The sequence below is a fragment of the Megascapheus bottae genome, chromosome 6, assembly GCF_031878675.1.
Source record: "Megascapheus bottae isolate mThoBot1 chromosome 6, mThoBot2.hap1, whole genome shotgun sequence".
Taxonomy (NCBI): domain Eukaryota; kingdom Metazoa; phylum Chordata; class Mammalia; order Rodentia; family Geomyidae; genus Megascapheus; species Megascapheus bottae.
Genome location: NC_143514.1, coordinates 79,263,170 through 79,786,040, shown reverse-complemented (window position 1 = coordinate 79,786,040; position 522,871 = coordinate 79,263,170). Strand labels below are relative to the sequence as shown.

The window sequence follows — 522,871 nt, the reverse complement described above, 5'->3', positions numbered from 1 at the left end:
CCTACGACTGGCCAAAAAAAAAAGAAATCCCACGGACTTTGCTTCCTGGGCTGGCTTTGAACCTTGATCATCAGACCTTAGCCTCCTGAGTACCTAGAGTCCAGCTCCATCCCACCCTTCACTGGAATATTCACATGGCACAGCTCATTGTCCCTTCTCACCCAGCACCCATCTCCCTCACCAGGCAGGCAGCCTGGCACACGCTAGGTTGAAGTGCCTCTATGTATTTTACTTACTAATGGGCTGAGGCTCCTCTGCCAATCACATGTACCAGGGAGCACTTCATCTAAGCAAAAATGTGCCTGCTCTCCACTTAGAACAGTGAAGATGCTCTCTTCTGTGGAAGCCTCTGGTGACGAGAACCAGCTGGCTGCGTTGTGCAAAGGAAATCTGTGCTGTTTGCTGTTAAATCTCCCCTGGCCCAGGTGCCAGCAGCAGTGCCCGGAAGTGCAGGTGAACACATGGGCATGTACCCGCAGGAAAGACACGGCGCCTGGGAGGCTTGCTGCTGTCTGCACGCTGGCATGTGCTGGGGGTCTTGGGCGGGTCTCTTCTACATAGAGGGCACTGCTGAACGGTCATCTGGTGAGAGGAGTCATGCTAGGGACGACCTTGGCGGATGCTTCCATGTGCCGGATCGGTAGGGGTGTCGAGAGGACACGTGAGGGCTGGAGCTGGTGTCCATGGCACTCGGTGTCCTTGCTGGGCAGAGCAGGGGTGGTGGGAGGGACCTCTAAGCAGCAGATCTGCACAGGGACATTTAAGGGGTCTTTGAGGTTCAGTCCTTGGTGGGCTCACAGCTATTGTGGAGGTCAGTCTGAAGCCAGGGACACTCAGCCCCCTCGTACTGCTACAGACCCCTGGCTGTGCACTTGAAGGGACAGGACCCAGGGCTGGGAGTTTGGCCTGGTGGTAGAGTGCTTGCCTAGCACGCACAAAGACCCGGGTTCAATTCCTCAGTACCACACACATAGAAAAAGCCAGACATGGTGCTGTGGCTCAAGTGGTAGAGCTCTAGCCTTGAGAAAGCCCAAGGAGAGTGCTCAGGCCCTGAGCACTAAGTTCAAGCCCCAGTACTGGCAAAAAAAAGGGGGGGGGACAGGACCCAGAGACTACCCATCATGCTCCTCAGATGTCAGAGCCACAAGACCTTTGATTCACAACACAGTGTAACAATTCTGTACCCATGTCCTCTGTATGGACCAGATGTACTCCTGTCCCACCCACAAAATGGCTGACCTGGGCAGCCCACTTTTGAACTTGACTTCTAGTCCAAATGCTTGAATTGTTGGAAATAAGAGTCATCTATAAAGCCAAGCTATCAAATCCCTCATTTAAAAAAAGACAGAGGAGCAGCGTGCTCTGCCTCCCCTCCCGGGCCCCAGTGCACAAGCAAAAAGAGACTCAAGGTGCTGATTTTATGCCTGATGCCAGAAAGACTCTAAACAGAAGCCTGACGCACGTAGCTGCTCCCACTCCCCTCCCTCCATAAGCAGTGCTTACAGGACAGATGGCACGCAGGGAGGGAGGGACGCCATGGCTCCAGAGTTCTTGGGACTGTTTTGCTTATGCAGGGAAAAAAAAAATCCTTTCCTTCTCTCCCATGCCTGGCCAGCAGCATTCTAGGTATGGGCTGGAACAATGGAAAAAGCAAGGGGTTCCTGCAATGCTGAGAGAGGCAAAGACCTGAGGGTTGCCATTTTCCAGATTTAAACTAAGGAGTCTTTGAGCGGAGTGTGCTCGGCTCTGGGCTGCGAGCCCAGGGGAGGCAGAGCCTCCATCCCAGCCCATCCTGAGTATTTACGTTCTACGTTTCCTCTTGGACAACTATTTTTTTGACATTTGCCTCCTGGCAGAGCAGAGACGAAGAGTGGGAGTTTCAAGTGAGGTGGATTCTGGCAGCACTCAGGAAGAATTTCTTCATCAGACCAGTCCAAAAATGGAATGGCCTGAGTCAGAAGGCAGCCTGTCCCCAGCTGGCGCAGGTCCCTGGGGCCTCAGCAGGCTTAGCCAGGACAGCACACAAGCATGCAGATAAAGAGGATCCTTCCAGGCACCAGTGGCTCACACCTGTAATCTCAGCTACTCAGGAGGCTGAGATCTGAGGATCACAGTTCGAAGCCAGCCCAGTCAGGAAAATTCTTGAGACTCTAATCTGTAATTAAGCACTGAAAAGCCAGAAGTAGAACTGTGGCTCAAGTGGTAGAGACTTCAGAAAAAGCTAAGGAACAGTGCTTTGACCCTGAGTTCAATTTCATGTGTGTGTGTGTGTGTGTGTGTGTGTGTGTGTCACACTTGTGCACGTGCACGCACCCACACACACACACAATAATCCTCCATTTTTTGAGCATCTGTTCAATCCTTCTTCTAAATACTCTTCCATGAACAAACTCACTAACTCTTTAGACAGAGTCATAGGAAAAGGGAACCACAACTCCCTCCATTTTCCACATGTGGAAACTGAGGCACAAAGAGGATTCAGCTCAGTCCTGGCAAGTACAAGGCCCTGAGTTCAGTCCTCAGCTCTAGGAAAACAAAAAAAAAAAGAGGTTTAGTGACTTGGCTGAGTGAATAAGGCTGATACATGAGGCAGGTGAGTATAACCCACCATTCTCCTCCGTGCTGTTTAAGCAGCCCCTAGCCCCAAATCCAAATGCCAAAATGCTTCCAAATCTGAACCTTCCCCCGACCCGTAAGAGGGCCAACCAATGAGCAAGGGGCTGGGTACTGAGTTCAAGTCCCAATCTTGCAACCAAAGAAAGGAAAACAAAGGAATGGACACACTTTCCAGCTGAGTGTGTGAGTTATCAAATTCCACCCTTAAACTCTGTCACACATATTTACAACTATGCCAAAATCCGAAGCCCATCTGCTCTGGTGGGCGCTGCCCAGCCAGGAGGGGGCTAAAGGAATGAGCTCTTGGACACTATCTGTCGGGGGAGGGAGCCATCACGGCCACATGGGTGGCATTGTGGCCAAAGCTCTCAGACAGGATGCCCTAGTGTGACCAACTTTGGGATAAGACTGGGGACATCTGTGGCCTGCAGCTCCTGGGCTCCACATCCCGTTCTTTCTGCCCCTGGGCTGCCAGGTCTGAGGCTGAGCTTTCCAGCCCTATCTCTTTGCCCTCTGGCCCTTCTGGAATCCAGGGATGTTTCCCTGCAGAGCCCAGCCGGACCTGGACAGGAGTCCTGTCTCCCTGCAGCGCTGGAGGAGCCATGAGGATTCCAGCACCGGGGCCTGGCATGCAGGTGGCTGCCCTTGCCATTTGTAGTTCCCCGGCTGCAAATGGGACTCTGGCCTCGCTCTTGAGACCCAAGCTTCCACCGCAATGAGATCCACGTTCCAGCCAGCTCCAGCAGGCACGTCCTGCTTTCCCAGCTTCATCTCCAGACAGAGGGGCCTGAGTGCTGGCCTCTACATGCAGTCCATGCCCTGACCCTGGGTACGCCTTCCACAGGAGACATGGCTCAGCAGAGGCCAGGGAGGGGCTCCCCGGCCTGGAAAGGGAGGGAGGGTCGGGAGGTGCCTGGGCCCAGAGGCTCGGCACACACCAGGAAGGCCCGTGAGATTGTGCTGAAAAACCCGACTGCCCAGCAATAATGTGTCCATTGTCACGCATGCTCTGTGATGATAATAAAGCCCTGATACTGGTCCTGTATTTGTTACCATCTGTGTGTCTGTCAACACTGGGGTTTGATCTCAGGGCCTGGGCACTATCCCTGAGCTTTTCTGCACAAGGCTAGTATTCTACCACTTGAGCCACAGCCACCCTTGGAGATAAGAATCTTGTGGCCTATCCTGCCTGGGCTGGCTTCAAACCATGGTCCTCAGATCTCAGCCACCTGAGCAGGCATGAGCCATCAACACCTGACTTACACTATGCTTTTTACCATTATTTTAGGCTGTAGTTCTGCTTGAGTAGAAAAAAGAAAATGTGAGCCATAAATCACCTCAGGCAGTTATTTTCCTCTGGAATGTTCTAAAAGAAATTCTTGTTGTCAGAGATCCTAGCCTGTGAGTGATCCCAAAGGCCTTCCAGTGCCACAAAACGTGGAGGGGGCAAATATGGATGTTGGTCCTGTGTAGGCCCAGAGGTGTGTGTGTGTGTGTGTGTGTGTGTGTGTGTGTGTGTGTGTGTGTGTGTGTGTGTGCGTGCGTGTGTGTGCGTGTGTGTGTGTGTGTTAGTGTGTCTTACTTTGCAACAGAATGATTCTTGTAGTAGGGTCCAGAGGTGGACAAACTATGAGACTACTCAGAACACGATTGAGATGTTGAAAGTTTATTGAGCACCTGACCCACCAGGACTACACCCCAAGGTCAGGATCTCAGAGTGCAGCTCCTGTGGGTAAAAGCAGGAGGTTTTTAAAGAAGGTCAGCAAACATGCTGGAGGTTTCCTACCATAAATCCCATTCTTTATCTATACTCAAGATGCATCTGGTTGTGAGTGCCAGGATGTCTTAAGATACAGCCTCAGTCTGGGTAAACAAATGGCAGGGGAAAGGGTGTTAAGATTAGGTAAACAGTCACAGAGGGAAGCACAGGAATGGTGTTAGGTCTGGGTAAACAATGGCAGAGGGAAGCAGGGGGAGGAAAGGGCTCTAAACCGCAGTCCCTAATTTCCACAGTTCTATTACAACAATACGTTTTCCTCATTTCCCCCATTCCATTCTGAAAGTAGAAAAGTTGCTGGGAACTGGTGGCTCATACCTGTAATCCTAGCTACTCAGGATCATGATTCAAAACCAGCTTGCCTGAGAACGCGGCCTGGGGTTAAGGGAGCCGCGCCGTGGCCTCATCTGTGGGAGGCGTTTGGACCTGAGTCTGAGTCAGAAAATCTGGGCACCACTCAGCTCTTGCATAGAACATTGTCTATGTAACAAGAAACAGCCAGAACATTCCTAAAACTCTTTCTAGCTATCAAGTGCTCTGATTCATTCGGAAGGGAAAGGAGAAAATGTGCCCGTAGTGAGTGGGCTGAGGAAGCAGAGGCCTTTGGCTTTCTGTCTTAGCCTCACCCCAGGAAATGGCCCAGGGCTTGTCCTCTCTTTTGAGCCCCCCACCCCACCCCACCTCATGCCACAGAAGGCCCCATGGGACATGTCCTAAGGCCTGATGATAGATTCCAATCAGGTGAGCTGACCTGGCAGAGAGGCTGACACCTGACACAGAGCAGGCTGCCCCGGGGCCAGCAGTCTCAGTGGATAATGGGACAATTAGCTAAAAAGTAAAGCATTCCTCTGATCCAAGCCAAGATGAGTGTTTTCCTTGAAATAGTTGAAGAAAATGGGTTAGAAAAATCTTTCTTACCTTTGCATCTGTGAAAACTGAGGTTCAGAAAGTTCTAGTGCCTCTTCTAAAAGGTGTCCATAGGAAAAGGGAGTCATTGTCTTGGGTCCTTCCTGCCAGCGAGGCCTGGCATCACTACTCGGAAAGAAGTTAAAGCTATGCTTAAGCAATCTTGAATGCGGACGTCACAAACTCGCAGTGAGACATACAGGAGCCATCCCATGTGCAGCATGCACTCCAGAGCCTCTGGGCTGGTCTGGAAGAGTCAAGGAGTTTCTTCTCTGCTCAGAAAAGGATTTGCTTCAGTGGGAGGCAGAATGGAGCAGTGTCATCTGAGGAGTGTGCTGGATATCTCCTTTGCCTGGGTGCTTATTATTGGCGATGCTGGGGTTTGAACTCAGGGACTTGGGCTTGCTCCAACCTTTATTGCTTTTGTTATTTCTCAGATGGGCTTTTGAGTTCTTGCCTGAACCAGCTGGCACCTTAATCCTGTTTCCCTGCGTCTCACCCACAGCTGGGATTTTACAAGCAGGAGCCCCTGTACCTCGCCTTGATGTTTCTTCTTTTTTTCCTCTTCTTCCTCCTCCTCTTCCTCCTTCCTCCTCTCTTCTTCCCCCCCCCCCACCACCACAGCATTGGGGTTCAAACTCAGGATCTTGAGCGTGCAGACACCAACTACCACTAAATCACACTCCCAATTCTTCCAATCTGAGTTTAGTTTTCAGTTAGGGTCTCAAGTGATGCTCCCCAAACCATGATGCCACCCAAGCCATGACACCAGGTAGCTGGGTCCACAGTGCCTGGACCCTCCAGGGTCTCTCTTGATCCGCCATGATCATTCGTATTTGCTATTTCATTGCTGGCTCTCAGGCTCCCTGGAGTCTCCTGGGCCGCTCCGGGTGTGCAGACTGAAGCAGGAGCCTGGGGCCCTGTTCTGAACTCTGAGCCTCCCTGAGCACTGCCACTCCATGCAAGATCATTGATAAATTCCATTGTTAGGGGTGCTGGGCTCACAAGTCAGAGTCAGAGGGAAATGGTGACCTTCAAAATGGCGACTGCAGAATTGGCTTCTGAGCAGATCATTTCTGCATGCAGGGGTCTAGGGCAGAGCCAGGCCAGGGGTTAGCCACTCACACCTCTGTGACCCTTCAGAGCCCACAGAGGAGAAGGCAGCTAAACTGTCTCCCCACTGCCACCACAGCCTCCTCCGTTGGGGGAAGACATGTCTTAGTATAAGAGTAAACGATATGGGCCGGGAGTTTGGCCTAGTGGTTAAAGTGCTTGCCTAGCATGCACGAAGGCCCGGGTTTGATTCCTTGGTACCACATACATAGAAAAAAGCCAGAAGTGGTGCTGAGGCTCAAGTGGTAGAGCTCTAGCCTTGAGAAAGTCCAAGGACAGTGCTCAGGCCCCGAGCTCAAGCCCAGGACCGGCAAAAAAAAAAAAAGAGTGAACGATAGGTCCCTTCCTCTTTTTGTTTTCTTCCTCCTCCTCTCCCTCCCTTCTTTCCTCTTTAGTTTCTTCCTTCTTACCATTCTTCCTTCCTCCCTTCCTTCTTTTTCTCTTTTATGGCCAGTCCTGGGGCTGAACTCCGAGCTTGGGCACTGAACCCTGAGCTTCTTTGTGTTCAAGGCTAGTACTCTACCACTTGAGCCACACCACCACTTCTGCCCTTTTCTGAATAGTTTATTGGAGATAAGAGTCTCACGGACTTGCCTGCCTGTGCTGCTTTCAAACTGTGATCCTCAGATCTCAGCCTCCCGAGTAGCTAGGATTATAGGCATGAGCCACCAACACCCAACATCTAATCTGTGTCTTAAAGCTGCCCTCAGCTTTAGCACCTGGTAGTTGCTGTCCCTCAAACATGGACCTGGAATTATTCAGTTCCTGAACACCTGGTCCAAAAGCCTCTGCCAGTACCACAAAGAAGCATCTCTTGCCAGATGGCACAGTGCATGAGAGCTGTCCTAACTCCTGGTCTTAACTGCTGAGCTGGCAGCCTGACTGGGACAGCAGGAGGCAGGGATGGAGCTGGAGGAAGCCCAGTCGTGGGGTGCTGGGCTGGGGGCGGGGGGGGGCTCAGTGCCCTCACCCCCAGGCTGATAGTGCAGGCAGAAAGCTTTGAGTCATGGAGCACAGATGTTCTGGGTGATAGGAAGCTAGCAGATGTTGAGATAAAGCAGGGATGGGAAGCCTGGCGCCTGCCTGCCTCCTTCCGGCTCTGCTCACACTCTAATTTGTGCTTGAGGAGCCACTGGGGTTCTCTGGGCTCATGGCCCCACTCCCTGGCCCATGGTGGAAGGAAGATTCTCATTAGATACTTAGGAAATAGGAGTTCATTCATGCAGGCTTGGAAATAAGCATGGAAAGAAACCTGGGGTGGGGCTGGACTACAGCCAGCGGGGCTCTGGGTTAAGGCTCCTGGGTCAGGGGTCATGGGCTGGCAAGGGAGGGATGGGGGAGCCCTGGCGCTGGAGCCCCTGGGGCCATGGCAACTCTGCAGCACAGGAGCAATTCTGGAATCTTGAATCTGGGGACTGAACCCATCAGCAGCCCCCAAAGGGGAACAGAAAGGTCACTGAAGTCAGATGCCAGTGGCTACTAAGGAAGCTGGGATTTGAGGATCCTGATTTGAAGCTAACCTGGGCAGGTAAGTCCCTGAGACTCTTATCTCCAATGAACCACCAAAAAGCTGGATGTGAGGTGTGGCTCAAATGGTAGAGTGCTGGCCTTCAGCAAATAAGCTAAAGGACAATGCACCTGGGCACTGTACGAAAACCAAACCATAACAACAACAAACAAAAAAAACAGAGCCCTGTCCAGAGCAGAGAGGTCAGCAGCACAGAGGGAACCAGCAAGTGGACAGAGAATGCCTGTGCGGTGAGCAGGAAGGATAAAAGTGAACAGAGCCACACCCAGGAACGCAGGCCCTCGTTCATGCGCAGTACAGAAGGCAGACCACCACCCCTGGCCTCCAGGTCTGGCCGACGCCACCATATCCCCTCTTTGAGCCCTTCCTGTGGATGTCTGCGCAGGGAAGAGCTTGCCCCACTGACCCCACACTTCTGGGAGGTCACTGCACATGATTGCTTGGGGTGGTCTGTGTCCCCAGGGCCACTAGACCCCCGGTCAGGCGGGGACGGTGGTCCTGAGTACTGGCCATGCCTGGCTCTAAGCTGGCTGGGGCTGAGGGCCCCCTGCATGCTCAGGGACCTCTCGGTCACTCCCTGCCTTCCAGCTGTGGCCTGGCATGTGCATTCCTTGGCACAGAGCTGTGAGTCTACCGCCCACTTCCTTCCTCCTCACTGCTGGGACAGACCTAGCAGATTTCCTTGAAACTTCCATGGCTTGAGGAAAGCAAGTGGTTCTCCCTAGGAGCCCCAGCCCTCTCCTAGGGGAAGAGGGACCCTGCAGGCTGGTGAGGTCAGGGGGATCTCTCACTCAGCACATGCGCCCTGGGGGCTTCTCCCCTCCCCTCTACTAGGTGACAGCCATAGCCATAGCCATAGCTGTGCTGGAAACTCACAAGCCCTATTTCATTAGCTACTTAGGCTCTGTCTAAAACCTTTGGCCTGTGGGTAAACTTTTGTCCATCTGCCTCCCAGAAAAATGTTATTTATTAACAGGCCAAGGGACAAACAAACATTGATTGATGGGAGGTGGGTGGGTCTAGGTGGGCTGGGAGCAGGGCATGTGAAGGTGAGAAAGGACTCCACTCAGAGGTGGGGGCAGAGCCTTACTGAGAGGGCAGCAGTGTGCCAGGATGGGCACTGAACCCCAGGGGAGCAGAAAAGACAGATCTGGAGGACCTACAGGGAGGGCTGGGAGGTACACGGACAGACAGACAGACAGACAGACAGACAGATGGAAAGTGAGGCAGAGCTGGAGGAGAGCAACTAGGGACACGAGAGACAGGTGGGAAAGGACCAGGCCCTGGAATGACTCCATGGGACCAAAGAACCAGCTGGGACACCTCCAAGATTTGGGGGAGGAGGGGAGGGGGGGAAGTCTTAGCTCTCAGCCTCCAGAGTAGTTGGGATTCCAGGCCTGAGCCACAGCACCCAGTTCAGGCTTCCGAATCTTGAGCAGATGGTGATGCATGCGGACAGGGCAGGGGAAGGTCATGCCAGCGCCCAAGGCTATGGTTGGGGAGCAGCGAGGAGGAGACCGGGCAGCATGGGGCAGTGCCGCCCGCGGGCTGGGAGAGCCAGTCAGGGGGGATGGTGTGGACGAGGCTCGCCTCACCTCCCCATCAAGTGCCTTGTGACCAGCATGCTGCTGAGAAGTCACCTGTGCTATCTCCTGCCCATCAGAGCCACAGCCCGCAGTGACCGCTCTGCTCTCTGCCCACCTCACAGATGAAGAAACTGAGGCTCTGAGGAGGGAGGTGGCCATCCACGGTGCTCAGGGCGTCAGGAGCAGGCGGGATGTGAGCTCATGTCTGTGCCACTCAGCCCCACCACTTGCAGAGCTTCAGAGACACCACCTGGCTGAGACCCAGGGAGCAGGAAGGGGGGGTCTGGGTGACAGGACAGACTGGGGGGAAGACCTTGAGGACCTTGGGTGGGAGTGGGTGAACCACAGATGACAGGGAGAGATGAGCGTCACATCTTCACTCAGCACCAAGACATGGGTGGTCATCACAGGAGCACACCTTGAGAATCTGTGACATGCCACTTGCCTGTCCCCCATGCTGTGATGGCCGGTGGCAGCTCCTTCTTCAGCCTTCGAATGGAGAGTCAGAATCTGGGATCAGTCAGAGTCAGGCCAAGTTTGGCCCCCTAGGGTATCTTCACAGAGCCTCGGGCTGCTGTGGGGGTAGGGGGCCCCCCATTCCTTGATTCCTGCTGCTCTCCAACCTGCCTGCCAGCCATGTTCACTGATTTTGTGAGACTTAGATAAAAGTTAGATAAAGCAGAACTGGAATTATAAATGTTGTCTTGGGACATCTGGGAAGCCAATTTCCCAACTTAGACCAGACATAATCTTGGACCTAGAACTGCCAAGTTCAGAGGACCCAGACCAAGACTTAATGTATGAAAAAGTATCTAAAGTTCCAGATTAGAAAGCCAGGATCTAGGGGCCAGGAGTGTGGCCTAGTGGTAGAGTGCTTGCCTAGGGCTAGCATTCACAAAGACCTGGGTTCAATTCCTCAGTACCACATACATAGAAAAAGCGGAAGTAATGCTGTGGCTCAAGTGGTAGAGCTCTAGCCTTAAGAAAACTCAAAACTGGGGCCAGGAGTTTGGCCTAGTGGTTAAAGTGCTTGCCTAGCATGCATGAAGACCCGGGTTCAATTCCTTGGTACCACATACATAGAAAAAAGCCGGAAGTGGTGCTGAGGCTCAAGTGGTAGAGTTCTAGCCTTGAGAAAGTCCAAGGACAGTGCTCAGGCCCTGAGCTCAAGCCCAGGACTGGAAAAAACAAACAAACAAACAAAAAAAAAAAACAAAAAAAAAGAAAACTCAAAACAGTGCCCAGGACCTGAGTTCAAGCCCCAGGACTGGCAAGAAAGAGAGAGAGAGAGAGAGAGAGAGAGAGAGAGAGAGAGAGAGAGAGAGAGAGAGAGAGAGAGAGAGAGAGAGAGAGAGGAAAGCAAGCAAACAAGGATCCAGTAGCTCATGCATGTACCCCAGCTCTTCAGGAGGCTGAGATGTGAGATGTGAGCATGGATGTCCCAGACCAGCCAGGTTGGAAAGTCTGTGAGACTCTGATCTCCAATTAACCACAAAACCAGAAGTGGAACGCAAGTGATTGAGTGCTATTCTTGAGCAAAAATCTAAGCAAGATTTTGAGGCCCTGAGTTCCAGCCCTATCGAGGGCACACACACACACAGACACACACAGACACACACACAGACAGACACACACACACAGACACACACACAGACACAGACACACAGACACACACAGACACACACAGACACACACACAGACAGACACACACACACAGACACACACACAGACACAGACACACAGACACACACAGACACACACAGACACACACACAGACACACACAGACACACAGACACACACACACACACACACACACACACAGACACACACACAGACATATACACACACAGAGACACACACACACAGACACACACAGACACACACACAGACACACACACAGACACATACACACACAGAGACACACACACACAGACACACACAGATTAGAGAAAACCTGGAAATGCCTCTACTGTTCAATGGCAAGGGAGGGAAGTAAGTTTGACACCACTGCACGGCTGAGCACCACACAGCGGAACATGGCTCACCTCAGCTCTGTGGTGGGACGGTCCCTGGAAAGCTCACTGGAGTTTAGGTGAATTGGGATCATACAGCAGGCGTGGATGAACTTTCTCGTGAGTGGCTTCCTGAGCCAAAGCATCCATGCAGAGCTCCCTGCTCTTCAGTGCTGTGCCCAGCAGGGCCTTCGCGGGCCTCTCTGAGGGGGTCCCACGTTCCAGGCCCTCCCCACCTCCTTCCAGGGACTCCCACACCACTGCTGGTGCGCTGTGGCGCGCATTGGTAGATGGCACGATTCAAGAAGATAAAATCGTATACAACATGGACGCCATTCCCTTTCGGAATGTTCCGTTGGTGGCCTGCGTGGCTTGGTTCTTCAGAGGGAATGAGAAAGGAAGGTGACAAAGTGGTCCCCAGAGTAGATCAAGGCCGGTGCCTGAAGCTCCGGAGACGCGTGGGGGGATAACAGCCGATGATGGGCCTTCTGGAATGGTAGGGAGGGGGAGGGGAAAGGGAGGGGAGGGGAGGGGGAGCAAGGGGAGGGGAGGGGGAGCAAGGGGAGGGGAGGGGGAGCAAGGGGAGGGGAGGGGGAGCAAGGGGAGGGGAGGGGGAGCAAGGGGAGGGGAGGGGGGAGCAAGGGGGGAGGGGGAGCAAGGGGAGGGGAGGGGGAGCAAGGGGAGGGGGGAGCAAGGGGAGGGGAGGGGGAGCAAGGGGAGGGGAGGGGGAGCAAGGGGAGGGGAGGGGGAGCAAGGGGAGGGGAGGGGGAGTAAGGGGAGGGAGGGGGGAAGCAAGGGGAGGGGAGGGGGAGCATGGGGAGGGGAGGGGGAGCAAGAGGAGGGGAGGGAGAGCATGGGGAGGGGAGGGGAGGGGGAGCAAGGGGAGGGGAGGGGCCTAAAGCCAGAGTAGGGGCCCAGGCAGCCTTGGAGTAGTGGAATGGGGACACTGCGAAACGAGGGCAAAGGAGGCGTGGGGGACATCGTCCAGGTGACACAGGAGCACCCAGGTGACACAGGGGGACCCCGCAGAGCTGTCCCGCGGGGTGCACCGCGGCCATGGCAGTCCTGGGCTTGAGCTCAGGGCCTGAGCACTGTCCTTGGACTTTCTCAAGGCTAGAGCTCTACCACTTGAGCCTCAGCGCCACTTCCGGCTTTTTTCTATGTATGTGGTACCGAGGAATCGAACCCAGGTATTCGTGCATGCTAGGCAAGCACTTTAACCACTAGGCCAAACTCCCGGCCCCAAGACCTCGCTCTTTTAAGGGGCCCGCAGGCCCGGAGACTCCGGGGGGAGAGGGCGCCGCAGGCCACGCCCACGCCCACGCCCACGGCTTGGCTCCGTGGCCACGCCCACCGCGCTGCTGGCAGCCGGTTCGTTATTGGCCTCGTACGTCGCCACGCCCACAAAGCCCGTCCTGTGGCCCCGCCCCTGGGCCGCCGGAAGTGGGGCCCGGAAGCGAAGCGCGGCGCGTCCCCGGCTCGCCTCCCCTGCGCCGGGCGCCTTCCCGCGCTTCCAGGGACGCCCGGGTCGGGCCGCCCCGCGTTCCCCAGCTGTGTGCCGGCCCTGCGGAATCTGCCGGCGCATTGAAAGCCGTGATCCTTTGCGTCGAGCTCCTGGACTTGCGTGTCCTCCAGCGCTGACAGAGCCGCAGTAGAGGAGGTGGAGGTCTTTCCGACCTGGGGGCCCCCGAGGGGGCGCAGGGTTTCCCCGAAGTCTGCGCCCGGCAGCTGCCGTGGCCCTCGGCACTGTGGTCTTGCCCACCGTGCCTTCTGATCGCAACCCCCCCATTGCCCCAGGCCTGCTATGAGGCGAGGGTGAGGGGAGAGGGCGCCTCAAATCCGAGTGGTCGACATGGTAGTCCTTCAGGGCAGTATGTTAAAATCTCAAATTAATGCAGAACATCCAGATTTTACAAAACGGGAGTCTGCCAGAAAGTTCATGTCACACCCGGGTCCCCTCCCCCTTTCCTGGTAATCAGGTCACCTGGGAGGTGACTTAGTGAAGCATAGGTGGGGAGGGGGAGCTCTTGTTCAAAAGGTAGGTTAGTCCCCAGAAAATGCCTTGAAGGCCAGCTGTGGTGTCCTTTGGCAGAAGGGAGGGACCCGGCTGTGCTGACCCTGGAAAGGACATGCAGCCAGAAGCATACGGAGGGAATTCGGTGTCCAGGGAATCATCCTGATCTCAGGGGTCATCTTCCAGTTCTGACGTTGAAGCTTTCTGGTTCTGGCTTGTGTGAGTGTGTGTATAAGGGAGAAAATATTTGCTAGCATTTTTATAACCATATAAGAAATGGAAGTCCATCACTGACTGATGTTTGTGAAGTCCCTGGGCATCAACACATAGGGAAGTTGGCCATAAACAAGACCACAAGGCCTTCAGAAAATTTGGAATGGAAACCCGCAACCCCTCATGTGTCTACTTTCCGAGATTGTGACAGAAGTCTGAGACAGTCAACTTATAAAAAAGAAAGATTAGGGGCCAGGAGTTTGGCCTAGAGGTAGAGTGCTTGCCTAGCATGCACAAAGACGGGTTTGATTCCTTGGTACCACATACGTAGAAAAGCCCAAAGCAGTGCTTAAGTGCTCAAGTGGCAGAGCCCTAGCCCATACGTAGAAAAGCCCAAAGCAGTGCTTAAGTGCTCAAGTGGCAGAGCCCTAGCCTTGAGGAAAAAGCCCAAGGACAGTGTTCAGGCCAGGACTAGCAAAAAGAAAAAAAGAAAAAGATTAGCTCATAGTTTTTGGATATTTCAGTTCATGGTTGGTTGACCCATTGCTCCAGGTGAAGAACTTGTCATGCCGGGAAGTCCATGCAGGAGGCAAAAGAGAGGAAGAGGACTGATCTCAGATCCCCCAGTCTCTTTCAAGGGCACCTCCCACAATGACCTAGAGACCTTCCCCAATGGTCTAAAGACCTCCTGCTGTGCTCCACCTCTTGCTGATTCCATACCCCCCAACAATTCGAAGCTGGGACCCAAGCCTGTGACACCTGTGTCTTCAGAACCACTGGGGGTCTGAACCATAGCACCTCATGTACATACATCCATAGTTTTGACCCAGGCAGTGCCTGCAGATCAGCAATTGCTTCCGTAAATTTTCCTCTTGATCATTGCCTGGTTGGAAAAGGACCGAATCAGATTTTTGTCACACTAGGGTTAGAACTTGTGGCCTGCAGCATTTAGAAAATGACAAGAGGGTTCAATATATGTACAGCTTCATCACTCCAGATCTTCCCTCTCATGATAGAAGGTGGAGAGCTGAGTGATTTGTGGTGCACATACTTTCCCGTGTCTCTGGTAAGCCCCATTATGCCAAGGAAGTGGTGGAAAGAAAGCCACTGGGGAACTGTGCAGTTCACAGCCCCCGCCGTCCACTGCATTTGCAAGTCTTGCTTGCTGTTCCTTTCAGGAAGGCCAGCGTGGGCTGCAGGCCTTCACTCTTCTGCAGTGTTCCAGGGGGCATTTGCGGGCAGACACTGAACTGGACAGACAGGTGAGTGGGGTGCCAGTCTACCCAGGCTGGAGAGGGTGAGGCAGGAGTCACTGAGTGTGGGGGGCAGAAGTCAAGCTGGCTGAATGAAGGAGAAAGAGTCTGGGAAACGGATGCGGAAGCTCATAGAATGGAAGACAGTGCTGCACAGACAAGATGGAGAAGAGCCAAGGGGGTTGGACATGATCGGGAAGGGGGGTGAATGGGGGGAGGGAGAGGATAGGTGGGAGTGGGGGAGGGTAGATAATCAGGATCAGGGGGAGGCGAGGCAGGAGGGAGGGGCCTGGGTGAGAGTGGGGAAGGAGAGGCCCTGAGGAACAGCGGCTCAAGAGCATCCTCTTCTGGGCGCTGCCTATGGGACAGCTCCTCACCTGTTTTGCAGCTGTAAATTCTAATGCCCTGCTGGTGAGGTCGGATTCCAGAGGAAAGCAATTGACTGGCCAGCTGTGTCACATCCTGTGAGAAGGAGGTCCACACTGGTGGCCACTGAACAACGGAGGACCGGTCCTTCCTCTGAGGACACCTCAACCCAGAGTGGGAGGCCAGAGACTGGGAGACACTAGGTGGGGGCGGGGGGGCAGCTGAGCCTGACAGGACACAGCAGATGCCAAAGCCCGGAGTGGGGGGGGAAGAGTTGGGGGGAGAGAAGGGCCGTGGGGGAGGGGCATCTTGAAGCCCCCCGGCTGGAGGGGTTAGAAGACAGGCCAGCCTGGGGTGTGTGTTTTGTGCTGCTGGAGCAGACGTGCTGAGACCCAGTGAGCAGTAGAAACGTTTTTCTTTGCTATTGGGATGTAGAAGGCTGAGGTACTGAGTCTGATGAGGGCCTTTCAGCCCCTGGTGGACCATGGAACGGCAAAAGAGGTGTGCACGTGCAAGCAGGGGACGGCCAGCACCCTGTAGCACGAGGCCCACGAGAGCGTTAGCGCTGTCGTGGCAGAATCGGCACACCTGTGAACATGGCTGCATCCAGGTAAAAATGTCCATCACGGGAACTTTTTACTTTTGAGGAGGATGGAACGTACAGTGCAGCACCATAGAAAGGTCTTTGAAAAGAAAATAGGCCCTAGTTTTCACCTTTTGAGACTGCTATGGAAGCTGAGAGCTGGTGGCCCACACCTGTCATCCTAGCTACTCAGGAAACAGATCTGAGGTGCTGGATAGACCAGGGGAAAATGAGGTACAGTCAGCTTACAGCAAAGACAGGAGATTTGCCTTCATCAACTTCCCTTAAGATTAAGGAGACAAAGACATTTAGGGGAAATGACACAGGATAATCTGAGGAAACTGAGGCCTGGTGAGGGTAACTCAAAAATATGGTATTTAGAAACATAGAAGAGAGCCAACACGATGCATTCCTTCCTGAGAAAATTGCTTCCCCAAACTTAAGCAACCTCCTGCCCCAACTGCAGATAGCTAGCTGGGCGGCTGTCTTATCTCAAGGATAAGGTTTATGGCAGGATGCATTCTTACCTGGGAACTCAGAAAGTAACACCAAATGTGATTAGAGCAAACCACCTATCTTTGCATAACTTTGAAGCCAGATCCCCTGCCTTACCCTATAACTATCCTACAGCCAAAGAGCTGTGTCTCTATCTCCCTGTGAGAGCACCCACTCTGTCAGAGTATGCCCCTGCCCTTCTGCTTGTTGGTCTGTCTGCTTTTTGTCTGTTTGTCTGATGACCTGCTTGTTTACTAACTCAACAAAGCTCCACCAAGCTTTCTTACCATTGTGACTTGTCCAGAAATTCTTATTCTGTGATGGAAGTCAAGGAATCTAAGTGAAGAGTTTAATATTTAAAGGGAAACTTCACACACCTCACCTGCATGTGGTGACAGTTTAGGGTTCAAAGCCATCCTGGACAGGAAAGTCCTTGGGATGTTATCTCCAATTAACCATCAAAAAGCTTGAAGTGGAGTTGTGACTCAAGTGATAGAGTGCTAACTTTGAACAAAAAATAAATCTCAGGGCCGGGAGTTTGGCCTAGTGGTTAAAGTGCTTGCCTAGCATGCATGAAGACCTGAGTTCAATTCCTTGGTAGTACATACATAGAACAAAGCTGGAAGTGGTGCTGAGGCCCAAGTGGTAGAGCTCTAGCCTTGAGAGAGTCCAAGGACAGAGCTCAGGCCCTGAGCTCAAGCCCAGGACTGGCAAAAAAATCAATCAATCAATCAATCTCAGGGGCAGCACCTTGCCCTGAGTTTAAGCCTCAGAACTGGCATTTTAAGAAAAAGGTTGGAGGGGGGGGCAGGAGTTTGGCCTAGTGGTAGAATGCTTCCTAGCATTCATGAAGACCTGGGTTCAATTCCTCAGTACCACATACACAGAAAAAAGCCAGAAGTGGTGCTGTGGCTCAAGTAGTAGAGCTCTAGCCTTGAGAAAGCCCAAGGACAGTGCTCAAGCCCTGAGTTCAAACTCCAGGACTGGCAAAGAAAAAAAGGAAAAGACTGGGCCTGGGAGTTTGGCCTAGTGGTAGAGTGCTTGCCTAGCATGCATGAAGCCCTGGGTTTGATTCCTTGGTACCACATACACAGACAAAGCTGGAAGTGGTGCTGTGGCTCAAGGAGTAGAGCTCTAGCCTTGAGAAAGCCCAAGGACAAGTTCAAGCCCCAGGAGCAGGTCCCAGGGGTCTAAGTCCAAGAGCCGGGTGTCCTGAGGGCCGGGAGGAGCACGGGGTGCCAGGCACCCAGGCTGGCAGGCACCGGGACACTGGAAGGAGGAGAGACACCATGCATTCTGATAAACCAAGAGGTCCAAAGTCTTCAACAAGCCTGAGAACACCAGGTCCATCGGAGAAGCCAGAGGGCACGGCCACAGCCGCCTTCTCTGCCGCCCGCTGTCCTCACTTAGCGTGGAAGATGGAAAGCTGCTCGGAGGCTCTGTTAGTGGAGAGCCGGAAGATGGCCTTTGCGCTGAGGAACGTTTCCTGTTCAGCCCCCAGATACACCTGTGCAGAGGCAGGGATGTGCATTCTTTGTAAGAGCAACCGGACCGATACACGTGTAAGGAGACCGCTGCAGTGTGCGTGGATAAGGAGTCGGCGCCGCCAGCCGAGTGGCTCAGTGGTGGAGCTCTACCCTTGAGCAAAGGTGTCCAAGGACGGTGCCCAGGCCCTGAGTTCAGGCCCCAGGATGGGCTAAATTAATTAATTAATTTAAAAAAAAAAAGCTCCCATTAAAAAAAAAAATCAATTGTCCCTTCTCCATTTGCGACTTTCCACCTCACAGCCGCAGGGACCAAGAAAGAAGGTCCATGCAATGTCACTGTTTCAGAAAAGGCCTGGACAGCTGACAGGGGAATTTAAGTGTTGGTAATGAATTCCACTTTTCCAGTGGCACAGGTTTGGATATAGAGGGAGAGGATTCTAGGGTCTTGAGGGATTTGGCCATTTAGCCAAACCATCGGCCCAGCCCAGGAGTTAGCCCCAGGTAGTCCTCTGCTATAAGGTGGGGAGAAAATGGTAACCACAAGCAAAGGGAGTCCCCAGGGCAGGTGCTGGGCGTCCGCACCTCGTCCCCACAGGAGAACACAGCCACGTGACTCCGAGCCCAGGAACCGTGGCAGGTGCAGGCCACTCCGCTACTCAGGAGGCTGAGATCTGAGGTTTGCAGTTGGAGGCCAGCCTGGGGCGAAAAATATCTAAAACGTTCAACTCTAGTGACTCAGCAACAAGCCAGAAATAGAGGTGTGGCTCAAGCTAGACAGCAAACCTTTAGCGAGAAAGCTAAGGGACGGCACTCAGGTTCCAGGACTGGGGTGCACACTAAAACAACACCTGACGAAGCCCACTGTAGACGTGTGGTGTTGCCTATTGACCTGCCAGCCTTGCCCCCGGTGCCAGTCAAGGGAAATCCTCCAGGGAAATCGAGGGGCCACTGTCCTTCTGCCCACGGGACTGAGAGCTGACAAGAGCTAGCAAATTATTATATGATTTCTGCCATAAAGCCTGATAAAACCAATAAAAGTTAATGATTAGACGCCAACTCTCAGACATCTCGTGGAAGTCTAGACTGGAAACTTGAAATCCGGTGCTTCCTCTTCAGATCCCACATGGCTAGATGGTAAAGTGACTTCCACACCAGCCCAAGGCCTTCGGGTGACCTTTCTGCCTCTGATGCCAGAACAGCCCACACTAGAAAACGGTTAGGATTCTCAAAACAGGTCTATGCCACACTGGGTTTCCAGACATTAAAAAGCTACAACTAGGCAGAGTACAGGTGGCTCACACCTGTAATCCTAGCTTCTAAAGAGGCTGAGATTTGAGGACTGTAATTTGGAACTAGCCTGCGCAGAATAATATGTGAGATGTGAGACTCCCATCTTCAATTAACAACAACAACAAAGCCAGAAGTGAAGCTGTGGCTCAAGAGATCGAGTGTCAGGCTTAAGCAAAAAAGCCCAGGTTCAGTGCCCAGGCCCTGAATGCGAGCCTTTGGGACTAGAAATAAAGAAAAATGGCAGAATATTTAGGAAATGAGAAAATCCCTTCCCTTTCCATCATTTCTCCTCCTCCCTCCCTCTCCTCTTTTTTTTTTTGTCTTGCTGAGGTTGACGGGAGGCTTTCATGAGTGAAGGCCAGTTCGAGCTCCATCCTCAGTCCAGAGTATTTTCAGTGATGGTGGAGCCCTCAACCGTGGGGAAATCCAAGAACACAGAATTCAATCCCAGCACCGCCATTGTTGAGCCGCTCTCACCCACCCCACAGGGTCCCAGTCGGTGTGTGGATCAGTGGGTGGTTTTCTGGTGGTTAATTGGAGGTGAGAGCCTCGCAGACTTTAGTGACTGGGCTGGTTTTGAACCTTGATCCTCAGATCTCAGCTTCCTGATTAGCTAGGATGACAGGCGTGAGCCACCGCGCCTGGCAAAATGGGTCATTTTTTTTATTAAAAGATTTTATTAACACTGATTTGTTTAGCTGAGGCATTGTATGTCATAGATACATATCGATCTATTTAATATATCTTTCTGTCTACAGAATATATACCCCATCATATATTTATGTCTGTATAGTTGTATTTATGTCTCCAAGTTCATGTCAATGACCTTGAGTGCCCGAGTATTGAGTCATGGCTCTTGTACTGTTTGGATCTAATATCCACATATCAAGGAGATCATGCGCCTTTTGTTCCTTTGGTCAACATAATTTACTCTAGTTTCATCCACTTCCCAGCAAATGCTGGTGGCTATATAGAATTCCATTGTATAGATGTACCACATTTTTTGTATCCATCTGTAGTGGGGCATCTGTGTCATTTCCATCGCTTGGCTATTGTGAATCGTGCAGCGATGAACATGGCTGTGTCTCTATCATAACCTGGGTTATGACGCTCAGGGTAGATGCCCAGGAGTGGTAAGGCTGGGTTACAGGGAAGGTCTATTTTTAGTTTTTTGAGGAACCTTCAAACTGCCTTTCAGAGTGGCTGTACTAATTTACATTCCCACCAGCCGTGCAGTAGGGTTCCTCTTTCTCCACACCCCTGCCAACATTTGCTGTTGTTTGAGTTCAGAATCTTGGCCATTCTTGTTGGGGTAAGGTGGTACCTTAGGGTTGTTTTTATTTGCATTTCCTTTATGGCCGTGGATGATGGGCCCTTTCTCATACGTTTCTTTGCCTCTGATAAGTCTCTCTTTAGTTCCCTTGCCCATTTAGCGATTGGTTTGTTGGGTTGGGGGGCGGGAGGAGATGAGTTCAAAATGGGTAATTTTTAAAGTTAGCTCAAAGTGAGTGAAAGTGGTGACATCAGATGTTGTTTCTTCTCATTTTCTCTGCTGACCCCACCTGCCCAGGAGCCTGGCGTGTGTGTGAGAGGGGTGGGGGAGGATGTGTGTGTGTTTGTATTTGTGAGTGTGTGCATGTGTGTGTGTGTGTGTGTTCACGTGGACATTCTTGCAGGACTGAATACACATTCAGTGACCTCCTTTCTTGAGATCCTGACAAGCTCATCCCACATGAGAGGTCCTGGTAAGGTGGGTCCCATGCATGCATGAGCTTTGGATACTGGGTCCCCAGTCCTGTGGGGTGGGTGTGGCACTGTGGCAGCAGCCTCATTCCCTGAGGACATGCACATCTGGAGGTCTCCCAGCTGTGGGGTGAGCCCCTCGGGGGGAAGAGGCCCACACCCAGGCCTGCAAGCCTGGGACTCTGCCAGCTCACTGTATTTTCTAGATGGAAGGGGCTGACATGGGGGGTTATTTTTCTTCGCAGCTGCAGGGCTCAAAGCCTTCAGCTTCGTTCAAGTCTCAGTTGCCATGACTTTGAAATCTCCAATGCATACACAAGGGCCTGCATTTCCACTGTCCAGAGACCTCACATACCACACTGCAGGAAGTCCTGCATGTTGTCTCTGATGAAACAACTCTCATCTCCTGCTGTAGATAAAGAATGGACACAATGGTGTGCCAATAAAACTTTCTCTACACATACAGCTAATAAGATAGAGTTGGCCTGGAAGCCATGGTTTGCTAGCTGTTAAGCTATTGTCTCTGTTTCCCCAAAGGTCAACTTTGGGGGGGAAAGTATTCCCCCATAACGTAGGTCTGATCTGAATGAGGAATTGTCACTATGTGGGACTCGAGTGTCACAGGAATCCTGGCATACTGTTGAAGGTGACATATTAGACAGGAACTCCCCTTTCTGTCCCAGAAACCACCTGTCCATCCTCTGTCCATGTCTGGGACCCAGCTGGCTACTTCATAAATAGACACAAAAGTCCCCACAGGATCCGCACAGTTATTCCGGGTTGCAATGTGCATCAGTTTCCTTCCTTTTCAGGGCTGCATACTGTCCTGTGGTCTTAGTCCACTTGGTCTGGGTTATGGTTTAAACGTGTCTGCTCCCCACACCCCCCACACCCAGAAAAAAAAAGAAAGTGTTGGAAATGTAATCCCCCAGGCCGTTATTCTGGGAGATGAGGCTTGATGAGAGGCCGGGGTCCCCATCTCATTTGCAACTTACTACTGGATGTTGTGGGCCAGTGGATTCCTTTCTCTCTCTCCTCTTCCCTTTTCCCTTCTGCCTCGGAATGCCTCAGAAAGAATATCCTTGCCACGTCTTTCCTTGCTGTTGAGCCTCAGCGCATTCCATTTCTCTTCACCATAATCACCCAGGCTCAGGGACTCTGTAATAGAAGCATGAGACAGACCGGAGGTCAAGGATGCGGTGTGGTGTAAACAGAGAAACAGGTTTTCTCATCATTCCAAAGGCGAGAGGATACCCAGAATTCACAGCAGCTGAACGTCCACCCACCAGCCAGAGACCAGCAGTGCACAGGCTCTGCACCCTCACCATCCTTCTTTTCACCACATGCAGAGCTCAGGGAACCTGAGGATTCCACTTCTTTGGTTTTGAATTGTGTTGTTCAGAAGAGGATTTTGTTGTTTATTTTTATTGTTGTTGCTATTATTGTTCTGGGTATTCATAGCTTCTGGGATTACATGACCTGGAAACACTATTTTTAATTGCATGGGTTTGAGTTGTGTGTGTGTGTGTGTGTGTGTGTGTATTGCATTTCTCTGATGTGCGTGCTGTTGAGTTCTTTGCAGGTCCATTCTTTTTTTTTTTTCCCAGCCCTGGGCCTTGAACTCAGGGCCTGAGCACTGTCGTTGGGCTTTCTTAAGGCTAGAGCTCTACCACTTGAGCCACAGCGCTGCTTCCAGCGCTATCTATTATATGTGGTATGGAGGAATCAAGCCTGGGTCTTCATGCACGCTAGGCTAGAGCCAGCTTCCTGGCCCCTTGGCCAGTCCGTTCTTGGTGAGATCTTCCGTTGGCTGGAGAGCTGGGCCAGGCATTCATTCTTCACTTGTCCCTTGAGCAGCCCAGGACAGGAGGGCTGCTGGGGGCCTGGAGGCTACAGCAGGGAACAGGACAATCAAGTCCTTGCCTTTAGGGATGGGAAAGACACACAGAAGCAAATGGGCAAATAAGTCAGCTCTCCGCAGGTACACTGAGGCCTTCAGCAAGAGGGCAGACAGTCACATGCTAGACTCGAAGCAATCCGGGAGGCCAGCCAGGGAGGCAGGGTCTGCAGCCAGGAAAATTTTCCTTAACTTCAGGGTGAAGGAATGTCACAGGTGGCTTACAGCCCAAATGTGGCCCTCATGGGCTTGTGGTCAGGAAAGGGTCTTCTGGCTTCCTGGGGATGGAAGAGCCTGGAGGTCGTGGGGGCTGAAGCCAGGGCTCCTGAGACAGTGCAAGGGGTGGCGGCCCCAGGTCCACATGGACGGTGGAGCCCAAGCTCCAGGAAGAGCCACCTGCAAGATGAGGTGAGGAGTGGGAGGGGGACGGGGTGTGGCCCCATCAGGGGCCATGTGCTGCCCGTGCAGCGGCTCTCAGTAAACCCCAGATGCACTCTCGGTGCTCAGCGGCCCTCGCCTTCGGTCTTGGAGTTCATTCCACTAACAGTGCTATGGCAGGTGTACTAGCATGATTTACTTGTTTGTTCATTTATCATTTCATTATTTTGCTGTCCATGTTGGGGCAAACCAGGTAGCACCCCCATAGCGAGGCCTTCCATGAGGAGACCCCAAGTTTTGGGGGATGAACCCACCATACCAGGCTAAAACCTCTCTACTTGCTCACCCCAAGCATGCCTGAGAACCACTTCCAATTGGAAACTCACCCTGTTGCCAGAAAGCCACAGCCAGACACAGAATCACATAGGAAACAATCACCAAAAATAACCAATTTTGTTGTTCCCAGCACCGCTTAGCGCCACAAAAAATTAATGACATCACCTAGGAAATGGGCTGTGTGTTTTGAATCCAAGGTCAATGTTCATGCCAAGAAACGGCTTAGCGCTCTGAAGCTCGGGCTCGGCGTGTAAATATTTATCACAGGAACTCATTGTCCACACCTTATTTACCTTATCAGGCAGTTACCTGGGGCACGGAGTCTGCAGTCAGCTTCCTGTCCCAATTTCTCTTGCCCAACACCTTGGGCAATTGTTTATGTGACAGAGTGTTCTGTCCTTGGCCCTTTCTTTGGGGGCACAGAGACTTAGATATAACACAAATGGACTTCGAGGCACGTGCACCTTCTTTCTGTGTGCAGGGGAGAATACTAGGTGTTTGCTAGAAAGAGCCAACCATGATTGGAAGAGAGGACAATGGGTTGTCCCTCGGGACCTGGGGCAGGCCTTCTCCACTGGGCTTGGGCTGCCATTGGTTTTTGCTAACAGTACTGGGTTGCAAGGGATGGGTCAAGCTCTGGATGCACAGGGCTTGCAGGTGTGGCTTGGGGGTCTTCCATTTGGTGTTTTACACAGGCTTCCATTTTTCACTCTCTTCTACGTGTTCCAAACGGCAGAGCTCAAGAAGGCCGGCCAAGTTGGCTCTCACCTGGCCACATATAGCTTTTGGCACTGTTGGCTTTTATTTTGCCAAGTCTCATACTACTACAACTTAACATGAGAAAGTTCCATCGGGCTGTGTGCCAGGAGCTCGGCTTAGCGTCTCCACGAAGGGTTCCCCAGCTATGGATTCCCAACAGAAACAGACATCGGAGCAGAGGTCTGGGCTAAGTTAAGCCAGGTGATAAACCAGGTGATAAGCCAGGAATCTCTGTGACACTTTTGAAATTTTTTTGCCAGTCCTGGGGCTCGAGCACTGTCCTTGGGCTTTCTCAATGCTACCGCTCTACGACTTGAGCCACAGCACAACTTCCAGCTTTTTCTGTGTATGTGGTACCGAGGAATTGAACCCAGGTCTTCATGCATGCTAGGCAAGCACTCTACCACTAGGCTACGCTCCCAGCCATCTGTAAAGTTTGATATTATATCCTGCTCTTCATTGAACAGTCATCTTGTGCACGTCCACACACACCTTGTGTGGACTGATCAGAATCAAGTTCGCTTTGTTTTCTTTCCCAGGAGTGGAATTTGAACTCAGGGCCTCACTCACACTTGCTAGGCTGCTTGTCCACCACTTGAGCTACTTCCCCTCCGCCCTCCCCTCCCCCCAGCCCCACCCCCAGAATCCTCAGAATCAATTTTAAACATTTTAGTCTCTTCTGCTTGCAAAACTATCGACCCTAAAAGTGTGTCTGCCACTCTGTATCATTGTGCTTTCATGTGAATTTAATTTGGCATGGGTTTAATTTTCATTCAGTTTTACATGCCTCGGGTATTCTGTGTGCTGCCAGCAGCCCGGACCTCAGCCTGTGGGTAGCACGTATTCGCTCTTGAAAAGCACGTTCAGCTGCACGAGGCATGCCATTAATCACCGATGCCTCAGCATGGATCCATTTCTGAGGTCACTCAAGGCCACCAAGGCCGGAAGAGGGGGTGCTGGAATTCCCATCCAGGCAGTCTGATCTCACGTATTCCAACGTGTGTCACCCCAGCCCATACCAGCAGGAATGTCCAGGTCCATGGGCCTGCCGCCTTCGTCCTGGGCACCACAGAATCCAGTTCTCTCCCTGGCCAGCTCGGCTAGGCTAAGTGAACCCCAGTTCTACCAGTGAGCAGCTGGGCTACACTAAGCAAACCGTCCACTGCCTGTCTCAGAGCTGAGCATCCAGGATCCATCTGGCTCTAAGCATCCATGTTTGAGGTCCACTCGTGGGCACTAAGACACTGGGGCTTGTTCCCTGCCTGCTGTCTAGCATGTGGATCCTGTGAAATGACGGGGGGGGGGCAGCTGTGTCTCATTCTTATTGAGTGTCGCCCACTTTGAGGCTGGATGGAGCTGGGGATTCTGGAGTAGAAGGAACGCCGGGAGCCTGTCCCTGACTCCCTGACTTCATGGCTCTGAGCTCTGCAGCACACCGCCCTGAAAATGAAATGGGGAATTCCCAGCAGCCACCACTCAGACAGAGTAGATAACCCATGGAATGTCTTTATTACCCAGCAGGCACCCACACTCAGGTATGGGGTACCCAAGGGTGATAGTCCACCCCCAAGCAAGCCAGGTTAATATACTCCTCATCCAAAGTCTGAGAATTCCTTTTTACATAATCTACAGCTGCAAGCAAGCAAGTAGGAAGTACCATGATTGAATCTAGGTACACTGAGTTCATCTGCTGGAACCAATCCACTTCCTAAAACTAGGCACACAGGAACGAAGCTGTTTCCTGAAGCTTCTTATCCCTGAGCAAGCAGGCACCACCTGGGAGGAAGAAGCAAAGTGTACCTGACAGGATGGGGAGTCATAAGACCTCTCACTCCGCACCTCAGGCCCCAAGCCTCCGGCCACAGAATCACACCTCTGCTGTCTGAACACACCTGTGAAGACCGGAAGGTGACGCTCGGCTCTGCATGCCTGGATGACCGGCACCCACCTTTCCTAAACACCCTTCTGAGTCTCCAATCACCCCGATGCTTGCGCTCGCGCGCTCTCTCTCTCTCTCTCTCTCTCTCTCTCCCTCCCTCCCTCCCTCCCTCCCTCCCTCCCTCCCTGCCTCCCTCCCTCCCTCCCTCCCTCCCTCCCTCCCTCCCTCCCTCCCTCCCTCTCTCTCTCTCTCTCTCTCTCTCTCTCTCTCTCTCTCTCTCTCTCTCTCTCTCTCTCTCTCTCTCTCTCTCTCTCCCCTCCTCCTCCTCCTCCTCCTCCTTCTCCTCCTCCTCCCCTCCCTCCTCCTCCTCCTCCTCCCCTGTCTCTCTTTCCTTTTTGTCCAAGATGCAGACTCAAACCTGCTGGTGTTCTACCATTTGGAATCCACCAATCCACCACTGTTATTCTGAATTCCAGAAATAGTTTAGCCTTGGGACGCAACATTTGAGGTTTTGTGGGCTCCTGGAGAACACCTGAGGAAATTCTCTTTTGCAAAACTGAAGGCTTCTGCGTCTCGCGTTCTGTGCCATTGAGATGGAGGCTGGAGGAGCTCCTCAGGAGACAAGATTTCCTTTGGCCTGCAGTTTACTGTGGAGATTTATTTTGGAGGTTTCTCTCTGTCTGTCTCACTCTCTGTCTCTCTGTCTCTCTGTCTCGCTCTCTGCCTCTCTGCCTCTGTTTCTGTGTCTCTTTCTTCTTTCTTTTTTTTCTTTTTTTCTTTCTTTCTGTCAGCCATGGGGCTTGAACTCAGGGCCTGGGCACTGTCACTGAGCTTATTTTGCTCAAGGCTAGTGCTCTACTATTTTGAGCCACAGCACCATTTCTGGGATTTTTTGTTAGTTAATGGGGAGATACAGTCTCGGGTGTTTTCTGCCTAGGGTGGCCTTGAACCATGATCCTCAGCTCTCAGCCTCCTGAGTAGCCAGGATAACAGACGAGTTGCTGATTCTTAGTAACAATTTATCTTTTAACTTACACATTCTCAAATAGACCCCTCATCCCTTCCCCTTTATTCTTGTAGTTTGTTCCTCTGACTTCTTTTCTCTGAAGTCACCCTATCTGAACCCCATTATTGGTCCTCTCTCCAAATATTCCCTTTCTCTCCCCCAAAGGCCCCCCTCCATTTTTACCTACTACTGCAACTCTTCTCATACCCTACCCCACCCCCAGATCTTCCTTAGCACTAACCCACTATAAACACATTTTGTTCTGTTTTTGCTGTTGGTTTACATATTTTTCCTTTTTAAAAAACTTGTTTTGTCTCTTTCATCCTCTTTCGTCATCGGTGTTCCCTGGTTTTATGTGCATATGTATTTATTCTCCTTATTTCATATCCCTAGCCCAACACAACATTAAATAATTTTTTTGCTTATTTCTCTCCACTTTCCCATTAACCTCTGCCATAAAGTTCAGCACTGACCGCCTCCCTCACAGCATGTGCAAATGCTTGGCATTACGCGAAAGGACTGTAACTTCTGTCTTCTTCCTACGACCACGCTGGCCTCTGTAAACCTTCGAGCCTCTAGTTACCTAAAACTATTGGCACAGTAGGGTCTCCCATCTTCACACACGAGACTGTGGTTTAGCCTCTGCAGCCAAGGCCACGCGCTCGCCGTGCAGGAGATGAGACCCGAGCAGTGTCGTGGGCACGGGGCAGACCCAGCCATGGCCCGTCCTAACAGGTCTCCAAGAAATCATCCACTGAGACTGTGAAGGTAGAACCTCCATAAACTGGGCCCTGAAGTGTGAACTCCAGCCAAAGATCACGAAAGGCATGAGCAAACAAGCCTTGTTTATTATTTTGAGGACAACATGGCTTGTAGTCCTCAAGAAACCAATAACGAGTATGAATGACAGAATCAACTCCACAACTTTTTACAAATGAATAATAAGCCGGGCACTGGGGGCTCACACCTGCAATCCTAGCCACTCAGGAGGCGTGAGGATCACAGTTTAAAGCCATCCTTGGCAAGAAAGTCCATTAGACTCTCCAACAGGCTACTCAGAAAAAGCTGGACGTGGCTCTGTGGCTCAAGTGGCAGAGCACTAATCCTGAATGAAAGAGGCTCAAGGCCAATGACTAGGGCCTGAGTTCAAGGCCCAGGCTCTTCAGAAAAATAAAATAATATAATATAAAAGTTTAAAAAACCCAGTGAAAGCCAGGTATGGTGGCTCACGCCTGTAATCCTCGCTACTCTGGAGGCTGAGATCTGAGGATCAAGGTTCAAAGCCAGCCCCGGCACAAAAGGACCTGAGACTTATCTCCAATTTACCTCTAGAAAATGGAAAGTGGGGCTTGGCTAAAGGGTAGGGTGGTAGCCTTGAGCTGAAGAGCTCAGGCATCAGGCCGAGGCCAAGCCCCATGACCCACCAAAATAACAAAACAAAACAAAACACACAGTGAGTTCAATTTGAACGAACAAGAGAATACAAAGAGCTCACAAAAATAAAGAAGGAAATTGGGACATGAGAGAGAAATTCAACAATGAGATAGAACCCAAAGAAAAACCTAACCTAAGTTATGGAAATGAAGATCTCTGTTGCTCAGATAAAAATTTTGATTCAAAGCTTGAACACAGAACAAGTTGGAACTAGGGGGTCAGAGGTTAAACATAAGCAGGGGAATTAGATCAAACTGTCAGACACATGGGCAAAATGCTTCAAAGCTATGAAGGGAACTGACAAGACCTTTTGGGATCGAAAGGTCAAACATACGAATCATGTGGATAAATGAGGAAGAAGAAATAAAAGATGAAATTCACTGAGACGCTGCTCAATAAAATAATAGTAGAAAACTCCTAGCTTCGAGAGAGTGTCACTCGTGCAATGGTTTACAGAACCAGTCAGATAAGATCAGGGAAGAATTATCCCTAAACACATCATTGTAAAAACATTAACTATGGGGCCGTGAGTTTGGCCTAGTGGTTAAAGTGCTTGCCTAGCATGCATGAAGACCCAGGTTCGATTCCTCGGTACCACATACATAGCACCAGAAGTGGTGCTGAGGCTCAAGTGGGTAGAGCTTTAGCCTTGAGAAAGTCCAAGAACAGTGCTCATGCCCTGAGCTCAAGCCCACAACTGCCCCCCCCAAAAAAACAAAACAAACAAACAAAAAACAACATTAACTATGGGGCAGGGTTGGGGGGAGGGAAATGGGGATCAAGACATGAGAAAGGGTATCAATGTTTGTGAAGTAATGCACCTTCTATCTAGTGAATATAATGTAACCCTTCTATTAATTACAATAAAAATATATGGAAAAAAGCATTAATTATACAGAATAAAGAAATACAGGAGGCAGGAATAGAAAGGATGCAAGGAACTTACAAGCACCAGCCATTAGAATCACATCAGGTTTCTCAACACTATCTCTGCACGCAAGGAGTGCATGGAGGGGACAGAATTCAAGCCCTGAAATACAATTGCCAACCTGTGTACCCAAGGAAGTTATTTTTTTTTCAATAATTGAGGGAAAAATAAAAATAAAGGAAAGCTACAGGAATTCACAGCTGCTATTGCAGTATACAAAAGATACTTAAAAGAATCCTACCTGCAGAAAAAGACAAGGACAGAAAAATGCAAGAAAGAAAAGTCCCTTCTGAAAGGAGTGGGATTAGCAGAGAGGAAGAAGGAAGGAGCGAGCACACAAAAACAACAACGAAGTGATAAGACATATGGTGTACTTTTCAGGATCTGACATCGATATGAAAAATGAGTGCCATTTCTCTAAACCACGCGTGAACAAGACTGTGATGCTCATTTTATGTTTGAAAGTGTTCATAGTAAAAAGCATCGTTTCTTTTTCTTTTTCTTTTAAATGTGCTTCAGGGATTTTAAAGCAAGTTTCTCATGTTGCTGTTCCGCCTTCCCCTTCATGGTGGCTTTTCCAGTGTTTCCGCCATCTAGTCTCAGGATAATTTAGGGGCTCAGTTGCTACGAGATGCTTTTACAGGGAGCTTCTGAAATCTGCAGGCAGGGATTCTTTTTTCAAAAAGAATCCTTCTCTAATTGCCCCTGCTCATTAGATGCAAAATACTGGCCTTCTTTCTACCCTTTTTGGTTGGTCTTCCTGAACTCTTTGGAAAGAAACCCCAAATGGGAAGAATTATGGGGTGTCGCTGTACAAATGGGTAAGAGGAGGGGCTGTGTGTGCCAGGGTTGTGAGAGGCCTGTGCATGCCAGAATCGCTTGTTTGGAGGGCAGATTGGCCATTTTCTTTTATAAAGAATGTGGCATGTCCCATTTTTAAGAAATATTACCCACTGTTAACGAGCATTGAGAATCTCTATGCATTGGGTTGCTGTCTCCCATAGTAACTTTTCCAGAAGCCAGCCTCGTCCCTCACACTGGATGGGCACACACTCCTTGCTAGTACAAACTTTTGCAAAAAAATTTAAGCGATGCATTAGTTTGTGTATATGCGTGTGTGTGTGTGTGTGTGTGTGTGTGACTTTATCACAACGTACCTCATCTATGTGATTTATTATCATGCAGTAATGTAATTTTCCCCCATTGCTTTGTATTCCAATGTCAAAGAAAATTCTCATCCTGCAAACAAGTACCTCACAACTCTCCTCTACCTTTCTCAAATAACCTTTTCCTGGAATCAGGATCCAAGCCTGGCCATTGTCACCTGCCCTGGGGCAAATGACAATGACACACCAAGCCTGGCACTTGTTTCTCTTGGGCAGAGGACCAGCCACCCTCAGTCCTTTTGCCATGTGAGCACCGCAGTTTTCTAGGGGGATCTCTGGTGGAAAGTCAGGTCTTGTTTCTTTTGTGTAATAAGAAGCATCGCATGATGAACATGGAAAAATATGTATTGTATAATCATTCCTTAAACACTGATTGTTTCAAGAAGAATGGAGCTTTTTTAATGCAGAGCTTTAAGAATGAGAAGTTGGGCACCCGTGGCTCACACCTGTACCCCTAGCTACTCAGAAGGCTAAGGTCTGAGGATCGCGGCTTGAAGTCAGGCTGGGGCAGGAAAGTGTGTGAGACTGCTATCTCCAGTGACCTACCAAGGATTCAGAAGTGGGGCTGCATCTCAAGTGTAAAAGCTGGGGGGCAAGGAGGCCCGGAGTTTGGCCTAGTGGTAGAATGCTTGCCTAGCATGCATGAAGACCCGGGTTCGATTCCTTGGTACCACATACATAGAAAAAAGCCGGAAGTGGTGCTGAGGCTCAAGTGGTAGAGCTCTAGCCTTGAGAAAGTCCAAGGACAGTGCTCAGGCCCTGAGCTCAAGCCCAGGACTGGTTAAAAAAAAAAACTGGTGAGGGGGACAAAGTCCTGAGTTGAAGCCCTTACACGCACACACACACACTAGAAGTTAGACAGATGGTTAGGCATGTTCACTGATGGAGGGGCTGATCTCAGAATTGGGGACAGCTCCTGGGGTGGCCACCGTTGCATGCTGATGAGCCCCAAGTTCTGAGAACCAGGCCAGAAACCCATCTAGCTCCTCACTTGGCTTTGACTGCGCCGGGCCTGTGTTTTGGACTCTGCCTCAGCTCCCCAGGAAAGGCCGCTCCAGCTTCATGAACCACTGCCCCCAGCACCATGGAGACAGCGGCCCATAAAAGTGTCTTCTCCATTCTCCATGCAGACAAATGTCACTGCCACCAGGAAATGGATGGCATGAAAAGAACCGGCAGGAACCTGGAAGAGCTGCAGGGCCGTAATTCTTTTCCCTTCCCTGGTTCCTGGCCCTCATGGACAAAAAGCAACGGGCACTTTCATACCAAGCGTCTCAAGAGACTCATGGAACTAGAAGTGTGTCTGTTTCAAGTCTGTGTCCAGCAGATGAGCTGAGCTTCTTCTAGGTCAGTCGGGGCTCTGGCCTTCCTGGCCTGGGTTTCAATGGATCGTTGCCTTGGCAACGGGGATGGCGGGCCCAGGAGATGCTTCAGGTGCCGGGTAGTGGGTTACATCTTGTGCATGAGCTCTCTCAATGCACCTCATACATAGGCACAATGACTAGAAGGTCCTGGAAATTTCTTCCCTGGCATAGACGGTGACTCTAGGGTGTCTAATAGTGGAAGATTCATACCCATGGAGATTAACCTTGAAGGGGTTCCAGTTCTGTGAACTCTCCAGGGCCCGCAGGTTTAGAGAGTACCAGGACTTACTCCTCCAAAGCAAAGGACTACCTACTGCCCTTTGACCGCCTGTTACTAGGAAAAGAGCACAGGGGAGCCACTGTGGTGGTGCACTCCTGTAATCCCTGCTGCTTGGATGCAGAGGCAAGTGTTTCAAACCCAAGGCCAGTCCAGGCAAAGTCCGCGTGAGGCCCTGTCTCCAAAACAAAGTAAACGCCAGGGGCAGAGCTTGTGGCTCAACGGGTAAAGAATTGAGGGCTGCGTTCAAGTCCCAGTTTGTTGTTGTTGTTGTTGTTTTAAATGGCATTCAGATAGGAGTTCTCGTGGCTTGATAGCCCACGTACTTCACATCACCATTGCATGTTTAGGATAATCCATTGGCTACCATTAGAAAAGGAGCCGGGCCTGCCCAGCCTCTTCTCTGGCCCCCACCGCGGCACAGTGGCTGGAGTGGTTGCAGCCCTCAGCGCGCACGCCCAGCCTCATGCACTGATCTGGAGTCACTGATCTGCTGTAGATGCCCGATGCTGTGATGGCTCATGTTCCGTCTCCACTGGCTTGGGCCTTGGGGTGCCCAGATAGTCAGCCGAACATTATTTTTGGTGTTTTTCAATGAGATTGACTTTGGGATCAACAGATTTTGTCAGATGGTCTTCCTGAAGTTAGGGGATGGGGGCCTAGCAGGCCCCCAGCTGAAGCCTGAAGCAGAGGAAATGAGGGCTCCCCGCACCAGGCAGGGGAGATTTCTCCTTCCTGATCTCCCTGAGATCTTCCTGGGACTCGGGCTCAGGCCCAAGCCATGGTGTGGAGATGCACCGTGACTGTCCAGGCTCCTGCTGTAGCTGCAGACCCTGAGACAGACATAGCACCCAAGCCTTTGGGTTTTTCCCCCCTCACAGCTGGCACTCCACTGCTTTGAGCCACGCCTCCAGTCATTTTGCTGGTGAACTGCACATGGAGTCTAGAGGAGTTAGACGAGCTCTTAGGCTGGCTGCAGACCTCGACCCTCCAGGCCTCCATCTCCTGAGGAGCTAGGATTACAGATGTGAGCCCCCAGTTTTGTTGTTGTTGTTGTTATTTGCTGGGGCTGGCCTCCGATCCTGATCCTCCTCCTCCACCTTCTGCTCCCCTGGCTTTTTGTTGGTGCCATTTGTTAGAGCAGCCAGACTAATGTGGATGTTGGAACTGCTTCTGAGAACTTGGGTGTGCTGTCCAGCGGTCACTCAGCTCAGAAAGCAGCGCTGTCCCCAAGAGGCAGAGCCTGGCTCACCCCATCCACAGGTGCACATACAGTCCTTCAGCTCTGCTGCTGAAATGGGTGGATCTGAGGACTGGGGTGCTGGTGAGGCCCCAGTCTCTTGCTTGTCTCTAAGGACCCTCTCTAGGGCTTCTGGCCCCTCTACCTTCTACCCAAGGCCCTGCTTGGCCACGCCCAGCGGGAACAGTCCCACCCATACCATTCCAGGTCCAGTTAGCACGAATACTTCTCCAGGGCTATGGCTGGGACTTCACACATGCCAGGCACACACTCGACCACTCCATTTTAATTATTATTATTATTAATAATTGTTTTTGTTTTTGTGCCAGTACTAAGCTTGAACTCAGGGCCTCAAACTCTCACTGAATCTTTATTGCTTAAGGCCGGTGCTCTACCACTTGAGCCACAGCTCCACTGTCAGCTTTTTCTAGCTAATTGGAGATAAGAGTTGTACTCAGGTTGTCAGCATCAAACTGTGATCCTCAGATCTTCCTGTAGAACTAGGATTACAGGCGTAAACCACTTGCTCTTGCTTGATTTTTTTTTCCCCCTAGACTTTATAAAGTTTAATATGTATTAAAAAAATCAAAACAAAGTGGCACTGTGGCTCAAGTGATAGAGCACTAGCCTTGAGCTCAGAAACAGTGCTCAGGCCCTAAGTTCAAGCCCCACAACCCACAAAAAAGCAAAATATCAAAATCAAAACAAGCATCATTCATCCATGTTGATGAAGACCAGATTTTGCCTTGTGGTGGTGACTAAAATGTCCCAGCTTGCCCATCCCAGGAAGAGGAGGAGGCCAGGCTGATTCCTGGCACAGGATGGCAGCCAGGGCAGCGGTACCCAGTGAGCTTTGTGGCTGAGGGGCTCGTGGGCCGTGATCATTTACTGTAAGTGGAAATTGCTTCTCCTCACTGGGCAATTTAGCGCTCCCTGAGTTAATCCAGGAAAAACTTGCTCATATTAACTAAGAACGATGACTAAGTGTCACCCAGAGGCCCCATGTCCTTTCTTCTCCAGATGTCACCAAGGGCAGGGCATGCTGAGGTCAGCCAGCTGTTTTGACACCCCTGGAGGAAGCCACCAGGGTCAGGGCAGCAGGATCAGGTGAGAATCTGCCATCGGCTGCTGTACCAACTACATGGCAAGTTGAGCCAAAAGGCTTTCATTGCCCCATGAGCTTCTGAATAAAAATAATAAAGGAGGGGCTGGGAGTATGGTTTAGTGGTAGAGTGCTTGCCTAATATGCATAGATCCCTGGATTCTATTCCTCAGTACCACATACACAAAAAAAGCCAGAAGTGGCACTGTGGCTCAAGTGGTAGAGTGTTAGCCTTGTGCAAAAGAAGCTCAGGGACAGAGCCCAGGCCCTGAGTTCAAGCCCCAGGACTGGCAAGAAATAAATTAATACTAGTAATACTAATAAAGAAAAACATACTGACGTCCTGGGACTTGAAATCAGGGCCTACCCCTCCTGCCAGCCAATCCTCTACCATTTGAGCCACACCTCCATTTATGGCTTTTTGCTGGTTAGTTGGACATAGTCTCCCAGACTTTACTGCTCAGGCTGGCTTTGAGCCTCAGATCCACAGATCTCAGCTTCCTGAGCAGACAGGATGACAGACGTGAGCCCCCATCTCTGTTCACTGAGTTTCTTGAGAAGTAGTGTCAGGATAATAGTGATGGGGCTGGGCGCGGTGGCTCACGCCTGTCATCCTAGCTACTCAGGAGGCTGAGATCTGAGGCTCACAGTGCAAAGTCAGCCCAGGCACTGAAGTCCATGAGACTCTTATCTCCAATTAGCCACCAGGAAACCGGAAGTGGCACTGTGGTTCAAAGGGTGGCAGCCTTGAGCTGAAGGGCTCAGACAGCACCTAGACCTAGAGTTCAAGCCCCATGACTGACAAAAAAAAAAAGAATAGTAATAACTTTCCTACTTTCTAATTAGACCTTCGGGGATTTTCTACAGGGGATTTGACAAGGGAGAAGAAAGGCACTTTTCTTTGGGCAGTGTTGGAGATTTGAACTCAGTGTTTCATACTCTACCAAAAAAAAAAAAAACCAAAGTGGGGGCAGGGGATTTGGCCTAGTGGTAGAGTGCTTGCCTCGCATGCACGAAGATCTGGTTTGATTCCTGGGTACCACATACTGGAAGTGGTGCTGTGGCTCAAGAGGTAGAGCTCTAGCCTTGAGAAAGCCCAAGGACAGTGCTCAGGCCCTGAGTTCAAGCTCCAGGATTAGGAAAACAAACAAACAAAGCAAAAAAAAAACCTCAAAAACCAAAACAAGTGCTCCTTTGTTTTCAAATGCATCCTGAAACACGTGCGCTGGTGGCTGGAGCTGCCATCCGAGCGCGTGGATGCGTCCCTGAGATGCACAGCACATCCAACACAGAGCAAGCTGAAGACTCAGGATCTACCAGTGCCAGTGATGGTGGGTCCTGGGCCCCAGGAGATTCTCGTAAGCAGCCCTCGTCAGCCGCTCAGCCGGGCCATCTGCGCACAATAGCGCCTCCCACTCACAGAAACGTAAAGTTAAAGCCAGGAGCTGCCAAAGTGTCCGGCAAGAAAAATGAATGTCCACCACTTTTCTTCTGGATGAAATGACCAGAGGAAAACCAGTCCTGGGCTCTTTTGTGGGTGATGCCCCTGGCCCTGCCAGGCCTGTCATTCCTTGGGGCACACGGGACAGACAGTGTTGGATCTCTGAGCTAATCCTAGCTACTCAGGAGGCTGAGATCTGAGAATCGCAGTTGGAAGTCAGCCCAGGCAGAAGAGTATGTGAGACCCCCACTTCCAACACAGAGCTGGAGGTGGTAGAGTGCTAGAGTGCTAGCCTTGAGCAAAAGAGGCTTAGGTAGCTGGGAATAGCTCACGCCTGCAATCCTCGCTACTCAGGAGGCTGAGGTCTGAAGATTTCAGTTCAAAGCTAGCCCAGGCACGGGAGTGAGAAGTCCATGAGACTCTTATCTCCAATTAGCCACCGGAAAGCCGGAAGTGGCCTTGTGGCTCAAGCGGTAGAGAGCTAGCCTTAACCTGAAGAATCCAGGGACAGCACCCTGGCCCAGAGTTCAAGCCCCATGACCTGGAAGAAGAAGGAGGAGGAGGAGGCAGTGGCGGCAGCTCAGGGACAGTGCCCAGGCTCTGAGTTTAAGACCTAGGACCAGCACACACACACACACCACACACACACACACACACACACACACACACACACACACACACACACACAATGTTTTCTGAAATATAGCTTAGATGCTCCTCAGCCTCATAATTTCCCTGCCTTGGTCCCCATGGGCTGGACACACCCAAGCTGGGACACAAGCTCGTGCCACCATATTCGCTTGCCTGTTGGTTGTTTGTCTGGAGGATCTGTCATTGCATGGAGATGGGTCTTCCCCTGTGTGTCGGGGGCCTGTCTCCCTTCCCCTGCCCTGCCCCATTGCGACATGGGGCAATTAGCTTTGTGACCTGAAGTCTGGCTCATTTCATCAGAGGTGCTACTCTGTGTGGGATTTTTCTAAACTTATTTTGTTCCCAGCTTCCGACTGGGAGCACGTCTTTCAGCTTCCTCCACAGGTCAGAAGGAAACGGAGCCTTTGGTGCAGTTTATCCCTTTTGCAACTGGAAAATTGGCTGCCAGGTGGCTCCTAAGGGAATCGGAAAATCTGAGCGCTGGCAGCCCTACCCTTCCCAGCACGAGGGCCCTTTCCAAGCTTGTTTGTACAAACAGGAGGCAGAGCTGGACTTCCCAGCTCCAGGCGGCCACTGTGGTCACACAGCAGAGGACATCTCGTCGTGAGGCTGGAAGAGAAGACAGGTTCCCCAAGAGGCCTGCACCTCAGTCATCCAGCTGTTAGGGGGGCAATGCCTGACTTCTGCAGCCACAGGCCTGGCATCTTCATTTTCTAGAAAGATCGGGTCTTAGGCTCCCCAGTGTCGACAGCGAGCACAGAGGAGCGGAAGTTGTACTTGGCCATTGGAGATGGAGCCAGGTCTGGCATGGGGCGACCCTGGGGCAGGAGGCTGGGTTCCTGCGTACTTAGAGCTGTACCTGTGCCACAAGGAATCCTGTCTCCCCCTCCCCCCAGCCAGCACCAACCCTCACAGCTGTCCTGGGGCCTGGGGCCCCCTGAGCCCAGAGCCTGCCAACAGGACTAAGTGGACAATGACTCGCCCAGCAGGCTGAATCACTGAGCTGGGCAGGACCCCAACACAGGGCTAGGGAGGACCCCAAGGAGGGGCAGCCCAGCCCCAAATGGTGGTGCATGGCTAGAAGGTCCCAGGTGGCACCAGGGAGAGGGAGCCCCAGTGTGGATGGTGGCGGTCGTGACCTCCCACTTGTGTGCTTTATGAAAAGATGAGACGGAGGCACTCCTCGAACATGGGGTTCAGCGGGGGGCGGGGCCAGACTCTGCAGCCTTTGGAACTTGCCTCAGAGTTAGTTCAGGGTCACAGGCATGGAGGCTCAGCAGGTCTCACCTGCCCCAGCGTCTGCCCCACGGGGCCTGGGTTCTAGAAGTTCCACTCAGGGCAGAACCAGCGACCTGCCAGCCACCCTGCCAAGGCCCCTAATCAGGCTGGGGACACCGGAAGGCAGGCCCAGGGCTGGCAGCAGCCTCTGGTCCTTTGTGCTTTTAGCTCCCCAGGCAGGGTCGGCAGATCCATCGCCAGCCCCTGATTCCTCTGGTCCTCAGTTGCAGGAAACACAGCCTCATGGTGGCCGGGAGGATTCCGGACAGGACAGGGCCTGAGTTTGGAGGATGGAGAGCTGTGGCTTTTGTCCCCACGAGGGGAGGTTGGTCGGTCTCTGTCTCCACTCTGGTTCCTTGTTGAATCTGCAGTGTACATGTGGGCTGGCCAAACACGGCACCCCGAACTGCCAATCAAATCCTGCACAACAGCTACCAGTCCACGAAGAACCAGGGCACCCACTGTCCTTTCTGTCCCTCTGAGAATGTCTTGTCTTAAACTGGTGTCCTACAGGGCAGAGAAGGACAGGCTCAGTGACACCTGACTTCAAAGGCTCAGTTGCTCCCTCCCACAGTGACAGGCCAGCAGCCCTCTCCCCACAGTGCGACTGCTGAGGGGCCCTCATGGGACTTTGTGATCCACATGGGACACTCCGTGGAAACCCCAATGCCCTTGGCTTTGACATGTGGCTCAAACTAGACTTAGAAGGAATTCCCAGGGGCCCGGAGTTTGGCCTAGTGGTTAAAGTGCTTGCCTAGCATGCATGAAGACCCGGGTTCGATTCCTGGGTACCACATACATAGAAAAAAGCCAGAAGTGGTGCTGAGGCTCAAGTGGTAGAGCTCTAGCCTTGAGAAAGCCCAAGGACAGTGCTCAGGCCCTGAGCTCAAGCCCAGGACTGGCAAAAAAAAACAAAACAAAAAAAAGAATGAATTCCCAAAGGTAATTTAAAAATGAAATATTCAACTTCCTAAAACATACAACCAAGGACTCTGTGTTCTTAATTATTCACCAAGCACCTTGAATGCACTTTTCTCCCTCCTTCCTTCCTTCCTCTCCTCTCCTCTCCTCCTCCCCCCCCCTCTCTCTCTCTCTCTCTCTCTCTCTCTCTCTCTCTCTCTCTCTCTCTCTCTCTCTCTCTCTCTCTCTCTCTCTCTCTCTCTCTCTCTCTCTCTCTCTCTCTCTCTCTCTCTCTCTCTCTCTCTCTCTCTCTCTCTCTCTCTCTCTCTCTCTCTCTCTCTCGGTGCTAGTACTTGAACTTAGCTTGATCTCAGGGCTGAGAACTGTCCCTGAGCTTCTTTACTCAAGGCTGACACTCTACCCCTTAAGCCACAACTTCAACTTCTGGCTAGGTTTTGGTAGTTACTTGGAGACAGGAATCTCATGGCCTTTCCTGCCCAGTCTGGCTTCGATTGTAATCCTCAAATCTCGGCCTCCTTAGCAGCTAGGATTCCAGCTGTGAGCCACCCCACCATGCAGTGTTTTTTGTTTCGTTTTGTTTTGTTTTGTTTCTTTTTTGGGCTCAGGGCCTGAGCATTGCCCATGGATTTTCCTCAAGGCTAGAGCTCTACCACTTGAGCCACAGCACCACTTCTGGCTTTTTGTAAGTATATGGTACCAAGGAATTGAACCTGGGTCTTCATGTATGCTAGGCAAGCACCCTACGGCTAGGCCAAACTCCCAACCCCAGTGCTTGTTTTTAAAGCCTGAAAATAATCCCACCTCTGGAATTCTAAGCCGGCTTCCAGTCGTTTCCATGACACAGATTCTCTCTGGTCTCTGTCCCAGCGCTGACTCCACTGTGTTCAGAGTGTTGAACCCACACCGCGACCTCCTTCAGGAGACAGTCCCCAGAAGCCACCGTGGGGAAAGCAGTGGCACACACCATCTTGCCCCCTTGTGGTGGGTCAGTGACTGCGGGTGAGAGGGAGACCACGTCCTGTCCCACCAGGGGTGAAGTGGCTGTGAACTGAAGCCTGGACAGGAGCAGAGGTGGTGCTGCAGGCCTGTAGGCTCGGGGATGGATTCCTGCGATCCGAGAACAGAGCCACAGAGCCTCGTAAGCAGTGAGCATGAGCCCGAGGCGGCCCGGCCAGCAGGAGCAGCAGTTTCCATCGTGGGAGAAACACAGAGCTGCTCTGGAGGTTCCCATAAACAGGAAGCCAGCCCCTATTCAAGTGCCCCGAAAAATGAGGTGTCTGTGCGTCCTGAAAAATGAGGTGTCTGTGCATCCTGAAAAATGAGGTGTCTGTGCGTCCTGAAAAATGAGGTGTCTGTGTGTCCTGAAAAATGAGGTGTCTGTGTGCCCCCAACCCAAATGCTGAGCCCTGAAGGGGAGAGGAGGGGTACAAAATGAAGTACTTTAATTAATAGCAGATGACTTAACTTCCAGAGGAAAGGACGAGGGCTGGGAGGCCAGGAGGAGAGGAGATTTGTGGCTGGGAGGGGGATCCCCCCCACCCCGCTCACTCCGTGGATCAAGTCAAAAGGAAGGGGTATGGAAAGCTTCATGTCTCTGTGCATTCACCCATTTACCTTCCACAAAAACCCAAAGCAAATGAGAAGTCAGCCAGCAGGGCCTGACATTGGGCAAAGCAGCCAGAACAGCTTGAATTGCCCAGAAACCGACAAATCACCCAGGAGCCCTGAATGGGCCTGAGCCTTTCAAGATTAACTGCTTCCAAGACCTGTGTGTGAGCGTGAGAAGACCTGGCCCTGCAGCACTGAGGTTCACACAAGAGCAGTGTCGTGCCAGGAGAGAGAGGGGGAACTCAGGACCTCAGCACTGTCCCTGAGCTTTTGTGCCCAGAGGTAGCGCTGTATCACTTGAGCCACAGCTCTACGTCTGGCTTTCTGGTGGTTCACTGGAGATAAGAGTCTCACAGCCCTGACTGACTTCAAACCCCAGTCCTCAGATATCAGCCTCCTGACAGGATGTCACTGGCACCTGCCTTAATGTTTTAATTCTTCAATGTTTTGTTCATTTTTTAGGTAATCCGTAGCTTTCAAGTTGAACTTTATCCCCCTCTTCCTCCTCATGAAGAAAACAGAAACAGGAGAGGAAAGGCCACTTTCGTTTGAGTCTCTGAGCCTTGACTAATGTTTCGTTAAAATACAATTTTCATTTGTCTCTTTGAGGAGACAGTCATCTTTTTTTATTGTTTTATGCCAGGACTGGGGCTTGAACTCAAGGTCTTGGTCTCTCACTTAGCTTTTTCACTCAAGGCTCCACCACTTTAGCTATACATCTAGTACAGCTTTCTTTTGCTAGTTAATTAGACATAAAAGCTAAGAGTCTTGGGCCAGGAGTTTGGCCCAAGTTTAGAGTGCTTGCCTATCATGCATGAAGCCCTGTGTTCAGTTCCCCAGTACCACAGAAAAGTCCAGAAATGGTACTGTGATTCAAGTGGTAGAGTGCTAGCCCTGAGAAACTTCAGGGTCAGTGCTCATGTCCTAAGTTCAAACCCCAAGACTGACAAAAAAAAAAAAAAAAAAAGCACTGAGTCTTGCAGACTTTTCTGCCCAGGCTGGCTTTAAACTGTGATCCTCAGATCTCAGTCTCCTGATTTCCTGATTAGCTAGAACCAGAACACATACATGCACGTGCACACACACACACTATCTAATGTCTCCTGTTCTTACCCCTCCACCCCAGCCCAAAGGTAGATGTCGTTACAATTCTGTTTATACCATTCTGGACCATGTGTTTGTGCTAGCATGACAAACACATAATTCTCCCCCGCAAGTGTCTAGATACAGAGCTAAATCCCACACGTGAGCATTCTTTCTCTGACACTGTATTAGATAAGACATCCTTCTAAGCTGTGACCTAAACCAGCACCAAGGCAGATCTGAGCATTCACCCCTGCCCAGCCCCACAACTGTTGAGGTGACTGTGATTTGAAGCCAGCCTGGGTAGAAAAATCTGCAAGACTCTAGCTCCAATTAACCAACATAAAGCCTGGCTGGAGGCATGGCTCAAGTGGTAGAGTACAAGCAGAAAGCAATCTGGACAAGCACAAGGCCCTGAGTTCCAGTCCAAGTACTGACAAAAAACCTAAATCAATTATGGAAATTGAGTGAATTTAGTAAGGTTACTAGATAGAAGCTAACTATACAAAAATTACAGTTTCCATCAGCCATAAACTAGAAACTTCATTTGACAATGAAGCTTTTCACAGTTGCAGCAAAATATAGTAAGCAAAGAGAGCTGGAAGCAGAGCTCAAATGATAGAGCAGCCATGCAAGGCCCTGAGTTCAAATCTCAGTACCATCAGAGGAAAGCCTAGCAGGAACCTCGGAAAAGATGTGCACACGCCACACAGTATGAACATTCAGAGAGCATTTAAGAGATGCAAACAGAACGAGGTGCTGGTGGTTCACACCTGCCATCCTATTTAGAAAGCTGAGATCTGAGGATCGAGGTTCTATGCCAGCCAAGGTAGAAGTGCATGTCCAATCAATGAAATCCAATTAATCACCAAAAAGCCAGACATGGAGTCCAAGTGAAAGAGTGTAAAAAGTTCAGGAATAGGCCGGGAGTTTGGCCTAGAGGTAGAGTGCTTGCCTAGCACGCACAAGACCCAGGTTCGATTCCTCGGTACCACATACATAGAAAAAAGCCAGAAATGGTGCTGAGGCTCAAGTGGTAGAGCTCTAGCTTTGAGAAAGTCCAAGGACAGTGCTCAGGCCCTGAGTTTAAGGCCCACGACTGGCAAAAAAAAGCTGAGGAAAGGATCTTAGGTAGGACACAATGAAATTCCACACTCACACACTTGATTGAACTGCATGAAAATCTTTACCTTGCCAAGGTTTTGTACCACCTGCACCACAGATGCTTTGAAATCCGTACGGAGACAAACATGGATGGAAATGGAGGCCAAGGCCTGTGGGGTGCCCCGGTGACACGCCATGGGAGCTGCACGTGAGCAGGCGTGTACCACATCGCGTGGAGAGGGCAGTCTCAGCTGCCATTGTCTGGGCCCAGCCACCAGCCTACACGTAATGCCGAGCCCTGCCCTGAGTCCCAGCCTCTGGAAGACTCCTGAACACAGGTGCACCCCGCAAATCCCGGACCATGAGAGTCACGGCCCTGTAGCCGGAGCAGCCACACGTCCGCCTGCAGCTCCCATCTCACTGGCAGGCGAACGCGTCTCTGGCTCCTGTGACACAGCGTGGGAAGGCGTGCTGCCTGAGCTGCTGGGGGAGGGAGGCGTGTGGAGGGAGGGAGGGAGGGAGGGAGGCTGGGGGCAGCACAGGGCCCTGGGCTGCTCTACCTGTACCTGCTCAGAGTCACCATCACACTGCTGACCGCAGTGCCCAAGACTGTCCACAGGGAGGAAGCAGAGCCGAGGCCCAGCTCTGCCCTGGGCAGTGAACTGGCAGTAGAGGGCATCTCGTGTGCCCCATGCAATGGCACCTCCATCTCCACTTTGCCGGTCACTGCAGCTGGAATTCTCCTCCCCACTTCCCTGTGCTGAAATGGGAAGCCATCTGTAAGACAACTGCCAGTTCTCCCCTCCCCTCCCCTCCTCCCCTTCCTCCTCTTCTTCTTCCTCCTCCTGAAGATGCAAGAAACCAGCCGGGAAGACAGTCCTCACCAGAACTGCCCACACCAGCACCCATCTCGGCTGTCCAGGCCTCCAGAGCCGTGCTGGGCGCAGCCTGGCCTGCACTGTGACATCATGGTGGCTCGAGAAGACAAGGACAGCTCGCACCCCCAGGAGAGCCTGGAAAACCACACACCAACACCCCTGTCCCCTGGAAGGCAAGCATGGGGTGCTACAGATGAAATACATGTGTACCCCTCAACCATTCCCAGTGAGACAGAATGTGGAGGTCATGGGGTAAAGAGGGGGAGGATGGCCTCTTGTGAATGGGGTCAGTGCCCTTAAAACAGAGGCCTGGAATGTTCCTCCATCCTTCCCATCACAGGAGGATGCAGCAAGAAGGAGCCAGTTCCAAACACAGCAGCCCTGGCCCACCCCGCTGCCAGAACCGTGATGCCCTCTGAGCAGGTGAGAGAGGGCCGAGACAGGGTAGCAGGGACTGGTGTGGAGGGGGTGGCATGGGGGGCTCCGGGGACTGGCTAAGTGCCCACACAGGCCCAGCTAAGGCACACGGGCGTGGGAAACCACTGAATTTTCATTCTGTGTCTTGTATTTTTCTGTGTAAATATTTCCCAATAGAAAAATCATGCGATCTTAATTCAGGACAATTATTTTGATAAAAGATTAAAGTAAACTGAAAATGTTTGAAGTCTTTAGGAATTGCATAAGCAGCGGTCAAGTGTTTAGGAAGAGCTGCTGGTAGACGGAAGATTTAAACAAGTGGAGCAAATATTTCAGGCACACAAGCCACTTAAATGTGAGAGAGCCTGGCAACAAGGCTGAGGAGCAGCTCAAGAGGTACCCCACCAGGCAAGCGAGCTCAGGGTCCTGAGACCAAACCCCAGTTCTGACAAAAAGAATAAAAAACGGGGGAGAGACAGACAGAGAGGAGAATCACTTCTTTGCCGGGCACCAATGGCTCAGCCTATAATCCTGGCTACTGAGGAGGCTGAGACGTGAAGATGGAAGTTTGAAACCAGCCTGGGAAAAAAGTCCCTGAGATTCTTATCGCCAATTAACTTCCCACACACACAAGAAATGAAGTAGAGCTGTGGCTCTGGTAGAATTCTAGCCTTAGGCACAAAAGCTCAGGGATGGCACCAGGCTGAGTTTAAGCCTCGAGTGGCACACATGCACAAAAAGTTAGATAGAGGGTAGGTAGCATAGCCGAATGGTAGGGTGCTTGCCTACTAGGCAGGAAGCCCTGGGTTTGATTCTTCAGTACCACATACACAGAAAAAGCCAGAAGTGGTGCTGTGGCTCCATCGGTAGAGTGCTAGCCTAGAGCAAAAAGTGTCCAAGGACAGTGCCCAGACCCTGAGTTCAAGCCCCAAGACTGGCCAAAAAAATAGACCTAGATGCATATAGATATATAGATTTATATGTAGATGGATATCTCACTTTTGCTCCATGCTTTGCAGAAAAAAAAAAAATTCAAATCCAACCTTGGAAGGCAGAGTCCAGGGTTCTCAGCCCCATGCGGTGGCCCGGCAGGCGCAGCTCTTGCGTCCCCTGGTGTCCGGCACCAGCGGCGGCGCGAGCCTGAGCCTTCCAGCTGGGGACCCTGCTGTCTGCGCTGCGGGCCTGAGCCTTGACTAGCACTCAGGTTGGACAGTGGCCCCCACTAGGTCACCTCCAGTTCCCCCTGGAGCCATCATTCTGACTCCTGTCTAGACATTTAGGAGACACAGTGACCTTGGCCACCCAGGAAAAACACCAGCCTCATCTGTCCTTGAAGGGTTAAAAAAAAAAAAAAAAAAAGAAAAAGTTCTAGACTTGGGAGGTTACCAAAGGTCAAAGGCATTTTTAAAATTCCTTTCTTCGCCAATAGTGCCTAGATTTTCAGCCCTTTCTCTTACTGCAGAGTTTGGTTGTGAATATCAGAAACTAGATACCAACTTTTGTTTCCTGGGCATTCTTCACCCTCCACCCCCACAAAAACAAGAAACAGAGGCCACCTGCCCCATGGCCTTTCCCCATCGCCTCTCTAGGATCCCAAAGGCTCCTCTGTGCTTGGGAAATAACAACAGGTAAGCCACGGTGGAGTGCTTGCCTAGCATGTCAGGAGGTCCTGAGTTCTAAACCCACCACTGCAGAAGAAAGCAAATCAGAGACAGGCTGGGAAAGGCAGATGGCAGCAGCCTAGAGCCAGTCTGTCTCTTTCCCACACTGCGGGGCCCTTGCCTGCCACCCCGTCAGTCACCCTTCAGCTCTGCTCACGGGCCTCTCCTGGCCCCTCTGTCCTCACCCTGGTGCTCTCCTCAGCATACGGTGGGCTTCTCCCGTCACCTCAAAATCTTCCCGGGGGAGTCAAACCCTGCTTGTATCCACTTCTATAGCACTATTTGCAGCATCCATGCCAATTTCTGTGGCTGTAGTTTCATGACAAATAAAATAATTATTTGATGTGTCATTGTAGGAACAACCTAGTTCATTTCTACCCCAGAGCCTTTGCACTTACTCTTCCCTGAGTCTCGTAGGATCTGTCCCCACATGTCAACATAGCTGAGCCCTCGGCTCCTTCGGTTTTCTTCTAATGTCCACAATCTGATGCCTGTAATCCTAGCTACTCAAGAGGCTGGGCTCTGAGGATTAAGGTTCAAAGCTAGCTTGGGCAGGAAGGGGTGTAAGACTCCTACCTCCAATGAAACATCAGAAAGCTGGAGTGGAGCTATGGTTCAAGTGGTAGATCCTGAGTGTCGAGCACAAAAGCTCAGGGACAGTGCCCAGGCCTGTGGTAAAGCCCCAGGACCAGCACATACACAAAAAAACAAAATACAGAAACATTCCCAGGCCCAGGGCCCCCTCCCTAACCGCTCTGGCTCTGACTCTTTTTGAAACTTACCTTTTAATTGGTACACAAGAAAAAAAATGGTGTGAATTAATGATGCCAACATGGTGCTGTGAGCCCCGCACACAGCGCGCTCAGTAATCCAGATTCTGTATGCCACCTCACATTTTTCTTTTTTTTTTTTCTTTTTTTTGCCAGTCCTGGGCTTGAGCTCAGAGCCTGAGCACTGTCCTTGGATTTTCTCAAGACTAGAGCTCTACCACTTGAGCCTCAGCACCACTTCCGGCTTTTTTGTATGTATGTGGTACTGAGGAATCAAACCCGGGTCTTCATGCCTGCTAGGCAAGCACTCTACCACTAGGCCAAACTCCCAGCCCCGCACCTCACATTTTTCTGGTGTGAAGTTAGAACTTAAAATCTACTGTCAGTGATCGGATTGCATGACTGACTCTGTGACCTGCCGTCACCCTGACGTGTGGCAGGACTCTTCCACTGTGCTGTGGAAATTGTGCCTTCTTCTTCCTCTTCTTCTTCTTCTTCTTCTTCTTCTTCTTCTTCTTCTTCTTCTTCTTCTTCTTCTCCTCCTTCTTCCTTCTCTCTTCTCTCTTCTTTCTTCTTCTTTCTTCTTCTTCCCTTTAGTGCTGGGCTGGCTTTGAACCACGATCCTCAGATCTCAGCCTTCCAAGTAGCTAGGATTACAGGTGTGAGCCATTGTGTCCAGCTTTCGGTTCCGTTTTTTAAAGGCTTGTTTCTCTCAGGCCGGCGTTTGGCTTAGGGATAGGGTGCTTGCCTAGCATGAAGACCCGAATTTGATTTCTCGGTTCCATATATGTAGAAAATAGCTGGAAGTGGTGCTGAGGCTCAGGTGGTGGAGCTCCAGCCTTGAGGAAGCCCAAGGACAGTGCTCAGGCCCTGAGCTCAAGCCCAGGACTGGCAAAAAAAAAAAAAACAACCAAACCTTGTTTCACTTGCTGAGGGTCGCCTGGGGGTCGCCTGGAAGTCGCCTGGGGGTCGCCTGGGGGCCGCCTGGGGGTCACGGGGGGGGGGGGTCGCCCGGGGGTCACCTGGGGCCGCCTGGGAGTCACCGGGGGGTGGGTCGCCCGGGGGCCGCCTGGGGGTCGCCTGGGAGTCACCGGGGGGGGGGGGGGGGGGGCCGCCTGGGGGTCACCGGGGGGAGGTCGCCTGGGGGTCGCCCGGGGGCCGCCTGGGGGTTGCCTGGGGTCGCCTGGGGGTTGCCTGGGGGCCGCCTGGGGGTCACCGGGGGGCCGCCTGGGGGTCACCGGGGGGGGGTCGCCCGGGGGCCGCCCGGGGTCACCGGGGCTCTCGCATGCCCCGCCAGCGCAGCAGGCCGCCCCAGCTCCCCGTGGCGGCGGCTGGGCACAGCTGGCACCACGGATGAACTTCCACGCAGGGTCCCATTTTCAGATCCAGTTTCACCCTGCAACTCCATGTACGCCTGCTCCGAGGACGCGAGAGCGGCGCCTTTCTCCTGAGAGCCGGGGTGTGTGTCTGTCTGTCTGTCTGTCTGTGTCTGCCTGTCTGTCCGGCCGGCCAGTCCCGGGTCTTGGACCCAGCCAGGGGCGCTGTCTCTTGGCTTTGGTGCACCAGGCCGGGACCCCACCTGCAGCTCCCCGGTGGCGCAGGGCCGCGAGGCGCGGAGCCGGGCGCTCCGCGGAGGGGAGCTGCCGGGGCCGGCGGGCGGCCGGGTCGGGGCGCGGGCCGGGGCCGGGCGCGGCGCCTTTAAGGAGGCTGTGCGGGCGGCGCGGGTGCGGCGCGGGGCCGCCTGACGTCAGCCCCGCCGGGGAGGCTGCGGCAGCGCCGGCCGCCGACCGGAGCCGCGGGATGCGCCCCGCCTGGACCCGCAGGTACCCCGCCCCCCCCCGCGCCCGCCCGCGCCCCGCGCCCGCCCCGCGCCCGCCCGGGCCCCGCGCAGGTGCCGCCGCCTCCGCTCCTCCCGCCCGGGCTGGGCCCGAACCGCGGGCCGGGAAGCCGCGCCCGAGGCCCGCCGCTCCACCGGGGAGCCGCGCCCGGCCCGGTGCTGTCCTCCGAGCCGCGTAGCCCGGGGACACGGGGGGGAGGGCGCGGGGGGGGGGGCGCGGGGGACGGACCCGAGCCGTGCGCCCCCCCCCGCCCCGCTGCGCCGCCCGCAGGCCCCGCGCCCGCCCCGCGCCCGCCCGGGGCCGCGCACACCCGCGGGGGAGGTGCGGGATGGAAGCCCCCGGATCACACCGGCCTCGCGGGCCTCTTCCAGTCTGTGGCCCGCGCCCACAGCACCACCCTCGTCTGTGGAACATTCTGGAAGCACGATGGGGCTGGGGGGTGCTGGGGCGCAGCGAGAGGGACCTGATTGCTTTTGATGGCAACTAATCGAGGGGTTCGCTTTCATTCTCGGTGGCAGCGCTGGGGCCTGAACTCGGGGTCACGCGCTCTTGCTTGGGCTTCTTGGCTCAAGGCTGGCACTGCCCCTCGAGCCACACCTCCACTGTCGGCTTTTTGCTGGTAATGAGGAGATGAGAGTCGCTCAGCTGCGCTTGCCCTGGTTGGCTTTGACCCGGAATCCTCAGGTCTCACCCTCTTCAGTCCCTGGAATGACAAGCTTGAGGCCCAGCCCCATCTCATTCATTTTTCTAGTAACATCTGAACTTTCAAAAAGTCTTCCAACTTTTCAGAACAGCTTCTTGACAAATGCATTGTCTTTTTAATTTGTAAAAAACAGAGGAAAACGGGACCACTGACCGTGAGCCGCCAGTGTGAGCCTCTGTGAAGAGTGGGGCAGGCCCGGCCGAGCCTGGCTCAGAGGCCAGAGGTGGGGGGGCAGCAGCCATGTGTTCAAGCTGTGGTGGAGCTCAGGTGGGCTGGTCTGAGTGCAGGCGGAAAGGAGGGCTGTCCACAGCCGCCGTCCCGTAGGTCTCAGACGGTTCCGTGCATGGTACTTCTGCCATGGGCTGTAAAACAAATCTTTCTTTTTCTGAACCAGGCCCACAGTTCATTCTGAAAGTGGGGGAGGTGGGGGGTGGCTGTCACCTGTGCACTCTGGGGCACTTTGGGGAGGAGCATTGCTGGGTGGGGGAGCAGGTGTGCCTGAGGTAGAGACCTGGAAGGAGAAGAAATTGGCCCCTGAGGGCTCTGAGCGCAGGTGGGCTGCAGCCCCGTTCCCAGCACACCTGTGCACAGGTGGGCCTGGGTCTCCCAAGGAGGCGGGCCCTATGGCCGGCCGCTTGGATTCCGTTTTATCAGGAATGGAGTGCTGAGCTTTGCTAACGCACACATCTGGCTGAATGTCGGGTCTTGCCATGCAGAGGCCCTGGGCTAGACCTAAGTGAGCCCCACGGTTTTGAAACGCTCCAGCTGTCTTTGATGGGAATGCTTCACAGGAGGCAGTCCCTATCTGGGGAGTTCTTAGGTTGGACCACCTTTCTTGTTTGATAGGCGAGGGTGACACTTCCCCAAGACCCCAAGTCATTTATAGTGACTGCAGCGTGGGCCCTGTCCACGGCATCCCTGTCCCCTCAGGAAGCGATCTAGCTCTTAACAAAGCTGGAAAGGTCCTCCAGGGGGCTTTTTCCCACCATGTCCTTTGCATCAGGATTCAGCGTTTGTCTTTCTCATGGATCACTCCCACTGTTTAAAATACCTCTGCTCTATTTTTCACCTAACTCAGAGGCATAAATGATGTCCTCATTTTATCTTTACATCCTTACTATTTCCTGAGAACTAAGCAGATAGGAGGGATGGGTAGGTCGATGGCTTAGTAAATACGTGGAAGGGAAGATAGGTGAATGGGTGACTCGTGGGTGGATGGCTGGATGATGGAGGGCTGGACAGAAGTCTGGTGGGTGGATAGATGATGAGCGGGTGGATGGATGATAGATAGGTGGGTGGGAACATAGATGAATAGAGATGGGAAGGTAACATATGTTCATGGTGGATGGCTGTCTGGGCAGATGGATGTGGTAAATGGATTCATAATGGACAAATAATAGGTGGATGGGTAGATGGATAAATAGGTAAATGGAAGTATATGTGGGTGAGGGGTTGTTGGTAAATGGACGGATTAATGGTGGGTAGATGGATAGATAGGTAGATGAATGGATAGATAGAATGAGCAGATGGATGGGTGGATGGATAGATAGTTACAAGGGTAGATGAGTGGATGGATGAGTAGATGGATAGATGGATAGATAGATGGGTAAATGGGTAGATGAATGAAGAGATGGATATTAGATGGATAGGTGGGTGGAAGGATAAATATCTGGATGATGGATAGGTAATGGGTAGATGAGTGGATAGATGGGTAGATGGATGAAGAGAAATGTTAAATGGATAGATGAGTAAATGAGTGGATGGGTGAGTGGATGGATGGATGGATGGATGGGTAATGGGCAGATGAGTGGATGGATGGGTAGATGGCTAAAGAGAAAGATGTTAAATGGATAGATGAGTAGATGAGTGGATGGATGAGTGGATGGATGGATGGGTAATGGGTAGATGAGTGGATGGATGGGTAGATGGCTAAAGAGAAAGATGTTAAATGGATAGATGAGTAGATGAGTGGATGGATGGATGGGTAATGGGTAGATGAGTGGATAGATGGGTAGATGGCTAAAGAGAAAGATGTTAAATGGATAGATGAGTAGATGAGTGGATGGATGGATGGATGGGTAATGGGTAGATGAGTGGATGGATGGGGAGATTGATGAAGAGATGAACAGATGAGTGGGTGGATGGGTGGGTAATGGGTGGGTAATGGTTGGATGGGTAGATGGATGAAAGGATGGGTGTTAGATGGATAGATGAGTGGATGGATGGATGGGTGGGTAGATGAGTGGATGGATGGATGGATGCATAATGGATGAATGGGTAGATGGATGGAGGAAGAGATGGTAGAATGGATTGATAGTAACGCATAGGTAGGAGAATGGGTGGATCATTGGATCATTAGATTAGCAGTGGCCTGAACTCTGCTAGGATGGCACAGGTTATTATCAAACATAAAGATTTAAAAACAAGTTGATTGAGCCGGGCCCTGGTGGCTCACATCTGTAATTCTAGTGGCCCAAGAGGCTGAGATCTGAGTGTGGGGCTTGAAAGCCTTGGGGAGGAGGGAGCGCTCTGCTGCCTCTGATCTCTTGGGACTGTCAGGGAAACGCAGCCTGGAAATGGACCCGAGGGCCCCCAGAGCCTGGCATGAGCGGCCTGGTGGAGCCTCGCTTTGGGGTGTGGCCTTGGAGTGGGACAAGGGGTCTCCAGGACCCAATCCTCAGGGCGCGGGTGTGAAGTGGGGTTCCCCCGACAAACTCCACCTCTCCCAGATGCCAGGGCGAGCGGGCGGGGTGCCCGCCTGACGAGGCGCCCACCCCGGCTTCCTCGCAGGGACCCCCGGACGCGCTGCCCACCATGATCGCCAGCGGCAGCCCCGCGGGCGACGCGCTGCCCCCCGGCCTGGACCCCCCGGACGCGTGCCGCGCGCACGTCTCCAGCTGCGCGGGCTCCGTGACCAGCCACATCAGCCACCGGGCCAACAACTTCAAGCGACACCCCAAGAGGAGGAAGTGCATCCGGCCCTCCCCGCCCCCGCCCCCCAACACGCCATGTCCCATCGAGCTGGTGGACTTTGGGGACCTGCACCCGCAGAGGTCCCTCCGGGAGCTGCTGTTCAATGGCTGCGTCCTGTTTGGCATTGAGTTCAGCTACGCCATGGAGACGGCCTACGTGACCCCCGTGCTCCTGCAGATGGGCCTGCCCGACCAGCTCTACAGCCTGGTGTGGTTCGTCAGCCCCATCCTCGGTGAGCCCCGCCTGCCTGGCGGCCGTGCACCCGGAAAGCTCTGGAAGCTCCTGGAAGCCTCAGTTGAAGCAATTCCGCCAGGGAGCAGCCAAGTTCAATCCCCTGTAACGGGGCAATAGGAATGCTCAGATGGGCTGGCGGTGCCCGTGACGCCGGGTTTGTTTGTGTTTGTCCTGGGCTTTGAGCCGGGGTCTGGGCACTGTTCCCGAGTTTGTTCCCTCAAAGGTAGCAGTGCTCTGCCACGGAAGGCGCCGCTCCGCTTTTGGCTTTTGTGGTTGATTGGGAGATAAGAGTCTCATGGACTTTCCTGCCCACCCTGGCTTCGAACCGAGATCCTCGGCACTCAGCCTCCTGAGTAGCCAGGGTTACAGGCATGAGCCACCGGTGCCTGGCCCGTACCCATGTTTTAAGCTTCTTTATCTAAGCCAGGCAATAGGGAGGAATTTAGCAGCCATCCACCATCTTAGACCAGGCTAACAAGGGAGGATCCAGGAGGTGAGGCCTGATGGTATCCAGGCCAGGGGTGGGGGGAGTCCTGGAACTTCGGTGAATTTCTCAGAAAGCCTTGTAGTACCCACAGTAGACGATGCCAGATGATTCCTGAAGTCTGATTCTCTGACTTCTGTGTCCTGGGGTTTTGGTGTGTTGGGCGGTGGAGGGCAGGTCCCTGGGGAGTGTGACATGGCTGCTTCATGTGTCCTGGGGACCCCAGCACTTACACGGGCTGCTCTGTTTCAGGATTCCTGCTGCAGCCTCTGTTGGGTGCTTGGAGTGACCGATGTACCTCAAGGTTTGGAAGGAGGCGCCCTTTCATTCTTGTCCTGGCCATAGGTCTGTTGTTTTAGCATGGAAATAAATCAGAAAAAAAAAAAAAGCCCCGATTGATTCCTTTTAGAAAAACCTAAAAAGCCTTGAGCAATGACCCCAGGGCTGTCTTCCCCGGGTGACTCCGCAGCGGGGGCGCCCCAGTTCCCTTACCCACAGCTCCGCTTTGCTTGTTGTTGTTGTGAATGTGCATGGTGCTAAGGATTTCTCGGATCGATTTTGAGTTGGTAAAGTTCGCCTCACTCCTGCGCGTCACTCCTGCGCGGCTTCATCCATGAAAACCTGACCAAGTAGGAGCACTGCGCAGCTGCTTGGAGAGTGCTCATGAGTTTCCACGCAGGGAGTGAGCGAGCTGTGGGGCCAGAGCTGGCCCGAGTTTCCCCTTGGTGACTGGGTGTCTCTGCTTCCAGGGGCGTTGCTGGGCCTGTCCCTCTTGCTGAACGGCAGAGACATCGGCCTAGCCCTGGCCGACACTGCCACCAACCACAAGTGGGGGATCCTTCTGACTGTGTGTGGGGTGGTGTTGATGGATTTCAGCGCCGACTCAGCAGATAACCCTAGCCATGCGTACATGATGGATGTGTGCGGACCCGTGGACCAGGACAGAGGCCTGAACATCCATGCCCTCCTGGCAGGTGAGTCTAGCCCTTCCTCAGTGCCACGCCTGGGGGAGGGGCCTTCCTCTGGGCCAGGCTTGGGGGCGGGGCCTCCATCTGGACCAGGCTGGGGCGGGGCCTCCCTCTGGACCAGGCTGGGGGCGGGGCCTCCCTCAGGGCCAGGCTGGGGGCGGGCCTCCCTCAGGGCCAGGCTGGGGGTGGGGCCTCCCTCAGGGCCAGGCTGGGGCGGGGCCTCCCTCTGGACCAGGCTGGGGGCGGGGCCTCCCTCAGGGCCAGGCTGGGGCGGGGCCTCCCTCTGGACCAGGCTGGGGGCGGGGCCTCCCTCAGGGCCAGGCTGGGGGCGGGGCCTCCCTCTGGACCAGGCTGGGGCGGGGCTTCCAGCTGGGTCGGGTTGAGCTGAGGAGCTGGAGCTGGAGGAAATGGCCTTGATTGGAAGTAGGTTTGTCCACTTCAGCTGGGTCACCATGGCAGTGCTCCAACGCCTGCGTTGGGCCTCATGAGCCTCTTAACCAGCTGTCTGGTGCAAGAACACACTGTGACCAAATCCCAAATCCATGTTTGCCAATGGCCAAGATCCTGAGAGCAGTGGCAGGAGAAGAAGCTGGAGACCGGGAGGAGGCAGCAGGAACCAGCATGGACCCACGCTGGGTGTCTTGGGTTTTTCACTCAGAGCTAGTGCTCTGACACACGGCACCGTGTCTGACTTTTTGCTCTTTAGAGCTAGACTCACAGAATTGCCCAGCTGGCTCTGAACCTCTGTCTTCAGATCTCAGCCTCGTGTATAGCTAGGAAGCTAGGATTACAGATGTAAACTACCATGCTCTGCCTGTGCAGAGAGCACGACAGCGGCGCAGCTGGCCCTGTGCTTCTAGCCCTGGACTCTGCCCCACAGTTCATTCCCGGAAGGTCTGGAAGGTGGGTGCAGGCCACCCGCGGCCCAGGGAGCCCCATTCTGGCTGTGCTGGGGTGTGGTGAGACAGATACAGCCAGCAGGTCCTTAGGATGGACTCCCACCCTTCTAAGAAGCGGAATCCCCTCTCCTTGGGCCGCTTCCTTGCCTGCCTGCGGGGCGGGGACTGACCCCCAGCTTCTCTCCCCCAGGCCTCGGCGGCGGGTTTGGATATGTGGTCGGGGGAATTCACTGGGACCGAACCAGCTTCGGCCGAGCCCTGGGGGGCCAGCTCCGGGTCGTTTACATCTTCACCGCTGTCACCCTGAGTGTCACCACGGTGCTGACGCTGGTCAGCATCCCAGAGCGGCCTCTGCAGCCCCCAGGGGAGAAGAGGATGGCCATGAAGAGTCCCAGCCTCCCCCTGCCCCTGTCCCCGTCTGTCGTGGTGGACGAGGGGGCCAGCGACGCGCTGCCCACACACGTGGCCGGCGGCCTGTACGCCAGCTTCTCCAGCCCCATCTCCCCCCCCAGCCCCCTGACGCCCAAGTACGGCAGCTTCCTCAGCCGGGACAGCTCCCTGAGCGGCCTCAACGAGTTCGCGTCCTCCTTTGGCACGTCCAACATCGACAGTGTGCTCATTGACTGCTTCACCGCGGGCCACGACAGCTACCTGGCCCTCCCCAGCAGCCTGCCCTGGCAGGCCGTCAGCGCCAGCTTCCCCCGGGCCCCCGACAGCTGGGGTCGGCTGGACCGCAGGGACGGGAGCCCGGCCCCCGGCCCCGATGGACACGTGCTGAGGGTGGGCTCCCTGGACGCTTCCAAGCCGCGGGCGTCTGGGATCCTGAAGAGACCCCAGACCTTGGCTCTCCCGGACACAGCTGGGGGAGGTGGCCCCGAAACCAGCAGGAGGAGAACTGTGACCTTCAGCCAACAGGTACAAGGCTGGAGGGAGGGTGGGGCCGGGTGTGGTGACCCTCATCAGTTACCAGGGGGTGGGTCTGGAGGGGAGGTCCCCGACGCCATGGGGTTGTCGCCCTCTTGCCTACGTGGCCTCCTTGCAGAGCCTCTCGTCTCTGTTCCGCATGCTGCTGTTTGTGACCCAGTCCACAGGTGAGCCACAGGGGGCGCATGCACCACCCCCATAGATGCCATGTGGTACCTGCTGCCACGTAAAGACAGCCACAGGCCTGGCTCTCTGGCAACTTTAGTCCAAGCTGGCATGTCCCTGGCTCTTGGCACTTCCCCTCAGCCACTAGACCCAGCTCTGTTGGGCCAACAGATCTGAGTCTTGAAAGATGGGGACACACGGGACCACCCCTGGCTCCCATGTGCCTGACATTAGTTAACTCTGAGAGGCCATCTGCACCTCTGCAAAGGCATAGAACCTTCCAGAACGCCGGTGGAGTGGTCTTTAGTATTTGCTGGTGGATCTTCAGGGCGATCATCTCCTTTATGTGACACGGGCCGAATTCCTACACTCTGCCCCTAGGGCACTGCAGGGGATGAGTCAGGAGCTCTGGGTCCACAGCAATGGGTCCCCTGAAGCCATCTGAGTTGCCCGGAGTCCTCTCAGAGCAGCTCTACAGGTGCCACCTCTGAGAGGGGCTGGAAGGCTGGTCACCTGCCAGGTGGGCTAGAGGAGGAGCCAGCTACTTCTTATGTCTTGGGGGCCCGTGGAGGCCAGGCCTCAGTGAACACCTCTCCAGAAAGACGTTGTTATCCAGAAAGCCCCTTGTTATCAAAGACAAGAGATTCCTTCCCCTGACCCACGCTCATGGACTTGAACTTGGGCCTGGGTGTCATCCCTGAGTCTCTTGTGCCCAAGGCTAGTGCTCTGCTACTTTCAGCCACAGCTCCACTTCTGGTTTTCTGGTGGTTCATTAGAGATCAGAGTCTCGTGGGCTTTCCAGCCTGGGCTGGCTTCAAACCTGATCCTCAGATCTCAGCCTCCTGAGTAGCCAGGATGGCAGGCGTGAGCCACCTAGACAGGGTTTTTTGGGTGAGGCTGATTCACTCCAGCTCCTTTTCTGTTCCCATTTCTGCCCCGTGGGGGTTAAGTGTCCCTCCTTTGAAGAAAGTAAAAAATCAGGAGCTAAGTGTGAGCACACCGTCTCAAGTGGGGACAGGGGCTGGTGTGCGATGGGGACACTCAGCGCCCTGGCCTTTGCCCTCGGGGATAGCCTGCTGCCCAGAGTGCCGCAGGCCCTGCACCTCTGAGGATTAGTGCACTTGGCTGGAGTCTGTCCCCAAAACCAGGCAGGACCTGTGCACACATGTGTGTTTCTGGTTCGCTTCCCCTCCCAGCCAGGAGGGGACTGGCCTGGGCCGCGGGCTCCAGGCGGGCTGTGGGACCCGGCTGGGGGTAGGGACTGGCTGGTCTGTGTCCTCTGGGCGATGAAGTGGGGATCGGGCTGGGCCGTGGCTCAGGGCTGACGTCTCGCTGGCCACACAGGTGGCCAACATCTTGCTGAACGGCGTGAAGTACGAGAGCGAGCTGACGGGCGCCAGCGAGGCGGTGGATCAGTCTCTGTCCCTGCGCCACCTTTGTTCTACCATCTGCCACATGCCAGCCGCGCTGCGGAGCCTGTGCCTCAACCACTTCCTGGGTGAGTACGGGGCCCCCACGGGTGCCCTGGCCTCCACCCTGGGCCTTGCCCTCCAGTCCTCGCCTCTCCAGCCTTACTTCCTAGACCTCACCTCCCAGCCTTCACTCCCTGAGCCTCACTTTCCAGACTTTGCTCCCTGAGTTTCGTGCCCCCAATCCTCACCTCCCGGGCCTCCCTCCCCAGGCCTCACTTCTGGCTCCTCCAATAGTGAGGGTGGTATGGACCCTGGAGGCTGCCAGTGGCACCCTCTCCACACAGAGGCTCCGGCTCTCCACTTTCTCCCAAGCTGCCCGGCACCTAGGGCTTCACAAATGCAAACCCCCACTTCCCCAAGCTCCTGGCAGTTGAGTGAGAGGGACCCCACATCCCCACAGCTGGGATGGATGCCCCGCGCTGCCTGGTCTTTATGCTAGCTGGAGGCTGAGGGGGAGGCCCAGCCTTAGAGGCCGGCGGTCGTGGCCTCCCTCCCTCCAGGGTGGCTGTCGTTCGAGGGCATGCTGCTCTTCTACACGGACTTCATGGGCGAGGTGGTGTTCCAGGGGGACCCGAAGGCGCCCCACACGTCGGAGGCATACCAGAAGTACAACCGCGGCGTGACGGCCGGCTGCTGGGGCCTGTGCATCTATGCCTTCAGCGCCGCCTTCTACTCAGGTATGGCGCCGCTGCCCACACGCATGTGCACTGGGGCCTGGGCCGCAGAGCTTCACCTGGAGCAGCGCCAGGCCCGCCGGCCGCCCGCCTCCAGCATTTCCCTCAGCTGTGCTACTGGACGGCTGCTTCCGGAGGGTGGAGACAAAAAGTTTCCAGGCCTGGTGGCTGGTGCCTGTCATCTCAGGTACACAAGAGGCAGAGATAGGGAGACGGAGACCCAGGTGTGAGCGGAGTCTGTCCCACTCAGTGAGGCGCAGCGCTGGGGTCCGCCCGAGATCCCAGCTATCAGGAAGGCAGAGGTCAGATCACAGGCAGATAAGTGAGATGCCATCTCCACAGGATGCGTCCAAGCTGCTGTCACCACCACGCAGGTGGAGGTAGGGAGAAGGGGTCTGAGGCTAGCCTAGAATACAGACCATGGGCGGAAAATAACAGTGCAAAGGGCTGAAAGTGTGACCCCGGCGGTGGAACATCTGTCTAGCGAGTGCTAGACCATGACTTCACCCAGCCCCGAAGGAGGGGGGAGGGGCAGGAGGAGGGGGAGGAGAGGACATGGCTGGTCGCTCACTGGGGCTTCGTAATTGTCAACCTCAGCCCGTGCCTCTGGGCCCCAAATCTTGTCACTCGCCTGGGATGTGGCAGGGCCTGCCGTCCACCCAGTGTATTTCTGGGGCAGAAATACTTTCCCGTCAGGGACGAGGGGCCTGGCCCGCTCTCCGGCTGCTGTGACCCCGTCGGTCAGTTGTTCGCCCCGCCCCGTCCACAGCCATTCTGGAGAAGCTGGAGGAGTGGCTGAGCATCCGCACTCTCTACTTCATCGCCTACCTCGCCTTTGGCCTGGGCACGGGGCTGGCCACGCTCTCCAGGAACCTCTACGTGGTCCTGTCCCTGTGCGTCACCTACGGCATCCTCTTCTCCACGCTCTGCACCCTGCCCTACTCCCTGCTCTGTGACTACTACCAGAGCAAGCAGGTGAGCGCTTCCGGTGGGGGGGTGGCAGCATCCCTGAGGCCTGCCCCCAGCAGGAGATGGCCTTAGCCTTCCCCAGTGTGCCCTGCCAGTCCCCACCCCACCGACCTCCTTAGCTGCCTCCCAGCCTCCCAGCACGGGGGCGAGACTCAGCCTTCCTCCCTCACCCAACCCACTTCTGGGTCCCCCATTAGCAGAGCCACAGGGCCACAAGGTATGAGAGCGAGGCACAAAAGCCAGTGCTCACTGTCAATGGTGTGGCACGGCAGAACCACCAGAACAGGCCCGGGCGCTGCAGCTCACGCCAGGAACCTTAGCTACTCAGGAGGCTGAGCTCTGAGGACCCTGGTTCGAAGCCAGCCCAGGCAGCCCCAGGGCTGGGAGGGCTGCCCGGGCCCGCAGGGACGGGCTGGGGCGGGCAGCGCTGACACCCCGGGCCCTCAGTTCACAGCGTCCAGTGCGGACGGCAGTCGCCGGGGCATGGGCGTGGACATCTCCTTGCTCAGCTGCCAGTACTTCCTGGCCCAGATCCTCGTCTCCCTCGTCCTGGGCCCCCTGACGTCGGCCGTGGGCAGTGCCACGGGGGTGATGTACTTCTCCAGCCTCGTGTCCTTCCTGGGCTGCTTGTATTCCTCCCTGTTTGTCACTTACGAGATCCCCGCCAGTGACGTGGGGGCCCAGGAGTACCAGCCCCTCCTGCTGAACGTCTGACCTCCCAGAGCCTGGACTCTGGACTTGAGCCGGGCCTGCAGCCACCGAGAAACCCCAGGCCTTGGGCGTGGGGCAGCTCCCGGCAGGATGTACATATGTGCAGAATAATAAATCCACGGCAGCCAAGCTCGCAGTTTCCAGCCGCTGTGTGTGTGACGTCGCCACTGCCTGGGGCACTGGAGCTGGGGGAGGCTGCAAGTCAGTGTGGAAGGCAAAGGCGTGGGCCAGGCTTGGCAGCTCAATCACGGAATCTCTGCCTCTCTAGAGGTGGAGCTGGGATCTGGTTCAGGCCAACCTGGCAGGAGTTGGGGGGTTTGTGAGACCCCTATCTCGGTGAATAGGCTCAGTGTGATGACTAATGCTCGGGGTGGGGGGGGGTGGTTCAGGTGCCTGGCATCCGTGATGCAAAGGGAAACATAAAAAAAGGAAGGTTATAGAGCTGGGAGCGGTGGCTCACGCCTGCAATCCTAGCTACTCAGGAGGCTGAGATCTGAGGATCAAGGTTCAAAGCCAGCCTGGGCATGAAAAGGACCTAAGACTGTTATCTCCAATTAACCTATAGAAAATGGGGAGTGGGGCTTGGCTCAAGGGTAGGGTGGTAGCCTTGAGCTGAAGAGCTCAGAGACAGTGCCCAGGCTGAGTTCAAGCCCCAAGATTGCCCCCTCCCCCCAAAAAAGTGAAGGTTGTGAAGGTTATAGTGGTATGGCTCTCAACTCAGGTGACTTTGCCACCCCTCCCTTGGAGGACCTGGGCAGGGGTCTCAGGTGGTGGCCACTTGCCGTCCAGGCCTGGGGATGCAACTGCAAGCAATAAGACACCCACAGGTAAGGGCTGAGGGTCTCCACTGCACAATTCCTGTCATGAGGTTTTTGGGCCAACAGCAAGGCGGAGGTCCAGGCCGCTCTCTAGCAGTGGATATATTGCCAATCCTGGGCTTAAACTCAGGGCCGTGGCACTGTCCTTGGGCTTCCTCAAGGCTAGACCTCTACCACTTGAGCTATAGTACCACTTTTGGCTTTTTCTGTGTTTGTGATGCCAAGGAATCAAACCCAGGGCTTTGTGCATGCTAGGCAAGTACTCTACTACTAGGCCACACTCCTGGCCCTCTCTGGTGGGACTCTTGGAGCAGTGCTGATGGAGAGGTTCTGATTTCTGAGCAGGGTACATGCTTGACCCTTACAAGGGACCCCAGGCCCAGACAGGCTTAGAGGATCAGGAGTGAAGGGGACACACCTGCTCAACATTCTCTGCCCCTCAGGTTGAACAAGTTCATCGGCAGATAACTGGGACCTGCGGGGGCCTGGAACACACAGGCTGTGCTCGCTAGGAGGAGCCAGAGGGGCAGAAATGCCATGGCTTCCCCCAGGGCCACCTGCTGCCTGGCTGGATCGAAGGTCCATGTCCTCCACGCAGCTGGAGAAGCAATGAACTGAGGCCAGGGCCCTGCCGTATCCAGGACATCTGGACAGGGGAGAGACCTGGCACCCACTCCAAACACCCACCCAGGCCCAGCTATCTTCTGAGCCCCCACACAGCACGCTCATGGCCTGGGACACCCCTCCCCCCTCGGCCTCCCACTCAGTGGTCCTTTCTCTGCCTCCAGCTTCCATCCTTCTATACTGCATGCTTGGCAGTGCTGGGGGCAGCTCCCCATACCCCGACAGGACAAGCAGAGCAGTCCCTGAGGGGCTGCTGCCACGCAGCAGTGTGGAGCCTCTGTGAAGCCTCCCGTCATTTCCGGATTTCCCGGGATCCATGGACGCATTTCCCACATGCGTGCCTTGCAGAGGAGTCTTCCGTTTCTGGGGCAAGTGGTTTGTTAAGAATAGGTCAGAGCTGCAGGGGAGAGGCCAGGGAGGCGCCGTCATGTCACTGTGGCCTTCTTTCTACAGCTTTTGAAAGCAAATGAAGATGGTTTCCTATGAGGACACTTCACTGTTGCAGGCCTCTTCTCTGAAATCTGCACAGGAAGCCACCTGCTGCAGGCGGACTCAGAGCTGCTCCTAGTCCCTTGGTGAACCTGCAATGGCCCCATTCCAGTGCTCCTCACCAAGAACACCCTGTGAGGCCCCTCCTCCCTGGGGAGGAGGCAACTGCAGGGACGGGACAGTTCCGAGTCACAGCTCTATTCTGGCTTTCTGGTAGTTCATTGGAGATGAAAGTCTCAGACTTTCCTGCTTTTGGCTTTGAGCCATGATCCTCAGATCTCAGCTCTCCACTGGGTAGGATTCTACGTGTGAGCCACCGGCGCCTGACCTAGGCTGTGATTGTTCCGCCCAGGCTTTTGAGGTGCAGCAGAAAGCAAAAGAAGCCTCCTGTTTTCACAGTGCCAGGGCCCTGCCCACCCACCACTGCACAGCCCTGCTCTCTTTTGACCTTTTCCAGTTGCCTCTTGGCCCAAGACCCCCTGCTCCTTGGGCTCTTAACACCCTCTTTCTCACAGCTCCATCGCATACCCACACATTACCCACATTCACCTCAGGGGAATTCAGGACAGTTCCAGCGGGCTGTGTGACCACTGCCACCTGGTGGTCAGGAGCAGGAATACACTCTTCTGTGACTGATGACAGGTGACCAGGCAGCCTGATGAATGGACTCCAGAGCAGCCAGAGCAGGCCTCTCCGAAGTGCCTTGAAGTCTCACTTCACGTGTAATCACACGGGACATTCCTTGTCAGAGTTCCATGAGGTTCCCATCCCCCTAGCTCCTAAGGATGGAATCCACCAGGTCTGAACCTATGAGGGCAGGCGTGGCTGTCAGGGGCAGCAAGAGTGGGGAAAATGGGTGGGAGGTCAGCAGGGGATGCTCCCTGCAAGGACCTTTTAGAATGTTACCATGGAAAAGATTCTATCTGGCCTCTGATATGAGAGCACCTCTGTGGGGTCCATCACCCACCCATCCATCCATCTGGCCATTTATCCAGCTAAAGTGTTAGGGGCAAGTACCTTCTACACATGGGTTTGGCCCATTACCAAGGTATCCAGGCTAGGGCCAGCCACGCTGCCCGTAGGCATCGTTGTGTTGAGAAGGGCAGGGCAGTTTCTTCAGCCTGGCTCCTGATCAGCCAAAAGGAACCAGTTACCACTCTGCCAGCTGTCGCCACGGGTGGGAGGAAGAGTGCTCCAGCCCAGAATTTAGCTGACAGAACTCTTGGAATGGCACCAAACTCAGTGCTTCTAATCTTGAGATCTCCAAGGACAGAAGATGTGTCACTGGGACCCAGGGGGTGGGGGGAAGGTGCAAGTAACGTTCAACAGGGCTGGGACAGGAGATGGCTCTGGGACCACCAAGGAACCTTGAGTTGTGTGACATCTCCCCTGCTCCAATGCATGGGAGCGCTGGGGCCCCCACACCAATCCAACTGCACAGCCAGCTGTGCCTCCTGCAGCCCCTCCTGGGGACCAGGGACTACTGTGGATAGTTACTTGTCCCTGCTTTGGGGGCCTGTGGGCACTAGCCCCAAGTGTGTGTGTATTCTGACTGAAGCCAGAGTTCGGAATTCTGCCTGACTCTTTCAGGTTGGCTGACAAGCACAGGCAAAAAGCTCGTGCTTGTGCTTACGTCCCAAGCCACGGGCAGGGGAGGGTCCTACTCTGATGGTGTCTGGCAACTCGAAGGAGGCCTGGGCTAACCTTCATTAAGCCCCGAAATCATCCCCTATCCCTTTTCCTTCACAGTCCACCTGCTGTGGAGCCAGAGATAGTCATAGGGCCTCTGTGCTCAAGCTGAGGGCTCCTGTCTACAACCCAGGGGTGGAAGGGCACACATTTGGCTGGCCAGAGGCCTTCACCCAGGTGTCAGCCTTCTGCCTTAGAATGGGTGTATGACAGGTGACAGTGGCCTGAGAAATGTCCACATCTTTGCTTAGATGACCACACTGTGAAGGGGATGGCGCTGAAGCTTGGGATAATGCCTTGGACTTGGGTGGGAATCCACGGCTGACTCCTGCCCCCTGGTGGCTGTTCCCACCCCTTGCAGGCCATGCTGCACCTTCCTTAAGCCCCCACGTGGGATCTTCTCCCCCCTAAGCCATGCAGGAGTGGGGTGAGTAGGGGGGCGCTAGCAAGGGTGGCACTACTGGTCAAAACATGTCTGGGAAGCACTTCCCAGGAGCAAGGCCTGTCAGTGAAGAAACCCTCCCTGCCAAGGTACAGCCTTTCCTGAGGCTGCTCTGGGAGGTGCGCAGGGTGCCCCGTGGGAAAAGGCAACCGCTCCCTGCCCCCCACCCCCCCCCCCCCCCCGGTCCGGCTGAAGGCAGGCAGCAGCCAGGATGCCAACCCCCGCCCCAGGAATGAGACACTGTGCCGGTCCACACCGCTGGTGTAGTGTAGCTTGGTTTTATTTATGTCCACAAATATTTCAAAAAAATTACAAAATACTCAAAATGGAGAGAACACAGAAGTCACGATTTCTGGGTGTCTACTCTGCTTACACTGTGTTATCTCATGGCAAACTACTCATATATACATTTAGCTTCAAGATATATATAAACCCAGCAAACCAGAAAAGCATTCTGCTCTGCTTCCGCTGCAGTGAGACATGAAGCTCAATTGACAACACTGAACAAGATACATACAGAACACAGAAAGCAAAATCAAACTTCAAATAAAAGGAAGGAAAATCCAAAAGGAGCCCAGGCAGCTGGGCTTGAAAGACATCACACGTTCAGGGCCTCCTGAGGGAGCTATGGAGTCGCCCGGGCATCAGGCTGTGGATGCAGGGAACAGAAGTGTCAGTGCTTCACCGGGGACACAGGAGGAAACCCAAAACTAAGGAGGAAACTTCTGATGGCTTCCCATACAGACTTCAAAGCACTTCCCTCTTGCTCTTTGGAAAAAAAGGGTAATAGAGAGGAGATGAAAGATTTAACTGAGCGGCAGATTCAGCTAAAAGGAGGAACAGGAGAAGAGTCAGTGGTGGCCTGGGGCCTGTCCAGTGCCCAATGGGAAGAGGACTTCCCGAGAGCCAGAGAAGCCCCAAGGCTGACCCCCTGGGTGGCACCTGCACCCCAGAAGGAAGCAAAGCCTCCATGCCAAAGCAGCCAGCAGTCTGCATAACAAAGAGTTAATGTGAACTTGACTTCCCTAAGGAACTAAAGTTAAGGCAGAAATGGAATGAGAAAATGAAAGAAAAAACCCAAACTACATTTCAACAGACAATGCCATGGGTCCTGACTAGAGCCAAGCACAGTTACTGGATGCCTGGCTACAGGTCTGCATCTGCAGGCCAGAGCTCAGAAAGCACCTGTCAGCCATCAGCCTGGGGCCTAGACAGGTCTCCATTGAGATGACCCGTGTAGGACTGCCACACAGACAAGCAGAACATCCCTTGACCAGCCTGGGAAGAGGCACTGCCTGCTCCAGTGGGCCTGCCCTCAGCTCTGCACAGGGTGCTGTCAGCATCTGGGGCAGCCAACTCCACTAGAGAAGGTTGCCGTGGCACCTGCTTCATGACAGAGCTTCACGCTGGGATCCTGGCTCCTCCTTCCAGGAGGAGGTGAGGCCGTAACCCCAGGGCACCCTGCGCTCTGGCAGTGCCCCCGTGGGCAGCAAGGATGCCCTGCCTGGTCCTTACCACAACATCCAAATGATGACACGCACAAAGGGACAGATTCCTTTGGCAAGCTTATGTCCTGGGTCTTTCCTGTGTAGAGTTTTTTGTAAGGAATTGTTTTCTTGAATTCTCTGGCCTGCTTACAAAATCTTCCAGAGGATTCAAAAAGGCAATTTATCCAGAACAAATTAATGCATGTGCATAGAACTACGGAAACCTACCATGGACACACATAGACGTGCGCCTCCTATCCCAGAAGGCGTCACCTGGCAACCGAAAACCAACCCTGGGCTCTGGCGCACAACCCACTTGGCCACCACCACAAAGCACGTGCGAACAACAGACCCAAGCAACTCCCCACAGCGAGCAGAGCCTATGGGAGGGCGCAGGTACCCCGGATACCCTCAGCTGTGATCACACCCAGTCCCCCTGGCTCCTGCTGGCTTGCAATTAGTAACGCCCATCTGCTCCCTTTAATTAAAGGGATAATTATATATAACTTTTTATTAAAAAATCAACTCTGTATTCTGTCAATAGCTGGTAGGAATTCACAATTAGTGACATGGCTGGAAAAAATAGATCAGAATAGTCGTTTGTGGAAGGGGGAAAAAAAAGCTGTTCTAAAATTACTTATTTACAGATGTAAAAAGCCATGCTGCAGGACTTTCCAAATTATGAAGATTTCCTATAATGTATTAAAATAAAAGATTTTTTAAAAATTATAGCTCTTGGATTCTACCTCCTATGCCACTACCTGCACACCACGGGCTGGAGCCCTGGGCCTCGGTGTCTGCACGCACAGTGAAGGGTGTGAACGGATTCTAGCACCTACCAAGGAATCAGGGAAAAGAAAACCAAAGCCAAACCCCAAGATTGCAGGGAAGTTTGTGGGTGTTCGGTCCAGTCCAGGACTCACTAAGTTTCTGGGGGACTGTCATGCAAGAGACCCAAACCAGTCTCAGGAAATCCTCTTGACAAACGAACACTAGTATGCAGATATGTTTTTAGTTGTGGGATTTTTAAATATATAAAGAAATCTTTAGAAGACTTTTTTTTTTTTTTGCTTTTGCAGCTCCTAATGTATGCCAAAAGTCCTGTCGCTGTCCCCAAGAACTGGGGCTCCCACAGCCAGCATTAAGAAATAAATAACTTATAACTGCTTGTCGCCTTCTTTCTTCAGTCGACTGGAAGAGAAGAAAAAGAAACATTGAGCATGGGACCTGGGGCCAACAGGCAGGCGGCTTACTTGCTGGTTTGTGAGGACTCCTGCCTATACAAACCACCCCCACCCCTAGCCAAGTTTCCCCTGCCTCTTTCCTCTCCTGAATGTGGCTAGGGGGCGGGGCTCCCCTCTTGTGCCCCTGGCTCACCTGTAGTAATCTTCCTGACTTGGTAAGTGGCCACCATGCATGTGGGGGTGTCCATGCAGCCACTGCTGCTCCATGGCCAGTCTCTGCAGCTCGGCCGACTGGGCGTGCATGGCCTGCAACTGGTGGGCTGCTGACATGGGGGGCGGGATGGCCCCGGGCAGGTCTCGAGGATACGGAGTGCCTGCCAAATACAGAAAAGTTACCTTCCGGGCACCACAGAAAACACTTCTGAAGGGCCTCCAGGGAGCCGAGGCCCAAACTAGAATCTGCACGTCCCCCATGCAAACCAGCCATCCAGCTCTGGAAGGCTGCTCTACTCTGGGAGTTAGGCCCTCCCGAGGCAGGCATCTGCCTGCTCTGCTCCCACGAGGGTCCTCTGCACACTCGGTACCAGCTGACATTTGCTGAACTATATAGGAGGCCAAGGGTGGACAAACTAGCTGACTCACACGGAGCCCCATCCACGGGCCTGGGCCGAATTCTTACCAAAAACTGGATGGCGCAGCATCTCGTGCTCATGAGGAGGCTGTCCGAGCAGAGGGTTGGGGAGGGTGCCGGGAGGGTAGGGGAAGCGAGCCAGGTGAGGGCCGGCTGTCAGGGGGTCCACCAGGGGGTGAACTGGGCCTGCAGAACCTGAGGAGGAGAGCAAGAGTTCAGATGCAGGCAGCGTGTGGCGACGGTGCCACTGGACGACCCCAGTGGCCTGGCCTCCTGTATGCAAGGATGCAGATCTGCAGCACCCTGACTGAGCCAACAGCATAGTCTGGCTGGAGCAGGGTCCTCCTGGCTGCAGAGCAGGGGTTTCCCTTCTGTTGGCAGCAAATATTTTCAGGGAGGTCCAGGGTCCTACCACGAGCCACTTCCTGTTGGGGCATCCAAGCATCACCCCTCTGCTTGGCACGGCTCACCCTGTCCCTCCTGAAAGTCCATCTGTCAGCATCTCTCCAGCCCCTACTGGACGTGAGCGGACTGCACACCTGCCTCCTCCCACCCCAGACTGGGAGAGCAGGAGGCTATGCTGTGCCTGCCTCTGCCCCCGATGACCTGGCCTGTCCTCAGTAGACAGGGTGGACAGCCCTGGTGAGGCCAGCCAGAGCTAAGCCAGTGTGAGAACTGGAGTGGAGTTCTTGGGCAGCCTGTGCCTGTGCTAGACCTTAGGCTTCTCCAGGGGCTGCCCAGGGTGGGAGAGGGCAAGGGAGCACGTGGGCCTGGGACACCCACCTTGGTGGAGGGGGTCCTGCTGGTGGAGGTGGAGGTGGGAGTGGATGTGCGAGTGCTGGTGGTGGTGAGGTGTCACGTTGAACATCTGCAGGCGTGCCAGCGGGTCGCTGGTGAGGGACGCCATACGCTCGGCGTGGATGCGCTCGGCCGCCAGCCGATCTGGGTAGCTCATCTCGGGCCGCAGCTGAGGCCCTGCCAGGGCCAGTCTTTCCCGCTCCAAGGGATTCAGGCCCGGGTGGAAAGAGGCGAATGGGTGGGGGCCAGCTGCGGGGGGAATGGTAAGGGCGCTGTGCCGGGCAAAATGCTCCATGGGGTTGGTGGCTGGGTGCAGAGGGTCCAGCTCAGGGGGCTTCACTTCGAAGCCCGGCTTCATCCGCTCCCGCAACTCGCGCTCCCGGATCTCTCGCTCCCGGATCTCCCGCTCCCGCAGCTCGCGCTCCCGAATGGTAGGGTCCACATTATAGAGGCCGGGCATGTGGTAGGCCAGCAGGGGGTCGGCGGGGTTGAGAGGCATGTAGAAGGGATGGTTGCGGTTGGTGGGCGACATGACATGGGGTCGGGCATACTCGCTCAGGGTCCGGAGGGCAGGTGTGTCGGGCCCGATGTATGGGGGCACAGCGGCAATGGTGGTTGGGGGCGGCTCGAAGGAGGGCCGCACGTGGCCAGGGCCGCTGAGCTGGGGGTCACTGAGGCGGCCATCGTGGGTGGAGCTCGATGCCTTCTGCTAAGAGAGAGAGGGCTGAGGTCTGAGCCCAGGGCGTACCACACAGCCCCCACCCCCAACTGCCAGTCCGCCTAGGATGCCAGGATGGAGATGGGGTACCAGCCACACTGGGTACCTAGACACCCTCAGATTCTGCAGGGAGTCTGTCTCATTTGTGCCCTCAACACCCCTGACACTCCTGAGACAGCAGCAAAACGGGGTAGGGGTGAGGTCTGCAGGCTGGGAGACCTACCACAAGAACTACCCACCATTTCTTTCCCTCCAGAAGAAGCAGGTGCTGGGTGACTCAGTCCACAAGAAGGACCCTGGGACAGATGCTGGGAGGAACGTACCCCGCCCCCCCCTAATTTTCCTGAGCTGACTCTTGGAGAGACACCCAACCTGCAAGGCCCTAGGCTTGTGAATATCAAGGGGCTGAAGTGAGGCACAGCCCTCATACACACCAGCCAACGTGTGCCAGGCAGGCGGCACAGGGCTGGCAAGCTGCCCACGGCGGTGGATGGTGCCCCTCCACTCCCCAGGACTCACGGCTGCACGCTCTGCCTCCCGCTCCCGTTCCCGCTCTCGTTCCCGCTCCTTCTCCTTCTCCTTCTCTCGCTCCCGCTCTTCTCGGGCTTTTTGCTCGGCCTCCCGCTTTGCCTTCTCAATGGCCTCCTCTCTCTTCTTGGCTAGTTTGGACCCAGCCAGGGGTGTGAAGTACAGGTCTGTCCTCGCACACGAGTTGTAACCCCGGTCCAGGTGTTTGTAGAACCTAGAAAGGCCGCAGCTCTGGCTGGGGGCCCAGCGGAGGCCTTGCCTGCCCGGCCTCCCAAACAACCACTCCCGCACATGCCTGGAGTCTCAGAGCAGTACCTGGCAGACTGGCTGGCATGGCTCGGGGTGTCCACCACGGTGGGCTCGGGGGATGGGCTCCTGGGGGGTGGGGGAGGGCTCTCGGGCTCCTCAGCATCATCCAGAGCCTCTTCCTTGATCTGGACCGGGGGCAGAGGGCAGGAGGCACCCCCTGGGATGCTGCCCCCAGTAGAAACAGCAGGACAGGGTGGTGCGGAGGCGGTGGGTCCCGCGGGAGGGGTGGAGGTGGAGGGACAGGAGGGTGGGGTAACAGGAGGAGGGCCTCCAGGGACGAAAGGATGCTGAGCAAATGGAGGCTGAGGGGGCACCTGATGTAGGCTGGCAGGGGGGTGTGAAGTTGCAGAGGGGGGCAGGCTCTGGCTCTGGGTCAGCCCTGGGGGCTGAGCAGGGGAGGAGGGCAAGGGCTGACTCTGGGGCATGAGCTGCAGGGGTGGGGGGTGAGCAGAGGGTGGGTGGTGGGTAGACAGGGAGCTGAGGGGTTTCAGGGCGGGTGGGGGTGGCAGGTTGGCATTCAAAGAGAAGGGGGAGGGCCCTGAGAGATGAGGCGGATGCTTGTGGGCCTGTGGTGCTGGAAGCTGGGGGATGGGTGTCGTGGGTGGGGGTTTGATGTGGGGCATGGCCAGGGGCGCTGGTGGCAGGGGCTGCTCCCTTGGGGGCTGCTGGGACTGCAAGGCTGCTTGAGAGGTGGGGAGCTGCAGAGAGCTGTGAGGGTGAGCAGCTGCAGGGGAGGCTCCCAGAGGGGCCTGGCCCTGGGATGCCTGGGGAGGGAGGCCAAAGGGCTGAGGGGGCCCGGGGTGTTGGAGCAGGGGCCCAGCCTGCAAGCCATGAGGGCCAGGTGGGCCTTGGCTGTGCAGTGGGGGCTGTGCATGAGGAGTGCCTGTCAGGGGCTGCAGAGGGGGATGCGGAGAGGGCAAGCGAGGTGGGTGCAGGGTGGGGGCCTGCTGGACGTGAGCATGGACTGCAGATGCAGTTGGAGCCTGTGGCTGGCCAGGGACCTGTGAGGCTGCAGAGGGGCCCTGAGGTGGGACTGCAGGGCCAGAGGCTGTGGGGCCTGGGGTGGGAAGCTGGGGTGCTCCAGGAGGAGCCCCTGAGGGAGTCTGCAGGGCTGGGGGCGGAGCCTGCAGAGTCTGCTGCTGGGCAGATGAGTCTGAGTCGCTCTCATTGTCCTGAGGGCTGGGGATGCTGGGGGACGTGCTGCGATTGTCCTGGTCAATGTCTTTGGGATCACTGCTCCCCTCATCGTTGACGCTTCGGCTGTCTGAGCTCTCTCCTTCGCCTTCGGAGGGGGAGTTGGGCCGGCTGACCTCCTAGAACCAGATTCGGGAGAAGGGAAGTCTGGCGTGAGAGCGTGCTGCCCCACACTGCTGAGGGCCAGCTCCTCAGGGGCCAGAGTGCGGCCATCTTCCAGGAGATTTGGGCTCCCCAGCCCTAGGCCTCTACGGAGCAGCAGGTGGGGCCCTCACCTGAGTTTTGGTCTTCTTGGAGCTGGTCCTCTCAGCCTCCTCTGTGTCCGAGGCCACCTTCTCCCGCTGGCGCTTGGTGCTCTTGAGAGGGGACGAAGCTTCCTCCTTCACCTTCTGCAGTGCCCGCCCACCAGGAGAAAGAAGCCCATCAGCCTCAGTAACTAACTGATGGCATTCTCCCCACTCTCACTTCCCTCTCCAGAAACAGGGAAGCTCTGGAAGGAAGCAGTGGGGACGGAAGCTACACACATTTGGGGGAGGAGGGACTTCCTTTCTGGGCCCCCCTCCAGATGGCCAGTCTCTACTTTTCAGAGTTTGCCTTTCACTTTCAAATACACTTAAAGGAAAAACAAAAAAAAATGTGGGGATGAAAACACTAGGATCGGGGCAGGGAGCCTTCCCAGCCAATCTCTGCCCTCTGTCTCTGAGATCTTGGCAAGACGGAGGGACCCCTAAAAAGGTTGGTGAGAACCCCCTTTCTCTAGGCTCCAAAGCCTGGGCAGTGTTATGTAGGCAGAGTCAGTTGAGTACCAGAGCTAGCATCCCAGTTCCAGTGAGAAGAAGTGTGTGTGTGTTTGGAGGGGGTGAGGGGAGAGGGAGGGGAGTGGAGGGAAGTAAGCGGAGAGGAGAAGAGGGTCAGGTCAGGTGACGGGGAAGAAGAAGGAGACAGGTGGATGGGAAGGAGGGAGGGAGGGGAGAGGGAGGTAGGAAGAAGAGGGAGAGGAGAGGTAGGTGTGAAGGAGGAGGAGGAGGAGGAGGAGGAGGAGGAAGACGATGACAGGTGGTCCCTGACCTTGGCTGACTTCTTCACCGTGTCAGCCTTACTGTCGTTGCTGGAGGTACTGGCAGCACTGGGGGAGTTCCGGCCGCTGGAGCGGATATCTTCACTGATGGGTGAGGCGCGGCCGTCGGGACTAGCGGGCTGCTTCTTCCGACCACTGCGTAGTGTAGACATCTGTGCCCCAATAAAAGGCTGTGAGGTGGGTGGGGTTGAGGTCAGCAGGAACCCACCGCAGCCCACCACAGGCAGAGGTGGGATGAACAGATGGATGCATATGTGCATGCACATGCGCGTGTGTGCGTGCACGCGCACGCGCACACACACGCACGCACACGCACACACACACACACACACACACACACACACACACGGAGAAAAGAAAGCAATCTCAAAGCTCAAGACATCTCTGAAGACTGTCCTGAGCTACTTGTGCTGGGAATAAACAAGGTTTTCTGAACAACAGGCCAGAAGTTGGCTGGGCTGGCTTCTTTGACACAGACATCTTGAAAGTATCTTACCCTTTTCGTTTATTCCGAGACCTATACACTGCTTGTAGAGCTAATCAGATAGGATGGAAATCCATCCAAAGTGACTGAACTGTTACACCTAGGGTACATCGAGGTGGAGGGCCTCTGCTGTCCCCCGACTTCCTCATTTCCCCAAAGCCACATGTGAGCCTTGGGAGCCCTGCCACGACAGCAGGGGCAGAGGAGATAGCCTGTCCAGTCCATTTTCAGGAGGCCAGGTCCCTGTGCAAGACCCACATACATCTGTACCCCAAGCCTTTCACTAAAATCCTCTCCCACGGTCCCCACTACATTCCCAGCCACAAAGAAGGAAACAAAGTCTCTCATGAAAGGCTCATGAAGCAAGAGGAACATGTACCATGTGGGCTTCTAAAGCTGGACCAGGCCCTTGGGAAAGAGTCTACAAAAGTATAAAGTAAGTCAGGCTCCAGTAGCTCAGGTCTGTAATCCTAGCTGCTCAGGAGGGTGAGATCCGAGGACTACAGTTAAAAGCTAGCAGTGCAAACAATTTCAAGCGATGTTTACCACCAATGAGTCAGAAAACTGTAAGTGGAGCTGTGGCTCAAGTGGCAGAGTGTGTGTCTTCAACAAAAAAGCTCAAGGTCAGTGTCCACGTCTGAGTTCAAACCCCAGTACTGCCATCAAAGAAGAAAAAAAGTAGGGGCTGGGAGTTTGGCCTAGTGGTAGAGTGCTTGCCTAGCATGCATGAAGACCCGGGTTCAATTCCTCGGTACCACACAGACAGAAAAAAGCCAGAAGTGGTGCTGAGGCTCAAGTGGTAGAGCTCTAGTCTTAAGAAAGTCCAAGGACAGTGCTCAGGCCCTGAGCTCAAGCCCAGGACTGGCAAAAAAAAGAAAAAAGAAAAAGAAACAAAGTATAAAATAGCAGAGATGCGCCACATTGCAGATGGCATGACCAGCCTGGGGCAGCAAGAAGGCCTAAAGATTTAGAGTTAGCACATGGCCACAAACCAAGATCGACTAATGGTTTGTAAAATGAACCTCAGGACGTGGCCTGGCAGACCCCCAGGAAGAGGGCTGAATAAAAAGCACTGCTTCCAGGGCCTGTTTCTCTACCTAAACTTGCGCCCCTCACTTCCTCCTTCAGGGGCCCAGAGCTCACCGAGCCCCGACTCCGCCGCGTCCTCATGCTATGCTTCCCGCTGAGTCCATCATCCTCCTCCTTGACAGGCTTGAACATGAAGGGCGGGGGATCCACAGGCTTCTCGATGGGTGGCAGCTCCCCGTACTTCTTGAAGTGGATGCGGCAGTCCGTGCACAGGAGGATGTTCTCTCGGCCGCCGTGGTGCCAGTCCTTGGAGGCTATGTGAAGAGCAGAGGTGCCAATCCCGGAGCACGGCTCTGGGGCACAGCCAGGTAGCTGGCTGGGGTAGAGTTCTCTTTCTCAGCCAACCCAGGCGGCCTGCTCCCCGCGGGGCACTCAGAAGAGATGGCAGCAAGTTCCCAGGAGGCATACACACCCCTGGCTTTGAATGGAGGCCCCTACCCATGGGCCACTCAACGGGAAGGGAGGGAAGTCACATAAGGACAACCCGCAGGTCTCAGTCATCCACACCACTTCTGGCAGGTTGTGGATCTGCAGTCTCAAGTGCTGGAGCCTGGCCTCACATGATGAAGGCGCCCAGGCGGCATGAGCTACTTACTGGTGGTGAAGCAGTGACGGCAGGCGTACCCCTTCAGCTCCTGCTCACTGTCCTCGCTGTCAAAGTCATCCTCGCTGGCAGAACTCAGGTCCACTGTATCGGGGCGCACAAGCAGACAGGGGGACAGTGTTATACTGGTACATTGCAGACCAGCTCCACAGTCACGGCTATAGCGCTTAAGGGTCGTCACAGTGGGTGTGTGTGCTGATGAACAGTGAAGGGGGGACAATGCCTCCCCAGGCATTAGTGGTCCTGGAAAAGTGGTCTCAGGCCAGAAGTCCTGGGCCATGACTAAACAACAAGGCATTACTGCTGTGTCCAGTTCTTAGCAATGAGAGGACAGAGCAAGACTTCACTGGCACTGGTGTGTGTGTTGTACTGGGCCTGCTAAGCTGGTACAGGCCCCCCCAAAAAGGTGGTCATCTGATTTTTTTTTTTTTTGCCAGTCCTGAGGCTTGAACTCTGGGACTGGGTACTAGCCCTGAGCTCCCTTAGCTCAAGGTCAGTACTCTACCACTTGAGCAACAGCATCACTTCTGGCTTTACACTTTCCTACCCAGGTTGGCTGCCACATGATCCTCAGATCTCAGCCTCCGGAGTAGCTAGGATTACAGGCATGAGCCACCATGCCTCATCTGATCTTATTACCACCAAAATTCCAGCCAGGCGGGTGGAGTGGCTCACACCTGTACTCGTAGCTACTCAGGAGGCTGAGATCTAAGGATCAAGGTTCAAAGCCAGCCCCAGCACAAAAGGACCTGAGACTCTACAATTAACCTCTAGAAAATGGAAAGTGGGGCTTGGCTCAGGGGCAGGGCAGTGACCTTTAGCTGAAGAGCTCAGGGACAGTGCACAGGCCGATCCCCTGTGCACATGGACAATCCCCATGACCCCTCCCCCCACACACAAAAATCCACATGCAGGCATTCCCCACTGCATGTACAGCCTCCCTACCCTGGATCCCACATACCTCAGGCCCAGTCTATGCTCACATTTCTGTAAAACTTTGAAAACTGGCAAGTCCATTGGAAATATATAAGCATACAAACAGGTTTTAAAACTCCCTAGGTTTCAAAACTTTCCCACCCTTTGTCAGCATTGCATTTAGGTCAGGCTTCACACGTGCACACATGTGCACCTAGACACATGCATGCGCATGTGATAGCCTGGGTCATCTGCTCCTGCAGGCCCAGAACTGGATGCATGTGGGGCTGCATGTGACCTCTTCCCAAACCTCCCACTTACGGAATTCACTGGAGGGGGGTCTAGAGGGTGTGTTGACAGGGGTGGAGGCAGTGCGGGTCTTAATCCTCCTGAACACAGCCTGTCTGCGGTGCCGGCGATGGGCTCGGGAGCTGGCTGCCTCGGGGGTCTTCTTCCAGTAGTAATAGAAGGTGATCAGTTCTCCCTGCAAGACACAAGGCCCCGTGAGGGCAGGCAGGGGATGGTCTTTGTCTCCGTCCTGCCCTGGACAGAGAGCTGGGTGGTGGTGGCTGTGGTGGCCTTCCAGGAACAGTGGAGGTATACTTGGGGAACACAACTGCTGCCTGGCCCAGCCCAGGCCTGTGTGAACATGGCCATCTCCTTAAGCCCAAGACAGCGCTGCCTCCAACATCATAACCATATGCTCCATGGCCATTATGTGTTAGGGGTCTACTTCTTCAGGTGAAGCTACTCACTGGTGGTAAAGCCCTGAAAGCACACTGGCAACAAGAGCCAAAAAGTACTGGGCGAAGGTGGCTCTACCTGTAATCCCACTGTGGTTCCAAGCCAGCCCAGGCAGGAAACTCCAACTCTCATTTCTAAGTAGCCCTCAAGAAAACTGGAGGTAGTGCTGTGGCTCAAAGCAGTAGAACATTAGCTTTGAGAGAAAAAAGGTCAGGGACAGAGCCCAGGCCCTGAGTTCAAGCCCCTTGACTGACCTCCGGGCGGGGTGTGTGTGTGTAAGAGGAAGAGCCACAGGAGCCAAGAGAGGATTTAACAAAAAGGAGAGAAAACAAACCAGGTGGAAGATGCTGGCTAGGTCTCTATGAATTCCCCGAAGCAGCAGCTAAGCACCCCTAGATTTTAAGCAACATTTGTGTGAACACCGTGTTACCTGTTACAACTGACTACCTCTACTTTCCAAAGACAAATGAAAGCAGTTTAAAAAGACATCACAGGACTGGGAACGTGGCTTAGTGGTGGGGGTGCTTGCCTAGTGCTTGAAGCCCTGAGTTCCATTCCTCAATATCACATACACAGAAAAAGCTGGAAGTGGTGTTAGGCACTGTAGCTCAAGTGGTAGAGTGCTAGTCTTGAGCAAAAGAAGCTCAGGGACAGTGCCCAGGCCCCAAGTACAGTAAAAACAAAACAAAACAAAACAAAACAAAAAAACAGTTGGATTTAACCCAATGCCAGACTCGAGCTATAAAGAAGATTTCAGGCAGGGGTGAGCTATCCACCTAATTCTTGCTCTGTCAGGTGAGAAACTCCAGACCTTAAAGAAACCCAACGATTACATGAACATCAACTTTTTGTCAATACATAAGAAACATGGTTTAGAAATATATTCATTACCTGACTTACGTAACTGTATATTACCTTTATAATGACAATAAAAAAATTTAAGACAGGCCAGGAGCGTAGCCTGGTAGTAGAGCGCTCACCTAGCACTTGAAGAAGCCCTGAGTTTGCTTCCTTGGTACCACATACTCAGTAAAAGCTGAAGTGGCAGAGTACTAGCCTTGAGCAAAAAGTGTCCAAGGACAGTGCCCAGGCCCTGACTGGTAAAAAAAATAAAATAAAATAAAATGAGAAATAGCTTTTAAATAGGATGAGATTTTTATCTTCTCACTTACAGGAATCAAATGACAGATCTGGAATCAGAAAGGCAGAGGAGGAACCAGAACTTAACACTGCTGCTGAGAATGTGTAACAAACCAAACTACTTTGTAATAACTGGCTGGCAGCTTCTACAATGTGAAATACCTACCATACCATCTGGCAATTCTGTGCCTAGCTTATTTATCCTAAAGAAACAAAACTGTGCTCTCACAAAGCCTTGCGCACAGACTTTATTCCTAGTAGCTCTAAAATTGAAACAAGATCTTCGATAACTGGATTATGGCATACTTATTCATAGGAATAATATTTGGCAATAAAAAAAAAACACAAATTAGTACCAGGGATGAATCTCAGAAACATCCTGTCAAATGATGAGAGCAATCAAACAAGGGCGCCTAATAATAGATGAGTCTTTTTAAAGGGAAGGAACAAAAAAAGCAGAACCGGGGACAGGACAGAATGTAGTTAACACCCAGGCTGGACAGTGGAATCAATCTACGAATTGTCACAGAAATGCATACAGCTGTCAAAACTTACTGAACTGTGCATTTAAAGTGGATGCGTTTTTACTGTACACATACCACATGGGGTATATTCATCAATTACATATCAATGAAGTTGATAAAAGAACAACAAATCCAGGCCAGCTTTTATTAGCTGCCTTTCAGCCACTGTAATGGCTACCAAGGGATTAAACACTGGAACGAAGGGAATCTGGGAGGATTAGAAGCAGCATATTGGTGACTGCATGGGTGGCTAGGTCTTGAGCACAAACAAAAGAATATGTTGGGGACTGCTTTGGTTCTACAAATAGGGAGTGAAGAGACTCACGAGCTCACCAGGAACAAAGTCAATTGAACTTTAATCAAACATGCAGAGTGTGTGCTGTGGAGGCCCGCTGAACATAAATTCAGGGAACAGAAGCTCTTGCAGGAATCAATAGCTTCCTGAAACATTAACACAGGCAATCATTGATCAAAAGGCAGCTCCAAAGCCAGCCTTGTAAATTAGCTCCTGCTTTTGCTTGCAAGCAAACACCAAGGTCTAAATGCGAGCGACACCAATGGCCTATAATGCTCACTGTGTTCCTGATGCTTGATGCTCAGGGCTCACAGCGAGGCCTTGCAGCCAACACTCTGACATCGCTGTACTGAGACTGCACATAGCATAAGGAACTAGCCTGGCACAGTGCCCAGGGGAAGCCATCTCTGATGGCCAGCACTGTGGGAAGTACTTGAGTCTACTAGCCTATATTTAGTGCCCCTTTCTCTTTTGGGGAAAGCTGGGTTTTCTCTACAAGTCACAGGCAAAGGCTACGGATGGTATTCGGAGGGCTACTCCCACAGACAGGGTTTCACCCTGCAGTTAGCTCCCCGGAGCACACACGGGCAGCATTAGAGAAATCAGCACCATCAGATTCCCCCAAAAGAATAGAGAGGTGACAAAACCTATCTGTTCAAGGTAGGGCATCAGGGTGGGCTGGGAATCTTAGGGAGAAAAGCTGAGCCCAGGTGAGAGTTGACTCCGCAGTGAAGAACAGTTCAACGGTAAGGTGGAGGGCTCCCCCCCCCCCCCCGCCCCCTCTTCACTTCTGTGTTCTTGGGAAGGAACTTCAGGTCTGTCAAGGTCTCTCAGGCAGGAACAGAGTGTTAGTGCTCTCTCTGTTGTTCAGACAATGCGGGCAAAGCAGCAGGGGCCAGGGCCAAGGGTGCTTTGCTCGTGCTCTGACGCCAGTAACCCTGAGAATGTTTCAGGCACACCGTGTACAGATGGGTAAGCTGGGCCCTGCTCTGTTTGACCTTGGCTAATGACAGGCGGGTCATACTTTCCAAAAATGAGCGCTCTCCCAGGGGCCTGTGCCAAGCCTCCGGCTAGTGGTGGGGCTGTAGCCATGGACCTAGGTGTATCTCCTCTGCCAGTCTTACGAGCAGGTCAGTTTGCTGTGTCGTGTTCAGTAAGCTACAGCACTGCCATTATTTAATTTCCCTCAGGCACCACAATGCAAGAGAAGAGAACCTGCAGCTTGTCCTGCCCAATTAAAAAGAAATTCTTCTGTAAAGTAATACAAGCTGCGTGTCCTCCCTCTTAGGGATGTTGGGGAGTGGAGCGAAGCAGACTGCTAAGGAGAAGGCACCTGAAGCACGGAGTATTAAAGGCAGGCTCTTCTTGACCAGCACATATTTTTGGGCTGCCAAAGGCATCTGGTGCAGTGGTCTTCAAAGAGCCCCCCTCAGCCTTGGGTTCTTACACCTCAGCTCAGCACTAACATATCAGACAGGACTGTCACTCAGGTCCTAAGATTGAGGCAAGAAAAGGTAAGCCAATTATTTTTGCCCTATACTAGCAGCTTATGAATATACCCACCAGAGCCTGAATTTTGTGTAATTATAAGGTATTATTATTAGCCCATTGCGGGATGTAGGGGGTTGTCCTGAACACCTCCTGATGAGGGGACAAGGAAGAAGTGGAAGATAAGGCCTGGGGTTGGCTGCAACCTGTCAGGTATTTATCACATCTTTTCTTGACAAACCAAGAAGGGCCATAGTCTTTTTTAAAAGGTTGTGTACATAACCTTTCAATTCAGTGCATAGATCAGTGTTCTTTCCACAAAAGAAGACAATGCTGAGGTGTGCTGGTCTTGTAGCTGTGTCCTGCCTACGTGTGTGTGTGTGTGTGTGTGAGAGAGAGAGAGAGAGAGCGAGCGAGCGCACGCACGCAGGTGCGTGTGTGCTCCTTGCACACTCACTGGGAAGGGAAGGCTGTAGCTCATCTTTCCCTCAGCACTACAGTTTCCCTGGGTGTTTTTCTGGGCCAAGTCTCTGAGAAAAAGCAGCAGCAGGCAGTAAGAGACAAGAGGGGAGAAGCAGGGCAGAAAGCTGTCCGTGTAAGGTTAGTGGAGTGGAATGGGATTCCATGAAAGCACAGGACTCACCTGGCAGGCCTTCCCATAAACTCTGCCTGAAAATTACAGTCCATTGTTTCTTGGCAAAAACTACTAATACTTGGTTACTCAGGAGGCTGAGATCTGAGAATTGTGGTTCAAAGCCATCCTCGGCAGTAAAGTGTGTGGAAACTCTTATCTCTAATTAAACAACAAAGAAGCTCAAGTAGTAGAGTACTACTAGCCTTGAGCAAAAGTACTCAGGGACAGTGCCTAGGCCCAGGACCAGCCCCAGGAATCAAAACAGAAGCCTAGTGCGGTGGCTCACGCCTGTAACCCTAGCTAGTCAGGAGGCTGAGATCTGAGGACCAAGGTTCAAAGCCAGCAAGAGCACTAAAAAAATCTATGAGACTGATCTCCAATTAACCACCAGAAAACTGGAAGTGGGGCTGTGGTTCAAGGGGTAGGGCAGTAGCATAGCATTGAGCTCAGAGACAGCACTCAGGCCAGAGTTCCAGTTCCAGTACCTATACCAACACACACACACACACACACATATACACGGAATCAAAACTGAAAACAGAGCTTGAGGCTGTCACAATGTAGTGCAAAGCCCATCACAGACCTAAGGGCTCCCACCAGGTGCAGCAATCACCTCTGTCTCTGGCAATACTGACAAGCAGCAAGACATGGAACCCACACAAAAGGGAGCATGCCAACGCCTTTGGTTTCAGGTTTACTGGACTGTTTGTTTAAAGATAGCTAACATTTCAAATGCAACACGCCAGCACTAGGCATCTCATTTTCTCAGTTGACTTCTCAACCCCAAGAATTCATTTGCTGACACCAGTTTCCTTCCCCTTGTTCAACACTTCATTGTTTCCTAAGTTCATTTTATTGGAGTTCAGCAGCAGGGCAAGGGGGGTCTCACCGCCTCTGGTTCTGTGGCCAGTTCACCTCTGCTTATGCTTTTTGTTCCTGTAATGAAGCCTCCATTCTACCAGCAGAGGGGGAGAGCAGAAAGGAGAGCCATAAAGCTGTTAAAACCACCTTTCTTCATCTCGTAAACATTTTTCTATTTATCGGCCTTTCATTGTATGTGCAATCTTATTATCCCCACACAGCATCAAAGTGACATCCGTCAGGGTCACCCTATAAAATATACATTGGCGATGTAACATTTAATGACAAGCAGTGAAGGATGAGGGAGGGTGGCCTGCCTCGGGATGTTTTAAAGGGATCATCAGTTCTATCTGTGCATTTCCTGAGGTGATAATTGAATGACAGGGGCTGGAGGGAAATCCATTTTTGAGCTCAGAAAGGATAGTTAGGAGAAAAATGTTTTTGTATTGAAAGTATGTAATGACTGTCGGGAAATGAGAACAGCTACTCTACCAACACTACCTCTTATATTTTATGGGTTTTATGGATGTGCAGCAAATTATCATGTACAATGCATTTCTGCAAGTTGAATTTTCAAATGAAGGACTCACTTCCTTGTTACAGAAGAAGGAAGGATCACATTGTTTAATGAGAGAAGCAGACTACTCCTCAAAAAAACAAAAACTGAAGCACATTTTCCTACAGTGGTAGAACATGTCTTCTCTCTTTTGCCTGAATATGGGATTTACCTTAAGGCAAAAATCTCTGGAAGATGTAGGCAGGCCTGCTCACTTGTAACGGTCTCAGGTGGCCAGAATGCTTGCTTCCTAGGGCCCGTTCACACAGACACTCCAGAGCAAAGGGTGAGGACTGCAGCATCCACAAGGGCTTCTGAACGGTACTTCAAAATTTGTGATGCCTTAGTCCCTTATTTGGAGACAGGGTCTTTAGAAGAGGTAATGAGCCAGGCTCTGGTCACTTACCCCTGTAATCCTAGCCTGGGCAGACAAATCCAGAGACTCTTTTCTCCAATTAACTAGCTAAAAGCTGAAAATAAAGAGGTGGCTCAGGTGGTAGACAGCCAGCTTTGAACAAAAGAGCCAAGTGAGAGCACAAGGTCCTGAGTTCAAGTCCCACTACTAACGCATACACACAAAACTCCAAACCAAAACTAAAACCAAAACCAAAAACCCTAACAACCCAAGCACATCTTGGGTATACCCTAATTCGATCTGAATGGTATTCTTACAAGAAAAAGACATTAGAGCAGAGACAAGTACAGAGCGACAATGATATGAAGACAGCCATCTACAAGCCATGATAGAGGCCTAGGAAGAAAACAACCCTGATGACACATTGGCCTTGAAGTCCAGTTGCTAACACTGTACAGTGTGTGGTGTTTGAGTGCAGCAGCCCTGACAGAATGAGCATGGCGCTTTTGGGCAAGAGAAGATCTGCAGAGAAGGTGATGGGATCCTGCCAGGCCATGAAGTCCTCCAGGCAAGTAAAGACTGCTGGCGGAGAAGACCTGGTGCAAACAGGGAGCCCCCCCCCGCCCCGCAAAGAGCAAGGTAAATAACCTCAGAGCTAGCTTCCCTGACCCTGCTGTATGGTGGCACAGAACGGCCAGCCCAAGCCAAGGGAACACATTCCAGTGGTTTCCAGACAGTGGTGGATCCAAGATGGCAGTTCCAATGGGAAAAAGAGGACCAGATGGACAAACACACAGGGAGAAATCCCAGAGCTGCCACAGGAAAGAGCCACGATGCACCAGGCTGCACTAGCCCAATCTCAGGCCTTCTACATGTCCAGGCTACTTCTATGAACACACAAAACAATATGGAAAACACACATGCGCGAGAGCATCCCCTGAGGGGTCTGGGCGTGGCTCCCTGACTAGAGGGCCACAATGTCAGTGTGTAGCCACCAGGAATTCTCCACCCATCCCAAAGAGAACTTGGGAAGAAGAGCTGCCTCCTTGGAGGGCTCAGACTTCCTTGGCATTAGGTTCATATCTCAAAAATGCCTGACGGATAGCGTGGATCTGAAGCAGGCGAACAGGAAAGGCTACAGGGGTGACTGGGGCTGAACATTTAAAATGAGCATGCCTCAGGCCCGCATCCAAACCGCAGATGGCCTTGCTCAGAGCTGCCAAAGGGGAGGCAGGAGGGGGAATCCGCCACAGTGCTCCTGAGGGACACTGCACCCTCTAACCCCCCACTGTGGGTTTATGCAGAGGCTAGTCTGAGGCTGAAGATGTGCCTGTCTGCTCTCAGGAAGCCATTTCCCTTCGTGCTGCATGTGGTAAACGGTTACTCTTGGGCACCAGCCACAGCAAACAGAGGGACACACAGAGGGAGAGACGTTGATAGATGAGTTCTGCGCTCTTCTTGCTCACCCTAAGTCTCCAAATGTTTGAGAGTTTCCAGGGGCAGGAACCCTCAGAAACTGGCTTTTCCCTAGTTCTGCCCCACTTTCCAATAATAAACACTGCAATGAAGCAGAACAGAAAGATCCTTTTCCCTCTGAGTTGATTTCAGACCTGACTCCATGGCCACAGAGATCCAATTTGCTGGGACAGGAAGGAACCAATGTCAGGGGAACAAGAACACTCCGAGCACCCTCCAGATCTTGCTCCTCAATGCCCAGATGGTGCCATCTGCCAGGGCTCGGGGGCTTTGCCACGCACACAGGGACTGAGCACCTTGCCCACATGTCCTGTCTTCTGGCTCCCAGCCTCCTAAGGCTATTTTCTCCTGGATGCTGCTAGTTCTGGCCCCTGGCTCCATCTGCTGCAACTCTAGCCATCTTTCAGTGTGTCTATGATACACTCACTTCATAATGCTGTCTTCTTGACAGACACTCAAGCTATGTCTACAGCTCGATTATCTTCCTCTGCCAACTGGACTTTAAAGCATACATCAATAGGAGACACAGCCAATTTAGACTTGAGATCCCTAGTAGTAACTAGCAGAAGACCTCTTGCAAAGTAGGTGCTCAGTAATGTTTGTTGGTTTCTGAACTCAACTACACCACAGACACAGATACACAGGAATGGTACTTTATAGAGAAAAACATTCACTGACACTCCCAAGAATAGTGTAACTCCACTTTTGAGATAAAAAAAAAAAAAATTGGACTCTTAGCCCAGCGCAACGGCTCACACCTGTAATCCTAGCTACTCAAGAGGCTGGGATCTGAGGATCAAGGTTCAAAGCTAGCCCGGGCACTAAAGAATCTGAGACTTTTTATCTCTAATGAAAATGGGAAGTGGGGCTGTGGCTCAGAGATAGCCTTAAGCTGAAGAGCTCAGAGACAATGCCCAGTCCAAAAGTTCAAGCCCTATGACCCACCAAAAAACCCCCAAAACTTGGGACTCTCAGGGAAGCTCATCTCTAACTGAGATAAACAGCTAAGTATGGATAGGAAAGTCACTGTAAGAACAAAAAAATGTGTCAAGATCATTCTTCTTGGGCTGGGAGTTTGGCCTAGTGGTAGAGTGCTTGCCTAGCATGCATGAAGACCCGGGTTCAATTCCTCAGTACCATATCCAAAGAAAAAGCCAGCAATGGTGGTGTTGCTCAAGTGGTAGAGCTCTAGTCTTGAGAAAGCCCAAGGACAGTGCTCAGGCCCTGAGTTCAAGCTCCAGTACTGGCAAAATAAATAAATAAATAATTCTCTACAGGATGAATCTATGCATTACAATAAAAGGCACATCCGTTGGCCCCTTAATCTACCTAATTGTTTAGAGATCCTCTCAAAAATGAAGGTGACTGTCCTATCCCAAGGGATGCTCAAGTGAGAAATGAGAGGATGTATTGTGTGTGCTTTATAATTATAATTAACAGAATTGGGCCAGGAGCGTAGCCTAGTGGAAGAGTGCTCACCTAGCATGCACGAAGCCCTGGGTTCGATTCCTGGGTATCACATACACAGAAAAAGTCAGAAGTGGTGCTGTGGCTCAAGTGGCAGAGTGCTAGCCTTGAGCAAAAGGTGTCCAAGCCCTGAGTTCAAGCGCCAGGACTGGCCAAAAACAAAATGATTATAATTAACAAAATTGAAGAAACTCATCATGCTGGGTGCCTGTCATCCTAGCTATTTAGGAGGCTGAGATCTGAGGACCACAGTTTGAGACCAGCCTTGGCAAGAAAGTCTGAGACTTATCTCGAATTAATCAGAAAAAGAAAAAGCCACAATGCACATGCAATCACTGAAAACTCAGCCAGCAGATGCTTTCATTTTGTATTTTTTAAACAAATCTGTGAAAAACCACACAAGCCTCAACTTGACACTACTCTAGGGGCTGCATCTTCACTTGAATTAACAAAACTGTATTCTGGTCCAATGACACTTAGCATTAAAAGAATACCACCCATTTTCTTGGGGCTGGTTCTTCATTTTCTGCTGTGAGAACCTTCTGGGTCCACTTGAGAAGGTGGTGGACACGTGGTCAAATATTCATCTATGTATGTGGAAACCAGGCCCAAAGCTAGCAAGCTGGCGGGTGGGCTGACAGTCCTGCCTGTGCCCGGCACACACAGGTTGTCTACAGGGGCATCTGGGAGTATGTGCCTTGTACTCCATCAGTGCTAGCGAAAACCACACCAAGCCAGGGCCTTGGGCTGGGCCTCAGGCATGGCAGTGACCTCTCTGGCAGCATCACGGTCTTTCCCAGCTTGACTATGAGGACTTCAAGGCCACAGCTGCACCCACCAGTGTCCTAATTCCTAGTTGTCAAAGGAGATTTACCTTCCAGCTCAGGCTTTGGCCTAGTCCAGCGGTCAGTCAAAGGAGAAAGAATTAACAACCTCTGACTGTCCAGCCTTCCACTAGAATTCATCAGCTGAACCACAAAGCTCAGAAAATGACTCAGCAGTGCCTCCCAATGTGGCTGCAGATGCACAGACCAGCATTTCTACACTATTGTACAAGGGCCACTTCAAGCCATGTATTTCTACCAGTGTGGTCTAACAGGACCCTAGGCGCTCCAGGCCATCCTCTTTCGAGGCACACACGTTCTCCTAGTTCCAGCACAGGCACAAACGCTACCTGGGTGGAGGTGTGTTCAGTTGGTGGTATTCTGCATAGCAAGCACAGCTACTGCCCAAACCAACAGGAAAAAACACTACTCTGGGCCAGAATCTACTTCTAGAACCTGTAGTAATCCTATATATGTCTTCTTCCTATGTACCAGATAGAAATGTTCTTTCTAGTCCTTCCTTACTGGGTGTCCAGAGAGGCTTCATTACAGCCCTTCAGTCTCCTTTCTCACCTGTGAATTAGGGGTAGCCTACCTAATCTTCCTTCTTTCTTTACAGAGTGTAGTTAGGATAAAAAGTACCTAAAGGGACTTGACATATATGTTCAATAAATAACATTTGCGTTCCTTTTCCATTTGGGAAAGAATGGAATAGAAAGTCAGAACTAAGATCACCTGAAAGGACTGTTATAATTAACAGAACTGAAGAAACATCGTTCTGAGTGCTTGTCATCCTAGCTACTCAGGAGGCTGAGATCTGAGGACCATAGTTTGTGGCCAGCAAGGGCAAGAAAGTCCATGAGACTTATCTCCAATTAACCAGAAAAAGAAAAAGCCAGAAATGGCTCAAGTGGTATACTGCTACCTTTGAGCTGAAAAGCTCAGGGATAGTACCTCTGCACTGAGTTCAAGCGCCAGGGCTGGTAAAACAAAACAAACTCAAGAAAATGCACCTGGCAGTCTAGAGCTGGCTTGTCACCAGTCCTGTCCTTTGATATACCATCAGCTGTAACTTAATTCTGTAACACCATAACTCCATTCTTAAAAAGTCAAAGGATATATACACTTATGCCAACGACAATGAATTCTGTGCCCAAACTTAAAAAAAAATGCTCTTATAATGTAGGGCACAGCAGAGCATCACAGCCCACCAAAGGAAAAGAGCAGGCTTGGAAGTGTCACTAACTCAAGTGGAAAGATCTAAAGGCCCATTAGGAGTTTAGGCTGGAGGCTACTGTACTCAGAAGCTGAGGATGGGAGAGGGACAACTTGCTGAATCACCCTGGAGCTTCGTGAGCCCCCTCTCAGAGGGCCATGCTGTCTCTCTGGTCAGTGACAGGGGAAGATGTGAGCTGGGACCAATGTGGCATCTCATCCTGAGCTGTCAGCCTCTTTCTGCCGCTGCCCCAGTTATTGCCCTCAGGACACAATGCCGATTCTACAAGGTTTCCCCACCACAGGGGGAAGAAGACCGTGTGGATGTTAAGTGTTGCTTGGGATGCAGGAAACAAAATAATGCACCCTCTGCTACCATACTTCCTGGGAACAAGGCGCTGTCACCTCCACAGTGACTCCCGGATGGCAGCCAATAAAGAGGCAAGTATTAGAAGCTTAAGGGGCAGCAGAGATAAGGAAGCTGCTGTGCACTCACTCCCATAAGGGAAGAGCAGCCAGACACACGTCACTTACAAATTCCTGTCACACAGACCTGGACCAGAAGGCTTTAGTGCCACAGAAGTCTTGAGGCCACTTCTGTGCTCCCTGAGTTACAGGGATGGCCTCCATGCACCATCCATCACCCACTAACAGCAAAGGGAGGCCCAGGGCTCGCTTTGTCATGTTTCACGGATGGGCAGGAGCAAGTGTGCCTGAGGGTCCTGGGCAATGTGGGCACCACAGCAAAATTCTCCACTAAGGCCAACTCCCGTCCCTCAACAATCTATACTGCCCACATGCCCCACGCAGAGGCTCCTGCTGGCCTGTGAGATCAGCGACGTCCGGTCTTCTGTTCCTGGTAGGACTTGGTCATCTGTGGCCTTGGGCCTACGCTGCTCTTTAGAGGAAGCGCGGGGGGAATGTAGTTCTTGAACTTCTCTATTTTAGGAGTTAACTTGTTCACTGTTGTACTTTACATTTCCTGACAACCTCCCAGCCTCTCCTTTAAATGTCTCATTTTCTGTTTCTTTGCTCAGAGGGCCAAGTCACCTCAAGAGGCCTGGGTAGGGCTGGAGATATAGCTCAGAGGGGAACATTAGCTTAGCCCGTGGGAGGCTCCCAACACCCCTTCCCTCCATTTTTGGTAAAGCAGTCTCAGTGTCCAAGGGGAATCGTGGGCCAGTTGCTAAAATAACTGGTAACTGCCCAGGTCCTGAGTTTAAGCCCCAGGAATGGCAGAAAAAAAAAAGTAAGAAAGAAAGGAGAGAGAGAGAGAGAGAAACCCAGAGCAGCAACAGCAGTCTTATCCAGAAGCTGGGGTAAGAGAATCCAGAGTTCCAGGCCAGCCTGGTACCTCAAATAACAAAACAAAATAAACAAATAAAAAAACAACCCAAGGGGGGGAAAAAAAGAGGTGACAGGAGGGGGTGGGGGGAGAAGGGAAGGAAAGAAGAGAAAAAGAAGACTCAAATTTGCTGTGACTTCTATCTTAACTGGCCAAAATACCAACTATTTAAAGAATTCCTGAGATTGTTATAGCTAACTATTTTCTTATTGTCTCCTTATAGGCTCCTCACTGAATCCAAAAGACAAAGTTATCACTGCATTTCATATTTGTAAGGAGAAGGCGTAGCCATGAGAGCTTCTCACTCTAGACCAACAGCTACTGCCCACATGTGGGCATTATGGGGCAGTACTAATAATGAGGGCATTCACCAGGCCCATTAGCTTGGCAGTACTGTACACACAAACAAGGCTTCCGGATCCAAGGCCAATGCCAGAACTCAGCCAAGTAGAATCCCAATCAGCAAGAGAATTTCCTTTTCAGATGTGATAAACAGAACAGTGGCTTCAAATTCTGTGGGTTGGATTGTCAAGCAGAACTTGACCTCAAAGAGGTAGTAACACAGGAAACAAGGCTTTAAGAATCTATTCCACATCCCTGAAGGGGGGTCTGTATCTCGGGACGTAAGAAATAGAAGGAAAGGAGGAAAAAAATGAAAACAGGCATGACTAAAAATTCAGTATGCATATGGACCTAGAGGTGCAATGCAGTTTCATTCAAAAGCTCAGCTGCTCATGCTGACTTGGAAAATGCTAAAGAACAAAACCACCAAGTTGTATATGTGTATGATGTTTGCATATGTGTGTGTGTATGTGACTGTGTACATGCATCAGTAGCAGGCTTGAACTCAAGGCCTTACACTCTTGTCAGCTTCTTTGCTCACAACTTGTGTTGCACACTATTTGTGCCATACCTCCAGTTAATTGGAGATAGTTCATCTCTGAATTTTCTTCTGGCTGGCTTCAAACTGAAATCCTTAGATTTCAGCTTCCTGAGTAGATAGGATTATAGGCATGAGCCACCAGTGCCCAGCTCAATACATTTTTGAAAAAGAACATTAGGAGACTTGCCACATCAAAGATGGTGAGGTACTAGTGCAAGAGTGGCCAAAGAGTAGAACAAAACAGAACCCTGAAACACATGTTCTGGTGGCATGAACTGGTTTTAAGGCTGGACTGAATGAATGCTCATATGGGATGCTTGGCTACTCCTAGAGGAAAAATTCCATTTAGTCCTACTTCATGCTGTATATAATAACCAAGTCCAGAAGACAAATATAAAAAGCAAAATTATGAAATCTTTAGAAAATGGGGAGACAGGAGACTGCCTAACCATTGGGGAAAAAAGATTCCCTAAATAATAATTAAAAAATCACACTACAGATTAAGTTTAACACATTAAAATTAAGAACATAACAATCTTTTTAAGTTTTAATAAATTTACTTTGTAAAAATAAAATGGGGAGAAATTTAAAAAGGGGGAAAAACATTTCCTGTTCTCCATCATTTTGTCTGCCCAGGGCGGCTCTTGATTCTCTGATCTCAGCCTCTTGAGTTTTGTTTTGTTTCTGTTTTTTTGGTGGGTCATGGGGCTTGAACTCTGAGCCTGGGCTTGAACTCTTGAGCCATAGCCCCACTTCCCATTTTTTAGTGATTAATTGGAGATAAGTGTCTCAGGTTCTTTAGTGCCCAGGATAGATTTGAACTGAGATCCTCGGATCTCAGCCTCCTGAGTAGCTAGTGGCGTGAGCCACTGACCCTGGATGAGTTTTGTTTTGTTTTGTTTATTTATTTATTGTGGGTCATGGGCATTGAACTCTGGGCCTGGCGCTGTCCTTGAGCTTTTCAGCTCAAGGCTACCACCCTACCCTTGAGCCAAGCCCCACTTCCCGTTTTCTAGAGGTTAATTGGAGATAAGAGTCTCACAGACTTTAGTGCCTGAGCTGGCTTAGAAATTCCTCACGCCTCAGCCTCAGGAGTAGGAAGGATTATAGGTATGAGCCACCTGTGGGCACAATATAGGTTGGTGATGGCTCACACCTCTAGTCCCTACTACTCAAGACGCTAAAATCTAAGGATCAAGGTTCAAAGTCAAGCCAAGCAAGATGTTCATGAAATTCTAATCTCTTACCACTACCAAGCCATAAATAGAGCTATGCCTCAAGTGGCAGAGTACTTGACTGGCAAAATCTAACTGAGTCTACAGGGGGTCTTGTTCAAGCCCCCAAACTAGCAAATAAGCAAACAAATAATAGGGAACTCCTTGATCCTCCTGCCTTTGACCCCTGACTGCTAGAATTACAGGTGTGCATTATCACATCTGGCTTTATACTTTTTTAGTTTCACTAGAGTTCCAAGCTTATTTTACTACTGGTGGGCTTATCTTCTATTTCTATCCTCTCTTTTTATTCCTACTGTTAGGGTTTAGATGAAACCTTCCAGATATACCTTTCCTGAAATAAGGGCCTCTGTCAAGATTTGTTAATTCACAGTACTTTTTCCATTTATGTTACTTACCATGATTTATATTTACATACTTAGGAGACTAGTCAACTAATACAATTTCTTCAATGACCCCAAAATTTTGTATGACCAGAGAACATAACTTGTTTACTATTATTTTCTTTAAAAACAAAACAAAAAACCTCACACGTACATATACATGCTCAAGAGGCTACAGGTTGAGCATAATATCTTGATTTCTCGCTCTGTTTTTTTGGAAAAGGTCACACTGGCTCCCAATTCTTTTTTTTTTTTTTTTTTTTTTTTTGCCAGTCCTGGGCTTGAGCTCAGGGCCTGAGCACTGTTCTTGGACTTTCTCAAGGCTAGAGCTCTACCACTTGAGCCTCAGCACCACTTCCGGCTTTTTTTTTTCTGTGTATGTGGTACCGAGGAATCGAACCCGGGTCTTCATGCATGCTAGGCAAGCAATTTAACCACTAGGCCAACTCCCGGCCCGGCTCCCAATTCTTAATGCTCCTGCCTCTGCCTCCCAGGTATATGCTACTATGCCCAACTGTCATATTGTCTTGAGAGCAAGAAAATCTCAGCCAGGCACTGGTGGCTCATGCCTGTAACCCTAACTACACAGGAAGCTTAGATCTGAGTATTGTGGTTCAAAGCCAGCCTGGAGAGGAAAGTCTGTGACATTCTTATTTCTAATTAACTACCAGAACACCCAAAATGAAGCGGTGACTCAAAGTGGTAGTGCACCAGGCTTGAGCAAAAGAGTTCAAGGCCAGGGCCACAAGTTTGGCTTAGTGATAGAGTGCTTGCCTAGCATGCACGAAGACCTGGGTTCAATTCCTTGGTACCACACACATAGAAAAAGCTGGAAGTGGTGCTGTGACTCAAATGGTAGAGCTCTAGCCCTGAGAAAGCCCAAGGACAGTGCCCAGGCCCTGAGTTCAAACCCCAGGACTGGCAAAAAACAACAAAAGAAAACAAGCCAAACGCCTCACAGAGGACACTGTAATAAAAATCAGCAAAAGCCAAATCTGGCCAGAAGCTTTTTAGTGTTTTTTTTTCCAGCTATTTTTCCCCCTGTGTATGTGGTACCGAGGAATCGAACCCAGGTCTTCGTGCATGCTAGGCACTACCACTAGGCCAGACTCCTGGCCTGCTTCTTAGTCTTTTTAGTAACCTATTTTATATAGTTCCCACATATACTAAATATATGGAACAAGTATGGGAAAGCTTTTTTCTCTCCCCTGGGTCTCATTCTTTATTTCTAGCTTTCTGAAAATCCAGCAAAGGCCTGATATTGGATCTTGCACTGAACTGTGGCTCTGGGCACAGTAGACACCTCCATCCTTCTACTTTGGGGCTTCCCTTCACTCACACAGGGACATGGAGGACCTAAGGAGTAAGGCCCACATTTGTATGCACTAAGAAGATATGACAAGATACATGAGAGAAACTGGAAGGAGGCAGTTTCAAGGGTATTTAGTCAGAGTCATGATGGGCCTGTGGCAAGACAGGCATCCAGGTGGGGAGAGCAGAGAGCAACAGAGATGCCTAGCTCATGGACATCAGGAGAAGAAGGTCAAAACAAGATGGACCCTGCAAAGTCATGCCTGTGGTCTGCTTCCTCCACCAGGCTCACTATCTAAATGTCCCTTTGGAGAGGAACTCATCCATGGATGAAGCCATCCATGAGGCTAGAGCGCTATGGCCCAATCCCGTCAGCAGCACCACCAGCGGGGCCCAAGCCTCATCTCCAAAGCTTAGCAAATGCCCTTCATTTCCTCAGTTTACAATTTTGCCCTGCGGAGGATGCTGCCAGAATTACCTTCCTCCATACTCTAGGAAGGCCACAGCAGGACCAGCCCCTTGAGAAGCCCACACCAGTGGAGTTCCTTGACAATAGAAACACAATTCACAATTGGAATTCAAGTGTTTTGACTGTACAGACTGGAAAAACTATATCCTGTACAATGAAAACAACCAAAACCAAAATTACGAAACCTGTTCACACTCTAACTTCTTCATGATCACCTCAGCAGCTTTCCCAGAAAGCTTGATTAAAAGTTAGCCAAGGGCCGGGAGTTTGGCCTAGTGGTTAAAGTGCTTGCCTAGCATGCATGAAGACCCGGGTTCAATTCCTCGGTACCACATACATAGAAAAAAGCCGGAAGTGGTGCTGAGGCTCAAGTGGTAGAGCTCTAGCCTTGAGAAAGTCCAAGGACAGTGCTCAGGCCCTGAGCTCAAGCCCAGGACTGGCAAAAAAAAAAAAAAAAAAAAAAAAAAAAAAAAAAAAAAGCCAAATAACCAGGCACGGTGGCTCATGCCTGTCATCCCAGCTACTCAAGAGGCTGAGATCTTGGTTCAAAGCCAGCCTACACACGAAAAGCCGTGATATTTTGATCTCCAATTAACCACTAGAAAACCAGAAGTGGTGCTATGGCCCAAGTGGTAGAGCACTAGCCTAGAGCTGACTGACAAAGAAAAAAAAAAAAAAGTGAACCAAACATATGGCACACAATTCCAAATAATATAATTCTGACCATTCTTTGCTTTTTGGATTATCATGATCATCAGACTATCAATGACTCAATGAAATCCTCACCATTCCTGGTCATGTGACATGCCATTTCATAGATGAGAAAGTGAAGAAGAGATCAAGGAACTTGTTCAAAAACAAAGGGAATGGAAAAGGAACTTCCCATCTCCCAGCAAGGTAATATAATTTGGTATAATGTGCAGGGAGGAGAGCACTAAAGCTGCATCGCAGGTTCTCACACACAGGTGCCTACAAAAGGAAGTTGACGTGACCCGACTGCTCAGGAGACTATCTCCAAGATGAGAGATAAAGCCTGTGCACCTGCTCTTCTAGACGTCAGCCCTGCAACAGGTACATTGATTATATCTCCAAACTACTACATCTATTTTTGCTTGCTCTTCTTAATAGAATAAACACTATTAGGGTAGTGGAAATATCCAACTCATTTTTGTATCTTCAGTGTCCTCCTAGAACTTCTTGCTCAAAGGAGCTTGAATGACTGCAGAATGATTGGCTGAGTGAGTAAAATACAAAAGCAAGTACACATAAAGGGCCAAACAATTCAGAAACATTCAAGGTGACCCGCCCATCTCTGATACTAACCTCACACACAAGGCATATTATTTCCCTTACTAGATATTGTTTGGTGGACCAGGAAACTGGAAGTGAGCTTAAGAGCAAAGAGTGAGCAATTCCTTCCTTGGCTTTGTTCTTATTACTAGTTTAACAAGAAAAGAAACCCTTCAGGCTCAGCTGTGTAGGCATGTGAGGACACTTGAGGCCAAAAGAGAATGGGGAGGATTCTATATTCCCAAGGGGAGTGTGTTAGGGACACAGCATAAACCTGGATGCATCTTGGCTACACAGGCTTCTTAAGCCAGCTGAATGAGGGTAGGATGATGTCATGTAGTGGGCTGTACCAGCAAACAATGCTAGCAATGAGCATGGCAGGCGGTACTACTACAGCATTCACTGAGCTGATGAGATGCTTGGAAAAACTAGCCTAGGAGAAGGCCAAAGAAAATCGAGACACAGAGCTAAGAAGGAATGCCAGGATGAGGACCAGTTCCAGTATTTATTTTCTGCTCCAATAAGGCGAAGTGACAGTTAGCGCACGCTCCCCTCCCCCCCCTCTCTCCATGCCTGAAGGATGGTCATTCATTAACTTCCCTCCAAAAGTGGAGAGCAGGAGATTTCCACCTACCAAGGCCTTGCAAAAGGCTTCCAGCCCAGCACCAAAAGCCTGATATGATTAATGAGAAGGCAGAAGTGAACCTTAGGAGCACACACTTCTCTCATTCCTGTCCTTGGTCCACACTGACGATATGTACAGCAATGGGAGTGAGGAAGAAGGGAGGGGAAAGGCCGGGCCAGCTCTCACCATCCACTCTCTCATGCTACCCTCATGTGTGCTGTTCCCACACAGCACAAACCTGAACAACCCTAGAGATCCTAGCTGAACTCAGCATGGTACTCCTTGTCTGTAACAAAGGCTGACACTGAGGACATGACATGGGCATGATTCGAAGCCTATAAAACTTCTATAAGGAGTACTAGTCCTTCTGGAACCTGACCTCAGTCATCAGAATCCTTCCCCTCTGGGATTTGAACTCAAAGCCATAGACTTGCTAGGCAGGAGCTCTACCATTTGAGCCACATCCTCATCCCCAAATCCTTAACTCTTGGCCAGAATGATGGAATGGAATTTGTGAGGAATGCAACAGAATTTTAAGGACTGCTTCAGACTCTGGATCCTCACTTCCTTTTTAGCAGTCTGGTAGGACGTAGCTGAATTTCAACAGTACTCCATTTCAAAAAGTCAAGTCCAACTTTAACTTTAGATTCTTTTTTTTTTAAACTGAGGTATAATTTACATAATCGAAAATCAACTACTTTCAAGTAGACAATTGAGAGGCTAATAGTACACTCATGGCACATACAGCTATCCCATCTATGGAAGATGGAACTGTCATCACTCCTATAGGAGACTCTGCGTTCTCCATCCCACAGACAGATTCATTTTGACATGATGCTCACGGCGGTACATCTGCCTTCTCCACTATTCACTGCCAACAGCACCTTCACATTTTAGGAGAGTAAGTTTAGCCGAATCGGCGATGCCTCTAACCCCAGCTACGTGGGAGGCTGCAGAGGCTTGAGCCCAGTCTGAATCTGAGAAATAATGCAAAAAGGGGGGCACAGTTCAAGTAGGAGAAAACTGGCCTAACAGTCATGTAGCCTTGAGATCAAATCCTTCCACTGTGAAAGAAAAAGAGGAGGGGGGGGGGAAGGAAGGGAGAGAGGAAGGAAATAAGACGGACAAAAGAGAGAGCAATATCACAAATCATTTTCCCAATCTGTCCTGTCATTCTGTGTGCATCTGGTAAAGGCAATTATCTTGAGTAAAACCTGCCTACCCTCCGAGGAAGAACAGGAACTAACTAATTAATGTTTACGAGGTGACAAACACAGCATCAGAAACAGCAAAACCCAGTAGTTAAACAAGCTATTTTTAGAATGGGGTCTAGCTTCCTGCGCTGGTGATTGCCTGAGTCTCTTTCTGCCTACTCTGGGCCTCCCCTCATCCCAGAGGCTGCAGGTGTGTTCCACTGCATCCATCATCCCTCTGTGCAGCCGGAGTCCCATGGACTTTTCTGCACCAAGATCCTCCCTCATTTCCACTGTGCCCAGGTTTGCTTTGAGGAGCCTCATGAATTTGTCTGCCTGGGCTGACTTCTGGTCTAGATCTTCCCATTCTCAATCTCCCTAGTATCTGGAGACAAGGTGGACTTTTTACAGGTTTCTTCAGAAATCCTTTTGTACCCAAGGAACATCAGTATGTTACATTTTCTCCCAGTTTTACAGTCTTTTTTTTTCTATGCCTCTAATGTATCTGGGAGTTATGATCTAGTTTTAGTTTCCCCTAGGGTAAGCTTACTGTTTTCATATCATTCCAACCCCTCAGTGGCCAGCAGGGTCACACAGGTCTGTGTCTTTCCACCCAGATTTGTCTATTTTATATCGAAGTGGTCTCAATCACTCAATTAAAGTCTTATTTCACAGCAAAGCATATTGCCTTGCTCTTTACTCGCTATTTCCTTCTTATATGTGGACATTTATTCTACCTTATAAATTAGTTTGCTAAGGGCAAGGGTTATAGCTCAGTGGTTGAATGCTTGGCCCTTGATTTGATTCCTATCATCACAAAACAACAGAACCTAAACGGGACTATCAGTTCCACTTTGAAACTATACTGAAATCACATATTGACAGGTAAGAATTCTCTTTCTAATGAGTAATTTTAACTATCATCCATGGCACATCACCTCAGCATTTGCCTTGATCTTTCTCTTTGAGATGGGGGTCTTACTGCAGACCAAGCTGGCCATGTATTCTTGATTTTTTTTAATTTTGTCAGTCCTGGGGATTGAACTCAGGGCCTGAACACTGTCCTTGGCCTTACTTTTTTGCTCACAGTTCGCACTCTACCATTTTAATCACAGCTCCACTTAACTTTTCGGTGCTTAGAGATAAGAGCCTCATAGATGTTCCTATCAGATCTCAGCCTCTGGAGTAGCTAAAAATGCAAGCATAAGACTGGCTAATGCTACTGGTTTCTTAAATCATTCAACAGTTTTTCTTTCTTTCATTTGTTTTCCCAGTAGTTCCTAAACATCCTCACCAACAAATCACAAGTTCACTATCTCTTTCTTTCCATTCTCTCCCTCTCCCCTGCCTCCCCTTTTCTCTCTCTTTCTCTTTCTCTCTCTCTCTCTCTCTCTCTCTCTCTCTCTCTCTCTCTCTCTCTCTCTCTCTCTCTCTCTCACACACACACACACACACACACACACACACACACACACACACACACACACACACACACCTTGCCTGCCTACATTTCAATAATAATAGCAGTGATATGGATGAGCAACTTCATCTTGATATTTACTTTAAATTAGGTATTTTAGAGTTTCATCTTGAAATATAGCATTTAATGGCTTTGGCAAGCATGTTGGTTCAGATTAAGGACATGTCCTATTCTTAGTCTGCAACAAATCAACACTATGAAGAACACACATTTTCTGCAAGTGCAGAAATGGCCACAGTTGTTTTTAGGGGTGTGATACTATGTGACAACAGCATTTCCAAAGATGGCCACAAAAATCTCTCACAACTTTTGCAGGACCTTATCACTGCCCATGAAAGAATGAAGACTAATGTCCCTTTCCCTGAACTGGAAATCTCCTTAGTGACTGACACATGTGGCAGAAGTATCTGATGCCAGGCATCATGTTGAAGGAAGTCAACTACAATGGCCAGGTAAAGGTGTGGTGGGAGAACGTCCCAGCCAAGTCCCCAACAATTGTGGAGAAAAGTCACCTTTGACGGATGGCAATATGCTGTGGAAATGTACAAATGAAATGTCCCTCTTCATGACTAAGAGAAAATAATTTTTAAAAATCACCCTCACTGACCTGTTGAAAATTCCTTGGCCATAGATTCATGAACAGAATGTTTGACTCCATGTCACATGACAGCAGACAGCTGGATGGCATGGCTAGAGGAGTGTCTAATGTGAAATAGCCTCACATTCCTAGATAAATCCTACGGGGTTACGGTGTAGTTTGTAATACATCACTGGATTCAGTTTACTTAAGGTGTTTTCCCTAGCTGGTAAAGTGAAAGAAAGGCATAGAGTATCGAGGGGACAAGTGTTGCCAGGCCCAGTATTTATTTAAGGCTGTATCAGCCTCTTTTCCCTGCATTTCATTAGTTGTAATTGTATTTTTTTTTCCTTCTTAAAAATATACTTTGAGGTGTTACCTTGTTTCCACTTCCTTTAACAAAATACTTAACTTTCTCCATCCCTTAGTTGTGTATGTACACTTACCAATCCTAGGGCTTGAACTCAGGGCCTCAGTGTTGTGCCTGAGTGGTTTTTTCCCCCCTTCTCAAAGTGATGCTTTCACTTAAAACTATAGCTTCGGTTTTTTTTTTTTTTTTTGGGGGGGGGGCCCGGTCGTGGGGCTTGCACTCAGGGCCTGGGCACTGTCCTTAGATACTTAGGCTAGCACTCTGCCACTTTAGTCACAGTGCCACTTCTAGCTTTTTCTATGTATGTGGTACCAAGAAATCAAACCCAGGGCTTTGTGCATGCAAGGTGAGCACTCTACCACTAGGCTACGCTCCCAGCCCCTCACTTCTACCTTTTTGCTGGTAATTGGAGTGTTTCCAAGAAGAAAAAAATAAAAATAAAAACATGTCTCCTTTATTTCAACATCTACAAAAACTATACTTAATTCCAACATCTACAGAAACTAAACTTAAGTACGGTGACATTTTTTGGCTGTAGTAGTGGACTTCTAAGTAAATCCATCAATCACCTTTCATGTTTTAAAGGGAAGGGAGCAGTAATGTACTTTTCATTAAAAGGGGAGGAAAAACAGAAGGGAGGGAAGGAGAAAGGAAGAAGAAGGGAGGGAAGGAAGGAAGGGAGGAAGGGAGGAGAGAGGAAAGGAGAGAAAGGCCGTCCAAGCTATTTTTAGAGATAAAAGAACAAGTCCTCATTTACCTTCAAATAGTTCATCTGGAAAACACCCCACCTTAGCCCCATCCCACCCTCAGGAGAGAGAAAGCATTCATATTTTGGGTGGCTGGGTAAAGAACATATAGGAATTCTTTATTCTCTTGCAAATTTTCTTTAAGTCAAACTATTTTGAACTGAATTGTTTTATGGAGCTCTTTGAAATGGCAGTGTAACAAGTGTCTCTGTGTGACAAAGGGCAGCTGAGATTAATTAGAAGTTTGACATCTCTATTCCACTCAGCCCAAAGAGATGTGATGGAAACTAGCAGCTCTGCTTGCAGCTATCATTTCTGCACCAGTGTGTGGGAGACTAGAGAGAAGGAACCCTGTGCCATGAGGGTTCTCCAGAGCCCTATGGTCTCTACAAATTAAAAGAATCGCCAAAGCCAATGCCTGAAAAGTTTACCAGTCATAGCCAGGCACCAGTGGCTCATGCCTGTAATTCTAGCTACTCAGGAGGCTGAGCTCTGAGATCATGGTTCAAAGCTAGCCTGTGCAGGAATGTCTATAAAATTCTCACCTCCAGGTGACCACTAAAATGCTGGAAGTGAAGTGGCAGAGTGCTAGCCTTGAGTAAATATGCTCAAGGAGTATAGCTGAGAGAGTGGCCTAGTGGTAGAATGCTTGCCTAACATATACAAAGCCCTGATTTCAATTCCTTGGTACCACATATAATAGAAAAGGCTGGAAGTGGTGCTGTGGCTCCAGTGGAAGAGTGCTAGTCTGGAAGAGTGCTAGTCTTAAGAAAGAACAAGAACCCAGGCCCTGAGTTCAAGCCCCAAGACTGGCAAAAAAAAAAAATGCTCAGGAATAGCATCTAGGTCCTGAGTTCAAGCTCCAGGACTAGCACAAGAACAAAACAAAACAACAAAAAGAAAACCTACCAGTAGAAGTGTTCCATGAGCAGGAAGATCTGAGCATGACTGGTATCACCTGTAGACTTGGGGGATTCGTGGCCAGCAGGAAACCCACTCCAGCACAGGCTCTTTCTGGAACTAATTTCTGTCTCGTGATTCGTAAATGGTCAACAAAGAAGTTTGAAATGATGAAGCTGCCATTAGCCATCATGGAATCCTGTCTTTTAATGCAACCAAATCATGACAGTCTTAAGATTTAACTCACAAAGTCAGAAGAGCCACATTTTTTTCCTGATAAAGAGCCAGTGCAGACTCTGGACCAGGAATCAAATAGTCTCGATCACAGCACCCTTTGCAAGCTTCTGGGTGGCATCTCTTGAACCCTAAGATACACAGAGCTAACACCCTGTGTCTCTTCACTGTATGCTGATCAGACAATCCCACAATGAGCAAGGATTGTCGATGGTAATGTATAACCTGTGGAAGTTCTACATTGCTTCCAACGTGAGCTCTTACCAGGGGTTGGGGGCAGGGCACACCTCTACCTCCACACCTGGGTGACCTAAGCATGCCCACACCAGGGTTCACTGCGCCAGGCCCTCGCCGGTGTGCTGGGAGGGCTGGGGAAATGACGCCTGCCAAAAGTTCTCAATTGCCAGGACTGAGAGCTATAAATATAAGGTCACAGCAGTATTTTACAAAATGCTTCAAAGTTGCTCTTCCTTTAGAAATGGAGAGCCCAGGAGGGCTGCTGTGTGCCGACTCCACTTGGCACAAGCCCCAGACAGCCTCGTCTACCACTGTTTGTAGCCCACAGAATCTCAAGTTATACAATGGTTTCCTGGAACACCTTCAGCAGAGGCAACAGGGGAAAGACACAGAGATCCCACAAAGCTTGTCACCATCAGCATAGACAAACAAAACAAAAATAAAACCCTGCAGCCATGGAAGGAACAACCCAAGTGCACAGGGACAACATTCCCCCTTGCTCCCGAGCCTGTGCAACATGTGACCTGTGGCTGTGCTGGACTGTGGCAGTACTGGGTGATGTACTGTACTGGGATGCAACAGCTCACACAGAAACAAAAAGGGTAGCCTTGGTTAAGCCAAGCTCTTTAGCTGTGAAAAATGGAGAGGAGGGTCTGGGGGAACAAGCCAAGTTTAGGGGAAATAAATCTAATCAAAGCCCAGCTGTAACAAAGGGCACTGGTCATATTTTAGTGTATCACATCCCGCAGGCTGGCGTGGAGCCTGGAATTTTCATCCCAACTTTACAATGAGAGGGAAAGATGAGGAGAAAAACACCTAACAAAGCATTACTGAAGCACCAATCAGGATGCCCTGCTGTACAACTAACATTTGCAAGAGGTCAGCTTTTCAGGGAGTCAAAACCCCAGTATGGGAAAGTAGCAGGGCGTGCGTGCGTGTGTGTTTCTCACAACCACTATGCTTCACACTGTAGTCGCTGGCCTTCACAGGTCATTAAAGATTTCTGAACCACAGAGAAAGGAGGGCAGAGTTAAGGAAATAAATCAAAAGTTCCTCTGGAGAAGTGGCACTGTGGCTCTAAGAGTAGAGTGCTAGCCTTGAGCTAAAGAGCTCAGGGACAGTGCCCATGACTGGAAAAAAAAATCTATTTGTAGGGCCAGGAGTTTGGCCTAGTGGTTAAAGTGCTTGCCTAGCATGCACGAAGACCCGGGTTCAGTTCCTCAGTACCACATACATAGCAAAAAGCCAGAAGGGGTGCTGAGGCTCAAGTGGTAGAGCCCTAGCCTTGAGAAAATCCAGGGACAGTGCTCAGGCCCTGAGCTCAAGCCCAGGACTGGCAAAAAAAAAAAAAAAATCTATTTGTAAAGTTCCTCTGGGATATATGAATACCTACTTGCAACAGGCTTTCAGCACAAGAATATCCTCCATATTAAGCAAAACAAAAGCAGAAGAGAAATTCATTTTGTTATAAGCAATATTATTTTTGTTTGGCTTAAAGGTTATACGTGTTGTGAAAAAATGATTTCTGTTCTGAATGCAGGGTGTGGAAAAACAAAAAGACAGAGTGAAGCATGGTTCAAGTGGTAGAATACTAGCCTTGAGGGAAAGAAAAAAAAAAAAAGCTCAGGGGCAATGCCCAGGCCCTGGAGTTCAAGCCCCTGGATGGACACATGGACACCCACACCCACACTCACAGTATTTGGAATAAAAGCAACAAGCAGATGGAGGCATGTGTCCACTTAATGTGTGTGGGCATGAGCTTCAGCTGGTCCATCCAGATAAATGGGCCGAGCAACGGACAGGTGTCAAGATTATCAGCAAGAACATTCCTAGGAAAAGCCTGGGATCGTGTGCCTACCCAAAGTTCAGTACACTGGGCCTGGGCAGTAGAAACCTTTGCTCAGATCTGCTCTAGGTGCAAAATCAGAAGTAATGGTTAATTAGGTTATGAACTGCTGAGTCACATAATCTGCCTTTTTATTAAGTCCTAACATTAACATTTACAAGTATGTTTTACAAATCATAATGTTAATACTTTCTCATTGGGACAAATAAGAGCTGGGTTAAAAAAAAAGTGGAAAGCTTAGGCAAGCCCCAGTGGCTCGCACTCATAATCCTAGCTACTTAGGAGGCTGAAACCTGAGGATTCAGGTTCAAAGCCAGTCTAGGCAACAAACCTGAGACTCTAATTACTTTCCAATTAACCAACAAAAACCTGAAATTGGCTCAAGTGCCAGCTTTGAACAAAAAAGCCAAATGAGTGTGAGGCTCTATGTTCAAGCCCCAGTACCAGGGCATGGCTCACTAGAACAAAACACCCACTTGACTACGTGACCAGCAACTCAGAAGTGAGTGCCAATGCATAGCAAGTATTCACTCACTCCTGGAGCCTTCCTGCTGGCCTGCTAAAGGAAAAGAGCAAGCAGGAATCAACCACTCTCCTGGACAGCCCCGAGCTGGGCTGTCTTCTCTATCATCCCGGTGGATGGCAGCTCTTTCAGTTTTCTTTCTAGAGTGGGGGCCACACTGTGCAGAAGTGTAAACACCAGCCTGGAGCTAGAGCCTGGGCAGCGGATATTTCAACAGCCCTGCTCAGAGACTCATCTGTGAGCAAAGGCATAGCAGTTCTCTTAACTCCCAAGAGCCAATAGCCGTGAAAATAGAAAAGGGAAGTGACTCAAGTGCGTGTGTGTGTGTGTGTGTGTGTGTGTGTGTGTGTCCTGTAGGGCTTGAACTCAGGGCCTAGGTGCTGTCCCTGATGGTTTTGTTTTGTTTTGCTCAAGGCTACCTAGCACTCTTACCATTTGAGTCACATTATCACTTCTAGCTTTTCTTGTAGATAAATGGAGATAAGTGTACAGACAATCTTGTGGTCTTTCTTGCCTAGGCTGGCTTTGAACTGCAATCCTCAGATCTTAGCCTCTTGAGTAGTGAGGATTATAGGCAGAAACTGGCTTCAGAGTTGTTTCATGTTTAGGGTGAGTGAGTGTGTGTGTTTCCTCACCACTCTATCCCTTAAGCTAGCCTCTTCTGAGACTCCTTTGCTTTAGTTACCTTTTCTGGACAAGGCCTCATGTTTTCTCCTGAGTTGTCCTTAAATGTGATGCTCCTGCCTACATCTCCCATACAGCTGGGATTACAAGAATGCATTATCACACCTGACTTGTTTGTTCAGATAAGAGTCTCATTAACTTTGTGCCCAGGGTGGCTTTTATCTCAGTCTCCCAAACATCTGGGGATTACAGGTGTGAAATACTGTGTCTGGAAGATTTTGGCTTTTAATTAAAAGAAAGACATTGGCCAGGAGTTTGACCTAGTGGTAGAGTGCTTGCCTAGCATGCACGAAGACCTAGGTTCAGTTCCTCAATACCACATATGTAGAAAAGCTATAGTGGTGCTGTGGCTCAAGTGGTAGAGGGTTGGCCTTGAGGAAGGCCCAAGGACAGCACTCAGATCCCGAGTTCAAGCCCCAGGACTGGCAAAAAAAAAAAAAAAAAAAAAAGGAAAAGGAAGACACTGTTGCCAGGTGCTATTTGGCTGGCCATCGTAACTACTCTGGAGGCTGCAATCTGAGGATCACCACTCAAAGCCTGCAGGGCAGGAAGGTCTGTGAGACTCTTATCTCCAACAAAACACCAACAAGCCAAAAATGGAGCTATGATTCAAGTCATACAGCACTTATCTTGTGCACAAAAACTCTAGGACAGTACCCAGCCTGAGTTCAAGGACTACCCCCCGCCAAAAAAAAAAGTAAATAAAGACACTGCAAAGGATGGACTTGTCCAAAACCATGCTGTTGGTTCAGTGCCACCAGGACTTTAGAAGCAACAGAAATGAAAATACAGAAATGTGGTAGAGATTCCAGCACTGGAAGACCCCTCAGCAGATAGCAAGGATACTTCAGAAAGTTCCAAGCCCAGTGTGCAGGACCTCCAGTCCCTCAGCTCTTCAACTCTCTGAACCTAACAGGCCACAGTTCAGCAACTGGTTTTACTCCACTTACATGGTGATCATTTTACAGGAAGTTCAATCAGACTCTTCTCACTATGCTCAATAAGCTTGATGACTGGTTGGTATTAAGAACAACCTACAGGAGGCCAGGCACAGTGGTCATGCCCATAAATCAGGCTGCTTGGGAGGTCAAGAGTATGAGGAGGTGTAGAACATGAGGCTCACAGTCCAAAGCCAGCCTGGGGGAAAAAGGGAGACCCATTTTCAATCACTAAGCCATGCCTGTGATCCTCAGCTGTACAAGAGGCTTTACAATCAGGAAGACAGTCATCAGGTCCAGAAAAAAGTAAGATTTTGTTCAAAAATCCACGATAGCAAAAAGAGTTATTGGCATGGCTCAAGTGATAGAGCACTGGCCTAGCAAATGTGAGAATCTGGATTCAAATCCCAATATGAAGGTCTCCCCCCAAAACCAAAATAAAAACTTTGTGCGTTAGCTGGGTGCAGTGGCTCACACCTGTAATCCCAGCTACTCAGGAGGCTGAGATCTGAGGATCAAGATTCAAAGCTAGCCTGGGCACAAAAGGGCCTGAGACTCTTATCTCCAATTAACCTCTAGAAAATGGGAAGTGGGGCTTGGCTCAAGGGTAGGGCAATAGCCTTGAGCTGAAGAGCTCAGGGACAGCACTCAGGTCAAGTTCAAGCCCCATGATAAACAAACAATAATATAAATACCCAAAACAAAAAACGGTGCATTACAACATTATCCATTTTAAACATCCTAACACTACTTTCAAGAAAACGGTTGTAACAATTATTTGTAAATATGTTCTCGGCATTTGGGAAAACAGCAAATGTATCTTATTACACAAAAGGAAAGAATATACTTAGTTTAAGTCTCAGAAAAATATACTGGCCACAGGTCACATATCACTACTAACTCTGTGTGTGTGTGTGTGTGTGTGTGTGTGTGTGTGTGTGTGTGTGTGTGTGTTAATATAGTGCAAATGCTCATAAACAGAGGCTATCACTCCCAGAGCTGAGTGGTTCTGCTTCATGACCTGGTAAGTTATCAGACTATACAGACAGGAATGGACTTTTCTCCTGGTGCTCACTCTCTATAACCAAAATACTTCCCTTGGTCACTTAAGGCCTGCAGTCCCCCTGACCTGGTTCAGTGTACCTCATTTGCTAAAAGAATCAAATTCTGATCATGGGAGATGTGTGCCTAAATGAACACCTACCCAACAACCAAGGGTACTGGATGTACGCAGCTCTAGCCTTATAAGATAGTACAGAACATCAAAGTCAATTCCAACTCTTGTAGATAGGAACAAAGGGACAATGGCTGCAGCTGAAGTACAGAGTGAAAATATCACCAAAGGAAAAAAAAATCTTTATCTTAATATTGTTGAGAATGTCTTAGTGGAGTCTCCCTCATGCAGCAGACATAGGACAAAAAATTCCAGAGGCTGTCTTCATGACAAGAAAATAGCATATGACAGTGACTCACGAATAGACAAAAAGGAAAAAAAAAAGAAAAAAGAAAAAAATCTGCAGCAGCCTCAGGAAGCTTACAGTAGTAGAGAGCTGCCAGCACTGGGCTTCCTCTGGCCTCTCGGCCTCCTCTCTAGTGGCCGCATCGGCATAATCCTCCCATGTCTGTGTACATGCATCACATGCCCACACGTGTGTGCATACCAATTTAGTGATTGTTTTGAAGTCAATCTGCAATTGGCTAATGGCTTACTCTACTGCTAAAGCCAATATTTTATTCTGGATTGGCTGAGAAAAATAAGCAATGGGTTTCAATCTTATAAATAATCTAGAACACAGTCCCACTGTTCAAATACTAGAGTTGATTTATTGCCCACAATAAACAGAACAGGAAGGCTAGTTCATTGTGGCACAATGAAGTCCAGTCCTGTCTTACCATCTTGAGACACTTGAGTTAATGAGGGTTTTCTGTGCATTACAAGAAGGGAAGCCCTGGGGGTATCCAGGTTTCAGCTGGCCTTAAACACAGCATGATCACTAAGCCAATACCAAGAGAAATGCTGAAGAATGCTTCCTAAAGTTTTCATCTTCTAGGATGGATAACTGTATCTCTATGAGTACAATGTACTTTTACCCCACTATTCACACGTGTGAACACACCCATTTCATTTATAATAAGGCTCTAAATGTGACATAAAGAAGTATTGAAAGCTGGGCACCTGTGGCCCATGTCTGTAATCTTAGCTATTGAGGAGGCTGAGATCTGAGGACTGCAGATCCAAGGCAGGCCAGGCAGGGAATCTGTGAGGCTCCTTTATCTTTAGCCAGCGACGAAAAAGCTGAAAGTGGAGCTGTGGCTGAAGTGACAGCATGCTAGTCTTGAGAAAAAAAGCTTGGGGACAGCATCCATGCCCAGTAAGCTCAAGGTCCTGACCTCAAATTCCAATACCACCAAAAATACAAGAAAGGTTTCTACTACCTGCTCTTTCTGTTCACATAACACAACTCATGGTTTTCAAATTATATATAATTGTTTATTTTTAAAATTTTGGGAGTATAAAAAGTCAGTGTTCACTTCTCAAAACAACACTATTATTTCTTACTCTATTCTCAAGAATATTCTCCAATAACATTAAAATGAACCAGTCATTTAAGGAGTATAAACTTCAGACACATTGTAAAACTTCTTGAGGAGCAGTTAAGTACTGGGGGTTTTTGAACTTGGCGCCTTGGATTCACATAGCAGATGTTCTATCTACACCACTTGAGTTGCATCCCTGGTTCTGAAAGAGAAAAAGAAAGGGGGGGGGGGGGAACGAGCGAGCTGTCTCTTCTGGGGCTTGAACTAAGAACCTGGGCACTGTTCCTGAGCTCCTTTTGCTCAGGGCTAGCTACCACTCTTCCATTTGAGCTACATTCCCAGCCCAAAGTTGTGCATTTTTAAAACATCAACAAACTAGGTTTTCAAGTCTGCATAGGTTCACAGAACATATAAGGCAAAAAAACCCAAACAATAACCACAAAACCCCAAACACAATGTAAAATAGAACATCAAAGTGAGTTCACTACAATCACAGTAATACAAATGCTCAAGTCCTACTAAAGACCCACTCAAACCTATTGTTTTTACCAGCTCATAAAACGGCAGCCATTTAGGCTTAAAAGTCATAAATGTTGGGCCAGGAGTTTGGCCTAGTGGTAGAGTGCTTACCTAGTATGTATGCAGACCAAGGTTCAATACCTCAGTACCACAAACATAGAAAAAGCTGGAAGTTGGGCTGGGAGTTTGGCCTAGTGGTAGAGTGCTTGCCTAGCATGCACGAAGACGGGTGTTCGATTGCACGAAGACGGGTGTTCGATTCCTCGGTACCACATACATAGGGGAAAAATAAAAGCCCGAAATGGGTGCTGAGGCTCATGTGGTAGAGCTCTAGCCTTGAGAAAATCCAAGGACAGTGCTCAGGCCCTGAGCTCAAGCCCAGGACTGGCCAAAAAAAAAAAAAAAAAAGAAAAAGCTGGAAGTGGTGCTATGGGTCAAGTGGTAGAGCTCTAACCTTGAGAAAGCCAAAGGACAGTGCTCAGGCCCTGAGTTTAAGCCTCAAAACTGCCAAAAAAAAAAAAAAAAAAAAAAAAAAACAAGTCATAAATGTTGACAGGCCTAAGGTGGCTCATGCCTGTAATCTCAGCTACTCAAGAGGCTGAGCTCTGAGGATCATAGTTTGAAGCCAGCTGAGAAGTCCATGAGACACTTTATCTTCAATTAACTGCCAAAAAAGCCAGAATGGAACTATGGCTCAAGTGCTCAAGTGGTAGAGTACTAAAGCCTTGAGCAAAAAAGCTTAGAAACAGCATCTAGGTCCTGAGTTCAAGCCCCAGGACTGGCATGCACACACACACACCCCACACACAGAGAGTCAGTCATAAATGTTTCTAGCTTAAGTCAGGTAACCAAGATTTGGGTAAATCATGAGAAATACCAATTACTAATCACCTTGGAAGCAGTATTTACATTCATTGGTACTTTATATCCAAAACATTCTTCATTTGAGTAAATATATATATTGCCAGTCCAGGGGCTTGGGCTCAGGGCATGAGCATTGTCTTCAGGGTTTTCTCAAGGCTTTCTACCACTTGAGCCACAGCACCACTTCTGGCTTTTTTCTATGTATGTGATACCGAGGAATAGAACCTGGGCACTCTACCACTAGGCCAAACTCCCAGGTTTTTATTTTTAAAATTATCTTTAAGTCGTTGTACAAAGGAGTTTCCATTTAGTTAAGCCGTTTGTGAATACAATGCATCCTGACTAGTGTCACCCATTTCTACATTCTCACCCACCCTCCCCACCCACTTTTCTGAATTTTGTAGGACATAACTCCTTTGAGTGCAAATTCATTAATACATTTCATTGCGTCAAAGCACTCCCATGTCATTCTCACTAGTTCTTGTAAGTAGTATAAAACTAAGGACAAACTTTAAGATATTGATACTGGGCCGGGAGTTTGGCCTAGTGGTTAAAGTGCTTGCCTAGCATGCATGAAGACCCGGGTTCGATTCCTCGGTACCACATACATAGAAAAAAAAAAAAAAAAGCCAGAAGTGGTTCTGTGGCTCAAGTGGTAGAGCTCTAGCCTTGAGAAAGTCCAAGGACAGTGCTCAGGCCCTGAGCCCAAGCCCAGGACTGGCAAAAAAAAAAAAAAAAAAAGATATTGATACTGAAAATAAATATCCAAGGTCTTCAGTTTAAAAGTCACATTGTTTCCAAATACCTTCTTTCCTTCCCAACACTGGTGCTCTAAGTTTTAGGTGCAAATGATTTAACTGCTTCAATTACAGGCAGTCACATGGTGACATGTGCACATAGTAACCCTAGCATGCTGGAGAGCTGCAAGATCCAGGCCAGCCTCTGCTAGAAGGTGAGACCTTGTCTTAAGCAAAGGAACAGTAACACACACACACACACACAGCATGTACACAATATTAATAGATGGATGGCTCTGCTCCAGTTTATGGAACAAACGCTCAGCACTGGAATCTCCATGGGATCATAGCACTTGCTGCTAAAGGCAATGACTTGAATGGAAAATTCCACCAACAATGTTTGTATCTATGCAGGATAAGGTATTAGAAGATGCAATACAGCAGGCACAGAAGCACCTAATCTTTTACTCATCTCATCTTGTCAGCCTCTCAGAGGCTTTATATGTATAAAGGATGCCCATAAAAAAGAAAACAGCATCTGAAAATCATGTAATGGTACAGAACATATAAGCAGCTAGTGTCAGTGTCTCACGCATGTAACCCTAGCTACTCAGGAGGTTGAGATCTGAGGATCGTGGTTCAAAGTCAGCCCAGGCACAAAAGTCCACACGACGCTTATCTACAGCGGTGCTATGACTCAAAGTGTTAGGGCACTATTCTTGAGCCGAAGAGCTCAGGGACAATGCGTGAGTGGGGCCAGAATTCAAGCCCCATGACTGATCAAAACAAACAAAAACACAGTGCATATAAGCTCTTCCAGGCACGGTGGCTTATACTTGTAACCCTACCTACTCAGGAGGCTAAGATCTGAGAATCATGGCTTGAAGTCAGCCCCATCAGGAAACTTCACACTCTTAGCTCTAATGAACAACCAAAAGGCCAGAAGTGAAGCTGTGGTTCAAGTGGTAGAACACTAGTTTTGAGCGAAAAAAGCTTAGGGACAGTGCCCAGGCCCTGAGTTCAAGCCCCAGGACACTCCTACGCCCTCCCACAATAAAGCTCATATTAAAAAGAGAACTGAGGGGTTGGAGATGTGACTCAAATGGTACAGCACCAGCCAATGAATGAAATTGTGAGATACTGAGTTTGAGTAGGGTGCAAGGGATTTCAATGTTTTCAAAGAAAAATGGTTTCTATCAGAAATAGAAACAGGGTCTAGCATAGTCTAGCAAACATGACTGCATGCTACAAAGATACTAAGTGCAAAGACAGGAATAACTGTGCTTAGAGGAAAGAATGGAATAGAAGAAGTGGAAAGAAGCCATATTAAATTCTCTTGACTTGGAATCTTTTGTTGTAATTTCAAAAACAAAATCAAGCCTTGTGGTGGAGCAGTTCAGAACTTCATGAAGACAACACTGTTGTGAGCAGGTAAGCCACAGTAACTTTGGGGCTGGTTGCCTGTGGTCCTAGCACACAGGATGCCAGCATCTCCTGAACTTACTGCATCTCTGAACCATCTACGAGCTTATTAAATGCAGATTCTGACTCAACAGACATGGAAAAGAGGCCTAGGAGATTGCAATTTTCACAAATTCTCAGGTAACAGAGAGAACACTCGTCTGAAGCCATTACTGTGGACAGTGAAGACTACATAGTATTTGCATTATAGATATAAGACAGAAAACCAGAGATCTCTGTGTGTATGGAGGCGGTGGTGTGCAAGCTCAAGGCCTCATACTCTCACTTGGCATGCTCAGACTGGTATTTCTTTTGGATGGGTCATGAGGCTTGAACTCAGCCTGGGCACTATCCCTGAGCTCTTCAGCTCAAGTCTATCACCCTACCCTTGAGTCAAGTCCCACTTCCCATTTTCTAGAGGTTAACTGGAATAAGAGTCTCAGGTTCTTTTGTGCCCGGGCTGGCTTTGAACCTTGATCCTCAGACAGATCTCAGCCTCCGTAGTAGCTAGGATTACAGGCTCGAGCCACCGCACCAGTTCAAGACTGATATTCTACTATTTGAACCATATCTTCACTTCCAGCTCTGAACCTGGAACTAAAGATCTCAGCCTTCTGGACAGCTAGGATTACAGGTGTGAACCACTGGCACCCAGAAAAAAAGTAGCCATCTTTTGGTCTCCTCCTCCTCCCCTACCCCGTCAGTCCTGGGGCTTGGGCACTGTCCTTGAACTTTGTCAAAACCAGTGCTCTACCTCTTGAGCCACAGCACCACTTCCAGCTTTTTCTGTTTATGTGGTACTGAGGAATTGAACCCAGGGCTTCATGAATGCTAAGCAAGTACTCTACCGCTAGGCCATATTCCCTGCCCCAAAAGTAGCTGTCTGAAGTACTGGTATATGGTTGTAACAAATCTGCTTGTTCTCAGTAATCCCAACCCATTCAGGAAGTCCATATTTTGTTACGTAACATTAGATTAAGCATTAATAAGGTTAGAAAACTGTTTGTTTAAGGTTATAATCTAAGATTAAATAAAACTTCTTGAAAGCTCTTACTGCATGAGTCATGTCAGGCCCAGGGCTTGAAGTCAGGGCCTGAGCACTGTCCTTAGGCGCTCTCAAGGCTAGAGCTCCACCACCTGAGCCACAGCACTGCTTCCAGCTTTTTTCTATGTCTATGGTACGGAAGAATAGAATCCGGGTCTTCATGCATGCTAGGGAAGCACTCTACCACTAGGCCAAACTCCCAGGACAGAGTGATTTTTAACCTCTTAATACTAATAGAATCTTTATTACTCATTCTTTTTTTTTTTTTTGCCAGTCCTGGGCTTGAGCTCAGGGCTTGAGCACTGTCCTTGGACTTTCTCAAGGCTAGAGCTCTAGCACTTGAGCCTCAGCACCACTTCTGGCTTTTTGCTATGTATGTGGGGTACCGAGGAATCGAACCCGGGTCTTCATGCATGCTAGGCAAGCACTTTAACCACTAGGCCAAACTCCCGGCCCCTCATTATTCATTCTTAAAGCCCTTTCTCAACAGCATTTATTCTTTGCTGGGAGAATATGCTCATATAAATGGCATTCTGACTGAGGAAAGGATCATTATTATCCAATAGTTATGTACATATTTCACAGAATTCATTTCTAGAATGTATAGCTGAGAAAGGTATCTGTTTTTCCTAATTGTTTTTGTTGCTTTTCAAATTGAACATTTAAATCTCCAAACTTTTCATTCAACCACCCAGAGTAAAAAGGAAAAAAAAAAAAAAAGTCACTGGTCTCTTGGAATGAGTATAACCAGCATAACAGTAACTTTCTGAATAGAGAAAATCAAGAAGAAAGGCAGGCTTCCATTCTCCTATGAGAGAACCATGTGGCCAAAGTGGATCTGAAATGCTCTTTCAGTTCTTTGCTAACATTTTACCTACTAATTTTACATTTTATGAACGAAGAGTTAAAAAGAAAAGGGACAGAGAAAATAAATGACAGGATTATTTGCCCAACCACGATACTAAAAGACTTGACGCACCATTGTTCTCTTGAGTTCTATAAGGTTCACGCCTAAGAGCCATTCAACCAAACCTCCATAAACAATTGGTTTCCATAATCACAGCCACCATTTCCACTTCAGTGGGCAGCAGTGTGCAATGAGAAGTCAGATTTAGCTCCTGTGTAGTAAACACCAGAACTGAAGGTGCTAAGAGAGTTGTTCTCCACACCCCACAGGCACTCCTCTAACGTAACTGCGTGGAATGAACTGGTAAGAATGACTGGGGGCTAGATAAGAGATGTTCTTAGAGGTGAAGCACTTGTCCAGAGCATCCTGGTCATGTCATGTTCAGTTACCACAGCAAAGTAAAACACGCACACACAAATAAACCGTCTTGAAACACTCTTAGAAAATGTCATCTCATCTGATTTTTGAAAACAATCCTAAGGACTAAAAACGATTACCCCATTTTATAGACACAGAAAGTAAGGGATAGAGGAAATCTACAAATACAGAAAGTAAGGGACAGGCCGGGAGTTTGGCCTAGTGGTTAAAGTGCTTGCCTAGCATGCATGAAGACCCGGGTTCGATTCCTCAGTACCACATACATAGAAAAAAGCCAGAAGTGGTGCTGAGGCTCAAGTGGTAGAGCTCTAGCCTTGAGAAAGTCCAAGGACAGTGCTCAGGCCCTGAGCTCAAGCCCAGGACTGGCAAAAAAAAAAAAAGAAAAAGAAAATAAGGGACAAAGGAATCCGAACGATCTGCCTATACAGCCCACAGAAAGTGAGTGGCAAACAAGGCAAGGACTGTCACTTAGAGCGACCCTAAAGGTTGCACTAGCCTTGTGTGAGGATGTCGGTTAGCACCCATCAAACAAATCCTCATGCAAAGAATCATCATTTCAGAAAAAATAACTTTGAAACTCTTGACAGGACTTGACCTCAAGGTCCTAGCACAGCTCAGAGCAAACAGCATAGTTCAAAGAGACCAATGAGTACTATAGTTACTAGTAAGACCAAGAATAGAACACAGGTCTGCTGACCTTTGCTCTGATGCCCAATCGGGAGTGTTCTTTTGGATACCCTTATGATGTTTCAAGCCATTTGAGTATAGCAAAGAAATGAGTTCACAATTCTGGTACACAGAATGTGGGAGGCAACCAGAGAATATGAATTTGCTATAAAGGTAGCTTTTGAACCAAGAATGGTAGTACCTGCAAATTTCTTCATCCTCTATGACAAAAATAAAAAGTGACCTTTTCCCTCCCCTCCCTGAAGGCTGTGAATGATTAGCTGGGCTTTGCTGATAACTAAGCAAAATACCATGAGTGCCTCTCCTAGATGAGTAAAATGCTTACAGATTTACACAACTATCAAACTCCTCCAAAACAGTCAAGAAAGCAGGTACTATGAATGTGCAGAAAAACTACACTATTACAAAGCAAAGTCTTTTTTACTCCAATGACAGTGCCCTGATGGAAAGGCTGGAAATAGTCAGGGCACAGTGCCAGAGGAGCAGGAACGGCCATGGCAGAGGAGTGACGGAACAGTCTTGGGAAAAGGGACCCATGAGCCAGCTCACAAGGCCAGTGTGCCAGATCTAAAGTGGAGAATAGGCAGGTTGTTGTTCATTGAGTCAGACACCATAGATAAGAAAGGGCAACTGAGGGTGAGAGAATAGATTAGAAGAAACAGTTTAATTTTTAAGTAGAAAAAACAGATTAGAAGTGTGCGAATGAGGCTAAAGGTAGCCCCAATCTGTTTCCACTAAGGGATATAGCCAAGGGATCTGGAAGTTGGCATTTCCAAACAGGAAAAAGTAGACGTTGGGCTACAAGCTGGTAGCTTACACCTATAATCGAAAGGCTAAGATCTGAAGACAGCAGTGGTTCAAAGACAGTCCAGGAAGTTAAGACCATGAGACTTACCTCCAATAAAATACCAGAAGAGCCAGAAGCAGAACTGTGGCTCAAGTGGTAGAATGCTAGCCTTGAGCACAAAAGCTCAGGGACAGAGCCCAAGCTCTGAGAGTTCAAGCCCCAAGATTAGCATTAAAAAAAAAAAAGTAGGCTTTTAATTTAATACATAATTATGCTATCATAAGTTTATTTTTAAAAAGAAAGACTCCTTGACAAATTCTTCATAGTTCATAATTGTTAAAAGAATGAGGGTATAAAGCTTGAGTTGAGGTTACAATCTGGCTAACAAACAACTTTATTAAAAAAAAACCTATTCGGGGGCCAGGAGGGTGGCTTAGTGGTTAGAGTGCTTGCCTAGCATGCACAAGGCCCTGGATTCAATTCCCCAGTACCACATAAACAGAAAAAGCCAGAGGTGGTGCTGTGGCTCAAGCAGAGGAGCACTAGCTTTGAGAATGCCCAAGGGTAGTAGTGCTCAGGTCCCGAGTTTCAGCCCCAGGACTGGCAAAAACAAAAACCTATTCATGGATTGTTTTTGCAGCCAAACCAAATGTCCTACACTTGGGCCAAAGAATTTTTTTGGGGGGTCAGTTGTGGGGCTTGAACTCTAGGGCTGGGCATAGTCCCTGAACGCTTCAGCTCAAGGCTAGTGATCTACCACTTGAGCCACAGTGCCACTTCCAGTTTTCTGGTGGTTATTTGGAGACAAGAGTTTTATGGACTTCTGTGCCCAGGCTGGCTTTGAACCACAATCCTCAGATCTCAGCCTCCTGAGAAGTTAGGATTACAGATGTGAGCCACCATTGGCATCTGGCTATCATTTTAGTTTTTTTAAAGTATGGGCCAATCTTAAATAGTTGAGACCCCAGAAAACTTAAGAGCATTTACTTCACTGTTCCACATTAAATATGTCTTCATAATCTGTTCTAGAAGCAGAATAAGTTGATTTTATATAGATCATATATATTTTATATGATTTATATAGATTGGTTCCATCATATATTTTGCTTTAATATTCATAGTTTTCTGTCTCTAGACATTCTCTATGACCCATCTCAGCATATTTAGATGCATAATAGACCATATAATTTAATCTAATTACCACTGACTGATGAAAGCCATCAGTTCATACTAGACTGTACTTGAAATCTTAGAATCCATCCCTTTTATCTCTGTCCTTAAGATGCTAGATGGTAGAGTCCAGAAAAATAATTCAGAGTTTTTGCTTTTGTTATTTTGGTTTGGTGCCAATCTTGAGATTTGAACTCTGGAACTGGGTGTTGTACCTGGGCTTTAGGACACAAGACTAGAGCTCTAGCACTTGAGCCACAGCTCTACTTCTGGCCTTTGTGGCACTTAGTTGGAGATGAATCTCAAGGACTTTCCTGCCAGGGCTGACTTTGAACCAGTATCCTCAGATCTCAGCCTCCTGAGTAGCCAGGATGACAGGTGTTAGTGACCTGCACTTATTTTTTAACAGTTCAGTGTTTTCTTTTGTTTTTTTTTTTAAACAGAAATCAAAACAGAAGAAGCAACCAGTAAACGCCATCCAACAGAAAATGAAATTGAAAACCAACAGGAAAATCCCCATCCAGTTTTATAATGGATATTCTTCATCTCTACTTAAAAAAAGAAAAAGAGCCCAAAATGCAGGTAGATTAAATATCAATTACAACCCTCTAGCTTAGTCAGAGGGGCCGTTGACCACCCGGGTCAAGTGGAGGGTCCCACTCCTTCCCCCACTGTCCCCAACACTTCCTGTAAGAAGATCTACAGGCGTGTGGTTGCAGGTAAATGACAGGAACCCTCTCCAGGTTTATCTTCATAGAATTCCACTCTGAACTTTCCTCAGCAAACACACTCCAAGTTTATCAGAAGCGTTTGTCAGATTTGACCCCCCCAGCTTCGTGAAATACAACAATTATTTTTTAAAGTACCAGTTAAGCAATTTATAAAAATCCTTGTCCTATCAATCCAATGAAAAGTAAAAACTTTTAGGGCCAGAATATGAAGGATTTTAAAAACTATACTTCAGAATTAAGTAAAAAGGAAAATCCCAACGGAATTAAAAGCAGAGAGCGCGCCACATTCTACCATTTGGCTTGGTGGATGGCTTTTAAAACATTTCCTATGATGACCCCTGGATTTAACATTAAGAGACTAACTCTTGAAGGCCTTCCCCCACGAACTGCTCTTGGGAGGGACGAGCGCGTCCCCTCGCCATCTAAATATCAGGAGCCGGGGCAGGGGAGCGAATGGAATTCCAGAGGTGGCCGGGTCTGCGGCCCGCGCGGGTCACAGGAAACCATTTCGCAAGCGCGGCGCGGAGAAGCCGGGGAGCGGGGACGAGCCGAGTTACATAAAGTCCGGGCACTCACGGTTTCCTTATTGGGAAGCAGCTCCTTGCGAATTCGGAAGAAGTTCTTGCCGTACTGCCGGAGTCCCTTCACGAAGCGCTTCTGCGAGCAAGACAGACAGGGGCGTGTGAGCTCTAACACCAAAGCAGGGTGCCGCCGGCAGACCCGCGAGCCGCAGCCCCTCCGCGGGGAGGTGGGGAGGTGGAGGGGCAGGGCGGCCGGCCGCCCGGCAGGCCCGCGGCCCGCTCTACGGGAAGGCAGGCCGGTCGGACGCCGCCCGGCCCGCCGAGGCACACACCACAAACATCCCGCGCAGGATCCCCAGCACACCGCCCCCCCCCGCCGCTCTCACTCCCAGGGCCACAGGGGTGGGGGGAGGCGAGCCCCGGTCGCGCCCCGGTCCAGGGCACTCCGGAGGCGGCGAGGCTCCGTCCAGACTCCCGAAATTCACGGGGAAGGCGCCGACATCGCCGGGTCCTCCCCAGCCCCAACCCGCCAGCCGTCCTCAAAGCCGCTGAGAATAAAGGCCCGCCCGCCCCCTCCCTCCCGCCCGGCCCCCTCGCGCCGCGCTCCGGAGCAGTCCCGGACGCGCCCCAGCCCAGCCCGACCCAACACGGTCACTTCGCCCCGCTCCCAGCCACCCGCGGCGGCCCAGCCCCACCTCGGAGCCCGGGCGAGCCGAATCCGGCCGGCCCCACAGCTACAGGTAAGCGCGGCGCGGGGCCGCTGTCCCCGTCCCCGGCGCCGGCTCCACAAAGCGCAGGGCGGAGGCGGCCGCGGGCGGCTCGGCGTGTGACCGCGGCGGGGCCGCGCGGCGCGGGGTGGGGGGGCGCGGGACCGGGGCTGCCGCCGCCGCCGCCGCCGCCGCGGGGAGGACGGGAGGAGGCCGAGCGCAGCGCGGAGCCCCGCACGGCCGCGGGCGGCTGCAAAAGGCGGCCTGGATCGCGGCGCCGCCCTCCCGGCTGGGGCCCCAGCGCTTGGCCTCGGCCCCGCCCCCGGCCCGACCCCGCCGGGCGGCCGGAGCCTCCTGGCCAGCCAGGCCTCCCGTCCTCCAGCCCGCAGAAGCACCCAGGCGGCGGAGCTGGAAACTTCCGCCCTGCTCCGGAGAGCAAAGAACTGGGAAAGCGGCCCGCCCGGGAAGAGCAGAGGGCCGGGAGAGCTGAACGGAGAGCGGGGCGGGAGGGGGGTGAGGGGGCAGACGGGACGGGCCGGGAGAGCGCGCGGCTCCGTCGAGCCAAGCTCCTGGCACGGCACACCGCGCCGCCAGGGCCTTCACAACCCCGCAGGGCCCCGTGGCCCCTTCCCACCAGGCTCAGGCTAGGCCAGCACCGTGGGGACGTCCCACCGGGCGGAGGGGCCGCGATGTCCACCAGCCCTATCGACCTGACAGAGGGCCTCTCTTCCCCACGATGGAGATGTGCAGGGTAAATTCAGAGGAGGGCAGAACCTGGCCTGTGAGACCCATCTGCAATCTGCTTTTTTAGATCTCACCACTTGTAAGGCATGACTTTCAGTGTGGTGACAAACAGTTCAGAGGAAAAACCTGCCAAGGCACCACACGAAGCAGGCAGTCAGGAGTATTGTCTTGACCAACTGACACCCAACACTGTGAATTTCAAGGAGATGGCCCTGCCCTCAGCCCATAGGTACACAGAGGGATCTGGGGCCAGAAAGGAAAGGTGGAGCTAGGAGGAGGAAGCACCTCCCTCCCTCTACCTCCTGCAGTCTCAGAAGAAGTAACCAGGAAGAACCCCAGCCTGTTGGGTGGAACTGGGCCAGAATCAAAGTCAGCCAGGAGGGACTTATGGAACATTCCTAGAAATTGACAGGTGATAAGGTGTGCGGAAGGAGGGCCTCTGGAGAAGAGGCAGGTTGCAGTCTGGGAAGAGTTAAGATCCAAGTGGAAGGCCAGCCGAAAACACTCGACAGGGCTGCTTCAATGACACCAGGGACAGACCAGGTTAAGACATTAGTGACAGAGCACTGGTGTGACATGAAGAGAACCTGAACTCATGCTTAAAAGAGTTTATGGAACACTTAGCATTGAAAAGATCCAAGACAGAAAAAGTAAAAGTAGCCATGGGCTTCATTTTAAACTGCCACATTATGGACAGCCAATATAAATGCGCGTGGCATCACTACACAATGTTCTTAGTACCTGGTCAACATGGAGTGGCAAGAAATAGCTAGTCAATGCTACCGACAAGGAGAGGAATGGGCTGAAGTGGTCTCTGGCAGTGCAGAATACTTTCACGAAAGCAAGAGAGCCCTTTGGAGGGCACTCTCTAGATTGCACAGCTAGAGAGTGGGAGAGTCTACACACAGGCGAGGTAGACCACCTGGCATTCCATTGGATGGTGGAAAAAAACTAATTCTGGACATGGGGTAACAAGGTAGGCATGGACAAACCTGTGTTCTGAACCTGTTTCTTCCATTTATTATGATGGAATCCTTTGAACATTATTCCACACAATGAGTAGGTAGGTATTAAGAACCTGCTATATTCTAGAACCCTCACACCTTTTTATCCACATCCTGCTAATCTAAGAAGGAAATATTATTGTGTCCATGTTAAGACTGAAGAGCTGAGGTACAGATCGATATGATGAGATCCTTAGTGAGATGGTCAGCATTCAACCACAATGCCCCATGCCACCTTGTCATTTCCTGTGCAGTACAGCCTGAAGCCACGGCTATTTCTGTTACAGTGCCATCATCCCTGACTTTACACTTCCCAGTTGATCCACCCTCCTTCCTACCTGTCCTAGTGCAATTCCAGGCCAGGCCCTCAGCTTTTTCTTAGGCCCTAGCTTCTTAGCAAGCCACCATCCACCCTGTTACAAGTCTCTGTGCAGGAATTTTCCAGAACTAGATTTTACTGAAAGTTTCACACTGTCTCCTAGCTCCTGTCTAAGTATAGCATTTTGAGCTGCAAGGTAGTGTTTAAATTCCTTAGTCCTGGGTGGAGGGAAAGAAATGGGGTCAAAAACATGAGAAGGGGTATCAATGTACAAGAAGTAATGCACCCACTACCTGATGAATGTAACTGTAACCCCTCTATATGGTACCCTGACAATTAAAAAAAAAATCCCTTAGTCCCGAATTCAAGACCTTCCAGAATCCTGTTCCTGCCTACCTGTCCAATTGCATGTTCAAATGTGTCCCAAGGTTCATCTCAAACCCAGACTCAAATCAATCCCACTCCAAAGGGACACTTCCCCAACCAGTGCCTCGGCTCCCTCATTCATTTGTACTTTTAAAGCCTCATTTACCCGTGGGGTACATAAGAAAGGAATCATATCTTATGCTGTCTGGCCTCCCTGTAACACAAGGCAGTTAGTATTCACCAAGCTTTTAAATATGAGTAACATCAACTACGGGGATCTCTTGGCTATATCACCAAACTCTTCTGGTTTTCTTTCTACCACTTGTATAATTCTCTACATAGTAGCCTCTGAATTTTATGTATCTCCCCAGAGCTTTGTCCTAAGCTTTCTGGTCTCTCCTCCCAGTATTATTTCTGTTCCCCAGCTCTAAATATGACCTAAAGTTTTCACCAGTATTTGTAAGGCCGAATCTATCTATCCAATTAAGAACTCTCACTTGACTGTGTTGTACTTCCAGAAATAGGAATTTGACATCTGGTGGTATACTCAGACCTACCACAGACACTCATGTATATCCGTGACTGCTGTTAAGTGTAAAGCACCCTTGGCCCTACTCTTTACAAAAAAAAAAGGGAAGTAAAAGCTTCATGTGGCTGGTGCTGTTACTTCTCTATGGAAAGCCACAAGGCCTCAAAACCAGCAAAACATCTGCTTCTCAGACACCAGCCTTTACCTTGTGGTTTACCAGAAATGCAGAGTAGCCTGTAAAATCGAAACAAAGCCAGGCCCCTCTGAGCCAGGAGTGACTGGAAGAGGTCAATACGTGGAACCTGTTTCTGAGGCAGAATCCACCTCTCTTGGATGTTTTCAAGACTAATTTAATAATTACCTGCTGACTGATAAATAGTACCATTGTACTATAAGCCTCTAAGTGAAAGTTCATGGACATGGTCTATTAACAATCTCTACAAGTTAAGCTAGAATTAAACATTTCCAGTGCTGAAATTCAAGGTTGTATGTAATACTTCCATGTCTATTAGTGCTGTTATCCTTGATAGGGTATAAAAATTAGATGGAATGCCAGGGTGCTAAGGTGAAGGCAAAAGAAGAATGATGCCATGGAAGGATTCAGAACTGGCTCAGTCTGGCTGTCAGCACCCAGATGCCCTGTGCTCTGCTCTGCTTGGCTTCTGGGGATGTAGTATGCCCATGTTCACAGGGACCAGCTCAGGGGCTTGGGAGGTTTTCATGTCCAACCAACCTGACTGGACCTGGAAACACAAACATCTTTTCTAGTCCTCTTATCACTATAGCCAGCATCTATTTATTTATGACAAGAAGATTATTCTTTGTTTTATGTTACAACTTTGTCAAGATTATGCTCCAAGTGTTAGATGCGCTTATAGTTTTCTATTAGTGAGATGAAATATCACACATCAGAGGTTAGCTAGAAGAAATTGTTGTTGGTCATGGGGCTTGAACTTAGGGCCTGGGCATTGTCCCTAAACTGTTTTTGCTCATGGATAGCAATCTACCACTTGAGCTAGAGCTCTACTTCCAGTGACCTGGAAGACAAGAATCTCGAACTTTCCTGCCCTTGCTGGCATTGAACCATGATTCTCAGATCTCAGCCTCCTGATTAACTCGGATTACAGGTGTGACTCACCAATACCTGGTAAAGAAATTTCTTTTTTTTTTGGCCAGTCCTGGGGACTGAACTCAGGGCCTAAGCATTGTCCCTGTGCTTTCCTCAAGGCTAGTGTTCTACCACTTGAGATAAGAGTACCACTTGTGGCTTTTTCCGTGAATTTGGTACTGAGGAATCAAACCTGGGTCTTGGTGCATGTTAGGCAAGCACTCTACCACTAGGCCAAACTCCTGGCCCATGATAAAGAAACTTCTAATGGAGAAATTCTCTCTTGCTCTCCCTCTCCTCCCTCCCCTGCCCCAAACATATATGAATTCTAAACTCAGATATCCAGGAACCTAGTCTCGGTCTTTCATAAAGAAAATGGCTATTTAGACACATTTACTTTTAAAATGGGAGATAGAGGAATAAAAGTTACTTGGGCAGGTATAAAAATTGAGCCCAACATAATAATATCATCATCTCTTACTATTAATTCATGTGTTCAGAGGTTCCTTGTGCAGTTGCAGAGCCCCTTCCCAAGTCATGTGCCTGTGGCCCATGAGAGCTTCACTGACCCACCAAGTTTCCTGCCTGGCCAGCAGTCCCCACCAACAGCACCACCGGGTAGTACAACCACTAGTAGGGCCACTGTCCTGGTCTGAAAGGGAGGGAAGCACTGCCCAGCACAGCAATAAAAGTGGTTGTGCATCACCCGTGCAGGCCCAGCCTGTTCTCCTGGGAACATGGCCAGTGTTCCCTGCAGTGCCTCAGTTCCTCCATTAGTCATCACAGCCCCTCAGGAGGCGGACATTAGGCTAGACTATCTCCACTTGCAGATGGAAAGCTTGCTCTAAGTCCTTGACCCCAGCAGAAGGGTCACAGTGATCTGTGTAAACAGCATGGGCAAGGCTAGGAATGAAGGCAAGGGTACAACTGGTGCCTAGGTTTCAACATAGTATGTGTTCTCAAAAAAATCTCTATCTTGGGGCTATGAGTATGACCTAGTAGTAGAGTGCTTACCTAGCATACATGAAGACTGGGGTTCAATTCCTTGGTGCCACACACATAGAAAAAGCTGGAAAAGGTGCTAAGGCTCACGTGGTAGAGTGCTAGCCTTGAGAAAACCCCTGGGTAGTACTCAGGCCCTGAATTCAAACCCTACCAAGGATTGGCAGAAAAAAAAATCTATACCTTGTCAAGTGAAGGTTCTCTATTCTCATCTCAATCACCCCTAGGCACTAGCCATAAAACATTTACCCACTTAACTCACAACAATTATTCTGGCGGGGGCCCGGTCACTCACACCTGTAATCCTAGCTACTAAGGAGGCTGAGATCTGAGGACTGCAGTTCAAAGCCAGCCTAGACAGTAAAATTCCTTGAGATTCTTATCTCCAATTAATCATCAGAAAACCGGAAGTAGCACTGTGGCTCAAGGGGTAGGGCAACAGTCTTGAGCTGAATAGCTCAGGGACAACACCCAGGCCCAGAGTTCAAGTAAAAAAAAAAAAAGTCAAGACAAAAAAAAAATTATGAATATATCAGCTTCAAAGTTGATTTAAGAGTACTGGAGCGGGGCCGGGAGTTTGGCCTAGTGGTTAAAGTGCTTGCCTAGCATGCATGAAGACCCGGGTTCTATTCCTCGGTACCACATATAGAAAAAAGCCAGAAGTGGTGCTGAGGCTCAAGTGGTAGAGCTCTAGCCTTGAGAAAGTCCAAGGACAGTGTTCAGGCCCTGAGCTCAAGCCCAGGACTGGCAAAAAAAAGAAAAAGAAAAAGAAAAAGAGTACTGGAGCAAGGGCCAGGAGTGTAGCTTAGTGGTAGAGTGCTTGCCTAGCATGCATGAAGACCTGAGTTCTATTCCTCAGTACTACACACACAGAAAAACCAGAAGTGGTGCTGTGGCTCATGTGGTGGAGCTCTAGCCTTGAGAAAGCCCAAGGACAGTGCTCAGGCCCTGAGTTCAAGACCTAAAAGTGGCCAAAAAAGAAAAAGAAAAAAAGAGTACTGGGCAAGAGTGCAAGTTCTTTGTAGGGTCAGGTGCCTGCAGTGTCCTCAAACTCCCATCATGACTCTTCTTGTTGAAGTGATCTTGGGCACTGGATCTAACCCCGACTGCAGCAGGGAAGAAAGCAGAAGAGGGGCCAGCTTGCAAAAAATGGCTAAAAGATACCTCTACATTAACCTCTTGCTGAGAGCTTTCAAAATTAACTCCCTCTGGTGAATTTTAACTAGTGTATCACAGTCACACCCCGTGACTTCTGAAAAGCGATGTCTAGTCAGTCTTCTTACATAACTGTTTAGAAAACACTGTGGGTATTAAAATGAGTCCCACTGTGAAAATAGCTCCTTCTGCTCTACCCTGTTTTCTGCACAGAATTTTCTTAATAACTTATTGGTTCTCTGGGGGATGGAGAAGTAGGCAGATATGCAAGCCAGCCATGGTCAGCCCTTCCCCCTCCTTCTGAGGGACACAAATTGCAAGGCCATCAGCCAGCCACCAAGAAAGACGCACTCACAGCTCTCTGGAGGTCTAGAGCAGCAGGCAAAAATAAGGACTAGGGTGAAGGATGAATGGTGTCACATGTGCATTTAGTCACTGACTGATGGGAGGTGGGGTAAGAGCCTACTGCGGCTTCTCTGTGCTTCCTGTTTCCTACTAGTGCCCATCTCTCCATATCTAAAACATTTCCCTCTGTGCGCACTGCTTGGAGACCTATCATTTGGCCTGGGTTTTAAATGTTTAACTGTTAATTTTGTAATAAATAGTACCACAACCAATTTGCATAAGAGGGGGCCTATGTTTCTTAGTTCTATTTTTTTTTTCCCAAGTCCTGGGCTTGGGCTCAGGGCTTGAGCAATGTCCTGGACTTTCTCAAGGCTAGAGCTCTACCACTTGAGCCACAGCACCACTTCTGGCTTTTTTCTATGTATGTGGTATTGAGGAATTGAACCCAAGTCTTCATGCATGCTATGCAAGCACTCTACCACGAGGTTAAACTCTCAGCCCTCCTTATTTCTATTTTAAATACACTTTGTACTTACTAGTATTATTGTAGGCTTGTTAGTTGATAGATGAACTAAATTAGTTCATACCTATAATCCTACTACTCAGAAGGCTGAGATCTGTGGATCATGGTTCAAAGCCAGCCCAGACATGAAAATCTGTGAGACTCTTATCTCTGATTAACCACCAGAAAACCAGAACTGGCCCTGTGGTTGAACATGATACAGCCATAGCTTTGAGCTGAAAAGTTCAGAGACAGGGCCCAGGCACAGAGTTCAAATCCCATGACTGACAAAAACAATAAACAAAAAAACCCACAAAGCTTCTGGCTGGGAGTTTGCCCTAGTGGTACAGTGCTTGCCTATCATGTACAAAAACCTCGGTTCAATTCCTTGGTACCACATACATGGAAAAAAGCTGGAAGTGGTGCTGTGGCTCAAGTGGCAGACCACTTGAGGAAAAAAGCCCAAGGCCCTAAGTTCAAGCCCCAGGACTGGCAAAAAACAAAACCAAAACAAACAAGCAAACAAAAAAACCCTAACAGTCTTCCCTCTGTCTTTCTATGTTCACTGGGCTGCAGGCTGATCACCCTCACCTGACCACTGGCACAAATTCATACTACCTGCACATGGCACAGACCTCCCACTCTCATGACTTCAGATGCCTCCCCTCAGTTGCTGAATTCTGTAAAGGACACTCCTGCAATTGTCAGGTACTAAATCACCTCTAAACATCCTATCCTATCCTCATGTGCTGTAGAGCCCCAGCTCTACCTCCTTTGCCACTCACAAGGCTTGAGGCCATTGCTCACAAATCCATCCATCCTCAGGCCTGCCCAGGATCTAAGTAGGTCTGTGCAGACTTCAGTCCCACCTGCAATTTTTCCTAGCTTTGCTCCTCATGCCCTCCTCACTCCCTGGGGCCTACTGCTGCCAGCTGTAGTGGAAATCAACTAAAAGAAATGCCTGCCATGCTCTCTCCTGATTTGCACTCCTTTCCCCAGCACTTCCACAAGTCCCCCCACCCTCTGCAATCCTTGTCTGTGTCCATTCTTGTGCAGGTGCTCCTCTCTAATTTTAGGGGGGGCTGAACAGACTGCGGGGACACATTAGTCCACACAATAGCCACATCAGTTCAGGGGCTCTCCATACTCTTTTCTCCAGTATCACAGTTCTGGGGACTCTTAATGGGTTCCATTCTTAGTCTTGGAATTGCCAACCTCCATAGCTGGGTTTCCAGCAACCCACTTCATGTTGTATAGAGACCTCAGTGCCCCAACCTAATTCCAGTCTCTTTTTAAAATTTTATTTATTTTTTTTATTTATATATTTTTTTGCCAGACTTGGGACTTAAAACTCAGAGCCTGGGTACTGTCCTTGAGCTTCCTCAGGGCTAGCGCTCTACCACTTGAGCCACAGCACGACTTCTGGCTTTTTTTGTGTATGTGGTACCAAGGAATTGAACTAAGGGCTTCATGCATGCTAGGCAAGCAAGCACTCTACCAGTAGGCCATACTCCTAGCCCTGGTACTGTTCTGTTCTCCACCTCTTCCTCCTCCTCCTCTTCTTCCTCTTCCTCCTGCTCTTCTTCTTCTCCCTCCCTCTTCCCGTCGGTCATGGGATTTGAACTCTGGGCCTGTGTGTTGTCCCTGAGATCTTTAACTCAAGGCTACCACCCTATCCCTTGAGCCACAGTGCCACTTCCAGTTTTCTGGTGATTAATTGGACGTAAGAGAGTCCTGGACTTTTTAGTGCCCAGGCTGGCTTTGAATTGCGATCCTCAGATCTCAGCCTCCTGAGTAGTTAGGATTACAGGTGTGAGCCACTGCACCCGGCCAATACTGTTCTTTCTTATACCATCTTCAACCCTTCTTTCTTTTGCCCACACACATCAATTCCACTAATATTTAATAAGTGCTAATTACGGTGGTCACACTGAATTAAGAGTGTATTGCACAGTGCTTTGTGAGGAATAATGCAGTTTAAATGCAGCCCTGCCATGAGGCCCACTTTTCTTATTCTTCATCTCTGGACAAAGATCGTGCTCTTATCTATGCATCTTCCACCAAATTGTGAATTCCCTTCTTATAAAGCTCATGGTGGGGGCCGGGAGTTTGGCCTAGTGGTTAAAGTGCTTGCCTAGCATGCATGAAGACCCGGGTTCAATTCCTCGGTACCACATACATAGAAAAAAGCGGGAAGTGGTGCTGAGGCTCAAGTGGTGGAGCTCTAGCCTTGAGAAAGTCCAAGGACAGTGCTCAGGCCCTGAGCTCAAGCCCAGGACTGGCAAAAAAAAAAAAAAAAAAAAAAGCTCATGGTGGCACACCCTTGTAATGCTAGCACTTGGGAAGCAGAAGCAGGAAGGTAACTCATTTGAGGCCAGCTTGGGCTACATAGCAAGTTTCAGACCAGCTCCAACTACAAAGACAAATGAATGCATACACACATTTATACATTATTAGTAAATATGTGTTACAATAAAAATGCAACTGTTTATATATTTCTACACACATACCACACACATACACACACATACACAGCCCCATCACAGTAATGGGAATTGAATGCGGGGTCTCATGCTGCAATGCAAGCACTCTATCACTTGAGTCACACACCAGTTCAGAAAGCTAACACAATGTTGGATTTAATGTTCCTTTTTTCCAAGAAAGAGAAATGTAAATGGAATTTCAAGCTAGTATTGGCTTCTTAAGAGTCTAGATGAAGAAAATATTCTTTTGTATCTACTTTTAACAGAGGGATTAAAGTGTTTTATGCCTATTAAAAGTACTTTAAAGGTATTTATACATACATACATGTAAATACATATGTATATAATGCACACAAAACATACGCACATGAAGTGAAAGCATTTTTTAAAATGCATGCTGTCTATTCATGCTCAAGGTTTCCACCCAACTTGGTTTAGAGTGCAAGCTCTGCCAGTCACTAACTACTTCGGTGTACTGGTCACCAGCCTTCTTCAAGGGCTTCAAGTCCTAAGGCCTGAAGTCAGGACTTGAACACTGTCCCTGAGCTTCTTTTGCTCAAGGCTAGCACTCTACCACTTGTGCCACAGCTCCACATTCAGCTTTTCTAGTGGTTAATTGGAGGTAAGTCTCGGTGGACTTACCTGCAGGCTGGCATTGAACCATGAGCTAGGATTACAGGCATGAGATACCTGTACCCAGCTTTGAGCCTCTATTATCTTAAATAACTCAACTCGCCAATGACAGAAAAGCAGCAATGAGGTAAGGAAGCCGTGTTCCTATGTAGAGCAAAGAACGGTAAGTTTTATTTATGGATGAGGAATATATATTACTGAAGGCAAAATAAGCCAACAAATGAAAGCATACAATTTTATCCCCATGCTGCGCTTACAAAGCGAGGGCAGCACTCTTTCACACACAGAAGGAGTTCTGTTTCATTCTCTCTCGAGTTCTGAGTTCCCCAATTAAAAAGTAGAGCAGGACTGGAGATATGGTTCAAGTCAATGCATGCCTGCCTAGCAAGTACAAGGACCCCAGTTCAAGTCCCAATACCATCAAGAAAACAAAAAAAGATAAGCCTGAGATGCATGCCTCTTGTCTTCCTTTGTGGAAGGCTGAGACTGAGAGGACTGTTGTTTCAGGCTAGCAGGGAAAGAAAAGTCTCTATTTCAACAGAAAAAAGTGAGGCATGGTGGCCACTTCTGTAATCCTATGCAGGAAGCAAAAGCAAAAAACAAACAACAAAACAAACAAAAACTGGGGAAAACTGAAATCCAGGTATGTGCTCAGGCAGAAGGCAACACCCCGTGTGTGCTAACCAGTGCAGTAAAGAGGGCTGCAGCCTCGTGACGATGGCTTATGCTTATAATCTAAGCTACTCAGGAGGCTGGGACTGTGGCTGGAAGCCAGCCAGGGCAAAGAATTCTGTAAGACTCTGACTTCCCATCAGCACAGCAAAAAGCCAGAAATGGATCTATGGATCAAGTGGTAGAATGCCAGCCTTGAACAAAAAAGCTGAGTAAGAGCATGAGTGGGGTGGAGGGTGGCTTAATGGGAGAATACCTGCCTCGCAAACATGAGGACCCCAAGCCCCAAGACACAGTAGCACTCAAAAGCAAAACAAAACAAAACAAAAAAACAAGTCCAGCCATTACAAAAGGTCCAGACTGGAGAAACGAGGAGTGGAGAGGGGTAGAGATACTTGAAAGCCATGGCTATTCCAGTCCAGCTTGCCCATGACTCTAATCTGACTAACCACCTGACAATAGCCTCTCTGCACCCTAAACCCAGCTGCAGCTAGTCCTAAATTTTTGCCCCACAGATAAAGGCATAGCTGTTTTAATAAGCTTGGATAACTCCTTATTGTTAGGGCAGTTTGTTATGTCAAAACGTATTTGATAGGTTACTAAAACCATTAAAACATTAACTGCGATGTCAGTCAACTATTAGACAAAGAAGAAACCTTCTAATTATACTTCTTTGCATATCCAATCCTTCTATGACCTTGTGGTGTGTGAACACCTAGCTTGTATCCTCATGTATGATATGATTGATAAGATATGACATGGTACACGTTGCTGAGTAGTAAGAGGGATGGGCCATGTCTTGCTGATTTACCCTAGCACCTAACAGCATGGAGCAGATGATCCACAACCACTGGTTGAGTGAATATGTGCCTGCTCAGTCTTCCTGTAGAAGATCTGGCTTCTATTCACTTGCCCTCCATTTGGCCTTAAGGCCTCTGACAGGTGATAGATACAAATGGTTATCTTTCTTCGAAGTTCCCCTCCCGTAAGAACCAAGCCATCCCCTCCATGATGCCAGCTCAGCACACACAGCAAAGTCAATGGTTTCCTTTCTTACTACATCTGTGTGCAAAAGCCCCTCCTAGGCAGTCTTTAAAAAAAAAAAAAGCAAAACCCAACATCATTTTCCACTCAAAGACCACACTCAATGGGAAAATGAACTGATTTTGGATGGTCTAAATCACAACTGAGTCCCCCGGAAAAGGCCACTGAACCAGCCTATTTCTGTTGGCCTCTACTGCTAGCCAGTCAAATGAGAACTGGCTAGAGGATGCAGTATCAGCTCTGTAGAAACTCTGCCAGCTAAAGACCTCTTGCCAATTATGGCTGCATAATACAAAGTAAAAATAACCCAACATTAAGAACAGAACCCAAACAAGCACTCTCTTGCAGTGTCACCTAAGTCTCCACACAAATGCCCCAGCAAAGTGGCTTATAAACAGGTCATTAAAAGTTCAAGTTTTCAGGAGTTTGGCCTAGTGGTAGAGTGCCTGCCTAGCATACATGTAGACCCGGGTTCGATTCCTCAGTACCACATACATAGAAAAAAGCCGGAAGTGATGCTGAGGCTCAAGTGGTAGAGCTCTAGCCTTGAGAAAGTCCAAGGACAGTGTTCGGCCCTGAGCCCAAGACTGGCAAAAAAAAAAAAAAGAAAAAAAGTTCAAGTTCCCTTGGCAAAGTAGATCTGGGCACAAAAGAAAAAAAATTAAAAAGAATAGGAAAGAAATGTGGTTTGTCTTTAATGTGCAAGGGAACTCAGGGGTAGGGTGGCAGCCTTGAGCTGAAGAACTCAGGTACAGTGCCCAGTTCAAGCCCCATGACCTAAAAAAAAAAAAAAAAAAGGAAAAGAAAAGAAAGCAAGGAAGAAAGCAAGCAAGCTAGAAGTAGCACTATGGCTCAAGTGGTAGAGCACAAGCCTTGAGCCAAAGAATCTCAGGGACAGTGCCCAGGCCCTGATTTCACACCTTAGGACTGGAACCACCACCCCACCCCACCCCACCCCCCGCCACCCCAAAAAAAAAAATACGAATAGAAAAACAAATAAAATGTGAACAACAACAAAAAAGTGAGCTTAGCTGGGTGAGGTGGCTCACACCTGTAATCCTAGCTACTCAGGAGGCTGAGTTCTGAGGATCATTGTTCAAAGCCAGCCCAGGCACTAAAGTCCAGACTCTTATCTCCAATTAACCATTAGAAAACCAGAAGAGGCACTGTGGCTCAAAGGGCGGTAGCCTTGAGGTGAAGAGCTTAGGGACAGCACCTGGTCCCAGAGTTCAAGCCCCATGACAAACCAAAAAAAAAAAAAAAAAAAAAGATAAATGAGGTCAGGCGCCAATGGCTCCTGCCTGTAATCCTAACTACTCAGGAGGCTGAGATCTGAGTATTATGGCTCAAAGCCAGCCTGAGCATGAAATTCCGAGAGACTCTTATCTTAACTAGCAGAAAACTGGAAATGGCTTTGTGGCTCAAGTGGCGCTGTGGCTCAAGTGGTAAAGCACTAGCCTTGAGCTGAAGAGCTCAGAGACAGTGCCAGGCCCAGAGTTCCAGCCCCATGACTGACAAAAAAAGATAAATGAGCCATTTCACATTCCTCTGTTCTCCCTCATGCTCACAGCACACTCCTGTCTGAACCAATCTGGCTTAGCTGCTCAACAGCAGCCTGTAGTTAGGAGCTGCCACAGTGGGGAGCTCAGGTCTGCAATGGGCGGACAACATCGCAAGCACCGCACACGTTTCTTTAAAGAGGGAAAATACAGGGCTAGAATTATGGGTGGATATAACATACTCCTAGAAATGAAATCCAATCAGCCTGTTACATCAAATTAAGACCTGTCTTTCAGAAGAACCTGACCAAACCAGAAGGCCTGAGGTCCTGCTAAAGCCCCAGGCTCAGGGATGTTGTTTTCCTTAATGAGCTTACCTGGGCCTGCCTTCCCTTTTAAACTTGGTTCAGTTAAACAACCATCTTTAAGCCAAGCACTGTGGCTCACATTTGTAATTCCAGCTATTCAGTAGGCCGAGACCTGGAAAAACCTGGCTCAAAGCCAGCCCAGGCAGAGAAGCCTGTGAGACTCTATCTCCAATTAAGCAGCAACACAATGGACTAAGAGGTTGTAGCTCAAGAGGTAGCGCACTAACCATGAGGGGAAAATGTCCAGTAAGAATGTGAGGTTTTCAGTTCAAGTTCTGATACCAGCACAATAACAACAACAAAAATAAATGATCTCCAAATGGGAAAGAAACTCCCTTTAGGAAATACAGCACACAAAAAGGGGGGTTCAATCAATGCTACTCCTCAGCCACAGGTAGAAGGCTGGAGGCTGTCCAGGGCCGTGTCTCCTGGCAGGATACTATCACATTCAAGAGTCCTCTAGGGAGGGGCTCCATGGATAGGCATGGCCTCACCACTGGCTGCACTGCAGGCTTCTGCTTGGAACAATAGTACTCCCATGATACCTTGCTTCTGCTCAAAGTATTGGTATTAAGGGAACATGAACACAGCTGTGTGTAAATTACACACAGATTAAATCTGTATATTTATAAGGAATATAAACATACTAATAGTGCATTTCCATACACAGGCTGCATACAGAATGGGGTCTGTAATTCCTTACAATTTTACAAAAAGACATGCTGAGGTCAAGCTAAGTCAGGCTGAGGTTCTTCTGTCCTGTCCTCTACCTCACAAAGAGTGCCCTAGAAATAAGCCGACTCTTGATTCTCATTTGTAATGTTAGAGAAAATAATTTGCTATTATGAACAAGAAACCCTTAATGAGAGCTGTTATATCTCAACTCTACGGGGAAAAAAAAAATCCATGAGGAAAAAAAATCCATGTAGAGTAACTTTCAGTTGGAAGGTAGTAATTACAAGTTACACACCAGTGGCTCATGTCTATAATTCTAGCTACTCAGGAGGCTGAGATTTGATGATCACAGTTCAGAGCGAGCCAGGGCAGGATGGAATCTATGAGATTCTTTTTTTTTTTTTTTTTTTTTTTTGCCAGTCCTGGGCTTGAGCTCAGGGCCTGAGCACTGTCCTTGGACTTTCTCAAGGCTAGAGCTCTACCACTTGAGCCTCAGCACCACTTCTGGCTTTTTTCTAGGTATGTGGTACCGAGGAATCGAACCCGGGTCTTCGTGCATGCTAGGCAAGCACTTTAACCACTAGGCCAAACTCCCGGCCTGTCTATGAGATTCTTATCTCCAATTAACCACCAGAAAACTGGAAGTGGCACTATGGCAGAGTACTAGCCTTGAGCAAAAGCGGAAAGCTCAGGGAAACTCCCAGGCCCTGAGTTCAAGCCTCACAATGGACAAAAAGAAAAGGTTATAATTACAAACAGAATGGCAAGAGAAGGTCCTGGGATGCAGAAGTTCTGAACGTACAGGTGGCAGGGCAGTTCTCTCCTTCATGCCTACTACAGACATGAGGGGGACCCACAAAACACCTGGTAGTAACATACAACCAGGTAGAATCTGGATTTTTAGAAATCCTATGTGTCAGCTGGGTGCAGTGGCTCACACCTGTAATCCTAGCAACTCAGGAGGCTGAGATCTGAGGACAAGGCTCAAAGCCAGCTTGGGCACAAAAGGACCAGAGACTCTTATCTCCAATTAACCTCTAGAAAATGGGAAATAGGGCTTGGCTCAAGGGTAGGGCAATAGCCTTGACCTGAAGAGCTCAAGGACAGTACCCAGGCCAAATTCAAGCCCCATGACCCCCCCCCCACAAAAAAAAAAAATCCTGTGTGTCTCTGTCTGTCTGTCCTGGGGCTTGCACTCAAGGTCTAGGCACTGTCCTGCTATATTTCTGGCTTTTTGGTAGTTAACTGGAGATAAGAATCTCGGACTTTCTAGTCTGAGTGGAGGTCAAACCTCCATCTTCAGATCTCAGTCTCTTGAGCACCTAGGATTACAGAAACGAGCCACTGGCACCCAACTTTTAAGGGCTCTTTTGTGTGGGGAACAGGTTTGGATTCACAGCAAAACTGAGCAGAAGGTAGAAAGCTCTCCCACACACCCAAGGACTCGAGGTTCTTCAGCTCCTTTGGAAATCTGGAGCAATGAGCATTGTTGCACTAAATCAAGAACATAAGACGGCTGGGCTCTCATTCCATCAAGGCACCACACTGATGTTAGCAGGCTACAAATCCCCAGGCCAGAGCTTCTCATGGAATCATGGCATTCTACCACAAAAGATACCAACTTTTAAAATGGATGCTGCCTATAACCCTAGCTACTCAGGAGGCTGAGATCTAAGGATCCTGGTTTTAAGCCAGCCCTGGCAGACAAACCCAAGGGTCTTTTATTTCCAATCAACCATCAAAAAGCTAGAAGTAGAACTGTGGTTCAAGTGGTAGAGTGCTAGCCTTGAACACAAAAACTCAGTGACAGTTTCCAGGCCCTGACTTGAAGTTCTAGGACCTGTACCAAAATATAAATAAATGACGAATGTTTAATACAGTTAAAGAGAAAAAATGTACCCATATATATGTGAACACATAGTAACAAGCTCATTAAAGGCTTAATTGTATTCTTCAAAACTTTTGCAACAAAATTCTCCAACAGATATTCTTTATTATGTTAATGCGGTTTCTATAGACTCAAGGTTTAAAAAGCAAGGGGGGGAAAAGGATCCATCTCTGAGGCTTGGGCTTGCAGTGCTTATAGCTCTACCAATAAATCATCTCCCAATCTGGGTTCGGAAAAGCACTGGCCACGGTTTGATTGCTCCAACCCAGGGTTGCCAGGCAACCAGCTCAAGGGGGAAGTCTGAGAACTGCTGACAGATAGCCAAGTGGCTGAAACAACGGACTTCTCTCTGTCAAAAATGTGTTTGAGAGAGCCACTTGGCCACCTCTGCTCTCTGCTAAACACGACATGATTGTAAAATCAAAACCAAAAGGCCACTGTAATAAAAACACACTTCCTGCTCAATTACTAATTGTTAAAAAGCTGTGACAAGGCCCAGATCATACAGTGTATGGTAACAGAAATGTGATACTGTAAATGAGATAAAGACTGCAGCATTACAGAAACGTATATAAATGCAGCTTTGTAGTTTCCAGTCTGGGGACCTGGAGCTGGAGGAAATCAGCTGCCGAAGAAAGCATCAGGAAGAAAATAATGAATGTTAAAGCAACAAACCAAACAATCAGTAGCATCCTGGGTCAAGATTATTCAGTGAAAACAAGAGCAACAGCTGACAAAGACAATCTAGCATAAAGAAAAGAACTCTCCTAGACTTCTCTGCTAGAGGGCAGGGAAGGTCAGTGACCTAGGAGCCCACTTTTCCCTAGGTGGTTCCAAGAGACTCTCTAATTTCCTGTTGACTGCACTGAGGAGATAGATTCCTTCTGACCCTGGCTGAGATGTAAGAGTCTATGGCAACATTTTCAGTTCCTATGCACATGCCCTCACCATCACAGGATGCAGTAGGCAGACTAGCACACCTCTATAGAATGCTTCTATAGAGCCACTTTGATGTACCTGACAGCCTGGACATTTGTAAGCCATCTGTGGTATCTGGGAGAGGCACAGCTTATAATTCGTTTTGTGCCATGGACCTTTTTTGGCACAAGGCCCAAGCCTTCTAAAAACTGTTTGTAGCCCGGTACAGTGGCTCCCGCCCGTAATCCTAGCTATTTAGGAGGCTGAGATCTGAGGATCAAGATTCAAAGCTAGCCCAGGCACAAAAGGACACGAGACTCTTAATTCCAATTAATCTCTAGAAAACGAGAAGTGGCACTTGGCTCAAGGGTAGGGCAGTAGCCTTGAGCTGAAGAGCTCAGGGACAGCACCGAGGCCAAGTTCAAACCCCCTGACCCACAAAAACAAAAAACAAAATTGTTTGCAGCCACCTAAGATGAAATATAATTGCACATGAAGCCAGTAACAGTGAAACTCCATTACCTAAAGGTTTTTTGTTGTTGTTGTTTTTGGTCCACTTTGAGCAATAGCAACACTTCCGGTGTTCTAGTGGTTCACAGCAGGTCTCACAGACTCACAGTATTCAGCAAAAAGTAAAATTATATCAACATTTATAGTATGCTGCTTCAACCAACTACGCACTAATAACAAGTATAACAGTGTCATTTAAAATTGTTTTTTCTTATCATACAGCTTTATGAAAGGAAATAGCTTGAACACTTATTTTCATATACATACTTTTTGTAGCTGGATGGCATAAAAGGGATAGGGAGTTGACACTAGACTCAAGCACAAAATACATTAAAGGAAGAAAAGCTAAGGATATTCTTTGACTGCTACTACTAAAAGCTAGTTTATGTGTTTTCAGTATAGATGATAATGGCTATAAGTCACTCTTGTATTATTATAAATGGATATATTTAAGTCAGATACAACAACTTTTCTTTTTGCTGGTCCTGGGACATGAACTCAGGACCTGGGCACTGTCCCTGGGCTTATTTTGCTTAAGGATATGTGCTCTACCACTTGAGTCACAGCACCACTTCTGGCTTTTTCTGTGTAAGTTTACTGTAAATAAAAGTCTCAATGGACTTTTCTGCTCAGGCTAGCTTTGAACTGCGATCCTGAGATCTCAGCCTCCTGAGTAGCTAGGATTACACGCACACCATTGCCTGGCATTATTTTATTTCTCAATGCCAATATTTGTAGTATCTTATAGTATAAATAGTAATTACATCATAATGATTTAAAAAAAAAACCTTACACATCAAAAGCAAAAATTTTTTCAGGGACTTCATGTAGTATTTGTTTGTGACTTATGGAATTATCTTTCCAACTCCTTGGTACTGGGGATTACAGACAACTCCTAGCTGGAAAAAAAAAAAGTTTATAACTACTGATTTTTTTTGTTTATTTGTTTTGAATCTGGGATGGCTCTGAGGCTTGAACCAGAGCACAGGCACTATTCCTAAGCTTTTTTGCTCAAGGCTAGTACTCTATCACTTCAGCCACAGCTCTACTTCCAATATTTTTGATAGCTAATTGGAGGTGAGAGTTTCATGGATCTTCCTGCCTGGACTGGCTTTGAAATCCTCAGACCTTAGTCTCCAGAGTAATTAGGATTACAGGCATGAATCCTAGGTGCCTGTTTTTAACTAATGACTTGGAAATCGAAAATCCCTTTGAGTGACTTGGCTTGAATCCTTGATCTCATTGCTTAAAAGTAAGTAAAGGTTTGGTGAATTTCAATCCATATTTCTGCTAGAGCTACCACACTTTCATTTTTTAACTTTACAGAACCCAACTAAGATTAGTTACAAAGCACTTTCTGGAAATAAGATGGACTGTGCCGGGGAAGGCTATTCCCTGCATGGTTGTGTCCCCCCAAGAATGAACTGTTCTCAATGTGAACGCCCACAATGACTCTAGGGAGAGAGCTTGCACCAGCGCTCCATCACTGTGACCATACACAGACACATAACTGGAAGGCCGCACTTAAGTGGATTCCAAGGCTGCAGGTCAGTTTCAGGGGAAATCAGGCTATGATGCCAAGCATCACCTGAGAACACGAAGGGCAAAGAAAGGGCAGGTGTGCCTGCACTGCCCATCCCAACTACTCCAGCATCTTCCAGTTAGACGCTTGCTGCTCCTGCTTTCTGTCTGGTTTTGATTCCCAAGTGCCCCATTCATCATCTCTGTGGCCCTGGCCAAACTTACTTAGCTCTCCAGCCAGCATTTTGCTTTCCTTTCTAGCTTTCTGCCTTTCAGTGCATCCGGAACCAAACTACCCATGTTTTAAACCCACTGTGATTAAAATTTGCAGCTCCTGCTAGTACCTGTAATCCTACCTATTATGAGGTTGAGATCTGAAGATGATGGTTCAAAGCCGGGGTAGGAAAGTCCATGAGACTCTTACCTCCAATTAACTACAAAAAAGGCTGACGTGGAGTTGTTATTCAAGTGAAAGCCTTGAGCCCAAAACCTCAGGGACAGCTCCCAGGACTGGCAAAAAATAAGTAAATAAGTAATAGCAAAGCAGCCGACTTCTCTGGCAACATCTGGCAGAGAGATCGTTGCATTGACAATTATTTACTGTTTCTTCAATAACATTTCCCAGGCTTTTTAGGGCTGGATGAGGCTTACTTAACACTCTTACTTTGTACAAAAACGGACCAAGTGGTAGAGGCACAGGATCAACCTGAAATATATTATTTTGATTTTTCAGCATAAATGGAGAGGGAATGAGGGAGAGAAACCAGTCTCTTGTTTTGGAGTAAATCAACTCCCCGCAGATAACAGAATATCAGGTCACTAAATACTGGGGTACCTCATCCTAGCACAGTGTTTCTACGCCCCCTTGGCTAAGTCTGAGACAGCAGACACCCAAGGTCAGCCCAAGGTCAACCCTCCAGCCTTTTTTTCCCAGGATGCTCTAACTGCAGGCAGTCAACAAAATCCAGACTGACTAACAGAAGAAAACAAATTTTTGTGGCTTAATAAAAGATGAAAGAAAGGTTCCTTACAGAGAAAATGATTCATCCATGCATTAAGTTCCTTAGTGTCTTCTTTGTTTATATAAGGCTCATGATCTGTTTGATAAAACATATTGCACTGGGAAAGCGTAAAAGAAACATAGGCACAGAGACAGTCAAAAAAAACCTCACTCTACTGGCTGCAGAGCCCTTTCTGGGCTTAGCCTGGATTCCAGATTTAGAGCATTCATCCAGGGCTACCATAAGATCATCAACAAAGGTTGTGTTTTGTTTGTATGGCAGTATTGGGCTTGAACTCAGGTCCTCATGCTCTTGCTTGGCTTTTTTGCTCAAAGCTGATACTCTACTACTTGAACCACAGTCCCACATTCCAGCTTTTGGCTGGTTAACTGGAGATAAAGTCTCACAGGACTTTTCTACTGGGACTGGCTTCAAAACGTGATTCACAGATCTCAGCCTCCACAGTAACTAGCATTACAGTGTAAGCCACCAGTGCTCAGGCACTTATTAAATAAGTATTTATTAATAATATTTATTATTAATAAGTATTTAATAATACTGTTCTGGGCTTGGAGTTTGGCCTAGTGGTATAGTGTTTGCCTAGCAAGCATGAAAACCCAGGTTTGATTCCTTGGTACTACACACATAGAAAAAGCCGGAAGTGGTGCTGTGACTGATGTGATAGAGCCTGGCAAAAATAAAGAAACAGACAAAAAATACTGTTCTTTTTCGCAATTCAAAAAATCACAAATTAACTTTTGTTTTAGCATTTAAAATATTAAAAGGGGCCTAGTGGTAGAATGCTTGCCTGCATGCACAAAGACTGGGTTCAATTCCTCAGCATCACATACAAAGAAACTGCTGGAAGTGCCAGGTGCGGTGGCTCATACCTGTCGTCCTAGCTACTCAGGAGGCTGAGATCTGAGAATTAAGGTTCAAAGCCAGCCCGGACACAAAAGGACCTGAGACTCTTATGTCCAATTAACCTCCAGAAAACGGGAAGTGGGGCTTGGCTCAAGGGTAGGGCAGTAGCGTGGAGCTGAAGAGCTCATAGACAGTGCCTAGGCTATGTTCAAGCCCCATCACCACAAAAAGAAAAATGGGGGAAGGGGGGGAGAGGTGGAAGTGGTGCTGTGGCTCAAGTGGTAGAGCTCTAGTCTTGAGAAAACCCAAGGACAGTGATCAGGCCCTGAGTTCAAGCCCCAGGATTAGCAAAAAAAAAAAAAAAAAAAGGCTGAAATGCCAATGGCTCATTCATGACTATAAGCCTAGCTACTCAGGAGACTGAGAACTAAAGAGCTCAGTTCAAAGCCAGCCCAGGAAGGAAAGTCCAAGAGACTCATCCCCAATTAACAACCTGAAAACTGGAAGTGGAGCTGGCAAAGTGGTAAAGTGCTAGCTTTGAGCAAAAGAGCTCAGGAAACCAGTTGTGGTGGCTTATGGCTGTAATCCTAGCTACGCAAGAGGCTGAGATCTGAGGATCTAGGTTCAAAGTCAGCTAGCCTGGACACTAAAGAACCAGAGACTCTTATCTCCAATTAATCACTAGAGAAGGGGAAGTGAGGCTGTGGCTCAAGAGGTAGCCTTACGCCTTGAGCTGAAGAGATCAGGGACAACTCCCAGGCCCAGGGTAGGGTGATAAACTTGAGCTGAAGAGCTCAGGGACTGCACCCAGGTCCTAAGTTCAAGCCCCACAACTGACTAGATATATGAATATCTATGTCTGAAAAAATGTATAGATTTCTACCAAGACAACTATCTTTATTGTTTGTTCAGAATAAAAATTTCCATCTCTTCCTGTAGCCAAAATCAATCTGTCCTAAAGTCTTGAAAGTTCTTCAGTCCCAACTCCTGAAATAACCAGCTTACAAGCAACTGAGACAAAGGCTCTGAAGATGGCCAGAGGCCAAGAAATTTGAATTCCTAGAAAAATACATTTCCCTTGACCCACAAGAATTACCACTGGCACCATTTGCACAGATTTAGGAAGGTAAGAGCCATGGAGAGAGGCCAGATGGTCTGCCCTCGCCCCTCCTGAAAACAGCTCCAATGACCCACCCCCTCGTACTCAAGCCTGGCAGTGAACATTTCAGTTGTCTTGCTGTTTGTGTTGCCCATGAGAATGTGAACCCCATGTGAGGAGCACATCCATGGCTGTTTTCCTTCCTGGCAGGTGTAAGTGCTGAACAACTAAGGAAAGCCTCAGCAGAACTCTACCCAGCCCACACTCACAGCTGCATCCCTAGAGCCTCAGACTCACAAAGCCCTGCCTCTTCCTTTTTCTCCACCTTCCATTTTGTAAGTTAATTCTGTTTATTCAACTTAGTATTTAAGGAGCTCACTCAGTCGGGCAACCTGTAAGAAATGTGCCTGCTTAGCAAATATGAAGCCCTGAGTTCAAGCCCTAGTAACAACTTTCTCCCTTATTCTGCACTAGCCACATGACTCTGCAGCCCATTTTTTATTTAAGATTAGCATGCATAGTTTCTAGGAGTTTTGCTGCCATACCTGCATACAAAGAACTTTGATCCATTCACCCCCTGAAGCCTATCTTTCAACACCATTCTCTGGATTGTGAAAATCTTGTCCACAGGTTTTCTGAAGCTCTGACTGCATCTATTATTCCTGATGGTAGTGGGTGTGTGTGTGTGGTCTTTTTTTAGTGCCAGTGTTGGGGCTCGAACTCAGGGCCTCATGCTTTGGCTTAACTTTTTCACTCAGGCTGGTGCTCTGCCATGTGAACCACAACTCCACTTCTGAATGTTTTCGTAATTTATTAGAGATAAAGAGTTCCAATGAGAAGCCAGGCACAGTGGCTCATGCCTGTAATCCTAGCTACTAAGGAGGCTGAGATCTGATGATCTCAAGTTCAAGGTTCAAAGCCAGCCTGGGTACAAAAGGACCTGAGACTCTTATCTCCAATTAATCTCTAGAAAACAGGAAGTGGGGCTTGGCTCAAGGATAGGGTAGTTGCCTTGAGCTAAAGAGCTCAGGGACAGTGCCAAAAAATCTTTAGTTGTAAAAAGGAGTTGCCGGCCAGGAGTTTGGCCTAGTGGTTGAGTGTTTGCCTAGCATGCACGAAGACCGGAGTTCGATTCCTCGGTACCACATACATAGAAAAAAGCCTGAAGTGGTGCTGAGGCTCAAGTGGTAGAGCTCTAGCCTTGGCAAAGTCCAAGGACAGTGTTCAGGCCCTGAGCCCAAGCCCAGGACTGGCAAAAAAAAAAAAAAAAAAAAAAAAAAAGGAGTTGCCATTCAACAAAGTTTATATAGTGCATCTTGATTAATGGCAGTTCTTCTAAAATTAAGCAGAGACGAAGACTCTCCCCCTAAGCTAAGCTGCACTGAGTAGGCAGCCCACTGCCCTCCAACCACTCACATTCTATTTTTGTTGCCGTTGTTGGTTATGGGGCTTGAATTCAGGGCCTGGGTGTTGTCCCTGAGTTTTTTGTTATTTTTTCTTTTTTCTTTCCTGTTCAAGACTAGTGCTCTACCACCTTGAGCCACAGCACCATTTCTGGTTTTCTTGATGTTAATTTTAGATATGAGTCACAGACTTTCCTGCCCAGGTTGGATTTGAACCATGATCCTCAGCTCTCAGTCTCCCCAGTAACCAGAATTACAGGTTTGAGTCACCAGTGATTGGCACGACTCATTCTTTTAGGCTTTTGTTTTCCCCTTTGTCCCTTTTTATTGGCTGGCAAAATCCTATCCATCAGTGAAAGTTTCCTTCTGATAACCCCTCCTCAGTACTCTTCACCTCTCCCTGGCCAAAGGCAAATAGTGCTGCCCACTTCTGTGGTGTCTAGGGACCCCAAGCACACTGACAGGTAAAATCCCTTTTACCTGTGTGCCACTTGTGGTGATGGCACTCACTTGCAGCACCCACTGACAGCAAGGATGCCTACCATGTGGGACGGCAGGTGGCACACTGCCACACAATTACAAGGTTAGTGGCAACTAAAAAAAAGGAGAAAATGCAGTTTCTTAGTTTAAAATCAGAGATATAGTCTGTTCATTTTGTACAACAAAGTTGGTGTTGTAGTGGTTTTTTGTTTTGTTTGTTTTTGCCAGTCCTGGGGCTTGAATTCAGGGTTTAGGCTTCTTTTGCTCAGGGCTTGCACTCTACCACTTGGAGTTCCAGCATGTTCTGCGTATGTGGTACTGAGGAATCTAACCCAGGACTTCATGCATGCTAGGCAAACACTCTATCACTAAGCCACATTCCTGGTCCCTGTTATGTTTTTAATATCTTGTTTCTAAAAACCTAAGTGGAATGTTAAAATGTCACTTAATAATAGAACAAACTACTGGTGATGAAATAGAAAATCAAGAGGAAGAACTCTGGCCGTGAACAGTGAATAAAGGGTTTCCTAAGCACCCTGCAGAGTTTTGCAAGTAGTAGATACAGAAATGTGATGGGATAAAGCGAATCTCTCGCTTTCTCCAATCTGTGTATATATACTGAATGATATACACACATACACATACACACACAGCTGATGCTCTACTACTTGAGCCATGCCTCCAGTTCTGGTTTTTTGTTGGTTAACTGGAGATGAGTCTTGAGGATTTTTCTGCCTTGCCTTTGAATCTCAGGTCTCAGATTCCAGCCTCTGGAGTTATCTCGGGTTATCTAGAATTACAGAGATGAGCCACTTGACGTCCAACTCCTTAACTCCCTTTTTCCCCTATGTCTTTCTTTTTTTGGGGGGGGGGCAGTTCTGGGCTTGAGCTCAGGGCTTAAGCACTGTCCTTGGACTTTCTCAAGGCTAGAGCTCTACTACTTGAGCCTTAGCACCACTTCTGGCTTTTTTCTATGTATGTGGTACCAAGGAATTGAACCGGGTCTTCGTGCATGCTAGGCAAGCACTCTTGCCACTAGGCCAAACTCCTGGCCCCCATGTCTTTCTTTTTAAAGGCAGCTCTAGGGCTTGAACTCAGGGCCTCATGCTTGCAAAGCAGACTTTCTGCCACTTAAGCCAAACCACTGGTTATTTTCCATGTAGGATCTTTTATGCTTGAACTAGCTTGGCTCTGTGGAGGGAGGGGGGGCGTGGAGGGAGGGGCTGCGTCTGTGTCTCAGGTACAAACTACTAGTAACTATGCTTCCCTGGTGGCTGGGATAGCCACCAATAAACCCAAGACATTGGTCAAGGCAGAGTATTGAGGTTTTTGTTTGATTGGTTGGTTTTTTGCTTTTCTTCTTTTTTGGTACTGGGGACCGAACCCAGTGCTAGGCAAGCACTTTGCCATTGAGCTACATTCCAGCCCTGTCTTAAGAATATTTTTGTCGGAAATGGGGGGCCATGACATGAGAAAGGGTATCAATGTATGTGAAGTAATGTACCTTCTATCTGGTGAATATAATGTAACCCTTCTATTAATTACAATAAAAATATATGAAAAAAAAAAGAATATTTTTTTCAGTTGTGGGGCTTGACCTTTGGGCCTGGACATTGTCCCTGAGCTCTTCAGCTCAAGGCTACCCTTGAGCCACAGCGCCACTTTTGGTTTTCTGGTGATTAACTGGAGATAAGACTCTCCCAGACTTTAGTGCCCAGCTGGCCTCAAACTGTGATCCTGTGATTTTTCCCTCTCATGCACCTAAGATTATGGGCCTGAGCCACTGTGCCTGGCCCACCGTGCCGTTTGTATTTTCAGGTACAGAGACGTGGCCCCTTCCACACACAGAGCCTTCTAAGTGAAGTGACTGGTGTGGAAACAACTGGATTACATACCTCACTGTGTGTCTAAAGGCAGGACGAAATCTAAGGAGATCACTGGACTGTTCAAAAGAGGAGGATGAAGTGTGGGAGTGGGGTGGAGTGGAGAAAGGAGAAATCTGACCTGATTATGAAACCAGACTTCTACAAGGCAGACAGCGCCCAAGGTCAGGCTGTTCTGAAGTCATAAATTTGGAAAGCAACTACAAAGCTGTCAAGGAAGTTGGGCTGTCTCAAAGGATGATCTGTAAACAATCTTCTTAAGTTTCCTTGCTGCTGAAGTTTCATTTCCACGGACTGAGTGGGATGATCCCAAAAATTCAGAGTCCATCCCAGGCTTCCCCTTCCTGGAGGGGGATTCCAGCAGCTTGGCCTGAGGAAACGAGGACATGCAACAACCTCTCACATGTTTTGCTGGAACTACAGAACTGCAGCACAGAACAGGAGCCCAAGGCCTTCCCCAAGCAAATGCTTTCATTTCTCATATTGTTACTTGGGGTGGGGTCCAGGAGAATTGCTTTCCTACTCTGAACTTACTAGACATTGTTCAATACAGTTTCTAGAATTCCCCTTTGGAAAATGGATAGCCAGTCCTGCTTAGCTGTTTCCCTAATTAATTAAAGGCTCTGGACAGAAAATGACTACGGCTTAGGATGAACTAATGTTGAAGCTGTTTGAAAAGCAGCTCATCAGCAAATAAGCTGTGACACTTCCACAGACTGTAAATGCTGAAAACTGTCTCCTAAAAGTTAGGTAGCTGACAGGCAAAGGGCATAGCCACTTTCCATAAGTCATCCTTCCTTTCCTCCATTCTGTCACAGCTTTTGGATGCATCTACAGTCTAGCAGACTTGATTTCCTTAATTCCAATGGGAAAGATTAAAAAGATACATTTACAATTGAGACTGTAAGTCAGTTGAAAAGGGGACACCCAGAACACTTTGTAGGTGTGAGTGCACACCTCCCAAATTTCTTTACCAGTAACAAGTTCATTAACTTAAGATGAAATATCTGTCCAACTTTTCTTCCCAGGGAAGTAAAAGATCAAGGTGGCATTGACCCAGACCTCCAGCCAGACACCAGCTAGTGACTGTGGTTTTTCCCTCTTCTCTTCCTCTTCCTCCTCCTTCTCCTTATTTCTCAGAAAGGAGAGAGTGTTACTTCCTCCAGGTCACAAAGGCAGTCTGACTGCCATCCTGGTCTTCCCACATTCAGATTAAGATTCTCATGATAAACTACGAGGCCCCTTCTTGCTGTAGTCCTCACCTTACCCAAAGACAGGGTCTTCAAGATAAGAGACAGAAGTACTATTTAGCCACCCCTCCCCAGAACTGAAGTACCCTGAAATTATGTAGAGGAACCTTTATCCTCAGAGTCTGCACACAATGGACAATAGCTACAAAGCTGTAGTTCAGAGACTCTGGGTGTTGTTGTAAGTAGACTGACAACTTTCCTAGTGGCTCTTGGAGCATGATTTGTTAGATAAAAACAATCTAGAATGTTAGGGCATGCCCACTTTATATGAACTGATTGACTAGATACATACTTAAACTAAATATGGCATGAGTAGAATTTTTAGGCCTCAGGAAGTATATGATACAATTGTTATTATTCTGCTTCATTTTGTTACTTTTGGTTCTTTGTTCTTTACTTTTTATCAGTTGTAGGCTTCAACTTAGGGCTTGTAGGGCACTGTCCCTGAGCTTCTGGGCTCAGGCTAGGGCTCTATCACTTGAGCCATCATACCACTTCTGGTTTTGGGGTGGTTAACTGGAGGTAAGAGTCTTATTAGTACTTTTCTATCTAGGCTTGAAATCAAAATCCTCAGATCTCAGCCTCCTGAGTAGCTAGGGTTACAGCATGAGCAACTAGCATCTGGCTTTCTATTATTATTGCTCTTGTTTCATCCATTGTGGAACTTGAACTCTGGGCCTGGACACTGTCCTGAGCTGAAGAGCTCAGGCTCAAGACTAGCACTCTGCCACTTTGAGCCACACTGCCATTTCCAGGAGCTTGGTAAGCTGTAGTGACTGAGGCTCATCTTTAGGACACTCCACAGAAGTGTGGTGCACACAGAACTGAGAATCTACAAGAGAAACGCCCTTTCTCAGGTTTCTCTTCTAGTCAATCCAACCAAATAAGACTTTCTGATTATCTGCGCTGTGCTAGTGGCTCGTGCCTATAATCCTAGCTACTCATAAGTTGAGGATTGGGGTTCCAAGTCTGCTAGGCAGAAAAGTCCATAAGACTCCTCTCTAAGGACTAAAAAGCTGACCCCTGAAGCCAGCATTTGTCCCAAGGAGAAGTTAAAAAAAAATACACCTTCTGTTTCTTATAGGTTATATGAATTGTTGAAAATTGTTTTTTGTGGTTTATTTTTTTTGGAGTGGGGGCAGTCCTGAGCACTGTCCTTGGACTTTCTCAAGGCTAGAGCTCTATGATTTGAGCTTCAGCACTCTGGCCTTTTCTATGTATGTGGTACCAAGGAATTGAATCCAGATCTTCATGCATAGCAGGCAAGCACTCTACCACTAGGCCAAACTCCTGGCCCCGAATTGTTGAAAGTTTTATTACCTGTTAAAAGTTGCTAGGAAATATCCAACAATGTAACTTGTTTTTTGGGGTTTTTTTTTGCCAGGATTGGGCCTTGAACTCAGGGCCTAAGAACTGTCCTTAGGCTTTCTCAATTGAGCCACAGCACCATTTCTGGCTTTTTCTATGTATATAATATGGTACCGAGGAGTTGAACCCAAGTCTTCATGCATGCTAGGCAACCACTCTACCACTAGGCCAAATTCCTGGCCCACAACAATGTTACTTCTTACTCCAAATATTGATCTTTTTTCTTTTGGTAGCAGTACTGGGGCTAGAACTCAGGGCCTATGTGCTGGCTCTGAGCTCATTTGCTCCAGGCTAGTGCACTACTACTTCTGGTTTTTTGGTGGTTAATTTGGAGATAAGACTCATGAACTTTCCTGCCTGGGTTGGCTCTGAACCATGAACCTCAGATCTCAGCATCCTGAACAGCTAGGATTACAGATATGAGTAACTTGTGCCAGGCCCCAGAATTTTCTTATGCCTGAATGCTTAGGAGAAACAGCTTCATTCACAAATGGAAGGTTGGAGTTGACCTGACAGTGAGCTGCCACAGGAGTGAGGAGGAAGTTGACAGGAAATCACACACAAGAACATGGGTAGAAAATGCTGTGTGAGGAGGAAGCAGTTCACACACCAGGAATGGAACTTTGGTACAATGAGCACCCCATTCTCTAAGATGCCCAAAGCCTTTGGACCTCACCTCCCAATTCTGCCCACCCCACACTGGGGCATCTTTGTTGTTCTTCAAGCACTCTACTGGGTACGTGTCCACCTCCAGGCCTTTGCACACACTGTTTCATTTCCTTGGTTCAGGACGTTCTCCCACTATCCATCTGAAAGGCTAGCTCCCCTACACTTTTTTAGGTCTTCACTGAAAAGTGTCATTTCCAGTCCCTTAAGTAAAAGATCAACCTGCCTTCCTCTACCTCCTATTGTTTTCCTATATCTTTTCTTTCTTTAGCACTTAGCTAATACTACCTGTCAAGGATGTAAAGCCCTAAGGATAGGGCTGCTGTTAGCTTTTCACCACTATATCCCCACAACAGTATCTGGCAGAGTGCCACTGCTCTGTAAAGAGAAGTGGAATGGATGGGTTAATTTCAAGTTAACAACTCAAAATCAGAACTGAAAGGCAAACCTGTAATACACACACACACACACACACGTCATCTGACTTCATGTCCACACAAGTCAACAATCAGGGCTGGCAGCCTTGCCAAGACCCCATGTCTGAACATTAAGTTGGTAAGATCGTTTTCCTTTTATGACCACTAGTCATGCTGCTTTAATAATGTGGAACACACACTATAATTCCTTCATATAAAAAAAAATTCAGAAACATGTCTTAAAGCAAGTGCTGTAATATGAGGTGTATGCGTCATATAGCAGCACACCAAGGGTTAAGAGAAAGAAGAGTAAGGTAATGGTACTTGGCGAAGATTAAAACAACAACAACAACAGGCTGGCACTCTAGTAAAGGGAGCACAAGGCCTAGCACCCGAGGCCATTACTACCTCTCTCTAAGTATACCTAAGAGAGGCTTTAGATTTAAGACAGAAATACAGAGGAGATAGCTTTAAACTAGTTACTCTTTGCATGGTAGGACTCTCTTTCTCTCTTCTGTTTTCTTCTCTTTTTTACCTTAACCTCTTATTTCTTTATCCCAGAGCTGAATTTCAGTTAGCAACTAATACATCTCAATGGTGGAAATGTAAGACTCTGATGTCGCTATCCATAGAATGTTTGAAGCATACACATTAAAATGGACTCTGTCCTGTTGCTTAGAAACTGCAGAAGAAAAGGAGTCTCCATCCTCTTCATTTATAAAATAACCACTCGGTCTACAGGAGAACAAATGCAATCTCTCAAGTCCCCTTGTGTCTTGTTCTCATTTTTTTTAAGGAACAGAGAAAGATGACCCAGTGGCTCTGAGTGTATTCTATCTCCATTTTTTAACACACCCTTGAAAATGAGATGGAAAACATGGCTTCAACAACCTCTCACCCTGATATTCATGAATCTTTCAAATGGAAGACTCTCCCCCAAGGTGCCCCAAGCAAAAATGAAAAATGCCCCATACAGAGTAACCTTTGCTTTGAAGCCATTGTGCTGAGCACCAGCGAGGAGTAATTCAGGGCTCGTGCAGTCACCTTCTGTCTTGGTTCTATTCTGCTCGGCCTGCGTGGCCCAAGACCTAAACATTGCCACAAGCACACATTTCCACATGAAGCCGCGGGCAACAACACTTGAAAAAAAATTAGCTAAAAGCAGGGCTAGACGATAATCAGTTTTTGGAAACATCACTGATTAAACAAAATGAGAGAAAGGCTGACTGCTTAGAAAGAAAGAAAAACAGGCATGCTAATTTCTTTGACCACAGTAAAGAAAAAGCATGGACATTAATAATGTCATGTGAAGACAAGGTCACAGCTGAATTTGTACATTTAACCCAGAGGCAACTTTGACTGACATGAGATACTGAAATAAATTTTAAAATCTCTCTTTCCTTCTAATGCCTGTCTTTTCTCATTGACTTAAGGATTTATAAGATACGTTTCTCTCTGGAACTTGTTAAACAGTAGAATCTTTGTGCAAACTAATTGACACAATTGATTGTTTTACACCATCTTTTCTACACATATAATAATTGATTTTTAATTCCCTGTCTCATTTCCAAAAGGACTTGACAATGAACTCCACTCTATCTACTACTGACTTCCTTGAGCGGGATTTGGTTCAAAGGATGAGAACAAGTCATAGGAAAAAAGAATTCAATTCTACCACTGGATTAGGAAAATTGCCTAAACCTATACTTTTCCTTTCAAATACTAAGGACTGATTTTTAGTACAGGTGAGAAACATATAGAGTGATATATACACTACTGATGTATGTATGTATAGCTGGTTGACATTTGTGTTTATCTTATTTTTCCTACTGTCACATTTAAAAATGCAACTGTTCATTAGAAACAATACAGATTTACTTTAACGTTTGAGGGACAGTAGTTAGTAGAGAGAAAAATCCACTTTAACTCATTTCAAAATGTTACTAAAGTACTTCCTATGTGATACACTACATATTTTAGATTAATAAGATGCCAAGGGAAGTATAAAAATTTTCAGCCTAAAATTTCTTTACAGTGTGCCACTTCAAGACGGGCATGGTGGTGCATACCTATAATCCCAGTACTCTAGTGGCCAAGAAAGGATGATTTCAGAGTCCAGGGCCAGTCTGAGCTACAGAGAAACATTCTATCTGGAAGAAAACAACAAACAAACAAACAAGAAAACTTAAAAAACCCAAACGAATCCAAAATAAAATAAAAACAAGAGGCTGAGGAGACATAGTGAGTTTGTGGCTAGGTTGGGTTACAAAGCAAAAATATGAAGAATTTCAATGTAACAGTTCCATTTACATGTATTCAAATCTAAACATATGAAATTACAAGGCTGCTAGGCGCTAGTGGCTCATGCCTGTAATCCTAGCTACTTAGGTTGAGATCTGGGGACTAAGGTTCTAAGCCAGCCTAAAGAGGTTCTCCCTGAGATTCTTACTTCTCAGTACCACCAGAAAACTGGAAGTGGAGCTGTGATTCAGGTGCTGAGGACTAGCTCTGAGCCAAAGTAACTCAAGAGACAATGCCTAGGCCCCGAGTTTTCAAGCCCTGGGACTGGTGAGTGAATGAATGACTGAATAAATGAACGAATTAATGAATTTACAAAGCCATGGCCACATGCATTATGCGATCAAAGACTCAATAAGTATACAAATAAACAAACAAAATAAAAACATACTGAATAACATACAAATCCACAAGAAAACTGTCCATGGTACATTACTGCTAATGTTTTAATTCCTTTTGGGCACATTTTAACAATAGGAAATTTTGCATGAAAATTTAAAAAGAAGATGGACTAATTTAGATGACCAGCAGGATCCCCCTAGCATCAAATTGCTGAGTGGCCACATAAAATGGTTAACGATCCAGGAAATTTTACCAACCCTAAAATAAATACCACAAAACCAGTACACTGAGGATATAGCAAGGTTTTAAAAGCAAATGCAGGCGTGGGGGACCTGGAGCCCACTGAGACTGCCAGTAGGCAATGAACGCTTCTCTTCCCCTCTGTTGTACTGTCCCCGTCTTCTGCTCTAACCTCTGCAGCAGCCTTCTGCTTTGAGCCTCAACTCTGACTCTGCTGTGAATTCCATTTTCTTCAGCTGACATACAAACAGCAAATAAAATGCATTGTATTTTGCCCCACTAAGCAGCTCTGTCTTCTGGCACATCCAGATGCCTGGCTTGAAAGAGTGAACAATAAAAATAGTGTTTTCTGGAGCACACATTGCCAAAAGGGCTTAACAAAGGCCTCTGAAGATGCTGCTGGGAAAAGACACTGCAAACAGCTGCGTGTGTGCTGTGTGTGTTATTACTTGACCAGCTGAATGAGCTCACTGGATTACAAATATTCAGAAAATTCGTTTGCTATGTCATTATCAATTTTGAAAGAAGAATTTTCATTTATATTTATGATAAACTGGGCTTTAAATTGGAGAAAGTGCTAGATATTTAAAAAAAACTATGAACCTGTAAACAAATTTATGTACATATGGTCAATTAAGGTTTATCACCATGGTGGATTAACTCTTTGGATAAAAAATTCAAAGCTTATTTGTATCTAGCTTGTTCACATTGAGATACAATATCAAATTTGGTATGAAATATTTAATGGGTGGCTGTTTCAAGGTAAGAGTTACAGTCACCCTGGTTAAAATGGAAACATCCTGCTATAATATTGGAAGCAATAAAGCCTTCATCTGAGCAACTCCTGGATTTTTGCTGAAAGCTAATTCAACATGAAAATAATTTCAAAACCAAACATAGCCTGCAGGACAAGGAGCAAAGGCTCAAGTACTTTTCAGTGGAGCATCCAATCTTACAACCTTGCAAGTCAGGCCAAACTGCATTTTCCAGGAGGAAGATGCAGGACCTGAATTTTAAAAGGAATTCAATTAGCATCCCAGTATTTCCATAATCAACAGCTGAATGCTAATTAAGAACACAGCATCAAGCAGCAATGGAATCCCAGTGCAGTAAGCAACAGCACAACAGCAACAAATGCTCCCTTCAGCCTGCATGCATAAATAAACAGAATTAATAACTAGCCAAGCATGGAAGGGTGACTTAATCTGTTTCGATTAGGTGCAGTTCAGCCTGGGGCCTTTGTGTTATATTTAAATGTGTTCATCATGTTTAATTAAAAACCTAATAATGTAGGATTAAAAAAAACATTTTGATATGTATTTCTTCCTTTTCCTCTTCATAAATTCTACTAATTTGGATAATTTCTTAAAAAGGACCAATGCTTTCAGCACACTGTATGCGGGATTGATTAACTACCATGAAAACTCTTGCAAGCAGCATCAAGCCATTCCTTTGGCTCTAGCCTTGCCTATACCATCCTAGTTGCAAAACCTCAGAGATTTACCAAAAGTCTTCTCTGATCTGACACAGTTCATTCAGCCTGAAAGATAAGGTATGAGCTAGCCACCAAGGTGTATCTCAAAGTCACTGTATAAAAAGCACTGGTGGTATCTGGTTTAGAATCTGACAGAAATCTGGCATCAGAATAACAAAACTTAAGAATCTCAATTCCAAGCAATCTCAATTAGAAAGGTACATATAAAAGTTTTGGTCAAGCCAGGAGTTTGGCCTAGTGGTTAAAGTGCTTGCCTAGCATGCACAAAGACCTGGGTTGGATTCCTTGGTACCACATACATAGAAAAAAGCCAGAAGTGGTGCTGAGGCTCAAGTGGTAGAGCTCTAACCTTGAGAAAATCCAAGGACAGTGCTCAGGCCCTGAGCTCAAGCCCAGGACTGGCAAAAAAAAAAAAAAAAAAATGAATGAAGTTTTGGTCAAAAAAAAAAAAAAAGTTTCTGTCCTGAGGTTTGAACTCAACCTTAACACTTGCAGGATTTGTTTACTTGGCTAGCCTTCTGATTTCTTTTAAGTGGTTATTTCTGAGGTAGTGTTTCTTGAGTATTTCTGCCTAGAGTGGCCTTGAACTGCGGTCCCCTGGATTCACATTTGGAGTAACTAGGATTACAATTGTGAGTAACTGGCAACCACTGTCTCTCCACCCCCACCTCCCCACACTGTCCCTGAGCTGCTTTTGCTCAAGGCTAGCACTCTATCACTTGAACCACAGCTCCACTTCTGGCTTTTTCTGTTTATGTGGTACTGAAGAATCAAACCCAGTGCTTTATGCATACTAGCTAGGCAAGCACTCTACCCCTTCTACCCCTAAGCCACATTCACAGTCCTGGCTTTTTTTTTTTTTTTAAGGTTTGTTTTAATTTTTGAAGTTACAGGGATTTAAACTCATTTTTTTCCTTTCTTTCTTTTTTGGTGGGTTGTGGGACTTGAGCTCTGAGCCTGGCACGGTCTGGTCCTCAAGCCACAGCACTACTTCAAGGACTTTTGTGCTTTGAACCATGATCCTCATGATCCTCAGACCTCAGCCCCTGAGTAGCTAGGATTACAGGCATCATACACACTTTGTTTTTAAATGAAAAATGATCCCAATAATAATGAAGGCGTTTTCAAAACAATAACCCTGAACAAAGTATCATGGCATATTTTTTCCACCTCTTCAGGAGACAATCATTATCCTCACCTTTATTAAGTCTTCATCACAAACAAGTTTACAAACAAAGATGGTGATCAACTCACAACAGCAGACTGTGAGGAACAGACAGAACAAAGGTAAGCAAGAAGAGGCCAAGCACTGGCTGCCAGTAAAGGTGGACACCAGGGGCCAGGTTCAAAACAGGGAGCAAGGGCTCTAGGACAGGCAGGGACTGAGCTTCGCAGGGGCCTTGCTCACCTTCAGGCCAGACCTCCCCATCCCCAGCAGCAGCTGCTTAAAAGCATTCCCATGTATGAGTGTCACTGGTGAGGGTTGCAGTTACATTACACACTAGGTAGCTAGGTCAAATTAGAATAGGAATACCAGAACATTCCAAGTATATGGGAAACTGTGTTAGGGTGCATGTATTTTGCATACTCTTATGATTACTGGGCTGAGAAAATGTGGGAATCCGAACAGAAGGGGCCCCCTGAACACAGCAGACTGAGGTAGAGAGAACTGCCTATGGCCCTAGAGTTCCCTCAGCTAAGCAATTTATTCACTCAGTGTCTCTCAAGTACAGTCCAGATTTTGAGGGTGAAGCTTCACTTTCACAAACACTGATCCTGAGGCTGTGCAAGGGCTGGAGAAGAACCAAGAGGCAAAAACAGTGAAAATGAGCCTGAATGGAATCAAACTCATGCAGTTAAGAATCAGTCTGTGCCCACAGGGTTCCTTCCTACTCCAGTCCTGCTGTGCTTGCAAAACAAAGCCAGGGGTGGGAGCATGGTTAGTGGTAGAGTGCTTACCTAGCACTCTAGGTTTGATTCCACAGTACCACACACACAGAAAAAGCCAAAGTGGCGTTGTTGCTCAAATGGCAGAGCACTAGCCTTGAGCAAAACAAGTATCCAAGGATAGTGCCCAGGCCCTCACTCAGTTCAAGCCCCAAGACTGGGGGGTGGGGAGGAAGCCGGGCTGGGTCCCAGATGCCTTTCTCCTCACTTGGGAACGTGGGTAATATGAAGCCAGACATGAGCCGATTCCACGGGCAAAGCAGGAGAGAGGCTTTTGGTTGTGCAATGGACACTTCCTGAAGGACACAGAGAAGTGGCAGAGGAGAAGAAGAGTTGCTTCAAGGACCAAAGCAGGTAGGAATGAAAGCAGCCATCATGTACCTGAGCTGCCAGGGTGGCCTGGCAGGAAATGGAGTTTACACACTTGTTCTGCCCATCTCACCCCCTTGTGTCAAGTTATTTGGAGAACTTAAATCTCTCAACTCCTCACTACACAACTAGGTTTGTGGTGAAAGAGATAGGATTTCCCCAGACAACTGAGGGTAATGATTTTGTGCCCTCCTTGTTCTGAACTTGAAATGTTTTTGGCTCTATCTTGGTGTGTGCCCCAGACCTTCTGGCTCCTCGCATCACTGTGCCGCCATACCGCTTACCTGTCTTGACTCCCCTGGAACCCATGGCTTCCAGAAGCTATGCACAACACAGCATACCGCATCCCCTTCCTCGCCCGCCCCTCCACAATGAATCCACAGACCATGCCTGACCTGTCTGGCAGGACAACCCTCTCCCCATACCCACTCCCACCCTCTCCTCCCTGTACCCCAGCCATACCCACTCCTATTTCTTGCTCAGGCCAAGACTGTTTTCCTTCTGGGCACAGGATTCTCATCTCCTCCTTACTTTATCAAGCTTTTGCCCTTCCCTAAGCCAGCTCTTAGCTCTTCCATTCCTGTTTATCCTTTTCTATTTCCCCTGACACACACTGACATGATGGTTTCCCCACTCAAAACACAGGGCACTTCCAGAGGGACAGAACAGCCATTCCACTTGTACAAGAAAGCACGTGCAATTTCTAAACACTCACCTTTAACATGCTTTAAAATATAGGTGAGGATCTTGAAATGAATAATGCTTTGAACACTGTTTATGAAAATACAAGCTATCTGTATAGCCTTCCAGGAATACCTTCTCTAAGTCATCCGACAGAGATGGGCTACATGAGATCTGTTAGATGGGAAACGTGGGCTTTTTAAACCTTTATTTGTAGGCGTGTTTCTCCCCTTGCCATAATTTCCCCATTTTGTAGGTATTGAGGAATTGGACTCAGGGTCCCTTGAGGCCTCCTCTTCTTGCTTTTAGTTTAGTTTAGTTTTTCCAATAAAGCCTTCATGCTAACTCTGCTAAACTACGATCTTCCTTCCCACTCAGCAGCTGGGACCGCAAGCAATCATCACCACAGCCAGCTTCATTTTTTTAGATACGGTTGCATGCTAATTTTGCCTGGCTAGCATCAAACTATGATCTTTTTGTCTCCATCCTGAGTACCCGAGACAAAAACCATGTACCACCATGCTTAACCATGCCTTACCTTCTTTAATGGGCCACAGCCAAAGAAATAATTATGTCAAATCCACTTCCAATATAATCAAGGCTACTTCCTGCTTTTGATTAATGGTCTTCAGAAGGCTAAGTTTTCAAAATAAATTTGAGTCACCAGTGCTACTCTAGGTGTGGAATAGGCTTGACACACGCATATCTTTTTTTTTTTTGGGGGGGGGCAGTCCTGGCAACTCATTGGGCACTGTCCTTGGACACTTTTTATTCAAGGCTAGCTCTCTGCCATTTGAGCAACAGCATCACTTCTGGCTTTTTCTGTGTATGTGGTACCAAGGAATTAAACCTAAGGTTTTGTGCATGCTAAGCGAGCACTCTACCACTAGGCTACGCTCCCAGCCCACATACTCAAATGTTATAGGAAGGAGTTACTATAGCAAACTTGCACCCAAAACAAAAATATATGGTTCTTAGGAGAACTATGTATTTCCCCTGTTCATGAAACTTGGGGAGATCTCTCTCATCAGCCATGGAACCTCATCTGACTAAAATCAAGTCTCTCAATACAATTTAGAGGCTTGAAGGTACTTTCCTTTTTTACTTTTTTGTCGATTGTGGGGCTTGCACTCAAGGTCTGGGCACTATCCCTAAGCATTTTTGCCCAAAGCTAGCATTCTTGGGCCACTGCTCAACTTTTGGCTCTGTTTTGGTTGCTCCCAGGCTCTTCCCTTTTGACTTCTGGGTGTGTCTGAATGAGGCCTTTCTCCCGAGGGGAAGGAATGTCCCAACATCCCCCACAACAGGAAGAAATGCGGTCCATGCTTACCACTTCATCCTCAGTCCAGCACTTCTCAATCAACTTGGGCACAGGCTTTTTGACCAAGCGCTGCAGGGCTTTGCCAGCATCGTAACCACTTTCATGGAGCTAAGACAAGAAGAATCTTAGTTAGTTATCTGTAGCAGATAGCAGACCTGAGGCAAATCAATAAGACAAGTCCTTCATTGGTCTCTGTAGTACAAAAAAACGTGAAAGGTGATACAGACATAATCAGCATGGCAATTCGCTCTTGGCCTCCATCACCCTAGTTTCTGTTGCTATGGGAAATGCCACACTGGATTTACAATGTCCCCAGGGCACTATCAGGAGGTGGTGAGAACCTGAAGAGACAAGTTCCAAAGGATATTCTTAGGTAAGAGAGGTGAGCCTACAAAAGGGAGTGTGGGGCACAAGTCTCTTCCTTCCTTTTTCTTTTTTTCTTTTTCTTTTTTTTTTTGCCAGTCCTGGGCTTGAGCTCAGGGCTTGAGCACTGTCGTTGGACTTTCTCAAGGCTAGCACTCTACCACTTGAGCCTCAGCACCACTTCCAGCTTTTTGTTATGTATGTGGGGTACCGAGGAATTGAACCCGGGTCTTCGTGCATGCTAGGCAAGCACTCTACCAGTAGGCCAAACTCCCAGCCCCTTCCTTCCTTTTTTTTTGCTTCCCAAACACCACTGGGTGAGCAGTTTTTCCCCCCTCGTACTCTCCACCGCCACATTACATGCTGCTCCACCAGACTCAAAGGACACAGGCTGTGAGAAAAACATCTTTTCTATCAAAGTAGTTTGCTTCCTTTCTGTTAATCTTTAGAATTGATTTTCTGAAAAGTTTGTTTTTGGCTTTGAGACCTGGCCCTTGTTAATTACATTTTAGTTATATACATTCTTTTGCTGCTGCATTTTAATTACTATACTCCTGTTAGATGTAACTTAAATTGTAATTCCATTCTGTTAATTAAGCCACATCCTTTTGCAGACTGTGAGCCTGAGCTCAGCCAATGTGAGCAGGAGGGGCAGGACATGCTGGGTTAGAGATAAAATGGGAGCCCTCTGCCTGCTCTGTGCTTGTTTGCCAGACCTCTGGCTGATGGCTCACCCTTCTGCACAAGTAAACTTTGTCTGGCTGAGTTCCTTTTGAGTTGGTATTCTTACTCCTATGTGACACTGCAACAGCCCAAGCTATTTCTAACAAGGCTGAGAAGCATGGACCAAGTTGAACCTGTCCTTTCATTAAGACGAATCATCTCAGGGATTTATTACAGTAAGGGAAGGGATGAGGGAGACAAGGCAGAAAACACTGGCAACAATAGAGTCTTTAAGAACCGTAACGCCAACATCTGCTGAACATGTGGTCTGTGTAGTGCTCAGCACAGGCCACGTTCTTGGGACTGCAAGTACATTTCCTAATCACATTAGGAAAATAGTCACTTATTTGACTTTATGGCAAAGGAACTACTGCCATCCCTTGGACAGGTAAGGAAACTGAGGTACCGTAAATGTGCTTAATTATCACACTGAATCATGAGTGGTAGACCCAAGACTCAAACCAAGCCTGTAAGATTCACCATTATTATGCATTCTCCCCACAAGAGCTTATGGTCAACCCCAGATTGGTTCTTTCCTCTTCATACCCCCCCGCCCCGCCCTTGGGTGGTATTGGGTTTGACAGTCAGGATCTCACAAATGCTCTCCATTTGAGCTATTCTGTCACCTCTCCAGTACTTCCTAATTTTTTAAAATGTAATAATTCACTGGGAACATTTAAAGGGCCTAAAATTTTAAAGAAAAGTTTTGCAACAGTATGTTAATGAAGATGTTCCATCTATAAATAGAAGCATCTATAGCTGACCTTTAGGCTCAGACTTCTCTTGTCAAAGCTTATGCCTATAATCCTAGCTACTCAGGAGGCTGAGATCTGAGGATCATGGTGTGAAGCCAGCCCAGCCAAGAAAAGTCCATATAACTCTTAGCCCTAGTTAACTACCAAAGAGGCTGGAAGTGTAGCTGTGGCAAAAGTGGTAGAACATTAGCCTTCAGCAAAAAGCCTAAGGGACAGTGTCCAGGGACTGAGTTCCAGCCCCAGAACCAGAACACATGAATCTTTTCAAACTCAGGCATTGCTTAGTACCCCTACTTTGCAAAAGCACTTTAAGATGGTCTCTCTATGACCCCATCCATTCTATTTTTTTTGAGGGGGGGTGGTAGTGGGGCTTGAACTCTGTCCCTGAGCTCTTCAGTTCAAGACTACTGCCCTACCCCGAGCCTGAGCCCTTCAGCTCAAGGCTACTACCTTAACCCATGGGGCCACAGCGCCACTTTTGGTTTTCTAGTGTCTACTTGGAGATGAGTCTCACAGTCTTTAATGCCTGGGCTGGCTTTGAACTGCCATCCTCAGATCGCAGCCTCCTGAGTAGCTAGGATTACAGGCATGAGCCATTGTGCCCAGCTTCTTCTTTTTTGGTCTATTATGGGGTTTGAACTCAGGGCATGGGCATTGTTTCTGAGCTTTCCTGCTAGTATTAGTTTTCAAAGCTAATGCTCTACCACTATGAACCATAGCACCACTTCCAGTTTTCTGGTGGTTGATTGGAGATAAGAGTCTCAGGAACTTTCCTGCCTTGGCTAGTTATATACCAGAAGCCTCAGATCTCAATTCCAGTGATTGTAGGCGCGAGCCACCAGCTCCCAGCTCTCATCTACTATCACAGTCCAAAATGAAGACGAACACAACCAGAAAGGTCCTTATGCTCAAACTACATCACCAAACTGCAGTTGTCCTTCTAATTCCCCCCCTGGAAATCTGCCTTCTTTATACTAGAGTACTTAGACACAAGTAGTAGTTTTGCTAAGGTAGCCCCTGTGCCTAACAGAGTATACTAAAGGAAGGCATGAAAGAACAAGTAAACATCCTGAACGGATGACCTACATAGTCTCAACTAAAGCTGAAATATCATTTATCTGAACTAGTTCAGCCTACACTATTGAAGGCTTTGCAAGCTCTGCAATATGGCAGGTATCTCAGAGCTATAAGAAGATTTAAAATAGTTAGATGTTTGTACTCTGCCTACTCTTATTTTAGAATAGGTGTTTGACAAAATCTAATATAATGGCAATGTTAAGTAAGATAATGTGGACTGAAACAGAATAAATAGGAAAATTACATGCCTATTCAATTTGAAAAGCATGTGTTTTAGTAATAATTTTAAATCAAATCAAATTGGTTAAATTCAAATTTCTAATAAAAAGCTAATGGTGAGCCAGGGTAGTTCATACCTATAATCCTACTACTACTCAGGAGGCTGAGATCTAAGAACTGTGGTTTGAAACAAACCTGGGCAGGAATATCTGTGAGACTCTTGTGTCCAATAAACTACTCAGAAAAAGCCAGAAATGGTGGCTGTGGCTCAATTGGTAGAGAGCTAGCCTTGAGAAAAAGAATGTCAGGAATAGCGCTCAGGCCCTGAGTTTAGGCCCTAGGACTGGCTGGGAGGGGAGGGGAGGGGAGGAGAGGGGAGGGGAAGAAAGAAAGGAGAAGAGAGAGAAAGGAAAGCTAATGACATCTTATCTGATGGACTTACAGGGGATATTTAGAAGAAGTGGAAGGACTTTGAACTGTGAAGCTGGATGGTCTAGAGTAGAATTCTAGCAAATTCTAGATGTATATCAATCTGTCTCTTTCTTTGTCCTTCTCCTCCCTCCTATAATTGCCCCCCCTTGCTTTTTTTTTTTTTTTCCTCAATGCTGGTACTCCACCACTTGAGCCAGTTTGTTTTTTGGCCAGTCCTGGCCCTTGAACTAAGGGACTGGGCACTGCCTTGGGCTTTCTCAAGGTAAGAGTTCTACCACTTGAGCCACAACACCATTTCTGGCTCTTTTTTGGTATGTGGTACTGAGGAATTGAACCAGGGTCTTTGTGCAAGCTAGGCAAGCACTACTGCTGGGCTAAACTCCCAGCCTAACATTTCTGGTTTTTGCTACTAATCTGGAGATAAGAGCTTCATGGACTTTTCTGTCTAAGCTGGTCTTTAACTTCAATCCTCAGGTCTCAGCCTTCAGAGTTGGTAAGATTAAAGATTGAGAGCCACCACATCTGGCTTAGGTGTCTGTCTCTGTCTCTATCTCTGTCTCTCTCTTTTGTTGACCAGACCTGGGCTTGAGCTCAGGGCCTGAGCCCTGTCCTTGGACTTTCTCAAGGTTCTACCACTTGAGCCTCAGCACCACTTCTGGCTTTTTTCTATGTATGTGGTACCAGGCCTTTGTGCATGCTAGGCAAGCACTCAACCACTGGGCCAAACTCCCAGCCCTTAGGTATCTCTTTTAAAAAGGAAAAGGCCAGGGGCTGGAAGTTTGGCCTAGTGGAAGAGTGCTTGCCTAGCATGCACGAAGACCATGGTTCAATTCCTCGGTACCACATACATAGAAAAAAAAAAAAAAAGCCGAATGTGGTGCTGAGGCTCACGTGGTAGAGCTTGAGAAAGTCCAAGGAGAGTACTCAGGCCCTGAGCTCAAGTCCAGACCTGCAAAAAAAAAAAAAAAAAAAGGAAAAGGAAAAGGCCAGGGGAGATGGCTTAAGCCTGTAATCCTAGCTACTCAGGGGGTTGAGATCTAGGATCAAGTTTCAAAGCCAGCCCAAGCACAATTAACCTCTGGAAAACAGGAAGTAGGGCTTGGCTCAAGGGTAGAGTGGTAGTCTAGAGCTAAAGAGCTCAGGGACAATACCCAGGGCCAAGGGTAGGGGGATAGCCTTGAGCTGAAGAGCGCCCAGACTGAGTTCAAGCCCCATTACACACACACACACACACACACACACACACACACACACACACACACACACACACACACACACACACACACACAAAGGAAGGCAGTCTCAACTCCATTTTGCGCATGCTGTAGAAAGAGGAACCTTTCAGAAGCGATGAACAAAACCATGATATTGCACAGCATTACCAACAAAACATGGTGGTTTATGAAATGTGATGAAAACTCTGATACTGTACTGGGAAACATTTCACATTTTTACATTTTGTGTGCTTGGCATCAGGAAATTAGTCCTAAGAGAAACAGACCTACTCCCAAAGTGCACTGCAGAGTGGCTGGAATGAAAGCAAATGCCGTGAGTCCTCTCAGTGAACCAAGGAGAGCATTGGACTCTAGCTGGAGAAGTGCTGTGACTAGCTGGCTGAAAGTGGCTGTGGTATGTGTCAGAGGCCAGCTATCCTGCTCAACCCAAACACATCCCCAGCCTGGACTCAGGTCACATTCTCCCCTGATGAAGCTTGGTGTCTCATGGTCACCTTAGCTTCCTTCCCTTCTGCTTGATCCATGGTCTCCTTAGCCTCTTAAAATACTTATTCTTGACCTTCCATCCCATAAACCCAGCAAATACTTCAGAGTGATGACTAACACAGAGACAGAATTGGCCCTGTATCTATTCGGCATTTTCTTATACATCCAAATGAATAATTGATAAAGATCCACTTATAAATAAGGCACACGAGGAAGTTAATAACAACTAATAGAATTATAACATGCCGTAAAAATATTTTTTTCTAAAAATTATTTAATACCTGGGATTTTTCATTGAGTATTTGGAATAGTTAACTACTAACTGCAGGGGAACTCAACAGTAGAAAGCAAGCCTGTAGATGATGGGGAGGGGTCATCTATACTTTAACTGCACATCATTAATATACACTTCAAACATTCCAGAAGTTACTGTGGTCTATGAGCAGACAGCAGGTTAGACCATCTCCAGAGCACATTGGGGAAATGACTGGAGTGCAGACTCATTGTGCTCAGTTGCGTCAGGTTCTCTCCTATGTGCTGGGAAGGATGTGGGCAGGAGGCATGGACGGTCGGGATAGGGCACCCTCTAAGAGGCCATGTGCTGTCAAGGAGAATGCATCAGCTCAGTGTTCCATGTAAACTCAGGGACAGGGTCTATACTGTCTCTACTTGATGCAGCATCAACCTGTAGGCCTTGTTTTTAAGAAGATTTCTCCAGAAGAAGCCAAAGGAAGAGCTATAGTGCTCAGGGGAAACAGAGTGCACAAATATATAAAATACTAGCTATCTTAATTAAATCTACAGAAACTACCATTAAATACTTTCTTCTCTAATGCAGAATCATACTTTGGAGAATTTAAATGATTCAATTTGTGAAAAACTGAGGATTTCAAGACTCCAGATCACAGAGAAAGAAGATTAAGATGGTGCAGAATACAGAAGCTGTGCTTCCCAACACAAAGAAGCAAAGAGTTTCCACCACTTTTCCACAACAGGCTGCTGAAGGGATTGCAACACAGATGGGGAGGTGGGGGTGGGGAGAAGTCCTCAAATGTCTGAAAGCTTTGTTTTGGGGCCATGGAAAAACAAACTGGAACAGTAAGTCTATCAGTTCATTCTGAAACCAAACCAGATTGGCCAGATCTGGGATTAAATGCAATTTTAATGTAAGAGTACAGAGAATTGTACCTTTTGGAGCTAAACTGACAAAAAAATCTCTACAAAATACAGTTTCTCGAAAGCTACCGGTGGGATATTCTGACTCCATCACTGGGGCCCTCTGAGTGTTCACTCCGCCTGGAAGAAATGACTTTTTCTCTTGGCTCTCTCTCCCAGCACCCTGGAAATCACAGCCCGGCACCTGTAACCCTGGCAACTGGCATGCCTGGGGGCAGAGGGAGGTCTTCCAGTCAGAGATATTTCCCCATCCTCTGGGATCACATCCACTTCCACTGTGGCCACACCCCTCCCTTTATATAATCTCTCACTCTCCACCATAAGCCTTCTAGCTCCTCCCGACTCCATTTTAAGGGGCAGGAGGTCTGCTTTCTCCTCACACAATAAACCCTCTTCTGAACTGCCTGGAGTTTTCTTTCAGCAGCCCTTTCATTTGGTACTGTGACTCGGATGGGGGAAAGGGTCAGGATCCCCTCAGTTTCTCCAAGGGTCAACCCGCCTTTTGCCCCCCACTCTTTGAACCAGAGACAGGAAACTCTACCTCCAGACATCTGCTTTTCCTATTGCTGGCCATGCATTCGCTACAATGTTTCCTATCTACACTTGGTGAGTGACTCCTCTCTTCAGCCCTCTTTTTCTGTCTAGTTTGACCCCACCCCCCTACCTAGGGCTCTCTTGGTGAGTCTAGTTTAATACCAGTACCCCCACCCCAATCTGCTCTGGTTAGACTGGACCCCCACGCTCTACATCCTTACTGACTCCAACCCCAGTCACCACTGACTCCAACCCCAGTCACCACTGACTCCGCCCCTGATGTCTTCACCCACTGCCCCCCCAGGTCCTCACTAATTCTTCCCCTACCCCATCAATGACCACCCGCCCCTCCTTACCAGACTTCCTCACTTCTTAGTGTTTCTTATTACCATGGGGTCTCATCAGTCTCACCCAACACAGCACACTCCCTTGGGATGTCTTTTACACTTTTTAGATGTTCTTTTACTTAGGGACTTGATAAAGCCAAAACGGCTCATCTTTTATTGCAATCGAGTCTGGCCAAAGTATAGGCTAGACAGTGGGTCTCAACAGCCTCAAAATGGGACTTTCGATTATAATATTCTCAAGAATTTAGAGTTTCTTCCGATGCAATGGTAAATGGCCAGAGATTCTATAAGTTCAGGCTTTCTTTGCTTGCCCTTCTCTCTACCAATCCTGCTCAATCCTGCACAGGCCCCCTTTTTGATGACCCATCTCTCCCAGATTCAGAAGTGACTAGGATCTTACTCTCAAAACCCTAATAATTATACCAAAGAGTTTAAATATCTTCTTCAGACTTAAGACCTCACTTGGCATGACATATACAGTCCTGTCCTCTCTTATCTCTGAGGAAAAAGAAAGGGTTTGGGTTGCAGCCCAGGCACATGCTGATGAAACCCACCGCCTAGATAACACTTTCCCCGTAGGGGCAGCAACGGCTATGCCCAAATGGGATTACCAAAATAATGCTCCTGGAAGGGTTACCACAAAAAGGATAGTAACCTGCCTAGTTACCAGAAGGCAGCCCACCACGCAGTCAACTATGATATACTAAAGGAGGTTACCCAGAGACCCACTGAAAGCCCAGCCGAATTCTCAATTGGCTCTACAGTGACATTCCAGTGTTATATACTAAGCTGGACCCAGAGTCAAAGGAAAGTATAGTGGTCCTTAATACCATTTTATCTCCCAGGCAGTTCCTGATATTAAAAAAGAAAAAAGGGTTGAAAAAGGCTGAAGATGGTCCTCAAACCCCCCAAGGAGATCTGGTGAGCATGGTCTTTAGGGTTTTTAACAACCAGGAAGAACAGAAAAATGCTGATAAGGCTGCTTGAAATAGGAAAAATTGCCAGCTCCTGGCTGCTGCCTTCCGGCTCCTCAAAGAAGCACCCAACACACGCCACCCAGACCATGCTTTTGGTAAGGAAGGCCACTGGGCAAGAGCTTGCCCTACTCTGTGAGTGACCACCATCTAGACCCTGACAAAGTGTGAACAGCCAGGACACTGGGGAGTCAACTATCTTCCTTGTCTCTACGAAGTAGGCCAGTCCCTCCCATGCCCCCTACACATGGGGAGGCGGCCCAACTTATCCAAGGTACTCAGCTTGGCAATGGAAGTGTGATGGTACCACGGGCCGCTGGATCCCACAAGCCTCACCATGGAGGAGCCCAGGGTATGTCTCCAGATTGCAGGCACGCTACTTGTATCGTTCCTTTTGGATATAAAAGCCAGTTATTCATTATTACCTGAGTATTCCAGCCTGTCTTTTCCCTCTCAGAACTCAGTGGTGGGTGTAGAAGGCCTTCTTACATGCTCTGAAACTACCCATGTAGAGTAAATAACTTTTCTTTTTCATATTCCTTTCTAATCTTATCCCGCTGTCCCATATCTATGGCTCCCTTAGCCCCTGGAAGCCTTTTTCCTTTTCCCCCAATTTGGCCTGAGGATCAAGTCTTTCTCAAGATGCTTAATCTATCTGGTTTACATCCTAAATGGACAGGCCCTCATCAGGTCCTGCTGACCACTCTCACTGCAGTTTAGCTCAATGGACACCATAATGGTTTCTTCTGTCAAGAGTAAAAAAGGCTCCTGCTCTTGCCCCTTCTATACCAATGAGGACTCCAAGGTGTGCCTGCTCTTCTCTCGGCCCTACCATGGTAAAGCTGTCTCAAATCCCTGAAGATGAGACCCCTGCCTCATAAGACTTCTTTTGGATTTCATCCAAGGATGCAATGCATGTTCACTACCATGACCTTCTGGACAGACAGCATCCCCGCCTTATCAGCAGGAAGTAGCCAGAAAGAGTCGGTGCCCTTTTATAACTATCAGAAGGTGGGAATGCTAGGTCCGCCTGGAAGAAATGACTTCTTTTCTTGGCTCTCTCCCCCTGAACCCTGGAAATCCATGCCCAGCACACATGTAACCCTGGCAACTGGCATGCCTGGGGGGCAGTGGGAGGTCCCCCAATCTGAGGTATTTCCCCATCCTCTGAGATCACATCCACTTCCACCGTGGCCATGCTGCTCCTCCTATATAATCTCTCAGTTTCCACCATAAGCCTTCTTGCTCCTCCCAACTCCATCTTGGGTGGCAAGAGGTCTGCTCTCTCCTCACACAATGAACCTCTTCTCCTGAACTGCATGGCGTTTCCTTCCAGCAGACCTTACACTGAACATCTCTGAGCACTGGGGTGGGGAGAAGAGGGGCTGGCACCAAGGTCTGGACCAGGCCTCCACTACTCGCCATCATGTGCATGAACTTACTTCAATTCTCACAGCAACACCTATTTGCCAGTCTGCCTCTTTTCCACATCATGTGCTTCCACATGAGGAAAAGCTACCCCCACTGCACAGGCTGGCAAGCAGGACCACACGAGTGACTCTTCACCAATCCAACACCAGCAGCTGCTCCATTTTGCCGTTTTCTAGCAATCTGTCCTGGGTGGCCTCTGAGCGTGTACAGGCAATAGACACTGACAAGCTATGTCTTTTATACCTTATGAATGAATGCTCATGGACATCAACTTGAGCTCTACCCCTATTGAGACCCAGTCCTTTTCACTACACTTTCCCCTTAGAAGTCCTGGGGTCACCAGATCAATCAAGCTATTAGGGATCCAGAGACCTCCCCAACCCCAACACTCAACAAAGAGCTACTGAAACACTCCATAGGCCAGCTCCTGGGCTGATCAGGGGGACGGTGGAATGGAGGACTGACACGCTAGGTGGACTTAGTAGGAGATATGGTGGCTAAAAACTGGTTTGATTGCGTTTGCAAGTGAAACTAAAAGCTCTCAAGGATCCCAAAGCCTTCTCTTTCTTTGCTATCAAGTCCCAGGGCTTGACATCCCTATGGGGCTTGAGGCCAGACAGTTAGACTTGCTGCAAGCTATGTCCCGAAGCAACAAAGTCGAGGTTTCCATTTGTCAAACAGGCACACCACCACCAGCCCAGTGCTGAACCTCAAAAGGGTGGAGAGCAGTGCAGGAGATAGTGGAATTTACAATAGCTATAACCTCGGTATCACAAGAAGACTTCAAATAACCACAGGCTCGACAGAGTCAAGACGCTGGCAGTCATTGTGTATCTCAGACTGTCTTGTTATACCCTTGACCCCTTCTGATTAGCACTGAGGAAGGATCCTGCCACAAGAAGAAAAACATATTTCTGCGTAATTGCCCAAGTTAAATCTGCTACTCTCACTCTGCCTGACAAACCATTCCCTGCTTATTACTTTCTATAATTTAATATATATAAGTGCTTTACTGGCAAGCTTCTCAAAAGAATAAATAATACTTAATGACTGCCTACAGTTTAATTAACTCATGATTGAACTTCTCATGAATTGCCATAAACATTAAATTATATCTTTCCTCAAAGCTGCCACAGATAGAAATCTTGTTCTGAGCTTTAACTCTCCTGCCTAAACAATTCTAAAATTTCAGCAAATTTGAATGTTGGACAGTGAGGTGAGAGAATCAACTTTAATGCCTGGTTGTATGTTATTTTATAGAGCAATGGCAATGTCTTAATTTAAATAAGATTGAAAATGTGCCCATGTCCGAACACCTCATTTATATTACAGCAGTCATTAAACATCCCTGGGTCTCGAGCAGGCTTATTAGCATAAACTCTGCGTATTACTAGCAGGTTTCAAGTTTCTACTCAGGCTTCTTATCTTAGCTGCCATTTTCTGTCTGCGTGATGTTGCAAATAAATTTTCCTTTTGGCATGGCTCAGCTGTCAGGCACCTCCGTTCTATAATGAACCCATGAATTACATCTCCCTACTCTGCCATCTCTGGTCTCACACATCAAAATATTGTTCTTCAATTGTAATTTATAACTTAATTTAAATGTCCCCTTTCCCGTGACCTTTTTTGATCAAATGGCAGTGCATCTGGTCGTTTCTACTACACCAAAGCCTCCCTTTGCAATTATGGACATTATTATAACTGTAGGAATAGCCTGCCGGAGGTAGCCTGCTTTTGGACTGAATATTAAATAATTGCCATCTATTAAAAGCAATATAAGATTTCAGAGTCTTCGGCAATACAATCTATGCTTCTTATATATGCCAAGAAATTTCCAAAACAACCCAGAGAAGAAAATCAGGTGGGATCTGGAACGGATCTTATAATTTTTCATACACTTTATGATTTCAGCTATGAAATAAAAATGAAAAGGATTATGTCAACATTTCCCAGAGAAACATGTTAAAAATTTTTTTCACTGGAAATACAAACACAACCATACAGACATAAAAACTTATGACTCTAGACTTGTTTTATTACATAGATTAATATGTATATACGACATACAAACCCTCAGCCTAATTTTAATTATGTTCTAAGACCCAAGTGCCAGTGTTTGTATATAGAGAGTCCCTCCTTGAATACTTGTTTGTTAAATACGTCATTTGAAATATGATGTAAAAATCAATGCTAATAAATTCTTTAATAAATTTTGTAAAAAAAAGGAAAAATTTTCCAGAAGTGGAGCTGTGGCTCAAGTGGTAGAGTGCTAACCTTGAGTACAAAAGTCCAGGAACAGGGCCAAGGTCTTAAGTTCGGGAACCAGGAATGGCACACACACACACACACACACAAATCCTCCTAAATCTTAAGTAACAGATATCGATATATTTTCATTTCTATCTTCAACCTCAGTGACCTAGTCCTAGGCATAAATGATACATTCACATACTTAAAAGCTAGAATTAAAATTATAAGCACAATGTTTTTGTTAGGTTCTGGTCATATCATAATGATATTTATGTGAGAGGCTAAATTTCTCACATTTCAGACACAATGGAAAGAGTTCAATTCAATAGCTCAGAAGACAGCTTGAGGGAAAGGTCTGGGTAATTTTCAGAAGGACATTCAGTCGCTGAGCTCAAAATAATGATAATGTTCAGGTATTCTGGAAGCCCTGGGCTTACATCGCGGGAAGGTGGGATGGAGTGGGATGGGCCCAGCCACCACACAGGCTGGATACCACCATTCCAGGCCTTACTTTTTGTGATCAGGGGATGACATGAGGAATCAAATCCTCAGGCTCAGTGTCTTATTGTAAGCCATTCGCCCCGGAAGCAATAGTTCAAGGGTTCTAAGGAAACAGGGATTCAGGAAGGGGTTGAAATGTGGTCAAATGTGTCCAGTGATACACTTTGTACTTGAACATGCAGTGACACCGCATATACACTTGCTTTTCTTAACTTGGGGCTTGGAGTTAAGGGCACGAAAAAAAAAAAAGGAGGGAAATCAGCAGCTAGGAAGAGTTAAAACTTATATGCAGGTGCCAGACTCACGCCTGTAATCCTAGCTACTAAGATCTGAGGATCATGGTTCAAAGCCAATCCTGGACACAAAAGTCTGTAAGAGCCAGGCCAGGTGTGGTAGCTCATACCTATAATCCTAGCTACTCAGGAGGCTGAGATCTGAGAACCTTGGTTCAAAGTCAGCCCAGGCACTAAATAACTACTAAAGAATGTGAAACTCTTATGTCCAGGCCCAGAGCTCAAGCCCCATGACCCACATATACACACAAAAAAAAAGTCTGTGAGACTCAACTCCAATTAATCACCAGACAACTGGAACTGACACTGTAGCTCAGAGTGGTAGAGCACTAGTCATGAGCTGAAGAGCTCAGGGACAGTGCCCATGTCCAGAGTTCAAGCCTCAGTACCAACAAAGGAAAAATAACCAACCAACCAACCAACCAAACGTGTGTATATGCATGTGTGTCTGGTTTTGCTTGTGTTCATATGATGTGTTGGTCCTAATGCTTGAACTCAGGGCCAGGATGATATCCCTTAAGCTATTCTATTCAAGGCTGGAGTTCGACCATTTGAACTACAGGTTCACTTCAAGTTTTTTTGCTAGTTAATTGGAGATAAGAGTCTCAGGGAGGGCCAGGAGTTTGGCCTAGTGGTACAATGCTTGCCTAGCATGCATAAAGACCAGGGTTGGATTCCTCGGTACCACATACATAGAAAAATCCAAAAGTGGTGCTATGGCCCAAATGGTAGAGATCTATCCTTGAGAAAGCCCAAGGACAGTGCTCAAGCCCCAGGATTGGAGTGGGGGATGGGGCGTCTCAGGAACTTACCTGCCCAGGCAGGCTATAGACTATGATTCTTAGTTTTCTGCTTCCTAAGTAGCTAGGATTATAGGTGTGAGCCACTGGCACCTGGCAAATACATGTGCAATCATTAAACCATGTAAAGTACTGACTAACCCTGACAAGGCTGACATGCGCTTGTTCTGGAAAATCTAATATAACCAAAATCATTCAGCAGTATAGTATAACCTTGCCTGCACATAATGAAGAGCAACCAGCAAATAAAACACACTGTTTTATGCGGAAGCCAAAACGGACATGGATATCTAGGCCACATTTCACTTATAACTGAATTTCTAAAGACTGACAAAACATTGGCAGGTTTCTCATTCCAAAGTCATTCCCCAAATGACTGTCCAGAAATAAGTGGTTCTGGAAGTTTCTAGTCCCGACTCATAAAAGAGAAGCCTCATACCATAGGATTGATTGATTGATTGATTGATTGATGTACTTAGCTTCCTAAATAGCTAGGATTACAGATTTGAGCCACCTCTGCTTGAACAGTAGCTAGAATTATAGATGTGATCCATAGGCACCTGGCTTTCAGGTATCTTTTTTAAATTTTTTTGCCAGTCCTAGGCTTGAGCTCAGGGCCTGAGCACTGTCTTTGGGTTTTTCTCAAACCTAGAGCTCTACTACTTGTACCACAGCATTACTTCCAGCTTCCCCCCCCCCCCCCCCATGTATGTGATACTGAAGAATTGAACCTGGGTCTTTGTGCATGCTAAGCAAGAACTCTACCGCTAGGCCAAAATCCTGGCTCAATGCCCATAGGACTTTAAAAAAATTAACATGAAATTTTGTTAGCACCTGAACTGAGCTGAGCCCACATGAGTGACTGAGAACAAATGCTCATACTTTTGGCCATTTTGACCATCTGCCTCTCTTAAGGCTCTACGTGACACTGTCTTTACAAAACATAAGCACCACAAGAGCCTGGTACCAGAGATACAGGTTTGAGAATTCTGTAGAGTTGAGGCCTAAACATGATAGGGTAACATGCCTCTGGATCCAATAAAAAACTCAGCTCTGTGTTTGGCATGAACCAAGAGCTGAGATGATCTCTTGTATTAGAAAATGTTTCCTGGCCTATTAACAAAAGGACTAGATGAGGCAGGAGTTTGGCCTAATGGTAGAATGCTTGCCTAGCATGAAGACCAGGGTTAGAGTCCTCCTAATCACATACATAGGGAAAAAACAAAAAACAAACAAACAAAAAGGGACTGGAAGTCACACAAGGAGAGGAGGAAAAGACAAAGACGTTAGCTTAAAATCAAGAAGAGACTCCATTGGTCTTGTGTTGACCCCTAGGAAATGCATTTACCTGTTAAGTTAGAACATAGACCCTGCTGCTCCACAAGCTAAGGAAAGAGAACAAGCTATACAGCCCTAAAGGCATGGTCCTGGATTTGAACTCAGAGCCTGAGTACCGGCCTTGCACTTTCTCAAGACTAGAGCTCTACCACTTGAGCCACGACACCACTTCTGGCTTTCTCTATGTATGTGGTACCGAGGAATAGAACCCAGGTCTTTGTGCACACTAGGCCGAACTCCTGGCCTCCCCATCAGCATTTTTTTTGTGTGTGTAAAGCAATACAAGGACTTGTCAAGGCCTCCCACTCAGTAGGCAGGCCCTGACTGTTTAAGTCAACTTTCCAGTTGGGTTTATTTGTGTGTATTTATTTTTGAGACAGGGTCTCACTAAGTAGCTGCTGCTGATCTCAAAAGCATGATCCCTCTATCTCAGTCTCATAAGCACTGAGATTATGGGTATGAGCCACTATGCCTGACTCTAGAGGAATTTTTTTGAGTCTAAGGAAACCAGGAACCTAAGTGGAGAATTAACAAGCTGTTCTGGGAAAAAACATTTTGTTAGCCTTAAGAAAAGGAGCCATAAAGTAAGTTTTAGAACTTCTGCCAATATTTAATACCCCCTCTCATTTTATAGAGTTTTTAAAGGCAAAATATTGCAGGATTTTCTGAAGTAATAAATGGAATAACATTAACACATTAATTAAAAAATATATAGCCATTGACCTTTGCCAATTACCCACTTAAAACAGCCTATGGTACTTACTCATTTCACTTAAGACTATGGGGATTTGAGCTGTCTTAATTTCCGAGACTTTGTAATTTTCAAGCTAGAAGTTTATGCTATAGATCTTTATATAAAATTATGGAGAGTCACTTGTGCTAACTTTTTATAAAATTTTTGTGCCTGTCCTGGGGGCTTGAACACAGGACCTCGGTTTTAGCCTTAAGCTTTTGTGGTCAGGGTTACTGATGTACCACTTGAGCCACAGCCTCATGAGCTTTCCTGAGCTGGCTTTAAACAGAGATCCTCACCTCGTAGCCTCCTTCATAGCTAGAATTACAACTGTGAGACATTGGCAACTGGCTAACACTTTGTTTCTAAGAAATTACTGCACTTCTTAGAAACAAATCTTTGCTTTTGTTCTTGGTGTATGAATTCAGCCCCAGAACACAAAGGAAACAGGTATGGTGAGGGCCAAGGCTAGGTGCCAACTGCTGCTAAGCAGAGGAGGCCTTTTCAGAATGCAGCAACTGAATCTGCTGAGTAAGAACACCTGGCTGTGACACAGAAAAGTTTAACTCTGTCCACCAGGAGAAGAGCTGCTGGCAGGTTCATGAATCCAGACTGCTTGTGCGGCTTTCCGGAATGATAATTATTTGTCAGCTAAGGAAGGCTGATGTCTGGCCACAAGTGGAAAGTCAACCACCTCTTTACTCCCTCTAGCATTCTCACAGCCTTGAAATCAAAGAACAAGCAAAATGTAACATGAAACTAGGCAGAAGGTGGAGTGTAACAGCAAAACCAAAGTCATTCATCTCAAGTGGGTACAAATGGATCTACTGAAAAATGCTAACTGATCAAGAGAAAGGTTTGACCTTTAATAGATAAACTAAGAAAAGGTAACACGGAATCAGGATCAGTGTCTTATAACTCATTTCAGGAGATTTGAGGCTTCAAACAAACTCAGGGCAAAAAGTTCACAAGACTCCATCTCAACAGAAAAGGTTAGGCACAGTGGTACATGCCTGTCATTTAAGTTACAGCAGGAAAAAATTAATATATGGATCATGGTCTAAACTGTCATTGACAAAAAATGAAGCCCTTGCTCAAAAATAAGCAGAGATGCAGGCACCGGTGGCTCACACCTGTAATCTTTGCTTGGGTTGAAACCGGCCCAGGCAGGAAAGTCCATGAGACTCTTATCTCCAATTAACCACTAGGGAACTGGAAGTGGTGCTGTGGTTCAGTGGTAAGAGTGCTAGTCCTGAGCAGAAAAAGCTCAAGGACAGCAACCAGGCCCTGAGATCAAGTTGCAGGACTTGAGCGCACACACACATTCATGTACATGTATATGTATACATACACCTACACATACACATACACTAAAATAAAATACAAAAACAAGAGGAAGAGGCACTGAATGCATAGCTCAAGTAGTTCATGCCTGCTTAACAAGTGGTAAGCCCTGAGTTCATTTCTCAGTACCACCAGAAAAATAAAAGTGTACCTGCCTTATATACTTACATGAACACAAAAATTTAAATTTGGGACTGGGCACTAGTGGCTCATGCCTGTAATCCTAGATACTTAGGAGGCTAACATCTGACAGAGTTTGAAGCCAGTCCGGGCAGGGAAAGCCTGTGAAATTCTTTTATTTTGCCAGTCCTGGGCCTTGAACTCAGGGCCTCAACACTCTCCTTGGGATTCTCAAGGCTAGAGCTCCACCACTTGAGCCAAAGCACCACTTCCAGCTTTTTTCTATTTATGTGGTACTGAGGAATCGAACTTGGTCTTAGTGCATGCTAACCAAGCACTCCACTACTAGGCCAAACTCCCAGGCCTCCTGTGAGATTTTTTTTATTTTTTATTTTTTTGCCAGTCCTGGGCTTGAGCTCAGGGCCTGAGCACTGTCCTTGGACTTTCTCAAGGCTAGAGCTCTACCACTTGAGCCTCAGCACCACTTCCGGCTTTTTTCTATGTATGTGGTACCGAGGAATCGAACCCGGGTCTTCATGCATGCTAGGCAAGCACTTTAACCACTAGGCCAAACTCCCGGCCCTCCTGTGAGATTTTTATCTCCTATAAACCACTGAGAAAAAACCAGAAGTGCTGTGGCTCAAGTGGCAGAACACTAGATCTGAGCACAGAGAGGTACAGGGACAGTGCCTAGGTCCTCCTAGGTCCTGGCAAAGTGAAAAATTAAAGTAGAAAATTAACTGAAAAAATGAAAAATGAAACGGGAACAAATGGAAGAGAGGCCAATTCCTTCTAGCAGCACTCTTGGAAATATAGGCTCAATATGCAGCTTGGAGGATTTGCCATTCAGCCACTTAGAAATTCTTTAACATTCCTCCCCTTCCTGTCTTCTAGGCTCTTAAAAGGTGATTTAGCTTCCATTTCAACAAAAGTTGTAAGTTTGTAGCTTAAGAAACATCTACTGCTAGAACAGGCATGAGGGCACACTCCTGCAATCCTAGCTACTCAGAAGGCTGAGATCTGAGGATGGTGGTCCAAAGCCAGCCCAGGCAACCACAAAGCCCAGATTAATCACTAGAAAATGGAAACTGGATCCAGGCGACAGTGGTTTACATCTGTAATCCTAGCTACTCAGGAGACTGAGATATGAGGATCAAGGTCCAAAGACAGGTACAAAAGGACTTGAGACTCCTATCTCCATTTAACACCTAGAACACTGAGAAGTGGGGCTTGGCTCTGGGGTAGGGTGGTAGCCTTGAGCTGAAGAGCTCAGGGACAGCAGTAGGCCAAGTTCAAGCCACATGACCTCCCAACACACAAGAAAAGAAAGAAAGAAAGAAAGAAAGAAAGAAAGAAAGAAAGAAAGAAAGAAAGAAAGAAAGAAAGAAGGAAAGAAGGAAAGAAAGAAAGAGAGAAGAAGGAAAGAAAATGGGAAGTTGGACTGTGGCTCAAAAGTAGGGTGGTAGTCTTGAGCTAAAGAGCTCAGGGACAGCGCCCAGGCCAGAGAGTTGAAGCCCCATGACACATACCCACCCCCCTGCAAAAAAGAAAGGAAGGAAGGAAGGAAGGAAGGAAGGAAGGAAGGAAGGAAGGAAGGAAGGAAGGAAGAAAGAAAGATCTACAGCTGGATGCTGATAACTCATGCCTAGAAGCCTAGCTACCCAGGAGGCTTAAGATCTGTGGATCGCAGTTCAAAGCCAGACCAGACAGAAAAGTCTGTGAGACTCTTATCTCCAAATAATCATCAGAAGACTGAAAGTAGCCCTGTGGCTCTGACAGTGCCCAGGGCAGACTGATTGAAAAAAGGGAATATTCCCCTTTCATATATATATATATATATATATATATATATATATACACACACACACACACACACACATATATATACACACACATATATATACATATATATATAGAGAGAGAGAGATGGAATATATATATGGAATCTATCTATCTATCTATATCTATATCTATATGGAAGTGGCGCTGTGGCGCTGTGGTCTAAGCCAGGTTCAAGCAGCTCATGCCTATAATCCTAGTTATTCAGAAGGCTGACACCTGAGGATTGAGGTTTAAAACCATCCTAGGGGGGAGGGGGAGGGAATTTGGTCCAGTAGTAGAGTGCTTGCCTAGCATACACAAAGATCCAGGTTCGATTTCTCAGTACCACATACATAGAAAAAGCTGGAAGTGGTGTGGTAGCTCAAGTGGTAAGAGAGAAAGCCCAAGGACAGTGCACAGGCCCTGAGTTCAAGTCCCAAGACTGGCATAAAAAAAAACAACCCAAAACCAAAAACCCATCCTGGGTTTCCACCAAAAAGTGGAAAGTGAAGCTGTAGCTCAAGTAGTAGAGCACTAGCCTACAGTGCAAAAGTTGAGCTCCAGTGCCTAGGCCCTGATTTAAAAAACTCCTATACCTGTACACAAACGTGTACACATGCACACCAAAAAACCCTCCTTTCTCATCTTTTCTTCTACTTTCTTTGCTGTCTTTTTTAGTGTCAGTCCTGGGACTTGAAGTCAAGGACTGGGCACTGTCCCTATACTTTTGTGCTCAAGGTTACCACTCTATACTAGAGCCACAGCTCCACTTCCAGCTTTTCTGGTGATTAATTGGAGATGAAAGTTAGTCTCCTGGACTTTCTTGTACAGGTTGACTTCACACCACAATCCTCAGATCTTAGTTCTGAGGATTACAGGAGTGAGCCACTTGTGCCAAGCTCAGATTATCTTTTTCTTGCTAAAGAATGGTAAGATGGGGGCCAGGAGTTTGGCCTAATGATAGAATACTTGCCTAGCATGCATGAAGAAGGTTCAATTCCTTGGTACCACATACATAGGAAAAGCCAGAAGTGGTGCTGTGGCTCAGTGGTAGAGCGCTAGCCTTGAGAAAGTCCAAGGACAGTACTCAGGCCCAGAGCTCAAGCCTACTACTGGTAGTAATTAATAATAATAATAATAATAATAATAATAATATGATGGGCACTGGTGACTTATATCTGTAACTCTAGCTATTCAGTAGGCTGAGGATCGTAGTTCGAAGCCAGCCCTGTCAGAAAAGTCTCAACGAGACTCTTATCTCCAGTTAACCACTCGCAAAAGCTGGAAGTGGAGTTGTGGTAGTAAGGTAAGCTCTGGAATATGCTACAGTGTTAACATTATGCTACAAAGTGTTAACATTTATAGTATTTGTCCTTGCATATGTTTCAAGCATTATCTAAAAGTATACTTTAGAATTTATTTGATTTTGGTGGCAGTACTGGGGCTTAAACTCAGGGCTTCACACGCATACTTTACCTTTCTTGCTCTCAGCTCTCATTTGAACCATGTGCCTAGTCTGGCATTTTGTGGATTAATTGGAGGATTCTAACAGACTTTTCTGCCTGGGCTAGCTTTGAACTTCAGTCCTTCAGGTTTCAGCATCAAATCGCTTTTTTCTTTTCTCTGGGAATATGGAGGTTGAACTCAGGGTCTGGACATCGCCCCGGGCTAGCCCTCTGACACCTATGATTTTCTGATGGTTAGCTGGAGAAGAGTCTCATGGACTTTTCTGCCTGGGATAGTTCTGAACCATGATCTTCAGATCTCAGCCTCCTGAGTAGCTAGAATTCCAGACATGAGTCACCTGGCTTCTAATCTGATTAAAATGCTGTTACCTCGAACTTCACAATGGAAGTGAGTTTGGGCCCCAAAGCCACCATCACTGGTAAATTTCTAAACAGTTTTCAAAACCAAACATTAAATGTTTCTAATTGGCCAAAGCACAATGAACAAAAATGTAAACTTATTTATAATTATGCCGATAATCAGTTGCAAAGGTCTTGGTTTTATCAGGAAACCTCAACTGCATGACTTCCTTTCACATTTTCTCTAATGTAATAATTAACAATACAGCATGCACCAGACACCCATAAATAAAACACCAGCAACAGAGCTTATCAAGACTGATTTATATGAGCTGCTGCTTAGAAATTCATTGGATTTCTGCAATAGGAAGTCATATAACATTAACTTTTCCCATTACTCTTTTCAACAAATAACCAAAAAACCATGAAAGGCAGGGGGAAAAAACCCAAACCTACTTAACCCAAGTCAGCAAACAGTAACCATTTAATGTTGCCTCAGATGAGTAGAGAACTATGTAGAGGAAGCATCCAGGGGAAGGGGTGGGCCTGGGCTGGCAGTCAGGGGGATCTTGACCACATACTTCCTTCAAATTGTGATGAAAGGTCCCTTGGTGATGCTGCTTTGGGGAAATAAGAAATACCCCACATTCATTTAAGTCAAAAATATTGCAAAGGGTTCCATACCTGGAGGCTTTAGTGAAGTCAAGATGACCAAATAGAAAAGTCTCTCTCAGGCTGGGAGTTGAGCCTAGTAGTAGAGGGCTTGTCTAGCATGCACCAAGGCGTGGGTTTGATTCCTCAGTACCATATAGAAAAAAGCCAGAAGTGGTGCTGTGGCTCAAGTGGTAGAGCTCTAACCTTGAGAAAACCCACAGGCAGTGCCCATGTCCTGAGTTCACGGCCCAAGACTGGCCAAAAAAAGAAAGAAAAGTCTCTCTCCTATAGACTTATTTCATTAGAATAAGAGGAAGAGAAAAGTGAACCTTCTAGTAAACTCATCTGCATATCCTGCTGTGGGGGGGAGGTTTAATAACATCAATACCCATGTCAGGGTATGACTTAGAAAAACAAAGATTCACACTCAATGCTGAATAAATGTTAGTATTTGTAGATCAAAAAACGCTAAGCTACCAGAAGCCGTGAGTCTTTTGTTGAAGGAGATGCGTATGTACATAAATAAGAAAATAAACATACACTCTCTTGGAGATGTAGCCTTTTTGGTCATGTGGCTTGAACTCTGTGCCTAGGTGTTGTCCCTGAGCTCTTCAGCTCAAGGATACCTCTCTATTCTGGAGCCAAGCCCCACTTCCCATTTTCTGGGTTTTCTAAAGGTTAATTGGAGATAAAGAGTCTCAGGTCCTTTTGTGCTTGAGCTAGCTTTGAATCTTGATCTTCAGATCTCAGCCTCCTGAGTAGATAGGATTACAGGCGTGCTTGAGCCACACCCTCAGCACCAAACTCTAGTTCTCTCTAAAGACATCTGAGATCTGAGGATAGTGGTTTGAAGTCCCAAGATTTTTTTTTTTTTCTTCTTTTGCCAGTCCTGGGCTTGGGCTCAGGGCCTGAGCACTGTCCCTGGATTTTCTCAAGGCTAGGGCTCTACCACTTGAGCCACAGTACCACTTCTGGCTTTTTGCTACATATGTGGTACTGAGGAATTGAACCCGGGTCTTCGTGCATGCTAGGCAAGCACTCTACCACTAGGCCAAACTCCTGGCCCATGAAGCCCCTAGATTCTTATCTCAAGTAACCTCTCAAAAGGTGGAAGTGGTGCTGTAGCTCAAGTAGTAGAGTACCAGCCCTGGCCACAAAGAGGCTCAAGGGCAGCCTTGCAAGTTCTAAGCCTTGCCACTGTCAAAAAAGAAAACAAAAAAAAAGGGAGGAGCAATGCATGAATACATGAAGCTTTTAATAACCTACAGAAAATGAACAAAATGTACTTATGAACATTTATTTATTACCAATAGTGACACATGGGACTTTATAAATATTGTTCAAGTGGTAGAGTACCTGCCTAGCAAGATCAAGGCTCTAGCTAGATTCAATCCCAAGTATCACCAAACCCCCAAAAAGTGACACATGAAAAAATATAAACTATGGATAAGTTTATTTCTACCTGCAATTTAAAAAATGCCCACAAATGCCCTCTGCCAGTGGTTCATGCTTGTAATCCAAAAAAGCCAGAAGTGAAGCTGTGGCTCAAGCGCAGAGCCACTGGTAGAACACTAGCACAAGTAGCACTAGCCTTGAGCATAAAAGCTCAGGGACAGAAGCCTGGCAGGGTGGCTCATGCCTATAATCCTAGCTAGTCAGGAGGCTGAGATCTGAGGATCTAGGTTCAAAGCCAGTTCAGGCACCGAAGAAATCTACTACTGGCCACACTCCTGGCCCACATGGTTTAATATTTGAAATCAATGTAATTCATTACCATTAATAAAACAAAGGCTAATTGCCATATAATCTTTCTAGAAAAAAAACTGGCGAAATTCAATTTTCATTCTTAGACTAATTTTAAAAATCAGCAGTAAGTATACATAACACTAATAGTGAATGTTTTATCAGATCAGGTAAGAGACAAAGATATCCTTTCAGCACTGTAGTCAGGAGGCTCGGGACAGTATAATAAAGCATAAAAAAGAAGCAAAATGCACAGACTAGCAGGGCAAAATGCATCTGCACATTCCACAACTATGCACAGAGAAAAACATCAGGAACGGATCAGAAAGCTGCCAGGACTGAGTGACCTGGCAGACAAAAGAATACAAAATTTGCCAGGAACCAGTGTCTCATGTCTGTAATCCTAGCTACTCAGGAGGCTGAGATCTGAGGACGGCAGTCCAAAGCCTGCCCAGGAAAGAAAGTTTATGAGAATCTCAGCTCCAATTAGCCATCAGAAAACTCGAAGTGGCACTGTGGCTCAAGTACTAGAGCACTAGCTTTGAGGTGAAGAGCTCAGGTACAAGTACCCAGGCCTGAATTCAAGCCCCATGACACATACACATATTCATAATTTAAAACCCAACAAACCAGCAGCATAGTCAGAAACACAGACTTTTTTTTTCCCATAAAGCTTTTTTTTGGGGGGCAGGGTGGGGTGTTAGTCATGGGACTTGAACTTGGGGCATGGTCCCTGAGGAGGGATTTTTGCTCCAGGCCAATGCTCTACCACAGTTTTCTGGTGGTTAACTGGAGGTAAGAGTCTCACAGACTTTCCTTCCTTGGGCTAACTTTGAGCTCTTGTCCTCAGATCTTAAATGGCCAGGATTAAAGGCATGAGCCATAAATGCCACACTTCTGTTGAAATTTTTGTTTAAAAGCTTTATGGGCTGGGCATCGGTACCACAGACACAGAAAAGAGCCTAAATCGGGCTAGGAGTTTGGCCTAGTGGTAGAATGCTTGCCTTGCATGCACGAAGACCTAGGTTCAATTCTTAGGTACCACATATAAAGAAAAAGTTGGCTATGACATACAAACCGTTAGCCTAATTTTGATTAAGTTCTAAAGACTAAGTCCCAGAGAATGTAATTAGAGATTTCCTCCTTGAACAATTGTTTGTTAAACTTGTCATTTAAAATATGATGTAAACATAAGCCATATAATTAATCATTGTTGTTCTTAAGGTACTATGTTATCTCTCATCACTTCTACTGTCCCTTGGTTATCTCATATTGTTACACTATCTCACTTTGTTATCTGATATATAGGATATAATTGTATTTGGTTATCTGAAATTGGATAGGGAACGGGGGAAAACAAGATGAGGGGTGGGGGAGGGGGTAAGGGAAATGGGGACCAAGACATGTGAAAGGGTATCAATGTGTGGGAATTAAGGCACCATTTATCTGGCAAATATCATGTAACCCTTCTATTAATTACAATAAAAAATATATATATATAAAAAAAAGAAAAAGCTGGAAGTGGTGATGTGGATCAAGTGGTAGGGCTCTAGCCTTGAGAAAGACCAAGGACAGTGCTCAGGCCCAGAGTTCAAAGCCCAGGACTGGCCAAAAATAAATAAATAAATAAAAGCTAAGGTACAAGCCCCAGTATCAATTAAAAAAAAAAAAACAATCAAAAGAATGAAGCTCCTATTAAAGACTTTCTTTGAAAGCACATATACTTTCAAGGTGCTTCAATTGGCAGACATGATTTACACCGCTTCTACCACAAGCATTGTCTGCAGTATCACAAATCTCTGAGCTTCCCTTTCCTCATCTATAAAATATTTTCAATGACACTTTCTGACTCTATTACATGTTCATTATACAGATTCTTTATCTTAAAAAAAATTAGCTAACTCTTAAATCATTGAGAAAGCACAGAGAATACTTTCTTCAGTGAATGTAGAAATATGCTATGTATAACAGCATATTTCCAATAAGACCACTCATTCTCTAATACATACGAATTATTATAGTACTAGCTGGGCATGGTGGCTCACACCTGTAATCCTAGCTAATTGGGAGGCTGAGATCTGAGGATCAAGGTTCAAAGCCAACCTGGGGAACAAAAGGACTTGAGAATCTTATCTCCAGTTAACATCTAGAAAGCAGGAAGTGGAGCTTGGCTCAAAGGTAAGGTAGTATAGCCTTGAGCTGAAGGGCTCAGACACAATGCCCAGGTCCAGGGGTAGGGCAGCAGACTTGAGCAGTAGAGGTCAGGGACAGCACCCAGGCCCAGTTCAAGCCCCATGACCCCCCCCACACAAAATTACTATGGTACTACGTAACACCCCTAAACTCTAGTTAGAGCAGTAGTAAAACTCAACCATGCAGACAAATACCTGTTTATATGTTCAATAGCAAGTCGAAACTATAGTAAAACCATCTCTAAATTGAGAAGAAAGATTATTTTCCTTTCTGTGAGTTTTTCAATTATTAACATTCTGTAAGTCTTCTGGACCTTTTAAGCTTTGGATTTGTATCTATATAGAAACTGGACAGATGATCTAAAAAGTCCCTTTCAACCACAATAACCCCTTAAGAACAAAAAGGGGTGCTTAAATTATATTTAGGTAGCCATTAGAAGACCTACTTAAACGCATTCTTTTTTTTTTTTTCCCAGTCCTGGGCCTTGGAACTCAGGGTCTGAGCACTGTCCTTAGGCTATCTCAAGGCCAGAGCTCTATCACTTGAGCCACAGCACCACTTCCAGGTTTTTTATCTATGTATGTGGTACCAAAGGAATTGAACCCAAGTTTTCGTGCACACTAGGCCAAACTCTTAGTCCTACACTCATTCTTCCTTTTTTGTTGTTGTTGTTTGTTTTTTGCCAGTCCTGGGCTTGAGCTCAGGGTCTGAGCGCTGTCCTTGGACTTTCTCAAGGCTAGAGCCTTACCATTTTGAACCTCAGCACCACTTCTGGCTTTTTTCTATGTATGTGGTACTGAGGAATCAAACCCAGGTCTTCGTGCATGCTAGGCAAGCACTCTACCACTAGGCCAAACTCCTGCACCCCCTAGACTCATTCTTAATGTTCGAGGTAAACATACACCATCATGTACATTATTATTGTAGCAGAAATGTATTCCATAATTATTCACAATTACTTCTGTGAATTTAACAATTTCACTTTAATAACCACACAGAAAGGAATTAGTTCAGTGTATTCTCAGAACATATTTTCCCTTTGCTGTCCCTTATGAGTATTTTCTAAAGACAAAATGAACGATCACAAAACAGTAATACTAAACTGGTTTCACCCACACTACAGTTTGCAGTATCATAGGCACTGTTATTTTTGAACTGTTCTATGGCTAGTAACACATTAAAGCAAATGAGTCATTTTGGTAGTATGTTGTTATGTTGTCATGTGACCAACTCAGGAGGTTAGAATCACTTGTTTCACTTTTGAAATTTTTTAGTGACTATTATTTATTCACAGTGATAATGTTTTTTTTTTAAACTGCACTTATTTATTTATTTATTTTATTTTGCCAGTTCTGGGCTTGAGCTCAGGGCCTGAGCACTATCCTTGGACTTTCTCAAGGCTAGAGCTCTACCACTTGAGCCTCAGCACTACTTCTGGCTTTTTTCTATGTATGTGGTACTGAGGAATCGAACCCGGGTCTTCATGCATGCTAGGCAAGCACTTTAACCACTAGGCCAAACTCCCGGCCCCGATAATGGGGTTTTAAACTCAGGGCATTTTTTTTTTTTTTTTTTTTGGCCAGTCCTGGGGCTTGAACTCAGGGTGTGGGTACGGTCTTCTTTTGCTCAAGGCTAACGGTCTACCATTTGAGCCATGGCACCACTTTAGGCTTTTTTTTGTGTATGCAGTACAGAGGAATTGAACCCAGGGCTTCAGGCATGCTAGGCAAGCATTCTACTGCTAGGCTACATTCCCAGCCTGAACTCAGAGCTTTGTGCTCCACTGCACCACGCCTCTAGACATGAATTGTTACAAAGTGAAAAGAAGTTAAAAGCATGGCTTCTAGATTCACAATATTAAGAACCTTGGATTCTGATTTAATTTTTCTAATCTTACTTTCTTGGACCTTCAAATGGGTATTGTGAGGATGAAGTACCCAGCTATGAGAGATGTACATGCCTGCCAACCACTGACATGGGACCTTACGTAAGACCCACTGCACCACCAACTATATGCACAGATCAGAAAATGAACCTGGAGGTTTTCCACTCCAGTCTCACACTCATAGAACCAAATAGCCAAGACCAAAATTTATCTTTCAATTCAAAGGACCTTGCTCAACCCTGGCTCCTGACACTCCTGGCTGCACGGTCTCTGTGGTCATTACTGGACCCTGATGCCAACCAAGTGGCTTGCAAACACTTACTGTGTTCAGTGCATTGAGAGTAGTGTCGTCTCGAGATGCTGCCACACAGCCATCCTCCGTGGAGCCCCCGTCACACATCCCAGCAAAGGCTGCCATGCTCCTTTGGAAGAAAGGACAATGTTGACATCATCAGCATGTAATGACGTTATCTAGTGGTTTTAACTCTTGTTTTCAGCCCCGTCCAAATCCCGATACCACATACATGGTAAACCAGAGTTTCAAAGTCTCCTCATTCTGTTAAGTCCTTCCTTCCTCCCTCCTGTCCAGGTTGTCTTTCCTCTTCCTCTCTCTTATTATTCCAAGGATTTCAGATATGAGCACACATACAACCTACTAAATTTTTCTACTAGATTTTGATCTTTTTTTGCCAATCCTGGGCTGGAGCTCAGGGCCTGAGCACTGTCCTTAGACTTTTTTAAGGCTAGAGCTCTACCACTTGAGCCTCAGCACCATTTCTGGCTATTTTTTCTATGTATGTGGTACAGAGGAATCGAACCCGGGTCTTCGTGCATGCGAGGCAAGTACTCTACCAACCACTAGGCCAAACTCCTCGCCCCTAGATTTTGATTTTTGAGAGAAATATCTTTATATGCACAGTTAGTAGGTACTAATGAAAAGGTGTTATAATTTTTGTTTGTTTGTTTGCCAGTCCTGGTGCTTGAACTCTGGGCCTGGGCTCTGTCTTTGAGCTCATGGCTAGCATTCTACCACTTGAACCACTCCTGGCTTTTTCTGAGTAATTTACTGGAAATAAAGAATCTCACTGCCTTTCCTGCCTGAGCTGGCTTCAAACCATGGTCCATAGATCTCAGTGTCCTGAGTAGCTAGAACTGATATGAGTCATTGGCACTTGGCTGAAAAGGTTTTTAAGTCTTCATAATATATGTGAAATCATTCTCATCTATATACTATCTTTCCATGAAATGAAAAGTCAGATTCAAAAATTGTTTGTAGTCACACCTCTATTACCACTGTCCTTTGCACTGTGCGCCGCCAAGCGCAGCACCACAGAGCAGATGCAGCTGTTGCCTCACTCAGGTGTTTGCCTTTGCATACTACTGATACAGCATCACTGTGGACAGGGGAAGGGCTCCCTGCCTGCACAGTGGCATGTTTCGACAGCAAGTTCTGCAGTATAGTCACAGACCAGTGCTCCCATGTAGGTAAGACATGGAATGTCATGCTTGGGTCAGGCACTAATGAACAGCCACAGGGTAGAGAAATTGGTAATGGAATTTCTAAGTTGAAGTGAATGAATTACTCAGCTAGACAGAGTGAGAGGGGCTGATGATAGCAAGTTGTCTTTCTGAAGAGTGTCAAAGAGTTTGATATGAGGCAAACACCAAGGAAAAGTATGACTTGAGCATGACAAACTAATTGTCTCTAATAAGAACTGTAGTGAATGCCTCACTCAAGAGTAAAATGTCAGTAGAAGGGATAGCTTGTGGCCTATGGGTCAGTTAGGAAGTGGGGTGGGGAGATGCTGTTACCTCGCTGCCCGCAGGTACATAAGGAGGTCACAGTCATTAACGCCCGGCATCCACACCAGTTCCTCGTGCTGGGTCACAGTGTCACCATGTGGAGAAGGGAATGGCTGCAAATCAGGAAGTTTGGCCTGGAAGACAGGGATGAAGCTGTCACCATAGAGGCACATACCAGGCAGAGCTGTCTCACAATGTGGTCTGGTCTTGGGGAACAGAAGAATAATGCCTGAAATCTCTGTACACAGGCAGCAGAAAAATGTCCGTAAAACCTTGAGTTATTCACACTGGTCTGCATCATCTACCAGGATCTCTCACCATAACCATGTCACCAGAAATGGCTTAGTGACATTTTACAGAGTAGCAAACAGCATTAAGTAAACCTATAGGAGCATACCAAACAGGCATTTGTACCACATATACAGAAAAAGCTGGAAGTGGTGATGTGGCTCAAGTGGTACAGTGCTAGCCTTGAGACAGCCCAAAGACAGTGCTTACGCCCTGAGTTCAAGGCCCAGGACTGAAAAAAGAGAGAAGGGGGCGGGGGGGAAGAAAAAGAAAAGGAGAGAAAGAAAAAATATGCAAGAATAAAATAAGGTAAATCTCCTTTTCTAAGAATTTAAGCACCATTTTCTTAGGAACCACTTATTATAGTAGAAATCTTTATTTGTGTGTGAGTCACGGGGCTTGAACTGGGCTCTTCAGCTCAAGGCTATCACCCTACCTTGAGCCAAACCCCATTTTTCCAGAGGATAATTGGAGATAAGAGTCTCAGGTCCTTTTGTGCCTGGGCTGGCTTTGAACCTTGATCCTTAGATCTCAGCCTCCTGAGTAGCTAGGATTACAGGCATGCGCTACTGGCTCGGTTGGTAGAAATCTTGAAATGTGACTACCCTAAAAACATGTAGGAGAGGAAAAATGGGTGAGAAAATATAGCACAAGAGAAAGCAAGAGGAAATGAGATGTGTTTGGGTGATGGCACACAAGTGCTGAGTCCCTGATACAAGATAGTGGAACCAGAGTATGATGGTTTATACATGTAATCCCCTATATTGGGGAGACAGAGGCAGGGTGAGCACAAGTTCAAAGCCAACCTAGGTTTCAGAGACTCTTCCTCATAAAACTAAGCACAATAAAACAACAGCAGAAACAGAGCCCAGGGCTAGGGATGCAGCTTGGTGTAGAATGTTTGCCTAGCTTGCACAAGGCCCAGGATCCCAAAACTACTAAACAGCAACAAAAAGCCTTCAATCCCGGGGATGAGCAGGCTCACGTAACACACATCCCAGGAAGGCTATGCATGGTGGCTAACGAGACAAAAATCTCATGGACTTTCCTGACTGACTTCAAATTGCATTCCTCAGACCTCAGCTTCCTGAGTAGTAGAACCACTGCTGCCAGTATCTGAATGTCTTTAGATATGGGAGTCACAGTTTCTGACATGTCAACCTTCATCTCAGCTCTTATGCTAATCCGTATCAATCATTCAAAACTCATTTTTTCCATGGTGTACAAATCTACAGCAATGAGATATAGGGCCTGCTGGGAACAACCAGGCCCTTCCAACCATCTGCTGTGTTTAATTTAAGATGCCAACAAATTATAAGCACACCATACAATGTACAATAAAGGCTAAAGGCAGACACAAAGTGCCAAGTAAAAAAGTGCCTCTAAGTTGCAGGTAGCTCACATCGGCAATCCTATCTGTGCAAGAGGCTGAGATCTGAGGATAGTGGTTCGAAGCCAGCCAGGGCAGGAAAATAATTGAGACTGTTATCTATAATAAAGTACCCCCCAAAAAGCCACAAGTAGAAGGGTGGCTAAAATGATGAGTGGTGGCCTTGAGCAAGAGCTCAGGGACAGTGTCAAGACTCAGAACACACAGTCAGACACAGACGCAGACACACACGGAGCACACATCTAACGGACCATGGAATTTCAGCTGTCCAGGTCTGGTCTACCTGGGTAGGCCAGAGCAACCACAACAAACCAGAGCCATCCCAGGCAGGGAGGGTACCCTGACCCATAAGGATCCAAGTGAGGCAAGCACCTGACAGCATTGCTCACAACACATCAGAGCTTCCAGCCAAAAAGGACTAACCACCCTGACTCTTCTCAAAGCAGAGAGGTTTTGTTTTGAATCCTTTCTTTTTCCCTTCCTCGTTTTGGTTTTCTGTTTTTGTTTTTGGTAGGCTTTTTTTTTTTTTTTTCAAACATGACATGGTGAGTAAAACAAGTGCTGTACCACTTAATTCACCTTCAGTCTAAATAATTCTTTAAGTAGTGGTAATATTCCTTGATGGGCGCACACACACACCTGCAAGATGTCTCGCTAAAGAAAAGAAGTCAGGCACAAAAAGGCAAATGCTGCGTAATTCCACAGAGGTGACGTGGAGCAGTAGGGTGGGCAGGTAGTAAGTGTAACAGTGGTTCCAGGAGCTCAGGGAAGAAAAGGACAGGGAGGTTCTTGCTTCCTGGGGACACAGTTTTTGTTTTGTAAGATCAAAAGTTTCATGGAGACGGGTGAGGTGACAGAAGCACAATAATGACTCATTGTAAGTGCTGCATATTTCACTGGTTTTTAAACTATGTGGCGATCTGGAAAGACATGGTGGTGCTAGCCTGTGAACTTATCACTCAGGAGGCAGGAAGGCTGGCAGTGAGAGGACATTTTGAGTTACCTAGTAAGACACACTGCTTCAAACAACAACGAAAGCTCTACCTGTACTTACAGAGAAATCACCCGTGACACTAACAGCACGAGGATGCTGCTGAACAAATAGGAAGAGTAAAGTCCACTAAAGAAGTGAAGGATGGGCTTTACCTGATGGCTAGGACCAACACGAATTTCTCCCTGAGTGCTGTTGAGTCTCCTGTCAGAAAAAGAACACATTAGGTTAGCACAGCATAGACACAGACAGCATTCAAAGAAACTAACTGGCTTGAAATAAATGAAGGACAATTAGGAAGAATTCAGCTCCCCACGCTTTCTGAGGCTGACCCATACATGCCCTCCCATCCTAACACCGTTTCCTTCCACAAACCCAACTGCTGCAGCCTCGAGTCCTGGACACCTTCCCCCCAGCCTGCCTGCCTATGCCCCCTGCCTGACCTCGGAGATGCTCCCACAACACAATTCCAGAGACATTCCTTGTTTTAAAACATTTTGGGCCAGGCGAGGTGGCTCATGCTTGTAATCCTAGCTACTCAGGAGGCTGAGATCTGAGGATCAAGGTTCCAAGCCAGCCCAGGTACAAAAGGACCGGAGACTCTTATCTCCAGTTAACATCTAGAAAACGGGAAGTAGAGCTTGGCTCAAGGGTAGGGTGATAGCCTTGAGCTGAAGAGCCCAGGGATGGCGCCTTAACCAAGTTCAAGCCCCATGAGCCACAAAAAAATAAAAATAAAAATAAATAAATAAAATTGGGCCCAGGAGTGTGACCACGTACTTGCCTAGCATGCCCTAAGACTTGGGTTTGATTCCTTGGTATCACATACACAGAAAAGGCTGAAGTTGTGTTATGGCTCAAGTGATAGAGCTCTAGCCTTGAGAAAGCCCAAGGACAGCCCCCAGGCCCTGAGTTCAAGGCCTAGAACTGGCAAAAAAAAAAAAAAAATATGGAGTGCCTTACCATACACCATACAATCAAGAATCTATTCGTCTCAGGACATGCGCGCAACCATTTTGAGAAATATTTACTCCATCCCTACTGCAAGTCAGGAATTGTCCTCAATACTAGGAACTAAGCAATGAGCAAAGCCATGCCCTTGCCTTCCTACAGCTCATATTCAAACAGGAGAAAAATAGTCAGATCAAAGTAAGTGCCAAGAAATTAAGTAGAAAATGACAGGACTGTTTTGTATTAGGCTTTTGGTACTACTACTGAGTCTTGAACTCAGGGCCTTATTTTCTTGCTAGGCATTTTCACTCATGTGAGCCACATTTTCAGTTCTAGCTTTTTGCTAATTGAGGACCAGAATCTTGATCTGTTCGCCAGGCTGGGTTTACATCTTAATTCACAGATCTCAGCCTCCTGAGTGGCTAAGATTATAGGCAGAAACCACTTAACGGCTTAAAGGAGAATTTTAGAATAAAATTTGGACAGAGAAGAAAAAAGGGGGAGGAGAAGAGGAGAGAAGGAAGGAAGGAAGGAAGGAAGGAAGGAAGGAAGGAAGGAAGGAGAGAGGGAGTTCCTCAAGTCTGTAAAACAAGAGCCAGATCCTTTAGTCTAGGCAGTTCTTACTGCACATACCATACCCTCCCTTGTTTCAAATCAGAAGCAGCCCCATTTCTTTTGAAAGCCACTATTTGGGTCAGGCACCATTGGCTCACAAACTGTAATCCTGCCTAATCAGCAGGATCAAGGTTCAAGACTAACTCTGGTAGAAAAGTCTGTGAAATTCTATTTCCAATTAACCAGCAAAACAAGACTGGAGGCATGGGGTCAGGTAGTAGATAGGTCACTGGAGGTGAACAAGCAGAGTGAGCAAAAAGCAACACCAAGTGAGAGTAGGGGGGGCTTAAGTTCAAACACCAATACATCAGAAGAAAATAGGTAAAATAAAATGAATTTTGGAAATTTATTGTACTGGGGTCTAGGGCTTGCTTGCAGTTACACCCGCATTCTTTCTCTCTTTTGGTGCAGGCCCTGAGGCTTGAACTCAGGGTCTGGACTCTATCTCTGAGCATTTTTGCTTGAGCTAGTGCTGCCACTTCAGCCACAAGCCACTTCCCATTTTTTGGCAGTTTTATTGGAGATACTTTGTGTCCTGGCTGGTTTAAATCAAGATCCTCAGATCTCAGCCTCCTGAGTAGCTAGGATTACAGGCTGAGCCACTGTGCCCAGCTCTCTCCCTTTTTGAAAGTACTAAAAGGCAACATTCAGGGCCTCCTCTTGAACTATACTGATCCTCCTATCTCTGCCTCCCAAGCAGCTTAGAATATATTAGATTGAAAATGGGATTCTTTCTTCTTGTAATCCACACCCCTCCCCCTCAGCCATGAAGTCTTGGCAAAGGTAGAAATGCATAAGACAAAGGAATAAACAGTAACAAGCCCCTAAGAATCTGTCCCTGGCTTGGGCTCAGGGCATGAGCACTGTCCTTGGGTTATCTCAAGGCTAGAGCTCTACTACTTGAGCCACAGCACCATTTCTGGCTTTTATCTATGTATGTGGTACCAAGGAATCGAACCTGGGTCTTCATGCATGCTAGGCAAGCACTCTACCACTAGGCCAAACTCCTGGCCCATTCCTAAGAATCTTATAATTCACCTGGGGTTAAAACAGAGCCTATACACAAACACCAGAACAGGCATAAAATCCATAATAGTATACATAAGATAGTTCAAGATAAACAATACAAAATTACTAATGGCAGTCAACAAAACTTTGGCTTTAAGCACAGCAATCTCTAAAGTAGCACAGTTCTGTTTGGTGGGGATTGTTCGGTTTTGGTTTCTTTTAATGATGCTGGGGGTAGAACCTAGGGCCTAGCAAATGCTGGCAAGTGCTAAACTCCTGAGTTACTTCCCTGAAGTGGCAAGATAGCCCTCTGTAGGAGACTAGAAGGCCAACAGCAAAGCAAAATGAGGATTCCTGAGGGGAATTAAATCACGCAGACTGGGTAGGCTAAAAGGAGCAACCACAGGGGAGAAGGGTTATCTTTCTTCATTCAGTAGTGGAAGAGTATGCTGACAAGAAGCCAGAAAATGAGTTGCTGTTAAGAGTTTACACAGGAATTAGAAGATGCTAGCTGATACAGAGGGATCCCACTGGCCAAATAATTACACACACACACACACACACACACACACACACACACCCTACTTCACCAGTGTTAACACATTACCTTTCCAATGTATCCATTTCTGCATCCTAAGCAGCTACCAGCAAAACAAGCCCCATCATTTGCCAATGCTTTCCTAGGAGAGCTACATAGTCCTCTTAGTAACTTGTATCTGCAGCCTCACCTTCAAGTAGTCTATAAGTCTATGCTGTTTCAGGATTCTCAAATGTTAAATTAGGAAACTTTTTCCATATCACTGCTATAAATACTTGTTAAAATATTGACATGATAATGTCACAGCTCCATTTAAGCTTTTTGGTGGTAAATTGGAGATAGGAGTCTCATGGACTTTCCTGCCATGGCTCTCTTCGAACCATGATCCTCAGATCTCAGTCTCCTGAGTAGCTAGGGTTACAGGTGTGAGCCATCAGTCCCAGGCACACATTTGTTTTTGAGCAAAGGAATCTTAAGGTGTGAATAATGGCATTAGCTTTCAATATCTAAGGATTATAGAACATAGAATAATGCTAGAAAGACTTGGTAGGTCAAAGACAAGAAGAAGTACACATACCCTAGTGAAGCTAGAAATATGAATTGAAGAGCCCAGAGTAGTGGCTCGCGCCTGTGATCCTAGCAACTCAGAAGGCTGAGACCTGAGGATCACTGTTAAAAGCTAACCCCAGCACTAAAGACCCTAAGTCTCTTCTCTCCAACTAATCATTAGAAATGGGAAGTGGGGTTGTGGTTCCAGGGGTAGGGTGGTAACCTTGAGCTGAAGGGCTCAGGGACAGCGAGTAGGCCCAGAGTTCAAGCCCCATGACAGAAAGAAAGAGAGAGAGAGAGAGAGAGAGAGAGAGAGAGAGAGAGAGAGAGAGAGAGAGAGAGAGGGGGGGGGGGAGGGAGGGAAGGAGGAAGGAAGGAAGGAAGGAAGGAAGGAAGGAAGGAAGGAAGGAAGGTAGGTAGATGAACTGAAGATAAAAATGTATGACTCTATAGACATAATGTTTTATTACACAGATTAATGTGTATCTATGACATACAAACCCTCAGCCAAATTTTCACTATGTTCTAACATCTAAGAGCCAGTGATTGTATATAGAGATTCCCTTCTTGACTACTTTGTTTGTTAAATATGTCATTTGAAATATGATGTAAAAAATCAATGTTAATAAATTCTTAAAAAAAAAAAAAGACAAGCCTCTTGGAGAGACACTGCAGCATCCCACTCCATGTGTAACCAACAGGACGATGGGTTCTCCATTCTCCACTAAGGTTCTGAATCTATTGTCCCATGACCCCATCCTCGAGTGCACCTTCTACTGGTCATAGCTCACTGCCAAAAATGAACTCTACAGGGCTGGGAGTTTGGCCTAGTGGTAGAGTGCTTGCCTAGCATGCACGAAGACCCGGGTTCGATTCCTTGGTACCACATACATAGAAAAAAGCCAGAAGTGGTGCTAAGGCTCAAGTGGTAGAGCTCTAGCCTTGAGAAAGTCCAAGGACAGTGCTCAGGCCCTGAGCTCAAGCCCAGGACTGGCAAAAAAAAAAAAAAAAAAAAAAATGAACTCTACAGTGCTAGGAATGGCATGGCTCCGTGGAAACTTCTGCTTAGCACCAGGACCTAGAGAGGAAGAGGAGGACGCCTGACACTAATTTGAGCATTTCTTAGCTTCACCTACTCGGGGACTGAAAGGTTCTAGAGAATAAACAGAGATATGATTCCTATCTTGTATTCTCCCAACAGACATACTACCAGTTGAGCCACAGCACCACTTCTGGCTTTTTCTGTGTATGTGGTACCAAGGGATGGAATCGAGGATCTTGTGCATGCTAGGCAAACACGCCACCACTAGGCCACACTTCTGGCCTAATTTCAGTTTTCACATCAAAATTGCAATCTTTTTTTCTTTTGGTTAGACCTGGGGCTTGAACTCAGGATTTGGGTGCTGTACCTGAGCTTCTCTTGCTCAAGACTAGCACTTTACCACTGGATCCACAGTGCTACTTCTAGTTTTCTCTGTTTATGTCATACTGAGCAATCGAAACCAGGGCTTCATGTACATTAGGCAAGCACTCTATTTGTAAGCCACATTCCTGGCCCCAAAATTCTAATCTCAGCACCAGTAAATAGTATCAAGTTTTCTCCTTGAAATGACAGACTCACTTTATTTTCAAGAAAATGGGGGGTGGGGGGTGTGGGGGGGGAGGGATATGGGTACCAAGACATGTGAAAGGGTATCAATGTATGTGAATTAATGCACCTTCTATCTGGCAAATATCATGTAACCCTTTTACTAATTACAATAAAAAAATAAATAAAAAAAAAAAAAAGAAAATGGGACCGGGAGTTTTTATCTCCAATTAACCAGAAAACTTGCAAATAATGCTGTGGCTCAAAATGGTAGAGTATAAGCTTTATGCAAAAAAGGTCAGGGACTGTGCCTAGGCCTTTAGTTCAAGCTCCATGACTGTAAGGGGGGAAAAAAAGAGGGGGTTTCTATGAAAACTCTTCAGAACTGTTAATGAACTGTTTAACAAAATGAATGCTAGGGGGCTGGGAGTTTGGCCTAGTGGTAGAGTGCTTGCCTAACTTGCACGAAGGTCTGGGTTCAATTCCTCAGTATCATATACATAGAAAAAAAGCTCGAAGTGGTGCAATGGCTCAAGTGGTAGAGCTCTAGCCTTGAGAAAATCCAAGGACAGTGCTCAGGCCCTGAGCTCAAGCCCAGAACTGGCAAAAAAAAAAAAAAAAGAATGCCAGGAAGTATAAACATACTAAGGGGTTGGGCAGATGGGAGCACAAATGGAAGGAATGAGGGAGGGAAAATGCAGTCATTATATTCAATGTACATTACATAAAAAATGAACTGTGCTAGGACAGGGACAGAAGGGGAGAATGATGGAAGGCACTGATAAAGATGCACTGTACTCATACTCTGATTTAGGGAATTGTAACCTCTTTGTACAACTACTTAACTTTTTTTTGGGGGGGGGGCGGGGATCCTGGGGCTTAAACTCTGTTCTGGCACTATCCCTGGTCCTGGGAGTTGTCCCCAGCTCTTCAGCTCAAGGCTATCTCCCTACCCTTGAGCTAAGCCCCACTTCCATGCTCTGAAAGTTAAATGGAGATAAGAGTCCCAAGGTCCTTTAGTGCCTGGGCTGGCTTTGAATCTTGATCCTCAGATCTCAGCCTCCTGAGTAGCTAGGATTACAGGCTGTGTGAACCATAAAATTTTTTTTAAGTCAGCAGGAGAGATTAGCTAGGACATGGGCTAATAGAAAAGAGACCAGGGGGCCGGGAGTTTGGCCTAGTGGTTAAAGTGCTTGCCTAGCATGCCTGAAGACCTGGGTTCGATTCCTCGGTACCACATACATAGAAAAAAGCCAGAAGTGGTGCTGAGGCTCAAGTGGTAGAGCTCTAGCCTTGAGAAAGTCCAAGGACAGTGCTCAGGCCCTGAGCTCAAGCCCAGGACTGGCAAAAAAAAAAAAAAAAAAAAAAAGAGAGACCAATATGAGAACAGCCAAGTAACAACAAAAAACCCCTCCCCCAATCAACCATAGACAGTGGGAATAAATAACCATGCCAAAGGCTCCCAAGCAAGGAATGCAAGGAATGAACTCCAAGTCATGTCTTTCCTTTCCTCCCATGCAGCCCAACCTGGCTTTGAAGTCACAAATCCCACTGCCTCTGCCTCCTGAGGGCTGGGATTATAGGCCTATACCATCAGACCTAGCTAGCACGGTTCCTTTGGGTTTCTACTGTGAGGCCATCATTTTGGATACTTTGCAATACTGTGAATCAGACTACCAAGAAAGAAAAGGAACTGTCACCATCCTCTCGAGCAAAAGCAGGAACTTCTCTGTGCAGTTAATGTAAATAATATATGTTTTTCAAAACAACCAAGGTTCAGTCTCCATTATTCTATAAATCTTGCTTTGAAACATGAAAAAGCACTCCCAGAAGCCAAATTATAACAATAATAGCAAGTCATTGTGTTTATTTCTAGAGTACAAAAAAAAAGAAATGTGTTGCATATGAAATCTGATACAAAGGAAAGCAATGTAACAAAGCTGTATCCATAGCAACTACAACTTAATATTTCAGTCCTCTTCAGCTGCTGTGGATTAAATAAAATGACAAGATGTTCCCTTTGAAAAGTAACTTGTTACCATGGAAACGTTTTAGTCTAAGAAGTAAACAAGGAATGGACAGAAAGGAACATGGAGCCTGCAACAGAATATCAAAAGGGGAGATGCATCTCTGCAAAAGAGAAGGCCCATCACCAAGTGCAGAGATTATTTCCTTCTTTTTGTGCGGGTGTGTGTGTGCTTGCATGCATGCGCGATCAAGTGCATGTGTGGTCCTAGGGCTTAAACTCTGGGCCTAAGCATTGTCCCTGAGCATTCTGCTTAAGGCTAGCCCCTCTATCACTTGAGCCATAGCTCCACTTCCAGCTCTACTCAGGAGACTGAGATCTGAGGACTACACTTTGAAGCAAGCCCGGGCATGAAAGTCAGTGAGATTCTTATCTCCAATTAACCACAAGAAAACTAGAAGTAGTATTTGAGTCAGAGTGGTTGAGCAAAAAAGTTCAGGGCCTAGGCCACTAGTTAAGGCTCCATGACAATCACAGCAAGAACAAAACAACCAAGTTCCTAGGTCTCTCAAATTTCTCAAGAATGAGCACATACTTACAAAGCAGTCACAAACAAGTTCTAATTTTCTTTAAAGATGCAAAATTTGTGTTCTATTCTGTAACAATTTCAATAATTTCAAGATGAAGAAAAACTCCCAGCTGGGCTGGGCGTGATGGCTCACCCCTGAAATCCTAGCTACTCTGGAGGCTTAGATCTAAGAATCTCGGTTCAAAGCCAGCCCAGGCACTAAAAAACCAGAAATTTTTTCTTTTCTTTTCTTTTTTGTGGGTCATGGGGCTTGAACTCTAGACCTGGGCATTGTCCCTGAGCTCTTCGGCTCAAGGCTACCACCCTACCCCTGGGCCTGGGTGCTGTCCCTGAGCTCTTCAGCTCAAGGCTACCACCCTATCCTTGAGCCAAGCCCCATTTCTCTTTTCCTGGAGGTTAATTGGAGATAAGAGGCTCAGGTCCTTTTGTTCCTGGGCTGGCTTTGAACCCTGATCCTCAGATCTCAGCCTCCTGAGTAGCTAGGATTACAGGTGTGAGCCTGTAATGGGAAGTGGGGCTGGGGCTCAAGGGGTAGGATGGTAGCCTTGAGCTGAAGAGCTCAGGGACAGTGCACAGGCCCAGAATTCAAGCCCCATGAGAGAGAGAGAGAGGGGGGGGGTGCGGGGGGAGGGAGGGAGGGAGGGAGGGAGTTGAATAAAGTTACTGTTTTAGGAGGGCCTGGCTGGAAGTATACCACAAGTGGTAGGGTGCCAGGAGTGAACAAACATCAAGTGTGTTTTACATAATTTCTACTGCAACGTCCCAGGACACAGTACCTTATGGCCTTGATTATCCACACACCTTAGGCTAGATCCCCCAGGGGTAAGGAGAGAGCAAAGACTTCAGAATCCCTAATACCTCTGAATAAGATGCCTCATGCCTATAATCCCAGCTACTTGGAAAATCAGGAGGGCTGTGGGAAAATATCAGTGCGCCTACATTTCAATCCATAAAAACAAGGATGGTAGGAAACACCGTAACTTGGGAAACCTAAACAAGAAGATCACAGTCCAGGCTAGTTTGAGCACAAATGTTGGACTCTACTTGAAAAATAATGAAAGCAGCTAGCTATTCAGGAAGATGAAATCTGAAAATGGGGGATGGAAGCCAGTCCAGCCAGACAAATCTCATTACACTTATATCCAATTGAACAGCAAAAAGTTGGAGAATTGAGCCAGCTGTGAGTGAAAGCCCAACAAGAGTGTTAAGGCCCTGACTTCAAGCTCCAGAAAGAAAAATAACGAAAGGGCCTGAAGGCATGGCTCAAGTGGTAAAGTACTGTCAAGCAAACCCAAGGCCCGAATTCAAACTTCAGTAATCCCAAGAAGAACAATACAAAGAAAATGCAATAACCAAGATTTGCTAACATTAAGTGTGATCTTGAAGTAACCATTCCATCATCCACAAAATGTAGTTCCTATGGCTACTCTGTGAAGCTGCTGTCACATGAAAAGGTCGCTTATGGAATGAACTAAGCACAGTGCCTGCTGAGAGATCACTGCTGTTCTCAGCTCCATGAACTTGTCAGGGTGAGAATCAGACTACTTCCTCTAGTACTAGTTCACACCACTATGATTTTCTAGTGATTCTGGGTAATCATTTCTATTACTTGCTTGCTCTCAAGACCAAAAGCACCAAGAGGGAAGGAATCTTTTGTTTTTAGCTTACTAATCATCCACAGCTTCCCAGTCTAGGTCTTTTCAATAAACAAACAACACCAGTATTCTAAGTCACTGCTGCTTAGCAACAGATAGCAGCAACTAGTAGCTTCATTACAAAATTAGGAGAATGAACTCATGAACTCATTGGTGACCACCAGCTTGTCTTCCAAGCAAAACTAATCTGAAAAAATATGATTGGTAAACTGCAGGAACAAAACTCAGCTTTCAAAAATAAATATACTTATAAACAACAACAACAACAAAAAAAAAAACCAAGAAAATGAAGATAATCAGTCAATACCCTAAGAGGTAAACATTCCAATGTCACAAATACAAAGGTCAACACTGGGACTTGTCCCAGATCTGAAATCATGAATTTCTCTCATGCAAAGTTCCTGAGAGACCATCAGAACTAATCTTGTAGTCTAGAAGTAACTAAACCCTGAAGAAATAAGAACACTTCGTGAGAAGTCACTCTAAATTAATTACAGAAGTAGCTCTCCCACAGGTTTCTCCAGAACTAAGAATCGGTGTTCACTGATGGAGAAGAAGTTCTATGAATTTGGCCTCCACACACAATGTGTGACTAATATGAAGGAAAAAAATGAATGTGCATGCACATGTGCATGGTGGTGCATGCTTTAATCTTAAACTCAGAAGACAGACACAGGAGAATTTTTGTAGTAAGACAGTCTCAACAAAAAATGTTCTTTTTGAGCGACGCCTCAATATTTGTGTACCCAATGCTATGGACATGGTATTGGAAATATAAACACAAGTACACAGACATAAAATTTATGACTCTATAAACATAATGTTTTATTACATAGATTAATATGTATCTATGACATACAAACTCTCAGCCTAATTTTAATTATGTTCTAAAATCTAAATGCCAGCAATTGTATGGAGATTATCTTCTTGATTACTTGTTAAACATGTCACTTGAAATATGATGTAAAAATCAGTGTTAATAAATTCTTTAATAAAAAAAAAATGTTCTTGTTGTCGGACACAGTGTCTCCCCCGCCTTTAATCCTAGCTACTCAGGAGGCTGAGATCTGAGGATTGTGGTTCAAAGCCAGCCCAGGAAATACAAAGCCCAGAGCCTCTTATCTCCAATTAACCTCTACAAAATGGGAAGTGGGGCTTGGCTCAAGGGGAGGGCAGTAGCTTGAAGCTGAAGAACTCAGAGACAATGTCCAGGCCCAGGAGTAGGGCAGCAGCCTTGAGCTGAAGAGCTCAGGGACAGGGCTCAGGCCAAGTTCAAGCCTAAGGACCCACAAAAGTGTGTGTGTGTGTATGATGCTTCTGTAAAAAAATAAATAAAATTAGAGGCTCTTTTCCTCTCTAATCTGCCACCATCATAAACGACAGAGGAACTATCAGACTATGTCAGAAGAAGCAGATGGCCAGCCAGTCATCCACATTGTTTACTCTGGAAGACACAGCACCTTGAACAGAAATTCAGGGAAAAACTTACCCAGGTGTGTAAGACTACCACACCTGATGTGTATCTCTCAAGTGGGCTCAGAACCCATGTTGGCAGTGGCAAGACAACTGGCTTTGGCATGATTTACAGTTCTTTGGGTCATGCAAAGAAAAAAAAGCCCAAACATAGACTTAAAGACATGACTTGTACAAGGAAAGAGTGAAATGAATGCAAGAATAACGGGGCTACAAAGGCCAAAGAATGCAGATTCGGCAAAGACTTGACCTGGGGGGACTGAATTTTTCACAAGGGGAGGGAAAAACTGCAAAAATTTTAGCATGAGGCCCTATGTTCAATTTCTGCTATCAGAGAGAAAAAAAATTCAAGAAGTATAAACTTAAATACTCAAAAATAATAATAAGAAAGTAGATTGGTAAATGATAGTTAAGCATACTGGTTAATAATTCTCTTAATTTCTAAAAAAATTTGTATCACTATTGTAAATGAATAGGCTGATCATGAAAATTAACATGAATCAGATCATAAACTATCTTATCTACAAGAGATTAGAGATCTGGCTTCTGAATTAAACAACTATGTGAAGATACCTCCAAGCTACTTTTACCTCATTTTTACAAACCTAAGACATGTTTGGGGATGGGTGGAGTTGGGGTAGATGGAGGTAAATGATGCCCAACATATTTGCTAAGCATTATGTTGGGAATGGGGGAACAAAGACTGTAAGAATAGGTATTAGCCAGGTGCTGGTGGCTCATGCCTATAATCCTAGATGCTTGAAAAGCTGACATACAGACAGGACTGAGGTTTGAAGCTAGCCTGGGCAGGAAAGGCTATGAGACTCTTACCTCTACTAAACTATCAAAAAAGCTGGAAGTGGAGTTGTGGCTCCAGTGACAGAGCACTAGCATTGAACTAAAGAAGCTCAGGGACAGAGCCCAGGCCCTGGGTTTAAACCCCAGAACTGGCACATGCACATACATACACACACATACACGCACGCACTCACACAAATAGATATGATCAATCCTTGACCAGAGTTTTAAGGCCAATGGGGAAGATAATCAAATAATCAAATAAATGCATAGTTAAAAGCAATTTACATAAGTGATCTCTAACCATAGTCGTTGAAAGATTCTGTGTTTGATTTCCCCACCTCCCACCCCCGCCCCCAGCCCACTGCACAATTGATATCAGTGTTTGAACTCAAGTCCTCATGCCCATTCAGTTTGCATGGTCAGCTGACACTCTCCTCTGAGCCATGCCTCAAAGCCCCACCTATCACTGGTTGTTTTAGAGGTGGAATCTAGTGGACTATCCCTGTCCAGGATAGCTTTGAACTTCAATCTTCCAGATCTCAGCCTTCTGAGGAGCTAGGGTTACAGTTTGAACCACCAGCCCTTAGATGAAATTAAGTTTCCTATCTTAGAGTCAGACACTAGATAGCAGAAATATGACAATGCATTTTCTTTCAGCTTTGTTTTAAACATATACTCAAGCAACTTGTACCTTCCCCTACCAGAAACTAATACAGAGTGTTATCAATGCAGTTATCTGGGCTCATTTAGAAGACTTACAAATGCACACACTTCAAATCTTTTTACCAATTCTTCCTGTATTTTCTCTCACTGTCAGACATTTGCTTTAAAGTAGTAGAATGAGTATCTATCTGCTTGGTGGAAAGGCAGCTTGATTCAGTATTGACAAAAAGTAAAGCAGAAAAGAAAAAACAAATTCAAAAGGAACATGGCTTAGGAACAAAGAGAAGACATGGTAAACAGCAGTCCCGGGTCAGGTGCACCAGCATCTTCTAATTCATAAGATCATACAATAGACAGGAAGACTTGAAAGAGTGAAAAACAGAGTGTGTTCAGAGACCAGAAATGAAGAAGTGACAGAGGAACACAACACCTCCTCCTTTCCGAGGAGAGTAGAAAACATAGGCTGACAGGAACACTTGAGATATTAGCTTCTACTCAAGGCTGTGACTCTAGATTCTGAAAGAAAAAAAAAAAGTATCTCACCCTAGGAATAGAGTAACAATTTTGTGAACTTCTAAATTGCTTCTAGAGCATACTTTCTATGTTCTCCTACATCTCTTGCTATTCTGAAGTGCATGTGACATGATGAGAACAATAAGCCCAAACGTAACTGAGTGGCATCTGCTGTGTTCCACCCCACAGACCCTAGGACTTTACCACACAGCCAGGAACTCACATGCTCCTTCACCTCCACCGCCAGACAAGCACCGAAAGATTCCAAAAATACATACCAAAACAACATTCCAAAATTACTCTCCCATGATAAGAAAATATTGAATGTATGTCACACAAGAAAGAGAGATGGTAGCTTATGTTTACTGGATGTGAAATACAGAAAAGGAAAAAAATCCAACCAACCAACAAGGGCATTCACAGGTCCTAGCTAGTAACTGAGTTTCATCAGCAATTTAGGCAGCTGTACCCAAGATTTGAACCAGGACCAGGAGGGCCAGCAGATAAGCAGAAGCCTCTGACTCTGACTTGATTCAGACCTGAAAACAGCTTCCCATTCATTCACAGCTTATTGACTAAATGCAAAGCAGCAGTGACTCACTAGTCAGAGGATGAGACCTAGAGGATCAAAGCCAAAGCTAGGTGCTGTTGGCTCACATCTATAATCCAGGATACTCAGGAGGCTGCAATTTGAGGATCTTGATTTGAAGCCAGCCTGGGAAAGAAAGTCCATGAGACTCTTATCTCAAATTAAACACCAGTGAAGTGAAGCTGTGGCTTAAAGAGGTAGAATACTGGCCTTGAGCACAAAAGGTCAGGGACAGTGCCTAGTCCCTGGGTTCCATGACCCATGACTGACCCCCTCTCCCTCCCCGCCCAAAACACACAAATTCAAAGCCAGTCCAGACCCCCAGCACCCACCCCCCCAAAAAAAAAAGTCTGTGAGACCCTATCGTTAATTAGCCAACAAAAAGTCTAACTGGAGATAGGGCTCAAGTTGTAGAGCATTAACTGTGAGCAAGTAGGCCATACGAGCACAAAGCCCTGAGTTCAAGCCCTGGTGATGGAGGAAGGAGTTGGTGGGCCTGGGAGGGGGAGAAAAGAAGAATTTATAAAAAGCCTACACTGGAAAATTAGACTTAAAATATTCTAACATTGAGTCTTCTTGATTTTGACTTGTTGGTCCTGTACAGTTGTCCTATATATACAACTAGAAAGTGCTACTGTGTCCAGTTTTCTCTGGGCTCGAGAAAGGATGATGGGGGAAGGGAAGGCAAAAGGTGCTTTTAAGTAGAGAAAAGGCAAGTTTTAGAAGCAATGTACACAGTATAGGAAGAAGTGCATACCTTCACTAAACTTCCAGTATTCACGGCTACAATTGTAATGGGAAGTAAGCCCACACAAGAATGGAAAGCAAGTCATAAAACAGTAACAGATGCACTAAAATTATTCCTCTAAAATTCATTTCCTTAGTAACAATTTCAAATTTCAACCTGCAAGGCTAGATTAGATGCTTCAGGAATATGTGCCAGAACTAGAATTCACTGCACTGACCTTGCAGAACACTTTGTTCCAAATCAAGGGCCTTCTCTGGCTGGGCTGACCAGTAAAGCTCCATAGTCACTTAACAACAATAGGTATCCACACACAAGCTCTCCTTTGTGTCAACAGCCAGTCAGTGCCTTCTCTCACCTACAAACACACTTGTCACATCCTTTATTTTGTATGCTTTCTTCCATCCTCACAAATACATGCAACGTAAGTGTCACTTCTATTCTCCCCTACCCTGCCCCCCTCAGATCCATTCAGAAGAAAAAGGAGGGGACGAAACAAGAAGGAACATTACTAAATCTCCAAAACCTCACTTAATATTTGGCGATGTTAAATAGATTAACCAAGTCAAGCACAGTGAGAAACTTGTGTCTGACCCCATTCTGCAAATGGATCGGGCAAAGCACAACTTCTGGTACAAAAGACGAGTCAGTCACTAAGCCTAGGCACTAAACCAACTTGTTAATGCCTCTGTCTTCTACTCTTACTCACCTTTTAGAGAGTGTGTTAAGTCACATGACAAAATGCACACACAAATGTTATCAAATAAAGCACCTGAGATCTCAACTTTGAACACAAATGTCAGCATATACAGCTTTTAGAGAACTGCACCTAAAGGAAGAAGAGATTGCTTTCTCCTAAAGCAGCACAGCAGAAACAAATGTAAAGGCCTTTCAGTTTTCTAATGATCTATTTGAAGGTGATGCAAACACAATCTACAGTTTATTCTCTGCATGTGTCCGATCACCAGAATTACAATCTGCTCTGGCAAATAGTCTCTCAATCAAAACAAGTTCCACCCACCTGAGAAGCAACCAATAGCTGCCCACCTACCATCCTTCCTAAAACATCCAGAGCAAGTTCTTGGACCAAGGCAGAGGCAATCACTACCAGCTATACCATAGGTATCCAGTAAGGCCTGCAGGTCTGCTCTGCAGGTACTAAAGACAAGCAAACTCGGCACTAAGGACCAGCAGTCAAGTTAAAATCACATTGGGAGAGGGAGAGGCAAGGAAAGGGGTAAGAAAGCAGGGACAGAGGGTCCCACAGAGCTGCACATCCTGCATCTACTTCATACATCTCCAGATAGACTCCTTAGCTTCATACTACCATATATATGACCAGCCAGACTGAATCAAAGGCCCCCAGGATCATGCACTATGAATGATGAAATGACTCATAAACATCTGCAGAAGTGAAGTGAGAAAGAGCAGCAAAACCATCAGTGTTTTGGTGAGGCCAGAGGAGGATAGCCTACCTGCAGGGGCTGAATGGATCGTCCATGCCTACTAACAGAGGCTCTGGTGAGTCTAGCTGGATTCCTGCACCTCTACTTACTGTGAAAACTCTGCCCTTTTCTACTCTAACTACTCAAAATGGAGGCACATGCAGGCTGAGAGACCTCACAGAGCTTTCACTGAGCTTGTGCTATGACCTAAGCCTTCACGCAGAACGCAGAAACTTCCCCTCACACTGACAGGACTGAGCATGTGCTGTGACCCTCCCTCATCCACACACTGTCTCTCCACAACGCAATCAATCTCAACCCTGCTGTTTCCGTAAATAAAGCCCAGCCAACAGACTCCGCAGCTTCTCCCTGCACACCAAGCTAGTGTGCAGAGAAGTGGGGCCTTTGCAAGGGGATCCCAGACAGCCAACACTAGGGAACTCAGTAAGCCAAGCCAGGGAGAGGCTGCAGTTAGTTAATGCCGGGCTCTGTCAAGACCACAGCAAGTTCTGTTGTCTTTTTTATTGTTAGTATGCACTAGGAAGCTGTCCAAGAAAGAACAGAAACAAAAAGCAGATATGAATGATTACACAGATTAATTCAAATAAAGAAGGTAGCATATTTGAAAGCATAGTCAGAGCTTCTTAAGAGAAGTTAACTCCATACATTTTTTTTTTTTTTTTTTGGCCAGTCGTGGGCTTGAGCTCAGGGCCTGAGCACTGTCCTTGGACTTTCTCAAGGCTAGAGCTCTACCACTTGAGCCTCAGCACCACTTCCAGCTTTTTCTATATATGTGGTACCAAGGAATCGAAGCCGGGTCTTCATGCATGCTAGGCAAGCACTCTACCACTAGGCCAAACTCCTGGCCAACTCCATACATTTCTCTAGGAAAAACCTTAAAATTTGGAAAAGAAAAAACGGACGAGCTGGACAAAGCCACAAAGCACCCAGCATTGTTACCCAGCATCGTTACCCAGGCAGAGGGCGATCAGGGAAGCTGAAAAATACTATATTTTATGCAGAGTTTAATCTTCCTTGGAAAAGAAGCTAAGAAGTCTCTACTAGTAAATTAAAATGGTTCGTAATGTAATGGCAGTCCATCAGATACAGCTGTGCCAGTAAAAAGGGCAGGAAGGTTCATAGCCAGAGTTCAGGGGCTAGAGTGTGGCTCAGCTATGGAGGACTCACAGAGCATGCGCAGAGGCCTGGGTCTGACCCCAGCAAAACATGGGCACACCTAACTCTCATGTGAATCTCTTCATTCTGCACTTAGAGCCTTATAGTATTATCTGTGCAGCTAAATTCATTGGAGTTCAATCTAAAGCCATGTAAATAATGCTATTCCATCACTGTTATACTGAGTATCAGACTCCTCACACTGTCCACAGGACCAGCTAAGGAATTTTCTGCTAAAATCCTTAAAATACATTTTATGTTCTCTACTTCAATTTCTGTTCCCCACAAAGGGCAGGCTGAGCCATCTATGTAAAAAGCTTGGTTTTTCACCTGCAAGCAATGAGTTTTCTATATAACAACAGACAGAACAGGAACCTCTCCAAAATCATACAGGATTACTAGGGCAGGACAGGCAGGGCTACTTCTGTCTCCCAGAAACTAAATGCAGAGTTAAAGTAAAGCCTACCAAGGGCTAGCACCTCACACCTGTCAGCTTAGCTACTCAAGAGACTGAGAACTGAGGACTGAGGCTCAAAGCTAGCCTAGTCAGGAAAGTCTATGAGACTTTTTTTTTTTTTTTTTTTTTGCCAGTCCTGGGCTTGAGCTCAGGGCCTGAGCACTGTCCTTGGGTTTTCTCAAGGCTAGAGCTCTACCACTTGAGCCTCAGCACCACTTCCAGCTTTTTTCTATATATGTGGTACCGAGGAATTGAACCCGGGTCTTCATGCATGCTAGGCAAGTACTTTAACTACTAGGCCAAACTCCCGGCCCTATGAGACTCTTATCTCCAACTAAGTCACAGAAAAAGCCAGAAGTGGAGCTGTGCCTCAAGTGGTAGAGTATTGGCCTTGGGCAAAATGAGCTCATGGTGGTGCCCCAAGTTCAAGCTCCAGGACCAGAAAACAAAAAACAAAAAAGTCGAACTCATACACATGGAAAATACTTACTTGAAGAAGTCAAAAATGAAAACAGTTTGGGGCTGGGAGTTTGGCCTAGTGGTATAGTGCACAAACACCGGGATTCCATTCCTCAGTACCACATACTTAGAAAAAAGCTGGAAGTGGTGTTGTGGCTCAAGTGGTAGAGCTCTAGTCTTGAGACAGTCCAAGGACAGTGCTCAGGCCCTGAGTTCAAGTCCAACGACTAACAACAACAACAAAAAGTTTGTTTTTGTTGACAGTCCTGGGGCAGGAACTCAAGGCCTATGCAAAGTCTGTAAGCTTTTCCATTCAAAGACAGTACTCTACCACTTGAGCCACAGCTCCACTTTCAACTCTGGAAGTTCTGTGGACTTTGCTGACCAGGCTTCCAATTGTGAACCTCAGATCTCAGTCTGCTAGGCAGCTAGGATGACAGGCATGAGCCACCAATGCCCAACTTTATTATTTATTTATCTATTTATTTTTAATATTTTTAAGTTACACACAAAGGGGTTTCAATTCATCATGTAAAATTTTATTTTTGAAACAATAACTTGGAGCCCTGTATAGGGTGATTATCAGGGGCGTGCTCGCAAGGATCTTGCCCTCTATTGCGGGATCCTGGTGAGAACTCTGACCTAGTTGATGCCCTCTTTATCATTTACTGTAGCACTGGCATGTCACAGCTACCCCTCATAGCCATGTGGACAGGAACCCCTTTCTCCTGCTATCCTACAGAGGCAGCACACCCGAGGGCAGCTCCGCCATGGACAACATGTATCTCTCTACCACGATTCTACCCAGCATGCCTCTCGAATGCCTTTCTGGGAAGCCTCTTGTACTAGCCTGAGCATTCTTCTAGGACAAGGCAACTATCTAAATCATTTTGACTAAGCTACCAGACTCTCATTTTATACTCAAAAAATGTATCTGGGAGTCAGGCAATGGTGTTCACACCTGCAATCCTAGCTACTCAGGAGGCTAAGATCTGAGGATCCGTGTTCAAAGCCAACTTAGGCATGAAAGTCTGTAAGAGCCTCATTTACAAGTAGGCACCAGAGAACCAGAAGTGGCACCGTGGCTCAAATGGTAGAGCAATAACCTTGAGTTGTAGGGCTCAAGGACAGTGCCCAAGCCCAGAGTCCAAGCCCCATGACTGGCAACAAACAAAAAAATAAGCAACAACAACAAAACATGCCTGCAGAATTGGAGGTTCAGCTCCAACCAGCCAATAATAAGTGAAAGGATTAGCTGAGAGCCAGTGGTTCACTCCTGTGACCTTAGCTACTCAGGAGGCGCTAAGATCTGAGGACTATAGTTCCAAACCAGCCCAGGCAGAAGAGGCCCTGTTCTTACTTCCTGTTAAGCATTCAAAAACCAGAGGTGGAGCTGTGGCTCAAAATGGGAGAGCAACAGCCTTGGGCAAGAAAGAGTTCAAAGACAGGGTCCAGGGCCAAAGTTCAAGCCCCACAACTGACCAAATAAATAAATAAATAACATAAATGAAAGGATCAGATCAAAAGTTTGAGTCCTGGTCTTGGGAAAGAAAAAGGGAAAAGAAATGTGAAGATGGAGAAGGGTTATGGAGCCTATCAAAAAATCATATACGGGCTAGTGGTAGAATGTTTGCCTAGCATGCAAGAAGACCCAGGCTCGATTCCTCAGTATCACATACATAGAAAAAAAGCCAGAAGTGGTGCTGAGGCTCAAGTGGTACAACTGGTAGAGCTCTAGCCTTGATAAAAGTCCAAGAACAGTGCTCAGGCCCTGAACTCAAGCCCAGGACTGGTACACACACACACACACACACACACACACACACACAAATATATACACTGAATTAAGCCATGAAGAAACATCAAATAAACTGAAAGTAAAAATCATTTAGCAATATTGGCTCTCATGCTTTAAAAAGTTTAGTCACAATGGGCCGAGGTTTGGCCTAGTGGTAGAGTGCTTGCGTAGCATGCACGAAGACCCAGATTTGATTCCTTGCTACCACATACATAGAAAAAGCCAGAAGTGGTGCTGAGGCTCAAGTAGTAGAGCTCTAGCCTTGAGAAAGCCCAACGACAATACTCAGGCCCTGAGTTCAGTCCCCAGGACTGGCAAAAATAATAAGATAAAATAAAGTAAATAGAATGCTGCTCTTGGAAGCATTCACTAAAGGACCTGAGGAGGGAGCAAGACGATGGCAATCCATTCATTCCCAAGCAACTCAGGAAAGGAAAATACTGCATTAGTTGAGTGTGTCGAGAGGCAGTATTTGCAGTTACCAGAGACCAGAGGTGGATGGCCAGAGCCCAGGATAACACAGCAAGGCCCTAACTAAGGAAGAAAAGGAAAATACTACAGAGTAATGACGCAAACACAACAAATCCACAAAATTAACTGGAAATAACAGAACATAAAGCAAATGATGACTACTCAACTGGATCCCCTTCCTGCCTTATGCCCAACTCCATCATCTGTATGCCCACAGGCAAGGACATGTGCCACCTACACTCTGGTTTCCCAGCTGTTTCCACCTGTGGCCTATTGCTAGCCTCTAAGACAGCTTGTGATCAGCAGGAACATTGACACAGTTTCCAGATCTAAATCATTCCTCTTTCTTTCTACTAATCCTTACAACAGCTAAAAGGACTGCCTTCACTGAATGAAGGGGAACCAATTAGGCAAGATGATTATGCTATATTAATGGATACTTTCTGAAATTATAAATGATTATTATAGAAAAGACAACTGAACCAGGCACCAGTGGCTCACAACCTGTAATCCTAGTTAATCAGGAAGCAGAGATCTGAATATCCAGGTTCAAAGTCAGCCAGGACCTGAGATTCTTATCACCAATTAAACTCTAGAAAATAGGAAGTGGGGCTTGGCTCAAGGGTAAGATGGTACTCTTGAGCTGAAGAGCTCAGAGACAATACCCAGGCTCAAGGGTAGCACAGTAGCCTTGAGCTGAAGAGCTCAGAGACAGTGCCCAGGCTCAGAGCTGAAGCCACAGATCCAACAAAGTAAGTAAGTAAATAAATAAGGATCTATGCAAATAATATGAAACTTTTTTTTCAAATTCTCAATGCTGAACAATATACTAAAAGACATAAACCTTAAACTGGCATGGTGGTTCATGCCTGTAATCCTTGGTGGCTGAGATATGAGGATCAAGGTTCCAAGAGAGCTTGGCCACAAAAGGACCTGAAACTTATCTCCAACTAACCTCCAGAAAATGGGAAGTGGGGCTTGGCTCAAGGGTAGGGCAGTGGCCAGAAGCTGAAGAGCTCAGGGACAGTGCCCAGGCCCAGGGGTAGGGCGGTAGCCTTGAGCTGAAGAGCTCAGGGATAGCCCCAGGCCTCGAGTTCAAGCCCCTTGAAGGGGGGGAGGTTATAAATCTCATTACTACCACCAGAATATGTACTGTAAGAAATAATTCTCTTTTTTGGGGGAGGGGGTCAGTTGTAGGGCTTAAACTCAGGGTCTGGGTGCTGTCCCCAAGATCTTATGCTCAAAGCTAGACTCTACCACTTTAAGCCACAGATTCACTTGTATTTTTCCAGTGATTAATTAGAAATAATCCGTATCTACCTGCATTGGCTTCAAACTGTGATCCTCACATCTTGGCCTCTAGAGTAGCTAGGACTATAGGCATGAAGCCACCAGCACACATCAATAATTCTATCATAAAGTCCATTTTCAACTGAATCCTGGCATGGTTAAAGGTGAAGTGACAGCCAGCAAAGTTTGCAAACACAAAATTTCTGTCCTTAGTGTGCAGTAAGCAGTCTTAGTAAGAAATGCCTTACTTCACAGGATCATCATCTGGGTAGCTGACAGCTTGGCATTTGTTCTTTGCACTAACTTGAGTTTGCCAAGAACACAAGGTATGCATGACTGTGTCCCAGAACCCCTCAGTGAAAAGGAGAGAAACCTATAGTAGAGAGCCACACTTCACACAGCCAGACACATCCTCCTTCACGAGAGTGCAAGCAAGCATTCTAAGAACAGGGTGATACCTAAGCCATGAAATACAATTAGTCTTTCTAGATCCTTGCATATTACAAACCTTTCAATGATGGTCTAAACATGTGTGGGACCTGCATACCCACCCTTGACTTCAGACACAGTGGTGTTCAGGGTGAGACCAGCAGGCCCAGGCTACAGGCTGCACTGGCTCCATTACTACAAATCTCTGCAAAGGCTGTTTGAAATCTGCTTTAAACTTCATTTATACTTTTCAATATTTCTTCAATTTAATTCAGTCAACATCTCTCAAGAATTTAAAATTCAGCAAGCCTAAGGTGGTATACAGAATGCAAAGATAGAAGGGAAAAGACTGTGATCAGATATGTAAACAAACCATTACATCTTTGTGATCCTTTTCATCAATGGATGAACAGGATCCATTAGACTTAATAGATCCAACAGACTTAATCCACAAATTAAAACATAACTAAGGCCAGGCATGATGGCTCATGTCTATAATCCTAGCTACTCAGGAGGCTGAGATCTGAGTATCCAGGTTCAAAGCCAGCCCGGGCACGAAAATCCATGAGACTCTTATCTCCAATTAACCACCAGAAAACTGGAAGTTGTACTGTGGCTCAAAGGGTAGAGTGGTAACCTTGAGCTGAAGAGCTCAGGGACAGTACCCAGGCCCAGAGTTCAAGTCCCACGACTGACCAAAAACAAAAAACCCAAACCAAAAACAACAACAACAAAAAAACCCACCACGAAACTCAATACATAACTCAATAGTGGAGAACTTGCCTAGCCTTGGGTTACATCCCGGGGGGGGCTGTTGATGGGAAGCATAGCCCTGAATGACTCCAAGCAGCACATAATAAACACAAAATAGCAACTGATGTGGATCTGCAATTTACAGAAGTTACATATTGCTTTTAATAAGCATCTGGCAAAGTAGATATAACTATTAAAAATAGATTGGGTTGTTAAGTACAAACTCCCATTTAGTTTAATTCATTAATGTCGACTCATAAATATGATCCAACTTGTTCAATGATAGCTGCTGATCACATGATTAAATAAAAATAAAAGTATTGTGGGGGCCAGGTGTGGTGGCTCACACCTGTAATCTTAGCTATACAGAGAGGCTGAGATTTTAGGGTCATAGTTCAAAGCCAGCCTAGGCACAAAAGAACCTGAGACTCTTATCTCCAGTTAACCTCTAGAAAATGGGAAGTGGGGCTTGACTCAAGGGTAGGGTGGTAGCCTAGAGTTTAAGAGCTCAGGGATAACACCCTGGCACAGGGTTTTTTGTTGTTGTTTTGTTTTTTTTAAAAAAAGGTATCTCCGGCCAGGAGTTTGGCCTAGTGGCAGAGTGCCTGCCTTGCATGCATGAAGAACCTGAGTTTGACTCCTCAGTACCTCATATATAGAAAAGGCCAGAAATGGTGCTGTGGCTAAGTGGTAGAGCTCTACCCTTGAGAAAGCCCAAGGACAGCCCTGCAAGGAGGCTCATGCCTGTAATCCTAGCTACTCAGGAGGCTGAGATCTGAGGATCTAGATTCAAAGCTACCTTGGGCACAAAATGACCTGAGACTCTTATCTCCAATTAACCTCTAGAAAAACGAGAAGTGGGTCTTGTTTCCAGGGTAGGGCTTGAAGGGTAGGCTGAAGAGCTCAGGGACAGTGCCCAGGGCGAATTCAAGCCCCATGACCCACAAAAAAAAGAAGGAAAGGGAAAGGGAAAGGGAAAGGGAAAGGGAGAGGGAAAGGGAAAGGAAAAGGAAAAGGAAAGGAAAGGAAAGGAAAGGAAAGGAAAGGAGAAAAACAAGAAAAAAAGAAAGCCCAAGGACAGTGTTCAGGCCCTGAGTTCAAGTCCCAGGACTGGCAAAAGGAAAAAAAAAAGAAAAAAGAAAAAGCCAGACACAGTTCTATGGCTGAAATGATAGTGTGCTAGCTATGGGAAAGCACACCTCCAGGCCCTGAATTCAAGCCACAGGACTGTCCAAAAAGAAAAATAAATAAATTTAAAAAATAAAAAATAGGCCAGATACTTTGGCCTAGTGGCAGAGTGCTTGCCTAGCATGCACAAAGACCCGGGTTCGATTCCTTGGTACCACATATATAGGAAAAACCAAAAGTGATGCTGTGGTTCAAGTAGTAGATCTCTAGCCTTGAGAAAGCCCAAGGACAGTGCTCAGGCCTTGAGTTCAAGCCCCAGAATTGGCAAAAAAATAAAATAAAAATAAAAAATAATAATAAAATAAAATTGTAGATGTACTTAAGATATAATAAAATAAAATTACTGAATATAGCTTCTTTCTTACTTTTTATTTATTTTTTTGGTGGTGCCAGTTCTGGGGCTTGAACTCAGAGCCTAGTACCACCTCTGAGCTTTTTCAGTCAAGGTTAGTTTTCAACTACTTGAACCAGAGCTCCACTTCTGGCTTTTTTCGTTATTTTGTTTTTAAATTTGGTGGCTAATAGAGATAAGAGTATCACAAATTTTCCTGCCTAGGCTGGCTCTGAACCATGATCCTCAGATCTCATTCTCCTGAGTAGCCAGTTTTTACAGGCATGAGCCACTGATACCTTGCTATCATTCTTTTTTTTAAAAAAATATATCTTCACATGAGTAGCTATGTCTTACAGATGTCCAGAGCATTTATGAAATGATCACTTGCTAAAACTCCCTTTTTAAAAACCTTTAATAAAGTTGGGTGCCCATGGCTCACACTTGTTTCTTAGCTTCTAAAGCTAAGACCTGGAGGATTGTGATTCAAAGCCAGCCCAGGCAGAAAATTCCTCAAAAGTACATCTCCAATTAAGGAGCCAAACTGCAAGCTGGAGGCATGACTGAAGTGCTAAGAGTACCAACAATGACCAAGAAAACGGAGAGCTAAAGGCACAAAGTTCAAGCCTACGGCAGATGTGAATACATATACTCTTCTTACAGAAATTCTCCTATGTGCTAGGTTAAAATAAGGTCTACTCTAGAGATAATGAATTTCTGGTTAAATTACTTTGACACCATTAGCCTTCATTGGATTTTACTGAGATGTATGAGAATGGGCTATGTCTTATCTAATATTAAAGATATTTCATTAGCCAGGCACTGGTGGCTCATGCCCCAATCTGAGCTGCTTTAGAGGCTGGTATCTGAGAATCACAGTTTGAAGCCAGCCTGAGCAGAAAGTTCATGAGGTTCTTTTTTTTTTTTTTTTTTTGGGGGGGGGGGGGAGGTTCATGGGGTTTGTACTCGGCCTGGACGCTGTCCCTGAGCTCTTCAGCTCAAGACTACCACCCTACCCTTGAGCCGAGCCCCACTTCCTGTTTTATTTGGAGATAAGAGTCTTGGGTCCTTTTTTATGCCCAGGCTGGCTTTGAACCTTGATCCTCAGATCTCAGCCTCCTGAGTAGCTAGGATTACAGGGGTGATCCACTGGCTCCAGAGCTTCTTATCTACAGTTAATCATACATACATAAAAAGTTAGAAACAGAGGGGCCGGGAGTTTGGCCTAGTGGTTAAAGTGCTTGCCTAGCATGCACAAAGACCCGGGTTCCATTCCTTGGTACCATATACATAGACAAAAGCCGGAAATGGTGCTGAGGTTCAAGTGGTAGAGTGCTAGCCTTGAGAAAGTCCAAGGACAGGGCTCAGGCCCTGAACTCAAGCCCAGGACTGGCAAAAAAAAAAAGAAACAGAGCTGTGGCTCAAGTGGTCGATTGCAAACTTTGAGCACAAAAGCTCAGGCCAGCACCAGAACCTGAGGTCAAAGCCAGCCTGATTTAGTGACTTTAGTGATTGTTCCAGAGATTTCACTACAAAAGTAAACAAAATAAATGAGCAATTAATTGAACTTTCCAAAATCACCCAGTTTTTCAACACAGTATCATGGAAACCTTGACAAAGTATTCATTAGAGAATAATCTACTAATTATTGCATTTAAAACACAAATCAACTAAAATGGTAAAGAACTTATCTTCTCTACATGCAGTTTGTGTATTTCCTTTCCTTAACAAACCAAAGTACAAACAAGCTGTTTTAGCTGCCACTCTTCCCAAGGAGGTTTATTATAGGACATGAATCTGTTTGCAGTACATTATATTATTGCCTAGAAGTGTAAATATGTAAGCACCCATATCTGCACATGTACACATAAACACACAATAGATAGCTTTCACTTGAAAGGCACACACATGTGCATGTGCGTATGGTCACACACACACACACGAAGTTCTCATTGAGAAGCACAAGTGATTCACTTACCTTGTCTCGGGATTGTAGCCTAATATGTAGAAAAATGAGTCCACGCGAGCTTTAAACTCTCTAGCAGCAAATATGTCAGAAAAATGAGAGATGTTACACTTCCCTCTGTGGGAGGAGAAAAAGACAAAAAGTATGTTACTAATACCCTCAATTGACTTTGGAAACTAAAATACCAAAAGGAGAGTAGGAGATACAGCATATAATGAAACCATGTACAATATGCTATACACTCTAAGCATTACTGATAAGTCAGATTTTTGTTTTATGCTGTTTTAATGTACAACTTTATAACCCACATGCTTTTATTTCAATAAAAGTATATTTATTTACTTAAAGATAAACTGGAGGGGCCAGGAGAGTGTGACCTAGTGGTAGAGTGCTTATCTAGCATGCACAAGGCCCTGGCTTCAATTCCATGGTACTACATACACAGAAAAAGCCAGAAGTGGTGCTGTGGCTCAAAGTGGTAGGGTGCCAGCCTTGAGCACAAAAGCTAGAAGACAGTGCCCATGCCCTGAGTTCAAATCCCAGAATGGACACCCAAAACTGAAAAATAAAATTAAATAAATAAAAGATAAATTGGAGTTAAGACTGTGATTTATATTTACCCATATTGACTCCATATAAAAACAATTCCCAAACCAGGCACAGTGGCTCACGTCTGTAATCCTAGCTACTCAGGAGACTGAGATATGAAGATCACTGTTCAAAGCCAGCCTGGGTACTAAAGAACCTGAGGCTCTTATCTCCAATTAACCACTAAAAAACAGGAAGTGGGGCTGTGGCTCAAGAGGTAGACTTGTGGTAGCCTTGAGCTGAAGAGCTCAGGGACAGCACCCAGGCCCAGAGTTCAAGCTCCACGTACCATCCCAAAAAAAAAAAAAAAAAAAAAAAAAAAAAAAAACCCACCCAACTTGCAGGCTGGGAATTTGGCCCAGTGGTAGAGTGCTTGCCTAACACGCATGAAGAGCTGGGTTCAATTCCTCAGTACCACACACATAGAAAAGTCAGAAATGGTGTTGTGGCTCAAGTGGTAGAGCACTAGCTTTGAGGAAAGCTCAAGGACGGTGCCCAGGCCCTGAGATCAAGCCCCAGGACTGGCAAAAAAACAAAACCAAAAACAAAAAACTCCCAGATTTTCCAGAGACTGTAATATGACTCTAAATTGGAAATCACCTCTCTATACAAATACTACTGTACAATGAAGAGGGATAAGAGTCCTGGGTTCAACTGTCAACAAAAGAACTGAACAATGCTCCATGTAGCTTGTACAGTTTTTTAAAGAAGTTATTTGTGTATGTGTGTGCGTGCCAGTCCTGGGGCTTCAGTTTGGAATGGGTGCTGTCCCTGAACAACTCTGGTCCAAGGCTAGCACTCTACCACTTGAGCCACAGAATCACGTTCAACTTCTGAGTACTTTCATTGGAAATAAAGAGTCACTTGGAGACTTTCCTGCCTGAGTAGCTAGGATTACAGGCATAAGCCCCTGCCCCTGGCTTTGTACAGGGAAGAACTACACATTACACTGTGAGGAGGGCCCCAACTTTGTCAGAGGACTATGAGGACACCAGCTCCCTCAAAAGTCAGGAGGTAAGTTTAAAGTCAAGTGGAAGACAAAGACTGTGAGAACAAGGAGGTGGCCCTGGAAGACCCAAAGCTCCCACTTCACCTCATCTACACTCCCGGCATGCTCCAGGGCTCCTATGAGGAGACACACCATGAGGGGCAGTTCATGAGAGTCATATTTCCAATTAACTGTCAAAAAGTCAGAAGTGGAGCTGTGGGTCAAAGGGTACAACTAGCTTTGAGGGAAAAAAGCTCAGGGATAGTGCCCAGGCCCAGAGTTCAAGTACAAGGAATGGAGGGAGGAGGAAGGGAATGCTGGAGAAGGAAAAATAGGTTTAAAATAAGTACAGAGTTCAGTATATGTCTGTAAGATTAATGGTAAGGAAAGGAGAAAAGAAAATGTGCAAATCTTATAAAGAAAAAATTTCAGATACTTTTAGAGGATATAACAGTCAGTGTAAACAAATAGAAAAAAATTCTGCCTTCTTTGATAAAAAAGTCAACATAGCATTTCTCCACTGGTTAATTAATAATCTCAATGCGATCTCAAAACAAATATCAATACACTACTTCACTGCATGAAACAAGTTAATACTAAGGTTCAGGTGGAAAAACAAACCAAAAAAAGGAAGAACTGATTTTAAAACATAGTACATAAATAGACAAAAGAACAATAAAATAGAAAAACAAGTCCAAGAAACATACACTACATGACAAAAGAGGCATCACAAACAACTCAGGTAAACACGGTCTGTGTAAAAACGTGTGTTGAGACCACAGGGTAAATATGACATAGGAAAAGCCTTACTATCTGAGACTCAATCCAGAGACAATTAAAAAATCTGATTAGATTAAAACTATACCAAAGAAGACTATAAGCAAAAAAAAAAAAAACCTGACAAAAGTAAGAAACTATCACAAGACAAGACAAGGCCTTGCTGTCCATCCCAGGTTAGCTTCTCTGATGAGCCACCACACTCAGTTTCAAAAGCAACTTAAATAAAAGACAAAAGTCCAGATTAAAAATAAGAGACATGGACCGCAAGTTTGGCCTAGTAGTAGAGTGCTTGCCTAGAATAGACGAAGACCTGGGATTGATTCCTCGGTAGCATAAACACAGAAAATTCGAAAGTGGCACTGTGCCTCAAGTGGTAGAACACTTGCCTTGAGGAAAGCCCAAGGATAGTGCTCAGGCCCTGAGTTCAAGCCCCAGGACTGGCAAAAAAAAAAAAAAAGAGAGAGAGAGAGAGAGAGAGAGAGAGAGAGAGAGGGAAAGAGGGAGAGAAAGAGAGAGGGAGGGAGGGAGGGAGGGAGGGAGGGAGGGAGGGAGGGAGGGAGAGAGAGAGAGAGAGAGAGAGAGAGAGAGAGAGAGAGAGAGAGAGAGAGAGAGAGAGAATGATCAGACAATTCACCACAAAAAAAGATAAAAATCTTCAAACACACAGAAATTGTTCAGACCCACTCACTGTTAGTAAACTATGATATAACATTAAGATACATTTCCAACTATCAGATTTGTAAATATTTTTTAAATAGGAAAACCACCAGTCTCCTCATTATCAGAGGGAATGCAAATTGGAATACTACTTCTAGAGGGAAAAGAAGTTAGCCTGCAACACCCTCCCACATACACACCTCTTTAAACTCAGCAATCATCCATTATAAATCCATCATGAAGATAAACATACTTAATAAGAAAATACATGTGGCACAGGGATGTGCATCACAGCATCACTTACTATTTCAAAATCCTAGAAACAGCAATTGCCTATATACAAGACAGCAATGAAATGAACTGGGTAAAGTATAAACACACAGTGGAGCACTACAAAGCTGTGAAAGGAACGAGTAAGATCTCCCAGAACCGACATCCCAAACTAGACACCAGTGGAAACTACAGACTGCAACAGACAATAAAACAAGAAACAAGGACTGGTAAAGAGAGAGACAAGTGTGTGCTCATTTGTAAAAAGGAAGATAAATCAGTAAGTAAATCAATCAGTTACTGCAGGTTTAGATACCAAATGTCTGTCTCCAATAGGTCCCTGAGTGAAAGGCTTGGTAGCACTGAATCTTTAGGAGTTACAGACTTGAGACACTGTGCCCAGCTAGGTCTTTTTTTCTTTGTAAGTTAATCATTTCAGATATTTTATTACAGTGCCAGAAAGCTGGCAGACACAGCTGCCCACGAAGGTGAGTGGAAAGAGTAGGAAAGCAATGGGGAACAGAACATGGTAGCAGGCTTGAAGCATACATTCACCTACCTTGGACTCAGAACCACAACACATTCCAGACACCTCCATACTCTGTTATCAACAGGGGCCAAGGAAACTTTAGAGAACCAAAAGTGGGACATAATCACAAATGAACATGAACACAGTAGGGCATATAAGAACAGAACTCATCAAAGTCATCAGAAAGTAATACTTTGGGGGCCAGGAGTTTGGCCTAGTGGTAGAGTGCATGCCTAGCAAGAACTAAGACCCGGGTTTGTTTCCTCAGTACCACATACATAGAAAAAGTCATAACGCCTTAGCCTTGAGGAAAACCCAAGGACAATGTTCAGGCACTGACTTCAGGCCCCAGGACTGGAGGGGGGGGGGGGGAAGGGGGAGGGGAAGAGAGAAGGAGGAGAGCGGGAGGGAAGGAGGGAGGGAGAGAGAGGAAGGGGGAGGGAGGGAGGGAGGGAAATACTTCCCTTATTGACTGTAAAACTAGACACAAAAATTGAGTCAACAGCCGGGCACAGGGCACAGTGGCTCACGTCTATAATCCTAACTACTCAGGAGGCTGAAATCTGAGGATCACTGTTCAAAGCCAGCCAGCACTAAAGAATGTAAGTTTCTTATCTCTAATTAATCACTAGAAAATGGGAAGTAAAGCTGTGGCTCAAGGGGTAGGGTGATATCCTTGAGCTGAAGAGCTCAGAGACAGGGCCCAGGCCCAGAGTCCACAACCCACCAAAAAAAAAAAAAAAAAAAAAAGTCAATATATACAAATAAATTTTTCACAGGAACATTAGATTCGAATTCTGAAACTAAATTCTGGAACTGAACAAAACCAAAATATCTTCAACAATAAAAATTAATGAAATTAATAAAAATTCTCCTTGTGAAGAAAAAAGGCTACAAATAAAGGGCAGGAGAATGAAGCTCTCTTGTGGAAGTGGGGTGGGAGTGTTTGTGCCAGGCTTAGAGTACATGCTGTGCATCCTTGCTCTGTGTTAGAGTAAGTCTAGAAGCAACTCATCCCAGGTGTAATAAGCCGGTATAAGATCAGGATCCCAGTTTAAATCTATTCTGTACTATGCCAGGGCTCCATAAAGAATGCTTATCTACACTGACAGGTTGGGAAAATATACAATGAACTTGAGAATTTATTGTAGCCCAAGAAAATAATAAAATGCTCAAGAGTAACGTCAGCTTGTGGAAAGAATACAGGGATCAATTGGAGGAAATTCCTGACAGTCAAAGCCAGAACAATTTGGCCAATAAAACAAATAACAATAACATCAAATTTTGCTCAACAAGAGCTAGGTTATCACTAAAGTGGTAGAATGCCCTTTGGAAGAGGTGTTATTGGTTTTTTTTTCTTTTAAATCAAGTTTTGTTAGTCTGAACTGTGATCCTATTTGTTCCACAGTTGCTAAGATGATAGGTTTGAATCTCCATACTCAGTCCCTAAATGACAGGTTCACACCTCAACTCCCAGCCTTTGGCTGAGGAAGTCACAGGCTGGCATCAAAGTGTAATCACCTATCTCGGCTTTTCAAGTTACTAGGATTACAGGGATAAGCCACTTCACCCAGCCTTTTCTTTGGGTTGGTCCTAGGGCTTGACTCATGGCCTGGGCACTATCCCTCAGCTCTTCTGCTCAAGGCTAGCACTCTTCTGCTTGAACCGCAGCACTACTTCCAATTTTCTAGAGGTTCACTGGAACTAAAGAGTCTCACGAATTTTCCTGCCCAGGTTGGCTTTGAATCTCTATCCTCAGATCTCAGTTTCCTGAGTAGCTAAGATTACAGGTATGAGACACTAACACTAAGCTTAAAAAAAAAGGACTCAACAAAATAAACATCTAAGCTATTATAAATATTCCATTAAATTCCTCAATGGAGGGAAAGAGGGAGTTCTTTCCTACAGAAATTCTAATCAGTAAACACAGGAAAACAGAATACTAGTAACTGATCAATACTCTTTAATTAAAAAGTGTCAAGGTCATCGACTGACACCAAAAAAGACTGAGGAACGACTACAGATGTCAGGACACTAATGAAAAGTAACTATATGCAATGTGGGATCTCCAAACAGGCTTAACAACAAGGACACTGTTAAAACCCAGGAAGAACCTCAGTCCAGCAGTATGGTATCCACGTTAACTTCCAGCTTCTATTCACACTGGGGGGAGGCGGAGTTAATGGGGAAGAGATATAAAAGGCAGTACACATAACTTCCTAGTATGTTTTAAATTTGGCTCCAGAAAATTATAAAAGAGTAAAAAGCCCAGCACAGTGGCTTACACCTGTAATCCTAGCTACTCAGGAGGCTGAGATCTGAGGATAGTAGTTCAAAGCCACCCGGGCACCAAAGACCAAGAGACTCTTATGTCCAATTAACCACTAGAAACCAGAAGTGGTGCTGTGGCTCAAGGGGTGGAGTGGTAGGTAGCCTTGAGCTGAAGGGATCAGGGATAGCACCCAGACCCACAGAGCTAAAGCCCCATGACTAGAAGAAAAAAAAAAAAAAAGAATTCTACTATGAACCGGACAAGTGTAAGACACTGTTCCCAGCACGTCTTTTAGAGCCCCCCTCCCTTTTTTTTGCCAGTCCTGGGCCTTGAACTCAGGGCCTGAGCACTGTCCTTGGATTTTCTCAAGGTTAGAGCTCTACCACTTGAGCCTCAGCACCATTTCCAGCTTTTTTCTATGGATGTGGTACCAAGGAATCAAACCCGGGTCTTCACGCATGCTAGGCAAGCACTCTACCATTAGGCCAAATTCCCGGCCCCTTTCAGAGCCCTTTATCTACAATATGGTGTGACATGAGGAACCAACAAATAAAAGCACAGATACACTACAATATCTAATAAAGCTCAACCATATACACACAAAACAACAATGCAAAAGGGCAAAAATATTTCATAGATAAAAGGCCAGGAGTTTGTCCTAGCGTTAAGACTACTTGCCTAGCATGCAGAAAGAGCTGGGTTTGATTCCTTGGTGCCACATACATTAAAAAAAAAAAAAAGCTGGAGCCGGGTACAGTGGCTCACACCTGTAATCCTAGCTACTAAGGAGGCTGAGATCTAAGGATCACTGTTCAAAGCCAGCCTGGGCACTAAAGAAGGGCACTAAAGAACATGAGACTCATCTCCAATCAATCACTAGAAAATGGGAAGTGGGGCTGTGGTTCAAGGGGTAGGGAAGTATCCTTGAACTGAAGAGCTCAAGGACAATGCTCAGGCCCAGGGGTAGGGTGGCAGCCTTGAGCTGAAGAGCTCAGGGACAATGCCCAGGCTGAGTTCAAGCCCCATGATTCTCAAAAAAAAAAATAAATAAATAAAGTGGCAGAGCTCTAGCCTTGAGAAAAGCCAAACAGTGCTCAGGCCCTGAGTTCAAGCCTCAGGACTGGCAAAAAAAATTGTTTTTAAATCCACATAGAAAAACAGCCAGGCACTAGCAGCTCATGCCTATAACCCTAGAAGCTGAAATCTGAGGCTCATGTTTCAAAGCCAGCCCAGGCAGGAAAGTCTTCAAAACTTTCATCTCTAATGAACCTCCAGAAAACTGTAAGTGGTACTGTGGCTCAAAGTGATAGAGCACTAGCCTTAAGCAAAAGAGCTCAGGGAAAAAAACCTAGGCCCTGAATTCAAACCCCAAGACTGGAAAAAAAAAAAAAAAAAGAAAAGAAAGAAAAAAGGCAGGAAGTATAACTTAGTCTGTGGAACTCAGAGCTCTGAGCCAGAGAAAACTCATAAAGGAACTTGCAGGAGCTAGATGAGGATTATTTAAAGGGAAGGAATGGGTGGGAAATTGTCCACAGATGTAATTAACCAGAATAGATCCTAATACACAATGCTAACTGTCTAAAATAAAGAAAGAAGGCAATACAGGAAAAATAGAATGGTATTAAATACCCCCAAACAGTTGTTTAGTGTTTCTTGGACCTGGACTTGGAAAAAATTAACCCTAAGATATCTGTATACAATATCAATTCCTAGGTTAGATGACAGCTTGTAGCCTGATCTACTTTATGAGTTTTTTCCTCCATGGCTACTTGAAAGAGGGGGCAGTTAATCTAGAAGTAGGAAAACAGATCAAGCCAGTGACTATTTTTTGATCTTCGTTGTCACCTGCTCAACAGATGACAGAGCATTGCTACAAGCCACTTTTTTTTTCTTTTGCTGGGGCTTGAACTCAGGGCCTGGGAGCTGTCCTTGAGCTCTTTTGCTCAAGGCTAACACTCTACCACTTTTAGCCACAGCTCCATTCCTGGTTTCTGAGTGGCTATGAGTTTCGTGGGGACATTTTTACTCAGGTTGGCTTTGAACTGGGATCCTCAGATCTCAGCTTATTGGACAGCTAGAATTATAGGCATGAGCCACTGGTGCCAGGTCAACAAGCTACTTGTGATGGCTTCAATTAGTACTTCAGTAGTCATTGTTACAAGCACGCAGCAGAGACACTTGAGGATGCTCCCAGGTAGACATGCACAAATGCATAACAGAGCATTTTCTTGGATTACCAAGAAAATGTTATCTGCCAGGCACTGGTTAGATGCTTATAATCCTAGCTAGTCAGGAGTTCAAAGCCAGCCCAGGAGGAAAGGCCATGACTCTTTTTTTTTTTTTTTTTTGCCAGTCCTGGGGTTTGTACTCAGGGTCTGAGCACTATCCTTGGGCTTTCTCAAGGCTAATGTTCTACCACTTCAGCCACAGTATCATGTCCAGCTTCTTCTGTGTATGTGGTATGAAGGAATCGAACCCACAGGGCTTCATGCATGGTAGGAAGGCATTCTACCACTAGACCACGCTCCTGGTCCGTGAGACTGTTACCTCTAATTAATTACCAGAAAACTGCAAGTGGAACTGTGGCTAAACATGGTAGAGTTATAGCCTTGAGCATAAGAGCTCAGGGACAGCTCCCATGTCTTGAGTTAAAGCTCCACAATCAACAAAAAAAGAAAAGGAAAGAAAGTATCTGTAGAAGGAAATAAGTAACACAAAAAATCTTTAAGAAACAGATATGTCTGCTTGTCCCTGAAATACAGAGATAGGTCCGAAGCTACTTCTCAATGTATCTGAACCACATATCCTACAACCACCAAGAAGAAGATCCAGTGGATGATGAATAAGTATACCATCAACAACCCAGCACGAAATTAATTTTTCATACTTCTGTTCTTCCTGTTACTCATCACTAGAGCACTAGTGAAAAAGAACACTTCTTAGGTTTCTGAATGAAAAACATGAAGTGAACAGGAAATATCACAGCTTACTGTAACCTACCATGCTGGATGCATAGCCTGAAGGTTTGTGTTAGATTCAGGATTCTACTACTATGTCATGTGACCCTGAACAGAGTCTGTTAAAAGGCTAACCCAAAGGCTACCCAACTTGACACTGGTCTCAAAGCTGTGCAGTACTCAGGATTCAAACTAAAGTTTTCTGCTATTCATCTGAAATTTTATCATATCAAAGCACTAGCCAAAAATACTTATCTAGGAAGAAAGAAAACTCAAAAACAATCTTTACTAACATTATTGATGGTAGAAGTAGTTAATAAGTAGGGTGAAGCATCTGCATGAAATGAGCTTGGGCTGGCAGGAAGGAAGTTGACACTGGCCCCACATATATCCACAGATACTTCTACAGTGGTGAAGGGTACTGCAGCTCTGAGAATAAGCTTTGATTTTCTGTGGGGAAAAGCTGCAATCCTACAATTTGACCAAAAAAAGGCTACCGAAATTTTTGTTTTCCTTTTGATTCATGGTAGCTAAGGGAAAAAGCTCTCCCTCCCTCTTCCTTAATGACTTAAATGCAGCATCAGCTTAAAAGACACATTTAAGCCATCTTTCCTCTGGAGTGAATAGTTGGCCAGAGCCCCCCCAGAGTTTGTGTGAACAAGATGAATCCCTACAAAGGAGCTCTTTTGATCTGGAGAAGAATGGTACATTATCAGTCTCTCTTTTTGTTCACCATGGGTCTTTTCATTACATTCATTTGATCCCCTTTCATGTACCTACAGTTTTAGTTGTATCTCCCTCAAAATTGAATTCATTTTTGGTTAGTACTAGCTTGTATCCATGAAGAAAGGGAAAACTGTTTACTGAGGCTAAATTGTGAAAAGAAAAAAAAAAAAAATTGGAAGAAATAGTTAAACCTTGGGGCCGGGAGTTTGGCCTAGTGGTTAAAGTGCTTGCCTAGCATGCACGAAGACCTGGGTTCGATTCCTTGGTACCACATACTTAAAAAAAGTCAGAAGTGGTGCTGAGGCTCAAGTGGTAGAGCTCTAGCCTTGAGAAAAGTCCAAGGACAGTGCTCAGGCCCTGAGCTTAAGCCCAGGACTGGCAAAAAAAAAAAAAAAAAAGAAATAGTTAAACCTTAATCCTCATTCGATCCCTCACCCAAAATGTGTTTAAGATAATCTTAAATTTGGTGAAGAGAAGCTAGGAGTTTGGCCTAGTGGCAGAGTGCTTGCCTAGCATGCACAAAGACCTGGGTTCAATTCCTTGGTACCACATACATACAAAAGCTGGAAGTGGTGCTGAGGCTCAAGAGGTAGAGCTCTATCCTTGAAAAAGTCCAAGGACAGTGCTCAGGCTCTGAGCTTAAGCCCAGAACTGGCAAAAAGGGGGGGGGGGGGGAAGGGTGAAGAGAACAAGAGTAAACAGATATTCCTGGTGGCACTGCCACCCCATGCTGTCTTATGGGAGGTGATTTGATTGGCAAACCCTAAACTGTGGTGTGAACAAGGGCTGCTGGAAACCTGGTAGGTTGCTAGGCAGCAGTAAGAAATACATACATGAGGGCTGGGAGTTTGGCCTAGTGGTATAGTGCTTGCCTAGCATGCGCGAAGACCAGGGTTCAATTCCTCGGTACCACATACATAGAAAAAAAGCCAGAAGTGGTGCTGAGGCTCAAGTGGTAGAGCTCTAGCCTTGAGAAAGTTCAAGGACAGTGTTCAGACCCTAAGCTTAAGCCCAGGACTGGCCAAAAATAAATAAATAAATAAAAATGCTTAAAAGTTTGGGGCCGGGAGTTTGGCTTAGTGGTATAGTGCTTGCCTAGCATGCACGAAGACCTGGGTTCGACCCTCGGTACCACATATGTAGCAAAAAGCCAGAAGTGGTGCTGTGGCTCAAATGGTAGAGCCCTAGCCTTGAGAAAATCCAGGGACAGCGCTCAGGCCGTGAGCCCAAGTCCAAGATTGGATAAAAAAAAGAAAGAAAAGAAAAGAAAAAAGAAATACATACATGAGCAAGGACACTGGCAAGGGTCAGGGTGTCAGTCTCAGCAGATGCTCAGAGCACCTGTACAGTCAGATCACTCAAAACAAGGACCACTATCAACTGGTCAGTCTGAAGAAGTTCCAGGCATTAAGTCATAGAGGGATATTTCATCTGAACCCATCAAAATCAAATTAAAGATAAAAGTTTTGAAAAAGAGCTACCACTTTTTTTTTGGCAACTCTAGAGAAAATATTACAGGACAAAAATCCTAATCAATAAAGATTACAGTTATATATCCTGTGAAAAGAACCTCCCTCGAATACCAATTCATCCTTCTACATCTCCAGAAGGCACCTGGGTACAAACCTAATACAATGAAACTAAACTCATCTCGGCCCAGCAGGAATAACCTGGGGTAAAATGCTAAAATGAGATGTAAATTTGTCAACCAGGTACCAGTGACTTATGTCTAGAACCCCAGTAGCTCAGGAAGCTAAAAATCTGAGGATCATGGTTCAAAGCCAGCCTGGGCAGAAAACTCCCCTTGAGACTCATCTCCATCTAACACCCCAAAACTGGAAGTAGAGCTGTGGCTCAAAGTAGTAAAACACTAGCCTTGTGCAAATGAGCTCAGGGACAACACCCAGACCCTGGGTTCAAGCCCCATAAATGACTCACACCCCCCAAAAATTGTCTCCCAATCTGAAGAACATTGAGAAATTCTGAAATCCATTATTTTGAATAATCCTTTCAAAACACACTGAATAGTCAGTTACATATCCCCAGTATGTATACATCTTAATCCCTTCAAATCACTTATATCTACTATATGGACAAGGTGAAAATGAACAGAAACCAATTGTAAGCAAAGATAAGAGCTAAGCTGTGTCTTAGCCAACAATTCAATTGTTCCATTAATCTAGCCATCCTTAAATTAAGCTGCTTTGGTCTGCAAGCAGTCTGAAAATTGGAAAGTGACCTCTGAAACACAGTCAAAAGTTTGTGGGAATCTAGAAAGTTCACGGACACCAGAGGGAATCTCAACATTTACCTAAAATCCTAAGAGAAGGAAAGGCAACAAGCAAGCTATCTGGCCAGAGTGCCAGAGGCTTAATATTTTTAAATGGCTAGGGGAGAGAAAAAAAAAAAAAGAAATTAAAAGGACCTATTTCCTTTCAAGTATTGGTAATCACTTATGAAGGATCTTTTTCAGATTTTCCCAAGCTTTTCTGAGTTCAAAAGGACTCCTGTATCATTTACATGTAATAAATATACATGCATATAAAGTACGGGGAAAAAAGACCTATTTCCTGACATGTGAAAATTAAATGAAACTTAAATTTTAGTTTCCATTAAAAAACAAAAAGTTTTACGAAAGCATGGCCACCTCATTTATTTACATGATATTTGTGCCTTTTGCATAGGAATGACAGAAGACCAGTTTGAGCCCAAAGCTGTATGAAATTTATCTAGGCTCAAAAGTTTGGCAAAGCCTGGCCCATACTAACAGTTGCTACTAATCTGCCCAGAAATAAATGGCTTTAGCTGTGTAACTGTGCAACGGATTCCAGATGGTTTTACTGAACACCACGTGAGAATTGAGAGAAAAATGACTGCACCTCACTAGAATTTAGTTAAAAGCCAGCAAAATCCCAGTGACAGGAAGGAGGGAGGGAAGGAAGGAAAGAGGGAGGGAGGGATCCTACTCTTTAGCCAAGAAAACAGTTCTTTCATCACTTTATTATTTCCAGTGAGGACAGGGTTTTTGGAATGGTAGTTGCATGAGGTCCAAAGCCAACCAAATGCATACAAAATGGAAAGCCTTTCTTTTTCTTTTTGCCAGGCCTGGGGCTGGGCACTATCCTTGAACACTTTTTGCTCAAGGCTAGCACTCTGCCACTTGAGTAATAGTGTCACTTCTGGATTTTTCTGTATATGTGGTACAGAGAAATGGAATCTAGGGCTTCGTGTATGCTAGGTGAACACTCTACCACTAGGGTCACACTCCCCGCTGAGTAGCCTTTTTTGTGAGAGGACACAAAACATTCCAGGTAGTTATGTTCACTTTTTGTTTATGACAGTAAAATTGGCTGTCATTTTACCTTCTTAGAACAAATCTTCAAGCCAGGTGCGGTGGCTCATGCCTGTGGCTTAGATCTGAAGATCTAGGTTCAAAGCCAGCCCTAGCACAAAAGGACACCTGCTGAAGAGCTCAGGGACACCGCCCAGGCACAGTGCCAGCCTCATAACCCACCAAAAAAAAAAAAAAAAAATCTTCAATACATTCTCCCTAATCTCTAATCTTCCTCAATATTTTGAGTGAAAAATGAAGAGTTCGGGAGGGAAATCACCCTGATTCTGCCTTATTCTTAAGGAAGATGCTGTGTGCACATAGGCTTCAGCTGTTTTGCACCTTTCTTAGTTCTAGGGGTGGGATCTTCACAAAGTGTACAGAAGATCATCAGAATATTTCACCCTAAGTACTTGAGCAATCACTATTAGGATTTATGTTTTCCAGAGAAGAAAAATGCAATAGCAATAGCAAGAATATACAACAACATAAAATAAGAAAGATAAAGAGGCAAAGTTAGCCAGCACCAGTAGCTCACACCTATAATCCTAGCTACTCAAGAGGCTGAGCTCTGAGGAGTGTGGTTCAAAGCCAGTGCAGGTAGGAAAGTTCCTGAGACTCTTATCACCAATTAACCACCAGAAAACCGGAAATGGTGATGTGGCTCAAGTAGTAGAGTGGCCAGAGTGGGGAAAAAAACTGCAAAGCCAGATTAGTAATGACAGTGGCAACTTCTGGGCTGTCAATAGTCCGGAGGTGATGCTGGGTGCTGCACTGGTGACTGGGGGAATCAAATGGGACATTTGCCTTCTCCACCCACCCCTCGACTTCTCCCTCATCCAAGACAACTGCACCTCTACAACTTACCTAAGGGCGGCAGCATGGTATGTGTCAACGTAGTCAGAAATGAAGAGCTCTCTGTTCTTAATAACTGGGTCAGTAATGACAAGTTCTCTTCCAGAGTCTGCCAAGAAAAAAAAAAAGGAAGTTATTGATGGAGAAAATCTTTGCAAACTTTTTCTTCCCCAGTTCACCCCTCCCACTCTCATCCCCAGTTAAAGAAGGCACAATAAACAACCAGGATTGGTTAACATCAATATGCAAAATATGGCAAAAGAACAGTAAGAATACCAAGAACAGAGTACAGTTTTTGACAGCTGATAAAGAATCTTATTGGATGCAATATGCTTCACTATGTCTATACACTTGGGCTAAGATGCAGTAAGAGCCACAAGATAAAGAAAAAAAGTGCTGGGTGCTGATGGGTGGGGGGTGGGCTCACACGGTAACCCTAGCTACTCAGGAGGCTAAGATCTGAGGAGGACAGTTTAAAGTCATGAAAAGTCCAGGCATGAAAGTCCATCAGACTTTTATCTAGAATTAACCACTAGAGAACCAGACATAGCACTGTGGCTTAAGGTGATAGAGCACTAGCCTTGAGCTGAAGAGCTCAGGGACAGTGACCAGGCCCAGAGTTCAAGCCCCATGATCACCACCATCACCACCTCCACCACCAACAACAAAAAGTGCCCAGGCCCTAAGTTCAGGTCCTAATGTCAGCATAAGCAGCAGCAGCAGCAGCAGCAGCAGCAGCAGCAGCAGCAGCAGCAGCAGCAGCAGAAGAAGAAGAAGAAGAAGAAGAAGAAGAAGAAGAAGAAGAAGAAGAAGAAGAAGAAGAAGAAGAAGAAGAAGAAAAGGCAGCAGCAGCAGCAGGAGAAGGAGGAGGAGGAGGAGGAGGAGGAGGAGGAGGAGGAGGAGGAGGAGGAGGAGGAGGAGGAGGAGGAGGAGAAAGAGGAGGAGGAGGAGAAAGAGGAGGAGGAGGAGGAGGAGGAGGAGGAAGAGGAGGAGGAGGAGAAAGAGGAGGAGGAGGAGGAGGAGGAGGAGGAGGAGGAGGAGGAGAAGGAGAAGAAGAAGAAGAAGAAGAAGAAGAAGAAGAAGAAGAAGAAGAAGAAGAAATGCATCCCAGAAACTTGTGAATTACTAATAGTGATCTTGTTAGCCTTATGTTTTTTTTCTTCTTGATTTTGCTTGCTAAATTCTCTAAAATAAAATGACAAGATTAGAAAGAATAACCAAGTTGCTATTTTAAATAAGAGAACATAATTTAACTAATACGATAGTTTTTATTATTTCAAAAGAGTTTTAGGAAGACGCTGGTAGCTTATGCCTGCAATCCGAGCTCTTCAGGAGGCTCAGATCTGAGGAGCAAGGTTTGAAGCCAGTTTAGGCATGAAAAGTCCATGAGATTCATATTGCTAATTAATCATAGAAAACGCAAAGGGGACATTATGACTCAAGTGGTAAAGTGCAAGCCTTGAGCAGAAAGCTCAGGGACAGCACCCAGGCCCTGAGTTCAAGCCCCAATGACCAGGAGATACATACAGACACAAATCACAAATTATTTTCAAAAAATTTAAACTAGCAAAATAGAAAGAATTTTCTTCTAAGTAGTTTTGGTATGGGTTTACTAACTAAAAACCTGTCAGCATATAGTGATCGTAAGAGCATGAGCACTGCTGTCAGGCAGCAGGAGGTACTCAGTCTCTAAACTCCATTTCCTCACCCACAGCTACAGCGCCAAGCATGTCTCATTCAAATTCATAGGCAACAAATGTGCTCATCTTGCTACATGAGGCCTCCTAGCCCCTATCAAGAATCAACTAGTCGTGTGTGTGTGTGTGTGTGTGTGTGTGTGTGTTGATCTTGGTTGTTGTCACTAAGGCTTTTATGCTCAAGGTTATCAATCTACCCCTTGAGCCACAGTTTTTTGGCTTTTTGGTAATTTACTGGAGATAAAAATTACACATTACTGGCCATGTTGGTTTGAACTGTGATCCTCAGGTCTTAGCCTCCAGAGTTACTAGGATTACAGGCATGAATAACCAGTGCCTGACAATAATCAATTTTTTTTTTTTTGGTGGGTCATGGGGCTTGAACTTGGCCTGGGGGCTGTCCCTGAGCTCTTCAGCTCAAGACTACTGCTCTACCCTTGAGCTGAGCCCCACTTCCTTTTTTTAAGAGGTTAATTGGAGCTAAAACATTTGGGCAATGGGCCAGGAGTTTGGCCTAGTGGTTAAAGTGCTTGCCTAGCATGCATGAAGACCCGGGTTCGATTCCTCGGTACCACATATATAGAAAAAAGCCAGAAGTGGTGCTGAGGCTCAAGTGGTAGAGCTCTAGCCTTGAGAAAGTCCAAGGACAGTGCTCAGGCCCTGAGCTCAAGCCCAGGACTGGCAAAAACAACAACAACAACAACAAAAAAAACATTTGGGCAGATAGATACTAACAAGTATAAAGCAGTATGGAGGGGGGAAAAAGTTGTCTAGAACTCCTTCTAGTTCTGAAAAATCAACTACCACACCGAATTCCAAAATATTATCCCAAAAGCCTTGCTTTGGAAAATTTAAGTTCACATCTCTGAATATTGGAAATCTAGATAATACAGATTACTGAAAAGGAAGAAAAGACAACTTTATAAAGTGTTTTGTTTTCCTTTGGGTCAGTCTTGGGGCTTAAATTCAGGACCAGAACACTGTCCCTGTGCGCTTTTTGCCCAGGGCTCCAGCTCTATCACTCTGAACCACAGTGTCACTTCCAGGTTTCTGCTGGTTAAGTGGGGGATAAGAGTCTGCAGACAGTCCTGCCTGGGCTGACTCTGCACTGTGATCTCAGATGTCAGCCTCCTGAGTGGCTAAGGATTACAGGTGTGAGCCACCAGCACCTAGCCTCCATAAGGTTTTTAATACTAGCTGTTCATCAGTAGCTGAAAAAGGAAATGTAAAGACTGAAATTACTGGGGCTGGGAATGTAGCTGACAAAGAGGAATGTAAAGAATAAAATTATTAGCGATGGGAATAGAATACTTGCCTAGCATGTAATGAGGCCCTTGGTTTGATTCTTCACTATCACATAAATGAAAAATAAATAAAAGAAATAAAAATTTAAAAATTATTTTTAAAAATGAAATTACTGGGGCTGGGAGCATAGCCTCATGGCAGAGTGCTAGCCTACCATGCAGAAAGCCCTGTGTTCCATTCTTTGGTACAATATATGCAACAAAAGCCAGAACTGGTGCTGTGGCTCAAAGCAGTAGAGCACTAGCCTTGAGGAAAGCCCAGGGGCAGTGCTCAAGCCCTGAGTTCAAGCCCCAGGACAAAAAAAAAAAAAAAAAAAAAAAAAAGAAAAGAAAAAGAAAAAGAAATTACTGTTGTTTTCAAAGAAGAATAATCTCTATTTGGGTGGAAGATTCTCCTAGCACAGGCTCAGAGGTTTAAAAAACAAAGAGCTGGGGCAGAGCAATGTTCTTACTTATAAGAAAGCTCTTTCAAGAATATTTATCAGAGTGGTGATATCCACTTAAAGGAATTTTTTTTAGAAAGAATGCCACCCAAACCTAAGATGTACAAGAATTAAATAAATCAAAGAGATCTATTTACCATTTTCATTATGTCGATCCTGAACCAAATGCTGATACACTGAATCTGGAACTTCAGACTGACGGTAGTACCATTTGACGTTCATGAGTAGATGGTCCCTCTTACTCTGAAAAGGAAAATCTAACAGCATTAGGAACAGGATTGTAAGTGCCCACAAGTGCACAGCATTCCTATGATTAAAAGGTCTTGTAAACAGATGGCCAGGCAGATAGGGAGAAACACAACCACTACCAGGACAGGGATTGTAGGATCAGACTGTATTTTTTCAAAAACCTTAGCCATAACACTCCTCTGACCCTACCCTTCCTAACCTGTTCATTTCAGAAAACAGGAAAGAACAATCTTGAAACTGCTTATCCTTCCCAACCAGTTCATTTCAGAAAACAGAAGAGAACTATCTTGAAAGTGCTTATCTCCCAACTTGATAATTCACCAACCCTACATTTTTACTGAACATACATCCTAAGAATACATCCTTTTACTATCTTAATCCTTGGCCATTTTGGTGTTTGTTTGTTTGTTTATTTATTTTTTGGAGAGTCATGGTGCTTGAACTAGGCCTGGGCCCTGTCCCTGAGATCTTCAGCTCAAGGCTACCACACTACTACTGGGCCTGAGCATTTTCTCAGAGTTCTTCAGCTCAAGGCTACTGTCCTACCCTTGAGCCAAGCCCCACTTCCTGTTTTCTAGAGGTTACTTGGAGAGTCTCAGGTCTTTTTTTTTTTTTTGTGCCCAGGCTGGCTTTGAACCTTGATCCTCAGATCTGAGCCTCCTGAGTAGCTAGGATTATAGGCGTCGGCCCGGCCCATTTTGGTATTTATAACTGCAACACACAGTTGGGGCTCACTCCCAGCCTTTCTATCAGGAAGATCTGACACAAAGTCACCCTTTTCCAAGGTTTGCCTATCACAGACTCTCTTAAATTCTCCTCCAAAAGTGGATCTGTAGTGTTTGCTATATATCGAACAAATGACATCCAAATATGAATGCTGATCAAGAACTATGGCCCACAAAGTAGGGGCCCACCATATTTATCTCTGGGTCTCCAGAAAACAAACAGAACAGCTTCTATGGAAGTACTGGTGAACAGTGAATAACTCCAGAATTATCATCATCCTGTAAATGTTCAGGGATCTCTGAAGGTTAACTTTGTTCTTAGTTCATTCAAAGCAATAAGGGACCAAGTATTACCATTTCATTTGAAATCTACTCCATGCAACAAGCTGAGAGACAGCTCAAGAGGGACTACACTGAGTTTTCCAGGGCTCATAAAACTGTCAACTTAGGAGGGACCTGGACAGACCCTCCCCTCAAACTGAAGGCTGGATCGACCCTTTTAGCAGCGTTTACCTTCTCTCTCAGGCCCACTGACCAGAAATCCATGGCAGCTAATGTTCAAGAAATCCTCATACCCCACGACCAACCGGGAAAAAAAAAAAAAAAAGAAAAAGAAAAAGAAAAAAGAAATGCCTCGCTAAGCACTGGTAGCTCACACCTATAATCCTGGTTACTCAGGAGGCTGAAATATGAGGATCACAGTTCAAAGTTCACTGAAGTCCGTGAGACTCTTAACTCCAATTAACCATCAGAAAACTGGAAGTGGCGATGTGACTCAAGTGGTAGAGTGGTAGGGACAGCACCCAGGCCCAGAGTTCAAACACCATGTCTGACAACAACAACAAAAAGAAATGCTTCAAGTTCATAAAGGATGTAGCTAAAACCTAAAAGATGTCAACAGCCCTCATTAATGGAAGGAAATGGAAGATATGTCTTGCTTTAATGAGATCATAGATATAATATACACTGAAGGCCAAAAAAGGCTTGAAAATATTTCTGCTAAATACTTAAGCCATTAAAAGGACCAGGGAGGAGTGGGAGAGGGAATACTACACCTCTCATAAATTTGAACAGGAATGTAAGTGTGTCATAAGTACCTAGATTCTTACTGTGCAATTAATTCACCTGTGTCAAATACATATGCTTTACAAAAACAGGCATTATCACAGGCTTGGATAAAACAGATAATACACAAAGATTAATTCTACACGATGAAGTCTTCTTTAGCTTTATCCTTCTCAAAAAGAACATTTTTTTTTTGCCAGTCCTCGGCTTGAGCTCAGGGCCTGAGCACTGTCCTTGGACTTTCTCAAGGTTAGAGCTCTACCACTTGAGCCTCAGCACTATTTCCGGCTTTTTTCTATGTATGTGGTACCGAGGAATCAAACCCGGGTCTTCATGCATGCTAGGCAAGCACTTCAACCGCTAGGCCAAACTCCTGGTACCTCTCAAAAAAATTTTAGGGTGTTTGCGTGTGGTGTGCTAGTGCTTGAACTCTAGAGCTTGCCCACAGTGACTGAACTCTTCTTCTTCTTCTTTTTTTTAATTTGTTTTGTTGTTGTTTGTTGTTTTGTGCTGGTTCTAGGGCCTGAACTTAGGGCCTTGGGCACTGTCTCAGCTCTTTTGCTCAAGAGTAGAGCTCTACCTGTTTTGGTAGTTCTGGCTTTTTGGTGCTTGATTGGAGGCAAGAGTCTCACAGATTTTCCTCCCTGGGCTGGCTTCCAATCATAGTCCTCAGATCTCAGCCTCCTGAGTAGCTAGGATTACAGGCAAAGACACTAGCACCCTGCATTTTACACTTTTTAATGACAAAAAATGTTCAGTACTGTCTATTCTGTGGATGGAAAAAGGAGACAAATATCAATGGTCTGTCTTTGTTTTGTTGTTTCTTAAATGAGAGCAAAATAAATGTTAAGAATAAAACCATACTCAAGCACTATGAGGAAAAGAACATGGAATTATTAGAAATAACAGGAAAGCTTGCCACAGTTCAAATCCCAAAGTCATCACTTCCCCAAAATTGGACTGTCCATGGATTCTCTGAATCTTCTCTTTTCTTGTAAAACTGCATTAAAAGAATTAAAAAAAAACTAGTATTTGGAAGTAAGTGCTTGAAGAAATAATCCATCCTTTGTTAGTAGATGATAGTCCCCAGTGCTTTACAGGAATCTCAAGAGCTTTGCTGACAAATACAGGAAGCATTTCCTCCGAGGCACAGAGTTCATGTAGGGAAGAGATGACACTGATCTCAGATCACCGAGCTACTAGCGGAGGTTTGCCAGCTCACAGGAATGAGTTACTAAAAACACATGGGTATCCAGATCTAGCAAAAGTCCTAGCAACAATGTCTGAAGCATCAATGTATGTTTCTGCAATGCATCCAAGATGCCTGAAAAGTCAGAGAGCAACAGAAATGTCTTTTGATACAGTAATTGGAAATGGCATGATACCAGTGATTCTGGAAACCTTTGGGTATGTATTTTTAAGCTATCGTCTAATCCAAGTACACTTCCTGGTCAAACATTTAAAACTTACTGCTCTGGTTATGGTACTCAGTAGACACTATCTAGAAAATGAACTATGCAACATGTGGGCAGGGATGAGAGGGGAAAACGAAGGATGACACTATCCAAAAAGAACTGTACTCAGTACTTGACTTATGACATGGAAAGCAGCCATTTGTACAACACCTTAAAAGTGTCAATAAGATTATTTTTTTAATTACTGCTTTGGTTTGTTTGTAACTAGATTTATAATTCTTGGCATCAATTACACTTTATCTTTGCAGTTGAAGGCCATCTGGCATTCTTAGTGTAGTACTACCTAGAAGCCAAGGAGTGGCAGTATTGTGTTTCAAAAAGACTAAAATCTTTGCAACAAGACAAAGGTAGAGCCAGGCTAACCAGAAGTTTTAAAAGAATTTCCAGCTGCCACAGATACAATGTATGCAAAGAATTTAAAGATTCAGCAACTATAAAGGAATACAAGTGTGTGGTTTTAAACTGAAATTACATAACAGAATATCATATTTCTGTCTGAAACTACTAATTCAGGCACACTAGTCCTTTGAAAAGTAAGGAATAGAACAGATGATTCTGGGATCTCAGTACGAAAGACTTCCCACCTTCCCCAGCTCCGAAAGCCACTCCAGCACTGGGGATGGCTCAAACATTAACCACTGGAAATTCTCATTGGATTCCTATTCCTTGTATGTCATAGACTTTGCCCCAAAATCACAGAAAATTAAAGCCAGAAATTAACCTTGGGTTATCTGATTCAACATGAACTTTGAAGAGTAGTCATTAGACTTGACTACACAACTTACTAAGTTATGTCATTAGGACGAATAACTTCAAGTTCCCTCTGCCCTCACTTGTGTGTCCTAACTCATTAGACTGTAAAGTTTAATAATATAAATTGAACGGATGTTGAGTTGGGGTTGCAAATCAAAGGGTAGAGTATCTGCCTTACCTGAACTGAATCTCCAGTACGGTGAAAAGACCGTAACAATGTCCACTGAAGTACTAATTGAAGCCAGTAATTAATTTTGGTTTCTTTTCAATGTTGTAATTTGTGCAGGGCACTGGTGGCTACACAGGAGGCTGAGATTTGAGGATCCAGGTTCCATGCCAGCCCAGGAAAGTCTGTGAGACTTTTTATTTTTTTGGCCAGTCCTGGCGCTTGAACTCAGGGCCTGAGCACTGTCCTTGGGGGAGTTTTCCTTCAAGGCTGGCACTCTGCCACTTGAGCCACAGCACCACTTCCAGCTTTTCTATGTATATGGTACCAAGGAATTGAACCCTGGGTCTTTGTGCATGCTAGGCAAGCACTCTACCACTAGGCCAAACTCCCGGCCAGCCGAGGCTCCTTATCTCTAACTGCCAGAAAAGTAATACAGAAGTACAGCTGTGACTTAAATGGGTAGACTGCTAGTCTTGAGCTCAGGGACAGCACCTAGTCTCTGAGTTCGAGCTCACAAAGGACTCTCTGGCCCTACCCCAGCCCTCCTCCCCCGCAAAAAAGTATAGATGAATATAGTAGTATAAAGAGTTCATATATAGGATTTGCTTTTCTTTGATTCAAAATTAAGTTAGTTCCATACAATAACAAGGGGAAAAATTAGCCCTGTAGGAAATTGGGGCCCAAGCCTCAGCTACAGGGGAGGGACTTCTGAAGGCACCTCCAATGTTCCTAAGCAACACTTCTTGTATTTATTAGAGAGTAACAGGATGGCCTAACAGTCAGTGGGGATAAATGACAGGATGCTGAACAGAAGGAGAGGAAAGAGCCCACTAAGAAGCAAACATGGCCCACCATTTCACTATCATGCAGAAGTGATGCTGCATACATTGGGACACACAGGTCTAGCTAGAGAAGCCACCAAACAGGAGTATACTATCTCTCTGCTTGCAGGAAGTTTCCATAACATGGAACTTGTAAAGGTGGAAGGAAAGGCTTAAGGTTAAATTCAGGAAGACCACACCCTGACTTGGGTTTCTTTGTTTTGTTTGTTTGTTGCCAGTCTTGGGGCTTGGGTTGGGACCTGCACAATGTCTTTGGACAGTGTTTGCTCAAGGCTAGCACTCTGCCACTTGTGCCACAGTACCACTTCTGGCTTTTTCTGTGTATGTGGTTCTAGGGAATCAAACCCAGGGCTTTCTGTATGCTAGATGATCATGCTACCACTAGGCCATGCTCCCAACCCCTTTTGGTTTCTTTTTAAATGAAAACTCCATGTAAATTTATGGAAGAAATGAAGCAAGACCCCCTATTCCTTTCATCCAGGCTTGGAAAAGGACCAAGTCCCCAGAAGGCAGTGGAAGGAGGCCTGCTACCGACAGGGCTTTTGGTATTAGGCAACAGGTTTGAGGATTAACACATTTACAAGTTAGAACTGAAATTAAACAAAGCTATAAATAACTTGCAAAGGTAACTACTAAGCAGAGCAAACAGGACAAAGGTCAATGGGAAACTAGGCTTGAAGAGCAACTATGTTCTCTCTGAGTTCCATCAGCATGAAGACCTGAGTTCCACACACACACACACACGCACGCACGCACGCACGCACGCACGCACATACTGAGTTATATAAAGAGTAGTAATGTGATAGATCAAAAAGACTTCAAGGACTTCAAGAAATCCTTCATTGCTTATGTTTAAAATTCAAAAGATCTAGCTGGGCTCACACCTGTAAGCACAGCTACTCAGGAAGCTGAAATCTGGGGATTGCAGTTGAAAGCTAGCGCAATACTAAAGACCATGAGACTCTCATCTCCAATTAACAACTAGAACAAAACTGGAAGTGGGGCTGTGGCTAAAGGGGTAGGGCAGTAGCCTTGAGCTCAGGGGCAGTACCCAGGCCCAGAGTTCAAGCCCCACCATACACAAAAATAAAAATAAAATATCTGGTTTCAGAGCCAGGTGACACTAGATCAAACATCTTGCTTCATAAGCCAACACAGACAATCGGATCTAAAAAAAACAAACATAGGGCTATTTAGGGGAAATAGTTGATATATTTGTAATGTGTAGCTCAAAATGGAACTTTTTGGGGGGGCGGCGGATCATGGAACTTGAACTCAGTGCCTTGGAACTGTGCCTAAGTTCTTTTGCGCAAGGCTAGTGCTCTACCACTTTGAGTCAAAGTGCATGTCCAGATTTCTGGTGGTTAATTGGAGAAAAGGGAGCCTACCAGGGTTGGCTTTCATCCTCAGATCTCAGCCTTCGGAGTAGCTATGATTACAGGTGTGAGCCACCAGTACCCTGCCTTTAAAAAGCAACTTCTAAAGATATATTTTGTATTGTTTTTAGAGCACAACAATGGAAATGTTAAGAGCTAAATAAGACATTAGAGGTTTACTGTATAATAAATGCTCACATTAAATTTTAATTGACAGGACATTATCTATACATAGAGAACTGTCTAAGGAATAATGCTGCCCATCCATTCTAAAATGGCATCTAATCATATCGAGTCTACCTTTACCTGCAGCCAATGACTGACTACATGCATCACCCTCTCTAATGCTTTGGAGACAAACAGTCTAAAGTGGCTTCCATACTCTGACTTGGGATGACAGAAATAAGTATCTATAACAAGAGTCAATGATTAATATGTTGGCCTTTTAGTGGCTCATGACTACAATCCTAGCTATTCAGGAGGCTGAGACCTGAGGACTAAGGTTCAAAACCAGCCTTGGCATGGAAGTCCGTGAGACTCTTACCTTCAATTAACCACCAGAAAACCAGAAGTGGCACTGTGGAGCTGAAGAGTTCAGGGACAGCACCCAGCCCAGAGTACAAGCCCTATAACCGACCCCCCAAACCAAAAAAATTGGTATGTTGGGGCTCGGTAATACAGTACTAGCTTAGCCACTGCTGATACTCTGGCTTATCTGTAGATATAATTTGCTTGTGCTGAGTCTGAATTATCTTTGATCTTTACAGGATGATACTTATGTCTCTCAATCTTCCTGTCTTTTGCTATATGTACATATACATATATACACACACACAGACATATATATATATATATAGCATTTGCTACTGTTGTTATTACTGTTATTTATGGTACCGTGGCTCAAGTGACAGGGTTCTAGCCTTGAGGAAAAAAAAAAAACCAAGAACAGTGTTCAGGCTCTGAGCTCAAGCCTAGGACTAGTTTAAAACAAACAAACAAACAGGAAGTTCAGGGATAGTGCCAGGCCTAGAGATCACGGTTCAAGCCCCAGGACTAGCCAACAAGTTTTTTTGTTGTCGTAGTTTTGGTACTGTTCCTGGAGCTTGAACTCAGCTCAAGGACAGTGCTTGTTCTATCACTTGCATGACAGCTCTACTTTAGGCTTTTTGGTGGTTAATGGGAAATATGAGTCTCTCGGACTTTCCTACCTAGACTGGCTTTGAACAATGATCCTTCAGATTTCAACCCCTGAATGGCTTAGATAGCTTATATAATGGTGATTGGTTTATATAATGGGAAACTTTTCAATGTTTCCGTGAGTTTTCATCTTTCTTGTATTTTTATGGGTGTGAGCCATTGGCACCTGTCAAGGTTTTCTTTCTTTCTCCCCCCACTCCCTAGTCCTGGGCTTGGGCACTGTCCTTGGGTTTTTTCTCAAGGCTAGAACCCTCCAACTTGAGCCACAGCACCACTTCCAGCTTTTTCTATGTATGTGGTACCGAGGAATTGAATTCAGGTCATTATGCATGCTAGCCAAGCACTCTACCACTAGACCAAACTCCAGCCCCAGGTTTTCATTTTTTTTTTTTTTTTAAATATGATCAGGTATTTTTGTTTTTCTTTTTCTCCTTTCTTTCTTCCTTCCTTCCTGCCTTTTTTTTTTTTTTCAATGGGTCTTAGGACTTGAAGTCTGGGCCTAGGCACTGTTCCTGAGCTCTGGCGCCACAGCATCACTACCTGTTATCTAGTGATTAACTGGAGATAAGAGTCTCAAGTTCTCTCTCTCTCTTTTTTTTTTTTGGTGGGTTGTGGGGCATGAACTCAGCCTGGGACATTGTCCCTGAACTCTTCAGCTCGAGGCTACCGCCTTGCCCTTGAGTCAAGCCCCACTTCCCGTTTTCTAGTGGTTAACTGGACATAAGAGTCTCAGGTCCCTTGGGGCTGGGAGTTTGGCCTAGTGGTTAAAGTACTTGCCTAGCATGCATGAAAGACCTGGGTTCGATTCCTCGGTACCACATACATAGAAAAAAGCCAGAAGTGCTGAGGCTCTAGCCTTGAGAAAGTCTAAGGACAGTGATCAGGCCCTGAGCTCAAGTCCAGGACTGGCAAAAAAAAAAAAAAAAAAAAAGAGTCTCAGGTCCATTTGTGCCAGGGCTGGCTTTGAACCTTGATCCTCAGATCTCAGCCTCCTAGAGGTGTGAGCCGCTGTACCTGGCTATTAGGAATAGATTTTTAATCATAACTACATAGACATAAAAATCTATGATGGGCTATATACTCCATAGACATAATGTTTTATTCCATATATTAATATGTATCTATGACATACAAACCCTCAGCTTAATTTTAATTATGTTCTAAAATCTATGTCCCTGTGATTGTATATAGAGATTCCCTTTTTGAATACTTGTTTGTTAAACATGACATTTGAAATATGGTGTAAAAATCAAAGTTAATAAAATCTTTAATTAAAAAAAGCCAGAGGGGGAATTTTTTTATTGATGTATATATTAATTGCACATAAAAAAGTATGTTTTGGGTATGGTGGCTCAAGCTTAAGCCTCTATCTCTGGTCTCTATCTCTGAGCCTCTCTATGTTCAAGATTAGCACTCTACCACTTCTGCCACAGCACTACTTCTGGCCTTTTCTGTTTATGTGGTACTAATCAAAACCAGGACTTCCTTATATTCTAGGTAAGTACTCTACCACTAAACCACATTCCCAGCCTTGGTGGCTAATTCTTTTTTTTGGGGGGGGGTGGGGTGGGGTGGGGTCAAGGGGCTTGAATTCTGGGCCTGGGCACTGTATCTGAGCTCTTCAGCTCAAGGGTAACGCCCTACCCCTGCAGCCACAGCCCCATTTCCCATTTTCTAGTGATTAATTGGAGATAAGAGTCTCAGGTCCTTTTGTGCCTGGGGCTGGCACAGTAATCCTCAGATCTCAGCCTTCTAGGTAGCTAAGATTAAAGGCATAAGCCACTTTACTGGCCTGGTGGCTCATTCTTGTAACCCTAACTACTAACAGGGCTGAGACCTGAGGGATCTCTGCTCCAAAACACACACACACACACACACACACACACACACACACACACAGCTCATTCTTGTAACCCTAACTACTAACAGGGCTGAGACCTGAGGGATCTCTGCTCCAAAACACACACACACACACACACACACACACACACACACACACACACACACACACACACACACACACACACACACACACACACACACACACACACACACACACACACACACACAGCTCATTCTTGTAACCCTAACTACTAACAGGGCTGAGACCTGAGGGATCTCTGCTCCAAACACACACACACACACACACACACACACACACACACACACACACACACACACACACACAGCTCATTCTTGTAACCCTAACTACTAACAGGACTGAGACCTGAGGGATCTCTGCTCCAACACACACACACCCCAAGATGAAAATTCATCAGAACAATGAAACATTTCCCATTACATAAATTAATGTCTAGTCTTAAATGCCTTATTTTTTCAGCTCTTTTTAAACCAATAACAAGATTATAACCTTTAATACCAGTTAGTCTGTTTATAAATGTTTCACCTACAGCCAGTTTTCCTAATACAAACATACCCAGATAGCTTATCTCAGTTATCTTGGCAGACAACAAAGGGATACTGGCCTGCTGGACAGGAAAGAAATGGAAAGCAGTAAATGAGAAGGCTTAGTTAATCCCAAGCAATCCATCAGTGTAATCAGTCAAGTGTGAACTGAGCAAATGGTGGGGGACAGAGGGAGGGAAGGAGGGGGAGAGAGTGGAAAGAGAAAAGGGGAAAGGGGAGAGGGAAGGAGGGGAAGGAGGGGGAGAAAGAAAGAGAGAGGGGGGGGGGTAGGGGCTGAATATCAAAGAGCATTTGACTAGAAACACAATGTACCTAAATGGTCAGATTCTCTATTGTGTTCAAGAACAAATATCTACAAATAAAAAGGCTCATGTTTTTGTTTTTGTTTTTTTTAAATTAAGGCCTTCTACAATAAAATCTGCCGCCTTTTTTCAAAACAATGCTAAAATTTTGCATTTTATTTTATTTATTTTGCCAGTCTTAGACTTCAGCTAAGGCATGAGCATTGATCTTAGGCTTTCTCAAGATCACTTGAGCCACCACAAGCACCACTTCTGGCTTTTTTTCTGTGCATATGGTACTGAGGAATTGAACCTGGGTCTTCATGCATACTAGGCAAGCACTCTGCCACTAGGCCAAACTCCTAGCCCTGGGTCTTATTTCTTTTTTTTATTAGCAATATATAATTTAAGCACAATACAAATTCATTAATAGTTCTGATTAGGTGTGACAAATGGATACAAGTTGTGTAACACCATACAATCAAATAGGGAACTTTTATTTCTATTACCATAAAACACTACTCTTAGCAGGGTGCCTGTGTTCAAGCCTATAATCTTAGCACCTCAGGAGGCCGAGAGTTGTAGTTCAAAACAGTCTGGGCAGAAAGTCCCCATGAGACTCCTACTCCAATTAACCATTGAAAAACTAGAAGTGGGGCTATGGCTCAAAGTGGTAACCTTGAGTAAAAGAGCTCAAGCTCAGGGACAGCACCCAAGGCCCTGGGTTCAAGCTCTATGACTGACCAAACAAAAAGAAAAGAAAAGAGAAAAAAAGAAGAAAATTGTTAAAACTCAACATCTGCTATGTTGTAAAGGCTTTTGAGCCAGAAATTACTTGAGAAATAATATCTTAAACTTCTTTCTCCATTATAACACACAAAGCTGCTATGGACAAAACCATCTCTGAGTTAGCTATAACACTGCTGTTACAAACTGCTATAGAAGTGAATCCTACACTCTGTAAAATCAAATAATTAAGCTTCTAAGCTGAGATATAATACAGCTCAAAATATAGATAAAATTCTGATATCAATGAGGAATAAATGCAACAAAATTATTTCAAACAAATCTGAGGTATCTTTTCCTCAAATCATGTAGCCAAGATGTATGGAGTCACTGCTGGACTAGAGCTGAGGACTGTGTTCAGGCAGGGAGGACTGAGGACTAGACTGGGACGGCTTACATTCCAAAACAGGAATGGGCCCTCAGCCTATCTCTTCCCCTACCTTCAGCCATTGGTTAAAGTGTTTGAAAAATAGAAGTCACAAGCAATAAAGTCTGCCTTTTAATCATCATACAACCCTAGGTGAATAGCATTTATTTATGCTGCTATGTAATTTCTTTGGGTATTATTCTCTTCAACATTAGTTTTTTTCTCAAAATCTCTCCAGGATGGCAAGATCTGACTGATAAATTCCTATCCCAACTGCTCCATCTAAAGAAATAATAAAGCATGGGCCGGGAGTTTGGCCTAGTGGTTAAAGTGCTTGCCTAGCATGCATGAAGACCCGGGTTCGATTCCTCGGTACCACATACATAGAAAAAAGCCGGAAGTGGTGCTGAGGCTCAAGTGGTAGAGCTCTAGCCTTGAGAAAGTCCAAGGACAGTGCTCAGGCCCTGAGCTCAAGCCCAGGACTGGCAAAAAAAAAAAAAAAAAGAAAAAAAAGAAATAATAAAGCAGCCCAAGAGGCCTGTCTTATTTGCTCTTAGCTAAGCCTAAACTTGTTGATACAAACGCTTGAAGATCCTTCTCTCCTTTCCTTCCTCCCTTCTTCCATCTTCTTTGTTGTTTTGTTCTGGTTTTGCAGAGCTGAAGATCAAACCTAAGGTTTCACACATGCTAGGCAAATGCTCTGCCACTGAGCACATTGCATTTTCCTTTTAATTTGCTTTTCTTTTTTGGTTGGTAATAAGGCTTGAACTGTGGGGCCTGGGCATTGTCCCTGAGCTCTTCAGCTCACTAGCCCTTACCACTTGAACCACCGTGCCACTTTCAGACTTCTGGTGGTTAATTGGAGATAAGAGTTTCACAGACTTTCCTGCTAGGGCTGGCTTTGAACTGTGATCCTCAGATCACAGCTTCTGAGTAGCTAGGATGACAGGCATGAGCCACTGGTACCCGACTAAACTTTTTATTTTTCATTTAAAAAATTTCATTATGAAATGTTTGACTGAAAAGGCATAAAAATAACATTAAGTATGAACACTAGATATTCTGTATACAATAAAACACAACACTGCTAGGCAGTGATATACAGACTACTAAATTTATTTATTTGTGAGTTTCCTGACTTATTTACATATGTATTTCAGGCTAAAAATTTATTTCTAAACATGACTTTCAATAAATTCATGTAATATATTTTCATTAATCATCTGCTGCAAAAAAATCCCTCATTTCCACTGTAATTTCAAATTTGCCTTGTAGGCTATTCAAAAGTACACTGTTTCATTCCACTCATTTGTGGATTTCTAGATACTCTTTGTCATTTGTTTCTAATTTAGTACACTACTATGTTCAGTAAAGATGTTCTAGTTAACTTCAGTCTTCTGTAACACAGTGGTGTACCAGTGTTTTCTTGTCAATGGAGAATGGAGAGTGGACATTGGAGAATTTCCACTTTCTAATAAATGAATAATAGAATAAATGGAGAGTAGACATGGTGCAGTTTGTGTACATATGACACATAGCTTGCAAATGAACAGTTTATTTCACAACTAATTCAAATTTATCTGTATTGTTCAATATTCTATATCCTTACCTATATGCATGTTTAATTACTGCACAAGACATGTTAAAATCCACCCAAGTATCAAAACATCAGAACAGAAGTAGAATGAGCTGTGGTATAGCTACACACAATGCAATGTTATGAAGCAATGAGTGTGAGTTAACTGAAACATACAAAAACAGGAGAATGTCACAAACACACCAGCTAAAAGCCAGACACATGCTACAATTTCCTTTGTAGATACAGTCCTAAGCAGGCGGAACTAATCCTCTATGCTGGAATTTATAGGGTGGGGGCTGGGATGGTCTTGAGGGTGGTCTTCTGGAATGTGTACAGGGCCTTTTACTTCTTGGTAAGAGAAGAAGGCAGAAAGATGGATTCACTACACAGAAACTCACTATGCACATGTTTATAATTTATATTCTTTTATAAATATACATTAGACTTCAACAAAATTTGAAACTTTTAAAACTAAAACCAACAGACATATGTAAGGATATATTCAAAGTAATTCTACAAGAACACAGAGACTAGTTAATGGTTGCCTCTGAGAAGAAGCCCTAAACTATTTATTATGCCCAGAAAGTAAGAAAAGGCCCTGAAAGCAGACAGCAGCGTAGGCCTGTAATCCTAGCCACCTGGAAGGTGAGCATGTTGGGGGATGTTTGAGTCCAGCTTGGACAGAAAAAATTTCTTGAGACCTCCAACTCAATCAATAGCTGTGGTGACAAGACCACAGTTAGCAGGACCTCTCCAAGTCAACAAGCTGTGTGCTGCACCCACACCAACTTTAGGGCAGGGGTAGAAGGACTAAATGAAAGTCATCTTTAGCACCATTCTTCCTATTTTCCCTAACTTTCATGATTTTGACCATTTTGCCCCATTCAGAACTTAAGATCCTACCTGAAAAGTAACAAAAAAGGGAGCACTTAGCAAGGGTGAAGCCTTGAGTTCAAACCACACTTAGATAAGGGGGGAAGAGGAGAATGATTTTGTTTCATGGTTTAACTGTGAGCTTTTCATCTTTTCCAATGGTACTATCACATATAACAAATCCTGTACTGTAACACAAAGGTTTTTGCATAGAGCATAGGGTGGGTTGTTATCATAGACCAGACCCTGAGGCATGTGAAGTGGCAATCTCAGCAGTCATACTGCCACTTTTTTTGGTCCATATTTCTGGATATAAGAGGACAGAATACCAGTCTAGCAAGGGCAAGGCCCTGAGTTAAAACCCAGTACTACCAAAAAAGGAGAAAAAAAAAATACACCCTCAAGTATCAGGAACAATGGAGTATTACTTGGCAACTTTTTCTGAAGAAAAAAAGTTCAGCAGGGTGCTGGTGGCTCATGCCTGTAATCCCAGCTACTCAGTAGGCTGAAATCTGAGGATTTATAGTTCAAAGCCAACCCAGGCACCAAAGTCCAAGAGACTCTTATCTCCAATTATCTACCTAAAAACCAGAAGTGGAGCTATTGCTCAAAGAGGCAGAGTGCTAGCCTTAAGTGAAAAAACTCAAAAACAGCGCCCAGGCCCTGAGTTCAAGCCCCACAACTGACCAAAAAGAAAAAAAGCAACTTTTCTGCAGGAGTAAAGACAATTGTATAAATTCTAGTGCCCATTACAAAGATACAAGCACAGGCATGGGGGTACTGAAAACCTTTCTAAAAACAACCAGACTTAAAAGATGGGTAGAAAAGTGGTATGTTATTACAAGAATAAATGCATGCCAGATAAATAATAAGTTTCAGGGCAGGGAGCGTGGCCTAGGTAGCATGCTTACCTAGCATGCACAAAGCTCTGGGTTTCATTCCCCAGAACCACATACACAGAAAAAGCTAGAAATAGGACTGTGGCTCAAGTGGCAGAGTGCTAGCCTTGAGCAAAAAGTGTCCAAGGACAGTGCCCAGGACCTGAGTTCAAGCCCCAGGATTCGCCAAAAAAAAAAAAAAAAAAAAAATCAGTTTCAGGGGCTGGGAGTTTGGTCCAGTGGGTCAAACTTGCCTAGACTGCTTGCCTAGCATGCACAAAGACCCGGAATTGATTCCTCAGTACCACAAAAATTAAAAAAAAAAAAAAAAAAGCCAGAAGTGGTGCTGTGGTTCAAGCAGTAGAGGTCTACTCTTGAGAAAACTCAAGAACAGTGCCCAGGTCCTGAGTTCAAGGCCCAAGAAAAAAAGAAAGAAAAAAGAAATTAAGTTTCAGAAATTTAGTCTACTTTAAAGATGATATTTTGCTGGGGCTCTGGTTCTGGAGACCCAGTATCTATTACTTTTTTTGAACAGAGAAGCTAGTATAATGGCCTCATGGATGAAAACAGCAACACTGATCACATATTGTCTGTAATCTTAGCTACTCAGGAGGCGGAGATCTGGGATCCCAGCTCGAATCCTGCCCAGGCAGAAAAGTCCCTGTGAGGCTCTTATCTACAATAAACTACTCAAATAGCTAGAAGTAGTGCTGCAGCTCAAGTAGTAGAGCCCTAGCCTTGAGCACAATGAGGCTCAGAGACAGTATCCAGGCCCTGCTGAGTTCAGGCCTCAGGACTACCAAAAAAAAAAAAAGAAAAAGAAAAAGAAAAAAAAAGTATCCATTCACCTGTTTCCTCTTACTGTAATTATTTTTGCACATAGACACAATAAAAACAAGTTGATTCCCTGAAGAGGCCCATATCCATTAACAGGAGCCAATTAAGTAAATTCTGAATAACTTACATGCTGCAGCACCATACAGACATGTATTTGTTTTGAATTTGATGAAAGAGAAGGAAGCTACATACTAATAAAGAAATCTACAACATGCATTCTTATTTTTTCCTTTTTTCTGGTGCCAGTACTAAGGACTGAATTCAGGGCCTGGGCACTATCCCTAAGCTTTCTCATTTAAAGCTAGTGCTCTACTACATGAGCCATAGCTCAACTTCTGATCTTGCTGGTTAACTGGAATTGAGTCTCATGTATTTCCTGCCCAGGCTAACTTCAAACTACCGTCCTCAGAAACTACCATCCACCAGCACCTGGCTCAAATACAATTTTCTTTTAAGTCCCAGGAAGTTTGTGTTGATGTCACAACCCCAGGTTTGTTTCTACTGTTTCTTTTTAATTATTATAGTTGGCCCTTCAGCAGATGATACAGTGTTTAGCATATTTTAAACTTGCATGCATCATACTGTTCATAAACAAAATTGAACAGGAATCAACCTATATCAAATTACAGGTACCAGTGCCAAGAATCTAGCAAATTATTATTTTTTTTTGGCAGTCTGGAGCTTGAACTCAGGGCCTGAACACTGTCCTTGGGCTTTCTCAAGGATAGTGCTCTACCACCAGAGCCACAGTACCATTTGCAGCTTTTTTTCTATGTATGTGGTACCAAGGAATCGAACCCAGGTCTTCGTACATGCTAGGCAAGAACTCTACCACTAGGCCAAAATCTCAGCCCCAAACAATCTTCTTCTTTTTTTTTCTTTTTCTTTTTTTTTTTTTTTTTGCCAGTCCTGAGCCACAGCACCACTTCTAGCCTTTTCTATTTATGTGGTACCGAGGAACCAAGTCTTTCATACATGCTAGGTAAGCACTCTACCACTAGGCCAACTCCCAGCCCCTCCCCCCCTCTTTTTTTCCATTGGTGCCAGTCTTGGGGCTTGAACTCAGGGTCTGGGTGATGTCCCTGAGATTCTGTGCTCATGGCTAGCATTCTACCACTTGAGCCACAACACCACTTCTGGCTTTTGCTGAGTAGTCTAGTGGAGGTAAGAAGCTCTCGAACTTTCCTGCTTATGCTGTCTTCCAATTGCCAACCCCAGATCTCAGTCTACTGAGTACAGGTATGGGCATAAGCCATTGCCACACAGCTTTGTAAATAATCTTTTATACTTAGAACTTCTAAAAATTAACTACCAAAAAAGCTGAATGTTGAGCGGTGGTGAATGATAGCCTTGAGCAAAAAAAGCTCAGAGACAGTACCCAGACAATAAATTTAATCCCCAGGACTAGCACAAAAACAACAACAACAACAACAACACACACACACACACACCCCAAAAACAACAACAAAAAAACTCACAATCTTCTAAAAATTTAAAGCAGCCATTCATGTTCATGTCATTGGCTGCTTGTACCAAGTCACATACTCCTTAGTCCCCTAACCATCTATAATGGCCTTCCCCCAAAATGCTCTGAATGCAAAGAGGCACAGAGCCCTTAGTGAAACCTAAGCGCCTCTTCACTGAACATATGATGCTCCACTCAAGCCTTACAAAGTAAGCCCTAACATGAAAACGAAGTTATCAAATCCTCTACTCATACTGTGATATATACCACAAGGCTGCAAACCTACACACAAAAGAGGGAGGAAGTCATTAATAAGGTGTAATTGAAACCTCTCCCGAAAGAAAGCAAGGAGCCCTATCTTTAACCATAACATTCTTTTGTCTATGTCTGCTATTTCTAAACTCTCTGATTACAGACTATGTCTTTCCAAGAAGAATGTCTGGCAGCAAACTGCTGACACGGTATTGAAGGCAGTTCCCCTTACAAGGCCTCATTAGCATTGCTGTTGTGCACTGCACACGCTGGCATTATAAATCACACAGGCTTCTTGTCGTACACAATAACGAAATAGTTACCTAATAACAGAGGGTATTACAAATGCATTCAACTAATCTTTGAATATATGCTCTGATAATTAAATTCCATTATGGCTTCTTCCTTTAAACCTAAAGGCATGCAACACTGAAACCGAATACCGTCCACAGGGCCCTAGCATTTGCCATGAAATGTCACTTATATTACAGGGTTCACATCCAATTACTGCACACAACAAGCCAGAGCATCTATCACTGACATTAAAACAAGCAGAGCCCAACAGCAGGGCTGTTGGAAGGCATGGCGTGGTTTAAATGGATTTCTCACCTTTCAAATATCAAGGGGTCCTCTTTCCCAGAACATCTCCCTATGGGGTTTGGCCTTTTAACAAAGAGAACTGACCAAGTTGAAAGAAACATTCAAAAGACAGGACACACAGCAAAGCCCAGCTCAGAGCTAGACATCTGCCCCTTGTGTTAAAACACAAAACAATCAAAGATCCTTTCAAAAAAAAAAAATAAGTACATGTAAAAAGGGAGCTTTCATCGAGACTGCTAACAAAGAAGTGAAGCCCCTGGCCCTGAAGAGCCCATGCTTTGGACAAGTGTTTAACAGAAATCGGGAAGTCCTCCTGTATGGAAAATCTATTAATTTCCCAGTTGCTTAAGAACAAAGAAACCTCTCTTAATGTCCTTGCTTCCTTGCTTGGACCCCCAAATTCAAAGTGGCCATCAAGCACAAAGTATCCCCTTTATTCATGAGCCTACTTGGATTAGTGCTGCTAGGCAAAGTCCATAGATTTGTATATACATACCACGCTGCCCACTTAACACCATCGAGCTGTGAGCATTAAAACAAGGCTCAAGATAACTTCTCAAGATAATCTTCAGTGTCAAAAAAAAAAAAAAGCTTTTTGCAAAGGAAACTTCAATAATGCAGCCACTACTTACCTATCAACAATATTATCCTACTCAGTAACTGATGGCATAAATAACTAAAAGAAGATTGTAGGAAGTCATTTGCCAGCTCCACCATCAATGCTCTGTTAGATAGGCTAACAAGAGAAATTGCCAACAATTCTTACTGACAGTAAATAATCACTGAGATGTAAGATTACACAATGCCAAGAAATTTAAGCAGATCACACAAAGAGAAGACAGTGGAGTAGACTGCCTGGGAATTTAAAGGCTACACCTCTTTGTGTTTATACATAAACCAGAATCTGGCAACTACATTTCAAACATGGTTTTAACAGAATGGGTCTTTTGGGTGGGAGGGAGAATAGGGACAGAGGAGTTGCTGGTCCTGGGGCTTGAACTCAGGGCCTAGGTGCTATTCCTGAGCTTTTGTGCTCAAGGCTAGTGCTCTACCACTTGGGCCACAGATCCACGTCTTCCTTTGGGGGTAGTTAATCTAAGATGAGTCTCACAGGCTTTTCTGCACGGCTGCCTTCCAACTGTGATACTCAGATTCTCAGCCTCCTGAATAACTAGGCTTACAAGTACTCAGCTTTAACACAATGATTCTTTTTTTTTTTTTTTTTTTTGGCCCCCTTCTCTTTCTGGCCCCGCTCGCTCCGGTCAGGCTCGCTCCCTCACGCTCCTGGCCCCGCTCGCTCCGGCCCTGCTCGCTCCGGCCCTGCTCGCTCCGGCCCCGCTCGCTCCGGCCACCACTCGGTTGGGCTCCGCTTGCTTGCTTTCGCTCTCTGTCGGTTGTTGCAGTCTCGTCTCTGCCACTTCCGGCTTGGTTGTGTATGTGGGATACCGAGGAATCGAACCCGGGTCCTTGTGCATGCTAGGCAAGCACTTTAACCGCTAGGCCAAACTCCCGGGCCCCCACAATGATTCTTTTAGAAAAAAATTTTATTTATTTTTATTTTTTTATTTTGTGGGTCATGGGGCTTGAACTAGGCCTGGATGCTGTCCCTGAGCTCTTCAGCTCAAGGTTACCACCCTACCCTTGAGCCAAGCCCCACTTCCCATTTTCTAGAGGTTAACTGGAGATGAGTCTTGGGTCCTTTTGTACCCAGGCTGGCTTTGAACCTTGGTCCTCAGATCTCAGCCTCCTGAGTAGTTAGGGTTACAAGCGTGAGCCACCTCACTCGGCTAACAGAATGATTCTTAACCTTAGAATTTTCTCTCTGGAAAATTACTTTCCTAAGACTTTTCTCTCTGGGAAATATGCGCACCAAACTACTGCATGCATCAAATGGACATTTAGGAGCTCACAGCTTAAAACCACTGCACTATGCAACTGTGTGCCCACAAGGTAACAGCTATTTATTTAAGTCACCTTTTTTGTTCCTACCTATCCCCAGGAGATAAAATATCATCTTGTCCATAACAGACATGCACCTAAAAGGAACTGAGTGAGTGGTTGAATGAATCGCAAGAGAAAACAAAATGAATTACCCTAAGCAACCCAGCCTAAACAATTTAGGCCACAAATTTAAAGTCCTTCTCAATCAACCTGGTGAATATAATGCCCCTCTACACTAAAGCCAGCTCTTCATATACCCATCTATTTTTCTTAATAGGTCATGAGCAAGGGGACAATTATTTAGTGTTATCCTATCAATATGAGTTTCTAACCCCCAGCAACTCACATGATAAGCTGATTCAGGGGCTGGGAGTTTGGCCTAGTGGTAGAGTGCATGCCTAGCATGCATAAAGACCGGGGTTCAATTCCTCAGCACCACATACATAGAAAAAAGCTGGAAGTGATGCTGAGGCTCAAGTGTTAGAGCTCTAGCCTTGAGAAAGTCCAAGGACAGTGCTCAGGCCCTGAGCTCATTCCCAGGACTGGCAGGGGGGGGAAAAAAAAGAGGCTGATTCATTACCAAACAAACTCTAAAATGCTAGTTGAATAAGAAATAATGAAAAATAAACCATAACTTATACAGTATTCAGTTGTAGGTTCTCCATTTGTACACAGCATGTGTAAATCTCTTGGTCTATAATACAACAGCTATCATGCACAAATTCATTGCCGTGGTGTAACTACATGAGAGGTAACCAGTCCCACTCTCCTCTGATCTCTGGTCCCCCAAAGTGCTACAAACACTGTCTAGTATATTTTTATTTAGTCCAATGATGATACTTCAAAATATAATCTATACCTTGATATATTTTAATATGGCTACAAATTCAGAATAGAAAGTGATATATTGAAGCAAAAGTTGAAATAATCATATTTAATGAGAGCTTGCAAAAATATCATGTTATATTCAACTCTCGCCAAAATGAAGCTATAAACTGCCTGTCTAGCAAGCATAAAACTCTCATTCAAATCCCAGTATGTCCAAAACTAGCTCATAAAAATATAAGCTCCTTATACAGAAAAAAATGCACTATCCTTTAAAAATCTAACCACATTTACTCTGTTCTTTCCCAAATTAAGAAAAGATATGAAACAGTTGCTAACTAACATGCTCTACTTGATGGAATAAACGCTGTCATGCCATTTTCTTGAAAATATATTTGAATGAACTCTCTTCAGACTATATGGTGCATAAACCATGAACTCACTATAAAAATAAGCCTTCCATTTAACACTGGGCTGGAAGACCATGTCCTATCAAGTTAGAATATTCAAGTTCATTCTTCTAATAAAATATAAATAATAAAATGGAAATACAGAAGAGAGCTTGGTTTTCTTTTTCCTCCCTCACCCCTTTTTGATTGCATTCAACCACTGAACAATGTACCCAGCCTCTTACACTTGCAAAATAATGTGTGCAAAACACACACACACACACACACACAAATAATGTGATATGATAATCTCAGTGGAGTTCACTATTTCACCATGGGATTCTCTGATGAAGGATAATGTAGGCATATTTATAAGAAATAAAAGCCAGCCCAGTGGCTCATGCCTGCTAGCTACTCATGAGGCTGAGATCTGAGGATCAAGGTTCGAAGCCAGCCTGGGCACAAAAAGACCTGAGACTCTTATCTCCAATTAATCTCTAGAAAATGGGAAGTGGGGCTTGGCTCAAGGGTAGCCTTGAGCTGAAAGAGCTCAGGGACAGCAACCAGGCCGAATTCAAGGCTTATGATCCAGGAAGGAAGGAAGGAAGGAAGGAAGGAAGGAAGGAAGGAAGGAAGGAAGGAAGGAAGGAAGGAAGGAAGGAAGGAAGGAAGGAAGGAAGGAAGGAGGGAGGGAGGGAGGAAAGGAGGGAAGGAGAAAGAGAGAAAGAAAGAGAGGAAGAGAAAAAGGAATAAAAGACCTTTAGAGGGTGGGAGGAGGGAAATGGGGACAAAAACATGTGTGAAAAGTAATATACCTTCCACCTGGTGAATGTAAGTGTAGCCCCTCTTTACGTTACCCAGACAATTAAAAAAAAAAAAAGAAAAAAACTTTATTACTACAAGCCATGGTTAGACAACTTAAAGATCTAGGAAATAATTCATAATAATGAAAATGCTTAAAATATTTCCCAGCCAGGCCAAATGACCTGTAATCATATTCATCATAACCAGCAGGTTCAGATGAGAACTTATCTCACGCACTTCAGTGAAACCCATCAGACAGTAAAATCAAGTGGGAAATGTTTGATCTTAGTTCTACTCCAGTGTATTACATTATAAAATTAAAACAGTCCTGCAACTAAAAACTCAGAGTTAATGAAATAGCATTATATGGAGTATATTTATTAAAAACTAAGTTGAATTTACCTGGGAAATAAAGAATTTTTAATTTACTGTTCAGGCCATTTTTGTATAAGTATGTAACATATCTCTTTACAATAAAACCCAAAGCATTTCTACTCTGCCTGAAGGTTCCTTATATTCTTTCTTTTTTTTTTTTTTTTTTTTTGCCAGTCCTGGGCTTGAGCTCAGGGCCTGAGCACTGTCCTTGGACTTTCTCAAGGCTAGAGCTCTACCACTTGAGCCTCAGCACCACTTCCGGCTTTTTTCTATGTATGTGGTACCAAGGAATTGAACCCGGGTCTTCGTGCATGCTAGGCAAGCACTTTAACCACTAGGCCAAACTCCCGGCCCAGGTTCCTTATATTCTTTCCCAGTCAATCCCCATCCCACTCACAGAAATCTGTTTTTATGATTTCTATCATAGATTAATAATGGATAGCTATATATCTAACCTTTTAAGAAACTGTAAAATTCTTTCCACAATCCTACTACTGTTACTCCCACCATCAAAATTCAGGAGCGTTGTTGCATGGGCCAATGTCTTTTCCAAGAGTCAAACTCTCAAGTCTCCCTACCGAGCCCTTACTATGTGGTAAAGGCACCAAGAGGACTCCATGAAGAACCTTCCTGGGACTCCATTTGCCTTTTCTCAAGAGCAAGTACATTTTCAGGTGTTGTCCACCATCCAGATGTCTATTCACTCTATCCATTCTTTAATGGCTGATTTGGACTCACTATTAAGTAACACATTTTGTTTGGCTTTTCCTTATATACTAGGGGTTCAATTCCCTTTTCACATATGTGCTGCAAATATTTTCTCAATCTGAGAATCCCCTACCAATTTCTTAATATCTATGACAGAATTTTTTTCACTTATGTTTCTGGCACTTTATTAAGAAATCATCTCTACCAAGGTAGTAAAGAATTTGATTTGTTCTAAAAGCTTATTTTATTTGTGTGCGTTTGTGTGTGTGTGTACTGTACTGGAGATCAAATCTAGGGCTTTGTCTACACTAGTCAAGTGTTCTACCCCTATATTACCTGCCCCGCCTTAATTTTTATTAGATAGTGCTCTCATAGAAGCCTTTGGAATCTCTTGCTTCGACCTCTTTGGTGCTGAGATTACAAGGTTTGACATTATATTTAGCTCCTATCTGCAAGTTTTATAGTTTTAGCCTGCTATATTTAGACCACTGATCATGTTAGTTTTTACGAATGTCATGAGGGAGGGTTTTTTTGTTTTGTTTTGTTTTGTTGGTCTTTTCCAAATGTATATCCAATTGTTCTGGCCCATTTCTTGAGATTATCCCTACCCACTGAGAACAACCTGATAATACATCTGTGGATTTTTTTAAAATCTTGCATTAAAAAATAAAGAGTACATCTTATACTCTGGGATATTTAGCATTTTCATCTTATTTTATATGATATTATCAATATTGTAAAGTATTTCCTACTATAATAGTGATTCAATGGTTACACATTGTTTTTTCCCATTTAATAGTGTACAATTACATTTTACCAATAGTTAATATACATATTCTGACACTTGCACATGTTTGAAAAAGGTAAAATTTTAAGCTATCCTTGTTTGACTATGTATCAGAATACACAATACATTTCCTCAATTACTCAAACACCTAGGTGTTCCTCTGGCTCAATGGAAATTTTTTCTGAAAAATTCACCTACTTTTAAGTTAATGGATACATTATTACGAGGAAAAGTCATCTTCAAGACACACTGGACAGGTTGGTGGAATGAAGAAAAGCCCATTCTCACCATCAATGGTAACATTTCTCAGATTGCTCTGGGTATCTATTTAAAAGAATAGGGCTTGGGAAACTACTTATATGAGCCTAAACATGGCCTAGAAAATACCTTAGAAAAAATTAAGTATGTGTGCCTTTATGTAGGCCTTTAGGTATGTGGGAAAACTCAATGGGTAGGGGACAAAAGCCAGCTATTGTGAGCTGATGAAAAGTTCCTTTGCCTGGAGTTATCTTTTGTTTTGTTTCATTTTTTGTTTTGTTTTTTATCAGTCCTGGGGTTTGAACTCTTGTGAACTCTTGGCATGGCACTGTTCCTGAACTCTTCAGCTCAAGGCTACTGCCCTACCCCTGGAGCCATGGCACCATTTCCTGGAGCTGTCTTTTGTACTTAATTTCTCCTTAGTGGCCATAAAAGGCAGCAGGCCAAGATTTAAGAACTGAATGTGATCCTGAGGCTTACTAAAAAGCTATTTCAATTAAACACACACACACACACACACACACACACACACACACACCCATGCCAGGTATTCTGAGGCGATGACTACACTGGCAACAAGATCTGTGGGCATTCTTGAGTCCACTTAAACAAGGTCAACTTAAGAGTCAAAATTAATTCCTGTTGACCACACTACAAAATTAAAAAATAAAGCATCTTTACAAACCCAAAATATAAGCAAAAGATAAGAAGGAATAAAATAACAACTGAAAGACCTGTGGTATTGGGTACTTGGGTAGAGAAAACTGAAGGAAGCATGGGGGACTACGACCAATAAAACCTGAAAGCTACCAGGCAAGGAGATGATCCATAGATTTAGGGCAGTTGGAGCCTGTGGAAGCTTCCCCAGCAGAAGTGAGCACATCTGAACCAAGTAACACTTAAAAGTACTCAAGTACTCCAGCCACCAGTACAACCCTGTCAATACTGCAGAGAACTACGGGTAACAAGAAGAGAAGCTACACTCAGCAAAACAGGAATACATGAAGAAGAAAATCAAGATTCAAATGGAAGTGAGAAAGGAAATTAGAGTCAAGAAATCACAGAGAACAAGCTCACTTTTACTTTTTTTTTGGGGGGGGGGTGCAGATACTGGAGCTTGAACTCGGGGCTCCATGCTCTTATGCAGCTTTTTCACTTGAGCTACCCTTCTACTTCTGGCATTTTGCTAGTTAATTGTAGCTAGGAGGCTTACAGATTTTCCCACCCAGGCTGGCTTTGAACGGTGATCCTTAGACCTCAGCCCCCTCAAAGGTGAGAGTACAGGTATGGGCCACCACCTTCCTGCTGACTTAAAAATACATAAATAAGGCACGAAAATAATGAGAACTCAAGGGAAAAAATTGTTCCAAACCACATTGATGTCTATAAGTTCAGGAAAATGAAATTTATACAAGAAGAAGCAAGAAAACTGGTCTGGTGGTGCATGCCTGTAATCCTAGTGATTAGAAAGTCTGATGCAGGAGGACCCAAAAAGTCAACCTGGCTTCACAGATTCTAGATCAATCCAGTCAACAAGCCAAAGAACAATTATGGACCAACATATAATGTCATCATCAAAAAAACAGAATAACAAATATTCCTACAAAGAAAGCACAGTGAAAGCAAGTTACTAGTGGCTCACAACTGAAATCCTTACTCAGGAGGCTGAGAAATGGGGACTGCGGTTCAAAACCAGCCTGGGCGGAAAAGTCTATGAGACTCTTACCTCCAATTAACCATGAAAAGGCTCGAAGTAGAACTATGACATTAATGGTAGAGTGCCAGCCTGAGGCCAAGCCCTAGGACCAGCATACAATACCCCTAAAACATTTTTTTAAATGATTTTCGAATTCACATATTCCTTTCTTGTAGATACTTTTTTTGCCAGTCACGTGGCTTGAACTCAGGGCCTAAGCACTGTCCTTGGACTTTCTGAAGGCTAGAGCTCTACTACTTGAGCTACAGCACCATTTCCAGCTTTTTTTTTTTTTTAAACTTGGGAGTCTAGTAATTTCAAAATTTTATTTTTATTTTTTACTGTGCCAGTCCTGGGCTTGAGCACTGTCCTTGGACTTTCTCAAGGCTAGAGCTCTACCACTTGAGCCTCAGCACCACTTCCAGCTTTTTTTCTATGTATGTGGTACCAAGAAATCGAATCCAGGTCTTCGTGCATGCTAGGCAAGCACTCTACCACTAGGCCAAACTCAACTCACGGCCTATAATTTCAGAATGTTTTGATATTATTTTTCTGAATAAACATACCTAAGTATATGATGGGCTCTTGATGTATGAAATTTTGGTTCCTTCTGAATTCAGTGTTTATTCAGCTCTCGATTCTTCTTGTTTTTTTCACCCCAGGGGCTCTTCGTTGCATTGGTTGGTCCTTGCCCATTTGTAATGTATGTGATCTCTTCTCTCTTCCTTTTCTAAGAGGTTCTTGATATGATATGGTGCACCAGGCTTGAGCTCATGTTCCTACCTTAACCTCTAAAACAAGCTGAGATTACAGCTGTGTTCTATCATTGCCTGCCCTCGTGCTCAGGGTGCACTGGTGTGAGCCCCTCCTCTGTCTTCTCCTTTCTCTCTCCCATCCCCCCCACCTCTTTTTTTCCCCAGTTTTTCTTCTGGTTAATTGGAATGAGAGCTGTTAATGAACAGTAATTCTCAGATCTCAGCCTCCTGAATAACTAGGATTATAGACCTGAGTCTCTGCACTGGGCTATAATTGCACTTCACTTGTAGTGCTTTCTACCAGAATGAAAAAAATGTAGCTGTACATTTAAGGCAACAAACAAAAGATGTGTGAGCCAGAAAAACTGCCCTTGGTGCCAGGACATAAATAACCTGTTTACATATTCAGTCAGGCATACAGTCACCAGCCCTTCTGAAGGTACTTACAAGAGCATGGCTGGTGAAGAATGATTCACAGCAACTGGAAGAACTAAAATTAAATGAGGGTGAAGGAGGGACTACAGTATGAATATGAACACGTCTACTAACATGTAAAACACTGGGAGAGAACAAAATTCTGCTCCCTTCACCACTCTCAGAAATATGAGAATACTGGTGGCAGTGTTAATTAGACTATCCAAAAACTATTGTACGAGTAGAGGTAAAGAACATAATTATCAGATACTCTAATCCTGTACCCTCTGTGTTCCTGAGATTCAAGAATCTCTGGGTGAACAAAAAAGCAGACAGAATTCAGCTAAGGTAAATAAAAACTTGGGAGTGCTGCTGAAATGAGAAATTCATTATGACTAGTAAAGCATAATACATATTCTACAGCTTGGTTCACTGAAATGACAGAAACACTTTTACATTAGTATATAAATCAAAATGTCTAAAATAATAAACAACTCGGCAGCAAGGAGATCCAAATGTCTCAGATTGCATTCTTGAAACATCATTTCCTAGTAAAAGCAAGCATAGGTTCTAACAGACATGAGGATTTATGATTGCTGCAGGCAACAACGACATGAGGATCTTCACACACGGATAGAAGGGAACTGTCAGTGCATCCAGCATGGATAAGAGGGGCCAGAGCTGTGACAGATTGGTGTGGTTCAGTCATCTATGTTCAGGAGGCCCTAGTAAGAATGAGACTAGTGGTAGAGAAAGAATATTAGAGCTGAACCTATGAGAAGAAGGGAGTAAGAGGTAGCTGACACAGAACTGACCCTCTGAAGAGCAGGATTCCTGAGGACAAACCATGGACACACAGCTCACACTTCCCCTAGTAGGACAGTTGTAATAAATGAATACACGGAAGGTGATTTCTTCATTAAAAATGAAACATGGCACAAACTACACTTGAGAATATTAGGAAGCATTTACAGATTAGATCAAATCAACAAAAACCTTTGAAATTACCCCCACAGATTCAGCAGATTGAAATCAAGCTGAATCAGTCAGTTACAAGGCCAATAAAAGACCCAATATTATTTCAGTCAGAGAAGACCCAGAGGGCCGCTGGGACACAACTGAAAGATCTGGCAAACAACCCTGATTCTGTGGGGTACGTTCTATAAGCTGGTGACCATGACACGCCAGTAGTCTGGGAACTCCTAAGTGGTAAAATTCATTTATAATCAAGTAAAAATAGTATTTTTAAACTTTCTGCCTTTTGTATGTGTGTGGGGGGAAACAGGCATGAGGCTTAAACTCAGGGTCTGAGCAGTGTCCGTGGGCTTTCTCAAGGCTAGCACTCTACCACTTGAGACACAGCACCACTTCCTGTTTTTTCTATGTATGTGTTACTGAGGAATGGAACCTGGGTCTTCGTGCATGCTAGACATGCACTCCACCACTAGGCCAAACTCCAGACCCCAGTATTTTTAAAATTACATCACTTGGCCATTTGTTGTTTAATAACAGTGGATTGATAAATTTAAGAGAATGGAAGATGAGATTCAGAAAGAAATAGAGACAATTCCTAAGAAGGATTCACCTGAGACAAAGGCTGCTAGTGTCTAGATGGGTCTCCTGTGGGCTCAGATTCAAGAGGTAATGGGTTACCATATCAAGGTCAAGAGAGGGAACAAGAGCACAGCGATCAGTGAAGAAGCTTCCACCTTATGCTTGTGATGACGTACGGTACGCAGAAGCTCCTAGGCATGTGTATTATTCATGTGTGCATTTTCACATCTACATATAGAACATATGTGAATATAAATATACTGAAAGGGAATATTACAATTTATCAAAAGTACTTCAACCTATCTCTACCTGGAACGGGTTTATTACCTAGAAGAGTAATATTAATGAACAAAATGGCTACAATATATGACAGAATTGTGAGATAATGAATTGTATATCAACTTAAAAATATTCCTAGGAGCCAGGCACCAGTACCTCACAATTATAATCCTAGCTACTTATAAGGCTAAAATCTGAAGGTTGCGGTTGGAAGATACTCTGAGGAGTAAACTCTGAGACTCTTCTCTCCAATAAACTACTCAAAAATGGTGGAAGTAGCATGGTTCAAGTGGTAGAGTGCTTCCCTTAAGCAAAAGAAGCTCCAAGGGATCCAGGAAAACGGGAAGATACCTAAGGGACTAGTCCCCCTCAAAGCAAAGGGCAACTTCACACATAAGACAGATTTCAGCTGGAGACCAGATGGCAGATGCACTGTACAAAACAGATAAACATACATTTCACCAGTGCTCACCGATTTATACATTCCATAATTATGTGATTTCTAGTTAAAAGAAAAAAATAGCATCCAACAACAGCAAAAGCAACAACAAGACCAAATTAGAAAATGTCCGTAAAAAAAAAAAAAAGAACAGCAGAGACACAAGGAAGCAGCTGGAACTGTCACAGGATTCTATAGAAAGGATGAATAGCTGCTTCATGTATAATAGACAATTCCTTCTCCATCTTGGCACAACAGAAGGACATCCTTGTAGTTAAGAATAACTCAATAAACTACAATTTAAACAAAAATTGAAATATTAACAAAACTTCACTACCTCATACTCACAATCAATGGCACAGGCTCAAACCCTGTGATGAAGAAAGCCATTCCAAATTCTTTGCGTATGAAAAGCTTAAAGGACTACTCAACCCTAGCAGGGCGTGTGCAATTACTTGTCAGTAAGAAAGAAACCAACTTTCTTGGTTTGGAGCTCAGCATAGCTTCCAGTTCCATCTCCAATTACTCATGGTCACCGAACCAAGGTAGATTTCAATAGTCAACAAGAATATTGCCTCCATCTTTTGTCCAAAATGCTTTGCTGCTCTCCAATCAAAATCCGTTATTCAAAAGTTCCACCTTACAGCCTGCCTAATTCAAGTCCTACCGTGCACCTCTCCAAGCCCTCCTCTGCAACCAGATCCATGTGGACCTCATCTCTCCTCCCCACCTGGAACTGCTGAGTGAACAGGCCACTTAAACTCCTACAATGTGTCAGGGATTTGTAGCCCTGGAGCCGGCCTTTCAGGTGAATGAAAGGAATTTCTGATCCTCTCTTACTGTGCAATGGGCTGTTCTGCAGACATTATTCACTTAATAAATGATAGCTGGATTAATGAAAAGACTTTAAAAGACTAATTAGCAGCAGAAACTTTTTAAAATAAGTCATTGAAAAATCCTCTAATTCTAATCTAATCTGGCATATTCTAGTATTGCTCCCCCCACCCCAGAAATATACCTGCCTCTTGTTTTTCAAATGTGCCTAGGCAGACAGCCTAAGACTCACCCTTCTTGTCCCAAAACATGGCTTAAGAAATCACTGACTTAGCCGAGCGCAGTAGCTCACACCTGTAATCCTAGCTGCTCAGGAGGCTGAGATCGGAGGATCAAGGTTCAAAGCCAGCCCAGGCACAAAAGGACCTGAGATTCTTATCTCCAATTAATCATCAGGAAACTGGAAGTGGCATTGTGGCCCAAGGGGTAGAGTGGTAGCCTTGAGCTGAAGAGCTCAGGGACAGCACCTAAGCCTAGAATTCAAGTCCCACAACTGACCAAAAAAAAAATATTTTCAAAAAAACCAGTGGCTCAAGCCTAGAATCCTACTTATTCAGGCGGCTGAGATATGAGGATCATGGTTCAAAGCCAGCCTCGGCAAGAAAGTCTGTTAGTCTCTCATCTCCAATTAACCACCAGAAAAAAACAGAAGTAGTGTGTGGCTCAAGAGGTAGAACACTAGACTTGAGTTGAAAAGCACAGGGACATCACCCAGGCCCAGAGTTCAAGCCCCAAGACCACCCCCCCCCCAAAAAAAGGAAGGGAGGGAGGGAGGGAGGAGGGAGGGAAAGAGAGAAAAATGAAGATATTTCAACTGGGAAAAACATGAGAGGATGACTAAGAAATACTAGGTACCCTCAGAAAAGGGTAGAAATGCTTAAGAATGTTTCTCCCTTACAGGGTTCAAATTCTATCTGGGTAGGTAAACTAACCGATGGAATAAATTTTATGGAACTATAAGGCTGGCAAGAGAGGAAAATGTCTTCATTTGCATTCTACAGATCATGCCCACTCAGACAGCTATTCTGTTGATACTTCCACCATATGTGTGTGTGAGGGGGGACAAAGCATATAAAGTATGCCTTTTGGCATAGTTTCTTAAATCCTAATGTGTGCAAGTTAGTAAACAGGAAGGCAATGCTTCTGGGCACCAGGGAAATAGATTATCAACATGGCCTCCTGGAATCTAGTCCTTAGACTGCATTTCCTCCACTTCAATTGATGCTTATTGACTTCCTCTATTCTCAGCCACACTGCCTCAGAGCAGCTGCCAGAGATCACACAAAATCCTACAGCAGTTGCTTTTTCTAGAAATAGCTCAAGAATTGCTGAGAAAGAAGCGTATCCAAGCAATTACTCAGCAAACTATCCTAAACTCAGCTATGTTGAAATGATCTAGCAATTTCAGATAAAAACTGTGTTCTAGCTTCCCAAGTATGTGTGCCCTGTAAGGAACAATGTCAGTGGGCTTGCCAATGGAGGAGAGAGAGGGAGGGAGGGGGGAGAGGAAGAAGTGGAGGTACAAGGCCTGCGGGCCTTACTATCTTACCTGTTACACCTCATCTCAACATCCTTTAACCAACAAGAAAATAAATATCAAGCCATCTAGAGTTGGAAAAAGTTGGAAATTCAGGGTTGGTTTTCTTTTTAAACAATCTAGTGGTACAAAGATGATTTTTCAAGGTAAAATCAATGAAAGCATTGTATGTTCTTAAAGAGGGAAGGCAAGAGAGGGGAAGGGTCTGAAAACAAAACTTTGACATCCCACCCATTAATGGACTGTTGGTGACCTATCACATTGGTGAGTTCCCTCACCAATGAGGAATGTCAAATGATCAATCAAGACTGGCTAAAAATAGGATTTATTCTCTTATATGAAAATTTAAGCACTTGTTTTCAATACCAAATTGTCTATTTATGCCAATTAACGGGCCTGCCCACACCATCATCTCACATGCTAAACCCAGTCACGATGAATGAAACTCATGCATATGATGGGAATTGAAAGGACCTGTACCAACCAAGGCTACCCACACAATGCAGAAGTTATCAGACAGTTTCTCTACCTTCAACTACTTTCACAGCTTCCATTCCCCACACCTGCTAAGCCAGCTCCAAATCCTCACCCACTGACAGTTCCCATCACGCATGCCTCTCTGCCATACAAGACTGCTGGCCAACAAGGTCCTTCCACAGCTGCTCAGAACCTTCTTTTGTTCTGCGCCTCCCCAAATATTTATATGTACTGAAGTAGGAGCTGAGATCCTCTCTGAAAGATGCAGCTATTGTTTTGTTCTTTTAATAGCATCCTTGGAAAGCTCCAAGTACTAAATGATATACAGTATAATGATTAAAACTTGATTTAATACATTGAAATCAAACAAAAATTTGTATAGTAGGAAAAATATGACAGTGTTCAAGTGTAATGTCCAGAGTGAAGATTTTTAGTCTGTTTCTTTTCTTTTCTGTCCCATTTTGACATGGTTCTGAAGAGTGAATCAGGGCACTTGAAATTACCAGGCAAAGTACTCTACTACTTGGGCCAGCCACCTAATCCACTATCTATCCCCCCTTTTTTTTGGTTAGTCACGGGGCTCAAACTCAGGGTCTGGGCTCTGTCACTGAGCTCATTAGCTCAAAATTAGTGCTCTACCACTTTGAGCCACTTTATCAATTACAATTTTCTGGTGGTTAACTGGGTCTCATAGTCTTTCCTGCCCAGACTGGCTTTGAACCTTGATCCTTAGATCTTAGCCTCCAGGTCTAGCGTCCAGGTCTAGCGCCCCGCCCCCCAACCCACATCCAGAGTAGCTGAAATTAGAGACAAGCATGACCATGCCCAGTACCACTTACTCTTTACAAACATCTTTCAAATTCTCTCCAATTTTCTCTCTATATACATTTACATAGAAGATTTCAAGAAGTTCATGACAGATTCAAACCATAAAAAGAGTGTGTGTGCTGGGGCCAGGAGTCCAGGAGTTTGGCATAGTGGTAGAGTGCTTGCCTAGCATGCACAAAGACCCAGGTTTGATTCCTTGGTACCACATATATAGAAAAGGCTGGAAGTGGTGCTGTGCCTCAAGTGGTAGAGCTCTAGCATTGAGAAAGCCCAAGGACCGTGCATAGGCCCTGAGTTCAAGCCCCAGAACTAACAAAAAAAAAAAAAAAAAAAAGGAGGGTGTGTGTGGGGGGCGGGGGGACTGGCCACCGTGGGTCATGACCATAATCCCAGCTATTTAGGAGGCTGAGATTTGGAGACCACGGACCACAGCCAGTCGGGGCACTAAAGAACCTAAGACTGTTATCTCCAATTAACCACCAAAAAATGGGAAGTGGGGCTGTGACTCAAGGGGTAGGGCGGAAGCTTCTAGCTGAAGAGCTCAGGACAGTGCCCAAACCCAGAGTTCAAGCCCATGATGCACAAAAAAAAAAAAGGGGGGGGGGGAGGGGGCAGATGTGTATGGGTGGTGTTGTTGTTGTCTTGGTGTCAATACTGGGGTCTGAAATCTGGGCTGGGCGAGGTCCCTGAGCTCTTCAACTCAAGGCTAGTGCTCTACCACTCTGAGATACAGTGCCACTTCCAGTTTTCTGGTAGTTAATTGGAGGTAAGAGTCTCAGGGACTTTAGTGCACGGATTGGCTCTGAACTGCAATCCTCATAGCTCAGCCTCCTGAGTAACTAGGATTACAGGGTGAGCCACCAATGCTGGCCCAAGTTTTTTTCCACAAGGTTAGTGCTCTACCACTTGATCCATAGCTCCATTTATGGCTTTTTGGTAGTTAAGTGGAGAATCTCACGGACTTTTCTGCGGGGGTTGGCTCTGAATGGCCATTCTCAGATCTTGACCTCCTGAGTTGCTAGGATTACAGGTGTGAACCACTGGCACCTAGCTTAAAAAAGAACCTTTATCAAGTCATCTTTCCACATCTTAATCTAGAAGGAACTTAGTGAGTTCAAGAACTGTAAATGAACCACAAATTCTGATAATTCATCAAATTACACACACATGCACACGCACGCACGCACGCCACCACACACACACACAGAACATACTGACATAACAAATTCGTCAAGCAATAATTATCTGATCTCTAACCTAATTCTACTCTGCTTTTGGTTCTCTATGCATTTTTTTTCCCTTTCCCCAGATATGGCTATATTCCCTGGTGTCATTACTAACAGATTGCATGCATTGTGTTTATGGATTTGGCTCTGTGCTGATTGGTTTCAGACATATTCACTTGTGGTAGACTGCTCAGTGCCTATTCAACTACCACTTTCCATGATAACAAAGCTCCACTATTAATGAAACACAGCCAAAATCAACTGCAGAGCATCCTTCAAAGATGGAGAAAGGCTTATACAAACCAAAGTGATAAGGAGGGCTACTGGCAATGCTCACGAAAAGATCTACCCAACTCTTGTCTGTGTGTGCCTGCCTGCCGTCAGCTGCCTGGCTCTGGGGAGGGACCAGGATCCCCTGACATATTAATTAGCAATACTTGAATAAAACAAATAAAATGCTATGAAATTTAACTTACTAAAAAGTTTCTGAGCCAGGCGCCAGTGGCTCATGCCTATAACCCTAGCTACTCAAGATGTTGAGATCTGAGGATCAGGTAGGAAAAGTCCAGGAGATTCTTATCTCCAAATAACTGCCAAAAAGCTGAAGTAGAATCATGGCTCATGTAGCAGAGTGCCAGCATTGAGGAAAAAAGCCTGATGGACAGCACTCAGGCCCTGAGTTCAAACCTCAGAAGTGGCACCAAAAAAAAAAAAGAAAAAGAAACGAGAGACCAAGAGTGTGGCTTAGTGTTAGAGTACTTGCCTAATATGCACAAAGCCCTGGGTTTGATTCCTTGAAACCACATACACAGAAAAAGCCAGAAGTGGCACTGTGCTAGCCTTGAGCAAAAAGGTTCAAGGAAAATGTACAGGCCCTGAGTTCAAGCCAAAGGAAGGAAGGAAGGAAGGAAGGAAGGAAGGAAGGAAGGAAGGAAGGAAGGAAGGAAGGAAGGAAGGAAGGAAGGAAGGAAGGAGAGAGAGGGGTGGGAGGGAGGTGAGGTGAGGGGAGAGAAAGGCAGGCTACCACCCTATCCCTGGAGTCACAGCCCCATTTCCCATTTTCTAGAGGTTAAGTGAAAATAAGAGTCTCACATTCTTCAGTCCCTGGGCTCTAATTCTATACATATCCCAAAGTGGACTAATAACAGCCATTTGTTTCTATGGTTTGGGCCACAGTATACTTCAACACACAGCACCTGTGATCACACACATCGCATTCAAGGAACCTGCACTTAGGACAGTAGAGCAGACAGTAAGCAGGAGACTGGACTGAGGACTGTGGTCATTCTACTGCCCTGGAAAACACCTTATTAGATGAAGAAAGGGATGCTTATCTGTGACTTAGGGTTTCATATATATATATATATATATATATATATATATATATATATATATAGCTGGTGACTGATCCATCTACAGTATTTGCTCTTGCAAATTTTTCAATACATTGTCAATCTTTCCACTTGACAGCTATGGAAACTAGTATCCTCAAAGATTAAATAGCTTATGTTAGTAACAGCCAGTACAGAACTGAATAAAGGAAACCAGCTGGGCACCTTTCTGACAAGAGCAATCTACCTCTCAGAGAAGGGAAATTACCTCATCACAATCATATGTAACACACAATGCAAATGATCTAGAAAGTATATATGCCACTGGGTAGAAGAATATAACAGCATAGTGAACCAGTAATGACAAAAGCAATGTTAACGGCTACAGTGAAGGCATAATTTGTTCTATGATACCACCAAATCTGAACTTACGCATGCATGCATGCATACATGCATACATACATACATACATACATACATACATACATACATACATACATCCTTTGTATATATGTTGGGGTGGGGGATACTGGGGCTTAAACTCAGGGCCTGGGTAGTATCCCTGAACTTTTTGTTCAAGGCTAGTGCTCTACCACTAAAGCAACAGTTTTACTCCCTGCTTTTTGGTGGGTCATGGAGGATGAGTCTCATGGACTTTCCTGCCCATGCTGGCTTTGAACTATGATCCTGACATATCAACCTCCTGAATAGGATTATAGGACTGAGCTGCTGGTGCTTGGCTTCCAACTTGTTTCTGAAATGAGATCTTATTATATAGGTCAGGTTGACTCAAACTTGTGGGCTCAAGCAATTCTACTGGGTTAGCCTGTCCTGCCTTAGCTGTTTCAAACCAGGATCCTCAGATCTCAGCCTCTTGAGTACAGGTGTGAGCCACTTGTATGCAGCCTCCATTCACCTTTTAAATATATACTTCACTGGATTCTTTTTTTTTTTTTTTTGGCCAGTCCTGGGCTTGAGCTCAGGGCCTGAGCACTGTCCTTGGACTTTCTCAAGGCTAGCGGTCTACCACTTGAGCCTCAGCACAACTTCTGGCTTTTTTTTTTCTATGTATGTGGTATCGAGGAGTCGAACCCGGATCTTCATGCATACTAGGCAAGCACTTTAACCTCTAGGCCAAACTCCTGGCCCTTCACTGGATTCTTGCTAATGTGACCAATCCTTTTAAGAGTTTAAGGGGGTCTGTGTAGAATTTTCTTATCTGCTCAACTGCCTTCCTGAGTAATCATATTCCCTTAAGAAAGCGCAAAGTGTCTCTTAATTCCAGGAAATGAGAGCAGCAAAGGTCTAGGTCTCTGCTGCTCTGTCTTCTACCACAAAATGTTAATGAACAATATGTGTTTTTCAGATAAAGCAATAGACTCAAGAATTTTAACTGCTTGCCAGGCACGGTGACACACCTGTAATCCTAGCTACTCAGGAGGAGGGATCTGAGAATCACTGTTCAAACCCATCCAGGACACTAAAGACAGTGAGACTTTTATCTGTAATTAATCACTAGAAAAGAGAAGTGGGGCTGTGGCTCTGAGGGTAGTGTGGTAGCATTTAACTGAATTGCTCAGGGACAGCATCCAGGTCCCGAGTTCAAGCCTCATGACTCACTGGGGGTAAAAAAAAATTCTAACTGCTTCCAAGACAGCTTAATAAAAGAAAAGTCAAAGTGCACAGATAGAAGTACATTGCAAATTACTATGTTGAAACAAAGGTATTTCTAGACTGTCTCAACAAGGATTATGAAGTGTGCAGGCAACCAGCCTTTAATCTTTCCACCAGAATTCTAATTCTAATGTACTCTAATTCCAAAAACAACCTGGTAGTAGAAACAGAAAGCAAATAACTCACATTAAAAAAAACAACAACAACAAAAAAAACAATACACACACAAAACAGACCTGCTGGGTGTGCCAGGGGCTCCTGCTTGTAATCTTACCTACTCAGGAAGCAGAGATCTAGTGGATCATGGTTCAAACCCAACATGGGTTAAAAAATTTCAGTAGAGGGCCAGGAGTTTGGCCTGGTGGTAGAGTGCTTGCCTAGCATCCACGAAGACGCTGGTTCGATTCCTCAGTACCACATACATAGAAAAAAGCCGGAAGTGGTGCTGTGGTTCAAGTGGTAGAGATCTAGCCTTGGGAAAGCACAAGGACAGTGCCTAGACCCTGAATTCAAAGCCCAGGACTGGCAAAAAAAAAAAAAAATCATTAGATTCTATCTCCAATTAACCAGCAAAAAGCAAAACACCAAAGTGGAGTACACCGCAAGTGGTAAAACACCAGCCTAGCAAGTGCAAAGCCAGGTTCAAATATCAGCTGTGCACAAAAAAGAGGTGGGGGGGCTTGGTAAAAAGGAAGCACAGAAGAGAAAATAAAGGTCTATGAGAAAATGTACAGAGCCTCCAGCTATGTGTACCATGTGACAAGTGGCACTCCTAGGGCTCTCGCAGGCGCAGGCGCAGGCGCATCATTGGGAGCCAGGGTTGCAGCCTGGGAGCAGCACTTCTCCCTCCATCCACTCTCATGGGAGCTCCACCAGAGGCAGTCTTCTCCGGTGCAAAGTGCCTCCCAGTGAGGTGCTCACCAGATCCGATCCACTTCACACAGCACTTTGGGGACTTTCTTAACCATCAGCTAAACAACCTCTGTCTTCCCATCTGGCCTTCTCCCTTTATGCTAGAGAAAAGGGTGTAACATCTGAGCAGTGGGCTGGGAGGCCCAATGTGATTCGCACTGTTCTCTGTCTCATGGTCCTGCCTTGCCCATTTGGCCATACTTTTCCTGAGCAGAATGAAAAAGGCTTTCAGAAATAGGGCTGCTCCCACGAGGACAGAAAAAGGTTCCAAAGCCATGCCACAGATGCAAGTATATTGGTCCAACTAACAAATCCAATTCTGACTCCACAGAACCTCTGACCTAATCTCCCAGCCAGGAGGAAAGCAGTGAGTGTGTACACATATTCCTCTCTCCCTTCCCTCACCCTAGCCAGCCTGGTACAGTGCAGACACCAGCACCAAAGCGGCACAAGGCTAATTTATTTCCCTAGCAATCCCCAAATAGGGCCACTTTCTCCACCCTACAACCCAAGGCCTCTGGCATGCTAAGCAAGAGTTCTGTCACTGAGCTACCCACATTCTGCTTTTTCTTTTTCAGTCTACAGAAATCCTATCAGCCATCTAACAAATTAACTTTTCCACTCCTGCCATGCTACAAGACAAAAACCTGCTTTACATTCTTCCCTTGCTAGAGAAAGAATATGATTAACATAAGCTCATCATATTGCCAAGTTAATGAAACATGCCAAATGCATTTGATGTGTGCCGAGGTGTCACTAAACAAGCTGTTAACCAGGCACCCACAGCCACCAAAGAAAGCAGACAAGCAAGGTGAAAAAAACTTCCATGTGCCTAATGTAGCCCCCCTCAAAAAAAAAAAAAAAGAAACAAAAAAACAAAGCCATTCAGGCGAAAACAAATCACTACAGAATTCAAGAGGACTGTAAAATGGAAGGGAATTATCCAAAGGGACTCACCAGCCTACTAACTAATTTTAATACAAAATACCTCACAAATCTCCCTCTGCCTGACAAATCACCAGCTGAGGCAAATCCTAGATAATGGAATGGTTGTAAGGAGGCTCTTTTTAATAATTTAGCGCATCAGGAACAGGTATTGATTCCTGTTTTCAGCAGAAGTGTTATCTTCAACCTTACAGCTCAGTGACAACATCAGAAATTTAATCACAGTGCCTTTCCTGCCACACTATTCTTCAACAGCCCAGCACCACTGTCATTCTGCTTCTGTTTCTGCTTCTAAAGACCCCAGCTTCCTTCCATCTAGGTGACTTCCCCACTTAAGCCACAGAACCATAGCAGCACTTCAGCTACTGTGGACCAAACCATGAATCTGTCAATTACCACTTACCACCTGTCTTCCTTATAAACAATTCAAAAAACGCACCAGATTATTTTGTGCAGCTCCATCTCATTTGTTAATAAATTTACTTCAAATCTTAAAACCAGTGTATCTATTAGGATGGTAGATGTCTAGATCTCTAGACATATGGGAGTAGTATTTTAACACAGCCAAGATAAAACTACTAACGAAGGGCAAACAAAAGCCATCAGTTTACCAATTCTAAGACGATTCCTCAAGTTTTAGAAATAAGTAAGCAAATATTAATTTTAGTGATAACTAGTAAGGATATTTCTGCATATTTTAGGACAAGAAAAATATTCAAAAAAAATCTAGACTGACAATAAGCCAATGTACTTCATGATTGAAGTACAAATCCTTCCATTGTCACCCCTGACAACACGCACTGCACATCCATTACACTATCCTAAAACCCCACCCGTCAGCTCTTGCTTTATTGTTTCTCCCACCCTCAAGGACTAGGGGAAGTGGGTGGATATTTCTCATGCTAATCTGGCTTTTGAGACTGTGCTCTGGAACATCATCCTCAGATTCCTGGGATCCAGTCTCCTCAGTCTCAAATGCTGCTGTTTTAGGTTATTCTGCCTTTCCACTCAAACTCTATACGGTCTCAGGGCCCCAAGGCAATGTAGCCATACGTAGTACAGCTAAAAGGCACCAGTCTCCTGTGGTCCTGCTTTGTGGCAACCAGTCTCTCTCTATTAAAGACTCAAAAGTGTCAAAGTCAGCATCACAGGCAAACATAAAAGGAAGCAAAAAGCAAAACATAAAATACTCATGCTGTGTTACCTGGAAAAATGTATTGCACAGCATGTAATAGATGGTTCATGAGTTACAAAAACCCCTATGAATTCTAACAATTCAGGGAGAAAGTGAATAATTAACAGACAGGTTCAATAAAATATCAGCTAGCTGAAACATGTCTTGTCAATGGGGAGCAGAGGTGAAGGGGAGAGGGAAAGACTAATTGAGAGGAAAAGGGCAGGTGAATATGGTCTTAATGCTCAACGTAAGTTTATGCAAATGGGCTTGGGAAACATGAGGTGACAGGCACAGTCAGAACAGGTGGAGGGGGATTGCTGATCAAGATACGTTCACTGTACACAGATTGACATGTTGAGAAGAAATCCCTTTATACGGAGACTTAAAGATAATTCAGAAAGTAAACTTATTGAAAATGAGTAACGAACTACATTTGTGTCATCCTCCAACCATGAATAATAGTCTCTGGACTTCACACTCATCTCCCTTTTCATGGAAGGTAAAAGGCCAAGTGGAAAAACACCCAGTAGTTACTTCCTTCGAAAAGGAAAGACAATTTTATAGGCAGCAGCTCAGTGGTAGAGTTTCATGCTCAAGCCACTGGGTTCAATCCCAGTACCACGAAAAATTAAGCATAGAAACTTATGAACTTAAATGTATCTTAATCTTTTAACAAACTCATATGAGGATGAAGAGTTCAAGGCCAGCAAGATCATCATTCATTCATTCATACATACATACACACATACACACACAATATAATTGGGACCCAAAATGACCTATTATAGACAAGTGACATGAAAATTGTAAAGTTCTGCTGATTCTCATACCAGTAATACTACTACTAAGGAAGCAGAGACCTGAGGATCACAATTCAAAGGTAGCAAAGGCAGAAAAGTCTGTGAGACTCTTGGACCTACAATTAACCACCAAAATGCCAGTAGTGGAGCTGTGGTTCAAGCGATGGTATTTAGCCTTAGGCATAATATAGCCCCGTGAGAATGTGAGGTCCTGAGTTCAAGCCTCAGTACACACGTATACATGTACACATGTACACACACACACACATACACACACACCCCTAAGATATCCAAAAGCTTGGGGTGATGCTAAAAAGTTAAGTACTATAGGCTTGTTTCTGCAGACTTATATCCACAATAATTACATTATTAAAAGTAATTCTAGAAGACACAGCTCAATATAATTTACAAATAATCATTTAATCTACTACAGATCTGTAGTACCAAGAGTCTGCTCAAATCCTAGAGTTATTAAAAAAGGGGGGGGGGGAGATTGGCCTAGTGTTAGAGTGCTTGCCTAGTATGCACGAAGACCAGGGTTCAATTCCTTGGTACCACATACACAGAAAAAGCCAGAAGTAATGCTGTGGCTCAAGTGGTAGAGCTCTAGCCTTGAGAAAGTTCAAGGACAGTGTTCAAACCATGAGCTTAAGCCCAGGACTGGCCAAAAATAAATAAATAAAAATGCTTAAAAGTTTGGGGCCGGGAGTTTGGCTTAGTGGTATAGTGCTTGCCTACCATGCATGAAGACCTGGGTTCGACTCCTCTGTACCACATACGTAGCAAAAAGCCAGAAGTGGTGCTGTGGCTCAAATTGGTAGAGGCCTAGCCTTAAGAAAATCCAGGGACAGTGCTCAGGCCCTGAGCTCAAGCCCCAGAACTACTGGGAAAAATACTGGGATTGCGGAAATCTGTGCTTTGAAAATGTGTCTTAATGCACCTTTTGGAATAGAGCTGTATGATGGAAAAAGAAGGACAAATGAGCTTGGAACCAGCCTTTACAGAAGAGCAGATATGACGACCATTGCTCCAGGTGAAACAAGTGCATCTGGAAACAGTATATGTGTTCTGTAATGCTAGTGTCTATTGGCCTTTACATCATACATCAGTTTTATATTTTTAGAATTTTCACAGTTTGCTACATTAAAATTCAATAGCTAAATTAATCATCTTCCATTTAAGCTAGCTGGATTAAATCCCAGCACTTATATTAGAAATTCTTTTGAGAATTCAGTCACCTTAACTTCTATCACTGCAATCATATATAAAAGACAGGAAGGAAGTCTTAGGCTCTTTTCTCCAAGGTTATTTTGGCACGCTTGTTGACAACCCAGAAAGCCATGGTGCATAATGAGAAGCCATACTACATTGCTAATCTGAGAGTCTGATTAGAGTTCTTTGTATCTGTTTTGAGATAATCTTCCTTTAGAACCCGGGGTTAGGTGTCCCTATCATTGGGATTAAAGGCACATGCTGACTCCAGACCTCACATCTTTCTAAGCAACAAGTTGATAATACACTTTTAAAATAGCATTTTATAATAAATGCCCATGTTTAATTATTAAATGGTACCAAATTTCCAAGTATAAAAGGTACTAATGTTTAAAATTATGCATAAAGGGGCCAGGAGTTTGGCCTAGTGTTAGAGTGCTTGCCTAGCATGCACGAAGACCTGGGTTTGATTCCTTGGTACCACATATACAGAAAAAAGCCGGAAGTGATGCTGTGGCTCAAGTGCTAGCTTTGAGATAGCCCAAGGACAGTGGTCAGGCCCTGGGCTCAAGGACCAGGACTGGCAAAAAAAAAAAAAAAAACGCAAGGAAAAACTACATTTTTTTACATGTAATCGACATGTAGTCACAAGCTTAAAGCAGTTATTAAGCAAAGCATTCTTGGAAAATGATGAAAGAGATGGGCTGAAGTGCTGTCTTACTATAAAACCTGTCTATATAATAAACCTTTATCCAACTTTCAAAAAACAAAGTGATCAGTGACTCACGCCTGTAATCCTAGCTACTACTCTGGAGGCTGAGATCTGAGGATCACAGCTCAAAGCCAGCCTCAACACTAAAGAACTTGTAACTCTTATCTCCCTAATCACTAGAAAACAGGAAGTGGGGCTGTGGCTCTAGGGGTAGGGCAGTAGTTCAACTGAGGAGCTCAGGGATAGCGCCCATGCACAGAGTTCAAGCCTCATGACTCACAAAAAAAGAAAAGTGTTCTTGGCCATATGGGGTTGTAAAAAGACAACTACCTAAAATAAAGGAAACAGAGCTCCTCACCAAATAGGGGACTCAGAGACTGAATCCCTGATGATGTACCAGAGCAGGTAAATCTTAGATGGGGGCAATAATTTTACTCTAGGGAAATGCAAGGCTCAATTTTTTTTTGGGGGGGGGGCCACTCCTGGGGCTTAAACTCTGGGCCTGAACACTATCCTAAGGCTTTCATCAATGGAAGCACTCTACCACGTGACCAACAACAGCACCACTTCCAGCTTTTTCTATGTATGTAGTACTGGGGAATCCAGCCCAGGTCTTCGTGCATGGTAGGCAAGCACTCTACCACTAGGCCAAACTGCCAGCCCTGGGCCCAACTTTTTCCTGGGGGGGGGAAAAAAAAAAAAAGAGCAAGTATTATAAGCTGCCATTTTTCAGATGCATATAGACACTATTAAGATGAATAGAGAGGGAACTCAAGAGCAGCTGCTGGTAAAACATTTTGTTGCTTTGTTTTGCTGCACTGATTGCCTAGTGATGCATTGATGTGATCTGTCCCAATTGTTAAGTAAAGCATGAGCTGTACTATGATCATTTATTAAATTATGATCATTAAATGGATTAATTTTTCTAAGAACTCTTTGAGGATAGTGGTATGATTTTTCAAAGTGAAAAGGCTCAATGCACTATGTAAATTAAATTATGTTCTCTTTTTTCCCCCTTTATGGTTTGTCTCATGTTGTTGTTATATCTGACTTTGGTACCTGGTATATATGTTTATGTGCTTATATGAAATAGGGAAGGGAAAGGAAAAAACAAGATGATTGGGAGAGGATGAGGAGAGGGAAAGTGGGAGAAAAACATGGGAAGAGGTATCAGTGTTCAAAATGTAAGGTATCCACTACCCGATGAATGTAACTAACTCATCTATACATCCATCACTCCAACAATACCAAAAAAAAAAAAAAGTTCACTAAAGGAAAGCAAACCGAAAACAAAACTAATACAAGAAAAATAGCTCAAGCCAAACTACTACTACAATTATGCCTACTACAATAATAATTATGCCAGTTAGCCACGTAGCAGGGGTTTAAAATACACAAAAGCATATGGCTAAGGGGACTGGGACTATGGCTCAGTGGTAGAATGCTTGCCTAGCATACATGAAAGCCTGGGTTCAAATCCCCAGTACCACATAAACAGAAAAAGACAGAAGTAGCTGCGAGTTTGGCCTACTGCTTTGTGCTTGCCTAACACGCACAAAGACCAGGGTTCGATTCCTCAGTATCACATACATAGAAAAAAGCTGGAAGTACTGCTGTGGCTGGATGTGTCATTGCACTAACTAGTTTTGATTTCCTAGAGGAAGAGGTCAGATATGGTGCAGGAGCACATAAGCAAGCATGCACAGCCATATCATTACATCCATGATATTGGACATAATGTGTCCTCATCAATGGCAATCCCATCCCTGCTAGGAACAGCTTCTACCATGCTGCCATTTAATTTAAGCCAGCAAGGGGCTAGAATCATCTCAAATTTCAACCAGTCTAAGGATCATCTGGCAATGTTATTTTTGCCTTCCTTTACCTCTCTCTACTCCCCACAGGTGAGCACAGTACTATCTGCTCAAAAAGGGGGTGGGGGGAGTTTGGCCTGGTGGTAGAGTATTTGCCTAGTATGCACAAAGACCTGGGTTTGATTCTTCGGTACCACATACATAAGCTGGAAGTGGTACTGTCACTCAAGTGGCAGAGCACTAGCCTTGAGGAAAGCCCAAAGACAGTCAGCATTCAGGCCCTGAGTTCAGTCCCCAGGACTGGACCAAAAGAAAAAAAAAAAAAAAGAGCCAGGCATGGTGGCTCACACCTGTAATCCTTGCTACTCAGAAGGCTGAGATCGAGGATCAAGGTTCAAAACCAGCCCGGGCACTAAAGACTGAGAGACTAGAGAAAATGGGAAGTGGCGCTGTGGCTCAAGAGGTAGGACAGTATCCTTGAGTTGAAGAACTCTGGGACAATGGACAGGCCCAGGGGTAGGGCATAGCCTTGAGCTGGAGCTCAAGGACAGTGCTCAGGCCCAAAGTTCAAGCCCCATGACCAAACAAAACAAAATCAAGATTCTTGAAGTCAAAAATGTTGCCTCTCCAGAACACACACCCACATATACATAGCCCAAATAGATAAACAAATTTATCAGCGTAAGTGTAGTACCACAGGATCACATACACCCAAATCTGCAAAGAAAGTTAAACTGTGATGTAATGTTATCCTATAAGAACTAAATTAACAAAAATAGTCTATTAGAGAAGACATATGGTATCATGGCAAGAACTGTTAATGATATTGTCTGCAAGCCTGTAATCTGTTTTTCCTCCCAGCAGCTCTCCCACTGTACTGTATTAGAATGTCTGAGAGTTCCACAGAACAGAAGGGAGCTCTGCCAAGTAGATCCAAGTCATATCCAGCACAAATGACTTTGGCAGCACAAAGCATCATTAAAGAACAATCAATACATTTTGCATTATGCAGCATAATCTGACCAAGGGAAGATGCATCATCTCACTACAGAATCTCCTATAACCTACTCAGAACAGTATCTGATTGTTCCACCAATCATGAATTTATTTAAATCCTCAGTAGGCATAATACTGTTATTGCTCAAAAATAAATACGTAAGTACTGGTCATCTGTAATGCTAAAGAAAAAATCAGTATTGTAAGCAAAATTTTAAATCCTGCTTAGTATCAATGCTAAATAACACAATCTAACCCTTCATTGTATTGATAAGACAATCAATCAAGAAAATATCATCCTAGGGCTAGGAAATGTGGCTTAGTGGTAGAATGCTTGCCTAGCATACACTGAAAAAGTCAGAATCGGTGCTATAGCTCAAGTGGCAGAGCAAAAAAAGCTCAAGGACAGTGCTCAGGCCTTGAGTTAAAGCACAAAAAGAAGGAAGGAGGGGGAGGGGAGGGGAAAAGGAAATATTAGCCTGAAAGATAAATCTACTACATAAAATACATATAGGAGAAGGGAATGAGGGCTGAAGTACCAGCCTGGTTCTGCTCACTTATCCCTGGATAAGAATATAGCACCCAAAAGACTAGACTTCTACCTACTGTTTTGGGTTCTATCCTCTATCATGAACTATTGTTTTAGGAAACTTAAAGCTTTCTTAGTGGTAAACATTTTTTTTTTTTGGTGGGTCATGGGGCTTGAACTCTGAGCCTGGGCACTGTCCTTGAGCTATTCAGCTCAAGTATACTGCCCTACCCCCTTGAGCCACAGCCCTACTTCTCATTTTCTAGTGATTAATGGAGAAAAGAGTCTCAGTCTTTAGTGACCAGGCTGGTTTTGAACCTTGATCCTCAGATCTCCTGATTAGCTAGGATTATATGCATGAGCCACCGAGCCCAGCTGGCAACCTAATTTTAAGAGTCTAATTACTAGGTAATTATGGCAAATATGGGAAAATGATTTGGTTGTTATAACTATTATTTTTTTTTGCTAGTTGTGGGGCTTGAACTCAGGACCTGAGCACTGTCTGTGGGCTTTTCTCAAGGCTAGCATTCTGCCACTTGAACCACAGCACCACTTCCAGCTTTTTCTATGTGTGTGGTACCAAGGAATCGAACCCAGGTCTTCGTGCATGCTAGGCAAGCACTCTACCACTAGGCCAAATTCTCGGCCCCTATTATTTGTTTGTTTTCTTTTTCAATTTGGACAGTTTAGGCACTGTCTCCAATAACTTTTTCCACTCAAGGCTAGCACTCTACCGCTTTGAGCCACAGCACCACTTCCAGTTTTCTGGTGGTTAACTGGAGATGAGAATCTTAGGGAATTCCCTGACCAGGCTAGGTTTGAACCTCAACCCTCAGATCTCAGTAGCTAGAATTACAGGTGTGAGCCACCAGCAACTGGCTTAACTATTATTCTTAGTATTGATGCTTTTTTTTTTTTCCTTTTAAGGTACTAGGAATTGAATTCACTCAGGGCTTCAAACTTGCTAGGCAAGTTTGCCCTCACTTGACCCAGACCCCTAGTCCTGTAGTAATGGGGTATTAATAGACCTACTGCCTTAGCCCTCTCCATCCTACATCGGGATTCCAGCTGTAGTTTCTCAATTAGAGCTTTCTCAAGTCCACTATGCACACTGCTGCCCAAAGAATCTCCGGAAACAGTGGCTTGCAAGACAGCTCACCTAAATTTTAAAAACCTATAAAAAAAATCTCTCTTCTTCACATCACGTAAGTTTTGGCTAACCTGTAAATTAGACTTCCCAGATCGCGCTAACCTGTGCTCGTCACTGACATCTGCAAGTCACTTTCTCACAGTTTTCAGCCTACCCTGGTACACTGCCTAACTATTCCAGGCATGATTGGTGTCCCAACTAAAAGGCTCCTCACTCTGCCTATCAACTAAGGGGTCAAACACATACCTAGCACACCTCAATCCTCTACCCTCCACAGTCTTCCCCAAGTGCTACAGCTAGTTCTTTCTTAGTGCCAAGATACTAACATTGTACACTACAACTGAAGAATTCATCACACATTGTCACTATCTTGTTCTGTAATGCTAAAGTCTAATGTAATACTAAAATATGTGCGCTAGTGTGTGTGTGAGTGCACTACCCTTAGTATAAACATTAGCCCTATAGTCAGATTGCACTTCAGACTGGTAACCCAGTTCAAAACTCCTGTCTTTTAGAAAAGTTACCATTAAGTCCTCCTAAGTGTACACACTGCTTTGCAGGGGGTTGGGGGAGTGGCACTCACTACATATTTAGGAAGAATCCCTGGGGATTGCCCATACAGGGCAGGCTCCTGTGTCTTACTGGTAGAGCACTACAACCATTACATTGTGCTGCACCTCACATCTGCATTACCATGAAGTAACAAGAAATTGCCAGGGTACAGCTAGGAGAAGGACCTAAATAAACCCCAACCTCAGCCTTTTCAAGTGGTGTTTGTTCTGTAACTACCATTACAATAAAAAGCTCACCGTTTCTGAGCAGTCTTCTACAGAATGTCCCAGGAGAGCAGAATCTGAAAAGGTTTAACTTTGTGGGCCATGAGTCCTGATGAGACTGGGGGAAATGTACACTCAACACTTGGACTCAAACTTACCCCCTTCGTCCCCCATTTCAGTTGCCAACATCCATACTCGCTGCTGATTGCCAGCTCCTGCTCCTTGCAGCAGCCCAGCATGCTCTCTGCTGGTGCCCAAATACCTGCTCATCCCCAAACCCTGCTCACTTCTGAAACTGTCCTAGAGGGGTAAGGCAAGTCCCGTATCTTGCTTCCTCTGTGCATGTACTTGTTACTATTAAAAACACATGAGATACAGCACATTTTTAAAGGGGCTCTGGGGAGGGAGGTAATGTTCCTATTTTATACCCTATGGGATATAAAATACTGACAGCTTTTAAAAACGGGATTCTCCTTACCCCTACAGGCCCTCTCCCGGCTTCAGAAAGGTGTTGCGGTGGCTGTGACGCCACCGGCAGAGAGCATGCTGGGGGCTCACACAAAGCAGGAGTTGGAGATCTGCAACAGGCCTGGGAGTTGTGGACCTAAAAAAGAAAACAGTTTTAAGTTAACGTGCCCAATGCCCCCTCATGCCCTGGTTATTAGGGGCACTCAGCACACGAGCAGGTCTCTGCAAAACTCCTTTAGCAGACAGTTTGACATCTCAGATCATTTGTTTTAGGGCTGGATTAGTCAAAGCTGCCTCCTAATTCCAATGCAATACACATAGGAGCCTCCTGGCTCATGTTTTAACCTAAGTCCTGTCACAAAGAGTGTGGTGTGTGCCCCTCAAAATAACCAAGGTAAGATGTGACAAAATGCCAAGGCACAGCAACATTTGCATGCTTTACTTTTAATAATAATTTTTTTTAAATCAGTGGAGACAGATAAACACAACAGTGGACAAACTGAGCTTTCAGAAGAGTTTCTAATGGAAGATGCTAAAAACAAGCTGTGGACATACTGTATAAGTGATTTTTGCTTTTGGGGTGTTTTTTTGTTTTGTTTTGTTTTTTGTTTTTTTGCGTTTAGGGAGCCCAAGAAAGACCCTATCACTTTCTAGAAGGCCTTAATTTAATTTTGTAAAACAGTGGGAAAGATAAGTGGAAGCTTTAAAAGAGATTTAAAAAAAAAGACTGCATTCAAATAAGTTTAATTTCCTAAAAATGCCCAGAAGGTGAGGATAATGAATTGACACAGAGAATTGAGTTCAAGACAGTCATTTCCTTCTTGCAGGGGCAGAAACAGGTTAGTATGTACCACTTTTTGAAAAACTTTAATACCATTTAAGACCAGTAGAAAAAGACTGGGCAGTAACTTCTGAAAGCCAGCACGGTCCTTGTTAAGTATCAGGACAGATACTCTGACTAATGGTCAAACATGTTCCCTTTCAAATTCATAGTGAACACGTAACATTTAAAAAAAAAAAAAAAACCTAACCAATTCCATTTCATGTAGCACTAAATGGACTTTAAACTGCATAACCTACTTTTTTAAAGATAAGAACCTCTGTTCTTCAAGTTGTTTTAAAATTACAGATTTGAAAACTTAATATTAAGTCCTTGCTAAGATGTCTTATTACATATAATTCTCTTTGAGAAACATTCTCTAACAAGCTTTCAATAAAATCCATCGACTACTCATTTTTGTGTAACTCTTTTAATACTCATCCCAAGACAAAAATGACAAAAAATAAGCTAATACTAGGAACACCTTTATCATGATCATTTTCTCCAAGTTACCATCTAGAGGACACCAGATTCCTGCCAGCTCAGTGACAACAGAGATGGCAGTCAGACCTCCTCCTCCCTCCTCCCCTGCCAGCTTGTCAAATTTAACTGTATCTTCCAATGTGTAGTACAATCCATATTTCTCAACATAACATGAAAACAAAAACAAATCTCTGGTTGATCTCTTATATACACAGTTCAATTAACCAGAATTCCAACCTCCAATTCAAATCTTCATTTATTCAGATGAAGAGTTTCAAGTTAAAAAGAAAATACCTAGTGAGATTACTTTAAATATCTGAGTAGTTCAAGTGACTGTCAAAATACCTTAAGCATTTTTAAAAACAAGCCTTTTCAAAGCAAATTAATATTCTTACCAGAAAATGTTGACAATAACTCAATTCCCTAATTTTTTCTCAGCACTTTTATTAGGTCTTTCTCAGAATTTCAAGTTGGTTCTTGATACACACATAATATATGCACAGATTACAAATTTCCAGTTCTAAGGAATCAAGTTTGAACATAAGTTTACCAACATTTTCCCACAGATCCCTGAAAATATAGCATTATCTCAACTTTAAGCTCCTCGAAAATAAATTAGAATACCTAGTTTTCTACACTGAAAAAAATTCACAAATGAGTTTAATAATTACCTTTTTAGATAAGTATTTTATACAAGTACATATAAACAATATTTCTTCAAGGATTTCTTAGAGTCCTAAAATCCAATTGAATTAGAAGAAAATGAATTACCAGACTTCACAATAATTATGCCTCATTAAAACATTAGGTCCCAGTGGCCTATCCTACCTGCCAGGCAAGACTGAAATCAGGCTGCTAAATAACAGAGGAAATGGCTAAATGAGATGCTCGAGACTGTTCACTCCCAGCATCTCACTGTGAGTCCCACTTCCCGAATGTCTCTGTGCACTTCTAATCCCCCATCCACATCATGCAGAAGGGATGTGAGAACTAAAAACTCTTCTCCCATCACTGTTCCATAATTGAGGAAAGGAGGTAGGGGTATGGCTATCCAGCAACAACTTCACCCTCTCTATCTCTACCTCATCTCTTCCTGAATTAAATAAGATTATAAACTTCAAATTTACATATATGAGGGGCATCTAGTCCTTGCTCACAGCAGTATGAAATTGAAAACAGAATGTTCTATGTACTTTTTCTTACAACACTGACATAAGCAAGGCTGACCTTTATTTTATCCAAAGAAAAAAGTGGTAGCTTCAAGAAGAACACTGGCCCCAATTCAGTAATAAATATCATGTCTTGCCCTGGGAACTGTATATTGTAGCCTATCAATATGCACAATTATTATTTGCTGTCTCAAAATAAAACAAAGACTTAAACAAATGACTGTTTAAGAATACAATCATGGACGGGGCCAGGAGTCTGGCCTAGTGGTAGAGTGCTTGCCTAGCATGCACAAAGATCTGGGTTCAAATCCTCAGTACCACATACATTAAAAAAAAAGCTGGAAGTAGTTCTGTGGCTCAAGTGGTACAGCTTCTAGCCTTGAGCAAAATCCAAGAACAGTGCTCAGTCCCTGAGCTCAAGCTAGGACGGGGGTGGGGGGGGTGGGAGGGCGGAGGGGGGATACAATCATGCTGACACACTCATTTCTGACAGGTAGGAGCACTAAACAGAAAAGACCATTTCTTTGAAACAATTATTTCAGTTGTGTGAAGTCTACACTCTAAAATGTAGAAACATTTCGTACATACTTTAAGGCTTGTTCGTGATCATTCACACTACATACAAGTCACAAAGCTGTAATTGGATGGCACAACTCTTCTTATAGAACACATACAAATCAGTAAAGAGAAGAAAGATGGCAGACTTTCTGTTCTGAGAGGCACACCTTGAAGGCCTTCAGAAACTAGGGCGAACCACATCTTCTGTTCATACAAAATAGAATCACCATACCCACAGGCATTTGTCAAAAGGACAGCCTTTCCTGAGATGTCTTTGGTAAAAGTCAGCCATATAGGAAATTCAAACCAGTATACAATGACACCTCAAAAATGTTATGACTTGAGTGATATTCCTTTAAACTCCCTAAGCTCTATTTTTAAAAAAGAAAAGAAGTACTTCAAAAGAAACAGTTTTATTATTTAAACACATAAAATACAGCATACTGTCGGCTATGGAGAGGTTCAAATGCAAGTGAACAGACAAACACAAAGCTAATTATTTGTAGTCAATGAAAGTCATTTTATCAAACAACAACTGCTAATGTTTTTTGCAAACTTATCTTGTGAACTTTTTCCACTGAAATATTACTTTCAGTCACTTCAAAATTATGTGCTGGGCACACAGGATTTATCAATGAACAAAACACAAAAGCTATCTCTTTTCACACAGCACAAATGAATCTAGAAAAGCAAGTGCACATCAACAACACAATCATTGACATTCTATGGGGAAGGTCTGCTGCAAAACTTGTGGGCTACACCAATGAGGTTAAGTGTCTACCCAAAGTCCTAAAAGACAGTACGCAGGGTACCGGAACTGTGGTCAAACAGAGATCAAAATCCCAACTCTCAACCTATGCAGTCTACCACCCCTCATCTTAGTGTCAGGATGACATATCCCAAATTGTGAACTACTTATGTCCAAATTAATACAGAGTCCTTCCGTGATCTCATCATACTGACAAAAGGCTTTAGTACAAGATTTTCTGCTATTAAAATGAATAACCATTTTCTGAAGGTGCACAAACCACATTTCGTGTGCTGCGTGGTCACAAGAGCCACACTCCAATGAACATTAGAGCAGTCAATGCATAAATATGGTCAATTCACTGCATGAGCCCACAGTGCATGTCAATGAAGTCTCTATTTAGAGACACAGTTTTGCCTACATCTCTGACAAAAATGACAATAAAACCAGCTTTATATTGCTTTCAATCCGCTTGTGAGAAAGTAAAGATGCGGGGAGGGGGCAAGTGAACCTATGCTGAAGACAATCGCTCCGTAGCCCCTCTTTCTGTTGTACTATCAGGGAATGTATACCAGGTAAAAGCTGATAAGATGACAATCAATCATCTTTGGAGTAAGAGAAATTCCAATATGTTTCCCCCTACTTGATCGCCTATGTCCATGAAATGTAGAAAGGAATATGGTATTCAATCATACCATAATGGTAGTATAGAATAATTTGACCACACTCATATTCATGGCAGAATCAGATGTGTCTTTCCCAAGGTTAGCTAGTGAGGTATCATCTTAGCTTCTCCACACTCACAATTAGCCACAAGAATGAGGGATTTTCTTTGTTTTGTTTTGTTTTTTTCTTCCCTTGCTTGTTCGTTTATCTATCTTGGGGAGAGTAAGTGGGGCACAGAAATGGAGGGACAAAGAGTAAACAAATACAGTGGTGGTACTCACTAGACACTATGTAGAAAATGAACTATACAACTTGTGGGTGGGCATGGCAAGGAAAAACTTGGAGAGAGCAAAGGAAGAGGTGACACTGCCCCCCCAAAAAGTACTCATTACCTGAGTTATATAACTGTAACCTCTCTGTACATCATTTTTGTAACAATAATTGTAAAAAAGAAAAAAGAGAGAGAGAGTGAGTGATATTTAGAAAACAGGACACATCTTATCAGAATGTAAAAAAAAAAATCTAAGGAGTCTCCACTCTACGTTTATTTATTTGTTTGTTTATGTCAGTTGTGGAACATGAACTCAGGGCCTGGTTACTGTTCTGGAGATTTCTGTTCCAATTCTTTCATCCTCCACTCCCTCCAGCTCAAAACTAGCACTCTACTATTTCCAGCCAATGCACCACTTCTAGTTTTCTGGTAGTTAGTTGGAGAGATAAGGGTCTCACAGATTTTTCCTGCCCAGGCTGGTTTTAAACTGCAATCTTCAAATTTTATCCTCCTAAGTAGTATTACAGGCATTGGCCACCAGTTCCTGACTGCCTTTTTTTTTGGGGGGGGGGGGGGGGGGAGGAGGGGCCAGTCCCGGGGCTTGAACTCAGGGCCTGAGCATTGTTCTTGGGCTTTTTCAAGGCTAGAGCTCTACCACTTGAGCCACAGCAACACTTCTGGCTTTTTCTATGTATGTGATACCAAGGAACTGAACCAAGGTCTTCGTGCTTACTCTACCACGAGGCCAAACTCCCAACCCTGGCTGCCTATTTTTAATAAATCAACAGCATAGAAAATTGTTATTTGTAATAATTACCCATCCTTCCTAGAAACTTATTCAAGTTTAACACTAAAAAACCAAAACTAACTTCCTTCAATAGCATGATGAAATTTAGGAATGCATTTGGTATTCTCAGGCAGATTAAAATAATGGCTTTGATTACTGACTAATGAATACAGAGCTAAATAGACGTACTACAAGGAATGGTCTAATGGAGTCAAAATTACTCATTGTGATATTCTTTGCTGGCATTATCTAAGTCCATTTTTATTTCTAGAAGCATATTGTGCTAATACGTTGGTTTCTTGTTAAAGGAAAATTTCTTGCTTTTACAACAACAACAAATGTCCTCCCTATCAATCCTATTCATAGTATTCTCCAAAAATCAAATAAAAGGCCTGACATATAGTAATTCTACAAGCTGTATAATCGAATCTCAGATAACTAAAAGAACAATATTTAGTACTTTTTGCAGTCTCCTAAAGACAAATCCTATTTACATTCTGGCATAAAGTATTTCTTGATGAGTCTGAGAGGAAGAAAACCCTCAAAGCAAACTAACTCACATGTTGACCTAGAAAATTTTTGAGGGAGTGGGGGCAGCAAGACTCTTTCAGTCTCCAGAAGCCATTATTGAAGAACCCTCAATCTAGCCCAGTCACACCAAAAGGGAGCAAGAAGATAATGTAAGAAAGCTGTGGAGAGAAGCAAGCATACAGCAAGCCACAAGGGAAGTCAGGGGGGAATCAGTTGGAGGTCTCACGGCTTTCCAGAGCCCCCAAGCTTCTCAGCTTGCCCAGGCCTGCCCCAACTTTGCTAACTTCCCCAGTTTCTCAGTTTCGCAAATCTAAATTATAAAAGAAATTTGGTCCAATTAATCTTTTCTGACCAGGCAACAAAAGATCACAGATTGCCATTCCATTCTATTACTGTTCTAACGAGCTAAATAAAGAATTTTACCAGGTACTTTTATTATATTTCAGACAGGTTAAAAAAAAAACTAAGGTACAACACAGGCTTACTTAATTGTTGCTCCCAATTCCTACTTTTATCTAAGCATATTCTGTCCATGTCTCGCCCCACTCACTTCAGCCCCAATTTTGATTACTTCCATAAATAACCTTGGTCAATACATTGAAACCAAAACCAAATCTCCTAGTTTAGAAATAAGCCAATCAAATAAGTACTTCCTGTGAAAAGAAATGCTTCCTAATAAAATATAATTCATTTCCCTTGAAAATGCTACATTTACAAGCCTCAGCAAGGTTAGGAACTTACTTATCCTATACTGTCACAGCCTCCATCCTGCTTTCACTCCTGTGAATGTCTACACTATAAATATCCCTGTCAGTGGGAGCGAAGTGTCCTGCGTTCTTATGCTTAAACATTAAAACAGGAGCCATGCAGACACAATGACTCCATAACCTATCATCCAAATTGGAAAGAGAAGCTGTCTAACTAGTCTGACAGGACCAAAGACATAAATCAGGACATAAAGACAGCTAAGCTCTATAGTATGGACCCAGATTCTAGGTGAATGTAGTAGCAGGACCCAGAAGACAACTAAGATCCCAAAGAAAATTCAAAGATTCTTCTTATCTCAATGGAAACTAGTTCATGAAATGCTACCCAGAACCCTCAAAGTTCAATAAACAGGCATAATGCCAATTTATCCCCATGACTGGAAGAAAATGTTTCCTCATTCCTACATCTGAAGTCATTAAGCTTTTACTGTCTCTAACACTGTTCATCTTTCCTTAGACCCTTGCTACTGTAATATGTACTATAAAGAATATTCACAGATTTTTTTTAAGTTTCAAAATATACCCTTGCACTCAAATTTACCCATAATAGTAAAGTGATAAATGCTTATTTTATTTATTTATCTTTTAACCAGTCCTGGGCTTGAGCTCAGGGCCTGAGCACTGTCATTGGACTTTCTCAAGGCTAGAAGCTCCACCACTTGAGCTTCAGCACCACTTCTGGCTTTTTTCCCCCTCTATGTACGTAGTACCAAGGAATAGAACCCAGGTCTTCGTGCATGCTAGGCAAGCACTCTACCACTAGGCCAAACTCCAGGCCCCAAGAAATGCTTATTTTTTATGTAAGTGAAGAAACACATCTCTCAAGTTATAACCCTAAACCAACTTTTTGTGTTGTTATAGCTAAAAAGATAAAATGTAATTTTGTCAATATTCCAAAGCTATTCATTTTTTTGTTTCATTTTTTAGTGTTCCAGTTTACCACATTTTGCTATGGGCAAAAGCAACTCCTATCTCTTCTTTTTAAAATCTTGTAGATAAATATTTCATTCTGCTCATCTCTTTTTCCTTTTAGTGCAGGTAAACTGGAAGGGGGAAAAATCTTGATTATTCTCATCCATTCAGTTATCTTTTCATAACTACACAGAACTAAGAAAAACAGAAAGCTAGGAAAAACTACATTTCTTTAGGAGAAAATATTTCATCATCTCTATTATGCTTACACAACAACTACTGTTACTAACATGCTTCACACCGAACCTCAAACACATAAGAAGTAGCAGTATGTGAGTTTTACAAACATATCGTACCCTACTTCCCACTTGTTTTTGCAAATGCTTTAATGTGTTGTATCAGACCAATACTGACAACAGAAGCTTCTGCTTTTATTGCTGTTAATACCCAAAGCAATTACTGTAACTCAGCAGGAACCTTTACCCAGAACAGCAACTACCACACTGCAATCAGCATTTCATAAAAGACGCTGTTCAAACATGAAGGCACCTGCTAATGTGAAGGAAAAAAAATGTACAAAGGGGCTCACAATCTAATAGGTAAAAGAAAAATCTCTGCAATTTTATTTCATAGCTATCTATTTTCCATGAGGCAGTGGCCATTTTCGTTAGTAAAAGTCAAACACACACAGATAACAAGCAGTAGCAGCAGCCACTACCAAAATAAAACTTTTTGCAAAACAAAGCCACCTCCCAAATTTTCATTATCAGTGCAGTATCTATTTAAAAAAAATCACAGTAAAGAACAAAACCCTCCAAAAAAAGCTACAACCTCATTTGGCATGAAAACCAAGCATAAAACATTTGAGTAAACTGAAGGGCTGCCTTACAAAACAGCCAAGAAAGGTTTAAGCAGCCTACTAAGAATAAAACTAAGAAGCAAATGCACAGCAAAGTCTCGTGTACCATATTTCTTTTCTTTAATTCTAAAACATCATATAAAATGCATGTGAACACCAATAGTTACACAGCAAAGAATTTTGAAATGAGGGTATGCACAGATACTGAAACACATTCCCTAAAAAGCTAAAATGAGGATTTTTCTAGACTAAGCTATAGTGGTTCACAATCTTTTCAAATAAAAGGATTTCATTCTAAGATTGAAAGCTTTCAAATGATCTGTGGATTATACTATAGAATTTTACATAATCAGTTACTTATAGAAAATATGTAAGAACTTTTGTTTTTATTTTTCCTTTTATAGTACTAGGAATTGAACTCGGGGCCTTATATATGCTACCCAAGTGCTGTACCACTTGGGCATAATCCCTAGCCTTTTTCTTTGGAATTTTGTTTGTTTTTGAGATAGGGTTTAACTTAACCCAAGCTGCCTTAAATGGAAAACTGTCAAAAATCAGCCTCCTGAGTAGCTAGGATTATCAACATGAGCCACCAGTACCCGGCTCCCTTAATTTTTAATCACAACAGTATATTAATATGCTCGTAAAATAACTGTTTAGATGTGTGTGTGGCATATTTATGTATCGAAGACTGAGAATATTTATGTGTGCAAAATCTTTACAAACATCCTGAGATCCCCAAAACCCAAGTGTGGGAACCACTGGTCAAAAACCAGGTCTGATACTGGGCAGCATCCATACAGACCTGGAAGACATTCTCAGTGAGAAAGTATGCCATGTCCATACCAGACTTCCTCCTCCTAACTGCTATGTCTAAAGATCCTATGAAAAGGCTTGAGTTGAGGTGCAGCAAAGAAAATTACAGTTTTCCTCAGGAAACTAGTCACTGGCTCTCCTATTTCCTTCTTATTAGTTCATAAATTTACTTCAGATTCTTAACAAGGGCTGAGAAGAAACAAGCTACTTCAAAGCACAGAGCAATCTCTGAAGGAATGACTATTTCAGAAACACTGTTTACAACACAAAGCATTGCCAGAGTATCATAACACTAGGATTATTAACCTTATCAGTGCCTTATTTCAGCACTGATGCCTCACACCAGCAGAGCAGAACCAGACACATAAGAGTCAGCCAAAGGAGCTAGAAACAAAGAAGGTTCAGAGCAGAACAAACAGCAGATTAAAAATGCTTACCAGTTTGAAGTCTTGGATGCTACAGATGAAATACGGTGTATTTGGCCTCCGACTCTCGATATACACACAGTCTTTAAAAGAAAAAGAAAATTTAAAACAATGGCATTTACTCTTAAGGGAAAAAGACAAGGCCCATAAAGCCACCGCATAAATAAAGTGACTATAATTACATATCATATATCTTTTAAGAAATCATGTCAAAGGTGGTATTAAATTATAAATAAAATCAAACTAATAGCAAACAGCTTTTTGGGAATTTTAAAGAACCTGGAGGAAAAAGGAGGGTAGGATCCCCATAAGACTATCCATGTTCAGATGAAGAAATCGGGCAAATTGAATTACTTAGTTAAAATTACAAATCAAGATGGGGGGTTGGCTCAAGCACCTGCCTAGTTGGCCCTAAATTCAAACCCCAATACATATGCACACATGCGTAGTCACCGACACACATATACACACCCACCACCACACATCAAGTTGGGCACAGTGATATACATCTAAAAACTTAGATTTTTAGGAGTATGAGACAGGAGGTAGTAAATAAAATTATCTGGATCTATGTAACAAAATGTTGTTTTTTCAAGGTAGATGCTCTCTGCTTTCACATACAGCAATGATAGACTGGTTTGACCATGCTATTATATAACAAGCACCTTACTATCTACAGAATGAAAATGCATCTACTCCTTTCTGGTTTTTTTTCTGCTAAATATTAATCTACAAACATTTTATTTTTTAATTGTAAAAGACAAAACCAACAAAACAAGCAGCCAATCAGAAATGGGATGAAATAAACCAAATTACATTTTTTTTTCAAGGAAGAGGAACACTTTTTAAATTGCATTTGCTATTTAGGTGGTTGAGTAATTCAACTGTTTCACACTCTCAACAGCAGGAATCTAAAAATTGCTTCTTTTTACTGCATGTTAAGACACTTAAAAAAAAAGTAATGATCTTAAGGAAAGCAGTGTCTATGGAAAGGTAAAGACTCTCAATATTACAACTGAAAGTTGTCATAAATCTTAGGACAGAAAAGTCTGTTACTAAGAAATAAAGGAATTCACTGTCAAATCAAGTCAAGGAGTGATCTCAATGCCCACACTGAAAATACCAGTTGTATTATCCTTTCTCCTGATCCTTCTGCATGAGTGTCTTAAAAATAACTTATGTTTTTGACAACATCGGCAAATTCCTCTCTGACTTCTTGTGTCACATATATTAAGACCCAAAGAAGAAAAATGGAGCAACAATTTGTCACACCTCCAGTGGACAATCCAGCTCTCTCTTAAGTACTAGCAAACCCACTGAAGTTTTGACCATGGACAAAACCCTTACTAAAAGGCATATTCTTCCAGGAAACTTCTACAGGAACTCAAGACCTTTCTACTCAAAACTCATGTCAGAAAAAGAAGAAATATGAAAGTCAACTAGGCATCAGAATTTCCCATTTGACTTCTGTGGTTTAAACTCAACAGCTCTTTACTCCCTGACTCCACACATAACAGCCACTCAAGAGTGTATCACTGACTGAGCTTTCTGTCCTGTTCCAAGGCCCAGATGTTCAATAATGCCGCTTCTACATTCAAGCAACGTCTATTTAACAGGCCAGTCATCTTCAATCACAAGCACTTTCCTTCATAGCCTGAGTAAAACAGAAGAAATCAACACACCCACACACCCACACCTGTAACTCCAACTTGCATGATTTTTTTTTGGTTGGTTGTGAAGCTTGAACTCAGAGCCTGGCCTCTGTCTGTGAGCTTTTTTTGTTCAAGGCTAGCACACCACTTTGAATCACAGTGCCATATTTGGCCTTTTCTGGAAGCCTGTTGGAGATAAGAGCCTTACAGCCTTTCCTGCCCTGGGTGGCTTCAAACCACAATCCTCAGGTCTCAGCCTTCTGAGTAGCAAGGAACAGGTATGAGCCACCAGCACCTAGCTAACTTTCACAATTTTTAATGACCCAATGTTCTTAATCTCTCCCCCCTACAAGGTATGGGCAATCCTGGAGCTTGAACTCAGGGTCTGGGTACTGTCCCTGAGCACTCTACCACTTGAGCCACAACACCACTTCTAGCTTTTTCTGTGTATATGATACTGAGGAATCAAACCCACAGTTTCGTACACGCTAGGTAAGCACTCTACCACTAAACTACATTCCCAGCCCAATGTTCTTAATTTCTGATTCTCTGTTGTACCCATTTCTAATATTTCAAATGATTAGATATCGTTATATACTAATCTCATTCAAACTGACCACAGTTATAGGCTACATGCACATTCTCTCTCCCCCCTCCAATCAGGTTAGAGCTCTACCACTTGAGCCCACAGCACTACTTCCAGCTCTTTTCTCTTATGTGGTAATGAAGAATCGAACCCGGTTCTTAGTGCATGCTAGGCAAGCACTTCTACCACTAGGCCAAACTCCCGGTCCCTACATGGTCTCGTTTTCTCAGAACATATATATGGGATCTCATTGTTTGGGATAGGTAGTAGGTTTGGGGAGAGGGAAGGGAGAGACAAGGGGCACTTTCTCGGTACTAACAAGTGACAAGAAACTTGGTTCATAACTATACACCCTACTTCCCCCTCCCCTAGGCCACATTCTCCAAAACCCCACCTCCTCTGCTGTCTGCCAAGCCCTACCTTTCACACCACCAGTTCCTGATCATATGGTATTTATAATTAATCATATGTTCACAACAGAGGGAATAAGTTTTGAGAATTTATTCTCTTTGCAAAGAAACTGCAACACCTCCCTCTTTCATAAAACATTAGCAAGTCACATACCATTTGCTTAGTTATTGGCAGTCAGATAGATGATTTGCACTGGCCACATTACCATCAGCCATAGGGGTTCACAGAAATGGACTCCTATATGCTTTATATCCATCAAGGATTAATGTCTGGCATTAGTGTAGGTAAAAATAAGACATAACTAAGTTAAATAATAAATGCTTTGATAAGGAGGAGCAGATATAGCTTTATGTTTTCTTTTTTCTTTTCTTTTTTTTTGGGTGGCTCAGGGGGCTTGAACTGCGTGCTGTCCCTGAGCTCTTCAGCTCAAGGCTACCGCCCTACCCTACCCTTGAGCCACGCCCTAGTTTCCATTTCTTAGTGATTAACTGGAGATGAGTATCTCAGATCCTTTTGTGCCAGGGCTGGCTTTAAACTTTGATCCTCAGATCTCTGCCTCCTGAGTAGCTAGGATCACAGGTGTGAGCCACTGTGCCCTGCAATTTATCCTATTTACCTGGAGAAATGTTTTATGTATTTTTTCCATATTAACCAGAATCATTTTTACTGCGAATGCACAAAGCCTAAGACATAAACTATTAACCTGTATATGAAAAACTTTCCAGAAAAAGGATGAGAAACCCCATGTTCTTTTACACTCAGGAAAACAATCAGCCATACAACACTTATACTAGGGTATAACTGTTAAGAGAAGACAGGAGCATGCAGGTAAGGCAAGGGCAGTGACCTACATTTCTTCCCAAAAGCCTTCCTGGTATCAGGAATGCTGGCTGATGAAGGAGGTCAGACCAGATCCTCACATCTACTGATCCCCACACCAATCACTAATGCACAACCCTTGACACAAAGCTATCGGCTTTAAAATGACCATCACAAGATAAGGGCTACTGACTCACAATGTAACCCTATCTACTCAAGCTGCAGAGACCTGAGGATCAAAGCAACTCCAGATTTACAGTTTCAAGCCAGTCCAGGCAGGAAAGCCCATAAGACCCTATCTCAATTAACCAGGAAAACAACAACAACAACAACAAACAAAACAAAAGTGGAGCTGTGGCTCAAGTGGCAGAGTGCCAGCCTTGAGTGATAAAAGCTCAAGGACCAGTGCTTAGACCCTGTGTTTAAGCCCTACAATTGGCATGCTTAGACACACACATACACATACGCACCTGTGCACACACAAATACACAAGACCATAGCAGTCCAAACCAACCTCAAACCATGAGATCCCAATCAACCCAGGCTGGTATTGCAGAATAAGTGGCTGCGTCAAGTGATTACTAGCAGTATTATGCAACATACAAGAAAAAAGAAGAAATGTGCAATACAAAATTAACTGATAAAACTGGAAGGATCAGAGGTGATAGGAACTAAAAAGTTTACACATTATGTCAAATTTATCATGCAAAGCAGGGGAAGTGGGGAGACTGCACTGTTTTAAATAGGACTAATATGCCCAATTCATTTAGAAAAACTTTGTGACCGCACTAGACCTTAAGCTCAGGGCCTGGTTACTGTCCCTTAACTTTATCTTTCCAGGCTTAAGCTTTATTGCTTGAGTCACATCTCCACTCTCAGGTTTTTGGAGGTTAAAGAGTCTTACTAAATTTCCTGCTCTGGTTGGCTTTGAACCACAATCCTCAGATCGCAGCCTTCTAAGTAGCTAGGATTACAGCCATGTGCCACCCAGCTTCTATTCATTTTTGAAATGAAAAATTACTGTAAAAATTATTACCAGAAATGGTGCTGTGGCTCAGAGTAGAGCACTAGCCTTGAGCTGAAGACCTCAGGAACAGTGCCTAAGCCAAGAGTTCAAGCCCTATGACCAAGCCCTCTCTGTTCCCTCAAAAAGTTATTGGAGTCAATTTTTTCTTTACAAATAACCTACATGGTCAGAAGTATGGCCTAGTGGTGGAGTGCTCATCTAGCATGCATGAAGACCTAGGTTAATTTCCTCAATACCATATACATAGAAAAAGCTGGAAGTGGTGCTGTGGCTCAAGTGGTAAAGCTCTAGCCTTGAGAAAGTCCAAGGACAGTGCTCAGGCTCTGAACACAAGCTCCAGAACTGGCAATCAATCAATCAATCAATAAAATATCTTACAAAATTTAGGGTAATACAACAGAGAGGATACATTCTAAGAAATAATTTGCAATTCAAGTTCACAGAAAGAAAATTCTGCTTTTTATTATTCATACTATTTGTGAAAACAAGGTTAGTTAAGGCCAAATGGTCATATCAGAATTATTTTCCCCTTGTCTGATTAATCAAGCAACTAAGAAAATAATTTATATAAATATTTACTGCTAACACAAAAATAAAATGGCTTACTTGAGCTGAAGAGCTCAAGGACAGAGCTCAGGCTGAGTTCATGCCTCATGACCCCCAAAATAAAATTAAATAAATAAATAAAATGGCTTCTTTGGAAAGGGATAGCTATGAACGTAAGTTGAGAGCAATGTTAAAATCTCAATTGGAATGTACGCCCAGCTGTGTGTCTAAAGCCAAAATGATTTGGCAAGAATTTATGCAATTTATGACTGAATGGCTAGTCTAAAAGCTGATTATGGAACTGATATTAGTCAGCTGGACCACTGATCCTCCCCACAGCCAACACAAGCATAGAGACACCTTTTGTTGTTGTTATTGTAGCTAAACAAAGCAAGCTTTTTCTTTATGAGACAGCTAGCAGCTCTGAAAGATCTGAGCAAAGCTGATGTAATCCATGATGTATAATGTACATTTTCAAAATTACCCATGTGAAAACACATATTTACCATATTGAGCAAATAGCTGCTATAGGGCAAATATACATTTTTTAATCTTAAAATCAGCACGCCTGAAATGGGCCAGAAAAATGAATGAGGCCATTACCATCGGTATCAATTATTCCAAACAACACATAACTAATTTTCCTCTTTACTAGAAATGCCTAGAAACGAAACCATGGATATATACTGAGATTTATTTTCTAACACCATGGATAGGAATGGATTGCATGATTAAGTGATCTTAAATCTTCGTGAACAAGATGAACAAAATCACTAAAATTTGGGCAATGGTTCTGTATTTCTCATAATCTCAAAGCAGTTTTGTGCCCAAGAACCCATTGGGACATTTGCAAACAGCAGGGTCCTCCTCACAAAGCTGAAGAAAGAGATCAGCGGAAATTTGGAGGCAAATTCTCAAGGTAAAGGAAAGTCTATGGTTTTTCAACCCTTAGTAAATCAGCTGGTTTGTGTTTATGTAAATAGAGCACGTTTCACTGGAGAGTAAAAATCACAGCCTGTCACCTCAGGCAGTTTGCCAGGATGACACAAAGAACCTGTCAGCTTCTTTCCTGATAACCTCCTCCAGAAACAAAAGTAAGTAGACTCTTTCTTCACCCCCTAATTTAGCACAGCACTGAGAACTCTAGCATTAAAGCTTTGGTCACAAAACACAGGCAATATTCAGCCACTGCTCTGTACCATGAAGAAATTTTCTCCATCAAAGTATTTCTACCTATTAAACTTTGAAATATCTTGTCTTTTTGTATAACACAGCAATGTCACTCTAACAGAATTTCTAATAGGAAACCCTCTACTTAAAAAAGCATACCGCAATAAAGCCTTTCCCACAAAGACTTGCCAGAGACACTGTTGGGTAGCACAGCAGTACAATGGAAGTCCATCCCAGGGACCCCTCTTCTTCCCATTTCTCCTACACATTACTCTTCTGCCCTTGTGTTTCTTCACACCATAACAGGTCAGTCTAATATTTCATAAACAAAAAGGCCACAAGTATCTCTGTAGCTAATTCAGAAGGTTCCTGGCTATCCAGGGATGAGTGTGTGCACATGCTGACAACACTGAAATCTTGACACCCAAATTCTAATCCAAAGGGCATTGGCATAGTGCATGGCTGCCAGCAAACTCTCACGTCTCTACTTTTCCATCTGCAAAGTAGGCAAAGCCCATTCCTCAATCCCAGAGACAACAGTATGCTACACAGTACACTACATTCTACATTCTACATAGTAAATACTCAAGAACCATATGAGGATCAAATATATTAAAGATAGAGTTACATGAGATCCTACCCAGAATACAGCTGTATCCTTAATCCATATGAAACATGTCATCTGAAAAACCAATTGGGGGCTGCGAGTTTGGCCTAGTGATAAGAGTGCTTGCCTAGCATGTAGGAAGCCCTATTAGATTCCTTGGTATCTGGAAGTGGAGGTATGGCTCAAGTGGTAGAGAGCAAGCCTTGAGAGTGCCCAAGGACAGGATGCAGCCCTTAGTTCAATCTGGAAGGGAAGGAGGGAGGGAGGGAGGGAGGGAGGGAGGGAGGGAGGGAGGAAGGAAGGAAGGAAGGAAGGAAGGAAGGAAAGAAGGAAGGAAGGAAGGAGCGAGGAGTTGGCCAGTGGGTTATTTGTAGTTTACACATGTAATTATAGCTACTCAGCTACTCAGGAGGCTGACAAATACAGGATCAAGGTTCTAAGCCATCCCTGGTAGAAAATTCTGAGCAACTTCATCTCCACTTAGCTAGCAAGGTGCAAAGTTGGAGCCAGGCACTGATGGCTCATGCCTATAATCCCTGTTACTTGGGAGCCTAATATCTGAGGATCGCAGTTTGAAGCGAACCTGAGTAAGAAAGTCCATGAGACTCTTATCTCCAATTAAATACCAAAAAGCCAGACATGGAGATGTACATTAAATAGTAGAGAGCTAGCCTTCAACATAAAAAGCTCAGGATCAGCGTCCAAGCCGTGAGTTCAAGCCCCAGGACTGACATTAAAAAAAAAAAGCTAGGCTGGGCATGGTGGCTCACCCCTGTAATCCTAGTTACTCGGAGACTGAGATCTGAGGATCAAGGTTCAAAGCCAGCCTGGGCACAAAAAGACCTCTAGAAACCGGGAAGTGGGGCTTGGCTGAAGAGTAGGGCAGTAGCCTTGAGCTGAAGAGATCAGGGACAGTGACCAGGCCAGCCAAGTTCAAACTCAATGACCCCCCCCCCACACACACACACAAAACAACAACGTGGGCTGGAGGCACAGCTCAAGAAGTAGAATCCCAGCCATTAACAAGCAAGCAAAGGTAGTGCAAGTCCCTGAGTACAAACCCTAGAACCAGAGTAGTACTAGCATTGTCTGATTATTGTGGAGAGCAAAACAGGTAAGAGAAACAAACATTAGAAAAACAGTATGGCAGTAAGTAAGCAACAGGGAGCCCTTTTCTGGGTTAAACTAAGCTCTTCATCGTATAACAACTGACACCAAAATTAACTATATCATCTTAAAGATTATTAATTTCCGTGGGGTAAAAAAAAAATCTCAGGTAACAATATATTATTTGCTATTTCCTTGATAAAATCCGTAATAACACAATTCTGTGGATTTCTAAGCATATACGAGCTTTTGTCTAACCACAGAACTTAAGAGCCAACTAGTATGTCTTTACCCTTGTTGGCTAACAAGGAAAATTATATTTTGAGAAGAAATGGCTGGAGAGGAAGAATGGGAATGTTCCAATGCATCAAAAGTTTAAAGATTGGTCTTAGATAATTATCTTCCTCACTTTAAAAACTAAAGCCCCAGGGGTCAGGAGTTTGGCCTAATGGTAGAGTGCTTGCCTAGTATGCATGAAGACCTGGGTCTGATTCCTGACAGTACCATATACATAGGGGAAAAAAGCCAGAAATGTGCTGTGGCTGAAGTGGTAGAGCTCTAGCCTTAAGAAAGCTCAAAGGATAGTGCTCACGTCCTGAGTTCAAGGCTCAGGATAGGCCAAAAAAAAAAAAAAAAAACCTTAAGCTGATGGGTAGGGAAGGGGTGGGCAAGAATTTTTAAAGAGGTGACATTAATCAAGATATAATGCATTCATAAACTGCTTTGTTAAATGGCAACTCCTTTGTATAACTACTTAAATAAAAAAGTGAAGGCAGTGTTTTGGATCAAGTGCTGCAGCATGACCCCTTTCCAAATCAATCCTGTATTATATGGCCTTGAAAACCCAATGAAACAAAACAAAGCAATAGCAACAAAAAAGGCAGGATCATTCTGCCAGCACCAGAAATCTTCCTAGTTATACCAAAATGTGTGCATTAGCAAGAGTCTGGGTGCACTGGCCAAGCTCCCACACACACATCCCCAAAAAAAATTATGAACAATTTACTATAAGATATTCCTTTGAAAGCTTCCCTTATAATCTATACTAAATCCCCATCATGAAAATGATTCTAATCAGTTTAACATCCAGACTCCAGTTAAGTGAGGTGGACCTCTCTTGCAGCTGACAGCATGTTTACATGGAGTTTATGTGCCATAAGGCACATACAGGTAATTGGGCCTTTCTGCCTAGCATGCATGAGGCTGTGCCTTACCAAACACAGGTGAAAGTCATTTCTCTAGAAATGTAAAGCACTTACAATACCAGAGAGCTTGCCTGTTCTTTCTTCCACCAGCACCTCTGCCATTGTATCTAACTTCCTAAAAACTCAAATAACAACCCCTTTCCAAAGTTCAATGACTACTATCCAAAATAAAAACTAAACAGGGACGGGGAGTTTGGTCTAGGAGTAGAGTGTTTGCACAAAGACCTGTGCATGGGGGGAGGGAAATGGGTACCAAGACATGTGAAAGGGTATCAATGTATGTGAATTAATGCACCTTCTATCTGGCAAATATCATGTAACCCTTTTACTAATTACAATAAAAAAAAAAGACTATATAAAAAAAAAAAAAGACCTGTGCTCAATTCCTTGGAACCATAGAAAAAGCCGGAAGTGGTGCTGTGGTTCAAGTGGTAGTGCACTAGCCTTGAGAAAGCCCAAGGACAGTGCTCAGGCCCTAAGTTCAAGCCCAGGGACTGGCAAAAACAAAACTAAACAATTCTGTTATAAAATCCCTATTAAGGTAGAGGGTAGTTACAAATAATGTTGACAGATGCTAAACTCCACTAAAAATGGAACATGGCTAAAATAATGTACATTTAAGAAATTGATACAAAAAGTGTGCAGTGTTCACAGGGGGAAAAAAGTCATCCATGACAGGACAAGCTAATATGGAGTCTTCTCCCTGCAAATGGCTGACAACAAACAAATTGCTCATGTGATCTGGTGTCATACACTGCAGGGCAGATTTCAAGCAACACTGTTTGCTCCTTTGCAGAAAACAACACCCTGGGAGCCCAGATTTTACAATAACTGCTTCAAACCAATCCACAGTGCTCAGTGCAAATACACAAGAGAATTTGCAATGCCTGGGATACGATTCTTGTTTGGAAAAATGATTTTATTATAAACTCTTATCACAGTAAATCCATTTTCTTTACAGGTTTTCTGCTACTGTTTAATGGACTGTCAGTATAATTTAGATTTCATCTATTTAAACTCACTCAAGCCTGGCTCCTGACTGTACAATACTGGAATATATTTCTACTCAAAAAATTAATGACAGTTAATTGTAGCCTGCAGTTCTCAATTCTATGAAAGCAGCTACTCTACAGCTCAAGTATCAAGTTAAAATTGCCCTTTTCCAATTATTTTTGTGTACTTATAAGGAAGCTATCCAAGATATGGATGCCTATAAAGCCTAATATAAATATTCCCTCACATTCAAATATTTACCTCATAAATACAGTATGGGAAAGTAACTTTTATGGTCAGGTTGGACAAACAGATGCTCTATTATTATGGATTTTTAAAAATTACCAGAACAGAGTATTAGCATTTTCTGCCAATTATTTTTGCTTATTAATGGAATATTGATTTCCTTATACATTTGCAGTCAAGATTACATGAAATTTATTGAAAATAGACCAAGTACATTGTATTGATTTGTATACATAGCAAATGACAACTTTTACACATAATAACCTCAACTACTTTAAAGAGAGATGTTCTATTTAACTTAGATTTAAGAGTTTGAGCAAACAATACAAGACTTTTTCTGGGAAGGGGTTGGGTAACAGAAGATTAAACTCAGGACCTTGCCCTTGCTCAAATGGTGCTCTACCACTTGAACCATGTTTCAATCTCTTATTTTTGCTGCACCAACTGGCTTCAAACCATAATGTGCCCCCCCAACCTCTGCCTCCTGTGTAGCTAGCATTACAGGCATGAGGCCAGATTTTTCTTCTTGAGTAATTAATCACCTAAACTACCACAAAGCAGTTTTAAGACATACAGAAAGGGGACTGGGAGTTTTGCCTAGTGGTAGCATGCACAAAGACCGGGGTTCGATTCCTCAGTACTACATACAAAGAAAAAAGCCGGAAGTGGTGCTGTGGCTCAAGTGGTAGTGCACTAGCCTTGAGAAAGCCCAAGGACAGTGCTCAAGCCCTGAGTTCAAGCCCCAGGACAAGGAAGGGAGGGAGGGAGTGTGGGAGGGAGGGAGGGGGAGGGAGGGAGGGAGGGAGGGGGGAGAGAGAGAGAGAGAGAGAGAGAGAGAGAGAGAGAGAGAGAGAGAGAGAGAGAGAGAGGAAGAAGAACAAGAACAAGAACAAGAAGAAGAAGAAGGAGAAGGAGAAGGAGAAGGAGAAGGAGAAGGAGAAGGAGAAGGAGAAGAAGAAGAAGAAGAAGAAGAAGAAGAAGAAGAAGAAGGAGAAGAAGAAGAAGAAAAGAGAAAAAACAAAAAAAGAAACACACAAAGAACATGCAAAGGAGCACCTTTAAAGAAACCAAAACAGCCAGTCATGGTGGCTCAGACCTGTAATCCTAGCTACTCATGAGGCTGAAATCTGAGGATCTTGGTTCAAAGCCAGCCCGAAAAAAACCAGAAGGGGCACTGTGGCTCAGTGGTAGCCTTGAGCTGAAGAGCTCAGAGGTAACACCCAGGCCCAGAGTTCCAAGTCCCTCAAAAGACAGACAAGACACAGACACACAGACAGACAGACAGACAGACACACACACACACACACACACACACACACACACACACACACACACACACACCCAGGTGTGGTGGCTCACGCTTGTAATCCTAGCTACTGAGAAGGCTGAGATCTTAGGATCTCAGTTCAAAGCCAGCCCTCGCTCTAAAAAGTCCTAAAAAGTCCCTGAGACTCTTATCTCCAATTAACCACTCGGAAAAATGGCTGTGGCTCAAGGGTAAGGAGGTAGCCTTGAGCTGAAGAGTTCAGGGACAGTGCCCAGGCGCAGTCTAAACCCCATGCCCAACAAAAAGAAAAGAGAAAGGAAAGAAACCAAAACAACATCCAAAAAATGAAGCAAGTACCAGAATTTGCTGCTCCTAAACTATAACCACCAGATGACAAGGCATTCACACATCCACACAAAGTCAACGTATCTGCCCTTTATCTGCCCTTCTTCATCTGGCTTTGACTCCCCTTTCCCATGGTCACATCAGTTCTGCCCAGTCAGGAGCTTCCTGGGAACTCTTCCTCTGCCAAATCCTATACAGTCTTGACCATCCCCTAAGTTCCAAGCCAACCTGTACTCTGTCTGCCACTACTGAATATTACAGTCTTCCTTGTTCTGCTGGAATTTCTCCACTCACTGCCTATTGCTAATGTGTAGTTTTATTTAAATGAGTATAATTTCTTCCCATAAAATGAGGGATCAGGCCAGGAGTTTGGCCTAGTGGTAGAGTGTTTGCCTACCATTCACAAAGACCCAAGTTCGATTCCTTGGTACCACATACCCAGAAAAAGCTGGAAATGGTGCTGTGGCTCAAGTGGCAGAGCACTAGCCTTGAGCAAAAAGTGTCCAAGGAGAGTGCCCAGGCCCTGAGTTCAAGGCTCAGGACTGGTAAAAAAAAAAAAAAAAAAAAAAAGAAAGAAAAAACAAAAAGCTGGAAGTGATGCTGTCGCTCAAGTAGTAGAGCTGTAGCCTTGAGGAAAGCCCAAGGACAGTGCTCAAGACCTGAGTTCAAGGTCCAGGACTGAGCCGAAAAATTAAATACATAAGGGACCAAGAATTAGAACTCAGATTTTGTTTTTTTGATTGTTCCCTAAAGGTCTTCTAAAAAAAAATATGCAGTATGGGGCCAGGAGTTTAGCTTAGTGGTAGAGTGCTTGCCTAGAATGCATAAAGACCCAGGTTTAATTCCTTGATACCACAAGCATAGGAAAAGCCAGAAATGGTGCTGTAGCTCAAGTGGCAGAGCTCTAGCCTTAAGAAAGCCAAAGGACAGTGCTCAGGGCCTGACTTGGGGGGGATCTGCAATATAGCTTGCACAAAGTCACAGTTCTAGGGGGCTTCAAGTTTATTTTTGCTTTACTTTATATAAACTAAGGGCAAAAGAAACTTGTTCTGGGCAGGGAGTTTGGCCTAGTGGTTAAAGTGCTTGCCTAGCATGCATGAAGACCCAGGTTTGATTCCTTGGTACCACATACATAGAAAAAAGCCGGAAGTGGTGCTGAGGCTCAAGTGGTAGAGCTCTAGCCTTGAGAAAGTCCAAGGACAGTGCTCAGGCCCTAAGCTCAAGGCCAGGACTGGCAAAAAAAAAAAAAAAAAAAAGAAAAGAAACTTGTTCAACTCTAATTTGACCCATAGGCTCTTCTATACCATTATTTTCATTTGTTACTATTGTTTGGCTTAAGAATTTTGTGTTATTTTTTAGCAAAGTATATTTTAAAAAATTATAACTGTTAGTCATATTTCTTGTGACTGAATATTGAAACCTTATTCAATAAATATTTTTAGCTCACTCAGAATCATAGATACTTAAGAGAAAATGCCACATACAGAAAGAAGGATTTCTCTCTCTCCCTCCCCCCCCTCTTTCTTTCTTTCTTTGTTTTTCCTTTGTTCCCAGTCCTGGGGTTTGAACTCAGGGTCTGGGCATTGACCTTGAGCTTCTCAAGGCCAGTGCTCTACCACTTGAGCCATAACACCACTTCTGGCCTTTTCTATATATGTGGTAGCAAGGAATCAAATCCAGGGCTTCATGCAGGCTAGGCAAGCACTCTACCGCCAGGCTACACTAACAGCCCCAGGAGTTCTAATTATCTATACTCCCTGCTTCCCTCTCCCTCCCTCTCTCTCTCTCTATATATACACAATATATATATACAATATCTATCTATATTTATATACATATATCATTATGTACAGCCATTTTGCTGGTAATATACACAACACTCTCCAGATAAAAAATATTTGAAGGGAGATCTTGTCTGGTAATCTGACATTCATCTGTTCCTTCTTATGTGTGAGACCTGAAGTCAGGGCCTGGGTACTGTCCCTGAGCCTTTGCACTTAAGGCACTCTAGAACTTCTGGAGTTTGTTTGCTGTTTGTTTTGCTTTTTGAGGTTTACTGGAGATAAAAGGCTCACTGGCTTTCTTGCCTGAGCTCCCTTCACACTGTGATGTTCAGATCTCAACCTCCTGAATAACTAGGATTATGGATATGAGTCACCAATGCCTGACTCATCTTTCACTTTCAAAATTAAAAGTAGCAGAGATTTGAGAGCTACATTAGTATTTAAAGTATCTAAATACTTTGATTCCTAAAAGAAAGCAAGACATCTTCTTTCTTCTTTAAGCCATTGCAAGTTGTATATTCAACACACTTCAATCAATGAGAGCAGCTGCTCTAGACAGACATAACACTTAACTAGAGATTTCTTTAGCATGTTCTCTTTGTAAATCTGTACTTTGCAAAAAATATCACATCATGAACACCTGCTGAAACAAAATGAATGAGGACTTGGGGGAATGAGGGGGGGGGGAGATGAAGACTTTTGTGTTTTCCGGGTTTGTTTGTTTTTTTTTTGCCAGTCCTGGGCTTGAGCTCAGGGCCTGAGCACTGTCCTTGGACTTTCTCAAGGCCAGAGCTCTACCACTTGAGCCTCAGTACCACATCCAACTTTTTCTATGTATGTAGTTACTGAGGAATCGAACCCGGGTCTTCGTGCATGCTAGGCAAGCATTCTACAACTAGGCCAAACTCCCGGCCCTGAGCTTTTGCTCAAGGCTAGCACTGTACCACTTTGAGACACAGCTCTACTTCCTTTAAATGGGACAAAATACTTAAATTACTCATTAATAGCATCCAAAATACTGATTTGGGGGAAACATTCTGATTTCTTTTTAAATAGGAAAAACTAGAAACGGATGATACTAAAAAGTGAATTTAAAAGTAGAAGAGAGCCTTTGATATTAAATGACTGGAATAGCTTGATTATATAGCATAAACTATTTATTTTATATACTAGGATTAAGAATCAATCCCTAGAGGCAAGTGGAGATGAGACAAGCTAAAGTTCACAGCACCCTCCCTGAAGAGACTTTACAGCCCTAAGTTTCAATCTAATGCCACCCCTATGCTTTCTTAAGTAGCAGTAGGACATTGCCATTTCTCTTGCTGTGAATTGGCTGCTGACAAAAGGTAGAAGGTTGACTATACTATTAGTCTCCCTTTTTCTTTCCACTTTAGTAGGAATTTGATTTTAGGACATGAGAGGAAATTCATGGCTGCTCCTAAAAAAATATAGGAGACTGATAATAGCCCAATTTTCTGCAATGTACTATCACTTATAAAGTTAAAGCTGAGTCAGGCACACTGGTTCATACCTGTAATCCTGCTGCAACACATTTTTGAGTTCAAGGCTAACCTGGGCAAGAGACAGCCGTAGGAAATTTAAAACAAAACGAAACAAAAACTTAAGCTGACTAAAGTCCCACCTATCTTGAGCACGGAAATCTGAGGTCAGTCTAGGCAATACAAGACTACCTTAGAAGAAAAAAAATTATTAATGCATAAAACATACTGAAATATATATAAGAAAAATCAATTTTGCCATATAATATCTATACTTCTTAACTGAGCCATTAAATAGTAAGATTTACTAAGGGTGAGTTCCTTGAAAACTTCCATAATTTAAAAAATAGTGGTAGAGGCCAGGAGTTTGGCCTAGAGGTACAGTGCTCCCATGAGACTCTTATCTCTCATTAACCCCTCAACAAATGGAAGTGGAGTTGTGGCTCCAAGTAGCAGAATGCTATCCTTCAACAAAAGAGCTCAGGGAAAGACCCAGACCCTGAGCTTGAGTTCCATAACAACAACAACAGGGGGGGGGCCAGGTGTGGCATAGTGTTAGAATGCTTGCCTAGAATACATGAGGCCCTAGGTTCAATTACTTGGTACTACATACACAGAAAAAGCCAGAAGTGGTGTTGTGGCTCAAGTGGTAGAGGGCTAGCCTTGAGCAAAAGTGCTGAATAATAGTGCCCAGGACCTGAGTTCAAGCCCTAGTATTGGCAAAAAAAAAAAAAGCGGGGGGGTGTACAGGGTGAGGATTGGAGGGGAAAACTGAGAGTCAGCAAATGAAAAGATGACACTGTCCAAAAAGAAATAGACTCTTAACCTGACTTAGGTTACTGTAACCCCTCTGTATATCACCTTTATAATAACAACAAAAAAGTTTTTAAAAAGTGGATATAAAACTGTAAACAGCAGATTACACACGCTCACTAAACAACAAATGTCAATGGTTTTGGTGCATTTAATTTTCAACATTCATCAGAAATTTTTCAATTTTATTTACTAGAAATACATTAGTTGTTCACCAAAAATTTATGGAAGGGAACTAAAAACAAAGGCTTTTAGCCAAGTATAAATGCACTGAAAGCTGGGTGCTTATGGCTAACACTTGCAAATTCTAGCTAGCTGCTCATAAAATTGAGATCTGATGCTCTTGGTTCAGAGCTAGCCCAGGCAGAAAAGCTAAGTAGCTAGCTTTAAGTAGAAGGGCGGTTCAAGTGGTAGAGTGCCAGCCTTAGTGAAAGTCAAGTGAGAGAGTAAGGCCCTGAGTTCAAGCCCCAATGCTGGCACACGCACACGCACACGCACACGCGCACACACACACACACACACACACACACACACACACACACACACACACAGAAAGAGAAAGAGAGAGAGAGAGAGAAAGGGAGAGAGAGAATGTATGAGGGCTGAGAATGAGGCTTAGTGGTAGAGTGCCTGCCCAGTATGCATAAAGTCCGGGTCCAATTCCTCAGTACCACATAAACAGAAAAAGTCAAAAGTAGTGCTGTGGCTCAAATGGTAGAGTGCTAGCTTTGAGCAAAAGAAGCTTAGGGACAGTACCCAGGCCCTGAGGACCTGGGGAAGGGGGGAGGGAACAGAAGGTGGGAGGGACAGGGGCAGAGGGAGAGAAGGAGGGAGGGAGGGAAGCAGGGAGGGAGGGAGGGAGGGAGGGAGGGAGGGAGGGAGGGAGGGAGGGAGGGAGGGAAGGAGGGAATAAGTGAACCAATAGAGCAAAGAAAAAGTAGTAAATAAATTTAGGGAGAAGAACATAAACAACACTGAAAAGGAGAAACCAGACACTCAGAATCAGCTGTGAAATACTAAAGTAAAGCACATGACAAAACCCATGGGCTCTGCAACAATCAGCCTATACCAATCCTGATCGCAATACCAACATACCCTCCAACTGCTCAAACTTCAAAGGTCATTCTACTTCAGGCCTGCGAGATAGCCCACAATTTTTCTTTCAAAATATCTTCCAGTAATCGAGCACCAGTGGGTTTCATGACTATAAATCCTAGCTACTCAGGAGGCTGAGGATCCAGTCCAAGTAGGAAAGATCAGCACAAAGCCAAATGTGGAGCCATGACAGTGTCGGTGACTATTGCGGGGGGGGGGGGGGGCGCATCTTCTAGTCAATACAGGGAACAAACAAAATGAGTTCTCCACTATCTAAAAACAGAGAAGGAAGAGGATAGAAGGAGAAAAAAGTCTTCCAGTAAGTCTGAGAGTTGCTAGAATAATTCAGAAATGCAAACTTCAAAACCTTAACTATATTTCTACAGTACAGAAGAGTGCTGAAACACTACTTTTCAGCAAAGCTGTATGTGGCAATGCAAACAGCAACCACACACACTGAACCCTGCCACATTTCCATTCCCTACCTTACAAGTATACTCTGCATTGCTGACATTCCCACAGCCAACTGGAAATTACACGCCACCAGTTTTGTAATACCTGCACAATGGGATGCCTGGACAAGTAAAGTCTGAAAACTAAATACTGCATGTAACATCTCTATTATAATCTCACTCTACAACAGTGGTAACGACCTCATTTCTTGTTTGCCAGATTCGCCTCTGTGGATTAGTCTAAAGTAAGAACTGACATTCCAGCTGTCTAGCAGCAAGCAGCAGCTGCTCAGTGCAGAATGCAAGCCACAACAATGCCTGCAGCCTTCAAGGGGACACAACACATATACCCTCACCTTCAAAGGTTTCGTTTATAAGAACTTTTTTTGAAATAACCAAGGTTTACTTTGTATAATTTATACATAACATTATCACACTAGAGAAATTAAGTTAAAACATTAATTTAGGTGTCAACTGATGAACAGTTATGGACTAACTTTCATATACTATGCTGTCTAAATTCGACTGGACACACACACTCTAGGGTTCTGAGACAGAGTTTTCTGATTATAGCCCAGACTGGTCTTGAAATATAATCCTCCTTCCTCTGCCTCCCCAAAACTGGGATTAGAGGCATGAACCACAACCACCAAGTAATCTGAGCACATTCTTAAGTGTGAAATAAGATTCAAAGTTACTGGTTAGGAAGTGGCACAGTGGTTGAAACTGGTAGAGCACTACAACATTGAGTGAAGACCTCAGAGATAGTGCACAGGCCCTGAGTTCAAGCCTTGTGCCCTAAAGAAATAAAGAAAGTGACTGGTTATCACATATGAATTTGACAGATTTGGTAAAGTGATTTAAAGCATTTATTCAGGGGCTGGGAAACTGGCCTAGAGGTATAGATTCCTCAGTACCACACACACATACACAGCCAAAAGTGGTGCTATGGCTCAAGTGGTAGAGCTCTAGTCTTCAGAAAGCCCAAGGACGGTGCTCAGGCCCTGAATTTCAAGCCACAGGACTGGCCAAAAAAAAACAACCAAAACTTTCTTTGGAACTGGGCATGTGGCTTAATGATAGAGTACCTGCCTAGCATTCATGAAACCCTGCAGTACCACATAAACAGAAAGAGCTGAAAGTATCGCTGTGGTTCAAATGGCTAAGTGCTAACCTTGAGCACAGAGAGTTTAGCCCCTGGACTGCAAAAAAGGAAATAAACAAAATAAATAAATGTATTAAAATGCTCTTTTCTACAAAGAGGGGGGCAGGGGGAGAGGGAGAAGGGAAGAGGGGGGTGGGAAGGGGGAGGGGGAGGGGGAGAGGGAGAGAGGGGAGAGAAGTAACAGGCGTGGCCAGGCACCACTGGCTCACACCTGTAATCCTAGCTACCAGAAGGCTGAGATCTGACAACTGTGTTTCAAAGTCAGCCAGAGCACAAAAGTCCATGAGACTCTTATCTCCAATTAACCACCAGAAAACAGGAAGTGGTGCTATGGCTCAAATGGGAGTGCGCTAGCACTGAGCTGAAGAACTCAGGGACAGCGCCAGACCTACAGTTTAAGCCCCACCACCCCACCACACACACACACACACACACACACACACACTCACTCACTCTCTCTCTCTCTCTCTCTCTCTCTCTCTCTCTCTCTCTCTCTCTCTCTCTCTCTCACGACATAGACCTTTAATTTTTCAAATACTTAAGTACTGAGACTATCTACAAAGCAAAATTATAAACATAAGCTTCTATTCTGCCGTAAATGTTTTTAATGTTTTTAAAAGGAAAAAGAAATGACTCTTATCCAAAGAAACTTAACATAATCCATTGTTCCAGTTTAAATTCATAGAAAATACTTTTTTAAAAAACATTTCAGAAAACCTCATTTTCTCAGCTGGTGAGTTGTCAGAATAAATAGAAGACAGTGTCTGGCAAGGTGACAAACACATGGGTCAATGTCAAATACAAGCCAGTCTCTGTCAAGAGCAGAGCCAAATTCCAGTATTTCAATTTAAACTGTGTTATCTAACTCAAATATCACCATGCCACTGCAAATCAAAATTGTTTCCTTTAAAAAAGAGCTTTTACCAAACTGATAGTGTATAACAGATTAAACAACTCTTTTACCAATCTCCTCAGTTACTACAAAGCAAGGCATCAATGTATAATTATAATAAAGGGACCATTTAACAATTAATTGAGCCAGCACAAGCTAACCCTCCAGGGCTTAGGAGTTCAAATACTTGCTCAATAAGCAAAAGGGCAGAGGATCATAATATAACTGCAGGAAATCTCAGTCCAATTATACTCTAGGTAAATATAAATTTTGTTCTACTGTGCTTAGAACTCTATCTGACACAGCCCATTGGACCTTGTAGCATCCAGCCTAGAGATTCAACAAAAGAAGGGCCTGTGCCTTTCAGTGTTTCTTCCATACATAATGTACTCATCAAGCACCACCAAGGTCCAAGTAAAGCAGAAGCTTCCTCAAGACTATCTGCCCACAGTGCCAACCAGCCAGTAAGACTCATAGGTTGACTGGTAAAGTCATAAATATTAACACCTCTTAAAGACACTGGTTGGGCCAGGAGTGTGGCCTAGTGGTAGAGTGCTTGCCTAGCATGCACTATTGTAGCTCAAGTGGTAGAGTGCTAAACTTAAGCAAAACGTGTCCAAGGCCCTGAGTTCCCAGCCCCAGGCTGGCAAAAAAAAAAAAAAAAAGATACTAGTTATTGTAGCCATTTTGTAATGGTGACAGCTCACTGTGTTTCCCTCAGATTCTACATAAAGTCTTTCCACCATAAACAGGAGGGGTTTCAAGTGAGAGTTTGCAATTTCCCCTATCCCCATGCCCACTCTCTGACCCCCCCCACCATTTTTTAAAACTGTACTGGGACTGAATTCAAGATCCTACTTGGCTTACTTACTCAAGTGGCATATACCACTTGGGTTATAGCCCCAGCTTGTATTTTCCTGGTTATTTGGAGAAGTCTCGTGGACTTTTTTCAAACCTTCATCCTCCAGATCTCAGTCCCCAGAGTCCAAGTGTAAGACACCAGCACACAGCAGGAAGTTAAACTGCTGTAACCAGGGCAGAAACTCTCTCAAGTACTACTTTATTTGTAAGGGTCATTCTGTGCCTGGTAGAACTTGATAGGAAAGAAAGAAACAAACAAACAGAAAAAATTATACCTCAATGTTTCCATCAAAACATAAGGTAGACATGAGACATGGTTATATTAACCCTACTGGGCCTGGTGCTCACTAAGTAGTTCTTCTAACACTAGAATTAAAAAAGCAGGTGAACTAGGCTGAAACCAAAAGCAGAGCAGAGGTAGACAAACATGGCCTGCATGCCAAAAAATAAACAAAAATAGCACAGCATTTCCCGATGAGTACGTTTTATATAAAAGTTACAATGTTAAGAGTTGATAAAGTTTTACTGGACACTCATTTATATATATTATCTACTGATACTATCTCCCCCCTCCTCCCCCCACGCCATCCCGTCCTGGGCTTGAGCTCAGGGCCTGAGCACTGTCCTTGGACTTTCTCAAGGCTAGAGCTCTACCACTTGAGCCTCATCACCACTTCTGGCTTTTTTCTATGTATATGTGGTACTGAGGACTCGAACCCAGGTCTTCATACGTGCTAAGCAAGCACCTTACGACTAAGCCAAACTCCCCACTCTGTTTATGCTATCTTGACACAAGGCAGAGCTCAGTAGAGACACCTTTGCTTTGGAGAAAAGATGATGAAGCAACAAGAATGCAGGTCCATCTAGAACAGAGCTTTGATTGACACATTCTCACCCTCCCAAATACAGAAATACTTGCCATCAGTGATGAGTATAAACTGTACGTGACAAGGAACTTGCAGTCATAATGTTGGAGACACTCTATTATCCTTGTGAACACATTAGCAAACAGGTTTATTCTGCATACGCTAGGTATATGTACCAGCATCTGACACCCACAGTAACATGTAGAAAGATTCTTGGGTAGTCTGTAACAGACAGGTTATGAGCATTTCTCTCATATCCCAGTCCTGTGCATGTTAATTTGGGGGGTGGCGGGCGGGGGAGGGGGAAGGAGGTCATGGGGCTTGAACTGGGCCTGGCCGCTGTCCCTGAGCTCTTCAGCTCAAGGCTATTGTCCTAGCCTTGAGCCAAGCCCCACTTCACATTTTCTAAGGTTAATTGGAGATAAGAATCACAGGTCTTTTTGTACCCAGGCTGGCTTTGAACCTTGATCCTCAGATCTCAGCCTCCTAAGTTGCTAAGATTACAGTCTGAGTTACCACACCCCTCTTATCAAGATTTTTAATACCGGCTTAAATCACATACGAATCTTAATAAAAAAAATTAACAGATTCTGATTCAATAGTTCAGAATTAGAACCTAAGATTGTGTGTGGCTAGCCCACCCCCAAAGGGATATTAATCTGTGGCCAATGCTTTGATCAGTTCATGTCACATACCTAATGACCTTTCCCTATTAAGTCTACGAAGACATTGCTCGTCTCTGTATTTCTACCACTTGCTCTTTTTCTTTTCTTCTCTATTCTTTTCTTCTTTCTTTCTTTTTGGTCAGTCGTGGGTTTGAACTCTGGGCCTGGGCACTGTCCCTGAGCTCTTCAGCTGAAGGCCACCAAGGCTACCACCCTACCCCTTGATCTACTGAGCCATTTCCAGTCTTCTGGTGGTTAACTGGAGATAAGAGTCTCACAGACTTTAGTGCCCGGTCAGGCTTTGAACTGAGATCCTCAGATCTCAGCCTCCTGAGTAGTTAGGATTACTGATGTGAGCCACAGTACCCAGCTCACTTGCTCTTTTTCTATCAAAGCTAACTTTTAGAACAGTAGTTTTTCTAGTTCCTTTTGACACTTGGAGATAAAGTATTTTCATGTGATAAGAGCTTTCTTTTACTTATGAAGAATTTAAATATCTTCCTAATATACACTAAAAGAACATCATTTGGGGGCGGGAGGGGTTCCTGGGACTTGAACTCGGCCTGAACACTGTCCTTGAGCGAAGCCCCACACCCCATTTTCTAGAGGTTAATTGGAGATAAGAGTCTCAGGTCCTTTTGTGCCAGGGCTGGCTTTCAACCTTGATCTCAGCCTCCTGAATGGTAGGACTACAGGAGTGAGCCACCGCGCATGGCTAAGGCCATCATTTTTTAGACTGGGAAACATAAAATAAAATTTCAATTATTAAGAACGTAATGTAATCTACAATTAAAGAATATTATAATATAAAGGTAAGAAATAAATTTTCACAACTGGGGTTTTTGTTTGTTTGCCTGTTGTCCTTGAGCCTTTTCAAGGCTAGAGCTCTACCACTTGAGCCACAGCACAATTCTTGCTGCTTTTTCTGTGTATATGGTACAGGAATCGAGCCCAGAACTTTATGCATGCTAGGCAAGCACTCTACCACTGGGCTACGCTCTGGCCTTTCACAACTGTTTTAATGACACACACTGAGAGCTCAAACAGTCAAATTTTAGTCTAACAGCAAAGTCCCTCCTACCTGTTATGGGTGAAGTGCACACCCCTCCCCAATCACATGGTTAAGGATCGACTCTCCACTATTTCTGAATATAACCTTAGAAACCAAAGTTGAACATATAATTAAAATTAATGTAGGCTCTTATTCAGTATGCCTGATGTCTTTAGAAAAGGGAGAAATCCAGAGAGACTAGAGATACACTATTCAAGGACAGTGACAAGTGAAAACCAGGAATGTGTCAGCCAAGAAGTCATGAGAGACCGGGAACAAATCCCCTCACCGCCATGCTCCCTTAGATAATCCTTACAACTCACTGATCTTGGGCTTCTTGCCTCCAGAGGACATATTCTTGTTCAGCAACTCTCTGCCTCATTGTGCTTCCTCTCAAAAGAACAGTCTACAGCTAGGCAAGCTGACTCATGCCTGTAATCCCAGCCATTTGAGAGCCTGAGAGGTGAGCTTGATAGTTGTCATTCTAGGCCAGCCCAAGGGAAAACGTTTTCAAAAAATCTCAATCAGTAATAGCTGGGCATGGAGTTATGCTACTGTAACCCAACCCATGGAAGCAGAAATCAGGAGGATCAGTTTTCAATGACAGGCCTGGGCAGGGAAATCCATGAGATTCTTTATCACCAAAACTAACCACCAAAAAGCAGAAAGTGGAGCTGTGGCTCAAGTGGTAGAACACTAATCTTGAGCACAAAAAGCTTAAAGGCAGCGCTTAGGTTCTAAGTTCAAGCCCCAGGACTGGCTCCCCCATTTCTACTTCCCCAAAAGTAATTTCTGCAAACCAAAGCTGGAGATTCAGAGGTAGAACACCCACCTGGCAAGTGCAGGAGCTGAATTCAAAATACACACACATATATACACACACACTACGGATCCACAGTGGGGAACTCAGTATTATCTTATTAGAGACATCATTTATAACGTTCTCTACAAGTTGTTAATGTTCAAAAAGAACCAAACATAACCAGATGTGGTGACTCACATCTGTAATCCCAGCTACTCAGGAGGCTGAGATCTGAGGATCCTGGATCCCGGGCACTAAAGAAGACTCCAATGTTTGTGAAGTAATGCACCTTCTATCTGGTGACTATAATGTAACCCTTCTATTATTACAATTACTATAAAAAATATATGAAAGGGCCAGGAGTTTGGCCTAGTGGTAGAGTGCCTGCCTAGCATGCACGAAGACCCAGGTTCGATTCTTGAGTGGCTCAGGGTAGAATTCTAGCCTTGAGGAAAGCCCAAGGACAGTGCTCAGGCCCTGAGCTCAAGCCCAGTACTGGCAAAAATAAAAATAAAAATAGTGTGTGTGTGTGTGTGTGTGTGTGTGTGTGTGTGTGTGTGTGTGTGTAAAAAAGAACATAAAACTCTTATCTCCAATTAGGAAATAGGAAGTGGGCCTGTGGCTCAAGGGGTAGGGTGGTAACCTTGAGCTGAAGAGCTCAGAGACAGTGCCCAGGCCCAGAATTCAAGTCCCATGACGCCCCCCACCCCCCACACAGAACAAAACACACAGAACCTCTGCAAGTAGGTAAAAATGAGGGAGGGAGGGAGGGAGGGAGGGAGGGAGGGAGGGAGGGAGGGAGGGAGGGAGGGAGGGAGGGAGGGAGGAGGGGAAGGGGAAAGGGGAAAGCGAAGGAAGGCAGGCAGCTCTCCACCTGAGCTCAAGGAACAATCATATGAAGTATAAATGCAGAAATCTCAAATAATTTGGTTTATATATAGTTAACTCTGTCTTATCAGATGAGTCTGCATCCATGGACTCAATCAATGACAAATGGACTTCATTGTTGCTTTTTAGTATCCCAGATACTTTATACTTTTTCCCCATCCCAAAACATCTCCAATAGGTTTTACTGTTCTATTTTCATAGTTGTAAGCAATCTATTTCAACCAAATTAACCCTTCTCCATCCCATTGTTAGCTTAACTCCCGGTCCCTCGTGCCCACACTCTATAGTCTATTTTTCTTTCCTAGCCCCTTCTCCAATAGCTTTCACTGATTTACATATATAAGCGCAAAGGACTGCACAAGTATTCATCCTTTAACTTTTCCCTTCCACTTGCCCTTTTTCCTAAGAAGTTTGATTCATGTTCTTTTTGTCAATACACATAATAATTATGTTCATGGACATACATACATATCTACATGCCCATGGATGCATGTAATTTTTTTTCTTTTTAGCACAGACACAGTCCCCCACTACCGCAAACTATGCAGTTGACTCTCCACATTTGGGGAAACTGCAGGGGTCAGCACATCCAGAGTGCAATGGATAAGCCTCGCCCTGGGAAAACTCCTTCATGATCATGTTATCTCCCCTGTCAGGTAAGTACACATGCATGGGGTTTTTCTTGTTGTTTTTTTTGTTTTTTGCCATCTTGGGCTTGGGCTCAGGGCCTGAGCACTGTCCTTGGACTTTCTCAAGGCTAGCACTCTACCACTTGAGCCTCAGCACCACTTCAGCTTTTTTCTATATATGTGGTACCGAGAAATTGAACCTGGCAAGCACTCTACCACTAGGCCAAACTCCCGGCCCCAGATGATGCATGTATTTTTAAGTCCAGTTTGCAGAAATGAGTGAAAGCACACAATATTTTGTTTTCTTGAGAGTAGCCTGTCTCAGAATGATGTCCTTCAATGACATCCACTTCAGATGGAAAATATTTGAAAAAAAAAAGAAACTGAACATGCACAGACATTTGACATTTTCCCATGGTATAGTATTTGTATGCCATGTACACTGTATTAGGGATAGCAAGTAATCTAGTAATGAGTGAAAGTATATGAAAGAAGTACACAGGTTATGTGCAAATGAAGCATTTGCACACACCATCTACAGATTTTGGAATTTTACAGGAATACCAGAACCAATCCTCCACAGAGACTGGTGGAAACAGTACTTCCCAAAGCACCTAATTAAGAACCAAGTATTTGTGAAAATGAACTACACAATTTGTGAGCAAGGAAAAAAGAGGAGAAAACTAGAGGAAAGTGAAGGAGGGGGTGACATTGTCCAAAAGGAAATGTACTCATTACCTGCCTTATGAAATAATAAGCTCTCTGTACAGCAATTTATTTATTTATTTTTATTCAGTCTCCATAGTGACTGTCAAAAATTGCCAGTGCCGACTATATTGCAAGTCATCACGGCGGGGTTTTGGAAAAGTTTTCAATTAGCAATAATCACGCCTCGGATAAACCTCATTGGCTATGATACTGCCACTGTGCAAAGCTTGTACAGCACTTTAATAAAAACAAATTATATTTAAAGAAAAAAAATCAAATTCTCAGCACTCTCCTTCCACATATTCTTTGGAAAACAAGGAGAGAGAAGTTCTTCAACATCCAAAAAGTTGTTACTCTGCAAAAGATACAAGAATGTACAACATTCCTCAAACCTGTCTTCTAAAAATCAGTGTTTCTTAGGGAGATAATTGTATAGAAATAAGGTGCCACAGTCTAATGAACAAGGAAACAGGTTTTCTTCATGTAAAGCAGGTTTCCTTAAATGCGGAACTTCTCAGAAACAATAATTATGTTCCTGTCATGAGGGAACAGCTGGGGTAGCATTTCCCACAAGCATCTGACCACTAACATGCTACCTGTCTCGCTCAATATTAAGAGTAATGTGCCCACTTTGAAAAAGGATGAGCTGCATTCAGTGTTACACACAACAAGGATACCCATTACCACAATAGAAAAAGAGGTAGAAGGTAGACTGCTCCTTATTCTAAGTTAGCATAATGCAATCATGTCTAAATGATAAGATATTTTATTTATTTCTCATGATATAGAGTTAAACAGGTGTGATGGCACACAAATCCCAGGATTTGTGACAATGTGTGGTAATGGCATACATGAAAGAACCTTTGGCCAGGTGCCAGTGGCTCACACCTGTAATCCTAGCTACTCAGGATAGTAAGTTCTAAGGATTACAGTTTAAAGCCAGCACACGCAGAAAAGTCCCTGTGAGATTCTTATCTCCAATTAATTGCTAAAATCCAGAAGTGGATAGAGCTCTGGGTCAAAATGGTAGGGTACTAGCCTTGAGCAAAAGAGCCCAAAGAACAGTGGCCCCAGGCTCTAAGTTCAAGCCCCAAGACAGATAAAAAGAAAAAAAGAATCTTTGACAGCTGAAACATTCTCACTGTCCAATGGATGTATCTGAATCAAAGATAAATGCTGATTCAGGCATTGCCATGCAACTTCTAACATCTTTTAAAAATCACGGGGCCAGAAGTTTGGCCTAGTGGTAGAGTGCTTGCCTAGCATGCACGAAGACCAGGGTTTGAGTCCTTGATGCCACATACATAGCAAAAAGCCGGAAGTGGTGCTGTGTGGCTCACGTGGTAGAGCTCTAGCCTTGAGAAAGTCGAAGGACAGTGCTCAGGCCCAGAACAACAAGGAAAGAACTCTAATTAACACTCAAATCAGGACGGGGTCCAGTAGCAAAGAAGCAGGTAGCTCCACTGACCCAAGTGCATCCTGTGTTTACTAACTCCCACCCCCACTCCGCCACGCTCACGTCTACTCCTCTGGGTTCCACAGCTTCTTGAGTCAGCAGAACATCTCCAGATCATTCCCTGCCCACACTGCGCAGACTCCGCCGGCACATCCTTACCTCCAGGTCTGTAGACCACGTCGTCCTCGGTGATGTAGGAGGTGATCTCGCCGGTATCGGTCCTCTCGTAGCGGGATTTTTTTTTCGGTGGTTTCTTCTTGTTCTTCTTGGTTGACTCTTCCGCGGTGGCACTGTTGTCGTTGTCCTCATCTTCACTGTGATCGCTCTCGGCGTAGTTTTTGGCTCCTCCTTCCAAGGTGCAGCTTCTGCGTGGCCTTGAGTTCTCGCTCTCTCTTGCTTTGTCTCTTTTCTCTCTCTCTCGGTCCCGATCTCGGTCCCGATCCTTCTCTTTGTCTTTGTCTTTGTCTTTGTCGGCTGTCATGATTCGCCACGTGCCTTCTTCTGTCCTCTCACGGCTAGGCCTCCGTGAAAGGTAGACAGTAAGCCTGGGCTTCAGTCTTCTGAATTTCTCACTCAATTCCAGGGAAAATCCAACCACTCCAACAACCCCAACGAGTCAAAAATGCTAGCAGAGAAAAGAGAGGAGGGGGGATTGGGTTTACTTTCATGGTTCCTCTTTAAAAAAAATAACAATAAGTCGTTGCACAAAGGAGTTGCTATTTAACAAGCAGGTTATGAGTACAATGCGTCCTGATCGGTGCCACCGCTTTAGCATTTTCACCCATCCCTCCCTTTCACACCTTTTCCCTCACTCTTCTTCATTCTGTAGGATACATACCAGAAGCTTTTTTTTTTTTTTGGAGGGGGGGGAATCCAAGCACTGTCCTTGGACACTTTTTTCTCAAGGCTAGCGCTCCACCACTTGAGCCACAGCGCCACTTGGGGCCTTGACTGTGTATGTGGTACCGAGGAATCGCATCAAACTGTTGGCTGAGTGCATGCTAGACAAGCACTCTACCACTAGGCCACACATACTGGATAGATGACTGTTCTTCACACCCTTTTATTTCCCTCCTAATATCATGAGGTTCTCTTGTTGATGTTGGGGGTTTTTTTTGGGGGGGAGGGTTGTTGTTGTTGTTCTTTCTTGCCAATCCTGGGGCTCAAACTCAGGGCCAGGGCAATGTCCCTGGGCATGTTTTTTGCTCAAGGATAGCGCTCTGCCACTTGAACCACAGCACCACTTTAGGCTTTTTTCTATGTATATGGTACTGAGGAATCGAACCCAGGACTTTGTATATGATAAGCAAGTATTCTACCACCACTAGGCCACACTCCCCACCTAATATCATGTTTTGTTAAATCTTTTTTTTCTTACTCATTGTTTATACACAAAAGCTTCAAACAGGTTATAATTAAAATGTTTAGAACAAGTGATACACAATTTCAATACGGGTTTTGGCCTTAGCTTCCAAGGTTTGAGGCTTTCTGCTTCATTAATTAAAAAAAAAATAATAAGGGCCGGGCCGGGAGTTTGGCCTAGTGGTTAAAGTGCTTGCCTAGCATGCATGATGGGTTCGATTCCTTGGTACCACATACATAGAAAAAAGCCGGAAGTGGTGCCGAGGCTCAAGTGGTAGAGCTCTAGCCTTGAGAAACTCCAAGGACAGTGCTCAGGCCCTGAGCTCAAGCCCAGGACTGGCCAAAAAAAAAAAAAAAAAAAAATAATAATAATAATAATAAAACCGTCTACATCCTAACTGGACTTTCTGTGTATCAACAATTCTCTGTTAAGAAAAAGAGAAAGGAGTCTCACACCTATAATCCTAGCTTCTCAGGAGGCTAGCTAAGATCTGAGGATGGCAGGTTCAAATCTAGCCCCAGGCACTAAAGTCCCTGAGACTCATCTCCATTTAACCACTAGAAAACCAGAAGTGATGCTGTGGCTTAAGGGGTACTTCAGTAATCTTGAGCTCAGGGAAAGTGCCCAGGCCCAGAGTTCAAGCCTCATGACTGACACACACCCCCAAAATAAAGCAAAAATATCCTCTAGTTGACAACATATAATGGAAAAATTTGCAAATTAACTTAAACCTACAAACTACAGTGGGGAAAGAGCATACAAAATAAAAGATTTCTATACAAAATAAATTTGGACAGCCTTGGAAAATGTCATAATTCATTGTCTTCTGAAGACTGCCTTTCTCAAATTTCCAAAGTACCTTTCAAGAATAAATGTTTGAGTCAAACAGAAGTAACAGATTTAAAATAAGAGGCTACACCTTGCAAATCTTTCCTATCTACCATTCTAGGTATACACCAGAAGAAAAAAAAATCATTTCTCTATAGAGATTTACTATCTACTTTAACAATATCAATTCCAGAAAAAACATCCTACCTTTAGGGAGTGAGTACTAGGATGGTTCCACTATGAACAGCTCCCCTAACACACTCCTCCAGAGCTAAATCTTTTAAAGAATCTCCAACTCTGCAACTCCAACACAACTTTAATTCATATGTGTATATATATACATATACATATACATATATATATATATATATATATATAAATTAGTACTGGGCACCAGTGGTTCACACCTGTAACCAGGGGGCTGAGATCTGAGAATCATAGTTCAAAGCCAGCCCAGACAATAAAGAACGTGAGACTCGTATCTCCAATTAACCACCAAAAAAATCAGAAGTGGCACTGTGGTTCAAATGGTAGAGTGGTAGCCTTGAGCTGAAGAGCTCAAGGACAGTGCCCAGGCCCAGAGTTCAAGTCCCAAGACTAACCCTCCTACCACTCCCCCCCCCTCAAAAAAAGAGAAAACAAAAAAAAATTGTTGAAATGTCAATTTTAGAATTCTTCATAACCGGGCCAGGAGTTTGGCCTAGTGGTAGAGTGCTTGCCTAGCATGCATGAAGGCCTGGGTTCGATTCCTTGGTACCACATACATAGAAAAAAGCCAGAAATGGTGCTGAGCTGTAGCCTTGAGAAAGCCCAAGGACAGTGCTCAGGCCCTGGGTTCAAGCCTAGGACTGGCGGGGGGGGGGGGGGGGGGGGGGGGGGGGGGGAATTATTCATAGCCAGTCATTTTTGTCTTCCATCTCCTCTAGTAACTCATCTCATTTCCCAACAATCTTTACTAAATACTAAGTGTCAGATGTTCAGAACTAAAACTACAATGAAGAAAGCCTGATCCTAGCTCTCAATGCAACAAAGGAAGGCAGCAATCGATCTGAGAGCCATCTGTTTCTCATGTTACTAAAGCCAGACAAAAAACAACATGTGCAAACAAATGAAAGACTGGCCCTGTTTACTTAGCCAACAACAGATTAGTTTAAAATTGTAGTCTGTAGTCCTTCCATGCAGAGAAAATTCTCTTTGCTCATGCCAGAATCGTAAAAATTTTTACAGATTAAATGCACAGATCAAAACTGATACTAGCTTAAACTTTCCTGTAAGCATGTCAAATATCCTTAGAAAATCAGAATAATAAAAACCTTAACAACCACCTTGGGGAATGACCCAGGAAGAAACAATAATGCAATAATGCCAGAAGGTCATAGAAGGCTGAGTGAATACAATGCCAGCTTTGATTACTTCTCTCCACTGAGGACAAGCATTTTCAGATAGGATTTCAATTTTTTTGTTGTTGTTGATTGTGGGGCTTGAACTCTGGGTGCTATCCTTGAGCTCTTTAGCCCTACCCTTAGAACCACAGGCTACTTCCAGTTTTCTGGTGGTTAATTGAAGTTAAGAGTCTCAAGGTCTTTAGTGTCTGGCTGGATTTGAACCTAGAACCTCAGATCTCAGCCTCCAGAGTCTAGGATTTACAGGCGTATGCCATCACGTACAGCTAGGATTCCAATTTTTAAGAATATTTTTTAAAAAGAAAACATACTGGTAGAGTGCTTGCCTAGCATGCAGGAAGACCTGGGTTTGATTCCTCGGTACCACATATATAGAAAAAAGCCAGAAGTGGTGCTGACACTCAAGTGGTAGAGCTCTAGCCTTGAGAAAGTCCAAGGGCTTGAGCTAAACCCAGATGGCAAAAACAAAACAAAACAAAAAAGAAGAAAGAAAAAATTATTCAGAAAATTCCCAAGTCCCTGAAAGCCACTGGTATTAGTAACTGAAAATACAGAAAGTGACAAACATATTACATTCTACACCACAGTTAGGTTTAGAAAAAGAGCAAGCCAATCATCCTCTCTACCCCACCCCCCAAAAAAAGATAAACTAACATAGTTAATTAAAATTTCTCTCTAACATGGAAACCTTATCAAGACCTACGGGTGGTACAAATTAAGGAGAATCTTAGGCTAAGAAGCTCAACTAAGATGCAGTTTAGGACGGAAATGACTCTCATATGTAAGAAAAAGATTATTCTCCCGGGTATCAACAAAATATCTACTCCAGAAAAGTTTGTTTAAAAAATATTATTCCATGGCCGGGAGTTTGGCCTAGTGGTAGAGTGCTTGCCTAGCATACACGAAGACTCGGGTTCGATTCCTCGGTACCATATGCATAGAAAAAAGCTGGAAGTGGTGCTGAGGGTCAAGTGGTAGAGCTCTAGCCTTGAGAAAGTCCAAGGACAGGGCTCAAGCCCTGAGTTCAAGCCCTAGGACTACCCCCAAAAAAGCAGTGTTACATGTCACACATGAAATTCCAGCTACTTCGGAGATTGAGACCTGAGGTTCATGGTTAGAAGCCAGCCCAGATAGACAAGTGTGTAACACTCTCGTTTCCTGTTAACCATCAGAAAACTGGAAGTGGTACTTTGGCTCCTAGTGGTAGAGCACTGGCCTTGAGCAAAAGATGCCCAGAGAGAACACCGAGACCCTGAGTTCAAGCTTCAGGACAGGCAAAAAGCAAAAAAAGAAAGATTATTTCAGCACTGATAGACAAAAAATAAATTCAGTTTCATTACTTCCTATAAAATTAGACAGTTTCCATTTACAAAGTCAATGTTTTCCTAGTTATCTCAAAATCAAGTATATTTTCCTATTATTTTATTATTAACAGATATACATACAGTATATATTTATATAGTCAACCATAAGATAACTAAGAATGTCAGTACTACAAAGACAAGGTCAATCCAATTTTCAAGTACATGTGGTTCTAAAATGTATCAATATGTTTTTCCCTAATATTCAGACTGATTTTTCCGAGGATCAGTATACTGTGACCAATAATGTGTCATCTGAATAAAGGAACTCACAGGGAGCCCAGATGGTGCTAAGAAGGAGAGCTGTCGCTTCAATATGCTAGAAATGATACGCAGAATAGATAACAGAACTTCACCTTTATAGCAATGTTAGGTCAACAGAGCAATTTCCTCATTCGATCCTTTCAATAGCTCAGGAAACTGAACCGGACAGCATTGTCAACTCACTGTACAGTCTAAAAAGCTGCACAGAGATGATTTATACAAGGCCACACAAGCAATGAGGACAAAGGAAGGATGCAGAAACAGGTCTTACAGAGAAAATCCTGCCTGACCTGATTAGGACCTACTGCTTTCTGTGCAGCTGGCCTCTAACTCCCCACAGGCACCAACCTGTCCTCCATGAATCTAGGCTGGTAATTTGGACTGACAGTTTTAGGGAACACATTCATTCTGCTTTCTTCTCCAAGAATGACAAAAGAAATGTTTTAATGTGTTTGTTAATTACTGCTCAACTCAATAAAGCAGAAAACATAGTGTAACATATTTCAAACAATAATATAGTCCAAAACACAAAGTGTCACCTAGTTCACTGAACACCTATTATCTGCTACTTGTGGCCATAGGTGTTGAAAAACAGCAGAGAAACACACAAGCATCCCTGCTCCTTGCAGAGAATGGAGACAGCCTCATGTCCACACAAAGGAAAGGCTGTGAGTGAGTGGGCCATTATGTGAGAATTAGGGGGATACAATTAAACAAGATGCTCAGGGAAGACTCCCTAAAGTGGCTTCAACAATAACACCAGAGCAGTAGGCAGGAATGGAATGAGTTGAGGACTCAACAATAACTACCACTCAATGGAATCTGGCCAGAATGGCTAATTAATGAAACTGCTGATCTAAGTGTTGAGTGGGAAAAACCAAGAGCTCAGGGACGAATGGGTGGTGGTCATAACAAACACATGAAGGAGATTTGGGCTATAGCTTGGTGGTAGAATACAAAGTTCTGGGTCCAAGCCCTACAAGAGACTAAGTACACACAAAGGTCCAGTTCTAAATTTGGTTCCCTAATTAGTTTGAGACTAACAATGAAGTAAATGAAAATAATGTGTGTACACATCATGTGCATGTATACACACTAGTACCAGAGCTTGAACTCAGCCTTGCTCTCATTACTTGTTTATTGTTCACAGCTGGCACTCTAATACCTGAGGCACACCTCCAATTCAGCTCTTTGGCCGATTTGGTTTTAGATAGTCTCCTCAAACTTTTCTGCCCAGGCTGCTCTGAACAGCACTCTCAGATCCCGGCCTCCTAAGGAGCTAGAGTTTTATTATGAAAAATTTTAGTGTTCAAAACAATGATTATTACTCTTGCTATGGAGAGGATGGATATACAAAACTTAACAAATTAAATGTATTCCCAAAAGCAGTACTCCCAGGATTCATTACGGTTAGTTTCCTCATAACTGGCACAATTTGGCCAGCTGGTTCCATTTTGTTTTAATCTAATCAGGAACAAGACAATTTTACTGTCAAAGATACAGAACTATTCTTCATTACTTAGTTACTTCAGGATACTTCAGTCTCTACAAACATTTTATAGCTGCAAGATGAATCCAATAAATTCCTCACAATGTTTCTCAGAACCACTTCAAAGTATCAACAGTTCTGTTCTGCTCAAGGTTCAAGTTCATGTAAGCTTCCCCTGGAGGTGTGGATTCAGGATGGGATGGACTGAGCAGCTGAGATTCAAGTCTTGCCACTGCCATATGCTCCAGGCCTTGGGCAAACTATTCTACCTGTCTGAGTCATCATTTAGTGCAGGATAGGACAGACAGAATGCTTCTGATCAGCTGCTCACAGCCCATCTACTTGAACTGTTAAGTTTGTATAGCCCATAATGATGTTATGCCTATCAAATGACACTTGGCAGAAAAGATCTATCCTGCTAATGAAGATAATACTTAGCTACTTCACAGGGTAGCTGAAATAAATTAAGTATAAAGCATGTAAACGCACTTGTAGTTGCAAAGTAAGTCACAAACTCAACAATATATACTTACTTCAATCATGGCTTACTATCAATAGCACAGTATACTATGCAAGACAGAAATGTCACCAGAAATCATTTCTATCCTCAAGAAACTCACTTGTCCTATAAAAGCATCCAATAATGAATAACTGATGACAAATGAAATAGAAATTCCAAATTACCTTCGTGTGGATCATGTAAATTTCCCATCTCTAAGAAAATGCATTGCCATTGTCTAAGCTGTTCAAGCCACATTTTCTATAGAACTCACCTGATTTCCACACCAAATGCCCCCAGGGAAATTTAATTTATCCTTATTCAACCACAAAATTATTTGTGTTTTTCAAATGCCCAATTACATACCAATAATTTTGCGCAGCTTTCATGGTTTACCAACCATTCTGAAAGTTTGAATTTATCCATCACTCCTTCTTAGTTTGCCTATTTCAAGTTATCACCATCTCCCACACAGAGAGACATATGCTTTCTAATTAGTCTCTGTGACTATAAAAGTTTAGTTTTGTTGCCCAATTCATCTTCCAACAAAGCCAATCACTTTAACTGTCAGCATACCACTGGGACATGGGGGACAGCTTTACTGAGACTTAATTCATGTAGCATTTAATTGGCAATGCAAAATATGCACCATTCCTTTTTACAGACTACAGAGACCCAAAATCAAGTCATGGCCCTTTCTTTCCTTCTCTGGCTCTCAGTCTCAGTCACTCCCCCTACTTCACTCCTGAGAGCTGCCTCCAGTCCCTGGAACCTATCTGCTACAACATTCTCCCCTTCCCCTTAGCCGAACTTCCACAGCCTCAAGCACTTCTGTTCTCCAAACCTAGGGAGCCTCTCAGGCCGACCGGAGTCCAGCCTCTAGTTTTGCCCCATCCTACCTGCAAAACAGTCTGCAAGCATCCTACCAGTACTATCAATCAGTAACTGGAGCCACTTCTCCAATAATGGCAAAGTCCTTGAGGACAAAGCCTTCATGTGTCACATCATAGTCAATGAAGCAAACTCACCAAAGTTTCTGTCTCAAACCCACTACAGTTTCCTACTAATTCTCATTTCACCATTCAGCATCAGCCAGAGGGCTTCTAGGAAAGTCTCATTTCTTGTTTTCCTGATCTCCTTTAGATGCTACAAAGGTATCACTTAAATACACTCAAACTATAAGGACCTTCACGCTCCCCATTAACCACTCTTCTAGGTGGTCTCACCATCTATGTCCCTGCCCACTGTCATGGCAAGGGAATATCTAAATGTGGCATTTCTTAATCCTCATTCCAATACCAATAAAATTTCCTTCAAATTCGTCTACTTCCAATACCCAAATTTTAGTTGATGCTACTACCATGACTTTTCCTTGACCATTTCTACCAAGCTCCTTGACTGTCTCAAGCCCAGTCATCTCACCCACAAGTGAGATTCTCTGGAGAATATTTCATTTCCGCACTAAATGCACTCACTAAAATCTTCATGTCCTGTGAACCTTTTCTCTACTGCAACCGAGCTATGCCTTTCAAGGGGTTAATGGCATGTCTGGCTCCACTTTCAAGTATTTCAGAGTGGTACCCCACTAGAGGAAACACACACACACACTGTATCAACACCATCTTCTACAAAGCCCTTTCCTGGCCCCATTTCACATCACTCTCATCTCCCGACGGACACCGCAGGGATGCTGTGGGACTGTGGGGCTCTGAGCACACAGCCCTGCACTGTGAGCATATTTTTTTCTCCCTCTCTGCCATGCTAATCTCCTCTTCCAACTGAGGGGATCTCCTATTCTTCTTTCATCTCATAATTCTAAAGCAACTTCCTCAAGAGAGTTTTTCCTGTCCAAAATTACTACTAGATTCCTTTATAGTACTTCTCCCAATTGGAACTTTTACATTAATTTTTGAGATTTGATTAACTTTGTCTCTACCTCCAAGCTACACTACATATTCCATAAAGAACTAGCCTCTGACTATTTGTGTGTTCTCTTGTATTCACTACCCAGGCAAATGAAAATGAAGAATAAATTACTATTTCTCTCTTCTCATGCTCTCATATATAACCTAAATCAATAAAGATGGTATTATGTAGAGAATTTTATTTGAGACAGAAGATATTTCATAAACAACAACAAAAAAGGCTTGAACTGGCTTAGAAGCCATAAATAGGATAAGGAGAAACAAAATGGAGCAAACAGAAAAAGAGAAATCGGCTTACTGCTAGCTCCCACCTACTCAATGTTAGCAATGTTTCAAGATATTGGGGTAGGGGCTGGGAGTTTGGCCTAATGGTAGAGTGCTTTGCCTAGCATGCACGAAGACCCAGGTTCGATTCCTCAGCACCACATACATTGAAAAGGCTGGAAATGCTGCTGTGTTTCAAGTGGTAGAGCGTTAGCCTTGAAGAAAAGGCCCAAGGATAGTGCTCAGGCCCAGAGTTCAAGCCCCAGAACTGGAGGAGGGGGAAGATATTGGGATAGAAATGAGAACACTAAGTCAAGAAAAATTCAGCAAGGTAAAACTGTGCCTTCTGCAAAAGGGAGTGCTACTAATAGGAAGCAAAGAATACAAATGCATAATGGTTTTATCCCCAATGTGTTACTGCCCCTCCTTCCAATTGGTCAGAACTTGGGTCCACAATCTTGCCCAACTGGCTAGATTGAAAGGGGTTATGAAAGCAAGGAATGTGGATTAATTACAACAGCTTCTTCCAAAGTGATGGCTACCCTTAAAACAATGGTGGTTGGGGCCGGGAGTTTGGCCTAGTGGTTAAAGTGCTTGCCTAGCGTGCACGAAGACCCGGGTTCGATTCCTTGGTACCACATATATAGAAAAAGCCAGAAGTGGTGCTGAGGCTCAAGTGGTAGAGTTCTAGCCTTGAGAAAGTCCAAGGACAGTGCTCAGGCCCTGAGCTCAAGCCCAGGACTGGCATAAAAAAAAAAACAATGGTGGTTATGTCATGCAACCACTTTGATAGAAAAATTCTAACTCCTATATCACAAGGCTAAGATCTGAAAGCAGCCTAGGCAAAAAAGTCTAAGGGATTAATTTCCAATTAACGCATAAAATGCTTGACTAGAGAATAGCTCAAGTAGTAAAGTGCCAGACATGAGATATGTGGTCCTGAGGTCAAGCCCTGGTAGGAAAGGACCAAAAAAAAAAAAGTATTCAGAGCTGGGCACTGGTGGCTCATGCCTGTAATCCTAGTTACTCAGGAAGCTGAGTTTTGAGGAACTCTGTTCAAAGCCAGCCTGGATACTGAAGTCCAAGAGATTTTTTTTTTTTTTGAGGGGGGCAACTCTGAGGCTTCAACTCAGTGCCTGACCTTGGGCTTTCTCAAAGCTAGGGCTCTACCACTTGAGCCACAGTACTGTTTCCAGCTTTTTCTATATATGTGGTACCACAGAGGAATTGAACCAAGGCTTCATGTATGCTTGGCAAGCACTCTACCATTATTAGGACAAACTCCCAGCCCTAAAGTCCATGAGACTCCTATCTTCAATTAACCACCAGAAAACTGGAAGTAGCACTGTGGCTCAAATGACAGAACAGTAGCTGTGAGCTGAAAAGTTCAGGGACAGCACCCAGGCCCAGAGTTCAAGCCCCAGGACCGATACACACACACACAAAAAAAAAGGATTCAGGGCTGGGAGTTTGGCCTAGTGGTTAAAGTGCTTGCCTAGCATGCACGAAGACCCGGGTTCAATTCCTTGGTACCACATACATACAGAAAAGCCGGAAGTGGTGCTGAGGCTCAAGTGGTAGAGCTCTAGCCTTGAGAAAGTCCAAGGACAGTGCTCAAGCCCTGAGCCCAAGCCCAGGACTGGCAAAAAAAAAAAAGGATTCAGTTAAATTGTTCCTAGTGGCATCCACAAGAGGAAAGAGCAATGAAAATAAGTCTAACTAAAGAATATAATTAATGGAAAAGCTAGTGGAAGCAACCCTTCTATACCAAACACTTTACACATTGTTAATTCACTTCATCTTCATTATAATAAGGGTGACAGTATATTTCATTATTTTCTCTCTGAGAGAGAAAAGACACAATTCATAATTATTCAGGAAGCAAACCTGATCATCTCATCATCCTGTGTGTGACGCTATGCAGAAGGTATTATTGTTATATATAAATTATCAGTACAAAAAGCAAGCACAGTGAGACTAAATAGCAAGTGCATTAGACCTATGAATCCAATCATATATGCACTGAGACTGAATCCAAGGACTGGTGCATGCCACACAGAGCTACATCCTGAAGCCCCAGAATCAGTATTCTTTAACTGTCTAAAGTTGTGTGCTCCCCAAAAAGCCCAGTCACCCAATGCAATGTCCTTACAAGCAAACATGGTGCTACTGCATGCCACCAAAATGAAAACAGCATTTAGGACCATTCACTACATTTGACATCAGGAGTTACGTTTCTCAAGTGTTATTACTGTCATTGCAAAGAAACTATTTCAAATCCACTATTTCCCTAAAGAGGGAACAAAGCATGCCAAGTGCTTCTGCCTTCGGTGTTTCCTCATCTAGTTTGCTCTGGCATTCCCCCTTGTGAACAAAATCAGTGGCCAGCTGGGGAAGACCTAAGTGCACAGGCCACCATGGCCATGCCTTCTAGAGGAGTGGCTGCAACCAACAAGCAATAGGAAGCCACAGAAGACTGCTACAGGTGAGTGACTTGCTTTCAAAGGGAAATCAATGTTCTTTTCCTGTTCCCTTTCAAGGCAACATTCCTGGCAAAGAAAATATAGTGACTTTTGCCCTAGAAAAGGAAATGTCACTCTTGTATTCACTGTATAAAAATATAAAGTCTTTTTACAAAGAGCAATCTGCTGTGGAGAACATCTCAAAACATGTCACAGCATCACCAGTGAAGCTGCCAGGTGACCCAGAATTACCATCAGCACATCTGTAACTTCAGGCAGAAATAAGACTTCCACCTGAAACTGACACAGGCCTGGGAACCATTCCTCCATATTGCAAAAGTGTTCCACCTGACCACATCTAACCACTGAAACAAAAGCTGCCAAATACCCCCCCCCACACACACACGGCATAATTCTCTACATGGAAGCATAATGGTCATTTAAACACAATCAAAGCTGCTACAAGCTTATATCCTCTTTACCACAACATGTGGCTTACTGAAGGAATCTAAACAACAAATGGGGTACTATACCTCCCCTAAAAGACTCTAGGAGAAAACTGAAAACACTGGTGTACTCTGAGAATAAGAGCTTAATTTCTACCCAAAAGACCAAAGAACACATGAGAAGGCTATATAAAGTGGAAAGGAAAGGTATACAGAAGATCCCAATTCCAGGTTACAATAAACATCCCAATTAAAATCAACTAAGAGGTGTGCATGGTGGCTCACGCCTGTAATCTTAGCTACTCAGGAGGCTAAGATCTTAGGATCAATGTTCAAAGCCAGCCCGAGCACAAAAGGACATGAGACTCTTCAATTAATTTCTAGAAAATGGGAAGTGAGGCGTGTTTCAAGGGTAGAGCGGTAGCCGAGACCTGAAGAGCACAGGGACAATGTCCAGGCCCAGGGGTAGGGCAATAGCCTTGAGCTGAAAAGCTCAGGAACAGTGTCCAGGCCGAGTTCAAGCCCCATGGCCCACCAAAAAAGAAGGGAAGGGAAGGGAAGGGGAGGGGAGGGGAGGGGAGAGGAGGGGAGGGGAGGGGAGGGGAGGGGAGGGAGAAAAAACAACTAAGAAGCCAGCGGTTCACACCTGTAATCCTAGCTACTCAGGAGGCTGAGATCTGAGGATTAATAGTTCAAAGCCGGCCTAGGCAGGAAAGTAGATGAGCCTCTTATCTCCAATTCACCACTCAAAAACCAAAAAATAGAGCTGTGGCTCAAAGTAGTGGAGTACTAGGCTTGAACAAAAGAGCTCAAGGACAGCACCCCAGGCCCTAAGTTCAAGCCCGTCAACCAAGAAACATTCCCAAAGATCAAGTGCCCAGGGGAGGTATTTGAACTCCATCTTTAAAAAATATGGAAACTCAGGGGCCGGGAGTTTGGCCTAGTGGTTAAAGTGCTTGCCTAGCATGCACAAAGACCCGGGTTCGATTCCTTGGAACCACGTATATACAAAAAAGCCAGAAGTGGGGCTGAGGCTCAAGTGGTAGAGCTCTAGTCTTGAGAAAGTCCAAGAACAGTGCTCAGGCCCTGAGCTCAAGCCCAGGACTGGCAAAAAAAAAAAAAAAAAAAAATATGGAAACTCATTCTCACAGTTTCCTTTCTTATACTTTTTTTTGTGGTGGGGGATTGACACTTGGTCTTGAATTCAGGGTCTGGGTGATGTCCCTTAGGTTTTTCACTCAAGGCTAGTACTCTCTACCACTGTGAACCACAGCTCTACTTACAACTTTTGGTGGTTAATTGAAGATCTGAACGTTCAATTTCATAGCTGACTTAAAATTTCAGAGTAGCTAGGATTGCAGGTGTAAGCCAGCAACACCCAGCTTGGGACCCAGCTTGGGACAACAGTCTATTTTAAAATATCAAATACAGAAATTAGGAGCATGGTCTAGTGGTAGAGTGCTTGCCTAGCATGCACAAAGCCCTGGGTTCGATTCCTCGGTATAACATACACAGAAAAGGCCAGTAGTGTAGTGCAAGTGTAGAGCACTAGCCTTGAGCCCTGAGCTCAAGCCCCAGGACTGGCCAGGGGGGGAAAAATGAATACAGATGATTGCTGTTAGGTCTGCCTGGAAGAAATGACTTCTTCCCTTGGCTCTCTCCCCCTGTACCCTGGAAATCCCCGCCCAGCACCTGTAACCCTGGCAACTGGCATGTCTGGGGGCAGAGGGAGGTCCCTCAGTCTGAGGTATTTCCCCATCCTCTGACATCACATCCACTTCTGCTGTGGCTATAACTCTCCCCCTATATAATCTCTCACTTCCCACCATAAGCTTTCTTGCTCGCCCAACTCCATCTTGGACGGCAGGAGTCTGCTCTTTCCTCACGCAATAAACCTTCTTCTCCTGAAATGCGTGGAATTTCCTTTCGGCAGACCTTACAACTACCACCTCTCTTTTGTATGATGCTTCGTGTGAAACGTACTGAAAGGGCAGGTTATTAAGTGCTTTGGCCTTCTGGACACAGTAAGTTGGAGTTTTCCAGTATGGTTGTGGGGTTTCTGTGGGAATAACATAAATGTGCTAAAATATGGTATTTACCAGTATCTTTAAGTAGATAAGGTACATGATATATCAACTATAGCTTAGTAAGTCTTAAAACACACACACACACACACACACACACACACACACACACACACACACACACACACACACACACAACATTGCAAACTAGCAAGAAAAGCTCAGGATTTGCTACATCCAAACAAATATGCACAGAATGAATTCCCGCTCTGTCACTGGTGGCGGGGGACCTTTTAAACACATACTTAACACATAAACACAATTTTATTTCATGTAATGCTAAAAAGTAAAATCAAAGAGTTATTTTTAGACTACAGTAATCTCTTATTTTTCTTTTCTTTTCTTTCTTTCTTTTTTTTTTCTTTTTGGCCAGTCCTGGGCTTGAGCTCAGGGCCTGAGCACTGTCTCAAGGCTAGAGCTCTACCACTTGAGCCTCAGCACCACTTCTGGCTTTTTTCTATGTATGTGGGACCAAGGAATCGAACCCGGGTCTTCATACATGCTAGGCAAGCACTCTACAACTAAGCCAAACTCCTGGCCCCTACAGTAACCTTTAATATGCAAGAACTCTTGGTGAGGCTCACTACCTCAGCATAGGAGGTTTAAAGTAGATAAGGTAGACAAGCTTTCCTTCAGTTTGCATAACTCCAAGATCCAAAACCATCTGCAACCATGGCACATTATACTCTCAGCATTGGATAAAAGGAAATGACAGAATGAATTTTATACTTACTATAATTACACTTCACACAAATACAAAAAAAAAAATCAAAAGCTAGGCACAGTGGCTCACACCTGTAATCCTAGCTACTCAGCCAGCCTAGGCACAAAAGGACTTGAGACATCTCCAATTAACCTCTAGAGAATGGGAAATGGGGCTTGGTTCAAGGGTAGGGTAGGATCTTGAGCTGGAAGAGCTCAGGGACAGGGACCAGGCCCAGTGGTTGGGCAGTAGCCTTGAGCTGAAGCGCTCAGGGACAGCACCCAAGCACCCAGGCCAAGTTCTAGCCCCATGACCCACCAAAAAAAAAAAAAAAAGCAAAAGCATTCAAAACATACTGCTGATCTTAGGTACCAATTGTGTCGGTGGAAAATGGGAGGAATCAGAAACCTCACTGGAGAAGTTCTAAGCACTTAAAACCTCTCAGCTGAAAGGGCAAAGCAGATGATTTTTGCCAAAACTCAAATTGCCAATTTCTATGTCTGCCATTCTAACAATGCAATTCTTTCTAAAGTGACTAAATTTATTAACCCTACCATATGTTAACTTGATGTCACTCAAAGAAAAAAGAAGCAGAAGCAGAAAAGCTGCTAGGATTATTGGTTCCAGTTGCCAGCAACTAGTGAGTGACCAAAGGAAAAAGGTGGGAGAAGTTCAGTTGAGACCACAATTTAAATGTCAAAGCTCTAACATCATCATTTGAACACCAATTTCCAGAGCATATTTCCTCTCAGTTTCTACATTATTTGAGAACACTGCCCAAGAAACTCTAGGTACAAGGATGAAAATGAATACAATCTATCCTCAGAGAGCTTAAAGGCTAGTAAAGAAAGGAAGAAATAAGTATTGTAACATATTATTCCAAATATATAGTGTAATATAGTATCCCAAGGTGAAGATAAGTGCTATAGAGAAAAATAAAGGTGGGCGACATGCATGAAGAGCCATTAATTTATTTGAGACAATAACAAGAGGTCAATTTGAGCTAAAGAAGGTATGCAAGTCATGTGGTTATGAGCATAGACAATCTAGGCAGAGAGAAGAGCAAGCACAAAGACCTGAAACCTGGCATGCCCAGACCACCAAACACCAAGGTGGCTAAAGCACTGAGGGCAAAGAATCACATTACAAATAGAAAATTAGCTGGGAAGCAATTGCTCAAATAAGGGTCACACTGCGTGTAGAGATGGAGCAGGAGTACTGAGATGTCTTTATAGACCTCCTTGTACCCTGTAGGGTTATGAACCTGTCGGGCAAGACAGTACCAGTGAAGAAGACGCATGGCCCAGGCATGGCAATAAGAATGTGCCAAAAGATTGGATTGGTGAGAGACAAAGGGAAGAATTAAGAAAGACACTAAAGATTGGATTAACTGGAAGATTAGAGTTGTCACAGACTGAGAAGGGGAAGAAAAAGGAAACCAGAAGTCTATTTGGAATACGTTGAATCTGTGGTGCTGACCAGAGGACGTGCATGGATCAAGAAATGTCCAAGCCCTGGGCTAGATGGAAGTCTGCAAGTCCTCAGAAAGTAAATAGTCCTGGTAACCAGGCGACTGCATGAACCAAAATGTACTGCCTGGGATAAACAGTCAGGTAGAAAAGAACATTTTGAAACAAACAAGATTGTTAATGGTAAGCCCATTGAAATTTGGACCTATAGGATGATAGAAAGACTGTATTTGGAAACCATGGCATGGCAGCAATACATAGTAATATGCCTATGGACAAGTATTCCCTATTAATGATGTGGCCAAAGGTTGCATTAATCAACTTAAGAGTTCCAGTCCTGGAGGAGCCGGTTGGAGGCAGACAAGGCTGGAGGCAGACACCTGGCAGCAACATCTCCTTCCCCTACTGTTTTCTGGGAAATGCACCAGCTGTCCAAATGAAAACATTTGCCATGCTAGAAAAATGGAGGGGAAACCTGCCTGAATGACTCTCACCTTGAAAATTAATGGAACAGCATTAATGAATTAAAAACACACAGAAACAGCTTTCTTAACAAATATGTTGAGTACACAATTATTTTAAGGTTCATGTGAAGAAAAAGAAAAGAAACTATGCAATGAGTAAGGCTACAAATTCAAAAGAAAACTTCAACTCCAAACCCCTCCAGAGACAGTTGACAGGTTCACTAGAGATGCCACAGTATTTCAAGGAATTGAGTTAAGCCAGGCTCTGGTGGCTTACACTTGTTAAATATTAGCTACTCAGGAAGCTAAGCTCTGAAGATGGTAGTTCAAAGCCAGCTCAATTAACCAATCTCCAATTAACCACCAGAAAACTGGAAGCAGAGTTGTGGCTCAAAGTGTTAGAGCATTAGACTTGAGCAAAAGAGCTCAGGGACAGCATCCATGCCAAGTTTAAGCCCCATGACCCAAAGAGAAAAAAAAAAGAATTAAGTCAAATAGCACTAACACTGTCAGTAAGATTGATTCAAATACTTTAATGACTCCAAAACCTGCTTGTATTACTACAGAAATTTATGGTTATATTTGTCGGTGAAAGAACAAATTTAAATAAAGAATTTTTATTTTGGCCAGTGGGGCTTGAATTCAAGTATTGAGCACTGTCTTTGGACATTCTTTGCTCAAGGCTAGCACTCTGCCACTTGAGCCACAGCACCACTTCTGGCTTTTTCTGTGTATGTGGTTCCAGTGAATTGAACCCAGGGCTTCATGCGTGCTAGGCAATCACTCCCAGCCCCAAATAATGAATTTTTAAAGGAGTAAATGAGGCTGTGACTCCAGGGGTAAGGCAATAGCCTTGAGCTGAAGAGCTCAGGGACAATGCCCAGCCCCAGGAGTAGGGCAGTAGCAGCATCCAGTCCCAGGGTTCAAGCCCCAGGACTGACAAAACAAACAAAAAAACAAAGGAGTAGTCAATGGTGAAAATGAGAGTTCATAGCAACCAAAAAAGACGTAGAATAATTCTATTCTATGTTACCTCCTCCTCAATGATCAAATATTATCAGTCCAAGAGCAAAAAAGGAAACTACAGAAGTCCAGGATTGGAGTCATGGTTCAAATGCTCCAAATAAAAGCCCTGAGTTCAACCCCAGTATGTGAGATGCAGTGAAGTATTTAGGGAGAGGTGGAAGTATCTCAGGATAGTACAGCCCTGGAAAATGACACATTGTCTAATCCAGCTGGGAATGTCAACATGAATCTTTCTGTTTATTTGAACTCAGCTATGCGTGGCTTCTGGCTTCAATGTAATTTCAGTGAAAACTGAATTTTCTCACCAAAAGAACATATATCTATCTATCTATCTATCTATCTATCTATCTATCTATCTATCTATATATATATATATATATACACACACATATACATATATATATATATTTTTTTGCCAGTCCCAGGGCTTGAACTCAGGGCCTGAGCACTGTCCTTGGGCTTTCTCAAGGTTAGAGCTCTACCACTTAGTCATAGCACACATAACTTCCAGCTTTTTTCTATGTATGTGGTACTGAGGAATCGACCTGGGTCTTTGTGCATGCTAGGCAAGCACTCTACAACTAGACCAAACTCCCAGCCCCTAAAAAAAAAAAAAAAAAAAAAAAAAATGTTTTAAGGCTGGGTAAAGTGGCTCACACCTGTAATCCTAGCTACTCAAGAGGCTGACATCTGACAATCCTCAGTTCAAAGCCAGCCCAGGCACTAAAGAACATGGAACTCTTTTCTCCAATTAACCACTAGAAAACCTGAAGTGGTGCTGTAGTTCAAGGGGTAGGGCAGTAGCCTTGAGCTGAAAAGCTCAGAGACAATGCCCAGGCCTAGAGTTCAATTCCCATTACTGACCAAGAAATAAAAAATTTAATACTACTTTCTCAGTGTAAAACACCAATTCTACTTTAACCAGCAGAGAGGGAAAACAGACTTAAAATATACAATCAATGATAATTAAAATAGGGACAATGGCAAGGCATGTATAGCCCATATGCCTATAGTCTTAAGATGCACTAGCTTGGGGGGGGGGGGGGTAGCGGTGCCCTTGGGTACTGTGCTCAAACCTTGAGTTCAAGCCCAAGAACCTTCAGAACATACATTGAACATATATACATCAATGAATGAATGGAAGATGGAAGAACGTCCATCATCGAATGGAAAAGCTTTCTCATTTTCACCTCTGAAAAGACAAACAGCTAAACTCGTCCAAGAATGAACTAGTCCCTTACTATTATAGAAGTACTTAATTTGTTTGCAAGTGTTAGAAGATGACATCATGGTTCATATAGAATATACCCCAGTCCTGATCCACACGCAGCGTCCTAACCTGACCCACCTGAGATTAGAAGACAATAACCAAGTTATTTCCAACATAAATATGATTTTTCTCTAAAATAGTATCTATCAAGATCTTGGCAAGTTTATTACTAAGAAAACCAGTAATTTGTGAAGCAAAGGACTCCAGAAGATAAGTAACAAAATAACAAAAATACAATATTTAAGGCTAGCTCATGGCAGAGATCACAAGGCTCATCCTTCCAGGGCCATCTTCCCCCTTAATCCTTATCTCTTTTGGGGGGGGGGGGGGGGAGACCAAAGTTATTGGGGAAACAGTCTAACACTCAGCCATGTTTCCACATCTCCTAACCTTTGTAGTTTTGTTATGCCAGTTCTGGAACATGAGCTCAGAGTTAGTTGTGTCCCTGAGATTTTATATTCTACTTAAGCCACAGCTCCACTTTGGGCTTTTTGGTGGTTAAATGGAGATGCAAATCTTTCCTGGCCAAGCTGGATTCTTACCACAATGCTCAGATCTCAGACTCCTGAGTAGCAAAGACAACAGGCATAAGTCATTAGTGTCCAACTTTAATGTCCACTTTAATAAACAAAATTCTATCTCAATTGGTAAGCCAAGTGTGGTAGTACAGGACCTGTGATTCTAGTAACAGAGAAGCCTTTGGGAAGAGAATTGCTGTCCCAGGCCACCCTGGACAACAGCTAAAACCTTATTTAAAAACAAACTGGCCTAGTGCTTGCCTAGCATGCACGAAGACCTGGGTTTGAGCTGTGGCTCAAGTGGTCAAGCTCTAGCCTTGAGAAAACCCAAGGGCAATGCTCATGCCATACTCATTCCTCTCCTTCCCTCACTCTCCCTACCCCTCCCCTCCTGGGAGTTTGGCCTAGTGGTAGAATACTTGCCTAGCTTGCACAAAGACCACAGTTCAGTTCCTTTGTAGCACATACATAGAAAAAACTAGAAGTGGTGATGTGGCTCAAGTGGTAGAGCTCCAACCTTGAGAAAGCCCAAGAACAGTGCTCAGGCCCTGAGTTCAAACCCAGAACTAGTCCCCCCCCCAAAAAAAAAAACCCCCACATACCACACATTCATGCCGCAAGCCATTGGCTCACCTCTGTAATTCTAGCTACTCAGGAGGCTGAGATCTGAGGGTTGCAGTTCAAAGTCAGTCGGGGCACAAAAGTCCATGAGACTCGTTATCTACAATGAATTACCAGAAAACTGGACAACAGCTAAAGCCTTATTTAAAAACAAACTGAAAGTGGTGCTGTGGCTTAAGGGGTAGCCTTAAACTGAGAAGGTCAGGGGCAGCACCCAGGCCGAATTCAAGTACCCCCTAAAACAAAACAAAACACACATTCAGAGGAGGCAGAGATCTGAGGATCTCAGTTTAAAATCCAGCCCAGGCACCAAAGTCCTTGACACTCTCTGATTTACTACCAGAAAACCAGACCTGTGACTCAAAGTGGTAGAGCACTAGCCCTGAGCTGAAGAGGTCAGGGACAGCTCTGAGGCCCAGGGTTCAAGCTTCACAACCGATTTTTTTTTTAATTTTTCAGATTAAATCAGAAGCATTCAACATTTTAAAATGCCAGATTTTGTTAAATAGTATGTAAAAAGGTACTGCTTTTTCCATAAATAAACGGCCTAAGAGAGGTCTCAGCTTGATATTTATACATTATAAACTAGGCTAAAAGAGAACCTTTCAGTGTATGGAACTGAAAGTTAGCTGGAATGAAGTACAGCTTTCTTTTTCAGAGTACGGAAAAGAAACAAAAAATATATTTATATAGTGAGTCGTGGGGCTTGAACTTGGGCAGAGCACTGTCCCTGACCACCTCAGCTCAAGGATACTGCCCTAGCCTTGAGCCAAGCCCCACTTCCTGTTTTCTAGAGGTTAATTGGAGATAAGAGTCTCACATCCTTTTGTGCTCTGGCTGGCTTTGAACCCTGATCCTCAGATCTCAGCCTCCTGAGTAGATAGATTACAGATGTGAGCTATCGAGCCTGGCCACAACTGTATCTTTAAAGCTTTGGACCAACTAGTTAAGTTTGTTTTTAAAAATCTAGAAGCAGGGACTGTAAGTGTGGCCTACAGGTAGAGTGCCTGCTTAGCATGTACAAAGCCCTGGGTTCAACTCTTCATTACCATATGCACAGAAAAGGCCAGAAATGGTGCTGTGGCTCAAGTGGTAGAGCACTAGCCTTCAGCTTAAGAAACTCAAAGATAGTGCCCAGGCCCCGTAGTCAAACTGGGGAACTGGGGAGGGAAAAAAAAAAATCTGAAAGCAACTTCCTAAGATTACACCATGAATGATAACTGTGATAACACTGAGCTGATGAAAGCAAAGACTTTATTTCTTACACAACAAAATTGGTATTGGGACATGTGATTCAAGCCTATAATCCTAGTTAGCCAGGCAGATATCTGTAGGCTGCAGTTCAGCCTGGGCAAAAAAAAAAAAAAAAAAAAAAGAAAAGGAAGGAAGGAAGGAAAAAATAATAAATTTTCAGGAGACTCCATCTCAACCAATAAAATCTGAGCGTGTTGATAGTCCCCTATCATCCCAGCTACAGGGGAAACACTGTTCACTAGGCATCTGATATCCCAGCAAACAGAGGGAACACAAAGAAAAGAGCAGCAACCTAACCAAGCCAGTCAAGACACAAAGCAAGACTTTTGCAAAAATAAATAAATACACACACACACACACACACACACACACACACACACACACACCACCTCTACCACCTCAACCTCCTCTACCATCTCCACCACTACCACTACCACCACCAATCATGGTGCACAAATGACAGAGTGCCCGCCTAGCATATTCAAGGCCTTGAATTCAAATCCCAACTCCAAACCATCTCCCCACCCAAAAAAGCATACTTATCATGTGCTAGTAGGATTAGTTAATGCCATGCAGTTATTCTTTCCTAAGTTTTCATCTCATAATAATATAAAAGACAGTGCAGCAATTGACAGGTAATTAAATATAGCTTGGATCCCAACTGTTCAAAGTTAAGCTCCCTTGACAAACTTCCTCAATTTTGTAATCAAGGAAAAATTAAGCCTACAAATATTCATTCCATGCTCCACAACCACAAAATTCCAGATGCTGTTTATGATCTAATATCAATGTATACTGAATAGCTCTCAGTCTCTGGTGACCTTTAAAATTACATAGAAAATGTAAGCAAGACAATATTCAGCACTACAGAACATAAATCCCCAAAGCAACTGAACCTAGAGGATGAAATATAAATGGAGCATCCATCCAGTTACTACAGCAGTTTCCAAAAATAAAATAAAATAAAATCCTCAGCTCATTAAGGCACACAGGAAGTTCTTCAAAGCTTTCAATGGAAAAACTGCCACTTGTAATTCAAGTTGATTTAATCAAATCCATGAGACTTGGGGGAAATACACAGAGAGACCTTTACTCTCTCTGCTTTATTTTGCAATTCCCAAACTGATTAACAGTAAGACTCACCCCCCAGAGACTGTGAGGCCCTTTTTCAATGATCAGTAATTTATAATACATCTGGTTTGATGTGTTGTTCCTTGTCACCTGTTCCTTTGTCTGGCTGTCCTCGAACTTGGTCCTCCTACCAACTGCTGGAGTTGTAAGTGTACATTATCACACTTAGATCTATCGATTTGATATCTTTCACATAGAACTATATTTAGACTATTATAGAATTGCAGGAACCAGAAGTGTAATTTCTCAGTACCACATACACAGAAAAAAAAGAAGTGTGCTGTGGCTCAAGTGGTTGAGTGTTAGCCTTGAGAAGCCTAAGGGCAGTACTGAAGCCCTGAGTTGAAGCCTCAGGACTGGAAAAAAAAGAAAGTAAAGAAAAAAAGAGCATATTGTAGAACTGTACAGAAAAGGCAGTGATAGTAAAGGATAGCTCTTCTTGTAAGTAAAAAACTACCCAAGTCCCCAAAAGTAAAAACAGAGATTTCTAACCATCCTTAAAATCCCTATTACCATATCTATGTAGAAGTCAATCCTACCACTTAATCTCCACCACAATTACATACCCTTCCCAGCTTAGCTACAGGTGATGCTGAAAAGTGGCTGAGAGAGGTGGGATACCCTGGGCAGAAGACAAAAAGCCACAAAGCTAATAGAACAATCAAAAGCCTGTTAGAGCACAACTTGCTCCTTTTAAAAGAAAAACTGGAATGTAATGTTGTGTGCTAAGACATATTTTTAAACTATACTCTATCTATTTTATGATGTCAACACACTACCAAATCACTCCAACTTTCTCTAAAAGAAATAGAGCAATGAAAAATGTACTTCCCGGGCCAGGAGTTTGGCCTAGTGGTAGAGTGCTTGCCTAGCATGCATGAAGACCCGGGTTCAATTCCTCGGTATCCCACATACAGAGCAAAAGGCCGGAAGTGGTGCTGAGGCTCAAGTGGTAGAGTGCTAGTCCAAGGACAGTGCTTAAGACCTGAGCTAAAGCCCAGAACTGGCAAAAATAATAATAATAATAATAATGTACTTCTCAAACTACAAAATACCTGTTTACTATTAATACCTGTTCTTAAATGTTACTCATTTTGTATGCACATCAATCACTTAAACTAATTCAAGGTTGTCTTGTCCAATATGGGAAGTATTATCCATAAGCCTATTTAAATTTAACTAAATACAAGTTTTTTCCTTGGTCATACTAGCCACATTCCATATGGTTACCAGCCACGGGTGGCCAGCATACTACACTAGACAGGCAACTCCAGAACATTTCCACCATCATAGAAAGGCTTGCTGGCACTCATGTACAGCTGAACATATTCAGGATCACAGTACAAAACCAGCCCATGCAGGAAAGTCCAAGAGATTCTTATCTCCAATTAGCCACCAGAAAGCCAGAAGTGGCACTATGCTCAAAATAAATGCACTAGCCTTGAGCAAAAAGAACACAGGACCAACGCTCAGTCCCTGAGTTCAAATCTCGAAATGAGAGGAAGAGGGGTACGGAGGGAAGAGAAAGATTCATTTCAAGCCCAGCACCAGTGGCTCATGCCTGTAATCTAGCTACTCAGGAAGCTGAGATCTGAGGATCAAGGTTCAAAGCCAGCTTGGGCACAAAAGGACCTGGGACTCTTATCTCCAATTACCTCTAGAAAATGGGAAGTGGGGCTTGGCTCAAGGGTAGGGTGAGGTAAGGTGAAGAGCTCAGGGACAGTGCCCCTAACACCAAAAAAAAAAAGACATTTCAGTGTCAGGCACCAGTGGCTCATACCTACAATTCTAGCAGCTCAAAAGGCTGAAGTCTGAGGGTTGCAGATGTAAATGAGCCCAGGGAGTCTCTTATCTCCAATTAGCCACAATAAGGCATAAGTGGAGCTATCGTCCAAGCAGTAGAGTGCCAGACTTGAGTGAAAAATCTCAAGGACCATGTCCATGCCCTCAGTTCAAGCTCCAGGAGCAGAACCAAAAGGAGGAGGGGGAAGAGGGAGAAGAAGAGGAAAAGGGGGGAGAGGAAGGAGAGGGGAAAAAGGAAGGGGAAAAATATCAGCAATATGCCATTTTCATTTTTTATCTGGTTTAGGTTTTCTGAAACAAGATCTCTGTGTATATTGCCAAGTTAGCCTCCAATTTCAGATACTCCTGGCTCCTGCCTCCCGAGTGCTGATTATAGTCATGAACCATCAAGCCTGCTGATAACACCATTCTCTCCTAATTCATCCTACCTGCTTCAAGTACAAGCCGATGCATAAATGTGAGCCCAGGGACTTTATTCTTGACTTTCACAAAAGTGGTAGACTGCAATTCTTAAGAGAAAAAAAATAAATGAAATTTCTATGCCAATCTAGGGCTTTATTCTTTCATTCTTTCAGCAATTTATACAATTTGATCTGAGGAAAAAGGAGCAGAAAACATATTTCTCTAGTAAAACTTTGTCCAACATGGCACTATTTGCTATTTTATAATCCTAGTTTTCATTATCTTGTGTTAGGGTCCGTGATCAAGGTCAGTGAATGAGAGAGCGACCCCACCTAATCTTACAGGCTACTTTTATAGACCCTAGCCATGTGGTTGGGCTGGCCATACACAGGTGGCCAATGGAATTCAACATGATTGATTGATGGCTGGAGCAACCACTGACACCTTTGCTGTTTGAACAGACCTATCATCTTGGTGGTCTTCTGGCGCACTGCTCTGATGACAAAGGAAAAGGGAGGGAGGGAGGGAGTGTCCTGGCAGGCCGAAGGGGATAAGGTGGGGAGGAATTGGGGAAGTCTCTTTCATCTTGCACTTTTTGTAAATTCCCCTTTCAAGACCATGTGTTGACTAGTCAACATATTATGACATCAGTCTAAAGATCAGGACCTGGAGGCTCTGGCAGGTGGGCTGTAATGTAATGAGAATCTGAGGGCAAAAACCCTAAACCTATCCATTCTCTGAAGACTCCACGCCTAGACGATGGACATGGAGTAGGCTACACATCTTTCTCCATAAAATAGAAACCAATCCCTCTGTAAAGTCAGTAAGCTACCTGTGTATTTATAACGTAAGGTAACAGGTAAAGATTTGTTTTTCTATAAAACTGGGGCTTCTGGGAGCATTTCTGGAGAATTGTTTCAAAGCACTCCATAGCACTTCACTAGTTTGACCTACCACTTCCCTTGCCTATCACAAGCTACTTATACATAAGGAGAGGCAAAAGGGAAGAACTCTAGACTCTAGAATTTATAAAAATTCCTATTGAAAATCTAAATCATAATTGTTTCATATATCACTACCTTACTACAATGGTAAAACAAAATCGGGGATAATCTGTTTTCTGAGTAGTGTATAGAGAGGAAGGTGTGATGACAATCGCTCGCGCACGCGCACACGCGCGCGCGCGCACACGCACACACACACACACACACACACACACACACACACACACACACAATTTATTGTCCACAAAACTGGCCATCACAAGCTAGTGTGGAGTCAAAGAAATCTGATCAGCAAAATTCCTTGCATCTTTTCTGGTTATCATTTCACTATGAAGAGAAAGTACCTTGAGTTTTCAGAGGGCACTAAGCTTCTTTTGACCCTGTGGTCCTCATGATCTCTGAAGGAAAAGGTCAGGCCCCTGCCATGGGAGGTCAAAGTTGAGCAACCAACCATCCCTTTCTATTGGAAGAACTGAACTGAGAAAACAGTAAAACTCAAGTGAGAGTCGGAGAAGCCAACTTTCCCCCAGGGAAATCTAGCTTGAATGCCAAATTGTCAAAGGAAAGTGTTCTCAGAAGGCCTCTGATAACAGGAAGGAGCAATTTAACATATAAATGTTCACAGGTGGGGAAGAGAAAGGGAAGGAAGGACTGCTTAAGAATCTCAACCTTGGCCTGGAGTTTGGCCTAGTGGTAGAGTGCTTGCCTAGAATGCACGAATACCCGGGTTTGATTCCTCGGTACCACATGCATAGAAAAAAGCTGGAAGTGGTGCTGAGGCTCAAGTGGTAGAGCTCTAGCCTTGAGAAAGTCCAAGGACAGTGCTCAGGCCCTGAGCCCAAGCCCAAGCCCGGCAAAAAAACAAAAAGAATCTCAACCTCGAGCTCTACCTAAAACAAAAGGCAGTAGGTCTGTGAAACATAGCAGCTGTTTAAATAAGTTCTTCCAAGAAAAAAGAAAAAAAAAAAAACAGTCAAGAGTAAAGGATGATGAAGAATTACACCACCTCAGCTCCTACTGAGTGTAAAAAAACCTTCCCAATTTATCAGTGAGAGAGAATCCCTTCATTGTTCATATCCAGTTCAGATTAAGAAAGAAAAGGTAAACATGAAAGAACAGAAAATTGCTTCTCACTAATCTGGGTCAATCCTTCACTAATATACATAAAAAAGAATCATCCTTTTCTCCTCCACAGATGCTAAATACAGACAGATCCACCCAAGGTTCAACCACCCAAGTGGAAGGCCAGAGAACAGCAGTAAGAAAATGTAAGAACAGCCAAGCAGGGTGGCTCATGCCTGTAATCCTAGCTACTCAGGAGGCTGAGATCTGAGGATTGGGGTTCAAAGCCATCCCAGGTACTAAAAAAAACAACAAAACTCTTATCTCCAATTTATCACTAGAAAAGGGGAAGTGATGCAGTTGCTCAAGGTGTAAGGTAGTCTTGAGCTGAAGACCTCAGGGACACAGCCCAGGTCCAGAGTTCAAGCCCCAAGACAGACAGACAGACAGACAGACAGACAGACAGACAGACAGAGATGAGGAGTATCAAAGTTCAAGAAGTAATGCACCCACTATCTGACCCTTTATTCATTATTCTGGCAATAAAAAAAGAAAAGAAAATATACGATCAAAAGAGAAAATTGCTTCATAAAAATAATTACAATTGTTGGGGCCGGGAGTTTGGCCTAGTGGTTAAAGTGTTTGCCTAGCATGCATGAAGACCTGGGTTCGATTCCTCGGTACCACATACATAGAAAAAAGCCGGAAGTGGTGCTGAGGTTCAAGTGGTAGAGCTCTAGCCTTGAGAAAGTCCAAGGACAGTGCCCTGAGCTCAAGCCCAGGACTGGCAAAAAAAAAAAAAATTACAATTGGGCTGGGAGTTTGGCCTAGTGGTAGAGTGCTTGCCTAGCATGCATGAAGACCCTGGTTTGATTCCTTAGTACCACATACATAGAAAAAAGCCGGAAGTGGTGCTGAGACTCAAGTGGTAGAGCTCTAGCCTTGAGAAAGCCTAACTAAGGACAGTGCTTACGCCCAGATGTTAAGCCCAGGATTTGCCAAATAAAAAATTACAATTATCCACAAAAAGATTTGATTAAAAAGGGGCAGTCCCCAGGGATGCATTTCCTAGGCTTTAAAAACCATTTGTCCTTTCTAACAACAACAACAAAAGTAAAAGGACAAGAGTGACAATATCAAAATACTCTCAGGAAAAATGTCTTAGCAGTTGGAGCAGGCACTTCCAAATCAGACTGGACAGAACTTTACACAAAAAGATGTAAATTTTAAGTTGACTATATATATTCTAAATTTGCTTATAATGATTAAGAGTCTGTAAAAAAGAAAAAAAAAAATTGGGGGGGTGGGTCAATGGGGCTTGAACTCTGGGCCAGGTCATTGTCCCTGAGCTCTTCAGCTCAAGGCTACTGCCCTACCCCTTGAGCCACAGCCCCACTTCCCATTTTCTAGTGATGAATTGAAGAGTCGTTTTTTTTTTTTCTTTTTTAGTGCCCAGCCTGGCTTTGAACCCCAATCCTCAGATCTCACCCTCCTGAGTAGCTAGGATTAGAGGAATGAGCCACCATGCCTGGTATCTCTTAAAAATTTTTGTCAAGTACTTTAAATCCAAGATTTGGGAAGCCACAACTTACCTGTTCATTTTAAAAGGTAATTTCTATATTAAATATTTAACTGTAAGACATCTAACATTGTGGCAAAAGGCCAAATATTTGCTAGCTTAATCATTTTCTATTTATGTAACATTTCTATGTAACATTCTAAATCATTTTTCTATATATCATTCTATGTATCATTCTCATTCTATCTCCCCTGCAAATACAAAATGTGAGATGAAACCTACAATCTACCCCTAAATTTAGCCATAGCTATGAAATGCCTCAACAAATTTGAGTCTAGGTAACACTAAGTTCTGTGCCACACACACAGAAAATAAAAGACTTCAACAGTGTTCTAAACTAGTAACACAGAAATCTAAATTCAACTCTCATGTGATCACATATATTTTCTCCTTCACATGCAACCTCCCCTGGGATTCAACACAAGGCCTTGTACCTGCTAGGGAAGTGTTCTACCATTGAGCCACATCCCCAGTCCTTATAGTCGCCATAGATTTTCATAGATCCCACTGGAAATAAACAAAGTCCTTTAGCCAGAATTTTAATGAGAAGATAAACTAATTCTCATATATGTTAATATTCATATTGAGAGATGTGGGCAAATATAACAATTCAACATGGCTTCACGTCTGCAAAAGAAGCACAATAAAACATACCATAGAGATTTCTGAGTACCTTTCACTCACTCCCTTCATGACTTCGCAAAGCCCTGCTGCAAAAGGTTGACTTGATCACACTGCTTTACTCTAAATCCAGGCGGAGCTGGGGATTAGGGATTTCTACCTTCCTCCTGGCAAGCTTTCCTCCTGTCATACCATGAGCTCACATCTGTGTGTGATAGGGAGATTTGTTCTTTCCCTTTTCCATAGGCCATCCACAGCAAAGTCAGGCTGTAAGGTTCATAATTTCGTGACTAATAATTTATGGAACCAAATACATTCTTCACATTTCAGTATAAGTCTTGGGGAAAAGAGCAGGCTTAGACTTGCTTAAAATCTACAACCTGTTTCTATTCTGAGATATTATGAACATATTTGGTGATTTCTTCTGTTTATTGCTTAAATGAAATTTTTTATCTGAATTTTTGTCCTTTTACCAATTTTTAATAATCTATCCAGTTGAGTTTTACTTGCCATAATGTTTCTCAATATAATTCATGAGTATTTCCCTAGTTTGAGATTAAAATGTTCACTAATGGGCCAGTTGTCAGTAGATCAAGTCTATAAATCCTAGCTACTCAGGAGGCTGAGATCTTAGAGACACAGTTCAAAGCCAGCACAGACAGAAAAGTCCCAGAGACTCCAATTAACCACCAAAAAAGCTAAAAATAAAGCTGTGGCTCAAGCAATATTGCTAGCCTTGAGCAAAGCTCAGAGACAGCAAGTGAAGCAACAACAGGCATTTCAATGGAAACCGTTATCTACAAAGTAAAGATAACTACATAAATTTACCTGAGTATATCTAGGTATATGAAGCATGTTATGATTAAATACTGGATCTAGTAATATAACTTAGAAATAAAAATTTCTCCTATTTCACAGGAATACCAACTTCAAGTTTTTCAACCAAATCTTCATTAGAAATAGCAAGTGGCTCTTTTTTTTTTTTTTTTGGGGGGGGGGGAAGTCATGGGGCCTGAACTCTGAGCCTGGGCGGGGTCCCTGAGCTCTGCAGCTCAAGGCTACCACCCTATCCCTTGAGCCACAGCCCCACTTCCCCTCTTCTAGTGATTTATAGGAGATGAAAATTTCACACTCTTTAGAGTCTGAGCTGGCTTTGAATGGAGATCCTCAATCTCAGCCTCCAGAGTAGTTAAGATTACAGGCGTGAGTCACCAGGCCAGCTCGAGGAGTGGTTTTTCTGTACACTCAATCAAGTCCAAAGAGCAATCAAAACTCTTTGAGGATTAGAAAGATAACATGATAACAATCCCAGCAAACTGGGGAGGCTGAGATAGGAGATCAAGGTTCAAAAACAGCCTTGTACAGAAATATCTGGAAACTCTAACCTCAATTAACAAGCAAAAAGCCAGAAACAAAACAAAAATGGTTCAAGTAGTAGAGCCAGCCTTTTGAAAAAAGCTGAAGGACAACACCCAAGCCCTGAGTTCAAACCCCAATATTCTTTTTTTTTTTTTTTTTTTTTGCCAGTCCTGGGCTTGAGCTCAGGGCCTGAGCACTGTCCTTGGACTTTCTCAAGGCTAGAGCTCTACCACTTGAGCCTCAGCACCACTTCTATGTATGTGGTACCAAGGAATCGAACCCGGGTCTTCATGCATGCTAGGCAAGCACTTTAACCACTAGGCCAAACTCCCAGCCCCCCAATATTCTTTTGCTCAAGGCTAGCACTTGAACCACAGAGCTACATCCGGCTTTTTCAGTTTACGTGGTACAGAGGAAGCAGATCCAGGGCTTCACGCATGCTGGGAAATCACTCTACCACTAAGCCACATTCCCAGCCCTATTAGTAAATTTTTGTCTGCAACTTCTGTCTCTCTGAAAATCAGACACAATTCCCATCATTTTTTTCAAGTACTACATAAATTAAAGGTAACTAAAGTTTATTAAGTGCCTGGGTAAAGTAACTTTTTTGCTTCTTTTTCAGTTAGAGATTCCTGTTTTTGTCCTGGAACTGGCTTCTTATAGTAATCCTCTTCCTACCCAAGCTAAAATGACAGACATGTATTACTATGCCAGGATTATTGAAAGAGATGGAGGTCTCACAAGCTTTTTTTTGAAACCTGAGCAGTCCTTAAACCACAATCCTCCTAATATCTACCTGGCTAGGCCACATTTCTTGATCCAAAAGTTTGCCTATTACATTTAGAAAAATATTTTAAGAAATATTTCTCATGGTAATTTTCTTCTTGTAGCCCTGGGGCTTGAACTCAGAGCCTACACACTTGTCCCTGAGTTGCTTTTTGCTCAAGGCTTGTACTGAACCACTAAGCCACATTCCCAACCCTAAATGAAATATTTTTAAATGAATGTTTCATCAGCAAATACTACTTAACTTTGAAAGCTAAGACCCTATTACAAGAATTGAACCAAATATGGGCCAGAGAGTGGTAGAGTGCTTGCCTAGTATGCATGAAGCCCTGGGTTCAATTCCTCAGTACCACATACACAGAAAAGTCCAGACTGGCATTGTGGTTCAAGTGACAGAGCACTAGCCTTGAATAAAAAGTGTCCAAGGACAGTGCCCAGGCCCTGAGCTCAAGCCCCAGGACTGCTGCGCCCCTCTCCCACTCCCCAAAAAAGAGAGAAAATAATTGAACAAAATACTAATAGTCCCAAGAAAAAAAATCACAATAAAAAGTTGTTCATGAAAGTAACCTAAAAGTAAACAATTCAATATTTCATTGCTAGAATACTGTTTAGAATTCTATTTTTATCTATTTTTGCCAGTCCCAGGGCTTGAAGAGTCAGAGCCTGAGCACTGTCCTTGGGCTTTCTCAAGGCTAGAGCTCTACCACGTGAGCCACAGCACCACTTCTGGCTTTTTCTATGTATGTGGTACCGAGGAATCAAACCCAGGTCTTCGTGCATGCTAGGCAAGCACTCTACCTCTAGGCCAAACTCCCAGCACTATTGTTTAGAATTCTTTACAAGGTTAAAAATGGGAAATGTCAAAAAAGACTGTTTGGAAGTAACTTGAGATTGTCCCAGATGCCCTGAATTTTCTCAGTGGACCTATATGGGGGGAAAAAAATCAAAATTAAAATCCAACAATACATAGTAGGTAAGAAGTTCCACTTGGGCATGTTAAGTTTTAGATCTTAACCAGTTGTCTAGATGGCAATGTGAAGAATTAGACAGCAACTTCTACATTCTGTTCATGTGGCTGATTTCACAACTTTGTTTCTGATACTTAGGCTATGGCACTTACTTTTAAGAGTTCTCTGAGGTGCCACCTCACACTTTTGCCTGGGTAGTTCAGCTAAAAGATCCTGCCAGCCAGGACTTTACATTCTAGTGGAAGAATAAGGCAGCACATAATAAAAATAAGTATACAGGCTATGAGAAGCACCCTAAAGTACAAAAATCTATTCTTGGCTTTTAACCTCAAAGGAATAATTTTTATTATCGCTAAGTGAAAGGAGATTGTTTTCTATATAGCGTGTCCTGAGGTCTTAAAAACTTTGCAAAAAACCCAAAATTCTTCTAGAATTAGTCTGAAGGGGCAGAGTATACACTGGAGCTTTGGATTTTCAGTTCTATTCCTCTTATTTCTGTCTTCTAAATTATGTCTGTTTCATCCACTTGATGGAAAAGTCCTCAAACCACCCTGGGTAAATGAATAGCAATTGAAACAGCAGACAGCCACAAACGACTCCTATGTCCTACCACAGCCACTAATCAGCATGACTAAATAGTAAGCCAATACCTGGATCACAATAAAAGGATAAAATGTCCCAAGTCTAAGTCAGATAATATCATATTTCTTACCATTATGACACTTCAAAGAAATTTTACACTTCAATAGCCAGCAGGCCAAAGAATTCAATTTCTAATTTGTTTCCCGAAATATGAAAGGTAAATGATACCACTACAGTTTCTGTACCACGTTGGGATGTGAGGAAATTTTTCTATCTTGAAATGGGAACAACTACAAAGACTAAAAATAAAAACCTTGTCTTCTAAGCAAAGGATGAGAAGACTGTCCATATATGTGAAGGCATTCATGACTTCTTTCTATTGGGAGTCTTGGTCACTTCCAAAATGGAAGCTGTGTGTGGAGGTTACCCAGTTCTTTCTTCAGGGATTTGGCTTTTGTGTGGTAAGCAGGGAAGCCAGTATGGCTCTGCCTCCTTTACAAGGCAGTCATAAGCTGAACCAGAGGTCAGCGAAGGCTGGTGAGTAGATGTCTAAAGCCTTTTGCAAGCACAAGTCTAATCCCCATCTCACTGCTGAAAACCTCAGTCTCTACAAAAAAACTGATATTTTATTCCACATGTATACTATGCACTATGCTAATCTTCTCAGACTGCTGGAGCCCAATGCCACAGACTGGGTAGCATAAACAACAGAGATGTTTCTTGTCTGGAGGCGAAGTCCAAGATCAAAGCCAATCTGGCTCCCCAGAGAAGACTATCTGTGCTCCTCCTGGTGCACGGATAGCCACTTTCAGGCAGAAGAGCTTTTCTCTTTTTTGGTGTGGTACTAGTCCTCATTAGGCCTTTTTGGTCATGGCTGGCAATCTATCCCTTGAACCATGCCCCCCACTTCTGGGTTTTTTGCTGGTTAATTAGAGGTAGGAGTGTCTCAGATTTGTCTAGCCAGGCAGAGTTTATTCCTACTTATCTCCAGAGTAGGAAGGATTATAGGTGTGACCCTGGCATTCTCTTCCTTTTATATTCATTCCATCAGAAGGGCAAGCCCCTCTTCATACTGAAGAGGTCAGGGCCTGAGTATAAGAATTTTAGGAAAATGTAGTTCATTCTGCTGTACAATTTCACTTCAGGGAGAAATCTCTTTTATACCTATCCAACACAGAGAAAGGGTGGAGCAGGCAGTTTGGGAACAGAGATTTAAAAGATGGCTTACTTCTAACAGACCTAAGGACATTTACTGAGATTCATACAATATAAAAGGAAAATTCATCACTCTGCCAGCTGCTCACTCCTATAATGCTAGCTATTCAGGAGGCCAAGGTCTGAGAATTATGAGTTGAAGTGGATCAGACAAGAAAATCCATGAAATTTTTATATCCAATTAACTACCAAAAAGCTGAAGTGTGGCTTAAGGGTAGAGCTCTAGCCTTGAACAAAAAGGCTCGGGGACAGTGCCCAGGCCCTGAGTTCGTATCCTAGGGCTGGTGCACACACAGATTCCAGTGCACATGCATGTACACACATGCACACATTTATTCCTTTTGAATTTCTATCTTAATGCTTTCCCCCTACATGATAATGAGGTATATGTAATACATAAAACATACATTAAATAAAAATTACAAGAAAGTTAATACCCATGTAAATAGTCACATAAAGAAAAACAAACTTTTATAACAGCAAGGGGCTAAAATCTACAATACCAAATGCTAGCAAGCATGCTGAAGCTTTTGTCCTGGTTAGTTGGCTGGTCTACTGGTCAGTCAGTCAGTTGGTTATTTGGTCAGTAATATCAAAAACAGCTGCAGCAGTTTATACTACATCTAGATGAAGAGCCTATAATGTCCAAAATGTTTAAATGTTACCAATGATTAAAGGCTACAGAGTAAAACAAAAAAACTTATGAATGATAAATCAGTATCATTTCTCCAATGTCACTCCTGAGCAGCAGCCACATAAAGGAACTGGTTATCTGCTTCAGAATTTTGTGGAAAGCATAAATTCACCCAATTAAGAAATACTGAAGGTGATGCTAACAGAAGTGATTTCATGGAAGCATTTTACTAAATGGTACACAAGGAAAGTCACTAATGCTGTTGAGGTTCAAAGCCAGAGGAGATCTATGTATACCACTGTTTCTAGTCAGCTATTTTTGGGCTATTATTTGATAATCTGTTGGTTTTACAGAAAATACAACTGTGAACATAGTAGCACACACCATCTGGAGGATTTTGACTTAAGCAATTTTTCAAATAAACACTATGTGCACTATTTTGCACCTCTGAAATTAATGTTCATATAAACTGACCCTTTTTAAAATCAGAATTATAAGAGCACACTTGCTTTGCAGAAAATAAGACATGAGAAGTATATCTAATTGTACATTGAGAATTGAGCATTTATTTAAAATATTAATGGTATTTTATAATGACCTCCTGGGCCAGGAGTGTGGCCTAGCCGTACAGTACTTGTCTAGTATGCACAAAGCCCTGGGTCTTATTCCTCAATACCACATACACAGAAAAGGCCATAAGTGGTGCTGTGCCTCAAGTGGTAGAACGCTAACCTTGAGAAAGCTTAAGACAGTGTCCAGACCCTGAGTCCAAGACCTAGGACAACCTTCCCCCGCCCTATCCCCCACCAAAGAAAGATTCCCTACACATACCTATAGTAGTTTTTTAAGTCTTCATGCATAGCTTACAATATGCTAAATATACTGTGTAAAGTGACTTTTGCCCATTAGTCCATTTTATGCCCCATACCTACACAAACTGTCTGTTAGTCAACACAAAATCGTATCTGCAGAATACCACAATGCTATCCTCACAAACTAACCTTTTAATAAATGAACCTGAAGTCTTTTCAACTCTCAATGTCAAGCCTCTAGCTTTCACTCACCACCTACTGCCAGCCTGGCCTCTTTGAACTATAAGCACGAGCTTTGAAAAAGGGTGAGACAGTTGGGTGCTGGTAGCTTACGCTTGTACTACTTGCTACTTAGGAAGCAAAGATCTGAGGATAGGGTTCAAAGCCAGTCCTGGAAGGAAAGTCCATGAGACTCTTATATCTAACCACCAGAAAACCAGAAGTGGAGCTGTGGCAGAGTACAAGCCTTGATTAAAAATAGAAAGCTCAAGAATACCACCCAGCCCCTGAGTTGAAGCACCAAAACCAACCCAAAAGGAAAAAACATTTATTTTCAAGAATCGTCCATTTTGGGGCTGAGAGTGTGGAGTAGTAGTAGAGAGCTTGCCTAGCATGCACAAAACCCTGAGTTCGATTTCTCAGTACCATGCATACACAGAAAAAGCCAAAAGTGGTGCTGTGGCTCAAGTGGTAGAGCACTGGCCTTAAAGCTCAAGGCCAGTGCCCAGGTCCTGAGTTCGAGCCCCAGGACTGGTCAAAAAGAAGAAGAAGAGTCCATTTTCATTTCATTTGAGGGTATGTCTTAATGCTTCTAAAGATATTTGATTTTTCTGCAATCTCAGGTATCTTCAAGGAGAGCTGGTATGTTTGTTTTATCAACAAAACTTTCAATAAAATGACACTGAGACTCAGAATTTCTATATCTAGGCTTTACCCTACTGATGATTCTGTAAGAGAAGTGATATATGTGTCCACACATACTCTGTGTAAACACTACTTCTAATAACACCAATAAGTGTCACAAAAATGAGACATCAAATCTTTGGAGAACCGTATGTGAAAAAAATTAAAATAAAACATACTGAGAGCCAGTCAAGCCTCAAGTAATTATGAATGGGAAGCAGCATTGTGCTTAGAACCCTCACTAGCTGTGCAGCTGTTTAGTTACAGCATACGATCTCTCTCACTCAACCTCAGTGGTATTTTAAATTTGCCAAGAGGAAATAACTTAGGCAAAGAAACAATGGCATTAGGAAATGGAATCATCCACAATCACACCATCCTGACATTAGCACTATTACTGCTTGGTATATATTGCTTTCTGATATCTTTCCTTGGCCTCTAATGGGCATATGTGGATGTATTTTGGAAACATTCCACAGAAGTGAACTGAGTGCCTGGCATATGCTAGGAACTGCTGCCCTTTATAACATGTGTGTATTTTTTATTATTTGAGATTAAGCCCACACTGATCTTTTGTAGCCTGCACTGGCCTAAAACTCAATCTCCTACTTCTACCTTTTGAGTATGTAGATTTCAGGTAGATACTACTATACCTGGCTCACGTGATATTTTATTTTCAGAAAATTAACAATATTTGCTTGTATTAAAGGACTATGATTCAAACATTACCCTTATAGTATTAAATACTTAAGCTGATAAATCACCTTATTTCATGTCTTCTGTTTCTCTTATTTTTTCTTTCCCGGGAAGGAATCTCTTCCACCTTCTTTATTCTATATATGAGCCAAAAACCATTAATGTAGCTAATAAACACTATCACTAATATGAGAAGTGCACGGTCACAAAAGACAAAAAGGACTTAAAGAGTGATACTAAGCTTCTCATGTTGAACTTGTGAAAGTCACTGATACGCCCAGAAGTTATCTTTGGAAGTCTCACAAGTCATCATCATGCTTTTTTGTTTCCTGGGTTCTTTTCTTCCTTAGCAATGTTTTAAACATCAAGACTTAGCATGCTCTCCCCACCCCCCACTCTTTGTGGGTCATGAGGCTTGTAAGAGGCATTGTCCCTGAGCTCTTCACCTCAAAGGTACCCACCCTACCCTTGGGCCAAACCTCATTTCCCCTTTTCTAGAGGTTAACTGGAGATAAGAGTCTCAGGTCCTTTTGTGCCCAGGCTAGCTTTGAACCTTGATCCTTAGATCTCAGCCTCCTGAGTAGCTAGGATTACAGGCATGAGCCACCATGCCCAGCAATGCTTAGCTCTTCTTGTACAGTCAGTACCCAAAATAATTCCTAGCACATAATTAGTGTTTCCTATACTAAATATTCAGTTATATGCCAGGAATGGTTCTCCCTGCTTCTGCATAGTGTGATGGTTTGAATGTGACACCCCAAAGTTCATGTACTAGAACATCACCCCCCCACACCCCTTGCCATCTCATGCAACAGTGCTCATAGGACCTAATCAGATTTATGTCCATATCCAAGGAGTGGTCAGTTATCCTGAGAGTGGGTTTTCACCTATGATCTCTAGCCCTTCTAATGCCACTATGCTCCAACCTCCATAACCCTGAGCCAAATAAATCTCTATTGTTACAAACTATGAAGCCTGTGGTATTTTTTTTTTGGGGGGGGGGAGGTCAGTTGCAGGCCTGAGCACTGCCCCTGAGCACTGCTCAAGGCTACCACCCTGCCCCTTGAGTCACAGTGCCACTCCCAGGCCTGTGGTATTCTGGCAACAGAAAACAAAGTCACACGCATACCCTTTAAGGAAGAGTCATCATTTTCCCCAACTGAGGAAGTTACAGAGGTTAAGTAATTTACCAGGTATTACAATCAGTAGCAGAAGTTTGCGAGAGAAACACAGACCACCACCGTACTCAACTGTACAAGGTGACTGATGACACCAGCAGAGCAACCTGCAATCAACACACCAACAACAAAGCCTCAGAACCATCAAGAAACAAGCTACCTTAATTTTTTAAAGGTCTGTAGATTGTGGCATGGTTCTTGGCACGGCAAGATCCTGAGTGTACGCCCTAGCACTGATCAAAAAAAAAAAAAAGTAGCTAAGATTAAGCTAATTTATGCTGTTATTTAAAAGTGAACATTATCTTTTTTGTTTTGTGCAGATAGTGAGACTTGAAGTGAGTCTTGCTTTTTGATCCCAGCAGGTGATCTACTCCTACCAGGAAAAGGGCACCACATCTTGCTTTATGTATAATCCTATTGATCCATTTTGTGTCTGTGACTCTTGTTCCTTGTTAAGGGTGTGCTATACAGCTGGGCGCAGTGGCTCACGCCTGTAATCCTAGCTACTCAGTAAGCTGAGATCTGAGGATATCAGTTCAAAGCCAGCCTGGGCACATCTCCAATTAACCTCTAGAAAAGGGGAAGAGGAGCTGTGGCTCAAGGGTAGGGCAGTGGCCTTGAGCAGAAGAGCTCAGGGACAGTGCCCAGGCCAAGATCAAGCCCCAGGACCCACCAAAAAAAAAAAAAAAAAAAAAGACTGTGCTATACAGTTTTTAAGTACATGGCAGCACAGTTCTACCTTTCCAACAGGAAGACAGAAAAAGGGGTCAGACACATCACAATCTATTAGAACGCATGCAAAGCTGTATACTCAATCTTTAAGACTCCTAATAGCTTAGTGCCAGTAACACATTTTAATATTTAAAGTTGGCCATATATGGCCCTGAGCAAAAACATTTCTAAACCTTTCTATTAATCATCCAGCCCACAAATTGTTAGTCAATGTCTTTCTTGATCCCTTTGGCAAAGTGGAGGGGGAGAAAGAAGAAAATGAGGGAGGGAGGGAGGCAGGGAAGGAGGAAGAGAGGTAGAGAAGTAGGGAGGGAGGGAGGCAGGGAGGGAGGCAGGGAGGGAGGGGACACAAGTACACAAAGAGGAAATATTCTAATCATGTTATTTCCATTGGTGCTAACATTTGTTCAAACTAACCCTAGACCAGGAAACAAAGACTATTTCTCTACTTTTTAGAACAAACTGTTGGCTTCCTATTATGAAATGATGGTCCCACTGGTTTTCTTGAACTACACAATAAGAAGCCCTTTGGTAAACCATGATAAAACTATAATATAATACCTATTATAAAGGTAATTGGCTGACCAACTCCCTCAAACCCCAAAATGAACTTCTCATAAGTAAATTATTACATGAATAAGCCTTGTCTTGTTCTATCTCTTGCTTAAAAGCAAGCATGGTGGCAATTGAAGAGAGATTAAAAAAGAAAAGAAAAGAAACACAATCAGCCAAATCTGTAAAGCCTTCAGTGTAAGATAAACTGCCATGCAGAAGCAGCCAGTACATTGACCTAACAGCTGTACACAGCTGCACTAATTAAAATGAAAAGCTAGTCGACATAATACACAGGCAACTCATTGAACGTTACTGACAAGAGGACAGAGAACACACACCATCACACTCCTCATTTTAAGGAACAATGTAAAAAAAATAAAGCAGCCTATAGTTGAAATTTACACACACACATACACACACATCCTCTTCCTGTTCATTCCCCTCTCTCTCATTTCAAGCATTTCAGAAATAATCACGGCCATGCAGACTGGCATATCTTCTATAGTCTATAAAAACACATGCACACACAAAGGAAGTGGTACAGCTACATTACATCAGCTCTGGTTTCAATTCATAAATGTAAACCCACAAAAAAAAATCTACAAGGCCTTTTTCTGGAAACCGTAGAGTGAATGAATGTGGGTTAAGTCTTTAAATATTCTATTGAACAGACCTCGTTGATGCATCACTTTCTACAGCCACAGGGAGGGGAAGAGTGTAATCTTAGTCAATTCTGTCATGCAAGGAGATCAAATAACATTTCAAGTGCAAGCCTGCCAAGCTCCAGCGCCTGCCTGAGTACAATGAGCACTCAAGAGCTCTAGATTGAAAACCACCTTTCACTAGATCCAGAAACCCTTATAAAATAGTTTAAACACTATTAAATTACAGCACTGGATTAAAACAAATACAAGCAAACCAGTGCTGCCCCACACTGTCGAGAAGTTGCTCCCAAGCAAGAAACATTGCCTGGTGTTATTTTCTGAGGCAATGGAAAGATTCAGCAGCAACTGCCTTTTAGGGCCGGATCCACACAAGCTTAAAAATGTAGATCAGTTGTTCTTCTGGAAATAATTGTCCACAGAACAACAGCCTCACATAGGGAATTGCTCCCATGTGTAAGGTTTCAAATCATGGCTCCTTCACATTTGTAGTTTCCAGAAGAAAAAGGGAAAGGAAGGGGGCCAGAACTTAAAACCGTTCTTTTGGCACAGAATGCTAAAGACTTTGAGGAAAGATTTAGAACACAGTTAACAATTTTAAAGCATCCTGGCACACCATTTCTGGTGGAAAATGCAATCTCTCAGTTGACCCCCACTTTCATTGCCATAGTACTTTTTGGGTTTTCTATATGGCTGAGAGGCCTACAGCCAAACAATGCCCCGCAGAGAGCAATGGCACACGTGTGCCAAGGAAGCTTAAAGGCAAAGTAACGAACTTGCTGAGTTTTTCTCAGCAAACATTTCGAAAGTGGTCCGGTAGGTCTCCCCAGGGCTGCAAAAACTGGTGTAAACAAGGGGAGGGTGGCAGGGACACCACCATACTGAATGTTTTAAAGAATTCCAACTTGAAGTAATTTTTTCCAAGATTGTCTCTACATTAAACTACTCTGGGAAAAAACAACTCTAATTTGGCCCAAGAAGCAAAATTATAATTGACACATTTGCATAGCCTGACATTATAATCAAGTCCACCAATTCCATTTTCTTTTCAAACTTAAATTTACTCCCCAGTAATAAAGTTTCAGATCTAATAGCTACTTCTGCATTATACACAGCACAGCTTCCATGAACTTTTATTTATGAAGAAAAAATATCAACAGCCTTTAAAACTGTGCTCTCTGCCCCAAAGATCCTGTCCGGTCTCTTTAACTAGAATCCCAATCAAAATGCAAAGGACACCACAAATTCTGACTTTCCATTCCTGGAAAGCTATCTTCCCCCGGGAAAGCTCTCCACCCAGGGCACCCAAGAGAGGCCCCCCTCCCCGCACTCCCCACTCGCACTCATCCAACTTCTCGTCCCCGACCTCGTTCCGGCACAGCGTGAAGCTGCCGACCACTTGCCTGGGGCCAGTGGGCAACAGAAGCTGACCCCTGGTGCCTGGCTCTCCTCCTCCTCCTCCCCCAACCCCAACCCGCAAACTCAGCCACCGGAGGAGGCGGGGCGGGAGGCGGGCTGGGCGTGAATTACACTTGCCAAACAAAAGGAGGCCGGGTGGCCGTGGGGCAGCAGCACGCAGGTCCGGAGCTGGCCGGGGAGGCTGTGAGGGGCCCGGCCCGCGGCTGGGGTGAGGCCGCTCTCCGGGCTAGCCCCCAAGCTCCGGTGCCCAGCTCCTCCGCACCGCTCGGCTCCCGCCGCCCGCGGCCGGCCAGCACAGCCACATGCCTGTGACCCAGACGCGGGAGAGAAAGAGCAGCCTCCCGCGACGGCGGCGGCGGCGGCGGCGGCGGCGGCGGCGGCAGCGGCCCGGAAAACCCGAACTGGAATCCAGCCGCGCTGCACGCGTCCTGCCCGCCGCTGCCGCACGTCTGAAAGCATGCACGCGCATACACGTGTGCACACACACACACACACACGCACACACTGCAATTCCATCTCCTCCTTTGCTTGGCCAGCCTCCGTGGACCCCACTTCTCCCTCCGTTTCAGACAGGCCGATCCGGGGAGCTGCGTGATTGATGGCCGCTCTTAATAGCGTGGTCAGCTAGAAAATGCAACTGCAAGCAAGATATTAAGGAGCAGCACATCCCCGTGGGTGATCACCAGTTCACACAGCCCACAGCTGCCCCTGCTTATGCCAGGAATATCAGTGCCAACCACCTCTGACGTTTAACAAACGCAGATGAAACCACCAACAACCACAGACAAAACAAACATTTGTTTAAAGATGCACGGGAGAATGCAACATTGCTTTGGTGTCAATTTCCTTACAATTTAAAAATTCTCTGAATATCACTCCCTTAAAAATCTCCCAAACCCCTCCACAAGACACTTTAGTCTTCAGTGAAATTCATCTAATAAGTAAAATAAATGTACACTCCTTATATGTGGCTTTAGATAAATATTGCCAAGTTATTAGAGTGCAGTCTCCCTCTTTAATTCAATTTTATGCATCTAAAAAGAAATACCAGAACCAAGTCATCTTTAAAGTTAGTTTCTTTCCTACCCCCAACACAGTCTGTGAAAATATATCAACTTGCTAAATTTTATTTTAAAAATTCAATTACAGCCGGGAGCAGTGGCTCACGCCTATAATCCTAGCTACTCAGGAGGCTGAGATCTGAGGAACAAGGTTCAAAGCCAGCTCGGGCACAAAAGGACTTGAGACTCTAACCTCTAGAAAACAGAAGTGGGGATGGGCTCAAGAGTAGGGCAGCACCCGGGCCAAATTCAAGCTCCATGACCAATGGGGGGCGGAGGGGGGGGAGGAGGGAGAGGGAGGGAGGGAGAGAGGGAGGGGGGGGACAGAGACAGAGAGAGACAGAGAGAGAGAGAGAAAGAGAGAGAGAGAGAGATAGAGAGAGAGAGAGACAGACAGACAGACAGACAGACAGACAGACAGACAGACAGACAGACAGACAGAGAAGTTACATTTATACAACATCTTCCCTAGTGGTAATAGCAAGACCATTTTTGTCTTCTTAAAAGTGGATGTACTGGGGCCAGGAGTTTGGCCTAGGGGGTAGAGTGCTTGCCTAGCATGCACAAAGACCTGTGTTTGATTACTTGGTACCACATACAAAGAAAAAAAAGAAAAAAGCCATTAATGGTGCTGAGGCTCAAGTGGTAGAGCTCTAACTTTGAGAAAATCCAAGGACAGTGCTCAGGTCCTGAGCTGTAGCCCAGGATTGGGGGGGAAGAATTTCAATGTATTTTTTAATATTCCTATAAAGTACAATGCCCGCCAAAATTAGAAGGTTCTGGGCTCAAATTTTAAATGTTTGGTTTCAGCATCTTCACAATTAGATTTTTCACCTTCCAGTTAAACACTCAAATATCTTTTCTTTTCGGGGTTCTGTTTGTTTGTTTGTTGGCTAGTCCTGGGCTTGAGCTTGGGCTTTCTCAAGGCTAGAACTCTACTACTTGAGCCTCAGCATCACTTCCAGCTTTTTTTCTATGTGTGTGGTACCGAGGAATCAAACCCAGGTCTTCGTGAATGCGAGGCAAGCACTTTACCACTAGGCCAAACTCCAGGCGCCTCAAATATCTTTACAGGTGTTCAATTAGACCAAACTTGCAAGGTCCTACAGGGTTGTTAAATTGTTGGATATCCTCACCCCTGCAGAAAAATTTAAACAGGTTAATTTTAATCTGTCCAGTTTTAAACTTGTCCCACAAGTGATGACACAAAACAGAACCCAAGGCTCCTGCGTTTTTGGCACAAATATGCAAAATGACACACATTTTAACTATTTAAAAGACCATCTGCTTTTTTTTATTGGGGGGGAGGGCAGTTGTGGTACTTGAACTCAGGGGCCTGGGTGCTATCTGAGCCTCTTTGTGTACAAGGCTAGCCTGGTTTACCTGCTCTTTGTGCTCGAGGCTAGCCCAGTTCACCGGCTTTTATTAAAGGGAAAATATCTAGTTATTCTTCTACATAATACTAAAGTATCTACCTAATAATGTCTCTGCCAGCCTGAAAGGCTGGCTATAATCAATGCAAATTGGAATGGTCTACAGGCTTCACTAAACAGCATTCCTCAATGAAACCAACCTGAGGCTTGAAATCTGCTTTATAACCAAGTGGCTTTGAGGTTACTTTGTATGTACCAGAGATGTAATCAATTCCAAAAATTCCAGCTACAAAAACTCCTTCTGTACATAAACACATTTTCAATTTACTAACCAGCTGTACCTAGACACACAACAAAATATGAATAGAGTTTGCTCCCCACCTCCAGACCTCTAAAATACATAAACCAAGGAAATTTAAGAAGTGCTAGTTTGAAGAACTGGAAATGGCTGAGAACAGCCCAATCACCATAATCTGAATTCATAATATACTCAACTTCCCCAGGACTCTAGGCATTTGGACAGCATTTTATGACACAAGGTCTTTTGTTCTTCTCTGGCACCCAGAGGCTCACTTTCCATGTATCAAGATTCTTCTACCAAAGGCACATACACTGCTTCTTCTCACTGTAGTAAGGGAGGAAATAATCTCCTGATTACATACACTCATATGCATGCACTGGGTGCACACGTGCGTGCACGCACACACACACACACACACACACACACACACACGTGCGTGCACACACAGTGTTTAAAGCATGTTCTGTCTTCAGATCTCAAATTAAAAATTACTTTTTCAGAGACACTTCCCCCGTGGTACTGTTTTAGGTCAAGTTTCTTTGTCAGAAGTTCTCACAGAATCATGTTCCTTTCCTGGATAGCATTTACCTCAGTTTGTAATTCACTGGTATGGTTTCCTGATAAAGCCGATTTAGATGCTGAGTTCCATTCCAGAAGGTTCTACATTAAACACTGGGTGTCAAGTACACAGACCATATTGAATAAGTGAAATGAAGAAATTAAACTATTACACTCTTGGCACACATAGCATCTCAATCAAATAATATCTGGGAAATGCAATTCAAAGCCAGCCCAGGCAGGTAAGTCCATGAGACTCTTGACTCTTATCTCCACTTAACTATCAGAAAACCAGAAGTGGCACTATGGCTCAAAGTGGTACTGTGGCTCAAAGTGGTAGAGCACCAGGCTTGAGTGGAAAAAGTTTTAGAGACAGGCCATGAGTTCAAGCCTCATGACCAACACACCTACCCCACAAAAAAAAAAAATCAATTAAAAGGATGATTTTTATCCTCATTTTATACAGATGTTAAGTAATTGTGCCTAGGGTCACTAATCTATACCATGAAGGCATAACCATGATCCTATTGATGAGCTTTATTTTTTTTTGGAGTTAATGAGGTTCAGAAGTCATCATTAATTCATTCAAGCCCAACTCTTCCAACTTAACTGCAATTTAAGCAATGTGTATCCAACAGCACATTAACTAGACAGACTAGGGAGGGGGGATGATTTACACCCTTCTTTGGTACTGAACATTTTTCATTTTCACTTTTTTCCTCTCTAAATGAAACTCCTCCATTTCCTTAACAAGGAAGTCTGTGCAGGAGCTATTTTGGCCTAATGACTGACTTTCAGACATGGTGACATACTATTTTAAACTTTATACCTAACCTAACTCTTCAAAGTGAAGAATTAGTATAAACTTCTTCAGTGCAAGAGTGTAAACTGAAGGATCTATAGAAGAGAAATTGAAGCTAACAGGAGAAATACATTATTAGGTGTTTTGCACAGGAGCGCAAAGAATAATTGTATGAAATAAATGAGAAGTTAGATATATCCCCGGTTCCCCCAATTAATACACATTATTACTGTAATCACTACACTAGGCAGCTCCTAAAAAGCCTTTGCTTGCCTTGTCTGGCAATTGCTCCCTTTTGTCCTATGCTCCATTCCATACAAAGTCCACATCCTGGTTTCCTACCACCCTTCATTTATCAAAACAACCCTGTCAAGTTGAGTACCATTAACAGATAATGAGAGGAGACAACAGATGCAGTAGGAGAAAAGCACTCCATATTCTACAGGCCTCAGCTTGCAGCCAAGTGAGCTGACATCTGACTTCATCCTAACAGTTATAATTAAATCCAAAGTCTAGTTAAACTAACATTAAAGCTATGACCAGGAACAGCTCACAGGGGAAATGTGAAGAATAACCTTGGCACTAGCAGAACAGGGTCCAGGTTATTTCAGACCCTTGACCTCCAACATTATCTTACATCTACTTTCACCACACAATGCAAGGAAGAATCTAGGCTACTTCATTTACATAAAGGAGGAGGCTGTGAAAGATTACATTTTTATGTGATAGCTCAAACAATAACAGACTTCTAGTAATGAGTGAGGTCTGCCAAACATTCAAATTATCAGGTAGAGACATTTACACTAAGTAACTCAGCAAATACAAGGTCAAAATGTCAACAGAGGAGCTGGGAATGTGGCTTAGTGGTAGAGTGCTTGCCTAGCATGCATGAAACCATGGGCTCGATTCATCAGTACCACATACACAGAAGAAGCCAGATATGTGCTGTAGCTCAAGGGATAGAGTGCTAGCCTCAAGCAACAAGAAGTTCCAGACAGTGCCCAGGCCCTGAGTTCATGTCCCAAGACTGGCAAAAAACCAAAAAGTGAGCAGAATGCCTAAGTCATGCATGCAAACTGCAAATTAAATCAAGGGTTCTTACTGTACTGATTTGCTAAGATTTATATAGAAGTCTCTAAGAAAAAAGCAAATGGCAACACGTTTCTTTTATGAGTCCTTTTAGATTTTGGTTAAAGTAGTATATGTCCTTATAGGAAGTCTAAATGTTTCTACTCAGTAAATTGAACTTATCTCCAGATTCATTTCTAGAACATTTGAATGGAAACATGCACACATACCCAAGACCTCTTGTTCCCAAAAGTAAAATCCACTACTCACTATCCAGCAGCTTGTTCTTCCGGCAACTTCAAGCAGGGCCACGGGCACAAGTGTCTCATTCTTGTTTACACTATAGGAAAACTATAGTTTATTAAACCCCTAGTTGAGGCTAGTGCCTTTTTTATTTTTTCCTTTGCTTTTTCAAATATTGTTACAACCAACTTCTTGCATGCATCTTTGTGCTTGTATGTATTTTTTCAGTGTAGGAACCACTACTTGAACTATAGATATACACCAACTTGGTCAGAGAGACTCAAACTGCCCTCCAAAAGCTAGACAGACTTAAAATCTTATCAGTAGGTTCTGACTGGCACTCTCCTGGATCTATTACTTTCTGGCCATTCTCAGTTGTTCCCCACCTCACCCCACCAGCCTTGGGGCTTGAACTCAGGACCTGGACACTGTCCTTAGTCTTTCTCAAGGCTAGAGCTCTAACACTTGAGCTATGTATGTGGTACCAAGGAATCGAACCTGGGTCTTTGTGCATGCTAGGCAAGCACTCTACCACTAGGCCAAGCTCCTGCCCCCCACACCCCCATTTTCAGTTTCTTTTGATGAGTTCTCCCTACACTTAAGTAGTCTTAGACATGCCTACTTATGCTTAATCATACTCTGGCATCTGAGTGAAGAAATTCACTCTCAAGCTGCTACTGTGCTAATGCTTCCAAAACTTTATTTTTTCAGCCAAGCTTCTTAGGAACAGGCCCACATTTGCAAATGCCCAATGGGTTTGCCACAATGCTATTCTACAAGACACTCTTAAATTACCCGCAGTCAAACGAAAAGGTTCTTCCACACTGGTCCCGATTTTCCAGGCACTGTCCCAAGATACTCCTGATGTCCTAGTGCTAGTGTTAACAGTACATTCTTTCATTTAAAAAGGAAATTACTATTGATATTCTAAAATGCATGTAAAATCAAAGTTGACAAGTTAAACATAAAATACTACTAAAACATAAAACCTATTGAATAAATCCATCTATTTTATTAATAAATATCTCACCTAAGACTCATTTTACAAACCTTAAATGCAAATTCAGGCCAGGCATACACAAATATGAATTTTTAGATAATCATCCCAATTACCTAGCTATTTCTTTATCATAACACTTCACAAAAATGAATATTTAATAACTGGCTCATATATGCTTATTTGTAGGTGAAGGGCTAGTGAACAGAAATATAACATTAAAAAAAAAAAATCAGGGGCCAAGAATTTGACCTAGTGGTAGAGTGCTTACCTAGCATTCACGAAGACCCGGGTTCAATTCCTCGGTATATACATAAGAAAAAAGCCGGAAGTGATGCTGAGGCTCAAGTGGTAGAGCTCTGGCCTTGACAAAGTCCAAGGACAGTATTCAGGCCTTGAGCTCAAGCCCAGGACTGGCCAAAAAAAAAAAAAAAATCAAACAGCTCAGGCTCACACCTGTAATCCTAGCTACTGAGGAGGCTGAGATCTGAGGATCATGGTTCAAAGCCAGCCTGGGCCTTAAAGACTGTGAGACTCTTATCTCCAGTTAACCACTAAAAAGAAGAAAGAAGGGCTGTGGCTCAAGGGGTAGAGCACTAGCCTTGAGCTAAAGAGCTCAGGGACAGCAACTAGGCCCAAATTCAAGCCCCATGACCAGACCAAACCAAACAACAGCAACAGCAACAATCAAAACAGGTTGGTGATAACATTCATTCACAAAAAGAAAATGAACTACAAACAGATTACAATAATAAGGCAAGGGGCCAGGAGTTTTGCCTAGTGGTTAGAGTGCTTGCCTAGCATGCACAGAGACATGGGTTCAATTCATCGGTACCACATACATAGAAAAGCTGGAAGTGGTTGGGGGGGGGGGTGGTTTCAAGTGGTAGAGCACTAACCCAAAAAAAGCCCAAGGACAGTGTTCAGGCCCTGAGTTCAGTTCCCGGGACTGGTAATAATAATAATAATAATAATAATAATAATAATAATAATAATAAAATAAGGCAAATATAACTCAATGAGTTATAGAAAACTAAGTTGCAATTTTAGTTAATGCAAGCATCTGAATCGTTTTTTATTCAGCAATAAAACTCATGAGTTAATTTCAAGCCAGATAAATAATCTTGAAATCTACTAATAGACTCTTGAAAAATAATGAGAAGTAGTGTCAGATTGTAAAACTTAAGCTAAATTGGCTGTTAGCAAAACTAAACAACACACATTCCACAATTAAATATATAAATACAACAGTAAGGTTGGGCACTGATTAACTTGCCTTTATGTTTTACAATTTCTAGCACAGCCCCAAACATGTATTAAAAATAAATTGCTACTATCTATTTAAAGTACCATCTCATGAAGTAACAAAGTATCAAATATTACTAAACTGTACCCTTATGGTGGCAGGAGCCAGCAACACACCTCTCTATTCATTAGGAGAGAGAGAGAATGCCAGGAGGACTTAGACCTAAGTCATCAATCAGTGGTCAGTTATGGGGTCAGTGTTTTGTATCTCATGTAAACTGTTAAGTCAGACTAAAACAACTTTAGACAAAAACCCCTAGACAGCATATTTTCATCTCAACTTCAAAATTCACTAGAGATCTCAAAGTAGATAGAATAATAAAGAGGAAATATAAGATCCTTTGTAAGGACAAAAACCATAAGGAAAAAACTTCATTTGGAGAAGTACACAGTTTCTCTTTTTTTGTTTTTTTTTTTTGTTTTTTTGTTTTTTTAACTTATGAAGAAATCAAGGCCTCTGCATCTTTCAGGAATACTAAGAACAAGGTCTCCAGTGAAAGTCTAATGTCTTCTACTGTGAGATGAGATCTGTGAGAAGATACAGCCAAATCTAGTCCAAGTCAGCATAAGACAAATCAAAACCCCAACCAGAGTCATTATAGTAAGAACTGAAAATTTTAATAAGCTAGATAGATATCTATATAATTAAGAAAATATACACAAATTCAGAATACTAATTTGACCTTTTTATATTACTCTGATAACTGCATAGTATTGTATTCTCCCATTAAATTCTTGTCAAATAAAATTATAAGGCTCATACCTATTAAAAAAATAAAAACTGCCATTCTTGCCATTTCATTTTAACTGACCAGAAAAAGCAAACATTTACCCAGAAAGAAACACAACTTAGAACAAAGGGAAATTCTGGCTAACTTCTAATGTTTACAGCATTTGATTCATTCCAACAATAAAATCTAAACACTTATTACCCCTTTCCCAATCTTCAGAGCAGAGTAGTCTCCAATGAAAACTATGAGGAAGTACTATCAAGTTGGTCCTGGTAAGGTATAAATGATTGTAATGTAAAGCATGTTCATTCTCACAATTTAAAGGAAATGACTGTCAAATGCCTCCTTTACAATCTCCTCAGAATATGGCAATCCTTTAATATGAAATTTTTCCTAACATTCCAACTGTACTTGACACTAAATAGCCACATTAAAAACCGACCTGGTTCTATTATCTTTTGTTGAAAACATAGCAAAAGATTAGATATGAATCCTCTGTTATTTACATTTTTTGGAACATCAATCATTTTCATAGTCAAGGGCTTTAGAACACTGGATTCTTTTTTAATGGAAGTAACCAGAGTTATATTGGTTCTTAGCCCACCCTCTACCCCCACCCCAGGAGGGTTAGAACAGCTCAAAGGTGGAGAAGTATTTGCTCTAACAGTCGAAGGTGTCATGCTTGCAGTTTCTAGTCAGGTGTTAGAAAGATATGCAGCTTGTTCTTTCGAGCCAAAATTATTCTCCCCAGGGACAGGCTAAAATGATGCCTCAGTGCCTCAATATCTAGAAACCCATATTATCCTAAAACAACAGTCAGGATACAATCTGTTTCTTATTTAGTTGGGTTTGTGGCAATTTAGTTTTGTTTATAGGGTTTTAACTCAGGGCCTTGCATGTGGTATATCACCTAAGCCATGCCTCCAATCTTTGTTATTTTAATTCTAGTTACTTTCTCAATAGTCTACAGTTTATTATGTCCAGGTCAGTCTATACTGTAATCCTATTTGTTTTCCTTGAGATGACAGGAGTATACTCCCATGGCCAGCTTCTTCTGCTGGGCATGGAGTGGGGGGACTAAAGGAAGTGGTTTAGAGGGTTTGCCCAGGATAGCCTTAAAGTCAATCCTCGAAATCTCAGCCTCACAAGTAGCCAAGATTACATGTATGAGCCACCATGCCTGACATTAAATTTGACTCAATTTTGCAAGATGTCCCTCTAATTCAGTAACTAGATAAAGTTTTTGATAAATGGTTTTATAACTGAGGAAAACCATATTGAACACTGAAGAAAAATTATATTGATTACTAAGAAAATGCTCCTAAAAACAATTAACACTGAGTGGCATTACAAGTTGACACTGTCTTTTTTTTTTGGGGGGGGGGGGGGCAGTCCTGGGTCTTGAACTCAGGGCCTAAGCACTGTCCTTGGGCTTTCTCAAGGCCAGAGCTCTACCACTTGAGCCTCAGCACCACTTCCAGTTTTGTTTTGTTTTTTTTCTATGTATGTGGCACCAAGGAATCAAACCTGGGTCGACAGGCATGCTAGGCAAGCACTCTACTGCTAGGCCAAACTCCCACCCAGATACTATCATTTTACATGGTTTTTATTAACTCATTTTCAATCATTATTTTTCCCTCTCCAGTAGAGTTCAATCTAAGGTCTCATGCTCTCTAGAGAAGCACTATACCTACCACCTACCACTTCAGCATTGCCACCCTATCCCAGCCCTTTCATTAAAAAAAAAAAAAAGTCTCAATTTTTTCCTTAGAACCAGATATTATAACACTACCTCAAAATAGCTAGGATATATCAAGTTCATTTGTTTTGTTTTGTAAGACAATCCAGGCTGATAGGTTAACCTTGAATTCACACCCTCATCTCTCCACCTTCCGAATATTGGAGTAACAGGCCTGAGTGAGCAGAATGCCTACCACTCGCGGCCTTCATTATACTAGTATAAATCATTGTAAGTAAAAGAATTATAATTACAGCTGGGCATGGTAGCTCACGTCTGTAAACCCAGCTACTCAGGAGGCTAGATCTGAGGATCAAGGTTCAAAGCCAACCCAGGCAACAAAGTCCATGAGACTCTTACCAACAATTAATCATCAAAAAACTGGAAGTGGCATTGTGGCTTACAGGTAGGGCCATAGCCTTGAGCTGCAGAGCTCAGGGACAGCACCCAGGCCCAGAGTTCAAGTCTGATGAGGATGACCATGGCCTGAGGTGGGGGAGGAGGGGAAATTCCTGGGGCTGGGCCGGAGGTTGGCAGAGTGGTAGAATGCTTGCCTAGCAGACATGAAGACCAGGGTTCAATTCCTCGGTATCACATATATAGAAAAAGTCAGAAGTGGTGCTGTGGCTCCAGTGGTAGAGCTCTAGCCTTGAGAAAGCCCAAGGACAGTGCTTAGGCCCTGAGTTTAGGTTCGAGGACTGACAAAGAAAAAAAGAGGGGGAGAGGGAATTCACTGGGCTGGGCTAGTGACACAGCTCAGCTGAGGTTCAACCCTCAACAGCAAAAAATGTACATATGATGCTTGGAAAATCTCAAATACAAACACAAAGGGTTAGTAAATAGTAGTTTGTCATTGAGTCTAAGGTAAGTCAAAAAGAAAAAAGTCTAGTTTTCAATTTAATAGTTACAGATAAAATGTTTTGATGTTTACCTATACAATATCCCTAGAGGGACTAAACCACCTACATTTAACAAATGTAAATGACATTCCTTCAACCTTATCTTTTTCCTTGCAGTTTAAAATGCTTTACTACAATAAACTTATCTTTCCAAAAACATTTGAAAAACAACCAATCATAAAAGGCTCCTATTGGTTCTCAGTTTAGTGTCCACTGTGCTATTCTCAGCCTTCTCAAGGAAATTGGAACTGCTGGGAATGGTGACACAAGCCTGTAAACCCAGATACTTAAGCATCAAAGATCTGGAGGATTAGAGTTCAATGCTAGTCCTAGCAAAAAGCTAGCAAGACTCCCATCTCGAAAAGTCAGCTTCAAGGGCTGGGAATGTGACCTACAGTGGTAGAGTGCTTGCCCTGCATGCATGAAGCCCTGGATTTAATTCCCCAGTACCACATACACAGAAAAAGCCAGAAGTAGCACTGTGCTACCTTGAGCAAAAAGAAGGTCAGGGATAGTGCCCGGGCTCTGAGTTCAAACCTTAGTACTGAAAAAAAAGGGGTGGGGAAGGTAAGCTTAAAGGAGTGGTTCACACCTATAATCTCAGCTAATTTGGAGGCATAGATAGATCAAGGTCCAAGACCAGGCTCAGGCAAAAACACTATCCAAAAACGTGCCAGTATCCCCAGAACAAACCAACAAAAAAGTGAAGATGGGGCTGAGAACCTACCTAGCAAGTTGGAGCGAAGGAGAAAGAGAGATGAGGAAAGGGGAAGACAATAGAGAAATGATTTTTTTTTTTTTTGGGGGGGGGGGACGGGCAGTCCTGGGCTTAAGCTCAGGGCCTGAGCACTGTCCTTGGGCTTTTCCTCAAGTCTAGTGTTCTACCACTTGAGCCACAGCACCACTTACAGCTTTTTCTAGGTATGTGGTACCAAGGAATCAAACCAGGGTCTTTATGCAGCTAGGCAAGCACTCTACTACTAGGCCAACCTCCCAGCCCATAATTTTTAAAAAAGCATTTTCAGTCACACAAAGCCTCCAAATATTAACTTTTCCCCTCTCAGAGAGGTAGCATCTCAAAATCCCATAACCTAATATTTCCAAGCACAGAGAAGGCATGGCTTTTAATTCTGAGGGAAATAGATTTAGAGATGGAATACACAAAATTCAACAAAGAAAAAACAATTCCAGGAAAAGAACTGAACATGTGGTAGAAGAAGCAATTAAAGTGCTGTATGTGTTTGAGCTACAACAAAATATACATTCTAATACTGACACTAGAAAGAGAAGGCAGATGGCTAAAATAGAAGACAAAATCCTCATCTCTTACTGAGCGAGCTCAGGAAGCAATGTCTAAGAAAATGAAAACATAAACACATCCTTTAGTTAGCAATATTTAGATAAGAAATTGTTTAAAAAATTAAAACAGGGGGCCGGGAGTTTGGCCTAGTGGTTAAATTGCTTGCCTAGCATGCAGGAAGACCCAGGTTCGATTCCTCGGTACCACATACATAGAAAAAAGCCAGAAGTGATGCTGAGGCTCAAGTGGTAGAGCTCTAGCCTTGAGAAAGTCCAAGGACAGTGCTCAGGCCCTGAGCTCAAGCCCAGGACTGGCAAAAAAAAAAAAAAATTAAAACAGGAAACAGTGTGGTGTCCCATATCTTTAATCCAAGCACTTGGGAGTCTATGTCTGGAAAGTCAAGAGTTGGAAACCAGAAGAAACAACTTTACTGCACTATTTGGCTCTTGGCTCTAAGAGCCAGTGGACATATTTCCTAAATTAAATGTGAAATTAACAAAATTAAAACTATTTTTCAATTTTTAATGACAGGATACAGATAAAAGTGTTCAAAATGTGTTATACACAAGTATAGAAGCAGTATAGTGAGATCTTGTGTTATTAGCGTATGCAATTGAAAAATTAGAAAGAGCCAGTCATTAAACATCACACCCACTAAAACTGAACTGTCTAAAACCATTTTCTTGTTAGCTCTCTGACCTGGCAATTCCCTTCTTTTCTGTGAGTCTTATGATTATTGTTACCATACCAACCTCAGAGTAGCACTTGTCACGGAGTATGGTTTACAGTAACATCAATAAACTGTGTATTATTTACTGATTTGAAAAAATATATACTCACCAAGCCATGAACTGGGAGCTCACATCTATAATCCTAGCTACTCAGGAGGTTGAGATCTGGATGGACGTTCAAAGCTAGCCAAGGCAGGAAAGTCTATGAGACTCTTTTATCACCAATTAATGACCAGAAAATCAGAAATGGCACTGTGGTTCAAAATAGTAGAGTACTTGAGCATAAAAGGACAGGGGCTGGGAGTCTGGCCTACTGGTAATAGTGCAAGCACTCTACCACTAGGCCAAACTCCCGGCCCAGATGAGGTCTTTTAGAGTTTAAGATGTATAAAAAAAAAAGGGAAACTGGAGAGTATTTTCAATTACTACCGATCATTAGGTCACCAGTGGTATAGCTTGGTATCTCTCAAGTACAACAGCTGGACTTGGAGGAAGCTGCTAAATTTCAGTATTGTTTTATTAAAAAAAGTACTTCCTTATTCTTTACAAGTTCAATACCAATTCTCTAAGAAGCCCTAAATTAAAGCTTTCCAAGCAAAATTTACTTTAGTTCTGTTTTGTTAGAACTAAATATATCAAGTGGCAAACTAAGATGTGGAAACACAGTTTAAAGGAAAGGTTATGCTTTGAAAGTATTCAATAACTCAAACAGAGGTATCATTAGGCAGCAGCAAAATAAACACTGGGATCCCATTTCATTTGCTGTTATGTTTCACATAGATATTTTTCCAATGACCACCAACATCTATTAGGATAAACTTCGAAAGGAGACAAGCATACACTCCCTAGATTTCCATTAGCAGAGCGAAACGTAATCAGAACAGATCCCATTTTCAGCACTAAAAACCACCTAGAGGCCAATAATTTAGGCATAGAAACCACTCAGTGTGATCCATGTATGCTGTGCTCAGGCTCCTCCATGTCCCCAGGGATGCTGACCAGTAGTGCCAGTGGTGACTGAAGTCAGTAAGCAGTGGGAAAGGGCATGAAGCCAGCAAACATTTAAACTAAAAACAGTACATTTACAGGAGAGCTGGCTAAACTATAATCAAAGTCTATATTTTTGGCTTCAATGGTAAACACAGTTGTTAGTAGTGGGTTACACAGTAGACTTTTAAGTGCACATCATTTCAAGTAAGAAAACATCTGTTTTACCAGTGGTAATACCCTTGTATACTCCATTTCTCTTGCTCCCAGGAAGTGTGAGAGCACCAAGAGGATCAAGTACAGCCTATAAAAAGCCATAGGCTGAATGAAAGGTTAGAGGTTATATGGAAGGTCACAGTGACCTATGAAAGGTCAGCTCACCTTAGGGAATACTGAGCTTTTTGTGTAGGTTCCTACAATTACAAATTCCAAAGCTATTTGATGTCTAGCTTTGCCCTTTAAAGAACTGTCACAAGCCAGATGCCGGTGGCTCACGCCTGTAATCCTAGGTATTCAGGAGGCTGAGATCTGAGAAATGAAGTTCAAATACAGCCCAGGCACAAAAGTCCAAGAGACTCTTATTTCCAATCAACCACCAGAAAACTGCAAGTGGCACTGTGGCTCAAAGTGGTAGAGCACTAACCTTGAGCTGAAGAGTTCAGGGACAATGTAAACAGTGCCCAGGCCCAGAGCTCAAGCCCCAGGACAAACAAATATATAAACAAACAAATTTGTTAATAAAAGAACAGTCAGATGAGAATGTAGCCTCTCCCTCTATCTAGCCCCCACTAAACTGAGTAATATTCCTGCTTCCACACATACAGAGTGGCAAAATGCAGAAAATCAAGCTCAATGGTTCACTGGTCTCCAACAAGCCACTAATCACTGGAATTCACTTTCATTAAGTTCTGGAGATAAAACTTCCATTTGATTTTCACCACTGTACTTGGTGTGGGGGGGGAGGGGTGCATTTTAAATAGTGAGTGATGAGAATTCTCTTATCCCAGCAAACCTAAGTTGGGATGTTTTTGTTGCTTAGTGCCATACCAAGAAGGCTTGTACTAAGGGTATCTGTCTGTCTATCTCATTCCCCCTCACCCCTCTCAGCTTTTTCACTCATTAGTAAAGCTCAACCACTTGAGCCACATGCAGTTTTTTTGCTAGTTAATTAGAAATGCAGTCTCTGCCTGGGATGGCTTCCAACCTCCATTTTCAGATCTCAGTTTCCTGAGTGTCTAGAATTACAGGAGTAAGTCCTGGGAACCCATCTAGCTTCTCAGTCTTAAGCAAATAAACCTGGTGATAAAGGACTCAGAATCTGGGATCAGATGAATGGTCAGGGCTCTTTCTTCCTGCTCTGTTGTTCCCTAAGAGGGTTAATCTTGAACAAATCTTTGTAGGCTCACCTCCAAGGCAACAAATACTCACCTTGAAAATGTGACCAATAGGGTCTGGTGGCCTAGTTGGTAGAGTGCTTGCATAGCATGCACAAAGACCCAGGTTGGATTTCTTGGTAATACATACACAGAAAAGCTGGAAGTGGTGCTGTGGCTCAAGTGGTAGAGCTCTAGCCTTGAGGCAAGCCCAAGGACAGTGCTCAGTCCCTGAGTTCAGTCTCATGACTGGAAAAAAAAGAAAGTATGACCATTAGCCAAGCAATGGTGGGTCACACCTATATTCTGAGCTACTGAAGAGGCTGTGATCTGAGAATCATGGTTCAAAGCCAGCCTGGGCAGGAAAATCTGGGAGACTCTTACCTCTAATTAAACACCTAAAAACTTAAAGTGAAGCTGTGGCTCAAAGCAATAGGGCACTAGCTTTGCACACAAAAGCTCAGGGGCAGCAACCAGGCACTGAATTTAAGCCTGATGACAAAAAAAAAAAAAAAATTAATGTGACCAATATTTAATATCTACTGCACAAAACATTTCATTCTTGTTACCACTACTGCTACATTATTTATATGGTAGGGGGAGCCATGTGTCAGATGCTAGGCTGGATTCTCCAAACAGAGAATCCATCACAAAAGGGAAGGTCTGCTTCAGCAGCAAACCAACAACCTTTCCTGCTCTCTCTCCTTCTCACACACTTTCCCCCTGCTCACTCCTCTCCACTCCTCCTTTCACCACTCACACGCCAGAAAGCACAGTGGAGCCACACAGTGGCCAAGAAACATCAAGACACCATTCACCAAGCTGCTGACCCAACCATTTCTATGACACAAAATGAACTATCATTAAATGATTCTTTTTGTTACAAACTTATGCAATTATGATATTACTGAATATCCAAAGAGGAACACAAAAGACCAAGAGACTCTTATCTCCAATGAATCCCTAGAAAAAGGGGAGTGGGGCTGTGGCTCCAGGGGTAGGGTGGTAGCTTGAGCTGAAGAGCTCAGGAACAATGCCCAGGCCCAGGGGTAGGGGGGTAGCCTCGTGCCCAAAGTTCAAGCCCCAAGACCCACAAACTCTCTCCTCCCTCCCCTCTTCTTCCTCATCCCCCTCCCCCCCCCTCTCTCCAAGGTGAAAGAAAGGCATGTCTAGCTGGGTGCCAGTGGTTCATGTGTGTAGTCCTAGCTATTCAGGAGGCTGAGCCCAGTTCAAAGCCAGCCTGGGCATGAAAAGTCCATGAGACTCTTATGTCCAATTAACCACCAGAAAAACAGAAGTGGTGCTGTGGCTCAAGTGGTAGATAGATAGCCTTGAACTGACAAAAAGCTGAACAGCTCAGGGAAAGTGCCCAGCCCAGAGTTCAAGCCCATGACTGACCCTCTCCATGCCCCTCCCCCAAAAAAGGCATGTCTATCTAAGAAAGTATTCTATAGTCATAAGTTCTATGTTTGGGTAATTGTCCTTATTTTTATTTTCCACAAACATTTAAAAATAAGGGGGGAGGATTCTACCAACAACTATCGGTTTTTATAATTTAGACCATTTATTTAGCCAGGTGCTGAGGACCACTGTGCAAGAGGCTGAGATCTAAGGATCACAGTTTGAAGCCAGTCCAAGAAGGAAAGCACATGAAACTTACCTTCAACTAACCACTAGGAAACCAGAAATGGAGCTGTGAGTCAAAGTGGTAGAGCACTAGCCTTAAGCAGAAAACCTTAGCAACAGTGCCCAAGCCCTGAGTTCAGGCCCCCACAAACAAACAAAAACATAAACTTATTGGTTAGGTGTCAGAGGCCATGCCAGTAATCCTAGCTACACAGAAAGCTAAGATCTGAGGGTCACAGTTCAAAGCCAGCCTAGGCAAGAAAATCAATCAAATTCTTAGGTTCAATTAAACACCAAAAGGCCAGACATGGAGCAAGTAGTAGAACACTATAGGGCTTGAGCAAAAACACTCAGGGAGAGAGTCCAGGTCCTAAGTTCAAGCACCAACAGCAAAACACACACACACACACACACACACACACACACACACACACACACACACACACACAAAATTTACTGCATCCAAGCCCAAGGACTGGCATCCATTATATATAATACATATATATAATGCTAACTATGTCCAATACCACTGCAGAAAATTATTTACACCCTCTCAATGCTATCATTCTTAAATGTTAAATGACACCACTTACAGGCTAGTTTGGTCCACTGGCAGGTTAAGATGTTTAATTTAGGCTTTTTGGCAATAGAGTGTCAACTCTGTAACAGGTTGGTCTCAAAACTCATTATCTTCCTGCCTCATCTTCCCACCTGTTAGGATTACAGGCATGTACCAGTAGACCCAACTTTATTCTTTTTATATATATTCACAAATCTTCCTAATTTATTCATTCATTAAAGAAACTTACAGCCAGGTGCAGTGGCTTACATCTGTAATCCTAGCTACACAGGAGGCAGAGATATGAGGATCATGGTTCAAAGCCAAGTCAGGGCACTAAAAAGTATGAGAGACTCTAATCCCCCATTAACCACTAGAAAATGGGAAGTGGGGCTAGGGTGGTAGCCTTGAGCTAAAGAGTTCAAGCTCTACCACAGGGAAGGAGAAAGGAGAGGGGGAAGGGGAGGAAGAGGGGGAGAGGAAAGGGGAAGAGAAGGGGGAGGGGGAGGGGAGCTTATTAGGTCTACTATATGCCAAATGTTTTATTCAATATTCATTGGACAAAAATTTTTAAGTGGGCATTATCCTCACTACTTGAAATATCTGTGAATACAACAGAGCTCTGACCTCATGAAGCTTACATTCTATCCAGACAAACAGTAGATTGTTGAATAGATTCAACAATCCATGAGACAGTGTATCCGAAGGCAATGATATTCAAGAAAAAGTAAATCGACATGAGAAGGATCTCAGGAGGCTGAGATCTGCAGACCCCAGCACAACATGCCAGGAGGGGAGAAGACCACTGCCGAGTTCTGGCTTTTTCTACCCAGGAGTATTAAAGCCTCTTCCAGGTATGAGGCAGACCTGGACCAATAGGATTTGGCAGCTTGGTCTTGCACATACATGCTTTCCCTCTACAGTAAAAGCTGCTGGCCAATATGGAAATCATTTATTATAACCCTGGAATCTGCTGGCCTTACTGTCTGCTTAAACAGGAAGATGGGTCTCCTGGTACTAGGTAATATCAAAATTCCAAACTAATTCATCTTAATCATGGAAATCCTTATCTCCGTATAACTGTATTGACAGACACAAGGAACTGAACACTCATGTATTACTAAATATGTACAAGTAGCTATTCTGCACAAAGTAATTTAAAATACATGTAATTTTCAAATACATTTTTAAATGTATGCGCCACGGTGTTTGTTTCCTTGTTATTTTTATATATATTCTACCTCCAAATGACATAGCCTCTTTAACTTTGTTTTAAATAAAAATTTACAAGTGCAAAAGGGTAAAAATTTTTAAATGCAATTGTGTTGGTGCTCTACACAGAATGGGCAGAAATCATTAACAGCCAATATGTAAGGAAGAACACTGCAAATCTTTATTCTACTACTCAGGAGGCTGAGATCTGAGAGTCACAGTTCAAAGCCAGCCTGAGTAAGAAACTCCAGGAGACTCTTATCTCCAATTAACCACAAGAAAACCAGAAGTGGCAATGTAGTTCATGTGGTAGTGCACTAGCTTCGAGCAAAAGAGGACAGCTCAGTCTCTAAATTCAAGTTTCATGACCCAAAACAAAACAAAACAAACAACAACAACAAAAACCACAACTGATCAAAGCTCTAAAATGGCTGTCTGGCTGTGGCTGAGCTAGCTTTTTCAAGCCATCTGGCATACCACAGCACAGCACCATGCCTGCACATCAACAAACTGTTGTGAAATAAATGAAAGTGGTGGAACCATTGTTTGAACCTGAATCTCTCTAGTTCTCAAGTTTACATTCTACTTACTATTACCAGTGGCTTTAAATCTGTGAGGTTGGTTTTTTTTTGGGGGGGGGGGAGGGGGAAGGATAGGCTCCCAGTATATAGAAAGCTCCCGGAATCATTCTAATGTGCCAGCATGAATGCATTCCACTGCACAGCATCACAATGCCATTCCAAGTAAACAAGTAATTAGAATGGCATGATCAGGATTCTGCAAAGGGGCATAAGTGTACCAAGAGCCAGCTACTTAACCTAGTCTAAAATCCCTGGAGGATGGTTTACTGAGACTTGAAATACTAAGGAAATTCGCCAAACTGTATTCTAGGCAATACAATAATATGTGCAGGAATCCACCAAAAACAGAATGCATGATGAATTTTTAAGTTTTCTTTCTAAGCAAAGGCCCAGTGGTTCACACCTGTAACCCTAGCTACTCAGGAGGCTGATATTTAAGAATGTTGATTCAAAGTCAACCCTCACAGGACTGCTGTGACTCTTATCCCCAATTAACCAGCAAAATGCTGAAAGTGAAGCAGTGACTCAAGTGACTGAGCACCAGCCTTGAATGAAAAAAACTAAGCAACAGAGCCCAGGCCCTGAGATCAAGTCCAGTACCCACAAAAGAGAGTGAGACAGAGGCAGAGAGAAAACAAGCAAGCTGTGGGCTGGGGGACATAAAAAACTGGTACAGCTTTCTCTGACTTGATGCAGCTGTCACTAGCTTCATCTATACTTAGCCAAAATTACAGTTTTTGAAAGAATCAATTCCTTAGGCAAATAAGGAAGAATTGGAAAAGGGAAGGGGGAGAGGGAGGGAGGGAGAGGAAGGGAGGGAGAAAGGAAGGAGAGAAGGAGAGAAGGAGGGAAGGAGGGAGGGAGGGAGGGAGAGAGGGAGGGAGGGAGAGAGGGAGGGAGGGAGGACGGACATTAAATATTGTCTGTTGTGGCCAGATCTAGTGTCTTACATCTATAATCCCTACCACTTAGGAGGCTGGCATATGAGGCTCAAGGTTCAAAGCTAGCTTGGGCAGACAAATGTTTGAGATTTGTGTCTCCAATTAACCAGCAAAAAAATCAGAACTGAAGGCATGACTCAAGCAGTAGAATACCAGCTGTGAGCAAAAAAGGCCCAAAAGAACCTGAGAGTCAAGTTCAAGCCCCAGTACCCCTCTACATGCACACACACAAATATTGTCTAATATAAAAATAGGTAACACAAGGTGTGTGAAATCCAGCAGAGAGCAATGTAATGGCATATACCCTTAACTCGGCACTCAGGAGGCCAGAGGACCTTGAGTTCAGGTCAGTCTGGGCTACATACTGAGATTTATCTAAGAAGAAAAAAATAATAAAGTAAAAGCAAGGCAGAGGGAGGAAAACAATCATCCCAGAGAGCTTTCCCTGGGGCATCAAGATTGATTAAGTAAAAGAAACAGGCAATGGAAAAAGCATACAGTAAAACACCTTTCCTAACTGTGTACAACTAACAATGAAAAGACAAGAGACCAACAAATCCTTTACTCAAGTCCATACAACCATCATTTTCTGAGGTCCACCCTCAGGACACTTGCAGAGACCCAATTAAGAAGCTGCCATCTAGCTACCACATGGCTACAGTAAAGGGTAGCATGTCTCTAATACACTTACCACCAGAAAACCAGAAGAGGCCCTGTGGTCTCAAAATGATAAGAACACTAGCCTTGAGCAAAAATCTCAAAGATCTCTGAGTTCAAGCCCTCAACTGATGTCCCTCCCCCGCCACACACACACACACACACACACGCGGGGGAGGGGGGGGACATAAAGCCAAACCAGGTACCAGTGGCTCACCCATGTAATCCCAGCAACTCAGCAGGCTGAAATCTGAGGATCATAGTTCAAAACCAGCCCAGGCAGCAAAGTCCATGAAACTCTTATCTCCAATTAACCAACAGAAGGAAAAGAAAAAAAATGGAACTGTGACTCAAATGGTAGAGTATTAACCTTGAGTGAAAAAACTCAGGGACAGCACCTAGGCCCTGAGTTCAAGCCCTAGGACCAAAAAAAAAAAAGAGAGAGAGAGAGAGAGAGAAAAGAAAAAAAAGCCAACTGGCCAAGAATGTGGCCTAGTGTTAGAGTGCTTGTGTAGCATGTACAAAGCCCTGTGTACCAAAAAAAAAAAAAAATTCCTCGGTACCACATAAATAGAAAAAAGCTGGAAGTAGGGCCATGAGTTTGACCTAGTGGTAGCGTGCTTGCCTAGCATGCACGAAGACTAGGGTTTAATTCCTTGGTACCCCATACACACAGCAAAAAAAAGAAAGCCGGAAGTGATGCTGAGGCTCAAGTGGTAGAGATCTAGCCTTGAAAAAGTTCAAGGACAGTGCTCAGGCCCTGAGCTCTAAGTCCAGGACTGGCTAAAAAAAATAATAAATAAATAAAAAGATGGAAGTGGTGCTATAGCTCAAGTGGTAGAGCGGTACCAGGCCCTGAGATCAAGCCCCAGCACTGGCAGACTGGCAGACTGGCAGACAGACAGACAGACAGACAGACAGAGACAGAGACAGACAGGGAGACAGAGAGTCTCCAGCCAAAACTTCCTACCTAAACTTCCTACCCAATAAGGGGTACTCTGCTAAGAGAAGAATATATATATAATAGCAAATATTAAAAATTATTCCTGCCAGGCACCAGGCTCATGCCTGTAATCCTAACAAGATCTGAAGATCATGGGTTTGAAACCAGCCTAGACAGAAAAATCCATGAAATCTTACCTCCAATTAACTACACAGAAAAAGCTGGAAGTCGCACCATGGCTCAAATGGTAAAGTGCAAGCCTTGAGCAAAAGAAGCTCAGAGACAGAGCCCAGGCCCTAATTCAAGCTGCAGGACTATCCCTCCCCACCCTCCACCGCCAAAAATTACTATAGCTGGGTACCAGTGGCTCAAATCCCAGCTACTCAGGCTGAAATATGAGAGTCCATATTCAAAGTCAGCCCAAGTACCAAAGTTCTAGAGAGTCTTTATCAAAAATTAACCACCAAAAATCTGGAAGTAGGTGCAGCTCCAGTGCTAGCACATCAGCCTTGGGGGGGGGGCGGGAGGGGGAGAGAACTAAGGAGAGTACCCTGGCCCTCAGTCCAAAACCCAGTACCAGCAAACAAACATACACATTCAAAATTACTTTCTTGCCAGGCAAGGTGGCTCACGCCTGTAATCCTAGCTACTCAGGAAGCTGAAATCTGAGGATCAAAGTTCAAAGCCAGCCTGGACACAAAAGAACCTGAGATTTTTTTGGGGCAGAGGGGAAGGAAGGTCATGGGGCTTGAACTAGGCCTGGGCACTTACCACCCTACTCTTGAGCCAAGTCACACTTCCAGTTTTCTAGAAGTTAATCAGAGATGAGAGTCTCCAATCCTTTTGTGCCCAGACTGGCTTTGAACCTGGATCCTCAAATCTAAGACTCTTATCTCCAATTAACCTCTAGAAAACAGAAAGTGGGGCTTGGCTCAAGGGTAGGGCTGTAGCTTTGAGCTCTTCAAGAGCTCAGGGACAGCGCCAAGTTCAAGCCTCATGACTCACCCAAACAAAAATTTTTTTACTTTCTTCTTTCCTTACACACGAGACATTATGTGTTATCTGGTTGGTGGTTGGTTGGTTTTGGTCTAGTTTACTTCTCTTAACATGCTGTTAACATAGGCCTATTGTTGTTTATATTAAGAAAGCATTCTACTGGGTGCAGTGGCTCATGCCTGTAATCCTACCTACTCAGGAGGCTGAGATCTGAAGATTATGGTTCAAAGCCAACCCTAGCAGTAAAGTCCAGGAGACTCTTATCTCCAGAAAACTGGAAGTGGTGTTGTGGCTCCAGGAGTAGGGCAATAGCCTTGAGCTGAAAGAGCTCAGGGACAGGGCCCAGGCACAGAGCCCAAGCCCCATGACAGGAAAAAAGAAAAAGAAAGGGGGGGAGGGGAGGAAGGGAGAGAGAGAAAGGGGGAGAGAAGGAGGGAGAGAAGAAGGGAAGGAGGGAGGGAAGGAGAGAGGGAGGGAGGGAGGGAGACAGAGACAGAGACAGAGAGTGTCAGCCCGGCCATAGGATAAGGAGTCTTTCTTCATTTGCTAAACCTCCTAGGTAGTCACTAGCCTATTTAGTAAAGCTTTTACAAAGCCCTAGGTCCAGCCCTGCCACCTGCAGATCCAGCCAACCAGCTAGTTCTACAAATTCTTGAATATGGGACACAGGTATAGTCGCTGATCCAGGAGTTTGCTGATCTGGGGTATGAAGGCATCTATTTGAGTAGATGGGGCCAACTTCATCCAAATGAACAGACTACTGAGAGTCAACTTTCATTCTTTCCTGTCCTGATCTGGCTGATATAACATAAGCAACATGAACAGCACACATACAGTGTTCAGATTTGGCTAACTGGGAGTCTTCTTTCTCAAGAAATCCTCAAAATCCATCCTTAGGTCAATGAGGAGCTTTACACAAGGGCAAGAAAAGAATGTTAAGAAGGACTTTACCAAAATGAAAACTGGTAAGCTTATCCATTTAAAAAAAGAAAAAGACACTTTCTCCCTCAACCTGACATAAAGGATTTAAGCCAGCATTCAGCATTATTATGAATGTGAAAATGTAGAGGAATCCAAAACAAATCAAGGATATTCATAAAAGTTTTTGTTAGTTGTAATATGAAAAAATTTCTTAAAAAAAAAAGTATTACCAGACTGGGAAAAATTTAAGAGAATTAATGGAAGGAACTATTGTAACTACTGAGTGGTTATTGTTATTAACAATACCAAATGGGGCTGGGCACTGTGGCTCACGCCTGTAATCCTAGCTACTCAGGAGGCTGAGATCTGAGCATCAAGGTTCAAAGCCAGACCAGGCACAAAAGGACCTGAGACTCATCTCCAATTAAACTCTAGAAAACGGAAAGTGGGGCTTGGCTCAAGGGTAGGGTGGTAGCCTAGAGCTGAAAAGCTCAGGGACAGTGCCCAGGCTAGTTCAAGCTCCAAGACAAACAAAAACAACCTTGCCCCAAACCAGCAATAAACAAACACCAGTAGCTTTTTAAATACCAACAACAACTAGCCAGAAAAGGGTCACAATTCAAAATGTTTTTAGAAATGAAATGTCTTGCATGTCTTTCAAACATTCCACCTAACTTTAATCCCTGGTATATTTTCCATATTAATGATATCAACCTTTCAAGTTAAGTACTTTCATCTCCTTATAAGCAGTAATTAATGATACCACATTCATACATTTCTTTCCATCTTCAGTACTACCACCATGTCTTGATTCATAATTTCATCTTTTGCCTAGTTTCCTAGAGCTTTCCTACGTACCACACTAAGGGCCTTAAACTCAAGAAATTAGTTGCCTCACAGATCTGGACAGTGACAGCCCAAGATCAGATATCCATAGGGTTGATTCTGTGGGCTGTTGAGTCCATTAGAGACTTCCTCCCCCTCCTCCCCAAACCACTATGTTTCAGCTCGACAAGAATGTCTCCTAGGGACAAACAAGTTAAGATGCATTATCTAACTAACCTTCTTTACAAAATTCATTATTTCTATCAAACTAAGACACTGCGTGGTAGAAGACAGAGTTCAAAACACCTGGACTCTTTTTCTAAGTAAAATTTAAGTGCAAGAAGCATGAACACACTTGAGCAACAATGCCCTCTAGAGTCCACATCTGATATTCTTTTTAGCATGGAAATAATTCTAGGTAGGGAATTTTTCTAATTACACACAAACTTTCAGTATTCCATAGGCTAAACTGTTCTTTTTTAATGGATTAGTAGTAGTCATTATTAAAGCTATATTTCCGAATCTCTATTATCAAAGGTCAGAAATATTTCTCCTAAGATAGAAAAAAGATTACCTACAACCAAATTTTCTAATTCACATTTCTTTTATTTGTTTGAGTCTGGATCTGGCTGGCCAGGAAGTTTGATCCCTTGATCCTCCACCCCGAGCATCCCAAGCAACATGGCTAATTTGCATTTCCTTAAAAAGCTTTAAAGAGCTCAAATCACACATGTCCCTACAATAATGATCACTTGTAGTGTATATTAATTAACCTCTGTGGCCAGGAGCTCTGTCTAGCAAAATCCCAAGCTTACATATGACCACACACAAACCACAGCCAATAGAGCCAAAGCTCCCCAGAGACTAACTTCTGCAACATAAGTCTGTCCTCATAGTTCCTAAGCAGCTCCTGCTTTTCCTCTTACTAGGCAACCAGAGCTCCAAAGGGATCTTAAGGAGCCAGTGAGAAGCTATAGCAAATACCAATATCTACTTTTACTGAGCACACAGTACGCCACCTGCTAAGGACTCCAAGTAAATTAAAACCATTCTTCCAACCTATAGGTAGTTATAATAAATCCTCACTTGAGATTTTGTAGGCTTCATTTTTAAGAGTTATCAGAAGTCATGCTTTTATCATTTACCACTAGTAGTTGTTGATTTAAGTATTCATAGTTTGTGTGGTCTTTCCCCCTCTCAGTTTTAATGTAGATGAGAGGGAGAGCAAGCCTGCCCGAATTTTATCTAACAAAAAGAAAGCTACATTCAATGCATATGCTTATATATATATATATGTGTGTGTGTGTATATATACATATATATGTATATCTATGCATATGCATGCCAGTCCTGGGCTTGGCGGCTCAGGGCCTGAGCACTGTCCTTGAGTTTTTTCTCAAGGCTAGAGCTCTACCACTTGAGCCTCAGCACCATTTCTGGCTTTTTTCTGTGTATGTGGTACCGAGGAATCGAACCCGGGTCTTCATGCATGCTAAGCAAGCACTCTACCACTAGGCTAAACTCCCAGCCCCATATATATACATATGTATGTATGTATGTATGTATGTATGTATGTATGTATGTATGTATGTATATGTATATGTATATGTATATATATATATATGTATATTTTGCCAGTCCTGGGCTTGGGCTCAGGGCTTGAGCACTGTCCTTGGACTTTCTCAAGGCTCGAGCTCTACCACCTGAGCCTCAGCACCACTTCCAGCTTTTTGCTATGTATGTGGGGTACCGAGGAATTGAACCCGGGTCTTCGTACATGCTAAGCAAGCACTCTACCACTAGGCCAAACTCCCGGCCCCCCAAAATATATTTTTAAAGCAACTCTTGAAAAGGAAAACTAGCCAGGCATGGTGGCTCAAGCCTGTAATCCTAGCTACTCAGGAGGCTGAGCTCTGAGGATCAAGCTTCAAAGCCAGTACAGGCACAAAAGGACCTAAGACTCTTATCTTCTTCAATTAACCTCTAAAAAACAGGAAGTGGGGCTTGGCTCAAGGGTAAGGCAGTAGAGCCTTGAGCTGAAAAGCTCTGGGACAGTGCCCCAGCCCAGTTCAAGCCCTATGACCTACAAAAAAGAAAAGAAAAACTAAAAGTACTGTCCATTCTTTCAAATATCAGTACTTTTGAAAACAAGTTAATAAAAGTGATCTTGAGGCTCCAGCACAGTAAACAAAAGTAACAGCACCCTTTGGGGCTCACAAGTAAAAGTAACATGGCTATAGATGTAGACAGGTAGGACTAGCCAATTAAGCCTCTGGGCCAAGAAGTAAAAATAAATAGCTACAGATTCTAAAACAGAGACAAGGCAAGGAGGGTCCAGAGCCTGTTTTTGTGAAGTTTGGGTACATTCCTACAATGACAGAATTGAGTAGCGGCAATAGAGACCACATAGTCTTCAAAGCATCAAATATTTTTTATAACTGACCCTTTACAGAATCTGACAGTGCCCACTCCAGGGCAAAAATTCCTACTCATTTCCATATTGAAACTTTTAAAAAAATTGCATTGTTTATGCAGTCTGCTCTTCATATACCAAAATAGGAAGAAAATGTAATTTGTGGGAAAGAATAACTGACTAAAGGTTCCTATCAGGCTATCCAAAGACTGCATGGAGTGTGCCAAAGTTTTTGGTTAGGTACTTTTTAAAACATGTCTATGACAGTCCTCCCTTATCCCTGGGAGAGGAGTCCTAAGACCAACAATGAACACATGATACCACACATGCTATCGAGCTCCACACACATCATATTTAAATTATATCCATCATAGTTATATCTATGACAAAGTTATAAATTAGAAACAAAAAAAGATGCACAATCAGGGCTCAGTAGCTCACGCCTGTAATCCTAGCTACTCAGGAGGCTAAGTAGCTAGGATTATGGTTCAAACCCAGCCCAGATACTAAAAAGTCCATGAGACTTATCTTCAATACATTACCATAAAACAGGAAGTAGCCCTGTGGCTCAAGAAGTAGGGTGGTAGTCTTGAGCTGAAGAGTTCAGGGACAGAGCCCAGGCCCAGGGTTCAAGTCCCACGAATGACCAAAAAAACCCAAAAAAGATGAACCATAATAAAATCACAATATTGTAATAAAAGGTCCTATAATAAAATGACTATAAGAGACAAATGTAGTCTCAAAATATTTCAGTGCAATTACAGCCGTTCTTATGATGATTGTTAAAAGAAAGCACTTGTGGCTTTTTCTTGGTCTATCTGAACTGCCACATCATTACTATTCTACTCTGGCTAATATTAAGTAAAAGAATGGCTACTTTAAACATAAGCATTGGTAAGCAAGAGTCCTATTACTGAGCAGGCATCATATTTAGCCTGGATATCTAGGGTATGATTTGATTCATATCGAGGATATAGCAAGATTTCACTGTGCTACTCACAACAACATTTGATTTAAACTTGTAAGAGCTAGGAGTGGTGGCTCACACCTGTAACACTAGCTATGCAGGAGGCTGAGATCTGAGGACCTCGGTTCAAAGCCAGCCCGGACACTAAAGACCGTGAGACTCTCATCTCCAATTTACCACTAGAAAAGCGGAAGTGGCTCAAGGGGTAGGGTGGTAGCCTTGAGCTGAAGAGTTCAGGGACAGCACCCAAGCCCAGAGTTCAAGCCCTATGACCAACACACACACACACACACACACACACACACACACACACACACACACACACACACGCGTGCGCAAGCACAAATTGTGAACTGTTTATTTCTGGACTCTGTTTAATACTTTAAGATAGCTATTGATTGCGGGTAATTGAAATTGGAAAGTCACCCACATGCAAATAAGGTGAGGACTGCTGTACATGTTACGCCTCAGAGAAGCAAAAGAAAAAATTTAACTTCAGAGTCACAGTTTGACATCTTCCTTCATAACTCCCCAGGAATCCAAGCCAAAAAGAAATGAAGTATTCTTTCTGAAGGAAATGATTCTTCTCATCTTCCTCAGATTGTATTCATGCTGTCTGAAGATTCTGAAGCAACCTTCCAAGACAGTTCATCAGAGAATACCATCACTGCCAAGAGACCCCTCTCAACCGGCAGCTTCACATAGTAAATCTAAACAAACATCTAGTCACTTGCTTTTTTTTTGGGGGGGGAGGGTAATTTGAAAGTCTTTGGTGAAAGAAAAATCAGCATTGCAACACAATAATCTCAGGACAGAAAACCTGATAAGGTAGATATTTAAAGTAAGGGAAAAAAAGAAAAACAATGAACACTCAAGTAACAGAAAGTTATGAGGCTGAAATGCCACTTTTCTTTTCCTCCAAAAAGTCATACTTTGCCTCCGAACTCTCCAGAAATTTGAAGTACTGATAAAAAGTCATACAAATCTGAGGAATTTCTACCTCTTTTTAGTTGTTGAGCTTTTCAAAGGAATTACAAGTGCTAGGGATCTTACCTGAACTGTAAACAGTACTGAGCTTTTATCAATGTCCAAGAATTAGACCCAAGTTATTCAGTACTCAGAGGAAAGCCCAATGAAGTAGTAACTGGGGTACATTTCAACTTCTCTTCCAGAACGTGCCAAACTACCCCTCAAAATTCATACTGAATGGAAGCCCAAGCAAAATGTTGGTCTAGCCGGGTGTTGGTGGCTCACACTTATAATCCTAGCTACTCAGGAGGCTAAGATCTGAGGATCACGGTCAAAAACAGGATCGTAGTTCAAAGTCAGCCTGGACACAAAAGTCCATGAAACTCTAATCTCCAACTAACCACCAGAAAACTACAAGCAGTGCTGTGACTCAAAAAGTAGAGTGCTAGCCTTGCATGAAAAAGCTCAGGGACAGTGCCCAGGCCCTAAGTTCAAGCCTGAGGAGGGACGGACAGGACAGGTGGACAGACGAAAGAGAATAAGAAAAGGTACTAAATAGTCTTAAGTTTACAATTAACTAGTAATAATTCTATAGAAGAACTTTAAGCGAACACTAACTTTAAATAAATGCTCTAGACATCTACACAGGAATGAGCACAGTATGGGATATAGGAAAGTTAAATAAATACCTATTTGAACAATGTGTCCAAGTTACATAGCAAATTCCAGGAGCAGGCCATAGGCCTGTTGCTAGTGCTGGTCCCTCTATTCAGAAGACCCTCCCCTTCCTCTCTCCATGGTGAAATGTGCACTCCACAAAATGCAGCTGTCTTTTCATTCCTGTCATTCACTGCAGGATCTAGCACTCTCACATCAGCACAGTCCACACACTGAGGGATTAGAGGTCAGACATTGTGCTTCATGCTTTACATATATTAACTGATCTCTCCTATACAATGATTCGATGATTAACACACAATGAATCTGAACCTACTGTAACATATAGATTGAGATCTCTTAAGATTGAGATACAGACCTTACTGAAGAGGTCTCATACTCAGGCCTCACTCAGCAGAAAATCTATCCTTTAGAACATGCCAGAAATCTGTCTTCTAACATGCCAAGGAAAATTGCTTATGGGAAAGAATCTCAATAGAGACTCTCTGCTATTAAATGACAGGGGAGTGACTTGGCAAGGGGAGTTTGCCTGGCCCTGGAGAAACTGCATATACTGTCCTACAAGCACCCTGGAACAAGAAAGCAAAGTCCTTCTTCACCATCTCATCAAGTCTCAACTTCAATATCTCCTGTTCAAAGTCACTGTCTGCTAAGTACAACTAATAGAACCCTCTTCCCCATTTATGTCACCACATGCTGTTAAAATTACTTAATAATCACATATTTCATACCTCTATGTACTCAAGAAAAAGCTCTTCATCACTAAATTCTCAGTAATGAATATCAGGTGAGTTAACAAATATTAATTAAAGAAGGGGAATATTTCACGAAGTGAGTAGCAGCTTAAAGACTGGCTTTGACATCACACTGACATGCTGATCAGTATACCTATAATAAAGCCATTAACAAATACATTAGCTAAGGATAATGAGAAAATGCTTTTGTGTCATACCTAACATGTAAAATAAAGCAAAATATATAAAATCTATTTTTCAGAGAAAAAAATAATTTAACCAAGTGTTAATATAAATTGACATAATTATCTTGTATTAGGGGAAAAGACCACCAGTATTCAAAATAAACAGTGCTAAGCTGATATAGTATATACAGCAGAAGAATTGGTTTAAATCCAATAATAAAATCTAAACACCACATGATATTCTGTGGCACATCATGCTTCTACAGTACACAATCAATACACCATATTTATTTTGATAATTTCTTTATGCAAACTATCTTCTTCAATACTTTGAAATTAGAGGCAGGCCTTCTCTGACATCTACTCCAAAGGAAATCAAAAACGTATACAACACACTTAAGAATTTCCTGCCAGGCACTGGTGGGTCATGCTGGTAATCCTAGCTACCAGGAGGCTGTAATCTGAAGATCTCGGTTCAAAACCAGCCCAGGAACAAAAAGTCTGTGAGACTCTTATCTCCAATTAATCACTAGACAAGGGGAAGTGGCTCTGTGGCTCAAGGGGTAGGCCAGTAGCCTTGAGCTGAAGAGCCCAGAATTCAAGCCCCACAACTGACTAACCCTCCCCTAACCCTCCCCCCAAAAAAGAAAATTCAACCTTCTCAAGAGGCTGAGATCTGAGGATCAGGTTTCAAAGCCAGACCAAGCAGGAAAATCTGTGAGACTCTTACATCCAATTAACTACCAAAAGGCCACCAAGTGGAGCTGTAACTCAAGTGGTTGAGCATTAGCTTTGTGAGAAGAAAAAATACTCAAGGACAGTGGCCAGGCCCTGAATTGAAGTCCAAGACAGGCAAGAAAAAAATGTTTTGTTTTTTTTGTTTGTTTGTTTGGTTGGTTTTTGCTTTTTGTTAACCTGGGTCTATGCAGAGCAGAAGCTGTACAGCTAAACTGGCTTAGAAGATATTCTATCAGTTTATGAAGATATTTAGCGAAACCACAATATGCAGTACCAATTTTATCTCTCTATAGCCCTTGGAAACACGGATTCAAAACTTAAAGAATAGTTTTTTTTTCTATCTCTTTTTAGGCGAGGCTTGGGAAAATACAGGTCTCAATATGTAGCTAGGCTGCCCTCAAAAATCCTGGGACCAGGGGCCGGGAGTTTGGCCTAGTGGTAGAGTGCTTGCCTAGCCTGCAGGAAGGCCCAGGTTCGAGTCCTCCGTACCACATACATAGATAAAAAAAAAAAAAATCCAGAGTGGTGCTGAGGCTCAAGTGGTAGAGCTCTAGCCTTGAGAAAGTCCAAGGACAGTGCTCAGGGCCCTGAGCTCCATCAAGTCCAGGACTGGCAAAAAAAAAAAAAATTAGGAAAAATCCTGGGACCAGTCATGCCTTTAATCCTAGCTACTCAGGAGGCTGAGCTCTGAGGATCAGAGCCAGTTCAGGCACAAAAGGACCTGGAGACTCTTATCTCCAATTAACCTCTAGAAAATAGAAAGTGGGACTTGGCTCAAGGATAGGCTACTGCCTGCCCTTGAGCTGAAGAGCTCAGAAACAGTTCCCAGGCCTTCAAGCCACATGACCCACCAAAACTCCAGGGGACGGGAGTTTGGCCTAGTGGTGGAGTGCTTGCCCAGCGTGCACAAAGACATGGGTTCCTCGGTACCACATACATAGAAAAAGCTGGAAGTGGTACTGTGGCTCAAAGGGTAGAGCTATAGCCTAGCAAAAGCCCAAGGACAGTGTTGTTCAGGCCCTGAGCTTAAAGCCCCTGGACTGGCAAAAACAAACAACAACAACAAAGCCTCTTAATACTCCTGCCTCTACCTCACAACACCTACAAGTAGAAATGATCCACTACCCTCGCCAGGAATTTACTTTTCTTTCTTTCACAAAACCACCCTAGGCTTTAGAATAAAACTCAAGATCATAAATTTTAGAGCCCCAGAAAAACCTCAACTAAATCACATGCTGCTCAGGACACAAAATACAGCAAGAACACAAATACACACATCTGATTATTAGCTTAGTACTCTTCTTATTCAATTATACTGTTTTCTATATTCAAATGACAAACTGTCCAATCTGATCTGAACACAGGTCATATTTTTCTATTTTTCCCAATACTAAATATAGGCCCAACTGAAGTATACTTACTTTTCTACACAGTTTTCTGGTATGTACATCTATAGCTAATTGAAGAAAACCAATTAATAAAATTAAACTCAAAGAAACCATTAGGATTCTTCTACCCAACACCCAACCTTTGCCTCTGCTTGACTCAGTCCTCCACTTGTTGTTCAAACATCACCTCTCCAGGCAATCTGTATAAATCCACCATGACTATTCTCACAGCCAAACCACAGCACAGCATCTCCCCTTATCTCTTTAGTTTTCTCTATACCACTTATCAACCTAGTTTGCTCATTACTGCTGCTCTCTCCCACCAGAATGTGTTCTCCACAAATAAAGGGATGTTTGAGGTTGTTTTATTTACTGCTGTTTACTCAGCACTGAGAACTGTGTGAAACACAGTAGGTGCTCAATAAATATTGGTTCAATGAGTAAGAAAGTCCCAGAAATTTATCTTCATACTGAGAATGTAAAATTAAAAGCTCTCCAAGTATGAGTACACACATGTTGGAGAGGCGATTCTCTTTAATTTAGCCTAAGCCCAAAGAGCTTCACAAAATTAAACTGCCACTTGACACTCCACCTGCATTCATGCATTACTAAGGCTGCCCAGGTAAATGATCAAGTACCCTTTAACAAAAAGCTAAGAATTCTATGTCCAGCTCCAGCACTGGAAAAACTGCTGTGTCAAATGTAAATTATCAAGACTCTATATGTAGGCAGTTGGGATTTTAAATCCTACATTTCATAACATGAATCAAGCAATTCTAGTGAAAAATAACTATACCCTCAAGTGTGCAATTTGGCCATTAAAACAATAGGGAACACAGAACTGATCAAAATTAGCCACCTTATTTAATCCCAGAACTCTTTCCTAAACTCCAGGCTCCCCATATAACAGCAAAGCAGAAATCCCTAACTATATGTTTCCTACATTTTACACCAAAACCAAGTACTCATTTTAAAATCCTTTATCTTGGTCATGTCATTAACATTACTCCTTATTTTAATTAGTACTGGTATAATAAAAAGGTATATTTACACTCCATTTATCATAATACCATAAAAAATCTTATCTAAACTTCGAAACAATACTGTGGGGCTGGAAATGTGGCTTACTGGAGTGCTTGCAGGAAGCCCTAGATTTGATTCCTCAGTACTACATACACACAAAGGGCTGGGGCTCAAGTGGTAGAGTACTAGCCTTGAGCAAAAGAAGCTCAGAAACAGGCCCTGAGTTCAAGCCCCAAGACTATCAAAAAGGGGGGCGGGGCAGGAGTGTGGCCTAGTGGTAGCATGCTCACCTAGCATGCACTAAACCCTGTGTTCAATTCCCCGGAACCATATACACACAAAAAAAGCCAGAAGTGGTGCTGTGACTCAAGTGGCAATATGCTTGAGCAAAAATGTCTAAGGACAATGACCAGGCCCTGAGTTCAAGCTCCAGGACTGGCACATACACATACACACACACACACACACACACACACACACACACACACACGTGCACACGCGCGCGCGCGACAAACTGGGAGAAGAACATTATTATCTCCATTATTTTATAGGAACTGAAACTGAACTCAGAAAAATCAAATCAGTTGTCACAAGTTATACTACACTGGGCTGGGAGTTATCCTAGTGGTAGTGTGGTTGCCTAGCATGCACAAGGTCCCAGGTTCAATTCCTCAATACCACATACATAGAAAAAGATGGAAGTGATGCTGCAGCTCAAGTGGTAGATAGCCTTGATAAAGCCCAAGGACAGTGCAAGTCCTGAATTCAAGCCCCAGGACTCCCCCCCCCCCCAAAAAAAAGAAAGAAAAAGTTACCCTGCAGAGAAGTTGTAAAACTGAGATTCACAGCTGACCTCTAAGTCACCTAGTCTGTAATGTCAAAAACCTAGGCACTCCAAGACATGTGAAAGGGTATCAATGTATGTGAATTAATGCACCTTCTATCTGGCAAATATCATGTAACCCTTTTACTAATTACAATTAAAAAAAAGAAAACCCCTAGGCACTGTCCACAGTTCAAAGATGCCCCTCTCTAATCAGTGGAACACCATCTCACTTGGTTCAGAGCATCCTTTGTCTCCAACCCCTGCTACCATGCAAGACCTCCATGTCATGGTGCTAGTTCCTGTAATATGCTCATTAATTTCCCCAAACTATGTGACTGTCATTTTCAAACATACTCTGCATATTGTAACTCAAGCCTAAATTTGGGAATGCTATTCATCTCAAAAGCTAGTAACTATGGCTTTCCGTGTGTGTGTGTGTGTGTGTGTGTGTGTGTGTGTGTGTGTGTGTGTGTGTGTGTGTGTGTGTGTGTGTGTGTGTGTGAGGGGGGAGGGAGAGCTCAAGAGAGCATTTTGTATGCTCAACCACCCTCTTCTCAGTCTTAGAAGCTTGAATTTCAAGCATTTCAAGGACCTTAACTTACAACTTTTTAAATCATTCTTTTCTCCTCTTATCCAATCAAAACTATCATTCCAGCCAAGCAGATGACTCCTACCTAACTAAAGCAGGAGAATCGCAAATTCAGTTCCTGCCTGGGCTACACAGTGAGATTGTATCTCAAAAAAAAAAAAAAAGAGCCAGTCAAACAGGTATTGAGTTAAGTATTTCATATTAAGATGTCAAGGTGTACATATTTGGGAAAGAAGCTAATTAAACAAATAGATCTCTAATCAGGCAATTCATAGACATGAAAGACAATTATGACAGTAATAATAGCTAACATTTATCAAGATCTAGTAAGCTGGGTGCCAGGTACTGTTTTTCTTGTTTTACCAGTATTTAATCTCCTATTCCTTTAATTATCACAACTATTCCATGAAGTCTGATAATGGTAATTACTATTAACTTCTTTATTCAAAAATTGTGCTAAGAGCTAGAGTAGGCTGGTAGAATGGCTCAAGTACTAGAAAGCTTACCTAATAAATACAAGGCGCCAATTCCAAACCCTGTATTACCCAAGAAATAATAACTACAGCGCTAGGAGCCAGTGGCTCACGCCTGTAATCCTAGCTACTCAGGAGGCTGAGATCTGAGAATAGCAGTTCACAAGCCAGCCAGGGCACAAAAAGTCTGTGAAACTCATCTCTAATTAACCATCAGAAAACTGGAAGTAGAGCCGTGGCTCAAGTGGTAGAGCTGTGGCTCAAGTGATAGAGCACTAGCCTTGTGTTGAAGAGCTCAGGGATTGCACCCAGGCCCAGAGTTCAAGCCCCACGATGGACCAAAAATGAAAAGAAAATAATAATCAGAGGAATTATGTAATTATCCCTACGGTGTGACAGTAAGTGGTATCAGGATTCAAAGTACAGACACAGAGCTCCAAACCAGGGCCTAACTCACTCAGAAATACAAGAAGTGTTTTGCTAATATCTTTTTTTATTTTATTTTTTATTTCTTGGCCAGTTCTGGGGCTTGAACTCAGGCCCTGAGCACTTTACTTGGTCAAAGCTAGAGCTCTACCACTTGAGACACAGCACCACTTTCAGCTTTTTCTATGTATGTGGTATCAAGGAATCGAACCCAGGTCTTCATGCATGCTAAGCAAGCGCTCTACCAGTAGACCAAACTCCCAGCCCACATATATTTTTTGTTTATTTATTTATCTTTAGAGGTTACTCGAGAACACACTAAAACAGCTTAGTATGTTCTGAGAACTTTGCCTGTCACTGGGGTTCAACTGTAGACAATGATGTTATGGAATGTCCAGTCAGAGGCAGCATATGTAGTGTGATAGCAATGTAGAAGTAAACCAAGAAACAATGTAATTTTGCTTTGAAGAAACTAAAACAAGAGAAAGGTAATACAGAGTGATGGCGTACTTTAGACTAGCCACAGAGAGCTCCCTGAGGACTAATAGTGAAGTGAGAGCTAAATTATAGAGTAAGCCATCAGAGCAAAGCTGAAGTCAGATTGCTACCAGCAGGGGCATGTTAATGCGGTGAGCTCCTCCCGCACCAGAACTAACAGAAGGCCAGTGTGGCTGCAACTAGTTGAGCAAGGTAGACTGTGGCCTGAGGTCCTATCAAAAGATATACAAGAGCCAGCCAAGCTGGCATATAGCCATGGAAAGAAATCTGTGTTCCAAATGGGAGGAGAAACTAAAAGGTTTTAAGTAGGAAAATGTGCTATTTCTGAAAAAACACTTCTTCCACTCTGTGAAAAATGGATGACAGAGGCACAAAAGTAGAAGACTACACTGGAACCAGGAAGCCGCTACTCCTAGAACCATCCACGGCACACAATAATCAATAAAAATTTGTTGAATGAGTCAGGCACTAGTGGCACACTTGGGTAATCCTAGCTACTGAGATCTGAGGATTGTGTCTAAAGCCAGCCCAGGCAGAAAAATCCATGGGATTATTTCCAGTTAACCAGCAAAACGCCAAGAGTGGAGCAGTAGCTCAACTGGTAGAATATGGGCCGTGAACTCTGGGCATGGGTACTGTCCCTGAGCTCTTCAGCTAAAGGATAATGCTCTACCACTTGAGCACAGCACCACTTCCTATTTTCTGGTGTTTAACTGGAGATAAGAGCATGGACTTTAGTGCTCAGACTGGCTATCCTCAGACCTCAGCCTCCTGAGTAGCTAGGATTACAGGCATGAGCCACCAGCGCCTGACAGTGAGACTCATCTCTAATTAACCAACTAAAAACCAGAAATGGAATTAAGTCTCAAAGTAGAGCTGTGTCTGGAGTTAGCCTTGAGCCAAAAAGCTCAGGGACAGCACCCAGGCACTGAGTTCAAGACCCCCCCCGCCCCCCCCCCCCGCCCAAAAAAAGAAAAGGAGTAGCACATTTAAAGCATGTGGAAAAACTGTACTATCTCTGATCGACAGTAACATTCACCAGGGCTTTTTCATTTCAGCACCTTCTTCCTCACTCAGGTCAAAGGCTTGTTCTCTGGAATGGACCTTTCTAGATTCAGATCCTAATTCCATACTTTACATCGTTATCCCCTTCTCACCACCACTGCCATCATCCATAGCAATAGCAGTTGAATTCCTGTGACTCTCCACACCTCTCTTCACTCAGTCTTTTCAACATTGTTTCCTTCCTTATTGAATGTCTACAAGCGACTCCAAAAAAAAGAACCTAATAACTGAATCAACCACCTGGGAAAGCCATTAACTCCCACAAAGGACCTAACTATTCCTACACCCACTAGCAGTGTGTTCTGTGACTATCTAGTGAATATCTCATCTTCCTTAACCTTCTGTAGCTGCTAACTGACAGACATCTGTCTACCAATGTCTGCAATTTCTTGTCAGGAAAACTGCATGTTGAATTTTCTCCAGATAAACACTGACAAATCAATCTTTTTAAGTTTCCATGTTAATCACTCCATTTCCCTTAAGAACTTAATATTCCAATTCAACTCTAAAATTATGTTATTTTGTGCCTCCAAATTATCTGTTCTCCAAATAAAATTCTTCCTCCTAAATAACCAAGGATTAGAAAAGAAAACAAGTAACACTTTTCTATCAGAAATCAGAATAGGAAAAACATTCATTAGGGTTACAGTGGTCACCAAAAACAGTCCTGACTATGATTTCAGTGTATCGTTTTCCTTGATATAATTTGAGCATATTGTTTTCCCTAACATGAAATTGTTTAACTATCGCATAGAATCACTGTGGCCACTGGCAAAGCTCATATTACATATCACAGATTTTTCATGTTTTAGATTTGTTTTTTATTTGAGGGGGGGAAACAAGCATGTTACCACCAAGCAACACGACCAGCCCCATCACAATTCTTTTTTCTTTTTTCCTTTTTTTTTTTTTTTTTTTTGCCAGTCCTGGGCTTGAGCTCAGGGCCTGAGCACTGTCCTTGGACTTTCTCAAGGCTAGAGCTCTACCATTTGAGCCTCAGCACCACTTCTGGCTTTTTCTATATATGTAGTACCAAGGAATCGAACCTGGATCTTCGTGCATGCTAGGCAAGCACTTTAACCACTAGGCCAAATTCCCGGCCTGACAATTCTTTTTTCTTTTCTTTTTTTTTTTTTTTTTGCCAGTCCTGGGCCTTGAACTTAGGGCCTGGGCACTGCCCTTGGGCTTTCTCAAGGCTAGAGCTCTACCACTTGAGCCTCAGCACCATTTCTGGCTTTTTTTTCTATGTATGTGGTACCGAGAAATCGAACCCGGGTCTTTGTGCATGCTAGACAGGCACTTTACCGCTAGGCTAAACTCCCAGCCCACCCCATCACAGATTTTTATAGCATACCAATTGCTCCTTGAAAACCAGAGTTAAGCTGGGCGCAGTGGCTCATACCTGTAATCCTAGATACTCAGAAGGCAGAGATCTGAGGATCACAGTACAAAGCCAGCCTTGACTCTACAGAGAGACTCTTATCTCCAATTAACCACCAGAAAAAAAAGGAAGTTGCTCAAGGGTTAGAGCACTAGCCTTGAGCTAGAGTTCAAGCGCCATTAACAACCAAAAAAAAAAAGTTAGGATAAAGATGTGATTGCTGGAAACCACCTTATATTACTATCACCTTAAAAGGCTTCTACAAGTAAACAGTTAGGAATCTTAGAATACTGCCTTCCTAGAATGACAGCTGATGTTACAACAGTACTGAACATACAGTAGACACAGCAAGTATTCATCTTATAAAGTAGCAAGAGCAGTACAGAAATGCCTCAAGCCAAAGTAATGGGAAAAGGGAACAGGGAACAGAAACCACCAGGCTTTGAACAAAGGCTTACTCCAGTCCACAGATCCGTGTAAAGGCACCCACCAGGATCCATCAGTCATTCCCCCAGGGAATGTCTCTGGGAGGTCTAAAGCTTCTGTGGACATTTTTGGTAACTGTCAAAAGTTGCACATAGTAGACAGAAAGAAAAAAAATACTGGGGCTGGGAGTTTGGCCTAGTGGTAGAGTGCTTGCCTAGCATGCACAAAGACCTGGGTTCGATTCCTCAGCATCACATACATGGGGGGGAGGGGAGCCAGAAGTGGTACTGAGGTTTAAATAGTGGAGCTCTAGTCTTGAGAAAGTCCAAGGACAGTGCTCAAGTCCAGGACTGGCTAAAAAAAAATTGAAAATTGTTAAAAATTTTTAAAAATACTAAGAAAATGTCATACCAATTACCAACAAGGTTTTCCCACTATACAGATCTTTCCCTGAAACTCTGAATAATAATTTAATCAATGTCTTCATTCAAAAGTGAATGTAAATTATTCTGATTAATATATGCATATTTTCATTCCCTACTACATGCATGATATAACTGTTATATTAAAATCCCTTCATTTCTTGATAAAGACCGTGTGTAAAAAAGATGTTTTTTTTAATCTAGAAAACGAGCAATACTTAGAAGAGCAGCAAAATGATAGTTGAAAAAAAGTATTTTAAGTGGGATATGCAAAATGGAAATATTCAATTTATCCTTCTTAGACAATTCTTCCCATACAACTTTTCTAAGATTATCTAATCTTTCACAAATAATGGTTCCAGTAACAAGAATTCTGTTATTCAGCAGAATTTTCACTGTCAAAAAAAGAACCTTAAGCCTTGAGCTGAAGAGCTCAGGGACAGCCCAGGCCCAGAGTTCAAGTCTTATGACACTGACTGACACTGACACACACACACACACACACACACACACACACACACACACACACACACACACACACACACACACACACACACACACACACACACACACACACACACACACACACACACACACACACACACACACACACACACACACACACACACACACACCAGAAAACACAACAACCTTAGCTGGGTGCAGGCTCATGCTTGTAATCCTAGCTACTCAGGAGGCTGAGATCTGAGGATCATGGTTCAAAGCCAGCCCAGGCACTAAAGTCCATGAGACTCTTATCTTCAATTAACCACCAGAAAAACTGAAGGGGTAGGGAAGTAGCCATGAGCTGAGGAGCTTGGGGACAAACAACGCCAAGGTCCAGAGTTCAAGCCCCAGGACCAATCAAAAAAGGAAAAAAAAAAAAAAACAAAACTTACTGGCCAGGTACTGTTAGCTCATGCCTACTAATCCTCGCTGGAGGGTAAAATCTGAAGATCATAGTTTGAAGCCAGGCTGGGCTGTAGAGTTCTACCCCTTGAGCCACAGCAACACTTGTTTTTTGTATTTTTTTCGTCTATATGCCACTTGAACCATGCGCCTCCAGTCCCTTTTTGCCTTTACTTTTTTCTTTTCTTTTCTTTTCTTTTTTTTTGCCAGTCCTGGGGCTTGAATTCAGGGCCTGGGCCCTGTCCTTGGATACTTTTTGCTCAAGGCTAGCACTGTGCCACCTAAGCACAGCACCATTTCCAGCTTTTTCTGGGTATGTGGTACTGAGGAATTGAACCCAGGGCTTCATGCATGCTAGGCAAGCACTCTACCACCAGGCTACACTCCCAGCCCCTGCATTGATTATTTTCATTGGTTAATGGTTATTATTTATTTCGAATTGGTTATGTCACTTGAACCATGCCTCCAGCTCCTTTTTACATTGGTTATTGCCTGTGTGAGTGGCCTGTACTGCAAACCTACTGCTTCTAGAGCCCGGGTCCAGCCAGCTTCCCTGTAGCTGGGATAGCTGATATAAGCCACCACATACAGGACACTGGTTGAGATAGAGTCTTAAACCAACTCTGGTCACAAACCACCATCCTCCAATCTCTACCTCCTGAACAGATAGAATTACAAGCTCACTTTACAGGCTTGAGCCATCATTCCAAGATTTGTCTCTTTTATTCTCTCTGAAATTAATCTCTACTGCCATCAGCTATAAAAATTTTTCAATTAATAAGATTTTCAGTTTGTCTTTGATAACTTCAAATTACTGTAATATTAAAGATATCATTTTAATTTCAAAAGCAATTATCATTCTTGACTATCTCCGATGTGTTTTCAAAGTGCCTGTAATATCTGAGCACATCTCCTCAAACAAATAGCTTCTAATACCCATCAAGGCAATCTCTAAGAAAATTTGAGAAATACTAATTCAAGCAGTCCTTTTTACTTTTTTTTTTTCTCCAATCCTGGGCTTGAACTCAGGGCCTGAGCACTGCCCTTGGACTTTCTCAAGGCTAGAGCTCTAACACGTGAGCCAAAGCACCACTTCTGGCTTTTTTTTTTTCTATGTATGTGGTACCGAGAAATTAAACCAGGGTCTTCTGCATGCTAGGCAAGCACTCTACCTCTAGGCCAAACCCCTGGCCCCTGGAGGTTTTTGTTTTGTTTTTTGGTCATTCATGGGGCTTGGACTCTGGGCCTGGGCATGTCCCTGAGCTCTTCAGATCAAGGCTACCGCCTTGAGCCTCAGCACCACTTCCAGTTTTCTAGTAGTTAATTGGCGATACGATTCTCAGGGTATTCAGTGCCCAGGATGGCTTTGAACCGAGATCCTCAAATCTCAGCCTCCTGAGTAGCTAGGATTATGGACGTGAGCCACCACACCCAGCATGGCTGAAGTTTTTCAGGCCAGCCTGAAGGAACCCCCCTCTACATCTTCCTTCCGGTTCCTCATCTCTCACAGACCCTCTTGACCCCCCTTCTTCTGATATTTAACATGTCCTCTCCTCCTGACAACCCACACATAACTTGAAATCTGCAGACTGGAAATCCTCACTGGCATTAACTCAGCATGGGCTGCAGATTCTGACAGTAGAGCCCTGCTCTACCAATTGTTAGTTATACATTCTGTTTTAAATTATTATCTCTGCTTTAGCTTCCTCATCTGCAAAATGGAGAAATAATGTTTACTTTATTCATGATATTGTTAAAATGACAAATTTCCTTCATAAGATGTAAGAAAACTGGACAAAATTCCTAGCATATAATAAGCTTGCAATAAAGGCTATCTGTTTATATCTTCTTCTAAACGTAAAGGATTGTGGGAGAGTAACTCAAACACCCTAATGTGAAACAGATTGTTCCAATGGCTGAGTGCTGAAGCACTGATAGGGAGGTTTAGAACATGTTATGTAGAGTCAGGCTGAGCTCTTCTAATTGAAACCCTAGTATCATATACTTTCATTTGATTTTCAAAGTGCCTTTGTCAATAACCACTGTGAAGAGGTGAAACAGTAACAAATAAATACCCAGAAATCATTCAGCCTTGCTGGGCTCAAGGTGCTAGCCATCACAGGTTAAGCTCCCTGCACTTCAGAGCTTGTAGAAATCTACTTTTTTAATGCTAAAACCATAGTCATTTTATCTCCAATTAAATAGCAACCTATGATAATGAAAACAAGACCCTAACAAGTAATAGGTTTTCATTACCTGACACCTAACTGAACACCTCTTTGATGCAGAATTTAAAGGCAGCTAGAAGGCAAATGTCAATTCTTCCAGAGCTCTTAAATATACCAGTCAAACATCTTCAAACCTGTTAGTTTTCTTCAGCTGATTTCTACATTACCTGGTAAAAAGAATGTGTAGAAAATACATTGAAGTAGGACTCACACCTGCAATACTAGCTACTCCGGAGTCTAAGGACACAGTTTGAAGTGAGCATGGCTAAAAAAGTCAGAGATTCAAGCAACTAAAGTTAGGAATGGGGCTTAGTGGTATAGTGTTTGCCTAGCATCTATGGGTATGAACCTGGGTTCAATACCCTAGTGCCACATAAACAAGAGAAGGCCAAGTGATAGAGTGCTACCTTGAGCAAAAGAAGCTTAGGGGACAGCGCCTGGATCCTGAGTTCAAGACAAAGGGGAAGGAAGGAGTGAAGGAGAGAGGGAGAGAGAGAGGGAGGGGAACAGGAGGGAGAGGGAAGGAGAAGAGGAGGGAGAGGCAGTCATGAGCACCCCAAGCAAGAAAGCCAAGCAAGAACATGAGGCCCTAAATTCAAGCCCTGCTTCTGGGCACCCCCCAAAAAAAATAATGAATATTTGGAAAAGTGTATGCTTATTCCTACAGAAACAGATAAGCAGCCAGAGACTCAGTATTAACTCCACAGATCACCTCAGAAAATCCCTTAGTTTGCATTTTATATGTTCACCCTATCTTTAGCTTAGGATCCCTTTCATTAAAAGAAAAAATAAGGGCGTTAGGAGTTTGACCTAGTGGGAGAGTGCCTGTCTAGCATGCACAAAGGCCCAGGTTTGATTCCTCAGTACCCCATACATAGAAAAAGCCAGAAGTGGTGCGGTGGCTCAGGATAGAATTCTAGCCTTGAGGAAAGCCCAAGGACAGTGCTCAGGCCCTAAGCTCAAGCCCAGTACTGGTTTTAAAAAAAAAAAAAATATATATATATATATATATATATATATATATATATATATGTCAGCAAGTTAACTTTGTATTGTTGTGTGGTTACATATTAGGCTTAAAACAGACAAACTTGAATTTTTTCCTGACTTCACTGTACCATTATGAGAGCATTCCCCCCAGTAACTTTTCTTTAAAGATTGCAAAATATTTTAAGAAGACCAAAAGTTTAGGGGCAGGAGTGTGGCCTAGTGGAAGAGTGTTTACCTAGCATGCACAAAGCCCTGGTTCAATTCCTTGGTACCGCATACATAGAAAAAGCCAAATGTGGTGCTATGGGTCAAATCATAGAGCTCTAGCCTTGAGAAAGCTCAAGGACAATGCTCAGGTCCTGAGTTCAAGACCCAGGACTGGTTACTTTTTCTTAAAAAAGGGGGGGGGGGAGGGGGAGAGGGGCCGGCCGGGAGTTTGGCCTAGTGGTAGAGTGCTTGCCTAACATGCATGAAGACCCAGGTTTGACATCTCGGTACCACAGGCTGTGGCTCAAGTGGTAGAGTACTAGCCTTGAGAAAACCCAAGGACAGTGCTCAGGCCAAGTCCACGCCATAGGTCTGGAGGGAAAAAAAAAAAAAAAAAAAGACTAAAAAACTAATTCAAAATAGTAATAGGTAAAATATACACAACTGTTGTAATCCCTCTACACATTATCCTAACAATAAGATACAATAAGAAATGAATGAATGAAATACACACAAAAAAATATACACCCTTGTTACCATTTCACAGATGGCAAAACGACAGAATGTAAGTGACATGCCTCCACCCTCATATCACACAGCCAAAAACAGCAGAAATGGCTTGAACACAGCTGATCACGTGCGCTTGCACTCTTTTCCCCTACATTGTACTGTTCTTCCAATGGGGAGGAAAAAACTGACACCTAAAAGTTTACCAAATTGTGCTGACTTGTGACTTTACTTTTATGTTTTTAATCCTTCCTCCTAAGAAAAGCACTTTTTTATGGTGTCATATTCTCACACTTGCACTAAATTTTATCTCAGGAACTTTTTTTATATGGATGCCCAGTATAGAAGCTTGAACTCAGGGCCTCTGTGCTCTCTTGGAATTTTTTTTTCCCTTTTGCTGGTCCCGAGGCTTGAACTTTGGATCGTCTCTGTCTCTGAGCAAAATTTGCTCAAGGCTAGCGCACTCTACCACTTGAGTCACAGCACCACTTTTGGATTTTTTTTTTCTGAGTAGCTTATTGAAGGTAACCATCTTGTGGAATTTCCTGCTTGGGCTGGCTTCGAACCACAATCATCAGATTTCTGCCTCCTGAGTACCCAGGAATATAATATAGGTGAGCCACCAGCATCCAGCCCCAACTTCTCTTGGCTTTTTTGCTCACATTTTGCTCTCAGCTTACATTGTGCCACTTAAGCCAAACCGCCACTTCCAGCTTTTTCCTGGCTAACTGGAGATAAGATACCCTACAACTTGTCTGCTCAGACTAGCTTCAAACCTTAATCCTCAGATCTTGGCCTCCTGAGTATTACAGGTGTGAGTCACCAGCACTCTGCACATTTTGGGGGAGAGGGGAGAGGGGGTTGGTTGTGGGCTTGAACTCTGGATCTGGGTGCTGTCCCTGAACTCTTCAGCTCAAGGCTAGCACTATACCACTTGAGTCACAGCGCCACTTCCGGTTTTCTGGTGGTTAACTGGAAATAATAAGTCCCTCAGACTTCAGTGTCCAAGCTGGCTTTGAACCAGGCAAAAACCACCAGTGCCCAGCCAGCATATTTTCTTCTTTTGAGCAAATAAGGAAACAAAATAAAAAATTTTAAAAAGCAAAGGAAAACTTTTCAGTGTTGGAAAGTATTTAAATGGCATTATTTCTATGAGCCTTACAAAAGAAATCCTAGCAAAAAGCTGTGTATCAAATACACAACAGTAATAACTCAGAAAGTTCAATGAAACAACATCTTATCTCACTAAGGTAAAATATATCATAGCATAAAAACAAGTATATTCAGTGGCTCACACCTGTAATCCTAGCACCTGGCTTTTCCAGATATATTTTATGTTGAAATTATTTAAAGTGCCAAACTTTAAGCCTTTCATAATTTTTGCTTTTATGAACACTATTATTAAGAACTATTTTTCATAAACATTTTAATCAAAGTCCAACTTGAAGAAACTTTTGCTTAAAAATGATTTAAAAAAAATTTGTCGGGAGCAGTGGCTCCTGCCTGTAATCCTAGCTCCTCAGGAGGCCGAGATCTGAAGATTATGGTTCAAAGCCAGCTCAGGCACTAAAAAGTCTGTGAGACTCTTATCTCCAATTAATCACCAGAAAACCAGAAGTGGTTCAAGGGGTAGGGCGGTGGCCTTGAGCTGAAGAGCTCAGGGACAACGCCCAGACCCACAATTCAAGTCTAAATAAATAAATATATGAATGAATATTAGATATTGTTTTGAAATAAAAATCTGAACTATCAGAAAGAGATGTATAGCACGCTGTTTTAATAGGCCTAAATGAGAAAGAATCAATATTATTTTAATTCTTAAAGGTCTGTTTATGAAATGCAATCATCCTTCATTAAAAATGCAAGCTGTGCTCCAGCAAGAGGTTAGCGTAAATGATTCATGGAGAGATCTCTCCAGTATAATCTTTCTCTCCTGGGAGCTTCCTTCCCATGTCTCATCAAACCACTCAAGCTATTATTAAAAATGCTTCCCCATGATAAAAGGGAAAAAACAATGGAAATCCATTCCCCACCCCCTCTCACCAGGCCTCTTTCATTTGAGTGCTTTGTACCTTTTCAGTCAAAAGTAAAATTGATTCTCCATATTCCACAGTTTTATAATCATTTCTTTGCATGGGCATTTTAAGTTATAAGTATTTTATAGTATTCAAAACAAGGGACTCAGATTCTTTTTTAGTCAAAAGGTTTTAATTCTCATACCTATTCTGGAATTTTAGAGTGAGTGTTTCCTTTATTGAAATTAAAGGAAATCTGCCTTTTATGTGATGGATTTTTAAAGATTTTAAAATGTTAACCCATCAAAGTCAGGACACTCCAAATTTAAGTTCAATTCTCTTTGATTTAAAAATGCTAATAAAAATGGCTGTTTCAATGCAGAAGCATCTGGCTCATTATAACATTAGGTTTTAACTAATAAATCCTTAATTATTGAATTCTGGTATTCAATTTCTTTCATGTGGGTAAGCTAAACACATACTGCTATGATTATAAATACCTGGAATAAATCATTTACTGCATGCCATGGAAAAGCCTTTCTTGTGATGAATTTGAAAGCACACCATTAAACGTTCTGGGCTCTGGTATATGCAGGTGCCACATTTATCGGCTAGCAAATATTTGACTCTGCTGAGTACTCAAGCATAATACATAGAGTAATTTGTCTACTTGTGCAAATGGACCAGGTTTTTTCCAAGCACATTCTCAGAATGAATGTGTCAAAGCTAAATGTAATCATATGCCCTAATTCTGGTTTTATAAAGCAGAATCTACATTCACCCAGCTTTTATTATGGGGCTACTGAATGTATTTAATCAAGGAATTAGTGCATATCGTCTAGGAAAGTTGAAATCCCTGAGGGAATGTTTGGTTTTAAGCCCTAATACATGCTCGGGAATTTTTCATTTTGCTCTCCTGCACTCCCCCCCCCCCCCCAATTCCTTTTTACTCTTCAACTGAACATTTTACAATGGAGTTGCAGACTATGTGTGTTCAATCGTTAGGCTTCCCAGAAGATTCATTACAGTGACATTAGAAAGTCAAATCAGGCAATTCTGCAGAGTGATGAAAGCTAGCATATGAAAGCAGGTTAATACAAAAGAATTTCATTTTAAACAGAGGACATTTAGGACTTTAAAAAGCAACATTATGATAAGATTTTCAAGGTATTTGTTCTGGCATTAGCTGGTGCTTTACAGGTCCAATTTCAAAGATGCCTAAATGCTGTTCCAAGAAAGAGTGAGCACTTAGAGAGGAGCTGTGTGATCAGCAAGTCTGCCATCTTAACGGATCTTCACACCAGAATGCTGCAGAAGTAGGAATGTTCTCCCCTCACCCTGGGGGAAAGAATCCGTGCTTTGATTATGCTTCTGAGGATGAATCAAGAAATAAATGTAAGGCACCAAAGCATTATAAAGGAGGCTAGAGGGATTATTATACCTTGTCTTTCTGCGTAGGAATAAAACTATAAAGAATCTTCACATCTTAATACATACTTACATGATAAAATCAATAGGTTGTTTCCCATCATTACTAGCAGACACAGGAAAATCCTCTCCAATATCATGTTTAACTGGCACTTCTGTTAATATTTCCCCTCTCTAGACTTGGGGCCTCTAATCCTTTATTTGTTTCCACTAGTTTATAGGTAACCAAAAATAAGAACTGACTATCTACTGAAACGAAAGCCTCTTTGTTCAAGTACAGTCAGTTTACAGAATACAAATTTCAACTTAATACAAAGACTCACCTTTGCAAGAGCAATTCCAAATTCTAAATCGTATAGCAAGAGGATAGGAGGAACTAGCAGTGGTAAGATACATGAAAGAAGGCTGTCTTCCTTCAGAGCTGCCTCTGGCCACACTACACATGGACTTTGTAGGCCACTGACTATGCCTAATTTAATATGAAGCTAAATACAGTCAAAACATCTGGTGCACCATTGATGGTTATCATGACAAATTAAATCTGACATCATACTAAATCCATTCAATAATCTATTTATATCCCCCTTTTACTTAAAACACAAAACTAAAAATGCATATTTGTTTCTCAACTCCTGACAATCCTCTATTGTTTAAAACAAAAAATACAGGTTTTGTGGGCTATGATGTTTATACAAGTGAGCTTCTTCAAAAAAGAAATACTGCAACTTCACATACACAAAATGTCAAGGGGCCAGACTAGAACAGGTCCCCCTTTAGTTTAGGCTTCTAACTCCACCTTCCTCCAGGGAGGAAGGAAGTCAATATGAAGACCAAATGGTACACCAAGTAGCACCAGAAACTGGTACAAAGAATATAAAAACAGTAAGTTCAGTCACAACCTGCAGGGGAGTCACACTAACTTTACACATTTAGAATCAATTGGAAAACATTTCTCAAGGGAAGAGCTGAGGCTCACAACACAAAACAGTGACTGAGACTACCATCAGGAAATTACCAATCGAAATTACCAATTTTATAATAGCTATAGGGAAAGTATAATGTTATAAGCAACTATTTCATCAAACAGAATTAGATCATCTCTAACAATCTGTTATTAAAAAGAAGCAAAATACCTTAAATAACTACTACAGTATTCAAATTATTGTATTTTTATTACATACCTCTAAATGACAGTCGGTGAAAAGTGTTTTTTAATTCTAGTGCTTCACCCACTCTTTTATACCCAAAGGATCAAACTTTTATTCTGCAACTGAAGGAAGAAAGCGTGCCATGTAATAAATTCAGTACAATCAAAATGAGAATCGTATTTCTGTTTCACTTTTCTTCCTTGACTTAAGTTGTTAAAAAAAGTTATTAAAATTAATGCATCAAATCATAAGTCTGTCCTTTTTATTACTGGTAATATTCTATTTAAAATATTAGCCTGCTTTGCTAAAGTACTGTATCTTTATAGAAGTTCTTTGTGATAATAAGGACCACTGCAATATTAAGAAGAAAAATTGCAATTAATTTTGCAGTGAAAATGCTGTTATAGTTTAGTAGGCATAAAACTTCAAAAATGATTCCTTTGTTTTCGAAACCCATTTAATTTTTCCCCACTAACTGAAAGATAATGAAACTACTTGTCGCTCAACACAACACACACACACACACACACACACACACACACACACACACACACACACACACACACACACACACAGGCTGGACTGGGTGCTGGTGGCTCACGCCTGTAATCCTGACTACTCAGGAAGCTGAGATCTGAGAATCACGTTTCAAAGCCAGCACAAAAGACTGTGAGACTCTTATCTCCAATTAACTACCAGAAAAACAGAAGTGGTGCTGTGGCTCAAGGGGTAGGGTGGTAGCCTTGAGCTGAAGAGTTCTGGGATGGCACCCAGGCCCACAGTTCAAGCCCCATGATCAACCCCACACACACACCCAAAAAATTAAAAAAAAAACAGGCTGGGACCTAGTGGTAAAGTGCTTGCCTAGCATGCAGGAAGCACTGGATTGGATTCCTTGGTATTGGCTACACAGAAAAGGCAAGAAGTAGTGCTGTGGCTCAAGGGATAGAGTGTTAGCCTTGAGAAAGCTCAAGGACAAGTGCCCAGGCCCTGAGTTCAAGCCCCAGGACTGGAGGGGGTGGGGGGGAATACAGAGCCAGGTACCAGTGGATCGTGCCTATAATTCTAGCTACTCAAGAGGCTGAGATTTACTTCAAAGCAAGCCTGGGCATGGAAGTCCATGAGACTTCAATTAATCTCCAGTTAACCATCAGAAAATTGGAAGTGGCACTGTGACTCTAAGCCTTGAGCTGACGAGCTCAGGGACAGCGCCCAAGCCCAGAGTTCAAGTCCCCCAACTGAGGATGGTAGTACATATCTATAATCCCAGAATTAGGAAGGTGAAGGAGCATCATGAATTCAAGGCCAACCTAGACTCTACATTGAGACTATGTCTCAAAAATAGTAATAATAACATAATAAAATGCAAATACAAAGCAACTGCCAGAATATATCAATATATGTAACTGCCAATAAATATATCAAAGGAAATATTTTATCTGTTTCTGTTAAACAGAATTGACTTCCAGTTACAAGCCATTTTCTACTCACAACTCAGTGAACCAACTCCATGGGCTGCTGCTATGTTTGGATCCTGAATGTCTCCCAAAGGCTTATGTGCTAAAAGCCTAGTTCCCAGCCTATGGTACTTGGAGGAGGGGATGGAGGTTTCAGATTGCTGAGAGCAAGCCTTCTACTAGGAATGCTTATCCCACACCTAGGAAAGTGGCTTTGTATCTCCTCCATGTGCTCTTTCCATGTCACCTGACAAGGTTCAAAGCACTGAAATCAACTGATTATAGGCTAAAATCTCCAAACCTGTGAACCCAAACAAACCTTCCCTCTAAGCTGATTTATCCTAAGTGTCAAAGTAATGGAAAGCTGAGTGGCACAGCTGCCCAAACCAAATTCTCTACTACATCAATCATTAATACCAAGCTGATCAAAGCTTATCAAGAATAGTAGGGTCCTGAGTGTAGCCTAGTGGTAGAGTGCTTGTCTAGCATGCACAAAACCCTAGGCTTGATTCCTCGGTACCACATACACAGAAAAAAAGCCAGAAGTGGTGTTGTGGCTCAAGTGGCAGAGCTCTAGCCTAGTGCTTTAGGAAAGTGCCCAGGCCCCAGGGAGACAACAACGACCAGGGAGGGGGAGGGGAGGAGGAGGAGGGAGTGGGGGAGGAGGAGGGAGTGGGGGAGGAGGAGGGAGTGGGGGAGGACGAGGAGGACAGTGGCAACTAAGGGTAAACAGAGCCTTACTAATCATTTTAATCCAATTGAACATCAGTGTTTTGTTTTTAATTCTTCAGCATTACTTCAATCAAGTATCAAACATTTTCTAAGTCTATCCACTCAAGACATTCTTCATAAAGTTGTTTAATACATGACAGTCATAAAAGGATACAAGGTGCTATTCACAGTAGCTGAATATGGAATCAACCTAAATGTTTATCTCTAGCTGAGTGGACAAAGAAATGTGCAGGCTGGGCCCCATGGCTCAGGCCTGTAATCCTAGCTACTCAGGAGGCTGAGATCTGAGTATCACCGTTCAAAGTCAGGGGCACTAAAGAATTTGAGACTCTTATCACCAATTAATCATTAAAAAAGGGGAAGTAGGGCTGTGGCTCAAGGGGTAGGGCAGTAGCCTTGAGCTGAAGATCTCAGGGACAGCATCCAGGCCGAATTCAAGCCACCCCCCCCCCCTCTTTCTCTCTCTCTCTCTCTCTCTCTCTCTCTCTCTCCCCCTCCCTCTCCCTCCCTCCCTCCCTCCCTCTCCCTCCCTCCCTCCCCCTCCCTCCCTCTCTCTCTCTCTCTCTCTCTCTCTCTCTCTCTCTCTCTCTCTCTCTCTCTCTCTCTCTCTCTCTCTCTCTCTCTCTCTCACACACACACACACACACACACACACACACACACCACAGGCAAAAATGTGAACACTCAACAACCAGAAGAGAGGTAAAATTGCTCAAAGTAGACCCCTTTTTAAAGAAGAAAAGACAGGTAAACAAAAGGGAAAAAAAGGATAGAGGCCACAAAAAACTTTCTACAAGTTTTTATTATTATTAAACTCAAGAGAGTTGAGTTCCCATCCTATTTCAATAAGTAACCAAGTCACTGTGCTATTGATTGTGTAAGATTATATACCCACCAAGCACAACTGAAAAACAACCTTAAAGAACTAAAAGCACTATGCACTGTCAAGTTGGGGCATCACTATATACACAGGCCCCGTTACTAGAGTAGCTGAAGCAGTTGGAGGATGACTTCAACCCAGGAGGTAGTGGTCAGCCTTGGCAAAATAGAGAACACATGAACACACAAGCACACACGCGCATACGCATGCAAATGGCAAGGCAATATTCCTCTTAAACGTAATACATACCATTGGAATCCTTCCCATCACTCACCACAGTCTAGAGAAGTCATTTTGCTTAAGACACAAACAAAACCTCAACTGAAGGGGAAGAAAAGGTTCTGGGTCAGCAGAACTGCTTTGATAAGCAAGGGTCTGGAAACAAGGATCTAAGGCCAATCTTTCTGCTCTCTGGTCCATGCCAATTATCATTATGGTTTATCATATCCTCCAGAGAGAACCAAACTGAATGGGCCAGAAAAATGAGGACTCCAAAAATCTAAATCTTAGCAGGACACCGTGGCTCACACGTGTAATCCTAGCTACTCAGGAGGCTGAGATTGAAGATCACAGTTCAAAGTCATCCCAGGCACTAAAGCCCATGAGACTCTTATCTCCAATTAACCACTAGAAAACTGGAAGTGGGACTGTGGCTCAAGGGTTAGGCAAGTAGCCTTCAGCTTTAGAACTAAAGGACAGCACCCGTGCCCAGAGTTCAAACCCCACGACATACGAAAAAAAAGAAGAATCTAAATCTTTATACAACCACCCTTCCTCTGAAGCATTCCTACCTGAAAACTGGAGGATTTTCAGTTTCATCGTGGGCCATGCTTGCTGAAGACATGACTTGACAGTAAATTATATAACAATTTCATTCTATCAAGACTTCATCTACCCCACACTCCTAATATCTTCAACTTCTGCCTTCCCACATCTAACATGTCACCATCTGTCTAGTAACAAAAAGTTCTATTTATCATCTTTCTAAAATTAGCACCTCCTCCTGTGTTCCCAAATCTTTAATGATTGCCACATCCAAGTGGCAATCACAACTGTGAGGTGACATTCTACCACTTGAGCCATACCTCCATCCCTGTTTTTTTTGTTTGTTTTGTCAGTCCTGGGCTTGATCTCAGGTCCTGAGCAATGTCGTTGGGCTTTCTCTCTCAAGGCTAGCATTCTACCACTTGAGCCACAGCACCACTTCCAGCTTTTCTATGTGTGGTACCAAGGAACTGAACCTAAGTCTTCATGCTAAGCAAGCATTCTACCACTAGGCACTAGGCCAAACTCCTGGCCCCTCCAGCCTTGTTTTTGGGGTGTTGTGTTTTGTTTGTTTGGTCATGTAACTTGAACTCTGAGCCTGGGCTCTATCCTGATCTCTTCACAGCTCAAGGCTAGTACTCTACCACTTGGAGCCACAGTGCCACTTCCAGTTTTCTGGTGGTTAATTGGAGATAAAGAATCTCAAGGGCTGAGTGTTGAAGCTCACACTTGTAAATCCGAGCTACTCAGGAGGCTGAGATCTAAGGATCAAGGTTCAAAGCCAGGCCAAGCACTAATGAAGGAAAGGCTTTTATCTCCAATTAATCTCTAGAAGATAGGGTGAAGCCCCATGACTCACCAAAAAAAATCTCATGGACTTTTGTGCCCAGGCTGGCTTTGAACCATGATCCTCAGATCTCCTGAGTAGCTAGGATTACAGGTGTGAAGCACCAGGACCACGCCAGCCGTGTTTATTTTTAACTTGTCATGAGTTTTAATATCCATCTTGAGATCTGAAGATCACAGTTCAAAGCCAGCCTGGGCAATACAAAGCCCAGAGACACTTATCTCCAATTAATCACTAGGAAACGTGAAGTGGGAGAAGTTGGACTGTGACTTAAGGGTCAAGTGGTTCCCTTGAGCTGAAGAGCTCAGGGACAGCACACAGGCCAGAATACAAGCCCTAAGACCACCACCACCAACCCCTCCCCCCCCCAAAAAAAGGGAAGCAGTGCCAGTAGCCATTTGTTCACTCCTGTAATCCTGGCTACACAGGCATCTGAGACCTGAGGACTGCAGTTTGAATCCTGCCTAGGTAAAAATATCCACAAGATTCCCTCTCTCCAAAATTAACTGGTATTGGAAACACTCCAGTAATGGAGTGCCAACTGAGCAAGCAAGACAAGAAAGTGCTCAATATGGGCAAAATAAATAATCTAAACTAACCCCAGTTAAAATGGCAATCATCAAGAAAAGAATGACAAATGCTGGCAAGGATATGGGGGGAAAAGAACCTTCACAACACTGTTGGTGAAAAGCAAGGAGGAACCAATTAGTAAAATTTCTATAGAAATCAGTTTGAGGGGGCCAGGAGTTTGGCCTAGTGGTAGAGTGCTTGCCTAGCATGCAAGAAGACCTGGGTTTGATATCTTGGTACCACATATATAGAAAAAAGCCCGAAGTGGTGCTGAAGCTCAAGTGGTAGAGCTCTAACCATGAAAAAGTCCAAGGACAGTGCTCAGGCCCTGAGCTCAAACCCAAGACTGTCAAAAGAGAGAGGGGGGTGGGAGAGGATACCTGAAAGCCAGTTACCTATGGATCACATCTGTAATCCCAGCTACTGTTCAAGCACAGTTGGCTCAAATCTGTAATCCTAGCTACTCAAGAAGTTAAATTGGAAGAATCCAGTTCAAAATCAGCATGGGCAGGCAGGAAAGTCCAAGAGACCCTCCTGCCCCCTTCCCAACCCACCCCCAGTCCTGGGCCTTGGCACTGTCCTTGAGCTTTCTCAAGGCTAGAGCTCTACCATTTGAGCCACAACACCATTTCCAGCTTCTTCTGAGTAGGTAGAACCAAGGCTTGAACCCAGAGCATACATGCTAGGCAAGCACTTCACTGCTAGGCCACACTCCTGGCCCTCCAGGAGACTCTTACCTCCAATAAACTGCTAAGAAAAAGCTGGAAGTGGCACTGTGGTTCAAGAGGTAGAGTACTAGCCTTAAGCATAAAGAGGCTCAGGACAGAGTCCAGGCCCCAGGATTGGCCAAAAAAACAAAAAGAAAAAAAAAAATACCACACTGGAAGTATGGCTCAAATATTAAAGCATCAGTCATGAGCAAGAAAACAGTGTCTGAGTTCAAACCCAGATCCTGGTATATAATATATAAAAATATATATAATATATGTGTTATATACACATACACAAACTGGACACAATCAAATATGTCTAACTTTAGAACTATGTAAGAAGTTAGGGGAAAGGAAAATGGAAAAGGAAATACACTGCAACCATGTATGAAGAGAGCATAAGGAATCTCAACACATTTTTTTTTTAAAGAAAGGAACAATTTCAAGGAAAAACAAAAACAATGACATATGGAACCGTGGATTGATTCTATATCTACAACTTCAACTAGCCACAAAAAAATAAAACTTCAGTGAACACATACAGATTTCTCTCATTTTCTCCAAACATTATAGTACAGCAACTATTTGCTATATTGTATTAAGTATAATCTCTAGACATGATTGAAATACATAAATACACACAAGTTACATGCAAATTTTATATTAAGGTCTTGAGCATCCACAGATTTTGGTGGGCCCTGGAAAAGGGACAGTTTTACTGTACTTTCAGCAGCAGCCCACAGAACTATGGAAGACTTACTAATCTATTAGAAGGCAAAAAGTCATAGGCAAGTTGCCTAACAACAAATGACAACTCACAACTGTCCGTTCAGCTATTTAGAAGGCTAAAACAGGAGGGCTACAGGACTGCTTCAGCCCCAGGAGCAACAGAGTAACTGCCTAGACCACAATGAGAGAAAACTCTCCACCCTCCATCTCAGAAAATCTCACCAAAAAAAGCAAAGACATCCTTAAGACACTGAATTCTGAGTCATAATAACAAATGTCCAATACAACTGTTATTTTTGAAGAACACTATTACATTGAACATTTTCTTCTAAGAGTTTAAAACAACCATCACCAAAAGTTCTGCTTGCTAGAATACAAAGAGTTGACACAACTGAGCACAATGTCTTCCTCTGTAGAAAAATTACCAGGGAACGTCATGGTGAAGGTTCAGTTATGCAGCATTCATTGTAAGGCACACTCGCTACACAAAATAGGTTCTTATCAGATCTCTACAGATCATAGATAAGAAAAATCACCTAGAGCTGGGCACAAATGGCTCACACCTGCAATCCTCGTTCCTGAGTAAGATGAAGGCTGCAGTTCAAAGAGGAGTCTGGGCAGGAAATTTTGGGAGATTCTTATCTCCAAATTAATCACCAAAAAGACAAAAGTAGAGCTGTGGCTCAAGTGATAGAGTGCTAATCTTGAACAAAAAAGCTAAGAAATCCCAGATAAAGGTGGCTTATGCCTGCAATCCTAACCATTCACACTGATATCTGAAGACCAAGGGTCAAAGCCTAGACAGGGAAGTCCATGTGACTCTTATTTCCAATTAAGCACAAGAAAACAAGAAGGGATGCTTGTGACTCAAACTAATAGTATAATAACTAGCCTTAAGCTAAAGTGCTCAGAAACAGCATGTAGACCCCCCAATTCAAGGTGCAGATCATATACACACATATATAAACATATAAACACACAAACACAATTATAATTCCAACATAATGAGTTCACTAATTCCCAAACCTAAAAATAACCAATCTTGAAAAGAAAGCACTAATTGTCCAAATATGACTGTATATGCATTAAATTATTACATTTCATCCTATAAAGTATGTCAATTAATTTTTAAAAATAAAGCAATTTCAAAAGAGAAAAAAACTTGTGAAAACAAATATATCAAGGAAAAAATTGTAGGCCAGCACCAGTGGCTTATACTTGTAATCCTATCTACTCTGAGGCTGAGATGTAAGGATCACAGCTCAAAGCCACCATGGAAATAAAGTCTCAGGACTCTTACCTCTAATCACCAAAAAAACTGCAAACAAGTGGTGCTATGGCTCCAGTAATAGAGTATTAGCCTTGAGCAAAAAAGTTCAGGGACAATGCTGTAAGTTCAAGTCCCAGGATTGGTATACACGTATATATACACACACACAAAGAAGCAAGACAAAAAAATAAAAAAATAAAAAGGAGCAAGACATGCCAGGAGTGTGGCCTAGTGGTAGAGGGCTTGCCTAGAATGCACAAAGCCTTGGGTTCGATTCCTCAGTACCACATACACAGAAAAAGCAGGAAGGGCCATTGTGGCTCAAGTGGCAGAGTGCTAGCCTTGAGTAAAATGTGTCTAAGGCCTTGAGTTCAAGCCCAAGGACTGGCAAAAAAAAAAAAAAAAGCAAGATCATATATTCCACTTTCATAAGAACCTTTGCTTTGATAAATATGTTTTATTTTTGAGAAGTTCAAAAGAAAAAGCAATTGAAGCAGAGGAAGTAGCTAAGTGGTAGAGCATTTGTCTAACGTATACAAAGCTGTGGGTTTGATCGCCAGCACTTTAAAAAAACAGGGCTGGGAGTTTGGCCTAGTTGTAGAATTCTTCCTAGCATGTACCAGGACCCGGGTTCAATTCCCCAGTACCACATACATAGAAAAAGCTGGAAGTGATGCTATTACTCAAGAGGCAGAGCTTTAGCCTTTAGAAAGTCCAAGGCCAGTGCTCAGGCCTTGAGTGTAAGCTCCAAGACTGGCAAAAACAGTACAAATTGAAAAGAAAAATCAGAGGAATTTTCTTGGAGCTGCACATGTGGCTTAGTGGTAATAGAGTGTTTGCCTAACAGACATGAAGCCCTGGGTTCCTTTTCTCAGTAGCACATACACAGAAAAATTGGGAAGTGGTGCTATGGCTCAAGTTGTAGAGTTCTAGCCTTGAGCACAGGCACTCGGGGACAGAGTCCAGTCCCTGATTTCAAGACCCAGGACTGGCACAAATAATTTTTAAAAAGAATTTTTTTCTTAAAAAAAATTACTTTCCGGGGGTGGGGGGGGGAGGGATACGGGTACCAAGACATGTGAAGGGGTATCAATGTATGTGAATTAATGCACCTTCTATCTGGCAAATATCATGTAACCCTTTTACTAATTACAATAAAAAATAAAATAAAAAAAAATTAAAAAAAAATTACTTTCCAAAATAGTTTGGGTGCTCACACCAGTAATCCTAGCTACTCAGGAGGCTGAGATCTGAGGATCAAGGCTCAAAGCCAGCTCAGGCACAAAAGGATCTGAGACTCTTATCTCCAATTAACCTCTAGAAAATGGGAAGTGGGGCTTGGCTCAAGGTAGGGTGGTAGCCTAGAGTTGAGGAGCCCACGGACAACACCCAGGCCCAGGGGATGGGCGGTAGCCTGTAGCTGAAGAGCTCAGGGACAGCACCAAGGCTGAGTGCAAGCCCCATGACCCACCAAAAATAAAAAAATTACTTCCTAGCCACTTTAGATACTAAAGTCCGTCAGACTCATCTCCAATTAACCACCAGAAAACGTAAGTGGTGCTATGGCTCAAGGGTAGGGTGAAGCTGAAGAGCTCAGAGACAGCGCCCAGGCCCACAGTTCAAGTTCCACAACCAAGCAAAAAAAAAAAAAAAGTACTTCCTGGGCCGGGAGTTTACCTAGTGGTAGAGTGCTTGCCTAGCATGCATGAAGGCCTGAGTTAGATTCCTCAGTACCACATACATAGAAAAGCCAGAAGTATCACTGTCATTCAAGTGGCAAAGTGCTATTCTTTGAGGGAAAAATCCCAAAGACGTACCCAGACCCTGAGTTCAAGCCCCAGGACCAGCAAAAAAAAAAAAAAAAAAAAAAAAAAACCTTCCTTTAGATAAGTAAATATCTGATCTGCACTTTTCCTGTAGTATACTATCAAATAAGTTTTATTAAGAGTAATTTTGTTGACTGAGTTACCCAAAAAAAAGAGATTAAAAAATTGTTAAAGCCCAGAAATGTTACTATCACTTAATATCCCAATTTAAAAATGTACAAGTCAAACATCTGTCTAAACAGAGATGCTTAAGAAATATTACATTCTTTGAAATGCCATAGCAATAAGCTGAAATTACATCAAATCATATCCAGATGGAATGCCTTTCAAAACAATTCACATGGAAACAAAGCAGATGCTTGAAAATAATTTATTTTTCTACAACTTACTAGTAAGTGGAGGTAAAAAAAAAATATCACTACTATGTAAAAGTACAAATACAGTATCATTTCCTGAATTTGTAATATATCAAATAATGCTCTTAACTCACATTTTACTTTTAGTAAGGTTTTTTCCTTTATGGCTATAGTACAGTTTTAAAGTAGGGTTTTATACCATTTGAGCCATATCCTCAGGCCATATTTCACTTTTATAAATCAAGTTTTGGTTTTGGTTTTGGGTTTTTTTTTGTGGCTGTTGTTTTGTTTTTCAGCTGTGGGACTTGAACTCTGCACCTGGGTGCTGTCTCTGAGCTCTTCTGCTCAAGTCTATTGCCCTACCCCTTGGCCTGGATGTTGTCTCTGAGCTCTTCAGCTCAAAGACACTGCCCTACCCTAGAGCCACAGCACCACTTCCTGTTTTCTGGTGATTAACTGGAGATAAGAGTCTTTGGGACTAAACTTCCGGGGCTGGCTTAGAACCTCGATCCTCAGATCTCAGCCTCCTGAGTTTTAATTTTATTTAATTTTTTTTCATCAAACAGTCAAACATGTAAACTTCAAATAATATAAACAAATATTAAAACTATAACATTTGGTCATGTATGTCTCTACTCTATATTTCTTTTAAATAAATAAACTGTTCAAAGCCAGCAAAAGCAGAAAAGTCCATCAGAGACTCTATATCTCCAATTAACTACCTAAAAACCAGAAGTACAGCTTTGGCTCAGAGTAGTAGAGCACTAGCCTTGGGCTCCAATATAGCTCACTGGCCCTGAGTTCAAACCCCATCACACTCACACACACGCACAAATATAATACAATACAATGCTGAGATGGTGGATAAAGCTGTGGCTGTGACCCAGGTGATTTAGAGAGGGACATAGTATTAAGGAAAAAGTGGGACTCCCATTTTATCTTTCTACATCAACACAACCACTAGTTAAATCCTTTTTGCTTTGTTTTCATTTTTCTTATGAGTATCTAGAAAATCATTCTAGTAATCAGTACTTTATTAACTTTAGTGGTCTAAAAACCATTCACTCATCTAGCAATTTTTCTTCACTGGGGACAAAGTAGAAAATAACACTGGCCTGCTTTTTAACAGTGCAGGGAAGTCCTGTATAAATAATGAACATGAGACAAAAGCAAAATTCATTCCAGAAAAGTGCTCTGAAGAAGTCATGTGAAAAACTCAGCAGTCATCTTTCCTGTCCAATCCTATCTTTAGAATCAGCTTCTAGGAGTCCTTGGATGCTGTAGACATTGAGATTTATTTAGGGGTGATAAATTCATATTCCAGTATGTTCATACCACAAGCTCATTTTCTGTGTAAATATTTTCAATCATAGCAGTCTACAAAACACATGTACAGTTCCCAAGGACTTTATACAAGAAAATGCTAGGACCTTTGTGTGCCATTGTTCTGGTTCTCACTTAAATATCTGATTTGGTTTCATGCTTAATTAAGAAGAAAGGGTCAATCATTACTTACATTTTTCTACTGAAGAAAGGGCGATGGGAATAACTTGCCTTAACAAGGCGAAATAAATGAAAGCCGGGCCTGGTGGCTCATACCTGTAATCCTAGCTACTTAGGAGGCTGAGATCTAAGGACTGTGATTCAAAGCCAACCAGTGCACAAGTCCATAAGACTCTTATCTCCAATTATCCAGAAAATTGGAAGTGGATCTGTGGCTCAAGGGGTATGCCCAGAGTTTAAGCCCCACAATAGATAGATAGATTGATTGATACATACATACATACATACATACATACATACATACATACATACATACATACATACAAACATACATAGGTGAGTATGGACTGCTAAGGCTTGGGGAGCTCCTTTTTCTGTAAAAGATGGACAGAAGTTCTTCATGAGCCTGGTCTTTGTACCATTTCCTCCATGAGAAGATTTATACTGAAGATACTGGATAGTTACAAAGTAATATATAAACTTGGTATCAATGATATCCGTCAATGAAAAAGTAATTACACAAAAGTAATTTGTCCAAGATGGTAGTCTTGAGCTGAAGAGCTCAGGGACAGGTCCCAGTCCAAGTTCAAGCCCCATGACTCCCCCCCCCCCAAAAAAAAGCATTGTCCCAGAGTTAGGTGCTATTTTTTCTGTTCTTGTTGTAGTTGTTTTTTGCTTTCTGTTGTTGTTGTTTACCAGTCCTGGGGCTTGAACTCAGGTCCTGGGTACTGTCCCTGGGCTTCTTTTGCTCAATGTTAGTGTTCTACTACTTGTGCCACTGCTCTACTTCTGGCTTTTTTTTTTTGGGGGGGGGGGTAAGTCCTGTGGCTTGAACTCAGGGCCTGAAACTGTCCTTGGGCTTTCTCACACAGCACCAGTTTTGGCTTTTTCTATGTATGTAGTATCAAAGAACTGAATTCATGTCTTCTTCCATGCTAGGCAAACACTCTACCACTAGGCCAAACTCCTGCCCTCCCCCCTTTTTTTTGGTTGGTCGTGGGGCTTGAACTCTGGGCCTAGGTGCTGTCCCTGAACTCTTCAGCTCAAGGCTATCACCCTACCCCTTAAGCCACAGTGCCACTCACATTTTCTGGTGGTTAATCGAAGATAAGAGTCTCACTGACTTTAGTGCCTGGGCTGGCTTTGAACCACAAATCCTCAGATCTCAGCCTCCTCAGTAGCTAGGATTACAGGCATAAGCCACCGCACCCAGCTATATCTGGCTTTTTCTGTTTATATGGAATTGAGAAAGAGAACCCAGGGCTTCATGCATGCTAGGCAAGCATTCTAACGCTAAGTCACCTTCCCAGCCCCTGTCCTAGAGTTTTAATAAGATCATCTCTGGGCAACCATTCCCCAACTTCTAATGAACGCTTTGACATAGGTTCAATCTTCCTTGTCATCAGGGTCCTGCCATGGTGAAGGGTGAGGGAGCTCCTGGCAGTCCTCATCTCCTTAAAGCCACCCACTTGCCCAGCTAGCCATACTGTCCTCTCCTCACACTCAGTGCAGTCACTTCTCTTCCCAGTATTCAGCCATCCTGAGCACTGCCAAAGTTGTTCTCTACACAACAGAGCCTTCCCCACTATTTCCTTCCTGTCACCATCTTCCCGGTGGAACTTTCCTATTTCAGCAGACAGTAGAAAAGGTAGACATGTATAGTAGCCCACAAATTTTAGACAATGGCTCAATTACTTGAAGAAAAGGCATTGTAGTATTACTATATTCATTTTGTAGTACAAGATAAATACATGAAGATATTTTCTCTTACATAATATTTTAGATGAAAAATATGAAGACTCCCACAGATGCAGCTCAAATGATCAAGCACTAAAACCTAAATTCAAACTCCAATACCACATGCGTGCACCACACACACATACAAAATCTCAAAGACTTTGCAAACACCCATCTTCACCTCACTTAGGGACAGGGTCCCCCATACACACTTTACGAACACACACACACACACACACACACACAAAGTAAGAAGCCAGCTCCCAGTAGCTCACATCTATAATCCTAACTATTTATGAAACAGGAGTATTGTAATCAAGGTCAGCTCAGACCAAAAGATGTATAAAACTCCCTTTCAATTAATTCTGGGAGCAAGTGTCATATTTTATCATCCCAGTTTCACAAAAAGTGAGGTCAGAAGCTGGGTGCTTGAGGTGGGACTTAGATCTCAGGATCGTGGTTCAAAGCCAGCCTGGGCACTAAAGAACATGTGACTCTTTTATCCGCAATTAACCACTAGAAAATCAAAAATGGTGCTGTGGCTCAAAGGGTAGGGTGATAGCCTTGAGCTGAAGAGCTCAGGACCAGCGCCCAGGGCCAGAGTCTACGCCCCATGACTGACCCCCCCCCCCGAAAAAAAGTGAGGTCAGAAGGATCCCAGTTTGAAGCGAGTTCAGGAAAAATAGTCAAAAATACCATCTCAACAAAAAATATGGACATGGTGGCAAACATCTGTCATCCCTGTCTGGCTATGACAATAAACATAATAGGAGAATCATGGTTCAGGCCAACCCAGGTCAAAGCAAGACCCAGAGAAATATAGCCAAAGCAAAAATGGCCAACAGCCTGGCTCAAGTGGTAAAGTTGCCTATCTGGCAAGCACAGAGCCTTGAATTCAAATCTTAATATGGAAAACTTACATAAACACACATACACACGTACACACGTACGCGCGGAGAAGCACAGTGTAGCAGTGTCTAAGTTTAAAACTTGGCTCTGGTAAGGCATATGGGACTGTAATCTCCGTGTATGGATGGCTGAGCCCAATGCCAGCCTAGGCTACATAGTAAGACCCTATCTTATTTTTTTAAGTGGTAGTATGACTCATAGTGGCAGAGCACAAGCCTTAAGAAAAAGAGCTTATGGACAGCACTCAGGCCCCATGTTCAAGCCCCACTACAGATAACCCCCCCCCCCAAAAAAAAGGCCAGGTCAAGTGGTATGTGGTAATACAAAATTGTAATTCCAGCTAGTGGAGAAACAGAGGCAGGATGGTTTCAAGTTAGACTAGGCCAGGAAGCATTAACAAGACTCTACTTCATAAATAAGATAAGCAGAAAGGCTCAAGGTAGGAAACTCTAGGTTCAATCCCCAGTACTGTCCAAATTTAACAAAAGAAACAGGTGTCTTTGTCATTTGAGTTGAGTGGCTTTGGGCAAAGAACCAGATGCCTCTGTGCTCCCCTTTCCCTCCCACAATAATAAAATGGAATAGAATTGTATAAAGATTAAACTCATGTAGAACAGTACTGAAAAAGTACTAACTGTAAAATAAATTTTATGAAATGTCAAATAAAATTTATTCCTTACAAGGAAAATTAAAGACATTTAAGAATTCTCATTCTTTGTGGTCTAATTAATTACCAGACCATGAAAATTCTTAATAAAACATAAGCTTCAAGGGAGATTTGGAGAGTTTTCCCCCATGGGTTTAAACTTTCAAAGTCTAAGTTCACAGAAGGATTTAGGGGACACATTAATCCTCTGAATCATACCAAATTTTGAAGTAGAATAGATATATAAGTAGAATTGATATATAATGTTGTATCTTATCTTTTAGGGGGGAGAAAAGGAGGGGGGAGTATGGCCTAATGATAGGATGCTTTCCTAGCATGCAGGAAGTCCTAGGTTCAATTCCTCTATACCACATACTGAGAAAAGGCTAGAAGTAGTGCTGTGGATCAAGTAGTAGAGTGCTAGCCTTGAAAAAACTCAAGAACAGTTTCCAGGGGCCAGGAGTTTGGCCTAGTGGTAAAGTGCTTGCCTAGCATACACAAAGACCAGGGTTCGATTCCTCAGTACCACATACATAGAAAAAAGCTGGAAGTGGTGCTGAGTCTCAAGTGGTAGAGCTCTATCCTTGAGAAAGTCCAAGGACAGTGCTCAGGCTCTAAGTTCAAGCCCAGGATTGCCCCCCCCCAAAAAAAAGAGAAAAAACAGTGTCCAGGCCCTAAATTCAAGCCTTGGGAATGGAGAAGAAAAAAAAAAGACCTCTTGGGCTGGTAGTGTGGCCACGTGGTAAGAGTGTTTGCCTAGCATGCACAAAGACCCAGATTTTCACATTCATAGAAAAAGCCACAAGTGGTGGTGTGGATCAAGGGATAGAGCCCTACCTTTGAGAAAGCCCAAGGACAGTGCTCAAGCCCTGAGTTCAAGCTCCACGACTGGCAGGGGGGGAAAAAGGTCCCTCGTTGAATTTACACTGGCTCCAGCCCTTTTCCTCTATTATTCACAGCAAGTATCTTCCAAAAGGTGCTATATTCCCTCTGCTTCTTTCTCACTGGGCCCACTCCAATAAAGGTTCTCAGGCCAAGAACTCCACCAAGTTAAAATTGCCAAGGTTACCAAAGATCAAAGCTTATTTTCTCAAGTCTATACTTCCCACTTGAATCCATTTTTTTTATGTGGCTTTCTTGTATACTACAGTCTACAGTCTTCCTGGTATCTTCCTTTTTGGCTAATCGCCTCAAGTTTCATTGCTGATAGTTCTTCCAAACCTCTTCAAGTCTCAGAGCGTGGCTCTTGGACATTTCTTCTTCATACTCCAGTGGTGACTGATACCTTTCAATTTCTCATTTTAATTACATTCTTTCTATAGTAGTTGGGTAAGTACTTAAGTAAATTAATGTCTCTCTGTAGCTGAAGCAACAAAGCATGGCCAGTCAGGTCCAAGTACTATCAGCCAATGTGGTTCTATAAGTTCATAAATAATCCAAGGCCATTCTAGATAATATTCTGCCAGGGTACAGCAGAAACCTGGCAAACCATAACCCGAGGTAAGTTATCACAACTGTGGAGTAAACAGATGTTTACTCAAAGTACATCACCACTTGTAAAGCCTGAAGAAACCACTGCAGAATGGATGTCATTCACACCTAGAACTTCAGTATGAACCATAAAGCATAACAATGAAAGACAGCCAAGCAGAGCAGAAGTTGTTAATGGATTTCAATAACAGCAGAAAGGTACCCACAGCATACCTTATTATTGCTGCAACACATTTCACAGTCAATACTAAACAGGTCGAGTGGAACACAATCACACTAAATACTGGAATGCAGCATATTATTTATTCAGGTATATGCTTTTCAGACATACCTTTATACTCAATAAATGACCATTACAGATGAAACTTTTTCACACCAGTTGTCATGGAATCTTTCTTGTTCCATCAGTGAAAATGGATACATGATATAACCAAGTCTCAGACTTGATCTTTCCCAGTTTTAGGACAGAAAATCTACCAAATACTCTAAAGATAAAGGCATTGGGAATGCCAATCCGTAACACTCAAAGAATATCCCTCAATAGTTTAAAAGACAACTTTCAGTTCTCAGGATACATCATCTCTCCAAATCCCAAGCCCAGTGACTTCTGATACTCCACCTATTCTAATTCTAGAAACTCTCAATCCAAATGCACTCCTCCTCCTCACCCCCAGCAGAGTCGAGACTTTTATCTCCTCTCCCCTAGACTACTGAAGTGGCTTCCAACCAAATTTCTCATTTCCACTCTGACAGGCAGCTGCCTATCACACAGCAGCTAAAGAGGTCTCTTAAAGACAAGATCTAACCCTTCTATTAATTACAATTTAAAAAAAAGAATACAATTTTTAAAAAAAGATTACATTGAACAATCTCAAAAAAAAAAAAGGGACAAGATCCTGACAAAAATCTACTAATGGGGGCCCGGGAGTTTGGCCTAGCGGTTAAAGTGCTTGCCTAGCATGCACAAAGACCCGGGTTCGATTCCTTGGTATCCCACATACACAACCAAGCCGGAAGTGGCAGAGACGAGACACAACCAAGCCAGAAGTGGCAGAGACGAGACGGCAACAAGCGACAGAGAGCGAAAGCAAGCAAGCGGAGCCCAACCGAGTGGTGGCCGGAGCGAGCGGGGCCGGAGCGAGCGGGGCCGGAGCGAGCGGGGCCAGAAAGAGAGAGAGAAGGGGGCAAAAAAAAAAAAAAAAAAAAAATCTACTAATGGCTTCCCATTCCCTGCAGAATGAAATGCCAGAGGCGAAAGATGATCTGGAAGACCTCTTCCTTTCTTCTTTCTCCCTTCTCCACCATCCTCTTTCCTCCTTTTCCTATCTCCCCCTCAACCCACCTCTTTCTCACTGACCTGCACTCCAAGAGTATTTCCACGATTCCATGCCTACATCACTGAGACCCACCTCCAGACTTTTGTTCAGATGTTCCTTCCCTCTGCTCACACTACTTTGCCACAGATTTCTTCAGGTCTCTTACCAGCAGAAGGCCTTGTTCAAAGGCCTAACAACCTCCTTACAACAGAACCATCCACATGTTTCTCATTGGCTAAGTAACACAGTTACCTCATTTTAAAATGTGTGCAGGCCAAGCACTAGTGGCTCACGCCTGTAACCCTAACCAATCAGGAGGCTGAGATCGAAGGATCACAGTTCAAAGGCAGGAAGATCTGTGAGACTCCAACTAACCAGCAAAAAACTCCAAGTAGGGCTGTAGCTCAAAGTGGGAGAGAGCTAGCCTTCAACAAAAGAATTCAGGGACAGCATCCAGGCCTTCAGTTCAAGCCACCAACAGACCAATAAATAAAATGTGCTTCATCTTTTAAAAAGGTAGCCTACCAAAGTGGTAGAGCACTAGCCTTTTGAGCAAAAACATCTCAGGGACAGTACCCAACCCCTGAATTCAAGCCCCATAAACAACAAGAAAGAAAGAAAGAAAGAAAGAAAGAAAGAAAGAAAGAGAGAGAGAGAGAGAGAGAGAGAGAGAGAGAGAGAGAGAGAGAGAGAAAGAAAGAAAGAAAGAAAGAAAGAAAGAAAGAAAGAAAGAAAGAAAGAAAGAAAGAAAGCAGCCATAACACATGACCCGAGAGAGAGAGAGAGAGAGAGAGAGAGAGAGAGAGAGAGAGAGAGAGAGAGAGAGAGAGAGAGAGAGAGAGAGAGAGAGGGAGGAACTGCTCTGAGGGGGCTTAGTGGTAGAGTGCTTGCTTGCCTAGCATGCATGAAGCCCTGGGTTTGATTCTCAATACCACAAAAACAGAAAAGGCCAGAAGTAATGTCATGGTAGAGGGCTAGCCTTGAGCAAAAGAAGCTCAGGGACAGTGTGCCCCAGCCCTGAGTTCAGGCCCAGTACTGTAAGTAGACTCCATGAGTCTGCTTAGGAGCCTCTCAAAGATCTGAAAGTCTGGCACAAGTATGCAAATCTTTACACGGAACAAAATTGCCCACTGTTATGTATGTGCTGATCAGTGCTGGCAGGCAACAGAGTAGTTCCTGTGCTCAACAAGAGTAGTACCTGTGCTCAACAAGAGTAGTTCCTGTGCTCTCCAGACTCATGCTGACAGTTGTATGTGCAACGACAGCTCAGTGTGAGAAGAAATGTCACCAGAAGGGCAGGTGTAATGGCAGATCAGCCTGAGAGGGATCCTGTCTGAAGAAAGGCTTTCCAGACAAAATGGCACTAAACTGAGACCTGAAGGTAAGCAGCAGATAGTGGGGGATTGGGGGGGCAGGGGGGAAGAGACCAGAGAGAAGAGACCCAAGATGAAAGCAGTGAGTGTTTGGGTGAGAGAAGAGATGAAATGAAATCATGCATGAACTGTGACTTTAAAAGTTGGAAATTAAGGCCAGGAGTTTGGCCTAGTGGTTAAAGTGTTTGCCAAGCATGCACAAAGACCTGGGTTCGATTCCTTGGTACCACATACTTAGAAAAAGCTGGAAGTGGTGCTGAGGCTCAAGTGGTAGAGCTCTAGCCTTGAGAAAAATCCAAGCACAGTGCTCAGGTCCTGAGCTCAAGCCCAGGACTGGCAAAAAGAAAAGAGTCTCCAAAAAAAAAAAAAAAAAAGGTGGAAATTAAAAATTATCTAGGTAGTTTTTTTTAACTGATTTCTTAATTAATTTCTATATTTTATGGTAAATTACCTATATTAACAAAATGCATTTTGCATAAAACATGACAACAAAAGCCACTAGTGATGTTTCTTAAAGTCCATTTGTCATGTGCCTACCTTTGCTTCAATCTCTACACATTCTGACCAAACACAAATATGGAAACAATTTCACACACACACGCACACATACACTTTATGAGGTTGAGTCGATGCAATTTCTACTTCATTAAAAAATGTAACCAGGGAGCCAGGAGTTGGACCTAGTGGTAGAGTGCTTAACTAGCATGCACGAAGACCCAGGTTCAGTTTCTCAGAACCACATACATAGAAAAAAGCCAGAAATAGTGCAATGGGCTCAGGTGGTAGAGCTCCAGCCTTGAGAAAGCCCAAAGACAGTGCTTAGGCCCTGCACTCAAGCCCAGAACTGGCAAAAAAAAAAAAACAGAAAAGAAAATGTGACCACCTAGGCTTGGAGCTGAAGAACTCAGTCACAACTCCCAGGCCCAGGGGTAGGGTGGTAGCCTTGAGCTGAAGAGTTCAGGGACAGCACCCAGGCCAAGTTCAAGCCCCATCTCTCACACACTCACACACACACACACACACACACACACACACACACACACACACACACAAAGTGACTACAAGTTGGGCACCTGTGGCTCACACCTGTAATCCTAGCACTCAAGAGGCTGACATCTGAGGATTGCAATTCAAAGCCAGCCCAGGCACAAAAGTCCATGTGACTCTTACCTCCAATTAACCACCAGGAAAAAGGAAGTAGTGCTGTGGCTCAAGTCGTAGAGAGCTGGCCTTGAGCTAAAGAGCTCAGAGACAGTGCCCAGACTTGGAGTTCAAGCCTCACAACCAAAAATACAAAAACAAAAAACAAAAAATTCACCACAGCCACTCAGATTGACTTGCCTAGCTCCTTCCTTACTGTTAGGTCTGCCAGGAAAATATCCCTCTCCCCACTTATATTCTAAAATGTTTAAATCTGCTAGATTACAATTGCAACAACCTAAGAATATAGAAATGCCTTATATGCAATAAAACTGTATTCTGGGGGCCGGGAATTTGGCCTAGTGGTATAGTGTTTGCCTAGCATTCATAAAGGGAAGGGTTGGATTCCTCCCTAACACATACACAGAAAAAGCTGGAAGGGGTGTTATGGCTAAAGTGGTGGAGCTCTAGCCTTGAGGAAAACCCCAGGACAGTGCTCAGGCCCTGAGTTCAAGTCTCAGGACTGGCCAAAAAAATAAAAAAATAAGGGCCGGGAGTTTGGTCTAGTGGTTAAAGTGCTTGCCTAGCATGCACGAAGACCCGGGTTCAATTCCTCGGTACCACATACATAGAAAAAAGCCGGAAGTGGTGCTGAGGCTCAAGTGGTAGAGCTCTAGCCTTGAGAAAGTCCAAGGACAGTGCTCAGGCCCTGAGCTCAGGCCCAGGACTGGCAAAAAAAAAATAAATAAAATAAAAAAATAAGAGCCAGAGCAGTGGCTCACACCTATAATCCTAGTTACTCCAGAGACTGGAGTAGCTGGTTCAAAGCCAGCTTAGGCACAAAAAGACCTTATCTCCAATTAACCTCTAGATTACAGGAAGTGGGGCTTGGCTCAAGGTGTAGGGCAGTAGCCTTGAGCTGAAGAGCTCACTAACAACGCCCAAGCCCAGGGGTAGTGCAGTAGGCTTCAGATGAAGAGCTCAGGGACAGCGCCCAGGCCAAGTTCAAGCCTTATGACCCACAAAAAAAAAAAAAAAAAAAAGGAAGAAAGAAAGAAAGAAAACATCAGAATATAAGGAAGGAAGGGGGGCTAACACTAGTTACCTCTCCTGGTCTCCGGCAGTTTCCCAGGTGCCAAAAGAAATCTTTCTCACTCCAGTCTTCCCTGGACTCTACTGGACCCAGCGCACACACACCTAATTCCTAGATTCAGGCTGACCCTACTGTTCTAACCTCTTCAAGCCTCCTAGTCTACAAAGTACAAGATGTTCTTCAAGGCCCTGCTCTTAGCCTCTCAGTAAATCCTTAGTCAATTTCCTTAATCCACAAAAATCTCAAATGAACCTGAAATTAGGCTATATACTTGTTTGCTACCTTAAGCAATAAATTCTTGGTTTTATTCTGCTTTTGTCCCACCCAATTCTATACACTGTATTATTGTGAAGCTAGCCTCCCGGGAAGGTCAATAACGTTATCATTAAACATGAAACATAATATCATCCAATCCCTATTGGCTGGCTGACAGATACTGGAGGAAGACTAAGCCAAGCAGCATTCAGTGCCAGCTGATCTCTGAAACTAGAGATTTCAAAACAGGATTAAAACTGAATTTATATGTTATTTTGGGACAGATAACAGAGCATATATACTAAAAATTATGCAAGATAGCTAAAGGACCACCACCCCATTAAAAAGAAAAATCTTAACACCATTTGAAAGTCTGCAGAATCTTCTACATATTATCTAACTAGCAATAAGACAGTAAGTCTATTTGGTAAACAAATGAGCAGATCTGATGCCAATAAGAGAAACATGAAAGAAATAGATATAATTAACAGCTTGGAGTTGGACTGATAAAGTCCTAAGTGATTCCTGTCTTTTTTTTGGGGGGGGGGGTAATTCTAGTGAATTCTTATTAATAGTCTTTCAGATCCTCCATAAGTAAGCATTTTCTAGAAAGAAAAAAAATTAGGGGCCAGGAGTTTGGCCTAGTGGTTGAGTGCTTGCCAAGCATGCACAAAGACCCACGTTCAATTCCTGGGTACCACATACATAGAAAAAGTCAGAAGTGGTGTTGTGGCTCAAGTGGTAGAGCTCTAGCCTTGAGAAAGCCCAAAGACAGTGCCCAGTCCCTGAGCTCAAGCCCAGGACTGGCATTTAAAAATAAAAAAAAATCAGACTGCTTCTAAAGAGAAAGAAAGAAAATCAGCAGATAAGATTGAAGTGGAAAACCAAATACCCTGTCCCTTCTATTTGGAAAGAACTCTTCCTCCAAAAGGATTCAGGGGAGAAAAAAAATGTTTGTTTGTTTTTAAATAGACACTCTAAGAGAACATTCTTAAAACTCAACCAAGTATACAGAAAGACATTTTGGATTCAGTAGAATAAATAACAAGTTAGAATGTTCAATCTCTTTCTAGAAAATATTTATTCTCTAATACCCCAAAACCAACCATCAGTGAGTTGGGCAATGTCATCAATTTACATCATGGGGGGATGGGGAGTAGAGTGAGAGTGGTGAACTGAGTGACTGTTGTTATTGCTGTAGGTTTTGTTTTGGGTGGGTCATGGAGTTTGAACTTGGCCTGGGTACTGTCTCTGAGCTCTTCAGCCCAAGGCTACCACCCTACCCTTGAGCCAAACCCCACTTCCCATTTTTTAGAGGTTAACTGGAGAGAAGAGTCTCAGGTTCTTTTGTGCTTAGGCTGGCTTTGAACCTTGGTCCTCAGATCTCAGCCTCCTGAGTAGCTAGGATTACAGACATGAGCCACAGCGCCCAGCTATTGCTGTAGTTTTTGTTGCTGTCTCTGCATATATGCTATGCAAAAGCCCAGAGAGTACACACACTTCTCAACTAAACCAGTCTATTTTTGGGGGGGAGAGGACAATCCTGTGCCTTGAACTCAGGGCCTGGTCATTGTTTTTGGGCTTTCTCAAGGCTAGCACTCTACCACTTGAGCCACAGTACCAATTCCGACTTTTTCTATATATGTGGTACCAAGGAATCAAACCCAAGGCTTCGTGCATGCTAGGCAGACAGGCACTCTCCCACTCCTGGCCCAGATTTTATTTTTGTTCCTATTTGTTTCTCCAAGTTTGGTTATGAATTCCATGAGGGGAGGAACACAGCTTATTCATCTTTGTATTCCTATACCTGAAATAGTGCCCTGTTTGAAACAAAAAAAAAGACTACTGAATGAATGCATACTCCCAACAAACCACTCGGATCTCCACAGCCTAGAGGAAAGGGAACTTGGAAAAGAGCAACTTCCAAGAAGGGAGGCTAGATGGAAACTGGATTGTTTCTATAACAACAGTTGTGTTTCACTTACAGAAATGATTAGCACTTTCTTACCTCTTTTTATTTTTTTCCAAAGTAAACATACAAGTCCTAGACCTGAACAGCAACCATAGAAGGAAAATAAGGAGGGGGGAAAAAATGTTATTTTTAAGCAAGTAAGTTAAGCCAAACAGAAAATATGAAGTAAAGAAAGCCTGTCAAAAAAATAAACAAAGCATATGAATAAGGAAAAAACTGAACAATTTTCTCCCAGAATTTGTCATCTGCACAAGATGAAGCTTCACAGAAGTGGAAATCAGAAAAGTGCCTTCTTTATATACTATAGCCAAAGTTCTGTCTTCTAGAACCAATTAAATTCATAATTGAAAGATACTAAGTTTATAACCTTTTCCAAGCACTTAAAAGCAACCATCCGGGCCGGGAGTTTGGCCTAGTGGTTAAAGTGCTTGCCTAGCATGCACGAAGGCACGAGTTCAATTCCTTGGTACCACATACATAGAAAAAAAGCCGGAAGTGGTGCTGAGGCTCAAGTGGTAGAGCTCTAACCTTGATAAAGTCCAAGGACAGTGCTCAGGCCCTGAGCTCAAGCCCAGGACTGGCAAAAAAAAAAAAAGCAACCATCAACTCATTAATTCACAAATAAAAATCAGGCAGACACCAGAACAATAGATTTACCTCATTTTTTTTTTGGGGGGGGAGTCGTTTGTGGGGCTTGGGTTCCTCTATATTTTCACATTCACAATAAGGCTGAGTGCTGGCTTGAAAATCCTTTATATCCTTTTTGAGGAAGAAAGGGTTTTTTTGTTGTTGTTTTTGGTCAGTCACAGGGCTTGAACTATGGGCCTAGGCGCTATGCCTGAGCTCTTCAGCTCAAGGCTACCACCCTACCCTTTGAACCACAGTACCCCTTCCTGTTTTCTGGTAGTTAACTGGAGATAAAGAGTCTCAGGGACTTTAATGCCAGGGTTGGCTTTGAACCATGACTGTAACCCCTCTATACATTACCCTGACAATAAAATACAATTAAAAACAACAAACATTTAAAATGCAGAAATGGGGCTGTGAGTTTGGCCTAGTAGTAGAGTGCTTGCCTAGCATGCATGAAGACCCAGGTTCAATTCCTCAGTACCCCATACAAAGAAAAAAGCTGGAAGTGGTGCTGAGGCTCAAGTGGTAGAGCTCTAGCCTTGAGAAAATCCAAGGACAGTGCTCAGGCCCTGAGCTTAAGAACAGGACTAGCAACAAAAAAAAAAAAAAAAAAAAAATGCAGCAATGCAGCTAGGCGTGATGGCTTAAGCCTGTAATTCTAGCTACTCAGGAGACTGAGATCTGAGGATCGCAGTTCAAAGCCAGCCAGGGACTAAGGATCCCAAGCCAGGGACTAAGGATCCCAAGACTTTATCTCCAATTAACCACACTAGAAAACCAGAAATGGTGCTGAGGTTCACAGGAGTAGTCTTGAGCTGAAGAGCTCAAGGACAGTGCCCAGGCCCCATGACTGACCCAAAAAAAAAAAAAAAAAAACAAAAAAAAAAGGCAGCAATGTCAATTCAGTAACACCCCAGCCTTCTAAACTAAGCCACCAAAGAGATGAGCTCAGACAGTCACACTCTTCTCTTCCTAGTGCTTTAGCAACATTCCATTCTCTAACACTTCTACCAGATGTATGATCCTTTCAATGTATCTTATTCCAAACATTTTCCCTCAATTTTAAGAAGGTTTAAAGAAGCTGTGAAGGATTGGAACATAAAGAAGCAGGGGTCCATCTTTATACAGGAGCTGAGAGTCAATCATTTTGAAGAGATATACAGATGAGGGAGGCTGAGGCCCACCTTCATGACAGCTGTATCAAAGGCACAAATTTCCAAGGCTCATAAATCACCACAGTAAGCACATCAACAGCATGTGGTACTCTGCAAGCATTCTGCAACCTTAACATTTCCACACTCCACAATCCTTTGATATCCTCAAAAGATGCCTTGAATTTCAAAGCCATTTCCACATCAGCAAGGCTTGCAATTGGTATCCTTGAAACTTGCGAAAAGGGCAAGACCCAAGCAGAAGGTCTTTGAGATACAAGGAATCTGTCAACACCTTTATTCTAAGAAGTTGTAACAGTATGGTCAGTTGCTACCCCAAATAGCCAAATTAAAAGGAAAAAAACTTAAGTGAGCTCCTCAAGAAAAGAGGCACTGAGGCCGGGAGTTTGGCCTAGTGGTAGTGTTTGCCTAACAAGTGGGTTCAATTCCTTGGTACCATATACATAGAAAAAGGCCAGAAATGGTGCTGTGGCTCAAGTGGTAGAGCTCTAGCGTCGAGAAAGCCCAAGGACAGTGTTCAGGCCCTGAGTTCAAGGCCCAGGACTGGCAAAGAAAGAAAAAAGAAAAGACAAGACAAGAAAAGAGACAGAGACGGGGGGGGAAGGAGGGAGAAAGAATGCAAGCAAGCAAGCAGGCATTTACAAGACAACTCCCCCTGAATTCTGGACAGTGTGAGGAAGAAAAAAGTAAGAACTGATATGAACGATTGTAGTTAAAACATGTTTCCTTTTTTGCCAGTCCTGGGGCTTGAACTCAGGGCCTAGGAGAATGCTCAGGGACAGAACCCAGGCCCAGAGTTCAAGCCCCATGACCCACCAAAAGAAAAGTTTCAGAGCACCTTTGCTGAATGATTAGACTTGAGAAAATAACTTTGGGGAATAGGAGTAATGGCCTCTAAAATCATTTTAAGGGGCTAGGACCTAACTTTAGTTCTATCTCTGTCTTCATGGACACAATGATATTGCAGAAAAAATTACTCAGTTTTGTTGTTGGTAGTGGTGGTGGGTTTTGTTTTGTTTTGTTTTTGTCAGTTATAGGACTTGAACTCTAGGCCTGGGCACTGTACCTGAGCTCTTTAGCTCAAGGCTATTGCCCTATCCCTTGAGGCCAGTGCATGTTTTCTGGCATGAGTCTCATGAACTTTAGTCCTGGGCTGGATTTGAACCTCCATTCTCAGATCTCAGCCTCCTAAGTAGCTACAATTACAGAGGTAAGTCACTATGCCCAGCTGCTGCTAGTTTTGATATTTCATACAAACAAGTCTGTTCCTACCATCTCCACTGTATTTTTAGATTTTTGAAATTAATATTTTGCTGGTTTGGTTAGAAAAAGGCAATGCGTAAAGTACACTCTCCAAATAGAAAAGACACAGAAATGTTAAATGGAAATGAGAGGTCTATAATTCTATAATTCAGGGAATCACATTTCTAAATATATACATATATGTGTATATATGTATGTGCGGATATATATATATATACATACTCTCTCTCTCTCTCTCTCTCTCTCTATATATATATATATATGTGTATGTACTCTATATGTGAATATATACACACACATACATATTCTACCACCTTGAGCAACAACACCACTTCTCATTTTCTGGTGGCTAATTGGAGATAGGAGTGCCATGGACTTTTGTGTCTGGGCTGGCTTCCAACCAAAATCTTCAGAGCTCAGCATCCTGAATAGCTATGATTATAAGTGTGAGTGACTAATGCCTAGCCCATGAAATTCTTATTTCCAGAAAAACTAGAAGTGGTGCTGTGGGTTAAATGGCAGAGTAACCTTGAGCAAAATAAGTTCAGGGACAGTGGCCGGACCCCAAGTTCAAGGCTCAGACCAGTCCCTCCCCCCAAAAAAAATTTAAACATATAAGGAATAGGAAATTGAACATTAAGCATATACATAAGCATAAGGAAAGAGAATAAAATATCTAGTTCTATCAGAATCAATAGTAACCATCTCTGATGAACTACTGTTGACATCTTTTTCAAATAGATCAGGGTCTTAGACAAAGCTGATATTCAGAGAAACTCCAGTAAATCATCCTTGGGCAATCAACAGGAGCTGTTGCAGACTTCACTAAGAGAGAGACAAAGCTAGAAGACAGAAATAGCTATTAACAAACCATCCTTGAGTTCAAACTCCAATACAGACAAAAAGGTTTTGTTAACTAATTTTAAGCACTTACCAATTTTAAAAGCCTTTTTACCTCAAAGCCTTTTCCAACTCAGATTTACTATTTAAAACACTAATGAGAAAAGTTTGCTTCTAACAGTTGGAAATCAGTTTCAACTATAAATTATTTGAAAAAAAATCACTATCCACTCACTATCCAGTACCAAATCACCAAAGTTCCAAAGCAGTTGTCACACCTAACTCCATTTCAGAATCCAGCCAAGCTGGCTGCCCTCTCCAGGAAGGGGTCTCAGACTGGAAGCACAGAAAAACTCCTCTTCATGTTTGTATTTTAGGCTTACAAACTAAACAATTTGAGAGAAACAAGAGGACTTCAAGTTGAGCTTGATCATTATTTGTACGACAAATATTTAGTAATGGTTCACACTCATATTTGTACTACAATTAAGTAATGGTTTGCACTCAATTTTATTCATTTTTGTGCGAGGAAACACATGTAATCCTGAGCTACAACTTTTAGTATCTTAATTATAAACTAACTTGTAAAATACACAACTTTGTAGCCAGACTTGGGAGTTCTTACCTATAATCCCAGCATCTAGGAAGTAGAGGCAAGAGGATTATGAGTTTCAGGGCAGCCTATTGCAAGCAAGATCATGTATCAAAATAAAATAAAGTACTCTTGGCCAGGCCCCAGGGGCTCATGCCTTTAATCCTAGCTACTCAGGAGGCTGAGATCTGAGGACTGCAATTCAAAGCCAGATGAGGTAAGAAAAGTCTGTGATACTCTTACCTCCCATCAACCATCAAAAAAAAAGCTGGAAGTAGAGCTGTGGCTCAAGTGGTAAAGCACTACCCTTGAGCAGAAAAGCTCGGGAACAGTGCCCAGGCTCTGAGTTCAAGCCCCAGGACTAGCACCAAAAAAAGGCATGAAGTAGAAAAGAGACTTCTTGAAAAGGGACGAGAGGGAGGAGGGACAAGAGAAAGTAATTGGAACATGAATATGATCAAAGTGCTTTATATATAAAGCATGAAATTGTTATAATTTTTTACTGCTCAAGATTAATGCTCTACCGCTTTGGACCACAGCTCCTCTTCCAGTTTTCTGGTGATTAACTGCTCAGGCTGGCTTCAAACCAGGATCCTCAGATCTCAGCCTCCTGAGTAGCTAGGATTACAGACATGAGTAACCAGTGCTTGGCACAAACTGTATTCTTTAAGAGGGTAAGTTTTAGGGCATATTATTTCTATCTCAATGAAGTTTTGTTTTGTTTTTGGCCAGTCCTGGGGCTTGAACTCCAGGCCTGAGCACTGTCCTTGGGCCAAAGCATCATTTCCAACTTTTTTCTATGTATGTGGTACCAAGGATTCAAACCCAGGTCTTGGCAAGCACTACCACTAGGCAAAACTCCCGGCCTTGAACATTTTTTTTAATGTTAAAAAAAAGCCAGAAGTAAACAGGGTATCAGTGGCTCACACCTGTATTAGGGATAGTGCCCAGGTCCTGAGTTCAAGCCAAGACCAGTAAAAATAGAAGTAGTACTCAGAAAGTAGTCTAAATTAACATAAACCACTAGGTTCTACTACTGAGAGACCACAAAATGTTTATTTTTTAATTTTAACTGGAGCGTGGCTCACTCTTATAATCCTAGCTAGTCAAGAAGCTAAGATCTGAGGACTGGAATTGAAGCTAGCCTGGTCAAGAAAGTCCAAGACTCTTTATCTTTGACTAACAACCAGAAAAGCCAGACGTAGAGCTATGGCTCAAGTGGGTACAATGCTAGCCTTGAGTAGAAGAGCTCGGAGACATTGCCTAGGCTCTGAGTTCAAATCCCAATACCAACAACCCCTCCCCACCCTGTACCATAAAAAAAAAAAAAAAAAAAAAACATGAAGTTGAAGAGGAGCTACTTGAAGAGACTAGTGGGAGGAGGGACAAGAGAAGGTAATGAGAACATGAATATGACAGAAATACATTACATATAAAGCATGAAAATGTCATAATGAAACCTATTATTTTGTGCAATTAACACATGCTAATGAGACAAAAAGAGGCAGTATGCTTAAATATGCATAAAAATACAATTTTGGCAAACTGAACATTAGTCATTTTGAATTGTATACACATGATCATAATGAGCATATATTAACTTTATAACTACAATTTGGATTCAACTTGCATACACAGGCTATAAAATAAAGTCTGACCCTGGTGTAAAATCTGCCTGTTTAAATCCAACTTTTTTCCAGTGTTCTAAGGCTCCAGCTTCACTGGCTTGTCCTACCTGAGAAATCAGCCCAAGCAATTCCCCTCCAGATGCTTACAATTTGAACAGCTACCAGTCACTGCTTCCGATATAAATTAACAGAGCTGAAAGAACTACGTCTGCCTGGATCTACTACAGGACATTTTAAAAGAATTTTTAAAGGAGAGAAAATCGAAACACAATAATCCTTATCATAGTGGCAGTAAAGTACTCGCTATTTCCCATGCATTCCAGCCCCAGAAGAGTTTGTTCCATGCAATTTCCTGCCTCAAATCCGCTTAGCTACTTACCAAATGTCCAAATCCTGCCAGTTCTTTCAACTTTGCATTAGACACAACCTTCTACACCAAGCCTCCCTAACATCCAGCCATAGCTCACTCTTTCCTATACCACAGCATTGTCCCCTCCTAAGACTGGTCCCTCCCCATAATGTCTTACCCTTGCCATTAGTGAGAAAATCCATCAAGGCAACAATCTGTGTCTTGATCATATTGTATGTAGCATTTCATACTTAAAATTCATGTTTCATTAAACCATACCTTAAGAAGGAAATGGCAGCCAGGCACAGTGGCTCATACCTATAATCCTAGCTACTCAGGAGGCTGAGATCTGAGGATCGAGGTTCAAAGCCAGACCAGGCACTAAAGACCCTGAGATTCTTATCTCCAATTAATCACTAGAAAATGGGAAGTGGGACTGTGGCTCAAGGGTGCAGCAGTAGCCTTGAGTTGAAGAGCTCAGAGGAAGCACCTAGACCCAGAGTTCAAGCCCCATGATTGACCTAAAAAAAAAAGGATGAGGAGGACGAAGAAGAAGAAATGGTAGGCTGGGAATGTGGTTTAGTGGTAGAGTGCTGACCTACATACCCTGGGTTCAATTCCTCAGTACCACATAAACAGTAGTGGTCCTGTGGATAGAGCACTAGCTTTGAGCAGAGAGGCTCAGGGAAAAGAGCCCAGGCCCTGATTTCAAGCCCCAGGACTAACAGCGGAAGGTGAGAGGAGGGGGGAGCAATAACCTAATCAGTTTTGTTTTTATTTTATTTTATTATTTATTTATTTGCCAGCCCTGGGCCTTGAGCTCAGGGCCTAATCACTGTCCTTGGGCTTTCTCAAGGCTACAGCTCTACCACTTGAGCCACAACATCATTTCTGGCCTTTTTCGATGTATGTGGTACCGAGGAATTAAACCCAGGTTCTCATGCATGCTAGGCAAGCACTCTACCACTAGGCCAAGCTCCTCGCCCCCTAACAAGTTTTTAAAGCAGTTTTCATTTTGCATTTAATCAGGTCATGCTTACATATGATGGACAGTAAGTATCTAACTAGGAAACCTCACAATCCTTCCTTCATACAGTGCCTTCCTTGACTTACTCTCCTGAAAAGACAAACACTAGAACTTGTGGGGAGGGGGAAGATGGGGGACAGAAGGGGTGGTTTTGGTTTGCTTTGCTTTGGCTTTTTGCTAGTACCAGGGTTTAAACTCAGGGCTTCAAACTTGCACAACTTTCATTGTTCAGCCAGTACTATTACCATGTGCACCACCCCTCCAACTTTTTTTTTTTTTAACCAGTCCTGGGTTTGAGCTGAGCCTGAGCACTGTCCTTGGATTTTCTCAAAGCTAGAACTCCACCACTTGAGCCTCAAAACCACTTCCAGCTTTTTTCTATGTATGTGGTACTGAGGAATCAAACCCAGGTCTTCGTGCAATGCTAGGCAAGCACTCTAATACTAGGCCAAACTCCCTGTCCCACTCCTCCAACGTTTTGCTGGTTAATTGAACCTTAATTCTCTGAATCTTGCTCCCCTAAGCAAAAAGGATTACATACATGAGCTACTGGTACTCAGGTAAAACAAGTATCTTCTTTTTTATTTTTAGGTTGGAGATCAACTCGAACTTGGTACCTGAGGATCATAGTTCAAAGCCAGGTAGCGCAGGAAAGTCTGTGATGTGAGACTCCTACCTCCAATTAACTACCAGAAAACTGGAATTGGAGCTGTGACTCAGAGTAGTACAATGCTCAATGACGGCCTCCAGGCCAAGTTCAAGCCCCATGGCAAACAACAATAACAATAATAACCCCCAATTCAAAAGTATTATTTATGACAACTATACAATTATATACAGTTGCTCTGTATGCTATGGTAAATGAATATGGAACGCAATAGATGAAAAGATAAAACTGTCCTATGTCTTGAGAAACTAAAGTTAACTGAGCCATGAGAAGAAAAGCTATCATTCAGCCAGGCACAGTGGCTCACCACTGTAGCCTCACCTCTAGCTACTCAAGAAGCTGAGATCTGAGGATCATGGTTCAAAACCAGCCCATGCACTAAAGAACTTGAGACTTTTATCTCTCCAATTAATCACTAGAAAGGAGGAAATGGGACTATGGCTCCAGGAGTAGGGTGGTAGCCTTGAACTAAAGGCTCAGGGACAACACCCAGGCCAAGTTCAAGCCCCACAACCCACAAAGAAGGAAGGAAGGAAGGAGGGAGGGAGGGAGGGAGGGAGGGAGAGAGGGAGGGAGAGAGGGGAGGGAAGGAGGGAAGGAGGAAGGGAGGAAGGGAAAAGCTATCACTCATTATCAGAAAAATTACAACATACCTACTGTAAGCACACATATAACCCACTATAAATGTTTCCTACTGTGTTAATAAGGCTGTTCAAGGATTCCACAAAGACCTTAAAATTCTCACTAATCTATGAAAATGAAGTCATTATACCATTAAAAATAAAGTGCTGGTCAGATAAAAACCTAGTCGCGAAAGTAGAGAGACAGCCAACCAACTGGGAAAAGATATTTACCAATAATACATCTGATAAATGCTTAATATCCAGTATCTACAGGGAACTCAAGAAAATAATCCCCCCCAAACCCAACAAACCATTCACTAAATGGGCAAGGGAACTAAAGAGAGACATATGAGAAAATGTTCATCATCCATGCAAATAAAAACAACCCTAAGATACCACCTTACCCCAACAAGAATGGCCAAGATTTTGAACTCAGACAATGACAGTTGCTGGCAGGGTTGTGGAGAAAAGGGAACCCTACTACACTGTTGGTGGGATTGTAAACTAGTTCAGCCACTCTGGAAAGCAGTGTGGAGGCTTCTTAAAGAACTGAAAATTGACCTTCCCTACAATCCTGCCATACCACTTCTGGGCATCTATCCTGAACATTATAACCCAAGATATGATAAGGACACCTGCTCTTTGCACTATTCACAATAGCCAGGCAATGGAAACAATCCAGATGCCCTACCGCAGATGAATGGATACAGAAAATGTGATAAATATATATATATATTTATATATATATACACAATGGAATTCTACTTAGCCAACAGACAAGATAAAATAATGGCATTTGAAGGGAAATGGATGAATCTAAAGCAAATCATATTGAGTGAGACAAGTCAAGACCAAAGGAACAAAGGTATCCTTAATATGTGGCTATTAGATCCAAACAGTACAAGAGTGAGGACTCAATATTTGCATATCCCAATGCTATGGACATGGTATTGGAAATATAAACATAACTACATAGACATAAAAACCTATGACTCGGGCCAGGAGTTTGGCCTAGTGGTTAAAGTGCTTGCCTAGCATGCATGAAGACCCGGGTTCGATTCCTCAGTACCACATACATAGGAAAAAAAAAAAGCCGGAAGTGATGCTGAGGCTCAAGTGGTAGAGCTCTAGCCTTGAGAAAGTCCAAGGACAGTGCTCAGGCCCTGAGCTCAAGCCCAGGACTGGCAAAAAAAAAAAAAAAAAAACCTATGACTCTAGGGCCGGGAGTTTGGCCTAGTGGTAGAGTGCTTGCCTAGCATGCACAAAGGCCCGGGTTCAATTCCTCAGTATCACATACATACAAAAAAGCCAGAAGTGGTGCTGAGGCTCAAGTGGTAGAGCTCTAGCCTTGAGAAAGTCCAAGGACAGTGCTCAGGCCCTGAGCTCAAGCCCAGGACTGGCAAAAAAAAAAAAAAAAAAAAAAAAAAACTATGACTCTATAGACATATTGTTTTATTTCATAAATTAATATGTACCTATGATATATAAACCCTTAACCTAATTTTGATTATGTTCTAAAAGCTAAGTGCCAGTGATTGTATATAGATTCCCTTATTGAACACCTGTTTATTAAACATGTCATTTGAAATATGATATAAAAATCAATGTAATAAATTCTTTAATAAAAAAAAAAAAGAAGAAAAGAAAGTGTTGGTAGGGTGGTAGCCTTGAGCTGAAGCGCTCAGGGACAACGCCCAGGCCAAGTTCAAGTCCTACGACTAACAAAAATAAATAAATAAAAATAAACTGCTAGGCCAGGAGCATGGTCTAGTGGTAGTGTGCTCGCCTAGCATGCAGGAAGCCCTGGGTTTGATTCCCCAGAACCACATACACAGAAAAAAGATAGAAGTGGTGCTGTGGCTCAAATAGCAGAGAGCTAGCCTTGAACAAAAAGTGCCCAAGGACAGTGCCCAGGCCCTGATTTCAAGCCCCAGGACTAGAAAAATAAAAATAAGGGGCGGGGAATTTGGCCTAGTGGTAGAGTGCTTGTCTAGCATGCACAAAAACCCGGGTTCTATTCCTTGGTACCACATACACAGAAAAAAGCCGGAAATGGTGCTGTGGCTCAAGTGGTAGAGCTGTAGCCTTGAGAAAGCCCAAGGACAGGGCTTAGGCCCTGAGTTCAAGGCCCAGGACTGGCCAAATAAATAAATAAATAAAAATAAACTGCTAAATAACTATGTATGGTTTATAAAGATAGAGCCCAGCCTAGTGGCAGAGTGCTTGCCTAGCATACACAAAGCCTTGGGTTCGATTCCTCAGTTCCACATACACAGAAAAAGCCTGAAGTGGCTCTGTAGCTCAAGTAGTAGAACACTAGCCTTGAGCACTGAGAGGTTCAGAGTCAGTACCCTGAGTTCAAGCGCTACGACTGGCAAAAAAATAATAATAATGCATTTTTTATTATTCATGGTAAGCGTGAGTAAAATCTTAACAAATATTGCTTTTGCTTGTCTCATGCTGGTCTTGATTTTTGAACTCAGGACCTGGGCACTGTCCCTGGACTTTTCTGTACAAGGCTCACACTCGACAGCTTTAGCCACAGCCCTACTTTCAACTTTTTTTGGTGGGTAACTGGAGAATAAGAGTCTCAGGGACTTTCCAGCTCAGGTAATCTTAGATTTCAGTCTCCTAAGTAGCTAGGATTATGAGCCACCAGTGCCCAACTAACATTTCTTACTATATCAATATTTTAATATAAACAAAGTGAACCTTTTTCTAGTTAACAAATAGTAAGAACTAAGTCTTTCACTGGGAATAGCAAACTTCTGTAATCCAACACTTTAGCCTAGAGGCTAACGCAGAAAGATCAAGAGTTCAAAGCCAGCATGGGATATATATAATACATACATACATACATACATACATACATACATACATACATATATACTAGGACTCTGTGGGGTAGGGAGAAGCTTCCTATGCACTAATTTCTTCTAGTGAGCTATCTATGTGACAGCATGATTTGGTTATAATAGATAGATATAGCAGAAGTGTTGTGTACAAATTCTACAAGGTACCCTCCTTTACAGGAGGGTGCCTAACTCTGGCCCTCTGCCAGTCTGTGAGAACACAGACCGCTGTGAGAAACTGGAGAGGCTCTCTAGGATAACAAGAAGCAAACTGCATGAAGAAGGCTGTGTCCCCTAATGAGCACAAAGGGCCCATACTGGCTCAGGACCACCTTACAGAAAAAGACAACTCTATCTTGTTTATACCATCATTTGCTTGCATTTCAACTTCTTACTGCTGGACCTAATCCTAACACAATACCAGGTACAATTATAAAGTACACGTTCTCACTAAATATTACTCCATGCATATTTACAAGGATTTTTTTTGGGGGGGGGGTCCACAGCTGAGACTCAAACTCAATTCCTGAAGCTTGCAAAGATTGATTGGTGCTCCACCAAATGAACCACAACTATAATCCCTACTTTTCTTTCTGATGCTAGAGATCAAACCATAATGTTATACATACTAAGCATAAACCCTTGAGGGTTTGGGGGTTTTTTGGGGTTTTTCTTGGTTTTTCCCAGTCCTGGGGCTTGAACTCAGGGCCTGAGCTTAGGCTTTCTCAAGGCTAGATAGAACTCTACCACTTGAGCAATAGAACGAACCACTTCTGCCTTTTTCTATGTACATGGTCTCGAGGAATCAAACCTGGATCTTCGTGCATGCTAGGCAAGTGCTCTACCACTAAGCCAAACTCTCAGCCCCTGACCTTGAGTTTTTTAAAAAGAATTATTTCAAGGATACTTGACAGGTAAAAATAAGAATAAGCCAGGTGCCGATGGCTCAAGCCTGTGATCCTAGCTACTCTGCAGTCTGAGATCTGAAGATCACGGTTCAAAACCAACCTAGGGAGAAAAGGCTGTAAGACTCTTACTGCCAAATAAACACCAGAAAACCAGAAATGGCTCATGACGTGGCTGTAAGTAAGTGGTAGAGCACTAGCACTGAGCAAAAGAGCTCAGGGACTAACTATGCCCAGGCCTCAAGTTCAAGCCCCATGACTGATTAAAAAATAAAAAAGGGCCGGGCATGGTGGGTCACACCTATAATCCTAGCTACTCAGTATGCTGAGATCTGAGGATCATGGTTCAAAGCCAGCCCAGCCACTAAAGAACATGAGACTCTTATCTCCAATTAACCACTAGAAAACCAAAAGTGGCGCTGTGGTTCAAGGGATAGGGCAGTCAGTAGCCTTGAGCTGAAAAGCTCAAGGTCAATGCCCAAGTCCAGAGTTCAAGTCCCACAACCAAGAAGAAATAAAAAAAAAATTTTTTAAACAGAAATTTAAAAACAAAAATAAGTAAAAACAAAATCAAAAGAAAATTTCACGGGAGTTTTTTTGTTTTTCTGAGGTTACAACTCGGGGCTTGTGCTTGCTAAGCAAGCACCACTTGAGGCATTTGCAAGCCCCTTACCACCATTTTAAATGAAAGATTAAATCTGAGGTAAGAACCAGAAGAAAACAGGTAATAAATAGTATGCCACCAAGGGCAGAAGGAGAAGATGAATAATGTGAGGCTCACTGTAAGAACCAGCAACAACCTTCCAATCAATGTAAGGCAATGTTTGAAGATAATTAAGCTGAAGGAAAAGCAGTTTCAATCTGCCATCTCTCTATCCTTTGAATACTGTGGTAGGCTTAAAATTAATTTACAAATTCTTTGAAGCAACTCCCATCAAGGTGGAAGTTAATTCCATTTTCTTTGAGTATGAGCTAGATTCTAACTAATGAGTTTATTCTAATACAATATGGTGAAAGTGATGAGACTAGGTCATAAAAGGCATGGAGATTCCCTCTGTCTGTCTTACATACACACACATACACACAACTTGTTGTATAGAAAGTCAAATGCCATGTTAAAGAATCACCTGAGTAAGCCCATGAAGAGGTCACATAGCCAGTAACTAAGACTTCTGTTCACAGTCAAGAGAGTGAGACTAGAAGTAAACCCTGGGGGCCCGCCACCCTTCAGATAGCTCAAGTTCAAGGAACACGGTGACTTTAATCTTAGGAAAGGCTACAGAGCTAGAACCATTTTAGTTAAGCTATTCCCAAATAACGAGAGATAATAAATACTGAGATATAATTATTGAGATAGTAAATGTTTGCTGGATTGGCACTCTTGTTTTAGGCAGTATGTATACAGCAATAAGTGATATAGCCTTAAAAGTCTTTTAATAGGCTGGGAGTTTGGCCTAGTGGTACAGTGCTTGCCTAGCATGCACGAAGACCGGGTTTGATTCCTTGGTACCATATACACAAAAAAAATGCCAGAAGTGGTGCTGTGGCTCAAGTGGTAGAGCTCTAGCCTTGAGAAAACCCAAGGACAAAGCTCAGGTCCTGAAGCCAAGCCCAGCACTGGCAAAAAAAAAAAAGTATTTTAATAAATATTAATTTCTAGAAAGCTTTTGTCAACTTTACAGATCTGAACAATTTAACCTAAGGATTTGTTGAAAGAGCCTTGCAAGTACTTATCAGTTGACTATAGTTTTCCAAAAATTAAGTGCTTAAACTTCAAATGTGAGTACAAGCAGTACAAAGTGGGGAAAAGAGAAAAGAAAAACACCAGACTCTAGGTGCTGGTAGCACACACCTATAATTCTAGCTAGGAGGCTGAGATCTGAAAAGGTTCAAAGCCTGTGAGACTCTCATCTCCAATTAACTAGCAAAAAACTGTAAGTAAAAGTGTGATTCAAGTGGTAGAGTTCTAGCCCTGGGTGAAAAAGCCCAGCAAGCACATGAGACCTGGACTTGATGCCGCAGCACTGGCACCAAAAGAAAAAAAAATAAAAACACCAGACAGGCTGAGATATGGAATAAAGGATAATAGACGAAACAATCAGATAAAACGCCAGGGAAACATGTATAAAAAGGGAAAAGCAGTCAGTTTATAGTACAGAGTGCTAGTCCTGAGCAAAAAAAAAAATCCTCAGGGACAGTGCCTAAATTATGAGTTCAAGCCCCAGGACTGGCACAAGAAGGGAAGGAAGGGGAAGTAGGAGGAAAAAGGAAAAGAAAAAAGGAAAGTGGAGGAAGGGAAAAACAAGTGCAAGAGAATGATCTCACCCAAAAAGTGCCAGGTGCAGTGGTTCACACCTGTAATACCAGCTACTCAGGAGGCTGAGATCTGAGGATCACGAGTTCAAAGCCAGCCCGGGCACTAAAGAACCTGAGATTCTTATCTCCAATTAATCTCTAGTAAAGGGGAAGTGGGGCTGTGGCTCTAGGGGTAGGGCAGTAGCCTTGAGCTGAAGAGCTCAGGGACAACACGCAGGCCCAGAGTTCAAGCCCCACAACCCCCTCACCAAAAAAAAAAAGAGATCAAATGTGACCACTAGTTATGACTATGTAGTTGTTTGTTTTTTCTGCTTTTTTTTTTTGTTGTTGTTTTTGTTTTGTTTTGTTTTGTTTTCCCCAGTCCTGGACTAGAGCTCAGGGCCTAAGCACTGTCCTTGGACTTTCTCAAGGCTAGAACTCTACCACTTGAGCCTCAGCACCACTTCCAGCTTTTTTTCCATGTATGTGGTTCTTAAAGCAAATAAGCTGTAGAAAACACAATGTCCATACCAGAGGGCAGGGGAAATAAAGAGGGGAAAAAGTGTTAGTATACGAGGAGATTGGCAGAGGTCATGGGACTCACATGCCCCATCCACTCCTTCAGCTCTGAGTACTGAGTATGAGGTAGTCAGAATCCAGCTTGGAGGTAGCAAGTAGAGAGGTGATGGACAGCTTGTCAGGTGGTCTACTCCACTCCTTGAATCAACAATGCTAATAACTAATATCGGATCTCTCTTGGAAATTTTTTTTTTTTTTTGGCCAGTCCTGGGCTTGAGCTCAGGGACTGAGCTCTGTCCTTGGGCTTTCTCAAGGCTAGAGCTCTACCACCTGAGCCTCAGCACCACTTCCAGCTTTTTCCTATGTACGTGGTACCGAGGAATCCGAACCCAGGTCTTCCTGTATGCTAGGCAAGCACTCTACCACTAGGCCGAACTCCCGGCCCCTCTCTTGGAAATTTTTAATTAAAGACACACAGAGTCCTGGAGGCAGACATAGAAGGGGAGGCCTGAAGACACAAGCAAAGGCAGAACAACCGACTTAACAGTAGACCAGGTGGGCCAGCTCTGGGTATTCACTGCTCTACACAGGAAAGGACATTCTTCCTTCAGTAAGACACTTACATTCCATGACTGCTGAGTCAAACCAACCTTGTAAAATGGCTTGTCTGGTAGAGTAGAATATGCCTTCAGTCATGTTCTGGAACTACACAGAAAGGAAGGAGAGGGGAAGGAGAATTGTGTGAGAGGGCACTAGGAGGAACACTAGTTCTGAGCTTCAGGAGCCTCCAGGAACTAGGGGTATACAAGCTCAACTGCAGCACAGTGCTTGCCTAGCATGCTTAGAGGCACCCAACCAAGTTCCATGCTAGCACAAGAAAATAAAATGAGGAGCACCACCTAAAATATACCTGGACATTTTCATATCTCAAACATCTGTTTAAATCAATAGCCATGGCACATGCATCCCATTAGTCAGCAAGAGAAGTCTTCTCAAGCATAGCCAGGCTCTTGCCGGGGGGATGGTTTTCACTCCAGGCGGCTCACACATGCACACACATGCCTGCATTCCTGCCTGCCCTCTCACCACACACATGCAGTGCCTAGGGAAGGGGGTCAGTAATCAGGGTCATGTAGAGGCGCCAGTGGATGTGCACATACATGCCCTGCTAAGCACATGTTGTGATGGGTACTTCCAGCTCAGACTCCATCTACAAACACTGCATAGCTATTCTAGCTCACAAGCTGTCTTTCAGTCCAGACCAAGGCAACAAGATTACCACTGTCCCTTTAGAATGGTGTCTTTATTGCTACCCATAGCCCTGGTACTAGGGTACACTGCCAAGGAGGCAAAAACTATTTGGTCACAAAAGCTGGGTGGAGTCCACATTCCCAATAGTTTTCTAGTGTTAATGAGAACATGCTAAACCACACTTTCTGTTCTTCAAGGGAAGACTGAGCTTCCAAGTTTATTTCTTCCCATATTTTCTCAAAACTTCAAATGCTTTGAAGATTTTTTTTTTTTTTTTTGTGGTCAGGTTGGGGCTTGAACTCTGGGCCTGGGTGCTGCCCTGGGCTCTTCAGCTCAAGGCTAGCACTCCACCACTTGAGCCACAGCATCACTTCAGGCTTTTTCTGTGTATATGGTAACAAGGAATTGAACCCAGGGCTTCGTACATGTTAGGCAAGCACATTACCACTAAGTCACACTTCTGGCCCTGAAGACTTTCTATTCTTGTATCCCAAACACCCCACCCAAAGATCTTTGAAAATCACATGAAGAAGCCAAGTGCTGGTGGCTCACACCTGCAATCCTGGCTACACATGAAACTGAGAGCTAAAGATCCAAGTTCAAAGCCATCTTGGGCAGGAAAATCCTTGAGACTCTTACTTCCAATTAAACACCAGAAAACAGAAGTAACTCTGTGGCTCACGTGGTAGAGTGAGAATCTTGAGCTGAATGGCTCAGTTGACAAATGGCCAGGTCCATGACCAACCAAAAAAAAAAAAAAAAAAAAAAAAAAAATCACATGAGCTGTAAAGGTGTCTTTAGTGGTAGAGTGCTTGCCTAGCATGCATAAAGCCCTGGGTTGAATTCCTCAGTACCATCAACAGAAAAAGCAAGAAATGGTGCTGTGGCTCAAATGGTAGAGCACTAGCCTTGAGCACAAAATGGCTCAGAAATAGAGTCCAAGCCTTAAGACTGGCCAAAAAAAAAAAAAACACACACTAGTTTAAACATAGTAGAAGACCATGACTCCAACCTTCTGATGCAAAAACTTAAGACTAGCCAGGTGCTAGTGGCACAGACATGTAAATCCTACTCAGGAGGCTGAGATTTGTAGATTATCAGCACAGAAAGATGAATCCTCAAAACTCCCATGTCCAAATAACCAGCAAAATGCTGAAAATGGAGGCATGGCTGAAGTGGTAGAGTGCGAGCCATGAATGGGAAAAGCAAGCTTCAGTACCAGTCTACACACACACACACACACACACACACACACGCACACACACATTATCTGCCCTAATTACATGATGTGAGGACAAGAATTGTATCTACTATTACTTAGCACACCAAGTTAGTTAGTTACATAATTCCAATCCTAACTCCAAACTGGTAAATAAATTTAATATATGTGATGCTTAAATCATTATCATTGAATATTCAATAAAATTACAACATGAGCAAGTTAGGTGTCAGAGGCTTGTCCCAATAATTCTATCTATTCAAAAGGCTGAGATATAGAGGATCAAAGTTCAAGGGCAATTGCAACCGAAATGTTCTTGAGCCCTGCGCTGTGACTCAGGCCTGTAAAACTAGCTACTCAGAAGGCTGAGAAAGCCAGCTGGGGCACTGAAGTGCCTGAGACTCTTATCTCCAATTAACCACTAGAAAACTGGAAGTGGCGCTGTGTCTCAAGGGGTAGAGAAGTAGCCTTGAGCTTAGGAGCTCAAGGACAGTGTCTGGGCCCAGAGTTCAAGCCCCATGACTGACACAAAAGAAAAAAAAGTTATTTCTTTTTTAACATAATCAACAAAAGACTGGACTGGAGGGATGACTTAAGTGGTAGATTACCAGCCTAGCAAGCACAGACTGCATTCAAACTCCAGTACAGCACCCCCCCTCAAAAAAAAGCATAAACAATCTAATAGTTTTATAACATGTTTAAATACATATTTTTCTATTCATCTGGGAAACACTAGAACCCTGTTAGGGAAAGAACCCTGTTAGGGAAAAAAACTAAGCACAAGCTAACAAACCTAACAAAACCATACTTAAATAAGAAAAGCAATGCCTCAAAGGTGGAATAATTATCAGACTATTAATAATTAACAATTACTTAGAACTCAAGAGTAATCCCTGCTGGACTCTGGTGGCTCACATCTGAAATCCTAGCTGAGATGATTTCTAGAGAATGGTGGCTTTAAATAAAATAAAAACAACTTTATAATCAACCAGAGCACAGTGTTATCAGAACCTGATTATATAAAACAATAGTATATTGTTTCAGGGTGTGTATGTGTCTGTGTGTGTGTGTGTGTGTGTGTGTGCCTGTGTGTAAAATAAAGTTCACAGCTAGGTCACACTAATGACTCACTTAAACATCTGAATTTTCTGCTATCTTAACCTTTAAATCAACTGCAAAAGTAGCTGCCAAAAGCAGTTAGTAGGAAAGCATAATATTCCCAAAAGAACTAAGTATATACAATTTATTTTACTTAGTAATGTTTTTTTGATTACTGAGATTTAAACAAGATGTTAAAAGATTCAAAACCAATTTTAAGTAATGGCTGCTTACAAAAACCATAATAATGTTCAACACATACATGTTTTTAGAAAGACAAAGATCATATACTTCCACGTGTGTACTTTTTAATGGCACCTGACATATTTCTGTTCAGATCTGCTCCATATTACATACAATTATTGTGGAACTTACCAGTTATTATTGAGGTTTCTATTATGTCTGTGAGTGCCAGGCTTGAGCTCAGGGCCTGGATGCTGTCTGAGCTTTTTTAACTCAAGACTGGTGCTCTGCCACTAGAGCCACAGTTCCACTTCTGGCTTTTTGGTAGCTACGATTTCAAGCATAGGCCACAACTGCCTGTCTACCAGGTGTTTTTTTTTTTCTTTGTTTTTTTGTTTTTTGCCAGTCCTGGGCTTGAACTCAGGGCCTGATCACTTTTTGCTCAAGCCTAGCACTCCACCACTTGAACTACAGTGCCATTTCCAGCTTTTTCTCAGTATGTGGTTCTGAGGAATTGAACCCATGCTAGGAGAGCAGTCTATCATTAAAATATGCTCCTGGCCCCCAAGGCATTTTTTTTTAAACTTTGTTCACCAATCTATAAATCAAACCTGAAAAAGTAGCTGTTGGCCTAAGGCAAGGCAAAAGCGAGTGTCTGTCTAGCAAATACAAGGCCCTAGGATCAAACTGTAGTACTACACCCCCCCCCCAAAAAAAAGTAACTAGAATTTTATTTCTTGATTTGGATTACTATTTAAGCTGAAATGGGTTCTCAATGACTATTCTAGCTTCCTTGCCAAAAAAAAAGTTACTGGCAACAAATGTTGCACTGAAACTATCTGATTCTACTCCCACTTAAGTAATATAGGTGGGCATTAGTGGTTCACTCCTGTAATCATGGTTCCAAGTCAGCTCAGGTGGGAAAGTCCATGAGACTCTCATCTCCAGAAAATTGGAAGTGATGCTATGGTTTAAAGTGGTAAAGCTCTAGCCTTGAGCAAAAAATTGTTGAGGGACAGCACCCAGGCCCCAAGCTCAAGTCCCAAGACCCCTAAAAAGTAAGTAAATAATACATTTGAGCTGACGCCTTCCCTTGAGAACGATGCCCAACTTTACATGTTATGCTTCTATTTTTTATGTTTTTGGGGGGAGGACTGAGGTTCAAACTCAGAGCCTTGACCTTGTTAGATACTCTCTATCACATGAGCCACACCCCAGCCCAGTATTCAAGTTTTGGAAATAAGGTGATTCCAACATTATATCTAGCCCAATGTGGATGGTTCATGTCAGTAATCTTATTACTCAGAAAGCTCAGATCTTGAAGACCCAAGTTCAAAGCCTACCTGAGCAGAAAGTTAGACATTCTATCACCAAGGTAATAAGCGCAAGGCAGGGCTAAAAGTGTGGCTCAAGTAAGAAAGCACTTGCCTAGCAAGCAAGCAGACCAAACCCACAGGCCTTGAGTTGATCCCAACTACTGGCAAAAAAGGAAAAAGAAATCACATTCCTAGGTACATCTAGGAATAAACAGAGGATGTTTATTCTACAAGTACAAATCTCTAGCTGTTCATTACATTAAAACAATAGGGACAGGTTAGAGTCTGTGATAACAAAATCCTTCCAGGCATTTATCCAGAGTATCTCTGAGCTCACTTGGTAATCCTAGCTACACCGAAGGTTGAGATTTGAGGATCATGGTGTGAAGCCAACTAAGGGCAGGAAAGTCTATGCAACTCTCACCTCCAATTAACCTCCAGAAAACTGGAAGAAGTGCTGTGGCTCAATGTGCTTGAGTGCTAGCCTTGAGCAAAAGAAGCTCAGGGACAGTGACCAGGCCCTAAGCTCAAGACCCAGACCAGAAACTCATCAGCCCTTTTCTACATTAATGTGTTCAGACACTCTAGCCCTTTATTTAAAAAATATATTGTATATATGAATATATATGCATATACATGTATATATATATATATAAAATCCACAAGCCAACCTTCTCAGACCTATCTAATCAACAAGCCATCCTTCTCAGACCTATTTGTATTTATGTTGATATGACTACTGAAAACATTTCTTCAATGCAACACTAGGATATATATATATATATGCAAAAGTGATGATTTTATTAAGGTTTCCCATCCAATTCCCCCCATCCCTCTACCTGGTTCTTAAACACAATCTGTATCCAGTGCTAGGTTCTAACTTTCTATATGTTAAGTTTGACTTTTTTAAGGGCATTAAAACTTTTCACAAGACTGTTAGGACATATAGTTTCCAACAGCTAGAATGTAAACAATCCCCTTATTTAATTTACTATTTCAAGGCACACTATATTTCTCTTAAAAGATAGAAAATGTCAAGTCAAAAGAGTTCTCTGAAGTCACAATGTGCAAATACCTCTGATAACAGAACAAATTAATGTCAAGACACAGCCAATAACATAATAAAGCCATGATGCAACCGTGTCTGTCAAAGGGCAGCTGCATTAGCAGCTGTGGAAGTGGCATTTGCAGAAAGGCCCTGCAACTGCCTTTCAAAGAAAATCATTAAACCTCAGCCGTTAATCCCCTCCCCCATCCTCTTCCTCTGAATTCATCAAAGCAATTAACCAGTAGAAGGTGCTATTCAGCAGCTACAAGCATTCATTCACAGCAACCTTCATCCTGAGCTTCATCCAGAACTAGGTTTACCCCAGATGGACTCTTAGTAATGTCCAGTGATCTGAGAGCCTCTACACTAGTCCCTCAAAACAGAGAAACAGATTCTTTCTTAAAACCCCTACTTAATAAAACAACTACCACATTCATAGTTTGGCCGTCAGGATGCTGCCTGTGACCTACTGGATCATGAATAACACACATACACATACACATACACATACACACACACACACACACACACACACACACAATCGCTTTGCTAAATATTAGCCTCAAACACAATCTTTATAATTTTAAGTGAGACAACATATTTCTACTTAGAAAAGAAGACATTCACCACAGTAAGAGCCAAATGAACAATTAATTCACTGTTCCCAACCAAGTCAGGGGCAAAGAGGAACATGAAAGCACTGAGAGTAGAATGTAAGGCCACCACATATAGTTTATCTTTACATACAAGAAAGAGAGAGGGGGGGCAGGCAGGCAGGCGAAAGCGGGGTTGTAAGGGGGGAAAAGGGAGACAGAAGAATCTCTGATCGTCTGTCAGAGTGTCCTTTAGTTTCCCACATACTCTTCTGCCTACAAGATTGCAAAAAAGGCCAGACACGATAGGAGAAAGAAAGCTGAAAAAGAAAAGCACCTCCCTTCCCCCATCTTCTCTCCCAAAAAGAGCTGTGTTTGTCTGTGCAAACCTAGTCCCAAATATGGGAGAGAATGAATGTGTGTAGGAAAGAACAATGAGCCCTCAGCCTGGTAGTGTGTGTGTGTGTGTGTGTGTGTGTGTTTCTTTTCCCTTCACCTCTACAACAACAAAGCTGGAAGCCAGCTTCCACTCAGACTGTGCCATCAAAATCAAAACTGGTTTATAATTTATTTGCTTGTTGGTTTCCGTTCACTGTAAATCTATGGAAGGAAATATCTACCTAAAGATGATTTTATTATTGTATAGATCCATCCTCTCACCCCTCCCCCAACAGACTGAGACTAAAAGAAACCAGTGTATAACAGACAAAAAGATCTCCCTTTAAATAGAAAGCAATTATAAAAAATGCTCCAAATTTAAATATGCACTGCACTAGTTTGTAAGAACACTAAATGAATGTCTTGTAATTCACCAAGTTCACCCTTTTTTTTTTTTACTAAGTTATCTTTCTGGTGTTTAAAAAAAAAATGCTTTGGAGATGGCTATTTCAGGATTCCTACAAAACTACTTTCTAAAAATGTACCTTAAAATAGCAGCACATACTGAAACATTTAAAGCACCCAGTTTCTCAAGGACACATTTTGCTTAAATCAGTGTTTGAAGTCTGTAATCCAACAAAATTGTAAGCAAACCTTGGAAAAGAGACAGAGAAAAATGACAATTCCAACAATGAATCATTTTGTTTTCCTTTCAACAACTTTGCAAGCAATCAGTTTCAAAGGAAACCTGCAAAACTCCCCTCATACACACACGTCCCCAACACATACACACCCAATTCTAGATAAAAGTATCTTCTCTCCTTCACCTTAAAAGAAGAAGAAGAAAAAATAGAAGCCACTCTCCAACAGCAGAACTAAAAACCTAAAACCCAATATGAGAATTCTAATCCGAGTGATCTGGCGAGGAAGGTTCCTAATTTTGTAATCACACCCAGAAGTACGGACTGAAAACACAAAGGGAGACTCTTCCCCTAATGGGAAAAAAAATGATACTTTAATCAGGGTCCATCCCCCAGGACCCCCAAATTAATTCATAGACATTCCAGCAATGGGTAGCCTGACTCCTGGACTTCCTTCTTCGCCTCCTGCCCGCCCCCCGCACAGTTCAGCCAATTATTTGGGGACAGGAAAGAGTTTGAAGCAGAGCTTGAGGCAGCAGTGGAGAGCAAGAGTGGCCCCAAGGCACGGAGGGCAGTGGGGTCGGTCACCTGGCCCTTCATCAGCTGCCACCCGCCGCCCCGCCTCGCGGGACCGCCCTGCGTGTCGGCGGCCCCACAGCCGCCAGCTCTCGCGCTCTCTCTCTCGAGGACCAGCCGGGACCAGTGACGGCTTTGGGGGCCGAGCCCCCGGTCCGCCCGGCCCCCCGCGCCCAGGACGGCGGGGTGGACGAGCGAGCGGCCCCGCACGCACGCAGGCACGCACCGCGGGGCCGGAGACTTACCTTCCCCCGAGGCGCTACACCATCCAGGCGCGGGGCGGGCGGCCGGCTCCGGGGAAAGTGGCGGGGACGGGGCGGAGGCCGCGGGGCAGCGGGCTGAGGGGAGGGGCGGCAGGGGCTTCCCGGCCGTGACCCCGGCTGAACCTGGGCTCCCGCCGCCTCCGGTCGCTCGGGCCAAGCCTTTAGAGGCGGGCGCCCGCGACCATGTCTGCTTTGGGCTCTCCTGTGGGGCTTTTTTCCCGGGGCTCCCTGAGGAGGACGGTGATTTTTTTTTTCCCCCTCAACTAGGAGAGAAAAATGAGGCAAGATAACGTGGGGAGCGCGAGAAGGAAGGGGGAGGAGGGGAGGAGGAGGCGAGACCCAGGCCCGGCGGGGCGAGCGTCTCGGGGAGGCGTGCGGGAGGACGACGAGGCTCCGGAGCGCGGGGCGGCTCGCGAGCGTCTGCGGGAGCAGCGGCACCTCCGCGATGGTGGCGGAGCCGCGGCGGAGCGGGTACGCCGACCCGCCACCCACTCCCCGCTCGGGTCCAGCCCACCTCGCAGTATCACGCCCCGCCATTGGGGAAAGCGCGAATGACGCAGACGGAGCGGAGGCCAGTGGGAGGCGGTGGGCGTGGAAAGGGGCGTGGTTTCTTCCCCCCCCCCCGCCCCTTCCCTCCCCCCAGTCTCTTTTTCCTAGACGCCGAGGGGAGACCGTGGAGAGGCCGGGCCTCCGTGCTCAGGCCGGGGCGGAGGGCGCGCGCCTGGGGCCTCGGCGCGGACCGCGGGGCTGGGTTCCCGCCCGGGGCGCGTCTTTGTGCACATGGAGCGGCCCCTTCGCGCCTCAGGTGGCGCTGGGGCGGGTGCGGCGGCCGCGCTGGCCGGCGGGGACGGTCGCTGGTACTAAAGGGGTTCCCCTCGCTCTTGTCATTACCGCGGTCCTAATTTGTGTTTTGTTCTGTTTTGAAGCGTTTAAAGGTGCAGATTTATTTCCCTGGGGGCTGCGGAGTTGAGTGGGTTGGAACCATTCTGATGGATAATCCATATCACTTTTTTTTTTAAATAACATGTTGACAAAAGCTGGATTAAATTGTGCTGCTTCTTTGAAGAGAGTAATTTAAAAAAAAAAAAGCTCATAAAGGAATAAAGGGACCATAACCACAACTACCAAGAGTATTTTAGAAAGGACATATAAGTTTGAAAGGAAAAAAAAAATATTTAAAAAGGAGAAAGCCAATAGCCACTGTCCTCAAAAACTGGCAATCAGTTTCTTCCCTGGCCACAAGCTCCTGTACTATGTATATATGTAATTTATAGGACTGAGGGGTTTGGAGTTTTTAATGGTAATTACCAGTTTTTGAAATGCATACCATGTTTTGAATTCTTTCACAGACCCTGGCTTGAATCCAGAGTGAATCATGAATCTATTGTTGGTGTGGTGTTAATATTCTATAAAGACTTACTGGTGTCCTTAAACCATAAGCTTTTCCTCGGAGGAGGTAAGATCTGTATACAATAGAATAATTAAAGGATAGAGCATAGCTCACAATAATTTGCTGTCTTTGAAATAAAGTGCTCTTTTTCTCTTCAGAACGTCAATCAGATTATAATTTCTGCATCCAATAGTTCCTTTTAGGAATAGTTTGGACAAAGAGATGTTCTTGAACTATGACCCAACAGAACTAAAATCAAATAGGTCTTCTTACTAGTTACCTTTCTGACAAGAATACTATGCACTTTGTTACAATTCCTCCATCTATGAAATGGGGAAGCTAATTTATGCTTCCTTTTGTATACAGTCATAAAAACTGAATTTTGACAACATTAGAAATTCAGGGGGCTGAGAGTTTGGCCTGGTAATAGAGTGTTTGCTTAGCATGCACGAAGACCCGGGTTAGATTCCTGGGTACTATATATGTAGAAAAAGCTGGTAGTTGGCCAGGAGTTTGGCCTAGTGGTTAAAGTGCTTGCCTAGCATGCATGAAGACCCGGGTTCAATTCCTCGATACCACATACATAGAAAAAAGCTGGAAATGGTGCTGAGGCTCAAGTGGTAGAGCTCTAGCCTTGAGAAAGTCCAAGGACAGTGCTCAGGCCCTGAACTCAAGCCCAGGACTGGCAAAAAAAAAAGAAAAAAAAAAGAAAAAGCTGGTAGCTGTGCTATGACTCAGGTGGTCTTGAAAAAGCCCAAGGACAGTGCTCAGGCCCTGAGTTCAAGCCCTAGGACTGGCAAAAAAAAAAAAACGAGAAAAAAGAAAAGAAAAATTCAGTAAACTGCTTTCAATACTGTAAGTATAGATTGAACTACTTGACATAAGTTTGAAAATAATGATGAATAAAGGATATATAACTTAGCTGCTTTTAGTTTCTGTCTATCATAATCAGCTTGATCACAGGCACTATTTCTAATTAGAGCTTAGCTGTGGACCAGGCAAATGGACAACTCTTTCAGGGGATGCCCAGATCCCACCATTACCTTTCAGCAGGACAGGGAAAGGCTTTCAAAATTAGAGAACAGGGCTGGGAGTTTGGCCTAGTGGTAGAGTGCTTGCCTAGCATGCATGAAGGCCCAGGTTCGAGTCCTCTGTACCACATACATTGAAAAAAGCCAGAAGTGGTCCTGTAGCTCAAGTAATAGAGCTCTAGCCTTGAGAAAGCCCAAGGACAGTGCTCAGGCCCTGAGCTCGAGGCCCAGGACTGGCAAAAATAAAAAATGAAATAGTTACAGCTTATCCATTTGCGACCATACTAGTTAATAATAAAAGACACACGGGCCGGGAGTTTGGCCTGGTGGTAGAGTGCTCGCCTAGCATGCACGAAGACCCGTGTTCAATTCCTCAGTACCACATATATAGAAAAAAGCCAGAAGTGGTGCTGAGATTCAAGTGGTAGAGTGCTAGCCTTGAGAAAGCCCAAGGACAGTACTCAGGCCCTGAGTTCAAGGCCCAGGACTGGCAAAAAAAAAAATAAAATAAAATAAAATAAAAGACACACACACACAGGGCTGGGTGATGGTAGCTCATGTCTGTAATCCCAGCTCCTTAAGAGGCTGAGATGTGAATATCATAGTTCAAAAACAGCCCGGATACAAATTTTCATGAGATACTTATCTCCCAATTAACCACCAGAAAACAAAGTGGAGCTGTGACTCAAAGTGATAAAACACTAACCTTGAACAAAAGAGCACAGGGATATGGCTGGGAGTTTGGCCCTACTATGCACGAAGACCCAGGTTCTAGTCCTTGGTACAACATACATAGAAAAAAGCTGGAAGTGGTGCTGAGGCTCAACTATTAGAGCACTAGCCTTGAGAAAGCCAGAGAATAGTGCTCAGACCTTGAGTTCAAGGCCCAGGACTGGCAACCAGGTGCTGGTGGCTCACACTTGTAATCCTAGTAACTACAGAGGCTGAGATCTGAAGCTCAGGGTCCAAAGCCATCCTAGACAGAAAAATCTGTGAAAATATTATCTCCAAATAACCACCAACAAAACAGAAGTGGGGCTGTGACTCAAAGTGTTAGAGTGCTAGTCTTCTTTTTTTTTTTAAAAAAAAAAGGTAAATATATGTTTTATTTTATTTATTTATTTATTTATTGCCAGTCCTGGGCTTGAGCTCAGGGCCTGAGCACTGTCCTTAGACTTTCTCAAGGCTAGAGCTCTACCACTTGAGCCTCAGCACCACTTCTGGCTTTTTGCTATGTATGTGGTACCAAGGAATCGAACCCGGGTCTTCATGCATGCTAGGCAAGCACTTTAACCACTTGGCCAAACTCCCGGCCTAGAGTGCTAGTCTTATATGGTAAAAGCTCAGGGACAGTGCCCAGGCCCTGAGTTCAATCCCCAAAACTGACCCCCCCACAAAAAAAAAAAGAAACTTGTTTGCTAAGGTTCATAACTAACAGAAGTTCCTTTCTGTTTTCAGATTCAGTAATCAAAGTAATTCCCATCTTGTAAAGCTTGCTGCAAAGAATAAGGAAGGATTTTCTAATTTCATAATGGACAATAAAAATCCCACTAGATATTTGACCTCTTTAACCTTCAGCAGGTTGTTTAACTTCCTTAAGTCCCAATTCCTTGACCTTTAAAATGAAGATAATAATATACCTCACTGGCTGTTGTCAGGACTAAGTGGGCTAAAAAATATAAGGGGTTGGACATGGCACTTGGGCCCTAATAAGCTTTCATTCAGTAGTTTAATGGTTGTTACAGTTAAGGTTATTGTTACATTATCAGCTTCTGAGACCCATGCAAGTAAGTCTCATTGGCTTTATGGCTGAAGCACAATTTTTGCGTAGGTATTGTTAAATAAGTTTAGTTTGCTAATTTTATAGTCTGATACTGTAAAAATATGTTTTGCAATTATGTTGAAATGTGCATTTGTATAGATGAAAACACCACCAATTTCGGTTACCATAGTAAGTGTTATTCTCCAATTATGTGTGTGTGTGTGTGTGTGTGTGTGTGTGTGTGTGTGTGTGTGTGTGTGCTGTCAAGCATGTGCACATGCATGCACACACTCGCACCACCAGTCATAAGGCTTATTATTCAGGGCCCTTGCCCTGTCCTTGAGCTTTTGTGCTCAAGACTAGCTCCACTCAAACCATAACTTCGCTTCTGGCTTTTTGGAGATTAACGGGACATATAAAGGATGTCAAGAACTTGCCTGCCCAGGCTAACTTCCAACTGTGACTTTCTCATCCCATCATCCTGCATAGTGTGAGCCACCTATATTGGGCTTTTTCCCTAATTTTTTTTATTTTTTATTTTTTTGGTCAGTCTTGGGTCTTGAATTCAGGGCCTAGGTACTATCCCTCAGCTCTTGTATTCAAGGCTAGGGATCTACCTCTCAGCTACAGCTCTACTTCCGGTTTTCTGGTCATTAGAGGGAAGAATCTCAAGGACTTTTCTGCCTGGGTTGGCATTGAACCTGGATCCTGAGATCTCAGTTTCCTCAGTAGCTAGGATTACAGGCATGAGCCATCAGCACCCAGAGATTTTTATATTTTGTATACAGAAATCTGATCAGATATGTTATTTATATAAGACAGGGAAACCAGGGCCCAGTGGCTCTCATCTGTAATCCTAGCCACTCCGGAAGCTGAGATTAGAGAATAGTGATTTAAAGCCAACTCCGGCAGGGAAATCTGTAAGACTTCTACCTTCAAATAACTACAAAAAAGCTAGAAACCATGTCTGCTCAAAGTGATACAGCACTAGCCTTAAGCACAAAATTTCTGGGACAATGCCCTACTTCTGAGTTCAAATCCCAGGACTGGCACCAAAGAAGATAGGGGGCAAGGACTGGGAGTTTGACCTAGTGGTAAGAGTGCTTGCCTAGCATGCAAAAAGACCCAGGTTCGATTCCTCAGTACTACATACATAGAAAAAGCTGGAAGTGGTGCTGTGGGTCAAGGGGTAGGGTTCTAACCTTGAGGAAAAAACCAAAGGACAGCCTTCAGGCCCTGAGCTCAAGCCCCAGGACTGGCAGAAAGAAAAAAAAAAAAAGAAGGTGGTGGTGGTGGTGGTAGGGGGCAGGTAGTTGATGGTTTGTGCTTATAATCCTAGTTACTCAGGAGGCAGAGATCTGAGCATTGAGGTTCCAAGCCATTAGGCAAGAATGTCCCTGAGGGGGCCAGGAGTTTGGCCTAGTGGTTAAAGTGCTTGCCTAGCATGCATGAAGACCCGGGTTTGATTCCTCGGTACCACATACATAGAAAAAAGCCAGAAGTAGTGCTGAGGCTCAAGTGGTAGAGCTCTAGCCTTGAGAAAGTCCAAGAACAGTGCTCAGGCCCTGAGCTCAAGCCCATGACTGGCAAAAAAAAAAAAAGAATGTCCCTGAGACCTGAGACTCTTACCTACAATTACCAATTTCTAGCTTAAGGACAGAGCCCAAACCCAAGGTTTAAACCTTAAGACTGGCAAAAAATTAAATACAGATGGGCCAGGAGTTTGGCCTAGTGGTAGAGTGCTTGCCTAGCATGCACGAAGACCCGGGTTCGATTCCTTGGTAAGTGGTGCTGTGGCTCAAGTGGTAGACCCCTACCTAGCCTTGAGAAAATCCAGGGACAGTGCTCAAGCCCTGAACCCAAGCCCAGGACTGGAAAAAAAAAAAATTAAATACATAAATAAATAAGGATAAGACAGATCATTTAATATACAATGTTGGAACAATAGGAATGTTATGTAGGAAACAAAAACAGCACATACAAACTACATTCTTACATTCCCTGACTACAACTCTAAACCCAACAATTGTAGATTATATATTTTGTTTTGTTTTTTTTGTGTGTTTTTTTTTCCAATGTGGTACCAAGGAATTGAACCCTGAGCCTCATGCATACTAGGCAAACACTACCAATAACTCACATTCCTAGCCTGTTTTTTTTTTCTTTTGTCATTGTGGTGCTGAGAATGCTACACAGAGCCTTACACATACTGGACAAGCCCTCTGCCATTGAATGACACCTCTGTTCCCTGCCATTTAGTTTTGGTAGTACTGAGATTTGAACTCGGGGCTTCTGAGAAGCATTCTACCATTTGTGTCATGCATCCAGCCTTTATTGCTTTAGTTTATTTCTCAGACCACTTTTTGTCCAACGCCAGTCTTAACTCTTCCAGCTTCCATCACCCTAGTATCTGGGATAATGAACCTGCACCATCACATTTGCCCCTTCTTCCATATTGCTCAAGCCCAGGACTGGCAAAAATAAATAAATAAATAAAATAATAATAATAAAAACCTGGAAGTAGGGCCTGGAGTTTGGCCTAGTGGTAGAGTACTTGCCTAGCATGCACGAAGACCTGGGTTCGATTCCTCCGTACCCCACATACATAGCAAAAAGCCAGAAGTGGTGCTGAGGCTCAAGTGGTAGAGCTCTAGCCTTGAGAAAGTCCAAGGACAGTGCTCAGGCCCTGCGCTCAAGCCCAGGACTGGCAAAAAAAAAACCTGGAAGTAAAACCGTATCTCAAGTGGTGGATGGCCAGCTTTGAGCAAAAAATCTAAGGGACATCAAGCATCCAAGCCCTGAATTCAAGCTTCAAAAAGAGAAAGAATTTTAGTTCTTTGGACATAAAACACCTAAAACAGAACTAGGGTGCTTTGGCAAGCCTTATAACAGACTGAAGCCTTTTCTATAAACCTGGTTTCCCAGTTTCTGCTGTACAAATAGAAGCCTGCCAGGAGCTCTATGGAGCTCCCTTCATCTCCAGTTACACTTTCTGGGTTGAGCCAGGAGCCAAAGGCTCCTTTTTCTCTACAGCACCTCTGCCCCCTGGAAGCTCACCCAGCATTTACCCACAGTGGCTTTTCACATTGCAATTCACTGTCAAGCTGAATTTCTCCCTCTCATGCACATACTACACCCCTGAGTCAGGTAAGTAACTCTCAGAAGGCTTTGAAAACCCCTGCTGTGACCTACGGTGGAGATTTGGGTGATAACTGGGCATACTTCTGGGCACAGAATATTTGGAGGCAAACATGGAGGTGAGACAGATTTTCTAAATTAAGAATTAGCCTTAACTGGGCTGGGCCTAGTGGTAGAGTGCTTGCCTAGCATGCATGAAGACCCGGGTTCGATTCCTCAGTACCACATACATAGAAAAAAGCTGGAAGTGGTGCTGTGGCTCAAGTGGTAAAGCTCTAGCCTTGAGAAAGCCCAAGGACAGTACTCAGACCCTGAGCTGAAGCCCAGCACTGGCAAAAAAAAAAAAAAAAAAGAAAAAAGAAAAAGAATTGGGGCCGGGAGTTTGGCCTAGTGGTTAAAGTGCTTGTCTAGCATGCACGAAGACCGGGGTTCGATTCCTTGGTACCACATACATAGGAAAAAGCCGGAAGTGGTGCTGAGGCTCAAGTGGTAGAGCTCTAGCCTTGAGAAAGTCCAAGGACAGTGCTCAGGCCCTGAGCTCAAGCCCAGGACTGGCAAAAAAAAAAAAAAAAATTAGCCTTAACTAAGCATGGTGATGTATACCTGTAATCTCTGCATTTGGTAGGTAAGAGGAGGGAGATTCAAAAGCTATACCCCAGGGGCTGGGAGTTTGGTTTAGTGGTCGAGTGCTTGCCTAGCATGCACTAAGACCCAGGTTTGATTCCAGGATACCACATACATAGAAAAAAAATAAGCCGGAAGTGGTGCTGTAGCGAGATCCTGTCTCAAAAATAGCAGGTGCTGTGGCTCATACCTGCAATCCTAGCTACTCAGGAGGCTAAGATCTGAGGATCAATGTTCAAAGCCAGTCTGGGCACAAAAGGACCTGAGACTTATCTCCAATTAACCTCTAGAAAACTGGAAGTGGGGCTTGGCTCAAGGGTAGGGTGGTAGCCTTGAGCTGAAGAGCTCAGGGACAGCGCCCAGGTGGAGTTCAAGCCCTAAGACCTATGGGGGTGGGGGGAAGTAGCTGGGAGTTAGGCTAGGAGTGTGGCATAGTGGTAGAGCACTTACCTAGGACATCCGAAGCCCTGGGTTCAATTCCTAAGTGCTATGTACATAGAAAATGCCAGAAGTGATGCTGAGGCTCAAGTGGTAGAGCTCTAGCCTTGAGAAACTGTCCAGAAAAAAAAAAAAAAAAAAACTAATAAAATAGCTGGGGGTATCTCTCAAGTCTCAAGTGGTAAAGTATCTACCAAACAGGAGGCCCTACAATCAAATCCCAATACCACCAAAAAAAAAAGAAAGAAAAAAAAATCAGAAAGTTCTTTCATTGGCCTGGCTTGTGAACAGCAACTAAAGCTCTAAGTTAAGTGCTGAACAGCTCCAAACACTGCTGAATTATATTTCATCCAAAATACAGAGCCAGGGCTATCTGCTCTGATTGCCTACACGCTCAGACAAGGAGCCCTGCTCCACTGGAGCATGTCAGATCTGGTGGTGTGACACTTTTCTCTTGATTGTCACACTCAGCCAGTGCCACAGCATGCTCCCTGGGCAGGGACCCTGAGGGAGGGGTGGGGGGCTTTTGGATGAGCTGTAAATCCACCACCTGACTCCTGACCACTTATGGTTCTTCCAGTCTCCTAGGATGCCTAAGAGAATGAAGGGGTGGGAGACACAGAGTTTCATTACCTTGGCCCCATTCCAAGTTTGATAATTAGGGCTCCTCCTCCCTCTGTCTTCCTGCCATTTCACAGAGGCTGCAATTCCACACTTCCTGTTAGAAACAGCTGTCCACTGTTCGCCCAGCTCAGCCTCAAAGCCAGCAGATTCCACCCTAGGGGAAGCCACATTTCAAGATAAATATTTCCAGTACATCTATTGGTAAGTTACTTAGGCTTACCTTGGAGGAAAGGTGTTATTTTCTAGCAATAATGAGGGCATGATAACAGGGAATTAAGAACTAAGCTCAGACCCTAGATTGTCTAAAAGACCAACTATTTTAAGCCCCCAGTGTATCACAAAGGGCCCCTGGAAAGGAGGAGTCTTCCTGAGAAATAAAGTATCTTTTGGATATGTGCTTAGGAGATCCAGAATTTAATCCTATCACATGGATTGGGGCTGGTGCAATGAGTACTGCTAATAATAATGGATCATAGTGGTCCAGCGTGTTAGATGTCAGAAAACAGCAAAATTCCCCCCTGCCAGGTAAACTTGGGGCTCCTGTTAGACATGCCTGAGACATTTACTAGTTTAGGATCTCAAATTCACAATCCTCCTCCCTCAAGCCACTCAGGTACCTCCAGATCCAGCCCCAGGCACTCGTTTGAATGAATGCTTGAATGCTTCCTCCTTTTCTCTCAACCTTTCAGGTTCATTTCATTCCTCCTAATGCTTTCACTTCCAGAGTATATATTTTATACACACACACACACACACACACACATTTTTTTTTTAGGTAGTGGGGCTTAAATTCAGTACCTCCAGCTTGTTAGGTAGATGCTCCTACTGCTTGAGCCATGTTTCCATCCTCTTTGTTGCATTTGTTATTTCCAAGGTTAGAGTTTTGCTTTATGCCTGGGCTGGTCCGAACTGTGATCTAGGGGTGGCAAACACTCACCACTGCTTCTCCCCAAGCACTCAACATCTGAAGCAACCCGGTTGAGAGGAAGGCCCGCCTATGTAGGATACCAGGCAAAGCTAGATTTGATCTCAGGAGAAGGGACTGGACATGGCATCCTGTTCATTTTCCCAGCAGCTGACCCCTCTCCCTCCCTAACTTATCCCCCCATTCCCTAACTCCTCTTCCCCCTTTCCCCCTCCCTTTCCTTTCTCTCACCAAGCAGCCTGCTTCCCCAGCCCAGGCATTCTCAGCAGAGCCTCTCCCACCTAAGCACAGCAGGCCTATCTGTGGCCTACTGCCACTTCTCTAGCTTCTCTTATATCTTCAGCTGATTCTGCCAAGGCCTTTAGTGTCTCCTAGTTAAAATTCCTATGAGGGAGAAATAGAACTAACCCAAATGGTTCTCTTTAAGCCTAGCCTAGCCCTGTACTGGTCACAAGTGCAAAACCAAACTGTCTCAGAATGACTGCATCCTCCATGAAGAAGACCTGAGGGTTGAAGTATGATGTCTGAGGCCATTTTCTGGTGCTCAAATGATACCTGAGACTAAAAGGAGAAGGTGGTTTGGGGATTTTGCTCAATGGAAGAGCACTTGCCTAGCAAGCGCAAGGCCCTGACTTCAGTAGTCCTCAGCTGTGATAAAAAAAAAAAAAAAAAAAAAAAAAAAAAAGTTTATTTAATCAGGCTCCAGTAACTTACCCCTGTAATTCCAGCTACTCGGGAAACAGATCTGAGGATCGCAGTTCAAAGCCAGCCCAGATAGAACATTCTCCATGAGAGACATTTTCATGGGGCTTGAACTCTGGGCCTGGGCAATGTCCCTGCGCTCTTCAGCTCCAGGCTACTGTCCTATCCTGGGCCTGGGTGCTGTCCCAGAGCTCCACAGCTCAAGGCTACAGTCCTACCATGGAGCCAAGACCCATTTCCTATTTTCTAGAGGTTAATTGGAGATAAGAGTCTCAAGTCCCGGTTGGCTTTGATCCTTGATCCTCAGATCTCAGCCTCTGGAGTAGCTAGGATTACAGGTGTGAGCCACTGCACCCTTATCTCCAATTAACCACTCAAAAATTGGAATGGAGCTGTGGCTTGAAGTGGTAGAGCACAAGCCTTGATCACAAAAGACCTTAGGGACAGAGTCCAGGTCCTGCATTCAAGAAAAAAAGAAAAAAAAAGATCAGGCTTGGTGGCTCAGTTTATAATCCTAGCTCCTCAGGAGGCTGAGATCTGGGGAATCACAGTTCAAAACCAGCTTGGGCACTAAAGTCCAAAGTCTGTGAGACTCTTATCTGCAATTAACCACCAGAAAACTGGAAGTGGCACTGTGGCTCAAGGAGTATGACAGTAGCCTTGAACTGAAGAGCTCAGGGACAATGCCCAGGCCCAGAGTTCAAGTTCCATGACCAACAAAGAGAGAGAGAGAGAGAGAGAGAAAGAGAGAGAGAGAGAGAGAGAGAGAGAGAGAGAGAGAGAGAGAGAGAGAGAGAGAGAGAATGGAGATTAAAAAGGGAGGCGTCGCGGGAAAGGTAGTTCCATGGTAGAGGCCTGCCCACCGCTCCCAAGCAGTCACAGGACCAATACTCAGCACTGGAAAGAGACAGAGAGACAGACAGAGACAGACACAGAGAGAGAAGAAAGAGAGAGAGAGAGAGAATTAATTGTATACTTAGTTTTTTTTTATCTTCTGTGTCATATTTCATATTTAGTTTGATCATAAAGTTAAATTAACTTTTATAATTAGTATACAAGTCTGTGAATTTTAACATATGCAAAGGTCTATGAGCCAGACACCTTTAATCCTAGCTACTCAAGAGGCTGAGGTCTAAGCAACTGGGCTCAATGTCAGATCAAATGGACCAATTCAAGAGACTCTTATTTCCAATTGCCCAGTAAAATGCCAGATATTGTAATGTGGCTCAAGTGTTGGAACATGAGCCATGAGCCAAAAAGAATGAGCATGAAAAGTTTGAGAGACTTCATCTCAACTAGTATAGTGTATGTGCTAGCTATCCCAAACCATGAGAAAAACACAATGGCTGAGCAGGCAAGCATGTGCGCAAATATGAGGACTGCAGTACAAACTGGCTCCTGACATAAAAGAAGATACTATTTTCAAAATTAACCAGCACAAAAAGGACTAGAGTTAGGGGATCAAGTAATAGAACATCTGCTTAGCAGGTATGAGGCCCTAAGTTCAGACTCCAGTATTGCTAAAACAAAAAAGGAAAGAGATCAATAAAATAAGGTATTATTGATTATTGATGCTTTTTCTCCTTAAGAACCCAGTGTGTGTGTGTGTGTGTGTGTGTGTGTGTGTGTGTGTGTGTGTGTGTGTGTGTGTGAGTCCCTGAGCTTCTTTTGCTCAAGGCTAGTACTCTCTAACTCTTGAGCCATAACACCACTGATAGCTTTTTCTGTGTATGTGGTACTGAGGAATGGAATCCAGGGCTTCATGCGTGCTAGGCAAGCACTCTACCACTAAGCCACATTCCCAGCCCTGTGATGCTTCTTTTCAAGGTAAGTTCTCAATTTATGTCCAGACCAGCCTAGGCCACAGTTATCTTACTTCTGCTTTCCGGTGTCCCTGGGGATGACAGGCAAGCAAAAACTGGTGAAGATAGTCTCAGAACTTCTGTTTGCTGTGACTGGTCTCCAACTGTGATCCTCCTATCTCCTCCCAAGTAGGTTAGCTTAAAGCTTGAGTCAAAGCCTGGCTTCTTCTATCAGATTAGGGCCACTACTCTCAGGACTTTAACCTTAATTACCTCATTAACAAAAAATTTCCAATTATACTCACACTGGGGGTTAGGGCTTTAACGTATAAACTTAGGGATAAGGCAATTTAATTGTCATAGTCCTCAGGTTTATCCATGGTAGTAGCATGTATCAAAAATGCTTTTTCCTTTTTTTAGGATTAGCATAACTTAATAACACAAGGGAGTTTCATTGTTATAATTGTGATTTCGTTGACAGTGTACTTAACAAGTTTATCCCTCCATTACATTTGCATACTATTTTCTCCCTCCTCCCAACTTGATTTTGCTTTTTTTCTTTTTTTTTTTTTTTTTTTTGCCAGTCCTGGGCTTGAGCTCAGGGCCTGAGCACTGTCCTTGGTCCTTCTCAAGGTTAGAGCTCTACCACTTGAGCCTCAGCACCACTTCCAGCTTTTTGTATGTATGTGGTACCAAGGAATCGAACCTGGGTCTTCGAGCATGCTAGGCAAGCATTTTAACCACTAGGCCAAACTCCCGGCCTTTTTCTTTTTCTTTACACCCATTTATTTAGCTAGAAACACAAGCTTCAGAGGTACTGGTAATAATCTGTAATAATTTGTAATAGTTTTTCTACAGGAAACAATTGTCATATGTCTAGAAAATGTTGAAGAAAATAGTTGCATACATCTTTTCTGTCCTTTTGAGTCTCAGTCACTAAGAGTTCCAAGTACTTTTGGAAGACTCTTGGTCTCCTGAATGGCCTGATGAATGCATTAAAATCAAGCAGTGCATTTGGATTCCATAAATACTCTTAAATCCATATGAATGTGGCATGGGTTGTGGAGCTCAGATTTCTCCTACTGGCATTATAACATCTGAAGAGCATTTGTTATGAAAGTTTCACACCAATTTTGTTCTGTTCCTTCTTCATTAGCCTCTGTGCTTCCTTTTCCATTTTCTTCCTTTGTTGCTCTTTGTTCCTCTGCTGCTCTCTTTTCTCTGCTATTTTCTGCTGCCTCAGAACTTCTTCTGCTTGCCAGGCTGCATCTTCCTCCTCCTCCCAAGCATTAGTATTTTCTTGCCAAGGGTCTAAGTCACCTAATTCAGATGACTGATGAATAAAGGGCATATCTTGTGTAGCTGCTGGTCTACTAGAGAAACCTGTGCTACCATCCAGGATGCCAAAATTTGACAGTTCTCTCTTTTTAATAACAATTTTCTGAGTTTTCCTTATAGTTGGTGTCATGTCCTTAAAATAGTCAAGTTCCAGTTGTTCCAAAGATTTTTGGTTTTTTTTTGTTGTGATGCCACGCTGCCATTGCCTCCTTTAATCTTTACACTTGTGGGTGCATCTTCATCCCAGGAAGTCCACTCCTCCACATCTGTCTGCTTTGGAACTGAAGAATAATCAACTGTAGTTGGCAAAGGTATTTGGTCTCGACTTAATTTTCTTCCTCTGCCAGACCTGCATATTAATCTCTTTAGGAATGAGAATACTGTTGCTAAGCAAGTACAAACTTTAAATAGCCAAAACTGAGTGGTGGCCATGGTGGGAGCCAAAACCTGCTTGTGAGAGGAGCGAGATCTGGAGCTGGACAGCAGGCAGGACCCGTAAGTGTCAAGCTTTGGGGTTTTCGGGGCCTGTGCTCCCCAGCATGAGCACCACATGGCGAGGTCCGCATGGGCCTGCTTTTTTTTTTTTAGTTGTATTTTATTGTTGGGAAAATATATAGAGGGGTTACAGTTATATTCATCAGGTAATGGCTACATTATTTCTCAAAACTTGATACCCCTTCTCATATTTTTGTCTCCCTTTCCCTCCTCCCACCCCTCACCCCCCGTTTTTTGGCTAGTCCTAGTACTTGAACTTAGAATGTGAGCACTGTCCTTGGGCTTTTTCAAGGCTAGAGCTCTACCCCTTGAGCCACAGCACCACTTCCAATTTTTTTTTTTTTTTTGCCAGTCCTGAGCTTGAGCTCAGGGCCTGAGCACTATCCTTGGACTTTGTCAAGGCTAGCACTCTACCACTTGAACCTCACACCACTTCCAGCTTTTTTTTTTTTTCTATGTATGTGGTACCAAGGAATCGAACCTGGGTCTTCGTGCATGCTAGGCAAGCACTCTACCACTAAGCCAAACTCCCAGCCCTAACAGTTTTGTTTTTGTTTTTGTTTTTTTGCCAGTCCTGGGTTTAGGGCTCAGGGCTTGAGCACTGTCCTTGGACTTTCTCAAGGCTAGCACCCTACCACTTGAGCCTCAGCACCACTTCTGGCTTTTTGCTATGTATATGGGGTACCGAGGAATTGAACCCCGGTCTTCGGGCATGCTAGACAAGCACTCTACCACTAGGCCAAACTCCCGGCCCTCCAATTTTTTCTATATATGTGGTGCTAAGGAATCGAAACTAGGGTTTTGTGCATGCTAGGCAAGCACTCTACCACTAGACTAAACTCCTGGCCCCTTGCTTTTTTTTTTTTTTTTGTGGGTCATGGGGCTTGAACTAGGCCTGGTGGTAGAGTGCTTGCCTAGCATGCACAAAGACCTGAGTTCAATTCCTCGGTACCACATACATAGAAAAAAATAGGACTGGCAAGAAATTAAAAATTAAAAAACAAAACAAACAGCTCTAGCCTGTTGGTGGCGGTTCTCGCCAATAATCCTAGCTCCCCAGGAGGCTGAGATTTGAGGATTTTGGTCAAAGATAGCCAAGACAGATGATGGTTGTTGTTGGGCTTGAACTCAGGGCTTGGGCAGTTTCTGAACATTTTCACCCTACCACTTTGATCCACAGTTCCACTTCTGATTTTTTTTTTTCCCAGTCCTGGCTTGAACTTAGGGCCTGAGCACTGTCCTTGGGCTTTCTCAAGGCTGGAGCTCTACCACTTGAGCCACAGCAATACTCCCAGCTTTTTCTATATATGTTGTACGGAGGAATCAAACCCAGGTCTGGGTGCATGCTACGCCAGCACTCTATCACTAGGCCAAACTCTCATCCCCCTCCCCCACTTCAGATTTTTAGATGATTAATTGGAGATAACAGTCTCACAGGGACTTTTCTGCTGGGGGTTGGCTTCAAACTGTAATCCTCAGATTTCAGTTTCCTGAGTAGCTGGGATTACAGGCAGGAGCACCTGGCTGAGACAAATCTTTGAAACTATTGTCTCCAGTTAACCAAAAAAAGCCAAAGTAGAGTTGTGGCTCAACTGGTAAAGTGCCAGCCTTGAGAGAAGAGGCTAAGCAAGAGCTAAAGGACCACACCCCCCCCCCAAAAAAAAGCCCCAAACTGAAGCTCTTCCTCTTCTTCACTCAACCTCCCTAGACCTGGGATTAAGAGTAGGAGACAGGAGCCAGGCCCAGCCTTCCCTCTTGTCTCTTAGGGATTGCCCAGGTTCTCTAATTTGGTGGGACTCATATCTAAAGAGATAAGGGAAATAGTTTGTCTTCTCTAGCATTTCTACTTGTCCATTTTTTCAATTTAACATTTTAATCTGTTTGAATATGGCCAGGGGGTGGGGTGTGGGTGGGGACCATTTAGCTGAAGTCACTAAATAGACCAAGTCTCTCTCTCTTTTTTTTTTTTTTTTTTTTTGCCAGTCCTGGGCTTGGGCTCAGGGTCTGAACACTGTCCTTGGGTTTTCTCAAGGCTAGAGCCTTACCACTTGAGCCACAGCACCACTTCTATTTTTTTCTATGTATATGGTACTGAGGAATCGAACTGGGTCTTCGTGCATGGTAGGCAAGCACTCTACCACTAGGCCAAACTCCTGGCCCCAAGTTTCTTTTCCTTTTTCTTTTTCTTTTTTTTTTTTGGTCAATCCTAGGGCTGGTAGCATTGTCCCTGAGCTCTTTTGCTCAAAGCTAGCGCTCTACCACTTTGAGCCACAGCACCACTTATGGTTTTCTAGCAATTTAATATGAGATATGAGTTTCACATAGTTTCCTGCCTTTGCTGGCTTTGAATGGAGATCCTCAGATCTCAACCTCCTGAGTAGCTTGGATTACAGGCATGAGTCACTAGTGCCTGGCTTAGACCGAGTTTCTGTCAAAAACAAATGCTTTCCTTACAATGTTCTCAATATATATACAGATTATACAAAGAAAGTTTTGTGTTTGTGTACAAATCTTGGAAGTTGAACTCTAGGCTTAGGCACTATTCCTGACTCAAAGCTAGTGCTCTTCCACTTGTGCCACAACTTCACTTGTGGCTTTTTGTTTTGTTTTGTTTTGTTAATTGGAGATAAGAATTTCCTCAACTTTCCTGCCTGGGCTGGCTTGAACCACTATCCTCAGAACTCAGCCTCTTGAGTAAGTAGAATTTATAGGTATGAGACACCAGTGCCCAGCCTGTAGCCACTGTTTTAATCTTAAATACTTTCTAGCCACATGTGGGTGGGTGGTCAGTCTGTAATCATGTAGATTTGTGATGGTTTCTCTGTAGGGTGGCTTAGCTTCCTCAGGAAATTCTGAATTAGTGCTCACAGCAAGTACCAGTCCCCACATCCCTGTTCTGCGTGCACTCCGCTCAGTCCAGTCCACCCACCCTGTCCACACCCTACCAACCTCACCCTTCCCTCATTCTCCATACTGTGTGACAGAGCTGCCATCCTGGTGATAATGCCACGGAAACTGCTGCCTGCTATGCCTTGTACCTGTCTACCCCCTCTCCTTTCTCCTCAGACCTCCAGCGCTTCCACCCTCTCGCCTTGACACAATCAACAGAGAAATGGCACATTTCCCCTGGCTTCCTCCCTCCTATGACAAGGAAATCCTCTGTGCCCAGCTCCGCCATGGTGCACCTTGGCAACCCATCTTGTTGTGCTCAGCTGCGCCCCCTATCTGTACCCTTCTAGACCATCCCCTTTAGGAAGGAGGTGCACTTCTTTAATCTTTTGACTCTGGGACTTGAAGTCAAGGGGGGCCTGGGTGCTGTCCGGAGGAGCTTTTGTGGTTAGAGCTAGCACTCAACCACTTTGAGCCACAGCATTATTTCCCTATTTCCTGTTTTCTGGTGGTTAATTAGAGATAAAAGACTGGGACTTTCTGGCCCAGGCTAGTTTTGAACTGGTATTCTCAGATCTTAGCCTCCTCAGTGGCTTGGATTACAGGAATAAGCCACTGGCACCTGGCCTTCATTCCTTCACTCCTTCATTTAAAATACTTTTTTTTTTAGCTGGCATGGTGACTCATGCATGTAATCCTAGATACTCAGGAGGCTGAGCTCTGAGGATCCCAGTTCAAAGCCACCCCATGCACTAAAGTCAGGGAGACTCTTATGTCCAGTTAACTACTAGAAAACCAAAAGTGGCACTGTGGCTCAAAGTGGTAGAGCACTAATCTTGAGCTGAAGAGCTCAGGGACAGCACCCAGGCCCAGGGATAGGGTTGTAGCTTTGAGCTGAAGAGCTCAGGGATAGAACTCAGGACAAGAGTTCAAGCCCCACGACTGACCAAAAAAAAAGATGGCCAGGAGTTTGGCCTAGTGGTAGAGTGCTTGCCTAGGTGCACAAAGACCCGGATTCCATTCCTCTATACCACATATATAGAAAAGCCGGAAGTGGTGCTGTAGCTCAAGTGACAGAGTACTGAACTTGAGGAAAAAGCCCAAAGACAATGCTCAGGCCCTGAGTTCAAGCCCCAGGACTGGCAAAAAAAAAAAAATTATGCTGGTTTTGGGGCTTGAACTCAGGGCTAGGCATTGTCTCTGAGCCTTTTTTTTTTTTTTTTGGTGGGGGGTGTGTGTCAGAGGGCTTGAACTCAGCCTGGGTGCTGTCCCTGAGCTCTTCAGATCAAGGATTCTGCCCCATCCTTGAGCCAAGCCCCACTTCCCTTTTTCTTTTTTTTTTGTGCCAGTCCTGGGCTTGAGCTCAGGGCCTGAGCACTGTCCTTGGACTTTCTCAAGGCTACTGCTCTACTTGAGCCTCAGCACCGCTTACAGCTTTTTTTCTATGTATGTGGTACCAAGGAATCGAACCCGGGTCTTTGTGCATGCTAGGCAAGCACTCTACCACTAGGCCAAACTCCCGGCCCTTTTTCTAGAGGTTAATTGGAGATAAGAGTCTCAGGTCCTTTTGTGCCTGGGCTGGCTTTGAACCTCGATCCTCAGATCTCAGCCTCCTGAGTAGCTAGGATTATAGATGTGAGCCACTAGGACCAGCATTTGTCTCTGAGCTTTTATACTCCAGTTCTACTTCTGGCTTTTTGGAAGAGTCTCATGGACTTTCCTACAGGTGCTGGATTTGAACAGCTATCCTCAGATCTTAGCCTCTTGAGTAGCTAGGATTACAGCATAAGCCACTGATGTCTGGCTTAGTGTGTTCTTTTAAAAAATGATTTGCTACAAAAATGAACAAAGAAATGGGGCCATGTTGGGGACGGGAATTTGGCCTAGTGGTTGAGTGCTTGCTTAGCATGCACTAAGACCTGGGTTCGATTCCTCAGTACCACATTCACAGAAAAAGCAAGAAATGGTACTGTGCCTCAAGTGCTAGAGCTCTAGACTTGAGAAAACCCAAGGACTGCACTCAGGCCCTGAATTCAAGCCCCAGGACTAGCAAAAAAAAAGAAAAAGAAAAAAAGAAATGGGGCCTTGGATAAGATGCAGACCATCACCACCACCACCAGCCAAAAAAAAAAAAAAGGAAGGAAAGAATGAATGAACCATGTGTGCTGTGTTATCTGTCATTTCCAGTTAACCACCTAAAGACCGAAGTAGATCTGTAACTTTTTTTCTTTTTTTTTTTTTGCCAGTCCTATGACTTGGACTCAGGGCCTAGCCACTGTCCTTGGGCTTTCTCAAGGATAGTGCTCTACCACTTGAGCCACAGCATCACTTCTGTTTTTGTTTTATTGGACATAAAAGACTCATGAACTTTTTTTGTCCAGGATGACTTCAAACTGTATTCCTCAGATCACAGCCTCTTGAGTAGCTACAATTATAGATGTGAACACATGGCCTTCCCCCTGTCCCCCATTTCTGGTTCTAGAGCTTAAACTCAAGGCCTCAAGAATGCTAGGCAGCCAGTGCACGGTGGCTCACCCCTGTCATCCTAGCTACTCACAGAGGCTGAGATGTGAGGATCAAGGTTCCAAGCCAGCCCTGACACAAAAGGACCTGAGACTCTTATCTCCTACTAACTCCTAGAAAACAGGAAGAGGGGCTTGGTTCAAGGGTAGGGTGGTAGCCTTGAGCTAAAAAGCTCTGGGACAGTGCCCAGGCCAAGTTCAAGCTCCATGACCACCAAGAAAAAAAAAGAATGCTAGGCCACGTGATGGTCCACACCTGTCATCCTAGCTACTCAGGAGTCTGAGATCGAGGATCAAGCTTCAAAGCTAGCCTGGGCATGAAAGTCTGTCTGACTCATCTCCAATTAACAACCAGAAAACTGGAAGTGACGCTATGGCTCAAGAGTTCAAGACCTAGGACTAACTAAAAAAAAAAAAAAAATGCCAGGCAAGTATTCTCTGTCTGAGGTACATTCCTAGAAGAAAGTCTCCAAATATTCTAAAACTTGAATCTATATTAGATGACCTTGCTTGAGTGTATGCAGATTTAGGTAACTAAGGACATATTCCCTTTATTTTCTGGGGGGATGGAGACAGCTGTTATGTATAAACCCGGCAGATCTCAAACTTGACGTTCTGTCTCAGGCTCCCAAATGCTGGGATTGCATGCACATTGCTATCACTCTTGCCTTTGCCTGAAGGTTTTTCTGATGGGAAATAAAAATTTTTATAAAAGAAATATTTAAGAAAAATAAAATCTGGGCCGGGAGTTTGGCCTAGTGGTTAAAGTGTTTGCCTAGCATGCATGAAGACCCGGGTTCGATTCCTCGGTACCACATACATACAAAAAAAGCCGGAAGTGGTGCTGAGGCTCAAGTGGTAGAGCTCTAGCCTTGAGAAAGTCCAAGGACAGTGCTCAGGCCCTGAGCTCAAGCCCAGGACTGGCAAAAAAAAATAAAAAATAAAAAATAAAATAAAATAAAATCTGAGGGCTAGGAGTTTGGCCTAGTGGTAGAGTGCTTGCCTAGCATGCACAAAGACTCGGGTTCGATTCCTCGGTACCACATACACAGAAAAAAGCCAGAAATGGTGCTGTGGCTCAAGTAGTAGAGCTCAAGCCTTGAGAAAGCCCAAAGACAGTGCTCAGGCCCTGAGCTCAAGCCCAGGACTGGCAAAAAAAAAAAAAAAAAAGAAAAGAAAAGAAAAGAAAAAAGAAAATCTGGTAATTTTCTGCTCTGACTGTCTTTAGGTTCAGTGGTTCAATGATAAACAGACATTCCAGTTATTCCCTCCTCCTCTTCATGTTCACTAGTCTGCAACACTTTGCCAAATTATATTATTTTTAGAGGATTCTGAGCAGTAAAAATGAATAGGCTGGTTTCTTGTCTACATGCTAAAAATATGCAGTTTAGAAACAATCAAAACTGACTTCAAATGAAGAAATGTTGGAAGCAAGCCATGGCTTTTTTTGTGTGTATGTTGTGGCACAATGAAAAGATGTCCCAGCTATTTCTGGAAAAAGGAAATTTGTCTTCCAAGAAGTACATTAGTTCACCTTCAAATTCATCAGTGCAGAAACTGCTAATGACCAATGAAGGGCTCCCCACAGTGGGATTTGACTGCCCATCTCCCCAGATTTCTATTTGCATATTATGTGTTTACCTTGCAGCGATAAAAGTAGGTTACTCTTGGTGTTTAGCTGGTAAAAATATCCACAGTTTGATTAAATTATTTTGGTCTGAGTCCAAAATAGTCTCTTCTCGATGTCACTGAAGTTATATGTTTTCTGATGAATGCCAAGACTATTAAGCCTAGGCCTTATGATGATTATACATCAGTGGGTTTTGCTTGTCTATATTTTACAGTTCATTATTTAACAGTGCTTATCTAAGGGGTTCATATCTTGATAGGATCATTTGGTTGATTCTTAACTAATTTTCAATTTCAAAAATATTTCTATGTCACCATAACTTGTCTATGAAGATCTGGTTCAGAATATGAAATCTTCAGATTGTACATGCATCACTGCTTTTACCAGATGTCTTTGTATATTTCCATACAACAAATAATTATCACCTTGTCAAATAAATTCATAGTGTGGCAACCTGATCTTTTAAGTCATTTTGCCTTTATTATAAATCTCAGAAATCAGGTACTTCTGGTCCCTAATGCACAGTCATAAGTATTATGAAAAAGGAAAACTGAAGAAAATGTGTGTGTGGGGGGGAAATCTCTGAGATCTTCTATTTTCAAGGTAAATTATTTTGTGTTTCCAAAAAATTAACTGATAGCACAAATATTTTCTAAATGGATCCTATGAAGGCAATAAATTATTGTAGAGTCAAATATCTGTAATGTTCACAAGTCTCTTCTCTGTCCTGGAAGAAAGCACTAGAAATGCTTTTTCTAGATCATTTATATCCTAACCAGTGGCTGCTTCGTCAATCTGTTCTCTGGAGAGGAACACAAGTTGATTTTTTTTTTTTTTTTTTTTGCCAGTCGTGGGGCTTGAACTTAGGGCCTAGACATTGTCATTGGCTTTTTTTCTCAAGGCTAGTGCTCTACCACTTGAGTCACAGCACCACTTGCAGCTTTTTTCTATGTATGTGGTACCCAGGAATTGAACCTAGGTCTTTGTGCTTTCTAGGCAAGCACTCTACTGCTAGGCCAAACTCCTGGCTCACAAGTTGATTTTTCTAATGCTTATTAAAAAGGGCAAAGTGATTCCTTTGTTCATATTTGAACTTAAAATTCCAGTCTTTTCATTCATTAACAAAGGAGAAGAATATCAAACTATCTTTAATAATTTGACTATCAGGGGCCGGGAGTTTGGCCTAGTGGTTGAATGCTTGCCTAGCATGCACGAAGACCCGGGTTCGATTCCTCGGTACCACATACATTGAAAAAAGCCAGAAGTGGTGCTGAGGCTCAAGTGGTAGAGCTCTAGCCTTGAGAAAGTCCAAGGACAGTGCTCAGGCCCTGAGCTCAAGGCCAGGACTAGCAAAAAAATAAATAAATAAAAAATAATTTGACTACCAGGAAAATATTTGTTCCTTTCCTATACCAGACAGAGTATCACTTGAGAGGAGTAAGTACCTCGTAAGCAAGCCTCCTGTGATGTTTTGCATTTCATCAACCACATGACATTTCTTTGAAGTCAGTAAATAAATGATGCTCCCTTCCAGAGAATAAACTTTAATGTGTCATTTTTGAATTACTTCAGCCCAGTACTGCAGTTTTCCCAAGGAAGACACAGACACATGGCACAATGGCTAATAATTGAGTATGCACGGGACCTTGAGGCCAATCCCTAGCACTAAAGAAAAAACATCAAGCTAGGAATATACCAGGAAGGGACTTTTTTTTTTTTTTTTTTGCCAGTCCTGGGGCTTTGAACTCAGGGCCTGAGCACTGCCTTTGGGCTTTTCTTCAAGGCTAGTTAGTGCTCTACTATTTTTTTTTTTTTTTTTTGCCAGTCCTGGGCTTCAGCTCAGGGCCTGAGCACTGTTCTTGGACTTTCTTAAGGCTAGAGCTCTACCACTTGAGCCTCAGCACCACTTCCAGCTTTTTTCTATGTATGTGGTACCAAGGAATCCAACCCTGGTCTTTGCGCATGCTAGGCAAGCACTTTAACCACTAGGCCAAACTCCTGGCCAGTGCTCTACTATTTGAGCCAGAGCACCACTCTGGCTTTTCTATGTGTATGTCACTGAGGAATGGAACCCAGGTCTTTGTGCATGCTAGGCAAACACTCTACCACTAGGCCAAACTCCCAGCCCCCAGGAAAGGTCTTTGCATACAAAAAATGAGTTCTTGGTAAGACACAGGTGGGACTGTAATCCTAGCTACTCAGTAGGATATAATCTGAGGATCTTGGTTCAAAGCCAGCCTGGGCAGGAAAAGTTGTGAGCCTCTTATTTCTAATTAACCACAGAAAATTAGAAATGGTGCTGTGGCTCAACATGGTAGAGCACAGCCTTGAAAGAAAAAGTTCAGAGACAGAACCTAGTTCCTGAGTTCAAGACTCAGAACCACCACTAGAAACAACAAAAAGTCTCACCGGTCTGATCAGATGTCAGGATCCACAGATCTCAGCCTCCTGAATAGCTAGTATTATAGATGTGAGCCACCAGTGCTCAGTTTTTTGCCTGACAAATCTTGTCCCATGTTGCTGCAGCCCTCTATGTTGTTGTTTACATGATCAAGGCTGTTGTTTATAGGTTTCTGATTGGGTTGTTTACATGATCATGGTCATTGTTTACATAATCATGGTTGTTGTCTACATGATCCTAGACTGCTAAGACTTGGTAGGTATCTTAGAGCCTGAGTACTATACCATCTGATGTTATGATCTGTGTTCTTTGGCTTTTGTTGGTGGTGGTGGTCATGGGACTTGAATTCAGGGAATGGGCACTGTCTCTGAGCTCTTTTTTTTTTGGGGGGGGGCCAGTCCTGGGGCTTGAACTCAGGGCTTGGGCACTATCCTTTGGCTTTCTCAAGGTTAGAGCTCTACCCCTTGGGCCACAGCACCACTTCCAGCCTTTTCTGTGTATGTGGTACTGAGGAATCACCCCTGGGTTTCAGGCATGCTAGGAAAGCACTCTACCAGTAGGCCACACACCTGGGCATCTTTGACATTTTTCTTTTTTTGAGTCATGGGGCTGAACTCTGGGCCTTGGCACTGTCCCCTGAGCTCTTCAGCTCAAGGCTACTACCCTACCCCTGGAGCCACAGTCCCACTTCACATTTTCTGATTAATTAGAGCTAAGAGTGATTAATTTGGAGATAAGAGTCTCTCCATCTTTTGTGCCCAGGCTGGCTTTGATCCAGGATCCTCAGATTTCAGCCTCCTGAGTAGCTGAGAGCCACCACACCCTGCCATCTTTGACCTTTATCTACAGTTCTTTGCATAAACTGTCTCCAAGGCAGATCTAGAAACTTCTGGAAACAAGTTTTTCTTCCTAGGCACTCTAATCTTCCCCTGCTCTTCAGCCTTGAAGCTGGTGCTGAAGGACTTCCCTAACCTGACTTGCCTAATAGTTCGTCCTGAGTCCCAAGTCCTTCACAAGGTTTCCTGCCCCAGGCCCTGCAGGGAGTGCTACCCACAGGACCAGAAGAATCTGGACAGACAGGCCTACCTGGCTTTCCTGCCTGGTCTGTTAGAACACAGTATACACATTTTGTCTAACCATTTTGACATGCTTGTCTACGCATCAATCATGTTTATGCAATGAAATCTCCATAAAATCCATAAAACCTAGCAGGCCAGTAGCATTCAAGGGCTAGGGATGTGGTACTATGTTAGAGTACTTAGCTCTTTTTTTTTTTTTTTTTTTTTTTTTTTTGCCAGTTCTGGGGCTTGAACTCAGGGCCTAAGCACTGGCTTTGGGCTTTCTCAAAGCTAGAGCTCTACCACTTGAGCCATTAGCACCACTTTCAGCTTTTTTGTATGTATGTGGTACCGAGGAATTGAACCCAGGTCTTCGTGCCTGTTAGGCAAGCACTTTACCATTAGGCCAAACTCCCGGCCCCAAGTACTTAGCTCTTTGTGTGAGGCCCTGTGTTTGATCCCCAGTACTTCAAAGTGAGGGGGCAACAAAGGGGGAAGAGAACAGGATTGAGACAGCTGAAACCTCCAACAGATGTGGCTGCTGTATGCCTTTTCACCTTGCTGCTTGTTTGTTTTGTCAGTTGTGGGTCTTGAACTCAAGGCCTTGGAGCTATCCCGGAGATCAATTGCTCAAGACTATCGCTCTATCACTTTAAGCCACAGTGCCACTTCCAATTTTCTGATGATTAATTGGAGACGCAGACTTTTCTGACGGACTTCTCTGTCTTGGCTGGCTTTGGCTGCTTATTTGAACTTGTCTTCTTTTCTTTACATATGGTGTATATTTTCAGGAGGGTTGGGAAAATAATACAGAACTGGAGGGGAAAAGGGTGAAAAAGTACAACAGTGGAGCTTACTAGATGTGGATGACGGTGAACTATGCAACTTAGTGGAGACGAGAGGGAGGGACTGGGGGACAGGGAGAGCAAGATACTATATGAGAGGAATGCTTCTGTACATCCCCTTTATAATAATAATAAAATAAATGCATTAAAAGCAAAAACAAAAAAATCCAGGTGCTGGTGGTTCACTCCTATAATCCCAGCTACTCAAGAAGCTGAGATTTGAAAATTATGGTTCAAAGCCAATGGGGCAGGATAGTCTGTGAAACTCTTATCTCCAATGAATGACTTAGAAAAAGCTAGAAGTGTTACTGTGACTCAAGAGGTAGACTCCATCCTTGCACAAAAAAACTCAGGGCCGGGGCCGGGAGTTTGGCCTAGTGGTAGAGTGCTTGCCTAGCATGCATGAAAACCCGGGTTCGATTCCTCGGTACCACATACATAGAAAAAAGCCAGAAATGGTGCTGAGGCTCAAGTGGTAGAGCTCTAGCCTTGAGAAAGTCCAAGGACAGTGCTCAGGCCCTGAGCTCAAGCCCAGGACTGGCAAAAAAAAAAAAAAAAAAAAAAAAACTCAGGGACAGTGTCTATGCTGTGAGTTCAAATGTTGGCATTGGTTTATGCAGGCATGTGCACACATGTGTACACACACACACAAAGTCAAGGCCAAATGTTCTAAAAAAATCAGGAGTAAAGAATTCACTCAAGTTCCCATTGTATGACCAGAGGCCCTCTGGACCAGCACCTTTGTCTACGAGGAGCAGGTGCAGATGAGCTGGCCTCAGAAAGTACCCTTCCCAGCCCTGATTTGCTTACTTTCCTGGTGTGTGGCTGGCAATGCCAAACACAGCTGCCCTGGAAGGAGGGTATTCTGGCTTAGCACTTGTGCACCTGGCTTCTCTGTGGGCGGGGCCAGGGCAACAATCCCAGCTGCTGAAACCATGGAGACTGGTATGAGGCAGTCCAGACACATGCTTCTCTCCTCTTCCCTCTGTCCCTTGAAAGATGGAGCTAGCTAAAGTCCACACTGTGAAAATAAAATTGCTGAGAAATCAATGTAGGCTAAGGGCTTGGCTGCGAGGATCAAGATGTGAGGCCAGCCTTGGCAGAAAACTTAGGGATATACCATCTTTAAAATAACCAGCAAAAGCCAGGCGCTGGTGGTGCATGCCTATAATCCTAGCTACTGAGGAGGCTGAGATTGAATGATTAGGGTTCAAAGCCAGCCTGGACAGGAAAGTCCATGAGCCTTTCCAGTTAATCTCCAAAAAAGCTAGAAGTGAGGCTAAGGCTCAAGAACTCGAGTGCTAACCTTGAGCAAAAGTGCTCAGGGACAGCACCCATACCTTGAGTTTAAGCCCCACAACAGCCAAAATAAGATCAACCAGAAAAAAAAAACAATGTTGGAGGTATGGCTCAAGTGATAGAGCAGAACCATCTCAATAAAATCAAGGTCCTGGACAAAACCCTGTGGCAGAGACACATCACCCTGACTGGGTCCCATGGTGCCAGGCCTTGTTATAGTCATGGCGGTGACATTGGAAAGGATGGGTATTGATAGGGATTACTGTCCAGAAATCTTCCTTTACCCAGGGAGAGCTCCATTCATCCTCACCAGCTCTGCACTGGCTCTGAGCCTCTAGTAGCCAAGAGTACAGTCAGTACAGAAGAGTGAACCTTTGCCAGCTGCTAGGGCTGGAGAGAATGACTGGAAAACATGCCAGGCCAGCCAGCCAGCCTTCCAGGTCAGCCCAGCAGGCAGCAGCCTATGAGGCCCCAGGGCTCAGGGCAGCTCCACTGCACCCCCTGGTGGCTGAACCTTGTCAGGATCCTGAATGCCCAATGGATAGATAATATTTTTTTTTGGTTGTGGGACATGAACTCTGGGCCTCAGGGCCTGGTCACTGTCCCTGAGCTCTTCAGCTCAAGGCTGCCACCCTACCCCTTGAACCACAGCCCACTTCTGGTTTTCTGGTAGTTAATTAGAGATAAGAGTCTATGGACTTTTTAGTGCCGGGCCTAGCTTTGAACCTTGATCCTCAGATCTCAGCTTACTGGGTAGGTGGGATTACTGGCTTGAGCCAGGCGTCTGGCTTTTTTTTGTTGTTATTGTGCAGCTTGAACTCAAGGATCTGGGCACTGTCCCTGAGCTTCTTTGTGCTCAAGGCTAGTGCTCTGCCACTTGAGCCACAGCACCATGTTTTGAGTGTTTAATTGGAGATAGTCTCCTAGGGACTTTTCTGCTGGGCTGGCTGGCTTTGAACCATTATTCTTACATCTCAGCCTACAAAGTGTTGGGATTTTTAGTCCTTGGTCCCTCCTGACCTGCAGTAGGGATAGAGAGAACACGCCCCGACCAGCATGAGCCAAGAAAGGAGAGGGCAGACTGATGGCTCACACCCAGCTCTCCCTCGCCGGAGGACAATCAGATGCATCAGAGAGACCGATCAAGGCAGGAACTCGTTTATTGAGGAAGTCCATTCAGCTAATATAGGGTGCAGGAGCCTATCAGCACAAAGGTGGGCAGGGCGGGGAGGTCCACATGTTTACTCTCACTATAGGTCTCAGCAGAGAGGGATAAAGCAATAACACATGCGTACCCAATGGTAATCAAGTCTCAGCAGAAAGTGATTCACAATACCGACAATATAGCTGAAAGTCAGGCAGGGCATCACACAATAGCTCATTTCTTTGTGTGGTTATCTTACTCAGTGATGCAGATTCACGGGCCAGCCTGACCTTGCACTCGGCTCCCAACTGTGCCACTTGAGCCACAGCACCATTTTTTGAGTGTTTAATTGAAGATAGAGAGTCTCATAGGGACTTTTCTCCTGGGCTGGCTGGCTTTGAACCATAATTCTTAGATCTCAGCCTATAGAGTAGAGAGGATTAGAGGTGCGAGCCAACAGCATCCAGCTATAGTAGGGATTGTTTTCTACCTGTCAGGCCTCACTCCATCCCTGGCCTTTCATCCTGGGAGGGGAATGGGGGGAATAGCCACTCTTTTATAGAGGGTCTGAAGCTTCATCAGTACAAGGACCGGGAGGATTCAGGGATTCCTCCACCTAGAAGTGCTCCTTTCCAGCCCTGGGACACCATGCATTCTGGAAGGATTCCTGCTCCACTTTGATAGATGGAAGGATTTTTCCCAGTCCTAGACTAAGTAGAGAGGCAGAACACAGGATGACGCTGACCAGCCTTTGGGGAGAGGATGGGTTCATTGCCCTGTGGTGCTCCACATCCTGTTTGGGATAATGGAAATCCTGAGTGTTCAGAGAAATGGGAAATAGAGAATGGTGGCACACAACATTGGATGGATTTGCCCCTCCATTTGAAAATGACAATGGTAAACACTTTAACCACTAGGCCAAACTCCCGGCCCTGGAGACTGCATCTTAATGGCTAGGTATAGTGGTACCCTGCTGCCATCCTCATCAACAGTGGGGAACGTAAGCAGACCTTAGTTCAGTTAGCCTAAGAAAAAATGATTGTTTTAAAATAACCAACAGGGGGGGCCAGGAGTTTGGCCTAGTGGTAGAGTGCTTGCCTAGCACGCACAAAGACCCGGGTTCAATTCCTCAGTACCCCACATACATAGCAAAAAAGCTGGAAGTGGTGCTGAGGCTCAAGTGGTAGAGCTCTGGCCTTGAGAAAGTCCAAGGACAGTGCTCAAGCCCTGAGCCCAAGCCCAGGACTGGCAAAAAAAAAAAAAAAAAAAAAAAAAACCAACAGGGAAGGTTGCTGGTGAATTCTTAAGCTTCTCAGGAAGCTGAGATCTGAGGATTATGGTTTCTAGCCAGCCCAAGCAGAAAATAATGTGGTGTTGCTCAAAGAGATAGAACAAGAGAGCCAGAGGTATAGTTCACGTATTAAATTATCTATTGGCAAGTGTAAGGCATTATAATTTCTAATAACATCAAAAAAAAATAAAACAAAAAGACAGTTGTAATTGTCTGGTGGCCAAATGAAGAAGCCTGAAGGTGAATTGTCATTCCTTTGTGCCAGCCTCAGAAGTTGGGCTGTGCACTGACGTGATATGAAGAGGGTTTTTAATTGCTCCTGAATTAATGTGCTTTTTTTCTCAGCCCTTGGGGCACCTGGCTTTAATTACTGTATTAGGTCACATATGCAAATGAGTCTACCATCAGCCCTGGTCCCTGCAGGGAGCCTTGAGGACCCAGCCTCCTCACTTCAGCTAGACCAGCAGGGAGCCTTCAGAATTGCAGTGGCCAGGGGCAGCTATCTTCCTGCTGGGGATGAGAGCCGAACTGGATCTAGCCCAGGTAGAGAGTTGAAGGTTGTGGCCTGGGTGGATGAATCTGAGCTCACAAATGAGCTGTCCCTGAGCTAATCAGCTCAAGGATAAGACTACCCATGTGCTACTTCAGGTTTTCTAGTGGTTAATTGTTGTCTCATGGTCTTTAGTACATAGGCTGACTTTGAACCAAGATGCTCAAATCTCAGCCTCCTGAGTAGCTAGGATTACAGGCGTGGGCCACCGTGCCTGTCAAATCCTCTATTCTCGATGGAAGATTGTGACAGAAGAGACAACTGGGGAAAGCACTGAGCTGGGGTGGCGGAAGGCTCAAAGCCCTGAAGGACCAGGCCTGTGGCTGAGGTGAGGGATTAGGTAGGCCTGCACTAGCCAACTCTCCCTTCTAGGAATGCAATCCCAATCACACCCAACCACAGATTCTTAAAATTGTTTTATATTCTGGAAATTTCTGTAAATTGTTTTCACCATTGAACTTGCTGTCAAAATCGACACACATATCACAAAAGCACAGGAAAAGCCAGGTCCGTTGCCTTATGCCTATAATCCTACCTACTCAATCTTAGGATCAAGGATCATAGGCAGTCCAGGGACAAAAGGACCTGAGACTCTCATCTCCATCTAACCTCCAAAAAACAGGAAATAGGATTGGCTGAAAAGCTCAATGACAGCACCCAGGCTTAGTCCAAGCTGCATGACCCAAAAGAAAAAGGGACAGCAAAATTTATTAGAGCCTGAATCTCCTTTAGTTTTTCTCTACCACTCCGCCAACAAGGATGGAAGTGCCTGTCTGGTCCCTTTTGTGGGAAATGCGTGATCCTTGGAACAGCCTCAGGACCTTTGGAGAGACCACAGCCAGAACTCATGTGGCAGGCATGTGTTCTCTGTGTTGGGATCCCACTACTCAGGAAAGCCTATTGGCTGTACTTCAGACCCAAGCACAAAGCCCAGCGCCAAGAAGCTCCTAGCACAGTACCCGCCCCCTACCCACAGGCCTGTGGATGGTGTTGGTGACACCAATTGGCTAACCTCAGCCTTGGCAGCATTCATTACACAGCACCTGGGAATTCTCAGGAAGCTCTGACTGCCTTCCTTTAAGCCTGGCATTTGACCCCATCCTGTCACCAATCTGCCTGCCATGCTTTGTCATTGGCTCTGCAGCAGGTAGGGACTATCAGCCTTCAGTGTGGAGATTCTGAGCCCATTGGGGTGGGGCCCTGGCCTGGCAGCTCCCACTGTCTTCCCAAATGCTTGTTTGAATAGGGAGCCAGGAATTGCCGGGATGGACAACACAGCTGTGGCAAAGTATTAATACGAAGTTTAAAAAGATTACAATAGCCAAAGGTGGGTGGGAAGTTCATCCTAGCCTAGTGCTTGCCTAGTACGCAGGAAGACCCGGGTTCCATTCCTTGGTACCACATACATAGAAAAAAGCCAGAAGTGCTGCTGAGGCTCATGTGGCAGAGTTCTAGCCTTGAGAAAATCCACGGACAGTTCTCAGTCCCTGATCTTAAGCCCAGGAGTGGTGGGGGTGAGGGGTGAAAAAAAAAAAAAAGCAAAAGGTGCATGAGCACCTGTGGAACTAATTATTCACCCCAGGCAGGGATCAGCAGGATCCTCCTGAGGATTGCTGTTGGAAGGCAACTCAGGCAGGCACACCTGGACTTCAGCCAACCACAAGGAATCAGACAGCATAGAGCATCACCTTCGATCTCAAAAGCTCAAGGACAGCACCCCAGAACACCAACATCCCCAGAGACAGTCTAGTCAGCTAGTGTGTGAAGCAAGGAGGCCCATTCTGAAATGTAGGCTACCTCCTGGTCTTCCTGCTCTGCTTTAGTGGATTAGGGGAGATGCAGTGGGCATGTTTGTCCACAAGAGGGCCCCCAATACCTCTTCAGAGAACACTTAACAGGGGCAGAAAATGGTCAAAAAAAGCCAATACACTACCTATTTTTTGCACTGTTAACCTTTTCTATCTGCACACATGGAACTGTTTAGGTAAGGTTCTTTTTGGCCAGTCCTGGGCTTGAGCTCAGGGCCTGAGCACTGTCCTTGGACTTTCTCAAGGCTAGAGCTCCACCACTTGAGTCTCAGCACCATTTCCAGCTTCTTTCTATGTATGTGGTATTGAGGAATAGAACCCGTGTCTTTGCGTATGCTAGGCAAGTACTCTATCAACCACTAGACCAAACTCCTGGCCCCATCAGACAAATGTTTTAATATCTATAGGTAACTCAAGAAACTAATCCCCCCAAACCCAAGGGAACTAAAGAGGGACATCTTAAAAAAAAAAAAAAAGATTAAAATGGCAAACAAAACAACCCTGAAAACATATGAGAAAATGCCCATCACTACTTCTAGCTTTTTTCAATGTGTGGTACCGAGGAATCGAACTTGGGCATTTGTGTATGCAAGGCAAGCATTCAACCACGAGGCCAAACTCTGGGCCCCCTTAATAAGGTTCAAAAATGTTTTTTAAGCCCACTGCCTCCTGTGAACAATGCTCTTTTGAGATGGGCACTGTGTGCATCCAGCAGACCCTCTTCCTGCCTCAGCCTGCTGGACACTGGGCACACAGGACTATATGCAGTCCCTTTCAAACACTGCCCTACTTCTCCCAGGATGATCTTCATGCTGGCATGGACCACCATGGCTATTTGTCTTTGGGTGTCATCCCCCAGTCTGAAGCAGCGGCGGGCGGGCTTCCCCAGGACAGAAGACACAGGGCGCACAGCAGCAGGCTCCCCACGTGCGGTGCTCACAGCTCACCGAGGATTTTATTTTGCACATACAACCACTAGGGATCTAGCCTGTGGCCATGCTGATAATCCACTGGACGCACACATGGCTCCAGTGTGGTGGCAAGCATGGTGACAATGATTGGTACCAATGACATGATTACAGAGCTTGGGATTGACCAGGGCTCCTGTGGTTGGGCCTGGTTTCTGCACAAGTTCTACAGAAGCAGTGGGGAGAGGGGGGCAAACTACCCGAAGGGCGTAGCAGCAGCAGGGCCCCACGCTGCAGGGATTACACAGCTGATGGAGAGCTCAGGTCGCCTGCCCGTGGCTTACTGGGCAAGAGGGTTTCTGAAGTTCCTGCCAGCAAACTTGGCCTTGCTGCCCAGCTCCTCCTCAATTCTTAGGTAAAAAGAAGAAAAACACATTAGTACAAAGCCTCCCCGGATTTGATGGGGTCCAGGATGTAGTCCACCACCCCCAGGAAGTGACAATCAGAGCTCCAGGGCTCTCCAGCTGCCCTGAGAATCTCCAACAAGAGGCCACAATGAAGGGGACTCCCTGTGCCCCCTACAGACTATTTGTCTACTGCCGGCAATAATAGGAATTGAACTCAGGGCTTTGTGCATGTTAGGCAAGCACAATTCCCGGCACTGCCCCTCCCCAGTGCAGCCCCAAAGTCCACCAGCACTGAAAGCATACTTACCTCAGGAGCTGGTTATACTTTGCCAGACGCTCAGATCGGCAAGGTGCGCCAGTCTTGATCTGGAGGGAGACAAAGGCCATGTTACTTGTGGACAATTATGACCGTGTGCTACTCATGGGACAGCTGCCACCTGACCGCCTCTGAGCCACTGGAAGGCTGAGGACGAAAGGCACTATCCAGTCTAGGTCTTACATGGATGGACCAGCGTGCCTCCACAGTTCTCACCTGGCCTGTGCAGAGACCCACCACCAGGTCAGCAATGAAGGTATCCTCCGTCTCTCCAGAGCGATGTGACACCATCACACCCCAGCCATTGGACTGGGCCAGCTTACACCTGAAACCAGAAAACATCCCGATGAGACAACCTTTGTCCTGAGCAGAGGTAGGGACAGTACCCATAGGGACTCCACGCTAGAACCTGCTCCTTCCGGTGGACAGAGCCTCCTTTGCCATCTTTTACCCCCCCACACCCTGCCCATGAAGGCTCCCGGCACACGGGTACTCACGCCTGCAGGGACTCTGTCACAGAGCCGATCTGGTTCACTTTGAGCAGCAGGCAGTTGCAGGACTGATCTTCCACGGCCTTGGCGATCCGCTTCGGGTTGGTCACGGTCAGATCGTCCCCAACAACCTGGATGCCTGCTGTGGCTGTGAAGTTCTTCCACGCTTGCCAGTCGTCCTGGTCAAAGGGGTCTTCAATGGATACCACTGCGGAGAGACACATGAGGGTGAGGCCTTGGCAGACGGAAGGAGGGTTGCCCACTGGCTCTGGGAAACCCTGTTTGTATCTGGCTCAGAGGGATTTTCTGCAAAGAGTCTACCCCACGTGGCTGCCTTTCCTGTGGTTTGAGGCTATTGCCATTGTTTCTAAGCACAGAGTAGTACACTCCACAACAGAGGCCTTACCCAAAAAACCAAATAAGACCAAGTCTTGTAGTCCTGGAGATTTGACTTAGACCTTAACTGAGCTTGCTAGTCAAGAGCTCTTCCAGCCCCTGCCAGCACTGGTTATTTCTGAAGCAAGGCTTCACTTTATGCCCAAGCCAAGCTTTGGCTGATATTCTCCAAGTTACCAGGGACGGTGACATGTGTGCGGCCACAGGTAGCCATTGAGAGACAGTGCATTTTCCACTGTGGGAGCCACTGGTGGCAGCTCACCTGGATAGTCTCTGATGAAGGACTTGTACAGGTCAGCCAGCTCATCAGGAGAGATGTATCTGCTGGCGTCATCGGGAGATTTGAAGTCCAGATCGTATTTCCCAGACCGGAAGAACTCAGAAGCAGCCACATCCATTCCAATGACAACCTTGTCAGTGTAGCCAGCCTTCCCGATCGCATTCTTGAGCAGCTCCAGGGCTGGAAAGAGACAGGGGCAGATAACAGTGGGTAAAGATGAGATTTCCTATGAATAGCTGGCAGGTGGGGGCATAAGAGAAAAGGTAAATTCTCTGGCTGCAGGCACTGGTTTTGTGGATACTAAGAGCTTTATCTTTTTCTTAGAATTTTAGGGTTGATCATGGTCAGATGCTACAGGTTTAGTGCCCAGCAATGGCTGTGATGGCCCAGACAGTTGAAGTAAGCAGAAGCAATCACGGATCTAGTAGCACCAGCTTAGAACCACAGGGACTCAGCCCCATCCACCTATCAGCTGACACACCACATACTTGGCCACTGAGATAATCAAAGCTACAAGAGATTAGGTTAAATCATGGATGGTTGTGGACAGCCACATCAGCAATCCTAACTACTCAGAGCGGGAGGATACAAATTTTTTTATTGTAATTAATAAAAGGGTTACATGGTATTTGCCATATAGAAGGTGCATTAATTCACATATATTGATACCCTTTCACATGTCTTGGTACCCTTAACCCCCCCACCCCACCCCCAGGATACAATTTCTTTTATTCAGGGGAAGGTTTCTCTACTTCTGACCTTTGAGGAGTTGATCAGAAATGGGAGTCCCATGGATTTTCTTGCTAGACTCATGCCTCAGTTTAAAAAAAATAAACCGGGGCAGGGTAGCTATTGCCTGTAGTTCTAGCCTTGAGAAAATCCAAGGACAGTGCTCAGGCCCTGAGCTCAAGCCCAGGACTGGCAAAAGAAAATCTCAAACCTACCCTTGCAAAGCCAGGGAATAAACCACCTCCACACCAGGCCACTGAGAAGTCAGGAAATCGTGTTTATGTAGAGATAGAGCCCTTATTATGTAGCCTAAGGCAGCTGAGGCCTGCAGTGCTCTCACCTTCCTTGTTCTCCAGGATGTTCGGGGCAAAGCCGCCCTCGTCACCCACATTGGTGGCATCTTTCCCGTACTTCTCCTTGATGACGTTCTTCAGGTTGTGGTAGACCTCCGCCCCGATGCGCATGGCCTCCCTGAAGCTCGAGGCCCCCACCGGAAGGATCATGAATTCCTGCATGGCCAGCTTGTTGCCGGCATGAGAGCCCCCGTTGATCACGTTGAAAGCCTGGGAGGCAAAGGAAAGAAGCACGTCATAGCCTGCCTGTGTACTGACTGGGGAGGACTGGGGGGGTGGCGCTGGTGAGGCTTGGGTGGTGGCTGTCTCCTGGGAGAACTGCATTTCTGCTACCACGAAGAAAAGGTCAGAAATCAGCTCCCACTGAGCAAGTACTGTTGCTGCTCATCACACGTGAAATCAAGGGAGGTGCAGTGGTCAAGGAGCACTCTGCAGGCACAGGCTTTCCACTGTTCTTACCCATGAGCTGAAGGCATGGAGAGGCTTTGGTCTTGACCACCTCACCACCTCCTTGTTCATTCAGTCAAGTCACAAAAAGCCACTCACCGGGACTGGCAGGATGACCTCAGCATTGCCTGCCAAGTCAGCGATGTGGCGGTAGAGTGGCACCCCCTTCTCCACAGCACCAGCTTTGCACACAGCAAGGGACACCCCCAGGATGGCGTTGGCACCAAACTTAGCTAGAATGGAAGAAGGTGGACGTCAGTTGGAAGGCTTCCTAATGTCTTCCCAGCATCACCCACCACACCACTCACATTTGTTCTCAGTGCCATCCATCTCGATCATCAGGTTGTCGATCTTCTCCTGTTCCACGACGTTCAGTTTCTGCATGGGGGAGGGGAGAGGGGAGGGTGAGGCCCCTTGCAGGACTCAGCACCACCGTCACGGAATCAGAACTTGGGAACTGTGCAGGCAAAGTCAAAACTGTACTGTTTGTTTTATGCTCCAAAAGGAGACTGGGTGAGTTGAGCGGCAGGGGGTGTGCTGAGCATGCACCAAGCCCTGGGTGTGATCCCCAGCACTCACCCCACACACAAAATAATGGGCAACAAGAGAAACAACACTGCCAGTGCCTCTCTTTCAAGTGATCAGGTCAACAATGGAGACCAGTCTACCCCAGGAGTTCAAGGTCATTTCCCACACTGGGCAGGCTCCACAAGTGTAACAGCTCTCACTGTTCACTCCAGGACCTGGGCCTGCATGGGCCCAGTCAGGGCGGGCATCTCTTGCAGAGTCCAAAACAGTTTGGTTAGTGGCTTAAAAATGGATATTAGTAAGAGGAGCTAATAAGGTTGGTACCCAGAATTTTTTTGGTGTTTTCATTTTTTTTCTGCCAGTCCTGGGCGTGAGCTCAGGCCCTGAGCACTGTCCTTGGACTTTCTCTAGGTAGAGCTCAAGGCTAGTGGTGCTTGAGCCACAGCCCCGCTTCTAGCTTTTTTCCCCACTATGTATGTGGTACCCAGGAATTGAACCCGTGTCTTCATGCATGCTAGGTAAGCACTCTATCACTAGGCCAAACTCCCAGTCCTCAAAATAATCTTTAAAAGAAACAGTATTATTTTAAAAGCCTCCCAATTCAATCATAAAAATGCCAAAGGAAAATGATTTACAACCTGATGCCATGTTAACAACCTGGCATCTGCCACTGTTTTGACATGGCATCATTGAGAAAATGAAGCAGCTGTCTCGCAAGGGAGCTTGGCTTCCTGCAGTAGTCATGCCAATAAGTGCATCGGGGACAAAGAACTAGGTGGGTGGAGTGCCAGGAGAAGAACCATTGGGTGCAGGCAGGCATTGAGGAACTACCTCTGGGGATTAGTTGAGCAGGGACCAATTAGAAGATACCACAAAGGCCAGGCCCAAATAAACAAGATGGGGATTTGTCAAAGCCCCTCCCACAGCAAATGCCAGGCCAGAAGGATCAGATGTGGTAGCACTGTAGCTGGACAGCTGGGGGCTTGAGAACTTGGAAGGAAGGGCCCCAGGAAAGATGTAGTCTCGGAACAAATTCTTCTACAGCAGCAGCTCCACTCTTCTGTTTTGGCATATTAAACTCAATTAGGTTTTTGATCCAGCCACAGGTGGCTCAGACCTTTAATCCTAGCTACTCAGGGGCTGAGACCTGAAGACCGTGAGGACTGGAAACTAGAAGGGGACCTGTGCTTCAAATGCTAGAGCATTAGCTTCAGGAAAAAAAGAAAGAAAGCCTTAGAACTTGCGTGCCCATAAATTGAGGAAGGGATATAGGGGATGGAACTTGGGGCTCTGAACATGCTAAGCACACAGCCTACTGTTGAGCTATAGCTATACCCACAGCCACTCAAACAAGGTTTCACATAGTGATATATCCACTGTGAGAAATATTAAAACATAAAACTTTCCAAAGTTCATGAAATTAGTCATCACAGTCCATACTTCAACACTCCAAATAGCTGCTTTTAAAACTTGGATTATAATTTCCCAAACACAATAGTTTCAGACGAACAATTCTAGGTGTACAGAAGTGGATAGAAGCAAGAGCCAGATTAGACTGGGCTCTGGCATGCGCTGCTCTCATGCACAGCAGGGAATGCATTCTGCTTATGTGGCTCTCAGAATAAGCTCTTCTGTGGATGGGAAAGACGCTGGGAATACCAATACACATTAATTTTCGGGGGAGGGGGGGAGTGGCCTACCTTGCTAACCAGGGCAGGTGCAATAGTATTATTGATGTGCTCAACAGCCTTTGAAACACCTAGAAGAACAATCAAATCAAATTACAGATGATGGAATATACAGGCGTGAGCAGCATTGTTAGAACAAAGAGGCAGGTCCAGAGTCCCTCCAAACCCCTCTAGGGGTCCTATTTAGCTCCTTCTTCCATTGCTTCCCCTCTACAATGGGACTTTATGGCCTAGTCTGAGGGCTCTTACCTAGAACAGGGTTAGAGCCACACAGGGCAACCAGCTCAGGTAAGAGGTTAGTGTCAAGACCATGCACTGAGCACACCAACCTCACCCTACAGAATGCAGCGTTTACCTGTGTGCACAATGCTGGTGCCAGGAACTCGTTAACATACTTAACGGGCCTGGAGACTCCTGTCCAGTAGAGATGGACAGAGAAGGAAAGAAAGAAAAGGAGACTGAGAAAAGAACAGGCTTCACGGACCCCGAGGACAGAGGGTGGAAAGAAAAGTTACTGCAGGGATCCCTACAAAGGCTGGTTTGAGGGGCCAGAGCTGTCTGAATGCAGACACCCACAACCTCTACAAGTGGGGACAGCACTCATGGCCTTTCTCAGCTCTTGCACAACCCTTGCCTGGCGCCCCTCCCCTGTAGACTTTCCCCAGGGCTGCCCATGCCTACTCAGGAACAGGATGTGCATGCACTGTGCATGTGATCATCACTGTAGTAGGACTTTTGGCCTCCCAGGAGAGAAGCAATGCTGAGGGAAGGACGGTGCCCCTGGGAAAAGGCCAGCCCTATATCCTCTGTGGGAACCTGGCAGAAAGGAGAAGCATGCACAGCTGCCAGGGGAAAAGGAGGGCCTACCCCTAACCCAGCCTCGCTTCTGAAATCTAGTCAACAGGTTCACAGCCTCGGCTGGACCTTCCTTCCACACCTCATTACCCTGGAGCACAGACACTTGACTGCATAATTATTACAGAGCCTTTGCTCACCTGTAGGCTCCCTGAACCAATGCTGGAGGAGCAGTTCCGATTAGAAATAAACTGCAGGCTGGGCAGTGACTTATGTCCATAATCCTAGCTACTCAGGAGGCTGAGATTTAAGGATCAAGGTTCCAAGCCAGCCTGGGCACAAAAGGACCTGGGACTATTATCCCTAATTAGCCTCTAAAAAATGGGAAGTGGGACTTGGCTCAAGGGTAAGGAGGTCCAGAATGAACAAATTACCAAAAGGCCAGAAGTAGAGCTGAGGCTCAAGTGTCAGAGGACCAGCCTTGAGTAAAAAAACTAAAAGACAGAGCCCTAGGTTCAAGTCTAGTACCAGCACAAATACAGAAGAGGGAGAAAGGGAGTCAAGAGAGGGAATCAAGGATGGACCGATACTGAGTTCCCAGGCTTAGAAGCCCTGGAATCAACTGCTAGCATAGCATTCACTGATTTTATGAGGGAAACTCTGACATAAAACATGATCATTAGGGTGCTATGGTCTGGGAAAGCGTGGATAGGGTGAACAACCATTCTTCAAGGTAGGCAGTAGGTTTCAAACCTTACCCTTTCCCAAGTAGCGAGTCTTATCATTGTCTCGGAGCTCCAGGGCCTCATAGATACCAGTAGAGGCACCACTGGGCACAGCAGCCCGGAAGAGACCTGTAGCAGAGGGGAAACATCATGAGCAAAGTGCAGCTCCCCCCCATGGCATGTGGGTGGCAACACCAGCCAAATCATATCCATCCTTCCTCCTCCTACCCTCTCAGTTTAGTCATTCTGCAGTGCAGACTCCATTACAAGGCAAGTGACTTCTTGGGTTTAAAGAAAAATTATATGCTGGGTACTGGGGCTCATGCCTAAAATCCTGCATGCTCAAGAGGTCGAAATATGGGGATCATGGTTCAAAGCCAGCCCAGGCAGGAAAGTCTGTATGCCTTATGTCTAACTAACCACTTAAAAACCAGAAGTGGTGCTGTGGCTCAGAGTGCTAGAGTGCTGGCCTAGAGTAGAAGAGCTCAGGGACAGAGCCCAGGTCCAGAACCAGAAGGGAAAAAAAAAAAAACACCACCTAAGGTCACCTCTCCTAGGTGATTTTCAGCACTGGGTGATACTGCCTGGCAAAACTAGTGCAGCCATGCAGGAGAGTGAAGGTGCTCTGGTTTAGTGGAAATGAAAAAAAAAAAAAAAAAAAACGGAAACTATGGGGCCGGGAGTTTGGCCTAGTGGTTAAAGTGCTTGCCTAGCATGCATGAAGACCCGGGTTCGATTCCTTGGTACCACATACATAGAAAAAAGCCAGAAGTGGTGCTGAGGCTCAAGGGGTAGAGCTCTAGCCTTGAGAAAGTCCAAGGACAGTGCTCAGACCCTGAGCTCAAGCCCAGGACTGGCAAAAAAAAAAAAAGGAAACTAGAAATTAGTTGGCTCAAGAGAAATCTCCACCTTAAGTTTCCATTTAGAGTAGTTAAGTTCTATTTTGGGGATTTTCTACCCTAAAGCAAAGTACAGAACAGAATAGACAGCAAAAAATAAAATAAAATGAATGACGGCAAACACTCCAGTGCTGCAAACACAAGAACAGCTACTGTACCACCTGGCACAGTGGCAGCCAGAGAAGACTCAGCACTCACGCATGGCGAGGAGCACAACATGGTTTCTTATGAGCGAAATCGAAATCAAGACTTGAGGATTCTGCCTTGGGGGGAGAGGTATGGGAGGGGCAGACAGGAAGGGAGGGGCTAGGCTAAGCTCCAGTGCCAGGCCTGTGACTCAAGTCAGTGACTCAGCTCTGACCAGCAGATCCAGGATGATCCACTCTGTTCAGGGTCCTTTTCAACAGTACCTATGTTCATCTCTCTTGGTAATAAGAGCACTGCAGAAGCTCAGGAGTTGCTTTTTCTTCCCTCGGCCTCCTGAGCAGCTAGAGTTTCAGAGGCAAGCCACTCACTGGCACCTATCTAATGTAAAAGCTTTGAGAATCCCACCATGTTAACATTTTTACATGGGGGAACTCTTCTCTGTGGAAGACAAGGATAGAGAATGGCCTGGCCTCTGGACTGTCAGAAAGTACAATGTAAAAATGATATCCTAGAGCCTCTCCTTCAAAAGAATGGACACAAGATGAAAAATGTGTCTTAATCACACCAGCCCACCCCCTTAATCTTTCCTTATCAAGAACCAAGGACATTCTATCCTAGCTTATCATAGCTTGGTTGTAAGCAAGCTAAGTAGCCAAGAACTACTGATGAGCCCTTTTAAGAACAAAGTCTAAAGAGTTGCCTTACTTCCTTGCCTAACTGGGAAACCAATCATTGTTTTAACTATGATGTAGAGGCAAGCTGAGCACTGTCTCTGCTCCTCCCTCTAGGTGTCACAGCCCATGAATATGTGCAGACCCATGTAAAGAAGCTTGGGAAAGTGAATAGGACTCACCTTTGGAGGTGTAGAGATCAACCTCCACAGTGGGATTCCCACGAGAGTCAAAGATCTCTCTGGCGTGGATCTTCGTAATAGACATGGTGAATTTCTGCGAGGAAAAAGTTTATATTTTCCTTGAATCATAATCCATCACTTGCATACTCATTCAACAGATCACTTTTGGAGGGATATGCTGTATCTATATAAAGGCTGCTTAGTTGAAAGGAAGTCTGCTGGGGCCTGGAGCGTAGCCTAGTGGCAAAGTGCTGACCTAGTTGGATTCCTTGGCACCACATACCCAGAAAAATCTGAAGTGGTGCTGTGGCTGAAGTGGCAAAGCACTAGGCTTGAGCAAGAAGTGTTCAAGGACAGTGCACAGGCCAAGTTCAAGCCCCAGGACTGGCCAAAAAAAAAAAAAAAAAAAAGAAGGGAATAAACTGGAACCAGCTATGGAAGGCCTTCAGCCCAGTCTTTTCAGATTGGTTCTATAAAGAAATATACAGGGCTGAAAAAAAGTACCCTGGAGAAATAAACACAACTGCAAGCTTATGGGTTGCTAATATGCAGAAAAGCTCTGAAACAGGTTATTGTCAACAGCTAACAAAGGAAGCTGGCATGGGAATCCAGAGACTATAATAGAGTGGAAGGAATGGTCACAACTATCTAACCTGAGTCCAAAACAAAGGGGGGGGCCAGACAAGGGAGAAATCTGGCTTATAGGGCAACTGTGATTCAAGTTTGGGATTTAATTCACCAGATTAAGCCTAAGGTAGGAGTAGTAAATATCTGGATGGGTAAATACTTGATAATCAGAAGTTTTGAGTTTGGAGGCCAGGATTGGTCAGTGCTACCGCCATTTTCTAAGCCTCTCATTCATTGCATGAGGCACAGCATGGTGGCGCACTCTCTAAATTCCGGCTTCAGAACCCAGAGTTTGAGACCAGCCTGTATTTGAGCAAGATAGACTAGTACCATAAGGAATCATCTAACTGGAACTCTGCGGTTCATTCTCTTAATTTCAAAATTCAAATCCCAGTCCAAAGCTAGTCTGGGCAAACAAATCTAACTCTTTTTCCTTTTTTTTTTTTGGGCGGGGGGGGGGGGGGGGGGGGGGTCATGGGGCTTGAACTCGGCCTGGGCACCTTCCCTGAGCTCTTCAGCTCCAAGCTACAGCCTTAGCTTGAGCTAAGCCTCCCTTCCCGTTTTCCAGAGGTTAAGTTTTCTAGGGATTAATTGGACATAGTCTCAGGTTCTTTTGTGACCGGGCTGGCTTTAAACCTTGATCCTCAGATCGCAGCCTTCTGAGTAGTTAGGATTACAGGCGTGGGCCTCCACGCCCGGCACAAATCTAAGTCTTATCTCCAACTAACCAGCAAAACCTCAGTACCCGCAAACACCCGCCCCCCGCAAAAAGATGCGGAGCCCACTTGTTTCATTGTCGTTAGTCAAGAACGTTTCATAGTTTTTAACCTACCGTATTCTAAAAGATACATTGATTTAACCGTATTCCTCGGTTTTGGAAAATTCCATACCTGAGAAACACTTTACCGTGGGCCACACTACCTAAGAGGGAAGGAGGAAAGAGCAGGAAGCTTTCTCAAGCACATCACACGTCGGATTGGAGGCTGCGGGTGGCTGTCCAGGAAGCCCGCAGCGGCTCTTGCCTAACTCGGGCGCGGCCTCCTGAGGGCTTCCCAGTTATCCAACGGCTCGGGGGCACTCTCCTCAGGCATGAGCACCACTGGTCATTGCTTATCCGGATCAGCCACGGCCCGGACACCCTGACGCCGGCCGCCACGTGGGGGGACGGCAACCCGCTGGGCATCTTTCCTCTGGGCCCCTTCCTCCATTTTGGAAGGGCCTGGTTTTACCGACCGCGATCTGTCTCCCCAAGGCCTTCCGTTCCCCACAGCCTCCAGCGCCCGCGCCTCGAACCCGCAGTCCCTGACCTTGAGAGCCCAGCGTTTCGGCTCCAGAGGTCTGTAATCACATGTTGATCTGCATCTTTTCGTCCAAGGAATCCAACGCCCCACGAGTGCGCCTGCCACCCCGCCCCGCGCCCTGCAGATGGGCCCCGCCCGCGGAGGGCGCTCGCGGGGCCCGGACCCACCCCGGGCAGATCGAGGTGGGCCAGGCCCGCACGTGCCCTCGGGACCCCCTCGCCGAACCCGCGCCTTTCCCGAGCGGGAAAGTCCCCACGCACTCACGCAGCAGCCCCTCCCGGAGACCATACCTGGTGTGTGGATTCTGTTGACCTGAAAAGAAAAGCGGGTGCGGAGGGGTTGCGGCCGACACAGGCAGGAGCTGCAGCAGCAAGCTGTGAACGCCACAAGTCCTCGAGCCGCTCTGTGCGCTTCCTCGCCCGAACTTCCTGCCTAGTTCAGGAGGCCACGCCCACTTCCCGCCTCCTGGTCCCGCCCTCCCCCTGCCGCCTCGCTATTGGCCCGGCGCGCCATCACTCAGGCTCTCGCCTCCTTTGGCGAAGTGGGGCTGTGGCTGCCGCTGAAGCCTGAAGATACTAGGGTTGACGATGGTGAAATGGGGTTGACCATGCCTGGGGACGCGACATCCCAGGTGCTGCGTCGGGGAGCGGTAGAACTTGTCATTAAGACCCCGGGGTGGGACAGAGGGTCTGCGGAGCCGGAAGCTGGGGAGGGGCGAGTCAGCGCGCAGCGGGCATGAGAGACCGAGGCTTGGTCACGTACTGCCAGTCCTGCACGCACTGGGCGTCGCGCGGGCGCCGCACGTACGGCCGCGACCTTCCTGCGGACGACCTCCGCAGCCAAGCCGGGTGGCTCCTCCCTCCAGTTGCCCCGCCCTCCCGTCGCCCCCTCCGAGCCGGGAGACCCCGGAGTTGGGCAGACTTCGATCCGCACTGCGCATCCTCTCCTCCCGCGCGGGTGACCTCGGGCCCCGTGCGCCTGCGCGCAGTGCCGGCGGGGCCCCGACCCACCGGATCCTCCCGCCAAGGTGACCGCGTCCTTTTTTTCCTGGCCGAAACGCTGGTGTGGACCTAGGAAGCCAGAGGGAGATTCACTTTCCCTTATTTTACCTAATACTTGTATTCTGTGCTTAAGATTCAACCCAGGACTCGCACATAGGCTAAGCGAAAGGCGGTACCACGGCACTCCATCCTCCAGCCCTGCCCAGTAACCCGGCTTTTCCCGCGGGTCTGCACGACTCCCCTTCTGTATTCTTCCATCCTGTGTTTCCTCCAAGATTTTATAACTCCTTTTCTCTCCCGGGACATTCACCCAGACGCTTGTGAGCCACACCTGAAATGATTTGGGATAGAGCTTCACATAGGCACGAAGGATTTCTCGAAGATCAAGACAAGTAATATTCCATAGTAATTCAGCAAATGGAATCCCGAAGGTGTGGATGACCAGTTTTTCTTCCTGGTCAAGAAGGAACTGGTGGTAAAACTGAGGAGCAGGAAAACAAAGAACCGGCCGTGACGATTAAGTTAGCGGTGTGGCGGCCGGGCGTTGGGCCTAGCGGTAGAGTGCTGGCCTAGCGGGCTCTGTGCCTCAGCTCCATACACATAGAAAAAGCCAGAAATGGTGCCGTGACTCGAGCGGTAGAGCGCCGTCCTTGAAACGCCCAGGGACAGTGCTTAGGCCCTGAGTGCAAGGCCCTAAACTCCTGGCCTTAGCCCAGTAGAGTGCTCGCCTAGCGTGCGGGAAGACTCGGGTTCAAGTCGTCGGTAGCACATATGAAGAAAAAAAGCCAAAGTGGTGCTGAGGCTCAAGTGGTAGAGCTCTGCCAAGAAAAAAAAATAGCCCTGGAGAAAAACTGGGAGAGAATAAGGTAAAGGGTGACATTGTCTAAGGAGAAATGTACTCCTTCTGTAACTGTAACCTCTCTGTGCATCATCTTTAGAATAACTTTTTTTTTTGCCAGTCCTAGGGCTTGAGCTCCTGGCCTCATTGTTGTCCCTGGACACTTTTTGCTCAAGGCTAATGCTCTGCCACTTGAGCCACAGTGCCATTTCCAGCCTTTTCTGTGTATGTGGTACCGAGGAACCAAACCCAGAGCTTTGTGCATGCTGGGTGAGCACTCTACACCAGACGACACTCCCAGCCCAAACAATTTTTTTTTAAGAATTTGCCCTGAACATGGGTATGGACTAAAAAAGAAAAGCCTTGTCTCAAAACAATGAAAAAAAAAAATCAGCTCTGCTACACACACACTCCAAGATTGTGGGGGGAATAACACTGAGATGATCATTTTCTGTTGTTTTTGCCTTTATCTCAGTATTGCTCCTGATTTGTCAATCTGAGAGCTACAACAATGTCACTTATGTTTATATTCTTCATATCACCATGAATAAAGAGATTCAGATATATTCTTGAGTCATTTGGTGACTATATCTTCTTCTGATCAACTACTGAAAACCTACGTTTCTTTTTGTTGTTGTTGTTGTTATGGGTTATGGGGCTTGAACTGCCCAGGGTGCTGTCCCTGAGCTCTTCAGCTCAAGGCTACCACCCTACCCTTGAACCAAACCCCACTTCCCATTTTCTGGAGGTTAATTGGAGATAAGAGTCTCAGGTCCTTTTGTGCCTTGGCTGGCTTTGAACCTTGATCATCAGATTTCAGCCTCCTGAGTAGCTAGGATTATAGGTGTGAACTACCCCGCCTGGCAGAAAACCTACATTTCTTAACCCTGAGCATTTTTCTTCTTTTTTTTTTTTTTTTTTTTTTTTGCCAGTCCTGGGCTTGAGCTCAGGGCCTGAGCACTGTCCTTGGACTTTCTCAAGGCTAGAGCTCTAACACTTGAGCCTCAGCACCACTTCCGGCTTTTTTTTTTCTATGTATGTGGTACCAAGGAATTGAACCCAGCTCTTCGTGCATGCTAGGCCAGCACTCTACCACTAGGCCAAACTCCCGGCCCTCCCTGAGTGTTTTTCTTCCTTAAAGTTCCTGGCTTAGGTTTCCACAGCACTGGGTAAAAGCCAAGGCCTGTTGAATCCATGGTATAAGCTTTTCATTGACTAAGAAGCAAGATTTTGAATATTAATTCAGCCAAGAAGCAACAGGAAATTATAAAATGTTTCATTAAAGAGTATTAAGAATTTCCCAAGCAGACATGTATTTTACCAGTAATACATGACTTTTTTTTCTGCTCTATGACTCAGCAGTTAAACTAACAGCCAACATCTCCCAAAGAGAACAGTTAAGAAATCAGACACTTAAAAGCTTTTATTTTCAGAGTAATTCTAAGGTGTGGCCCTGAAGGGGCTCCAAACAATCTTTTAATTTACATTGAAATGGTTAGAGAGATAAAGATGACACAGCTGGACTCTTTATCACTTCTATCCGACTGGGACCCTGTTGGTCTAGAAAGAAATGAAATACAGAACCTCATCTCAGACAGCTGCTGCAGCTAGATTCCTGGAGACTTTCACACTGAGTTCTGAGCCAGAATTTTGGCTTCATATTGTAGTTCAAATGTTAGCAATTAATAGAGAGGCCTTTAAATCCTTTCCAACATTCACACGCAGGCTGCCAAATGTGCTCTCTGGGTCTGTGATCCCTGAGGCTTTGTTATGGCCTGAGCTTCTCCTTTGCCTGCAGTCAGCACAAGGGTCGTAAGCTTCCTACTGACTCTAGTTATAGCTCACTTGAAGTAAGTTAGCTGAGCAATTACATTGCAGCGGCCTATGTCCGACAGTGGTCTTGCTGGCGTTCAGGGACGGGAAGTGAGTGACTGAGGCCATGAAGATGCCACATCTTCTGTAGCATTGCTGGACATCTGCAGCTCCTATGAGCCATCTGAATGACTGATTCTGTATGTGAAAACCACTGGTCAGCTAAGCAAATGACTGTGAAGGGGGAGCCTCTAGACAGGAAACTCAAGGTAGGGTGAGGGGCTCCGGGGGGGTGAGGTGTCAGATAAATGAGGAAGCTCTTCAGAGGATGTAGGTGGATGAGCTCTCCTAGATCTAGATGGGACTAAAAGTATGTGCAGCTCTGTGATAGTGTGTATATTCAGTATGCTGCAAGGCTCTGGGTTTATCTCAAGCACTCCCAAAAATGCAGGTTGTGTGCACACACAGGTCCTGGGGGTTGAACTCAGGGCCTGGGTGTTGTCCCTGAGCTTTTTTTGCTCAAGGCTAGCATTCTATCACTGGAGCCAAGCTTCCTGTCCAACTTTTGTTGGTGACTAATTGGAGATAAGCGTTTCTTGGACTTTCCAGTATGGTCTTGCTTTAAACATCTGATCCTCAGATCTCAGCCTTCTGAGTAACTAGGATTACAGGTGTGAGCCACCTGGTCTGAGTTTTTAAACTTCTGGCTGTTTTTCATGCCTCATTTTCCCTAACCTATCCTGTCTCTGTAGGACTCACTTAATCCTGTCACCCAGTCCTTGAGTGGCAACCATGGAATCATCGCCAATGTGTTCTCTGTATTACTGGATGTGGAGCCCACATTCCGTTCATGCTAAGCCATGTACTCTACTAGCTATCCCCTCAGCTGGTCTCTACCGGCAGCCTGGCCCTCAACCTCGCGCCTCTAAAAGGCAGCTCCCCTAGACTTAAGGTTTAGAGCTCTCCAAGAGGCCCTCCTTTAATTTGCATACCTATATCATGACCATGCCGTGGAATTTAACTGTAGCAGCATCTAGGTTTGAAAAACATGAGTCATGAAGCTTTTCATATAGGCTGGACACCTACCATTTCTTCTAGAATCGGTTGTAACTGGAAGGAGAAAGCTTGCCAAGTCAGAGGCCAAAAACATTGTATCACAATTCAGTTCCAGTTACCCAATGTCCTCAACTCCAGATTCAGGATGGCATTATCTACCATTTCTTGAGCAAAGGGGCAGAAAAGCCCCGATTTCCCACAAAACCTTGGAAGGGAGTTCCTGAGGTTCCCACACTGGAATTCATCTTGGGGGTTTCTTTCTGCTTTGTTTCAGGAGAGTGCTGAGCGAGATTTCAGCGCAGCATTTGGCAGAGCCTCTCAGGAGATTCTTGTGGGCAGGAGAGAATGTCAAATGAATGAAGGCACAATTGGACGATTCACAATCCTCCTAAGTGGCTGATCTCAATCTGAGACAGGATCCTAGATAAAAATAATATTGACCTGTTGCTAAAAATTCACAGGTCATCAGAGCCAGGCAGGACAGCTGCAGGAGTGAATAGCTGACTCTGAAGTTACACTGAACAGGTCAAGCAAGGCAGCAGGCAGATCAAAGGAGCTATTATTGTTAATTTTGTCTGCTCAAGGATGATATTGACCCACTCTGTGTGCGTGTGTGTATGTATGTATGGGTACCCGTGTGCATACACACACAGGCACACTGATCATGAGACTTAGTACCTAAAGCTCAGTAGTACCCTGAGCTTTTTGTTTGTTTGTTTGCTTGTTTTTTTGTTTTGTGGGTCATGGGGCTTGAACTCTAGGCCTGGGCATTGTCCCTGAGCTCTTCAGCTCAAGGCTACCACCCTACCCTGGAGCCACAGCCCTCCATTCTGTTGAGTATGTGTGTGCCTTACTATTTGTCTGCTAGCCTGCTTACTCAATAAAGCTCTGCCAAGTTTTCTTACCATTGTGACTTGTCCAGAAATTCTAATTCTGCAATGGAGGTCAAGGATCCTGTACAGAGCTCCACTTCTCCAGCCCCCCAAGAGGACAGCAAAGGATGAAGAAAAATGACCAGAGTCATTGTGGCTCACAGATGAAGATACAGACTACAGAGAAAAGTTACCAGAGATCCTGAGAACAGGGTTCGAAGCCAGCCTTGAGACAGGAAAATCCACCTGATTCTAACTCCCAGTTCACCCCTCCTCCCCCTAACAGCCAGAAGTGGAGCTGTGGCTTTGGTGGTAGAGTGTCAGCCATAAACAAAACCACTAAAGTTCAGGCCCTGAGCTCAAGCCCAGTATTGGAAATAAATATAATGTAATAATATAGCATAATATAATGAAAATCCCTGGTGTCCAATCATGGTGGTACACAGACCTAGAATTCAGAACTGGGGAGCCAGAGGCAGAAAGAATGATAGTTCCAGGCCATCCTGAAAATAAAAAGTCCCTTTTACAGAGGTAGGGAAGGTTGAGAGAATCAACATTTTAAGGTCCGGGTTCTTCCTGACTCACCACAGCTAGAAGTTGGGATCTAAGACTCCAGCAAAGACAAAGATGCTTCTGTTACTTTTTAATTACCAGTCTGCCCTGGTTGCACACTATGCTGGGCCTTGCTGGTTCTGTGCCTATTTGCAGACTCCTGGCCAGCAGTGGCCATCCTGCCCCTGCCAATGTCTTTCTCTCAGTCTCATTCTCCTCACAGTGGCAGGGCTCACGAGGCAGAACTGTCCTCAATCTAGACTTCCCCTGACAGGTCCCAGGATCCTGCTGGCGAGGTCTAGGCAGAAGCCTGCTTTTCTTTTCTTCTTTTCCCTTTACCATTTCATGTGTGTGCTTGTGACGGGTTTGAACTCAGGGCTTGTATGCTGTCCCTGTGCTTTCTTGCTATGGCTAATGTTTTACTACTGGAGCCACAACACCATTTCTGGCTCTTTGGTGGTTCATTGGAGATGAGAATCTCATGCACTTTCTGCCTATGTTGGGTTTGAACCACAATCCTCAGATATCAGCTTCCTGAGTAGCTAGGGTTATAGGAGTGAGCCACTGATGCCTGCTTTTTTTTTTTTTTTTAACTAAACATTGCAACTTATGAGGAAGTATAAGACTTAATGCGAAGAGCTCAAGGCTGAGTTCAGGCCCCGTGACTCCCCCCCCCCCCCCACGCCACACACAAAGTGCTTCTGTGTTTCCCGTCAATCTCATTAATACAATGATTGCCTTGGAATTCCTGGGTGCTGTTTCTCCTGTCTTGTATTTTCCTGATTTATCCTGCCTCAGTCTCACTATGCAGCCTAGGCTGTTTTTGAAACTGATCCTTAAAATTTCTTCCAAATCATGCCTGGGGTCCTAGGCGATCCCGGAGAGAGAGGGAGAGAGAGGTGGAGTGGTGGGAATGCTCGACTCAAGCCATGAATGTTAGATAATACGGGGACTTTGCCTAAAAAAACCATGCAGGCATCCAGGTATAGGTCACAAAGGAAGAAGTTTAATGCCAGGAAAGGGACTGGCAGACCCCTTCCCACATAGGTGAGCTGTGGGGAGAGGCGCAGGCTATTGTTCGGGGTGACCTATATAACCTGTAGGGATTGGGAGGTCCTTGCTACTTTATATGGTCATGGCATGTGACCAGACCTCAGGTGACCTGTAGGACTGGTAAGGTGTGGGGAACCTTGCTGGCCTTGCTGGCCTGCATGGTGATATATCGCTCAGCCTGAGGGGGCTGTCCCAGGCCCAAGGGGTTGGTAGTTAATTCTACTGAATGGGCCTAATGTTGCCTAGGGAACAAGCTGGGCTGAGAGAGGGGGGGCCACCTGGCCTGCATCTTCACCATCAGGGAAAGTCCTTGATTTTACCATAGGATGAGTCAGATGTGAGTTTTAAGTTTGTTTTTTGTCTGTCCTGGGGCTTGAACTCAGGGCCTGGGTACTATCTCTAAGCTTCTTTTGCTCAAAGCTAGCATTCTACCACTTCAGCCACAGTGCCATTTCTGGCCTTTTCTGGTTATGTGGTACTGAGGCATTGAACCCAGGGCTTCATTCATGTTAGGTAAGTACTCTACATTCCCAGCCCCATTAAGCAGATTTTTTCTTTCTTTCTTTCTCTCTTTCTCTCTCTTTCTTTCTTTCTCTCTCTCTCTCTCTCTCTCTCTCTCTCTCTCTCTCTCTCTCTCTCTCTCTCTCTCTCGTTCTTTCTTTTTTTGTTTGTTTGCCAGTCCTTGGCTTGGGCTCAAGGCATGAGCACTGTCCTTGGGTTTTTTTTTTTTTCTCAAGGCTAGAGCTTTACCACTTGAGCCACAGCACCACTTCTAGCTTTTTTCTATGTATGTGGTACCGAGGAATCCAACCTGGGTCTACATGCATGCTAGGTAAGCACTCTACCACAAAGCCAAACTCCCAGCCCCCATTCAAGCAGATTTATCAGCAGCGTTAGTGTCCTGTGGTGGTGTAGATGAGAAAACGATGCACTATTTAGTCTTCAGTCAGGTAGACAGATGTACCTGCAGGCTACATTCTTGAGATTCTTAATGATACATGGTTTCTTTGTCCTGGGTCCCTTAGCTTTGTCTGTCCTCTCAGTCTTATCATGATTCATAGATTCACAGTTCCGCTTCTGGCCTTTTGGTGGTTCATTATAGATAAGATGCCAGGTTTCGGTGGTTCACTTGAGATCCTGAGACCTGAGGATGTCAGTTGGAGTTAGCCTGGAGGGCTTTTTTCTAATGACTACTAAAAAGGCTGACGTAGAGCTGAGGCTCCAGTGGTAGAGTGGCAGCCCAGAGAAAAGGCCGGGGTAGGGGCAGCACCAGCCAGGTCACTTTAATTCTAGCTGTTCGGGAAGTTGAAATCTCAGGATCATGATTGGAAGCCAGCCCAAGCAGTAGTCCTTGAGACTACTTAGAAAAACTACTTAGAAAAAGCTGGAAGTGATGCTGTGAATCCAGTGGTAGAGTGTTTGAGTAAAAGAAGCTTAGGTGCAGCACTTAGGTCTTGAGTTCAAGCCCCAGGACCTGCCAAAAACAAAGAAAGAAAAGGAAAGAAAGAAAGAAAGGAAAAGAAAAAGAAGAGTACAGAGCCAGCTCCCAGGCCCTGATTTCAAGTGCCCTATGGCTGGCACAGATTAAAAAATCTCACGGAGCAGGGCGCAGTGACTCACACTTGTAATCCTAGCTACTTAGGAGGCTGAAATAGGAGGATCATGGTTCAAAGCCAGCCTGAACAATACAAAGCTACAAAGCTGTGAGACTTATCTCCAATTAATCACTAGAAAATGGGAAGTGGGGCTATGGCTCAAGGGTAGGGTGGAAGCCTTGAGCTGAAGAGCTCAGGGACAGCACCCAGGCCAGAGTAAAGGGACCCCTTGAGATCTCTCTTCCATCCCCTATAGGCATTCCTGTCCACATGAAAGGAATACTAGACATCAAGCTGGGGGCTATAAATTCCCTGATTACAGAGCTCAGATTACAAGAGCAGCCTGAACAGGTGGAGCTACCAGAGCTCCTCCCCCACCCCACCCCCTTTGCCTGCCAGGGTTAGGAAAGCCCTTTCCCCTTTCCTTTGTCATCAGAGCAGTGTGGCAGAAGTCCGCTGAGATGATAGGTCAGCGCAAACAGCAAAGGTGTCAGTGGTTGCCTCAGCAGTCACTCAAGTACATTGAGATTCTATTGGCCACTTGTGTATGGCCAAGCCCAACCACATGGCTGTAGCCTGTGCGATTAGGTGGGCTCACTCACATCTCAGAGACCCCTCTGATCAGTCAGTATGACTCTGGGAGGGGGGCTGTACCCTAACAAAAATGTCTAATGGTTTTTCCTACCTGGACTGGATTCTAATGTCCGTCCTCAGATCTCAGCCTCTTGAATAGTTAGGATTATCGATGTGATCCACCACCACATAAAACGATTTCTGAATATAAAATTCCATCCGTTTATATATCCTAAACATTGTTCGTGTTTAATAGGGCAGAAAAAAAAGCATCTGAGGTTTTTTCTTTTTCCTTGTCTTCTGGGGACTGAACGAACCAAGAGCTTCTCATGTGCTATGAGCCATGGCCCCCAGACCTTTGGTTTGTTTTGATTTTGCAATGGAGTCTAGCTAACTTTGTCCATATTGGCCTCAAACTTGAGATTCTGCAGCCTCTGCCTGCACGAAGACGGTACTGCAGTCCGTCTTAAGCTGTCCTCCAGGATTTGAGGCTAGCCTCAGGTTCGAGGCCAGCTTCAGGTTAAATAGGGAGACATGAGGCAGGGAAGTGACAAACATCTGCACAGTCCCAAGACTCCACATGGCCTGGCAGACCAGTAGCTCAGCCTTTGTCTCTGGAGGAATGAGGAGGTGGGGGTGGGGTGTAGGAACCTGGAACAAGTGGCCTGGCAGGCGGTCTCCTGACCTTCCTGTGCTCCTTTCAATGACAAAAAGATTTCTTTATGCCTCTCCGGAACAGTTAGCCCAGAGTGCCAAGATGCTTGCTGCAAATCCTTTTCTTCCTGGAGCTGCGGGTGGTTTTAGTGACTGGCCGGGGATGATTCAGATCAAAGAGTGCAGATGCAAATTCCGGAGAGGGCAGGCAAGGGTGCTGCTTTTAGTTATTTCACAAGGCCCTGCAAAAGCATCTTTTATGTTACCCTTTCAAGGGTCCTCTAGCCTCCTCCTCCCAAGTGCTGGACCGGTGCACCAGCCGCTGGGCTGCCTTGCTTTCTTACAGTCTGTGGTGAACATGATTTGCAAGTGGCAGATGATGTTATTAGGGTCCTGCGGATGGACATTTAGGTTGTCCCCAAAATTTTACTCTGTCATGTAGCAAGAGGCAACTTGATGAACTGGCCTTTCTGCTTGCAGAAAATCTCTAGATTTTGGACTAGACTGGGAGTCGTTCAAAAGGTATGAATTCAACATGTATAAGGTTATTCTTGAATTTACCCCCACCTAAACTTCATTGTTCCTGTCAGCCAGAAAGAATTTGTGTATCTGTCCTTCCAGCAGCATTTGATGATAGCAGAGGGGTGCGTGCGTGTGTGTGTGTGTGTGTGTGTGTGTGTGTGTGTGTGTGTGTTTTCTCTGATTGCTGGCTACACTGGGCTAATTTTCAGCTGTTTATTCTCAGCCCACAGGACTTGGGTGGCAGATAAAAGAATTGGACACCTGATTTTCCAGCTGAGCCCAGGCTGCCTACTTCTTTTGTTGGATTTTGTAAACGAGTTCAATAGAGAATAGAAGTAAAAGTAAAAGAATTTAAAAGAAAAAGGAGCCTGTTTATACTTTCCTGGCAAGGCCTTTATGCTTAGCATCGCAGCTTTCAAGTTATTTACAGGTAGAAACTCTGTCTGTCTCCCCTCGACCCCCCACTCCCACCCCTGCCAAACTAAGGTATGTGTGCCCAGTGGATCACTAGCTTTAAGGTGGAGCACTGTTCCCTGGAGGTAAGAATTAGTGGTAAATAGAGTGTATAATTGACCAGTTGGACTTTAATATGTTAATCTACTGGCTGGTATTAAAGGGAAAAAATTTTATTTTCTGAAAGAACTGAGAATGTTATTAAATCAAGATTAGCGCAAAAATAGGTGCCAGTGGCTTGCGCCTATAATCCTAACTACTCAGGAGGCGGAGAGCTGAGGATTGAGGTTTGACACCAGCTTGGGCAGGACAGTCTGCTGAGACTCTTTTCTTTTTTTTTTTTTGCCAGTCCTGGGCTTGAGCTCAGGGCCTGAGCACTGTCCTTGGACTTTCTCAAGGCTAGAGCTCTACCACTTGTGCCTCAGCACCACTTCCGGCTTTTTTCTATGTATGTGGTACCGAGGAATCGAACCCGGGTCTTCAAGCATGCTAGGCAAGCACTTCAACCACTAGGCCAAACTCCCGGCCGTCCTGAGACTCTTATCTCCACTAAACCACCAGAAAATTGAAAGTGGAGCTGTGGCTTAAAGTGGTAGAGCACTAGCCTACCACTGAGCAAAAGAGCTCAGGGACAGTACCCAGGCCCTAAGTTCAAGCTCCATGACCAATAAAATGAAAGATTAGCACAAAACAAGCTGGGTGCAAGGTGACTCAGACCTGTAATCCTAGCTATTCCAGAGGCTGAAATCTGAAGACCTCAGTTTGAAGCCAGCCCAGGGAAAAAGTCCATGAGATTTTATTTATTTATTTATTTATTTATTTATTTATTTATTTATTTATTTTTGCACACAGGGCCTGGCCTGGGTAGGGTGGTAGCCTTGAGCTGAAGAGTTCAGGGACAGTGCCCAGGCCAAGTTCAAGTCCCATGACCCACCAAAAAAAAAAAAAATCGAATGGATGGGCTGGGAGTTTGGCCTAGTGGTAGAGTGCTTGCCTAGCATGTACAAAGATCTGGGTTCTATTCCTCGGTACCACATAGATAGAAAAAAAAAAGCTGAAAGTGGTGTTGTGGCTCAAGTGGTAGAGCTCTAACCTTGAGAAAGCCCAAGGACAGTGCTCAGGCCCTGGGTTCAGTCCCCAGGACTGGCAAAGAAAAGAAAAAGTTGGAAGTGGAGCTCTGGTTCAAGTAGTAGAATAATATCACGGGGCAAAAAACTCAGGGAAGCCAAAATCTTGAGTTTAAGTCCAAGGATTGGCACACAAAGGAAAGGAACGGTCAGTTCTGGGAATTTTTTTGTTTGTTTTGATAGTTGGTAGGATGAGTGAGGAGACTGCAAATTTAAGTGCAGCTTCATAACATATCCACAGGTCCAGATGGCTACCTGGAAGCTCATGTAGCCAATATAGACCAGACTGCCTTGTTCTAGACTTCTTTCCACCAGAAAAAGTTTATTTCCCATTCAAGAAGGAAGAAATAAAGCTGGGTGCAGTGGCTCACGCCAGTAATCCTAGCTATTCAAGAGGCTGAGATCTGAGGATCACAGTTCAAAGCCAGCCTGGGCACTAAAGTCTTTGTGACTCTCAATTAAGCATTAGAAAACCGAAAGTGGCACTGTGGCTAAAAGTGGTAGAGCACTAACCTTGAGCTGATGAACTCAGGGACAGCACCTAGGCCGAGTTCAAGGCCCATGACAGACGAGAGAGAGAGAGAGAGAGAGAGAGAGAGAGAGAGAGAGAGAGAGAGAGAGAGAGAGAGAGAGAGAGAGAGAGAGAGAGAGAGAGAGAAAGAGAAAGAGGGAGAGAGAGAGCGCCACACATGAATGCGAGGGCTCTGGAGTCAGATGTCAGTGGGTGCCGCTGGGCTGAAGGGAGCTCCTGAGAAAATGCGCTGCCTGGAGTCCGCTGTGCCTCTGTCTCCCCGGAAGGTCTTGAAGGCTGGGATATCCTGGAAAGTGGGGAGGCACCCAGTTAGCCTGTTTCACCCTGGCAGAGTCCACACTAGGAGACTGGTGTGCCACCCAGGGGTCCGAGTGGACACCGGCTGGGTCAGCAGTGACCCCAGGCAGCCTGGCTGGCTGGGCAACTTGAAAACTGGCTGCTGTCCAGTGGCTTAGGTGTCCCAAGGGCCCAGGACCCAGGGGCCTAAGGTCTCCTCAAGACTCTTGCCCTTCTCCATGGGTGCTGTAGCGAGGCATTGTAAGCCAGGCACCGGTGGCTCACCCCTGCAATCCCAGCTACTCAGGAGGCTGAGATCTGAGGATCTCGGTTCAAAGCTAAGCCAGGTAGGAAAGTCCTGAGACTTTTATCTCCAATAAACCACCCTAAACAAACACCAGAAGTGGAATTGTGGCTCAAGTAGTAGAGCATTAGCCTTGAGTGAAAAAGCTCAGGGACAGTGAGCGCCCAGACCCTGAGTTCAAGACCAGGATGTGCACACACACATACACAAAGCATTTTCTTACCTCATGTCACCCAGTGTTGTTCTTTTTTTTTGCCAGTCCTGGGCTTGAGCTCAGGGCCTGAGCACTGTCCTTGGACTTTCTCAAGGCTAGAGCTCTACCACTTGAGCCTCAGCACCACTTCCGGCTTTTTTCTACGTATGTGGTACCAAGGAATCGAACCCAGGTCTTCATGCATGCTAGGCAAGCTCTTTAACCACTAGGCCAAACTCCCGGCCCCCAGTGTTGTTCTTACTGATTGCTGTGTGTGTGTGTGTGTGTGTGTGTGTGTGTGTGTGTGTGTGTGTGTGTGTGTGTTCTAAAAACCTTGTAACTTAGTCTACTTTGTTTTGCTAGTGTACATGCGCTGTCTGGCTTCTGAAGACCTAAAGATCTGCCAAGGAGAGTGGCAGTCATGGGGACGGGGGAGGCTGCTTCCCCGTGTGAAGCTCTGGGGCGCTTTCCCCTCCTGGTGAGCTCCTCTCCAGCCCCTCTCTTGGCTTGGGGGGAAACCCTGTGACAGAGAGCAGAGATTGCCTCATATACCAGGGGTTGCTGCTTAGTGAGGGGCTTGGAGCTTGCTGAGTCCCCAGTGCTCAGGTCTCTTCACTGACCCCCACATGGGCTGCACTGTACCCTGCTGTAAGAAGCAGGCCGGATCCCGACCAGGGACTGGCACCTTCAATCCAGCACCAGCAGTGATGCACAGGGCTGTCTAGTTTTGTTGGAGGTAGCAGAGGGTGTGAGTCTCCCAAAGTTGTCTAGGCTGGTCTCAAACTGCTGGACTCAGGTGATTACCATATCAGCCCCCTGAGCACTGGGATTATAGGCGTGAGCCTCTGTGCCCAGATCACGGCCACTGGAAAAGTAAAATTCCATCCCGGGTCGCTGGTAGCTGGCACACACAGAGTGGAAGCATCTGGACTCGAGTCACATTGCTCCATCCGACTTGAACACCACTTGTTTCATCCACGGAACATTCACCAAGTTTCAAAGCTGATTGAACTAAGTCATAAATTACTCTGGTCTCCTGCTTGCTCTGTCTGCTTGGGCTATGTCACTAGCACATGCTCAAGACTTTCAGGTGGCAATTATAGACCCTTGGCACCATTCTCAGGCTCGGCTCTCCCTCTCTCCCTCTCCCTCTCTCCCTCTCTCTGTCTCTGTCTCTGTCTCTGTCTCTCTCTGTCTCTCTGTCTCTCTCTCTCTCTCCCCCCCTCGGGAAGGGACACTGGGGTATGAACTCGGGGGCTTGTTAGGCGGCTGTTCTACCATTTGAGTGAGCCACACCGTCCCTTATTTCTAGGTAAGATTTGTGCTTCTCGGGACGCAGCCTCACGCCTTGATCCTCCTTCCTGTTGCCTTCCCGGTAGCTCGTAGAGCAGGCACGTACTCCACACACCGCTTACTTGTTCACATGTGGGGCCTCACTAACTTTTTCTCCTCGGGGTTGGTCTCTCAGGCCATTCTCCAGTCACCACAGGTGTGAGCCGTCACACCCAGCAAGCTCTCAGCTTTGTTGTTGTGGAGATGAACTCAAGGCCCGGGCGCCGTTCCTGAGCCTCTTTGTGCTCAAGGCTAGCGCTCTGCCACTTGAGCCACAGCACCACTTCCAGGTTTTGAGTGGTTCACTGGAGACGAGAGTCTCACTGGGATTTTTCTGCACAGGCCAACCGTGACCGGGTCCACCATGTCACATTCACAAGACATCCCGTATTGTCTCTTGAAGAAGCTTTGTCTACAATGGTTAACATTTATGCCGGGAACTTCACTCGGGTCAGCTTGAGGTTTCTAGAACATTCATTTAGACCAGGTAGCATCTCTTCCATGGACCTCAAATCAGGACCCGCTGCTGTACAAAGCGTCAAGTCGTCCTCATTATCTCCCCCTTTAAAAGAAAACATGATGAATTAGTGACCTGGAAGATGGGAATTAAAAAAAACACACACACACATCAGAGAAAACATTGTTCTGAGCATTCTTTTCAGCTTAATTAATTCACATTGCCTGTCCAGTTTGATTCCAGGCTTGCAGGTGATTTTCAAACAAAATGTTAACACACAGCACAGGCATTTCTGTTGGCCTCCCTGTCTCTCAGAGGAAACAAATGTCAACAGGAAATCTTTAAGCAAATTAACTTTCCCTTGGATGCATTCTTTTATCATCTCTCCTCTCTCTGCTTGCTTTCCCATGGGTAAGTTCAGGGTCTGGTACCTGCCGTCACTTGTGCTTACATGAAAAAAAAAAACTCTCCCTTCAAAAAAAAAAAAAAAGAAAAGAAAAAAGAAAGACAATTGAGTGCTCATTTGGGGAAACTGGGTCTTGGTCCAAACAAAATGCTCTCCCTGTCAATATCAAGAGCCTACAAAACTTCACCAGGAGTTGGAGGTATAGCTTAGTGGTGAAGCACTTGCTCACTTGCTTAGAATGTTTGAGGCCCTGGGTTCGAGTCCCAGCACCAGAAAAAAAATGTTATTATCTAAACTTGGTCCTTGATTCTTGTAATCCTATGGCTTGGAGAGGTAGAGGCAGGAGGCTCTAGTGTGAGAGGCCAGCCTGGGCAACAACGTGAGTTAAAGAGTAGCCTGGTCTACGTTGTGAACCCTTGTCTCAACTAAAAACAAAACACACAAGACAAAAGCAAAACAAAAACAGGATGACTAGTTCTTTAAGAAAATTAAGCATGCTGGGGGAGGCAGTGAATCAAGAGAAAGGATGGATGAACGCAGTCCTAATAGTCAATGTACATTTATGAAAATGGAAGTAGGTAAATTGGGTGGGTTGGGAAGAAATGAGAAATGATGGAAGGGGTAACACTGATCAAAACTGCTCAATGTACATTGTCCTCATAATCTGACGTGTTGAACCGAAACCTCTTTGGACAACTACTCACAAAATGACATGTGTATTGAAACCTCTGTACAACTACTTAAGGATAATGCCTATAACCCTACCTGAGATCCCAGGATCCTGGTTCAAAGCCAGCCTGGGCAGGAAAGTTCATGAGGCTCTTATCTCTAATTAATCACTATGAAGCCTGAAGCAAAGCCGTGACGCTAGTGGGAGAGCTCTAGCCTTGAGTGAAAGAGCTAAGTAAAAGTGCCCAAGCCTTAAATTCATGCCCCAGTAATGGTTTGTACAAGGACACACAGACAGACAGACACAGACACACACAAAGAATTGACAAAGAATTGAAAACAATCTTGCAGCACAAGGGCCTGAGTTCAAACTGCAGCACTAACAAAAACAAAGCAAACAAAAAATTGCTGGAGGCCATTGCTTTGGGCTAAACTTTAGCAACTAGACACTAACTGATCAGGCTGGAAGTGAAGTCACTTAGGCTAAAGCTCCTCGTCATTAAGCTGGAGCTAAGCTGTTTTTTCTTTCCAAGAAATGAAATTGGAGAGGTAACAGATACTCTTCTTAAACTGGCTAGTTGCGAACTGCATGATAATGCAATTCCTTACACAGAAAAGATGACCTGAAATACCCTTGCCATGCCCTACCTTTTCCACCCTCCACCCCCTAGAGGCCACTACTTGCTATTACACCCCTAGAAGGAAATGTCCCTGCAGTGCGACTTCTGGCCGCTGGATGGCAGGAGCACTCAACAGATCCTTCAGCAGAGCTCTCTTCTCCCAAACACTGGGGCTGCCTCAGGTCTCCTCTCCCACTCTGACTTGTCCTACAGGCCCCAGAAGGCACTGCAAAAGCAGCCACCACACCCCCACTCCCACCCCACAGCTCCTTTGTTTTAGGGCGCAACAGAGTGCTGACAACTGAAGACAAGCAAAAATGCAGTACTGACTTCTTAGTGTTTTCTAGACTTTTGCAGTGGAGCAGTAGTTATGTGGGGGGCAGGAATGAAAATCTAACCTTGAATTTGGGGAATTTTTCTCAAGGATTCTGAGCAAGCACGGTGGGGGGAGGAGAGGAATGACCCTGGGGCACACACTTCCCAGCCACAAAAGGTCATCAGACATTCTGGTAGACTGGACAGGGTCTGATCAGGAACTGGATGTGGGGTGACCCTCACATGTGTTGGGTTTCTGTCCACACTTGAAGTTTTTGCTTATGGCTGTGCCAGAAACACTTCCCCTCAGACCTCTGCCCAAGTCCTCAGTCAGCCCTCAGTTCAAATGTTGAGAGTCACCCCTGACCATACTTCTGAGGGTCTCCTCTCCCCATCCCAGTCAGCTGCTGGTCTATTACCCTGCTTCCATTCCTTAAAAACCATCTTTCTCCCTAGCTACTCAGGAGGCTGAGATCTGAGGGTCTCAGTTTAAAGCCAGTATGAGCAAGAAAGTCTGTGAGCATCTCATCTCCAACTAACTAGCAAAAAAGCTGAAAGTGGAGCAGTGGTTCAAGAGCCAAGGCTTGAACAAAACAGCTAAGGGACAGCACTTAGGCTTAGAGTTCAAGCCCTAATATTGGCATGCACACAAAAAGGGAGACAAAGCAGTGATAAGTACTTCTGTTCGTCTCTTGCCTTTTTGTTTTTGGTGGGTCATGGGGCTTGAAATTAGCCTGGGTGCTGTCCCTGAGCTCTTCAGCTCAAGGCTACTGCCCTACCCTTGAGCCAAGCCCCACTTCCTGTTTTCTAAAAGTTAATTGGAGGTAAGAGTCTCAGGTCCTTTTTTTTTTTTTAAAAATATTAATTAATTAATTAATTAATTTCGCCAGTCCTGGGCTTGAGCTCAGGGCCTGAGCACTGTCCTTAGATTTTCTCAAGGCTAGAGCTCTATCACTTGACCCTCAGCACCACTTCTGGCTTTTTTTTTTTTCCTACGTATGTGGTACTGAGGAATTGAACCCAGGCCTTAGTGCATGCTAGCCAAGCACTTTACCACTAGGTCAAACTCCCAGCCCGCTCAGGTCCTTTTATGTCCAGGCTGGCTTTGAACCTTGATCCTCAGAGCTCAGCTTCCTGAGTAGCTATGATTACAGGCATGAGCCACCACATTCAGCCTCTTGCCTATTTTTCTAAGAAAGCAAACCTTTCTCCAGATGTGTCTGGCAGATTGCTTGTTATGTTTTATTGCCTAAAAATGAGTGGCTGTTGGAGGCTGAGATCTGAGGATCAGGGTTCAAAGCCAGTTCAAGGAGGAAAGTCCATGAGACTCTTATCTCCAATTAATCACAGAAAAAAACAGGAAGTGGTGCTGTGGCACAAGTGGTGTGATGCTGTGGCACAAGTTGTACAGTGCTAGCCTTGAGTAAAAGTTGCTCAGGGACAGTACTAAGATTGAGTTCAAGCCCAAGGACCGCCCCCTCCCCCCAAAAAAGTGAGTGGCACAGTGTATTCCATTGAAAATGGTAAGAGAAAGGAGACAATTTGGTTAGCTTTGTACCTGTCACAGCTAAGTAAATGAAGAGATTAATCAACCAAAAGATGACATTTACAAGAGGGTGAGAAAGAGTCTGACAGAGGGAGAAAACTAGTAAAGCCTTGGGGAAGATTCATTCCTGTGCTAGGTAAGATTTTAATGTATTGATGGGCATAGATGCCACTGGTCTGTATGTGCTTTGTCCTGCTGCCTTTGTTAGACATGATGATTTCCACAAGGGATGGAGCGAGGTCTGTCTGGGCCCAGAGAGACGTGCGGGCTTTTTGTTGTGATGTGATTGCTGGGCTGGGCCAGTGAGCAGCCAGGAGCCACAGAGCCACAGACGGGACGTAAGAGAGCAGGCTGACAGATCTGGCCCCCAGCCTGTGGTTTACCTAACCCTGTCTGGGCTATGGTTTTTGTAAGTTTAGAAATATTTGCTTTTAGAAGGCTTGGGAAAACGTCATGGACTTGTTTTGGACTTACAACATTTCTATTCTACTCTGTTCCATCTTTTAATATTTTGAGGGCTCTTGCTGTTATGTCTCCCAAAGCTTTGTTACACTCCTGTAGGAATTTTTCCATCTGCTCCAATGAATGAAGACATTTTCATGATTCACTTTTTATTGTGATGAAATATACCCAGCATAGACTTTACTGTTATCGCTCGGCTCCAGGGGCCCATGCCTGTAATTCCTAGCTACCCAGGAGACTGGGATCGAAAGATCATGCTTTGAAACCAGCCTGGGCAAAAAAAAACTCTTGATTAACCACCAAAAGCCAGAAGTGGAGTTGTGGCTTAAGTGATAGAACCTCCGCCTTGAGTGGAAAAGCCAAGTGAGAGTGGGACACCCAAGTCCCGAGTTCAAGCTCCAGTACTGGCGCGAAACTTTTTTTTTTTAAATTCTCATTTATAACCTTTTGTTTTGGCGGTACTGAAATTTGAACTTAGGGCTTCGCATTTGCTAGGCAGCTGTTCTACTTCTCGAGTGGCAGCTCCACCTCTTTCTGATGTTTTTGTTTTATCTTGGATCCCAGTTTTTGCCTGGGTCAGAGTGGACATCCATTATTCTATTTGTTTCCTCTCATAGGATGGCAGGTGCTCCCTACTGCGCCCAGCTTTTTATTGGTTGAAATGAGGGTCTAGAAAACCCTTTGCCTCGACTAAACTGGAGCCAAGCGCTCCTGACTTCAGGCTAGGATCCTGTCTGTAATCAAGCTCTTTAGGAGGCTGAGATCTGAAGACAAGCTTCAAGACCAGCCTAGGCAGAAAAAATCCACAAGATTCTCATTTCTAACCAACCAATCAAAATTCAGAAATGGAGCCGTGGCTCAAATGGTAGAGCACCAGTCCTGACCAAAAAAGCCAAGTGAGAGTGTGATGCCCTGAGTTCAAGTCCTATTACCAGCACACACACAAAAAAAGAAAGAAAACGGAAAAGGAAAAAGAAAGGAGAGAGTGAGTGACAGAAACAGAGAGAGAGAGAGAGAGAGAGAGAGAGAGAGAGAGAGAGAGAGAGACAGAAAGGAAGAACAAACAAGAAAGCATGGATTCTGAAAGATGCCTCAAACATCGGGATCATTCTGTTAAATTGTTCATCTGTTTGTAAGAGGAGTTGTATGTACCATTAGAATCTTCCACTGAGTACAATATCTTTTTTTTTTTTTTTGGTCGGTTGTAGGACTTGAACTCTGGGCCTAGGCATTGTTCCTGAGCTCTTCAGCTCAAGGCAATCACTCTACCACTTGAGTCCCAGCACCACTTCGAGTTTTCTGTTGTTAATTGGAGATAAGTCTTGTAGACTTTCTTGTGCCCAGACTGGCTTTGAACCGCGATCCTCAGATGGCAGCCTCCCGAGTAGCTAGGATTACAGGCATGAGCCACCAGCGCCCGGCTGAGTACAGTAACTTTTAGTCAGTTTGTTTGAGTACCTATTCACCTAACCCAGAATGTGTCTATAATTTAGAGCTAACTTGTACCACATATGAATGAAAACATGTACCATCTGTCTCTCTGAACCTGACTTCATTAATATATATTTTTTCTACATCCACCCATTTCCCTGTAAAGATGTAACATTATTCTTTCTGATGGATAAGTAAAATTCTATTGTATATAAGTACCATATATTCTTCATTTACTCCTCTGTAGTAGGGCAGCAGATCTGTTTTTTTATAACTCGGCTTTTGTGAATATAAACATACGAGTGTCTTTACTGTAACCTGACTTGTAATCTTACCAATAAACGTGGTATAGCTGGCGTATCAGGTAGTTCTGTTACGTTTTTTTGAAGACTCTCTAAACCTCCATCTGAAGCGGTTGTATTGCTCTTACATCCCCACCCACAGTGACGTAGGATTCTGTTTGCCCCATATCCTTGCCAGCATTTCTTAATGTTTTATTGGCCAATCTCACTGGGCTGCGATGGAATCTCAATATTGTTTTTATTTCATTTCCTTTATGGTCAGGATTATTGTTGCTCAGCTTTCTTGCTCACAGCTGGCGCTCTACTACTTCAGCCACACCTCTAGTGTGGCGTGTTTCTGATGAAATGGAGATGGAGTCTTTTTTTCTTCCTCGCCAGTCCTGGGGCTTGAACTCAGAGCCTGAGCACTGTCCTTGGGCTTTCTCAAGGCTAGAGCTCTACTACTTGAGCCACACTACAACTTCTGGCTTTTTTCTATGTATATGTAAGGAGGAATCAAACCCAGGTCTTCGTGCATGCTAGGCAAGCACTCCACCACTAGGCCAGCACTCTACCACTAGGGTAAACTCCCGGCCCCACTTCAGCATTTTTGGAGTAGTGGTTAATTGAATATAAGAATCTTATAGACTTTCCTGCCTGGATTGGCTTTGAACCGAGATTCTCGGATCTTAGCCTCCTGAGTAGTTAGGGTATGAGCCATTGGTGCCTGGCCTCAGCTGGGCTTTTTTTTTTGTCAGTCTTGGGGCTTGAACTCAGGGCCTGAGCACTATCCTTGGGCTTTCTTAAGGCTATCACCTTGAGGAATCAAACCCTGGGCTTTATGTATGCTAGGCAAGCACTCTACCACTAAGCTACACTCCCAGCCAGAGCTGGATATTTTGATGTCGATTGTTGTATACAACAAGAAGAAAGATGGAGGGCGGGCTGACACTCTCTGTGACAGACAAGTTCTGACTTCTAGGCCAGAACAACGGGAATGCTGAGGAGAGACAGACAGCCAGAGTCAGAGCCAGAGAGAGCCAGAGCCAGAGAGAGCCAGAGCGAGACAGGGAGAGAGCACCAGGATATCCCCCCCGCCCCGCGCTGGGTGAATGTGGCAAGATATTCTATAGATGCTCTGTTCTCTATAAAACTCTATGGAGTGTGGTCATCTGCTATCTGAGCAAACAGCTCAGTGCAAGCAGTAAGCCAGGAGAAGAGGGTGGCTCACAGACAATCCCTGGGGGCAGCAGCTGCTTGCCAGGGTCACAAATGGCAATGAGAAAAGCCATCAGTAGAGACCCAACAGTGCCAGCCACTCAGCCCTTCCCTGAGCCTCCCCAGCTCCCTCCCAGCCACCAATCATGGAGAATACCAGCCAGGCAAGGACTGTCAGGCCTGCTGGAGCATGCGGTTTGGCGGTTCCTTCCCCTCATTGGTCTGGACCTGGCCTGATGGATGCTAATAACTGTAATATTATCATAAGCATAGATGTGTTTACTATCAAGCAAGCTAACATCTGGTGTCAGAAATTAAGAAAATAGGGGCTGGGAGTTTGGCCTAGAGATAGAGTGCTTGCCTAGCATGCACGAAGACCCAGGTTTGATTCCTTGGTATTACATACATAGAAAAAGCCGGAAATGGTGCTGTGGTCCAAGTGGTGGAGCTCTAGCTTTGAGAAAGCCCAAGGTCAGTGCCGAGGCCCTGAGTTCAAACCTCAGAACTGGAAAAAAAAAAAAAAAAAGTCCAGCTGAGGCCAGGCACCAATGGCTCATACCTATTACCCTACCTACTCAGGAGGCTGAGATCTGAGGACCTCAGTTCAAAGCCAATCTAGGCAGGAAAGTCTATGAGATTCTTATATTCAATTAACTACTACTCTAAAAATGCTGAAGTGGGGGCTGGGAGTTTGGCCTAGTGGTGGAGTGCTTGCCTAGCATGCACGAAGACCTGGGTTTGATTCCTCCTTACTACATACATAGAAAAAAGACAGACGTGGTGATGTGGATCAAAAAATAAAACAAAGAAAAAAAGAAATCAAGAAAATATTACAAGCAGGTGCTAGTGACTCACGTCTATAATCCTTACTACTCAAGAGGCTGAGATCTGAGGATTGTGGTTCAAAGCCAGCCCAGGCGGAGAAGCCCTTGATACTCTATCTCCAACTAACCACCAGAAAACCGGAAGTGGCACTGTTGATCGAGTGGTAGAGTGCTAGTCTTGAGCAAAAAAAGTTAGGGACAATGCTCAGGCCTTGAGTTCAAGCCTCATACCTGACCAAAAAAAAAAAAAAAAAGAAAAAGAAAACATGACAATGAGTATTTTTTGTCCTCCTTACATTATTATCACTATGATTACTATAATTATTCAGAAGCATATATAATAGATGAGCAGTGGCTGTCAATACATCACCATGCAGACATTATGGGTCATTGTATTAGTGGGCTTCAGTCATTAAAGAAGTTTTCCAGGGGTGGGGATGTGGTTTAGTGGTGGAGTGCTTGTCTAGCATGCATGAAATCTTGGGTTCCATTCCTCAGTTCCACATACACAGAAAAAGTTGGAAATGGTGCTGTGGCTCAAGTGGTAAAATGCTAGCCTTAAGTGCAGAGAGACTCAGGGACAGAGCACAGGCCTTGAGTTCAAGGCCCAAGAAAGAAAAGAAAAGTTTGCTTGGTAGCCATAGCTCACATCTGTAATCCTAGCTATTCAGGAGGCTGAGATCTGAGGACTGCCATTGGAAGCCAGACCAGGCAGGAAAATCTGTGAGACTCTTTTCTCCAATTAACCACCAAAAAGCCAGAAGTGGAGGTATGGCTCAAGTGGTTGAGCATTCACTTTAAGTAAAAAGCTAAGCTAAGGCTGTTGGTTCAAGCTTCAGAACCGGTGACCAAAAAAAAAAAAAAAAAAAAAAAAGGAAAAGTGAAAGAAAAAGACAAATGGAGCTGGGAGTTTGGCCTAGTGGTAGAGTGCTTGCCTAGCATGCATGAAGCCCTGGTTAGATTCCTCAGTACCACATAAATAGAAAAAGCCAGAAGTGGTGCTGTGACTCCAGTGGTAGAGTTCTAGACTTGAGAAAGCCCAAGGACAGTGCCCAGGCCCTGAGTTCAAACCTCAGGACTGGCAAAAACAAACAAACAAAAAAGACAAGTGGTGTCATTGGGTGTCCTTAAGAGAAGGGTGGGGTGGACACAATTTAGGAGCTTGCTCTTGTTTTCTTACTGTCACTGAGCTTACACCCCCAGTCCAACAACAGTTGCTGGGATGTTGTTGACTTTAAGAGCACAGGTGAGAGAATTATGGTGTCTCCAGCTTTCAGGCATGCTGGATCCAACGTCGTGGTGCTTTGCTTG

General features: G+C 44.6%; 3 protein-coding genes, 1 long non-coding RNA gene, 1 other non-coding gene and 2 pseudogenes across 15 annotated transcripts in view; 1 reads left to right on the top strand and 6 right to left on the bottom strand.

The window, feature by feature from the left end:
- LOC150062559 (uncharacterized) overlaps positions 1-5,533 on the bottom strand; it is an 11,895-nt gene extending 6,362 nt beyond the window's left edge. The window contains exon 1 of the long non-coding RNA XR_016535885.1: positions 5,312-5,533. This is a non-coding gene — a long non-coding RNA (uncharacterized LOC150062559). The remainder of the gene's footprint in view (positions 1-5,311) is intronic.
- A 38,484-nt stretch (positions 5,534-44,017) lies between these two features.
- Slc45a1 (solute carrier family 45 member 1) lies at positions 44,018-59,704 on the top strand. 2 transcript variants are annotated; one of them, XM_090335908.1, is made up of 9 exons: positions 44,018-44,136; positions 51,893-52,307; positions 53,046-53,138; positions 53,543-53,767; positions 54,851-55,575; positions 57,094-57,247; positions 57,722-57,898; positions 58,665-58,870; positions 59,312-59,704. In XM_090335908.1, exons 1-9 carry the CDS (start codon positions 44,122-44,124, stop codon positions 59,576-59,578), a joined length of 2,277 nt encoding a protein of 758 aa, XP_090192034.1. In that variant the 5' UTR covers positions 44,018-44,121; the 3' UTR covers positions 59,579-59,704. The 2 variants fall into 2 exon arrangements, with proteins under 2 accessions (XP_090192034.1, XP_090192035.1); XM_090335909.1 differs by lacking the exon at positions 44,018-44,136 and adding an exon at positions 48,326-48,384.
- A 4,192-nt stretch (positions 59,705-63,896) lies between these two features.
- Positions 63,897-455,352, bottom strand: Rere (arginine-glutamic acid dipeptide repeats). 10 transcript variants are annotated; one of them, XM_090335897.1, is made up of 23 exons: positions 454,973-455,352; positions 316,468-316,933; positions 288,714-288,784; positions 278,900-279,025; positions 230,209-230,314; positions 226,640-226,736; positions 212,687-212,791; positions 186,824-186,872; positions 184,009-184,133; positions 182,519-182,618; positions 154,974-155,072; positions 115,905-115,985; positions 74,978-75,140; positions 73,733-73,825; positions 73,192-73,391; positions 71,555-71,716; positions 70,762-70,875; positions 69,299-70,605; positions 68,975-69,197; positions 67,723-68,446; positions 66,988-67,134; positions 66,502-66,682; positions 63,897-66,315 (listed from the first exon to the last, which is right to left on the bottom strand). In XM_090335897.1, the coding sequence occupies exons 2-23, from the start codon at positions 316,787-316,789 to the stop codon at positions 66,282-66,284; spliced, it is 4,629 nt and encodes a 1,542-aa protein (XP_090192023.1). In that variant the 5' UTR covers positions 316,790-316,933; positions 454,973-455,352; the 3' UTR covers positions 63,897-66,281. The 10 variants fall into 10 exon arrangements, with proteins under 10 accessions (XP_090192023.1, XP_090192030.1, XP_090192026.1 ...); XM_090335904.1 differs by having other exon boundaries at positions 67,723-68,443; XM_090335900.1 differs by lacking the exon at positions 454,973-455,352 and adding an exon at positions 435,062-435,162.
- LOC150062557 (U1 spliceosomal RNA) lies at positions 314,028-314,179 on the bottom strand (annotated as a pseudogene).
- On the bottom strand, positions 314,941-315,080 carry LOC150062556 (U4 spliceosomal RNA). Its single transcript, XR_016536031.1, has one exon. It is a non-coding gene; the product is annotated as a U4 spliceosomal RNA (small nuclear RNA).
- Positions 455,353-468,291: 12,939 nt separating the features above from the next.
- On the bottom strand, positions 468,292-469,208 carry LOC150062554 (receptor-binding cancer antigen expressed on SiSo cells pseudogene; annotated as a pseudogene).
- An 18,408-nt stretch (positions 469,209-487,616) lies between these two features.
- Positions 487,617-499,004, bottom strand: Eno1 (enolase 1). Its single transcript, XM_090335896.1, has 12 exons — positions 498,877-499,004; positions 496,659-496,752; positions 494,793-494,888; positions 493,252-493,310; positions 491,332-491,401; positions 491,123-491,256; positions 490,564-490,786; positions 489,477-489,674; positions 488,825-489,026; positions 488,544-488,652; positions 488,319-488,377; positions 487,617-488,014 (listed from the first exon to the last, which is right to left on the bottom strand). The coding sequence occupies exons 2-12, from the start codon at positions 496,741-496,743 to the stop codon at positions 487,945-487,947; spliced, it is 1,305 nt and encodes a 434-aa protein (XP_090192022.1). The 5' UTR covers positions 496,744-496,752; positions 498,877-499,004; the 3' UTR covers positions 487,617-487,944.
- Positions 499,005-522,871: the final 23,867 nt, after the last annotated feature.

Bases quoted from the DNA above. Each gene is read 5' to 3' on its own strand.
- Slc45a1 (XM_090335908.1), top strand. The intron at 57,248-57,721 runs GTGAGTACGGGG...CCCTCCCTCCAG, and splicing joins GTGCCTCAACCACTTCCTGG to GGTGGCTGTCGTTCGAGGGC. The intron at 57,899-58,664 runs GTATGGCGCCGC...CCCCGTCCACAG, and splicing joins CAGCGCCGCCTTCTACTCAG to CCATTCTGGAGAAGCTGGAG.
- Rere (XM_090335897.1), bottom strand. From the start codon at position 316,789: ATGACAGCCGACAAAGACAAAGACAAAGACAAAGAGAAGGATCGGGAC. The intron at 70,876-71,554 runs GTCAGGGACCAC...CGGGCACTGCAG, and splicing joins CGGTGAAGAAGTCAGCCAAG to AAGGTGAAGGAGGAAGCTTC. The intron at 67,135-67,722 runs GTGGGTGTCCCA...TCTCCTCCTCAG, and splicing joins GCAGGACCCCCTCCACCAAG to GTTCTGCAGGCCCAGTTCAC.
- Eno1 (XM_090335896.1), bottom strand. From the start codon at position 496,743: ATGTCTATTACGAAGATCCACGCCAGAGAGATCTTTGACTCTCGTGGG. The intron at 493,311-494,792 runs GTAAGGTTTGAA...TTGTTCTTCTAG, and splicing joins GACTCGCTACTTGGGAAAGG to GTGTTTCAAAGGCTGTTGAG. The intron at 489,675-490,563 runs GTGAGAGCACTG...GTCTCTTTCCAG, and splicing joins CATCCTGGAGAACAAGGAAG to CCCTGGAGCTGCTCAAGAAT.